The sequence below is a fragment of the Diabrotica virgifera genome, chromosome 3 (assembly GCF_917563875.1).
Source record: "Diabrotica virgifera virgifera chromosome 3, PGI_DIABVI_V3a".
Lineage (NCBI taxonomy): Eukaryota > Metazoa > Arthropoda > Insecta > Coleoptera > Chrysomelidae > Diabrotica > Diabrotica virgifera.
Window position 1 is genome coordinate 175,878,621 of NC_065445.1, and position 576,716 is coordinate 176,455,336.

A 576,716-nucleotide genomic window follows, 5' to 3' on the forward strand; every position below is an offset into this window, starting at 1 on the left:
AAACAGGAATCTTTTGTCACCCCAAGGAGTTTATTAAATTGGCAGGAAACAACGAAAAGAAAAATGGAGTTAATTTAAAATTTGTGGATGGATTTATCAACGAGAAACCAATTAAAATTATGATAGACACTGGATCTGAAATAACATTGGTCAACAGAAAACTAATAGAAGAAGTTAACTTAACAAATTTAATTTATAAAATACCTAGGGTAAATTTAGTGGGCGCAAACAAACGGACATTGGCAACTATAAATGAAGGCATACGAGTAATGGTACGACTGGGCAAGAATATGTATGCACTACAATGTGTAATAATGCCAAACATGTCACATGACATGATAGTAGGAGTGGACGAATTGGCAGAAAAACATGTAGTGATAGATTTTAAAAATAATACGATGAAACTAACAGAAGAAAAAGAAAAAGAACAGGACAAGGAACATGAGAAACAAAATACGGACGAATCAGGTAAAGAACAAACAGTGGAAATGAATTTGGCAGCGAAGCAAGGACAAAGAAAAAAAAGGAGAAAAGGTCAGAAAAAGATAAAAGAAAATGAAACCTGTGGCTCCTCAAAAGAAGAGTTGAGCCCAGAAGAAGAAAATTTGAGAGTATCAGAAACAAAGGAAACCTGGGATTCCTCAAAAGAAGAGACGGGCTCAGGAGAAGAAGAAATAAAGCTAAAAAATGAAAGTGAAAAGAATATGATTGAAACAGTGGTATTTGAAGAGGAGGTATATGCAAACGAGGATGCAGAATGCACGGTAAACATGTGTGAAGAATCTGAGGAAAAAGACAGAAAATTGATATGTGGAGAAGGGAAAGAAAAATAATTGCGGATGATGTTAAGAAACTACGAAAATTTGATCAATGAGGAAAACAGAGTGGCTAAAAAGTACGAACATTCATTTGAGGTGAAAAACTTGGGACATTTTCGATCAAAGACTTACCCGATTCCATACAAGTATCGACAAGAGGTGAAAGAAGAAATAAATAAAATGTTGGAAGATCAAATCATCGAAAGATGTGATTCACCGTATGTTAACCCGATTGTGATAGTAAAGAAAAGCAGTGGAGAATTGAGATTATGTTTAGATGCCAGGAATATCAACCAGCACACTGTATCACAATATGAATCACCTCTAAACATCGAGGCCATTTTTGGAAGAATCACGGGGTCACACATATTTTCGAAAATTGACTTAAAACACAGTTTTTGGTTGATACCGTTAGCTGAAAAGTGTAGAAACTACACCGCTTTTTCTATTGATGGTATTGTCTACCGGTTTAAGGTAGTGCCGTTTGGATTGCAGAGTGCTTGTGCTGCACTCGTCCGAGCTCTACATACCATTTTGAATCGCCACGAAGATTTCATAGTTCATTATATCGATGATTTATTAATTTTTTCACAAGATACTCAGAGTCATCTGAAACACATAGAAATAATTCTGGAAGAATTGGACACAGCGGGATTGAAATTAAACATTGAAAAATGTCAATTTTTTCAAAAAGAAGTCATTTATTTGGGTTTTCAATTGGACACCAAAACAGTAAGATTAGCCGAAGACAGAGTCAAGCTCATAGATGAATACCCAAGACCAACGAATTTGAAAACATTGAGAGGTTTTCTTGGCACGATTAATTATTTTAAAAAACTGATTCCCGATTTGAGCCAAAAGGAAATCCCTCTGATAAAGTTGCTTAAAAAAGGAATAAAATGGAATTGGAAAGAAGAACAGGAGGAAGCTTTCGAAACATTAAAACGAGAATTCGCAAAAGGAACGAAAATATACCACCCCATTTACAATTTACCTTTTATACTCCGAACTGATGCGTCCATACAAAAATTTGCAGGAGTTCTGTCTCAAATACAAAACGACCAAGAAGTGCCGATATGTTTTATATCTCGAGTGACTAAAACACATGAGAGAAAATATAGTGTTACAGAATTGGAGTTTGCCAGTGTACTATATTGCGTAAACAAATTGAGGTTTTACTTATTGGGAGCAAAATTCACAATCGAAACAGACCATGCAGCTTTAGTACATATCATGAAGAATAGATTAGTAAATAATAGAATACATAGAGGCATTCTATTATTACAGGAGTATGATTTTGAGTTCCGATATATAAAAGGAAAAGACAACATAATAGCCGACGCTCTAACACGGGATGAGGACACGGGGAAAAAGGAAACAATTACTCTACAGGTGGGACTAAATAGATTAATACAAGAAGAAGGGATATATTCGTTAAATGAGATAAGGACAAACCAAGAAGACCTAGAGGAAAGAGAGAAAAGAAGAGCGGAAGTAGAAAATGACATATATTTTAAGAGAATAGACGGAAAGAAACTATATTTAGTGACACAGACATTGGCCGAAAAGATAATAAAGAAATTACATGAGGACAATGGGCATATCGGTAGCAGAAAAGTTTGGCTCGTTTTTAGGGAAAATTACATCAGCCGACAGGATTACCGCATTGCAAAGGAAATTACCCAGAAGTGCGATGTATGTCAAAAATATAAGAGTCGGAATTTCAAAAACGAAAATGTTGCCAAAAATATTGAAGCCCGAAACAAACTAGACATTGTAGCAATAGATATGTTAAGCGATCTAATTATGACCACTAAAAGGAACAAACATATTCTGGTAATGGTGGATGTGTTTTCAAAATACGTAAAATTATATCGTTGCCGCACCACAAAGGGGGAGGAAATATTAAGAAAAATCGACAATTTTATAGCCATAGTAGGAACACCAAAAAAGATCCTACTGGACAATGCAACGTATTTCCGAAATGATCGTTTCAAGGGACAACTTCGAGAACGAGGAATAGAGACAAATTTTGTCAGCATCAGGCATCCACAGAGTAATCCTTCGGAACGATTCATACAGGAAGTGACGAAATTTCTTCGCATTGCAACAGATGGTCAACATCGCCACTGGGACAGGAAAATGGCGGAAATAGAAAGGTATCTAAATACAATTCCGAGCACAGTAACAAAAGAGACCCCAGAATACATCATGAAGGGTGTATTGCCGATAAGGCCATGGGAAGACCAAGAGCCAAAAGAATATCAACAGGTGATTGAAACCGTACAGAGAAGATTACGGCGAAGCAACGAAAAATATATCCAAAGACAGGAACAAAATAGAAAAAGAAGACCAGTGACTTTCCAAAAGGGTGAAAAAGTACTCGTGAGGGCATTACGAGTATCAAATCTTCTTGGGGGCATTTGCGCAAAGTTGATGCCTGTTTTCGAAGGCCCGTACATCGTGAATAATGAAAATGGGATAAATAGTTATGAGTTGAGGCACAGGAACTCGGAAAAGATCCGAGGAATTTATAATATTCACGATGTATACAAATATCACGAATAAAAGACAGAATTACATGAAGTAGATAGTAAGTTAGGATATAAGACGTAGATTAAAGTAAGGAAATATACAGGGAGTTGGTTTTGCCTCGAGAAAATTTATTTAAAAATGCAGATAAATTTTATCGAATACAAGGCGGGGATTTGTTATATTTCTATTTGATATGAAAATTAAATTTTGATAATTATAAACAAAATTCAATTTAATATAAAATATTTTCAATTTTCTCAACCACGGGCATATAAATTTAAAACAACCTGTATACAACAAATTGTTATATGTAATTTTAAGAAGTGATTAGAATAAGCGTACGAAACTCGGAACAATGTGCTTAGAATAAACAAAGTGAATGACGCGTACCATTATCGTTTCTTCGCGGAAGGTCGATCATTAGCCTATGCTAAATAAAACTCAGTGAAATAGATGATAGTTCATTATCGTTTTTCGCGGAAGGTTTCGATCATTAGCCTATGCTAAATAAGACTCATTTGAAAGAGAGAATAGGTCATTAAAATTTGTAAATAGTTAGAAAGTATTTTAGAATGGGAATTAAATATTTTCTTTTGAAATCCATTAAGCATATTTAGAAAGATTAAAAATTGGTTTTGAGGAATATTGCGAATGAGAGTTGGTGGTGGAAGATTGATTTGTGAATTTGGAAGGGATATTTAGAAAGTAGGGGAATGAATGACAAAGTGAGAGCAGAATGTTTTGAGCTGTCGAGAAGTGAAGTCGAGTAGTAGACGGTAGTGTACGGAGAGTGAGAAAGCCGGTGTAGTTCCGTGAGTGTGGAGTATCTATCGTGGAACGAGAAGTAGGCCAGGTCGAGAGTAAAAGAACCTCCTTGAGCCAAGAGTGTCCCGGTAGCTGATAGCAGTTTCGAGAAAGGTAGAACACAGCATCACGACAGACGCAGGAACGAGAGCTATTCGAGCTAGTTTTTCAAAGGAGAACATTACTGGAAGCCAGGACGAGGTTTGATCGCAGCCAAGGATAGCAGGAAACGGGTCTTGTGTGAGGACATTTTCAGTTCACCAGGAAAAGGTCAGTCTCATTTGTTTGGACATGAATGTATGGGTTTTTCGTATTAAATTCCACATAAAAAATTGAATAACATAATCAATAATATCAGAAAAGCTTCATCAAACTTAAATATAGTTGTTCCTAATAACTCCTAATAGTTAAATGTTAATAAAAACTTTCAATTGAAAACCAAAAGGAAATAAGATTCCCATTTGTAAATGTTATGTTTAAGAATAATAAGAAATAGCAAATATTAAGCATTGATTGCCTTTTAAATAAAATAAAAAATATTTTGATTATAATTGTAACCCATATGTGTATTTTTTTTACTCTTTTCTTTTCTATCCCGATTAGGAACCATTAAGAAATATTTAGAAGCCACGAAAGTAAGTAATTAATTTATAATTCGCCCTGAGATTGAAAACATATTGATATGTGATCTGGTTAATTAATTAGATTAGTATTAATACATTGATTAAATTAAGTGACATATAAGAATATTATCTCATATCAATAATCAAGATCACATCAATATATATATATATATATATATATATATATATATATATATATATATATATAACAAATTCATTTAATTGTCAACTCTCAGTTGTTAAATATGACAAGAGAATTGACTGACAGCGACATCTCTGGATTGGAATGGTAACTAATTTGCTGTCTTGACCTTGACAATTTACGTGAAACGTCTATGAGTATGTATGGTTTGTGTTTCTACGGTCGGGTGTCATTGTCAAAATATTTGGGTTTTATAACATTTTTTTAAACATGTGGACGACGACCTTGGACATCGTGTCACATTTAATATGCATCTCTATTATGTAATGTGAGATTTTTTGAGACTGATTTTTTGTCACAATTCGTTATTTTAAAAATGTCGTCTTAGACTTTGTGTCACACAACATAAATGGAAATTAGACGTCTATAGACATTCTGTCCGCCAACGTGTTAAACAGATTGGTACAGGTCGTTGTTATATCGGAATACCTGTACAAAATACCTACCTACTCAGAAATACGATTCTCGATATGATTACCGGTACTCAAATACAAAAGTAACAAACGTAATCATAGTAATCAAAATAACGAATACTGTAAATGATTACTTTATAAAAAAATACCTACCTATTGAGAAATACAATTTTCGATATGATTACCTGTACTCAAATACAAAAGTAACAAAAGTAATCATAGTAATCAAAGTAAAGAATACTGTAAATGATTACTTTATACAAAAGTAACGATTTGTAACGAATACTCGAAAGTAACTATAATCAACATCACTTGCACATACCATCAAATTAAACTAAGAATGGGTGATGGATTCGACCGTTACCTGAGGAAAGTTCATTTTATCTAATAATAAAACATTGAAAACGTTTGTTTTCCATACTTCCACAAAATTTATTACACATTAATATCAATACACCTGTTTCGGCAGAGTGCTTTTCTCAAGTGATGTGATTTTACTACGCTTCTACACTTTATAGTCTTAACTGAATAAGTTGAGGAGTGGGGAGCTATTTGTCAAAAATTGGTCATAGAGAATTATGTCTGTAAGTATTTTTTAATTTAATAATTTGCACAAATTCTAATAAGGATAACTTAATGCCTTTATTCTGAATACGGACAACTTGAAATTGGTCATTAACAAAATGATTATGATCTAGCTAGAACATAATATGAACCTTGTCCTGAGAACCTCTAAGAAAACATTTTGGGAATAAAGAGACCTGGTGATGGTCAAAACAAGTTAAAAAAAATATAAAAGAATAGAGAAAACTTTATAGATTGTTGCAAAAGAATAAGTCAGACAGATTTTCAAACCTATGAGGTCACCGAACAGGAAGCAAAAGTAGCAAAGTAGCCAAACAGACCAAAGAAAGCAATATATTTTGATTAGATTATACAGTGATGAGCGCGCTATTAACCGGCAGAATAACGCAAAAGATGGAAAACTCATTAAGTTGTGAGATAAAAAGAAATGAAACTAGAGGAGATGGGAGATTTAGCGATAAAAACCTATATAAATTTACAATCTACTTATTGTTTTCCACCTTTAGAGGTATCGGACGAGTTTGGCAACTGTCATTGTGACAGTGACAGTTTTAGTAGACATACTCCTTTGATACGTCTAAAGGTGGGAAACAATAAATATAATGTAAGTTTAGGTTTTCTATCGCTAAATCTCCGACCTCCACTAGTTTCATTTTTTTTATCTCACAACGTAATATGCTTTCCATCTTTTGCGCTATTGTGCTGGTTATTAGCGCGCTCATCACTGTATATTATATCCAACAACGTAAAATTACCAACGGGGGAATTGTTCAAGGACGTCAAAAAATAAATAAAAGTAAATAACTTAAGTCAGATGATATCTGTGGGGAAGGACAGCTTTACGAGAGATAGGTACAAGGTACAAGTTAATTAAAGACAAATAGTAATATTACGAGTTCCTCAAGAGATTATGTAATGAGCGGTCAGTAAAAAAGGAGTTCCTGATATCTGAAAATTCTGAGATACATGTCCTTATTTATTCTCTCTATTCAAATTCACAGCTTTTCCAACTATGTTCACCCTTGTTCGTTTGATATCAAGAGATCAGTTAGAAAAATATAGCTACCTCTTCATATAAAAATTTGACGCATAAATAAATCAGAATTATGTACCGGGTGTCCCAATAAGAATGGCTCTCGGCCATATCTCAGGAACCGTTTATAGTAGAGCTTTGAAATAAAAAATTTTATAACAAAAGTTGCCTCAGGAAAAGCCTGGAAATTATTTTCATAATTGTGGGTCCACGGCTAGAGGGCGTAATTGAATATCAAAAATTAAAAAATCTAAATTTTACAAAATTTTCCTAATGAAGGGGCACTGGAAATCCAATTATTGTATTCTTCATCAAGTTCTGCGCATATTTGATTTAACAAGTTTAACTCTACCTTTGTAAATAAGAGGTGGGGGTGAGTGGGAACCTTGTTATGAAAAAATGGCTCTAAGTCCGGTTCTGCTAAATCAAATTTTGAAAACTGGCTCTTGTTGAAGGCAGATGTTTTTCTTCAATGTAAGCGTGATAATTTTGAACCATCCTATTAAGTAATAAGCCAGCTGGGAGACGTTATTTAATTTTTTTCAGAAATCTAGTTTTCTTTGGAAAATATTAAATACAAGTATGCATTTTTAATCATACTTTATAAAATTAGATTAAATTAGCAATAGAATAGCGAAAACCGCATGTCGATACCTTTTTTCTATCTCAAGATATCTCGAGAAACGTGTAAATTTTATACATAACTGTTACTATCACCGGTAAACTAAGTTAATGAAAAGTAGTGTGCTGTGGAAAAAAACAAAATAACATTTTCCAGATGTCAACGTATAAAAATATAATTAATTAAAACAACAATAAAAAGAGAAACAATACTATTAAAACTAAATATAACACAGAACAAAAAGAACTACTTAGTGACGACCTAAATATTCAAATTGTTGCCCATCATACACTACTCTAGAATACATTATCCAGAGAATACTAAACGCCATTCAAAACATATCGAGAGCAGAAATTGAGACTGCTGTTCAATCTACTCTTGAAAGAGTAAATGTTTGCAACGAAAATGATGGGCAAAAATTTGAACGTTTATGTCATCACTAAATAGTTGTTTCTATTTCTTTGTAATAGGGCTTTTCAACGCTTCTCATTTGTTTCGAGCCTCTGTCATATGCCGCATAATCCGTGTATAATATTAATATACGAGATATGAACGAGGCTCCAAACAAATGAGAAGCGTTGAAAAGACCTAATATACGTTGACAGCTGGAAAATGTTTCTTTTTTGTTTCCATAGCACACTACTTTTAATGAATTTCGTTTACCGGTGACAGTAACAGTTATGTTTTTAAATTTACACGTTTTGTAAGATATCTCGAGATAGAAAAAAGGTATTAACATGCGGTTTTCTCTATTCTGTTGCTAATTTTGTCTAATTTTGTAATATGGTATTAAAAATGCATGTTTGTATTTAATATTTTCCAAGGAACACTAGATTTCTGAAAAAAATTAAATAACGCCTTCTAGCTGGCACATTACTGAGTAAGTTGGTTCGAAATTATAACTTTTACATTGACGAAAAAGATCTGTGTTCAACAAGACCAAGTTTGCAAAATTTGATTAAGCAGAACCGGACTCACAGCCAGTTTTTCATAGCAAGGTTCCCACTCACCCCCACCTCTTATTTCTAAAGGTAGACCTAAACTTGTTAAATCAAATATGCGTAGAATTTTATGAAGAATACGACGATCGGACTTCTAGTGCCCCTTCATTAGGAAAATTTTGTAAAATTTAGATTTTTTAATTTTTGATATTCAATTACGCCCTCTAGCAGTGGTCCCACAATTATGAAAATAATTTCCAGGCTTTTCCTGAGGCAAGTTTTGTTATAAAATTTTTTATTTCAAAGCTCTACTGTAAACGGTTCCCGAGATATGGCCGAGAGCCATTCTTATTGGGACACCCGGTACATATTCATAAAATGTGAAGAATAGTAATATTTTAAAGTAAACTTGTTATTATAAGTGCTCTGGGTAAGCTAATCTGTATTTTCAACTGTTTTATCTTTTGTGGTAATGAATAATAACAACTAGAGTTCGGATAATTATGAATGCATTTACTTACTTGCGTAATACGCATTTGCATATTTTCACAACTTTTATAGACAAATGCATATTGGACAACAATAATTATTAAAAAAATGAAGCATATTTTTCGTAGATTATTATAGATAATACATATTTCTAAAACAAAGTATATTTGTGTCTTGTGATAGTAAGGCAGTAGTACCCTTACCTGTACATTATACAGTGACGAGTGCACTAATAACCAAGAAAATAACGTAAAAGACGGAAAACCTATTAAGTTGTGAGATAAAAAGGGATGAAACTAATAGAGATGGGAAATTTAGCGATAGTAGCCTATAAATTTAGAGTGTATTGATTGTTTCACACCTTTAGATTGTTTTAGTTAATTGTTAATTTATAAGTTTCTATCGAAAGATTTCCCACCTCTATAAGGTTTCATATCTTTTTATCTCACAACTTAATATGCTTTTTATCTTATGCGTTATTTTGCCGGTTATTAGCGCGCTCATCACTGTATAAATTAATATAAAATATATTATAGTGCTGTCGCCAGCGGGGTACAACGGCCTCCTTTATTTAGATAGACTTACCCAAATTTTTTATGTATTTTGACCCGTAGAACACGAATTATTTCGTAATTCGATGGATGAAAGCAACAGTGGGATATTTTGACAAAATTCTGTTTTCAACATTATTACAGCAAATCAACTTGAAGAGTCTAATTTATCATAACAACACTGAGATAACATGTATTAAAACCCAACTTCACGGCTATAATGAATAAACCAGTGTTACACTGGAAGCAATTAACTCATGTAGTCCAAGCAACACTGAGACAAACTGAATAACCCACTGTCGCTTGTTCATCAGTGAAAGAAATATGGGCAACACTGAGACATTCTGTTTGACTGTCAAGTTTTGTGAGGTTAATTTCATTTATTTTATAATTTGTGTGTAAATGTTTGTGTGCAAAATACTCATATAAATTAACACACCTCTTATTCTTAATCAAAACTTTATTAAAGGACTGAATATAGTGAAAAGTGAAAAATGGTTTCACGTGGTCGATTGATGTGCATGCTTGCAACTAAACAAGTAGACAAAACTAAGACTGCAACAGGTAAGCATTTCCCTTTTTAAGATAAATAAGGTTTATTTTAGTTACTTTATTAAATAAACTAACATAATCAAAGTTACTTTATTAAATAATAAAGTTTTTGTTTTCATTAAAATGTTGACCCTGTAACAAACAATGATTCTTTCTTTTCAGAAAATTCGAACAGTACTACTACAACTGATGACATATAGTTATAACCGAAGGCCTGATTTCTCGCACAAATACTTCATTAAACTTGGAACAATACAGGATTGCTGATGAAGTTGAAGAAATATTGAATTCCAGAATTTTACGTATTAATGAGGTTTTTGTTATTATTTTCATTCTGATAAATTCCAGTCTGTTTTCTTTCTTGCTGCTACGTGTGATATATCGAATTGATAAAACTTTTAAGTTTTTTTAAGTCGAAAAAAGACTTATGTAATTTTTGTACACAGTATGAAAATATGGATGAGTAGCAACGTTCATTGAAAAAACAAGAATATGAACTTCATAAATCAGACAGTCCTTTGGCCAGAGAGGAAAAAAACGGGGACAAAACTTTAGAAGGCAATAAAATTGTAGCTATTTTTGATTTAGAAGGTGTGTTCCAGCTTCTTTGTGGAAATTTATCTTCCTTTTTTTTATAAATCAAAGTTGAATGCATACAACTTTACCATTTTTGATGCTTTGACACGTCAGGGCCACTGCTTCTTTTGGAATGAGGGTGTGGGCAAGAGAGGGGCAATAGAAATTTCTACATGTTTATATAAATATTTAAAGCATCATTGCGTAGGAAAAGATGTCATTTTCTGGAATGATAACTGCACTGCACAGAATAAAAATAAATATCTCTTGTGCATGTATATTTTTGCATTGTGTACATTGCAGGTGAAAAGAATTACACATGAGTACTTAATAATTACAGGTCATACACAAAACGAAGGGGACTCAATGCATGACTGTATTGAAAGAGAGAAGACAAGAATGCTAAAACAAGGTCCCGTTTATGTTCCCACGGAGTTGGTGTCTGTAATAAAGTTAGCCAAGAAGACAGGTCCACCATACAATGTTAGAGAACTAGAAACAAGAGACTTCTTGGCATGGAAACTGTTGTCTGAGAGTATTGGCAAAAACTTTAATGTTTATAACACAGGATCAGAATGTGTGTGGAACAACACTAAAGCTATAAAAATAACTGCTGACAACCCAAACAACATTTTTTACAAAACAAGCTTTTCTGACCAACACTTTGAAAAATACATTGATGTAAAATACAAAATGCGGGGTCGCAGAACTGATTGCCGGAATTTAAATTTACAGCCAGCCTATACTGCCCCTCCTTCAATCCCTGAAAATAAAAAAAATGATTTGTTGGAATTATGCAGATCCAGGGCGATCCCAGAACGACATCATTTTTTTTTTGAGAATTTGAAGTAAATTTTTTCATACTAATTTTAAGTAGCTAGTATTAGAAATTAAGTTTTTTTTTATTTTAAGTTGTAAAAAATAAACATCTCTACTAAATAACATTTTTTTTACTCTATACTAGTCCCTATAGAAATTAGACATTTTGAATAATAGCACAACCCAGACTACCTATGTTAATGTAACACTGGGATATTTTACAAAAACCTGTTTTTCTGGGTTACAGATAAAATTAAAAGAAAATTAACATTACAGGTTACGCTCGAATATTAGGAGACTAATATCCAATAACAATAAGCTTTTGGTCACCTATTTCTGATTTTTAATATGACATGCAAACTTTAATCCTCATTATCTCGTAATTTCAATTTGACATGATATCTCACTGTTACTTTCAGCCATCTGCATAGTTTTCGAAAAAACGCGGTAGAACTTTAAAAAAATCGAAAAATTGCAATTTTTAAACCCGAATAACTTTTGATAGAAAAATAAAATAGCTATTCTGCTTGCAGAATTTGAAAGTCAAATTATACCGGCGTTGATTATTTGCATTGCTGAAAATTAATTGTTTTATTGTTAAACAAATAGTGTTTGAGCGTTTTGACGTGTGCCCGCTAGGCATGCTACGAAGAAATTGCCTGTTTGCAGGCGCTTGCATTTGTATCGCGTCTCTCTCGAAAATTGTACATCTTACGAAAAAACTTGAAGGAACATTTTTTGCTTAGAATGACCCAAAAAATACAAAGAAAAATATTTTTTTTGCAAAAAATCGTTTTATGATAATTTTGCAGGTTTTCTGTTGTGGTGTTATGTGTATATCAATCTTATTGACATCCGAACCAACTCTTATCAAAAAAATTCGTTTTTTACGGGTAAAAATACATAAAAAACTTGGGTAAGTCCATCTAAATAAAGGAGACCATTGTAGCCCCCTAGCGACATCACTAATGTCCAAGTGCATATTTTCAAGATTTTTAATGCATAATAATTATCCGAATTAAAAATACCCTACTAATAACATTCCACATTACATAGATTAGACCACCATATTTACATATACAGTGCTCTGGAATAAGTGTTATCCCCCCTGTGAACTTGTTTATTTTAAAAATATAAGCAAAACGCTCGGACAGGTCGATTTTTAAACTAATCATAGTATATTATAGCATCAATGTTTTGAACTTTACGTTATCCCTCTTCAGGTGACAGGCACAACTTTTATTTTTTTTAAATGGGAAAGTACATCATGTGACACCTCATTTAAAAGCTCTTGACATACCTACTGATTACAAAAATGTATTATACTTTAAACAGTTTTTAAAGTGGTAGGCGCAAAATTTGTTTTGAATTATTTTTAAACGCATTTATTTTTTTCTAAACTATTTTAAAAATAATTCGAACGAAATTTTGCGCCTACACCCTTAAAAAGGATTAAGGTATTATACTTTTTGTAATCAGTATTTCAAAAGATTTTAAAAGAGGTGTCACATGATGTACTTTCCCATTTAAAAAAATCAAAGTTGTGCCTGTCACCTGAAGAGGTATAGCGTAAAGTTCGAAACATTGATGCTCTAATATACTATGATTATTTTAAAAATCGACCTGTCCGAGCGTTTTGCTTATATTCTTAAAAAAAAACAAGTTTACAGGGAGGGGTGATTAACAGGGGGGTAACACTTATTCCACCGCACTGTAAAAAAGTTCAATGTTATGCAATACCTATTCTTTTATTATAGATGGGATTATTTTACACACTCTTTAATAGGTTTTTTTACATAAAATCTAACTGAGACAAATAAAAAATGTGATAACAACATTACGTTATTTCTAAGAAACAGTACGAAAATACTCTTGCTGTAACATGTAAAAATATAATATGTTCTAAAACTAAAAGTTATACATAATTATGACTAGACTTTACAGATCGATGATTTGAGAAAAATGTTTCCTCAATTATTTTTCCTACCAAATTACCTCTTCCGTTTTTTATGGGTCAGTCGCATCTAGTCTCTAAATAAGTCACAGGATCTTTAACTTCCTTTGGTAATAAATAACCTTGTCCATCTAATAAATCAATCTGCGTGAAAGCGGGCAAAGGAGGAGGCCTTGGAAGACTCTTATTGCTACCAATTTTCATTTTTTTCGTTTCGTTTTCGTTAAATAAAGTTGGTTTTCTTTGATTTTCAAAGGCTTCTTCTAACTTCTCGCATATGCTGGGAAATGTTATTCTATGTCTGGGTTCAGTTTTCCAACAGTTCTTCATAAGTTCGCATATGTAGGAAGGGCAATCCTCTGGCGGTATTAACATTATTCCATCTAAAATAAGTTTGACGACTTCTTCGTTGCTGTGGCCATAATATGGCTGTTTTCCGAAACTGAAAATCTCCCACAGAACTACTCCATATGACCATATGTCTGATTCTAAGGTAAACCGACCGTAAACTACACTTTCTGGAGACATCCAACGGACTGGTAAAAGTCTAGATCCACCAATCTAAAAAAAGAAAATAATAAATAAATAAAGGGGTATTGACATAGGCATATTATGACATGTGAAGATGTGAAGAAAAATGTTATGTTTATAAAGATCTGCAGGCTGCAAGCCATCTAGATCAAAGACTTTTATATGATTTAAAACAGAATATTAAGAATCCTATAAAATTAATAACAACTTCTTCTTTAAGGTGCCGTGCATATCTGCGTTGGCATACACCGTACATTGTCCTGTCAGGTAAGATGTTAGATAGTCAGGATTAAATAATTATGTTTTTAGCAGTTTAAAACAAACCGACATATTAATGTTTCGTGGACTTTAAGAAAGCTTTTGACAGCGTAAAATTAAAGGACGTTATCCATTTATTATACTCAAGAGAGTACCTCTAGGAATAATTAAAACGATCGAAACCATCTACCAGAACAACACAATAAAAGTAAAAGTAGAAGATGAACTAACTGACCCAATTGAAGCTGGTAATGGGATAAGACAGGGGAATTCCTTGAGTCCTTTATTCTTTAACCTGATCATGGACATTGGTTTTTAGGTTTTTCGCCAATATTTCTAAAACAATGCAGTTTAGCATGAACAACCTTCTATACAAAAATATTCTACATGAAATTTGAAATAAAAAAGGTCCTATGCATAATCCTTCTAAAATGAACGGCCCCAAAGTTACGGAGATAGTATATTAGAATTGGTCCAAAAAAAGGCCTAACCCAGACATCCAAAGTAAAAGTTTTCCTCCAACACAAAATTGTTCTATATAGTCCACATATTGTTCAGTAAAAAGTTACACCAATTTGAGCGTCCGGTTTGGGGAAGAGATGGGAGAGAAGTCGGTAAATTAGTAGTTGTTTTACGTTTTTCGTCAATATTTCTAAAACTATGCTTTAGCGTAAATTATGTTCTATACTCAAATTTTCTACATAAAATTTAAAACAAAAAAGGTCTAATACATAATTGTTATAAAATCAACGGTTCCAGAGTTATGGAGGGTGAAAAGTGGAAGTTTTCGATACTTTTTATATTTATTGGGCAATTTATAATATTATTATGTACTGATGAAAAAAATTTTTTTTAAAATAAAATTTGCTATTTCAGTGGCCGATGGTATGTTAGTGATAAGCCTTTGAAGAAACGTCAACCTCACCACCCAAAATATTCATCAATTGATTTTTTTATTTCAAATTTTATGTAGAATATTTTTGTATAGAAGGTTGTTCATGCTAAACTGCATAGTTTTAGAAATATTGACGAAAAACGTAAAAAACTACGAATTTACCGATTTCTCTTTGGAGAATAACTTTCACTTTGGATGTCTGGGTTTGGGTCTAGTTATACTATACTAATTCTTCGTTTTTAATTTGTAAATTTTAGCAGTTACCGTTTAAAACATAGTTAAATTAAGATCTAAAATATATATTTTTATCGCCAACTGTCACTAAAGTCATTCATTATTGTACTCATTTGCGGCAGTAAAGTAACACTTTATTGTACTGAAAGAAGAATTTTACTTTACCTGCCACGATTAATCAAATTAACCGAGATTGAATGTAAGTGGTCGATGGCAGTAATCGAATGGCGAGAATTTGAGTGAACTTAAATTTTATTTACTTTAATGATTAAAAATATTGTACACAATTTGCGTTATTATCAATTAAATTTATGTCAAAAAGTGAAATTCTGTAGTATTTTGTAAATATATTCATATAAAATAACAAAACTTTACCGATTTAGTAATTATTCAATATTGATAAATATCGATTAAAAATCGAAAGCAGCCATCTTGCAAAAGTTATCTGTCATCACTGTCATGAAATTATTATGACGTCTAAAATTTAAAAAGTTCTTAAATTGTAAATTGCAAGTAAGTGTTAAAACCAATATCAAATTATTGTAGAAAGTGAAATTGTAGATAAAATATATTTTGACATTATCAAAACTGTTCAGCTTTCAGTACTTCAGTTTCCAGTTTTTCATTTAGGGATTATTAAAGTTAAAGATGATTCATTTTATGAAATAATGAAGATAATCAAATTAAAAAAATTGTTTAGTGTTATAATGAGATTTTAAAGAAGTTAAATAAACGACAGGTTTTATTCAATTCATTTTATAAATTTTGTATTATTTTTAAATAATTACAGAGCCCAAACTCTTACGTAGTCAACTTTAAGATGCGAATCATCGGAATTCAAATTCCAAGTTGATTTTTGATCAAATTATGTTGGCGATTAAATTTTGTATGCACCACGTCAGTAAATATACGGGGAGACAATAGTTATACAATAACTATTGCCTCCCCTGAAAAACGTGGATTTTTAGTTGGGACACTGTTCTTCCGGATGAGCGAATGGGATGAGAGAAAGGAAAGTGAAGTGGGTAAAGAAAATAATACAAGGGCGACCAAGAGCACATAAACGAGACATAGGAAGACCGCAAAAAACGGGTCGACGACATTAAAGAAAAAACAGGAATAAACTGGCACCAGATAGCACACGACAGGCGAATATGGAAAACATAACCTTCCTAGTCTAACTAAAACCTTCCTGACCGATTTCTGAACACAAACTCGTTTTGGAGCCGAAAAACCAGGTTCTACCACTCTTTAGCCTCTTATTTTGGTTCAGGATCATGGTGATAGACAGAGGCGGCTCTAGCCCATGTAGCGCCCTGGTGTAGTCGATGCCCTGGCGCCCTTAAGTAGACGCGCAGTCAAAATGGAATAGTCGAATAGGTACCTACCTAGTACTAGTACATAGGGTATTAGAGGGTATTAGGTACGCTTATAATGTAAACAAAACTCCAGATGCAAATAGTGTAATATTAAATGATGTCGGGAGCCAATAGGTATTCACAGCGTCAGAATAACCTAGCTAAATCTGTTAAAAATATTTAATTAAAAATGAACTTTTTTATCCATGAGGTAGGCAGGTAATGTTGAAAATTGATTGAGGAAATTTGACAGGTTTCGAATAGAGAAAATTTGACAAAAGAGCACGAGGGAGGGCAGGTGTGAAAAATTCACAAAAGCATACTCATTGTGTAATTCAGACAAACTTATTTTTGCATGATCCATCATTTTTACGGCTTCTGACAATTCGACATCTGACTTTTGAAGAGCCTTGCTAACTATATGTATCTTGCTTAAAATTTCAAACCAAATAAGCAACGAGCAGATGAATTTAAATGACTTAATTTTTGCCAATATTGAATTTGCCGTATTTATTGACTCTGCATCTTTGGTGTTATCAGAATATATGATAAACAAGGCATCATACACTTTTCCCAGGTTAAAACGGAGAGCTTTTACTGCTTCACCTGCTCTCCCATCGAGTATTTGAGAGTGGTTTTAGAAGTTGGCACTTCTTTAGCAAGTATTTGCCAGCGTGCTGTTAACGCAGAAAAAAACATAAACTTCTTGTACAATTGAAAAGAAATTGACAATTTCTAATAATTTAGCTGTGCGTTTTAGGCAGGCGGCAATCTATAAATCGCGCTTAAGTGCCAATGTAATTTTTCATTATTCGTTTTAAAGCATATTTTATGTTGAAACCAAGTAAAGGACCCGCTTTTTGGCGCTCGGCGCCCCCATCATCATGGCGCCCGTGTGCACCACACACCCTACACAATAGGTAAAGCCATGATACTACGACAACCAGAGATAAAGCCACTTCGAGAACAACTTTTAACCGGTGCGCGCATGACGTCAGCGCCCGACAAACTTGTACGGAGACTTATGGGAAAGCATAGAGTTTTATACGGTTTTATACATTCTCGTGTTATTAAATAACTGAAACTGCCATTCATCTGTTCTGTTACACTGTTTAATTTATACTTTGATGAATTATTATAATCATACCAGTAAAATAATACAATTTATAATGTAGGTGCTGTACTAAAAAACGTAATAGTTTTTTCACTGCAAAAATTTAAGAGGTTTCTTGACATGCAGAAAACTTTAAATAAACCGCGTCAAATAACAGATTATGGTTTATTAACAAATAATAAAAAAAACTAAAGTTTCAAAAAGGTATTAAAATTACAAAACCAAAATTAAGTAGATAGATTTAGATGGATTTAAAGAGTTGGCCGTTTAGCCTATTCCACTGCTACCTTTTCAGATCTATTGTGGTCTTCTAATTCTAGATTACATTCTTTAGTCCTTTTTAAAAGGTCCAATAAGCCCCAATTCTCACCGCACATTCTTCTACATTTGCCCAAGGACATAGTAACTTTCTGTGTGGTTTTCAGGATGTGAGTATTCCATTTCAGCCTATGATCAGTATAAACCCCAAGGTCTTTTGTTTTTTTGGCAAATGAAATCTCTGTTCCTCCCAGCACCGGTAGTTTTAAGCCTTCTAGTGCTGTCCTTTGGGTGCAGTTGGCGATTTGTTTTCTGATCATTGACTATCAGTCTCTCTTATTTACACCGGTCGTCAACTATATTTGGGGCTGCTTACATTCTCCCAGACACCAGCTGGGCAAACCTGCCCCTGATGACGATTGATATATCGTCAGTGTATCCTAGACAAAAAGTCTTCTGTGGAGAGATTTTTGAGATCATCTACCAAGGTTGTTCAAAGTAGAGGTGACAGAACTCCTCCTTGTAGACAGCCTCCACCTACTCTTGCTTTGATGGTTGCTTTAACTAGAGTTGATATTACTATCCTATTCTCAAGGTATAGCCTTATCTATCTGCATATTACCGCAGGGAATGTTTATCGACTATCTATGTAGTCTAGATTCGCTAAGTTTAGTTTCAACAGGGCCACCACGAGAACGGTGCAATCAAAGATTACACACCCTAATCAATGTTGGGAGTACCCAGCGGTCTTGGCATGGTTTAAGGAGGTGCAAAGTCCTAAGGCTCTCCAAGCAAAACTCATCCCCTAAGATTAGTTCTTTCCCGCTCAGCTTTACGCCGACTAGAAAAAGAGCACATCCCTCGGCACCAAAAAAAAAAAACAAAACTCGCATTTGAAAAAGCCGACATCTAAAAAATAGTTTTTTCACATCACCAGATATTTTAACATGAACTGATCTTTCCAATAAAGATTTTTTATAATTTTTGATGCCAACTTTAATAGTGTCCCCTTTGAATTGGCAAAAAATATTTTCTAGTTCACGACAGTTCGTAAGTAATATTTCTGAAGGCTTCACCAAACCCCCTTCTGAGAGATGATTTACCCACGAGGAAGAACTGTTACTATTTGTAGAACTGCCCAAACTCTTCATATCGTAGCTTGAAAGCTATGAAACCAGCTAAATTTTCTAGGCCATCATTATACAACTCTTCCATTTCAAAATCTGTTTGATGGTTTTCATTTTCTGAAGTTACTGGGAGATTTAATTGACTAAAGAGTGGTTCGGTTATCAAGTTATCATCACTGAATCTACTACGTCATTGTTGTAACAATCAAGATTCAAAGAGCTTCCTGCTTTCATGTTTTGAAGCGACATGTTTGTTCTTTCTGGTAGGTTACTTACATTAGCTGAGAGTTAAATAACTTCATCGTTCCGACCCATAATAAAATTACGAAGACGGTATTTAAATTGCAAAGGAGACGGATGATCATCTAAACCTCCAATCGCACGTACCTATTACTGAGAATAATCCTTCTAAGCAATCTTGATTTAAATTATATGTAGTTATACAGGGTGTCCAGAAACTCTACCGACAAACGAAGACAGAAGATTCCTCAAATAATTTTAGGACAATTTAACCCAATTCACCTGGTCCGAAAATGCTTCCTAAGGGAGCTAGAGCTCTTTGAAAATGGCGTCATGTAATTAGTTTTTCTTAAATACCTCCAGAACGCTTCTATTTATAAAAACGAAAATTGGTATGCGTATTTACTTTCCAGAATTGAATCGATTCCGTCCATTGCGAATTTATAGTACCGGTCATAGGCGTCCGTTTTGGGTAGGGCAACGGTTATTTTATCTCCTAACTTTTTTGTGTTTAATTTTTAAGCATTTTTGACTCTGAATTAGTAAATTGTGAGGTATTCTAGTACTAAAAGGTACTCTTACTTTAAGTCGATAGGATACACCCTTTTCTAGAAAAATCGATTTGAAAATTTTTCGTTCCTTGAATTTCAAAAAAAAAATATTGAAAAAAAAACTATTTAGAAAGATGAAAACTGGTACATTTATTTATATTCCAGAGAATAATCGATTTCATTAATGGCGAATTTCTAGTACCGGTCATAGGCGTCCGTTTTGGGTAGATCAACAGTTATTTTATAGCATAACTTTATTGTCTTTAATTTTTAAGTATTTTTTACACTAGATTATTCAATTATGAGATATTCGAGTACTAAAGGTTACTCTTGCTTTAAGTTGGTAAAATACATCGCTTTTTTTTTAATTTTTTTCAATTTTTTTTCAAATTCTCAAAACGAAAAACTTATCGATTTTTCTAGAAAACGGTGTGTTCTACCGACTTAAAGTAAGAGTACCTTTTAGTACTAGAATACCTTACAATTTAATAATCCAGTATCAAAAATGATTAAAAGTTGAAGACAAAAAAGTTATGCGATAAAATAGCCGTTGCCCCACCCAAAACGGACGCCTATGACCGGTACTAGAAATTCGAAATGGATGGAATCGATTCATTTCTGGAAAGTAAATAAGCATACCAATTTTCGTTTTTCTAAATAGAAGCGTTCTGGAGGTATTTAAGAAAAACTAATTACATGGCGCCATCTTCAAAGAGCTCTAGCTCCCTTAGGAAGCACTTTCGGACTAGGTGAACTGGATTAAATTGTCTTAAAATTAGCTAAGGAATCTTCTGTCTTCGTTTGTCGGTAGAGTTTCTGGACACCCTGTATAATTGATGTTGAAATCTTTTCTTAAGTATAGAAAGAGTAGTCGCTAAGATTTAATACTAACAATAATACCATGCTAAAAGGGCAGTAATGACTATTTCTAATTATATTTAAGAATTTTATCCCAACAATATAGCTTTATGCTTTCCGAAAACTTTTGCAAACTGCATAAAAATAACAAACCAAAGTTAAAAATCGAACATTTGGCCTGGCGTTTGTCGGTCAGTGACGTAGGCGTAGAAGAGAGAGAGACAGGCTTATTCATGCGCGTGGCTTTATCTCTGGTTGTCTTAGTATCATGGGTAAAGCCGCCTCTGGTGATAGACCAAGTCTCACCCATTGTGATGAAGCAACCTACAAAATCTACTTTACTCGACGAGTTTCCAATACAATATCCTGTATTTTTTCTACGATTTCTGGTCTTTATGCTGTTTTTAGACGTCCTTGACGTGCACCGTATTCAAGGCTTGTACAATACGAAAAGCGAGAGCTGGTGGGTGACCTTAATCGCGGGTGACACAAATGCGCGGTTGCCGTATCAAAAATTTAGTTGAGATCTGAAAATTACGTTAGTAGATATTATTCACTACGATGTGAATTCCTAGCCGACAGCCATAGATAAATAATATAGTATTACCGGATAGATAGGCAACTCGCTGTAAAAATTTGGTTCCTTTCGGCACTTGCAACCGTAGTGTTAACTAATCACCATTTGGCGGGAAATTCAAATGGACAAGCATTAATTTCATCCGTTCAGCGCCTCTTGCGGGCCCTTTCGTTACTATATCTTCTTATTTTACAAGAAATAATCTCACCTATATTATTAAAATAAAATACCAGAACTTACTAAGCTTGTTAAAGTATTTTATTTAAATAATATCTAAGTAATACTCATAAATTATTCGGAATTCCCAAGTTACAAAATATGTTATTTTTGCTGTCAAATTTAGTAAGGAAAAGGGATATAAAAAAGTTACGACAATTGTCTTTCTAAATATAGGTACGTGTATTTATTTGTTGTTTCAGATAAAACAGTTATAAACTAATTACTATTTACCTATCTATGCATTTTTCTAACTTGTCTATGATTTGTACACAACGGTACACAACAATAATAAACCATGTTTTTTCCAACTTAAATTGAAATTACTAAGAACAAATCGTTAAAGATAATACAATAAAAAATAAACACTGTAAACTAATGGAAAATTATTTCAACTAACTGTCATTACTTTTGACAGAATTTACATTGCCGAGTTAAGCCTCGTTTGATTATTTTATGTGTGACATTCAGATATGGCGTTAACATAAATGATTGGTTAAAGTCTTCGTGAGCGAGATAGGCTGTCGTTTCTCTTTATTAGCTGACCGTAGTGAAAGTGATGGGGGAAATTACCCAGTTTGTTCATATAAGATTCCGGGGCATGGCCGACAGCAATAGAAATGAGCAATTCCTTCCATTTTTCAATTTCTTCTACGCGCCACCCGCCAGCACTCACTTGTTGGATAGTACTACTACGTTTAAATTCAGTAACTCATCTTTCTACTGTAATAATTGAAGGCGAAAAGTCCTTATATACAGTAAACATTAGAGAGTTATTGCCACCGGCAAATAAAGGATCCTTTATTACAGGATACTTTAATAAAGGACAAATACAGGACGGGTCTAAAAGAGTAGTATTGCAAACGCAGTTAAAGAATCTTTTATTTTGACAAATGACATGAAATATTTTTGTAAATATAAAAATAACCTATAAAATTTCATTTGTCGATATAAATTAAAATAAGATAATTGAAGAGTAAAACGTTAAATTTAATTATTTTGTCATTTAAAGATGTTTAGAGAACAACATAATATATCCCATAATACTCATCATTCAATAATATGGAAGTGCAATAAATTGGAAATACTATTTTAGGAGTTTTTAAATACTTTTGCATTATGGGTATATGTAATGGGGAATTTCTGGAGAATATATTATTAGGGAATAGTGGATATCCATTCCTCAACTACAACTACCGGATGACACCATTCCAGAATTTTCAGACAGAAGTTGTGTTTTTATAATCCATCACAAATCCCTTCAAGAATTGTTATTGAAAGAACATTTGGTATTGTGAAGAGATTTCCCATTTTACCATATGTAATGAGATGCAAGTTACCTTTTATTCAAAGAATAATATCAGCTTGTTCAGTTTTACATATTGCAGTAGTACATAATAGAGAAAACGTTGAAATACTGGCAAATGAGTGTGCTGTTGATATTGATATAGAAGCTGTGGCAGTACATTTTCAACCAGGAGCTAATCTAATGCGACTAAATTGTGTGTGTGTTTGTTTAAAATTATTGTTCGACATTTAAAGCTAGCGCTTAAACTAATTTTATTTTTATTGGACTGCAGTTTGTTAATAAATTTATATAAATATTATATTGGTGACTGATTTTAAGTATTTTATGATCATTAGCAGGTTTTAAATAATAAATTTATAAATATATACACACATGCTATTGGCGTTTGATCTTTTATCCATTATGGCCCTCTCTTTCTTTCTTTTCACCTCTGGATAACTAGTTATCAGGAAGTTTATCTGACAGATTAGATACTAATAGATATCTGACAGAGAAAAACTTCCCGTTAACTAGTTATCCGGAGCTGAAAAGACAGATACTAAGGATACTGTTATATAACCTTCCCAATAATTAGTTATCTGAAAATGAAAAGACCTCTAATCTGTCAGATAAACTTCCTGATATACAAAAAGATAATAGAAGAATTAAGCTTTATGCTGGTTTTTATTAATTTTTTTGGCAATGTTTAAATAAACAAATACTGATGGCATGAAATGGATCACGAACAAGGAGGAATGAAGAAGGAATTGGAGATTGTGTTTACCATTAAACGCATAAAACTGCAGTATCTGGGACACATATGATAAATCAGCACCGTTACTCCCTGCTGCAGTATATATTGCAAGGTACAGTCAAAGGTAAGCGAAGACCTGGTAGAGGGAGAATATCAATGGAACTGTTTCGAATCGCAGCTAGCAAGGTTACGATTGCTATATGATTTCCAACATTCGAAACGGATAAGAACCAAAAGAAGAAGATGGCATGAAAATGAAAGTGTATTAATACTTTTGATTAAAAACTTTATAGATTCTAATCTATAAAAGATTAAATTTTCAAAAATAAATACTTGAACCTTTGTTTTATTTTGTTAACCTGTTGTTATATATCTGTTGAATAGAACTCTATTTTGAATCTAGAATTTTAACAAATCCTAACTTTCATTAAAATTTATTGATCTTATATCTTCAATCTCTTATATCTTTAATAAATATTTATTTCTATAGAAAAATGTATACCTCGACACCGTAAGGTACAAGAGGACGGCTTAAGTAAGTAAGTGAAGAAAAATGTAAAATATATTGAGTTTAATAAATGAGTTACTGATATTTTAAGTCTGATCATTGTAATTAGTAACAATTTAAAATTATTTACGTAATATTCCTTTTTACAACTTCTTGTAATAACTCAAGCTTCAATAAAATGTTCTTTTCTATATTCGTTTGGGTCAAAACATCAATAATCTATATCTCAGAATATTACTTAGAGTTCTTTTTAATAAATAAAACCCAACATACAACTTTAATGATGAAAGTTTAATCAAATATCAATCCCACAATACATAAATTATCAATCCAAAGAAGCGACAAGATAAATTCAAAATACAAGTGAAGTTAGACCTTTCTTCACATTTTTGACACGTTATGTCAAAATAAAGGAACTTTTATTAAAATAAAGGTGTCCTCTAATTTTCCTTAAATACAGGCGGCCTGTATTTTATTAAAAGACAAAAATAAAAGACGCAATACTGCGCATGCTTATATGTCAAAATAAAGGATCTTTTATTAAAGGTCCACTTAAAAGACGTTGGCAATAACTCTCTATTGGTTTATAAATATTTTCTTTGCTTTTAAACCTTCCAAAAATAAAAACTCTATATAGTTTAGCTCTCCAGGCCTAGAAGGCCCATGGCTTGGTTTACTAATCCTTTCCAGTCTCTCCTATTTGCTGCTTTATTTTTCCAATTTGTGATTTTCAGTTCTTCTATGTTTTTTTCAACATCTTTCTTCCATCTGGTTTTCGGTCTACCTTTCTTCTTCTTTCCTCATATTCCTCCCGTTAGGGAGGTCTTTTGGGAAGTCTCGTGTTTGGCATCCTTTGGATATGTCCCAACCATCTCAGTCTTTGTGATTTTATGATACCTACTATGTTTGGTTCACCATACATCCTCTCCAGTTCTACATTTGGTCTTCTTATCCACATTCCATTCCATATCTTTCCGACAAATATCTTTCTTAGGACTTTTCTTTCCCACACTTTAAGCATAACTTGCTCAGATTTGTTCATCGTCCATGTTTAACTGGCATACAATACTATAGGTCTTATCACTGGCTTGTATATTCTTATCTTAGCCCCTCTATATATTTTATTATTTCTTAATAAGTTGGTTAGAGCAAAGATACAACGATTACCAGCCATAATTCTCGCTTGGATTTCTTCTTTTATATGTATTTGGTCTCCTAGTGAATGTCGCTCCTAGATATTGGAATCTCTCAAATTCTTAGAATTTATATATTTTTGCCTCTGTGTTTATTGTCAGATATTGTCCTTGTGTGTATTCTCGTTCTGTCCATTCCAGTCTATCCATTCCATTTAGTCTTTTCTTCGTTCATGTATATCCCTTTCTTTCTTCCTATCGCCTCTAGTCTTTTTAGTATTTCTTTTAATTATTGTTTACTTCTGGCTATCAGTACTATGTCATCAGCGAATGCCAAGCATTGGTGTTTTCGTTGGTATACAAGTCCTGTCCTGTTAATTTCGGCTTCTCTGATGACCATTTCAAGAAGGATACTGTACAACAATGATGACAGTGGGTCTTCTTGTCGTACCCCTTCACCGACCTTAAACTTATCTGTTTCCTTTCCATTTATTTTAACCCTGCTCTCTGTTTCTCTGAGTGTAACTTTTACCATCTTTATATAGGGTCATTGTATATTTTCCGTATTCGTAGCTTTCCGCTTGTATCTCACGCAGCAGGAAAATTTAATCATCTGTACTGCGTCCTCCTCTAAATCCACATTGATATTCTCCTATGTCATTATCTATCTTTTGTGTTATCTTGTCTTTTATATGTACTGCAAGTATTTAATATGCAACGTTTAGTAGGGCTATTCCCCTGTAATTATAGCATAAAATTTTGTCGCCTTTTTTTGTGAATTGGACACAGTGTGGCTTCAGTCCATTCTTTTGGTATGTGTTATTGTTTCCAAATTTCTTTTATCAGCTTTTCCAAATGCTTAATTAGTACTAGTCTTCCACATTTAAACATTTCAGCTGTTACTTCATCCTTACCTGGGCTTTTGTTTTTCTTTAGTTTCTCTATTATTTTAAAACTCAATCACTGGACGATATTTGATTATTTCCATTGTACAAAATACTATGACACATCGATACTAAATGGCTTCTAAACAAAGAATGAATTGAAAGATTGAAATGAAACTTCACATACGTTCATATAAAGAGTATACCAAAAGACCAAAAAAATTAGCCTAGTAGCAACATCCTTTCTTATCAAACCGCAAAACTTATTGAACAACTAGTAAACAGTATTAATGATGAATTCAGAAAATTTACCTTATAATAATCACAAGTGTACACGTCTCTGCTCATTCCGAAATCTGCAATTTTCACCACTGGTCCTTCTGCCACCAAGCAATTCCTGCAAGCCAAATCTCTGTGGACGAAACGCTGTGACGCCAAGTATTTCATTCCAAGTCCTATCTGAAGAGCTACGATAAGAAGATCGGTTTTTGTTAGTTGTGGCAGATCTTTTTCCTGTTCACTACATTGTTGGGATCGGAGAAGTTTGGCTAGGTCACCGTGTGGCATGAACTCGAAGACCATCATCGGATTTATGCTGTCATCTATAACAAAAAATGTTTTAAACAAGCGAGCTTGATATTTTATTTTGCATATATTTCTTGTAACTAAACCAAAATATCGGAGAGGACCACAAAAAATCAACTGGTGGATGTTAAAAAATGAGAAAGAAAAGCTACTCACGACAAGGATAGTAAAAAGAATGTGAGGAAGACGAAAAGCCCTGGATACAAAGTTTGCTACTTTTATACAATAATTAGAATAATTGAAATAAAAATTAAGTATTTTCGATGGGAAATAAGCCACAATTTTACCAAAAATATGAATTTATTAACGTTTCGACGCCCAAGTCGGGTGTCGTTGTCAAAATACAAAATAATACTAAATAAACAAAAATGTTGTTGCTAAGTAAAAAATTCTTCTAATAATTTATTTAATCTGACTCATTTATATCGGCAATTCAGGCATGTATTATACATTTTAAAGTAGAAGACTTTAAAATGATATTGCCAATATTGATGAGTTGCGTTCCTGGGACTACATTACTAAAAGAGAGTTCATTCGATTACATGAAATCAACCCCAACTCAAGAATATCCGCCACAAAAAATCATAGCATGTGATCTGTCTTTAAAAAGATAACCAAATTTATTTTTATTTTATTTAGCGTATGGCAATTTGATACACAACATTATCACACATATGTTATAGTCTAACATCTAATGTATTAATATATTCAATCGACGCTGGTGTTGCAGAGGCGAAGTCCAGAGGATCTCCATCATACTTTCTCCGAGGGCATTCGGCAATCATATGCTGGATGGTCTGTTTCTCGGCGCCGCAGTCGCACTCAGCAGAGTTTTTCATTTTCCATTTACCAAATGCAACGATGGCAGTAAAATTCTCGCGCTAGAGATTCCATAGTAAATCAAGAGGGAAAACCAGGAAAAAACCTAGTGATACTATCCCGACATCGTAGGTATTTGGGCTTACATTTAGTTTACTCTCAAAACTAATACCAAATTCTGACTTTAATGTATATATGCTATTTTAAATTATAAATAATATTAATAATATATAGATATTATATAGATAATACTAAAATATAAAATATGTACTAACTCGATATGTTAATGACTTACTAATCGTGGTATTTTTTTTTCTATTGACTTCCTCTTTTAGTATGGGTAACCACATCCTACTGCATTCTACCGAGGAATTTGCGACACAATTGTTTTCATTTAGCATAATTAGAGCCGCTTCTTTGATTTTTTATTATGTTAAATAAAATTAATTATGAATTAATTATGAAATTATGCTAAATGAAAACAATTGTGTCGCAAATTCCTCGGTAGAATGCAGTAGGATGTGGTTACCCATACTAAAAGAGGAAGTCAATAGAAAGAAAATACACGATTCGTAAGTCATTAACATATCGAGTTTTTATCGAGTACATATTTTATATTTTAGTATTATTTATATAATATCTATGTATTATTAATATTATTTATAATTTAAAAGAGCATATATACATTAAAGTCAGAATTTGGTATTAGTTTTGAGAGTAAACTAAATGTAAGCCCAAATACTTACGATGTCGGGATAGTATCACGAGGTTTTATCCTGGTTTTCCCTCTTGATTTACTATCTCTAGCGGAATCTCTAGCGCGAGAATTTTACTGCCATCGTTGCATTTGGTTGTCTTTTTAAAGACAGATCTTATGCTATGATATTGTGTGGCGGATATTCTTGAGCTGGGGTTGATTTCATGTAACCGAATGAACTATCTTTTTTTAAAGTCGTCCCAGGAACGCAACTTATCAATATTGGCAATATCATTTTAAAGTCTTCTACTTTAAAATGTATAATACATGCCTGAATTTCCGATATAAATGAGTCAGATTAAATAAATTATTAGAAGAATTTTTTACTAAGCAACAACATTTTTGTTTATTTAGTATTATTTTGTATTTTGACAACGACACCCGACTTGGGCGTCAAAACGTTAATAAATTCATTTTTTTTGGTAAAATTGTGGCTTATTTCCCATCGAAAATACTTAATTATAAAAATCCCACTAGTAAATAGCTTCAGAACAACATTATGAAATAAAAATAATAAACAATATTTTAAATCCAAGACTTTTCGTTAAGAAACTGCTTTCTGGCTGCATCCTGTATCTCCGGCTTTTACAGTATATAAGCACAAGAGACGACGAATATAGAAGAAAGCAATTAAAGGACACTTTGGCTACGTATTTACCTTCTCTTCGTCTAGGAAAAGGACCGAAAGACAGTTTCAGGTACTCAAATCTGAGTAAAGATGAAAAAGATAAAGGCAGTTTTTGTTTTTATTTGATTCAGAGTTGGACCACCGCCTCCATATAGCTATTTCAGCATCTATGAATCCTCAGTGAAGCTATGCAGTCACAACTCTGAAACAAATATCAACAATTTAAAATAATCTCGTAACGTATGCCACTACTGATTTCTTTACTGTTAATTTTGTTTTGTACCAGATAGACTGGCAATCTATTTTTCTTAATCACCCAGATCCATCGTCAATGTGGGACTCTTTTCTTCATACTGCTATTAAAACAATTTCTGATAATACAACTGAACGACAAATATACAAAAATCGATTAAAACCTTGGATTAACCTCTCAGCTATCCGCTTAATTCGACATAAACGAAAGCTTTGGCGAACGTATAAACTTACTGGTTCCCTGTATGATTTTCTCGCTCACCGTAATTTTTCTAACAGAGTCAAACAATCGTTGCTAAAACTAAGAACAGAATATGAAGAATCTATCATATCTAGTGGTAACAGTAAAAAAATTTATCGGTACATTCGCACATCTTTATCTTCTAAAGTCTCCATACCATTACTTCAAAAAGATGATGGGTCCATATGTTCTTCTAATAATGAATCTTCGGAATGTTTATCCTTATTTTTTTCTCAGGTTTTTACAGACGAACCAAATGACACCATTCCTCAAATAATGAGTCCACGTCTCCTTACAACTCTTGATAATATCTCTTTCACTCCAGATGTTATTAAACAACATTTGTCGAAACTACGCAATAATTCATCACCTGGATTAGATGGACTAACTTCCTTTTTCCTTAAACAGTGTGCAAAGTCTGTAGCCATACCTATATCCTTTATAATGAATACTTCTTTTAATCAGGGTTCTCTTCCCTTGTCATGGAAATTGGCTTCGGTTACTCCTATATTCAAGAAAGGAAATAAACTTGACTGCAATAATTATCGTCCAATCAGCCTAGTTCCTATTGTCGGCAAGGTCATGGAATCCATTATTTCTGAAGCTATGTCTGAATTCCTCCTTCAAGAAAATGTCATCCCTCACCAGCAGCATGGTTTTATCAAGGGTCGTTCAACGATCACAAACTTACTTCATTGTATAAGTGACTGGTCTTCATCTTTAAACAATCGATATCCTGTTGATGTAGTCTATTTAGATTTCTCCAAAGCTTTCGATCGTGTTCCCAAACGTCGATTACTAGCTAAATTGGATCACTATGGTATCCGCGGAAAGTTAAACTTTTGGATTCAAAATTTTCTATCAGACAGGTACTTCCGAGTTCGTGTTGGGGAAGCTTATTCACTGGACAAACCAGTCAAGAGTGGAGTTCCACAAGGATCAGTACTTGGACCACTACTATTTTGTATATACACTAGTGATCTTCCTCTTGTTGTATCCAGTAAGGTTTCCATTTACGCAGATGATACTAAATTATATGTGAATCCAATTATTGACCAACATGTTCTTCAAACCGACCTTGACGCAATATTCAAATGGTCCTCAGAGTGGTTACTTCCACTGAATATTGAAAAATGCGTCATACTACATATTGGCAAAAATAACCCATTACTACCGTACTTTATTAATGGGCATCCCATAGAGTCAGTAACCTCCCACAAAGATCTTGGAGTGATAGTTAATAGTAACTTAAATTGGTCTGACCATATAGTGTCCGTGTGTAAACGTGCAAATTCTAAACTGTTTCTAATCCGCAAATGTTTCACACGAATATCTCTAACCTCAATGAGTAAACTTTACTCTATATACGTCAGACCTATTCTTGAGTTTGCAGGACCAGTGTGGAGTCCAGATCTTAACCGTGATAAAGTCTTACTTGAAAATGTTCAACGTAAAGCCACAAGACTGGCATTTGGCCGTGTAAGACCTAATTATGAAGACAGACTATCCTTGGCTCATCTAACAACATTTGAACATCGACGTCTTCGAGGTGACCTAATTATATCCTTCCGTATTTTAAAATATAATTTTGGAAACCTTAACACAATATTTACGCTAAATCTAGACGAACGATTAAGAGGTCATCGATATAAATTAAAGAGGGAACAGACGACAACAAGATCCAGAATGAACTTTTTACCAAACAGAATATTTAACATCTGGAATAACTTAGATGAAGACACCATATCGGCAACTAGTGTTAACATTTTTAAAAATAGACTTGATAATTCTTTATTTTCTTTGCAAGACTGAATAATTTTAGGACGGCATTATTTTTGGTTCAAAATTTTGTTTGAAATTGTAATCTTTAAAATTTTTATTAGTTTTATAACGATATTTTTCTTTGTTTTGAACATTATGGGAGCTTTACAGGATTGAATTGTTTTAGGGCGACATTGTTTTATTGTTTCAATATTTTTATTTGATGTTTGTTAATTTTTAACTTTATTCTTAATTTGTATTAGTTGTAAAATGATATTTCTCTTTGTTTTTGGGCATAATAGGAGCTCGCTCCTCTGCCCTTATTTGATTTATAATAATAATAATAATAATAATAATAATAATTCTGCCTATTTAAGGGAAAACATCGCGATGCAATGTTTCCACCTTTTGAGATGCAAAACAGCGACATCTCTCGTAATATGAGGAAGACGAAAAGCCCTAGATACAAAGTTTGCTACTTTTATACAATTAGAATAATTGAAATAAAAATAATAAACAATATTTTAAATTTAGAACTTTTCGTTAAGAAACTGCTTTCTGGCTGCGTCCTGTATCTCCGGCTTTTACAATATATAAGCACAAGAGACAACGAATATAGCAGAAAGCAAATAATTGGCCACGTATTTACCTTCTCTTCGTCTAGGAAAAGGACCGAAAGACAGTTTCAGAAACTCACATCTGAGTAAAGATGAAAAAGATAAAGGCAGTTTTTGTTTTTATTTGATTCAGAGTTGGACCACCATCTCCATATAGCTATTTTAGCATCTATGCATCCTCAGTGAAGCTATGCAGTCACAACTCAAACAAATATCAACAATCCTGCCTATTTAAGGGAAAACAGAAGGATGCATAGATGCTGAAATATCTATATGGAGACGGTGGTCCAACTCTGAATCAAATAAAAACAAAAATTGCCTTTATCTTTAAAAAGAATGTGTTGGAACATGAAAGGAAGCCTTACTACAATTTGAAGGAAGATGGCCAGCATTATTAGAGATAATTGTATTGAAATACTTGGAAAAACGTCAGCGCAGCAGTTTGGGGATAAAGTGAAGGACTTGTGGATTGTGGAGGTCAAAAGAAGTACAAGAAAAAATAAAAAAAAAGAAGAAAAATTTATATAAGAAGTGACAAGAAAATAGGTCGGACACAGATCCTCAAAACTATAGGATCGGCAAAAAGGAGGAGAAAGTAGGGGTGGCAAAAGTTAAAGCATAAGCCTATTCAAATATTTATGATCAACTTGATACCAGGGAAGGCGAAATAATAGACATATAAAATAGCCAAACAGAGAGCAAACAAAACAAAAGATTTTAATCAGATTAGACGTATCCCAGATGAAAATAATAAAACTATATTTCACGAAAAGGATGTAAAAAAGAGATGGAAAAAGTAGTTTGACAGTTTATTAATTGAAGAATTTGACAAAAAACCAGTTGAACTAACGGTGACAGTCATCATCATCATTGGCTCTACAACCTATGGTGAGTCTTGGCCTGTTCCAAAATCAGCTTCCATTCCTTCCTATCTTTCGCCTTGGTTTTCCAGTTTCACCAAATACAAGGAATTTCTGAACTTCGAGTTCCTGGAAGGAGTAGGAGAGGAAGACCAAAAAGACCTGAGGGGAGAAGCTTAGGGAGAAAATGTCGGGGAAGGGGATTGATATAAGTATAACATAAGATAGAAATTTATGGAGAAATGCAATTAGGGAAGCCGACCCCGCATAGGGATAAAGACAAAAAGAATATGATGATATATTTCTTGTATGGATGTTAATGCATATGTATGCTTTAATATTCAAGTGAAAAAATAAACATGTTCGATAAAACAATCTGGACAATTATTTCAATTTCTCTTTATCTTATTGAACTAACGACTAGTTTATATTTATTCATCTACTGGGTCACTTCCTGAATTTTCCATACTATCATCCTTTTCATAGTCCAAGTTCCCATTTTTACTTATTTTTTTTTTGTTTTTTGCTTTTTTACTTTTGATATGCTTTGAATTTCAGTTTTTATAATTTCTTTGTCTCTATTTCTGTTTCCCGAGTTATTTGTATTAATGATATTTTCCTTTGCCTTGTCTCTTCCACGTCCGTCCTTCATATCTATGTATCAGTTTTTATATCCTTCAGTGTTGCGGTTGCGCTGTTCCATTACCAAACTTTTCCTTCTTTTTACTTTCCGCTTTACTCAGGTCATGGTATATCTAGATATGTTCTTATTTTTATTTTACATCATTTTTTATTTAGTTTGCTTATCAATTATTTTAATTAGGCAAGTCTTTTCTCCTAGTTTCTTGCGGTTTTTACTTCTATTTTAATTCTAGATGTTGGTCTATAAAATTGATTATTGTCTTTTTAACCCATTTATGTTGGTAGTGTGAATTTTTAGGCCTCTCATTCTTCTTCTTCTTAACATGCCATACCTGTGGCCATACACCAAAGTGCATAGGCGACTATCTCATTACTAAGGTTCCGTTCTTGGCGGCGTAATACAGCTCGTCCGTGTTGTGTATTCCTTTCCATTCCTTAATATTCCTTAACCAGGATAGTTGTTTGCGGCTGACTCCTCTCCTACCTTCGATCTTCCCTTATAGGATTAACTGTGGTACTGCATATTTTTTGCTCCTCTTAATCGTACACGACAACTAGACCGAAATCATTAGACCGAAAGCAGTAGACCGAACTCACTAGACCGAAAAGCACTTTACCGAAAGCTCACTAGACCGAAGAGCATTAGACCGAAATGGTACATAAATTAAGAAAGACTGCAGTAATTATGCTAAGATCTTGTATGTCTTTTTGTATATTGTACTTTTTTTTGTATTATTTTGTATATAGACTGTGTAAATTGTTACTCTGTATAGTCTGATATGAAATAATTTTTATCCGTTAAACAAATTAGTGAAGGTAAAAATAAATTAAGGGTAGAGTGACGTTAACACCATTTTAACTGTTTCTAATAATAGACCTGGATCCCGCGTACCAAAAAAAGTTGATTAATAGCAAGCTGAACATTTGTTAATAGTTTAACGGTGTCTATAAGCTTATAGTCGGACAAACTCTGATGTATGGGAACACTGGAACAGGTAAAGTTTTAAATGTGGAATAGGTTAAAAATTTGGAACATCAGACTACGAAAACGTTGCATGTATTTTGTCGGGCAGAACTTCCAATTATTGATTTGTTATAATTTCATTAAACTCTCATACAAAAATAAGAATGCGTGTATCATCAATTGGGCATTTTAATAATAGGGGAGGAAAGTATATTATGCTAAGATCTTGAATGTCTTTTTGTATATTGTAGGTACTTTTTTTGTATTATTTTGTATATTATAGAGACTGTGTAAATTGTTACTCTGTACAGTCTGATATGAAATAATTTTTATCCGTTAAACAAATTAGTGAAGGTAAAAATAAATTAAGGGTAGAGTGACGTTAACACCATTTTAACTGTTTCTAATAATAGACCTGGATCTCGCGTACCAAAAAAGTTGATTAATAGCAAGCTGAACATTTGTTAATAGTTTAACGGTGTCTATAAGCTTATATTCGGACAAACTCTGATGTATGGGAACACTGGAACAGGAAAAGTTTTAATTGTGGAATAGGTTAAAAATTTGGAACATCAGACTACGAAAAGGTTGCATGTATTTTGTCGGGCAGAACTTCCAATTATTGATTTGTTATAATTTCATTAAACTCTCATACAAAAATAAGAATGCGTTTATCATCAATTGGGCATTTTAATATATAATTGTTTTAATATATAGGGTGTAACAAAAATACAGGTCATAAATTAAACCACATATTTTGGGACCAAAAATAGTTCGATTGAACCTAACTTACACATAATGTGCACATAGTGTACAAATGTGCACATAAAAAAAGTTATAGCCCTTTGAAGTTACAAAATGAAAATGGATTTTTTCCAATATATCGAAAACTATTAGAGATTTTTTATTGAAAATGGACATGTGGCATTCTTATGGCAGGAGCACCTTAAAAATAAATTATAGTAAAATTTGTGCTCCCCATAAAAAAATTATGGGGGTTCGGTTCCCTTAAACCCCCCTAAACTTTTGTGCACGTCCCAATTAAATTATTATTATGGTACCATTAGTAAAACACAATGTTTTTAAAACTGTTTTGCCTCCTAGTACTTTTTCGAAAAGCCAGTTTTTATCGAGATATTTTCAATATTTGTCAAATCCACCACATATTTTGTATATGGTTAAGTACGATTATCGAGACTGTAATAATACGAAATAGTACATTGTTTACCGGGTAGGAAAAGCTTAACATTCCTGGACGACTGTGAAGATTGCTAAGTCGAGGCGCAAGCCGAGACTTAGCAACACAAAGTCCAGGAATGTGGCTTTTCCTACGAGGTAAACATACTATTTTTCCGCAAATCGTTTAAAATTCGACAGATATTGATTGATTTAAAAAAAACGCGATAATTTTATTCCCAAATAAATGGTGCTTTGAAATTCCTAATAAAATTACTTGGGTTACTATGGAAACGTATTGAGGTTGAATTGTCAAACTTGACGCTTATAAATTTAATTGCTGGTGTTCTCGAAAGTAAAATGATAAGTGATGATGAAATTTCCATTCCTGGGACTCCTCCAGAGCTGGTTGAGGCAGTGAATACTGCTTCATTAGAATTATTGCCAAAGAAATCAAGAGAAAAGTACGAAAATGCATACAGACGTTTTATGGATTATCGCATGAGTAAAAATACGAGTTCTTTCTCAGAAAATGTTGTAATGGCATACTTCCTAGACCTTTGTTTAAAGATGAAATCTTCAACATTATGGGCCAATTATTCAATGCTGAAGTCAACCCTTGCACTTAAACACAATGTAGATATATCTACATACTCAAAACTTCGTTCTTTATTGAAACGGCAAGCTCAAGGTTATAGGGCAAAGAAATCTAAGATTTTAACGAAGGAAGAAATTGAAAAATTTATCCAGGAAGCTCCAGATAAAGAAAATTTAATGATTAAGGTAATTTACAAGGTTTTAATAGCAATGTGTTTTCTATCATTTATGTAGAACACTAACAACTGTACGGAAATATCATTTCCTTACAGTAAGGAAATGACATTTCCTTACAGTAAGGAAGTCCTCACTTTTTCTTCAAGAAATTTTGACAGGAATGTCAAAATTTCCTGGCGATTTGCGGAAAAGTTACATTTTTAGGTATATTTTGAACCATATTAAAAAAGAAGCCACATCTCAATAAAATGTGCCTTATCAAAAACATACTAGGAGACAAAAAAGTTTTAAAAACACTGTTTTTAACTAATGGTACCGCAATAACAGTTTAATTGAAACGCATGCAAACATTTGGGGAGTTTAAAGGAACAAAACCCCCATAAAATTTTTATGTAAACATATTCAAAAGCAAGCCGTATCTCGATAAAAATGGCTTATCGAAAAAATACTAGGAGGCAAAAAAGTTTTAAAAATATTGTGGTTAACCAACGGTACCACAATGATAATTTAATTGGAACGTACACAAAAGTTTGGGGGTGTTTAAGGGAACAAAACCCCCATAAAATTTTTATGGGGTGCACAAATTTCACTTTATTTTTTTTTTAAGAAAATCCTGCCATAAGAATGCCACATGTCTATTTTCAATAAAAAATATCCAATAGTTTTGGATATGTGCACATTTGTACTAAGGTATGTTAGGTTCAATCAAACTATTTTTGGTCCTAAAATATGCGGTTTAATTTATGACCTGTATTTTTGTTACACCCTGTATAATATATAATTATTTTAATATATAATACCAATTGGACATAATGGGTGAACAAAATGAAAATGTACTATGTAAAAGTGTGTAAATAATTATTTGAAATAAATATTATGAAAATATAGTATGTCAAAGTGTGTAAAGAATTATTTATTATATTTTCATTTCCTTCATTCATTCAAGTGTGTACAAACTTATCAGTCTCTTAACTATTTTAATGAGTGAACACGAAGAACATGTCAAATCACAGGAATCATGTTGGTTAGTAATAGCAGTCTGATTTTTACATGAGAGTTTAATGAAAGGGTAACAAATCAATTGGATGTTTTTAAACTGTTCCACAAATAAAACTTCCCCTGTTCCAGTGTTCCCGTACGTCAAAGTTTGTACAAGTAGACTGTTAAGCTATTAACAAATTTTCAGCTTGCCATTAATCATCTTTTTTTTTGATACGCGGGATCCAGGCCTAAAACCATCCAAACAACATTTAGTTGTAATTACATTGGTCTTATCTCTTTTACTGCGACAAGTAAAAAAATATGGGTAAATTTTTGGTCCTAATTCGAATTTAAGGAATATGACAATAGTCATTATGTTATCACAATAAAAACACCATTGCGACAAGTTTTAGGAGAATAATAATTACTAACCGATATGGATTTCTGGGATAACCCAACTAGAGTACATTCAATCAATTTACACCCCTAAACGATTAACGGATTACATTCACAATGAATGTAATCAGTGAATCGTTTAGAGGTGTTAGTTGTCTGAATGTACTGTAATTACCTACCTACCTGTTTTACGGGCAGTATCAAAAATTCCAGTAAAATTTGACGCTTCGATTACCCCAGGTACAAAGCACACCAAAAATTATGTTATCACAATGAATAAACAACAAAAGCTAATGATCTTGACGGTTGTATACAAGAATTTTCTCATCCTTAAGACATTTTAAATCTACATCTTATAGTAGCAGTACGTATATATAAAGTCAACGTTAAAAATGGTTTTGGAGTACATAGAAAGTCTAAAGGGTAATCGTAAGTTGCTGGTAGATGGCCATTTGTACATCAAAGACAAAGAAATTGGCATAAACGTATACTGGAGATGTCAACATTATAAAAAATTTAAGTGCAGTGTTCGTGTTATAACAGTGGACAATGATGTTACACAAGAAAGAGGACAACATTGCCATGTGGATGATGCTGCAGAAATAGAAACCGCTCGAGTAATGGAAAATATCAGAGAAAATGCAAGACGTACCCAGGATGCTCCTCATTTTATAGTATCCCAAGCATCTATAGGATTATCGCAGGCAGTATCAGCAAAACTGCCAAAAGTGAACAACTTGAAAAGGACCGTACGGAACATTCGAACAAAGCATGACGCTGCTCCGGCTATTCCTGGTAATCGGATAGAACTTGCAATCCCAAATAATTCTAAAATTACCAAAAATGGAGCAGATTTTCTATTGTTTGATTCTGGACCAAGTGAAGATCGGATATTAATATTTTCCACTCAAACAAATTTGCGGCTTTTGGCTCAGTCCATGCATTGGTACGTCGATGGCACGTTTAAAACTGTACCACATATATTCTGTCAACTATATACAATTCATGGTTTGCACTATAACAATGCTATACCATTAGTATATGCACTACTACCAAATAAAACCCAAGAAACGTATACTCGATTGCTTACAGCATTGAAAAACATTGCGCCAACAGTTTCACCACTCAGTATACTTATGGACTTTGAATTAGCCATGACGAATGCTGTGACCGAAACATTTCCGCAAACCAGGCAACGAGGATGCTTTTTCCACTTTTCACAGTCTTTTTTCCGCCAAATCCAGTCACAAAGGACTTCAACGTCGATATGAAGCAGAACCTGATTTTGCCTTAACAATGCGACTGTTACCTGCTCTAGCATTCGTACCTGAGGTAAACGTAGTGGATATATTTAGTTGTGCGAAGAACATGTTATTCCAGAAGAAGCTCAAGGTGTGCTAGATTACTTTGAGGATACCTGGATTGGACGCCCTCAACGCCGTCAACGACGCCCGCCTATTTTCCCCCATGGTATGTGGAATTGTTTTGAAGCTGTGAATGACGATTTACCGAAAACAAATAACTCGGTGGAAGGATGGCATAGAGGTTTTCAGAACCAAATTTGTGCAAATCATCCAAGTATTTGGAAATTTTTAGAAGCACTGCAGAGAGAACAAAGTTTAAACGAACTAAGGATAGAGCAATATTTAGCTGGCGAACAACCACCCACAAGGCAGAGAAAATATAGAGATTCAGCTGACAGATTAAAACGCCTTGTCAGTAACTTTGATGTTCATGGTAACATACTTAATTACTTAAGGGGGGATTGCACATAACTTTAATTTTTAGTATTTAATTTTTAGTGTTGTACATAAGAAATAAAAAAAACCAAAAACAAAAAAATAAACAAAAAACAACTATCAAAAAAATCTATAAACTATTTTTAGTATTTAATTTTTAGTATTATACATAATAAATAAAAAAATAAACCAAAAACAAAAAAATAAACAAAAAACAAAGCAAAAAAACTCTTAACTGTTCTTAGTATTTAATTTTTAGTATTGTACATAATAAACAAAAAAATAAACAAAAACAAATAAAAACAAAAAAATAAACAAAAAACAAAGCAAAAAACAACCTCTAAACTATTTTTTATATTCTTTATTTTAAGTATTGTACATAATAAATAAAAAATGAACCAAAAACAAATAAAAACAAAAAAATAAACAAAAAACAAAGCAAAAAAAACAACTTTTAAACTCGCCAGTACTTTGTGCTGCCAGTCCTAAGCCTGGATAAAGAGTGAAGGGAGGTTGATGTTACCCTTGCTCAGATTACAAGCCTGTTTGAGCACACTGTAATATGTAACTAATAGCAATAATAGTAGGGGAAGAAAGTATGCTAAATTTGCAGTCACTATTGGGTTGTGATTAGTGGGTCCTAAAACCAAAAAAAGTTAAGTAAAACTTTCCATTTTAGTGGGGACTTTCCATTTTTTAATTCACTTTTTTTCCAACAATCGTTTTTTATTTAATTATAGCGCCATTTGTCCATAATTCGAAAAAATGTTTCGAATAAAAGTTGCTTACTTTTACGTAAAGAATTCAAATCTGCAATAGAAATTTGGGGCTCCTATTTAAGATTTTAAACTAACCCCCACCCCACTTCTAGCGGGGGTGGTGTTTGGTACAATTCGATAGATTTTTCAAAAATATTAAATAAGTGTATTTTGCAGTTTTCCGATCTGATGCTTATTTTGCGAAATATCGCGGGATTTGTATTTAAAATTTTAAATTTACCCTCCACCCCACTCCGTAGGATATCATGTTTGGTATCTTTCGATAGATTTTTTAAAAATATTAAACACGTAGTTTTTAGTTTTTCGATCTGACGTTCATTTCGCGAAATATTCGCTTCTTTTTTGAAATTTTTTGACTCACCCATTTCCTTACGCCCCGCTCAAATCGTCAGAGTTTTTAAATATACACTCTTTTGCATGTACTTAACTTACCTTATCTTAATCTGATAATTTCGAGTATTTTTAAAGATAGATATTTTTTGGGGCACCCTTAACGAACGCCCCTGTGTTAAGAGCCAATATATGGTAGAGATACATCTGCAGGGTAGCAAATTTCTTCCCATGTGATAATCTGACGCGCTCGAGTAACTACAAAAATCCCCGCTTGGGCTCCCCTACGAATATAATGCTTTTCGGTCTCCTGCTTTTCGGTCTAATGCTGTTTGGTCTAGTGAGCTTTCGGTAAAGTGCTTTTCGGTCTAATGAGTTCGGTCTACTGCTTTCGGTCTAATGATTTCGGTCTTGTTGCTGTAAACCCCTCTTAATATGTGCCCAAGGTGACATCTTGCGTTTCTTAATTAATCCAAAGAGTTCCCTTTCTACGCCGGCTCTCTTTGGGGGTTTCTGCTAATGACCATATATCTCGTTTTCAAAATGTTGATCTTGAGGCCATAGTTTTTACCTATGCTATTCATCCTATCTAATAATAACTGCTGATCTTCCACTTTGTCGGTTATAATCACTGTGTCGTCCGCAAAGCGTAGGCCTTTTTTTGTTTCTACAGCCTTCTATGTTGTGTCGGATATCCTTTATTTATTTTCGAATTTATTGGTCTTCTTTTCGTACTCCTTTAGTTTTTTAGTATTTGAGGTTTTCTTGTTTTAGTGATATATATGTTACCGGTCAAACCCGATTTCAGGACAAACTAGTTTGGCCTAGGCCACACTAGTGTATCCTGATATAAAGACGCACACTTCAGGCCAAACTAGTTTACCCTGAAGTGTATGTTTTTATATCAGGATAAACTAGTTTAGCCTAGTCTAAACCAATTATTTAATCTAGTCGAAAGCAATTGATTACATATTGGTACAACTAAAGTTTAGAAGACAGTATTAAGGGTTGTAAGACTTTTAAGTATTTAGGGTAAATGATAAACCGAGATGGCACTTGTATGAAAGATATAGAAATGAAAATAGTACGGGGAAAACAAGCCACGAAAGCACTCCATGGAGTAATATGGAAGAACACTCTAACTAAAGAAAACAAAATAGGGTTTTGCAGGGCATAGTGCTGAATATTACCCTACAAGAGCGGAAGAATGGCCAGTGAAAAAATAACACGCAATAAAATACGAACAGTTAAATTGGAGTCTACATCACAAGTAAAAATTGGCAACACACTATCTAAAAAGTTCATAGTTAACAAGGGTCTGCCTCAGGGCTGCTGTATTTCACCAACTTTGTTCAAGATATATGTTGCAAAAGCACCAAACAAGTGAAAACGTAAATGCCACGGTATGGGTATAGACCTCGGAGAGGTTTGTTTGTATACCTTACAATTTGCTGATGACCAAGTCATCATAGCTAATGATAAAGACGACCTACAGTATATGGCACGAAAACTGAAGGAGGAATATGAACAGTGGGGCTTGGAAATTAATGTGGAAAAAACTAAATACCTACCCACAGGAGGTTATCCAATATCGAACTAGAGGATAATGAACAAATCACATCCTGTAGTGAATACACGTACCTGGGAGTAATTTTCGATAGAACGGGAAAAGACGATGAGGAAATAAAGAAAAGGGTAACACAAGCTAGAAGAACAATTGGATACCTAAATGGAATACTTTGGAGCTCCGAAATAGGAATACAGCGAAAATCCAACATCTATGAAACACTTATTAAAAGCAGCCTACTTTACGGAGCAGAAATTTAGAGAATAACCGAGAACAACAGGAAAAAATTAGAAGCTGTAGAAATGGATGTGTTTAGAAGATTGTTAGGTATATCCCGTAGGGAAAGAATTCGAAATGAGGAAGTAAGACGACGAATTGGAATAGATGGTTACTTAACAACAGACATTTAGAGGAAACAGTTGATTTGGTATGGTCATGTTCAAAGAATGGAAGACACAAGATTGCCCAAAAAGATCTTGGAGTGGGTACCACCAAACCGCAAAAAACGAGGAAGACCCAAAAAGACATGGAAAGAAGGGGTAACCAAAGCAATGAGTACAAGGGATCTTAGAGATGACCAATGGGATGATAGAAGGACGTGGAAGTTAGGCATCGGACAACGTCGAAAGACGTTCTAAAACCGATACATACATACATAAATTGGAGTTTATAAGAAGGTGTCTACAAATTACAAGGTAGGATAGAATAAGAACAGAGGAAATATGAAACAGAATAGAAGTAGAATGCTCAATTACAAAAAAGGTATGGTAGAAAAAGTAGAGCCCTGAAATGGTACGGGCATGTACAAAGAATGCCGGAGCACAGGTGGCCGAAAAGATTACTGGACTGGGACCCGCAGGGAGGAAGACGAAGAGGAAGACCTGCTGTGAGATGAAAAACTCACATAGGAAATGCTATGATAGATAGAGACCTCAGAGATGGCGACTGGGAGAATAGAGTGCAGTGGAAGACGAAAATGGCAAACTCATAATGGGAAAATGCCAAGAAGAAGAAAGTAATTCAGCGAACTAGTACGGCTTAATATAAATAATAAATTAAATGAAATACTTTGTTCTGGGAAAAATAATCATTTTTATTAAAATTATAATTATTCGTAACAAACAAACAATAATATTGAGTTATATTCGCGGTCGGACCGACAGACAGCCTAAGTCAAATTTCTCAACTTTAATACCATCCTTGGGTTATAAGCTTTCATTTGACACCTCATTTGCCATTCTACCTGGTATAATGACGAAGGAGTTGAGTTCACGTACAGTCAGACAGACGGATGGACGGACGGACAGACGGACAGACGGACGTGGATAATTCAACGTTTTCACATTTTTTTAAACTTGGTGAAAACAATATTAATTCGTAGTCGATTTTATTCGTAAGTGTATCTTTTCTTTTAATTTTTGGAGAAAACCTCATTCTTTTATTTAGTATTTTTTATATTATTTAATTATTCAAGAATGTATTGATATATTATAGTATGTATATATATGATATATATATATATATATATATATATATATATCATATATATATACATATATATATATATATATATATATATATATATATATATATAAATATATATATATATATATATATATATATATACATATATATATATATATATATATATATATATATATATATATATATATATATATATATATATATATATATATATATATATATTGTTATATTTCTATTTGATATAAAAATTAAAATTTGATAATTATAAACAAAATTCAACTTAATATAAAATATTTTCAATTTTCTCAACCACGGGCATATAAATTTAAAACAACCTGTATACAACAAATTGTTATATGTAATTTTAAGAAGTCATTAGAATAAGCGTACGAAACTCGGAACAATGTGCTTAGATAAACAAAGTGAATGACGCGTACCATTATCGTTCTTCTCGGAAGGTCGATCATTAGCCTATGCTAAATAAAACTCAGTGAAATAGATGATAGTTCATTATCGTTTTTCGCGGAAGGTTTCGATCATTAGCCTATGCTAAATAAGACTCATTTGAAAGAGAGAATAGGTCATTAAAATTTGTAAATAGTTAGAAAGTATTTTAGAATGGGAATTAAATATTTTCTTTTGAAATCCATTAAGCATATTTAGAAAGATTAAAAATTGGTTTTGAGGAATATTACGAATGAGAGTTGGTGGTGGAAGATTGATTTGTGAATCTGGAAGGGATATTTAGAAAGTAGGGGAATGGATGAGAAAGTGAGATCAGAATGTTTTGAGCTGTCGAGAAGTGAAGTCGAGTAGTAGACGGTAGTGTACGGAGAGTGAGAAAGCCGGTAGTTCCGTGAGTGTGGAGTATCTATCGTGGAACGAGAAGTAGGCCAGGTCGAGAGTAAAAGAACCTCCTTGAGCCAAGAGTGTCCCGGTAGCTGATAGCAGTTTCGAAAAAGGTAGAACACAGCATCACGACCGAAGCAGGAACGAGAGCTATTCGAGCTAGTTTTTCAAAGGAGTACATTACTGGAAGCCAGGACGAGGTTTGATCGCAGCCAAGGATAGCAGGAACGGGTTTTGTGTGAGGACATTTTCAGTTCACCAGGAAAAGGTCAGTCTCATTTGTTTGGACATGAATGTATGGGTTTTTCGTATTAAATTCCACATAAAAAATTGAATAACATAATCAATTATATCAGAAAAGCTTCATCAAACTTGAATAGAGTTGTTCCTAATAACTCCTAATAGTTAAATGTTAATAAAAACTTTCAATTGAAAACCAAAAGGAAATAAGATTCCCATTTGTAAATGTTATGTTTAAGAATAATAAGAAATAGCAAATATTAAGCATTGATTGCCTTTTAAATAAAATAAAAAATATTTTGATTATAATTGTAACCCATATGTGTATTTTTTTTTACTTTTTTCTTTTCTATCCCGATTAGGAACCATTAAGAAATATTTAGAAGCCACGAAAGTAAGTAATTAATTTATAATTCGCCCTGAGATTGAAAACATATTGATATGTGATCTGGTTAATTAATTAGATTAGTATTAATACATTGATTAAATTAAGTGACATATAAGAATATTATCTCATATCAAAAATCAAGATCACATCAACTGTCGTCCAACGTGGAAAGCATTGTAAAGTATTTCTAGTGGCAAATTTGAAGGATAGAAAGAGTAAAGCCGGTATTTGAAAATTTATATGCCTGTGGTAAAAAGTGAGATACTTACATTTGATAACATAAAATTTTAGATCTCTTTAGGTACAAATTTTACATAACTGATTTAATATTTTATTTTTACGATATTTACATTTGATATATTTATTGACAATTTATAATATTTGGGTAAAAAAAAAGTCGTCTTGGTAACATACTAGTAAAATTTCATATTTGGCGGGGATAATACTTCTTGAAAACAAATGTCTGTGACAAGAAGCCAAAGCAAGGACAACAAAAAACAAAAAGAACATTCAGACCAAGAAGATATTTTAGACACGACAATCATGGCATCAGAACAGCAAGAATTATCAGGAATAGATAAACTATTACAACTGATGCAACTCCAGTCACAAAAACTGGATGACAATCAACGAAAAGTGGATCGAAAAATGGATGAAACACAACAAAAATTGGATCAGAAAATGGATAAAGTGGAGAAAAAAATGGATGACAATCAACAGGAAACAAAACAAGCGATAGAAGAGAACAATAAGAAAATAGAGGAACGCATAGAAAAGTATGAAATGAAAATTAAAGATCACATGCAAAAACAAGAAATGAGAATGAAGGACCACATGAAAGAACAAGAAATGAAAATTCAAAATAAAATGAAGGAGTTAACGAATTGCCAGAAAAAAGAAATGGAAAGTTTGGAAAACAAGTTGGAAAACGCTATTCAAGCAATCAGAGAAGAAATGGAAAGAAAGATTGCGGAAATCAATATTCAACAAAATGTAGGAGAAAGAAGAGAAATGGTTATAAATAGCACAGATGACGTGAAGATAAGGTTTGGCGGGGATGTAAGAAGATTACACCCAGTGCCGTTCATAAATAGCTTGAAAAAGAAAACACAGCACATCGGAAGTTTCGAAACAGCAAAAGAAACTATCAGAAACCATCTCAAAAATGAAGCAAGCCTATGGTTCGATTGCAAAGAAGAAGAATTTGACAGTTGGCAAGAATTTGAACAAAAATTTTTGAATTATTTCTGGGGAAAATTCCAACAATTGGAAATTAACAAGGAATTGCAAAATGGGAAATACAATGATAGGATGGGTATATCAGAAAGGACATATGCATTACAAATTTACTATAACGCAAAACATTTACAATATAATTACTCATCGGAACAATTAGTCGAACTGATTGCAAGACATTTCGAAGAAACGCTGGAAGACCATATCACATTGCAAAACTACAAAGACATAGATAGTTTATGCCAATTCCTACAAATAAGAGAATTGCGTTTAAGAGAAAGAAAATCAAGAAGGTCGCGAGAAGATTACAGGCCCCGAGAAACACAGGAGTACAGAGATAGAAATGAAAATAGGAGGGACTATACAAGACGAGATTTTAATCCCAGAAGGGAAAACGAAAATAGAGACAACGGAAGAGGAAATTATGAACAAAGAAATAGGCAATGGAATGAGGACAGAAATCGAGAATACCAGAATAGAAACACCACACGCTCAAATCAAGAAAACAGAAATAATGGTAGACAAAATGAACAGGGATATCGAGAAAACCGAAACAGATCTGACAGACCAAGAGAAAATAGAAGAGAAGTAAATAATACCCAGACAGATGGATATGACGGAGAGAGACATTATGACGAAAATATAAACAACGATGAGCAACCGGCGTTTTTTCACGACGGCGCTCACTAAAAACCAAAAATCAAACAGGAATCTTTTGTAACCCCAAGGATTTTATTAAATTGGCAAGAAACAACGAAAAGAAAAATCGAGTAAATTTAAAATTTGTGGATGGATTTATCAACGAGAAACCAATTAAAATTATGATAGACACTGGATCTGAAATAACATTGGTCAACAGAAAACTAATAGAAGAAGTTAACTTAACAAATTTAATTTACAAAATACCTAGGGTAAATTTAGTGGGCGCAAACAAACGGACATTGGCAACTATAAATGAAGGCATACGAGTAATGGTACGACTGGGTAAGAAGATGTATGCACTACAATGTGTAATAATGCCAAACATGTCACATGACATGATAGTAGGAGTTGACGAATTGGCAGAAAAACATGTAGTGATAAATTTTAAAAATAATACGATGAATCTAACAGAAGAAAAAGAAGAAGAACAGGACAAGGAACAGGAGAAACAAAATACGGACGAATCAGGTAAAGAACAAACAGTGGAAATGAATTTGGCAACGAAGCAAGGACAAAGAAGAAAAGGGAGAAAAAGTCAGAAAAAGACAAAAGAAAATGAAACCTGTGGCTCCTCAAAAGAAGAGTTGAGCCCAGAAGAAGAAAATTTGAGAGTATCAGAAACAAAGGAAACCTGGGATTCCTCAAAAGAAGAGACGAGCGCAGGAGAAGAAGAAATAAAGCAAAAAAATGAAAGCGAAAAAGATATGATCGAAACAGTGGCATTTGAAGAGGAGGCATATGAAAACGAGGATGCAGAATACACGCTAAAAGTATGTGAAAAATCGGAGGAAAAAGACAGAAGATTAATATGGGAAAAAGGGAAAGACAACATAATAGCCGACACTCTAACACAGGATGAGGACACTGAAAATAAGGAAACAATTACTCTACAGGTGGGACTAATTAGAGTAATACAAGAAGAAGGGGTATAAGACGTAGATTAAAGTAAGGAAATATACAGGGAGTTGGTTTTGCCTCGAGAAAATTTATTTAAAAATGCAGATAAATTTTATCGAATACAAGGCGGGGATTTGTTATATTTCTATTTGATATAAAAATTAAAATTTGATAATTATAAACAAAATTCAATTTAATATAAAATATTTTCAATTTTCTCAACCACGGGCATATAAATTTAAAACAACCTGTATACAACAAATTGTTATATGTAATTTTAAGAAGTGATTAGAATAAGCGTACGAAACTCGGAACAATGTGCTTAGATAAACAAAGTGAATGACGCGTACCATTATCGTTCTTCTCGGAAGGTCGATCATTAGCCTATGCTAAATAAAACTCAGTGAAATAGATGATAGTTCATTATCGTTTTTCGCGGAAGGTTTCGATCATTAGCCTATGCTAAATAAGACTCATTTGAAAGAGAGAATAGGTCATTAAAATTTGTAAATAGTTAGAAAGTATTTTAGAATGGGAATTAAATATTTTCTTTTGAAATCCATTAAGCATATTTAGAAAGATTAAAAATTGGTTTTGAGGAATATTACGAATGAGAGTTGGTGGTGGAAGATTGATTTGTGAATCTGGAAGGGATATTTAGAAAGTAGGGGAATGGATGAGAAAGTGAGATCAGAATGTTTTGAGCTGTCGAGAAGTGAAGTCGAGTAGTAGACGGTAGTGTACGGAGAGTGAGAAAGCCGGTAGTTCCGTGAGTGTGGAGTATCTATCGTGGAACGAGAAGTAGGCCAGGTCGAGAGTAAAAGAACCTCCTTGAGCCAAGAGTGTCCCGGTAGCTGATAGCAGTTTCGAAAAAGGTAGAACACAGCATCACGACCGAAGCAGGAACGAGAGCTATTCGAGCTAGTTTTTCAAAGGAGTACATTACTGGAAGCCAGGACGAGGTTTGATCGCAGCCAAGGATAGCAGGAACGGGTTTTGTGTGAGGACATTTTCAGTTCACCAGGAAAAGGTCAGTCTCATTTGTTTGGACATGAATGTATGGGTTTTTCGTATTAAATTCCACATAAAAAATTGAATAACATAATCAATTATATCAGAAAAGCTTCATCAAACTTGAATAGAGTTGTTCCTAATAACTCCTAATAGTTAAATGTTAATAAAAACTTTCAATTGAAAACCAAAAGGAAATAAGATTCCCATTTGTAAATGTTATGTTTAAGAATAATAAGAAATAGCAAATATTAAGCATTGATTGCCTTTTAAATAAAATAAAAAATATTTTGATTATAATTGTAACCCATATGTGTATTTTTTTTTACTTTTTTCTTTTCTATCCCGATTAGGAACCATTAAGAAATATTTAGAAGCCACGAAAGTAAGTAATTAATTTATAATTCGCCCTGAGATTGAAAACATATTGATATGTGATCTGGTTAATTAATTAGATTAGTATTAATACATTGATTAAATTAAGTGACATATAAGAATATTATCTCATATCAAAAATCAAGATCACATCAATATATATATATATATATATATATATATATATATATATATATATATATATATATATATATATATATATATATATATATATATATATATATATATATATATATATATATATATATATATATATATATATATATATATATATATAAAAACATGAGATGTAGATCCTTGAAACACACTCAGTGATCAAAAGATCCAAGGTTAATGGTTTGACGACCACTCGTACGAAATCGAACAGATGAAATAGAGAATGTGGAAAAATCCCCTTACGAACAATTCACACATCCACCACTTTGGGTTGGGAAAAAATTTTTTGAATAGAATCAAAGATCCAAACACCAGTTCTTAGAAATGTGTTTCGCCCTCTTCAACCTCTCTGGGCTTATCAATAAAGATGAGAGGTTGAATATCTTTAGACACATTCCAATCAAAAAAACAACATTCGAGACCTAGACATAGAAGGTGCGTAAATCTACGGCAAGTCCGACAATGACAGTCTCAAATTTTAATTCCCTAATTACTTAAAGTAAGTAAAATATATGTTTAAAAACATGAGATGTAGATCCTAGAAGAGGGCGAAACACATTTCTAAGAACTGGTGTTTGGATCTTTGATTCTATTCAAAAAAAATTTTTCCCAACCCAAAGTGGTGGATGTGTGAATTGTTCGTAAGGGGATTTTTCCACATTCTATATATATATATATATATATATATATATATATATATATATATATATATATATATATATATATATATATATATATATATATATATAAGCCCAGAGAGGTTGAAGAGGGCGAAACACATTTCTAAGAACTGGTGTTTGGATCTTTGATTCTATTCGAAAAATTTTTCCCAACCCGAAATGGTGGATGTGTGAATTGTTCGTAAGGGGATTTTTCCACATTCTCTATTTCATCTGTTTGATTTATATATATATATATATATATATATATATATATATATATATATATATATGATATATTCATTCCATGTATCATACATAATATGATACAATATATCGATGTATATTTTTTTTTGCCATCCCTGTTGGGACGTGATTTGTGAATTCCCCGCATGCTAAAGTCCTTACATGTTCGCTAAATTACTTTCGACTCGGCTAAATTGGTTTAGACCACAGTATAAAGAGGGACAGTAGAACCACTCTCCGAAAAATTGGAAGTAAAATCTTTAGTCGCGCATGGCGACCGCGCAATGTTCCCAGTCGCTTTTGATCCACTCTCACATTGCTAGTCGCATAAGGGAAAAACCCCATCCACCACTGGTGAATTACCAATTTCGTACTGCCGGTATTACTTCTTGAGATCAAAGTGCCGATATGGAAGAGGTTTTACTGTCTATCTTTATACTGTGGTTTGGACTAATATCAGGATAAATTAGTTTGGCCTGAAGTGTGTATTTATATCAGGATAAACTAGTTTGGCCTAGGACAAACTAGTTTGGCCTACGCGCGATAGGACAAACTAGTTTGGCCTAGGCCATACTAGTTTATCCTAACGCGCTTAGGACAAACTAGTTTGGCATAGGCCAAACTAGTTTATCCTGAAATCGAGTTTGGCCGGTAACATATACACTAATCACAAAAACTATCGCAAAATTTTTGAAACAGAAAAAAGTTAAAAAATAATTTTTAATTTTTAGTAGAATGTTATAATACTTGTCAAATCAATCATCTCCTTTAGGTGCCTACAAATCCATAACATTTCAAGTGGGAGCGTGTTTTGCCGAAAAAAAAAACAGTAAACAAAATGTTGTTAAAGGAGAATATTTGTTTTGGACATTTGTGTTCGACAATTTGATCTGTGCACTATGTCTGCTCGAGTTTTCAATGAGGAGGCGCGTTCTTGCAAAAAAATGAGTAATATGTCAGAACAAGCAGGCCAAATTGTAGGTTCAATTGGAAATTAACGATTGCAGCAATATATTGGTGATGTTATGGAAATCCACCAATCCAGCGTTTTAAGAGCTTTAAGAAGGTATTTTCAGGACGTTCCAGGTACACGAATCCCGCAGACAGGGCGGCCGAGAGGGATGAGAGGGACCCGGTAACAAGTAAAGGGTGGGCCCTCCGTAAAAGTGAAGAGCGAAAAAATTGTTAAATTTTAATAAAAAATAAAATTGTCAATAATAAATAATAAGAATAATTTCAAATACAAATTTTATTATGTTTTGATTACTTATACTTATAATAGCGAAAAATTTTTATAATACAGGTGCTTTTCGAGTTTTCTGATTTGCAAAGACGTCTATAATTTTCGAAAAATCGCATGATTTTACCAAACCATCGATGCACAAAATTGCTATGCCAGTTAACCAATCCTACGTCATTGTAGATCTCATAGCATTTTTAATGAGAGAAAGACAGCTAAAGAATCTTTCCTCTTCAGCGGGTTAAATTGTTTAATTGTTTAATTTCACAACGAAATATTTCGTGGGACTCAAAATTATCAGTTGGGTCACTACTAGGCCTAAGCAGATCATCAAAAAATCTGGCAAGCTTCTTGCGCCGTTTTGAAATAAAACAATAAAATATATTTAAAATAGAGGTAAAGCTCATATAAAATATAGCCGAGTGTTAATTAAACGCATTATGCACATAAAGTGAAGAGCAAAAAAAGGGGAAAATTTACGTCTTTGGTCTGATCGACACCGGGCCCCTTTCATCGCCGGGCCCGGGTAAAATGTACCGGCTGTACCCCACTCTCGGCGGGCATGCCCGCAGATGAACTTTATTTACATCTGAAGACTTTGTGTACACATCGTGTTACAACTAGAGCTAGACAACTGCGAAATGATCTTTCCACAGCCCGTAATATTCGAATCATTAATTCGGATAGAAACAAATTAAGGGAATTTTTAATTAGAGCCAGAATGCTGCTACTGTTCCACTGTTAACGAGGGCACACCGCATGGAACGTTTAAGTTTTGCACCAGAACATGTCGATTGCGATATTAAGGACTGGGCTAATATAATTTTTACTGATGAGTCACGATTTTCACTTTTTGGATCCGACCGTGCAAAGTGTCTGTCGGATCCACAAAGTACAAATTTTGACTCATCAGTAAAAAAAAATATTATTCCAGTCGTTAATATCCCAATCGGCATGTTCTGGTGCAAAACTCAAACGTGCTATATGTGCATACATGCACTTGTTAACAGTGGAGCAGTAGCAGGTATTCTTGCTCTGATTCCAAATTCCCTTAATCTGTTTCTAATCGAATTGTCACTTTGCGAATCGAACATTACGGGCCATGGGCTGTGGAAAGATCATTTCGCAGTTGTCTGGATGTAACATGATGTGTAATCAAAGTCTGCTGATGTAAATAATGTCTTCTTGTTTATCCTCCACTTTTTCTAAGTATACCTTCTTAAAGTACTTGAAACGGATTGGTAGATTTCCATAATATCAACAAGATATTGCTGCGATCGTCCATCTCCAATTAAAGCTACAATTTGAGCTGCTTGTTCTGACGTTATATTACTCATTTTTTGTAAGAACTCACCTCCTCATTGAAAACTGAAGCAGACATAGTAGAGCACAGATCAACTTCTCGAACACAAATGTCCAAAATAAATATTTTTCTTTAAGAGTAAACAGTAAACAAATATAACTTCGGGAGATAGTATCATAAACTTTGGCAACAGTGGTAATCTTTGACATTATCTAAGGTTTTATATTTTGACAATATCATAGTCGCGCTAAATGGAAGTAATAGAAAACGATTTTATTATTAATAAATAGATATTTATAAAAATAAACCAAAATGGGTGAACATTTTATGTTAAGATAGGTATTTAGAAAGGTATTTGCATGAAATATCTAATGATAAAACAATAATAAATTATCATTTTTTGTTGTGAAGCGAAACAAATTTCGATTTTCGCATAATTTTGGCACGGTTTTTAATGGACTTTTTCTTGGAAGGTTTCACTTTATTTTTCGTTTGATTTACTTTTTCCATTTTGTTAAACTATTGATAATATTTTTAGAATAAAAAATCCTCCTAAAACTTTATATACTCGCATTAGGATATATGTTTACGTAAAATATACTTACCTACCTACATATAACTAAAACTCACAATTAACAACAATCTATTCTTTCAAAGAGGCCAACAGCTTATACAACAACAATAAATATATAATAAATTAACTATCAATAAACACTACTTTCCTATGAAACAACAAAAACGAATTCTTAAATTAACACACTACTGCACTCAACAGATATCGATAAAAATAACAGAACATATTAGAGAAAATCTGACGCAGGTTTGTCAAAATGACAGTGATAATTTCTCTATGTTGCCTAATTAGTTATTTAGTTATAATATATTCGATTTCTTGTTAGAAATAAAAAAAATTAGTAGTTCCAAGAATACACAAAATCTAGGCATGGGATAAAAAAGTTTATTTGACGAAAGTTTATTTTTTTTTCTTCTTAATGGCGGTACAGGCTCCTTTTTTCAGTATTGTATTTAGTTATAGAGTAATTTCCACGTACTAGCATATTTATAAAATTGGGCTCTATACCGCCATTCTTTATTATATTACGAATATGTGTGCCAAATATCTCGATAAAATATTCAAAATTAGAGCCGCAATCTTGGAACGCGTTTGTTGCTACCTGTTGATCGCTACTGCAGCCTCTTAACAACGTTTTGTTTACTGTTTTTTTTTGCAGAAACACGTTTCAATTTTTTTGGGTTTGTTAACACATAAAAACGACAATAGACGAGCATTATAACATTCCGTTTAAAAAAATAAAAATTATTTTTAAACTTTCTTCCGGTTTCAAAAATTATGCGATACTTTTTGTGAATAGTACATTTAATATTTATTAAGATAATTGACTAATATTTACTTATAACAATAAAAAATACGTTACCTTTCGGAACCACTCCAAGTAAAGAAAGAATATTGGGATGTCTAAATGCGCTCATTATTTCAACCTCCCTTAAAAAGTCCTCTTCGGCTTCTTTGTTGGCAGTATCTTTGAGAACTTTTATAGCCACAATTTTAATTTGATCATCTTCACAAAGTAGTTCTCCTAAAAAATTACAATACAAAAAATGATTAATGTCAATAACAAAAAAGTATGAAAATATAAGAAAAACGAGAAAAGGACGTGTGTAAAGTAATTTTACTTGAGGGGTGACAGTCACCCCTTGTCGGGGATGAAAAAACGTGCATTTAAAATAAGTCAAGAAATGGATAAATTGACTCATTTTAACCAACCTTCATTGTATAGTTTTTTTTTACTAAGTCAACACTTTGTCGAGTTATTTGCGATAGAAAATGTTTCAACAAAAAAAAAGTTTCAACGTTTTCAGGCAGTTTTTCGCTAATAAGTAAAAAAGTATTTTATCGAAAAAATTATTCTTAGAAAAAAAATGTAAAAAACAAAAAAATTGTGTATTCGTAAAGGCTATATATTCTTCTTATTCGTCAAATTCTAAATGGAATATTTCAACGTGAAATAACCCAAAAATGAAGCACTTTTATGGGAAAGTCCATAAAAACTTTTTTAAGTGTATAAAAAAACTTAATTTTTATTTTTCATAAAAGTTTCTAGCATCAAAACTAAGCGAGTTACGCTCAAAATAAAGTTGGCCCTTTTTTTGGTAAGAAAATTATGAAAATCTCCCCCTATTTAGCACTTCAAAAGTTGTTTTGAAAAAAGGGCATTTTTACAAAATTTTAGAAACATTTTTTTTTATATCAAACCAAATGTTTTCAAACTAAACACTTCGAACCGGTCAAACTTTTAGATCGTGTAAACAATACATATACAGTGAGAACGTTTGAGTTCGAATAAATTCATTTTCTCGAGAATGGACGACTCTGGAGGTAAATCCCGAAACAGGTCGATTTTTATTTTTAAATTGTAATTTTTTGGCATTTATATCATACTAGTGACGTCATCCATCTGGACGTGATGATGTAATCGAATTATTTTTTAAATGAGAATAGGTGTCGTGTGATTACTCATTCGAAAGGTAATTAAATTCTCTATTGACTAATATAAATATTATAATTATTTATACACGGTGTCCAAAAAAAATTTAAATTAAATTAATTAAGACAAAAAGATGAATGTATGTAATTTATTTATTACAAAATACATTTTCCTTCTGTCAGAAAACAGGAAAAAATATTAAATTGAAAAATAAACATTGCCTTTTTCGCTTAAATTAAATGTTCAAATTGCTAAGAGGCATCTGGGTGGCAGCTTTAATATTGAATTTAAGCGAAAAACAATATCTATTTATCAAGTATACATTTTTTCTTGTTTTCGGAAAACAGTAAAATGTATTTTGCATTTAATAAATAACATAAATTCTTTTTTTTTGTCCCAATTAATTTAATTCAAAAACATTTTTTTGGCCACCCTGTATAAATAATTATGTTATTGTTTATATTGCTGAATAGAATTACCTTTCAAAGGAGCTATCACACAACCTCCACTATCATTTAAAAAAATCATCGTTTACGTCATCACGCCCAGATGGATGACGTCACTAGTATGATGCATATGCCAAAGAATCGTAATTTAAAAATAAAAATTGATCTGTTTCGGGATTTCTCTCCAAAATCGCTCACTCTCGAGAAAATGAATTTATTCCAACTAAATCGTCCTCACTGTATAAAGTAAATTAATTGTAAAGCGGTAACTATTAATTTCTCCCTATTTAGCACCTTAAATAGGGGGAGAATGTCATGATTTTTTTTTTACCAAAAAAGGGCTAACTTTATTTGAGCGTATGTCGCTTAGTTTTGATGCTAGAAACTAAAAAAAATAAAGCTTTTTTTAAATACTTTAAAAACGTTTTAATGGGTTTCCCCAAAAATTGTTATTTTTTTGGTTATTTCATGTTGAAATATTTTATTTGGAATTTGACGAATAAGAACGTATTTTTCGTGAGCTAAAACTTAGCTTTTACTGGGTCTATAGACTTCATACACCATTTTTTTAGGTTTTTTATAGGCTATATTTTTGCTAAGAATATTTTTTCGATAAAATACTTGAGTTGTTTGCGAAAAACCGCCTTAAAACGTGTTTTTTTTTGTTGAAAAATAATCATTTTCACTTGCAAAAAACTCGAAAAATATTGATACTGCAGTTACTGAAGGTCTTTACCTCCGATTTCATTGAACCTCCATGGATTTTCATGAAAATTGGTGAGTAGTTAGAGGATACCTCAGGGAACAAAGGTGGCATGGTACTAACTTGCGCTTTTACTCTGGGGGTGGATGCCACCTCTTATGGAGTGGGGGGGGGGAAACTATTTTATTAAAAATAATACCAATAATCGATAGACAAATTCTAAGCAATATTTGGTATACAGGGTGTCCCGAGAAGATTGGTCATAGATTATACCACAGATTTTGGAGTCAAAAATATCGCACACCTAGTTAAATTGTGCCACAACTGCAAAAAATTCGAATTTTGGGTTAAGGCTGTAAAATATTGCCCATATAATGGCCCATCTAATTCAATACAGCCTGAACTAAAATATTGTTTTGGATAAGTATAAAGTAAGTTACTTCGGTATTTCACTGTAGGGTTTTTGGAGGTTTTGAAAATGCAATATGGCCGTAACTGGGAGATGTGGCGATAATATACACTGCCACAATACAACCGATGTAACTCAATATGTTCAATATGGCCACAACTGCAAAAATCAAGAGAGATGTGGCGATAATATACACTGCCACAATATAACCGATGTAATTCAATACAGCCACAACTGCAAAAATCAATTGCTTTTTTCATTATATTGCCGCCGTATCTCCTTTCGGTATCGTTTTATAAATAACTTTCTTCACAATGCAATATCGCCATAACTATCAAAATCATAATAACGTTTTATTTTTAATAAATTGTAATAAGATCCAGCGAATAACTGTATAATATGCTACCTAAATTGTAATTTCGAAGCCAGTCATTCTCAAAATAAATTATTTACAGGGCATAACGCGTTTGCTACAGAACGTTTTGCTCATTTCTCGAGGATATTGTGTTTTGCACTTGTGGCACTATTGAACTAGGTGTGCGATATGTAGATTGAACCTAACTTACCTTAGTACAAATATGCACATAAAAAAGTTAAAGCCCTTTGAAGATACAAAATGAAAATCAATTTTTTTCAATATTTCGAAAACTATTAGAGATTTTTTATTGAAAATAGACGTGTGGCATTCTTATGTCAGGAAAATCTTAACAATAAATTAAAGGGGTTTTTGTTCCCTTAAATAAAAATTTTATGGGGGTTTTGTTCCCTTAAACCCCCTAAACTTTTGTGTGTGTTCGTATTAAATTATTCTTAAAGTACTATTAGTTAAACACAGTGTTTTTAAAACTTATTTGCCTCTTAGTACTTTCTCGAAAAGCCAGTTTTTATCGAGATATTTTGAATATTTGTCAAATCCACCACATATTTGTATATGGTTAAGTACGATTATAGAGACCTGGTAATAATATGAAAAATCTATAATTTACATTTTTATAATATGAAAATATATTAAGAGGCAAAATTTTTAAAAACACTGTATTTAACTAACGGTACTGCAATAAAAGTTTAATTGTAACGTACACAAACATTTGGGGGTTTAAAGGAACGAAACCCCCATACAATTTTTATGTAAACATAATAAAAAAGAAGCCGCATCTTGATAAAAACTGGTTTATCGAAAAAAGACTAAGAGGAAAAAAGTTTGAAAAATATTGTGTCTAACTATTGGTACAACAATAATAATTTAATTGGAACGTACACAAAAGTTTGGGAGGGGTTTAAGGGAACAAAACCCCATAAAATTTTTATGGGGTGCACAAATTTCACTATAATTTTTTGTTAAAATTTTCCTGCTATAAGAATTTTCAAGCCTATTTTCAATAAAAAATCTCTAATAGATTTCGAAATATTAGAAAAAATTGATTTTTATTTTGTAAATTTAAAGGGCTATAACTGTTTTTATGTGCACATTTGTACTAAAGTAAGTTAGGTTCAATCAACATATTTTTGACTTCAGAATCTATGGTATAATTCATGACCAATCTTTTCGGGACACCCTGTATAAAGTTATTAATAAAAATTAATACTTTTTGAGTTATTAAAATCGAAATTTTATTTTTTTGGAAAAAAATGCATGTTTTAAAGCGGTTTTTTTACATCATATAACTCAAAAACTGTAAGCTTTTACAAAAACGTTAATATTACCAAAATTGAAGACAAAAAAAATTGAATACAAAATTTTAATTCAAAGTGAGCTATGGGTAATTGAATGTATCTTTTTTTTGATGGGTACTCAAATCTAAGTATTCAAGCTTAGGTAAATAACGGGAAAACGATACATTGTGTAATATACATCCATAAAATACTTGTCAAAGTACTTCGGAATATCTATCAAATGAGCTCCAGAAGAAGTTAATAGTATCAAAATTAAGCAGTTATGATGAAAATAAAAGAACCCTTTCGAATTTTTTAGGAAAAAGTGAAAAATAAAACATACGCCATTTCCACAAAAATTAAAATTTATAGTAATCCTTACAAAAATTTTTTATATTAGCATAAGTAATGATTTCAACAATTTTAACCGGTTTAGAATGCATATTTTTGAAAAAAAAAGATATGGTTTAAAAAATCAGAATTCTTAAAATTATCGTAATTTTCATTTCCTTTTGATAACTTAAAAAATATTCAATATACGGAAAAAATGATATAGGTATAACTAAATTTTACTTTTTTCTGTATCAAATCTTTTACCTGTTTTACTATTTCTTTAGGGTAAAAAATAACCGAGAAAAAAAGGTTAAGATCTTAAATTTTGCTGCGAGAACCATGTAACCTGGGACATTTAACCTTTTATTTTTTAAAAAAAGTAAGGAGTTTCAAAGATTAAATTTAACGTGGTGTAATAGCCCTTGGAATTAGCTTTCAAATGATTTTTAGGTGAACCTCATGTCATAAAAATTAACGGAGTTATTGAAAACAAAAAAAAAATAACATTTTTTTGAAAATTTTTTAAAAGATAAATTTTTGGAGCATAAGTTTTAATGCGATCAACTTTTTCGGGGGCAATCAACTTATAGTCTTTGAGTTATTTATAAAAAATCGGTTAAAAACATACATTTTTCTTACGAAAAATTAAAATCTTTGATCTTTAATAACTCAAAAAGTTTTGATTTATTTTAATAACTTTATATAGTATTATGTCCCTGTAAGTTGTATCCATTACAACTTTTTTATTATTAATTTTACGAAAAAAAGTTATTCTTTATGAAAAGTTCTGCATGGTCCAAAACCCAAGATTCAACCATCACATATCAAATTTTATGAATGTTATACGAGGTATGTCAAAAACTTTGAATTTCACTCAAGAGTAAAATAGCTTTATTTTTCACAATATTGAAAATTGCTATTATGAAAAGTTGTTTGGAATTAAAAACTATATTCTAATGTGCAATTACATACATCGTTGTAATTAAATTTTTTTTTTTTTTTTTTTAATTATGGATAACATTATTTTCAGTTATTTCAATTCTGATAACTCTTTTGTTATTAATTTTACGAAAAAAGTTATTCTTAATTAGTAAGTTCTCGATGGTCTAAAACAGCAGTTCTCAACCTTTTTTACTCAGCGACGCACTAACGTACTCCTTACAGATTCGCGACACCCTTATATTATGTACAAATTTTTGCTGGTGGTAGGTAAGTACAGATGAATATATTAAGCATATTATTTTTTATTTCGTAAGAACATAACAAGAACAATATGCATGATTGGTATATTATAATAAGTAAAAAAATAAAAATAAAAATATCGTATTCGTAAATCCCGCGACACACCTGATAGGTTCTTCCGGCACACCAGTGTGTCGCGACACGGTGGTTGAGAACCGCTGGTCTAAAACCTAAAATACAACCATGTTATATCAAATTTTATCAATTTTATACGAGGTATGTCAAAAAAGATAAATTTAGATCAAAAGTCAAGTACCTTATAGTTCAGAATATTTCAATTAGAAGGATGTAATTACATACTGAAACATAGTTTTTAATTCTAAATACCGTTTCATAATAACAATTTTCGATATTGTGATAAACGATAAACGTATTTTACTCTTGAGCGAAATTCATATTTTTTGACATACCTTTCAATTTTCAGCCACGAATAAATAAAAAAGTATTGACTTTTCAAAAAATAATTATAGAACAGTTTTTGCTTACAATTAGGTTCTCTAGCCTTTGCCTTGGCTATTTTAACCAAAAAATTTTTTATCCCAGAGAAGGGGTGGGAATCACCCCAAGATAAAATCGCACATCGGCATAGGGTAGACTTTGTTTCTTGAGCTATTCCCTACTTACTGTGAAAATATTAAGTAAATCAATGTAGTAGGATGGAATTCGGAGCCAAATACCCTCATTGACTGCCCTATATCACGATATCACATAATCAAGTAGGTACAAAATCTTTATGTTTTGCAAAAAAACTTTTGTTTTCTTGCTCTGGGGTGAGAAAAAGTGGCACCCATATGAAAAGAGCTTTCTCATACCTAAATATTCGCGTATAATAATGAAAATGCTGTTTTCCGATGTTTTTGTGGTCGCAAAATAAAAAAGCAGTGCCAAGTACAATCGGAAGAATATATTTTGGGAACAGAATGTACCTACCTACCTACCTAGTATTACCTATATTTTACAAATATGATTTTTAAAGTAGATTTGAGTAATAATTACTGTTTGTAACAATTCTTGTTTTTTTAAATACTTACTTAAAGTAAATCTTCTAAATTGTAGCTATTTTAAGAGTTCACTTTTTTCCTTCAAAACTACTTTAACCAAATTACCGAACTTTCTTTAAAACTTCTGTTGTTTTCTAAATTGTAAGCAACTCATTTATTATCTTGAAAGGAGGTTTCGAAACTTTTTTTATGTGGCACTGTCTAAATTAAAGTATTTTGTTACATGGAATTCAAACCACACATTATTGATTGTAATGAGAATTAGATATTACATTTGTTTTGAAGTCTTGATTTCCAATCCGTGGAACATTCTCATTATCTTTTGCAATACAATAAATTTCTTGAAATACAGTGAAACCCCGATAAGTCGGCCCCCGATAACGCGGAAGTCCTGCTAACCCGGACCGATTTTCATCAGACAACCATTTCAACAATAAAAATTTATGTAATATGTATAATATTTGATTGACAATGTGTATTTGTGTAATTTGAACTGTACGATAGTAAAAATAACTCATGGCACACGGCGGCAGAGCGACGTTCATTGTTTCGGATTATCGGAAACAATAGGCACCTGTATTCCTTTATTTATTTCAAACTGCCTTAGCATTGTTTAAAAAAGACCAAGAGACTATTTAAAAACAAATTTTAAGCAATGGTCTAGTCTCCACTGTTTTTAAATAACATAACATCGTTCCGATTGTGACCGTATTGTGTGTAGTACAGTTGTATTGTTCGCTTCCGTTCTGTAATCGTGCTTCAGATGTTTGCGTGATTTTTTGCCTACGTGAAGCCAACAAAACGTAAAAATGTTGTGGTGACAATGGAAAAGAGACTAGAAGCATTAGGTAGGATTGATAAAGGCGAATCTTTAAAAACAATTGCAGCATCATATGGTGTCGGTACATCTACAGTATCGGATTGGAAGAAAAATAAAACTAAAATCGAAGAATTTTGTTTCAAAATGATAACAAAAATCACAGTTTGTACAATCGGTGCAAAGATAAGAAAGCTAAAAATGAGACTCTCGACGACGCTTTGCATGTGTGGTTTTGTGCGGAACGGGAACGTAGTTTACCAGTTTCTGGACCAATTAATTATTCAAGAAACAGCACTCAAGCTTAATAAAATGTTGCCTGATTGTGAACCAAATTTCACTGCGAGTCAAGATTGGCTGAATAGATGGAAAAAACGTCATGGAATACGTCAACTACCTATCGCTGCTAAGTATACCGTATTTTATTAATTTTTACCATATTCTCCGGCTAACCCGGATTTTCGATAACCCGGATCTGCCGCGGTCCCGATTAATCTGACTTATCGAGGTTCCACTGTACTTATTCGGATAGTGATCTGAAGATATAAATTTGGTATTGAATTTAACCTTTTACTGGTTCTGGGAAGCAGGTCAATACAATACAACAAATTTTTAATTAAAGCTTAAGGGGATGGGTACGAACTTTCGGCTTCAATGCTATTTAAATAGGTTTATTTTTTTCGAATCCTGAGAAAACTAATAAGTATTTTTCAACAATTTACACGCAGAATGAAAGATTACATTATTACCGAGGGCCGAAAGTTCCTGAAAACTTCTATAATGTTTATTTTAATAAGTTACAGGGGTGAAAAACTAAGAGAAAATTTAGTGTGATTTTTAATTTCAAATATCTCATTCAAAAGAAACTTTTTATTCATTCTAAGGGACTTTCGGCCCTCGGTACTAAAGTAATCTTTCATTCTGCGTTTACATTTTTCAAAAATACTTATTAGTTTTCTCAGGATTCGAAAAAATGATTACATTTAAAATACATTGAAAATTTTGACAGGCGTCAAAATGTTCCTTTCCTCTTAAAAAGGCATAAAAATAAAAAGCTTTGTTTTAGTTCAGATTTTACAGAATAATATTTGCGTAATATTACAAAATACCTATAAAATTATATCTACTGATAATGTTACATTTATTGGAATGTATTTCATTTCATAAAATGTAAATACTTATAATTGGGGAATTTACAAGGAGTTTAGTTCTGGATGTACGTATATGTACTGCGAGGCATAAGTTAGGTATATAGAAAATTATGCTCATTTTCATAGTTGATTTTTTCGTGAACAGATTAACGGATTCCGCTATTTTTTTATTATTATTTTCAATTTGTCTTCGGTCTCAAACTTCTTTTTTGTACTTATACCAGGGGAAGAAAAGAAATGTTTTTCTTATGTTAAGTTTGAGACATCCTGTAGGGAGGACGAGGTACAAGTGTGAGCATGGGCGGCCAAATATTGGATAACCATATATAGTTTAAAGCACCCGAAAAGCTAGGGGGGGCACGGCCCCCCTGCCCCTGGGTATGGGCGCACATGAGTGTGAGTATACATAGGAATCGTATTGTAGTCTTATGTTTTGTGAACGTTTTGATTTTTGAATGTCCCTTCTTTAGAAACAAAAAAAATACGTGGTTTTACTCTTTAACATGTGTTTTAACTGAAACAAAACTAAAGTAACAATAAAAAATAATAATTAACACTTTAAAGCACATAACATAAACAATTCTTACCGATACCTTATTTTGTCGACCTGGTAAGCGGTATGCACAGCGCAACATAATGGCGCGTCCGATTTTGGTAAATTTTTCGTGCGTATTGAACGTCGCAAATTTTTACCAGTGAGGACGCGGTGCTCTGATCATTTTGATCTTCGCTCGAAAACGATAAACGATAACCGATGGAGCGTGTGCGTTGTGTGCGTCGAAAATTCTTGCGTCCGATTTATGTGACGAAAACGTCCACACTAGCATAACTTACTTCGAGCACACAAATATTTGCGACGAACAGCTGATACGCACAATTTGTCAATGCGGACGCGCCATTAGACAGACGAGATTGTTCAATTTGCTGTTTAGGCTACGGCTCCACGGGTGAGAAATTGACGCTAGCAGTAGCAGTAAAATCAACTTAAGGTTCCGCGGAACGGAATAGGAATAGCCGGACTGTACCGACTACAGGACTTGTGCGTAGTCGGCAGTACCGGCGCTAGGGTATAAGGCGCCCGCCTGTAAAAGAAGCATAGGCGACCTTCGGTGTCTTTTAAATTAGTATTTTGTATAACACCGACAGAAAAAAGGTCATTTTGGCGCCCCCCAAACAGGGGCGCCCGCCTGCAGTGCATCCCTTGCAGGCCCGTTATCGCCGGCCCTGGTAGTCGGTTCAGTTCGGCTATTCCCATTCCGTTCCGCGGAACCTTAAGTTCATTTTACTGCTGCTGCTAGCGTCAATTTCTCGCCCGTGGAGCCGTAGCCTTAGGTAGTTGGCGCTTAGGGTAATAGTCAGAAGCGGCTTTACCTATTGTGCAGGGTGTGCGGTGAACACGGGCGCCAGGATGTTGGGGGCGCCAAGCGCCAAGGCGCGGGTCCTTTACTTTGTTTCAACATAAAATATGATTTTTTTCTTCTTCTTCTTCTTCTTCTTCTTCTTCAGATGCAAATCCACTAATGGATGTTAGCGATCACATTTTCCATTAACTCTCTGTTTCTTGCAATGTGTATCAGAGGTTGTATGTCGTTAATCCCTGTCCATTGCCTTATGTTTCGGAGCCAGGACATTTTATTGCGTCCTATTCCTCTCTTGCCTTCAATTTTACCCTGAATTTATAAGTTGAAGGAAATGGCATTTTTCGTTTCGCATGATGTGACCCAAATACGCCGTTTTTCTTTTCTTGATGTTTTCGAAAAGCTGGCGCTCTTGATCGATTCTTTTAAGGACATCTACATTTGTGACTTTCGCCGTCCATGGTATTTTTAGGATACGACGATAAAGCCACATTTCGAAAGCTTCTAATCTGTTTATATCCATCGTTTTGAATGCCCATCCCTCTATACCATATAGCAGCACCAACCACACGTAGCATTTAGTAAATAGTCTCAGTGTAAGATCGAAAACTTCAAAACCATCAAATTAAAATATTCTTCCTTACCGAGATACAGAGTGTTTTATTACAAAATATTCTAAAATGATTCTAGCTCATGGTTTTAACACATTCCAATATTTTTTGTTCAAACTTGACAAACAGTTTACACATGTTAGGATACTCTAACTGGCGTTAATAGATAGTTTTCCGCTGTTACCAGAGGCGTGCTGTAGGGATATATACTTCATTTTCGCCCCTTTCCCCCTTACAATGTACGCCACTGTCGTAATAATACTTATTTCATCATGTTTTTTTGATTTCCCGTTACTTTTTACATAAACATCATCCTTTTGTCTCAATGCGATAGAGTAAGTAGTTTTCAAGTTATTTCCGTTTTAATGTAATGGATTCATACTCCAAGGAAATAAGGTTTTTGTCGGGACACTTGAGCAGCCAGGTTGCAAATGGGTTTTTTGGGTACTATATACCTAATACATTATACATACAAAAATGCCCGTCACAGTTCGGACGAGAATTTTAGTTATTAACAAATAAGGGTCAAAAATGGCAGTTTTTTCGTTTAAATCGCTACAGGTAAAAATAAGATAATTAAATATCTTATTTATAGTATCTACTCTTTTAGTAGATGAGCCAATGTTTAAAACGGCCGTTTTTAATTTTGGTCCGATCATTTGTTGCTTCGAAAATTGCAAAATAAAACTAAAATTTCGAAAATAAAAAATTTGCTATAACTTTCGCGAAAGTGACCTTACGACTTTTATATTTCACAAAAAGTTGAGTTAAAGAGTCCATATACTGTACAAAAAACTATAAGACGATTCGCCAATTAGTTTAAATTTTATTCAATTTGTTTATCCCAAAGAGCTTTTTTTTGTAATGTTATTGTTCAGAAAATAATAATTATATAGAAATTCTGTGAAAACCACATTAAAGAACAATAGTCTTGTTTTCAAATTATTGAAAAAAATTATTAAAAAAGTAATTTTTGTCACTACGAAAACATTTTACTAAAGTAGAGTCATTTTTGGCTTGAAAACAATTTGAATACCTTTGTTAATATTGACTGTAGAGTAAATTTACCTTGGAATTTCAAAAGCTGGTATTTTTACACAAATTTTCAAAAAAAAACTTTTTGCCTATGTTAATTACGGTCAAAGTTAGCCACTTTTATTATTTAATTCACAGTTACTTCAATATACATAAAATTCTCCTGTAACAGTGTTAGTTACCATACTACTCCGAAACGGCTCGGCCGATTTTTATGAAATTTTACAACTGTATCCTATGGGACTGAGAATAGGTTTTAATCTATTTTTCATACCCATAAGTTATAAGGGGGGTTGCCCCCCTGACATTTATTTTTATTTTTTGAGATAAAATTGTCAATCTTAATTTTATATGATTTAGGATTAAAAAATACATACAACCCTTAATTTACACTTTTCCATCACCAACCCCTATTTGTTAATACCCATCTATATATTTACATCTATAAAATTCTCCTATCACAGTGTTAGTTTTCATACTCCTCCGAGACCGCTTGACCGATTTTTATTAAATTATAAATGTATATTCGGTAGGTCTTAGAATCGGTCGTAATCTATTTTTCATATCCCTGAGTGATAAGGGGAACTCCCACTAACATTTTGAAATGTTAGGTGGGGATTTACGTACAGAACGTACTCTACAAAACTACGAGTACATACAATTTAAAAAAAAAATATGATAAACATCCATCAACAAGCTCTGAAGATATTAATCGCAGCATATTATGTTTGAAGAATCAGTTTCATTTTTTGAGTGCACGGATTTTAATAATTCATTTCCACCGACCACAAATCGATTTCGTTAGAACGTTATTTTTAAAGCTTTATTAACAACTCTGTTGAAGTTTAAAGTTTACTCAAACTTTTACACATAAAATATATAAAAAGACTAAGTTTTCACTCTAATGGCATATAAAACAACATAATGCTATTCTACATCCCACCAGAATGAAAACAATGGGAACCTTCTCTGGTTACACCTCCGAGGCTTCTACAATTTGCAAGCCATACGGATGCTGAGACTAAGGAAGATGAGGGAATTCTACAATTTACAATTCACGTCCCATCTGCTCAGCGCGGTAAAGTTCCAACGAGAATGGTTCCCTTCATACTCCACACAGAGTAAATGTAAATCAAAAATGAATAACCATTTTCAATTTCGTTGCAAAACGAAAACACAGCCGAACCATATTCTAGTCCAATCAGAGAGTGCTGCAAGCACCCCTACCGGTTTCGAAACTTACTAGTCTCTCATCAGGAGGCACATATGCTGCTCTCCCCGATCCAGCCAAAACAAACCCCAGCGTGCAGTCCCGAATTGCAACGAACGAAATGGCATAGATGCCCTAGCGGCAACTGCTAGCAAAAAGACTAAGCTTTCACTCTAATGGCATATAAAACAACATAATGCTATTCTACATCCCACCAGAATGAAAACAATGGGAACCTTCTCTGGTTACACCTCCGAGGCTTCTACAATTTGCAAGCCATACGGATGCTGAGACTAAAGAAGATGAGGGAATTCTACAATTTACAATTCACGTCCCATCTGCTCAGCGCGGTAAAGTTCCAACGAGAATGGTTCCCTTCATACTCCACACAGAGTAAATGTAAATCAAAAATGAATAACCATTTTCAATTTCGTTGCAAAATGAAAACACAGCCGAACCATATTCTAGTCCAATCAGAGAGTGCTGCAAGCACCCCTACCGGTTTCGAAACTTACTAGTCTCTCATCAGGAGGCACATATGCTGCTCTCCCCGATCCAGCCAAAACAAACCCCAGCGTGCAGTCCCGAATTGCAACGAACGAAATGGCATAACTGCTAGCAAAACGTTGGAACTTTACCGCGCTGAGCAGATGGGACGTGAATTGTAAATTGTAGAATTCCCTCATCTTCCTTAGTCTCAGCATCCGTATGGCTTGCAAATTGTAGAAGCCTCGGAGGTGTAACCAGAGAAGGTTCCCATTGTTTTCATTCTGGTGGGATGTAGAATAGCATTATGTTGTTTTATATGCCATTAGAGTGAAAACTTAGTCTTTTTGCTAGCAGTTGCCGCTAGGGCATCTATGCCATTTCGTTCGTTGCAATTCGGGACTGCACGCTGGGGTTTGTTTTGGCTGGATCGGGGAGAGCAGCATATGTGCCTCCTGATGAGAGACTAGTAAGTTTCGAAACCGGTAGGGGTGCTTGCAGCACTCTCTGATTGGACTAGAGTATGGTTCGGCTGTGTTTTCGTTTTGCAACGAAATTGAAAATGGTTATTCATTTTTGATTTACATTTACTCTGTGTGGAGTATGAAGGGAACCATTCTCGTTGGAACTTTACCGCGCTGAGCAGATGGGACGTGAATTGTAAATTGTAGAATTCCCTCATCTTCCTTAGTCTTAGCATCCGTATGGCTTGCAAATTGTAGAAGCCTCAGAGGTGTAACCGGAGAAGGTTCCCATTGTTTTCATTCTGGTGGGATGTAGAATAGCATTATGTTGTTTTATATGCCATTAGAGTGAAAACTTAGTATTTTTGCTAGCAGTTGCCGCTAGGGCATCTATGCCATTTCGTTCGTTGCAATTCGGGACTGCACGCTGGGGTTTGTTTTGGCTGGATCGGGGAGAGCAGCATATGTGCCTCCTGATGAGAGACTAGTAAGTTTCGAAACCGGTAGGGGTGCTTGCAGCACTCTCTGATTGGACTAGAATATGGTTCGGCTGTGTTTTCGTTTTGCAACGAAATTGAAAATGGTTATTCATTTTTGATTTATAAAATATATACCTTTAGCTTCGAAATGGCGCTAGTTGGGTTGCTTAATTGTTATAAAAAAGTAGCTGTCAACTAAATAAAAAAGTGGCTAACTTTGACTGTAATTTACCTAGGCAAAAAGTGTTTTTTTTTAAATTCGTATAAAAATACCAGCTTTTTAAATCCCAAAGTAGTTTCTACAGTCAATATTAACAAAGCTATTTAAATTGTTTATGAACTAAAAATGACCCTACTTTAGTAAAATATTTTCGGAATAATAAAAAGGACTTTTTAATGATTTTCTTAAAACATTTTGAAATCATGACTTTTCTTATTTTATGTGGTTTTCACAGAATTGCTATTACATTACTATTTTCTGAACAATAATATTGCGAAAAAAAGCTCATTGGGAAAAACAAATTGAATAAAATTTAAACTAATTGACGAATCGTCTTAAAAGTTTTTGTGCATTATACATATAGACTGTTTATCTCAACTTTTTGTGCAATAGGAAAGTCTTAAGGTCATTTTCACAAAAGTTATAGCAATTTTTTTATTTTAGAAATTTTAGTTTTATTTTGCAATTTCTGAAGCAACAAATTATCGAACCGAACATCAAAAACTGCAGTTTTAAACGTTGGCTCAACTAATAAAAGAATAACAGTATAAATAAGATATTTAATTACCCTATTTTTACCCGTAGCGATTTAAACGAAAAAACTGCAATTTTTGACACTTATTTGTTAATGACTAAATTTCTCGTCCGAACTGTGACGGGCATTTTTGTATTTATAATGTATTAGGTATATAGTACCCAAAAAACCCATTTGCAACCTGGCTGCTCAAGTGTCCCGAACATGGTATATTTTTGCCTTATTTCCCTGGAGTAGGTATCAATAAGATTATGTATTTTAGACTATAGTTGAAAGAATAGTATAGTTGAAAACTACTAACTTTATCGCAATGAGATAAAAGGATGATATTTATGAAAAAAGTAACAAGGAATCAAAAAATATGCTGAAATGATTATTACGACAGTGGCGTAGATTGTGAGGGGGAAAAAGGATCGAAAATGAAGTATATATTCCTACGGCACGCCTCTGGTAAGAGCTAAAAACTATCTTTTAACGCTAGTTAGAGTATCCTAACATGTGTAAACTGTTTGTCAAGTTTGAACACAAAATATTTGAAGGTTTTAAAACAATGGGCTAAAATCATTTTAGAATATTTGTAATAAAACACTATGTATCTCGCTAAGGAAGAATATTTTATTTGAAGTGTTTTGGGTTTAATCTTCATATTTTGTGCTAAGGTTTCTCCAGTTACGATATGGACAATTGTTAATGAAACACCCTGTATATAGGAAATAATTTTTCTTAGTGATATGATAAGACATGACCTCCTCACGTATCGCAAATCGTTAGTTAAAACACATATTAAAAAGTAAAATCTTCTAGTTTCTTTGTTATTAAAGATATCAGAGGAATTAAAAAATAAAATGTTCACAATGAGATTAGAACATAATATCGATGCATGCATACCCACCTTTGTACTTTTTACTCCCGACATGACAGGGTGTCTTAAACTTTTGATTCCGTTAAAACACATGTTAAATTACAAAAACGTCTATTTTCTTTGTTTTGAAAGATATCATGGCCATTCAAAAAACAAAATGTTCACAAAACATATACAACATAAAGACTATAATAAGATTCCGATGTATAAATACATTTTGCACCTCGTCCTCCCTACAGGTTGTCCCATACTTAACATAAGAAAACATCTCTTTTCTTCCACCCGCTATAAGTACAAAAAAGAAGATCTAAAATCAAAAATGTAAACAACAAAAATCTAGATCAAAAAAATCTAAAATAATAAAAAAAAATAGCGGAATCTGTTAATCTGTTCACGAAAAAATCTAAACGAACTATCCTTAACTTATGACTCACCTCGTCTTATACAGGATGATTGATTAGTGTAATAAAGCTCAGTAGATCCGCTAAACTAAAGTACTCGATAGCAATAAAACTTAATAATAAAAATTGTAGCCTCGTTGAGATTCCCATTACAAAATTAGTTAGAATGTTACAGGGTTTTCGATAACATAGTGGCAGACCAATCTTATGATTTTTTTAAATGGAACACCCTAGAACCCGTAGAATGGAACCCGTAGAATTATTATACAAGGTGTCCCAAAAGTAGTGGAACGGTCGAATATTTCGCGAACTAAACATCGGATCGAAAAACTGAAAAACACGTGTTCAATAATTTTCAAAAATCTATCCAATGACACCAAACACCAACCCCCACTACACCCCCTGGAGGTGGGGTGGAGGGTAACTTTAAAATCTCAAATGGAAACCCCTAGTTTTTCTTGCAGATTTGGATTCGTTACGTAAAAGTAAGCAACTTTTATTCAAGACATTTTTTCGAACTGTGGACAGATGGAGCTATAATTGAGAAAAACGATTTATCCTGATACCATAGGTAAATTATAGAAACGGTCTAATATCTCGAGAAATACACTTCCAAATGAGAAACCAAAAAAAAAGATTTTTAATACTTTTCGAAAACCTATCGAATAACACTAAACATGACCCTCTAACCCACCCCTTGGAGGTGGGGTGAGGGGTAACTTTAAAATCATAAATAGCAACCCCCACTTTTTATTACATATTCGGATTCGTCATGAAAAATTAAGCAACATTTATTCGAAACATTTTTTAGAATTGTTGATAGATGGCGCTTTAATTGGAAAAATACGATTTATTAGCGCCATCTATCAGCAATTTTAAAAAATGTTTCGAATAAATGTTGCTTAATTTTCCATGACGAATTCGAATCTGCAATAAAAAGTGGGGGTTGCTATTTAAGATTTTAAATTAACCCCCCACCCCGTCTCCAGGGGGTGGGTTGGAGGGTTATTTTTGGTGTTTATCGATAGGTTTTCGAAAAATATTAAAAACCTGTTTTTTGTTTTCTCATTTGGAAGTGTATTTCTCGAGATATTAGACCGTTTCTATAATTTACCTATGGTATCAGGATAAATCGTTTTTCCCAATTATAGCGCCATCTATCCACAGTTCGAAAAAATGTCTTGAATAAAAGTTGCTTACTTTTACGTAACGAATCCAAATCTGCAAGAAAAACTAGGGGTTTCCATTTGAGATTTTAAAGTTACCCCCCACCCCACCTCCAGGGGGTGTAGTGGGGATTGGTGTTTGGTGTCATTGGATAGATTTTTGAAAATGATTGAACATGTATTTTTCAGTTTTTCGATCCGATGTTTACTTCGCGAAATATTCTCGACCGTTCCACTACTTTTGGGACACCCTATATATTTATTATTTTATGTCTTTGTAATTTATACTTTAATACTTTTTAAGAGTGATGCGCAAAATTTCGGGCCAATGCTTTTTAAATGGATTCATTTTTTTCGAATCCTAAAAAAAACTAATTAATATTTTTGAAAAATTTATTATTATTATCGAGAGCCTAAATTTCTTTAGAATAAACAAAAAGTTTCCTTTGAATGATATATTTGAAATTAAAAATCTTACAATTATCTCCTCTTTTTCACCCCTGTAACTTATCAAAATAAACATTATAAAAGTATTCGGGGACTTTCGACCCTCGGTAATAATGTACTTAATCTTTCATTCTACGTCTAAAGTTTTCAAATATACTTATTAGTTTTCTCAGGATTGGAAAAAATTAATGAATTTAAAAATATTGGACCGAAATTTTGCTCTAACGCTCTTAAAAAGTATTAAAGTATTATACATTTTTGTAATCAGTATTTCAAAAGATTTTAAATGAGATGACACATGATGTACTTTCCCATTTACAAAAATCAAAAATATGACTGTCACTTGAAGATGGATCGCGTAAAGTTTGAAACATTGATACAATAATAATATACAGTTGAACCTCGATAAGTCGGATTAATCGGGACCGCGGCCGATCCGGGGATTATCCGAAAAATATGGTAAAATTAATACAATACATATTATTAGTCTGGGCAGATTACCGGAGAATATTCCATTTTTGGGAAAAGTTATTTACCAGCAATTTTATTGTTGGAATCGAATCTTATGTTTGTATATATTAATAATATAGGTATGCAAAGTCCGCAGATAGTGTGCTACTTTTTTTATAAACAAAATGGCGCCCAAAAATCGTGTTTTTTAAATTTTTGCTCTATAACTCCAAAGATTTTAACTTTACTCCAAAAACACCCAAATAAAAACTCACCGTAATTAAATTCTGCATAGAGACGTGTTTTTATCGATTTACTTCGGCCAAAGTTTTCCCCGGAAAATGCGGGTTTTCCAACAAAATCTATAATTTTCAATTAAAATTTTAGATAAGTAATTGTTTATCAATAATTAAATACCTTGGTATTATAAAAGCTCTTTTCGTATAGATTATAATTCCAGAAGCCAATGGAAATTGAATAAACACTTTAGCAACAATTGAATTGTTGATTAAAAATTTACCATCGCTATAATAACCATATTACATAAGAAAAGGTATGATTTTTGTATAAAAAAATACTGTACCTATCTAATGTACTTTACAGAATTGAAATCGGACTATTTAAGCGGCCTCAGGAATATTTTAAAGTTATAAACAATTTTTTGGCTTATTAACAAATAGAATATCTCGGGTAATATCAAATTAAATTAAATCGTGATAAAATTACTGGAAAAAAGCGACAGGACGCTTCTTTTAAAAGAAAAAACGTTTAAATGTGATGAGTGGTTCCTGAGATACAACCGGTCAAAGTTGACCGGCATTTACGGCAAAGAGATAAACAATAGGATCATAATTTTGAACCATCGCCTTTTTGTTTCAGTCCTCTTTCTCCACACCAATTTTGATATCTTTAAAGTACTCATAACATATATTATTATAATAAAAACTATCGATATTACGAATGAAAAATGCCAATAATAGAAAAATTTAAATCAAAAATTACGTTGGAGAAAATGTCGTCTCAAAGTTCAAAATCGGTATACTTACGTTAAAAAAATGCATTTTCTCGGCTTCCGATGGAACAATTTTCTTCATTCTTTTTTTTGTTCCCAAGTAACTCGAGTAGAGCCATCTAACTAACGCATTATTAAATGTCAAAGTTGATTTTTTTTGTCATAATAAATTAATTTATTTATTATAACAAAAATTTTTAATTTGTTTAAATAAAGATTGTTTAAATAATTATACAGCTTTCAAATGAGAATATTTGTTTTTCACGTTAAAAGGTACACTTGTAGTAAGTTTTTCTAAAAAAAGTCTACAACTGGAAAAAATATGTAGTTTTCTTTTCTTATAACTAATTTAATCAATTATAAAAAAACAAAAGCATATTTGACATTTAATAATGCGTTACTTAGATGGCTCTACTCGAGTTACTTGGGAACAAAAAAAGAATGAAGAATATTGCTCCATGGAAAGCCGAGAAAATGCATTTTTTTAACGTAGACCGAATTTGAACTTTGAGATTACATCTTCTCCAACCTAATTTTTGATTGGAATTTTGCTATTTTTGTCAATTTTCACTCAATTTTTTATTTGATATTGTAATATCAATAGTTTTTATTATAATAATATATGTTATGAAAATTTTAAAGATATGAAAATTGGTGTGGAGAAAGAGGACAAAAACAAAAAGGTGATGGTTCGAAGATTATGATCCTATTGTTTATATCTTTGCCGTAAGTGCCGTTCAAATTTGACCGGTTGTATCTCAGGAACCACTCATCACAATTAAACGTTTTTTCTTTTAAAGAAGCGCCCTGCCGCTTTTTTCCGATACCGTTTTCATGATTTAATTTAATTTAGTATTTACCGAGATTTTCTATTTGTTTATAAGCCAAAAAATTGTTTATAATTTAAAAATATTCCTGAGGCCGCTTAAATGGTCCAATTTCAATTATGTAAAGTACATTGGATCGATACGGTACCTTTTTACTCAAAAATCATAGTTATTCTTATGTATAGTAATTATTGTGGTTATTACAGCGACCGTAAATTTTTAATTAACAATTCAATTGTTCCTTAACTGTTTATTCAATTTCCATGGGCTTCTGGAATTATAATCTATGCGAAAAGCGCTTTTATATTACCGAGTTATTTAATTATTGATAAACAATTACTTATCTAAAATTTTAATTGAAAATTAAAGATTTTGTTGGAAAAACTCGCATTTCCCGGGAAAACTTTTCGTCGAAGTAAATCGGGCAAATCACGCCTCTATGCAGAATTTAATTACGGTGACTTTTTATTTGAGTGTTTTTGGTGTAAAGTTAAAATCTTTGGAGTTATAGAGCAAAAATTGAAAAAAACACGATTTTCGGGCGCCATTTTGTTTATAAAAAAGTAGCACTCTATCTGCGGACTTTGCATACCTATATTATTAATATATACAATCATAAGATTCGATTCCAGCAATAAAATTACTGGTATAGTCGGTTCGCTAAACTCAGACGCAACTGGCTAGATATTTTAGTCGATATTTTTTTTGTTTTTTGCCAATTTTGCAAAAATTGGCAAAATTACTAAATATTTAGTGATTATTAACTATTTAAAAATTATTTTTTGCCAATTTTGCTAAAATTGGCAAAATTACCGACTAAAATATCTAGAAAGTTGCGTCTGAGTTTAGCGAACAGACTATAAATAACTTTTCCTTGTATTTTGCTAATTAGCCCAGCCCAGAGTATATAAATAATATATACTAATACACATTATAATTGCAAAACATGAAATACACAAGCACATCAGTAAAAGTGAAAAAATGTTTGTTTTGTCTGATGAAAATCGGTCCGGGATAGCCGGACTTCCGGGTTATCGGAGGCCGACTTATCGGGGTTCCACTGTACTATGATTGTTTTAAAAATCGATCTGTCCCAGAGTTTTGCTAAACATAAATAAGTTAATACGTAAATTATCTATAATTTACGTATATAAATCAACGGCTATAATATATTATTTTATAATAATTTTTATATTTAGAATTTAATATATCTAGGAAAATACCGATAATCATCAAAGTTTAACTAAAATATTATTAAGCGTTTAAAAGTAAAAGGTAAAAGTATACAGGTAACTAAAAATAGCTTGTCAATAGATTATTATCATTATTCAGCAGTTTTGCTAGAACTTTTATAATATTCATGTTATATAAAAATTCCGTAGGTACCTACTACATAGGCGTGCGCGTAAAAAACTATAAGGAAATTTATTTGAAATTTAAATATATTATGTGTGTAAGCATACATAAATAGAAGGCCGTAGAAGTGTAGGAAGAAAACAAGTTTCTTGGTTAAAAAAACATTCGGGAATGGACTCAGATATCAAATAAAGAACAGTTATTTCATGTTGCAGAAGAACGAGAAGCCTTCGCCATGGTGATCGCCAACGTCGGATAAATCTGATATGACACTTTTGAAGAAGAAGAAGCATACATAGATATCTAAGAGTGAAAACTGCTAATAGTGACAATATGAATTATCAAATAAGGCTATACACTTTTTTTATTATAATCAGTATCTATCCGTACTTTGCTGTCAGCTATTCGGAGAAATATTCCGGATTCAAATTTCTTGAACCTTTTTCTCAGGTGCTAGAGCCAAGAATATGTTCTTCTCCTGGTTATCCTTTTCTATACACTTTGTTCTGAAGAACGGGTTATAACAAGCCATGTCTCTGTAACACCACATCTCGAAGGTTTCAAGCTTCAAGAATCAGAAACATCTCAGGATGAAAGCTTTGGCTCTGAGTGGTAAACCATAGTATCTGAAAATAGATTCTTTTACAAATACTGATCTTGGCCGGTGTTTTATTTTGATGAAGCGGTAAGTACCATTAACTATCTATATTGTTATTAATGTATGTGTAGTAATTGGCTCAGTTAATTGACTGTTGTTTAACCAAAAGTTGTGTATTTGGTATTTTGCGCTTACTGACACCCCGTATTTTGTTTTCTTTGTATTCAAATTCAATATATTCTCTTGATTTATATCTTATATGCGTGACAACATTCTTTGTAAGCCCTTTAGAGCATTTGCCAAAACACTGCGTCGTCAGGACATTTATTATTATTATTTAAATGCACCCCGTTAACAAATATACCTTTTTCTTCTTCTCCAACACTGGCAACATTTATGTGAAGATATGTACATGATAATAAATGTTCAATAACGATGGTATGCACCATTCTATCTAACTCCTCTATCTATTGAAATATCGATCATCCACTTTAATGTTAATGGATTGGTTATTATATATCTTATAGATGATTCTTAGATCTATATCATCTAAGCCTGCTTCTTTCAGGATTATTATGAACTTATCATATTTTACACTATTCAAGGCCTTGCAGTAATTGGCAAAACAAATATATACATCGCAGTTGACACCTCTGCATCTCTGAATTAGATGCAAAGAGTTGACATCTCTGCATCTCTGATTCCACTTTTTGTTTTTTCTGCTGTGAATCGCTTTTAAAAATCTCTTAACCAAATACATCATCAAGATAATTATTCCGTAGTCCTCGCTTCTTCTTCTTCTTTTTCAAGTGCCATCTTCGTAATGGAGGTCGGCAATCATCATAGCTATTTGGAATTTGGAGAGCGCTGCTTAAAAATTCATTTGATGTACTATCCGTTCCAAGATAATTCGGATGGAATTCCGACAAAATATGTACTTGTTGTACATATATTTTGTCGGAATTCCATCCGAATTATCTTGCAACGGATAGTACATCCGTACCATTCTCTGCCTATGCTTCTTTTTCCTTGAATCTCTCCCTGCATGATCAGTTGGGGAAAGTTGTATCTCTCTCCACGTATAATATGTTCGAGATATTCTAATTTTATGGATGGTATTTAAGCTTTCCATTTCTTTATGCATCTTTTTCAGAACTTCTTTGTTATGAAGTGTTCTGTCCACGATATTTTCAGAATTCTTCCGTACACTCGCAGCTCGAATTATTCCAGTTTCTTCATTTATGTTGCATTCAACGTCCAAGGTTCCATTCTATAAAACATTGTCAAGAAAACGTACCACCAAGCCAACCTAACTCTTAATTACAACTTCAAATCTCTTGTGCAGATAATTATTCTCATTTTGTTAAAATTTGCTCTAGCCGTTTCTATTCTGATTTTGATTTCCTGGAAGTCACCATTTGTGCTCTCATAATCACCTGCAGTCCTAGCATACAGGTCAAATTTAACCAGCAATGTAGAATTTTACCAGTTATATAGATTTTGTACTATTTTATTCCTTATTCATCGAAAAGTTTTAATAATTACTAGTTACACCTCACATCTTTTTCTAATCTACTGTCACCTATTGAGCCGCTGGGATGTCTATTTGAGCCGCTAGGATTATTTTATCTTGTTTTTATCCTCTAGTTCCTGTATTCTGTAAAAATTATTGGCCCAGCACCCATCTGTTAATTCTGGCTTTATTTTAAATTGCGATGTAGCATATCTTAGATTTCTTGTCATGGAAGCCGGTTTATTAAGATCTTCGTCTTATTTTTTTGACATATTTTTATGAAATTTATAGATTACTTGAAAAAAATTATGGAGGTGTCCAGGAAATAGTTTCATTCCAATGTTATCTATTCCTCTCCCTCTAGGCTTTTTTAAAGGTGAATATCGCTATAGTTTATCTTTGACTTTATAAAGTTATAATTTGGTTTATCTTTTTATATGAGTTTATCTTTAAATATGTATATTGCATTTACGTTAGTATTTGATTAAATAGGGAAATAACAAAATATAATATGCAGTTTCGTAAAACGTTTTTCACATATAATTATGTGGATTGTCAGTATGTATGTATATTGTGTGATTAAATAATAATTTTTAGACTTTCTCCTTTACTTCGATTTCTTTTATTCCCTGTTGTGATAGAATTCCATATTCTATTACTTATTACCTTTCTTGTGCGTCATAAATTTTTCTCATTAATATTTTACAAAAAAATATAAAAATTAAATAATAAAAAATACGCGCGCCCCTGGAAACAGAATAAACAATTCAATTACTCATTATCATAAATTATCTGTACAACTGTAGTAGATTAAGCGCGTGTCATTAAACAAGAAGTCGGAATATATTAAGCCATGGTATCCCATGGCGCATGTACAAACAATAAAGCAAAGCCGACTTAGATAGATATGATCTAACGTGACGACCAGGGTATTTGAACTTTTATTATTTTGAATCTTTCAGTAACTAGTTCCGAACGTATCCATAATAGTAGCACAGTTGAATAATATGATCGTTTTAAATTTGTTTAGGCGAAAAAATCGTTGATCGATTGTGTTCATGTTACCGCGTGAACAAAACAATCCCAAAAGTAACAATACTTAGGCCAACTGGTCTCATCTTTATTGTTGCTAAGCAGCAAAGTGCGGTAGTCTGGTTTTAGTCATCTCGGAATAATGTTCGCAAAAAAATTGATAAGGTTTCTGCAGAGAAACCCTCGACAACGTCGATTCTATTCAATAAAGAGTTTTGGGGAGATACCCACGCCTAGAGGACTGCCACTGGTGGGTACTACATTTTCGCTCATAGCTACAGGGGGACCTAAAAAACTTCATAAGTATATGGATAGGAGACATAAGGAATTAGGACCGATCTTCAAAGACAATGTAGGACCGATTACAGCTGTGTTTTTATCAGATCCTGATGCGATGAGAGAAGTCTTCGCAAAAGAAGGTGAGTTTTAAGTCTTAGTATGTTTTAATAAAGACGGTATGCATAATACATGCCTTGCTTTTATTGTTTGAAAATAGTTATTTTTTTATAAATAACTAATTTTTCGCGAATGATAGTCTTGCGCGATATCTCGTACGTAGGTCTTAATTTTATAGCGGATCATTTAAGGCCTCTTTTGTATCCACTCTGATTTGCAATCTGTCTTGCTATATGTATGCCATTCATCATCATAGACGTAACTGTTAAATTTAATTAGTTTAATATCCTTTCTATGATCGTTTTTTATATTAAATCATTCAGACAGCCTGCTACTCTAAGTGTTTTCCTAATTTACAGTCTTAACTATTTTTTATCTTCATTAACATGCACTTTTGGTATTTCTGGTGAGTTATAAAAAATTTAGTAAATATAGGTACAGTGGAACCTCGATAACTCGGAGTAATCGGGACCGCGACCAATCCGGGTTATCGAAAATCCGAGATAGCCGGAGAATATGGTAAAAATTAATAAAATACGGTATACTTACAGCTAAACTCCGTTAGAATTAAAATAACATGAAATATATTTATAAATATGCACAGTACCTACTCATTAAAATTACTAAAAAAAACACCAAACCCAAACGTAAGCAAAAATGGAAGCGAACAATACAAGACACACAATACTAAAGACCATTGTTTATAAAAGAATTTTTTAAATAGTCTTTCCTAAACAATGCTGACAGTTTGAAATAAAAAGGAATAGATACTACAGACAGGTGGCTGTTGTTTCTGCGGCGTGTGCTATGAGTCATTTTTAATATCGTATAGTTCAAATTACACACATACACATTATCTCTCAAATATTATATTACATACATTTTTATTGTTGAAAGGTTTGTCTGATAATTAATAATTTTGATTGGAAATAAGCCACAATTAAATTGAAAAATACAAAATATTGAAAATCAAAATGTTTATCTGATGAAAATCGGTCCAGGTTAGCCGGACTTCCGGGTTATCGGGGCCGACTTATCGGGGTTCCACTGTATTTCTATAACTGACATGAAATGTCATAACTTACCACATCTTGTCAGTTGTTGAAATGTCATATTTAATGCCATGGGATAAAATATATTATTTCTATCATGCTTGTGGACCTCAAAAATGTATACATTATTATAATCACAGTTGATCAGTATTTTTCATTACCTATATCCCTCCGCTATAACTTTCAGGTATCGCCCTGAAGTCTGCTATTTTTGGTCCTTATACAGTGCTCTTCAGATAAAACTATCCACCTTATAAAACTTTTGAACCACTGATTTTTAGAAAAAACGCAAAAACGTGGTAAATAATACTTGAAGGAGGACACATTATGCTATATTTAAGATTGCAGGGAAAGGCACCATCTCACCCCCGTAACATCCCATAATTTTTTTTAAATTACGACCTATCATCTTTTTTTATTTGATATTTGGATTCTCCTCTTTGTACTGATTTCAAAAATGCATAACACTTAAAGGCGGAGACAGATATCCGCGCCGCAAACTCCGCGCCGTGTAAACGCCGCGCGTTCGTGGCGCGGTTATTGTTCGTTAAAATTTTTCATTTTGACGAACCAGAGGAAACTTACGAACGTTTAGTAATTGTAGATAATCATGTCTCTGTCCTGTACTTCTACTACATCTTATTTTGGTATTGTTCTGAAACTATTTTCTTGTGTCATCTTATGCAATTTCCTAATTTATGTGGAATAAGCCACAGTTTGAGTTTGAATCAAGTTTATTTGACGTTCCAAATAAACAGTAAAAATATCTCTAATAAAATATTTCAAACGTTTAGTGTTGATTTTGAGAGTAAACTAAATGTACGAATAAATGTTTACCTTGTCGGGATCAAATCATGAGGTTTTTTTTCCTCGTTATTTACTATGGGATCACCAACAAAAGATTTCACTGTAATCATTTATGATTTTTCTGATATTCTCTGATTTCACAGCCCAACAAAAAAAAATTTTGTCTTGCTGCCGAAAAAAAAAATCAACTGATTTTAGTTAATTCATCTGTACTGATTCCAAAAATACAAACCTTTTCTTTGTATCAGCTCTAGTTTTCGAGATATAACATACTTATCAAATTTAACATTTCTGTATATTCCACCACTATAATTGCAATATGTTTATAAACAAACTTAACAAATTCTAAGACAAATGGGCAAATGAACAAAAGGGCCTATTTTGGTGTTTATTTAGGAGATCAAGATAAATCCTGAGCTCCACATGTAGTGTGCAAAACTTGTATTGAAAACTTGCGACAGTGGACGAAAGGGCAACGAAAATGTTCAAATTTGGTTTTCCAATGGTATGGAGGGAACCAAAAAATCATTTTGACGATTGCTATTTCTGTCTTGTGAATATAGAGGACATTAATTGTAACAATCGACATACGTGAACATATCCTAACCTGGATTCAGGAATAAGACCAATTCCACATCAGCTTGAGCAGATACCCATTCCAATATTTAGCAGTCTACCTATGTTACCAGAGGATAATGCCGAGACGTTATTTGACGAACTGCAGACTAATACATTTGAGGAAGACGACAGTGATTTTGAAGGGGATTCAACACGTCCTGAGCGCTTTACTCAGGAAGAGCTAAGCGATCTTATCAGAAATTTGAACATTCCAAAGGATTCTTCCGAGTTGCTTACCTCCAGACTAAAAGAAAATAATGTTCTTCACCCAGACACCAAAATTACATACTACCGTAATAGAGATAAAAGATCTTTTGCCTTTTTTCTCAGCAAGATGATATGGTTTCTTATAACAATATTAAAGGACTCTTAGAAAAAATGGGTGTATCGGAGTATACACCAGATCACTGGCGTCTCTTTATCGACAGTTCCAAACGAATTTTAAAGTGTGTACTTCTACATAATGGCATGGAAGTATACCAATTGGGCATTACAGTGGAATAAATGCTCAACCATTTTAACAAACACGATTGTCATATGAGTATTAAAATTAATTACCTCCACAGCAACTTAGACCGTTTCCGTTCCCAGAAAATCTTCACCAAGATATCAAAACGATGGAAGAGGGGTATCAGGGAGATGGGGCTATCAGATGATGGCGGATTACTGCTGGAGTCATCAAAAGGGACCGTCATTTTAAAGCCTTTGCAAGAAAATCATATAAAAGGAAGTTTTTAGGTGACGCCGAATAATAACACATTTTTGTTGCGACGCTGCCGGTTAGGTTAGATGAAAAGTTAAGTTTTTTTGGCAGATATGTGTGATGATTTTTGTAAGTACACTTTTGTACAATGAATATCTTACTTTTTATTCGTATTTGGTTTATTTCATGGGTAGCAGCACTGCATATATGTAGGTAGTGCTGCGTTAAATTAAATTAGAAATGTGATCTGTTGTCGTATTTTCTGAAAACGATCTGATGGAACAAATCTGGTGGCATTTTTGGATTCAGCAGACCCAAATTACATAGAAACAGTAAAAAAAATTCCGGCAGCAAACTGTGTGTTTACCAGTGTTTTCTTTCTTCTGATTTTTGGATATTCTTAAGTTAAAGTTGATTTCATGTAATCGAATGAACTTATCATCTTCCAATAAAGTCAACCCTTTCACATTTCTGATCTCCTGATATAAAATCACAAAAATTGTCGAATTTTAAGCGAAAGGCCATACGGGCGATAATGTACGGCGCGGTAAGAGCAGTAAACCTGACATTGGTTGACTAACTACTTCATCTACAATTGGTTAGTCAACCAATGCCTCGTCAGGTTTACTGCCCTTATGGCGCCGTAAATTATCGCCCTTATGGCCTTTCGCTAAGCTATTGTTTCGGTCCTGAACATTTCAGGGACTACCTTTTTCGCTTGCCGGTTACACAATTATAATATATCTGCTTGTTCCTACAACCAGAAAACTACCAGAAACAAAATTAGAGAACTATAGGTTCTTCCAAGTTGTGCGTTACCTTTTTCGCTTTCCGGTGACCCAATTATAATTTATCTGTTTGTTTTAACTCCGTTGCTTCACCAGAAGCGAAGTTAGAAAACTACAGGCTCTTCCAAGTTGTGCGTTTAACTTTTTCGCTTTCCGGTGACACAATTATAATATATCTGCTTGTTCCAACTCCGTTGCTTCACCAGAAGCGAAGTTAGAAAACTATAGGCTCTTCCAAGTTGTGCGTTACCTTTTTCGCTTTCCGGTGACCCAATTATAATATATCTGCTTTTTCCAACTCCGTTGCTTCACCAGAAGCGAAGTTAGAAAACTGTAGGTTCTTCCAAGTTGTGCGTTAACTTTTTCGCTTTCCGGTGACCCAATTATAATATATCTGCTTGTTTCAACTCCGTTGCTTCACCAGAAGCAAAGTTAGAAAACTATAGGCTCTTCCAAGTTGTGCGTTAACTTTTTCGCTTTCCAGTGACACAGTTATAACATATCTGCTTGTTCCAACTCCGTTGCTTCACCAGAAGCGAAGTTAGAAAACTATAGGCTCTTCCAAGTTGTGCGTTACCTTTTTCGCTTTCCGGTGACACAATTATAATAAATATATCTGCTTGTTTCAACTGCGTTGCTTCACCAGACACGCGTTGCTTCACCAGAAACAAAATTAAATTTTTAGTTTATGAATGTTTTCTTGATATTGAAAACTATTTCCGAAGTGAAAGTCGAAACGTCAAGTAAACTTGATTTCAAACTTGAATTGTGGCTTATTCCCAAATAAAATAGTAAATTTTATTTTGTATTTCTCACGCCGGTAAGAAGACAACAATGAAATGACTTTTTTTACATTGGTCTGCATGCATGTTTTTTATTTCAGCTTCTATTTCCCTTCAGATATCGGCTTTAAGTTGTTTCTTTAAATGGTTCTTTGTTGAGGAACCCACAATAATGATTTTCCACGGTAAACATCAATAAGTTTGATATTTCCTTCCGACAGTTCCGACCACTCTATTCATTACTAACAAATATTCAACTCAGGCGCGCAAAAACCAACAAACCATTTGCAAACCCGTCCAAATACGTATTGCGAACCATCAAAGCGTTTGTTGAAAAACCGACAGAAGCTAGATCGTGGTGCGCCGTGTGCGTGCCGTTTGTGCGCCACTTGAAAACAGGTACTAATCTCACGAATATGCTGCGCGCGAGGGGCTCGCACACCGAGCAGAGCGCATATGTATACCCACCTTAATGCTTAAAGTGATTAGTTTATGAGAAAAATAAATACAAATGCAATAAAATTGGATTGAATAAAAATTATTTTTTTAACAATAACATAACATTTAGAATGAACATTTCATTACCAAAAATTTCAACAATAATTAGATAAGTATTCAAAATTTTAACAATAATTATTCAAAATTTCAAAAGTAATTTTGAATAAATATTGTAAAAACTTTTGGTAGTGAAATGTTCATTCTAAATGTTTGTATGTAATAACATTGTTAAAAAAAGAATTGTTTTCAATCCAGTTTTTTTGCTTTTGTATTTATTTTTCTCATAAACCGATCACTTTAAGCATCATGTGCTATACATTTTTTAAATCAGTACAAAGAGGAGAATCCAAATATAAAATAAAAAAGGGTAAGTAATTTAAAAAAATTTAAGGGATGATACGGGGGTGAGAGGGTGCCTTTCCCGGCAAGCTTAAATATGGCATAATGTCTCCCCTTTCAAGTATTATTTGACGTGTTTTTGAGTTTTTTCTAAAACTCAGTGGTTCAAAAGTTATTTAAGGTGGATAGTTTTATCTGAAGAGCACTGTATAATAAATAATATACAGGGTGTTTGGTAAATAATGGGCCATAGCTTAACCTTAGATTCCTGAGGTTAAAATAGGTCGATTTAAGCTAACTTACCTTAGTACAAAAGTTGATAATAATCAAAATAGAGGGCAATAAAGTTAAACTTTTATTTTATATGATAGGCATGGGACCATAACACGAAATTTGGTAAGTGGTGCTGGCACTGTACAACCTACTAAATTCTGTTAAACAAACTTTTCTGGCTACTACCAGAGGCGTACGACGGGGGAACGTGAATGGTTAACCCTTCCCAAATTGTACGCCACTGGCGGAATTATTGCTACTTTAGTGCAATTTTTGGGTTCTCCAATAGTTTCTATGTAAATAACATACTCTTCATTCGTAACGATAAAGCCATTAGTTTTCGAGATATTTGAAGCTAAAAACTAAGGAGCATAATACACTAATCAAAATAAGTGTGCTTTTTCATTTTTAACTTCAAATATCTCGAAAACTAATGACGTTATCGTTACGAATGAAGAATATATCATTTGAATAGAAAGTATTGGAGAATCTAAAAATTATGCTAAAATAGCAGTTTCATCAGTGTCGTAGAATTTGGGAAGGGTCAACCATTCACTTTGCCCTGTCGTACGCCTCTGGTAGTAGCAAGAAACGATTATTTAACATAATTTAGTAGGGTGTACAGTGCCTACACTTTCTGCCAAGTATGGCAAGGATATGGCATATTATTTTAAAGTATTAATTTTTTTTAAATGATTTATTCTTTATTTAAAACTTTAAGAACTATGTGTGCCCGGTACTATAAAACTATTTGACATATCGTTATGATACTTGGCAGCAAGTATAGGTACTGTACACCCTACTAAATTATGTTAAATAGTCGTTTCTGGTTAATACTAAAGGCGTACGACAGGGGAAAGTGAATGGTTGACCCTTCCCAAATTCTACGCCACTGATGAAACTACTATTTTAGCATAATTTTTAGATTCTCCAATACTTTCTATGGAAATAATATACTCTTCATTCGTAACCATAAAGCCATTAGTTTTCGAGATATTTGAAGTTAAAAATGAAAAGGCACACTTATTTTGATTAATGTATTATGCTCCTTCGTTTTTAGCTTCAAATATCTCGAGAACTAATGGCTTTATTGTTACGAATTAAGTGTATGTTATTTACATAGAAAGTATTGGAGAATCAAAAAATTGCATTAAAATATAAATTCGGCCAGTATCGTAGAATTTGGGAAGGGTCAACCATTCACGTTCCCCCGTCGTACGCCTCTGGTAGTAGCCAGAAACGTTTGTTTAACATAATTTAGTAGGGTGTACAGTACCAGCATCACTTACCAAATTTCGTGTTGTTATCCCATGCCTGTCAGGAAATATTCAAAAATAAATGAAATAAAAGTTTAACTTTGACACCCTGTATTTTGGTTATTATCAACTTCTGTACTAAGGTAAGTAAGCTTAAATCGACCTATTTTAACCTCAGGAATTTAAGGATAAGCTATGGCCGATTCTTTACCAAACACCCTGTATACTATAACCCTATATTATAACAATGTTTCTATTAATTGCTTTTGTCTATATAGTGGAGTCACTGAAGGTTTTCACCTCTGATTTCGTTGAACCTCCATCAATTTTCATGAATATTGGTGAGTAGTTAGAGAATACATCAAGCAACAAAGGTGATATGATGCAAACTTGCGCTTTTACCTTGGGGGTGGAAGCCACCCCTTCTCGGGGGTGAATATTATTTTATCAAAAATAATATCGTAGATCGATATAAGGACAAATTCTAAGCAAAATTTGTTATATAAAGTTATTAACATAAATCAATGCTTTTTGAGTTATTGAGAATTAAAGATTTAATTTTTTCTTAAAAAAATGCATGCTTTAAAGATGTTTTTCACGTATAACACAAAAACTATACGCTTTTACAAAAAAGTTATAATTACCAAATTAAAGAACTAAACTAATGTTAAGTCAAAGTGAGTTCGGGTAACTGAATGTAATTTTTTTTTCGACAAGTACCCAGATCTAAGTATTCAAGCTTAAATAACGGGAAAACGATGCATTTTATAAAATATACCTGTTAAACACCTGTCAAAGCCCTTCGGATTACCTATCAATTGAGCTTCAGCAGAAGTCAATAGCGTTAAAATTAAGCAAGTTATGATGAAAATAAGAGAAACATTTCGAATTTTTCAGAAAAAAGGGAAAAATCAAACATACGCCATTTCCACAAAAAATAAGATTCATAGTAATCCTTACAATAATTTCCTTATATTAGCATAAGTAATGATTTCAACAATTTTGACCGGTTTAAAATGACAATTTAAAAAAAGGTATAATTTAAACAAATCAAAATTTTTAAAATGATCGTAATTTTCATTTTCTTTTGATAATAAGTCCAAAAATACTAAATATAGGTAAACAATGACATATAACCAAATTTTAGTTTTTTCGGTGTCAAATATTTTAACTTTTTTATTATTTCTGTAGGGTAAAAAATAACCGAGATAGAAACGTTTAAAGCTTAAATTTTGCTGCGATAACCGTGTAACCGGGGCCATTTAACCTTTTATTATTTTAAAATTAAGGGGTTTAAAAGATTAAATTCTACGTCGTTTAATTGCCATTGGAATTATCTTTCAAATGGTTTTTAGGTGAATCTGATATCCTAAAAATTAAAGGAGTTAGTTAAAAAAGAACAATTACGTTTTTTGGAAAAATTTTAAAAGATAAAATTTTGAAACATTTTTGGAGTATAAATTTTATTGCTATCAACTTGTTCGAGGACTCATTTGATAGATATTTCTAAGTACTTTGCCAAATGTTTAATAAGTTTATGTTATAAAATGCATCATTTTCCCGTTATTTAAGCTTGAATACTTAGCCTTCGGTACTCGCCGAAAAAAATATACATTCAACTACCTATAACTCACTTTCAGTTAACATTAAAAGGTTTTTTTAGTAAGAGGTTTATTTCATTTTTTATTAGCTTCAATTCTGGTAATACATAATAACTTTTTTATAAAAACTTATAGTTTTTGAGTTATTTATGAAAAATCGTTTAAAAACATGCATTTTTCTCACGAAAAATTAAAATTTTAGATACTTAATGACTGAAAAAGTTTTCATTTATTTTAATAATTTTACATAACAAATTTTGCTTAGAATTTGTCCCTCTATCGAATTATGGGATTATTTTTAATAAAATAATTTTCACCCTCGAGAAGGTATGGCACCCACCCCCAGGGAAAAAGCGTAAGTTGGCATTCTGTCACCTTTGTTACTTGACATATCCTCTAACCACTCACCAATTTTCCAGCAAATCGATGGAGGTTCAACGAAATCGGAGGTAGTAGCTCAGATCCACCTTCAGTGACTGCACTAATAAAGTAATAATATTATTATAAGGGGGAGGCGAATATAAGATATCATTGCAGAAACCGGAGTAATAATTTAGGGATTAGAGAAATTCTTGTAAAGAAATTGTAGCCAAAACGGCATAGTGATATTCTAACGTGAGTAGTTAACCAAATATTTACTTGAATCTTATAATTGCACTTAATAACAAATTAACAAAAACATATACTCGGAGGAAATTTTTCGAGAGGCAGTGGATGATGTTGAAGCCGGAATTCGAATTAACGGAGAATGTATCAATAAAATAAGATGCGCAGACGACAGGGTGCTATATTCGTTGACAGTTCTGAAGCTCTCAAGGAGTTAATGAACAGAATCAGAGAATTCAGTCAGATATACGGACTTTCACTAAACAATAAAAAAACAAAATGTGTGACGATCTCTAAGAAGGAACAGCAATTTGGACGAATCAATGTGAACGGTCAACAAATAGAACGAGTAAAAACATACACCTACCTAGATATACGAACATCGATGAAAATTGAGACCATTCCAGAGAAATCAAATGTAGGATAGAGAAAGAAATATCTTCGTTCCCAAAAATGACTATGCAAATGTATAACAATCAGGTTACTACAATGTTATATCTTTCCTATACTGTTGTAGGGAGTTAAGTCGCGGACGCTCACAGACGCCACCTGCAAGAAAATTGAGGCTTTTGAAATGTGGCTTTATAGTCGGATCATGAAGATATCTTATACTGACGACGTTACTAATCAGGGTGTTTTGTTGAGAACACAAAAAGAAAAAGAACTGTTAACCACAATAACAAAAGCCAAAATCGAATACCTCGGTCATATCATGAGGAACAGCGCAAGATATAGACTACTGCAAATGATCTTGCTGGAAGGAAAACGAGGGACTGGAAAGTTAATGATTTACTGGCTGACTTTTTTTTTTATTTGCTGTACGTGGTTCGACAAAACCACCACAAATATTTTTAGAGCAGCAGTGTGCAAAGTACAGATTGCCGTGATGGTCGCCAATATCCAAAACGGATAGTCACTAAAAAAGAAAAAGAAAGAAATTAACCATGAATTTCCACCACATTCAAATGTCATACTAACTTGTTTAATTTATTTTATAAATGAAATTATGCTCGACAAAATACACTCAAACACTCAAACTGTACCTATTAGTAACCTTAATTCGCAGAAAATCGGGCGTTTCTGTTACAAGGCTTATCCAGATTTAGCCATACGGCTCACACTCCCTCTAAGGGGAAAATTGACTCATCCCAGATACATACGGTATCAAAATATTTGAGCTCTGGTGGGACTCTTTCCGTGTTATCGAGCCCTAGGTGACTTGGTATGCTGGAGTTTCTCCCAGAAATTTTCGTACGCATCTGGCCGTCGCGAGTAGTACAGCTTTCTGCATGGTTTTATAAAGGTGTTTATTTGGACCCAGCTTTTTTATGCTTTCGAGGAGGGTCTTCGGAATGACTCCAGTAGTAGACATAATAATCGGTATCGTCTGGGTACTTTGCATTCTCCATTGCCTTCGTATTTGAATTTCCAGATCTCTGTACTTGGCGATCTTTTCAGTAAATTTACTACGTAGATTATTGTTGTTAGGTATCGCCACATCAATTAGTGTTGTTTGTCTTGTTAATTTATTAACTAGTACGAGATCTGGTCTATTATGTGCCACTGTTTGGTCTGTGAGAACAGTGCGGTCCCAGTATAGCTTGTAGTTGCCATCCTCAAGCATACTCTCAGGGACGTATTGATAATACGGGAGATGGTCCGTTTGGAGAAGTCCCAGCTTGAGAGCTATTTCTTGATGAAGGATTTTTCCCACTGCGTCATGCCGTTCCTTGTATTCAGTTGCAACAAATGCCTGGCAGCCCCCTGTAAGATGTTGGATGGTTTCTTGGGCATCCATATCGTCGTTTGACATCCATATCTTGGGCATCTGTCGTTTTGAACCTGAGGGTCTTTGACGATATATTTCAGGTAATTTCTGGTTGGTGTAACCTGATCCTGAATGGCCAGTATTGATCCCTCCGTTTCAGGGAACATCCTTCCTGATGTCAACCAATAGTTAGACGCTGTATTGTCGACATAGTTTTGGCTGACCTCATTGGGATATCGCCCATGCAGAGGTTTACCCATCCAGGTTCGCATTTTTTCGTTTTTAGTGAGGTGGTTTATGCGCATTTCTGGTTGCCTCAGTTTGATCGGTGTTGTGTCATCTACTGCGCAGATAGCGCCATGTAGAGTAGATGTCTCAGCCTGCATCTGAAAATAAGTTCTTAAGTTAGCAATTTGTTTGTCTAATTGCTCACCTATATCCATAAGTCCTCTTCCTCCTAAATTCCGTGATAATGTCGTTCTTTCCACTGCACTTTTGGGATGGTGTTTTTGTGCCTTTGTGAGGTGCGTTCTTACTTTTCGCTGAAGATTTTCTATGTCCATTTTTGTCCACTTAACAATGCCAAATGAGTAGCTAAGCGCGGAACATGCGTAGGTGTTTAGTGCCATAAACAAATTTCTACTGTTAAGGTCTGAGCGAAGCAGCTGTTTTACCCTCCGTATAAACTCTGTAGTTATCTCTGTTTTCATTTGTTTATGGTAAATTTTCCGCGCTTGCTTTACTCCAAGATATTTATACATATCGTTTTCACCCATGGCCTCAATGTTCTGGCAATTTTGCGTATCGAATCTGTACTTTTCCTCTGACTATATTTAAAATACGGCACTTGTCTAATCCGAAGTGCATACTAATATCATTAGAAAAAGTTTCTACAGTTTTTAGCATCTCATCGAGTTGGTTTCATCCATGTACAATAAATGATTAAGCTTCGCCACCACATTGTTGTTATTTTTGATGCTAAAACCTGCGTCTGTGGAGTTCAATAGTTGAGACAGTGGGTTCATAGCTAGACACAACTACAGAGGACTCAACGAATCTCCTTGAAACAGGCCCCGCCTGATTGCGATATTTTCAGTTTCGATGTTAATTTCACCAGTAGGTCTGGATCCCGCGTATGAAAAAAAAGTTGATTAATAGCAAGCTGAAAATTTGTTAATAGCTTAAGAGTGTCTAGTTGAACAAACTTTGATATATGGGAACACTGGAACAGGGGCCGTTTTAACTGTGGAACAGGTTAAAAATTTGGAACGGTCAGAACACGAAAACGGCACATTTATTTTGTCCGACAGAACAGACTTAAACTCTCCGAACAGAGATTAAACTCTCATGCAAAAATCAGACTGCTATTTATCACCTGTCATAATTCCTGTCATTTGACATATTCTACATGTTCCACTCATTAAAACGCCTATTTGGTGATAAATAACAGTCTGATTTTTGCATGAGAGTTTAATCTCTGTTCGGAGAGTTTAAGTCTGTTCTGTCGGACAAAATACATGTGCCGTTTTCGTGGTCTGACCGTTCCAAATATTTAACCTGTTCCACAGTTAAAACGTCCCCTGTTCCAGTGTTCCTATATATCAAAGTTTGTTCAACTAGACACCGTTAAGCTATTAACAAATTTTCAGCTTGCTATTAATCAACTTTTTTTTCATACGCGGGATCCAGACCTACAGGTATTTGAAGGTGAATTCTAGTTTTCCACTCTGTCATTATATGCTCTAAAAAGGTCACTATATTATCATCGACTTTATATATTCTCAATATATCTATAAGCCATTCATGCGGCACTGAATCAAAGGCCTTCTGTAATCAATGAAGGCAGGAAAAAGATTCTTCTTTTTGGAATATGCCTGGTTAGAAATGACTGAGTCGATGATGAGTTGTTCTTTGCAACCCATGGAACCCTTAGCGCATCCTTTCTGTTGAGGCTCTATGATATTGTTCAGAGCATAGTGTTGGTAGATACGCCGGGCTACACAGGATGTGACCAATTTATACAAAGTTGGAAGACAAGTAATTGGGCGGTATTTGGCTGGATCTTGGGTGTTATTTTGATCCTTCGGTATTAAATAAGTGGTATCCTGAGTTAGGAATGCTGGTATATCCTGCGGATTAGAAATAACGTGATTAATTAGTGTTGATAAGCATTCATGAACACTCCAAAACTTCTTGAGCCAAAAGTTTTGAACTCCATCTGGTCCAGGAGATTTCCAGTTATGAAGCTCTTTGATGATATTTGAGACTTCTTCAGTAGTGAAGGGTTAGCAAAGGGTAGTAATGTAGTGTTGGCAGTTCTGTGTCGTATCTTCTATCCATCCAGCATTATTGTTAAGAGCAGCTGGTGTGGAAAGTTGATTTCCCCAAAACTCATGAATTTCTTCTTGGCTTGGGTAAGTCTTATCGACACGTTCTACAGCGGAATTGAGTTTTCGATAGAACGCCTTTTCAGAACTCTCAAAAAGAGCATTGTCGCTTTTGCGGTTGTTACTAACTTTGTACCTCCTTAGTCGCCCTGAATAAACGGAGAGTTTTTGTTTTAATGTATCCAGACACTGATGGGCTGTGTTGTTTTCTTGATCATATCTTGAGTGTCTTGCGGTACTCAGCATTATTTCTTCAGCTCTTCTGATGACTTTTCTACTTGTTACACCTCGTATGTATTCTGTGACTATACCAATATCCTTACGTAGTAATTCAATCTTTCCGAGTAGTCTTTTTTCCCAGGGTGCAATTCTGTTACCAGTTCTTTCGTTATTAGTACCCCGTCGTGTTCTTATCTTAACGCCCATTACATTAGCAATTGCTGTTGCTGCACAGTAGATTAGCATGTGCAAATATTCTAATGTGTGGGCTTCTACGACATAATTGGGTAGGACTTCAGTGTTCACAATTTGTTACAGCGCCCCTAGTTTCTTACAAGAGTTTATTCGTGGTAGCGTTTCTTACAAGGCATATATTATTATTATTATTATTAGTGACTTCCCAGTATTCTTTGTAGATACAGAAATTGCTTTGTTAACAAATATTATCCATTAATAGGCCAAATAACTCATTAGTGTTTCCACTTAAATCTGTTGTTAAAAGAAAGCAACTGTGATACATCTCTAAGACCACCATAAATAGTTCATTAGAATTTAACTTTCACTTATTGTTTCTTTCTTTTTGTGTATAGACATGACTCTGTCTGTTTTTTCAATGTGCTTCTAGTAAGTTGTCGTTCCATCGTTTTAGTGGACTTCACACTGATCGTTTTCCTATTGGCGAACCGTCTCTCGCTGTCCTTACTACTCTATTTTTGTTGTCATTAGGCGTATGTGGTCATTCTATTCTACTGTTCTGTTTCTTACCCAGTTTTTAACGTTCTCCACCTTGCATTTCCGTCGTATATCTGTACTTCTCTCTGTCCGATAGTGTCTTCTTCTTCTAAAGATGCCTATCTTCTAGAGATGTTGGTGACCACACTAACCCATCTTATTCTATTCACAGCAGTTCAAAATAGATCAGTTGACGTTAGACCAGTTTACTTCCTAAGATTGGCCAGCCAGAATATAATACATCTACTTCCAGGGCCTCTCTTGCACTCAATCTTGCATTGCAGAATCAACTTTAGAAGTCGGTATTTACTATTACGCATAATGTGGTCGAAGTGAGCCAATTCTCTATCTTTTACGGCGTTAATAACTTCTATGTCTTTTCTTAGCCTCTGGAGAATAGTTATGTTAGTTGTGTGTATGTATATCTACATTATAGTGTCTTACCATCGATTCTCTAAGGGTTTTCATCTCCGCTGCTTTGAGCAATCTTTTTGTCCTCTCTGTGTCAGGTTGTGTTTTTGCCGCGTATGTCATTATTGGTCTGATGACTGATTTGTAAATTCTGCCTGTAATTTATTTTCCGATATTTTTATTTCTCCGTATTGTGTCATTCAGGCAACCTGCGTATCTGTTTGCTCTATTCACTTGATCTTCCGCTTCAAGAGAGGTACCTCTAATAACTGGACTGTTTCATATCTATATAGATAACAATAACAATATAGATGAGGATCTGTTTAATTTTTATTTTTGATATTTTTGTTAATAATTATTCTAATTTTATTTTTATTCCTGTCGCCAGGGGGGTACAACGGCCTCCTTTATTCAGATGGACTTACCCAAGTTTCTTTTATGTATTTTGAGCCGTAGAATACGAATTTTTTGGGTAACAGTTGATCCGGATGTCGATAAGATTGTTATAGACAAATAACTTGAGGAATTACATAACAGCTATTTCTCGCAAAACAAAACATTTTTTTTTGTATTTTTTGGGCCATTCTAAGCAAAAAATGTTTTTACAAGTTTTTCGTTGGATGCATAGTTTTCAAGATAAACACGGTGGAACTTTCAAAAAATCGAAATATTGCAATTTTTGAACCCGAATAACTTTTGATTAAAAAATAAAATACCAATTCTGCTTAGGGCATTTGAAAGTTCAAGTCAAATTCTATCTGTTTTGATTATTTGCATTGCTAAAAATTTATTTTTTTTATTGTTAATGTTAAACAAAGCTATAAATACCTAGTGAGTGAGTGACGTTTTAAATTATTTCTCATTTAAAATCGAACGAGTAGGTAGAGCAGCTACAAGTGCAAGCGAGGTAATAACTACGTTCGTAGCATGCGATGCATTAAAACGCATGTATTAGGCACGGGAAACACTATGTGTTTATAACTATAGCTTTGTTTAAAAATAAAAAAATAAATTTTTAGCAATGCAAGTGATCGAAACCTATATAATGTGACTTAAACTTTCAAATGCGGAAAGCAGAATTGCTATTTTATTTTTTAATCAAAAGTGATTCGGGTTCCAAAAATTGCAATTTTTCGATTTCTTGAAAGTTCAACCGCGGTTATCTCGAAAACTATGTTAGTCTGGGCTGATTATCGGAGAATAGGCCATTTTTGGGAAAAAACCAGTTATTTACCAGCAATTTTATTGCTGGAATCGAATTATAAGATCCTATATATTAATAATATAGGTATGCAAAGTCCGCAGATAGTGTTCTACTTTTTTTATAAACAAAATGGCTCCCAAAAATCGTGTTTTTTTCAATTATTGCTCTATAACTCCGAAAATTTTAACTTTACAACAAAAACACCCAAATAAAAATTCACCGTGATTAAATTCTCCATAGAGACGATCTGCTCCGACGAAAATTTTCCTCGGAAAATGCTGGTTTTCCCAACAAAATCTTTAATTTTCAAATAAAGGTTTAGATAAGTAATTATCCACCAATAATTAAATAATTTGGTGACTTAAAAGCCTTCCTGGTTTGGATTATAGTTCCATCCATCCATCATTTCGATCATTTCGATTTACCGCTGTTCTTTTCCATCAACGCGTTCCCAGGAAGTTCCTGGCATCCTCATCGACTTCGTCTTCCCATCTCTTTTTAGGTCTTCCAACAGGTCTTCTTCCTTGCATTCTTGCATTCAGCAATTTTCTGGGGATTCTATTCTCATGCATGTGGACCACGTGTCCTGCCCACCGTAATCTCTGCAGTTTAGTGTGTTGTGCTAGAGTTGGTTCGCTATATTGCTCGTATATTTCTCTATTATACCTAATTATAGTTCCAGCTGGTGAAAATTGAACGAATATTTTAGCAACAATTCAATTGTTAATTAATTATTTACGGTCGCAATAATAACCAAAATAATTATGATACACTGATCAAACTTTGAAATATTATAAAGATGAGATGCCTATTTAACATTTTGTCGACAAAATATAAATTTTTTATTTTTTTGCATAATCTTTAAATGTTAAAAAAATAGTTATAAACAAATTAATGTTTCTCAGAAAGTTTTTATATTCTAATTTAAAAAAATGGTTAAAATGCGCATTTCAAATATCTTGAAAATGAATGCTTTAAAACTTTTTTGCAACCATTTGCAACAAAGTTATGAAACAGCAAAGTAAACATACGATACTACGTTGTTTATAATTTTTTAAAATTTTTTCAAAGCGTAAAAGTGAGTTTAAAGTACAAGCTAAATATTTACAAAAAATATCGGTTATTAGTTTAATGGGTATATTTTAATTAAAGATTATAAATATATTTATCGCCAACCGTCACTAAAGTCATTCATTATTGTACTCATTTGCCCTCATTTGCGGCAGTAAAGTAACACTTTATTGTACTGAAAGAAGAATTTTACTTTACCTGCCGTGATTAATCGAGATTGAATGTAAGTGGTCGATGGCAGTAATCGATAATTTATTTGAGTAATTTACAATTTATTTGCTTTAATTATTTAAAAATATTGTACACAATTTGCGATATTATCAATTAAATTTATGTTGAAAAGTGAAATTATGTAGTATTTTGCAATTATATTCATATAAAATAAATTAAAACCATTGTTTAACTAGACCAACCATTGTGTAGATAAACAATGTTAAAACTTTACCGATTTAGTAATTATTCAATATTGATAACTATCGATTAAAAATCGAACGCAACCATCTTGCAAAAGTTATCTGTCACCACTGTCATGAAATTATTATGACGTTTAAAATTTAAAAAGTTCTTAAATTGTAAATTGTAAGTACATAAGTGTTAAAACCAATATAAAATGCGATAAAATTTTGTATGCACCACGTCAGTAAATATTCTTTATCGAACTCGTCTGTTATTCGCCTTGCTCGCTACGCTCGCTCGGCTCATAATATCAGACTCGTTCGATAAAGAGTAACTTTACTGACTTGGTACATATAACTATTTTTTGTAATTTACACGCGCGAAAGTAGCGCGACGTACACTTTTATGTATGCTGCGTGTCAGTCGCTTCGAGTGAACATTTTAGCTCCGGCTCTGTATCAAGCCTACTTTCGCGCTAAAAATTACAAAAAAAATATTTTTAATCTTTGATTAAAATATAACCATTGAACTAATATTTGATATTCTTTGTGAGTAATTAGATTGTACCACAGACTCACTTTTAACCTTTGAAACAATTAAAACAAATTATAAACAACGGAGCAATCGTATATTTACTTTGCTGTTTCATAACTTTTTTGCAAATGGTTGGAAAATTTTTTTAAAGCACCCATTTTCAAGACCTTTGAAATACGCATTTTAAGTATTTTTTAAAATTAGAATATAATAAAAAATTTCTGAGAAATGTTAATTTGTTTATAACTATTTTTTTAACATTTAAAGATTACGCAAAAAGTGAAAAATTTATATTTTGTCGACAAAATATTAAATAGGCATCACACCTTTATAATCTTTCTAAGTTTGATCAATGTCTCGTGAATATTTTGGTTGTTATTGCGACTGTAAATTGTTAATGAACAATTGAATTGTTGCGAAAATATTCGTTTCATTTTCACGGGCTTCTGCATTTATAATCTATACCAAGACAGCTTTTATTTCACCAAGTTATTTTATAATTGATAAATAATTACTGCCCCAAAAAATTTATTTCAAAATTCGAGATTTTGTTGGGAAAACCCACATTTTCCGAGGAAAATTTTCGTCGGAGCAAATCGGGAAAAACATGCCCCTATGAAGAATTAAATTGGGGTGAATTTTTATTTGAATTTTTTTGGCTTAGAGTTAAAATCTTCGGAGTTATAGACCAATAATTGAAAAAAACACGATTTGGGGGCGCCATTTTGTTAATAAAAAAAGTAGCACACTATCTGCGGACTTTGCATACCTATATTATTAATATATAGGATCATAATATTCGATTCCAGCAATAAAATTGCTGGTAAATAACCTTTCTTTGTACTTTACTAATTAGACCAGCGTATTATAACTATTTTTTTCAAAATTTAAAGAATATGCAAAAAAAAAGAAAAATTTATATTTTGTCGATAAAATATTAAATAAGCATCTCACCTTTATAATCTTTATTAGTTTGATCAATGTATCATGAATATTTTGGTTATTATTGCGATCGTAAATTGTTAATTTACAATTGAATTGTTGCTAAAATATTCGTTTAATTTTCACCGGCTTCTGGAATTACAATATATACCAAGAAAGCTTTGATGTCACTAAGTTATTTAATTATTGATTAACAATTACTTACCTAAAACTTGATTTGAAAATTAGAGTTTTTGTTGGGAAAACCCGCATTTTCCGAGGAAAATTTTCGTCGCAGCAAATCGGAAAAAACATATCTCTATGCAGAATTTAATTTCGGTGAATTTTTATTTGGGTGTTTTTGTTGCAAAGTTAAAATTTTCGGAGTTATAGAGCAATAATTGAAAAAAATACGATTTGTCTGCGTCATTTTGTTTATAAAAAATTTAGCACACTATCTGCGAACTTTGCATACCTATATTATTAATATACAGGATCTTATAATTCGATTCCAGCAATAAAATTGCTGGTAAATAACTTTTCCATGAATTTTGCTAAGTAGCCCAGAGTATGTAGGTATCATACGAAAAACTTGTAGGAACATTTTTTGCTTAAAATGACCCAAAAAATACAAAAAAATGTTTTGTTTTGCGAGAAATCGCTGTTATATAATTCCTCAAGTTCTTTGTTTATAACAATCTTATCGACATCCGGATCACCTGTTACTCAAAAAATTCGTGTTCTACGGGTCAAAATACATAAAAAACTTGGGTAAGTCCATCTGAATAAAGGAGACCGTTGTACCCCCCTGGCGACAGGACTATTTGTTTCTAAATAAATAAACAAAAAAGAAATTAACTTATGAAGAACCTCAACACGGCGTCAGGAAAGGATGGAGTAACCAAGAGCTGATTTCTACATTGAGACAAATACGAGAAAAACTATTGATGAAAGGCAAAGAGACCCATATACATTTGAGATATTTGATTTGAAAAAAAGTTTTTACTAAAATAAGAAAGCAAGATATATGGAAAAGTTTCATACATATGTATTGATAACAGGCAAAGATAAGCCAGTGGCGTAGCTGAAGATTGGGAGGCCTCCCCGCAACAATTTTTGGTGGCCCCCTTTATTCTAAACATAACGACAACTAATAACAGTATAATTATTACTCAAATATATGCAAATGACATTATTTGGCCTTTGCATAAGTCTTTATTAGTTAGTGTTAAAAGATTTTTTGGGAATAGACATGAAAACCTATTATATATGTCTCTTAATCCGACAAACCTATTAGTAAGTTGTTGCAATATTATATGTAAATTTACATTGAAAACATTAACTTTTAAAAATTTTTGCTATAAGTTATTCTTTTGTCGTAGCTCATCGTAAATTTTTTTTATACGTTTTATCCGTTTATTTTTAAATTCCGGTATTGGTATAATACTATAATTACCCCACTATTCTGCTATTCCTGCTGCTTCTGCTAAAGTTTCGGAAAACAAATTTTTCATTTCTCGAAAATTATCACAAGTTTTTTCAAAAAGTTGAAGGGCCGTTTCAGATTGCAAAAGTTTTGATGCTAGATTCACAATTATTCATATGCTCTTATAATGCATTAGCTTCTTATTTTTCATCGTTTTTTTAGATAGCAATGAAATTTTTGTTAAAGCTTTCATTACTTGTCGGAAAGCTTGATGCAAAGCCATAACAGCATCATGTCTGTATGACCACCGGGTTTTACATAACCTTTTAAGTGTTGGCAAACGCGATAAGTCATAACAGCACATAGTACATCCCATATTTTAATAATTGCACTAAAAAAAACATATTGTAATCTTTTAATTATATTCTAAAAAAACAACTCCTGTACACCAGTAATAGCATCATTCAACATTAGGTTCAGATTATGGGATGCACGATCAACATAGGAAACTCTTTTTCAATGTCAGTAATGCGCCTTTGTACGCCTGAATATACACCTCTCATAACGCTTGCCCCGTCATACCCCTTTCCTTTGCAGTTGTGTACGGAAAGGTGCTTTGATTGTCATTGTATAAATTTTAAAATTTCCCAATAGGGATGGACTCGATTCTAGTCGAGCCGAGCTTTTGACAAGCTTGAGCTCGGCTTTAACTTTCGAGCAAAGCTCGGCTTGAACTTCGGGCTGCTGGTTGACTCGTATCAGCTCGGCTCAAATATTTCGAGCCGAGTCGAGCTGGGCTCGGCTGGAATTTATTCCATGTTTTACATACACACTGTATATTGAAAATAAATATTTATAGTCTGAATTACTTACTCTCAAACAGAAGTATGAGTCACAGCAGAAATAAATGAATTAGAACATGTATTAAGTATTAGCTAAAATATTGACAAGCTCGTTAAGGAAAGCTCTGCTTGTTTCGAACTCAGCTCGACTCGGCTCGAATAAAATTTGGTTCAGCTCGAAGCTCGGTCCGCAAGAAACAAACCGGCTTAAGCTTGAAGCTCGGCTCCTCAAACGGGCCGAGCCTCGAGCCGAGCCCAGCTAAGCTCGAGCTTGTGACCATGCCTATTTCCTAATAAGCGAATAAATCCCAAGAAACTTTTAACAACTTCTGTTTTAGAAGGTAAATAATTATTTTCATAGCAAGTCATTTTTACATACCAGAAAATAAAACTAAGCTGTTCGTGTTTTGAAATGTGTGGTATCAAGAATTATTGAATAAAACCAATTTTTTTAATTAAATTAATCAATTTGTTTTCAGTTTCTTGAGCCATCAAATGTATAACTTCGTTTTGTATTCGTTTTGTTTTTAAGACATTGTTTTTATCGATTAATTTACTTAAAACAGGATCATTTTAGATAGTAAAAGAACCACAGACAAAAAATTACCTTTTTGGGATTTACTTTCAGCGAAACTACCAACATGTCCACGAAAAGCTACGTCAATTACCCGCTTCAATACTTCCTTCCAAATTCCCCATTTTGATGCTTATTAGGAAAATATGTTTTGGTCCCCAATTTAAAGAAAGTAGAAGTACTAAGCTTGAAGGCATTAAGGGACCCCTTCTAAGGTCGGGGCACCCCCGCCTTGCGGGCCCTGCGGGCCCTGCGGGCCTGTTAGCTACGCCACTGAGATAAGCGTAAAACAAGGCTGCGTACTAAATCCATTACTCTTCTCGATGGTACTTGACGACGCAATAAAGCAATGCAAGGAGAAAATTAAAGACATGATATTAGGAAAATGGAAAATGAATAATTTAGAAATAAAAGAATTACTATTTGCTGATGATATGGTACTGTTATATGATACGGAGGAAAAACTGCAACAGAGAATAAACATTTATATAAAAGAACTAAGAAAAATGAACATGGAAATTAACACAGATAAAAGCAAAACGATAGTAATGACAACTCCAAAAAAAGTAATAAAAATTAAAGTATGAAAAGCACAAGTAATAGAACAAGTAAACAGCTACAACTACCTATAGTAGGGGAGGAAAGTATGCTAAATTTGCAGTTACTCGAGCGTTATGGAGACCTATTGAGTTGTGAAGATTGGTTCCTAAAACCAAAAAAAGTTAAGTAAAGTTTTCCATTTAAGTGGGGACTTTCCATTTTTTAATTTAATTTTCCATTTCCAACAATTGTGTTTTTCGTGTCATTCGATAGATTTTAAAAAAATATTAAATACGTGTATTGTGCAGTTTTTTGATATCATGTTCATTTCGCGAAATTTCGTGGGGTTCCTATTAATATTTTAAATTTACCCCCCATCCCTCTCCGTCGGGGTCGTGTTTAGTATCATTCGATAGATTTTTGAAAAATATTGAACATGTATTTTTTAGTTTTTTGATCTAGCGTTTATTTCTCGAAATATTCGCTTTTTTCTTGTGAAACTTTGTGACTCGCCCATTTCCTTATGTCCCGCTCAAACCGTCAGATTTTTTAAATATACACTGCTCTGCATGTACTTAACTTACCTTATCTTAATCTGATAATTTCGAGTTTTTTTAAGGACAGATTTTTTTGGACCCCCTTAACGAACTCCCTTGTATTAACCCTTAAGTACTAACATCTTAAATCAATGACGTAAACACTAACTAACCGCCTGACAGACGGGTTTAACATTTTACTGGTTATTTTTTTTGTTAAATATTTTAATGCAAAAAAAATATTTCGATGACTTACTGAAAGTATTACTTATCTAAAAAACACAGTAATTGATCTAGTTTTTCTAGATTTATTAAAATAAAAAACATTATAACAAGAATGGAAGGATTGTTTGTGTGACTTTTTATTCCTGAAAGAAAAATGTGATAAAAATGAAACAAATTAAAAAATCTGTCATTCATTTCGCGAAATATGTATTCGCTTTTTTCTTGTGAAACTTTGGGACCCATCCATTTCCTTACGCCCTGCTCAAATCGTCAGATTTTTGAAATATACACTGTTTTGCATGTACTTAACTTACCTTATCTTAATCTGACGATTTCGAGTTTTTCTAAGGATAGATTTTTTTTTCGCCCCCCCCCCCCCTTAACGAACTCCCCTGCATTAGGAGCCAATATTAGGTAGAGGTACATTTTCAGGGGACAAGGTTTCTCCCCATGTAATAATTTGACGCGCTCGAGTAACTGCAAAAATCCCCGCTTGGGCTCCCCTACCATTATAATTATGTATTAAAATTGTATGGAATTATATTGAACTGTATGTAAATAGCCCAACACCGAAAGGTACTAATCGATTTAACTGATTTAAATAAAATAAATATAATTATTCTGCTATTCTAGAGTTATGTAACTAACATGATTTTCTTCTTCGATGGATTGAGTAACAGTATTCTGAAGCTTAATTGCATTTCCGATTTTTTAATTATTGGGTCTTATGCGGTAGAATAACGTAAAACAAACATACTGACGGGTAAGCAACATGTTTGTTCAAACTGTGTCAACTCGAGCTGGTCTCAGATCAAAGGCTATGGCGGGATAAGATGCTCAAAAATGCCCCCGCACCGATCAGCCACGCTACTTATGTTTTTGATAAAGGATATAAAATTAAGCACTCATGCAAATTTTTAGCTTCCCATAGGTCGTACAACCTCTTGAATCGTGAAAAGATAAAATTTTAGGTTTTATTTTTTTGTGAGCGCCATTTTCCTTTAAAAAATCTGAAAAATTCAAGATGTATCTTTTAAATACAAAAGAGCCTGATTTTTTCCATATTTTTATATTGAAAATTGAGCCCAGTAAAATTTTTTGAAAGTTTTCAAAAAACTTTTAGGTTATGATATTATGATTTGGCCAACTTTTAAATAGTATTTTTCTGTGTATTTTTTGTCGTTGTTTTGAATGACAGAGGCAGAATTTTTATTGTCTGAGCGGAAAGAACTGACTACAACAACTGCAGACGAACTAAAAGTGCGAATTTTGTCATACAATTTGGTATGTGGGGTTATAATAATATTTGGAACAATTTTTCCAAATAACTTTTTTCGATATCTCTAACGCCAAGCAAATTAAATCGCATATTGGAAATTCACCCTGTTTGTGCATTCGCAGTAGGGCGCGTTTCAAATTTAAATTTCTACCTTTGGATCGAAAGGTCCGAATGGTCGTGAGTTCGAATCTCACCAGGGTCAGAAATTTTTCATTTATTATAAATTAATAAACGAAAATAGTTTCTGTCCTTGTGGGATCGGTACTCACCGGATGGACCTCAGACGTTCGGATACAATTAGCGTCTCTTTGCAAAGTAACAAGACACTTGCAACGCACGGATATCGAAGAGGCCGAGCGACTGACCGGCGGTTAATTGAAGCCAAAATCACCACATACATGCAGTTTTCGTAAAGGCGTTGGCACGCTCGATCACAAAACTGCATGTGTGTGGCGTCTCAATTGCAGTTCATTAACTTAACTACTCAAATAACGGCCTTCAGTTCTGGCCTGCATGCCATAGCCTCTTCGATATCCGTAAGTGAGTGGCCAGCATTGTGCTGGCCACTCACTTACGGATATCGAAGAGGCTATGGCATGCAGGCCAGAACTGAAGGCCGTTATTTGAGTAGTTAAGTTAATGAACTGCAATTGAGACGCCACACACATGCAGTTTTGTGATCGAGCGTGCCAACGCCTTTACGAAAACTGCATGTATGTGGTGATTTTGGCTTCAATTAACCGCCGGTCAGTCGCTCGGCCTCTTCGATATCCGTAAGTGAGTGGCCAAGCGCGAAACAATTACGTTCGTTATCCGACGGTTTGCTATTCTGTAAGCTCATTCGGGAAGAACCGGAGAAGCAGATCACGAAGCCATTACAAAGCGAAAGCGATAACTTTTGGCTTGCGTTTCGTTTCGCTTTCGATAGTGATTGGTCGATCATTTTCACGTGGTACACAAGCGCAAGCGCTAAGCGGGTTGTTCGTTGTTGTTGATTCCACAAGAATTCTGTGCTTTTTGTTGATAATGAATTCGTGATGCTCTTACACCATATCTTCCGTAAGTTCCTGTAGCTCATCAAAAAGGAATCAAACTAGTTCTTTGCTTAAGCGAAAAATATCAATAAACCTTATATCTGTTAAACCAAATGGGTCACTTCTATCTCGAAGGAACCCGCTTTCCTCTCGCGTTAATCGTAGATGGTTTCTTCGCGAGTTTTCCATAATATAGAACAAATTGCACCGGCAACATTTTTATTAAAATATAATAAAAATATAGTTATTCCAGGAAATAATTCAATCAAACTTGTGATTATAAGGCAATAAGGTTATATAAATACGTCATCATACGTCATGTAACTGCTAGTTACTCTTCTTCTTTCTTTACTTCTTCTTTTTTTACTCCCTGCACGTATATTTGCAATGTTGCCGTAATTATTTATTCATACGTCGTTTAAACTCGTATATTATCGTATGCCGCTATGATAACGAAGCGAAAGCGAAAACTAACCTTATAGAATATGAACATAAATCAACTTCGCTATCGTTTAGCTTAGCTTTCGCGATAATAACGAAAATTATAGAATTCGCCTACTGAACTGACTCTACTAAGACAAAGACTGGTTGGTCAGGGCAAAGAACACATATCTCTCACAAGAACCGACACGGACGGCGATTCTTTTGTTGTTAGCATGTACTTAATTTTAGTATCGAGTTGGCAAGTGTACACGCGAGTACACTGAGAAAAGTCTAGCACATTTATGGCGTGTATCAATAAAATTTTAGTTGCACTGAGAGAAAGGTTGCATGCAGGGCCGGCTTTTGTTGACATTCTTAATATGGTGGAATTATTTTTGATTTACAAAAGGTTGCAAATACAACACAAAGTAATGGTGAGAATTATATTGATTAAAACCATGGATAAAATACCTTTTTATCCTGATTTTAGCATTGAAAGACCAATGATAAAATATATTATAGTTGCGTGACATTCACTAATTATTCTTTTTGGCTTATATTGATACAACGATACAAAATATAATTTGTTGTTTTCACCAATTTTGAAAAAGTGTGAACAAGTTGGTGAGAATTTGAACGACTTGGTGTGACCTAATAGGCTGTCTGTCCGTCCGACCGCGAATATAACTCCTTCAGTCACTATACCAGGTAGAATGACAAATGAGGTGTCAAATGAAAGCTTATAATCCATGGATGGTACTCAAGGTGAGACATTTGACCTAGACTGTCTGTCCGTCCGACCGGAAATGTAACTCCTCCGTCACTATACCAGGTAGAATCACAAATGAGGTGTCGAATGAAAGCTCATAATACATGGATGGTACTAAAGGTGGGAAATTTGACCTAGGACTTCCGGTTTTAGAAATGCGACCGGAAGTACTCTTTTAAAGTCACCGCAATAGCACAAGTGATATATTATTCGACGCGCATTCGCAAGACGAGAACAAATATATACTTCTGGTTTCATGACTGTCTGTCCGTCCGACCGCGAATACAACTCCTCAGTTACTAATACAGATAGAATGACAAATGAGGTGTCGAATGAAAGCTTATAACCCATGGATGGTATTAAAGATGAGAAATTTGACATCGGACTTCGGTTTTAGAGTTACAACCGTAGGTACTGCTTTAAAGTCACTCAAAATATGATATGAATGTAAAACAAGATGACAAAATTAGTAAAATCGTAGATCAATCGACGCAAAGTTACACGAAGAGTTCCAATATCGACTTCCAGTTCTACTTTCGATTACTTTGGATGAAAACCTAGGACCAATTACTTGTTTGTCGAGGTATTTCCTAATTCATTATATTCGTTATTTCGTAAAATAATCGAAAAATAACAGCCGTTGTAACCGTCACGGAATCCAATTCTTTTTGGATGACAAATGTTCGTGATCAACAACAAGAAACTGTATGTTAAGAGGAAACAGTAGCGATCAACAGGTAGCGAAAACGCGTTCCAAGATTGCGGCTGTAATTTTGAATATTTTTTCGAGATATTTGGCACACGTATCCGTAATATAATAAAGAATGGCGGTACAGAGCCCAATTTGAAAAATATATTAATATGTAGAAATTACTCTGTAATTAAATACAATATTAAAAAAACGAGCCTGTACCGCCATTAAGAAGAACAAAAAAATACACTTTCTTCAAATAAACTTTTTTATCCGATGCCTAGATTTTGTGTCATTTTGGAACTACTAATGAAATAAAAAAATTTAGTAGTTCCAAAATGACACAAAATCTAGGCATCGGATAAAAAAGTTTATTTGAAGAAAGTGTATTTTTTTGTTCTTCTTAATGGCGGTACAGGCTCGTTTTTTTAATATTGTATTTAATTACAAAGTAATTTACACATATTAATAAATTTTACAAATTGGACTCTGTACCGCCATTCTTTATTATATTACGAATACGTGTACCAAATATCTCGAAAAAATATTCAAAATTACAGCCGCAATCTTGGAACGCGTTTTTGCTACCTGTCGATCGCTACTGTATCACCTTAAAATCGAATGTCAATATTTTCAATTTTTATTGTCTTGGAAACCAGCCAAAACATTCCGTACATTCCAGCCAAAACCAGCCAGTACATTCTTTAAAGTCGAATATCGGGGTAAATAAATAAAAAACCAATAAGTATTTTACTATTTTATTTCTATAAATATAAAGGTGTAATAACTGAAAAAATATATATAGTATACAATAAAAACTAATAAGCAATCGAGAAAAGAGAAAAAGTAATTTTTTTAATTAATATATTAATTAATATATATGGAAACGTTTTGATCATTATGGTCAGAAGCTTATATTCCATATGAAAGCAGCCTTTAGCTTTTTTTGTTGGAACGCAAGTATAATCAAGAGAATGTAAACCTATTATGAAGAGTGTATTGTCAATTATCAAGCATTAACTTGAATGTTGAAACAATTTCAAGGTATATTGGATCAAACTTTTTGAATTAGCTAAATTATATAATGTTACTCCTGAAAATCCTGAATTTCAAGTAGTCAGTCATAAATTGTTTTATATATTTGACCAAAGTTATTGTTTTATACAAACTACAGAAACAATTTAATGAAACATAATTTATTAAATTTAATTTAGGTTTGCTGATAAAAGTACTTTATGGAAGTTTTTGTGAGTATTGGATTCTCAACTTTTTAAACACAGCACGTGGCTTGTGGAATGAACACATATAAAATATGACTTTGTGCTCTTCCTGCAGATGCATTTGGTACAGTAGAGGTCAAAGAAAAGTTAGAGAATTTGTATGATATTTTAGATTCAAATTCTTTGTGAAATCCCAATAAATACAAAATTAATTTTCTATACGATAGTTTACAGTTCATGAAAAAGCTTAAAATAATTAATTCATATAATCAAGATATCTCAAAAAGAATTACTATTACAACAACAATTAATAGTTGTAGGCTATATAAGAAAATATATATATATATATATATATATATATATATATATATATATATATATATATATATATATATATAGAAAATAAGTCTATACAAAATATTATGAGCTACAAACTGATACAAAAACAAAATACTAACGCCAAGCCAAGCCAAACAAACAACTGTGACAACAAACGCCGATCCTGTACAAGACAAATGTCACCAAAATTATTTGCTATTCATACAAATTGAGAAATGGCCGATCTGGCACATGCGCATAAAAATTTAGTTCATAGATAAACCGTTTGTGTCGGTTCTTGGGAGATATGTATTGTTTGGTCAGGGTCAGAGTCAGAAGATGAAAATGCAGGCAGACGATCGAGAATGTTCAAAATAACTCGAAACTTCCCGCGAAAAGAGACAATCTGTTCCGAATCGGTGTTGAATTTTTTGTCAAAATGCTTAAGGTACATTGTTATTGCATATGATATATTATTGTACAACGGTGGGGGGGGGGGCACGGTGAAAATAATTATTGGAAAATTGGGTCGCAAATGGTAAAGGGATGAGAAACGCTGATATAATGTAATGTCATTGAAATAATTTCCAAGTTTCCAGAGCTTAACGCTAATTGAGCTAATTCGCACTCGGTCACTCTCGGAAGACTCGTTGCCTAACGGTAGGCGGGCGCTCTATCATTAGATTTATTTGTTTGAATTTGTTCGAATTTATTAAAAATACGAACATTTGTTGCAATAAATTATCAAATTGATAATATATAATTGTTTGAAAATAATATTAATGTAAGTTGATCATTATTTAAATTATACAAATAAATGTAGGCGGGCGCTCTATCATTAGATTTATTTGATTGAATTTGTTTGAATCTTTTAAAAATACGACTACATAGTTTGCAATAAATTATCAGTAGTAATTGCACAAGAGCTCTAAAATTATTGAATTTTTCCCGAGTGACACTTTGACAGTTTTAATTTCACGAGCCGAAGGCGAATGAAATTATGTCGTAAAGTGTCACGAGGGCAAAAATTATATATTAATTTCAGAGATCGAGTGCAATTTGTTGCGATTATTTCATGAATAAAACTGTTCAAAACCAAAATTTTATTGTAGTTTATTTATGTAAGTACAAATTAATACAATTAAACAAACAGTTGTTATAAATATTAATTTGACGGTTGAAAGTCATCACTTTTATAATTTTTAAAACATTAATTGTCATTAATGTCACTGAATGTATTTTTTCGTAGCAACGAAGGGCATCTGACGTAATATACTTGACGACGGGAAATTATAAAAAATTATCGATTTAATTTAGAATTCTGTAGCTTTCTATTGGTCAGAATCTCCTATGAACGAAATAATCAAATTGATAATATATAATTGTTGTTAAATAATACTTAAAACATAAATCAATATTTTCTTTTCACAATGTAATCAAGGAATTTCCATGAGTCAAGTAAAAATAATTAAAAAAAAATGATTTTTTCGCATTTTGAGAATTTTTACGGTAAAAATAATTATTTTAAAAATGCAGATTCATAGCCTTTCAGCGAATAGATGAAAAACTATTCATCTAACTATCTAATTTTAAGATGGGGTACAAAAAACTGCAAGAAGTTACAAAAACGTGGAGTTTACAAATTTTATCATTGTAAACGAGTTAAATCGTTACTTTTAAAACAGGATTTGATAATGTGGAAGGAAAAATGTAGAAACGTTTAATTAGCAACTGAGTTTTGAGGTTATGAGCAAAAAATGGTCTTTCCGCTCAGAAATTAAAAATTCTGCCCCTGCCATTCAAAAGAACGAAAAAAAAACTACATAAAAATATTATTTAAAAGTTGGCCAAAACACATTATTATAACCTAAAAAATTATTGAAAATTTCAAAATGTTTCATTATCTGTTCTCTGACAGGCTATGAATCTTCATTTTTAAAATAATTAGTTTCAACCTAAAAATTCTCAAAATGCGAAACAATCGTTTTTTTAATAATTTTTACTTGACGCATTCAAATTCTTTGATTAACATGTAAAAAGAATTTATTGATTATGTTTTAAGTATTATTTACCAACATTTATTTGTATAATTTAAATAATGATCAACTTACATTAATATAATTTTCAAACAATTATATATATATATATATATATATATATATATATATATATATATATATATATATATATATATATATATATATATATATATATATATATATATATATATATATATTATCAATTTGATAATTTATTGCAACAAATATAGACGTATTTTTAATATATTCAAACAAATTCAAAAATAAATCTAATGATAGAGCGCCCGCCTACCGTTAGGCAACGATTTTTCTAAAAGTGACCGAGTGCGAATTATCGTTAATCTCTGGGAACTTGGAAATGATTTCAATGGCATTATAATAATATTATATTATTACACATTAATTGGTTCAATACTTCAATGTAATCAATTTGAACTTTTTATGATACAATTAGTGAATTAGTCAGTATTTTGAATGTATATTTTGAATCTGTTAAAAATACGACATAGTTGCAATAAATTATCACATTGATGATATACAGTGTGCCGCATTTAAGACGAAGACACCCCTATATTTAAATAAATAAAATATATACAGATTTGAATTTTTGCACAGTCATACAAGTTGATGTTTCACATTTTTTAAAATAGTCAACTGAAAATTTAATTTTAAACGCGGCCTACTGCGGATCCACAAACAAGGTAAATTTTCGATATGCGATTCGGTTTGCTTCGCGTTAAGGCGGAGATAGATATCCGCGCCGTGTGAGCGTCGCGCATTCGTGGCGCGGTTAATGTTCGTTAAAATTTTTCATTTTGACGAACCTTCCGCAATCCAGAGGAAACTTACGAACCTTTAGTAATTGTAGATAATCATGTATCTGTCCTGTAATTCTACTACATCTTATTTTGGTATTGTTCTGAAACTATTTTCTTGTGGCATCTAATTCAATTTACTATTTTATGTAGAAGAAGCCACAATTTGAATTTTAATCAAGTTTATTTGACGTTCCAAATAAACAGTAAAAATATCTCTAATAAAATATTTCAAACGTTTCGTGTTGATTTTGACATTAAACTATCGGTTGCAAGATAATTGGGATAGATTTCCCCAGATTATTTTGTGCTTGATATCGACCCAGTCTCTTAATCTGGGGAATTCCATCCGAATTATCTTGCGTCGGATAGTAAGACCAAATGTTTACCTTGTCGGGATAGTATCACATAGTATCATGAAGTTTTTGCCTCCTTATTTACTATGGGATCACTAACACAAGATTTCACTGTAATCAGTTATGATTTTTCTGATATTCTCTCTTTTTCTTTCTTCTGATTTTCGGATATTCTTAAGTTGATTTCATGTAATCGAATGCCCTATCATCTTCCAATAAAGTCAACCCTTTAGCGTTTCTGCTCTCCTGATATAAAATCTTAAAAATTCTCGAATTTTAAGGGATTGTTCAGTCCCGAAAATTGTAGGGACTACCTTTTTCGCTTTCCGGTGACACAATTGTAGTATATCTGCTTGTTTCAACTGCGTTGCTTCACCAGAAACTAAGTTAAAAAACTATAGGTTCTGCCAAGTTGTACGTTACTTTTTCGCTTTCCGGTGACCCAATTATAATATATCTGCTTGTTCCAACTCCGTTGCTTCACCAGAAACGAAGTTAGAAAACTATAGGCTCTTCCAAGTTGTGCGTTACCTTTTTCGCTTTCCGGTGATACAATTATAATATATCTGCTTGTTCCAACACCGTTGCTTCACCAGAAACGAAGTTAGAAAACTATAGGCTCTTCCAAGTTGTGCCTTACCTTTTTCGCTTTCCGGTGATACAATTATAATATATCTGCTAGTTCCAACTTCGTTACTTCACCAGAAACGAAGTTAGAAAACTATAGACTCTTCCAAGTTCTGCGTTACCTTTTTCGCTTTCTGGTGACACAATTATAGTATATCTGCTTGTTCCAACTCCGTTGCTTCACCAGAAACGAAGTTAGAAAACTATAGACTCTTCCAAGTTGTGCGTTACCTTTTTCGCTTTCCGGTGACACAATTATAATATATCTGCTTGTTCCAACACCGTTGCTTCATCAGAAACGAAGTTAGAAAACTATAGGCGCTTCCAAGTTGTGCGTTACCTTTTTCGCTTTCCGGTGACACAATTATAATATATCTGCTTGTTCCAACACCGTTGCTTCATCAGAAACGAAGTTAGAAAACTATAGGCGCTTCCAAGTTGTGCGTTACCTTTTTCCCTTTCCGGTGACACAATTATAATATATCTGCTTGTTCCAACTCCGTTGCTTCACCAGAAACGAAGTTAGAAAACTATAGACTCTTCCAAGTTGTGCGTTACCTTTTTCGCTTTCCGGTGACACAATTATAATATATCTGCTTGTTCCAACACCGTTGCTTCATCAGAAACGAAGTTAGAAAACTATAGGCGCTTCCAAGTTGTGCGTTACCATTTTCGCTTTCCGGTGACACAATTATAATATATCTGCTTGTTCCAACACCGTTGCTTCATCAGAAAGGAAGTTAGAAAACTATAGGCGCTTCCAAGTTGTGCGTTACCTTTTTCGCTTTTCTGTGATACAATTATAATATATCTGCTTGTTCCAACTCCGTTGCTTCACCAGAAACGAAGTTAGAATACTATAGACTCTTCCAAGTTGTGCGTTACCTTTTACGCTTTCCGGTGACACAATTATAATATATCTGCTTGTTCCAACTCCGTTGCTTCACCAGAAACGAAGTCAGAAAACTATAGACTCTTCCAAGTTGTGCGTTACCTTTTTCGCTTTCCGGTGACCCAATTATAATATACCTGCTTGTTCCAACTCCGTTGCTTCACCAGGAACGAAGTTAGAAAACTATAGGCTCTTCCAAGTTGTGCGTTACCTTTTTCGCTTTGCGGTGACACAATTATAATATATCTGCTTGTTCCAACTCCGTTGCTTCACCAGAAACGAAGTTAGAAAACTATAGACTCTTCCAAGTTGTGCGTTACCTTTTTCGCTTTCAGGTGACACAATTATAATATATCTGCTTGTTACAACTCCGTTGCTTCACCAGAAACCAAGTTAGAAAACTATAGGCTCTTCCAAGTTGTGCGCTACCTTTACCTTTTTCGCTTTCCGGTGACACAATTATAATATATCTGCTTGTTCCAACTGCGTTGCTTCACCAGAAACGAAGTAAGAAAACTATATGTAGGCTCTTCCAAGTTGTGCGTTACCTTTTTCGCTTTCCGGTGACAATTATTATAATATTATATCTTCTTGTTCCAACTGCGTTGCTTCACTAGAAGCAAAGTTAAATTTTTAATTTATGAATTTTTTTTATATTGATAACGTTCCAAAGTGAAAGTCGAAACGTCAAGTAAGCTTGGTTTCAACTCGGATTGTGGCTTATGTCCAAATAAAATAGTAAATCTTATTTTGTATTTCTCATTGGTCAGCATGTATATTTTTTATTTCAGCTTCTATTTCCCTTCAGATATCGGCTTTAAGTTGTTTTTTTAAATGGTCCTTTGTTGAGGATCCCACAATAATAATTTTCCACGGTAAACATCAATAAGATTGATATTTCCTTCCGACCACTCCATTACTAACAAATATTCAACACAGGCGCCCCAAAACCAACAAACCACTCGCAAACCCGTCCAAATACGTATTGCGAACCATCAAAGCATTTGTTGAAAAGCCGACAGAAGTTAGATCGTGGTGCGCCGTGTGCGAGCCGTTTGTGCGCCACTTGAAAAAACGTACAATACACAAACATGCTGCGCGCGAGCAGCTCGCACACCGAGCGGAGCGCATATGTATACCCGCCTTTAGAGATACCGAAAAAAAGTTATTTGGAAAATCCATAAGGAAAAATTTCCTGTAGCTGGCTGTATACCATTAATTACAAAATTTGAAGAAAAATATCTTCTGTGTAAAAGGTATATTTATGTATAAATGTCGGTGTAAATATACCTTTACACAGAAGATCTTTTCCTTCAATTTTATTTGGAAAAGTTGTTCCAGATATTATTGTAATCCCACATACCAAATTTTATGACAAAATTCGCACTTTTAGTTTTTTTTTAGTTGTTGTAGTCAGGATCATAAATCCTAAAACGGTTTCTTCGATTTTTTCGTTATTTCCGCTCAGATATTAAAAATTCTGTCTCTGCCATTCAAAAGAACGACAAAAAATACACAAAAAGTACTATTTAAGAGTTGGCCAAATCATATTATATTATAACCTAAAATTTTTTCCTGGGCTCAATTTTCAATATAAAAATCTGACAAAAATCAGGCTATTTTGTATTCAAAAGATACATCTTCTTGAATTTTTTAAGATTTTTTAAAGCAAAATTGCGCTAAAAAAATTTAAACCTGAAAATTCTTGTTTTCTCGATTCAAGAGCTAGGACCTCTGGAAAGCTAAAAAATTACATGAGGGCATAATTTAATATTGTTATATCCTTTATAGTCCAGGGCGCATCTGTTTTGAGATGGACGTTGAGAGGTGACTCAAATGTTTTTGCAGAAATTACTTGAAAATAAATCAAATAATAATATTTGAGTTATCCTCCCTCTCAAAAAGGTCCGGAACATTGTTTAAATAATCAAAATGTCAAAAATTGAAGGAAATATTCGATTTTTTTCTTCGTTTTTTGATTATAACTTTAAAAGTATTCATTTCCGAGAAAAGTTGATATAAAAGTTGCGTAATTAAATTTCCTACAATATAGAATTGGTTAAAAATTTAAAAAATAGTCACCCTAGTTGCAAAATAGCAATAATTGCGAAAAAACCATACAAAAACAAGTATTCGCATTTTACGTTTTTCAACCATTTATGCTACACTTAGGACCTTCATATTTCACCTAGAAAAACTTTATGATACTCTTAAACAAAACTGTAAATTTCATTAAGATCGGTTTAATAGATTTTGCAAAATAAATTTCGCAATCCAGCTTTCGCAAAAAAAAATTTATTTTTTTAAAATTCTACAGGACTAAAAATAAAGCAGATAGCAAGTTGAGATTTTTTTTGATTATATAAGTGTACTGTACCTTTCATTTGCAATTTTCAAAATTAAAATCGATTAATTACCACGGCGTCAGAAATTTTTTTAAATAAACAATAATTTTTTGTGCTACGCGCAGGACAGCGGTGTTCGATTCACACAAGTTGATTTCCACCAAAATTTCTTCCAATCTTTATCTAATATATTATTTTCTTACTCTATATTTTGTTGTATTTTAATATTTTAATTCCACAAAAATCAAACTAATTTTATTATTGTTTGTGAAATATTGTTTAAACAATTGCATATGTTTAAAAATAATAAACTTTTATTATTTAAGTTAAAATATATGAACAAAGAAAGTTTTTGCTAATAAAAGTGTTATTTCAAAGATAGAGTATTTTTTTTTATTTTGCAATAAACAAATTTATTTATATCGAAATATAATAAAAATTAAAATAAATCAATCATTATCAAAGGTCATTGGAATGCCCAATCAGAGCAAACTATCCGCTGTCCTCCGCGTAGGACCAAAAATTATTACTTGCCGTCAAACTTCCAACATGTGAACAAGTCACACCCAAATTTCAGATGTTACCTAGGGCAAATTAAATTATATTTTAAACATCAAGGCTTAAGGAGCTTTTTATACTTATGTTTCCTTAACGGACTACTTGAAATGGGCTTTGACCCACATATTTTTGTAAAATAGCATTTTGGTGGCTAACATGTACATTGCACGTAAGCACTGATGATGACTGGTAAACCAGTCGAAAACTAGTTATGTGAATTGATGTGGCCCTTTTGAGGGTTTTTTTAAATATACCTTTTATACAGCATTTATTGTTTTTTTTTCAAAAATTATTGTTTATTTAAAAAATTTTCTGACGCCGTGGTAATTAATCGATTTTAATTTTGAAAATTGCAAATGAAAGGTACAGTACACTTCTATACGTAAAAAAATTTTCAACTTTCTATCTGCTTTATTTTCAGTCCTGTAACATTTTGAAAAAATGAATTTTATTTACGAAGGCTGGATTACAAAATTTATTTTGCAAAATCTATTGAACTGATCTTAATGAAATTTATAGCATTGTTTAACTGTATCATAAAGTTTTTCGGGGTGAAACATGAAGGTCCTAAATGTAGCATAAATGGTTGAAAAACGTAAAATGCGAATACTTATTTTTGTATGTTTTTTTCACAATTATTGCTATTTTGCAACAAGGGTGACTATTTTTTTAAATTTTTAACCATTTTTATATTGTAGTAAATTTAATTACGCAACTTTTATGTCACAACTTTTCTCGGAACTGAATACTTTTAAAGTTATAATCAAAAAACCAAGAAAAAATCGAATTTTTCCTTAATTTTTTGACATTTTGATTATTTAAACAATGTTCCGGACCTTTTTGAGAGGGAGGATAACTCAAATATTATTATTTGATTTATTTTCAAGCAATTTCTGTAAAAAAATTTGAGTCACCTCTCAAGGTGGTCTATTATCGAAAACACAAGTAGCGAGGTTAATCGGTGCGGGGGCATTTTTGACCATCTTATCCCGCTATAGCTTTTACTCCCTGTTGAATTCTCAATGTCTTATTTTTTTTAATAATGCTAAGAAACTCACTAATGAAATTGGTAAAAACAAAATAAACCCTTTGGTTACTAGATTTGATATACTTGAAATATATCTTCAATATCAAGATTAATAAATTTATCAAATAAGTTTTTTTAATACTTATCCTGACATTTCGGGCGAAGACAAATCCAAAAAATCAACCATCATGAAAATCCGTCCAGTCATGCTTACATCAGTGTTATGGTGTAACTAACATGATTTCTAACTTTGATTTTTTTTTAAACAACAGGTACTTATGTAGATTTCAAAGGGAAACTGGTAGATTTCATTTTAATTTGATTGTTTGTTTAATAATTAATTAATAAGTTTAAAAACAATAAAAGATAAAAAGTCAATAACTTTTTTTTATTTTTCGGAAAAAAAGTTAAGAATTTCTTAAACACCTTTGCTATAATTGTCACTATGGTTATCTTATTATCTATACTCTAACTAAATCATTGTTTCACAACCTTTCTGTGTGCCATTAGCCACCATGTTCTTTTAAAATTTTTATGTCCCCATATAGCATACATAATTTTTAATATTACAAATTGTTTTGTTCACCTAGGCGCTAAATTTCGCGCCAATGCATTCATTTTTTTCGAATCCTGAGAAAACGAAAAGTATTTTTGAAAATCAAAAATTAATAACCATTTTCAATTTCCAAGTTTTCCATTGCTTTCAATCTGGTAGGATGTAGAGTAACATCTTTTGATGTTGTTTTATGTGCTATTAGATTAAAACTTAGTTTTTATTTTTGAAAAATTTAAACGCAGAATGAAAGATTGCATTATTACCGAGGGCCGAAAGTCACTGAAAACTTTTATAATTGTTTATTTTAATAAGTAACAGGGGTCAAAAAAGAGAGAAAATTAAGTGCGATTTTTAATTTGAAATATTTCATTCAAAAGAAATTTTTTGGTTATTCTAAGGGACATTTTAAACATTGGAACACATTGGCGAGAAATTTTGCGCCTACGCACTTAAAAAACTCAAATAATATGTTTTAGGAAGAATTCACTAGGTAATAACGAAACACAATAAGCAAATTTTCAATCCATATGAAAAACTGAAATTCATATTCCAAATAATTTTAGTAAAAATTTTTCTATGTACACAGGTACTACATAAGTTTTTTAATTTTATATAATATAAAATGCGCTGCACATATATAATTTTCTTTGACACAATGATTCAAATTTTTTTATTAAAAATGTACTGTAACAATGATAATTTAGAGGAATCAAATTGCGTAATAGTTTTCTGAATGAAACTACAGTTTTATTTTATGAATGACACTGCACTGAACACAGGTGATCACAGCTTCTTTTACAACAAAAGTGAAAGGATCGTCAAAAATATTTTTACCTAGTGACATAAACTGGCAGATTTTGAAACCCTTGTATCAAGGACAAAACGTGACAAAATTATGTATAAGCCGCTATCTTTTATTAGTTCCGATACCAAAAATTCCAATACCAAGAGATTATAAAACAAAATTAAATATTGAGATTTCCAAGCTACTTGTTACATGAATATAAAAATATACATACAACCAAAATTTCAAATTATATGCACTTTATGCACATTTGTACAAAAATATTCAAAATTGGATATTTTTGCATCTTTTATGCATAATATGCAAAATATGCAATTCGCATATTTGCCTAAGTCTAACGATGAAATACGCTAAATAGAAAAATTCTAGTGCTCATTCTCCACTCGTTTGTATCAACGGTAGACGACCAATAGTTCACCTTTTCGATATGTACTTTTCAATGAATAGACTTATTACGTTTCACGAAATACTGACACAGCATAATTTTAAATGAGCAAATTTTTGATGCTGGAGTTTTAGCATGCTGAAATATTAGTTAGAGCACAATAATGGCAGCTAAACTGATTAACCTCGCAACGTTGAAGTTGAATAATTCTAGTCATTATTGTTTAGCGTGTTAAATACGTATAATTTGATAGTTTTTAACCATAAACCATGATCAGTAATTAACTCGTCGTAACTATGAAAGAAAATTATTAGGATTTTATTTTAATATACAGTGCTAGTCAAAAGTCCGTACCCCCCTCGTATCTTTTGAACGGTTATACCTCTAATAGTGAAATTTAAAGGGAGGAAATAAACGGACGTAAGCTTCTTAACTAGTCATGACAGGTGACGTAATAGTGATAGACGACGTTACAGAGCCACTGTGACCGATTATTTTAAATGGCACCTTATTGCAAGTGATACCTCATTTGAAAGGTATTAAAAATACCTATTCAGTCATACTAATTTTTTTTGGGTTTTAGTTGATTTTGATTTTGGTGAATAAATTAAATAGATATATTATTGTAGTTTCACATTTAATTAATAAAAATCCAAATGTCCGCCTATGTTTTTTTTTGTCAAAAATGTTGACGTTTTTCAATTCTCTAGTAGTTTTTACGTCAATGTCAACCTTTTTGACAAGTAATCCTGTGCGGAATTTTGAATTTTTATTAATTAAATGCGAAACTACAATTTTATATTTATTTCATTTATTCATCAAAATTAGCTTAAACTCAAACAAAATTAGTATGACTGAATAGGTATTTGAAACAAGGTATCACTTGCCATAAGGTCCCATTTAAAATTATCTGTCACAGTGGCGCTGTAAAGTCATCTGTCATAATTACGTCACCTGTCATAACTAGTTACGAAGCTTACGTCCGTTTATTTCCTCCCTCCAAATTTCAGTATTATAGGTATAACTGTTCAAAAGATACGAGGGGGGTACGGACTTTTGACTAGCACTGTATAAAATAAAATCAGAAACGGTGCTTTTTAAGTTTTAATAAAAAACTTCTACATGACAATTAATAAATTAACTACTGTCAGACACATTGTGTACATGAATTTAAAACTAACTTACAGTTTACAATATTAGTAGTATCTACTTTTCCCAACATTCTCCCTTAAACTGTAAAGTGAGAACATTAAGAAATTAAACACATTGGATTGAACATAAACAATTAACTACATACACATTAAATACATAATAATATACAATATATAAAAATATGATTACAAAAATAATGTTGAGTCTCTGATGACCTGCATGCCAATGTTAGAAATGCATTTTTCGTGCTTAACTCTAGGCAAACCCTTGGTTAATAAATCGGCAGCCATCTCATCAGTTGGCTTGTACAATAGATCAACTGTACCAGGTTCCTCATCAGAACTAACTAACTAATAAGTAACATAATCTGTTAACAAATCGGGTGGACGTCTCTCTCTGAATGATAAAACGAGCGGCCCTTTCCTATCATCCGATTCATCAGTACCATCTACATCCGAATCAGAGAAAGGTGTAACATCAATTGACTCTTGATTTTCAGTGTCATTTGAATAATCATGAGTGGTAGTAAATTATGATTCATCAATTACAGACTTATCACCAACATTTTGGTTAAATTCCTCAATAAAAGGTGTCGATTCTATTATAACCTCAGGTTAAGTTGAAACAGAATTCTTTCCATACATTACGTGTTCAAAAAATACAACATCTCTGCATTTTTCTACTTTTCTTCTACAATTGGGGTCAGCTAATCTATAGCCTTTATTATGTTCGCAATACCCTACCATAATCATGGGTTTAAATTTAACATCAAATTTACCTCTAAATTTCTTAGGTATATGAACATAACCTTTACATCCAAATACTCTTAAGTGACTCAAATCAACCTTGGAACCAGTCCACAATTCTTCAGGAAGAGTACCATTAACCGCTGTAGTAGGGCTACGATTTTTTAAATATATTGCAGTACCCACTGCTTCTTCCCAATAAGCTTTAGGTAAACCAGAATCTGTGAGCAAAGAGTCAAAACTTTTTCTACGACCGTGCGATTGGCACGCTCCTGTACACCATTTTGTTCAGACGTGTGTGACACTGTAGTTTTATGTATTATTCCTGAATCCTTAAATAGAGCTCTAAACTGAGCATTACAAAATTCTAAACCGTTGTCGCTCCTGTAGCGTTTTATTTTAAGTCCCGTTTGATTTTCAACGAGTCTTTTAAGTTCTTGAAACTTGGAAAGAGTAAATATTCAAAAGTTTTACGAGTATAATCATCAGTCAACATAAAAACAAATCTTGCTCCTCCCCAGCTTTTTTCTGACATGGGACCTACCAAGTCTCCATGCACTAACTCTAGCTTGGAGGTAGTACGTCTAGCTTGACCTTTTGGAGAACTCTTTCTGTTCTGCTTTGCTTCTATACATGTAGTACAGGGAAGCATTTCAGTATTTTGGTAATCAATACCACTAGCCATACTGGTTACCAAATTCAGACTCATACTCAATGCACAAGTGTCGTAAGCGCTTATGCCACAGAGAAACATTATTACTCTTATTACTTATTAGTAACAGACATTAAAAACATTGTCTTTAACAATATTGTTACAACTATTAATTCTTTCTTTAGATGTACTAGGGAAATTCTCAAGTTCAGAATTTTCTGTATCAGGAATAGTGTCCAACTTATAAATTTCTTCAAATTCAGACCCTCTAAATTTTACATTCCCCTTAATACTAACTTTGTCCTGGTCATATACATCAAATCCTTTTTGATTAAACACAATTATAATATGACCTTTAGATGCTAATTGACTTACTGATAATACATTTGTAGCCGCATTAGGTGCATACATAACATTAGTTATTGTACCAGAACTAACACAATTATTGTATGAATTAACTAAATCAATTGGAATATCTCCAACTCCTGTGGCCAATAACGGGCCCTTATCAGCTGTACAAAATTTAGAATTTTTATTTGGATCAAAATCTACCATCCAATCTCTATTATTAGACACATGTCTACTAGCACAACTATCAACATAAAAATCTTTACAATTTGGAGAACTTATAAACATCTGAGTAGGAGCAAATAAAAGATTATTATTTTCACTATGATCCTCCTTGGAGTGGTCTTTACCAGTTGGTGGTTTGAAATTAGGTTTCCAATTTTTAGAATTCCTCTTGGGACATTTAGGCCGGATATGGCCTTTGACTCCGCAGCCGTAACAAGTGGGGATGAAATCGGTAGTGGATTGAAGAAAAGGCTTCTTCATGATAAAATTATATTTTGCAAACAAAGCTTTATCCTCACCATTTTCTCTCAACTTCTCACGATCAGTAATACCATTCAACAAGGTAATGACTTCTTCACTTTTAATAACTGTATGTGTTGCACAATATCCATTAACAACCTGTTCTTCAGTATCAGGAAGTTCACTTACCATCAATGTCGTAACTTCACTATCAGCAATCACTATACAGGGTGATTGATTAGTAGGGTAAAGCTCAATAGCTCCGCTATAGTAATAGATAGCAATAAAAGTTAATAACAAAAACTTTAGCCACCTTTGAGCTTCACATTACAAAATTAGTTAGAATGTTACAGGGTGTTCGATAACACAGTGGCAGATCAAACTTATGTTTTTTTAAAAGGAACACCCTCCATTTTATTTTAAATTCGAAATTCTGTTAACTTCTCCATCACAAAAATATAAAGGTTTGTTATGTTATACAGGGTATTTGCAAAGTTATAACCAATTTTATATGAAAATCGTAACAAGTTCAACTCCCCGTATAAATAAAAATAAGCAAAGCAACAATGGTTTATTAATGCCATATTTTTTAACGTATTGTTAAAATTTTCAAGAATGGTCGATATTGCTAATTTTCTTTATATCACATACAGGGTGAGTCAAAACACAAGTACATTATTTTCTCAGTAATTTTAAATGGAACACGCTGTATTTTATATCACTATTGAAAAGTACCATTACCGTACTTTAATTTTTAGATAACATTCCCTATGTCTAAGAGCCGGTTGTTCGAACGCTAATTAAAAATGGAATCCACTAATATAGTGTAGGAAACAGAGGTTGAACCTTGCAAAATGGACACAAGTTCGGTTTTATTTTTTTTCTGGCATATCAAGGGGTGCTTATTATAAGACTAACTTTTTCTGAAAAAATTTCGCCCCGGAACCCCCCTTTTCACCCCTTTAAAGGGGGTAATTTATGGTTTTTGCAGAACGTAGCCCTTCCTGTACCTTTTACAAAAAATTTCTTTTATACAAATATGAAGAGGACTATATTTTCTACGATTTATTTCCGACAGCATCTCTCTATCATCCACCGTTTAGCAAGGATGGCGCCCCAAAGTTGACAAGTTTTTAAAAAAGATGTTTTTAAAAAAATATATATTTTTCCCTAACTGTAACGGAAATTAAAAAGAAATGCTGCGGAGATTATTCACAAATAGATGATTGATTTTTTGGTATAGGTTTCACTTAAGAGTAATTGCCCTTTTTTTTAATTACAGGGTGTTACATTTTAAAAAACCCCTTTTTATACCATCTGAACCATTTATGCTAGAGTAAAAAGACTTTCAGCGATTACCCATGTATTGGTGTTATTTACAAATTTGTATAATGCACCCCCATTTTTTCCCCGGAACCACCCAAAAAAAAGAAGAATTAATAAATAAAGTGATTTTCTTGGGATCCTTCACACACAATGCCCTTCATTAATATGCTTCATATATTATTTTGTGCAAGTTATTATTACCCATACATGGACACTAAAAGCGATTTCCTAGTGCAACCCCTGTAGCTAAAAACAATAAATAAAATGGGGGGTTGAAATTTTTTTTTTGTTTTTTGCTTTTTGATCCATATGGGCATATGCTTCATCAATAGTGCTTTTCAAAAATATATATGGTTATTGCAACATCCCTGCGCAAACCACCCCTATCCTTGAAAATATACTGCAGAAACTACCCCTATCCTTTATCCAGCATGTTTTTACGATTTTCTCATTACCTATTCATTTTTTTTAAACAAAACTTATACAAGGCTAAAGACCACTATTTACTCTAAAAATTAGGTCCTATTCATTTTTTTCGTTTAAGCAACCGTTACGGCACAGTGGCGCCGTAAACCTCATATATGCTTTGACGGGCTCCAGTTTTTGTTTAATTTTTCGTCATCTGTTTGTTTTATTGATAAAGTACTCATGTAAAATAAAAGAACACAGTGTAATCTACAAATCACGACCTATGCACATTTTACATTCTTTGCTCCCCGAAGCTACAGTGGTGGCCCAAAATAAATTTTTTCATATTTTCGCCACCTACACGCATTTTATTGCGTTAATGCTACCTTAATAGCACAATATTCACCCCTAAGTGGTCGCTAAGCAGTGGCGGATCCAGGGAGGGGTGATGGGGGCGATCACCCACACCCCTCTCAAACCAAGTGATATTATATTTGAAGATTATAAAAATATTCATTTATTTTTATAGAAATACTTATATTATATTAATATTATTTTTATAAGAATGACTTTTTATGCTTTAGCGACAGTGGCGGATCCAGCATCGTTAAGAGGGGGGTGCCAATTGGTTAAATTTCTATAAAAATAAATGAATATTTTTATAATCTTTGAATATAATATCACTTGGTTTGAGAGGGGGGGAGGTGATCACCCCCATCACCCCTTCCTGGATCCGTCACTGCGTAGCGACCACCTAAGGGTAAATATTGTGCTGTTAAGGTAGCATTAATGCAATAAAATGCATGTAGGTGGCGAAAATATGCAAAAATTTATTTTGGGCCACCACTGTGGCTTTGGGGAGCAAAGAATGTAAAATGTGCATAAGTCATAATTTGTAGGTTACACTGTGTTGTTTTATTTTGCATAAGTACTTTATCAATAAAACGAACAGATGACGAAAAAAAAACAAAACCTGGAGCTCGCCAAAGCATATATGAGGTTTACGGCGCCACTGTGCCGTAACGGTTGCTTATACGAAAAAAAGAATAGGACATAATTTTTAGAAAAACTCTAACAAGAAGTAAAACCACTTCTATGTAAATTGGTATATTTATTAAAACTTAAATAAATATATTTACTTATTTACTTATTTAAATTTACTTATTTAAATTTACTTATTTACTTATTTACTTATTTAAATTTACTTATTTAAATAACAATATTTTCCTTTTACATATACAACCACCAATACAATATAGACTAGATTAAATTGCCTACCAATTTATTCATTTTGTACAATAACTTTCCAACTAATATTGATTTTTCTCTTTTCTCACCTTCATCTATTTTTATCTTTTTATCTTTATTGACAGCAGCTTACTTTCTTTCTATCAATTTGATCAATCTAATGTTATGGTATACAGTCAATATAAATAATCTTATATTCTAAATTAATTTTGTATATCACAATTTCTTTTCAATAACCAATAGATTTAAAATGTTAGACATTTTTCAGATATTAAAATCTTTATCATTTGTTGTGGGTCATGACCTTTTGGTTAATTAACATTGAAAATCGACTACCTTTTTCTCTACTGTCAATGTCACTTCAAACAGTTCCTTAGTCATTAGTGTCACTTTATAGTCAAAGTTGGCCTAAGATGGTTGATTGAGGTTTTGGTAGGGTTTCACCATGTTCCCATAGGCAATATCCTGTAACATCGGCGTTTAGCCTGTTTAATATTATTTTTAAATAATGTAAATTGAATTTTAAATTCAACCATTGTTTGGTTCTGGGGCTATTTAGCAAGTATGCACGTAAGTAATCTAACCACATTTTTAGCTTTTAAAAATTTCAACCATCTTTCAATTCTAATAGTGGGATTACTTATTTTATTGTAGATTCACTGATGATGGACCGATAGGTCTGAAAACGTTCTGAATTGGACATTTTTATTCAATCCATTGGGATTTTTAAGTTTTAATAAATATACCAATTTACATAGAAGTGGTTTTACTTCTTGTTAGAGTTTTTTAACTATATGGTATACAGCCAACCTAGGGAACCTCCCTTTTAGTTTATAATTTTTAGAGTAAATAGTGGTCTTTAACCTTGTATAAGTTTTGTTTAAAAAGAATATATAGGTAATGAGAAAATCGTAAAAACATGCTCGCCAAGGGATAGGGGTGGTTTCTGCAGTATATTTTCAAGGATAGGGGTGGTTTTCGCAGGGATGTTGCAATAACCATATATATTTTTGAAAAGCACTATTGATGAAGCATATGCCCATATGGATCAAAAAGCAAAAAACGAAAAAAAATTTTCAACCCCCCATTTTATTTATTTTTTTTGCTTCAGGGGTTGCACTAGGAAATTGCTTTTGGTGTCCATGCATGGGTAATAATAACGTCCACAAAATGATGTATAAAGCATATTAATAAAGGGCATTGTGTGTGAAGGATTCCAAGAAAATCAATTTATTTTTTAATTCTTCTTTTTTTGGGGTGGTTCCGGGGAAAAAATGGGGGTGCATTATACAAATTTGTAAATAGCACCAGTACATGGGTAATCACTGAAAGTCTTTTTACTCTAGCATAAACGGTTCAGATGGTATAAAAAGAGCTTATTTAAAATGTAACACCCTGTAATTAAAAAAAGGGCAATTACCCTTAAGTAAAACCTATACCAAAAAATCAGTCAATTATTTGTGAATAATTGCCGCAGGATTTATTCTTAATTTCCGTTACAGTTAGGGAAAAATATATATTTTTTTAAAACATCTTTTTTAAAAACTTATTAACTTTAGGGCGCGACCCCCGCTAAACGGTGGATGATAGAGAGATGGTGTTGGAAATAAATCGTAGAAAATATAGTCCTCTTCATATTTCTATAAAATAAATTTTTTGTAAAAGTTACAGGAAGGGCTAGGTTCCGCAAAAACCACAAATTACCCCCTTTAAAGGGGTGAAAAGGGAGGTTCCGGGGCGAAATTTTTTCAGAAAAAGTTAGTCATATAATAAGCACCCCTTGATATACCAGAAAAAAAATAAAACCGGACTTGTGTCTGTTTTGCAAGGTTCAACCTTTGTTTCCTACACTAATAATTATCAAATATTTAATTACAATTATATTTTATTAACCGTACTTCTAACAGATGTCACATTTTGAGGTTATGTTGACTGATTTATTTTATTATTTTGGTTTTAATTTAAAATAAACCATAATAAAACGTTTCCGATGTTAATTTCTTGTTCTGACTTACAAATCAATAATAATAATAAGCAATTTTTAATAATTTAAGAGCTGCGGCTATATTTTAATTACTGCTTTACCTACAATCAATGAATGATTAGGGTTTTACATGTATTTTTGATGTCTCGATGTGATTCCTATTAAGGAAAGTGATTACAATAAACTGATTGATTATAATCAATTTCTTGATTAGCGTTCGAACAACCGGCCCTAAATTTATTAGTTTTCGAGATATTTTCATTTTTCAATGGACCAGTAGCGTGGCCACCCAAATCACCAGAATTTAATAAACTGAACTGATTTTTTTGGGGTTACGTTAATAATGAAGTTTATAAAATACCTCCAACAACAAGTGATGAGATGAAAAATAGAATACAAAGTGTATTTCGATGCATTAATTTACAAATGCTCTGTAGAGTAATATAAGTAGCTCATTCAATGATCGTTTTTAGGCGTACATAAAGGAGATAATTTTAGTTTCTTGAATTAAAAAAAAATTAAAAAAAAACTATTTAGGAAAACGAAAACTTGTACGTTTAATTACATTCCAAATATGAATGGATTTTGTTAATTGCGAATTTTTAGTACCGGTCATATGCATCGATTTTGGGTAAGTCAACGGATATTTTATCGCACATCTTTTTATTTTTAATTCTTAAACATTTTTGGCACTAGATTATTAAATTATGAGGTATTCTAGTACTAAAAGTAACCCTTGCTTTTAAGTTGGTAAGATACACCGTTTTTTTTTAATTTTTTAAATTTTTTTATTTTAAGAGGTGAAAAATTTTCAAATCTATTTTTATAGAAAACGGTGTATCCTACCGACTTAAAGGAAGAGTACCTTTTACTACTAGTATACCTCAGAATTTAATAATCCAGAGTAAAAAATGCTTAAAATTTAAAGACAAAAAGTTATGCGATAAAGTAACCGTTTCCCTACCTAAAAGGGACGCATATGACCGGTACTATAAATTCGCAATAGATGGAATCGGTTTATCTCTTGAAGATAATTATGCTTACCAATTTTCGGTTTCCTAACTAGAAGCGTTCTGGAGATATTTAAGAAAAACTAGTTACAAGACGCCATCTTCAAAGAGCTCTAGCTCCCTTAGGAAGCATTTTCGGACTAGGTGAATTGGGTTAAATTGTCTTAAAATTATCTGAGGAATCTCCTGTCTTCGTTTGTCTCTAGAGTTTCTGGAAACCCTGTAACTTTCTTTTTAGAAACATTTGCCTAGTTAAACCGGCACTTTGATACGCCGTTTTTAAGTTATCCCAACCTTTTTTCGAGGTAGTTGCTTTTCGTAGATGAGCTAAGCAAGTTGGTTTCACCGATAAACTTAGTTTGGCTAACGCTTTTTGGTCTTATATAATTTCCAGTACATACTACAATTCCATAGACCGTAATCTATCAAAAATATTTTCATTTGAAACTGCCAGATTTCAGAGTTTCGTCTTCCATCTAACTTTTCGATATTTGGGGCACCAGGGCTAACAAAAACATTATTAATGTTTCTCGTTTCAACTTTTTCTAGTTCAGACATTTCATAGAGTAAAATAATTCAATAGAACAGCAGCAAACACGTCTAGCTTAGGCACCACAAAATATAAGCACCACGTGAAGAGTTTTCAACAATTTTTGTTTTCTTCACTTTTGTAGTACAGTGGAAATATATGTAGCGTAAACTGGCCACATAACCTATTTGGATTTTATTTTAATATATAAAATAAAATCAGAAACGGTGCTTTTTAAGTTTTAATAAAAAACTACATGACAATTAATAATTTAACTTCTGTAAGACACTTTGTGTACATGAACATACAACTAATAGTCGGAGAGATAGAAGCGGATTTTGTGCGTGATAAGTAATATGGAAAAACTATACGGGGATATGTTGAATTAGTTGTGTACATGACTTTCACCAACGGCCGGAAACCAGAGTGGGGGCCGAAGGTAGTTATAAGGGGTCAAATTCGCAGTTTTTATTATTTTTTTATGACGCTCATGATCGAGATAGTGCACCAAAATTTGGGAATAAGTAGGTAGTGCACGTACCTAAGTAAAATCTTTAGGGGCGGAACGCTGCGTGGCGGACAAAGGGGTGGGGGTAGGGGTAAATATAAAAAATATAAATGGTTTTTTGCGACGTTCCCGATTTAGATAGTGAACCAAAATTTGGGAATAAGTAGAACATGACATTACTAAGTAAAATCCCCAGAGCCGGAAACCAGAGTGGGGGACGAGGGTAGTTATAAGGGTCAAAGTCGCCGTTTATATTATTTTTTTTTGTGACGCTCATGATCGAGATAGTGCACCAAAATTTGGGAATAAGTAGGTCATGATGTAACTAAGTAAAATCTCCAGGGGTGGCACGCTGTTTGGCCGACAAAGGGGTGGAGCAGGGGTGAATACAAAAAATATAAGGGGTTTTTTGCGACGTTCATGATTGAGGGAGTGCACCAAAATTTGGGAATAAGTAGACCATGACATAACTAACTAAAATCCTCAGAGCCGGAAATCCGAGGTGGGGGACGAGGGTAGTTATAAGGGGTCAAAGTTGCAATTTTTATTATTTTTTTTGTGACGCTCATGATCGAGATAGTGCACCAAAATTTGGGAGTAAGTAGGTCATGAGGTAACTAAGTACAATCTCCAAGGGTGGAACGCTGCGTGGCCGATAAAGGGGTGGGGATAGGTGTGAATACAAAAAATATAAGGGGTTTTTGCGACGTGCTAGATTGAGATAGTGCACCAAAATTTGGGAATAAGTAGACCATGACTTAGCTTGGTAAAATCCCCAGAGCCAGAAACCAGAGTTGCGGATGAGGGTAGTTTTAAGGGGTCAAAGTCGCAGTGTGTATTATTTTTTTGTGACCCGGCACAACATTTGTCCCCCACGCAGCGTTCCGCTACTGGAGATTTTACTTAGTAATGTCATGATCTACTTATTCCCAAAATTTGGTGCACTATCTCTATCACGAACGGCAAAAAACCCCCATATATTTTTATACTCACCCCTGCCTACCATCCCTTTGTACCCCAAGCAGCGTTCCGCTCCTGAAGATTTTACTTAGCTACCTCATGACCTACTTACTCCCAAATTTTGGTGCACTATCTCCATCATGAGCGCCACAAAAAAAATAATATAAACCGCGACTTTTACCCCTTATAACTACCCTCGTCCGCCACTGCGGTTTCCGCCTCTGGGGATACTACTTAGTTATGTCATGGTCTACTTATTCCCAAATTTTGGTGCACTATCTTAATCAGGAACGTCGCAAAAAACCCCTTACATTTTTTATATTCACCCCTGCCCCACCCCTTTGTCGGCCACGCAGCGTTCCACTCCTGGAGATTTTACTTAGTTACGTCATGACCTACTTATTCCCAAATTTTGGTGCACTCTCGATCATGAGCGTCACAAAAAAAAAAAATAATAAAAATCGGGGATTTGACCCCTTATAACTACCTTCCTCCCCCACTCTGGTTTCCGGCTCTGGGGATTTTACTTATTTATGTCATGGTCTACTTATACCCAAATTTTGGTGCACTATCTCAATCACGAACGTCGCAAAAAACCCCTTATATTTTTTATATTCACCCCTACCCCCACTCCTTTGTCGGCCACGTAGCGTTGCGCCCCTAGAGATTTTACTTAGGTACGTCATGACCTACTTATTCCCAAATTTTGGTGCACTCGATTATCTCGATCATGAGCGTCATAAAAAAAATAATGAAAACCACGAATTTGACCCCTTATAACTACCCTCGGCCCCCGCTCTGGTTTCTGGCCGTTGGTTAAAGTCATGTACACAACTAATTCAACATATCCCCGTATAGTTTTTCCATATTACTTATCACGCACAAAATCCGCTCCCAGCTCTTAGACTATAACTTACAGTTTACATATTAGTAGTATCTACTTTTTCAAAAAAAAAGTCGTCGCAGCACATGCGATTTTTTTTATTATTAATATTATTCCGGTTATTCATAGCGTTCTTCGCCTTCCGGTTCCCAGTTTCCAGCTTTGTCTGTCGTTCCATTCGCCAGGGTGAAGATTCCTTTCCGAAATTTCCTGGTGAATGCCGCCTACTTTCGGCCTTTCTCTCTTCATTCTTTCACATGGCGTCCATTTTAGAATTTGTTTTGGCAGTCTGTCGTCGTCCATTCTCTCTACATGACCATATCAGATCAGTTGTCTCCTTTGAATTTCGTCTATGATGGTTGAGTTGACTACAATTATATTTGTGATTTGGTCATTTTGTATTTTTTAAGCCTTGATTTTCTAGACGATCTTCTCCGGAAGTCCATTTACAATGCAAGTAGGTGTCGTTACAGGGATTAATAAGTTGCCACGTTTCGCATCCATAGTGTACTATACCTTTAAAGATGGAGTTAAAGGTGAAATATTTTCTTTGATTAGATAGTTCTTTTGACCATAGCATCGGGTTTAGGCATCCAATCACCCTTTTTCCTTTCACGATCCTTTGCTCTATCTCTTTTTCGGTGCACCCACTCTTGTTGATTGTTATTGTTCCCAAATATACATATTCCTCACAGTTCTTGATTGTTTCTTGGTCGTTAACTATTAGATCTTCTACTTCATTTCCGATGCATAGATATTGCGTTTTGTTTCTATTTAAAGAAAGTCCCCACTCTTCATATGTTTGAAATAACCGTCTCGTCATTAATTCTAAATCTTCCTTATCCGCTGCTACTATGACTTGGTTATCCGCGAAATGTAGAGCATATAATATTGTATCATGGTCAAGTTGAATTCCCATCCCTGAACAAGATCTTTCCAGTATTTTAGTGCTTCATTTAAATATATCTTAAATAGTATTGGAGAGAGGCGGCATTCTTGTCGTAATCCTTTTGTTAATGGTAATTCTTCTGATAAGGTGTTGTTTAGTTTGATTTTTAATGTTGTGTTATTGTATAATTAATTGATGGATTCGACCGTTACTTGATGGAAGTTCATTTTATCTAACACTAAAACACTGAAAACGTTTGTTTTCTATACTTCCACAAAATTTATTATAACTATGGGACTACAGCTGTTTCGGCAGAGTGCCTTTCTCAAGTGATTTAGTTTACTATGTATTTGCCTTTTTAAAGTCTTTAACTGAAGAGGTTGAGGAGTGGGGAGCTGTTTGTCTCGAGTTGGTCATTCAGAATTATATCTGTAGTTTTAATTTATTAATTTCCATAGATTTTAATAAAGATAGCTTAAGGCCTTTATTTTGAATATGCAGAATTTGAAACTCTTCATTAAAAGAATGATTTTGATCTAGAAGGTAAAGTGCGTATGTAGAAGTGTCTGTTTTTCTATTGTTGAAAGCCCTTTTGTGTTTTGAGATCCATTTGTCAAAGGTTCTGCCTGTTTGACCGATGTAAGTTTTCGGACAGTCACCACAAGTTAGTTTGTAGACACCACTCTGTAGTTGTTTTCCCTTTCGGCTCTTATTGTTCTTAATATATTTGCTTAAGTTGTTATTAGTTCTGAAAGCTGGTGTTATTCCTTTCTTTTTTATGTATCTGGCTATTTTTGTTGTTATCTTGCGAGTATATGTGATAGAGCAGAAGGTACTGGGTTCTTTCTGTGGTGGTGGATAACTAACTCGAGATGCTGAATGACCAACTCGAGATAAACAGCTCAGCACTCCTCAACCTCTTCAGTTAAAGACTTTAAAAAGGCAAACACATAGTAAACTAAATCACTTGAGAAAGGCACTCTGCCGAGACAGCTGTAGTCCCATAGTTATAATAAATTTTGTGGAAGTATAGAAAACAAACGTTTTCAGTGTTTTATTGTTAGATATTGTGTAATTATTTGACTGCTGCGACGATCGTGCTATTTAATGCTATTTAAGGAAGATCGTTCAAGTGAATGCTTTCTCACAGGAATCGTGTCATATGCTTTTGTAAGATCTACAAAAAAATATGTACTTCCTGGCTTCCTACAACTTTCTGTTCATTAAGTTGTGTTAAGGTAAATATGTGGTCTACACAAGATCTTCCAACTCTAAAACCTGCTTGCTGTTCAATTTCATGAGGTTCGTATTCGTGCTCAATCATTTTTTTTTAATTTTACCAACGAGCCTGCTAAAGGTACTAGTGACCGAGGTACACCTGTAGTTTCCGCAAACATCTTTTGGACCTATTTTGTGAATTGAAGTAATCCATGCTTCTTTCCAACTCCATGCGATTTTTTTCACACAAATTTTTCACATATTTTACTCTCCTTGATTTCGACTTTCAGCACTCTCAAAGGCATAAGGGATAAAATCGTGACTGAACTTCTAATAAATTTATTTATTTAGCGTATGGCTATATCACAGTTTTTGTATACAAATAAAGATAACAATATATTATAAATAATAATAAATTTTTTATAAACGAAAATTTAGTTGGGAAATATATTCAATTGACTCATAGGCCGCCACTAAAAAATCTGACCGATTGCCACTGTACAATCTGATGGGGCATTCCTCCACCAAATGCTTAATCGTTTGTCTCTGAGCACCGCAATCGCAATTTGGAGAAGGTATTTTTCCCCATCTAAAAAGCGAATCAGAGCACCTACCACTGTTGGTACTAATTCTGTTAAGTGTCGCCCAGATCCGTCTTGGTTGATTGAAACCCTCTGGCTTGCTTGTAATACATGGCATATTCCGGATGTCAGGTGGAGCATTCGTCTCCCAATTTTCTAGCCAACGGTCATTTATTTTGAAATTTCTTTCAAGTAGTATCCTTGCAGAATCCAGAGGGTTTTTTCTTGACCGAAGCCTACTTATCTCTCTGTCGTTAATACCAGCGTGAGAGCGGAGCACATGATCGGCATTAATTTTTCTATACTCCCTGACAAGGGCATCTTCTCGACGGATGTGTGAGAGGGCTATTATAATGTGGCTTAGTGCTGGTAGCCAATATGTTGGCGTGGCCTTGATTGTACCTGATATAATACGCAAAGCCTGGTTTAGTTGGGCATCAACACGTTTGGTGTGTGGGCTGTTGAGCCACACCGGTGCACAGTACTCTGCAACGGGATACACGAGTCCCAACGCTGTCGACCTACGTGTAGTCGCTGAGGAACCCCATGTGGTACCGCATAGTTTTTGTAAAATATTGTTGCGTGTTTTAAGTTTTGCAGTCGTCTTTGTAAGATGTTCTTTATAGCTTAGCGTTCTATCGAGTGTCACACCTAGATATTTTGGGTATTTAGTATGATTGAGGAGTGTGTCTTCAAAGTGGATTTTTAATTGATAATTAGCCAATCTGTTGTTTAAATGAAAGCATGATACTTCCGTCTTGGAGGTATTGGGTTGTAATCTCCAGTGACGGAAATATCTCCCGAGGGTAACCAGGTCGTTTGTTAATATTTGCTCAGTAGTTTCCAATTCTTCATGGCTCGTAGCAAGTGCCCAGTGATCTGCATACCCGAACTTCTTTGATGTGGTTTCAAGCATGTTAGGCCAGGTAATAGACAAAAATATACCCCGTTCGTGATACTTCAGCAGCCAGGGTACGGAAACGTTTTTTCGACAAGTAATACCTATAGGAACAAATTGTAACTATTTCCTGCGTAGGATCTGGCGGCCATTTTTATTTATAAACAATTAACTGTCAAAAAATGGCATTTTTCCCTTTTTTTTTTCAAATCAATGGAAAACAGTGAAACTTATGATCTTTTTAGTACAAATATCTTTGAGACTATGGAAAAAGCTTTAAAATGACATATTACAAAGTTTGATATACTCATTTATTGTTAATATAATTGCAAAAAAGGTCCGTATAAATAACTGTTGTAAAAATTAGTGTACAGGTTCGAAATTTTTGTCAAATGAGGGTTATTTGGTGCTTAATATGTGATAAAAATTTCAAAGCGATTCATTCAATTGTTTAAATTTTATTCAAATTGTTTATCCCAGAGAGCATTTTTTTTGCAATAACATAAGTCAGAAAAACATGACGTTAGAACCATTCCACAGGTGTCAAATGAAAGAGCATGAGCTACATTTTCAACTTGATTTAAAAAAGCGAATAAGAAATGCATTTATTAGTAATAAATAATTATGCAAATGTATCGTAAATCTTTCTTTATAAACTTTTTGGATAACTTTTTCCAAAAAAATTAACTTTTTTACCCTGATTTAAGTGCACAACTACCAAGTAATGTTATTTATATCATAATTGATAAAAAATTGTAATAAATATATATAATTTCTTATATAACAAAATAAAAAGTTTATAAGGAAAGATCTACGATACTTTTGCATAATTATTTATTTATTACTAATAAATGCATTTTTTATTCGCTTTTTTTTAAACCAAGTTGAAAATAGAGCTCATGCTCTTTCATTTGACACCTGTGAAATGGTTCTAACGTCATGTTTTTCTGACTTATGTTATTGCAAAAAAAATGCTCCCTGGGATAAACAATTTGAATAAAATTTAAACAATTAAATGAATCGCTTTGAAATTTTTATCACATATTAAGCACCAAAAAACCCTTATATGACAAAAATTTCAAAGCTGTACTCTAGTTTTTACACTAGATATTGCGAAATTAATTTTTTTGCAATTCCGACTTTTTTCGCAATTATATTAACAATAAATGAGTATATCAAACTTTGTCATACGTCATTTTAAAGCTTTTTCCATAATCTCAAAGATATTTGTACTAAAAAAACCATAAGTTTCACTGTTTTCCGTTAATTTGAAAAAAAAAGGGAAAAATGCAATTTTTTGACACTTAATTGTTTATAAATAAAAATGGCCGCCAGATCCTACGCAGGAAATAGTTACAATTTGCTCTTATAGGTATTACCCGTGGAAAAAACGCTTCAGTACCCTGGCTGCTCGAGTGTCATGGGAAAAACCTTATTACCCTGGACTATGTCTGCTATATGAAGGCTAAGAGTAGAGATTCTAATAAAATCTGACGGTCTAAATGTTCAAATATCCTTAAACTTCTTATCTTTTATGTACTGGTTGATTACTTTTATCAGTAATGTTATAAATGTAAGTCAATACTTTTGGCAATGTCAATTAACATTTTAAATTTTTGCAAGCAATTATAATATTGTTGATAAACATTCACAAATTACATCTTAATTAGATATTTCATCAAATATTCATTATTTGTGTATTTACCAAGACATATTTTTATTTGTTCTCGAAACCGATAAGAAATGATAAACAACAGATGCAGTATTAATGTTTGCTGTTTACGGTGTAAAATGTTTTAAAATAAAAATTTAACGCAAAATCTAATACAAAAGTTTTTAGACCATCTACTAAATAAAAAACTTAATTGCTATTATTTTGACGTTTAATTTGGGATATCGCAAACTTTTCAAGAGAGCAAAAACAAGATTTTATGTGAACCCTTCATTTTTTCTCTTTTCAAGTTCCTCATATTACTTACTTAAGCCGTCCTCTTGTACCTTACGGTGTCGAGGTAGTTCCCTATCTAGTTAACCAAATTCTGCACTCATGTTGATTACGTGTGTATCTTAGTATTTATTTTTAATTATTGATATTGCGTTACCCTGGAATTCACTCTTAAATATGATAAGGCCTTATTGCTAATGCACCCATATTGCATATATGCCCCTATTGTATAGGGGCAATATTTAAAAATTAATGGTACTTATCACGGCAACGCAAACTGTCTTGTGGCGCTCTTGCTAATGCTGAGAGAGCCAAAATTGGAAATAGTCCTGTCGCCAGTCGCCAGGGGGGGGGGAGGGGGTAAAACGGCCTCTTTAATTCATCATTTTTTTTATGTATTTTGACCCGTAGAACACGAATTTTTTGGGTAACAGTTGATCCGGATGTCGATAAGATTGTTATAAACAAAGAACTTGAGGAATTACATAACAGCGATTTTTAGCAAAAAAAAACATTTTTTTATATTTGATGGGTGATTCTCAGCAAAAAATGGTCTTACAAGATTTTTCGTAGGATGCATAGTTTTCGAGATAAATGCGGTTGAACTTTCAAAAAATCGAAAAAATGCAATTTTTGAACCCGAATAACTTTTGATTAAAAAATAAAATAGCAGTTCTGCTTGCTGCATTTGAAAGTTCAAGTCAAATTCTATCGGCTTTGATTATTTGCATTGCTAAAAATTAAGTCTTTATTTGTTAAACAAAGCCATAAACACATAGTGTTTCCCGTGCCCAATGCATGCGTTTTAATGTACGTAATCTACGTAGAAATTGTTTGTATGCGCGCCTACTCGTTCGATTTCAAATGAGAAATGCATTGAAAACATCATTCAATCACTATGTGTTTATAGCTTTTTTTAACAATAAAAAAAAATTAATTTTTTCTACGGCCGTGCTAAAAGAGCCACTTTCCCGCAGGCATTTGGTTTCCGAAAGTTGCACTTTCCCGCACAGCGTGCGTGAAAATAAATTATCCCGCACGGCGTGCAGGAAAGTAAAATACGTTGTAATATGGCATTATAATATATTATAATACATGCAATAAACTAATATTTAGATATTATTTACTAATTTATTTCAAATTTATCTTATTGTGTTCATGGTTTAATGAAATAAGCGCGATTATTTCATTTATAGGAGATTCTGACCAATAGAAAGCTACAGAAATCTATATTAGACTGATAATTTTTGATTATTTCATTCATAGGAGAGTCTGACCAATAGAAAGCTACAGAAATCTAAATTAAATCAATAATTTTTGATAATTTCCCGTCGTCAAGTATATTACGTCAGATGCCCTTCGTTGCTACAAAAAAATACATTCAGTGACATTAATGACAATTAATGTTATAAAAATTATAAAAGTGATGACTTTCAACCGTCAAATTAATATTTATAACAACTGTTTGTTTAATTGTACTAATTTGTACTTACATATATAAATTACAATAAAATTTTGGTTTTGAACAATTTTATTCATGACATAATCGCAACAAATTTCACTCGATCTCTAAAATTAATATAGAATTTTAGAGCTCTTGTGCAATTACTACTGATAATTTCCCGTCGTCAAGTATATTACGTCAGATGCCCTTCGTTGCAATGAAAAAATACATGCAGTGACATTAATGACAATTAATGTTTTAAAAATTATAAAAGTGATGACTTTCAACCGTAAAATATTTATAACAACTGTGTGTACTAATTTGTACTTACATAAATAAATTACAATAAAATTTTGGTTTTGAACAGTTTTATTCATGAAATAATCGCAACAAATTGCACTCGATCTCTAAAATTAATATAGAAGTTTAGAGCTCTTGTGCAATTACTACTGATAATTCGATGAAATAATTTTTTTCTACGGCCGTGCTAAAAGATCCACTTTCACGCACGCATTTCGTTTCCATAAGTTGCACTTTCCCGCACGGCGTGCGTGAAAGTAAATTTTCCCGCACGCCGTGCGGGAAAGTAAAATATCTTATAATATGGCATTATAATATATTATAAGACCTGCAATAAACTAATATTTAGATATTATTTACTAATTTATTTCAAATTTATCTTATTGTGTTCATGTTTTAATGAAATTAGCGCGATAATTCGATGAAATAAAATTATTTTGACATAATATTTAAAAGTCAGATCAGTAGACAATAACAATGGTTCTGAATCATCGTCATGGAAACCAATATCGTCGTCGTGGTAACCCATTATATTGAAAGTTTGGTTTTGACAACTTTGTCAAAGAATTAATTTGTGTATTTTCACTCCTAAATAAAAATTGAAATGACTCTATTTTTTGTGGCTTTTTTCCAAACGTACGGCCCTAGAAAAAATATTGTTCATAATTCATGCGGAAAGTGTCTTCCCCGCACTCGACTGCTTGCCCGAACTCCGCTATCGCGTCGTTCGGGTCAACGGCAGTCTCGTGCGTGAAAGTATCACTTTCCGCACTAGTTAGAAAAATAGATATTTTGACATAATATTTAAAAGTCAGATCCGTAGACAATTACAATGGTTTTGAATCGTCGTCATGGAAACCAATATCGTCGTCGTGGTAACCCATTATATTGAAAGTTTGGTTTTGACAACCTTGTCAAATAATTAATTTGTGTATTTTCACTTCTAAATAAAAATTGATATAACTTTATTTTTGTGGCTTTTTCCAAACGTACGGCTCTAGAAAAAATATTGTTCCTAACTCATGCGGAAAGTGTCTTCCCCGCACTCGACTGCTTGCCCGAACTCCGCTATCACGTCATTCGGGTCAACGGCAGTCTCGAGCGTGAAAGTATCACTTTCCGCACTAGTTAGGAAAATAACTATTTAGCAATGAAAGTAATCAAAACCGATAGAATTTGACTTGAACTTTCAAATGCCGTAAGCAGAATTGCTATTTTATTTTTCAATCAAAAGTTATTCGTGTTTAAAAATTGCAATTTTTCGATTTTTTTAAATTTCAACCGCGTTTATGTCGCAAACTATGCATCCTACGAAAAAACTTGTAAAGACATTTTTTGCTTAGAATGACCCAAAAAATACAATAAAATGTTTAGTTTTGCGAAAAATCGTTGTTATGTAATTCCTCAAGTTTTTTGTTTATATCAATCTTATCGACATCCTGATCGACTGTTACCCAAAAATTCGTGTTCTACAGGTCAAAATACATAAAAAACTTGGGTAAGTCCATCTGAATTAAGGAGGCCGTTGTACCCCCACTGGCGACAGGACTAAAATGGTAATAACGACACAGGCACATTATGCAGATTCTAAGATAACTAAATTGTATGACATTATGCCACAATGACGGCAACGCACAAAGGAACGAGTTAGTCGAAAGAGCAGATTTTCATTTTTTTAGGGTTATAGCACTATTAGTTGAAGTCGGGGTGCGAATAGTGCTGTTATTAACGGAAATATATTTTTTCCTGTTTTATAACATTAATGTCACAAAAGAGTGAGAATAAATTGACAATAATGCGACAATTTTTCGAAAGCTTGGTGCCTGGCAATAGACACGAGAGCTCGGAGGGCTCGAGTGACTATTGCCGAGTGGAAACAAGTTTAAGAAAAAAATAAAGCTTTATTTTCGTTACAAACTAAGTTCTCAATCTAGTAGTACATAAATCGATAATAAATATCGTTCTATATAAATATAATAAATAAATATCGTTCTCAACAGATGGAAACCTCTCTGGTTACAACCTCCGAGGCTTTTAAAAATTATAAGCCATGCGGGTGCCAAGACAATCAGGAGATGAGGTAATTTTAAATAATTCACGTTCCATCTGCTCATCGTGGTAAAGCTCCAACGAGAAGGTTCCCTAAGTACTCCAAAAAGGGTAAATAAATTAAACATTAAAAATGTATAAACATTTTCAATTTCGTTGCGACCCGAAACCGCAGCAGCATTATATTCTAGTTCAATCAGAGAGTGCAGGAGGAGTTTATATCAGTTTCGGGACTTTTTTGCCCCATCATCAGTAGACCCATATCCTCTTCTCTCCGATTGAACCAGAATACCTCGACGCGTGTCGTCCCGGATTACAACGAACGAAATGTCTCGAATGTCGTAGCGACATCTGCTAAGAAACAAACTTCGTAGCGACATCTGCTAAGAAACAAACTAAGTTCTCAATCTAGTAGTACATAAACCGACAATAAATATCGTTCTACATACCACCAGATTGTCAACAGATGGAAACCTCTCTGGTTAGTAGCCTAATTCGGCCCTTAGTGTCAGTAATCTGAGGAAACGCTGGCGTTTCGATATAATAAGCTTCTCTTTCTAAAGACAATGAAGTTGTCCTGGTGCCCAGGGTTAAAAAACTAAGACACGCCCTCTGGAGTTTCGAGGGTTTTCGGCACTAAATTGATGCACACAAATTACTGAGAGATTTTTGGGATCACTAAACACGAATACGTCATCAGAACCGACCCCCGGAGCACTTGATGTTCAGGATCACTGCTGAGATACGTCATCGTCTGGAGTTTCGAGGGTTTTCGAAACTAAATTGGTGTACACAAATTACATGGGGATTTTTGGGCTTGCTAAACATGAATATGGTGTCAGAATAGCATGTGGCGACTATGCACGTTATATTCTGAAATGTCTAGGCTTTCCGACACTAAATTGATGCAAACAGATTACTCGAAGGTGTAAGAAAAAATAAAAAAAAACCCTAGTAATCTATGTAGATCAATTTATTGCCGAAATCGCTCGAAACTTCAGAAGATGACGTTCCTTAGCTGTAAGTCTGAACACCAGGTGCTCCGGGGGTAGGTTTTGATGGCGTATCCGTATTCAGCCTTTTCGAAACTCCTGATTAATCTTTTTGCATTAATTTAGTACTAAAAAACCTCGGAACTTCAGAAAATAACGTGCCTTAGCAAGGACCCTAGGCACTAGATGCTCCGGGTGGCGATTTTACAAAATATACCCGCTATCAGCACAAGCTCTGCCTACTACGCATACGTCATTCAGAACTGTAAGTATCCCTAACCGATATCAACACATTTTACTAAATTTACCCAAAGAGGAAATCTCGGAGGGAATATTTTTTTTGGTTTGATAAATGTTTTATTCTTTAACCTACATTAAAACGTGCACTAAAACTTACAGATAAAAAATAATTTTAGTGGGAAGGCCCAAAATTTGCTGCAATGCTCTTTAAATGCATTCATTTTTTTCAAATCCTGAGAAAACTAATTAGTATTTTTGAAAAATTTAAACGCAGAACGAAAGATTACATTATTGCCGAGGGCCGAAAGTCCCTGAAAACTTCTATAATGTTTATTTTAATGCATAAGTTACAGGGGTAAAAAAAAGAGAACATTGAGTGTAATTTTTAATTTCAAATATCTTATTTAAAAGAGCATCTAAATACATTTTTCATACGTATTTAGGTGGAACGATGACCACCAACAAACAGAAGACCACACTCAGGATTACTTCATAATAGTTTATTAAAAGGTTCAAATGGCACCAAATGTGATGGAATCGGGTATATTTAGTAAGATGTGTTGAGATCGGGTAGGATTTTTACAGTTCTGGATGGCGAATGCGTAGGAGGCGGAGCTTGTGCTGAGAGCGGGTATATTTTGTAAAATCGGCTCCGGGTGTCCGTCTGACGGCGTATTCCTGTTCCTTGACGCCAAAACCTCCCGATTAATCCAATCGTATTTAGTACCGAAAACCCTCAGAAACTCCAGTTGACGTGCCTTAACAGTAACCTTGGGCACCAGCTGCTCTGAGGGTCGGTTCTGATAGTGTTTAGCAACCCTCGAGTAACAAAATCTGGCTCTTAATATACTGATTATGACAGGTTGATGTAATTTTGAATGCATTTTATGCACTGTAAATACAATTTTGCACTTCCAGCCATTTTTATTGTAGACTTTTTTCCACACGCCATCCCGAAGACAATGCAAAAGGTCGATAGGTTCTGTATTTAAAAATCGATTTATTCCGGTGTTTTTTGTTCTAAATGCTCTGGTCTACAACACACCCAGGTGATTAAGTCAATTTGTACTCTACGAGCTTCCTAGTGGGAAAGTTTTGGGGTAGTTCTGATTTCTTTCATCATATATGGATTTTGGGCTGCTGAATCCGAATATGAGGTTTGCGGACAAAATTTCTTGCCGGAACATCGAAAAATTCGCGAGAAAATCGAAAAATTTCAGCTTTTTTTCCGCTTTTTTTCTAAAATCTCGAAAACTATTAACTTTTAGTAAATGGTCTGTTAACAGAAATTAAAGTACTTAATAAATGATCTACAAATATCACTATTTACTTTTTTTCAGACGAACCGTTCGGTCTAAAGTGCAAATTGAAAATTGCCAATTTTTAACGGTCTCGGCAAAACCCACTTTTTACATTCCAAAACTTTAGTTTTTATTAGAATGCTGTCGTTTGACAAGTTCATAATATGAATATGGTATATCTCTTCTCACAGCTTCCATGAATCCATTCCATCCTAAAATACCGAGAATGTCTCTGATTTTCCCTTAGAACCACAGAAGATCAGGAACAGATGGAGTCACAGTTTCAGTTGGTGTGAACATTCCCTTCGGAACTTGATTACTGATAAACCTTGAGCTTTTGTCTTTTCGAAATATATTAGTTGAACAGCTCTCTGACTTCCATAAACCTCAGGTGCGGGTTTAGTTTTTAGCCGAGGAGTGGATTGGTTAGGAGCTATTGCATGTTTTGTTGCAATACAAGAAATGCCGCCCATGACGTAAAAAGTGTGGTATCCGTCGATTGTATGTACATTAACCCTTTCTGTCCCAACGCTGCATATATATGTTTTTGAAAAAGTGGGTGTGTATTTCCAGCCGCCGTATATATACGTTCAAACTGTTATGGTTTCAATTTACCAAGGCCGAAAATATGTGTTGCTTATAAAATTTTAGACTCATTGGTGTCCCAATGCCGTAGAAATATGTCCGAAAATGTTAGATTATTGTTCCCAAAGCCTCAAAATGTTGGCACCTAAGACAGGTCATGCGGACCCATTGCCGTATATATTTGTTCACATATTTTAGATATATGCTATATTGTAGCACCGGTGGCAACGCTTATAGGTAGCTGCTAGAAGGTGAAGCGTTTGTAGCCACAGAAAAGAACAGAAAAAAAGAAGCGAATCGAGATACATGTGTGCAAGATGCGGAGTCGGCCTTTTGCGTAGTGTCATGTTTTGAGGAGTACCACATAAAAGAAAACTTTTAATGTAAATTTATATTACATTATTTTTTTAAGTTAGTTACATTTTTGCAAGTTGGTTTTGCTCTCTGATGAGTACTTTTGAAAAGAAAACGTTTAAGTTGGTTAAAAAAACTCATTAAAATATGTTTTGGTCATTTATTTGTTTATTTATATGCGACGTATATATAAGGCAATGGGACTCTAAGCATGAAAAAACCTTTGGGATTGAGGGACCAACATGCAAATTAGGGCCTGGCATAGAAAGAGTTAAAATCAGCGTTTTCGTACACCTGTTCTGTAAAGCACGGCTGGTCAATTTTCTGTGGATCGCCTGCGATTGCTGACACTTCCAGACAAGCAACGCGCTTGCTCAAAGTCTTGTAGCGGCAGTAAGGCCCAGATAGTTGGTCTCACCATTCCTTGCAGGGATGGCCTTTTTCGCTACAAAAAATATGGCTCAAGAAAATAGGTTCATGTAGTTTTCTCTTTGGGATTTTGTTCATCCTATACAGAAGCTGTTCGCCTGGAAGTGTCAGCATTCGCAGACGATCCGCAAAAAAATTGACCTGCCGTGCTTTACACAGCAGGTGTACAATAACGCTGATTTTAACGTACACACAATCGACGAATACCACACTTTTGCACACTTTTGGTATTGCACCAAAATATGCAGTAGCTCCTAAGCAATCCATTCCTCGGATAAAAAAGAAACCCGCGCCTGAGGTTTCTGGAAGTCAGGGAGCTGTTCAACTAATTCATATTAAAAGGACAAAACCTCAAGGTTTATCAGATATCAAGATAACAGATCCGAAGGAAATGTTCACACCAACTAAAACTGTGACTCCATCTGTGCCTGATCTTCTGTGGCTCTAAGGGAAAAGCAGAGACATTCCCGGCCTCTTAGGACGGAATGGACTCATGGAAGCTGTCACAAGAAACATACCATACCTGTGAACTAACATTTATTATTTGTACAGAAAACTAGGAGAAATTTATCAAATGACAGCATTCTAATAAAAAATAAAGTTTTGGAATGTAAAAAGTGGATTTTGCCGAGACCGTCAAAAATTGGCAATTTTCAACTTGTACTTTAGACCGAACGGTTCGTCTGAAAAAAAAAGTAAATAGTGATGTTTGTAGATAATTTTAAATACTTTAATTTCTGTTAACAGGCCATTTACTAAAAGTTAACAGTTTTCGAGATTTGAGCAAAAAAGCGGAAAAAAGCTGAAATTTTTCGCTTTTTTCGCGATTTTTTCAATGTTCCGGCAAAAATTTTGTCCGCAAACCTCATATTCGGATTCAGCAACCCAAAATCCATATATAATGAAAGATATCAGAACTACCCCAAAACTTTCCTAGTCAAAACACAATTTTATTGAATCAACGACACATTACTTCTACATATTACTATTATTGTACTAACGTGGCTAAAGGTCACAAACCAAGGATAGGGAACAAAAAAAATTCAGTTGATATTAAAGGTGTATGCAAAAACTAAATATAAACACGACATGGCTAAATTATTGTAAATACGATTCTAAATTATAAAGCCAACGAATGATGTTGTCGCCAGAAATTGTGTTGATCCAATTCCTTCTTCCAATGTAATGTAATTATTCCCCTATCCAATTGGTTCCTTTCCAATATAATTTAAGTTTTGGAATAATTAAGTGTATAATTATAAAGTTTAATTTGGAAAATGTTAGTTTAGCGTTTGGCGTTGCAACTCGGAACTTTAAAGAGGAGAATACTAAACTAGTTTTCGTACGGAGTTTTGATAGTTATAACATGTAGGATTTAGACAGATAACTTGTGTTTGTAGTTCTCTGACTTAGATAAGAAACGTATTGGATTCTGTATTTGCTATATTATACAGGGTGTTCCGAAAAGATTGGTCATAAATTATACCACACATTCTGGAGTCAAAAATAGTTTGATTGAACATAACTTTCCTTATTACAAATGTGTTCATAAAAAAAGTTACAGCCCTTTGAAGTTACAAAATAAAAATCGACTTTTTTCAATATATCGAAAACTATCAAATATTTTTTATTGAAAATTTATCATCAATGGACAATGGATTATCATTCTTATGGCAGGATTATTTTAAAACAAAATTATAGTGAAATTTGTCCACCCCAATTTATCTTAAACCTCCCCAAAATTTTGTGTACGTTCCAATTAATTCATTATTGTGGTACCATTAGTTAAACATAACGTTTTTAAAACTTTTTTGCCTCTTAGTATTTTTTATCGAGATGCGGCTTCTTTTTTAATATATTTACATAAAAATTTTATGGGAGTTTCTCTAAAAAAGTTCTACTCGCAGATTTGGCCGCTAATTGTTTATTAATTGTTTAAACAATAACAATTGTTTTGTATAAATACATAATTTTAAAAATATCGATAAATTCATTATTTTACTTTGATCAAATATGTTTCTATTTTGTTTTTGATTATGCTGAATCTGAATATGGCATTGTAATTTAAAAATTCTTATACAAAAGCTCTTATACAGTGTGTCTGCGTAGCTAGGAACCACATGGAAAACTTTTTTAATATCAATTTATATAATACGAAAAAAAGTTATTCTTAATAAAATGCTCTGGATAGTCAAAAATCTAAAACTCAACCATCAGATATAAAATTTTTTCAATTTTATACGAGTGATGTCAAAATATGAATTTCGTTAAAGAGTAAAGTACCTTTATATTCCAGAATATCAAAAAATGCTATTATGAAAAGTTGTTTGAAATTAGAAACTGTGTCTAAATATACAATTACATCATTCTAATCGAAACCAAAATTTCAATTTTTTCTCAAATTACGGATACTCATCATCATTTTATTACAATTATGATAACTATTTTATTATCACTTTTACGAAAAAAAGTTATTCTTCATAAAATGATCTCCCTGGTCTAAAATCTTAGATACAGTCATCAGATATCAAACTTTTTAAATTTAATAAGAGGTATGTAAAAAATATTAATTTTTCTTAAGTTAAGTGCCTTTATAATTCACAATATTTTAATGAGAAGGATCTAATTGAACATTAAAACAAATTTTTTAATCCCAAACAACTTTTCTTAATAACAATTTTCGATATTGTGAAATGTAAAGGTACTTTACTCTTGAGTGAAATTCATAGTTTTTGACATACCTTGTATAACATTAATTACATTTGATATTTGATTATTGCATCTTAGATTATATACGATGCAGAGTATTTTATAAAGAATAACTTTTTTTCGTAAATGCAATATCGTATTTGATGATTAAATCTTAGATTATATACGATGCAGAGTATTTTATAAAGAATAACTTTTTTTCGTAAAACTGACAAGAATAAAAAACTAAACGCCTTAAAAATGAGTGGCGCATACAATATTCCAGCTACAAAAGATCTGATATGAATATTACGTGGCGCGAAAATGTATTTTCATTTTGATGTAAAAAAAATTATAGTTTTATTTTAAAAGATTTTTCCATAATATTTGCTAAATTTGAAGTAAACGCGCCACAAAAGAGTAACTTTGATACAGTTTGAATTTTGAAACTCTTTTGTGGCGCGTTTACTTCAAATTTAGCAAATATTATGGAAAAATCTTTTAAAATAAAACTAGAATTTTGTTTTACATCAAAATGAAAATACATTTTCGTGCCACGTAATATTCAAATCAGATTCTTGTAGCTGGAATATTGTATGCTCCACTGATTTTTAAGGCGTTTAGCGGTTTTTTATTCTTGTATCAGGAGTTTTTCAAAGTTATTTATAAATTAAATGTATGAAGTTGAATGCAATGTTCCTCTATTACTCGTTAAGCTTTATAAATGGTCACCTTTGTTGCATTATCTTTCAAATGATCTAGTGTCCATCGAATGTACACTAGATTTTTTTCTATTCGAAATAGATTGAAAAAATATTGAGATGACCAGTAAATGAAGTTGGACTGCCAGTTGCCAGATCAAATTTAGCGTCGTAATCACTACAACTACATAAACCGTTTCGGGAATAATCGTTAATTGGATTATACTTAATAACTTCTAAAAGGCTTAACCGATTTTATTCAGTAAACATGAGTTTGAAACGTATTTACAAGTAGTATCTGATGGATCTAAGGTCAAGTATGATAACTGAAGCTACTACAGGAATTATTGTGATTGAGAAACCGTTTTTGCCGTAGGAAATATATTTGATCATACTTATGAAGCCTATAACTTAAAAATTCGAATTTTCCCGGATATTACGTATACACCGTTAGATTCGTCTAGAGTCCTTCTACAAACTCTCAGTTATTGGCGCAATTCGTAGGTTGAAATTTTGAGTAATTGTCGAAAAACCAAAATTTTCAAAGTATAGTTTTTCAGTTTTTCGGCTGTACTGAGCCGTGTGTATGTCTGATCCTGACGGCTTAGACACCATTTGAAAGCATAACTCAACACTATTGATTTGGTGTATTTGCGGTTCTCCTGTCTCTTCTTGATCCGAAGATATATACCCCAAAAAAATATGCCGTTTGGTACCTACCAAGTCCTCTAGCTGGCTTATGGGTGGTCAAAAGTCACAAACTACACCGGTTCTGAATCGGTCCAGACCCCCTCTTCAAAGACAGAAAAAAAATTCAAATCGGTTTAACTTTCAAACACACATACATACATATCCACAAACGTTTTCCCTTTTTTAAATAAAAATTGAGTCATAATTCTGAGCTCGGTAACTTTTGAATGGTATAACCGATTTTCAAAATTAGACATGTGTTGGAAAGGTAATGATCAGTACTATTAGAAGCCGCAAAGGGCGGACTTAAATCTTTGAAGTTTTTGGGAGTTTTGGGGACGAGAACGAAAAACAGATCCTAAATAAAAAGGGCCGTAAAATCCACACCCTTGGACCAAAATAGATGGTTGACATATGAATGGGTGAGTCTTTTCCTGAACTTTCAGATGTGACTTTCCCATCTTTTAAATCAGTCAGATTTAGAAAATCGAAAATTTCGTGTATATATAGTGTCGCGTGTCGGGGGTGTTGGTGTGCGCCACTGGCGAGAACTGTCGTTCTCTGGTAATAATAGAAAAGTTATCAATAGGTTCCAACTTACGCAGACATACTGTATAAGAGACATTGTTGAAGCTTATTATTAAATGTATTTTAGGTAAGTTTTACAGAAAAAAGTTTTGATCACTTTGTATAAACATTTTTTTAGCTGGTAATTTTCGGTTTTTGTATTACATTTTTGTTATCTTTCTTAATTTTCTTAAAAAGTAATAGTTTATTTAATTTATAACGTAAAATAATTTAGTGCATTATAGATTATATTCTAAGCTTTAAAAAGGTACTTATAAAACTGTAATAGATCTGTTCAAACTTGAGTAATACGGTCTTAAAGTGGTGGTAATTCTATAAAACTATGAAGATTTCAAAAATTACAATTTTTGAGACGTCATATCATTTGAATTAAATTTCTGAGATTTTCTTTTAATGAAACTTCATTTAGACATATAAGATGCTTGAAAGGTAAGTTGTGCAAAATTGAGAGTTTTATAAGAAAAATTGTATTAGTTACAGATTTCTAAATCATTAAATGTAAAATTCATGTAAGGCTCACTTTCCGCCCACACCGTACTTATGTTCATTCATTTTATTTCTTTCTATTATAACCGTAAGATAGCTAAATTATTCTTCTTTCATGTTCAATTTGTAAAATTTTATTTGATCAATCAGTTAAAGAATTACATTTAAAATAACTCAACCGTGCACTTCGATGTACGTTAGTTTACAGTGCACCAATGTTTGTGAGAAGGGTGACTTTAGCGTTAAAAATAAACAATTATAGAAGATACAGATTTAATTTTAGAAAACTCTTTATATAAGGTTTTTTTTTTTGTAAAATTTTCTGAATTTTTCAATGGTCAAGTCAGTTTTTTTTCTAAAATTTATATTTTCGGAGTTATTTAAAAAAACATCTAATTTCGTAGTTCATTTGTTTAATAAAAAATGAAGCACCCACTTCTCGAGTAGGACTTTTTGATATGTTGTTTATTAAACATTTCTTAATTAAATTACAAAAAGTTCTATCTTGTTTGATTTTTTCCGAAGTGAAAATCTATATGCACTCCCCTATATTATACATAGAAAACAATACAAATAATGCTTTATTGTCATTGAAAATTTTACAATTTTCTGGACAAAGCTTACATAGAGTCAAAAAAAAATAACAATAAAATATATAATCTTCTGAAATTAAATAAATCATCAATTAGATAAATCGTTTTTTTTTCAATATTAAAAAAATACACGTTAATAAAAAAAATTAACAACAAACCCAATATATTGCAAAATTAATATAAATTGAACATATAACATAATAAAATACAAACATAGGAACTAATAAGTTTAAGCTGCTGCATGTGACACCCAAATATAGATAAATATACTTTAGTTATTAATTTGTTCATTACTGTAATTGGTTAGTTAGTCATTAAGAAACTCTTCTATTGAATAATAGGTCTTTTATGGTCTTTTAAATAGCTGGGCTTTTGTCATTTTACAGAACTTGGGGAAATATGTTGCAGATTTAAATTGTAAAGGGAGATGGTAGCATAGTTTTTTTTGCAGAATATAATACAGATTTCTGTACTAACTCAGAGGACGGGATCGGTAAATAGACATCAAAAGTTGAATTTCTGGTGGAGTAGTCATGATGAGGCCTTGCTGGAAAGACATGCAGGTGTTTACGAATCAAGCAAACAGTTTCTAAAATATATACAGATGAAAGGGTTAAAATTCCGTTATCTTTGAAGTAACTTCTGCAATATGTTGTTCTTCTGAGGCCAAACAGATATCTTACTGCTTTTTTTTGTAATTTAAAAATAACATCCGATTGGGCAGCTGTACTAGAACCCCAAAAAGGAAGACCATATCGAAGATAAGACTCAAACACAGAAAAATATGTTATTTTAGAATATGCTAAATTGAGTTCCTTCGAAACAGATCTTATATAATAGCAAGCTAAGGCGCAGTGCCGGATTAACCAATAGGCAAAGTAGGCAGTTGGCTAGGGGCCTTGGGCCCAAAGGGGGCCTCGCAGGGGCCAAAACGAAAAAATAATAATTAGAATTAAATACACACCATAAATCATATTATGTTGAAAAATTCAAATATCGCGCAATACCATAAAAGTGATGGTGAACGTATAAAACTACATTATAATGCATATACTTTTGATCACATAGAAAGTCTATGTTGTGAGAATAAATCTCTATATAACGAATGCGCTTTGGTAGAAGGAAGAGTACTAGATGGAAATAAGAAAAAATATTCGAGAGTGGAGCCGAAAAACACAAGAAATATCAGAAGAAAAGATCCTTAAACAAAATCTAAAAGAGAACCAAAACTTATTTAAACTTAGTTTCACACTGAAATCCATAGCTAGTGAAGCTACAACCAATGAAAATCCACGTGATGAAATAGAAATAACTGAGGGAAACATAGCTTCCGTAACTGAAGAAGATGAAAAACATGTAACGGCAGCTCTATTCCAGTTCAAGAAGTTAAGGAACCAAAAACCTAAACTAAGATAGAAATTCAAGTTAAAGATAAATTGAATATATTTTTACGAATTAGATTACGGAATACAATAACTTAAGAAGTACGAAAGTTTTGAATTGGGAAAGGTCTTAAGAATGTAAAAACCTTGATGGAAGTTTTTCAGCATCAAAAGGAAATTTTGTAGGCATTACAAGATTTTTACACAATCTATGGTTTTTCCAAAACATATCAGTGAAACAAAAATTAAACGAGATTGGCTAACGTATTCTCCCTCAAATTTAGTATCGTATTTTGGGTTTATTCCGTCCGTGTACAGTGTACAACTTTTTTTCAGTCCCTACTCACCGTTGGGAAGTTATGATCAAATGCTTAAATGAAACTCCACTAAGCGATCTCATTTACCACTATCTAGACCTTAAAAGAATAAGCAGCACAAAATGGACTGCAAGGACATATGCAACAAGACCTTTGTCTAAAAGTTACAACGCTTTCAAATCTGCTCTTCATACTCTTGCTGAAGACTCTAATCAGAAAGCTGAAACAGTTCATGAAGTGCTTGTTGAGAGAAACGTCAAAAAAAGAAAGAAAATTTCCTAATTAATGAGTTTTGGGCAACAATTTTTGAACGTATCCACGCTGTCTGTAAATCATTACAGAGAGAAGATATTGAACCTAAAACTGCACTTCAGCTTCTAAATTCACTTTTGGAGTTCTTAAAATTCCAAAGAGATCATTTTGCTTACTACAAGCAGAAGGTCTGCGATCTACAATACTCTGCCGACGACAGCAAACAAACGCGAGCAAGAAAACTACCTTTTGGTGATGCTAATTCCAATGAAGTTTTTCTACAGGGTGGAGAAAAGTTAGAGGTTGAAACGAATCTACCAATTTTGGATAAGCTAATTATTGAGCTGAGTCGTCAATTGACAGCGTACGAGTCAGTAACTCCAGTATTTGGTGTTTTGTGTGTTTTTCCAAAACTGAGCGATACTCTAATAAAGGAATGTGCTTCAAAACTACATGAAAATGTATGAACTGAAATTTATGATGAACTATTGCAGTTCAAATATTTTATAGTCCATCTTCAGGACTGGTAGCGAAAACAATTTATTCATGCTTCATATTATTTTTGGGTTCAAATCGAAGTTTCGAAATTTGTCAGTAGCTTGTAACATTTATCTTACGCTAATGATAACAATTGCAACAGGCGAACGATCATTTTAAAAAATGAAAATTATGAAAAACTGTAACCGTTCGACAGTGGCACAAAATACATTAACACAGGAATACCTCTCGGAGATGGAGGGGTTATCCGAGGTTTTGGAGGGAAAAGAAAAATTTTCTTAAGGGCCTCCTAGCTTGGGTTGCCTAGGGGTCTCAAGATTCTTAATCCGGGACTGCTAAGGCGAGTTTCTTATTTACAAATCGATATGAAGGGACGATTTGAGGTTGCTGTCTAAAAAAATACCAACAAATTTTACAGAATCAACGGTAGAGATCTGGCTGTAATTAATAAGCAGGGGTTGAAGAGCACCCTTATAGGATAATGCCTTATCCATATCAAAAGAGAGTAAATTAAAGTCGGACCAGTTTTTTATCGTAAGCAGAGCAGAAGTTTCTGATTTCTGTATTATATATTCTTTAATGTTTTTTGTAAATCCTTCCTTGTGTATTGTAAATTCAACTAATTATAACTAATGGTTTATAAATGCCGGTATAAACCAGTGGAAAACTTGCTTAAATCCTAAAAATCGAATATTTATTAGATTGATATTTCCTTTACCTATACAGAGTGAGTTTTGTGTATGGAACGCCTCAATTATCTCGGAAAAGTCTTGCACGTTTTTTATAGGTTTGGGAATCTAGTATCTTCTGATGCGATCGATGTTATGTTGGCATTTGCATTGTTGTCAGATCTTTCGTTTTTCTAGAAGTCCAATGAACTTTCATATTTCAAATGGGACACTCTGTATATTTTTGAAATACTTAAGAAATACGGATTATTTTTCATATAATAATCTCTATACCCAAATGCCGTTATTGCAAACTTATTATTACATGTATTAAAAAAAAATTAAACACAAATAGTTATTATAAAAATAAATTTCTTCGACCCAGGTAAACATTCTTTTAGGTTCTTTGGATCATTGAGAACACAAAAGATAATTTTTCCCTTGGTTGATCGTTTTCAAGATATAAACAATCTAAAACTAAAACAAAAAACGACAAACAACGATTTTCAAACCTAAAAACCAGAAATAAAAAATATTATTTGTAAAATTACGAAGTGATCAGAATCAACTTCAGATTTCAGACCTTCGTTTGTCAGCTCTCCATAAGAAAATTGCTGGCATGTTTTATTCTAAAACATTGTTTTTTTATGAAGTGCTAATGGAAGGACGGGAGAACGGGCTGCGTTAACAGCTAAAAAACAATGTTTTAAAATGAAATAAGACCAAATTACTAATCGCGAACTGACAAAATAAGGTTTGACTTGAATTTTGGCCATTCGAAATCAAACATAATATTTTTTACTTGTGTTTTTTTGAGCTTTGAAAGTTGTAATTTTTAATTTTTATAAAAGGTACAAGCGACGCTATGGGCCACGAATTATTACATAAATATATTGGGTAGCCGAAAACATATATGTAATGTTACTAATAATAATTAATATCAGGGTTTAGGGTTGTTTACAATGAAAATCACGATAAATGATTGAATGGTGTATTTCGTCTTTACCATACAAAATCGGAACGCTAACTAACTAAAACAGACGCTAAGAATGTTGCCTGTGTGTCCTTCTTGCACCTGCAAAACATTAAAATACAAACAACGCTCAGAAGACCACACACACGATATAGGTCACTTTACAATGTACTGGGCTTTTGCAATTCCATGTGTTGTAACCGTTCCGATATCACTGCAGTTTTTCCCGGATCAACTTCCACGACGTTCACTTGCTGATACTTCGATCGCAAGTTATATAACTGCCACTAGTTACGGTGTTTAAACATTGATAGTCCACGCAAAGTCTTGTACCGCCATCTTTTTTCGGCACTAATACAACCGGCGCAGCCAAAGCACTTCCGTATTCTTCGACGATATCTTCCCCCAAGGGTCCATCAAGATCGGTCCCAAGCACTTCTCTCTTGGCAGGCGACACCCGGTAAAGTCGTAGTGAATTTTGTGAGCTATTTTCCGTATTAGCATAGCCGGCAGGCTCTCCTCCCATTCTGAAGGTATTCTTCCATCTTCTTTCGTTGGGTCGAGCTCGTTCACAGGTTTACTGTAAAAAGGCCGAAATCATTAGACTGAACTCATTAGACCTAAAAGCACTTTACCGAAACCTCACTAGACCGAACAGTAGGAGACTGAAAAGCAGGAGACCGAAAAGCATTAGGTACATAATGCAGTGCAAAATACTGTCACAATGAGAGTTGTGTGTATTTATTGTGACAACATAATGGTGGTGGTCGTAGTCATTAAAGTCAAATTAGAAGCAAATAAAATGGTGCTAATGTCACTCTACCCTTAATTTACTTTTACCTTCACTAATTTGTTTAACGGATGAAAATTATTTCATATCAGACTGTACAGAGTAATAAATTATACAGTCAATATATAAAATAATACAAAAAAATACAATAAACAAAAAGACAGATATACAAAATCTTAGCATAATTTACTGCAATCTTTTTTAATTTATGAACCATTTCGGTCTAATGCTGTTCGTTCTAATGCTATCGGTCTAATGATTTCGGTCTAATTGTCGTGTACCCGTTTATAATCTAGAGCTATATCTACGGAAGAGAAATCTATCGGGGATGCTTCCGTATGACTACACTCTGGGCAGTTGGCCCTAATAAATCCCGGTTTACCACAACTGTAACAAGTTAACGGGGTGTTTCGGCCATTTCGCGGTGAATTCGAAGTAATTGCTCCGACGGTAGCAATAACCGTACGCGAAGAATTCGCAATTTCTTTCGAAGTCGTAAGTCGATCGGGGGATTGTCGATCACGTAATTTTCGACACTTATCCTCAGAATGACCGGGAACACCACAATAGCTACATCGCGGCCGTTTTTCGTACGATTCTCGATTGTGGGTGGCTTTGTTCGCGTTAGAATAAGGTTTCTCAAATATATCTTCAACTTTCCGTGCTTTTGTGAGCAGCTGAGTGAAAGTAGAAACGGAATCTCTGGAAATTTTTTCTCGAATCCCCTTGTTTAACCCGGCATCCGACAGGCCCCAACAGCATTGTTGGGGTGTAGTACACCCCAACAATGCTGAAGCACCTAAAACATAAGGACATTTTGCATAGCTTTTTATTGCATATTCGTCTATGCGATGACATAGTTTTTAGTCGTCTGTTTAGTTTCAGCAGGTACATTTGGATTGAAAATGGTCACACCCCACGAGTCGGATTTTGTACTTTCTGCGGAATTGTTTTTATTTTGTTTTACTTCTATAAATAAGTAAGTGTAGGCAAGGGAATAATACTGATTACAGATTTTAACATATTTTTATTAGTCTGAGCTAAACTGAATTACGAACGAGAATAAGCACGCATTTAGGCCTTATGGGATGAAGCAGACAGTGACGAATGTACTGACAAGAGTGATTCGATAGTAGTGAAGAAACAGACAATGTTAGTGTAAATAGTGACTATCCTGACTAGCTTCAAGATGTTGACGTTCCAGACATCACAGACAACTAAACGTAAAGACAGTTTTTGAGATTCTTTAACTCTTTCAATTGCTGGGGTTTGCCACACCCCACCTGTCTGTTAGTGGCCAAAAAGTTCACCTGTCGGATGCCGTGTTAATAATCCATACACCATATCTAGCTGGATTATTTCTGTAAGGCTGCCTAGTTCTAATTGCGCGAAAACAGCCCTACAGCGGTAAACAAAGACGTCCACTGTCGTTTTCCCGTCTTGCTCCTCGGCAAATAGCTCGCGAAACACACGATATGCCGATTTTTTCGGACCGAACGTAATTCTCAGTAAACTAACAAGTTCCGCCCATGTCGAAATAGTATCTTTAACTCCTTTATTTCATTTCGCCGCGAAACTATCGAAAAGCACTCCGATTCTTCGAAATGTATTTTCTTCAGACACTAATGCACAACCTTTATATAGATTTCTGTGGCGACAATAAAGGCATTTACGTCCTTGTGTCCATCAAAGCGCGAATGGCGTTTTGACAAGTTGCCACTTTGGATTGACGGCGAAAAGGGAGCACTTTGTACCGACAATCTCGACAAAAGCTCCTAAAATTGTTCATTGGTCAACACCACGTTTTGAGTCATGTCTCTAATGTTTATATTCACAGATCTATTTGAAAAAAACAGAGTCCGACTCGGAATGATTTATCACACTTAAATGTTCAAGGTTTTGCGTGGAACGCAAATTGCACAAATGATTTGTCATGGAAAAATTGGAAAGTACTTGCCACTAAATAGCTGTGCCCACGTGTGGATAAAAAAATACTTTCAGCACCTTTCTGCACACCACCCTGTATTCTGTACCATCCTTGGAACCTTGGAACAACTAGCACTAAATCACTTCCGAGTTCAACAAAGCAGAAGGTTTTCACACGTAACCGAAGCAGTCAATTGTCTAATAAATAACAAAAAAATAGAAATAGCAAGAAAGTGTCCGACTACCCGAGGCACTTTGAACAATATGTCGACTAATTATACAAGAATAAAAAACCCCTAAACGCCGTAAAAATGAGTGGCGCATACAATGTTCCAGCTACAAAAGATCTGATATAAATATTACATGACGCGAAAATGTATTTTCATTTTGATGCAAAACAAAATTCTAGTTTTATTTTAAAATATTTTTCATAATGTTTGCTAAATTTGAAGTAAACGCGCCACAAAAGAGTTTCAAAATTCAAACTGTATCAAAGATACTCTTTTGTGGCGCGTTTTACTTGGAAATCTTTTCAAATAAAACTAGAATTTTGTTTTGCATCAAAATAAAAATACATTTTCGCGCCATGTAATATTCATATCAGATCTTTTGTAGCTGGAATATTGTATGCGCCACTCATTTTTACGGCGTTTAGCGGTTTTTTAATTCTTGTATTTTCAAAGCTTTGTAGCTTTTCAAAGTTATTTATAAATTAAATGTATGAAGTTAAATGCAATGTTTCTCGATTACACGTTAAGCTTTATAAATAGTCGCCTTTGTCGCATTATCTCCCAAATGATCTAGTGTCCATCGAATGTACACTAGATTTTTTTCTATTCGAAATAGATTAAAAAAAATATATTGAAATGGCCGGTAAATGAACTCGAATTACCCGTTGCCAGATCAAATTTAGCATCGTTACCACTACAACTACATAAACCATTTAGGGAATAATCGTTAATTGGATTATACTTTTGTAGCTTAATAACTTCTAAACGGCTTAATCGATTTTGATCACTAAACATGAGTTTGAAACGTATTGACAAGTCGTATCTGATGAATCTAAGGTCAAGTATAATAACTGAAGCTATTACAGGAATTATTGAGCTTGAATAACCGTTTTTCCGATAAGAAATAGATTTGATCATACTTATAAAGCCTATAACTTAAAAATTCGAATTTTCCCGGATATGAGGTACACATCGTTAGATTCGCCTAGAGTCCTTCTACAAACGCTGTTATTGCCGCAGTTCGTAGGTTGAAATTTTGAATAATTGTCGAAAAACCAAAATTTTCAAAGTATAGTTTTTCAGTTTTTCGTACGATTCTCGATTGTGGGTGGCGTAGTTCTCGTTAGAATAAGGTTTCTCAAATATATCTTCAACTTTCCGTGCTTCTGTGAGCAGCTGAGTAAAAGTAGAAACGGAATCTCTGGAAATCTTTTCTCGAATCCCCTTGGTTAATAATCCATATGTTATTGTCAAAGCCCGAATTTCAGGCACTCCTAGGTTTGACTAGGCAATCCTCAGGTCTGACTGACGGTCTTAGTCAAAGCCCGAAATAAATTACAGTTTCGGCCTTTGACTAGTCAAACCTAGGAGAGACTACGTTGGTCAGGCAAAGGTCGAAATTTAATTTTATGAAATCGGGGTTTGACTAGTCAAACCCCGATCACCAATTAAAATGTCGTAATTTGTTAGATTAGGTTTAATAGAACGTCATTTTTTAATTGTAATGTTTATTATTTTTATATTGTCGTAATTAAAATAAAAAAATTAGTGCTTATTCTCGCATGTTGAGGCATTATGGAATTCAGAGTTGCACAATATGTTAGACCTTTTACACTTACATGGTTTTGAAGAGCACTTCTTATTGCAGTGGTATTTTATAAATCCTTGTCCTGCAAATTTAGAATCTTTTGTACTAATTTCTCTTAGAGACAGCTTAACGTCTGGAACATCTTCGAAATTAGGAAAATTCTCTTTGCATTCTCTTCTCTTCATTTGATTTCTTGGAAAAAGTGTGTCTATCGTTCCTTATTTCGTACCAACTCTATATAAACCGTCAAATTATTGTTTTGTCTTGTATAATACCCAAAATTTTTCGAGCATCTCCTTTGCACGCGTTCGAGCATGCGTTGTGCACAGGCAGAAAAGATTAAAATAAATAAAGGAAATGCGATTGAAGGTCTTCATGCCCAGGCTAAGGCTATGAAACAATTAAGTGAAAAAAAATTTCCTCCAATTTCGATCAGAAAAACTGTAACAATACCTATCACCAGCTTTGATAGAGCCAAAGAGGATGCTCGAAATATTTTGAGTAGCATACAAGATAAAACAATTGACGATTTATATAGAGTTGGTACGAAATACGCAACAATAAACACACTTTTTTTAAGAAATCAAATAAGAGAATGCAAAGAGAAATGTTCTAATTTCGAAGATGTTCCAGACGTTAAGCTGCCTCTGTCTCCAAGATAAATTATCACAAAAGATTCTAAATTTGAAGGAGAAGGATTTATAAAATGCTATACTGCCATAAGAAATACTCTTTCAAATTACGTGGTCAAATTACTTTCAAGTGTAAAAGGTCTAACCTAACGTATTGTGCAACTCTAAATGCCATAATGCCTCAACATGTGAGAATAAACACTAATTTTTTTATTTTAATTACGACAATATAAAAATAATAAACATTAAAATTAAAAAATGACGTTTTATTAAACCTAATCTAACAAATTACGACATTTTAATAGCTATTCGGGGTTTGACTAGTCAAACCCCGATTTCATAAAATTAAATTTCGACCTTTGCCTGACCAACTTAGTCTCTCCTAGGTTTGACTAGTCAAAGGCCGAAACTGTAATTTATTTCGGGCGTTGACTAAGACCGTAAGTCAGACCTGAGGATTGCCTAGTCAAACCTAGGAGTGCCTGAAATTCGGGCTTTGACTACAACACATACACCATATCTAGCTGGATTGTTTCTGTAAGGCTCTCGTTTTCCCATCTTACTCCTCGGCAAATAGCTCGCGAAACACACGATATGCCCGTTTTTTCGAAATGAACGTAATTCTCAGTAAACTAACAAGTTCCGCCCATGTCGAAATAGTATCTTTAACTCCATTTCATTTCGCCGCGAAATTATCGAAAAGCATCGCGATTCTTCGAAATGTATTTTCTTCAGACACTGATGCACAACCTTTATAGATTTCTACGGCGCTAATAAAGGCATTTACGTCTGTGTCCTTGTGTCCATCAAAGCGCGAATGGCGTTTTGACAAGTTGCCACTTTGGATTGACGGCGAAAAGGGAGCACTTTGTACCGACAATCTCAACAAAAGCTCCTGAAATTATTCATTGGTCAACACCACGTTTTGATTCATGTCTCTAATGTTTATATTCACAGATCTATTTGAAAAAAACAGAGTCCGACTCGGAATGATTTATCACACTCAAATGTTCAAGGTTTTGTGTGAAACGCAAATTGCACAAATAATTTGTCATAGAAAAATTGGAAAGTACTTGCCAATAAATAGCTGTGCCCACGTTTGGATAAAAATACCTCCAGCATTTTTCTGCACACCACCCTGTACTCTGTACGATCCTTGGATCCTTGGAACAACTAGCAGTAAATCACTTCCGAGTTCAACAAAACAGGTTTTCACACGTAACCGAAGCAGTCAATTGTCTAATAAATAACAAAAAATAGAAGTATCCGAATACCCGAGGCACTTTGAACAATATGTCGACTAATTATATACCGAAGCGAATAATATCATAATACAGTGGAACCTCGATAACTCGGATTAATCGGGACCGCGGCCGATCCGGGTTATCGAAAATCCGGGTTAGCCGGAGAATATAGTAAAAATTAATAAATAACCTCCATTACAATTACAAAAACATGAAACACACATGCACAGTACACATCTAAATTACGTATAGTTGTATAGAGTGTAGAGTTTTGTTCATTTCTTGGTAAAAAACTCAGTCATACTGTAGAGATGTACCGACACCATAATATGGTAGGTCTGGATCCTGCGTACAAAAAAAATTGATAAATAGCAAGCTGAAAATTTGTTATTAGCTTAAGGGTGTCTAGTCGGACTAACATTAATATATGGGAACACTGGAACAGGGGAAGTTTTAACTATGGAACAGGTTAAAAATTTGGAACGGTCAGACCACGAAAACGGCACATGTATTTTTTCCAACAGAACAGACTTAAACTCTCCGAACAGAGATTAAACTCTCATGCAAAAATCAGACTGCTATTTATCACCAAATTGGCGTTTTAATGAGTGGAACATGTAGAATATGTCAAATGACAGGAATTATGACAGGTGATAAATAGCAGTCTGATTTTTGCATGAGAGTTTAATCTCTGTTCGGAGAGTTTATGTCTGTTCTGTCGGACAAAACAAATGTGCCATTTTCGTGTTCTGACCGTTCCAAATTTTTGACCTGTTCCACAATTAAAACTGCCCCTGTTCCAGTGTTCTCATATATCAAAGTTTATCCGACTAGACACCCTTAAGCTATTAATAAATTTTTAGCTTGCTATTAATCAACTTTTTTTTCATACGCGGGATCCAGACCTATGGTAGCATAATATCATATTATGATGCTGCAATAAATTTATTTTAAAGATTCGTCTTTATCAATCCTACCTAATGTTTCTAGTTGCTTTTCCATTGTCACTGCAACATTTTTACGTTTTGTTACCATTACGTAGACAAAGCAAACACAATCTGAAGCACGATTACATTACAGAACGGAAGTGATTAATAGGCTGTACTACACACAATACAAGAATTTTTAAATAGTCACGTCTTTTTTAAACAATGCTAAGACAGTTTGACATAAATAAAGAAAAAGGAATACAGACAGGTGTCTGTTCTTTCCGATAAGCTGAGACGGTCGCTCTGGCTGCCGCCGTGTGCATGAATCATTTTTACTATTGTACTTATGTGTTCAAATTACACAAATACACATTATCTCTGAAATATTATTTGGCCTACATACATTTTTATTTGATAAAATTGTTAAATTGTTTATTTGTTAAATTTTTGTCTGATGAAAATCGGTCCGGGTTAGCCGGACTTCCGGGTTATCGGGGGCCGACTTATCGGGGTTCCACTGTACTATAATTACCGACTCACTTTGGTACTTGTTAACAAACAATCATGATCATCATCATAATCCAGCCTTCTGCATCCAAAGTTGATCATATGCCTCCCCTTATTTCTTCCAGTTTTGTCGATCTGTCCATCGTGTAGGTGGTCTACCTCTACTTGTTCTGCCTGCTCTTGGTTACAACAAACAATAGGTCCACTAATTATTTATACCGAAACGAATTATGTCCGAATATGAAAAAATGTAATTAGCGAAGCACTTAATTGTTTTTAACTTTTGAGTTAGCGACCTTCTTTTTAAACACCGTTGCGAAAAGGGTCCACACTGAACAATTTAACAATTAATATTGCTGAAGCACACTTTTCTAAGGCGATTTTTTGTTTAAACTACCGAAACACAGCAAACCTAGGTTTATCCCGTAATTTTTAAGTAAACGCCATGAGTCGGAGCCAGATTATAAAAGATACAAGCGACGCGATGGATCACGAATTATTACATTAATATATATTCGGTAGCGGAACACATATATGTAATGTTACTAATAATAATTAGTCTTAGGGCTTAGGGTTGTTTACAATGAAAATCACGATAAATAATCGAATGGTGTATTTTGGATGGATCTAAGAATAGTGTCTGTGTGTCCTTCTTGCATCTGCAAAACATTAAAATACAAACAACGATTAGAAGACCACCCACTCGATATAGGTCACTTTACAATGTACAGGGCTTTTGCAACCCTAATGTGTTGGGATTTGACGATCATAATATCACAGTCACCCTCCAGGGGCGTAGCGTAAGTAGTTAGTAGTTTGTTACGTTTCTTAATTTTTTCATTGATTATAACTGGAAAATGATCAACTTTAGAGAAAAATTACAAAATACCTTTTTTGTTCCCAATGATTCAAAGAACATGAAATAATGTCTACCGGGGTAGAAAAAAGTGATTTTTATAATTTATGGCTTTTAGGTATAAGGAATATTACACGAAAACTAATCAGTATTTTATAAAGACACAAAAAAAATATAAGGGTGTTCCATTGGAAATATGAAAGTTTATTAGATTTCCAGAAAAACTGAAGATCTGACAACAATGTAAATGCCACTATAATATCGGCCGCATTAGAAGACCCTTACTTACCAAAATATATAAAAATCGTGCAAGCCGTTTCCGAGATAATTGAGGCGTTCCATATATAAAACTCACTCTGTATAATATACATTAAGTATAAACATTTACCATTTTTTTCGTGTTTCAGGTAAATATCCGCTCCATCTTAAACCAGATGCGTGGCTTTTGTACAATGAAAAATACGACTACTCTAGAGGATTATTCTTCATGGACGGGGAAGAATGGCTTCATTTTCGGAGAACAATGAACAAATTGCTCCTTAGAGGCAACCTAACTTGGATAGAAGACTCCTGCAATGTTGCTGCAGATTTGCTGGTCCAGCGAATATCTGAACACCAAAATCAAGAATTCCCAAATTTAGAGCAGCAATTGTATAAATGGTCATTAGATATAATAGTATCAGTCTTGGTTGGTGCAGATAAATACACAGAATGTAACAGAAAAGTAGAGTTCTATGTAAAGCAATTAGCTTCTGTTTTACATAAAATATTTGATGATACCTGTAAATTACAACTCTTGCCAGCACCTTTAGCCATGAAGTATAATTTACGTAGATGGCAAAATTTTGAAAATTCTGTAAGAACATCTTTAAAGTTAGCCAAAGATTTGCTTAATTTAATTTCGGCCGTTACTAATAATGAAGATGGTCTATTAAATAAAATGTTGCAAGAAAAAGTAGAAACTAAGGACATTGATAGAATAATCATAGATTTAATATTAAGTGCTGGTGATACTACTGCATACACGATGTCATGGTTATTGTTTCTTCTCTCAAAACATCAAAATGTTCAAAAAGAATTACGAGATCAAGTTAGATCTGACCCTAAGTCTTCTTATTTGAGGAATGTTATTAGAGAAACTTTAAGGTTATACCCAGTAGCGCCATTTTTAAATAGAATACTTCCTGAGACAACAACCATAAGCGGGTATGAAGTTCCTAAGAATACTCTTATGGTTATGTCGATTCATACAAGTGGGCGGGATTCTAAGTATTTTAAAAACCCAGAGCTCTTCCTTCCTGAACGGTGGAGCAGAGATAAAGGAAGTGATTTATCTCTACAACAAGCTAGTTTACCATTCGGTATTGGATCTAGATCTTGCATAGGCAGGAAAATCGCAGAAACTCAGTTACAAATGACTATTTCTAAAATAGTTCAAGAGTTTGAATTTATAATTATTAACGAATCAGAAATTGAGGACATTTTGAAAATGGTGACAATTCCATCCAAACCGCTAAGACTTATTTTTAATAAAATAGATTAGTTTGAATGATCGTATTTATTTTTAAACATTTGTATAACCTTTTAATAAAACACGTGTTAAATAAACTTGTTGATTTTTAACAGTACACCTATGTAATAAATCTGTCTCTGGTAGCTGCTGGGTAGATTGAGTAGTGGAGTAACCATCAGTGTCGGTCCCAAGCCCGGATAAAGGTGGGCGATTTGAGCCAGGGAAGGAATCCGGTAATGAAAGCCGTGTTTAATGCTTAAACCATAGAAGGGAGAAATATGGAAAAAAGTTTTGGGGCTCGGGCGTTTCCCGTAAGCATATTTACGGATGCTCCTATACTACGGCACCAGAGTGCTGAAATCGGTTAGCCTTCGATATACACTATTATGCTACAAACCCTCATTGATTTCGGCACCTATTAAATTATAAGACATCTATTAAATTTTGGTAAGTTTTTATTGCAATTAATATTATTGTATACTTATATTTCAATTTATTGATTGAAAAACAGGAATAGAAATGTCTTTTCTTTTCTGAAAAATGTTTTTAGCCAGACTTGTTTGTGATTGATTGCAGATTCATAGTCATAAATTTCTTATTTCATAACATAAGTACTCAATATTATTTTTATAGATACATAGGTACACCTGGTTCCATAAAAAACTGATACGACTCTTGAAGCGTATTTTGTAGAAAATTGAGCAGTGTATTTTGAAGGATAAATACTTAATATTTACATACTGTCAATGTCACTGCCAAATCTTAAAATTTGTCAGATAGCTTATTGTGTTCCACGGTTATTAGACTGTATTATTAATCTTTATTATTAATACTTTCTCCGCAACTGAGGGTATCTTATTAACTGTATTGTTACAATAGATGATACAATAAAAATATTGACAGTTCAAAAATGTGAACATTATTGCATTGTGTGTGGCCTAAGTTTGGGCTGAAAACTTAAATGTATTACATTTTTACAAAATTTTGGAATATGTTTAATTACGTAGACCAATTTTAACAGTTGTTTTCAATACAGATTTCAATCCTCTACAAATAGTTTCCAATGTCTTTTGATGTCAAATAATTAGGGAAGCTGGAATTCAACAGTTTAGAATTTTACATTGAGTTAATGCAAAATTGTGACGCATGTCAAAATTCTCAATGTATTTTAATTGTATTCATTTTTTTCGAATTCTGAGAAAACTATTAAATATTTTTGAAAAATTTAAACTCAGAATGAAAGACTACATTATTACCGAGGGTTGAAAGTCCCTGAAAACTTCTATAATATTTATTTTAATAAGTTACAGGGCTGAAAATAAAAGAGAAGTGTGATATTTAATTTCAAATATTTGATTCAATAGAAACTGCTTGTTTATTCTAAGGGGCTTTCCGCCCTCGGTAATAATGTAATATTTCATCCTGCGTTTAAATTTTTCTAAAATACTTATTAGTTTTTTTATGATTCGAAAAAATCATATTACGATTCAAATGACAGTACTCTCGTAACGTTATCGCACCCTTAGTGTTCATTGGTTAGTCGATCTGGGCAACCGTAGTAATGTCTAAGAACCGTGATTCTGTTCGACCCATTCTGGTTCAACCTCAAAAAATATACTCTTTATAAAATAAATTATATACTCTTTATAAAATACAGGAATTCAAAATAATATAAACATTTAGACCTTAATAATTAGTACAATTTATGAATTAACATAATATTTTATGTAATCAGTTGTTTGTTGTTTGTTTATTTTATTATTTGTCTGTCATAATAAATATAATGTCAGATCAATCAAATACACTGCTCAACATGATCAAATCTTACTAAGAGTCGTATCAGTTTTTTTAGGAACCGGCTGTACATTTTGTTGCTTTACTTTTATTTTTTTTTTATTAGAAATGTCTAAACTGCAATAAAGCTAGCATATTAAAGAATGTGTTTTTTGACCCTAACCCGAGAAACAAATAAAACAAAAATTATAAAAAACGCCATTGAATAAAAAAGAAATAAATATTTTTTATTTTTATTTATTTATAGGTAGGTACAGACATAATTACCCGTATACAGTGCGTCCATAAAGTATTGCATAAATTCATTATTAGATAAATAAACAACATTATTAGAAATTACCGAAACATGTCGACTTTTGATTTTAATTTATGATATTTGTTATATTATATCATACTAGTGACGTCATTGTATCATACTAGTGACGTCATCCGTCTGGACGTGATGACGTAATCGATGATTTTTTAAAGAAGAATAGGGGTCGTGTGCTAGCTGATTTGAAAGGAAATTCAATTCTCTATTCAATCATATAAACATCAACATAATTATTTATACAGGGGGTCCAAATCTTTTTTATATTAAATTAATTGACACAAAGACGAATCTGCGTTATTTATTTAATTCAAAATACATTTTACTCCTGTCATAAAACAGAAATAAAATTTTTATTTGGCAAATGAACATTGCTTTTCGCTAAAATTAAATGTTCAACCTGTCAAGAGGCAGGTGGGTAGCAGCTTTAACATTGAATTTAAGCAAAAAGTAATGTTTATCGGAGTAACCTAATTGAGTCCCAGAATTTATAATCCGTCTTTCCAATAGCCGAGTTGAGTCCCGAAGATTGGTAAATTGAGTCTCGTGCCTACCTGGGGCTTAGTCGGTGTACGTAATGTTTTCTAGGAATGAGAAAACAATAATTTATTTTATAACATATAATTTTATTACAAAAATGCAATCCTAAAATATTTACAGTAAACAATATAACCACATTTACATGCTAAATATGTGCTAAGTAAGGTATTTAAATGCCAGTCTATGTATATGTATGTTTTTTTCTATTTGACAATAAGAAGAAAACCAAAGGTATATAATGATCTTCTTTTAGATCATGGATGGAGAACATTTGCATAAAAAACTTTGAGCAATATTCAAAAGTTCAATTGCTGTTGTAATAATACAATTGCTCCTTTCAATTGCTCCTTTTTTAGGTATTCATTGGAAATGTTTTAATGTTTATGAGTTTCTTCCATACTTTTTGGCAATTTAGGCAGAAGAGATCGTCGGGCGTTATACATATTTTTCTGACCAATTCCACATCTTTGGTAGCCAAGGTACTAATATAACAAGGAAATAATATTATTTCGTAATTCCTCATGCAAAATTTTCATATCCCCCATTTTCATAGGTCGTTCACTGATATCTTCTACGGTCTTTCACTTCAAGGAGTTACTAACATTTGACGATTGAGTACATCTTCGTTTAATTAACTATGATTGTGGTCATCCATAATTTCCGTCACTACGTTGTACCCTAGGGTTTTTAAAAATGCTTTTCATTTTTCTTTCGTCTGTGCACAACAAATCCAACGCTTGCCATCATTTTTTAAATAATTTTGAAAACGATGTTTGAAGCCATTCAACACAATCAATTATTGTTTTTCTTTTTCACTAAGAACGATTTTCATTGGCAATCAACTTAACACTGTATCGTATACAGATAGATCGCACTCTATACTAAATATTTTGTGGTATACATATTACTTTTTATTTGATTACCATAAATGCATAACCAATAAAATACTTACAAATTAAAACGCTGTTAAAAGGTATGGTATGTTAAACAGTAAATGGTTAAGTTCAATTAGTTACCACTATAAACAGCCCGGATTAACCGATAATAGTATAAAAGGCCCGGCTTCAGGTAAAATTTATTTTAGGCTTTATTAAGGGAGTACCGTCTAGTCAGTGTTAATTGCAAAATACCAACTCTGTCTACCTCGGTGGCTTATCGCTCCGGGTGGGTCTTAACACTGGGCCAGGTCAGATAAATTTAATAATATTTACGGCCGCACTAATTGAACTCAAACCATTTACTGTTGAACAAACCATAATTAGAAGGATTACGATGCCCGGGACTCAATTCGACCATCTAAATATTTTGACCCTTCTTAATTCAGGTATACGGGACTCAATTTACCTAAGCCCATGTTTATATCTGAAATAAATATTTTATTTGTTTTCTGACAGCAGTAAAATGTATTTTGAATTATAGTCTGGGCTGATTATCGGAGAATATGCCATTTTTGGGAAAAGTTATTTACCAGCAATTTTATTGCTGGAATCGAAGCTTATGATTATATCACCGGCGAAGCGTCCATGTAACCACTGTTACCATTGGTAACAGTTAAGAATCTTGCAAATAAATATTTTATGACGATGTCTATTTACCAATAGTAATATATTATTATTATATTATGTGGTAATAGTACCTAACTCCGTAAATAGCCAACTACTCGTAGACACGAAAATATTGGCGAGTTTATGTGACTCAGTTGCACTTTATTATACTCTGTTACCAGACTCATTTCTGGTTACAATGGTTATATACCCACGCTGGCGCTCGGGACCGGCTAGTGACTGAAAATTTTGAAGAAGCGACGGCATAAGCGCGCTGTGTATCAGTAGCGCTGTTACCAGATTTAAAATTGGTGACAGTACCTAAAAAAAGTGTGCGTGCAGTTAACAATGGATGAGTGTCGCTTCTTAATCGATCAACTACTTGAAAAGTAATTCTCCTTGTATAATTTTGAAGAAAAAAATGAGATTAAAAATGAAAGACCTATTTTAAACAATTTAAAAAGGGAATCAACAAAAGTAGTTCGATATTTTAAATTTACTTGGTACAGTGAAAATCCTTGGTTATATTATGGTTGCAAGAAAAATATACTGTATTGTTGCCCATGTCTTCTGGATTCTACAGATAAATGGGTGGACCATGCTCACGATTTGAATAGTGTTTGATTTTTAAAAAGGAGATATGAAATTTCTCCGTTACCTACATGTAAGATGTATACCCAATTTGATTCAGTTTGGCAAAACAAAAATCAAAAGTTCTCTTAACCAAGCTTTTAAAGCAAATAGAGTAGACTCGCGATTATCCGAGGTAACTGGGACCGTGACTACCTCGGATACGGAAAAACTCGGTTAACACAGATTGGTTATGTTATATTGATAGAAAAACACGTAAATAACCATAACTGTTGATATTTTAATGACAAAACTAATACAGTACTGTCTATAAAAGATAAAAACATTTATCTTATCATTGTTACTGTTTTAAAAAGTGTCTGATTGATTTTTGCGTAAGCTTCATTCCTCTTTTTGAGGAGGCGATGTTGTGCCAAAGTTGAAAGTTGTAACTCACCAGTTATGACCATAGATTAATAATATAGTATTACCGGATAGATAGGCAACTCACTGTAAAAATTTGGTTCCTTTCGCCACTTGCGACCGTAGTGTTAACTAATCACCATTTGGCGGGAAATTTAAATGGACAAGCATTAATTTCATCCGTTCAGCGCCTCTTGCGGGCCCTTTCGTTACTAATTAAAATATCTTCTTATAATCTCACCTATATTATTAAAATAAAATACCAGAACTTACTAAGCTTGTTAAAGTATTTTATTTAAATAATATCTAAGTAATACTCATAAATTATTCGGAATTCCCAAGTTACAAAAATATGTTATTTTTGCTGTCAAATTTAGTAAGGAAAAGGGATATAAAAAAGTTATGACAATGTTTTTCTAAATATAGGTACGTGTATTTATTTATTGTTTCAGATAAAACAGTTATAAACTAATTACTATTTACCTATCTATGCATTTTTCTAACTTTTCTATGATTTGTACACAACGGTACACAACAATAATAAATCATGTTCAGTTTTTTTTATTAACACAACACAAAAGTTCTTTCGTTTCGTAACTAAAACAAAACTACACTTTATCAACGAAGGATAAGGAACCAACTTAAATTGAAATTACTAAGAACAAATCGTTAAAGGTAATACAATAAAAGATAAAAACTGTAAACTAATGGAAAAATTTTTCCACTAACTGTCATTACTTTTGACAGAATTGACATTGCCGAGTTAAGCCTCGTTTGATTATTTTATTTATGACATTCAGATATGGCGTTAACATAAATGATTGGTTAAAGTCTTCGTGAGCGAGATAGGCTGTCATTTCTCTTTATTAGCTGACGGTAGTGAAAGTGATGGGGGAAATTCCCCAGTTTGTTCATATAAGATTCCGGGGCATGAGTTATGACTTTTGCCTCGGTTAACCGAGGGGCTCGGATAATCCAGACTCGGATAATCGCGAGTCTACTGTATTGCTAAACATAATGAGTTTGTTAAAAAAATAGATAGGTATATCCTTAGCACACTTATAATAGATACTGTATGTTTTTGGGCCAAACAAGAACTAGCGTTTCGTGGTCATTTTGAGTGCGACAACTCTGACAATCCAGGCAATTACAGGGAATTGTTAACATTAATTGCCAAAAAAGATCAAAAATTTTGTCAACATCTAGAAACATCTGTTATTTCGAGAGTTTCAAGTGATATACAAAATGATATTATTGAAGCTACACTCACCGGCACAAAATTCCGCCACCCAAAATTTTTGATTAAGTTTGACAATAATTGTATAAATTATTTATAACTTTATTATTTGTGCTTAGATTTTTAAGATTCTTACACCAGTTTGTAGGTACATGTATTCATATTGTTTGGTATTATTCCGGTAACAAAAAATTTTGCTTGCATGTCATGGTACAGGGTTGAAAGAAGCGTTGTATTTTCTTCTAATTTTAAAAAATTCTGTGGAAAAATGGAATAGCTGAATTTGTTTCATAGTCCTGTCATATTTCCCGGAGGCATCACCAACATTTTGTTTTTTGAATTATCCGAATATTTTTTTCTTGTAAGAGCTGTACCATTTTTTGTAAATAAAAACACTGATTGACTCATACAATTGAGGTTGGATTGATAAGATTAGAATGGCCCGCATGCAGCCCAGATCTCAATCATATTGAGCATTTATAGGATGAATAAAAAAAGCTATTTGCCGTCATCCTAGGCCTCCAGAAAATTTGGTACAGTTATGGCCCTGGTAGAGGAATATCGGGCTATTCCCCAGGCAAGGAAAACACATCTTTATTAGATGCTAAACAGATTGCGAGCAGTCGTTGCTGCAAGAGGTGGATATAACCGCTATTGAATTGTTTTGTTTCGTTGTTAAATTTGTTTTGTTTTGTTAATTTTAGTGCGTTTGATATTTTTAATTAAATAAACCTTTAAAGCAGTGTTTTTAATTACAGCTCTTACAAGAAAAGAGATATTCAGATAATTCAAAAAACATGACCTTAGTGATACCTCCAGGATAATGCAAAAGGAGTATGAAACGAAATCAGCACTCCAATTTTTCCACAGAATTTTTTAAAGATAGGAGAAAAAACAACGCTTATATTCACCCCCGTATAATGCCATCTAAGCAAAAAATTTTTGTTACCGGAATAATAGCAATTGACATTAGTATGGTATGTTAAACAGTAAATGGTTAAGTTCAATTAGTTACCACTATAAACAGCCCGGATTAACCGATAATAGTATAAAAGGCCCGGTTTCAGGTAAAATTTATTTTAGGCTTTATTATGGGAGTACCGTCTAGTCAGTGTTAATTGCAAAAGACCAACTCTGTCTACCTCGGTGGCTTATCGCTCCGGGTGGGTCTTAACAATGGGCCAGGTCAGATAAATTTAATAATATTTACGAACGCATTAATTGAACTCAAACCATTTACTGTTGAACAAACTGGTATGTTAAACAGTAAATGGTTAAGTTCAATTAGTTACCACTATAAACAGCCCGGATTAACCGATAATAGTATAAAAGGCCCGGTTTCAGGTAAAATTTATTTTAGGCTTTATTATGGTAGTACCGTCTAGTCAGTGTTAATTGCAAAAGACCAACTCTGTCCACCTCGGTGGCTTATCGCTCCGGGTGGGTCTTAACAATGGGCCAGGTCAGATAAATTTAATAATATTTACGAACGCATTAATTGAACTCAAACCATTTAATGTTGAACAAACTCTACATGTACCTACAAACTCGTGCAAGAATATTTAAAATCGAAGTACAAATAATAAAGTTATAGACTGTCAAACTTAATCAAAAATTTTGGGTGACGGAATTTGGTGCCGGTGAGTGTATATATACATTTAGCCATATCTTAATTTTTTTAAATAAGATTTTTTGCATCTGGTTTTAATAACATTTCAGAAAGTCACGCGTTGCCACTGGATTATATATAATAATAATATAAGTATGCAAAGTCCGCAGATAGTGTGCTACGTTTTTTATTAACAAAATGGCGCCCCCAAATCGTGTTTTTTTCAATTTTTGCTCCATAACTCCGAACATTTTAACTTTACACCAAAAGCACCCTAATAAAAATTCACCGAAATTAAATTCTGCATAAAGACATGTTTTTCCCGATCTGCTCCGACGAAAATTTTCCTCGGAAAATGCGGGTATTCCCAACAAAATCATTAAATTTCAAATAAAGTTTTAGATAAGTAATTATCTACCAATAAATAAATAACTCGGTGACATAAAAGCTTTCTTGGTTTAGATTATAGTTTTAGAAGCCGGTGAAAATTAAACGAATATTTTAGCAAAAATTAAATTCTTAATTAATAATTTACGGCCGCCATAATAACCAAAATAATTATGATACACTGATCAAACTTTGAAATCTTATAAAGATGAGATGCCTATTTAATATTTTGTCGACAAAATATAAATTTTTAATTTTTTTGAATAATCTTTAAATGTTTAAAAAAAATAGTTATAAACAAAATAACGTTTCCCAGAAAGTTTTTATTATATTCTAATTTTAAAAAATAGATAAAATGCGTATTTCAAGGATCTTTAAAATGAATGCTTTAGAACTTTTTTGCAGCCATTTGCAAAAAAGTTATGAAACAGCAAATAAACATACGATTACTACGTTGTTTATAATTTTTTTAAATTCTTTCAAAGCGTAAAAGTGAGTTCAAAGTACAAGCTAATTACTTACAAAAAATATTCATTATTAGTTTAATGGTTATATTTTAATTAAAGATTATAAATATATTTTTTTGTAATTTATACGCGCGAAAGTAGACTAATACAGTACCGTAGCTACCCGTCCACATCACAACTCGCGCGAGTTTAAAGCGTGTCAGTCGCTTCGAGTGAACATTTTATCTCCAGCTCTGTATCAAGCCTACTTTCGCGCTAAAAATTACAAAAAAAAACATTTTTAATCTTTGATTATATTATAACCATTGAACTAATATTTGATATTTTTTGAGAGTAATTAGTTTGTACAACTCACTTTTAAGTTTGAAACAATTAAAACCAATTATAAACAACGGAATAATCGTATGTTTACTTTGCTGTTTCATAACTGTTTTGCAAATGGTTGGAAAAAAAATTTAAAGCATTCATTTTCAAGACCTTCGAAATACGCATTTTAAGTATTTTTTAAAATTATAATATAATAAACAATTTCTGAGGAATGTTAATTTGTTTATAACAATTTTTTTTAAACATTTAAAGATTATGCAAAAAAAATGAAAAATTTATATTTTGTCGACAAAATATTAAATACGCATTACACCTTTATAATCTTTCTAAGTTTGATCAATGTCTCATGATTATTTTGGTTGTTATTGCGACTGTAAATTGTTAATTAACAATTGAATTGTTGCTAAAATATTCGTTTAAATTTCACCGGCTTCTGCAGTTATAATCTATCCCAAGAAAGCTTTTATTTTACCAAGTTATTTAATTATTGATAAATAATTAATTGCCCAAAAAATTTATTTGAAAATTAGAGATTTTGTTGGGAAAACCCGCATTTTCCGAGGAAAATTTTCGTCGGAGCAAATCAGGAAAGACATGCCTCTATGTAGAATTAAATTGGGGCGAATTTTTAGTTAAGTGTTTTTGGTGTAAAGTTAGAATCTTCGGAGTTAGACCAATAATTGAAAAAAACACGATTTGGGGGCGCCATTTTGTTAATAAAAAAAGTAGCACACTATCTGCGGACTTTGCATACCTATGTTATTAATACAGGGTGAGTCATGAGGAACTGTACATACTCCTACCTCGTATAGAGGCTCCTATGGGGAATAACAAATGACCATTAAAAAGTGTCTGCTCCCATTGTTTAATAATATACAGGGTGAGTTTCGCATTTTGACAGAAATTTGTATTCGTCATAATTTTTGAACGGTCAGATCGATGTGTGTCTTATTTTAGCCAATCGTTACACTATTACCACCTAATCAACTAATTTATTCAAACTAGAAAAAAATCAGGTCCGGCTTTAAAAAAATTAGTTCGTTTGGGTCTTAGAAAAAATTTCACCCTGTATACGCTGTTTGAACACTCTAATATAAATTTTACAAATAAGACAAATAGGCAATTAAAATGGCATATTTATTTTTTCCCCACATGATTACTTAATTTTTTATTAAAAAATCAAATTTGTTAAAATCGGAATTTTAACCTAAAAATGAAAAAAAAAAAATGAACTCACAGTTTAACTCGCTACAACTCTGTTCCATTTTAATATTTTTTTTTCTGAAATTTTTACAGCACATACCTCTTACCATTGTGAAGACTATGACAATTGTTGTAGACTTTCAGTCTTCTTCTTGTAAAAGCTGCAAACTTGTAAATCGCAAAAATTAGGTAGAAAAATTTAAAATTTATCAATTTGATCACGTCTGTGTTAAACTATAGTCCAAAAGAAGTGTTCAGTCTTCTTCTTGTAAAAGCTGCAAACTTGTAAATCGCAAAAATTAGGTGGAAAAATTTAAAATTTATCAATTTAATCACGTCTGTGTTAAACTATAGAGTCCAAAAGAAGTGTTATGGGAAGTTTTAGATCTAGACGTGTTATAGAAAAAAAAAAAAAAATGGTAAAACTTTTAATTTTAAGAAAAACGTTGTTTTTGTAAATTAATTTTTGTAAAAAAAGTTAATTTTTTTAAATTTATGCAAAAACTTTGCCAAACTTTTTATGCATAGTCAAATTTGATTTTTTAATAAAAAAATAAGTAATCGTGTGGGGAAAAAATAAATAAGCCATTTTAATTGCCTATTTGTCTTATTTGTAAAATTCATATTAGAGTTTTCAAAAAACGTATACAAGGTGAAATTTTTTCTAAGACCCAAACTAATTTTTTAAATCCGGGCCTGATTTTTTTCTAGTTTGAATAAATCAGTTGATTGGGTGATAAGATAAATTAAATATTTGTTCAAAAAAAATTCATTTTTGTAATAACAGCTATTTTTTTTAAATCTATGGTTCACTTTACCAAACTTTTAATTATTCATAGTCAAATTTGATTTTTTTTATAAAAAATTAAGTAATCGTGTGAGGAAAAAAATAAGTACGCCATTTTAATTGCCTATTTGTCTAATTTGTAAAAATCATATTAGAGTTTTCAAAAAGTTTATACAGGGTGAAATTTTTTCTAAGACCAAAACGAACTTATTTTTTAAATCCGGACCTGATTTTTTTCTCGTTTGAATAAATCAGTTGATTGGTGATAACATAAATTAAATATTTGTTCAAAAAAAATTAATTTTTTTAATAAAAGTTAATTTTGTTAAATCTATGGTTCACTTTACCAAACTTTTAATTCATAATCAAATTTGATTTTTTTATAAAAAATTAAGCAAACGTGTGCGGAAAAAAATATATGTTATTTTAATTCCCTATTTGTCTAATTTATAAAATTCATATTAGAGTTTTCAAAAAGCTTATACAGGGTGAAATTTTTCTTAAGACCCAAACGAACTAATTTTGTTAAAGCTGGACCTGATTTTTTCTAGTTTGAATAAATCAGTTGATTAGGTGGCAATAGTGTAACGATTGACCAAAATAAGAGACACATCGATCTGACCGTTCAAACATTATGACGAATACAATTTTCTGTCAAAATGCGAAACTCGCCATGTATCTTATAATTATTATTTTTTTCAAAATTTAAAGATTATGCAAAAAAAAGAAAAATTTATATTTTGTCGATAAAATATTAAACAAGCATCTCATCTTTAAAATCTTTATAAGTTTGATCAATATATCATGATTATTTTGGTTATTATTGCGATCGTAAATTGTTAATTAACAATTGAATTGCTGCTAAAATATTCGCTTAATTTTCACCGGCTTCTGGAATTACAATCTACACCAAGAAAGCTTTGATGTCACCAAGTTATTTAATTATTGATTAATAATTACTTACCTAAAACTTCATTTGAAAATTAGAGATTTTGTTGGGAAAACCCGCATTTTCCAAGGAAAATTTTCGTCGGAGCAAACCGGGAAAAACATATCTCTATGCAGAATTTAATTGCGGTGAATTTTTATTTGAGTGTTTTTGTTGTAAAGTTAAAATCTTCGGAGTTATAGAGCAATTATTGAAAAAAATACGATTTGTCGGCGCCATTTTGTTTATAAAAAAAGTAGCACACTATCTGCGGACTTTGCATACCTATATTATTAATATATAGGATCTTATAATTCGATTCCAGCAATAAAATTGCTGGTAAATAACTTTTCCATGAATTTTGCTAATAAGCCCAGAGTATTAAATAAACTATGCAATGTATTCTTTTTGTATCAATCAACTTAATTTAAAAATTGTTTTTGGACACCCTGTATAAATAAGTATGTTAATGTTTATATTACTGAATAGAGAATTGAATTGCCTTTCAAATGAGCTATCACACGATCCCTATTCTTATTGAAAAAATCATCGATTCTGTCATCACGTCGAGACGGATGACGTCACTAGTAGGATATATATGCCCAAAAAATCATAAATTAAAATCAAAAATCGACCTGTTTCGGTAATTTCTAATAATGTTGTTTATTTAGTTAATAATGAATTTTTGCGTTACTTTATGGACGCACTGTATATGAGTAATTATATCTGTACTTATAAATAAATCAAAATAAAAAAATATTTATTTGTCTTTTATTCATTGGAGTTTTGTTTTAAATTTTGTTTTATTTGTTTGTCGGGTTAGGATCAAAGACGCATTCTTAAGTATGCTAGGTTTATTGCAGTTTCGACATTTCTATTTGAATACAATAAATTGAAATATACAATACTTACAATAATATTAAGTGCAATAAAAACTGAGGCACCATAATTTTAATAGAAGTCTTATCATTTAATAGCTGCCTAAATCAATGAGGGTTTGTAGTGTAGCGTATCAAGGGCTAACCGATTTCAGCACTCTGGTGCCGTAGTATAGTAGCATTTGTAAATGCTTCCCGTAAACCATGCCCTGTTGCGGCTTCGTCTGACCCGTGCGAAAAGTGAGCTAGAGATATCATCGGAAGAGGTAAAATTTACTATTCTGAAATTCACATTCAGATGGCACCGTTTGTACAGAGATATGCCTATGCTTTCTATATGTCAGAAAAAACTATATAATGTTGTCAAATTTTTAATCGTACGTTTATGGGCCTGCTCCTATAAAAAATTATAATTTGGGAAATATTTATGAAGGGAAACTTACTACACATTTGTAAACATTTTTTTTTAATTATATTGTTTTTCTGTTGGAAAGTTTTATTTCCTAAATCTGGTCTTTTCGGAATTTTACCTTCTCTTCAAAATTGTTTGCAATTCGTAGAAATAAAATAATTATTTTTTGTATAATCCCTTTTTGTTCTAAATATCCTTTTAATGACACCAAATTTTCTCAACCTGAATTTACAGTTACAGATATTAAAAAATACTTAATTTGGAATTAAAGAAAATATTATTATTAATACACAGAATGTAACAGAAAAGTTGAGTTCTATGTAAAACGATAATTAGCTTCTATTGTATATACATAAAATATTTGATGATATCTCTAAATTAAAACTATTGCCAGCACCTTTAGCCATGAAGTATAATTTAGGTGGATCGCAAAATTTTGAAAAATCTTTAAGAACATCTTTAAAGTTAGCCAAAGATTAACTTAAATTAATTTCGGCCGTAACTAATAATGAAGATGGTCTATTAAACAAAATGTTACAAGAAAAAGTAGAAACTAAAGACATTGATAGAATAATCATAATATATTTAATATTAAGTGCTGGTGATACTACTGCATACACGATGTCATGGTTATTGTTTCTGCTGTCAAAACATCAAAATGTTCAAAAATAATTAATTGATCAAGTGAGATCTGGCCCTAAGACTTCTTATTCGAGGAATGTTATTAGAGAAACTTTAGGGTTGTACCTGGTAGCGCCATTTTTAAATAGGATACTTCCTGAGACCACAACAATAAGCGGTTATGAAATTTATAAGAATACTATTAAGCTGGCTACACATTATGCACGATTCGCGATTCGTGATGTGCGATTCGCGATTCGTGGGCAGTGCACGCATAGTGTGTAGCGGCTAGTTCGTTGAGTGATTCGCGATGCGCGATTCGCGGTTAGTGCACGTTAGTTCACGAATAGTGTGTAGGGTCTTGTGCGTTAAAAATCGATTAGTAAACAACATGATTCGTGTGTGCACAGTAATTCGCTCTTGGGAGCTCTAAATTAACGAATATCAAAGGCTGTGCATCAAAACAAATCGCAGATTCACCGAAATTCACCGAAGTGTACATAGTTAAAGGTACCTTAAGCTAGCATGGCCACATGAGCAAAACCCAATTTAACCTGTGCCAAAATTTTTCACCAATTTTTCACTAATTTCTTACCACCCTAATAATTTTTCACCCATTAACCCCACTTCAGGAAAGATGTCACGCTAGCTTAATATTCAAGCCAGCAAAATTCTCGATAAAACGGCATTGCATGAGCGGAATCCAATTTAACCTATGCAATAATTTTTCACCAATGTTAAACTAATTTATTATTACCCTAATAATTTTTCACCCCTTAACCCCGCTTCAGGAAAGATGTCACGCTAGCTTAACGTTCAAGCTAGCAAAATTCTCGATAAAACGGCATTGCATGAGCGGAATGATATTTGACCTATGCAATATTTTTTCACCCATGTCAAACTAATTTAATACCACTCTAATAATTTTTCACCCCTTAACCCCGCTTCAGGAGAGATGTCACGCTAGCTTAATATTGAAGCTAGCAAAATTCTCGAAAAAACGGCATTGCATGGGCGGAATCAAATTTAACCTGTGCAATAATTTTTCACCCATGTTAAACTAATTTATTACCATCCTAATAATTTTTCACCCCTTAACCCCGCTTCAGGAGAGATGTCACGCTAGCTTAATATTCAAGCTAGCAAAATTCTCGATAAAACGGCATTGCATGAGCGGAATCCAATTTAACCTATGCAATGATTTTTCACCCATGTTAAACTAATTTATTACAACCCTAATAATTGTTCATCCCTTAACCCCACTTCAGGAAAGATATCAGACTAGCTTAATATTCAAGCTAGCAAAATTCTCGAAAAAACGGCATTGCATGAGCGGAATCAAATTTAACCCATGCAATAATTTTTCACCCATATTAAACTAATTTATTACCACCCTAATAATTTTTCACCCCTTAACACCGCTTCAGGAGAGATGTCACGCTAGCTTAATATTCAAGCTAGCAATTCTCGATAAAACGGTATTGCATGAGCGGAATCCAATTTAACCTATGCAATAATTTTTTACCCATGTTAAACTAATTTATTACAACCCTAATAATTTTTCACCTCTTAACCCCACTTCAGGAAAGATATCAGACTAGCTTAATATTCAAGCTAGCAAAATTCTCGAAAAAACGGCATTGCATGAGCGGAATCCAATTTAACCTATGCAATAATTTTTCACCCATATTAAATTAATTTATTACCACCCTAATAATTTTTCACCCCTTAACCCCACTTCAGGAGAGATATCAGACTAGCTTAATATTCAAGCTAGCAAAATTCTCGAAAAAACGGCATTGCATGAGCGGAATCAAATTTAACCTATGCAAAATAATTTTAGGCTTTGTCAACATTGTTTAAATAATAATTAAACGCCATGTTTAAAATTTCTGAAAACATTTTACATAATGCCCTAAAAAGGTTTGGTCGGAGGTTCCAAGGAGGTTTTGGACGACCGTCCCAAGGAGGTTTTAGTCGGTACGTCCCGAGGATGTCCCAGGACCTGAAACGTACGTCCTCAGGACGTACGAATGTCCTAGTGGTACATCCCAGGTACGTCCCAGGGATGTACTTGTGCTGTTTGGGAAATTTTATTTTTAACTTGAATTGTGGCTTATTTACAAATAAAATAGTACATTTCTTTATACCTACTATATTTATAAGTAAAATAAGAATCAATAATTACAATAATTTGTAAAATTCATATTATAGTTTTCAAAAAGCGTATACAGGGTGAAATTTTTTCTAAGACCAAAACGAACAAATTTTTTAAATCCGGGCCTGATTTTTTTTTTAGTTTGAATAAATCAGTCGATTGGGTGGTAAAATAAATTAAATATTTGTTTAAAATAAATTAATTTTTGTAATAAAAGTTAATTTTTTTAAATCTATGGTTCACTTTACCAACCTTTTAATTCATAGTCAAATTTGATTTTTTTATAAAAAATTAAGTAATCGTGTGGGGAAAAATAAATATGCCATTTTAATTGCCTATTGGTCTAATTTGTAAAATTCATATTAGAGTTTTCAAAAAGCGTATACAGGGTGAAATTTTTTCTAAGACACAAACGAACTAATTTTTTAAAGCCGGACCTGATTTTTTTCTAGTCTGAATCGATCTGACCGTTCGAAAATTATGACGAATACAAATTTCTGTCAAAATGCGAAACTCGCCCTGTATATTATTAAACAATGGAAGCAGACACTTCTTAATGGTCATTTGGTATTCCCCATAGGCGCCTCTATACGAAGTAGGAGCATGTACAGTTCCTCACGACTCATGACTCACCCTGTATAGGGTGGAAGGCACTTATGGAACAAAATTATTTCTGTCCTTGTTTTAAACAATTTAAAAAAACGCCAAGACCCGTCCATTTTTAAACATAAATATACGCATTTTAAACCTAAATTTGATTGTATAGGGTGATTCACGCAAGTCTAGACTAGCATAGTCCATAAGCTTTATTTTTAATGAAACACCCTATATATTTTTATACTTTTAAAAGTTGCTTAACAACCTGATTTCATCGAACTACATCATGTATGGTATATTATGAATAATACAGGGTGAAATTTTGAAATTATAATGTGTGGAAACCACTTATGGAAAAAAATGTTTGTGTCCTTATTTTAAAAAATTATACCAAATTGTTCTATATGGTCCACATATTGTTCATTTTGAGCGTCCGGTTTGGTGGGCGGGGAAAGATGAGGAAGATGGGGGAGAAGTCGGTAAATTAGTAGTTTTTTACGTTTTTCGTCAATATTTTTAAATCTATGCTTTAGGATAAACAATGTTCTATACAAAAATGTTCTACATAAAATTTAACAAAATTTCATAAAAAAAGGTCCTATACATAATTGTTATAAAATCAACGGTTCTGGAGTTACGGAGGGTGAAAAGTGGAGGTGATGATGATTTTGGGTGGTGAGGTTGACGTTTTTCAAGGGCTTATCACTAACATACCATCGGCCACTAAAATAGCAAATTTTATTTACAAAACACAATGCCGTTAAAGACAAATTCTTTCTTCAGTAATAATACCTATTATAAACAATTCCGCTCACGAGGTGCCATTTTTTGGAATTCTGCTGGCTTGAATATTAATCTAGCGGAAGATCTCCCCTGGAGTGGGGTTAAGAGGTGAAAAATTATTAGGGTGGTAATAAATTAGTTTACCATGGGTGAAAAATTATTGCATAGGTTAAATTGGATTCCGCTCATGCAATGCCGTTTTATCGAGAATATTGCTAGCTTAAATATTAAGCTAGCCTGAAATCTCTCCTGAAGTGGGGTTAAAGGGTGAAAAATTATTAGGGTGGTCATAAATTAGTTTAACATGGGTGAAAAATTATTGCATAGGTTAAATTGGATTCCGCTCATGCAATGCCGTTTTTTCGAGAATTTTGCTAGCTTGAATATTAAGCTAGCGTAACATCTCTCCTGAAGTGGGGTTAGGGGGTGAAAAATTATTAGGGTCGTAATAAATTAGTTTAACATGAGTGAAAAATTATTGCATAGGTTAAATTGTATTCCGTTCATGCAATACCGTTTTATCGAGAATTTTGCTAGCTTGAATATTAAGCTAGCGTGACATCTCTCCTGAAGCGGGGTTAAGGGGTGAACAATTATTGGGGTGGTAATAAATTAGTTTAACATGGGTGAAAAATTATTGCATAGGTTAAATTGGATTCCGCTCATGCAATACCGTTTTATCGAGAATTTTGCTAGCTTGAATATTAAGCTAGCGTGACATCTCTCCTGAAGCGGAGTTAAGGGGTGAACAATTATTGGGAAGGTAATAAATTAGTTTAATATGGGTGAAAAATTATTGCATAGGTTAAATTGGATTCCGCTCATGCAATACCGTTTTATCGAGAATTGCTAGCTTGAATATTAAGCTAGCGTGACATCTCTCCTGAAGCGGTGTTAAGGGGTGAAAAATTATTAGGGTGGTAATAAATTAGTTTAATATGGGTGAAAAATTATTGCATGGGTTAAATTTGATTCCGCTCATGCAATGCCGTTTTTTCGAGAATTTTGCTAGCTTGAATGTTAAGCTAGCGTGACATCTCTCCTGAAGCGGGGTTAAGGGCTGAAAAATTATTAGGGTGGTAATAAATTAGTGAAAAATTGGTGAAAAATTACGGCATAGGTTAAATTGGGTTTTGCTCATGTGGCCATGCTAGCTTAAGGTACCTCATAGTTAATGCGTCCATAACCTACGTTAATAATTTAGAACGACCACACGTCTAGATTTTGGCGGGAGAGTACCGTTTTTTAGTGGAATGTCCCGCGTCCCACCGATTCTTAAAAATGTTCCGCTTTTTAGAAAATATCTGTAGATCTTATTTTAAATGTACTTTAAAAATATATTATTTATTATTTATTAAGTATTATGGTGAATATAAAGAAATAAAAGGTACATAAAAACGCATAAAATTCATGCAGAATAAACTAAATTAGAGAATGTACCGAGATTTACGAAGATTTACTGGATGGTGTTTTATGGTACGGTGTGATAAATGCAATGCTGAATGTTTGGTCTGATATGGTGCAAAAAACCATGTTACTAAACATTTAGCGACAAAGGGGCACAAAAGATTTTTAGTGACGCGCAGCTTCTTCGTTTAAAATGGAACAATTTTTTCGCAATGCTAGCAAACACTGCTAGCATTAGCGAAAGGACTATTTGCTTTCCACGACATAATCAAAGTTTCAGATGAATGGATTATACGTCTTAAATGATCAAAACTTTATACGACAAAAAATTTGGATATACAAGGACAAAAACCGAAGCAGTTATATGTTTTTTCACCATATTCGTTTTCACGATATTATGATGCCATATCTTGCAATTGGCGTTTTCACCATATATATTCTGATGCTTCCAACCACAAAGATTTAAAAAATTTTCCGACAATTGTAGATTTTTTTATCCAGAAACGGGAATTAAAATTAGAATATTAGATTTTGTTTCATTGTCGAATGAAATTTCAAAAATAATTTTTGACTCAATAAGTACTATTTTAAAAAAGAATAATTTGAACAATAAAATTATTGCTTTTTATGCAGGTAAAATTAACGCAAAGTTCGGTGGAAAAGCTACAAAAGGCATCAATAACATTTTTTCGAAACTTTACGAACATTTGAACCAAAACAATGTTGGAGTAGGTTGTGCAGCGCACATTCTGCATAATACAGTACTATTCCAACTACATCGACGTACCTGCTTCCAATTGATGTTTAAAATATTGAACATAATGTACTGTGCGTTTTAAAAGGTTGAAGGATTTTTGTGAAAGCGCAGAAATCGAATATAAAAGAATTCTTGGTGATAGCAAAGCAGGCTCTTTTGCCAGCTGTAGAAAATATTTAAAGAACTGCCCAAGTATATTGCAGCTCTTTTTTGAAAATGGCTTATCACAAAGGCTTCAGTTCATACACAACCAAGCTACATTATTTCACATTGCCGTGAAAAAAAGGGGGAAAATTTCAATTAAGAAAGGGTCATGAAATCAATAATTACGAGAGAGAATAATTGATAACGATTACTTTCCTTTAATTATTCGAAAACACATCAGTGGTTGAAAGGACAAGGTCCCACTAAACTACTTGAAATGTGTTGAAGAATGGGCAGTTCAATTCAAAGATATTAAAAATTTTTCCCATCCCATCTGAGGTCTTCCTCTTGCTCTCTTTCTTGTCCATGGTCTCCATTGTTGTATCGTGGTATTCCACCTTTTGTCCGTTTGTCTGGCGTTATGACCTGCGAAGCTCCATTTTAGCCTGGCAGGCGCGGATTCAAGGGGGATCAATGGAGTCAATTGCCCCTTCCTTGAGACCTCGCCTGGTGTCTACTAACACTGTTTTTAAGAAAGAGATTACGATTGAACATAAATAGTGAATTTTGTGTCCTGTTGATAACTGAATAAATGAAACATAATTATATCAGAATTCCTTGGAATCGAAAATTATTAAAAGTCTTTGGAACATAATAAATGAATAAGTTCCACAATAAATCTATTCAATTGCCATCTATTTAATTCAATGCCAGAGACCAGATAAAAATAGTAATTGCCGGTGCTATGTTATGGTAATTTGATCATTTAATAAAACCCCCCAATTAAGAACCGCTTTTAGAAGGATGTCCAAAGTATTATGTAACAGAGACCTAAAATTTGCATTAAGGATCCGACTACTTCACTGCTACGTGTCTTACTGTATGGTGTCGAGTCTTGGACTGTGAATAAAATCGAACTAAATCGCCTTGAGGCTCTCGAAATGTGGTGCAAGAGAAGAATTTTAAGAGTTTATTGGATGGAGAAGATTCGAAACTACACAATACTAGAATGTCTCAGCAAGGCTACTGCGATTATAAAAAGCATCAAGAAGAGATAGCTGGATTATTTTTGACATTTAATGAGAGGTCCTAAATATAGGTTGCTACAAAATATTATTCAAGTCATGATACTATAAATAACAAGATAGTATCTTCCCGTAGCGCAAATACGTCCGAGTTCGCGCATCGCATGACGTAACTGGAGACCGGAATTTGAATTCTTGTTGTTAGCTTATAGTCCAGGCTGTATCGTCGCCCCCGTTAGGTAACATATTCCGATTCGATTTTGTTGCACAAACTCACTTAAAAAGAGTTCCTTATAACAAATATACAGAGTGCCGGGAGGTGCCGCGGTCGGAAAATTGTTTAAACAATTTTTTTAAACAAATTCAAAAAATCAATTTTTCACTTCAAAAAATCAATTTTTTCACTTTGAAAAATCAATTTTTTTCACTTTAAAAAATCAATTTTTTCACTTCGTATATATTTTTTTTGATTCTTTGGATCATTATGAGCTAAAAAGGTCTCTTGTAATTTTTCTCTAAAATTGACTGTTGTTGAGTTATACTCGATTTAAAATGGCCATTTTCAAGGCTTAATAACTCGATTAAAAATTATTATTATGAAAGTCAAAAAGTGACTGAATCTAAGTTGAAAGCCGCTGCTACAGGATTCTGAAGAAATTTTGTCATTATTTCATTACTGAGCTGTTATTTTTAATTGTTAACCATGAGCGCTAAGTAAGGCAAGTGAGATGCACCATTAGACGGCCGGAATGGTGCATCTCTTTCGCACTCACTATTGACGGCCGCCTATACGTAGTTAGCGCTCTTTGTTAATAATTAAAAATAACAGCTTAGTAATAAAATAATGACAAAAATTTTTTCAGGCTTTTGTAGGGTGGACTTTAAACTTTGATTTGGTCAGTTTCTACCTTTCATAGTATAGTTTTCATAGTTTTTCAAATATTAAATCGCGTATAACTCGACAAAAATAAATTTTAGAGAAAAATCACAAGATACCTTTTTTGCTTACAGACCTGGATCCCGCTTACCAAAAAAAAGTTGATTAATAGCAAGCTGAAAAGTTGTTAATAGCTTAACGATGTCTAGTCGGACAAACTTTGATGTATGGGAACACTGGAACAGGAGAAGTTTTAATTGTGAAACAGTTTAAAAATTTGGAACGTCAGATTACGAAAACGTAGCATGTGTTTTGTCGGACACAACTTACAATTGATTTGTTGCCATTTCATTAAACCCTCATGCAAAAATCAGACTGGTGTTTATCACCAACTGGTCATTATAATGAGTGGAACAAGAAGAATATGTCAAATGACAGAAATAATGTTGGTTAGTAATAGCAGTCTGATCTATGCATGAGAGTTTAATGAAAGGGAACAAATCAATTGTATGTTCTGTCCGACAAAATACATGGGACGTTTTCGTAATCTGACGTTCCAAATTTTTAAACTGTTCCACAATTAAAACTTCCCCTGTTCCAGTGTTCCAGTACATCAAAGTCTGTCCGACTAGACACCGTTAAGCTATTAACAGATTTTCAGCTTGCTGTTAATCAACTTTTTTTTATACGCGGGATCCAGGTCTATTATAATGATCCAAAAAATCTAAGAAAATTGAACGAATCGACAAAAATTAATGTTTTGAATTTGTTTAAAAAAATTGTTTAAACAATTTCCTGACCGCGGCACCTCCTGGCACTCTGCGGATTTGTTATAAGGAACTCATTTTTAGTAAGTTTACCTAATTTTATAATTTACTAGTTTTAATAATTTACCTAACGAGGGCGACCATACAGTCTGGACTATACAACCGCGAGCACTTCAAACTAATCGGAAATCATTCGGTCATTACGAACCATTACGAACTTGGGTCTCCAGTTAGGTCACGACTCCCTTCTTTTCGAGATGCGCAATATATTATCTTGTTATTTATAGTATTATGATTCAAGTGAAAATAGCAGGAAAACGCAGTCCAGGACGAAGAAGAACTTTATGGCTAATTTAAGGCGGCAATAAATAAAATTAAGATACATATATGATGGTAACCAACTTTCTGAAAGGACATGGTACATAAAGAATAAGAAAATAACAGCCCATTCCGAAAAAGAATCCTGCGTACGTCATCATAATATCAATACAAAAATCATAATTTTGTTTAAATAAAAAATGTAATTTGATTAAAAATCATGATGTTTAAATTATTATTTTTATAGTTACCGATTAATAACAAATACATATTTACTAAATTACTATGAACTACAACAAACTGGACGAACAGCGCATAGTGTGTAGCGAGCTGATATCGAATTACGACGAATCACGAATCGCGAATCGTGTATGTGTAGCCAGCTTTATGGTTATGTCGATTCATACAAGTAGGCTGGATAAAAAGTATTTTAAAAACCCAGAGCTCTTCCTTCCTGAACGGTAGAGCAGAGATAAAGGAAGTGATTTATCTCTACAAGCTAGTTTACCATTCGGTATTGGATCTAGATCTTGCATACGCAGGAAAATCGCAGTTAAAAATGACTATTTCTAAGATAGTCCAAAAGTTTGAATTTATTATTATTAACGAATCAGAAATTGTGGACATTTTGAAAATGATTACAATTCCATCCAAACCTCTAAGGCTTATTTTTAATAAAATAAATTAGGTAGTTTGAATGACCCTATTTATCTTTAAACATTTTTATAACCTTTTAAAAAAAGGTTATAAAAATGTCTCTGGCAGCTGCTGGGTCGATTGACAGTGTCGGTCCCAAGCCCGGATAGAGGAGGACGATTTGAGCCAGGAAAGGAATCCGTCAATAAAAACCTTCTGAAATACATTGAGAAGAGTACTTTTGAAGTGTGTAAAACATATAAATCCTAGCTGAGCGCGTTCGGCTTATAAAGCCATCTTTAGAGCGATAGTCAATAATTTCAAAATACCGCTATGAAGAGAGAGGGATCACATGTAAGATTTATAAAACTTCTACTTCTTACGCAGTTTTTTAATGGTAGAAAAACTTTGTCTGACTTTTGGAAAAAAATTGTCTAATGTCGAGTTGCGAAGTTGTAACTTACTTAATACGTTTTCCATCTTTTGTGCTATTTTGCCGGTTGTTAGCACGCTCATCACTGTATAGTTTTTTTCGTTAGATGTCCACAAAAAGTTAAGGTGTTCACAAAAATCCGTCCGAAAATATGTCATTTGTTAATGAAAATTTTGGCAAATTTTCAACAACGAACAATTCAAAAAGTATCGAATTTTCGAAAAAAAAAATATATAACAGGTTTTGCTTAGAATTATTATTCTCTATCCACTCCCGTGGTTATTTTGACCAAAAATTTTTCCATCCCCGAGAAGGGGTGGGAACCACTCCCAAGATAAAACCGCTATAGGATATAAAGTAGACTTTGTTAGGCTGTTATCTACTTACAGTAAAAATATCAAATTGATGAAGTGGGATGGAACTTGGAGCTAAATACCCTTACTGACTGCACTAAGATGGTAACAGTCCTTTGGCCCCCCATTAAAATATTACCTCCCTCAATGAGACTTTTTGAATTCAGTTATTGATGTCGAGTTGGACATCTTTTCCATTTCGAAAAAGTTTCGGGAGGGGGCGTTTCGTAAATATAGAGGATTCCAATCTGTGGTGCGTCCAATAACTGGAGTAGGTACCCTTAAAAACTTGTCGGACAATATTACCAGTTAATTGTTAATATTTTTATTAAACAATTCTGCAAATATCATCTGTGAGGATATAAATTTTATGACTCTTTATGATGCGTGCGCCTTTCTTATGGGGGCGTACTATGGAGTCATAAATGATGATTTTTTTGCAGGATAGTTTGATGAAAATACTTACAATTTACTGGTAATGTCCGAAAATTTTTATGAGTACCCAGTTGTCGGACGCATCAAAATTCAGAAACTTCTATATTTACGAAACGCCTCCTTTCCGAAAATTTATCGAAATAGAAAAGTTGTCCGACTCGACATGAAAACTGAATAAAAAAAGTCCAATGAGGGAGGTAATAATTCTTTAATGATAGACTGAAGGACTATAGTTAGTGCGGGCTGTATCGTTGCCCCCGTTAGGTAAATTATTCTGATCCGGTTTTTTGCACAAATTTTCTCAAAAAGAGGTTCTTATAACAAATCCACAGCGTGCCAGGCGGTACCGTGGTCTAAAAATTGTTTAAACAATTTTTTTAAACAAATTCACAAAAATAATTTTTTCACTTGGAACAAATTTTTTAGATCATCTGGGTTATTCTGAACAAAAACGTCTCGTGCGATTTTTCTCTAAAATTGATTGTTGTCGAGTTATATGCGATTTAAAATTTGAAAAACGCTAATATAGCCATTTTTAAGGCTTAATAACTCGGTTAAAAATTATAATTATGAAAGTCAGGGAATAACCAAATCAATGTTTAAAGCCCCCACCCCCTCAAAAATCCTGAAGTAATTTTTGTCATTATTTTATTACTAACCTGTTATTTTTAATTATTAATAATGAGCGCTAAGCACGTATTAGGTGGCCATCCAGTGGTGAATCGCACTCGCACTCCCATTTACCGCCTGAATACGCTCTTAGCGGACATTGTTATTAATTAAAAATAGCAGGTTAGTAATAAAATATTGACAAAAATTTCTTCAGGATCTTGTAGGAGGCTTTAAACTTTGAATGGGTCACTGTCTGACTTACATAATAATAATTTTTAACCGAGTTATTAAGTATTGAAAATGGTCCTTTCGCATTTTTCAAATTTTACATCGCGTATAACTCGCCAAAAATAAATCTTAGAGAAAAACACAAGAGACCTTTTTTGCTTCGAATGATCGAAAAAAAGTGATCGAAAAAAAATTGTCCGGAGTGAAAAAATAGTTTTTGTGAATTTGTTAAAAAATATATTTAAAGAATTTTTAACAATGGTACCGTCCGGAACCCTGTGGATTTGTTATAAGAACCTCTTTTTGAGTAAGTTTGTGCAAAAAAAATCGAATCGGAATAATTTACCTAACGGGGGCGACGATAAAGCCTGGACTAAATCCGTCTCTGCCAGGAACAACAAATTGATTTTTTCCCTTTCATCTATTTTACGATTTTTTTAGGATACGGTACAATTTTTACCATAACATTTTTTTTCGCAACGCTTACGACAAATGAGTAATTGTGAAATTATTTTAAATTAAGTTTAAAAACTGTTTTATAATCAATACGCCTATCGGCCAATTATTACTCTATTTATTTCGAAAAATACTAAAAAAAATATTTTGTGAAGCTTTTGATTTGTTAATTGTATTTTGCTGAAAACACAAACAGATTTTTTAATTATAGAAAACAAGAATAAATCAGGCGGCATTGAAAATTTGGCCAAAATATATTTTATGGGCAAAAGTTAGTACGTATTAATGTACGTAATGTATATTAAGGGGTTAGGCGCAAAATCTTGGTTCGTTGCTATTTAAATGCATTCATTCTTTTCGAATCCTGAGAAAACTATGAAGTATTTTTGAAAAAGTTAAACGCAGAATGAAAGATGACGTTATGATGCCGAGGGCCGAAAGTCCATGCAAACTTACAGATTTTGTCGCCGCCCGACGGATTATGTACGCCGTCAGAACCGACCACGGGAGGCATCTAAACATTCCGTATATGTATTTGGCACCTATTGTTTTCTATTGGTTCTTTGCAGCACACGGTCATATTTCAACCAATAGGCGGCGAGGTGCCAAACGCATATACGGAATGTTATTCGGTGCGAAATTCATATACGGAATGTTAAATATTCGTAGACGGAAAAAGATAACTTTTTATTAGTCAGTTAAAAGGAGATTGATTTTAAAATACTTGTTAATGTTATATTAAATAAAAATAAAACAATTATAGTATTTGGAATATTATTTGGTGCGAAATTCATATGCGGAATGTTAAATATTCGTTGACTAAAAAAGACGACTTTTTATTAAGTCGGTTAAAGAAGACTGATTTAAAAAATTTTTGGTAATGTACATATATTAAAGAAAATAAAACAATTATTAAATAACATTCCATATGCTATATTTGTTTTATTTTTATTTAATAATACATTAACAAAATATTTTAGAATCAATCTCATTTTAACTGACTAATAAAAAGTTATCTTTTTTAGGTCTACGAATATTTAACATTCCGTATATGAATTTCGCACCAAATAACATTCCGTATATGCGTTTGGCACCTCGCCGCGTATTGGTTGCAATATGACCGCGTGCCGCAAGGAACCAGTATAAAACTCCTAGGTGCCAAATACATATATACGGAATGTTTAGATGCCCACGGGAGCACCTCGTGTCCAGGTTCACTACTAACGCATCTGGAGTTTCGAGGGCTTTCGGCACTAAATTGGTGCAAACAAATTTCTTGGGAATTTTTGGGGTCGCTGCAAAAACCTCCGAGTAATCTGATGATGATGATGAGTCTGATGGCGTATTCGTGTTCAGCGACTCCACAAACCTCCAAGTAAGGGCCCCTGCATACATACAACTTTTTAGTCAAACAACTGAGGCCTATAGAATCAAAACCGGTTAGATCCATGTTTTGAAATTTTGTCAGGAGGCTAAAAAAACATTAAAAATGTAAATTTTCCAAAAGTACCCGGCATTTCCCAATCAAAGAGGCATCAATATATATATCGTAAAATGTCACACTAATTTGTCATTTTTGTGCATGCCCCTTACATCTTCAGAAATTTGTACTTTTAGTTTGGATTTAGCAAAACGAGAAATTTGGATTTAGCAGGTTTTGATTCTGATAGGCTCAAGTATTTAGTCGAATCATGGAGGGTATGGCGATTTGTTCTCGACTAACTTTTTAGTTGTGTTGGGTGCTCATACATTCTATTGGAGATTTCAGTGTGTCAACTTGCCGGAGTTAATTCGTTGATAACTGATGATTGGTTGTGGAATTTTTGTTGATACTTGAGATGGACGCGACACGTAGGATAATTGATTGTGCGAATATTTGGAAGGTTGTGTCTTTAAGTAGTTAGTCAGTAGCTGTAAAATTCTTAACTCTTCTATTTTGTATTGTTGAAATACTTGTAAAATTTAAATTTTTGCATCAAGTTTTTCGTTGTCTGTGAAAACTGTGATGAATGAACTATTGACAAAAATTTTGTCCTCATCTACACCTTCCTTTAAGATATTTAACAATGATTGTTGAAATGTTGCATTTGTATTTGCCATTCTTTTTCAATTAACAGTTTGCTTGGCCAATCGAGGTGTTTCTATTTCATTTAATTCCGTATTATTGTATAACTTTTTATAGTTTGGTTAAGAAATGTATAATAAACAGCTTATCCAAAAGTTCTACTCCAAAAGTAGGTGTTAAATTTTATTAAACAAATGAACCATCTAACTCCATGGGAATTGACCTGCTTATCGATAGTTGTGCGACTTTTCAGTCAAAAGGCGATCGAGCAGGTCTTCTGATTTTTTTGTCGAGCGACTATCGAGTTGACACTATGCGCACTTCAAAAGATATTCCTATAGAGTTATGATACACAACTAAATAGCTGTTCGACTAAAAGTTGTATGTATGCGGTGGGTCTCATCATCAGCCTCTCTCAATTCACTGCTGGATATAGGCCTCCCCTGTTTGTCTCCAAAGTGTTCTATCTTGTGCTTTTTGTATCCAGTTTTTTGTTGTCTTTCGTAAGTCGTCTTGCCATCGTATTGGTGGTCTTCCTCTGCTACGTTTATCGGCTCTTGGTCTCCATTCAACTAGTTTGCGAGTCCATCTTCCGTCCTTCATTCTGGCAACGTGTCCAGCCCATTTCCATTTTAAGTTACAGCTTCTTTCAATGACGTATATGACTTTGGTCTTAGCTCGTAGATCTTCGTTTCTAATCCTGTCTCGCAGAGTGGCCACTATCATTGACCGCTCCATTCTTCTCTGCGCTACTCTTAGTTTTTGTGCGTTTTTCTTTGTGAGCGATAATGTTTCTGCACCATAGGTCATCACCGGTAGCACGCATTGGTCGAAAACTTTTTTCTTCATGTTAGTTGGAATGTCACTCTTAAAAATGTCCCTAAGAGCACCGTATGCTGCCCATCCTTGTATTATTCTTCTGGATACTTCTGTTGTTTGATTGTCCTTACCTATCTTAATTTCGTGACCCAGATATACATATTTGTCTACCAGTTCTATTTGTTCATTTTGTATTTCAAGGTGTTTACTTGGTACTAAGTTCGTCATATATTTTGTTTTTGTTATATTCATTTTTAAGCCTATTTTATGACATGCCGTACCAAGTTCTTCCAACATTTTCTTTATTTGTCCCAAATCGTCTGCGTAGCTTAGGTGGTGTAGCATCTTTCCGTCCACATTTATTCCTTTATCACCCCATTCGAGGGTTTTGATCGCGGTGGGTCTAAACTGCATCAATTGCATCAATTTAGTGCCGATAGCCCTCAAACCTCCAGATGACGTGCCTTAGCTGTGACCCTAGACACCAGCTGCTTCGGGGGTAGGTTCTTATTGCGTAGGCGTTCAACGACCCTAGAAACCCCGAGTAAAAACTGACATGTTTATGCACTTTTGGATGCATTCTATGGACTTTACCCCTTAAGTACTAACACACCGTCTCTCAGACGGCATCGCTTATTGAAAGTGGGATATTTCTCTTCCCAGAAAATTTTGAAGGTCACTCGTTTATGGTTTTTTAGGTTGGGTTGTTATTTAGTAGTATTGAATTCGGCAATTTGCGGCAGGTTGTTATTCGAAAGATATTAAGACTTAAAGTAAAGATATTCTTTAATTTGTTTTATTTTTGTCACACTTTTTTTCAAGAATAAAAAGTCACACAAACAATCCTTCCATTCTTGTTATAATGTTTTTTATTTTATAAATACAGAAAAACTAGATCAAACGCTTTCAGTAAGCCATCGAAATATTTTTTTGCATTAAAATATTTAACAAATAAAAAATAAAAATTAAAGTGTTAAACCCGTCTGTCAGGCGGTTAATTAGTGTTTACTTCACTGATTTAGGATGTTAGTACTTAAGGGTTAAAATGTAAATATTAATAATGATGCATTTCCACCCATTTTTCTATTGTAGTCTTTTTTTCTGACATCATCCTGAACACAATGCAAAAACTTGCAAGTCTCTAGGTGGTGTATTTAAAAATAGATTTATTCCGATGTTTTTAGTGCTAAATGCACTGGTCTAAATGAATGCCAATTATTTTTACACATTTCGATTGAGCGCCTCTGTAAGTATAGACAAGTATGTTTGGGGAGTATATGAATCATCGTGATCCCGTTGACTCGGGGGGTCATCAACCAACGAGTGACAAATAATTGTACGTATGAGTAACCCACTCACACAACATGGCAAGTATACGCAAGTTACTCGGCAAGTGCACAAGTCGTTTGAGTCCGGCTTAATAAAGTTATCTCGTCCGATCACCGAAGTCAAGCAGCGGTTAGTACTTGTATGGGTGAACGCGTGGAAATACCGCATGTTGTTTTCTCTTTTTTTTTGTTTAATTTTTGATATCATTTTAATAAGGTTAATACGGAGTTATCGACAAAAAAGCCAATTAGAGAACTTTGTGGTATTTACATTTCAGTAGAATTGTTGGCAGTTTCGTTTTTTGTTAACGTATTAACATGATCTAAAATTATACTATTAAGGTGATACAGTAGCGATCAACAGGTAGCCAAAACGCGTTCCAAGATTGCGGCTGTAATTTTGAATATTTTTTCGAGATATTTGGCACACGTATTCGTAATATAATAAAGAATGGCGGTACAGAGCCCAATTTGAAAAATATATTAATATGTGGAAATTACTCTGTAATTAAATACAATATTAAAAAAACGAGCCTGTACCGCCATTAAGAAGAACAAAAACATATACTTTCTTCAAATAAACTTTTTTATCCGATGCCTAGATTTTGTGTCATTTTGGAACTACTAATGAAATAAAAAATTTTAGTAGTTCCAAAATGACACAAAATCTAGGCATCGGATAAAAAAGTTTATTTGAAGAAAGTATATTTTTTTGTTCTTCTTAATGGCGGTACAGGCTCGTTTTTTTAATATTGTATTTAATTACAGAGTAATTTCCACATATTAATATATTTTTCAAATTGGGCTCTGTACCGCCATTCTTTATTATATTACGAATACGTGTGCCAAATATCTCGAAATAATATTCAAAATTACAGCCGCAATCTTGGAATGTGTTTTCGTTACCTGTTGATTGCTACTGTTTCCTCTTAAGAGAGCGGAGTTAAGATTAAATAGGCAATTTTGAATACAATACACCGCGCCCGCAGAGAGCAAAGACAGCAACATGGATGCGGTGACCGAGCATGGCTATGGTAACGGTGCTGACGCGGTGCGGTGCTATGTGTCCCCACAGATAAACTACCTTACAGTAAAACCAATTTGTCTGCAACTGTGAGGAGAAGAGATGACAGACGTTCGTTTATGGGGTGAAAGTGACCTTGAGGTTTTTTGTCAACCCTGTTTACCTGTACTTTTTCTTTCTCGTCGTAGCACGGCCACACTCTGCCGTGTGACGGCTCGAGCTCGGTGCGGATATAGACCAGTAAGGATCTGCGAAAAAACGTCTATTTTTGGATGTGAGAGGTGGCATTCGGATTTTTGCAGATAAAGTTAGGTGACACCTTCAGTAATAATAATTGACTTATGCTCCTTCTCAAATATGCCCGGAACATTAATAAAAAAATTAAAATATTTAAAAATTTCGAAAAACATCGATTTTTTCTGCTTTATTTGCTTATAACTTTAAAACGATTCGTTTTGGAACAAAGTCGTATAGAAATAAAATAAAGATAATTGAATTTTGTATGATATACGACTGGTAAAAAATGTCTTAAGGTATTACGTTTTCTGCAATATAGCAGTAAATACAAAATAAGGGGCAAAATAAGTCTGTTGTTATTCAATATGTTTTAACCACTTTGGTGGCACTTAGAACCTTAGTAATCCGCTTATGAAATTATTTGTAACATACTTAAATCGTGTACCAAATTTCATTAAAATCGACCTAATAAATTTTGCATAATAAATTTGCAATCTAAATGTTTTTAAAAAAGTTCAAATTTTTTAAAATCTTTCTGAACAAAAAGTAGACCATTTAGAAGTTGGCTAATTTTTTTACATATAAAGAGGTGCTCTAACTATCTAATACACTTTACAGAATTAAAATCGGATTATTTAAGGGGCCCCAGCAATGTTTTAAATTTATAAACAATTTTTTGGCTTATAAACAAATAGCTTTATTTAATAATAAAAAAATTAATTTTTAGCAATGCAAATAATTAAAACCGGTATAGTTTGACTTAAACTTTCAAATGCTGTCAGCATAATTGCTATTTTATTTTTTAATCAAAAGTTATTCTCGTTCAAAAATTGCAAATTCTCGATTTTTTGAAAGTTCCACCGCGTTTATCTCGAAAACTATGCATCCTACGAAAAAACTTGTAAGGACATTTTTTGCTTAGAATTACCCAGGAAATACAAAAAAATGTTTTATTTTGCGAAAAATCGATATTATGTAATTCCTCAAGTTTTTTGTTTATAACAATCTTATGGACATCCGGATCAACTGTTACCCAAAAAAATTCGTATTCTACGGGTTAAAATACATAAAAAACTTGGGTAAGTCCATCTAAATAAAGGAGCTCGTAGCACCCCCTCCTGGCCACAGCACTAATTTGTTTATAAGCCAAAAAATTGTTTATGATTTGAAAACATTGCTGAGGCTGCTCAAATAATCCGACTTCAATTCTGTAAAGTGCATTAGATAGGTGGAGTACTTCTTTATATGTAAAAAATTGACAAATCTTTGTATGTTCTAGTTTTTGTTGTGCAAGATTTTAAAAAATTTTAATTTTTTTAAAAAAAGTTTAAATTGCAAAATTATTATGCAAAATCTAGTAGGTCAATTTTAATGAAATTTGGTGTACGGTTTTAGCACATTACAAGAATTTTCTAAGCGAATTAGGAAGGTTCCAAGTGTAACCTAAGTGATGGAAAATCATTGAATAAGACAGGCTTGTTTTGCCCCCTTATTTCATATTTATTGCTATTTTGAAGCAACGGTGGTAAATTAAGACATTTTTAACCAATCGCATCTGATAGAAAATTTAATTGTCTTTGTTTTATTTCTATAGGACTTTGTTCGAAACTGAATAGTTTTTAAGTTATAAGCAAAAAAGTAGAAAAAAAAAACGAAATTTTTTGAAATATTTAAATATTTTATTTTTTTATTAATGTTCCGGGCATATTTGAGAAGGAGCATAAATCAATTACTATTAACGAAGTTATCACCTAACTTAATTCGCAAAAATCTGAATGCCACCTCTCACATCCACCTAAAAACAGAACAAGTCTTGTCTAATATGTGTGTCCCGGCCTTCATCCTTTTTGGATAGAATGATGACTTGCCCAGTTTTTAGCTGTATTTTTCGTATAATTTATTTTAAAATAAATATTAGATATTTTATAATTTTGAGTATATCTTTAGAATGTTGTATCATTGATTTTTTTAAATATATTTTACCTTTTATAATTAATTGAAAATAGTCTCAAAAAAGGAGTAAATCTTACCTTTAAACACTTTTCCAAAGCATCCTTCTCCCACTTCTTTAAGAAATGACAGCGTTTCCTTTTTCAGTATTGGCACTCCTGTCGCTGAGCATGCTGAATATTGAGGATTTGGAGCGTATCTCTCTGGTACTAAAAAGCTGTGCTTCAGACTAATGGGAGATGCCTGTAAAATGGTTGATACAACTAAGGATAGTAAAAATAATATATAAAATGGTTAATTTAGCTATTTAATCCGTTCTATTATAACTGTTTTCCCAATTATTTGTTTATGAACAATAAACAAAACGTGAATGAAAATGAAAAAAATGAATCTAAAAATATAATCATATTATTATACATATAAATATAAAATTACAACAAAATTGAATATTCTCTCCTATCCTCTCAGGTATCATATCTAAAACATGAAGTTTCATTAGAAAGCTTGGAGACATGTTATGATCTTATCAAACGTAAAGTGCTTTAGGAATCTTCAGGACCACAGTCCTGTAAATTATTAACTTATACAGTGAGGACGTTTGAGTTGGAATAAGTTAATTTTCTCGAGAATGGGCGGTTATGGAGATAAATTCCGAAACGGGTCGATTTTTATTTTTGAATTATAATATTACCAGAGAACGGCAGTTCTCGTCAGTGGCGCACACACACACACCCCTACAGGCGACACTATTTATATACACGAAATTTTCGATTTTCTAAATCTGACTGAATTGAAAATTGGGCCAACTCCCATCTTAAACTTCAGGAAAAGACTCACCCATTCATATATCAACCATTCATTTTGGTTTAAGGGTGTGAACTTTACGGCCCTTCCTAATTAATCTCTGTTTTTTCGTTCTCGTCCCCAAAACTTCCAAAAACTTCGAAAATTTAAGTCCGACCTTTGCGGCTTCTAATATTACTGATCATTACCTTTCCAACTCATGTCTAATTTTAAAAATCGGTTATACTATTCAAAAGTTACCGAACTCAGAAATATGACTCAATTTCTATTTAAAAAAGGGAAAATGTATGTGGATATGTATATATGTGGAAAAGTTAAACCGATCTGAATTTTTTTTTTCTGTGTTCGAAGGGGGGGTCAGGGCCGGTTCAGAACCGGTGTAGTTTTTAAATTTTGACCAGCCATAAGCCAGTTATAGGACTTGGTAAGTACAAAATGGCATATTTTTGGGGGTATATATCTTCGGTTGAAGAAGAGACAGGAGAACCGTAAATACACCAAATCAATAGTGTTGAGTTATGATTTCAAATTGTGTTTAATCCGTCAGGATCAGACATACACACAGCTCAGTATATCCCAAAAACTGAAAAACAAACTTTGAAAATTTTGGTTTTTCGACAATTACTCAAAATTTCAACCTACGAATTGCGCCAATAACTGAGCGTTTGTAAAAGAACTCTAGACGAATCTAACGGTGTATACCTCATATCCGGGAAAATTCGAATTTTTAAGTTATAGGCTTCATAAATATGATCAAATCTATTTCCTATGGGAAAAACGGTTTTTCAAGCTCAATAATTCCTGTAATAGCTTTAGTTATCATACTTGACCTTAGATGCATCAGATATTACTTGTCAATACGTTTCAAACTCATGTTTAGTGATCAAAATCGGTTAAGCCGTTTATAAGTTATTAAGCTACAAAAGTATAATCCAATTAAATATTATCCCCGAAATGGTTTATGTAGTTGTAGTGGTTACGACGCTAAATTTGATCTGGCAACGGGCAATCCGAGTATATTTTCCGACCATGACAATATTTTTTTCAATATATTTCGAATAGAAAAAAATCTAGTGTACATTCGATGGACACTAAATAATTTGGGAGATAATGCGACAAAGGCGACCATTTATAAAGCTTAACGTGTAATCGAGAAACATTGTATTCAACTTCATACATTTAATTTATAAATAACTTTGAAAAACTCCTAATACAAGAATAAAAAACCGCTAAACGCGGTAAAAATGAGTGGCGCATACAATATTTCAGCTACAAAAGATCTGATATGAATATTACGTGGAGCGAAAATGTATTTTCATTTTGATGCAAAACAAAATTCTAGCGTTATTTTAAAAGATTTTTCCATAATATTTGCTAAATTTGAAGTAAACGCGCCACAAAAGAGTTTCAAAATTCAAACTGTATCAAAGTTACTCTTTTGTGGCGCATTTTACTTCAAATTAAGCAAATATTATGAAAAAATCTTTTAAAATAAAACTTTTTTGTTTTGTATCAAAATGAAAATTCATTTTCGCGCCACGTAATATTCATATCAGATCTTGTGTAGCTGGAATATTGTATACGCCACTCATTTTTACGGCGTTGAGCGGTTTTTTATTCTTGTTTTGGTATATGCCATAAACTCTAACGAGAAACGAAGACCGGAGATTCCTCAGTTAATTTTAAGACAATTTAACCCAATTCACCTAGTCCGAAAATGCTTCCTAAGGGAGCTAGAGCTCTTTAAAAATGGCGCTTTGTAATTAGTTCTTTTAAAATACCTCAGGACCGCTTTTATTTAGAAAAACGAAAACTGGTACACTTATTTATCTTCCAGGTATAAATCGATTTCATCAGTTGCGAATTTATTTCGAGTAACGGTCATAGGCGTCCGTTTTGGGTAGAGTAGGCTTATTTTATCGCATAACTTTTTTGCCTCGGGAGCAGTCGTGCTCAGTTCTGTCACGTAAGTAGTCGCGCGTAGAGAAAAAATATCACAATACGAATTTAAATACGAATTTAAAACACATTTCTATTTACAATATTTTTATTTATTTGCCATGCTAAAAATATCTATTTCTAACAATTTTTAAGCTAATTGCTTCTCTCTAAAGCCATATTTTCTACAAAAAAAAAAAAAAAAATAAATAAAAAAATTCCCACGCATTACTATCATCTTCCTCGAGGCACTTACGAGTGGAAAGTTATGTTGCAAAATGTTTCATCAAGTTATCACGGAAAAGGAGAAAATGCTAGACTTTTTCTAGGCGCGACTGCTCCCGGGTTAAATTTTAAGCATTTCGGATACTGGATTATTAAATTATTGTGAGGTATTCCAATACTAAAAGGTACTCTTGATGTAAGTCGATAAGATGCACCGTTTTCTAGACAAATAGTTTTGAAAATTTTTCGTTTTTTGAATTTGAAAAAATAATTGAAACAAATTTTCAAAATAAAACAGTGTATTTTACCGACTTAAAACAAGAACAACTTTAAGTACTAGAATACCTCATAATTAATTAATCTAGTGTCAAAATGCCTTACAAATTAAAGACAAAAAAAAATTGTGTGATACAATGAACAATGACCGTTGGCGTACCCAAAACGGACGCCTATGATCGGTACTAGAAATTCGCAATTGATGAAATCGATTCATATCTGGAAGATAAATAAACATATCAATTTTCGTTATTCTAGATAGTTTTCTTGTGAGAATTTTTTACAAATTCAAAACACGAAAAATTTTCAAATCGATTTTTCTAGAAAACGGTTTATCCTACCGACATAAATTAAGAGTACTTGTTAGTACTAGAATACCTCATAATTTAATAATCCAGAGTTAAAAATGCTTAAAAGTTAAAGAAAAAAAAGTTATGCGAAAAAATAACCCTTGCACTACCCAAAACGGACGCCTATGACCATTACTACAAAAATTCACAATTGATGGAATCGATTTAAGTCTGGAAGATAAATAAGTATACCAGCTTTAGTTTTTCTAAATAGAAGCGTTCGGGAGGTATTAAAAAAACTAATTATAAGACGCCATCTTTAAAGAGCTCTAGCTCCCTTAGGAAGCATTTTCGGACTAGGTGAATTGGGTTAAATTGTTTTAAAATTATCTGAGGAATCTCCTGTCTTCGTTTGTCGGTAGAGATTCTCGACACCCTGTATATCATACTAGTTACGTCATCCATCTTGGCGTGATGACGGAATCGATGATTATATTAAATGATAATAGGGATCGTGCAATAGCTCATTTGAAAGGTAATTCAGTTCTCTATTCAGTAATATAAACATTAACATAATTATTGATACAGGGTGCCCAAATTTTTTTTTAATTAAATTAATTTAAAGAGAAAGAAGAACGTATGTAATTTATTTAATTCGAAATACATTTTACTGTTGTCAGAAAATAGGAAAAAATATTTATTTGACAAATAAATATGATTTTTCGCTTAAATTCCATATTAAAACTGCCACCCACCTGCCTTTTGTCAGTTTGAACATTTAATTTAAGCGAAAAGCATGTTTATTTTTCAAATCAACATTTTTTTTTGTTTTCTGACAGCAGTAAAATATACTTTTAATTAAATGCACTACACACACGACCCCTGTTCTTGTTTAAAAAAATTATCGATTACGTCATCACGCTCAGATGGATGGCGTCACTAGTACGATGTATAAGTATGCCAAAATATTATAATTTAAAAATAAAAATCGACCTGTTTCGGGATTTATCTCTTGAATCGCCCATTCTCGAGAAATTATTCCACGTCCTCACTGTATATTTGAAACTGCTTTAAAATTATGACATAATGTTAGTTAACCTTTTACCGTTAGGAAAGTTACACAAATAGGTCAGCATTACAGGTCATCTAGGAATCTAGGGCTTGATAACACCATAAGTGTCCGCTTAGAGCTTAATATTTTTAATACCGTGCACCGTAGGTATCTCGGATGAGTCAGTTTTCTGTATAGACAGTGACGCTACGGCTCAAGTCGGGTTATATATTTTCTTTATGCTGTATAGTAGTCTAATATTAGGTTTGTTCTAGCAAACAGTCAAACTAGTCAGAAACCGTCAGCAATTAGTTGCTCAGTGAGAGAACATAAGACAGTCACCAGTGCTATCCTCTATCTACTCGCGCTGGTCGACTATTCGCTGATGGTTTCAAACCGTTTGAAACTGATGCTAGAACAAACCTAACATTTTTATTGTACTTTTCGTTAAATTAATAAAATAAAAACCTAGAGAGTGCATAGATATATTTTTACTGAACTTACCTCTTCGCCCCTCTTTTTAAGTTTCCTCCATATACAAAAAGTTAAAAATACTAAAATCAGACATCCGACTAAAGACGCTGCAACTGGAATAACGTATGTCTGTATGTTATATTCGGAAGGGAAAATTGTTGATTTATTTTCCTGCAACAAAACATATTACTAAAAATTTTGTGAAATAGGTGTTACCACCGGATCCACATCAATAAAAATTTGTGTGTGTGTTGTATTTTAAGATACAAAAAATATTTGCGGCACTTTAAATCGGGTCAACTATTTTTACGACGTAAATATTTATTTTGTGTGTTGTACCCCCGAATCCACTTAGCGACAAGTGGATAATCCACATTAACACTGCTGTGCGGCAAAAATTTCTTTGAAGTCGACTGAAAAACCGACAGCGTGACGGATAACGTGTGTTGTTCGTCACGAAAAAATTTTTGCATAAATCCATGCGGCGCACAGTCCATATCAACAAAAAGTTCAACCCACACGAGCAAATTTGTGTCAAATACAACGTACAACATAATTTTTTATTGATGTGGATCCGTCTTTAGAAGAAAACGGTCATTTCGCAAAAAATGTTTAAATTCAGAAAATAAACAAAGTCAGTGTTTGATCATAGTTTGGTCCTACTGGTCAAAGTTTTTGATAGAATACGACTGAAGTTGTTAGGTATATTAATTTTTTAAGATATATACTAATGGCCAAAAAAATGCTAGGACCAAATATTTTTTTAAACATTTATTTGTGGCAGTATACTATGATATTCTTAATATTTGATAACAGTATAAACAAATTTGCAACGTCATTTTCGTCAAAAAAATAATAATGTGTGGTCCTTCTTGATTTTCTATGCACTTAGTTAATCTAAGGGTAAGAACAGAACAAGTGGGTCGAGGTGGAGGTGTAGGTCGCGGCGGATGCTACTAATTAAGTCGCGGTCGATGTCGACAGCACATAGCAAGGAGGTCACCTGCGCTGTCAGTCGAGCTAGAACCACTATCAAGTGAAGTAGTTTAATGACATTTGAATGACAAAAAGACTATGCTATTGCGATGTTGTGTCAGTCAAGTGATGATAGTGATGAAGGGTCAGCTGTAAATAATCAGTTCCTTCTTCATATTTCAAAAAGTTACTGAATTTAATTACTTTAGAAATTCAAAAATAGAATGAATACAAAAAAGGGGTTATATAAAAAGTATCAAATCAGATAGCGCAGGTAATGACACCTTGGCTTCGAACGGACCAATCACAGGGAAGCATCCTTGTAGGCCGCGCAGTAGAAGTCCATGTAAAACAAACTTATTTTATTTTCAAAAGCATCGATGTAAACCTCCTGGATGGCATCGCGCTAAACCTCCATCGCGACTTACCTGCTTTGTTCTCTCCCACTCACTACAATATGTTTGTTTTACATGGATATTGACATCGACCGCGACCTCCACCTCCACCTCCACCGCGACCCACTTGTTCTGTTCTTACCGTAAGGGGACATTGATCGAATTAAATGGTTTATATTGCGGAATACTCATCCAGATTTTTCTTATGGCATATCACAGGTCTTCTAAGTTTGCTGGAGGACGTGGAAATCGATTTAGGTTTCAACTTACCATATCCCACACATGCTGGATGGGTGACAAATAAGCTGATCTTGATGTTATCTCCAAAGTCTTTATACCAGATGCTTGTACGAGCTCCTTCTTTTGAAAGATCGCATTTGGAATGGTTTGTAGGTAGGGGTGTAAAACCGGTTGAAGTACTTCATCAATAAATCGTCGAGCTGTCAGAGGGCCGTTAGTAAGAACTAAAGGTGATCTGCTTTCTAAACATATAGCACGTCAGACCATAATGCTTGGTTGTCATGCTGTATGACGTTTAACAGCCAAGTACATATATATTTCATCTCTCACCTCGAAAACGTCTTACCCTTATAATGCCCTTATACACCCATCAAATCTACCCAAACAAAACCTAGAATTATTAGCGAAGCGGGCAAAATTCCATTGGCCATTCCAGTTTTGCCGAGCTCTGCACCATTCGAAGCATCGAGGCTTATAAATACTGTGGTGTCAAAGGTAACGGCAAAAGCAGACGGTAAGCTCTCAGTCCAATTCCAAAGTAATCCTTGATTAACTGTTCTTCTTGAGGTTATCCTTCATGTAGCTGCAAGTAAATCATCTCTTACTTGGTGTATACTGCCCATCTATTTCTGAGAGCAAGCAGTCTAAAATGGCACAGATCACGGCAGTGGTGGGGAAAGCGGAGGCACAAACCGGGGCCCTCCGAAGAATAACACCAAATATCGGAGGGCCAGGTAGTGCTAAAAGGAGACTGTACCTCCACACTATACAGTCCACCCTTCTCTACGGAGCTCCAGTCTGGGTCTAGGTTCTACGCTATAAGAAATATAGAGACGTGCTAAACAAGGCGCAGAGGAAACCTCTGTTGAACGTAGTCAGCGCATACAAGACTACGTCCACCACGGCCTTACAGGTGATAGCAGGCGCCCCTCCTATCTACCTGCTAGCCAGGGAAAGAAAAATATTATACGAACAACAAAACGGTCACCTTCCGGAGGTAAGAGCGGCTGCCAGAGAGCAGCTTCTCACGGACTGGCAGGCAGAATGGCAGGCGGAACATAACAAAGCCCAATGGACCAAAAAACTCATCCCGAATGTAGGGACGTGGTACGCTTGCAAGTTTAAGAGGGTTAATTTTTATTTTACTCAATTTTTAACTGGACACGGGTCCTTCCGGACGTTCACTCACAGAATCGGCAAGACTGATAACGACGTGTGCCGGACCTGTCACGTGAGGGAAGACGCAGAACACTGTGTCTTCCGGTGTAACGTCTTCACTCGCAAACAGGCCAAGCTCAGGAACAGATTAGGTGAGGTAGGCCCAGATAATATAATTAACGTCGCGATCGAGAACAAATTAAATTTTGACTTTATAATTGACATCGTTACGGCCATCGTAAAACGTAAAGCTGCTCTAGAATGGGTAGAACAACAAAACGGGTGTAGTGAGCCCTCAAAGTCAGCAGAATAAAAAATAAAAAAAAATAAAAATAACAATAAAAAATAAACAAAAAATAAATAAAAAAGTAAAAGAAATTAAAAAAATACAAAAAGAATAATACTTTTCTCAGTAATATTTACAAACATCGTATACAGAGATATACCCCTATTCCCCTATCTTACGTTAAGAATAAGATTTAGTAACATTGAATACCGATACACATGACCTCAACCCCTACTTTATCTTTATTTTCAATTCAACACGTCACTTAAAGACCTCCCCTATCCTCCTATTCGCTCTTAGGAAGGTGAGGATAGCATAGCAGGGCTTAGCCAAATCTTCTTGGGACCTACTTACAGACCGCGCGGAATATCCCTATGTATCGTTCACTAATGAACACGTCCAGGGATGTTCCTGGTCGGAAGAGGGGGTGGTTTTAGTTGGTAGGCGGCTGGTTAAGGGGGGCACGCGAGACTCATGAACCATACTCTGGTCTGTGGGCCCCAGCGTGTTCTCCTCTCCTGTCCGAGTCCAACAGTACTAGAGACACCTTCCCTAGTCTGCTAAGAGCGTTCCACCTCAATCCAAAAAAAAAAAAAAGATCACGGCAGTGCAATATTCTTGGACGTCCAGACCCTCCACGATACTGATGTCTCGTCATTGGACTACCTCCTTCACACTTTTAACACCGTTGATGGATCTGCATCTATTCTTCGTGAAGTGTTCCGTATACCAAGACCAAGACCCGTCTACAATTGGTCTTTTTTCCAAGTCGCTTAATATAAATAAATGACGAAATTGCTGAGGGCCGCGAACTCTTGTCATTTTAAATTTTTGGGTAAATAAAAAACAATCGAAATAAATGACTAAAAATTACAAATAAACACAGAAAAAACTTTCTCTTCATTTTTATTTTTGCGAAAAATAAGAAAAATACTTCAGTAAAAGAAAAGATAACTAGGTAAAACTTTATATCAAATTATATATTTTAGATAAAACTTTCAAATAAGTTTTTATTTCAAAGTGACATAGAAATCTAAACACCCACTATAAATTATTAGATATGTATACTTGTTGTATATGTATTTTGAAAATACCAACTATCTTTCAATCTGATTGAAACAACTTACTGGGGGAAATGAATAAACAATGACTGAACGAATAACTTCTCTAGAAGTGCTCCCAAAGTTTGAGGAGGATGTTCTAAACTAAGAAGTCTGCAACTTCTCAAACAAACAAACAAAAATAAAATCGAAGGGCCCAAACAATAATTATAAAACAGTTTTACAGTTTCAAAAGATGAGGCGATAGAAGACGTAGGAGTTTATAACATCTTTATAGTCGAAGAAATATAAGATAAAATCAAGTTTAGAAACTTTTTCCGTTGAACAAGGGTACTTTTGGCGTTATTCAGGATAGTGACCAGACATATCGTAACGGGACAGTTCGTAACCACACAAATGGTAGTGGACAATCCGTAACAGCGACAGTTCGTAACGGCGACAATTCGCAACGGCGACAGTTCGTAACCACGACAGTTCGTAACTATATATATATTCGTAATGCTACCATTCGCAACGTCAAATTGAACTATTCTGTTATTTTTGTTAACGTAGAAACTAACTTTAACAGTTACAATGATTGAAATTACGTCTATCAATTTAACGAAAGAGCATCAGGATAAACATTTTCAACACATTTCGTATTTCGTGGAGAAATAAATTGTTAAAATTGTATTGTCGCTATTAGTAATGTAAATTGAAAAAGAATAAAAAACCGCTAAAGGCCGCAAAAATGAGTGGCGCATACAATTAACCAGCTACAAAAGGGCTGATATGAATATAACGTGGCGCGAAAATTGTATTTTCATTTTGATGGAAAATAAAATTCTAGTTTTATTTTAAAAGATGTTTCCATAATATTTGCTAAATGTGAAGTAAAACGCGCCACAAAAGAGCTTCAAAATACAAACTCTATCAAAGTTACTCTTTTGTGGCGCGTTTTACTTCAAATTTAGCAAATATTATGGAAACATCTTTTAAAGTAAAATTGGAATTTTATTTTCCATCAAAATGAAAATACATTTTTGCGCCACGTAATATTCATATCAGTTCTTTTGTAGCTGGAATATTGTATGCCCCACTCATTTTTATGGCGTTTGCCTGTTTTTTATTCTTGTATCAGGAGTTTTTCAAAGTTATTTATAAATTAAATGCATGAAGTTGAATATAAATGTTTCTCGATTCCACGTTAAGCGTTATAAATGGTCGCCTTTCTAGCATTATCTCGCAGACGATCTAGTGTATATCGAATGTACACTAGATTTGTTTTGCTATTCGAAATAGATTGAAAAAATATTGGGATGGCCGGTAAATGAACTCGGACTGCCCTATCAAATTTAGTGTCGTAACCACTACAACTACGTAAACCATTTCGGTGATAATGTCAAATGGAATATACTTTGGAGCTTGATAACTTCGAAACGGCTTAACTGATTTTGATCACTAAACATTAGTTTCAAACGTATTGACAAGTAGTATCTGATGCATCTAAAGTCAAGTATGAGAACTGAAGGTATTACATGAATTATTGAGCTTGAAAAACCGTTTCCCCATAAAAAATAACTTTGATCACATTTATGAAGCCTATAACTTAAAAATTAGAATTTTCCCATATTAGAGGTATACACCGTTAGACGCGTCTAGAGTCCTCTTACAAACGCTCAGCTATTGGCGCAATTCGTAGGTTGAAATTTTGAGTAATTGTCGAAAAACCAAAATGTTCAAAGTTTAGTTTTTCAGTTTTTTGGTATACTGAGCCGTTGGAAAGGTAATGATCAGTACTAGAGAAGCCGCAAAGGTCGGATTTAAATTTTCGAAATTCTTGGGAGTTTTGGGGATGAGTACAAAAAACAGACCCTACATTGAAAGGGCCGTAAAATCCACACCCTTATACCAAAATATATGGTTGATATGTGGATAGGCGAGTATTTTTCTATACTTTAAGATGGGATTTGGTCCAATTTTCCATTCAGTCAGATTTAGAAAATCGAAAATTTCGTGTATATATTATAGTGTCCCATGTACAGGGGTTGTGCGTCACTGACGAGAACTGCCGTTCTCTGGGATTAATATTATAGTAAATACATTATTATTAAACTATTTTTAAAATGATGAAAGGGTTGCCAATGCGAGTCCATTATACAATTGGATATGGTAATTGAGTCAATACTCGCAATCTTTAGTTTGTATTTTTATTAGTTGTTACATAATCGTGGGGCAACCGGTTTCGAGTCTTACAATATATGACTCATCATCAGGCCCAGTGCAAAAAAGTCTTCTCATTACAAACTACAAGCTAAAAAACACAAAACGAGAGACATGTACACATATATATATAAAACATAAAAACAACTTTGTCTTGGTTTTAATCACACACCATGAAGCCAAGCAACTGTGTAGTATTGAACTCAACCTTCCATAGTATGTAAAGATGAGACTTATTGTCATTGGGAGCGACCAATCTGATGAAAATTGCTTGGTATATAATTTTAATATATATATACTACCATCATTCCTCAACTAGTTAAGGGATGATGGAGTTCTGACAAGATAGTATGCGATCAAAAGACATAATATAAAGTTATTAGTAATTGGTATGTACTTACATAACAGCCATTGAAACTGTTCCACAGCTAAAGATGTACATGCAGTCACCAGCTCCCATAAGGATAGTTGATCGATCAAACAACCTTTAGTCTCTTATATTGTAAGTTGTGTTCAATGTGGAACTTGGAAAAGAAAAGTTCTTATGTTCCCAAAGATGTGTGTTTTATATCCTTCACAGTTGTTTGTGAAGGACAACTGTCTCTGTTCCCTTTCAACTGTTTGTGAAACAACTGTGAAGGATATAAAACACACATCTTTGGGAACATAAGAACTTTTCTTTTCCAAGTTCCACATTGAACACAACTTACAATATAAGAGACTAAAGGTTGTTTGATCGATCAACTATCCTTATGGGAGCTGGTGACTGCATGTACATCTTTAGCTGTGGAACAGTTTCAATGGCTGTTATGTAAGTACATACCAATTACTAATAACTTTATATTATGTCTTTTGATCGCATACTATCTTGTCAGAACTCCATCATCCCTTAACTAGTTGAGGAATGATGGTAGTATATATATTAAAATTATATACCAAGCAATTTTCATCAGATTGGTCGCTCCCAATGACAATAAGTCTCATCTTTACATACTATGGAAGGTTGAGTTCAATACTACACAGTTGCTTGGCTTCATGGTGTGTGATTAAAACCAAGACAAAGTTGTTTTTATGTTTTATATATATATGTGTACATGTCTCTCGTTTTGTGTTTTTTAGCTTGTAGTTTGTATTGAGAAGACTTTTTTGTACTGGGCCTGATGATGAGTCATATATTGTAAGACTCGAAACCGGTTGCCCCACGATTATGTAACAACTAATAAAAATACAAACTAAAGATTGCGAGTATTGACTCAATTACCATATCCAATTGTAAACTATTTTTATTTGTTTCATTATATTTTTCACACTTAGTTTTACTACTTAAAACGATAATTGAAAAAAAAACTTTTCTTCACAATTCTTTAGTCATATTACCAAGAATTACAGGTTTACAAGAATATAACATATTATGCAAAAATATGTGTGACCTATCTAAAAAGAAGTAGCCTTAAAAAAAGTACCATTACTTTTAGTATAGAAATCTATGCAAAATGCATTTTTATTAAATTCAGTAATACCGAATGTGCTAAAAAAATTTAATGGGCGTTACGAATTGTACCGTTACCAATATGTATAGTTACGAACTGTCAGGTTACGAGATGTCGTGGAACCTAAGTATTCAGAATACATAAAATTCTATAGTCTGTTCTACTCTTTCGGAGAGCTGAAAATTTTTGAGTATTAAGACTAAATACTGTACAATATTGAGGTTTAATGCAAGAATATAATTTTTTCTTAGTTTCAATATTAATTATTATATCTTAGCAGATTCTATTAACAAAGGAATTTGTGGTCTATACATACCGCTAATGTATAAGGTGCTTTTGATGTTGATGTAAAAGGAATGTGATTTTCGTGTGATGCTATTGGTTGAACTGGAATTCTGTTTGAACTTTCATCAACTGAAACAAAAAACAGTGATTATTAATCTTGGGTTAACCTTAAACTGATCATAAAATTTCTTCTATGATTATTCAATTATTCGTCTTCGAGGTTTGACCCTTGTCTTTTTTTGGCGACTAGTGTGTTGGTGTTTTACTACACTTAAAGTGCAACTTCTAGAGGGGTAAGGTAAGTTGTTATAAATCCAGATGTGGAATGTACAGTGTATGTAATAAATAGGCCTATAATATTTTTCTCTAAAACCAGTAAACTAAATCATTTTATGCCAAATAAAATGTCAAATACACGAAAAATCAAAATTCTGTTATTTTAGTATATTATTATTTCTGCCAACACACGTGACAAACATAAAAGGAAATTAAATTTTCATGTATCCAAAGAGTTGATTTCTCCATTTTATGTGTAGATCTTTTTACTGCGAATAACAACTGTCATCATTTATGGCCGAGTGATGATCATAAACCATCAATTATTATTCACGCAAATATGGGACTAATATTAAAAAAGAAAACAGGAAATGAATAAAAATCTGTTTATTTCAGAATATAGTGTGTATCCTTGGAATACAAGTATAACTGATAGTCAATTTATAAAGTCAATCTATTAGCCGAGCGGGAGATACCCCTAAAATGACCAGGTACTGACCACGCAGAGGTGAATGGCTAATTTTATTCATACTTTACATTTTTGAAGGTGCGGAAAACGAAAATATGGTTTATTTTGAATTTTATGTGGGGGAACATTGTCAAAATCGCAATTTTAACCTAAAAATAAAAAAAAAAAAAGAAATCACGTTTTCTTGCGTTTACCTCGCTACAACTCTGTTCCCTTTCAATATTTTTTTCTGAAATTTTTACAGTATATATTTCTCACTTTTCTTAAGAATATTGTACTTACTTCAAGCTTTCAGTCTTATTCTAATAAAAGTTATGAATTTTTTAAAGTGAAAGGTGCAGATTTCTGAATTGCAAAGTTTAATCTCAAAAGTTGAACGACGAAGTTTGAAATTTAGCTTTTAAATAACGTGTATGTTAAAGTTTAGAGTACAAAGAAGTTTTTTGGAAAGTTTTAGATCAAAATGTTTTATAGAACAAAAAATAGTGAAACTTTTATTATCGGCATTAGAAATCCCCAATATAACGGTTATTTTTCGAGATACTGACCATGGGTGGTGAATGGCTAATTTTGGTCTAAGATTATGTTTCTGACGGCGCTGAAAACGAAAATGAAATTTATTTTAAATTTTAGGTGGGGGAATATTGTAAAAAAGGCAATTTTACCATAAAAATAGAAAATAGTCAAATCACGATTTTTTGCGTTTAACTCGTTACAACTCGGGTCGATTTTAATTTTTTTTTCTAAGATTTGTACACTATATTATGTTGCTCACTTTTTTTAAGACAACGGTATCTGTTTTAAGATTTTTAGTCTTATTCTACTAAAAGTTATGAATTTTTTAAAGTACAAGGTGCAGATTCGTGAATTGCAAAGTTTCATCGCAAAAGTTGAGAGGCAAAATTAAAAATTTATCTTATAAATCACGTTTATGTTAAAACATAGGGTACAAAGAAGTTTTATGGAAAGTTTTAGTTACAAATGTTTATTAGAATGGCGTAACTTTTAATATAGACGTTATACATTCCCAAAATAACCCAATATTTTTAGAGATACTGACCATGGGTGGTTAATGGCTAATTTTGGTCTTATTTTATGTTTTCGATGGTGCTGACAATGGAAAAGTAGTTTATTTTGAATTTTATGTGAGGAAATATTGTCAAAATCGCAATTTTAACCTAAAAATGAAAAAAAGTGAAGTCACGAATTTTTACGTTTAACTCACTACAACTCTGTTCCATTTTAATATTTTTTTCTAAAATTTCTACAGCATATATTTCTCACCTTTGTAAAGACTATAAAAGTAACTGTAGTCTTTCAGTGTATTTTTATAAAAGTTATGAATTTTTAAAAATAAAAGGTACAGATTCGTGAATTGCAGAGTTAAATCGAAAAAAATTAAGTGACAAAATTTAAAATTTATTTAATTGATTTCATTCATGTTAAACCATAGAGTTCAAAGAAGTTTTATGGGGAGTTTTAGGTCTAGATGCATTATAGAAAAAATATGGTGCAACTTTTAATTTTAAGAAAAACGTGGTTTAACTTTTTTTTATTTTTAGAGCAAAATTGTGATTTTGACAATGTTCTCCCACCTAAAATTCAAAATAAACTTGATTTTCGTTTTCAGCACCATCAAAAACATAAAGTACGACCAAAATTAGGCATTCACCACCAATGATCAGTATCTCGAAAAATTTGCGTTATTTTGGGGATTTATAACGTAAATGTTAAACGCTGCACCATTTATTTTTATAAAACATTTTGATCCAAAACTTTCCACAAAACTTCTTTGTACTCATGTTTTATTTTTGAATTTGATTTAAAATCTATATTTAAAATTTTGTCAGTCAAATTTTGCGATTAAACTTTGCAATTCACGAATCTGCACCTTGTACTTTAAAATATTCATAACTTTTACTAGAATAAGACTAAAAGCTTAAAGCAGAAACCATTGTCTTCAGAAGTGTAAGCGATATATAGTGTACACAATTTAGAAAACAATATTAAAACGAACCAGAGTTGTAACGAGTTAAACGCAAAAAAACTTGATTTCATTTTTTTTATTTTTAGGGTACAATTGCAATTTTGACAATATTCCCCCACCTAAAATTTAAAATAAATCTCATTTTCGTTTTTGTCACGGTCAAAACATAATCTAAGACCAAAATTAGCCATTCACCACCCGTGGTCAGTATCTCGAAAAATAAGCGTTATATTGGGGATTTCAAACGTCGACATTAAAAGTTGCACTATTTTTTTTTTCTATAAAACATTTTAATCTAAAACTTACCAGAAAACTTCTTTGTACTCTCTACTTTAACATAAACGTGATAAGGAAGCTAAATTTTAAACTTCGTCACACAACTTTTGCAATGCACAAATCCGTACCTTTTCCTTTGAAAAATTCAGAACCTTTATCAGGATAAGAATAAAATATTGAAACAGGTACCGTTGTCTTCAGAAATATTAGAGCTATATACTATAAAAATTTCAGAAAAAAATATTAAAATAGAACAGAGTTGTAGCGAGGTAAACGCAAAAAAACGTGATTTATTTTTATTTTATTTTTAGGTTAAAATTGCGATTTTGAAAATGTTCCACCACATAAAATTTAAAATAAACTCCATTTTCGTTTTCAGCACCCTCGAAAATATAAAATATGAATAAAATTAGCCATTCACCCCTCCGTGGTCCGTATCTTGAAAACTAAGCGCTTTTTTGAGGGTGTCCCGCTCGTGTATATACCTACACATCGTTAGTAAATAGCCCATTGAAATGTTACATTTTTTAGGCCGTACCTTGCATTTCTTAGAGGAGTCAATTTTATTTTTTTATTGTGTAGAGGAGATCAGTAGGAGCTTAAGTTCAAGTTTTTGGGGTCGTCACCCTTGTCCCCCGGCCGCCATCTTGGAAAAGGGGTGCAAAGGGGTTTCGCGCTATATCTCGTAAACTACCAACTTTACAGAAAATCTAATAAAACATAAAATGTAGCAAATTAAATTTTCTACAATTTTATTTCTATTAGTTTTTATCAAGTGACCAACAAAAAAGATATAAACAAAAATAAGTAAAAAATTTTTAACAAGTTTCCTTTTGGAGGTTATAACTTTTTTTTTCAGTTCATTTTAAAATAAAATAACATTATAGCAATTTTGTAGAGGGTTTTTCAGCGAACAATTTCCACCATAAAGTTGTTTAATTCTATTTATTTATCTAGGTTTTGCAGCGCTCCAAACTTGACCAGATTTTCGAATGCTCATAGGGATACAAAAAGAAAACAAAACGTTAGGCTTACTTTTCTATCTATATATTATTTTATTTATACAATTGATTACGATTTTAACATTCCTATGCTATTATTAGGGGAAGGGGGGTATGATGGGGTAGCTAAGGAAAATAACAAAAATACAACATAATTACTACGTTTATTACTATTACTAATTGATGGCACGTTACGTCATAAATCTAACTATGATTTGGTACAATCTTTGGAAAATCAACCTATCATATTTTTCAAAAATTAGCCATTAATAAGAACATTATGAAAAACCATCTTGCCCCATACTATGGGGTATGATGGGGTAATGGAATCGGGGCATGATGGTGATGCTAATTAATTCTCACAAAACAAACAAAAATCTGTATTTGCTCCAGATCTTCATTGTCCACCCTAGCACAAGCATTGTGAGCTTAACATCCACAGATCTGGCAGCCTAGCCAGGGTTCTGACGATGTCACTTTATCTATGGCTGTTTTCATAGCATCTCTCGACCACTCTCCTCTTTTTGTTTTTTTCTTGTAAGTACGTACCATGGTATTATCTAAAATATCCAATGTTATTTATTAAGCAATTTAAATTAACCTAGACTTACCACCAATGTCCCATCATACCCCGCACCCAATACCCCATCTTGCCTCAAAAGGTAACTTTGAACAAAAAAAAATTCACTAATTAAATGTTTAACGTATTCACACAAACAATATATATGCCATTATCAAAATAAGAATACTAGTAAACAACGATAAAAAAGACATTAATAAGGTGATCATAATTACCTTAAAATAACGATGGTTGTCCTTGCACAAAATTAGATCAACGGATCGCTAAAACAATTTTCCGTTTGTAAACAAAAAACGCGTGCACTCTCATTCACGGTTTCTCTTGCAGGGACCATTAGTCGAATGACTCTTCCTATTGAGTTACTGCATGCTATTCACCAACGTGTAGTTTCTTGTTTGTGTGCGGTACCCCGTCTTACCTCGAGACCTCGTCATGCCCCCCATTCCCCTAATATATTTTTGACCTTTCTCTTCACTATAAAACTTAGAACCCTAAGCATATATTGTAGAAAAGGCACAAGAAGTTGTTTGAGGACAAATTCGCCGGTCCAGAAGATAAATGACGCAACCGCAAAATGCAAAATTAAAAGCAAAAAACGATTTTTGAATATTTAAAATAGGGATTAAATTAAGAGTAATCGTCCAGGAGCATCGGTATGGCGTTTGTTTTTTGACAACGATGGCTTCTATTTTCATCGATATTGGTTCGAATTTCATTATCTTAATTTAATCGCCCTATTTTCAACCCTATCTATAGTTGCATCATTATGCATCTGAAACAAGGTCTAACGCAACGCGTATTTTAGTAACGACGCAACTACCCTATAGTGGCTCATAATATTTTTACAGTTCGGTCGTTTTCGTATCATCTGGACATAATATTTTAGACGTTAATTCGCAATAAACAGGCATTGAGAAAATTTGCTGTTACGTCATTCTTCCTCCATACCGGACTGAATATCTGCCTGCTATAAGTTGTATTATTATAATTTATCCTATGTGGCACAGCAGTCGGTTCCCCTCTACTTAAATGATTTTTACAGTTGTGCTACCTATTTGGCCACGTGCAGTCGTATTAAAAATTGTGAAAAGTATTTTGAGCTTTACAGATAATACTATTGAGAGTCTTGTGGGTAAAATTTATATTTTTGTGGTTAAATAAGCATTTTGTGTTTTTTGTAAGTGCACATCATGAGTGGTGGTTATTTTATTTGTAAGAAACCTCTGGGGAAAATTATTTGTCAGATGGAAAGTCGAGCCATCTTTACTTACTGTTGTGGGCGAACGTTTTTCGTCTCTTTATATGGCGGAAATAAAGACGATTCTCTGGAAACTCTGAGACACAAACGATTCGCTAAAACAGTGACAAAAAATGCATTTAATATCTTCTCACCTCCTCCAACACAAGATACAGCCCGATTCCACCGTTTCCGAGCGTATCAACAGATTCAGTCATGGCTCGGTAAACATTGTGATCTAGATAATCTAGAAGATTGGGGCTGGAAAAAGCATGGACAATTTTGGATACCAATTCAAACTTCCAAGCCTCCAGTACCCCTGAGCTTATTACATTCATCTTTTGCAGATGCAATAGAAATTGGAAGTGCATGTGGTTGCCAAAAAGCAGACCTCAAATGTTCAGCAGTGTGCCTCCATTGTGGTGGTGAAAGATGCAGCAACATCGTGGACATATCAACATTAATTATTGAAAAAAATGAATTGGAAGATGAATTACCGACAATGACGCCAACTCTAACTCTCATTATACCACAAAAATTCACCTCGGATACTGATTCAGATCTTGACTAGCAGCCTGGACCATCGAAAAAAAAAAAGAAAAAATAATAACTATGATAGATCTTTTTCAAGATGTAATAATAATAGTTATTTATGTACTAAGTCAGTAAAGTGACTCTTTATCTTACGAGTCTGATATTATATGCCGAGCGAGCCTAGCGAGCGAGGCGAATAACAGACGAGTTCGATAAAGGGTCTTTACTGACGTGGTGCATGCAAAATTTTATCGCCAATCATAAAAAACATTAAAACTTACTTAATTACATCCTAATGAAAAAAGAGTATGTGTACTTGGTACGCACGTAAGACGTTATACTTCTATTATTATGATTTCAACAAAATAAATATATTTTAAACAGTTAATCGTATTTTTATTTAAATATTAAACCAATTTTAAAAATTAAAAATAACGTTAATAGGTTACGTTAGGTTTATGAAGTGTAGATTCCCGCAGCGCAGTTGCAAGTGTAGATTCCCTTGACGAATAGTAGAAAATCTAAATAAATATATTTGCTAACAAATTATCATTAATATCTGTCACCCTCCTATATACATATAATCGAATTAACATAAAGGGTCTTTACTGACGTGGTGAATGCAAAATTTTATCGCCAATCATAAAAAACATTAAACCTTACTTAATTACATCCTAATGAAAAAAGAGTATGTGTACTTGGTACGCACGTAAGACGTTATACTTCTATTATTATGATTTCAACAAAATAAATATATTTTAAACTCAAAATTGGAAAGAAATCCTTTGTAAAAGGTATAACATTTTTTTATTAAAAATCCCTTAAAAGGGCTACATCACAACAAAACGTTTTCGATTTTTATAAAAAATCATCATCAGTGTTCGATCTAAAAATAGGTATAACCGATTTAATGAATATAAAGTTAGTATTTAAATTTTGACAAAGGTTAGAGCAAGTTGGTTATACTTACAAACTGGATGCTAGCTGAGCCACAAAAGAAAAATATCTGGGTAAAAACCCTTTACATAAAATATAGATGCCTTAAAAGTGCATACTTCAATAAAAAGGCCTGTGATGGTCACATGGCAAACAGGATAATGCCCTAAGGTAAAGTATACAGGTTTCCCAACACGTGGGATCCAAATTGAGTTGATCACATTTCAATGACTTAATGGCAACTGAATGCGAAATGAGTGATGTTTCTGAAAGGTGTCAAAAGACAGATGGACAACGTGACGTGGAATTTACCCTGTATTACGACAGCCAACTAATTGTTAGTAAAATATTTAATGAAAATTTACATAGCAATAACAAACATCAACAAAGTTGTGGCTATAATTACATTTAAGTAAGTACCTTGAATATGTAAGATGAACGTGGAGTACGAAATGATTTTTATAATGAGAATTAGCCAGAATCTATACAGCCACCTATACATAATTCAAAGGTTGATGAATGCGGTTCCTATTCAAATTGAAGTAAGTCCAACTGTGCTGTTGAAAATTTAATTTACTATGAATTAAAAGGAGTGTTTGGTTTAACTGTACTAATGGCAGAGTAAATTAGAGAGTCTGTAGTAAATGGAAGTCTGATATTAAAGTAGGGTTGAAATTAAGATAAGTTGTATGAGTCACAGGAGGAAACTGATATGATATAATGATATGTGAATTAATTGGTTAAGGTACCTGAGTGTTGATATTGGAAGTGAAGAAGAATATCAATTGAACTTAATCCTTTAATTAATTGAACTTTAATCCCTATTTCATAAACATGTTTAGTCCTAGATGCCTATGTTACATAAAAGGAACTCATACTTTTGCCAGGTTATTAGTTCAGAGAACAGGCGAGGAGTAGGCAGACCGCAGAAGAGGTGGGCAGATGATATCAAACAAGTCGCGGGCAAACAGTGGATGAGAATTGCCAAGAGTAGAAATCGATGGAAGCAAATGGAAGAGGCCTATGTCCAGCAGTGGACGAACACAGGCTGAAGAAGAAGAAGAATCGTATTTTTATTTAAATATTAAACCAATTTTAAAAATTAAAAATAACGTTAATAGGTTACGTTATGTTTATGAAGTGTAGATTCCCTCAGCGCAGTTGCAAGTGTAGATTCCCTTGACGAATAATAGAAAATCTAAATAAATATATCTGCTAACAAATTATCAATAATATCTGTCACCGTCCTATATACATATAATCGACTTAACAAAAACACCATTTCATAATATACAATTTGTGTTTGCATTAATACAAAACTTAAAAGATTTAAGAATTTTATTAATTTTAGACGAAATAAAAATTTCGTATGACAGTAATGACGATGACAGAAAGCTTTTGCATGATGGCCGATTTCGATGTTTAATCGATAGTTGTTATCAATATTGAATAAGTACCTAATTACTATATCTGTAAAGTTTTGATTTATGTTTTATGAATATAATTGCAAAATACTACAGAAGTTCACTTTCTGACATAAATTTTATTAATAGTAACGTAAATTTTGTACAATATTTTTAATAATTAAAGTATATAAATTTTAAGTTCACTCAAATAAATAATCGATTACTGCCATCGAGCATTTATATTCAATCTCAGTTTATTTTGATTAATAGCGGCAGGTAAAGTAAAATTCTTCTTTAAATGCAATAAAGTATTACTTTACTGCCGCAAATGGTGTCAAATGAGTACAATAATGAATTACTTTAGTGACGGTTGGCGATAATAGTTATTTATGTACCAAGTCAGTAAAGTTACTCTTTATCGAACGAGTCTGATATTATGAGCCGAGCGAGCGTAGCGAGCAAGGCGAATAACATACAAGTTCGATAAAGAATCTTTACTGACGTGGTGCATACAAAATTTTATCGCATTTTATATTGGTTTTAACACTTAGGTACTTATAATTTACAATTTAAGAACTTTTTAAATTTTAAACATCATAATAATTTCATGACAGTGATGACAGACAACTTTTGCAAGATGGTTGCTTTCGATTTTTAATCGATAGTTATCAATATTGATAATTACTAAATTGGTAAAGTTTCAATTTATTTTATATGAATCTAATTGCAAAATACTACATAATTTCACTTTTTGACATACATTTAATTGATAATATCGCAAATTGTGTACAATATTTTTAAATAACTAAAGTAAATAAATTGTAAGTTACTCAAATAAATAATCGATTACTGCCATCGACCACTTACATTCAATCTCGATTAATCGCGGCAGGTAAAGTAAAATTCTTCTTTCAGTACAATAAAGTGTTACTTTACTGTCGCAAATGAGGGCAAATGAATACAATAATGAATGACTTTAGTGACGGTTGGCGATAAATAATATTATTTTGTCTAGAAATTGTCCGTGGATTAGGTCTCTTATTGGGGATACCACACAAAAAACGCGCCTCCAGACTCTACCTCATAGGTGGCGGGGAAGAGGGTCAAAAATAGCTTAATAATAGCATAGGAATGTTAAAATGATAATAAATACATATATAGATAGAAAAGTATATAAGCCTGTTTTGTTTTTATCGTATTTATATGAGAATTCGAGAACCTGGTCAAGTTTGGAGCACTGTAAAACCTAGATAAATACATTAAATTAAACAACTTTATAGTGAAAATTGTTCGCTAAAAAATGCTCTACAAAATCGCTATAATGTTATTTTATTGTAAAATGAACTAAAAGAAAGGTATAACCTTCAAAAGAAAAGTTCTTGCAAAATTTTCTGTTATTTTTGTTTATTTTTTTTTGTTGGTCATTTGACGATAAAAAGTGATAGATATAAAATTGTAGAAAATTTAATTCGCTACATTTTACATACAATTAAATTTTCTGTAGGGTTGCTAGTTTAGGAGATACAGCGCAAAATCCCTTTGCACCCCCTTTTCCAAGATGGCGACCCCAAAAACTTGAACTTAAGCTTTTTCTGAACTCCCTACACATTAAAAAAAAAATAAAATTGACTCCTCTAAGAAATGCAACCCTAAATGTAACATTTCAATGGACTAAAAAAACTTTACCCCCAAAAATTTCTCAGAGATGAAGTGAAAACACCAGAGATGAAGAAAAAATACAACGAACAAAGAAAACAGGCCAAAAGAATCATCTCACCACCATCTGTGACCACTGACAGCCCATGGACTGCCATGGTCGCCTATTGTGGTTTATAGGCTCTAAAGTTTTACATGGGGTGGAGACCAGCTACAAGCATAACTCCTAAAAAGTTCAAACATTATATATAAGACATTACTTCGTTGTTTGTCTTCTTTAAGGAGATCTTTTTGGCGTTATGTATGCTTTGCTTGCTTGACTATAGTTGACCATGTTTTCCTTTTCTTTGCTTGTTTTCTCGTTCTCGTATTCCTAGGTCTTTCAAATCCTGGTTAATACCATCAATCCCTCTCTTTCTAGGCCTACCTCTCGGTCTCTTACCGTTTAATTCTTCATTTCTAAGTACTTTTTGTATTTCTCTTATCATCCATCCTTTTTACTTACCCCAACCAACCCAGTCGTTTACTTCGTGTTTCTTTTATGATAGTCGGTCTATTAAACTTTAATTTTTTTTTGTCGTAATAATTACTTTATTCCTCTTTTGTATATCTCCTTCACGGGCCACCCACAAAATTTAGGATATTTTTATATATTTTTATATTTCTCCATTTTCTTTTAATTTGTTTTATGTTAATTAAATTAAATGAATTATGACGTACCCTGTAAAGAAAATAACAAATTCAAACCTACTTAACCATAAAATTCTCAGAACTCATTATTTACGATTCAACGAAGCTTCGCGAAAGTGATGGCTTTGAGAAATATGTAAACTATTATATTGTTAAAAAGAGCTTCTGAGATATCTTATTTATTATTTATTTATTAAGCTCAACAGGCCGTGAAGGCCTAGGGCTGAAAGATTTAATTTTTCCTTACAATTACTATTACATATTTATATATAATGCTATATCCTATACTACTATAATATATACAATATTACATTTGTTTGTATAAAACACTTAATACTACACTTAACATTATAGTCTTTCCATACATTTCTTCACCACTTCCTTCCATTGTTTTCTGTCCAAAGCTTTTTCTTTCCAGTTTACAATATTACTTTGTTTTAAGTCTTCATATACGCTGTCCTTCCATCTCCTTCTTGGTCTTCCTATTCTTCTTTTTTGTATTGGCTTACGTAATAGAACCATTTTTGGCATTCTCGCCTTTCCCATTCTTTCTATGTGTCCTAAGTATCGGATTCTCTGTGCTTTGATTGCCGTCGTTATTTTTGGTTCATTATATAGTTCTTCAAGTTCCTTATTATTTCTTCTTCTCCATTGACCGTCTATTTTCACGCCTCCATATATTGCTCGTTGTATTTTCCTCTCCCATCTTTCTAAAAGATCTATTTCTGATTTTTTAAGCACCCATGTTTCACATGCATATGTAGCTGTAGGTCTGATAACTGTTTTGTAGATTCTTATTTTTGTTTTTCTTGACACATCTTTGGATTTCATTAATGGACGCAATGCTCCATACTTTTTGTTTGCTTTTGCTATTCTTGCTTTTATTTCCCCTTCCCCATGTCCCTTTTCATCTACTTTTACACCCAGGTATGTAAATTCTGAAACTCTTTTAAATGCGCATACATTTTCTCCTTCTATCTCCAATGTGAAATTGTCTTCATTTTCTTTATCTGTTTCTCCCATTATCATGTATTTTGTCTTTTCCTTATTTATGAGAAGACCAAAAGGTTTGGCTTGTTTTATTATATTGCTCATTAATTTTGTTAGCTCTTTCTTACTTGTCGATAATAATGTTAGATCATCTGCGAATGCAATACATTGGTGGCCATTTTTAAAAATCGTTTCCTGTGTGCTTATTTTACTTTTCCTGATTATTCCTTCCAGTATTACATTAAAAAGAGTCGTTGATAGTGGGTCTCCTTGTCTTAATCCTTCCTTTGTTTCAAAATTATTTGATTTATGTCCCTTCCATGCTATTTCGTTTGTGGAGTTATCCATAGTCATCTTTACCATCCTGACGATTTTACTTGGTATGCCCATTTCTTTCATTAGTGCGTACATCTGTTGCCGCTTTACCGTATCATAGGCCTGTTTAAAGTCGACGAACAGGACGTATACTGCTATTTTATGTTCGTAGCACGTAGTTTGGATTTCTTTTAACGCAAATATTTGGTCTGTCGTCGACCTATTACTTCTGAATCCTGCCTGATATTCGCCCAATATCTTTTCCGTGTATTGATTCAGCTTTTTTCTTAAGATGTTTGTCAATATTTTGTACACGACTTCTAGCAACGCGATACCTCTATAATTTTCACATCTCATTTTATCACCTTTTTTATGTATGGGGCATATCCTTGCCCTGGTCCATTCTCCTGGCATTCTTTCTGTTTCCCATATACTTTTTATCAGGCTATGTATCTCCTTGTGTAGTCTTTTTCCTCCTGCCTTTATCATTTCCGCCGATATTTCCGTTATTCCTGGGCTTTTATTGTTTTTTAGCCCTCTTATTTCATTTTCTATTTCTTCCCTCGTAGGTGTTTCTATTACTATATGGTCATCTTCAATTTCCTGGATTGTTCCCCTTTCTTCTTCGTTTTTGTTTAAAAGTTGTGTAAAATAAGTTTGCCAATTTCTCATTATTTCCCCGGGTTCATTTATTAATATTCCTTCCTCATTTTTCATATATGGGTTATGTTTCTGATATCCCCTTTCCATTTTTCTTGTTTCCTGGTAAAAGGATCTTATTTCCTTTTTTTGGAATTTTTCCTCTATCACTTTGAGTTTTTCTTCGTTGTATTTTCTTTTTTTATTTCTGCATGTTCTCTTCATAATTCTCTTCAATTCTCTATATTCTTGTGTGCTAATGTCACTATTATTTCTTAAGTTTTTTATTCTTATTTTTCTAATTTCTTCTGCTATTTTTTGACATTCCTCATCATACCATTCTTTTGCTTTTTGTTTTCTATTACCTTTAATTAATATTTCTTTACTGGTGTTTAAAACTGCTTCTTTTATGCTTTCCCACTTTTCTTCCGGGTCTAGTGTTTCTGGTTCTTCGTTTAGTCTGCTGGTTATTTGTTGTTCGTACTTCTTCTGTGTCATATTATCTTTTAGTATTGCTGTGTTGAATTGTTTTTTGATTTCTTTGTCCCTTTGATTGTCTTTCTTTATATTAGCATTTATTCTATAGGCTGCTCTTACCAAAAAGTGATCTGAGTCACATTCCGCTCCTCTCATACTTTTTATATTTATTATATTATGGGCGTGCTTCTTCTCTATTAATATGTGGTCTATTTGATTTATTGTCCTTTTGTCAGGGGAAATCCACGTTCCTTTATGTATATCTTTTCTGCGTTGGTATGTGCTTTTTATTACCATTTGTCTTTCTGTGGCAAAACCTATAATTCGTTGACCATTATCATTTGATACATCGTGTTTACTGTATTTTCCTGTTATATTTTCATATATATCCTCTTTTCCCACTTTAGCATTGCAGTCTCCCATTACTATTTTGATATCAAATGCTGGTAATCTGTCATATTCTCTCTCTAGTTGCTCATAGTATGCATCTTTGTCTTCTTCGGTGGCGTCTTCTATTGGTGCATGTACATTTATTATGCTTATGTTTCGTTGATTCCCTTTTAACCTGATTGTGCACATTCTATCTGATATCGGCTTGAAATTCATCACTATGGTTTTCCATCTTTTCTGTATGATAAAGCCTGTTCCTAGCAATCTGTTATTCCCCCCACTTTTAAAAAATACTATATCATCTATTTCTACTATTTCTGTGTCTAATTGTTTTGTTTCTTGTAAAGCTAATATATCTATTTCATATCTTTTTGTTTCTCTAATTAATTCTTTAAGTTTTCCCGTTTCATAAGTGCCTCTTACGTTCCATGTTCCCAAATTAGTTTTCATTTTCTTGTTTTTAATCCCAATCGTCTCCTTGTCCATTGCCGTTGTTGCTACCGTTTCATTTACGTCGTTTAGTTTTTTTGGTTTCTGTTTTGGTTTTCTATTTTTAAGAGTTGTTGCTGATGTTTATTCCATGTCCATACCTCCTCATTTATTTTTATTTTTTGAAATCCTACCTTGACGTTTTTTCCTTCCAATTTAGCCTCTTTTGCCTTCGTTCTGATTTTACCCTGTATCATCCGTTCATTTTTGTCCATGTCGTCATTAATATATATTTCTTTTCCCTTTATGTCTCTCAAATTGCCTTTATTTTTCATAATTTCTTCTTTGTCCGTTGCATTTTCGAGCTCAATCAAGCAGGATTTACTTCCAATTTTTCTTGCGCTTTTTATTTTTGTCTCAACTTTTAGTGCATTGCATAAAAAATCTTGGACGTTATCTTTTGTTATGTTTTGATCGTAGGTATCCATATCTACTCCCTGCAGTATTATATTATTTCGTCTTTTGTCCTTTTCCATTCTGTCTATTTTATTTTCCAATTCTTCCACTTTTTGTTGGGTTTCTCTGTTTTCCTGTTTCAGCTTTTCATTTTCTTGTCTGAGTTCCTTCATTTCCGCTCTGTACTCTTTTTGTTCTTCTCTTAGTTCCCTTATTTCCATTGTGATAATATTTAGGCTCTCCAATATTTTTTCTAGTTGCCTATCATTCCCAGGCGACCGATGTACTTTTTTACTTCTGCTATCGTCTGCCTCATCTTCCGATTCATCTCCTCTTTTTCTTGTCTTTTCGTCCACACTATACTCGTTCTCAGCCATTTTGTACGTAGCGTTAACTGGGCACACCCGTTTCAACCACGCGGAGGTATGCCCAATTATCCACGCACCAAAATTGCTTTTGTTTTTCGGCAGGTGTTTCTATTTTTTTTAAATCCGGCAACACCGCTTGAAATTTGACCAGCGTTCGCCAGTGTTTATAAGCTTATCTGTTAGCTGTTAACCTCACTTTTATTTGTCCGTTTAGTATTTTATACTATTTTTTACCGTTTTTACTTATATTATTCTTGCATTAGGTAGGGCACAGTTTATACCTTACCTTTTTCACTCACTCAGCATTCAATGTTCGCTGCACCACGCGAAAATCGGGTAAAATGCAGGCGAAAATTAAAACACTTTGTTTTCTATCTAATGCCACGTTGCCATCCCTGAGATATCTTAGCTTGTCGCTAATTTATGCGCTGCGAAGCACGGTGCGGCGAAGTTTTGAAATGCGCGCTAATATGTGCACGGTTTTTCGCTTACATACGGGGAGGTAAATACAGCACAATGTTCGGTTTGGAATCGAAGGCAGTTGCACTTTAACGTTGAAGTAGGTGTTGTACGATAGTTTTTGAATTAATTACTTCGAGTAGCAGTTCAGAAGAAGACTTTGTTATTGCATGTGCAGTAGCTGAAGAACAAGAACATAATATGAATCGTAAAAGAAAACCTTGGATTCATAACATAAATTTAAAAAGGGAAATCTACGGAGAATTTCACCACCTTCATGACGATTTGCTCAAAGATGAAAAAAATTTTTTTTGAGTATTACAGAATGAGCCCAGAAAAATTTACTGAACTCATCTGGTTGTGGTAGTGCTGATCCGAAATATCATACACTTCTTTATAATTTTGGACAATTAAAAAAATTTTTCGTCATCCATACTCTCTTCACTACAGATCGTACCTACAGATCTAAATACAAATACAAAATAGACTGAACATAAACATTAGCGATATTGGTGAAGGTTTTTTCAGTACGAGACACATCTAAAGTAGTCGACAAACGAAATTCAGAAAAAGTTTCCGTATGACTTCCGCAAATATCCGCTCACTAGTGCAACGTGAAGCGCGCCGAAGAGAATTTCTTCGCCTAGGATTCTAAGGCCTTGTTCAGATAGGGCGGTTTGCCAGCGTTTGACGCCGCGGTTTACCTGAAAACCCCAACCGCCGCGGTTCGAGTTGCCAAGAAACAAATGGAATCGTACATATGCAACCGATCCGTCGTCAAACCGTGGCGGTTGTAAGTTTACTAGGGGAGGAATGAGACCGCCAGTCAATCGCTCTCATGTGTACGATGCAAACGTCGGCTAACCGCTGGCAAACCGCCTACATGAAAACAAGCCCTTAGGTTGCGATCCCGGCCGCTTCTCTTCGTTTCGCCGCGTGCTGCTTCGCACAAATAAGCGCGGTTATATTTAACTACATGAAGAAAATTCGTAGCAACCTTTTTCGCCACCCGTGTTGAGCTGGCCCCCCACTTGCAAAAATTAAAAAACAAATAGCCCTGATTTATGAGCTTTCATATTCCGCAAACTAAAAATTTTGAGCTCGTTCCACTGAGCAGGAATTTAATACTTTAGTGGGGGGGGGGGGCTGAGTCAGCCCCCTCCCCACTACTTAAAAATAGGAATATTGAATCGGTTTTTGCGGCAGAATTACGAGCTATTTATGAGCTCTTGAAATTATATAGTTTCGATTTTTGAGCTCATCCCCTTCTCCCCCAAACAACCCTTTAATTGATTTAACTTAAGAGAAAATTGAGTAATTGCCAAAGAACCAATAAGATGCAAATTGGAGTTAGACAATCAAATTATACAACAAGTAATGACTTTCAAATATCTGGGAATTAATCTATCAGCCGACAACAATATCGAAGAAGAGGTAAAAGACCAAATAATTAAAGCCAGTAGAACGGCCGGATGCCTGAACAACACAATTTGGAAAAACAAACACCTATTTGGAAACAAAGGCCCGAATATATCCGAAGTCAGTTATTAGGCCAGTTATGACTTACACGGCCGAAACAAGACCAGATACAAGCAAAACACGAAGACATCTGGAAACCAACGAAATGAAGATCTTAAGAAGGATTGCTGGAAAAGGACTACAGGATAGGGTAAGAAGTGAGGAAATCAGACGCATATGTGGAGTAGACAATATAAATACCTGGGTAAAGAACAGAAAAGAAGAGTGGAATGAGCACATAAGCAGGATGTCTGAATCAAGGATAGTAAGAATAGCCAGGGACAAGTCACCGTTAGGCATCAGGAGAAGTATAGGACGCCCAAGGAAAAGATGGAATGACAACTTAGGGTCAGAATGAAAGGCACCATTGAAGAAACACAGGCAGTACTGCCTATATAAAAGGAGAAGAAGAAGAAGAAGAAGAAGAAGAACTTAAGAGCAAAATGCTGAGAAAACTTAAAATATATCGTATTGCGGATATAATTCCTATAGCTTATATACCCTAAAAATAAACTATTAAATCACGTGCATTTCGATTATTGAGCTACAACCCCTTCGCAAGAAAACCACCCTATCTTCCCGGCTTAAGAGAAAGTTGTACTTAAAATGCATTAAATTAATTATTTGGCGACTACATATCATTTAATAATTTATAAGCTCCCAAATTCCGCCCATTTAGATCAGTAAATTGCAATTTATTTTGTATAGTGCAGTCATTGAAGGTAAAAGTCAACGATTACCTTCAATTTAGGTCAACCTTCATCGATTTTCACGAAAATTGGTCAGTGGTTAGAGGATACCTCAAGAAACAAAGGTGACGTGGTACCACCTTGCGCCTTTACCCTGAGGGTGAATACCGCCCCTTCTGGGGGGTGAAAATTATTTTATAAAAAATAACTGCACAAATCAATAAAAGAACAAATTAAAAGCAAAATTTATTATATAAAGTTATTAAAATAAGTTATTACTTTTTAAGTTATTAAAGATCAAAGATTTTAATTATTCGTGAAAAAAATGCATGTTTCGAAGCGGTTTTTCGTAAATCACTGAAAAACTGTAAGTTTTTACAAAAAAGTTAATAGTTGTTTAATTCGTATAGCTTATATTCTAAGAATAAACTCTTAAATCACGGGCCCTTCGATTATAGAGCTACAACCCCTTCGCAAGAAAACCATCCCATATTCCCGGCTTAAGAGAGAGTTGTACTTAAAATAATTTAAATTAATTATTTGGCGACTACATATCGTTTAATAATTTATGAACTCGGAAAATATACGCATCTCAATTATTGAATTGCCATTTTCTTTCTATAGTGCAGTCACTGAAGGTAAAAAACAACTATAACCTTCGATTTCGGTAAATCTCCATTCATTTTCACGAATTGACAATAACAACTTGCGGTTTTAGCCTGGGGTATATGTCACCCCTTCTCAGGGGTGAAAATTACTTTATTAAAAATAACCCCACAAATCGAGGGAGGGACAAATTTTAAGCAAAATTTGTTATATAATGTTATTAAAATAAATCAATACTTTTTGAGTTATTAAAGATAAAATATTTTAATTTTTGTGGAAGAAAATGCATGCTTTAAAGTGATTTTTCATAAATAACTCAAAAACTGTAAGTTTTTGCAAAAAAGTTTTCATCACTAAAATTGAAGCTAATAAAAAATATAATAAATTGCTTACTTGAAAAACCCTTTAATGTTAATTTAAAGTAAGTTATTGGTAATTAAATATATATTTTTTTCTGCGACTGTTCAAATCTAAGGATTTAAGCTTAAATAACGGGAAAGAGATGCATTTTATAACACTTAGGTACTAAATACTTGTCAAAGTACTTAGAAATACCTATCAAAAATGACCTCCAGAAAAAGTTGATAGCATCAAAATTTATACTTATAAAGTATACAGCTATAAAACTATATTACATTTCATCTTTCAAATACTTTATTTTTTTTAGGTCATATTTAAAATAATAACTCCAACAATACTCGATTGACGTAAAAAATGATAGATAACGAAATTTGAGTTTTTTTATTAGCAAAGATTTTACTTGTCTTTTGATTTATGTATGAATCAAAATAACGAATATAGAAACGTTTATGTAAAAACTTACAGTTTTTAAGTTATTTATGAAAAATAGCTTTAAAGCATGCATTTTCTTTCACAAAAATTAAAATATTTGATCTTTAATAACTCAAAAAGTATTGATTTATTTTAATAACATTATATAACAAATTTTTCTTAGAATTTGTCCCTCTCTTGATTTGTGGAGTTATTTTTAATAAAGTAATTTTCACCCCCGAGAAGGGGTGACATATACCCCCGGCTAAGTTGTTATTTTTAATTTTGTTTCTTAAGGTATCCTCTATTCGCTCACCAATTTTCGTGAAAATGAATGGAGATTTACCGAAATCGAAGGTTATAGTTGTTTTTTACCTTCAGTGACTGCACTATAGAAAGAAAATGGCAATTCAATAATTGAGATGCGTATATTTTCCGAGCTCATAAATTATTAAACGATATGTAGTCGCCACATAATTAATTTAAATTATTTTTTCTACAACCTCGATAAAAATGCAATTTTTAGCACTCCATGAGAGCGTTAAAAATGGTACTTTAAGGCACTAGCGCTTTAAAAAATTTTTAAGGGACTGTGCAGTTCGTATTGACCGTATATGCAATTTTAATGTAATGTCAAAAAAATATAAAATTGGAATGTCAGTCAAGTTCAAGTAAAAGTTTTTGTGGATATGGTCCTGTAATTACGTTTGTAGAAAAAATATTGTATGATATGCCTGTTAAAAAGTACATTTTAAGGCACTCATGTGAATAGCAGAACTCGCTTTCGCTCATTCTGCAAACTTTCACATGCGTGCCTTAAACGTGTACTTTTAAAACTTATATCATAAATAACTATTAAGTACAACTCTCTCTTAAGACGGAAATATGGGATGGTTTTCTTGCGAAGGGGTTGTAGGTCAATAATTGAAAGGCGCGTGATTTAAGAGTTTATTCTTAGAATATAAGCTATACGAATTAAACTACTATTAACTTTTTTGTAAAAACTTACAGTTTTTCAGTGATTTACGAAAAACTGCTTCAAAACATGCATTTTTTTCACGAATAATTAAAATCTTTGATCTTCAATAACTTAAAAAGTATTGACTTATTTTAATAACTTAATATAATAAATTTTGCCTATAATTTGTTATTTTAAAGATTTGTGCAGTTATTTTTTATAAAATAATTTTCACCCCCGAGAAGGGGCGGTAACCACCCTCAGGGTAAAAACGCAAGGTGGTACCATGTCACCTTTGTTTCTTGAGGTATCCTCTAACCACTGACCAATTTTCGTGAAAATCGATGAAGGTTCACCGAAATTGAAGGTAATCGTTGATTTTTACATTCAGTGACTGCACTATACAAAATAAATTGCAATTTACTGATCTAAATGCGCGTAATTTGGGAGCTTATAAATTATTAAATAATATGTAGTCGCCAAATAATTAATTTAATGCATTTTAAGTACAACTTTCTCTTAAGCCGGGAAGATAGGGTGGTTTTCTTGCGAAGGGGTTCTAGCTCAATAATCGAAATGCACGTGATTTATTAGTTTTTTCTTAGAGTGTATAAGCTATAGGAATTATATCCGCAATACGATATATTTTAAGTTTTCTCAGCATTTTTCTCTTAAGTTAAATCAATTAAAGGGTTATTTGGGGGTGAAGGGGATGAGCTCAAAAATCGAAACTATATAATTTCAAGAGCTCATAAATAGCTCGTAATTCTGCCGCAAAAACTGATTCAATATTCCTATTTTTAAAGTATTAAATTCCTGCTCAGTGGAACGAGCTCAAAATTTTTAGTTTGCGGAATATGGAAGCTCATAAATAGCTCATAAATCAGGGCTATTTGTTTTTTAATTTTTGCAAGTGGGGGGGGGGGCAGCTCAACACGGGTTTTTTCGCCGTTTCGCAGCGCATAAATGAGAGACAAGTTTTAGTGTTTCACTGACCTCCCTAGAGGGAAGTGAATTTTTTAGTATCGATGGGAAGCCCTCGGAAGTTTGTTCATATTATAACATTGATGGAAAATGGAGCAAGCCAAAGAGATGTGGCACAACAAATGAATGTCAGTCGTTCAAGTGTACAGAGAACTTACCAATGATTTCTTGAGACAGGATGTCATCAACAGTTATCCAGTACGGATGTTAAAAGAAAGATAGCAGTCAGAGAAATCGCTTTCTCACCAGGCCCATTCACGCTGCATGCCCTGAACTTACCCAGAGGGAGATCGCCTGCGCATTAGGTTTTCAGAGAAAAATATTCGACCTTATTGAACGTCCAATTTTGTAATGCGCAGGCGTTCTCCCTCTGGGTACGTTCGGGGTATACAGCGCGAATAGGCCTATTATTGATGTATTGCGGGGCAAGATTCAAACTCCTAGAATGTTTCAAAGGCATGTTCAACAAGCACAAAGACTCATCAGCGTTTCTACTGTTCCATGAAAGTTAAGAGAACAGGGTTTGACAACTTTCAATTTAGCAACGGTACTATTAGTTGCGTTCGCGGGTACAGTGGACTAATTGTCGCCGACAATTTCTAACCTCACTTAATATAAATAATACCGTTAAAAGATAAATATAAAAGGTATATTTACTTTTAATTAATATTAATATCTAATTTTTAAATTAAATATACCTTGTATATTTATCTATTAACGATATTATTTATATCATTTTAAAGTGCGCATGCGTTTTGCTGCTAATTTGTCGCCGACAGGCACCCGTGAACGCACTTATTGTTTATAGTCCAGGGCGCATCTGTTTTGAGATGGACGTTGAGAGGTGACTCAAATTTTTTTGCAGAAATTGCTTGAAAATAACTCAAATAATAATATTTGAGTTATCCTCCCACTCAAAATGGTCCGGAACATTGTTTAAATAATCAAAATATCAAAATATGAAGGAGAAATTCGATTTTTTTATTGGTTTTTTCATTATAACTTTAAGACTATTCATTTCTAAGAAAAGTTGTACTGACATAAAAGTTGCGTAATTAAATTTCCTACAATACAGAATTGGTTAAAAATTTAAAAAATAGTCACCCTTGTTGCAAAATACCAATAATTGCGAAAAAAGACATACAAAAACAAGTATTCGCATTTTATGTATTTCAGCCATTTACGCTACACTTAGGACCTTCATATGTTACCCAGAAAAACCTTAAGATATAGTAAAACATCACTGTAAATTTCATTAAGATCGCTTTTATAGATTTTGCAAAATAAATTTTGCAATCCAGCTTTCGCAAAAAAATTCATTTTTTTTTAATGTTGCAGGACTGAAAATAAAGAAGATAACAAATTGATTTTTTTTTTCGCTTATAGAAGTGTACTGTACCTTTCATTTACAATTTGCAAAATTAAAATCGATTATTTAAGTGTCAGGAAATTTTTTAAATAAACATTAATTTTTGGTGCTACGCGCAGGACAGCGGTGTTCGATTCACACAAGTTGATTTCCACCAAAATTTTTTCAAATCTTTATCTAATATATTATTTTCTTACTCTATATTTTGTTTTATTTTAATATTTTAATTCCACAAAAATCAAACTAATTTTATTATTGTTTGTGAAATATTGTTTAAACAATTGCATATGTTTAAAAATAATAAACTTTTATTCTCTAAGTTAAAATATATGAACAAAGAAAGTTTTTGCTAAAAAAAGTGGTATTTCAAAAGATAGAGTATGTGTTTTACTTTTGCAATAAACAAATTTATTTATTTATATTGAAATGTAATAAAAATTAAAATGTATCAATCATTATCAAAGGTCATTGAAATGCCCAATCAGGGCAAACTATCCTCTGTCCTGCGCGTAGCACCAATAATTAATTTTTATTTAAAAAGTTCCTGACGCCGTGGTAATTAATCGATTTTAATTTTGTAAATTGCAAATGAAAGTTACCGTACACTTCTATACGCAAAAAAATTTCAACTTGCTATCTGCTTTATTTTAAGTCCTGTAACATTTTGAAAAAATGAATTTTTTTTGCGAAAGCTGGATTGCAAAATTTATTTTGCAAAATCTGTTAAATCGATCTTAATGAAATTGTGTCATTTTACTATATCATATAGTTTTTCTGGATAAAATATGAAGGTCTTAAGTTTAGCGCAAATGGTTGAAAAACGTAAAATGCGAATACTGGTTTTTGTATGTTTTTTCGCAATTATTGCTATTTTGCAACAAGGGTGACTATTTTTTAAATTTTTAACCAAGTCTATATTGTGGGAAATTTTATTTCTCAACTTTTATGTCAGTACAACTTTTCTCGGAAATGAATACTTTTAAAGTTATAATCAAAAAACGAAGACAAAAATCGAATTTTTCCTTCATTTTTTGACATTTTAATTATTTAAACAATGTTTCGGACCTTTTTGAGAGGGAGGATAACTCAAATATTATTATTTGAGTTATTTTCAAGCAATTTCTGCAAAAAAAATTGAGTCACCTCTCAACGTCCAAATGTACTAATATTTTTACAGATGCGCCCTGGTCTATTACTACTGTTCACGAAAGACACAAACTTACATTTACCCGTGAACACGTCCATTGCACGATATATGATTGGAAACAAGTGTTGTTTACGGATAAGTGTACAATATCAATTTATGGTAAAGATGGTTGAAAAAGTTTTACAGAAGGGCTGAAGAACGATATACTGCCTGCATTCGGTCATACCGGGTTGCTTTTGATGATGGCTAAGTAATGTTTTGGATAGGGATTTCTTCTGAGGTACACACGGACCTTTCCTTGTTTGAAAGGGGCGCACTAAAATCATAACAACATCATACAACATCATGTGATCCTACAACATCATGTGATGCTGTATGCAATATTGTACTACGGAGTTGAATTCTGGACACTCACTGAAGTGATGGAGAAAAAAACTTGAAGCCTTCGAGATGTGACTATACAGGCGAATCCTAAGAATATCATGGACGGACAAGATAACCAACGAGACCGTACTACGAAGAACAGGGAAAGAAACAGAAGTGATGTTTACAATTAAAAAGAGAAAGTTAGAATATCTCCGACACATAATGAGAAACGGCACTAAATACAGATTACTGAAAATAATCCTTCAAAGCAAAATATTCGGAAAGCGAGGTATAGGGATAAGAAGAATATCATGGTTAAAGAACCCGAGGAAATGATTCTCCACAACGACAATTAGTATATTTAAAGCTTCAGTTAATAAAATAATTATTGCCAGAACGATCGTTGTTATTCGAAACGAATAGGCACCCAAAGAAGAAGAAGAACTTCTACAAGACTATCTGACTCAATATACAATCGATTTAATTTGATATAAATGAGAACAATAAAAAAGATAAAATTCGTTTAAATTGTATTGGTGGCCCGTTCTCTCTGATGCACAGTTTATAATATATTATGCGCCTTTTTACCATAAGTGCCAAGTGCATTTTATTTAAATTACCATTTTTCTTGATAGCATTGATATTCCCCGGCACTGCTTCGATGCCAGGTGTCCGCTGCCGTATTTTTCTCATAAAGTTCCATTTTTAAAGTGACAGAAGTTAAATTCCAGCCGTTTGTTATGTTAACATACTCGTGTTTAGTGTTTCTGTGTTCATTAGAAAAAAATATTCGTTCCAGAGTGTCGGAAGACGACTTGAAAAAACAAATTATTTTTTAAGCACCACTTACCGATGAAATGTATACTGTCTATACAAAATTATTTAGAGAATGGCAGATTTCTGAATGTATTGTCTTATTAATAGCTATTGGGGCCAACGGATATTTAATATTATTCAATAGATGTTTTGAAATAATAAATAATTGCAACATTAAAGCAAATTGCAAGATATAAACATGACAAAATTGTTCCTCGAAGTATTTATGTAGAATGTATACATACTTACCTAAATAGCGATTTGAACAATACAATTATTAAATTAACAGAAAAGATCTAATTAAAAAGGAATTTTTTTATGAATTTATGACTAAGACAAGTAGTACATTCTTTTACGGTTTTTGCTGTAAATTTTAAAGAATCGCTTGGATTGACATGAAATTTGGCATACGCATAGCTAACATGCCAAAGAAAAAAAGTGATATGGTGCCGATGTGTGTTTTTGCCCTGGGGGTGTTTCACCCCATCTCGGGGGTGAAAAAATATATGTCCAAGATAAGTCCCGAAATGGATAAACTGACTAATTTTAAGCAACTTTTGTTCTATAGAGTTTTTTTACCAAATCAATACTTTTCGAGTTATTTGCAAGTGAATATGTTCATTTTTCAACAAAATAACCACGTTTTTAGACGGTTTTTCCCAAATAACTCAAAACGGCATTTTGTCGAAAAAAATATTCTTAGCAAAACTATAGCCTATAAAAAAGTGAAAAAAACGGTGTATATATTAGGTCTCTATAACTAGCAAAAGCAGAGTTATAGCTAATGAAAAATAGGTTCATATTCGAAAAGTCCCAAATAGAATAAACTCAATGTGAAATATCCAAATAATGAAGCATTCTTGGGGAAAACACATTACAACATTTTTAAAGTGTTAAAAAAAGATTTATTTCTGGTTTTATAAAAAAAATTCTAGCATCAAATGTAAGCAAGTTACGCTCAAAATAAAGTTGATCCTTTTTGTTTTGGCAAAAAGAAATCAGGAAGGTCACCCCCCAATTAGCAACTTAAATGAAATTAATCGTTACCGCTTCACAAGTTACTTTACTTATGGTAGGGGAGCCCAAGCTGGGATTTTTGCAGTTACTCGAGCGCGTCAGATTATCATATGGGGAGAAACCTGGTGCCCTGCAGATGTATCTCTACTATATTGGCTCTTAACGCAGGGATGTTCGTTAAGGGGGGCCCGAAAAATAAAATCTATCTTTAAAAATACTCGAAATTGTCAGATTAAGATAAAGTAAGATAAGTACATGCAAAATAGTGTATATTTAAAAAATCTGACGATTTGAGCGAAGCGTAAGGGAATGGGTGAGTTAAAAAGTTTCAAAAAAAAAAAGCGAATAATTCGCGAAATGAACGTTAGATCGAAAAACTAAAAAATACTTGTTCAATATTTTTCAAAAATCTATCGAATGATACCAAACGTAACCCCCATGGAGAGGGGTGGGGGTAAATTTAAAATTTTAAATACAAATCCCGCTATATCTCAAAAAATAAACATTAGATCGAAAAACTGTAAAATACACTTAATCAGTATTTTTGAAAAATCTATCGAATGGTACCAAACACTACCCCCCACGGAGGAGGGGTGGGGGTTACTTTTAAATCTTAAATAGGAGCCCCAAATTTTTATTCCAGATTTGGAATCTTTACATAAAAATTAGCAAATTTTTTTCGAAACATTTTTTAGAATTATGGATAGATGGCGCTATAATCGGAAAAAGCGATTGTTGGAAATGGAAAACTAAATTAAAAAATGGCAAGCGCCCACTAAAATGAAAAACTTTACTTAACTTTTTTTGGTTTTAGGACCTACCCTTCACAGCCCAATAAGTCCCCAAAGCGCTCGAGTGACTGCACATTTAGCATACTTTGCTCCCCTACTATTATGTTGTGTTTATATAAATTTCATCGATTCAAAGTGATTATTTTTGAAAAAATTTGGTTATAAAGTAAAATTTTTAAAAATTTTAATTTAAAAAAAGTGCTTTTTTTCAAAATATCTTAAAAATTGTTAGAGATACCAAAAACCTTAAACAATAAAAAAGATCGGCTTTACTTTTCTGAATATTTTGTATTTTTTTGTTTTTATGTAAGACAAAAATTGGTTAAGATTCGGTGTTTCTAAATTTGCATACACTCGTGATAAGTGACTCGTTCAAGCCCTTTTAACTACAGCTCTTTCAAAATTAAGGACTTTGAACTGATGAAACTTACAGATCATAAATATGATCAATACATCAATACATACGCGAGTAAAAAACTTGTGAAGTGGTAACAATTAAGTTCACTTCAAATGCTAATTAGGAGATGATTTTCCCGATTTCGTATCAAAAATAAGAAACCAACTTTATTTTGAGCGTAACTTGTTTACTTTTGACGTTAAAATTTTTTTTTAAACAAAAATAAGCATTTTTAAGCACTTTAAAAAAGTTAAATGAGTTTTCCCCAAAAAAGTGCTTCGTTTTTTGGTTATGGCACGTTAAAATATTCGATTATGACGGAACTTGACGAATATGAACCTATTTTTCATTAGCTATAACTCTGCTTCTGCTAAGTATAGTGACCTAATATATACACCATGTTTTTCACTTTTTTACGTGCTATATTTTTGATAAGAATTTTTTTTCGACCAAATACTTACTTTTTGAATTATTTGCGAAAAACCGTCTGAAAACGTGGTTATTTTGAAGAAAAATTAACATAAAAATTAACTCGCAAATAACTCGAAAAGTATTAACTTGGCGAAAAAATTTTATAGAACAAAAGTTCTATAAAATAAGTGTTCTATAGAACACTTCCGGACTTATTTCGAACATATATTTTTTACCCCAAAAAGGGGGTGAAAGTCACCCCTAGGGCAAAAGCACACATCGTCACAATATCACTTTTTTTCTTTAACTTGTTAGCTATGTGTTTGCCAAATTTCATGTCAATCCAAGCGGTTCTTTAAAATTTAGAGGTTTTGCAATATTTTACCTTTAAAGAACGTACTAAGGCATTAGATTTAGTAGGACTTCAATCGAATGCATTTCAGTAAATTGCATACAGTGGGAATAATATGAATAGCAAGAACTAAAAACTATCAGACGGTCATGTACGTTCATAAATTAAATCACATGTTATCCGATTTTTTATTTTAAATGGACATGTGATATTCTTATGGCAGAAACATCTTAAAAAATAATACCTAACAGTGAAATTTGTACACCCCATAATAATTTTATGGGGGTTTTGTTCCCTTAAACCCCCAAACTTTTATCTTCTTCTTCTTTTTCTTTTTATTTTAATAGGATTATGTTCTGTTTCTTCTGTCACAGTATCTGCTGCGATGCGGAGCTTCAGCTCTCGTACCATCGTTTTTTGGCCTTCCCATGGGTCGCTTGGTGTTGGGCAAATGTCTTCGCCCATTTCGCCTTACGTTCAGGGTCCATCAGATCTACGTTGTCTCTCCACATGCGTCGTAGTGCTCTTTTCCATCTCATTACGTCTTGAACACCTAGCTCTCTCAATGTGTCTTCGTTTCGTATTCTGTCTCTGAGTGTGATACCTCTTATGGATCTTAGGGATTTCATTCCTAAGCCCAAGTTAGGGCCAAACTTTTGTGAATGTTCCAATTAAATTATTATTGTGGTACCATTAGTTAAACACAGTGTTTTTAAAACTTTTTTGCATCTTCATGTTTTTTCTATAAGCCAGTTTTTATCGAGATGCGGCTACTTTTTTAATATGTTTACATAAAAATTTTTTGGGGGTTTTGTTCCCTTAAACCCCCAAATGTTTGTGTACGCTCCAATTAAATTATCATTGTTATCATCAGTTAAAGACAATGTTTTTAAAACTTTTTTGTCTCTTGGTATTTTTTCGATAAGCGAGGTTTTATCGAGATGCGGCTTCTTTTTTAATATGTTTCAAAATATATATAAAAAATGTAAATTAAAAATAAATTTTCATATCAATACCAGGTCTCTATAACCTTACTTACCATGTAAAAATTTATCTTTAATTTTACGAATGTTCAAAATATTTCGACAAAAACTGGCTTATCGAAAAATTACAAAGAAACGAACAAGTTTTAGAAACATTTTGCTTAACTAATACTAATGGCACCACAATAATAATTTAATTGAAACAAACACAAATATTTGGGAAGTTTAGGGGAACAAAACCCCCATAAAATTTTTATGGGTGCGCAAATTTCACTTTTATTTTTTTTAAGATGTTCCTACCATAAGAATGCCACATCTCCATTTTTAATAAAAAATCTATAACAGTTTTCGACACACTGGAAAAAATCTCTTTTCGTTTTGTAACTTCAAGGGCTGTAACTTTTTTTATGTGCACATTTGTTACATACATACGTTATAGTCAAACCTCGACGTTCCGGCGCTCCTAGGTTTGACTAGTCAATCCTCAGCTCTGACTTACGGTCTTAGTTAAACCCCTAAATAAATTCCATTTTCGACCTTTGACTGAAGAGATTTTGTAAAACCTAGAAGTTCCTAATTGTCAGTCAAATATCGAATGAAAAATAATCTGCTTCAGGCTTTGAATGGACTGACAGACTCGGCCAAACGTCGATCTGTACTGTTGTACACTGCCAGATTCGATAAAGAAAGTACTTCAGACAGAGGAAGAGTTAGAAAACGCTATCAATTATTCGTCTAGTGAGAGCAAAATCATACTGATGATATTAATAAGTGGCAACTTTTGCATAAGTGCTGGAATTTTAGATTTATTTACCTATTTATTTCAATAATGTCTCTTTTATAATTTTGTGCGGATTAAATCAATTATTTTACTATACATTGCCGCACTCCGTGTACGTGCCTTGCTCTTTCTTTGCCTAGAACCTTAAAAACTACATAAAAACGTTTCAATCTAAATTTAATACTTAAAAAGGGTGACTCATTTATAGGTACTTTTTTTTGGTGGGGATTTGATGGGAGATCGTGCCTGAATCGTATCACTCGACTTTGCGTTTTTATTCATTCAGTATTGTTTGTCATTCATCCTGGAAAGACAACCCAGCAAAGCATCTAGAAATTATTCAGCTGTATTACGAAATTAGGCGTTCTATAAGGCATGTGTTTCCTAGTTTCCTGTGATTAGAGCCACTTATGGTCCACATAATTGGCCTAGGCCTACCGAACGCGCAATTCGCTATAGGTACCATTAGTGCGGCAGATTCGTGAAAATATTATAAGAATTGTGCATTTAATGATAGAAGTATATAATTTGGACCACATATACTACACATATAAAGGTTCAAAATTAGATAGGAGGCCATCTCAGATTTTGCCTTTTACAAAAATGGTGGGGATTCAAAATGGCGACTATACATATGTGACTAATAGCACGATAACTTTTGAACGAGACTTCAGATTTCAACCAAATTTGGTATGTAGGTTCTTTTTTTGATGTATAAGATCAAGGTTTTGAACCAGAAGAATCGGTTTACCAGAAGTTGTGTTTTTCCTGGTTTTTATGTAAAAATATGTTGTTTTTTTTTCAATTAATTCACCCTGTAGGTATTAATTTTTCAAATAGTTAATACGGCCATTAAAAAGAGCGTAAAAATATTCTTTAGGAAATATTTTTAGCTTTTTAGTTATGTTAATTACCATTTATTAAGTGCAAAACGTATCTTCACATGTACCTATATGCGGCAGATTCGTGCAACTATTATAAGAATTACTGTGCATTTACTGGTAGAAGCATATAATTTGCACCACATATACTATACATATAGAGGTTCAAATTTAGATACGAGGCCATCTCAGTTTTTGTTCCTTTTACAAAAATGGCGGGCATTCAAAATGGCGACTATACATATGTGACTAATAGCACGATAACTTTTGAACGAGATGTCAGATATCAACCAAATTTGGTATATAGGTTCTTTTTTTGATGAGTAATATCGAGGTCTAGAACCGGAAGAATTGGTTTACCAGAATTTGTGTTTTTACTGTTTTTTTATGTAAAAATATATTGTTTCTTTTTCAACTCTTTCACCCTGTATATAATAATTTTTCAAAAAGGTGATACCGGCGTTGAAAAGAGCGTAAAAATATTTTTTATAAAATATTTTAAACTCTTTAGTTATATTAATTACCATTTAATACATGCATAACCTATCTTCATATGTAGGTACCTATGTGCGGCAGATTCGTGCATAAAATCATATAAGAAATATCGTGAATTTAACGGTAGAAGCATATTATTTGGACCACATATACTACACATACAAAGAATCAAATTTAGATATGAGGCCATCTCAGATTTAGTCTTTTACAAAAATGGCGGACATTCAAAATGAATCTGCCGCCCATAGGTACATGTGAACATACGTTATGCATTTATTAAATGGTAATTAACACAACTGAAAAGTTCAAAATATTTCCTAAAAAATATATTTACACTCTTTTCAATGGCGTTATTATCTTTTTTAAAAATTTATATATATATATATATATATATATATATATATATATATATATATATATATATATATATATATATATATATATATATATATATATATATATAGGGTAAAGGAATTGAAAAAGAAAGAACATATTATTACATAAAAAACAGCAAAAACACAAATTCTGGTAAACCTATTCTTACGGTTCAAGGCCTCGATATTATTCATCAAAAAAAGAACCTATAAACTCATCTCCTCGTACCTAAGCGACCGGAAGTTCAGGGTTCGGATAGGACCAGTTCTATCAGAACACGGAATGCCGGAAGATGGAGTACCACAGGGGGCAGTTTTATCACCCCTTCTGTATAGCATATATACAGCAGATGTTCCAAAAACACCCAGAACATTGATCAGCCTTTATGCAGACGACACTGCAATTGCTGCAAAACACATGAACCTAGATATAGCTGTAAGAAATCTACATATGGCATTGGATACAATAGAAGAATGGAGTATCCAATGGAAAATAGTAATAAATCCAGATAAGACCCAAGCAGTTATCTTCAAAAAGAGAAGATATAACCCAGAAGAACAGCTAACATTGCAAGACAGACCCATCGAATGGCAAAACGAAGCTAAATATTTAGGAGTCACAATGGACCAAGGTCTAACATTCACATCACATGTCAACGCAACAGTCCAGAAAACAGCAGCGGCCAGAGCGGCAATAAGGGGACTCACAGGAAAAAGAAGCAAATTAGCTACGAAAACAAAATTAAGACTGATAAATAGCATTATACTGCCAATAATTACATACGCATCTCTTGCATGGGGTCACACAAGTCAAATAACAAAAAGAAGATACAAGCGGCACACAACTGCCTCGGAGAAGCTGCAAACGTGCCCAGATACGTCGCCGAACGGTTCTTATTTAGAGACCTAAAACAAATAAGAGTACTTGATATTATGGAGGAAAAAGCCAGAACAAAATTTGCTGAGCTAGAAGACCACCCAAGCCGGATCCTGCAAGAGATATTAAGGTATGATGTGTACCATAGATGGAAACACAGGAGACCTAAAGAGCAAATATTAGTAAATATATAATAAAGGCTAGATAATGGTAGCTCTATCAAAAGAAGACAGCTTGCTCACCTTTGGCATCTCATTATATTTATTAATGTTGATTTTTATACGTTTCAGACATCCCTCAAAAAAAATATACAAAAAACTTAAAAACGGCTTCAGCCACTAAACAAATCAATAAAATATTAACAATAGGCGAAACCCACAACAAAAAATATTAGTAACAAAACCCAAAAAACGGGCATGAGGGGCCCACATCTTCGCGTCACCGAACTGGACATAGCCCAGAGCGGGGACTCGGCGCCCGAGCAAGCAAAACAGATCGAAGATAAGTCACTAGAGATAGCGGGAATAGAGCGCCTCACGCTGGCCTGCATTGATCGGGGTAGGATTTCATATGGGAATCCGTGTACCCAAGACTCCCATATGATAAGCACTTTGCTGATTGTGAGCCCCTATAGCGCATCAGAGTGCTATCGGGGGGTAAGTGGATGGTCTGGAGCATTGAAGCGGAGTGGAGTGATTCCTGTTTACGGGAGTTAATCCTCCTCGCCCCAATGAATTGTATCACCCGAGTGTCATTCTCTAGGGGTGAGCAAGTCTCTCAGGCTGGGTTAAATCACTATGCTTGCTTGCTATTAGTCACATATATAGTCGCCATTTTGAATGCCCGCCATTTTTGTAAAAGGAACAAAAACTGAGATGGCCTAGCATCTAAATTTGAACCTTTATATGTGTAGTATATGTGGTCCAAATTATATGCTTCTACCATTAAATGCACAATAATTCTTATATTTGCACGAATCTGCCGCATATAGGTACAAGTGAAGATACATTTTACATGTATTAAATGGTAATTAACATAACTAAGAAGTTAAAAATATTTCCTAAAAAATATTTTTACGCTCTTTTCAATGGTGGTATTTCTTTCAAACTTTTTGAAAAATTAATACATACAGGGTGAAAGAATTGAAAAAAAAACAGCATATTTTTACATAAAAACCAGGAAAAACACAACTTCTGGTAATCCGATTCTTCCGGTTCAAGACCTTGATCTTATACATAAAAAAAACCTATATACCAAATTTGGTTGAGTTTCGTTCAAAAGTTATCGTGTTATTAGTCACAATGTATAGTCGCCATTTTGAATCCCCGCCATTTTTGTAGAAGGCAAAATCTGAGATGGCCTCATATTTAAGTTTGAACCTTTATATGTGCAGTATATGTGGTCCAAATTATATACTTCTATCATTAAATGCACAATTGTTTCACATATCGGCTACACTACATCAGTAAGTTTGAAACCTAGTTTTCATTATTGGATAAAACGTGATCAAATATACCACATTTAGCGCACGTACAGAAGAAAATATAGCGGCAGTAGCAGATAGTGTACGCGAAAATAATGAAGAATCGATTCGCCGCCATTCCCAGCAACTTGGCTTATCGTATGTAATAACTGGTTTACGGGCGTTTCGCCCCCGCCGTTTCGCCCCCGACCGTTTCGCCCCCGCCGTTTCGTCCCCAGCCGTTTCGCCCCCGAACCGTTTCGCCCCCGAACCGTTTCGCCCCCGGGATTTTACCTAACATTTTTAACTAGTTTGAGTTATAAATACAATGTTAATAATACATTTACCTATTGCTCATTTTTTGTTTGTTTTTCTTAGAAGTGCTTTGTTACACATATTTATAGTAGATAGACAGGATTAATACATAATTGTTCTCAGAAATAATTTTACATATTTTCTTACACAAAGGATTTTGTTCTCAGAAAACTCATTTTGCCTTACTTATAATTTACGGACCTAACCTTACCTAACCTAAACTAAGAACAAAAAATGATCAATAGGTAAATGTATTACTAACATTGTATTTATAACTCAATGCAACTAGTTAAAAATGTTAGGTAAAATCCCGGGGGCGAAACGGTTCGGGGGCGAAACGGGTCGGGGGCGAAACGGCTGGGGACGAAACGGCGGGGGCGAAACGGTCGGGGGCGAAACGGCGGGGGCGAAACGTCCGTATCCCGTAATAACTCGGCATATTTTACGTCAGGATCATGGTTTAAAAGCATACAAAATTCAATTAGTGCAATATCTCAAGCTGATCGACCTTCCGAGTTGTTACCGTTTCAGCCGATGTACTCTTGATAAGCTTGCAGAAGATCCACTATTTTCGAAAAAAAAAAAAAATGTCTTTCGATGAGGCCCTTTTTTAACCTAATGGGGACGCGAATAAACAAAATGTCCATATATGGGGTTATAAGCTTTCATTTGACACCTCATTTGTCATTCTACCCTGATATAATGACGAAGGAGTTGTGTTTACAGACAGACATAGATTTTCACATGGATGTATGGAAACATTTTCACATTTTTCAAAATGGGTGATAACAATAGGTTTGTTCCAACACAACGAAAAACCGTCATATAATGATCACCGTCCTTCAAAGTAAACAAAATAACCAATGGAACGTATTATTTTATAGTAACGTGATCGCTAATGACGGTTTTTCATTGTGTTGGAAAAAATCTAATATAAATAAACTAATTGAAAATAAATATAAATTACAAAAAATAAAAATATTAGTAAAATATGAAATATAAAGAATAGTAGAATATAAAGCAAAGTTGTGAGATGAATTCACACTTACTTGTGTTATGCTTTCATGCTCTTAGTCAAAATGTAGAGCTCGCGTCTTTTTACATCACTCTGAATTTCAATTTCTATCCCGTATTACTAATAAATGATTCATTACGATCTTCCTACAAAATTACAGGTAGACCTGACTATTTGCCCACCTGAAGTAGCCTATCAATTATTGTATTCTACCGCACCTCCCACGTATGTATATTTGCATATCTCCAGCACACCAAGTTCATTTAAAACATAATCTCTTTGTAAATATTCAAATGGCTCTCTTAAGAAAGAAGAATATTAGTATCGACACGGTGTACGTGGATTCCTCTTGAGAGAGGATTGCTTGTGAATGGACAAAAGATCTTCGTAGGATAAACGGGTGCCGCCTCAACATTTTATGACATATAGATGCCGCTAATAATTATGTTTATTATTAATAATAGGAAATATTATTACTCGTAGTTCCTGCTTAATATATCATTAAGGTAGGGAGATTGTATTTCTTGACAATGTTAAATGACTTGGATCTTTTTATAAACATATTTATAAATTTGCATAAACTATGAGACTGCTACAGCTGTTTTATAACATACGAGTATTCATACCTATTTCATTCATAGAGATTCTTACCAATAGAAACCTACAAAAAAATACAAACTTCAGTGATTATTTCATTCATGGAGATTCTGACCAATAGAAAACTACAGAAATAAAAATTACAGCGATTATTTCATTCATAGGAGATTCTGACCAATAGAAAGCTACAGAAATCTGAATTAAATCGATAATTTTTGATAATCTCCCGTCGTTAAGTATATTACGTCAGATGCCTTTCTCTGCTACGAAAAAATACATTCAGTGACTTTAATGACAATTAATGTTTAAAAATTATAAAAGTGATGACTTTCAATCGTCAAATATTTATAAAAACTGTGTGTTTAATGGTACTTACATAAATAAATTAAAATAAAATTTTGGTTTTGAACAGTTTTATTCATGAAATAATCGCAACAAATTGCACTCGACCTCTGAAATTAATATATAATTTTTGCTCTCGTGACACTTTGACATAATTTCACTCGCCTTCGGCTCGTGAAATTAAAACTGTCAAAGTGTCACTCGGGAAAAATTCAATAATTTCAGAGCTCTTGTGCAATTACTACTGATTATTTCATTCATAGGAGATTCTGACAAATAGAAAGCTACAGAAATCTGAATTAAATCGATAATTTTTGATAATCTCCCGTCGTTAAGTATATTACGTCAGATGCCCTTCGTTGCTACGAAAAAATACATTCAGTGACATTAATGACAATTAATGTTTATAAAATTATAAAAGTGATGACTTTCAATCGTCAAATATTTATAAAAACTGTGTGTTTAATGGTACTTACATAAATAAATTACAATAAAATTTTGGTTTTGAACAGTTTTATTCATAAAATAATCGCAACAAATTGCACTCGACCTCTGAAATTAATATATAATTTTTGCTCTCGTGACACTTTGACATAATTTCACTCGCCTTCGGCTCGTGAAATTAAAACTGTCAAAGTGTCACTCGGGAAAAATTCAATAATTTCAGAGTTCTTGTGCAATTACTACTGATTATTTCATTCATAGGAGATTGTGACCAATAGAAAGCTACAGAAATCTGAATTAAATCTATAATTTTTGATTATCTCCCGTCGTTAAGTATATTACGTCAGATGCCCTTCGTTGCTACGAAAAATACATTCAGTGACATTAATGACAAATAATGATTTAAAAATTATAAAAGTGATGACTTTCAATCGTCAAATATTTATATAAGCTGTGTGTTTAATGGTACTTACATAAATAAATTACAATAAAATTTTGGTTTTGAACAGTTTTATTCATGAAATAATCGCAAGAAATTGCACTCGTCCTCTGAAATTAATATAGAATTTTTGCTTTCGTGACACTTTGACATAATTTCACTCGCCTTCGGCTCGTGAAATTAAAACTGTGAAAGTGTCACTCGGGAAAAATTCAATAATTTCAGAGCTGTTGTGCAATTACTACTGATAGTTTTTGATTATTTCATTAATAGAAGATTCTGACCAATAGAAAGCTACAGAAATCTAAATTAAATCGATAATTTTTGATAATTTCCCGTCGTCAAGTATATTACGTCACATGCCCTTCGTTGCTACGAAAAAATACATTCAGTGACATTAATGACAATTAATGTTTTAAAAATTATAAAAGTGATGACTTTCAACCGTGAAATATTTATAACAACTGTGTGTTTAATTGTACTAACTTGTACTTACATAAATAATTTACAATAAAATTTTGGTTTTGAACAGTTTTATTCATGAAATAATCGCAACAAATTGCACTCGATCTCTAAAATTGATATAGAATTTTTGCCCTCGTAACACTTTGAAATAATTTCATTCGTGAAATTAAAACTGTCAAAGTGACACTCGGGAAAAATTCAATAATTTTAGAGCTCTTGTGCAATTACTACTGATAATTTCCCGTCGTCAAGTATTAAGTGAGATGTCTTTCGTTGCTAGGCAAACATACATTCAGTGACATTAATGAGAATTAATGTTTTACAACTTGTCGCAGAAAAGTCACCAAGAAACAAGTTTAGCAAATATTCAGGTAAGGATATCAATAAAATATTAGTTAGAATTATTTAAAAAGACAGTTTTATTCATGAAATAATCTTACCGAATTACTCCCGAGCTCTTAAAAAATATCGATTTTGTTTTGCCCTCGTGACACTTTGACATAATTTCACTCCCCTTCGGGTCGCGAAATTAAAACTGTCAAAGTGTCACTCGGGATACAAATCGATAATTTTAGAGCTCTCTTGTAATTACTGCTGATTATTTTTTAATGATTTTAATTTCTAATCATGAAGTAAGATTTTTCATCACGTGTTTAATTCTGTCCAATCAGATTATTATTACACTCGCAATTAGCTACTTAAATTATTATACTGAAAATAATTTGTAAGTATTTTGTTTCTGTTTAATTATAACGAGTTTTATAGTTTTGACAACTGTCACATTTAAGAAAATTAACCAAAATAAACTTCTAGTTCTGCATCTAATGTCAAATTGTCACGAGGGAATACAAATCGACAATTTAAGGCGCTCGAGTGTAATGCGGTAAGATTACTTCATGAATAAAACTGTATTTATAAATAATTTTGACTAATATTTTATTGATATTTTCGTCTGGATATTTGCTGAAGTAAAATATTAATTGTGATAAATGTCACTGAATGTTTATTTACAAAGAATTGAATTTTGAAGGTGAGTATTAAAAAATAATCATACGAAGATCACACAATAGCAAAAATAAATAAGAAAATATTGCCCATTTTTTTCTCAAACTTGTTGCCTAGTGATACCTTGGACACAATTTCTCTCCTCTTCAGGTCGGGAAATTAAAATTGTCAAAATGTCACTCGGGATACAAATCGGTAATTTTAGATCTCTTGTGTATTTATTATTAATTATATTAATTATTATATTTATAAGTGATAATTTTTCATATTACTTCTATGTTACATGTTCTATGTACATACTACAAAACATTTAAATAAAATGTGTGTTTTGGAAGCACTTTTAAAATTTTTCCCAAGTTTAATAGCCAATTTTCTTAATTATAACGGAAGAACAAGCGAACTAATTCTACTATACAGAAAAGGAAATAAAAACAGCCATAAAACTACAGAGGTATAAACTTGTTAAATACTATCCTAAAACTTACAGCTAAAATTTTACAAGAACTAAAACGAATATGTAAGACAAGTAATTGGACTTCGTAAGTCCTAGGTTTTCACTTAAAGTGGTCGAACGTAGAACCGGAAGTCGTTATTTAAACGCTTCCTGTAACTTTGCGTCGCGTCGACTGATATACGATTTCACTAATTTTGAGTGATATTTACTAAACTTTCGGTCATAATTTTTAAACGGAAATGATTTGAAAACCGAGACTAGAGAGTCAAGCTCGACTTTTCAATACTCTTCGATTGATATGTCACATGTAGTGTTTCTGCGACTATAATATGGTACTTCCGGTTATAAATTTTTAACCGGAAATTATATAAAAACCAAAAGTATACATTTGTTCTTATCTTGCTGAGGCACGTCGAATAATATATCGCTTATACTATCTCGGTGACTTTAAAACAGTACTTCCGGTTGAAACTCTAAAACCGGAAGTCGGCTGTCAAATTTTTTATCTTTAATACCATCCTTGGGATATAAGCTTTCATTCGACACCACATTTATTATTTTATCTGTATTATCAACGGAGTAGTTACATTCGTAGATGGACGGACAGACAGACACGTAGTAATGAAACCGGAAGTAAATATTTGTTAAACCACATTTATTGTTCTATCTGTATTATCAACGGAGTAGTTATATTCGCGGACGGACGGACAGACGGACAAGAAGTACTGAAACCGGAAGTAAATATTTGTTCTCGACTTGCTTAGGCGCGTCGAATAATATATCGCTTGTACTTTTCCGATGACTTTAAAACAGTACTTCCGGTTGCATTTCTAAAACCAGAAGTCCTAGGTCAAATTTCTCACCTTTAGTACACTTCGCGTCAAAAAAAACTGGTACAACTCTTATAACCGAAAATCGTGTTTTTCAAGTTGTGTAAGTTGATCTTGTCACGAGTGTCATTCTAATTTCTAGGGCAACGTTGCCAGTTCAACGAAAATATTATATCAAACTAGGTAAAAACGGGGCTGTACGACAGACCGCATTTTTTAATATACTAAAATCTAAAACAATTGTAATTTTCCGTCATCTCAATTAAGTATCCATACATTGATTAGTGTTTTATTATAATTTATGAAAATATTTCAATTAAAAAATAATGATAGATACATAATGAATCTTGACATGACTTTAAATTATTATGTTTAATGTCAAATCGAGAGTTGTGATTGATTTCTCGTAAATTGTAGGTAGTCCAGAAAGCCACTGCGCATCCGCTAGGAAAAATATTCTAATTCTGATTTTTTGCACAATCTTACTCAAAAAGAACTCCTTTTAACAAATTTGCATGTTGCCAGGACCAAAAGGTGGTCAAAAATTTTTTAAACGTTTTTTTTTGTTTTTTTACTAAAATTATTTTTTTTTGCATGGAACAAAGTTTTTTTAGGTTTTTTGGATCATTACAAACAGAAAAGGTCTTTAGTGACTTTTCTCTAAAAATAATAGTTTTTGACATATAAGCGATTAAAAATTGAAAAATTGCGAAATCGGCCATTTTTAACCCTCAAAAACTATGTAAAAAACTGAAAACTTGAATGTTGCCAAGGTAAGTAGATATTCTTTAAACATCGATTGATGAAATCCCGAAGAGTTGTTTCCAATAAAATATTCAAAACTCCTTTGTTTTTAATTTCTATTCACGCGTGCGCGACACTATTTTCCACCGACAGTATGGTGCAAATGAAAGGAATAAATTCGTTATTTCGTAAACCGGCTACTTTAAGAAAAAAAACCCGAAATAGGTCGATTTTTATTTTTAAGTTATGATATTGTGGCATGTATGGTATACTAGTGACGTCATCCGTCTGGGAATGATGACGTAATAGATTATTTTTTTAAATGAGAATAGGGGTCGTGTGGCAGCTCATTTGAAAGGTTCTTTAATTCTCTATTCAGTAATGTAAACATTTACATAATTATTTATACAGGGTGTCCAAAAAATTTTTATTAAATTTAATTATTTCACAAAAAAAGAAGTAGAAGAACACCCTGTATAAATAAGTATATAAATGTTTATATTACTGAATAGAGAATTGGAGAACCTTTCAAATGAGCTAGCACACGACCACTATTCTCATTTAAAAAAATTATCGATTACGTCATCACCCCCAGATGGATGACGTCACTAGTACACCATATATGCCATAATATCGTAACTTAAAAATACAAATCGACCTGTTTCGGGATTTTTCCTTAAAGTCGCCGGTTTACGAAATAACGAATTTATTCCTTTCAGTTGCACCATACTGTCGGTGGAAAATAGTGTCGCGCACGCTTGATTATCAATTAAAAAACAAAGGAGTTTTGAATATTATATTGCAAAAAACTCTTCGGAATTTCATCAATCGATGTTTAAAGAATATCTACCTACCTTGGCAACATTAAAATGTTCAGTTTTTCACATAGTTTTTGAGGGTTAAAAATGGCCGATTTCGCAATTTTTCAATTTTTAATCGCTTAATATGTCAAAAACTATTATTTTTAGAGAAAAGTTACCAAAGACCTTTTCTGTTTGGAATGATCCAAAAAACCTAAAAAAACTTTGTTCCATGCAAAAAAATAATTTTAGTAAAAAAACAAAAAAAAAACGTTCAAAAAATTTTTGACCACTTTTTGGTCCTGGCAACATGCAAATTTGTTAAAAGGAGTCCTTTTTGAGTAAGATTGTACAAAAAATCCGAATTAGAATATTTTTCCTAGCGGATGCGCAGTAGCTTTCTGGACTAAGGACAAAACTGCATTAAGTTGTGTAGAATAAATAAAACACACTGGAAAAATTAAAAATTTAATTTGAAATTAATACAAAATGAATAACTTTTACAGTGAATAAGTGTGGAATTTAAATATATGTATTACAATTCGAAATATACATTTTAAACGTTTTTTTTTTGTATTTAGATTTAGTGCAATTCCGTTATATGTGATGGCAACAACGAAGTGATTCACGAACAATAATTGTCAGTCTGAACTCAGGTTTACATTGGAAAAAAAAGGTACCAGTTTTATATGACGCGAAGTGTACCATCCTTGGATTATAAGTTTTTTTCTACGACCGTTTAATAACATGCTCATTATTCGCTAATTTTTCATAGATAATAATAGCACCCAATACTGTACCCGTGAGTAATAATTCATTACTCACGGGCTGAAGCTACGCACGGGTCATTACTCAAGGGCTGAAGTTAGATTCAAGTGGCGCATGCCACTTTTAATATTAATCGTATGTAAACTGCAAATAAAATTACTTAAACTTGTTTATTTAATACAATAATTATTGGAATTTATATCAATAATTAACTTAGAAAAATTTTTAAAGGAATTTTTAACTGTAACAATGTCAGTTTACTTGTTTACGTTTATATCTTGTTTACTAAAAATTTTGACGTTTATCGTTTATTTTAGTGACAGTGACATTAGCGCATTTTGTTTATGTTAATTGGAATTAATAACTAATATTGTGTTTATTTTTCAAGTTATATTGTGTTAAATATGTTATAACATATTAGTATAGTTATATGATTATATTTATATATAGTTAAATGTAAATATACATTATAACTATATAGGGTGAGGCAGATAACTGGCCTATTAGAAATATCTCGAGAACTAAAGGCAACAGAATCATGAAAATTGGAATAAAGGGGTTTTGAAGGATGATCTATTAAATGAAAATATTTTCATCTCTTTGCAACTTCCGGTTATACCGGAAGTTGCTTATAACTTCGTTTTTTTAAACGGGACACCCTGTATATTTTTACATTTTTGGATTCTCATCAATATCTTCTTTCTTAGAATATGAGATTTTGTAATATTATACAGCGTATTTTAAGAGATATTTACGTTTTTTTATTAATTTCGTAGCAAAATTCACACCCTGTAGAATTGTAATAGTTTGACAATAAAAACTCTGCTTACTTTCAAGTGATTTTTAATATAGTCTACTATTGTTAGGAATCATTAGTATAGCTAATTTTGAAATTTTAGTATACAGGGTTGGTCGAAACTCGGAATGAATATTTTCTGAGATTTATTAAATGGAAGTATTTTAGTATTGTAATGAAATTATATTTCATGGTACTTTTTTATTTTATAAGTATTCCCTATACCTAACTGCTTTAATTTGTGAGTTATTGGTTATTCAAGCTAAACATTAATTTCAACAAAAAATACGTAAAATTTTATTAGGTTGGCCGTAAAAATATTCAATCACAGATAATTTTTCAGAAATAAATACATATTAATCCAGACTGATCCTTAAAATTACCAATAATGGTTTAGCTATCAAAATACCTACGTAGTTAAGATTATTAGTGCGATTAACAATTAAGCACAAATTAAAGCAGTTAGGTAGAGGGAATGCTTAAGAAATAAAAAAGTACCATAAAATATCATTTCATTACAATACTAAAATAGAGGGTGTTCCATTTAAGAAAACTCAGAAAATACTCATTCCGAGTTTCGACCAACCCTGTATACTAAAATTAAAAATTTGGCTATACTATTGATTCTTAACAATAGTAGACTATATTAAAAATCATTTGAACGTAAGTAGAGTTTTAGATGTCAAACTACTACAATTCTACAGGGTATGAATATTGCTACGAAATTAATAAAAAAACGTAATTATCTTTTAAAATACCCTGTATAACATTACAAAACCTCATATTTTTAGAAAGAAGTCATCGAAGAGAATCCAGAAATGTAAAAATATACATGGTGTCCCATTAAAAAAAACGAAGTTATAAGCAACTTCCGGTATAACCGGAAGTTGAAAAGAGATGAAAATATTTTCATTTAATAGATCATCCTTCAAAACCCCTTTATATCAACTTTCATGATTCTGTTGCCTTTAGTTCTCGAGATATTTCTAATAGGCCAGTTATCTGCCTCACCCTGTATATACAGTATGTCCCTGTAAGTTGTATCCATATTAGTCCTGTCGCCAGGGGGGGTACAACGGCCTCGTTAATTCAGATGGACTTACTCAAGTTTTTTTTATGTATTTTGACCCGTAGAACACGAATTTTTTGGGTAACAGTTGATCCGGATGTCGATAAGATTGTTATAGACCAAGAACTTGAGGAATCAAATAACAGCGATTTTTGGCAAAACAAAACACTATTTTGTATTTTTTGGGCCATTTTAAGTAAAAAATATTTCTACAAGTTTTTTCGTAGGATGCACAGTTTTCGAGATAAACGCGGTTGAACTTTAAAAAAATCGAAAAATTGCAATTTTTGAACCCGAATAACTTTTGATTAAAAAATAAAATAGCAAGTCTGCTTACCGCATTTAAAAGTTTAAGTCAAATTATATCGGTTTTGATTATTTCCATTGGTAAAAATTTATTTTTTTATTGTTTAACAAAGCTATAAACACGTAGGGTTTCCCGTGCTTTTACATGCGTTTTAACGCATGTAACGTAGAAATAGTCTTGATTGCACTAGTACCTATTCTACCTACTCGTTCGATTTTAAATGAGAAATCATAGAAACATCTCTCACGCACTAGTTGTTTGTAGCTTTGTTTAACAATAACACAATAAATTTTTAGCAATGCAAATAATCAAAACCGACATAATTTGACTTGAACTTTCAAAGGCGCTAAGCAGAATTGCTATTTTATTTTTTAATCAAAAGTTATTCGGGTTTAAAAATTGCAGTTTTTCGATTTTTTGAAAGTTCAACCGCGTTTATCTCGAAAACTGTGCATCCTACTAAAAAACTTGTAGAAATATTTTTTGCTTAAAATAACCCAAAAAATACAAAATATTGTTTTGTTTTGCCAAAAATCGCTGTTATTTGATTCCTCAAGTTCTTGGTCTATAACAATCTTATCGACATCCGGATCAACTGTTACCCAAAAAATTCGTGTTCTACGGGTCAAAATACATAAAAAAAACTTGGGTAAGTCCATCTGAATTAACGAGGCCGTTGTACCCCCCCTGGCGACAGGACTATATGGAAAACTTTTTTATTATTAATTTTACGAAAAAAGTCATTCTTCATAAAAAGCTCTGCATGGTCCAAAACCTAAGATTCAACCATCAGATATAAAATTTTATGAATATTATAGTAGGTATGTCAAAAAGTTTGAATTTCACTCAAGAGTAAAGTAGCTTTATTTTTCACAATATTGAAAATTGCTATTATGAAAAGTTGTTTGGAATTAAAAACTATATTCTAGTATGCAATTGCATCCTTCTAATTGGAAAATTTTTTTTTTAAAAATTATGGATAACTAACATTATTTTCAGTTATTTCAATTCTGATAACTCTTTTATTATTAATTTTACGAAAAAAAGTGATTCTTAATTAAAAGTTCTGCATGGTCTGAAACCTAAAATACAACCATCTTATGTCAAATTTTATCAATTTTATACAAGGTATGTCAAAAAATATGAATTTGGCTCAAGAGTAAAATACCTTTATTTTTCACAATATCGAAAATTGTTATTATGAAAAGTTATTAAGAATTAAAAACCATGTTTCAGTATGTAATTACATCCTTCTTATTGAAATATTTTGAACTATAAAGGTACTTTACTTTTGGTCTAAATTTATCTTTTTTGACACACCTCGTATAAAATTGACATAAGATGGTTGTATTTTAGGTTTTAGAGTATTTTAGACCATGCAGAACTTTATATTACGAAACATTTTTTTCGTAAAATTTATAATAAAAGAGTTATTAGAATTAAAATTACTGAAAATAATGTTAGTTATCCATAATTTTTCAAAAAAAAATTTTTCAATTAGAAGGATTTAATTGCATATTAGAATATAGTTTTTAATTCCAAACAACTTTTCATAATAGCAATTTTCAATATTGTGAAAAATAAAGCTTCTTTACTCTTGAGTGAAATTCAAACTTTTTGACATACCTCGTATAATATTCATAAAATTTGCTATCTGATGGTTGAATCTTAGGTTTTGGACCATGCAGAGCTTTTTATGAAGAATAACTTTTTTTCGTGAAATTAATAATAAAAAAGTTTTCCATATGGATACAACTTACAGGGACATACTGTATATGAAATACGTCAACCGACAACAGCCATTTCCTATTTATTAGATTCACTGACGGTAGGTACAAATTTAAACTTATAATTTTTCGGAAACGAATAGAACTTATATTAGTCCAGTCGGGTTAGACGAATAACAGGCCTAACCTTGCATTAGGAGCTGCCCCAAATTTTATTTTTTTAATCTTTAGGTGGGGGGTCAATAGTAGTGAAAATTTAAAATCTCGACTGAATTCCGCCATTGCGTTAGCCGCCATCTTGATTTTAAACGAGAACCGTTTTTGCTCAATATCTCCGCAATTTTCAACTTTTCGACAAAAAGTATAACAACCAAAACTGTTGAAAATGTAATTTTCTATCATTTATTTTTTTACAATTTTTTCGTGCCGTCGATATTTTCCTAGATATAGCGGAAATTCCTGACAGTTATATATAAGTAAAGCATAATTATTGAATTATCTCGTTTATTGTTAGTTTTATGACAAAAATGTTCCTATACAAAAATAAAGAGAATTGAATTCTACACAATTTTAGTTTTTTTTTCATTTTTTTGTTAAAGTTAATATTTAAGGTAGTATGTATGCGATAATGGCGCGAGCGTAAGACCTGATTGATTTTGTAGCAATTGTTTTTGTTCAATATCTACGCCATTTTCAACTTAAATTGTTCCAAATATGATTTCCTGCAATTTCTTTTTAACAATTTTTTTCATGCGGTTGTATTTTCCGAGTTAAGTGGGAAAATAGTAAAAAGTGGTGGGGGGAGCATAATTACTGAATTGAATCTTTTTTCCGAGCTGCCCCAAATTTTATAATTCTATCCTTTAAGGGAGATCAATAGTAGTGTAAATTTAAAATCTCGACTGAATTCCGCGCTTGCATTAGCCGCCATATTGATTTTAAAGGAGAACCGTTGTTGCTTAATATCTCCGCCATTTTCAACTTTTCGACAAAAACGGTAGGAACTAAAATTGTTGGAAACGCAATTTCCTACAATTTCTTTTCCACAATTTTTTTATATGATCAATATTCTCCGAGTTAAGGAGGAAAATAGTGGAAGCGGAGGGGAAGCATAATTATTGAATTGTCTCATTTATTATTAACTTTACGAGATAATTGTACATAAACAAAAATAAAGATAATTATATTTTATACAATTTTTGAAACTTCCAATGGAACACCAACCAAACTAAGTAAGTACATAAGACATAAATAATAACTTATATGCATTAAGTTCACTTAATTTTATTCACAGGCGGGTTTTATTGGTTGAATTTGTTTGTCGATAATTAAGTTTCATGTGAGCTAACATATTTTAATATTTCAACAATGTTTTTTGGACCCCGTTGAGGGGAATTATCCCATTCCCCCCTCCTCTTAGACCCGCCACTGGTTTTCTCGAAAAATTGTAGTAAATCGTAATTGCCACAATTTCAGTCCTTACACTTTTTGTCGAAAACTTGAAAATGGGGAAGATATTGAACAAAATCAATTGCTTTAAAATCAATCAGGTCTTACGCTCGCGCCTTTTAGCCCGATCAATAACAATCTGACCCCCAAAAAAATAAAGGAAGGACGAAAATTTGGGAATAGGTAGTTGAAATTGTTTATTATTATATAAGAAAAAGTTTACAATTCTACATCCCCTCCATTTTACAAAAATTGAGGGGAATTCCCTCCTCTCGAAGGTGAAAAATATACATTCAAAATAAGACCAGAATTGGATAAAATGACTACTTCTAAACAACTTTTGTTCTATAGAATTTTTTCAATAAATCAATACTTTTCAAGTTATTTGCGAGCGAATATGTTCATGTTTAACAAAATAAAACATGTTTTTGGACGGGTTTTCGGAGATAACTCAAAAAGTAAGTATTTTAGCGAAAAAAATAATCATAACAAAAATATAGACAATAAAAAATTGAAAAAAGTGGTGTATACATGAGATCTGTAGACCCAGTAGAAGCAGAGTTGCAGCTAATCAAAAGTAGGTTCTTCTTCGTCAAATTCCAACTCGAATATTTCAATGTGAAATAACCAAAAAACGGAGCACTTTTCGGAGAAAATTCATTTTAACTTTTTTAAAGTGTTTAATAAAAGGTTTATTTTTGTTTTCTAAAAAAACTTGTAACATTAAAAGTAAGTGAGTTACGCTCAAAATATTGTTGGTTCTTTTTATTTTTTGGTAAAAAAAATCGCGAAAATCACCCCCTAATTAGCATCACAAATAAATTTTATCATTACCACTTCACAAGTTACTTTGCCTACGTATTATTTATACGATCTGTAAGTTTCATCGGTTCAAAGTGCTTCTTCTTAAAAAAGCTGTAGTTAAAATGGCTTGAACGAGTAACTAATCACAGGTTTAGGCAAATTTTGAACAGCCATAGCGTAACCAATTTTTGTCTAACAAGAAAACAAAAATTCAAAAATATTCACAAAAGCAAAACGTACATTTTATTACTCTTTTTGAGATTTTTAGTATTACCAATAATTTTTAAGTTAATTCCATAAACAATTCCGATTTTTGTTAATTAAAAAAAATCTTTATTTTAAACCCAATTTTTTTCAAAACTGAGCACTTTGAACCAATAAAACTTATAGATAATATAAACAATACATAGGTAAGTAAAGTTACTTGTGAAGCGGTAACGAATAATTTTATTTGAGAAGCTAATTAGGGGGTGATTTTCGCCATTTTTTACCAAAAAATAAAAGGGACCAAAAATATTTTGAGTATAACTCACTTACTTTTAATATTAGAAGTTTGTTTTTTAAAACAAAAATTAACCTTTTTTAAACACTTTAAAAAAGTTGTAATGAATTTTCCCCGAGAAGTGCTCCGTTTTTGCTTATTTCACATTGAAATATTCGATTTTGAATTTGACGAAGAAGAACCTACTTTTCATTAGCTGCAACTCTACTTATACTGGGTCTGCAGACCTCACGCATACACAATTTTTTTCAATTTTTTATAAGCTATATGTTTACTAAGAATATTTTTTTCGCTAAAATACTTACTTTTGGAGTTATTTCCGAAAAACCGTCCAAAAACATGTTTTTTTTGTTAAAATGAACATATTTACTCGCCAATAACTCGAAAAGTATTGACTTAGTAAGAAAACTCTATAGAACAAAAGTTGCTTAGAATTAGTCATTTTATAAAATTCCGGACTTATTTTGAACGTACCTATATTTTTTCACCCCTGAGAAAATATTTTTGACCCCGTATTTTCCAATTTTTGTAAAATGGAGGGGATGTAGGACTGTAAACTTTTTCTTATATAATAATAGACAATTTCAACTACCTATTCCTAAATTTTTGATCCTTACTTTATTTTTTTGGAGGTTTCCGTAAAATTTTGTGTTCCCTGATCGGGCTATTTATCGGGCTAATTTTATCAAAAAAATGAAAGAGATCAAAATTGTACAAAATTTAATTCTCTTCATTTTTGTATATGTTAAAATTTGTTGTAGAAGTAATAATAAACGAGATAATTCAATAAATCAATAATTATGCTTTAACTGTCACTGTTTTTTCCCCATAACTCGGAAAATATGGACCGCACGAAAAAAATTATAATAAACGAACTATGGAAAATCGCATTTTCAACAATTTCAGTTAATATATTTTTTGCCGAAAAGTTGAAAATGGCGGAGATATTGAGCAAAAACGGTTCTCGTTTAAAATCTAGATGGCGGCTAACGCAACTGTCAAATTCAGTCGAGATTTTAAATTTATACTACTATTGACCCCCCCTAAAGATTAGAAAAATAAAATTTGGGGCAGCTCCTAATGCAAGGTCCAATGATATCCCGACTGGGCCATATTGACTATTTCTAGTTCTATTTTTACAATAAATAAGAATTTGGTAATAGTAGGCAACTAATTATTCAGCCACGTACTAGGGGTAAATATCATTTAGGTATTTTTGTAGATTATTATAATTTAAATCTCGAGTAGTTAATAATTAAATTTTTTACTAATTAAAATAAAAAAAGTCGTAGAAAAAGTATAGTATTCTACTCGCATGTAATGGCTATTACTCACTCTGATGAATTACGACACACGCCTACGGCTCGTGTCGCAAACTTCATCATCGTGAGTAATAGCCATCATTACATGTTCGTTGAATAATATACTATTCCTTCGACAGCTCATTTGTCATTCTAAACTGGTATAGTAACGGAGGAGATATATTCGCGGACGGACGGAAAGACAAACAAACAGTCATGAAACCGGAAGTATATATTTGTTCTCGTCTTGTGAATGCGCGTAGAACAACAGGGTTTCGTACTGGCAGATCGTGTACGGATGCAATATTCGTCATAAAGCAAATTACTAAAAAATCACCAATATTATAACCTTCTTCTTAAGGTGCTTTCTCCATTACTGAAGGTTGGCTATAACTACAGCAAATTGGTCTCTATCTTGAGCTGTTCTTGGTGTTGAATGTGTATCCATGCCTATCCAGTCTTACATTCTTCAGCCTGAAGCATTTTCTTCTTCCTGAGCCTCTTTTCCCTTCCACTTTACGTTCCATTATGAGTCGTAGAAAGTTGTATTTTTCTCCTCTAAATATGTCCTAGATAACTCTGTTTTTTACAATACTTAGGAGTTCTCCCTCAGTCCCTATAATTTTCAGTACCTCGTTTTTGGCGACTTGATCTGTCCAAGAGATCTTTAGTATCCATCGAAAAAACCACATCTCAAAGGCCTACGCCTGAGGCAATACGCCTCATACTTGTAATCCCAGAGTCCATGTTTCCACTCCGTACAGCAATATGAAATAAACGAATGTTTTTACAAATTCGTATCGGATATCCAACCATAAAGTAGCGTTTATTAGGAACTTTTTCATTCTTTAAAAAGCGGACCTAGCATACTCAATACGAGCATGTATTTCGACCTCGTGATCAAGATCGTTTGTTATCCAGCAACCAGGCTACTGAAATCTTTGTATCAGACTGAGTCTGATTGACTTGAAGAAAGTATTTAACAGAGTTAGACTCAAATATGTAGTCCATCTTCTGTATAATAGAGAAAGAAGTTCCCCTTAATATCATAAAATCTGTTGAACACATCAACTAAAATCAACAAAATGGAAACCAGAATAGATGGACAACTTACATAAACTATAGACATAGGCAGCGGAATAAGACAGAGGGAACTTATTAAGCCCTATTTTCTTGAATTTATTCGTAGATGAAATTATCAAAAGTGTTAGGAGGAGGATACAGAACGGGAAACAATGAAGTAAAAATACTCTGTTACTCAAACGGCAAACGGAAGAGTGGGCAAAGAAAGAGAAGTGATGTATACCATTAAAAGGAGAAATTTTGAATATCTCGGACACATAATGAGAAATGGCACCAAATACAGATTACTGAAGGTAATCCTTCAAGGTAAAGTATTCGGAAAGCGAGGAATTGGGAGAAGAAGAATACCATGGTTAAAGAACCTGAGGAAATGGTTCTCCACAACAACAACTAATCATTTAAAGCATCAGTTTAGAAACTGATTTTCATCAGAAACGAATAGGCACTAAATGAAGACTCAAACGGCGTAATATTGATAGCCCAAGCTAAAAATAGTCTGCAAAGACTAGTCCACAGATTTAACATAAGAGCAAAGGGATATGATAATCAGGGCCTCCGAGAGAGATGAGCGGGCCCCGGTAATAAGTAAAGAACGGGGTCCCGACAAAAAGTGAATTGCGAAAAAATTGTTTAATTCTTATAGAAATAAAATTATCAATAATCCACGATAAGAAACATTTCAAATATACATTTTATTAATTTTGATTATATTTATACTGGTGGAAATATTTATAATACAGCTGCTAATTACGGGCGGCGAATCCGTTCAAAGCAAAATTGGTTATGGTTATATGAAAGCTTGGCATTCGCAGACGATTTGGTAATCTTGGCTAGGAGCAAAATAGAACTTATCGAAACAGTCATGAAACTCGAGGAGAGGGCAGCAACCAAAGGATTGTGTATAAATGAAGCAAAAACAAAGTAGTATGTGGAATGGACAAATAAGCAATTCGTTCGGGGGCAATACATAACAATGACAACAGCGAAGGGAAGACAGTATAAATTCGAAGAAGTTGAGAGATTTGAGTCCTTGGGAACTGTCTTCACAAGAGATCCTAACTGTGAAGAAGAAATACAAAAAAGAATTATGTCGGGCAACCGCGCTATATTTGCTCTTAATGGGTTGTTAAGAAGTAAAAATATATCACGAAGAGCAAAATTAAGAACTTACAAGACCGTAATAAGGCCGATAGTAACGTATCCTTCTGAAACATGGGTCACAACAAAAAAACATCAAGAGTTGTTATTAGTTTGGGAGAGGAAAATACTGCGCAAAATCTTCGGTGGGAAAAACTTAAATGGACAATGGGTAAGAAGAACAAATAAGGAACTAACTGAGCTCTATCAAGATCCTAACATACTAGCAGTAATTAAGGCGCCAAGACTTAGATGGTTGGGCCATGTGCAGAGGATGATTCCATCTAGAATTCCCAGAATGGTACTATCTAGTGCATTGGCAGGGAAAAGACGAAGAGGAAGACCGAGGTCACGATGAAGTAATGGAGTTAGAGAAGATATGAGAAGAATTAACGTAAGGAACTGGGAAAGAAAAGCGACTGACAAAAGGGAGTGGAAAAGAATAGTACATCAAGCCATGGGCCTACTAGGCTCGTAGTGCTTACATATTATTATATGAAAGCAGTACGCCGGCACTGTAACCAAAACAATAAAGTACGATGTCGCAACGGCAATAAAACAATAAAATATTACCGTTGATTGATAAATATAGAGAGGTATATTCATCAATCAACGTTATTACTACTATGTACTTGCCGGTTTATAACGTTCTCTGCCATTTTCCGACTTCCAATCGCCACTTCGTCCGATTATTCCATAGGTCCTTTTATATGTTTCTTTCTCTCAGCACTTTGTCTATTTCTTCGCTCCAACTTTTTCTCGGTCTACCTCGTTTTCTCCTTCCTTCTGGTTGCCAGTTTAGTGTTTTCTTTGGTATTCGTTGTTCATCCATTCTTTGTATATGTCCCAACCAGATAAGTTGCTTTATCGATAAGTCATCCGTGGTTGTTCGTTTGATTTCCATTATTTCGATAATGGGTTCGTTGGTAATTATTTTTCTTCTAGATCTTCCTGCTGCTCTTCTCCTAAAAATTCATTTTCGTTGCTTTCAGCGTTGCTAGTATTCATTCTTTCGGTAGCCATAGCTCACAGCTGTGTAGGTTGATACTGTTCACTATAGTCTCATGTCCTCTTTTTGTTTTCTTTGCTGATGGATTGGTTCCATAAAATGCTGTTTAACGTTGTGATGGCTTTTCTATTTGTGAAACGTATTGATGCCTAGATATTTTTTGTAGTCCTAGCAGTGTTTTATCGTGGACATGTATAATATCTTTTTGTTCTCCTCCAATGCACAATTATTTGGTTTTCTTTTCTTTTTATTTACTTCTAGAGCCCATATATCATACATACTCTTCAATTAATTTTCGGGCCATATAGTTTATGGCCACTCACCAACACTATATGGTATATACCAGGGGTGGCCAAACTGCGGCTCGCAAGCCGCATGTGGCTCTTTGAAGGATCATTTGTGTATTTCAAAATGTCTTAAATTACTGACAACACATATAAAAAACTAAGTGTAACATCAGGACTTAGACAAGGAGACCCTTTATCATTGTTGCTATTCAATTGGGCCTTAAAATATGTAAGTAAAAAAATATCATCTGAGCTGACAGGGATATTTGCGAATCTAGGATTCAAAACTAGAGAGAGGTGTTTTCACAACTCGAGGAAGAAACAGGTAGTCTGAGCCTTCGAATAAATGAAGAGATGATGAAATACAAGCTAGAAAAAAGTAGTAACCAAAAATCCAAGACCAAGAGTAAGGCACAACATAGCTATTAATGACCACATCTTCGAAGTAGTAAAAGAGTTTAAATATCTAGGGGCGATAATCACAGATGACAACCACATATAAAAAGAGGTCTCAGCAAGGATAGCTATGTGGAATAGAGCATTATATCCCTGTCATTATTAAGATCTAAGCTTCTAAAAAGACGATCTAAATTACTGTACATGCCAATTATTATTCGCCCAATTGTTACATATGGAAGTTAAACATGGATTATACATCAGCGGGAAATAAATAAGCTGCTCGTATTTGAAACGAAAGTTCTTAGAATGATATTTGGCCGTCAAAGAGATGAATTGACAGGAGAGTGGAGAAGGCGCCGCAAAACAGAATTGGTGACTGTGTATGGTACTGAAAACATCGTCGAACATATAAAAGTTAAGATACGATGGGCAGGTCATTTGGTAAGATAAGACGAAGACAGAGTGTTAGAGGCAGTGTATCTTGAGAAACCGTAGAAGATCAGTAGGTCGTCCTGGAAAAAGATGGAAGGATAATGAAGAATCGATGTATCCTGAATTAGTAAAGGCTGCTTGTAGAATTATTTGCATAATTGAAACCACAATGTGAACCTTTTAATTTTACTTTAAAATTCGTGAAACTCAAACGGTGACAGGAAAAATTAAATACCTTTTTTTACACTTTTTAAACAATTGTTTAATTGCGGCTCGCGAAAAATTTCAAATATTGAAAAATGGCTCGGAATATCAAGGAGCTTGGCCACCCCTGGTATATACCCTCATCTCTTTAAAGTTGAGCGTATATACCATAGTGTTTGTGAGTGGTATCCCCATTTTTGTTTCTATCTTTTTAAAGCACTTTCGAGGTATATTTTAAATAAAGTGAGGGACAGGCAGTATCTTAGCTTTAATCCTTTTAATCTTACACACCGTGTTATTTGTGTCTCTATTTTTATTTTTGTTATGGGTTGATTGTATAGTACTTTGACGGCTTTTATTAATTATATATTAACATTCGTCCTTTCCATTGATTGCCACAGCTTTTTCAGTGGAACGCTATCATAGCCTTTCCGTAGGTCGACGAGCAACATACGAATTTCATGATTCCGTGCCATCTTTTTTCTAGTATCTAGGTTAAGGAGAAAATGTGGTCAATAGTGGATCGAGCCATACGAAATCCTGCTTGTTCGTCTACTTAAGAATCTAAATAATCTTTCTCGATTCGATTCTTCAAAACCTTTCCATATATTCTACTCATAGATCCGATTATAGCTATTCCTTGAAACTTTCACAATTTATTGTATCACCCATTTTATGTATAGTACTGAGATATGATGTTTTCCATTATACAGGGATTTCGTTTGTGTTTATGCATTCTTGAAATAGTTGTCGAAGATGTTCGTACAATTTAAGATATTCAAAATAGAGGTAAAGGTCATATTAAATATAGCCGCATATTAATTAAACGCATTACGCACATAAAGTGACGAGCAAAAAAAAAGGGAAATATTACGTCTTTGGTCTGGTCGACGCCGGGCCCCTTACATCACCGGGCCCCGGTAAAATTTACCGGCTGTGCCGCCCTGTCGGCGGGACTGATGATAATCTCATCTCAGAAAACTAAAACAATAGTAGGTAATCATCAAAGAACCAATCAGATGTAAAATACAAATTGATCAGTATTGAACAAGTAATGGAAAAATACCTTCAAATTACAGTATTAGTACATTATTAGTACAGTTAAAATTATTACACGATAAAATATAAAGCAAGATAAACTAAAATATAAATTTAAAACATATTAAAACATCTCATTTTTGGTGATAAAAAATATCTTAATTTGTCTAGACTAATGGTTAGCCCAGTAAATGAACGGGAAATACGGCGATACTGTGTAATTTTCAGGGGCAACTCCGAATTGCATAAAAATTATTTGGATTTATGTTCTACTTACCCTCCACTTCAAAGTTGAACTTGTGGTGTTGGTTGGGGGGGGGGGTGACAGTCACCCTTTCTCGGGGGTGAAAAAACATACGTTCAAGATAAGTCCGGAAATGGATAAATTGATTAATTATAAGCAACTTTCGTTCTATAGAATTTTTTGCATAAGTCAATACTTTTCGAGTTATTTGCGATTGAAAATGTTTATTTTTCGACACAAAAACTACGTTTTCAAACGGATTTTCGCAAATAACTCGAAAAGTAAACATTTTTTCGAAAAAAATATATTTAGCAAAAATGTAGCATAGAAAATAATAAACCGAGTTGTGTATTAGTTAAGTCAATAGATCCAGCAAAAGCGAATTTGTAGCTCATGAAAAATACGTTTTTATCCGTCCAATTCCAAATGGAATATTTCATTGTGAAATAACCAAAAAAATGAAGCACTTTTCGGGAAAAATCCATTTAAACTTTTTTAAAGGGTTTAAGAAAACTTTATTTTATTTGTTTATAAAAGTTTCTAACATTAAAAATAAGCGAGTTATTTAAAGTAAAGTTGGCCTCCATTCGCTTTACAAATAGTCCATGTGGTGAGACCGCTCCCGTCTGAAAAAAATGCTGATTCGGTTTCTTTGTGGATTCCTATTCAAAAATGTCCCCTTTAAACAAATCTGAAGGGTGCCGGGCGGAATTTTTGGGCAGAAATTGTTTAAACAATTTTTTTAAACAAATACAAAAGATTACGTTTTTTGCCCTGGCACATATATTTTTAGGTTTTTTAGGTCATTGTAAACAAGAAAGGTATCTGCTAATTTTTCTTAAAAATTGATAGTTTTCGAGTTATAGCCGATTTAAAATCTAAAAAGTACGAAAATACGCATTTTCGAGGCTTAAAAACTCATTTAAATTAGTATTTTTGAGGTTGCCAGATAATTAAATTGAAGATTAAACATTCCGCTTCAAGATTCTGAAGAGTGATCGCGCCTAACCTTAATTTATACCGTTGTTTTTTAATTGTTTATCCGCTTTTTTTGCCGGCGCTCTATTTCAAAATCTCCTATTTTCCTTCGAAAAATATTTTTTCTAGATTCTTTGGGATATTCTAAATAAAATCTAAAATATAAATATAAAATAAATTCTAAATAAAATAAAAAAGTTTCTTGACATTTTCCTCAAAAGTTAATAGTTTTATAGCTATAAGAGATTTAAAATCCGAAAAATGCCAAAAAACGCATATTCGGGTTTTAAATCGCTTATAACTTTAAAACTGTTAACTGTTGAGAAAAATGTCAAGAAACTTATTTTATTTAGAATATTTCAAAGAATCTAGAAAAAATATGGCGGATGAAAAAACGCGTGTTTAAAATAAGCCCGGAAATGGATAAATTGACTGATTATATGCAACATTCGTCCTATAAAGTTTTTTATGTAAGTCAATACTTTTCGAGTTATTTGCGATTGAAAATGTTTATTTTCCGGCAAAAAGACGGTTTTCAGTCGGTTTTTCGCAAATAACTCAAAAAGTAGATACTTTATCAAAAAAAAAAAAAAATTTAGCAAAAGTGTAGCCTATAAAAAAGCAAAAAAATGATGTATCAGCATAGTCTATAAATCGAGTAAAAGGAAAGTTGTAACTCATGAAAAATACTTGTTTATTTGTCTAATTCCAAATCGAATATTTCAACGTCAAATCACCGAAAAATTAAGCAATTTTCAGGAAAAACCTATTAACATTTTTAAAGTGTTTAAGAAAATATTTATTTTTATTTTTTACAAAATTTTCTAGCATCAAAAATAAACGAGTTACACTAAAAAAAGTTGGCCCCTTATTTTTTGTAAAAAAAATCGTGAAATCTCCCTCTATTTAGCACCCTAAATAAAATAATCGTTACCGCTTTACCACTTACTTTAAATGTATGTGTATTTTGGATATGATCTGTAAGTTTGGCCGGTTTGAAGTGCTAAGTTTTAAAAAAATTTGGTTTTATAGTAAAAAAAATTTTGGAATTTTTTTTTTAAATAACTTAAAAAGTGATACGAAAAATCTCAAACAGTAAAATGTAGGTTTTGCTATTATAAATATGCTAGTTTCATTTTATTTTTCTGTAAGACAAAAATTGGTTAAGATATGGCTGTTCAAAGTTTGCATACACTCGTAATTAGTGACTCGTTCAAGCCCTTTTAACTATAACCCTTTCGAAAATAAGCTCTTATAATCTTATAATATAAGAAAATAAACTTACAGTTCATATAAAAATAGATAACTAAAATAAATTGTTTTAGTCCATTTGGTAAGACCGCTCATATCTGGAAAAATTTCTGATTCGGTTTCTTTGTGAATTCCTATTAAAAAATGTCCCCTTTAAACAAATCTGAAGGGTGCCGGGCGGAATTTTTGGACAGAAATTGTTTAAAAAAAAATTTTAAACGAATACAAAAGATCACGTTTTTTTGCTCCGGAACATATATTTTGAAGTTTTGTGGGTCATTCTAAACAAGAAAGGTATCTTGTAAATTTTTTCAAAAATTGATAGTTTTCGAGTTATAGGCGATTTAAAATCTGAAAAATCCGAAAATACGCATTTTCGAGGCCTAAAAACTCATATTTAAATTAGTATTTTTGAGGTTGCCAGATACCTTAATTAAATTTTTATACATTCAGATTCAAGATTCTGAACAGTGATCGCGCCAACCTTAATTTATACCGTTGTTTTTTAATTGTAAAATATGCGTGTTTATCCGATTATTTTGCCGGTGCGGCGCGCTCTATTTCAAAAATTTACTATTTTCCTCCGAAAAATACTTTTTCTAGATTCTTTGAAATATTCTAAATAAAATAAGTATCTTGACATTTTTCTCAAAAGTTAACAGTTTTAAAGTTATAAGCGATTTAAAACCCGAATATGCGTTTTTTTGGCATTTTTCGGATTTTAAATCTCTTATAACTATAAAACTATTACCTTTTGAGAAAAATGTCAAGAAACTTTTTTATTTTATTTAGAATTTATTTTATATTTATATTTTAGATTTTATTTAGAATATCCCAAAGAATCTAGAAAAAATATTTTTCGGAGGAAAATAGTAAATTTTTGAAATAGAGCGCGCCGCACCGGCAAAATAATCGGATAAACACGCATATTTTACAATTAAAAAACAACGGTATAAATTAAGGTTAGGCGCGATCACTCTTCAGAATCTTGAATCTGAATGTATAAAAATTTAATTTAAGTATCTGGCAACCTCAAAAATTCTAATTTAAATATGAGTTTTTAGGCCTCGAGAATGCGTATTTTCGCATTTTTCAGATTTTAAATCGCCTATAACTCGAAAACTATCAATTTTTGAGAAAATTTACCAGATACCTTTCTTGTTTAGAATGACCCACAAAACTTCAAAATATATGTTCCGGAGCAAAAAAACGTGATCTTTTGTATTTGTTTAAATTTTTTTTTTAACAATTTCTGTCCAAAAATTCCGCCCGGCACCCTTCAGATTTGTTTAAAAGGGACATTTTTTAATAAGAATTCACAAAGAAACCGAATCAGAAATTTTTCCACATAGGAGCGGTCTCGCCAAATGGACTAAAACAATTTATTTTAGTTATCTATTTTTATATGAACTGTAAGTTTATTTTCTTATATTATAAGATTATAAGGGCTTATTTTCGAAAGGGTTATAGTTAAAAGGGCTTGAACGAGTCACTAATTACGAGTGTATGCAAACTTTGAACAGCCATATCTTAACCAATTTTTGTCTTACAGAAAAATAAAATGAAACTAGCATATTTATAATAGCAAAACCTACATTTTTACTGTTTGAGATTTTTCGTATCACTTTTTAAGTTATTTAAAAAAAAAATTCCAAAATTTTTTTTACTATAAAACCAAATTTTTTTAAAACTTAGCATTTCAAACCGGTCAAACTTATAGATCATATCCAAAATACACATACATTTAAAGTAAGTGGTAAAGCGGTAACGATTATTTTATTTAGGGTGCTAAATAGAGGGAGATTTCACGATTTTTTTTACAAAAAATAAGGGGCCAACTTTTTTTAGTGTAACTCGTTTATTTTTGATGCTAGAAAATTTTGTAAAAAATAAAAATAAATATTTTCTTAAACACTTTAAAAATGTTAATAGGTTTTTCCTGAAAATTGCTTAATTTTTCGGTGATTTGACGTTGAAATATTCGATTTGGAATTAGACAAATAAGCAAGTATTTTTCATGAGTTACAACTTTCCTTTTACTTGATTTATAGACTATGCTGATACATCATTTTTTTATTGCTTTTTTATAAACTACACTTTTGCTAAAAGTATTTTTTTCGATAAAGTATCTACTTTTTGATTTATTTGCGAAAAACCGTCTGAAAACCGTCTTTTTGCCGGAAAATAAACATTTTCAATCGCAAATAACTCGAAAAGTATTGACTTACATAAAAAACTTTATAGGACGAATGTTGCATATAATCAGTCAATTTATCCATTTCCGGGCTTATTTTAAACACGCGTTTTTTCATCCCCGAGAAGGGGTGGCTGTCACCCCCCAAGTAAAAGCAACCAACGGCACAAATTAAACTTTGAAGTGGAGGGTAAGTAGAACCTAAATCCAAATTTCCAAGCAATTCGGAGTTGCCCCTAAAAATTACACTCCAAAACGGTCCTTTATTGGGCTAGGTGGTATTCGTTTAAAATTGCCGACAATAGTATTCAAACTAATAAAATACCTTTTGACATTGTCATGATTGTTTCAAAGAAATCGTCTAGTCAAAAATGACGATATTGGACATAATAATTCTTTATAAACTGTATATCCTATGAGGAATACCAACATTAGTCGAAATGTTACTGTATTGCTCATAATAATTCTATATAAACGCACATATCCTATAAGGAATACTTACCTAAGACGAAATGTAACTCTCTTGCATTAAATATTAAACACGAAATCCCAAAAATTACGTTCATTTTTTAACTTGTAACACTGTTCTCCAAAAAACACGTGGTAACTTCCACAACAAAAACTCTAAAAACTCTAATAGAAAATGAATAATATGCACCTTTAGAGATCGAACAACAAGCAGGATTGCGAGCAGGAATATCCTGTATCGACCACATCTTCACGATCAACCAACTCAACGAAAAAAAAGTAGCCAGAGACAGAGAAATACATCTACTATTCGTCGATCTAACTAAATTATGGCAAGTCCTGGAAAAATCCCCTATTAATATAACTTTAATAAAAGCAGTGCAACAATTCTATAACAATATCCAAGCAAACATAAAAATCAACAGCAGATTATCCAATAGCTTCATGGTGAATAAGGGACTACGACAGGAATGCAGCTTATCGCCAACACTGTTTAAAATCTATATAAATGAGGTCTTGAATAAGTGGCGGAAATCGTGTTCTGGAATGGGGATACAGCTAAACGACGACTTAACACTATACGCACTGCATTTTGCTGACGATCAGGTGATGATTGCCCAGGATAAAGATGATCTAATATTTATGACAAACCGGCTGTTTCGAGAATACAAAAATGGGGCCTATACGTTAATATAAAGAAAACCAAATATATGTGTATAGGAGGACAGAAAAGTGAGTTACAACTAGAGGATGATATGGTTATCGAGCCAAGTTCTGATTATGTATACCTTGGAACGAGAATCCAACAAAGTGGAAGGACAGAATTCGAAATAGAGGAAAGAATTATGAAAGCCAAGAAGGTAATAGGTACTTTGAACTCACTACTTTGGTCAAAAACCATATCAAAAGAAAAGAAAACACAGCTTTATAATAGCATCTTTAAAAGCGTGGTACTGTATGGATGTGAAACCTGGCAACTGAATAAGCGAACAGAACAGAAGTTGCTCGCACTGGAAATGGACTTCTGGCGAAGATCGGCCTGCATCTCCAGACTCTCATATATAACGAATGAACGGGTGCAAGATATTATGAATAGAAAAACAAACATAATTGAAGAAGTCCAACAAAAACAACTTTGTTGGTATGGCCATGTACAAAGAATTGAGGAACATCGACTCCCAAAGCTAACAATGGAATGGCAACCCCCGGAAAGAAGGAAAAGGGGCAGACCGAAAACAACCTGGATAAGTGGAAACCAGAAAGCCATGTCTGAGAGAGATCTCCGACCAGGAGATTGGACAGATCGACGCGGCTGGAGAATAGGAACCGGAAGGCGCAGGACGCTTATAAACCGGTGTTATATATAACTTCCACAACAACTAAAACACAACTATATTACGCCGCTCCTCCATAAAATGTAATGCATGGGTTTGACAAAGTCATGAGTGCAACTTCTGACAATTTTTCCCATAATAAAGTTTAACATTTAGAGTTGGTTAGGGGGTAAACCTCAAAAATGGCAATTTTTGAGTTGCGGCATTCTTCTTTCAAACCAACGATGTAGAGGAAGTGAAAAATACATATGGTTCATATAGTTCTTCTAAGAAATCAAAGAATGCTATGACAGCAGGACAAAACTCAGCTGCAGCTTTTGCAACTATAAATTTAGAGAGTGAGCGGCACACGCAATCTACAACGCCAGGATATTATGTTCTCTAATTTTTGCCTGAACATCATTGTATTTTCCACTCATAAATGACGCGTTGTCGTAGGACTGTCCTCTGCAGTTTTTTTAAATCAATATCATGTTCTTGCAAGAATGACATTAGAGAATTAAATATATCTTCTGCTATATGACCGTGATTTGGCAAAAATATTAAAAACCTTTTAACAGGAGTGAAACCTTTTACAGGATAGTAACGAAATATCACAGTTAATTGGCTGACAAAAATTATTCTATGTGAATAATGTGCTGATTTTTTTTACGTTTGCCGCTTTGTGGGGGCCTGCCCCCCTTAAATCCGGCCCTGGTTATATTTCCGTTCACTACGAGATTTTTCATAAATTTAGTTTTCTCAAAGTTGATTTTTAATCCTGCTGTCTCAGACAGAGTTTTAAGCACATTTAATGTATCATAGGGTATCTCTGTATCTTGTCAGTTGTCTATGATTAACAATCCGATACACGACAGTGGTCTATGAGCAAAAGGATATTTTTCTTACATAAATAACTAATATACCTATCTACATATCTGGTTTTTCAGTACCTTTAAGGCACCGAAAAAAAAAAAAAAAAAAAAAGAAAATACTTATACCCCATTCCACGAATATACGACCCTCTTGGATTATCGCGACAACGAATATTTTAGGGTGAAGTCGAGTTCGCTCCGCTTCGTTCAGGTATATTTTAGAAGGGTAAGAATTGGCTCCCGCATGAATGCGGGTAGGCTCTCATATAATCGCGGAAACATTAGACATTGTTGCGAAATCGTGTAATATTTATACTATTTGGAAATTTACATAGTGATATAGACTTTTTATAGGAAAATTATACTTTTAGACAAATACTTTTAGAGTTTGTTTTAGTTCAACATTGGCATATGTGGCAATTTTAACACAAATTATCGGTGTCGGCCGGTATGTGCTCGACCGTTTTGCGCTCTTACCTGAAATCGGCCGGTTTGCGCTCTACACTCTAATACCCGAAAGTTAAGTTAGGACCGAAGGGTTAGGTCTTCCTCCTTTCCCATAGATATTTCTAGGAAGGTACCTGTTTCTAACAAAAAGAGAAAATTTGAAAGAAGTGACAACGCTGGGTGATATTTTCGACATGTTTAGGTAAAATAAATTTTGTCTATGGGAGCCAATTCGTACTCTACCTTTTTTAGTTCAGGTAAAATTCTTACCATTGGGAGCGAACTCGACCCCGTCCATATTTTACTGTGCAAAATATGAAGAACGAAAGTAAATTGCAAATTATATTGTTGTTTATTGGAGTAATTATTAGAGCAATATACTTTCGTACTTCTTATGTTGCACATTAAAATATTCGTTGTCGCGATAATCCAAAACCGTCGTATATTCGTGGAATACACCATAGCTAAATATTTTACAAAAATAAAAGCTTTCAGGTTTTAAATAGAGAAAATTTTTTTCTCCAATAGACCATCACCGTCGTGTGATCGTGTAGCTTTTAGAAATAGGTACCTATACTTCCATCTATGGGCTGTGGATTAAAATTACGTTGGATGCAGAATACCCATAGCCTAAATTATAGCCAAAATATAGGAATTTTAGATATATGAATCTAAATAGAGCAAAATATAATAAATTTGTTCCTGATAAAAATTGGGATGCTCCAGCTAATTTAAGAAACGCAAATGAGTTAAATAGATTTTTCATTTCACAAAATGAACTTTCACTGTTAAAAATTGTAAAAGGAAAAAATTATAAATAAGTGCATTTAGTCCAAATAATGAAGCTTAAAATAGGACAAAACCTCGCAATTTTTACAGAATGGATATATTTGAGAATAAATAGTGGATAGTCCAGGGATCAAAATCTATATGATGCCGAAAGGCGCTTTTACCATGGGGGTGGTAGCCACCCCATCTCAGAGATAGAAATTTTTTATTATATTTTGACCGCAAAAGTTGGTAAAAACATTCATTCTAAACAAAGAAAGTTCAATACATATTTTTGATAAAATTAATAGTTTTCGATTTATTCGCTATCGAAAATGTTAGTTTTATATCGAAAAAATCGATGTTTTAATCAGTTTTCTGCTAATAACTCAAAAAGTTTTCGTTTTATCAAAACAATTATGTTTAACAAAAATTTACCTATTGAAAAACCATATATTAAGACCAATAGTAATCGAGGTATACTTTATTATATTGTAGCTCTTCTTCCTCAAATGCTAAATATTGTAGTTTCAAACTCAAAAGACGGGAAAACCATGCATTTTTCGAGGATACCTTGTTCAACCTAATTTAAAGTATTTAAAAATATCTATCTCTAGAAATAAAAAAGTATCTAGCTCAAAAATTAAGTGACTTATAATGAAAAGAATGTCAGTCCCTATTTTTTTCAGCGAAAAAGTGATCTGAGACAACCCCTAATCGCCACCCTAATTTAAATTAGACATTGACCTTATTTCGTCTTATTTATGTATTGTTAACAGGTTATAGAAGTTTGACCGGCTTAGAATGATTAGTTTTTAAAAAATGGAGTTAAAAGCGAATAATTAATTTTTGTAGTTTGGTAAAAAATGCCTTTTTCTTCAGAACAAAAAGATTACCATCAGAGACACGAAAAAATGTTTAAATATGAAATTGTAGCTTATTTCATTCTCAGGATGCTAGTTTGCAAAAATTTCTTGTAAGGCAAAAATTGAGTGATCTATTGACAATTAAAACTTGTAATAACATGCAAAACCACCTTTACCAACCCATTCAAAGTCACCTTTTTTTGCGACTGAGGGTTTTAAAAGGATTTAATATTAATAGCCTTAGGCCGATGCCACATTATGCGTTTTGACCGGATGCGTTTCCGCCGCATCCGGTGAAAACGAATAGTGTGACAGATCGGTCCGGTTGCGTTAGAAACGGATGCGTTTTGAGTCATCGGTACGCGCTTACAAACTGCACCAGACTAAACGCATAGTGTGACAGGTCGGTCCGGTTGCGTTGGAAACGGATGCGTTTTCACCGCATCCGGTCAAAACGCATTATGTGGCATCGGCCTTATAGATCTTGTAAAAACCTACAAAATTCTTTTTTGCCAACCTTTATAGGATAAAAAATAAAAAAGTTACGGTTAAAAAATTAATATATTTTTTTGAAAAAAAAAGGAGAAATCCAATTGGAAGCATAATAATGTAAATTAGCGGTGTTTTTAGTCATTAGCCTTATTCATGCTTTTATCTACTCTATGTCATATCATGTATAAGTTTTTAGTTTGTGAAAACTGTCGTTTTAGGTAGCAGTGCGTGAAGGGTTTAAAGTGTGCGTGAAGTAACAATGTATTTTAAATGGGATTTACTTTTTCGCACACTTTCAATCGGTTTTTTGACACACTTTCATATAATCAAATATCTTTAACTTTCGCGTTGTCCTGGTGATGACAATATGAGCAATGACTTACAACAAAATGTTTGACAGTTTTGTGATTTGAAAGTAGTTAGGATTTTTAAATGTCAAAGTTCTAAAAATTGTAGAATAGAAATGAATTCCAGTGACGAAGAGTTAGTTTTTTTATTTGTTTATCGTAGATAAAATATTGTATGAAACTGTGCGTGAAGTACTTTTTGCGAACTTACGCGATGTTGTATAGCACTCGCTCCGTTGTCGCTCGTGCTCTAAAAATCGCGTGCGTTCGCAAAAAGCATACTTCACGAACTGTTTCATAAATAACTATTTTATTTATGTATTATTAATAGATTCTAGTAGTTAGAATGATTAGTTTTTAAAAAACTGGAGTTAAAAGCGAATAACGAATTTTTGTAGTTTGGTATAAAATGCCATTTTCCTCAGAATAGAAAGATTAGCATCAGAGATACGAAAAAATGTTTAAATATGAAATTTTAGGTTATTTCATTGCCAAGAAATTGGTTTGAATGAGTATATTATCGAAAAACATTGATTTTTTCGATATAAAACTAACACTTTCGATGGCGAATAAATCGAAAACTGTTAATTTTATTCAAAAAAAATGTATAGAACATTTTTGCTTAGAATGAATGTTTTTATCCACTTTTGTGGTCAAAATATAATAAACAAATACCACCCCCTTGGTAAAGGCGCCTTACGGCATCATATACAATGAGCACGTAAAGGTTGGAATAAATTCATTTTGTCGAGAATGGACAATTTTGGAAAAAAATCCCGAAAAAGGTCAATTTTTATTTTTAAATTACGACTTTATGGAATATATATCAAACTAGTGACGTCACCCATTTGGGCGTGATGACGTCATCGATGATTTTTTTAAATACGAATAGGGGTCGTGTGATAACTCGTTTGAAAGGTAATTCAATTCTCTATTTATTAATATAACTATTAACATAAGTATGTATACAAGGTGTCGAAAAAAAATTTATTTGGATTAAATTTATTGACATAAAAAGAAGAATATGTGTAATTTATTTAATTCAAAATACATTTTACTGCTCTCCGAAAACAGAAAAAAAAATGTTTATTTGAAAAAAAATCATTGCTTCTCGTTTAAATTAAATGCTCAAATTGTCAAGAGGCAGGTGGGTGGCTGCTTTAATATTGAATTTGCAAAAAACATTATTTATTTGTCAAATAAACATTTTTTCCTGTTCTCTGATAGCAGTAAAATGTATTTTGAATTAAATAAATTACACAGATTCTTCTTTTTATGTCAATAGATTTAATTCACAAACAATTTCTTTGGACACCCTTTATAAATAATTATGTTATTGTTTATATTACTGAATAGAGAATTGAATTACCTTTCAAATGAGCTATGGCACGACCCCTATTCACATTTAAAAAAATCATCGATGACGTCATCACGCCCAAATGGGTGAAGTCACTAGTATGATATATATGCCAAAAAGTCGTAATTTAAAAATAAAAATCGACCTGTTTCGGGATTTTTTTCCAAAATTGTACATTCTCGAGAAAAAATTTATTCCAACCTTTACGTGCTCACTGTATATTTTGATCCTTGGACTATCCACTACTTATCCTCAAATTTTCAAGCAAATCGATCGATTCTGTAAAAATTGCGAGCTGAAAAGTTTCGGTTCCTGTACTAATTTGACACGTTTACAGAAATAAATGACAAGAAATTTTAAAATGCATACATAATTTTTTTTTTCTATTTTTTTTCCGGTGACTGATTTGATCAACCATCACATAACAAATATCGTTGGGAAGTTGTTGGAAAATGCCCTTCCGAACTTAAGTAGATTACAGCGTTAGTTCCATAGAGTGTGGGATTTGAATCCAGGAATTACTAGGAAATAATTACAACATACCCAAATTTAGGAATAAATCTTGCAATTGCACCAACCATTGAATTATTAAATGAAATTCCACTAATACGTATTATAGGTCTGGATCCCGCGTACCAAAAACAAGTTGATTAATAACAAGCTGAAAATTTGAAAATAGCTTAACGGTGTCTAGTCGGACAAACTTTGATGTACAGGAACACTGGAACAGCGGAATGTTTAATTGTGGAACGTGATTTTAATTGTGGATGGAATGTGTCATCCTGACTAGTTTATGATTGTGAAAACTAGCGGGTTGTTTTTAAGTTTATTCAATAGCTTTATAGTTCAATAACTTTATATAATCCATATAGGAAAAAATGTTTATTTATACATATATGAACAAATATATTGGGAATTTCAATAAGTCGGACACGTAGAACATGTCAAATGACAGGAATTATATTAATTATATTGGGGGTAAGTAGCAGTCTGATTTTTGTATGAGAGTTTAATGAAATGGTAGCAAATCAATTAAAAGTTCTGTCCGATAAAATACATGTGATTCAATAAAATTGTGTTTGACTAGGAAAGTTTTGGGGTAGTTCTGATTTCTTTCATTATATATGGATTTTGGGCTGCTGAATCCGAATATGAGGTTTGCGGACAAAACTTCTTGCCAGAACATTAAAAAAATCGCGAAAAAGGCAAACAATTTCAGCTTTTTTTGCTCAAATCTCGTGCAAAAACTTTAAGTAAATGGTCTGTTAACAGAAATTAGAGTACTTAAAATTATCTACAAATATCACTATTTACTTTTTTTTTCAGACGAACCGTTCGGTCTAAATTACAAGTTGAAAATTGCCAATTTTTAACGGTCTCGGCAAAACCCACTTTTTACATTCCAAAACTTTATTTTTTATTAGAATGCTCTCATTTGATAAATTTCTCCTTAGTTTTCTGTACAAGTAATAATTGTTAGTTCATAGGTATGGTATGTCTTTTGTGACAGCTTCCATGTGTCCATTCCGTCCTAAGAGGCCGGGAATGTCTCTGCTTTCCCCTTAGAGCCACAGAAGATCACGCACAGATGGAGTCACAGTTTCAGTTGGTGTGAACATTTCCTTCGGATCTGTTATATTGATTTCTGATAAACCTTGAGGTTTTTTTCTTTTAAAATGAATTAGTTGAACAGCCGACTGACTTCCATAAACCTCAGGCGCAGGTTTCTTTTTTTATCCGAGGAATGGATTGCTTAGGAGCTACTGCATGTTTTGGTACAATACAAGAAATGCCATATATGACGTGAAAAGTGTGGTATTAGTCGATTGTATGTACGTTAAAATCAGCGTTATCGTACACCTGCTGTGTAAAGCACGGCAGGTCAATTTTCTGCGGATCGCCTGCGAATGCTGACACTCCCAGGCGAACAGCTTCTGTATAGGATGAACAAAACCCCAAAGAGGAAACTACATCAACCTATTTTTTTGAGCCGTACTTTTTGTAGAGAAAACGGCCAACCCTGAAAGGAATGGTGAGACCAACTATCTGGGCCTTAATACTGCCGCTACAAGACTTTGAGCAAGCGCGTTGCTTATCTGGAAGTGTCAGCAATCGCAGGCGATCCGCAGAAAATTGACCAGCCGTGCTTTACACAACAGGTGTACGAAAACGCTGATTTGAACTCTTTCTATGCCAGGCCTTAATTTGCATGTTGGTCCCTCAATCCCAAAGGTTTTTTCATGATTATAGTCCCATTGCCTTATATATACGTCGCATATAAATAAACAAATAAATGACCAAAACATGTTTTTTAATGAGTTTTTTAAACAACGTAAACGTTTTCTTTTCAAAAGCACCCATTAGAGAGCAAAACCAACTTGAAAAAATGTAACTATCTTAAAAAAAATAATGTAATGTAAATTAACATTAAAACTTTTCTTTTGTGTGGTACTCCTCAAAACATGACACAACGCAAAGGCCGACTCCGCATCTTGCACACATGTATCTCGATTCGCTTCTTTTTTTTCTGGTCTTTTCTGTGGCTACAAACGTTTCACCTTCTACCATAAGCGTTGCCACCAGTGCTACAATATAGCATATATCTAAAATATGTGAACAAATATATAAGGCAATGGGTCCGCATGACCTATCTTAGGTGCAACCTGTGCCAACATTTTGAGGCTTTGGGAACAATAATCTAACATTTTCGGACATATTTCTACGGCATTGGGACACCAATGAGTCTAAAATTTTATAAGCAACGCATATTTTCGGCTTTGGTAAATTGAGACCATAACATTTTGAACGTATATATACGGCGGCTGGGAATACAGACCCACTTTTTCAAAAACATATATATGCAGCGTTGGGACAGAAAGGGTTAACGTACATACAATCGACGGATACCACACATTTTACGTCATGGGTGGCATTTCTTGTATTGCATCAAAACATTCAATAGCTCCTAACCAATCCATCCCTCGGCTAAAATCTAAACCCGCACCTGAGGTTTATGGAAGTCAGAGAGCTGTTCAACTAATATATTTTGAAATGACAAAACCTCAAGGTTTTTCAGAAATCAAGATCCGAAGGGAATGTTCACACCAACTGAAACTGTGACTCCATCTGTGCCAGATCTTCTGTGGCTCTAAGGGAAAAGCAGAGACATTCTCGGTATTTTAGGATGGAATGGATTCATGGAAGCTGTGAGAAGAGACATACCATATTCATACTATGAACTAACATTTATTATTTGTACAGAAAACTATAGGAGAAATTTATCAAATGACAGCATTCTAATAAAACCAAAATTTTTGGGAATGTAAAAAGTGGGTTAAGCTGAGACCGTTAAAAATTGTCAATTTTCAACATCGAACGGTTCGTCTAAAAAAAAGTAAATAGTGATATTTGTAGATAATTTACTAAAGAGACCATTTACTAAAAATTAATAGTTTTCGAGATTTGAGCAATAAGGCGGAAAAAAGCTGAAATTTTTCGATTCTCTCGCGATTTTTTTAATGTTCCGGTAAGAAATTTTGTCCGCAAACCTCATATTCGGATTAAGCAGCCCAAAATCCATATATAATGAAAGAAATCAGAACTACCCCAAAACTTTCCCACTAGGGAGCTCGTAGAGCACAAATTGACTGAATCAATGGACGTTTTCTTAGTCTGACGTTCGAAACCTGTAACCTGTTCCACAATTAAAACTTCCCTGTTCCAGTGTGCCCGTACATCTAAGTTTGTCCGACTAGACACCGTTAAGCTATTAACACATGCTCAGCTTGCTATTAATCAACTTTTTTTGGTACGCGGGATCCAGGCCTATTAGCATATATGATAGATACTCATATTATAGTATACTGATTCAACTAATATTATATTACTACTATTATACAGGTGAGTATTACCAACAAACATAGATGCTATATTCGTTTGTATTGCTGTATTAGGTGTATAAGCACGCAGATTATTTCAAAATAAAGGATCTAATACGGGTTTCAATAACTTTCTATTGCTATGGCACGTCAGTACTGTTACATTATACAGAAATTAATAACCCAAAAAAATAAAGCAAAAGATGGAAGACGTATTGCATTGTGAAATAAAAATAGATGAAACTAGTAGAGGTTAGTCAATAAACAGTTGATGGTAAAATTATAGATAGGCAGGGCCGGCGATAACGGGCCTGCAAGGGATGCACTGCAGGCGGGCGCCCCTGTTTGGGGGGCGCCAGAATGAGCTTTTTTTTCTGCTGGTGTTATGCAAAATACTAAAATATGAAAAATTCTTAAATTCATCTTATTACCCTAATCTGTGTTTGTTAGTTTTGCATATCACACCTGTAAAATATACAAAAATATGCAATGCCTCATAGAATTCTTACCATGTAGTACTATAACTGAAAAGTATCATATTTCAACCAAACAACTGTGCTCTTAATGAGAATGCTTTGTTTATTTTGTTCAAATTTCTTGAAAGTTGTTAGTTTTGTATCAGCAATTATGAGAGGAAATTAATTATTTCTAGTAAAATAAACAAGATTGTGATACTGTCTTATTGCCACCTGTCTAATTTAAGTATATTATGTACCTATTAATAGGTATTAAATTAAGTAGTAATTCCATAAAAACATAATATTTAAAATAAACATTTTACATTAAGTTCTCTTAGTCAATTTCTTAAAAAAGGTGAAGCGAAGTTGTTTTGTCAGATGATAGGTCCAATAAAACTGTAACCGAACTTTATTTACCGGGGAAATTTGCGTATAGCGGGACACCGACTTAAGTCGGTGCCTCCGCTGCCCGGAACACAAATTTTTATGACACAAGTCCAAAATTAAGTCATTCATAGGAAAAAAAAGCTCTTCTAGCTACCCCTAAACTCAGGTGGTTTAACCACATGAAGTAATACAGAGGATGTCCCATTACCCAGTGCGTCCAAGGCAACGTTCAGTACAAAGCCTCCTCATTTTTGTTATGTAGTGCGATGGGGAGGGTTGGTGGTAGAGCTTGAGGTCAGATAGATACCACTCCAGGTTATGGGCGGTCAGATAGGTACCACTCCAGGTCACGCAGTGCAGTGTGACCGGTTTGATTTTCGGACATGTGGGTCTCACTATTCCATTAAAACACACATAATGTCCCCGAGGCTGGGGTTGTACGAGTATCTGTGTTTATGTGTGAGTGGAGGGGGCGCCTGTGCTAGTTTTGTAGGCGGGCACCTTATACCCTAGCGCCGGCCCTGTAGATAGGAACCCATAAATGAGGCGCTATAAGCAACAGTGGCCTAACAGCAATTTTACCATTTTTAATGTAACAAAAGCGTTTTGGTAAAATTGTGGATTGTGGGTTAGGCCACTGTGGCTCTGAGCGCCTCAAATTTACGTTACATAACATAGTATCCCGTAACAAAACCGTAATAAGGTCAATCGTAACTTATGCATCTGAGACATGGAAAATATAAAAAAAAACAGCAAGAAATGATATTGGTCTGGGAGCGAAAAGTGCTGCGAAAAATCTTTGGTGGGAAGGACGTAAACGGTCAATGGATGCGAAGAACAAACAAGGAGCTATCAGAGCTTTATCAAGAACCTAATATATTAGCAGTAACAAGAGCTCAAATAATTAGAAGGCTGGGACATATCCAGAGAATGAGTTCAGCGAGAGTCCCAAAAATGATATTATCTAGTGCTTTGGCAGGAAGAAGGAGAAGGGGAGGACCGAAGACAAGATGGAGCAATGAGGTCAAAGAAGACATGACAAGACATAACATAACCAACTGGAAAAGGAAAGCTAACAATAAGCGAGAATGGAATAGAAGAGTACACCAAGCCATGGGCCTACTAGGCCTGTAGTGCTCATATAGTATTATTATTAACATAGTTTCCCACCTTTGGACGTATCGGAGGAGTATGACTGTCAATGTGACAGGAGAATTTTATAAAATTTTAATTAATATAAATTTTATAGAATTTTATAAAATTCTCCTGTTACAGACGTTTATGAGGAAGACATGGACTACATGTTTAGAAAACTAAAGAAAGAATATGAAAAATGGGGCCTCAATATGAATATGTCAAAGACAGAGTATCTTAAAATAGGGGATGATGAAGAAGATCCAGAGTTAGAAATTAGAACCACAAAAATATGTAATGAATATAAATATCTCGGATCTATAATATCTAAAGAAGGCACTACCAAAAGAGACATCGAAAAGAGAACGCAGCAGGGCGAAAAAGCGGTAAACATTCTAAGTTCTCTACTGTGGCCTAAAGATATGACAAAAAAGGAAATTGACAATCTATCGTACCTTGGTAGAGCCGATTATGACTTATGGGGCAGAAGTTTGGCAAATGACAAAAAAAGATAGAAAAAGAATAGAAGTAGTAGAAATGGATTATCTAAGAAGAGCGTGTGGTATATCTAAAAAGATCACATCAGGAATGAAGATATTAGAAGGAGGACACATACTGTATATTCCAGTGTAGATAGAATTGAAACTAGACAACTAGTGTGGTATGGTCACGTGAAACGAATAAATGAAGATAGATGGCCAAAGAAAGCTTTGAATTACATACCACACCAAAGAAGAAGAAGGGGAAGACCTTCAGTTGTCTGGGAAGAAAATGTACGGCACATAATGAAAGATAGAGCCATCAAAGAAGACGAATGGATGGACAGAAAACGATGGCGGTCGAAATGCGAGAAGCGGCAGAGGCTGTAGGAACCTCGCTAATAGATAGATAGACAGACGTCTAAAGGTGGAAAACTATGGAATGTAATGTAAATTTTTATAGGTTCCTATCGACAATTTTATCTACACATCTGCTAGTTTCATCTCGTTCTATTTACTACGGATTATGTTTTCCATCTTTTGCCATATTTTGCCGGTTATTAGCACGCCCATCACTGTATAGTATAGCTAAGGAGAGAGTGAAAGAAAATATATCAAACAAAAAAAAAACAAAAAAGACAATTTATACATACTTCGAGATACAACTTAAGAAACTAGACAAAATAAATAAGCTGACAGAAACTACAAAATTCTACCAAAATTTAAATAAAAACAGAAAGACATTTAAACCTAGAACATTTAAAATCTATGACATTCGTCTCTATCATAATTTTTACATTGACTTTGCGAGTGCCTATATTAGCATTACTGAATTCAATATACCAAGGCGACTCATTACGCAACAGCATTAGTAAATAAGTTAAGAGAAGAATACAATTGTAAATATTATATATAGTAATCAGTTAAAACCTAAGATTTGATAATATATCAAGAAAATAATATGTCAAAATGTGTAATAGGCTTATAAGGGCTAGTCTCTTAATATACTCACTACAACTACCTCGGCACCATAATAAATGAAGAATTGACCAACAACCATCGGAAAAGTATATCCAGCTTCAACCGGATAGTAGCCTTCTTCAAGAGTCACAGCCTCTCTCTTAGTATAAAAGTAAGAATGTTGCGATGCTATATCTTATCTGTCCTTTTTTATGGAACATTAACCCTGAATAAAAATATGTGGAGAAAATTGGAAACATTTGAGATGTGGCTATATCGGAGAATACTGAAAATCTCGTGGACTCGCCTAGTTACAAATGAGGAGGTCCTCATAAAAATGAAGAAGAACCGAAATGTACCGACGACCACCCAATCTCGAAATGTACTTACCACCATCGTATCTACAATACTTCGGATATATTATGCAAAAGGAATCCAGATATGCTCTCCTACCCTACAAGCCCCCCTGAAAGGAAAAAAATTGGACTAGCGAGGTCCAGGAAGAAGAACATCCTGGTTAAATAAGCTCAGAACTTGATTCTATACAACATATTATGTGCAGCTATTCCACGTTGCTGCACGTAAGATAAGGTTTACCATGATGATCGCCAACATTCGTAACGGATAGGCACATCAAGAAGGACAATCATTTTTAAATAATTGACATCTAGCCACCTAGCCATCTAGCCATCTAGCCATCTAACCATCTAGCCATCTTTGAAATTTAGCCATACAATATACAGTATGATGACAATGTTTTTTTTTAAATAGAACACCCTATATGTTTGTACTATATTTAGTAGAAAATATTACAACCATTCCTTTGCTAAGTGGTTGTAAATATATGATTCGTTTTTTAGATATTTAGAGAAAGCTATAGATTTTATGTTTTTGCCGAATATTTATTAATTTTTTTTTCAAAAATAAGAATCTGATTTTAGAAACATACATTAAAGCACGAAATATATAAATGAAAACGAATTCTAATAAAAATAAATTGAATTTAATAACTACTATGTTACAAAGTAATATTTGGCGAACTAACAAAAAATGTAATGAAATATCCATAAATTAATTATTAAATTAAATAAACAAAAAAAAAATAGTGTGTGTACTTCGTACGCACGTAAGAAGTTATACTTCTTTGTCACTATTTAAATGGCTTTTCAAAATTAATTCAAAACTACCGATATAATCTTAACTCCGCCCTCTACCTGTATCGATCAACAGGTAGCAAAAACGCGTTCCAAGATTGCGGCTGTAATTTTGAATATTTTTTAGAGATATTTGGCACACATATTCGTAATATAATAAACAATGGCGATACAGAGCCCAATTTTAAAAATATATTAATATGTGGAAATTACTCTGTAATTAAATACAATATTAAAAAAACGAGTCTGTACCGTCATTAAGAAGAACAAAAAAATACACTTTCTTCAAATAAACTTTTTTATCCGATGCCTAGATTTTGTGTCATTTTGGAACTACTACAATCTTTTATTTCATTAGTAGTTCCAAAATGATACAAAATCTAGGCATCGGATAAAAAAGTTTATTTGAAGAAAGTGTATTCTTTTATTCTTCTTAATGGCGGTACAGGCTCGTTTTTTAATATTGTATTAATTTACAGAGTAATTTCCACATATTAATATATTTTTCAAATTGGGCTCTGTACCGCCATTTTTATTATATTACGAATACGTGTGCCAAATATCTCGAAAAAATATTTAAAATTACAGCCGCAATCTTAGAACGCGTTTTCGCTACCTGTTGATCGCTACTGTTTCCTCTTAATATAATTTTAAATCATAGATATATTTTATATTAACAAAAAACTGAACTGCCAACTAGTCTACTAAAATTTAAACAGCACGTGTGTGTGTTTATGTTTTATTGGCACTGGTTTTAGCAACCAACTGGCCAGTCAATGTGTTTTTAATTCTTTCTTTTACAAAATATATGCTTAGTATCTAAATTTAAAACTATTACTACTACTAAGTTTTTTTACTCTGTTTTTTTTTGAAAAAAAATTTTTTAACCATTTTTTATTATATGTTTTATTATATTTTTTATTTTTTTTATTTAGTTTTTTTCTTTTGTTTTTTATGTATTTTTTTGTATATTTCTTTAAGACCTAATCCCGATTCAATCTCTCGGAGGTTTAGATCCTCTTTTATTTTTTAACTCTTTATAATTTTTTATTTTATTTTATTATTATTTTTATTATAATTATTTTTATTACTTTTTTTCAGAGCTTTAATTTTAAACAAATAACATGGTGGTATAAAATTTTATAAACATCTAGATTGTTTGATTGTAAAAGGTATATAAGATTAAAAGGAAGTTGTACATTAACTTGAACTAGATTGGTATAGAAATTTGATATTTCAATAAAATGTAAAGGACATTCTAACAACATATGTTGTAGATCAGTTAGCTCTCCACATAAACATTCATCATTATCTACAAGTCCTATTTCTCTTTTGTAGACTGGAGTCAGACAGTGATTACTTCTTATTCGACAAATAGTTTTGATAAAGCCTCTGTTGGAAACTTGATTAAACCATGTCTTGATGGGAAGTGTGGGCTGGATTTTTTTGTAATAATTTCCTTTGTTTGAATTACTGTATTGTTCCTGCCATTTCGTCCGTTTGATAGATCTGAAAATAGAAATTATGTCTCCCATAGGAAGTTGATAGGTTTGCAGAGCGGATTCCTTCGATGTTGCTTTTTAGACAGATCATTTAATATTTCGTTGTTTTTTATACCAGTGTGTGCTTTTATCCAGCACAATATTATATTTTTACCCGATTTCAAAGCTTCACTGTTCATTGCTATGATGTCACTGATGATATAATTTTCTGCAAAACTATGTACATTATATTTCAATTTCTTTACAATGCTTTGGCAGTCTGTAAATATAACATAATTGAGTTATTTTTGATTAATACATATTTTGTATGCTTCTTTGATTAAACAGCACAAAGTTCTCTAAAATTACGCTTTTTTGTCAATAGCTCAGTATTAAAATTATATCAAAAATTAAACAAAAAAAGAGAGGCAACAACATGCGGTGTTCCCAAGCGGCCAACAATCAAGCAGGTACTAACCGCGCCCGATACTACTTGACTTCGGTGATCGAACGAGAACAATTTTACATTTTACCGCAGTAATTAATTAATTAATTAATATGCATAAATTGATTATTAAATGAAATAAACAAAAAAAAAATATAATCTACCCTAGTAATTTTTAGCCAACTTTCCCGTACTTACCAAATTTATCGTTAGTTAAATTTCATTTACGAATAGGATCAGTTAAATAACTTTTAAATGTAAGTGCCTACGGTTTGAGAATAGATATAAGTATATTATAAAGTATGCGTTGAAACAAAGAAATGTCAAAAATATTTATTAAAATACAAATAGTGTCTATGGTAGGGGAGCCCAAGTGGGAATTTTTGCAGTTACTCGAGCGCGTGAGATTATCACATGGGGAGAAACCTTGTACCCTGTAAATGTACCTCTACCATATATTGGCTCTTAATACACGGGAGTTCGTTAAGAAAGACCCGGAAAAAAAATTTATCCTTACAAAAACTCGAAATCGTCAGATTAAGATAAGGTAAGTTAAGTAAATGCAATTTCAAAAATTTGACGATTTAATCGGGTCGTAAGAAAATGACTGAGTCACAAAGTTTCACAAAAAAAAGCGAATATTTCGCGAAATGAACGTTAGATCGAAAAACTAAAAAAAATGTGTTCAATATTTTTCAAAAATCTATTGAATGATACCAAACACGACCCCCACGGAGAGGGGCGAGGGTAAATTTAAAATTTTAAATACGAACCCCGCGATATTTCACGAAATGAACATCATATCGAAAAACTGAAAAATACACGTAGTCATTATTTTTGGAAAATCTATCGAATGACACCAAACACGACCCCTGACGGAGCTGGGGTGGGGGTTACTTTACAATAATAAATACAAGTCCCCATTTTTTATTGCAGATTTGGATTCTTGCGCAAAAATAAGTAACTTTTATTCGAGACATTTTTTCGAATTATGGATAGGTGGCGCTATAATCGGAAAAAGAAATTGTTGGAAATGGAAAATAAAATTAAAAATGGAAAGTGCCCACTTAAATGGAAAACTAAACTTAACTTTTTTTGGTTTTAGGACCTACTCTTCACAACCTAATAGGTCCCCATAACGCTCGAGTAACTGCAAATTGAGCATACTTTTCTCCCCTACTACTACGTGTACCTGTTAGGGTGGTGCGAAAAAAGTCAAGTTGATAATTCCGCGTAGCTATAGTACGGAAAGTTGCGATTGGTAATTATAAGAAAAACAAAACAAAAATTATTCAAATCAGACTTTATCTTCCGATCCCGCAACGGACCCAAAGATTATGAAAAAAATGAAATTTTACTTTTTTTCAAAAATTGTTATTGACCTTCCGTGTACATTCTATTTATCGCTATAGTAAAATTTATTTACAGTTTGCATGGTTGAATAATAAAAAAAAATAGTTTTGCGCATTTAGCGAATATCTTCCGATCCCGCAAAGTCAATCAAAATCTATAAAAAATTGAAATTTTTGATGATTTTGATAAATATTTAAAAAAATATTTAGTTATCTCATTTTTCTCTTACAATATGAAGTTCTTCGCTTGTTTAGATATTGTATGACAATATTTAAACAACCCAGAACTCAAAACGAGGGGGTGGTTGCACTTCTAGCTCCACACGCACCCCCTTCTCTCCAAGGAACCAATGACGGTGTGTTTTTTACATTATTTGCATATATACATTTCTTTTTCATCTATTTGTGTCCAGCTTTTAAACGCCAACTTTGTATTGTGATTTCTTGGTAAAATCTTGCAGCACGGGCCTTGATTTACATGTTGCCCTGAATGAATCCATCTCTTGAGTGGGGCCCGCATACATTAGCATTAGACAATGCTTCCGTGACCAACTTTAGGCACCGCTCGTCAGCTTGCATGTAGCAGGGATAGTTTTGTACATTCCAGTCTGGCATGTCGCCCGATGTAACGCAAGAAGGTATATCTTCATTTGAAACTCCTCAAGGAAGTGGCGAAAAAGATAGTTTTACAACATTCCAGTCTATTATTTTAGTTTTGCCCTGTGCTTCAAAATTTCAAGTTGTAGGGTAAAAGGAAACACATTAGAGAGCTAGGGCTAAGGAGAGTGCTAAAAGCCGGACAGACTAAAGCTAATGGCGAAAGTATTAGAAATTTCATCCCTTTAAATTTTAATGCACAGGACTACATTGAAATAATAGACTGGAATGTTACAAATCTTTTCCACTAGTTCTTTGAAGAGTTTAAAATGAAGATATAAGTTTCTGCATTACATTAAGCGACATGCCAGACAGGAATGTACAAAACTATCCCTGCCTGCCACACGCAAGCTGTCGAGCGGTGCGTAAAGTTGGTCACGGAAGCATCGTCTAATGTCTAATGTATCTGAGCCCCAATAGAGAGATGGATTCATTCGGGACAATATTTAAATCAAGGCCCATGCTGCCAGATTTTACCAAGAAATCATAATACAAAGTTGGGGTTTAAAAGCTGGACACAATTAGATGAAAAAGAAAATTTACATACGCAAATAATGTAAAAAACACACCTTCATTGGTTACTTTGGAGAGAAGGGTACGTGTGGTAGAAGTGCAACCACCCCCTCGTTTTGAGTTCTCGGTTGTTCAAATATTGTCATACAATATCTAAACAAGCGAAGAACTTCACATTGCAACAGGAAAATGAGATAACTAAATATTTTTTAATTTATCAAAATCATCAAAAATTTCAAATTTTTATAGATTTCGATTGAACTTGCGGGATCGGAAGATATTCGTTAAATGCGCAAAACTATTTTTTTATCACTCAACCATGCAAACTGTAAATAAATTTTACTATAACGATAAATAAAACGTACACGGAGGATCAATAAAAAATTTTGAAAAAAAAGGTAAAATTTCATTTGTTTCATAATCTTTAGGTCCGTTGCGGGATCGGAAGATAAAGTCCGATTTGAATAATTATTTTTTTGTTTTTCTTGTAATTAGAAATTGCAACTTTTCCGAACTATAGCGACGAGGAATTATCAACTTGACTTTTTTCGCACCACCCTAGTACTTGTGTCATAAAAGCTGATAATATTGTTGTACGTGCATTTTTTGTAACCAATTTTGTAACCAGCGAGATATCCTACAAAAAAGGCCTCCGAAAATCTTTTAAACCGCTCCGTACATACGGGCAATGTTCAATGTTTAAAACCATTAACACCAAAGAGGGTTTTAGGGAGTGAAAATGAATTTCGAGTTATGGTATTTCAACCATTAAAAATTTAGCTGCATCAGGATGAGAAATGAATATTATGTTCATGGAAGAGTGAATTTGTGTATGTGAATGTATGTATGTGGAAATTCTTTTTTCCGACGAACCGACATTTTATCGCAATGAGTTCGGTCATCATCCAGCCTTCTGCGTCCAAAGTTCAACATAGACCTCCCTATTTTCTTCCAGTTCTGTCGACCTTGAGCTTCCTGCAGCCAATTACCAGCAACCGTTATGACGTCGTTTGTGCATTGTGTGGTGTTCTACTTCTGCTTCTTTTGTCTCCTCGTGATCTCAAAACTGTAATTTTTTGAGTCCACCGCTCGTCATTCATTCTTGCTACATGGCCCATTCAATTCCATTTCATATGATGTTCAATATCATAGAGCGAATAGCATGGCTGAAGTGGAAGTGGATGGGTTCGTTCACAGACGTAATTAGTCAAAGTTTCATAGTTTAAATCATTATTTTTCCGATAAAACTCTTTACCTATTACACTCAAAACAGGTGAACGTTGAATCATATGTTATTGGAGCTTACTTCTTTAATCGAACGGTTACTGGCAATGATTATCATAGGTTTTTAACAGACCATCTCTCAGTAAACAGCCGTAGCGCAACGGCATGATAACTGGTCTCATAAGCCAGAGCGCCCGGGTCCGAGGCCCGGCACAGACAATCCATTTTCATGTCTAAAAATGGTACGAGCTGTTCATAGCGCCCGGGTTCGATCCCCGGCACAGACAATCCATTTTCGTTTCTAAAAATGACACGAGCTGTTCACCGTGCCTCGGAGAGTACGTTAAGCCGTCGGTCCCCCTGGGCTAGTGTGTACATCGACACTAGTTACTTCAAACAGGGTTAAAGACGTAAATGGCGCCGGAACCTGTCCGAAAGGATTTCCCCGGCAAAAAAGCCATACGATATTTTTATTATTATTATAACAGACCATTTCCCGGGCATGTTAGAGGATGTGGGTCTAGGACGCTTTATCGCCGCCGTTTCGATGCCGCCAGTTCATCGCCGGTCGATTCATCGCCGGCCGGTTCATCGCCAGTCAGTTAATCGCTAACTGATATATTTCCGAATTTTTGACCAATTTTTGACAGTTACATTTATTATTTATTTTTAGTATTAATTAGGAATTCTAGGAAATGCGAGATATTAACATTCCAGCTGCCTTACTTAATCTTTTAATAGTTAAACTTTTATAATATAAAATATATTATAATGATAATATACTACTATCTAGTATAAAATTTAGGGGAATTAGAACAGTAAATGTAATAATAATTTTTATATTTTTAATTATCATACGTTTTGAACTCAATTTAACGTCGGTCGTGTCGTGTCATCTCCCATAATACAAAATCAACTGACTAACTGGCGATGAAACGGCCGGCGATGAAACGGACGGCGATGAAATGGACTGGCGATTAGGGTGGGTCAAAAAAATATTTTTTTTATTTGTCAGTTCTAATAGTGATAAAATGATGTTACCTGTTGTTTCATAATCTTCTATAAAATTTGGAAACAATTGGATATCATTATCTGCCTCCGGAGCGACGTTCAATATTCACAAAATTGGGAAAAACAGTGTACTAATAAAAAAGTGAGAGAAAAAATGTTGTACTATCCGTCAGTTCTAATAGTGATAAAACGATGGTACCTGTTGATTTATAACCCCTATAAAATTTTGTAATAATTGAATACTATCGTCTGCCTCCGGGATAACATTCAGTATTCACAAAATCAAGAAAAACAGTGCTAAAATGAGAGCTTATGAAAATTTGTTTCAAGGTGTTTTATACAGCTTTTAATTTTTCTCCACTACACTTTGTATAGATCTGTGCAAAGTTAAGACCTTGGAGAGCATTCCCAAAACCAAACAAAAGTGATGTTTTGTTCACAACTGTACTGAAATGAATGCATCAGCGCGAGACTCTCCCTCTCTCAACCTCCCTCCATCGTCGTCTTGAAATTTAGACAGCATTTGCTTTGTGTTCGGTCGTCAACGCAGTCAGTGTAGTCAGTGAGTTAGTGTAGCTGCTGCTTATCAGAGGAGTCGTTGTTTTATGTATATCTGTTTTCGTTTTCGCTGTAATGGAACGTACTCGAAAAGCGTTAGAAAGTCCGTTGTTTGGTGCAATCGGTGAGATGAAAGACAATATGCTTCCTACTTATGAAGACGTGATGAAATTTTACTACTGGACAAGACATCAACTGAAATCGAAAAAAGGTACTAAAAAAGAGCCAGTTTTTTGTGAAATAGCAGACATTGTGACAATAAAAATTCGAGAAAGATGGGCAAAAACAAATATTCCAATTGTTTCAAATACAAGAGTAACACAAATGTTAAAAACGTATCACTTAAAGTGCCAGAACATACTTAAATCACATCCTAATGTTCCAACGAACAAGTTAGAAGATTTTCGTCACAACAGCAAAGTTCTATTTGATATTTCGTGCTGTAAATGCAAGGAACTCAATAACTGTACCTGTTCTAGAGACACAAAAGTACCATTAAAAGAGTTGAACTTTTTTAATCGATCAACGTACTACACGAAATATGATAATTAGAAACTTGGATATCGTTGCTACAAAACAAATGCAAAAAACTGTGAAAAGAAAAGCGACAAATGAAAAAGCCTTATCTAAAAAGAAAAAAAGCATATATGAGCCCGGAACTTCCTACCAGTCTACACTCGATGTTTCAACGTCATCTTCAGATGAATCTGTGTGTTCTGATTTTAAACCCACTTCTGTAAATATTGCGACTCCATTACAATTATTTAAGAAAAAAACTGCAAAAACTATTAATTATTCTACATTATCCAAAACTTGTGACCGATATGGGGTGTCTGATAGGGCAGCGGCAGCCATTGCTTCAGCAGTTTTGCATGACACCAAATCTAATGTGCCAGTGATTGATAAGAGCAAGTTACGAAGGGAAAGAAAGAAAACTAGAAAAAATCTTATATCGCAGTAGAAAATTTCACAAGTACATGCGCTATACTTCGATGGACGAAAAGATAAAACGTATGTAATCAGAAAACAAGGAGGCAAAAACTACCGAGACGTTATTCAAGAGGAGCATATTTCGCTTATAAAAGAACCAGATTCCCAGTTCTTGGGTTATATTGTTCCATCTTCTGGTATGTCCAAAGCGATAGAAAATTCGTTAGCTAATTATTTTCGAATGGAGGGAATGTCTCTTGACGATTTAATAGCTGTTGGTTGTAATGGAACAAACGTGAACACTGGAAAAAATGGTGGCATTGTACGTTTACTTGAAACGCGGTTAAATAAACCCCTACAGTGGATAATTTGTTTGTTGCATATGAACGAGTTGCCACTTCGACATTTGTTTCAATTTATTGACGGCACTACAGCGGGACCACAGACTTTTTCAGGTGCAATAGGGAAGGCTTTAGAAACTTGTGCAAAAAATCCTATTGTTGAATTTCAAAAAATTAGTGGTAATTTACCCTCAGTAACAGTGAAAGATTTAAGTACTGATCAATTATATCTACATAGAATTGTGTCTGCGATTATGAATGGAGAATTTCCGGAACACTTGGCCAATAAATCACCAGGAAAAATGTCCCATGCAAGATGGTTGACTCGTGCTAATCGCATTCTTCGTCTATATGCTTCGACAAAGGTTCCTTCAGAAAACCTAGTTATTTTAGCCACTTATATTGTGAAAGTTTATGCTCCAACTTTGTTTCGTATTAAGACTCATCCCACATGTAAAGATGGAGCACGACACTTATGGGCCTTAATTTCAATGTCAAGATACCTCTCACCTGAACTGAAAGCCACAATTGATCCTGTGATACAAAGAAATAGTTATTTCGCGCATCCGGAAAATTTATTATTGGCAATGTTAACTGATCATCAAAAGCACATTAGGGAACTAGCTGCACGTCGTATTTTGAAGGCTTGTAAAGTAAAACACAACATAATCAGGTTATTCGAAGTTCCAACTATAAACTTTGATGCACAATGTTATTATGATCTAATTGACTGGCAACAAGAAATACCTGAACCCCCACTACTAAGAAAAGTATCTGATGAAAGTCTTAATTCCTTCATTGCAAAAGCAGGGGAAAGTGAATTGTCGTTTTTACGTCTACCTTGCCACATTCAAGCAGTAGAGAGAGTTGTGAATACTGTAACAGAAGCATCCACTACGTTGTGTACAAAATCGGAACGAGAAGGCTTAATTAAGGCGAAGTTGGAGTCTCGCAGAGTAATGCCGCAGTTTGATAGCAAAAAGGATTTTGCTACTACTTAGTTATAGTATCTCTTTGAATATCTGTCTTTTTTTGTATTAATACACACATTTTCTTTGAAATTTTGGTTTTAATTGTTTACTCCGTTTTTGTTAATATCATGAAATTTTAATGTCAAACCGGAGGCAGAAGATAACATCGAACAACTAAAAACTTTTAAAGGTGAGTTTTAGGTACAACACCGTGCCATTTTTGCACTATTAGAAGTTGATAACTTTCACATATTTTTTTTACGCGTTTACGATAAAGGAATGATTTTCCACATAATTCTGATATTTCAAGGTCAATCCGGAGGCAGAAGATAATTTTCAATTAAAATAAATTTTTCACTGTCAAATTAGCATTACATTTAGCACTCTTTTATAAGTATTACAAAACAATATTGCACACATTTTTTTCCCATATACAAGTGACCCACCCTACTGGCGATGAACCGGCGGCATCGAAACGGCGACGATGAACCGGCGGCGATGAAACGTTCCATTCCGGAGGAGGGTCCATTCGAAATTACATGAAACATATGGGTTCAAAATGACGGAACAACACCGCATCGTACAATAAAAATGTTAATCGAATGTTAAATCAAAACTACAGTGACAGTTGGATCGGATACAGTAGTACTGTAGGTATACGATCCCCCAATATCTCCAGGACTAACTCCAATGGAGTATTCTTTGTAGTCATATAACAATGAACCTACAACACGGGATAATACGAAAATTCGTATACAAAATGCCTTTGCCAGCGTTGGATCTGAAATGCTGCAAAATGTTCTACGGTCATTTATCAACCATATACAACTACTGTATCTTGAACTGTGTCTATTGGAAATATTTTGAACATTTATTAACATAATTAATAATGTATTTATGAATGTAGGTTATCGGTTAAGTAAATATTATTTTGTAATATGAAGACTAATTAAATTTACTTAATTTTTACTAGCATTTTAATATTTCATATTTTGATTAATGTTTACAAAATTAGATTATAATTTTTATAATTTTTGTTTGTTATACAGGGTGATTCAATAAAAATGTCTAATCTCTAAGTTGTAGATTCTAGACTTCAAAAGTCATTAGTTTTCGATATACTTGAAGTTAAACATGTAACCGCACAATTATTTTGATTAATGTATTGTGCTGCTTAATTTTTAACTTTAAATATCTCGAAAACTAATGACTTTATCGTTACGGATAAAGAGTAAGTTATTTACATAGAAAGTATTAGCGAATCTAAAAATTACACTAAAGTAGCAATTTAGTCAGTGCCGTAGAATTTGGGAAGGATCACCCATTCACTTTCCATGTCGTACACCTCTGTTAGTAGCTAATAGAGACATTTATTTAACATAATTTAGTAGGGTGTACAGTCCTGACACTGTCTGCAAAGTATGACAAGAATACATAAAATATTTTTAAAGTACTGGGTACAAATCATTTTTAATTTCTTTAATTAAACTCCCTGTAATTAAGTATAATGTTTAACCCATATCACTTATAAAATGTGGCTCCATAGTAAGTTACAGGGTGTTTTATTTAAGAATTTGAAAAATATTTGTACCCAGTACTTTAGCACTGCTTGATATATCCTTACCATACTTGGCAGAAAGTGTGAGTACTACTGTACGCCCTACTAAATTATGCCAAATAAATGTTTCTGGCTACTACCTGAGGCGTACGAGAGGGAAAAGTGAATGGATGACCCTTCCCAAATTCTACACCACTGACTGAATTGCTATTTGAGCATCATTTTGAGATTTTTCAATACTGTCTATGTAAATAATATATTCTTCATTCGTAACGATATAAACTCATTAGTTTTCGAGACATTTGAAGTCAAAAATTGAACGGCACAAATACATTAATCAAAATAACTACTGTGGAGTTACATGTTTAACTTGACTTTATCGTTACGAGTGCAGAATATATTGTTTACATAGAGAGTATTGTAGAATCGAAATATTGCGCTAAAATAGCAATTCCGCCAGTGGCGTGTAATTTGGGAGGGATTAACCATTCACTGTCCCCTATCGTACGCCTCTCGTAGTAGCTAGAAACGTTTATTTATTATAATTTAGAAGAATGTACAGTATTTACACTTTCTGTTAAGTATGACAAGGATATATCAAACAGTTTGAAAGTACTGGATACACATATATTTTAAATTTTTAAATAAAACATCCTGTAACTCGGTAAGGAGTCATATTTTATTTAAGTGATTTGGGTCCAATCTTAATATTTTGAGGTCTAGAATCTATAACTCAGGGATTGGACATACTCAATGAATCACCAAAATTTATAAGTAGAAACTCCGCAAAATATTCTTAAATCTATTGTTCTTCTCTAAATATCTACAAAAGGAAACAATGTAGGTTGAATATTTATATACAACCTGATATCCAAAATAAGGTTGTAATATTTTCTACTGTATAACTCAGAGATTGGATATAACCAATGAATCATCCTGTATATCAGAAGGTATATAAAATTTATTAGTAGAAAATCCGCAAAATATTCTTATATCTATTGTTCTTCTCTAAATATCTACAAGAGGAAACAATGTAGGTGGAACATTTATATACAACCTATACAGGGTGAGTGGGGAGGAATTTGCCAAACTTCAGGACTGTATAATATACGTAAAAATAATCAAAAATAACTCATATGTTGTTATTCGATTTTCATTTTAGATATGGGTTGTTAAAATTTTTCTTACAAACTGACAATTTATTTACTGCTCTAAAACCGGTTGAGGTGTACAAATGAAATTTGGTGCTTTTAAAGACATAGTTATTGCGCATGTTTTGACATACAACTAAGAATTTTATATTCACCATTGGCGCGCGTACGGGTAACAGTCTGAAATTTTTTAATGAAAAAAAATAGTACGGCACTGAGATATTTCAAATTAAAAATCTTTCTTGAATTCCTCGTTCAATTTTTGACAAAAAATCTGTTTTCCTTTTTTCATGCAACGCTTCGTTTTCATGCAAAAAATAAAACATCTTAACGCTTACAAAATTTTCGACGAAGTTTCTGTATGCATGTGTAGGAACTTATTCCGAATAGGTTGCAAGCGTTAAGATATTTTATTTTTTGCATGAAAACGAAGAATCGTATGAACAAACATGAAGATAGATTGTTTGTCAGAAATTGAACAGGGAATTCAAAAATAATTTTTAATTTTAAATATCTCAGTGCCGTACTATTTTTTTTTTTCATTAAAACATTTCAGACTATTACCCGTACGCGCGCCAATGGTGAATATAAAATTCTTAGTTATATGTCAAAACATGCGCAGTAACTATGTCTTTAAAACCACCAAATTTCATTTGCACACCTCAACCGGTTTAGAGCAATAAATAAATCGTCAGTTTGCAAGAAAAATTTCAACACCCCATATCTCGGAAACAAATGAAAATGGAATAACAACATATGAGTTATTTTTGATTATTTTTACGTATATTATACAGTCTTGAAGTTTGGCACATTCCTCCCCACTCACTCTGTATAACGATACTAATATACAGGGTGTGGCTTTAAAAAAATATGAGAAAATTTTTTGTTTTGGAAAGTAGTAATCACATTGGTTATTGTATGGCTAGTTGTCAAACTTATTGAATTATTTAAAAATAAGACTACACTAGAAAAACTTTCACATGTCATTTACATTTTTATGGGTTTTACGTAAACCCATAAGAACTTATGTGAAACCTGGGTTATGGCAAAGATAAAAAACTACTCAAAATATTTGAGAAAAAGGCATTGGGATAGGCAAATGATCCATTACAAGCCGATGATAGTACATGAAGAATAAGAAGACACAACGATATTAGTGAATGGAAAGAATAGGACGGGATAGGCAAAGACCCACAGCCAAAATGATAAGAAGGAAACAGTTACTAAAGGCCCAAGATACCACGAAAAAGATTTGTAAATACATGTAAATTTCAAGAATATCGATGCCCTCTACGGACGCTAAAGATACCTTGGAAAGCAAGAAAAACTAATATCGAAGTACTAAGGAGGGTCAACAAAGATAGAGAACTGCTAAAGACTGTTGAACACCGAAAAATGCCTTATCTGGGACATATTATAGTAAGGGGAATCGATATAAAATATTGCAACTAATCCTTAAAGGCAACATAGAGGGCCGTAGAGATGTAGGAAGAAAACAGGTTTCTTGGTTAAAAAACATTCGTGAATGGACCCAGATATCAAATGCAGGACAATTATTCCGATGCCCTTGATAAGAGGCAACCTTTAACAAGATGCAGTAGATAAAAGTCTTTTGAATTAATGGTTGATGGCGATTGTCCAAAAATTAAAAAAACATTTAGTGCAATTAATTAAATTATTGAAATTAATTAAATGATGAAACTGTTGCTGGTATGAGCAGATTATGAAAATGTTAGGGTAAAAAGGGTCTAATGCTCACAATCTTATTGAAGGTGTTTATTTATAGCAGTTTGCGGGCGACCGATTTCGGCATTCACAATATATATGCCATCGTCAGGACCATAAGAAACTGAACAAGCTAAAATTAAATTAAAGAAGTTTCAGTACAGTTGCCCTAGGTTTAATTTTAAGATTGGAGTTTATTAATAATTAATAAGTTACAAAATGTGTTATAAACAAGTGTTCGAATAGACCAGTGCTACTCTGACGTTAACTGCTACTGCTACTGCTACAGTCAGTATATGATATATACGGTGTAAATAATAACATTATTGTTACTTAAATCTCAGTACAACAAAAGTGCAGTATACAATGTGGTGTTAAATTTTAATTTGAAGCCCATGTGTCTTTCTCGATTTCAAATTCTTATAGGTGTTTATGATGTAACTTTGTTGCCTTGGTGTTCTGATGTGTCTCTTTATGATTAAAGCATATATTCTAAAGGTCCTTTAGTTGTATAGTAAAAAAATTAGACAAAAAAGGAAGTTGGTGTAGGACTGCACAGATAAAAAACAAACAACACATGTATCACTAAGTACTAATGTAGTAATTAACTATTCTAATTTGGAAATAAGCCACAATTTACTTGAAAAAATAATTTTATTAACTTTTCGACTTCCACTTCGGACGTCGTTGTCAAAATAACAAATATTAATGATTTTTAATCATTAATATTTTGTATTTTGACAACGACGTCCGAAGTGGAAGTTGGAGCGTTAATAAAATTATTTTTTCAAATTAAATTGTGGCTAGATTCTCAATTAGAATAGTTAATGACAAAAATGCCACAAAGAAATAGCTTCAGAACAATACTGATGTAGTTTTTTGTACTTAGTGATACATGTGTTGTTTGTCTTTTTTGTCTGTGCAGTCCTACAGCAACTTCGTTTTTTTGTCATATCTTTTCACTATAGTACACTATAGAACTAAAGGATCTTTAGCACATATGCTTTAATAATAAAGAGACACGTCAGAACGCTTAGGCAACAAAGTTACATCATAAACACCTATATGAGTTTGAAATCGAGAAAGACACATGGACTTCAAATTAAAATTTAACACCACATGGTATACTGCACATTTCTTGTACTGATATGTAAGTTTGTGAGTCCCAATAATGTTATTATTAATACCTTATATATTATATACTGACTGTAGCAGTTAACATCAGAGTAGCACTGGTCTATTCGAACACTTTTTTATAATACGTTTTTCTATGACACCCTTTGTAACTTATTAACTATTACTAAACACAAAACTAAAATGGAACTGGGTAGGACACATAGGAAGAATGGAAGACAACCGCTGGACAAAGCGAGTTCTCGAGTGGCGACCAAGGGCAAGCAAAAGAAGTAAAGGCAGACCTCAAACAAGATGGACCGATGACATCAAGCGAATGGCTGGCCATTGCCATTTGCAATGGATGCAAAAAACAGCAAACAGATATGAATGGACACAACTAAGTGAGGCTTACGTCCGACGATGGATGGAATAGCTGTTGATGATGAAACTCAAAACTTAAAATTAAATCTAGAGCAACTGTATTGAAACTTTTTTAATTTAATTTTAGCTTGTTTAGTTTCTTATGAGTCTGACGATGGCATATATATTGTGAATGCCGAAACCGTTCGCCCGCAAACTGCTATAAATAAGCACCTTCAGTAAGATTGTGAGCATAAGACTCTTTTTATGCTAAAATTTTCAAGTAAATATTAATCAATGTAGCAAATTTCTACCAGTATTAATCAGTTATGTTATGAGACTAATAATTCTGACTAACATAGCGACAGTTAAACTGCAAAACCTCGTAAATCGATTTTTGGTCCATTATTAATTTTATACTTTTCATAAAAATGCAATTTTTAGCACGCCATACGAGCGTTAAAAATAGTTATTTTCCTAACAAGTGCAGAAAGTCATACTTTTCCACACGCGACTGCAGTTTGCCGAACGACGCGAAGCGGGAGTTCGGCAAGCAGTCGAGTGCGGAAAAGAGACTTTCTGCAAGAGTTAGGAACAATATTTTTTCTACGAGACTTTAAAAATGACCAAATCTTAATCAATTAATTTAATTAATATGATTATTTCATTCATAGGAGATTTTGACCAATAGAAATCTACAGAAATCTGAACTAAATCGATAATTTTTGATAATCTCCCGTCGTTAAGTATATTACGTCAGATGCCCTTCGTTGCTACCAAAAAATACATTCAGTGACATTAATGACAATTAATATTTTAAAAATTATAAAAGTGATGACTTCAATCGTCAAATATTTATAAAAACTGTGTGTTTAATGGTACTTACATAAATAAATTACAATACAATTTTGGTTTTGAACAGCTTTATTCATGAAATAATCGCAACAAATTGCACTCGACCTCTGAAATTAAGAGGAAACAGTAGCGATCAACAGGTAGCAAAAACGCGTTCCAAGATTGCGGCTGTAATTTTGAATATTTTTTCGAGATATTTGGCACACTTATTCGTAATATAATAAAGAATGGCGGTACAGAGCTTAATTTAAAAAATATATTAATATGTGGAAATTACTCTGTAATTAAATACAATATTAAAAAAAACGAGCCTGTACCGCCATTAAAAAGAACAAAAAAAATACAATTTCTTCAAATAAACTTTTTTATCCGATGCCTAGAATTTGTGTCATTTTGGAACTACTAAAATTTTTTATTTCATTAGTAGTTCCACAATGACACAAAATCTAGGCATCGGATAAAAAAGTTTATTTGAAGAAAGTGTATTTTTTTGTTCTTCTTAATGGCGGTACAGGCTCGTTTTTTAATATTGTATTTAATTACAGAGTAATTTCCACATATTAATATATTTTTCAAATTGGGCTCTGTACCGCCATTCTTTATTATATTACGACTAAGTGTGCCAAATATCTCGAAAAAATATTCAAAATTACAGCCGCAATCTTGAAACACGTTTTCGCTACCTGTTGATCGCTACTGTTTCACCTTTGCTCTAGTGACACTTTGACTGTCAAAGTTGTAAAACTGTCAAAGTGTCACTCGGGAAAAATTCAATAATTTCAGAGCTCTTGTGCAATTACTACTGAAAATACATACACAAATTAAGTCTTTGACAAGGTTGTCAAAACCAAACTTTCAATAAAATTAGTTAGCATGACGACGATCTTGGTTTCCATGACGATGATTCAAAACGACTGTTATTGTCTACCGATTTGACTTTCGAATATTATGTCAATAGTATATTACTTTATGAGGCGGAGAAGCATGACTTTTCTTGACGCGCCCGATATTACGCGCCGAACGAAGTAAGGCGCGTAATAGAGGGCAAGTCAAGAAAAGTCGCTTCTTTGCCGATTAAAGTATACTATTTTTTCTTCAAACGTAGCAATTTTCAACCATAAATAGTACAATTCATACGCTATTTTTACTCGAAATTAACTGTGACAACTATCAAAGTCGTCTAGATGTTAGAAATTAAAATAATTAAGTCGTCGTCGGTGGGATTTGCGTCTCCCTGGTTACAGTTGTTTGACAGTTGTTTGCAATTATTAAAGACAGCTTATTGTTGTTGCAACCGCAAGCGCAAATTTAGTGCGAAAATGGAAAACCTCGTTTGGGGCCCTCCAAGTCCGGAATAAAGTATCGATTAGCGTACAAGCACTTCCAAGAGTGGTGCGATACAAGAGGAGTACGGCAAGTTACCGAAGACGTTTTACTGGCATATTTTAATATAATGGAAAATGAAAATAAATGGAAATATTCTACAATGTGGTCACGATACTCTATGATAAAATCCGAGTTAGTTATTAGAAAAAATGTGGATATAAGCAAATTTTTAAAGTTACGTGCCTTTCTGAAAAAGACAAGCGAAGGATATACTGCAAAGAAGTCTAAAGTTTTCACTAAAGACGAGTTTGATAAATTTTTGTTTGAAGCGCCAGATAAGTTGTATTTAGGATTAAAGGTAAAAAAAATTATATTGCACAGCATGTAGTATACTCTACCAAATTATAAAAATATTTCAGATTGTTTTGTTAATTGGGGTTACCGGCGCCTGTCGATGCGACGAAATGGTAAAAATGAAGACTGTGGACATTGAGGATAAAGAAAATGTAATAATTATCAAAATACCAGACAGTAAAACACGACAAATTAGATCTTTTACGATAATTGGTCAAAACTACATTAAACTGTATAAAAAGTATGCATCACTGCGGCCTGAAAATTTCACAGAAAACCGATTTTTTATCAAGTACCAAAATGGAAAGTGTTACCGAAGCGTCATGGGAATACATTCGATCAGTGCAGTAGCCCAAAAAGTAGCTAGTTATTTAAATTTAAACGATGCAAGCGCATACACGGGTCACTCTTTACAACGAACTTCAGCAACACTTTTAATTGATGGAGGCGGAAATCTAGAATGCCTCAAACGACATGGGGGCTGGAAATCAAGCACGGTTGCCAAAGGATATATAGAGCAGCGGTTCTCAATCTTTTTGAGTCAGGTACCACCAAATACTTTTTATTATTTTTGGTACCACCTAACTAAAATACCTATCTAGCTAGGTGATCTAATTAACTACAATTGTGCCAATAGTGGTGCTGATATTTTGGCTCTTTTGAGTTTTGTGTACCACCTCAAATAATGGAATGTACCACCAGCGGTACATGTACCACAGATTGAGAACCGCTGATATAGAGGATTCAATAAGAAATAAGAACGATAATGCTCAAAAAATTTTAAACCCTCATGATTCGCCAACATCGGGAATGATTGCTGAAAGTTGTGCTCGACCATCAGTATCAACAACAATTACCAATGCGTAACAAGAGTCGGGAACATTTTTGCACGGTTTCAATTTTGAAAATGCCTCATTAACTAATTGTACTTTTAATATTACTATAAATAAAAATGATGTTTAATTGTTGTTAATGACATTTGTATTGTTGCTTTGTGACATGTTTCATATTGTTGCCATGACAACATTTTTCCCTCCGCCGTAAAGAAATGGGAAAAAAAACTGCTGCCGGCGGAGACATCAAACTTTGACAGGATCAAGTTAGATAAGTAATGTCATCATTATTTAACGTTTGAAGAAAAAATAATTTTATTTCATCGAATTCTCGTTTAATTTCATTAAAACTGGAACACAATAAGATACATTTGAAATAAAATAGTAAATAATATCTAAATATTAGTTTATTGCATGTATATTGCATACGGGTCATATTACCCGGTCATATTACCCGTATGCAGGCCAATGGTGAATATAAAATTCTTATTTGTATGTCAAAAAATGCGCAATAACTACCTCTTAAAACTTACCAAATTTCATTTGCATATCTCAACCGGTTTCAGAGCAATAAGTAAATCGCCAGTTTGTAAAAAAAATTCAACATCCCGTATCTCTGAAACGAAGCATTTGCGGACATATGTTTATAAAGCAAACGGTCATTATTTTTTTATGCAAAATTACCCCTTAAAGCTTGACGCACTTATTTTGAAACACCCTGTATTGATGAAGAACGTTGCTAGTTGTTAAAGTACCTAACTGTTTTATTATCCAACACTTTTATTTATTTTATTATTAAACACATTTTTTCGTCTTTCCTCTAAAGCTACATAAAACTGATTTACGAAGTTTTGCAGTTTAACTGTCGATAGGTTATTTTCGAATGAAAATAGTTGTTTATGATATAAGTGTTAAAAGTACACGTTTAAGGCACGCATGTGAAAGTTTTGAATGAGCGAAGCGAGTTCTGCAATTCACATGAGTGTCTTAAAAATGTACTTTTTAACACGCATATCATACAATATTTCTTCTACAAATGTAACTACAGGACAATATCTAAAAAAACTTTTACTTGAACTTGACTGACATTCCATTTTTATATTTTTTTGACATTACATCAAAATATCCTATACGGTCAATACGAATTGCAGTGCCACAAATTTTCTAAAGCACTAGTGCCTTAAAGTAGCATTTTTAACGCACGTATGGAGTGCTAAAAATTGCAATTTTAACACGGTTGTAGAAAAAAGTACTTATTGGTTCATAGTCTGTCCATATTGTAGTATTATAAAATTTAAATGGAACGTACCATCCGATGCACTATTGCCACTTGCCACTACCTTTCTAGGGCAACTGCCATCAGCAAATGGTGGCTGCGAATCGTGGGTGCAGATGCAGGTGTGAGTCGAATTCGCCAAGGGTTTGCAGGCTACGGCGTCTCCCTTGCAAGAGTTCAAAGTGCAAGGTCCAGGAGAGGATATGACGTTTCGTCCTAGAATAAAGCCAAAAATTAAAAACGTTATTAATGTAAATAGATCTAAATGTCAAGTTAAAGCCCAGTAAATGAAAGTGAAATACGGCGATACCGTGTAATTTTTAGTGTCACCACCGAATGGCATAAAAATTTGGATTTAGGTTCTACTTACATTCCACTTCAAAGTTGAATTTGTGCTGTTGGTTGCCTTTTTAAAAAAAAAAGCTTTTTAGCAAAAATGTAGTTTATGAAAAAAATGGTGTATTCATCAAGTCTATAGACCCAGTAAAAGCAAAGTTGTATCTCATGAAAAATACGTTTTTTTTCGCCAAATTCCAAATTGTATATTTCAACGTAAAATAACCAAAAAAGAAAGCACTTTTCGTGAAAAACAAATTAAGACTATTTTAGAGCGTTTAAAAAGTTTAATTTTTTAACAGTTTCTAGCATCAAAACTAAGCGAGTTACGCTCAAAATAAAATTGATCACTTTTTTTTGTAAAAAAATCGTGAAAATTGCCTCTTATGTAGCATCCCAAATATGATTATTCGTTAAAACTTTACAATGTACCTTATTTGTGTATTGTTTATAAATGATCTGTAAGTTTCATCGATTCAAAGTGCTTATTTTTGAAAGAGTTGTAGTTGAAAGGCCTTGAACGAGTCACTAATCATGAGTGTATGCAAATTTTTAACAGCCATATCCTAACGAATTTTTGTCTTACAGAAATATAAAATAAAACCAAATACTTATAAAAGCAAAACCTACATGTTTTTGTATCACTAATACTTTTTAAATTAATTCGAAAAATGAGCATTTTTCCAAAATAAAAAAAACTTTTTAATTTAAAACCAATGTTTTTTCAAAAGTAAGTACTTTGAACCGATCACACTTACAAATCAAGTAAACAAAACATATTGGGGAGTCAATGGAGTTTTTACTTACGTAAAAATCAAACAAAATAGAACTTTTTATAATTTCATTAAAAAATGTATAATAAACAATATTTCGATTATTTTTACTCCGACAGTGGGTGCTTAATTTTTTATTAAAAATGAACTGCGAAATACTTACGAAAATATAAAGTTTAGAAAACTAAAAACTGATTTGACCATTGAAAGGAAATTTTACATAATAAACCTTATGCAGAGATTTTCCTAAAATCAAATCTACAGATTCTATAATTTTTTATTTATAACGCTCAAGTCACCCCTCTCACAAATATTGGCGCACTGTATGGTATCGTTCGGCGACGCGCGGTAGCGTTAATTTGACATAATTCTTTAGCTAACTGATCAAATTAAATTTTACAGATTGGAAATTATAGAGGAACATTAAAGCTATCTTATAGTTATAATACAAGGAAACAAAAATATGTGTATAAGTACAGTGTGGGCGGAAAGTGGGACTTACATGAACTTTGTTTAAAAATGATTTAAAAATATGTTATTAATACAATTTTACCTATAAAACTCTTAAATTTGCACAACTTACTTTTAAAACACCGTCACTAAACGATGTTCGTTTCAAAAAAATCTCGAAAATTTAATTGAAATGATACGACGTCTCAAAAAATGTAATTTTTGAAATCTTTGTAGTTTTACAGAATTACTACCAGTTTAAGAGGATATTACTCAAGCTTAAACGGATATATTACAATTTGATAGGTATATTTTAAAGCTTATGACGTAGTCTTTAAAATTCACTAAACTATTTTACTTTAAAATGAAACAAACAACTTCTTTTGGAGAAAATGAAGAAAGATAAAAATTGTCATACATAAATCAAAAATATCAGTTAAAAAAATGTTTATACAAAGTCATCAAAACTTTTTTCTGGACAACTTATAAAATATATTTAATAACAAGCTTAAAAAATTATAAATGTTAAAAAATTTTTTAACTCTTATACAGTATGTCTGAGTAACTTGGAACCTCTTGGCAACTTTTTTATTATTAATTTTGTGAAAAAAGTGATTCTTCATAAAATGCTCTGAATGGTATAGAATATAAGATGCAACCATCAGATATCAAAGTTTATGAATTATGTACGTGGTATGTCAAAAAATATTAATTTCACTCAAAAGTAAAGTACCTTTATATTTCACAATATCGAAAATTATTATTATAAAAAGTTGTTCGAAATTAAAAACTATGTTTGAATTTGCAAATCTTTCTAATTGAAATATTGTGAACTATAAAGGTACTTTGCTCTTGAGCGAAATTCATATCTTTTTACATACATCGTATAAAATGGATAAAATTTGATATATTATGATGGTTCCATCTTAGATTCCGAGCCTTTTATAAAGAATAACTTTTTTTTCGTAAAATTGATAATAAAAAAGTTTCCCATATGGAAACAAGTTACGTAGACATACCTTATAAGAGCTCATTTTTTTTTAATTTTCCAATTGTATCGTCAGATTCGGATTCAGCATAACAAAAAAAAAATGGAAACATTTTTGATCAAGGTAAAATTATGAATTCACCGATATTTTTAAAATGTTTTATACAAGAGAGCTTTTAGTATTTAAACAATTAATAAACAATTAGCGCCCAAATCTGCGAGGAGAATTTTTTACTCTAACATATTTATAAACCAACAAAAAAGGTTTATGAACGATTAGTAAAGCTCATCATGGAAATCTATGGCAGGCAAATCGTGATACCGTGCCTACGGGTCTAGGACGTTTCATCGCCGCCGTTTCGATGCCGCCAGTTCGATGCCGATGCCGGCCGATTCATCGCCAGTCAATTAATCGCTATCTGATATATTTCCGAATTTTCGACAGTTACAATTATTAGTTATTTTTAGTATTAATTAGGAATTCTAGGAAATGCGAGATATGACGGCGATGAAATGGACTGGCGATGAACCGGCGGCATCGAAACGGCCGGTGATGAACCGGCGGCATCGAAACGTCCCATTCCGGTGCCTACGGATAACAGTCTGGTAGCAGAACAGAAGCAGTTCATGGATACCTTACAAGAAGAGATCGGAAAAGTGAGACCATCACAAGAAATATTAATAGCGGGGACCTAAATGGAAGAATAGGGAAACGACAAAATGATAGCACAATAGGCCGTTTTGGAGAAGACGTGAGAAACGATAATGGAGAAAGACTAATTCACCTGTGCGAACTGAACAATCTGAAAATTACTAATAGACAAGGCGGAAACGGCGGGTTCGTTGGGAAAAATATTCCCATGAGATATTTTTACATAATCACATTCGTGAGACATCCCAGAATAAGGTTCAAGAAGTCGCCCACGTGAAAAGTGGGCCAATTTTTTTTAACAATTTTTTTTAATCAATTTGCAAAAAATAAATATTTTTGGCCCGGACTATTTTTTTATATTTTTTGGACCATTCTGGACAAAAAAGCTCTCATAATTTTTCTCTAAAGTTGATATTTTTCGAGTTATAAGCAATTTAAAATTTGAAAAACGCGAAAATGACCATTTTTAAGACTTAATAACTAGGTTAAAAATTATTATTACGAAAGTCAGAAAGTGACTAAATCAAAGTTTAAAGTCGCCGCTACATGATCCTGAAGAAACCTGTGTCATTAATTTACTACTAAGCTGTTATTTTTAATTAATAACAATGAGCGGTTAGATCGTATTGACGCCGCTGTAAATGTGAGTGCGAGTAAGTTGCACAATTGGACTGCTGGAATGGCTTCTCTCTTGCACTCAAAATTTACAGCGGCCGCACACGTGCATGGCGCTTATTATTATTACTTCAAAATAACAGCTTAGTAATAAAATAATGACAAAAATTTCTTCAGGATTTTGTAGGGGGGCTTTAAACTTTGATTTAGTCATATATTGACTTTCATAATAATAACTTTAAACCGAGTTATTAAGCCTTGAAAATCGCCATTTTTCGTTTTTTTCAATTTTAAATTGCTTATAAGTCGAAAACGATCAACTTTAGAGAAAAATTATAAGAGACCTTTTTTGTCCAGAATGGTCCAAAAAATTAAAGAAAAAATTTGTTCGGGCCAAAAATATGGATTCTTGTAATTTGATTAAAAAAAAAGTTAAAAAAAATTGGCCCACTTTTCACGTGGGCGACTTCTTGAACCTTATTGTGGGATATCTCACGATTGTGATTATGCAAAAAAATCTCATGGGAATATTTTTCCCTTCGAACCCGCCGTGGGAATATTTTTCCCTTCGAACCCGCCGTTTTCGCCTTGTCTATAACGGCTTCTTCAGACATAAGGACATACATGAATACACGTATGTACAAACAACGCGAAACATCAAATCCATTATCGATTACATAATTGTCAGTAAATGTAGTAATACCGAAATTAGAGATACGCGAGTAAAGGGAGGAGCCGAATGTGGCACTGACCACCGATTTTAAAAATGGGGTTTCCCTTCGCGTTGAACACCCAAACTAGAAGAAAAGAAGAACACCAAGTAGAAACTGAACAGAAAGAAGAAGAAATGAAGTTCAACATACATTTGCTGCAAGAGGAATCTATAAGGGACCTAGACCAGAGAAGACTGGACCACACTCGATTTCAGAAACATCAAAGAAACGTACGAGCACGTCAAACACAGTATAAAAACGGGGGAATTAGAAGCTTTGGGAGAACTTGAGAAAAGAAATACCCAACACAAAGTAAAAATAAACAACGAAACCAAAAAATGTATCGAAGAAAAGAAAATTCTATATATGAAAAGTATAACCACCCAAGACCTCCGACAAGGATGTTGTCTATCTCCCACCCCCTTTAAAATATACCTTGACCAATCCTTACAGAGGTGGACAAAAGCAGTAAAACCGATGAGACTGAAAGTGGGAGACGACTCCCTATTTACATTATACTTTGCGGACGACCAAGTTGTTATAGCCCAAGATCAAGATGACTTAAGGTGATACAGTAGCGATCAACAGGTGGCAACAAACGCGGTCCAATATTGCGAAAGTTCTGTGAACTTTCAAAAGTGAGGCAACAGTGCGTCGGTAATTCGCCACACTGACAGTGACGTTTATACTATCAAAAACAATAATTTTTATTCACATAGGCGCGAAATGTTGCCAAATCAGTGACGTTCGATTTCTTGTTATAAAAAAAATCGATTTTTAGTAGTTCCAAGATTACACAAAATCTAGGCATGGGATAAACAAGTTTATTTGAAGAAAGTGTATTTTTTTGTCTTTCTTACTGGCGGTACAGGCTCCTTTTTTCAATATTTTATTTAGTTGTAGAGTAATTTCCACATACCAACATATTCCTGAAATTGGGCTCTGTACCGCCATTCTTTATATTATTACGAATATGTGTGCCAAATATCTCGACAAAATATTCAAAATTAGAGCCTCAATCTTGGAACGCGTTTGTTGCTACCTGTTGATCGCTACTGTTTCCTCTTAAGCTAAATGATACGGAAGCTAAAACATTACCAACAGGCAGGATTAGTAATAAATATGGTCAAGTCAGAGTACTTCATAGTGGGAAACGAGAACATCGAAAACTTACCATTGGAACAAGGACATATTGTTGGTGTGAAACAATGCAAATATTTGGGAGCTATATTTAACAAACGAGGAAATAGTGAAGATAAAATACAACATAGGATTAATAAAGGTAGAAGCATCACTAGATCCATCAATTCAATTTTATGGGACAAAGATATCAGGAAGGAAACAAAGAGGAGATGAAAGTATAATGAAGAGCGCTACAATCTACGGTGCAGAAGTTTGCACTTTCTGAGGAGAAGTTGTCAGGTTTCGAGATTAAAACATGTAAGAAATAAAACAATTAGAGAACATAATATGAAGGCGGAAAAAACTATAATAGACGATATTGAAAAGAGACAGAATGAATGAGACTCGCTGGCCGAGAAAAATATTAGAGTGGGTCCACCGGAGAGAAGAAAAAGAGGACGGCCACGGAGAAGCAGGAGGGACAACATTCAGGAGGCAATGGATTCGAGGCAATTAGATGAAACTCTATGTGTTACGATAGAAAAAATTGGAAGCTGGGTATGGAGAGCCGGCGACAGCCGTAGAAATCCATTATATAGATATATAACCACCCAATCTCCAGAAGACATAGAGAAGTACAAAAAGAAAAACAGAGAAGTAAAACGAAGAAGGACAAAAGAAAAGAATGAAGAATGGGAAGGAACATGTGCACAAATTGAACAATACATAGGAGGAACAAGGAAATCGAAATCCTGGAAAATACTAAAGTCTTTAAGGAAAAATAACAACGAAAAGGTCAAAATACAATACGTATCAGAAAAAGAATGGGAAGACTACTATAAGGAACTACTCACAGAAAACCGACCAGATTTCATAGAGACAGACACAGAACGTGAACAACAACGAAATCAGAATAAATAATAGATTGAGATAAAAAAAACTAAGTTTTCAATCTAATAGCACATAACACAACATCCAAAAATGTTACTCTACATCCTACCTGACTGAAAACAATATTGAGATAACATTAATCGACGTAAAGAATGCCATAAGAACTTTAAAGAACAAAAAATTAGGGGGACCAGGAGGAATAATTAATGAACTAATTAAGTACGGAACAGACAAACTACACAGTAATGTTCAGTAACGCTATATAACGCTATAAACCTGAACCAAATACCAGATGAATGGTCCAAAGCACATAATCTCTATACATAAGAAGGGAGATAAAAAGAAATGCGAGAACTATAGAGGCATCAGTGTGATACTGAAAGAAAAACTGGAAAAATCTATCTCAAATAAGATCGGAGAAGATGGGGCGGGGTTCACGGCAGGAAGATCTTGAATAGACCACATATATACACTCCAACAATTAGTTGAGAAAAAATGGCAGAAAAAAGACCAGTATACATGGCATTCATCGATTTAAAAAGGGATATGACACGGTTCCCAGAAAGCAACTATGGAACACGATGAAGGAAATCGGAATAACTCAGAGGTTAATAAAAGCCGTAAAAAACCTATAAAACAACAACATGGTAAGAGTTAAAACCGGCACTAAATACTCCAACGAATTTAAGACCACAAAAGGCTTATTGTAGGGATGCTCTACATCTCCCACACTGTTCAAGATATTCCTAGAAAAAATAATAAAACCATGGAAAAGGAAATGCGAAGGGATGGGAATTCCAATCCGGGACAACTTCTTGTACACATTAAGTTTTGCAGATGACCAAGTGGTAACGGCTGAAGATGAAGAACATCTGTCCTATATTCTCCGAAAATTAGAAGAGTAATACACAAAAAATGGACTAGAAATAAACCTAAAACAGACCGAATACTTAACAAGAGAACAAGAACCAGTGAGAAACTTGGAAATAGATGATGATAGGGAAATTAACGGCATTGAAAAATTCAAATATTAAGGATTCATACTCTCAAAGAATGGAACCACCGACCAAGAGATAACCAGCAGATTAGCACAGACAAGAACATGTATTAAACAAATGAACGAGGTATTGTGGGCTAGACAGATTACCAGAAATATAAAGAAGATAGTATATTATAACACCTTGGTACGTAGTATAATGATCTATGGAGCAGAGAATTGGGTAATAACCAAACGAAACAGGTCCAAAATTACAGCCACTGAAATGGAGTTCATGAGAAGAAGCTGCAGAATAACACGAATATATCGCAGAAGAATGTCACTAGAACAAGACATTCTTAGCTACATCGTTTAATTTGGTATGGACATGTGAGAAGAGCATATCGTACAAGGTGGATATCCAAGATTTCGGATTGGAGCCCAATAGGAAATAGAAGAAGAGGCAGACCCCGAAGATCATGGAGGGATGAAGTGGACGAGGCCATGGAAAGACGAGACCTTAGAGACGGAGAATGGCAGAACAGAAACGACTGGAGCTAAAGACGTTGGTTGAAAGAAGGAAGGCGGTGACAACTGTAAAAATCCTTACATAGATAGAAAAAAGGTTTTAGAAAAATACAAGCTTATTTGACTTTTTCCGAAACAATGCAAATTTTCGATCTACTTTGACTCCCCTAAAATATATGAAGTGAATAGTAAAGCGGGTAAAAATCACTGCTACTAATATTGTAAATGAAAATGTTTTCAAAAATAAGCACTTTCAACCGATTACATATCATATAAACAAGACATAAGTAAAATAATTTTTGAAGTGTTAACGATTTTTTTCATTTGGGGCGCTAAATAGGGGAAGATTTTCACGATTAAAAAAAAGGGGCTACTTTATGTGAGCGTAACTTGTTTAGTTTTGATGGTAGAAAATTTTCTAATTATAAAAAATAAAGATATAGCTTTTTTAACACTTTAAAAAAGTTTTAAGGGCATGGGCGCAAAATGTGGCTTCAATGTGTTTTAAATGCATTTATATTTTTCGAATCCTGAGAAAAGTAATAAGTATTTTTGAAAAATTTAAACGCAGAATGAAAGATTACATTATTACCGAGGGCCGAAAGTCCCTTAAAATAACCAAAAAGTTTCTTTTGAATGAGATATTTGAAATTAAAAATCACACTCAATTTTCTATTTTTTTTTTCAACCCTATAACTTATTGAAATAAACATTATAGAAGTTTTCAGGGACTTTCGGCGCTCGGTAATATCATCATTCTCTTTGCTTTATCCCTATGCGGGGTCGGCTTCTCTAATTGCATTTCTCCATACAATTCTATCTTAAGTCATATTAATATTAATCCCCTTTACCAACATAATATAAAGGATATTATCCTGCCAAATCGTCTCCCCCCACGTCTTTTTTGGTCTTCCTCTCCTTCCAGGAACCTGCACTTCCGCAATTCTTCGTATTGGGTGATTAGCGTCTCGACGTTGAACATGACCAAACCATCTCAACCTATGCTCTCTCATTTTGGCATCAATTGGTGCCACACCTAGACTTCCCCTAATACACTCATTTTTAATTTTATCCTTTTTTGTCACTCCATTCATCCATCTAAGCATTCTCATTTCCGCTACATGCATTCGTTGTTCCTCTATCTTTTTCACTGCCCAACATTCAGTTCCATACATTATAGCCGGTCTTATGGCTGTGTTATAGAACTTTCCCTTCAACTTCATTGGCATTTTCCTGTCACACAGCACACCACTCGCTTCCTTCCACTTCATCCATCCAGCACTAATTCTGATGCATGCATCTCCATCTATTTCTCCATTACTCTGTACTACCGATCCCAGGTACTTAAAACTATTGCTTTTTACAATCAGTTCACCATCCAAAGATACCATGTTATTTGTAGTAACTCTATCTTTAAATGAACATTGCAAATACTCTGTCTTTGTCCTACTAAGTTTTAAACCTTTTTCCTCCAGAGCTTGTCTCCACTGTTCCAGTTTTTGTTCTAAGTCTCTTTCACTATTTCCTACTAACACGACATCATCAGCATACATTAAGCACCATGGAATGTTACCTTGTAGTTTCTCTGTTATCTGGTCCAAAACTAATGAGAATAAATACGGACTAAGCACCGAGCCCTGGTGCAATCCTACTTTCACATGGAATTTATCAGCCTCTCCCACACCTGTCCTAACACTAGTCGTTATTCCCTCATACATATCCCTCACAATCTTTACATATTCACCAGGGAGTCCTTTCTTATTGAGTGCCCACCACAGAATCTCTCGAGGAACTCTATCATATACTTTCTTAAGATCAATGAATACCATATGAGCGTTTGTTTTTTTACTCCTGTATTTTTCCATCAACTGCCTTATAATGAAAATTGCATCTGTTGTTGATCTGCCCTGCATAACGCCAAACTGATTCTCGGATATTTCGGTTTTTTCACGTATCCGTCTATCAATTACTCTTTCCCATATTTTCATGGTGTTGCTAAGCAGTTTTATAGCCCTGTCATTTGTACATTGTTCTATATCTCCCTTGTTTTTGTAGACAGATACTAGTATACTGCTTCTCCATTCTTCTGGCATTTGTCAAACTTCTATAATTCTATTAAATAAACCTGCTAGCCACCTTGTTCCTGTCTCTCCCAATGCTTTCCATACTTCCCCAGGAATATCATCTGGTCCTACCGCTTTTCATTTCTTTACTTTTTGAAGCGTTTGAGCCACTTCCTCGTTTGTTATTTTGGTGAACATTGCTGCTACCGTCTCCGTTGACTCTACACTGTAGAGTCTACAGGCTGTCTGTCAAATTCTTCATTTAATAAGCTGTCAAAGTACTTTCTCCATCTCTTTTTGACATTCTTTTCGTGAATTAGTATTTTATTATTTTCATCTCGGATACATCTAATCTGATTAAAATCTTTTGCTTTCATTGCTCTCTGTTGGGATATTTTATATATCTTCGTTTCACCTTCCCTGGTATCAAGTTGATCGTATAGGCTTGATTACGCTTCTGCTTTGGCTTTTGCTACTGCTACTTTCGCTTCCTTTTTCGCCGTTTTGAAGATCTGTGTCGGATCTGGTTTCTTGCCACTTTTTATATAATGTTCGCTTCTATTTTATTTTTTCTTGTACTTCGTTTGACCACCACCACGTCTCTTTACCCTCAAACTTTTTTCCTAGCGTTTTCCCAGTTTATGGCCCTCGGTAATATGTAATGTAATATTTTATTCTGCGTTTAAATGTTTCAAAAATACTTCAAAGTTTTCCCAGGATTCGAAAAAATTAATGCATTTAAAACACATTGGGGTGAAATTTTGCGCCTATGTCCCTAAATAATAGGTTTTCCCCAAAAGTGCTTTATTTTGTGGTCATTTTATGTTGAAATATTCTATTTTTCACGTATTTTTTCCTGAGCTCCAACTTTGCTTTTACTGGGTCTATAGAATTCATTAATACACCATTCTTTGTCTATTTATCAGCTACATTTTTGCTAAGAATATTTTTTTCGATAAAATACTTTTCGATTTATTTGCGAAAAGTCGCCGGAAGACGTGTTGTTTTTATTGAAAAATAAACATTTTCACTCGCAAATAACTCGAAAAGTATTGACTTAGTTAAAAAACTCTAAAGCACAAAAGTTGCTTAGAATTAGTCAGTTTATCAATTTTGGGACTTATTTTAAACGGATGTTTTTATCCCCTACAGGGGATAACTTTTACCCCCCAAGTAAAAGCAACCAACAGGACAAGTCAAACTTTGAAGTGGAGGGTAACCATAACCTAAATTCAAATTTTTAAGAAAATCCATCATGACGTTGAAAATTTATTACAGTTTTTTATTGGGATATTAATGTAAGTGTCAAAACTTTAAAATGAACAAAATGCAACAAGCAATACAATACATTTTTTACGAAAAAGTGTGCCGGAAAAATATAATTTTTAATTCCACATAGAATATGTATATGCATTGTACATACAGTCGAACCCGCTTATTGGAATAGCCTTTGTGCAAGGCAAAAATATTCTTATAACCGGGATATTCTAATAACGGATCATTGGTGGCTAGTCGAAATAAGTGTTACCGAATATACGTAATAATATTATTTACATACTATGCCAATGTGTAGTTTTACATACTATGCCAATATGTAGTTTTATTACATACTATGCCAATATGTATATCATATATGTACCTACATAATCAGTGTATGTAAATGGTTTTAGGTCTTTTTACGTCAATAATACAGTAGTGTAACTAGTACTTATTTATGTATGTGTTAAATACCAAATTACATTACATATATGTGAATGAGTACATTAGGTAATTAATATGAAATGTATGCAATATGTAGATATGTAAATATTTTCTTATTAAAATGCATATATATCAAAATTACTTTTTTTTTCTTGAGAAATTATTGGTAATTATAGCTTTTTCGTTGTTAATCCGTGTGGTCATCCTTAATCCATTGGTTGAATAGAAGTTTTATTGGCGTCAAGAAATGGATTGTTACATTCTTGTTCTTTTCTCTTCTTTTCGAATTTAACAAAGCCATAATTCCATCTTGCAAACAAGTAGGTACTCTCTGAGTGAATTATAAATAAACTGCTTCTAACAATTTTATAACAGGCAACAGTGCCTTTGTGTAGACAAATAAAAATTATTTTATGACCCATGCATTTGTCGGCCTTGCTAAAGATCGAATTGGTATTAGTAACAAAGTAATAAATATTTATTACCCTAATAATATCTAATCCAGCACTACAAACAAGCCGTTGACGACAAACCATAATACCAAACATACATAATTTAAATTTTTAGTAAATTGTAAAAAAATATTCGTTGACCTGCAAAATATGCTAATAAGCGGTATTATCTAGTTAGATCCTATTCCAATAAACAGATAAATTTATTAAGGATTAAATGGAAATGTTTCGGGAACTTGAATTTATATTCCATAAACCGGGATATTCCTATAACAGGGATTCTAATAAGCGGGTTCGACTGTAATAATAAATGTAATCCCTAATTTAGTACATTCTTTTACGGTTTTTGCTGTAAATTTTAAAGAACCGCTTGGATTGAGATGAAATTTATCATACGCATAACTAACATGTCAAAGAAAAAAAAGTGATATGGTCCCGATGTGTGCTTTTGCCCTGGGGGTAACTTTCACCCCATCTCGGGGGTGAAAAATGTATGTCCAAGATAAGTCCCGAAATGGATAAACTGACTATTTTTAAGCAACTTTTGTTCTATAGAGTTTTTTCACCAAATCAATACTTTTCGAGTTATTTGCAAGCGAATATGTTCATTTTTCAACAAAATAACCACGTTTTTAGACGATTTTTCCCAAATAACTCAAAACGTAAGCATTTTGTCGAAAAAAATATTCTTAGCAAAACTATAGCCCATCAAAAATTGAAAAAAAAACGGTGTATATATTAGGTCTCTATACCTAGCAAAAGCAGAGTTATAGCTAATGAAGAATAGGTTAATAGTCGAAAAATTCCAAATAGTGGAATTCAATGTAAAATATCCAAATAATGAAGCATTCTTGGGGAAAACCCAGTACAACGTACAACTTTTTTAAAGTGTTAAAAAAAGCTTTATTTCTGTTTTTATAAAAAAAAATTCTAGCATCAAATGTAAGCAATTTACGCTCAAACTAAAATTGGTACCTTTTGTTTTGGCAAAAAAAATTCAGGAAGATCACCCCCCAATTAGCAGCTTAAATAAAATTAATCGTTACCGCTTCACAAGTTACTTTACTTACACTCAACGAAAAAGGTACGTAATATCAATAAAAATGTTAATTCAGGCAACAAACGCAATACTTAAAATTTATCCAATTCTTGGTTTTATTGGAACAACAAAGCGATGTTTATATATTCATTATTTTCGTTAGTTGAGCCAATGTATTACGTTTATTGAATGTATGAACTATCATTATTATGTATTCCATAATATCACTTTATTGATATTACGAACTCTGTTCACTGTAGTCCTGTCGCCAGGGGGGGTACAACGGCCTCCTTAATTCAGATGGACTTACCCAAGTTTTTTTATGTATTTTGACCCGTAGAACACGATTTTTTTGGGTAACAGTTGATCCGGATGTCGATAAGTTTGTTATAAACAAAGAACTTGAGGAATTACATAATAGCGATTTTTTGTATTTTTTAGGTGATTCTCAGCAAAAAATAGTCTTACAAGTTTTTTCGTATGATGCATAGTTTTAGAGATACCCGCGGTTGAACTTTCAAAAAATCGAAAAAGTGCAATTTTTGAACCCGTAATTTTGATTAAAAAATAAAATATCAATTCTGCTTACTGCATTTGAAATTCAAGTCAAATTCTATCGGTTTTGATTATTTGCTTTGCTAAAAATTAAGTTTTTATTTTTCAAACGAAGCCATAAACACATAGTGTTTCCCGTGCCCAATACGTGCGTTTTAATGTACGTAATCTACATAGAAATCGCCTACTCGTTCGATTTCAAATTGGAAATGCATTGAAAACATCATTCAATCACTATGTGTTTATAGCTTTGTTTAAAAATAAAAAAAATAATTTTTAGCAATGAAAGTAATCAAAACCGATAAAATTTGACTTGAACTTTCAAATGCAGTAAGCAGAATAGCTATTTTATTTTTTAATCAAAAGTTATTCGGGCTCAAAAATTGCACTTTTTCGATTTTTTGAAAGTTCAACCGCGTTTATGTCGAAAACTATGCATCCTAAAAAAAACTTGTAAAAACATTTTTTGTTTAAAATGGCCCAAAAAATACAAAACATTGTTTTGTTTTGCGAAAAATCGCTGTTATGTGATTCCTCAAGTTCTTTGTTTATAACAATCTTATCGACATCCGGATCGACTGTTACCCAAAAAATTCGTGTTCTACGGGTCAAAATACAAAAACTTGGGTAAGTCCATCTGAATTAAAAAGGCCGTTGTACCCCCACTGGCGACAGGACTACTGAGTCAACGAACACTATTCATTGAAACAACAACGTCGTTAATTGACCGACGAAGACTATTCGTTGTGTCAATAACAGTGTTATTTCTCCTAACGTATTTTTATTTCCGTTTATTCTTACAATTAATTCCGTTCATTTCCACAATAAATACGGTTATTCTTACAAGCAATTCTATTCATTCTTACAATCAGTTTCGTTCATTCCTACTATGAAAGTATTTTATATTAATAATTACTGTATGCATTAGCCCAATGTATGATATTGATTAATAATAATTTTTTTGCACGATTGATCATTTTTGACTGTTTACCGTGACAGATTTTACGTGAGTAGGTGACATTTACTAGCAACTCGACGGTAAGTAATCCAACTCGACGGTAAGTACTCCAACTCGACGGTAAGTAATTAACTTACCGTCGAGTTAAAAAATCTCTTAATTTTAATTTATTTTTTGAAAGAATAAAGAAAACTAAAGAATTATTTATTAATATTGAAACTTATGGTACAATTTGTTAAATTATTTAATGAAATCCCACTTGTTTGGGCTGTGGTTTCACTTCTAACAGAAACTCCTGCAGAATCGCATACATTAGGAGTATCCAACATTTTTTCTCATCAAATACGCGATCAAAGTTGAAAACTTGGAAATATCAATGCCATCATAAAGAAAAACGGTGGATTTAATCATTGAATATTCTGCCCAGAGACTTCCAGGAGCTTTCAACTGCATATGTGTTTGAACGAAATATGCCAATAGAGTCTTTTCTTCGATTCTTAAATTCTTGCCTTCGCACCATTTTTTAAAACTTTGGTAGGTATTTTGATAACGGATTTTGGATTTTTCGGGAATAATTGCGGAACACCCTTCTTCCCAAGTCCGTTCAATTTCTTCAAATTCACTTTCGCTCATATTTTAATTTATAATAATCAAAATTGTACTTAAAATTATTGACAACTAAATAAAAACTCAATTCGCCATTGTTGTTATGCACCCTAGTTACTACCTAACAACCAAAGTGTCTATCTTTATAAAATGAATGAAACTAGTCAATATGACGAAAATGTTTAATTTTATAATTTATAATGGTATCAATCGCGCAAAAAACGTTATAAGCATGTCGAACGTTAAGGGTAACCGATCTCAGACAATAATTGGAGTCGTCGCTCCGTTCCTCCTCAAAACAATTGTCTTCGATCGGTATAAAACCCTTACCGTTCTCCATACTTAATATACTATTTAAATCCCCTTTTTTGTCCTTAACCTAATGGATTTACACTGTGTGATTTCTCATATTATGATTTCACTTATACAGTGCGCTGGAATAAGTGTTGCATTCCCCCTTTATTAACTTATTTATTTTTAGCACATAAGCAAAATGCTCGGACAGGTCGATTTTTAAAATAATCAAACATCCATGTTTCGAACTTTACACGATCCCTCTTCAGGTGAAAGGCATAAATTTGATTTTTTTAAATGGGAAAGTACATCATGTGACAGCTCATTTAAAAGCGTTTGAAATAGTGATTCCAAAAATGTATAACATCTTTCTTGAGAGCGCCGGTGCAAAATTTCGATCGAATTCTTTTTAAACGCATTAAATTTTTTTTGGAATCCTGAGAAAACTAATAAGTATTTTAAAAAAATTTAAACGCAGAATAAAAGATTACATTATTACCGATGGCTGAAAGTCCCTTAGAATAAACAAAAAAATTCTTTTGAATGGTATATTTGGAATTAAAGATCATACTAAATTTTCTCTTTTTCACCCCTGTGACTTATTAAAATTATCATTATAGAAGTTATTCACGGACTTCAGACCCTCGATAATACTGTAATATTTTATTCTGCGTTTAAATTTTCAAAAATGATAATTAGTTTTCTCAGAATTCAAAAAAAAATGAATACATTTAAAAATAATTCGACCGAAATTTCACGATAATAGACACACGAAAATTTCCTTCTACTAAGGACTATACTTGGAAACGAAATGAAATTATTATTCGGCACTTCGGCAGAGGTAACAGCATGGTTCAACAAATAATTCTTTTTTAAACAATGGTAACAGAGAGAAGCTAGGGGTATCACGATAAGGAAAAGCCGTTACATTTTAAATGGTCAAGCAAAGCATTTATTGTCTCAACAACTACGTTTATTGTCACCACGAACGCATTTATTGTGGTTATTAAACGCGGTAGTAGATTGATTATTGCATTCGTTGTCATAACAATCAGTTTACATCTATAAAATAATCATATATTACTTTATATTAACAACATTTGTACATTGTTTTAATGAAATCTTTACGTTGTCACGATAAACCAAGGTAATTGCTTGTCATCTACGAAGTCAAGAAAGTGAGTTGCTGTGACCAACTTTATTTTGAACGTCATTTGTTTACTTTTGATGCTAAAAAATTTTTTTAAAAAACAAAAAAGCATTTTTTCTAAACACTTTAAAAAAGTTAAAATGAGTTTTCCCCAAAAAAGTGCTTCGTTTTTTGGTTATGGCACGTTAAAATATTCGATTTGGAATTTGACGAATATGAACCTATTTTTCGTTAGCTATAACTCTGCTTATACTAGGTGTAGTGACCTAATATATACACCATGTTTTTCACTTTTTTACGTGCTATATTTTTGATACGAATTTTTTTCTCGACCAAATACTTACTTTTTGAGTTATTTGCGAACAACCGTCTGAAAACGTGGTTATTTTGTAGAAAAATTAACATATTCACTCGCAAATAACTCGAAAATTATTATTTTGGTGAAAAAACTTTATAGAACAAAAGTTTCTTAGAATTAGTCATTTTATCCGTTTCCGGACTTATTTTCAAACATATATTTTTCACCCCCAAAAGGGGGTGAAACTCACCTCTAGGACAAAATCACACATCGGCACCACATAACTTTTTTTCTTTGACTTGATAGCTATGTGTATGCCAAATTTCATATCAATCCAAGCGGTTGTTTAAAATTTAGAGGTTTTGCAATATTGTACCTTTAAAGAACGTACTAATTATCCATTACTGGTAAATAGTCCAGGGTAATAAGGTTTTTTCCATGACACTCGAGCAGCCAGGGTACTGAAGCGTTTCTTCGACAGGTAATACCTATATGAGCGAATTGTAACTATTTCCTGCGTATTTATAAACAATTAAGTGTCAAAAAATGGCATTTTTCCCTTTTTTTTTTTCAAATCAATGGAAAACAGTGAAACTTATGGTTTTTTTAGTACAAATATCTTTGAGATTATGGAAAAAGCTTTAAAATGACGTATTATAAAGTTTGATGTACTCATTTATTGTTAATATACTTAATTGCGAATAAAAGGTCGGAATTGCAAAAAAATTAATTTCGCAATATCTATTGTAAAAATGAGTGTACAGCTTTGAAATTTTTGTCATATAAGGGTTCTTTGGTGCTTAATATGTGATAAAAATTTCAAAGTGATTCATTCAATTGTTTAAATTTTATTCAAATTGTTTATCCCAGAGAGCATTTTTTTGCCATAACATAAGTCAGAAAAAAATGACGTTGCAGCCATTCCGCAGGTGTCAAATGAAAGAGCATGAGTTATATTTTCAACTTGGTTTAAAAAAAGTGAATAAAAAATGCATTTATTAGTAATAAATAATTATGCAAAAGTATCGTAAATATTTCCTTATAAACTTTTTATTTTGTTATATAAGAAATTATATATATTTATTACAATTTTTTATCAATTATGATATAAATAACATTATGTAGGGGAACATGGGTAACAATGAGACACTTTTTTTTGGAGCTTAGTATTTTAGAAACTAAGCTAAATAATATTTATTTTTTGAGTTTTACATGATGGTATAAGTATTTACAAATAATTTTGAATAGAATATAATGCAAAAAATGATAAATAATGTAAATACAGAAAATATTCTATCAAAATGTCATTTGTCTCATTGTTACCCATAGCGGAGGTACAATGAGACACTATTTGAAAAGTGCAATTTTTTATGGAAAACATTAGAAAAATAATGAAAAAAATATATCAAATGTTTAATTATTTATTATAAAACACCAGCATGAGCTAAAACTAATAATAATATAAGAAAAACGTAGATAAACATTTATTTTACTGAATATTAGAACTGAGCAAAACGTGATCCAATAATAATAAAATAAAAAAAAACATTAATTTTTCTGCCTTTCGGAAATAAATAAACTAAACCTTATTGTAATATAAGAAAAACATAAACATTAATTTTGCTGAATATTTAAATTGAACTTAATTTCAAATGAATAAAAAGCGTTTTGTTATGCCATAGTTAACAGGACATGGCAAAATCATTTTTATGTCTTTTTGGCAGCGTTGTAAGCCAAACTAAATGGCTTAAAGACTTTTAAAACCAGAGGTTGCAACTTGTTCGTTGAATGTGGAGGAAAAGTTATAATAGTAATTCAATTCTCTTGCCAATGTCTAAAACTTTCAAGTTATTTTCCTTAGCTACTCTTCTGATGCTGAATCCAGCATCTACAGCTGTACGCAATTGTTCCTTTGTCGAATTTCCTAGGAGGATTTCGCGTCATTTTTTTTTCAAAAATTAATTTAAAATTAAGATATAAAATAATTTACATTATGGGATACAATGCGACATGTCTCATTGTTACCCAACAAGCAATGTCTCATTGTTACCCAAACGACCTTTACAACAAAAAAAATTAATTTCAACCTAACCTTTAATCGATTCAATGAAAAAATATCTCCAATTATCAAACAATAAGGCCCTGCATATTATCCATTCGCCAAAAAATGAAAGAAAACAGGTTTTTCGTTTAAAATTCAAAAATACCTACCTTTAACAAAAAAAGAATTGGTCAAATATTAACACTCACTGCCGGTCGGAACGAAACTAAACATGTGGAATGCCTACAAACAGAAACCTTGTGGTCCTTACATAAAAGCTAAAGCGCGCATACCAAAATTTTGACGAAAAAGTCGCATAGGTAGCCAGAAATACAGGTGTCTCATTGTTCCCCGTGTCTCATTGTTACCCATGTTCCCCTACTTGGTAGTTGTGCACTTAAAACAGGGTAAAAAAGTAAATTTTTTTGGAAAAAGTTATTCAAAAAGTTTATAAGGAAAGATTTACGTATCTTTTGCATATTTATTTATTACTAACAAATGCATTTTTTATTCGCTTTTTTAAACCAAGTTAAAAATATAGCTCATGCTCTTCCATTCGACACATGTGGAATGGTTCTAACGTCATTTTTTTCTGACTTATGTTATTGCAAAAAAATGCTCTCTGAGATAAACAATTCGAATAAAATTGAAACAATTGAATGAATCGCTTTGAAATTTTTATCACATATTAAGCACCAAAGAAACCTCATTTGACAAAAATTTCAAACCTTTACACTAATTTTTACAACAGTTATTGGGAAAATATTTTTTTTGCAATTCCGACCTTTTTTTGCAATTATATTAACAATAAGTGAGTATATCAAACTTTGTAGTATGTCATTTTAAAGCTTTTTCCAGAAGCTCAAAGATATTTGTACTAAAAATATCATAAATTTCACTGTTTTCCATTGATTTGAAAAAAAAAGGTAAAATGCCATTTTTTGACAGTTAGTTGTTTATAAATAAAAATGGCCGACAGATCCTACGCAGGAAATAGTTAAAATTTGTTCCTATAGGTATTACTTGTCGAAAAAACGCTTCAGTACCCTGGCTGCTAGAGTGTCACGAACAGGGTATATTTTTGTCTTATTACCCGGCCTTAACGGCAAATAGAAATATAATATTCTTAAGTTGATTACAAAGAAGTTTATATATAACACCGGTTTATAGCGTCTTGCGCCTTCCGGTTCCTATTCTCCAGCCGCGTCGATCTGTCCAATCTCCTGGTCGGAGATCTCTCTCAGACATGGCTTTCTGGAATCCACTTATCCAGGTTGTTTTCGGTCTGCCCCTTTTCCTTCTCTCCGGGGGTTGCCATTCCATTATTAGCTTTGGGAGTCGATGTTCCTCCATTCTTTGTACATGACCATACCAACAAAGTTGTTTTTGTTGGACTTCTTCAATTATGTTTGTTTTTCTATTCATAATATCTAGCACCCGTTCATTCGTTTTATGTGAGAGTGGAGATGCAGGCCGATCTTCGCACAAAGAAGTTAAAAGTAATATTAATATCGGACCAGCACGAGCATTATTATCATCATTATTGCATGGTTCTCGACCCTCTCAAAACATCTGCGCCGTTCTGCTCTGTTCCTTGCTTTTTTGGATTTGCCAATTGGCAACACCGATCTTCTCAGCATCCTGTATTACCCCGTTTATGCACCTCTGCTTTGGTCTACCATGTCTTCTTATTTTCACCGGATGCGCTGTTAGAATATTTATTGTCCTGCCTACTGCAGAACTGCTTGATTGTAATGGTTGTTTTTTAATGATTTTAATTTCTAGTCTTGTAGTAAGATTTTTATCACGTGTTTAATTCTGTCCAATCAGATTATTATTATACCAATACTATTCTACCTAGATTATTATACTGGGAATGTTTTTAGGGTAGACTGTTTCTGTTTAATTACAACAAGTTTCCTAATTTTGACTGTCAGATTTAAGAAAATGAACCATAATTAACTTTTCGTTCTGCATCTAATGTCAAATTTTCACGAGGACAACACGCTTTTAAGCGCTCCTGTGTATTTAGGTAAGATAATAATTATAATTTGTGTGTGCGCGCGCGCGCGCGTGTGTGTGTGTGTGTGTGTGTGTGTGTGTGTGTTTGTGTGTTTGTGTGTGTGTGTGTGTGTGTTTGTGTGTGTGTGTGTGTGTGTGTGTCTGTGTGTGTGTGTGTGTGTGTGTGTGTGTGTGTGTGTGTGTGTGTGTGTGTGTGTGTGTGTGTGTGTGTGTGTGTGTGTGTGTGTGTGTGTGTGTGTGTGTGTGTGTGTGTGTGTGTGTGTGTGTGTGTGTGTGTGTGTGTGTGTGTGTGTGTGTGTGTGTGTGTGTGTGTGTGTGTGTGTGTGTGTGTGTGTGTGTGTGTGTGTGTGTGTGTGTGTGTGTGTGTGTGTGTGTGTGTGTGTGTGTGTGTGTGTGTGTGTGTGTGTGTGTGTGTGTGTGTGTGTGTGTGTGTGTGTGTGTGTGTGTGTGTGTGTGTGTGTGTGTGTGTGTGTGTGTGTGTGTGTGTGTGTGTGTGTGTGTGTGTGTGTGTGTGTGTGTGTGTGTGTGTGTGTGTGTGTGTGTGTGTGTGTGTGTGTGTGTGTGTGTGTGTGTGTGTGTGTGTGTGTGTGTGTGTGTGTGTGTGTGTGTGTGTGTGTGTGTGTGTGTGTGTGTGTGTGTGTGTGTGTGTGTGTGTGTGTGTGTGTGTGTGTGTGTGTGTGTGTGTGTGTGTGTGTGTGTGTGTGTGTGTGTGTGTGTGTGTGTGTGTGTGTGTGTGTGTGTGTGTGTGTGTGTGTGTGTGTGTGTGTGTGTGTGTGTGTGTGTGTGTGTGTGTGTGTGTGTGTGTGTGTGTGTGTGTGTGTGTGTGTGTGTGTGTGTGTGTGTGTGTGTGTGTGTGTGTGTGTGTGTGTGTGTGTGTGTGTGTGTGTGTGTGTGTGTGTGTGTGTGTGTGTGTGTGTGTGTGTGTGTGTGTGTGTGTGTGTGTGTGTGTGTGTGTGTGTGTGTGTGTGTGTGTGTGTGTGTGTGTGTGTGTGTGTGTGTGTGTGTGTGTGTGTGTGTGTGTGTGTGTGTGTGTGTGTGTGTGTGTGTGTGTGTGTGTGTGTGTGTGTGTGTGTGTGTGTGTGTGTGTGTGTGTGTGTGTGTGTGTGTGTGTGTGTGTGTGTGTGTGTGTGTGTGTGTGTGTGTGTGTGTGTGTGTGTGTGTGTGTGTGTGTGTGTGTGTGTGTGTGTGTGTGTGTGTGTGTGTGTGTGTGTGTGTGTGTGTGTGTGTGTGTGTGTGTGTGTGTGTGTGTGTGTGTGTGTGTGTGTGTGTGTGTGTGTGTGTGTGTGTGTGTGTGTGTGTGTGTGTGTGTGTGTGTGTGTGTGTGTGTGTGTGTGTGTGTGTGTGTGTGTGTGTGTGTGTGTGTGTGTGTGTGTGTGTGTGTGTGTGTGTGTGTGTGTGTGTGTGTGTGTGTGTGTGTGTGTGTGTGTGTGTGTGTGTGTGTGTGTGTGTGTGTGTGTGTGTGTGTGTGTGTGTGTGTGTGTGTGTGTGTGTGTGTGTGTGTGTGTGTGTGTGTGTGTGTGTGTGTGTGTGTGTGTGTGTGTGTGTGTGTGTGTGTGTGTGTGTGTGTGTGTGTGTGTGTGTGTGTGTGTGTGTGTGTGTGTGTGTGTGTGTGTGTGTGTGTGTGTGTGTGTGTGTGTGTGTGTGTGTGTGTGTGTGTGTGTGTGTGTGTGTGTGTGTGTGTGTGTGTGTGTGTGTGTGTGTGTGTGTGTGTGTGTGTGTGTGTGTGTGTGTGTGTGTGTGTGTGTGTGTGTGTGTGTGTGTGTGTGTGTGTGTGTGTGTGTGTGTGTGTGTGTGTGTGTGTGTGTGTGTGTGTGTGTGTGTGTGTGTGTGTGTGTGTGTGTGTGTGTGTGTGTGTGTGTGTGTGTGTGTGTGTGTGTGTGTGTGTGTGTGTGTGTGTGTGTGTGTGTGTGTGTGTGTGTGTGTGTGTGTGTGTGTGTGTGTGTGTGTGTGTGTGTGTGTGTGTGTGTGTGTGTGTGTGTGTGTGTGTGTGTGTGTGTGTGTGTGTGTGTGTGTGTGTGTGTGTGTGTGTGTGTGTGTGTGTGTGTGTGTGTGTGTGTGTGTGTGTGTGTGTGTGTGTGTGTGTGTGTGTGTGTGTGTGTGTGTGTGTGTGTGTGTGTGTGTGTGTGTGTGTGTGTGTGTGTGTGTGTGTGTGTGTGTGTGTGTGTGTGTGTGTGTGTGTGTGTGTGTGTGTGTGTGTGTGTGTGTGTGTGTGTGTGTGTGTGTGTGTGTGTGTGTGTGTGTGTGTGTGTGTGTGTGTGTGTGTGTGTGTGTGTGTGTGTGTGTGTGTGTGTGTGTGTGTGTGTGTGTGTGTGTGTGTGTGTGTGTGTGTGTGTGTGTGTGTGTGTGTGTGTGTGTGTGTGTGTGTGTGTGTGTGTGTGTGTGTGTGTGTGTGTGTGTGTGTGTGTGTGTGTGTGTGTGTGTGTGTGTGTGTGTGTGTGTGTGTGTGTGTGTGTGTGTGTGTGTGTGTGTGTGTGTGTGTGTGTGTGTGTGTGTGTGTGTGTGTGTGTGTGTGTGTGTGTGTGTGTGGGTGTGGGTGTGGGTGTGGGTGTGGGTGTGGGTGTGGGTGTGTGTGTGTGTGGGTGTGTGTGTGTGTGTGTGTGTGTGTGTGTGTGTGTGTGTGTGTGTGTGTGTGTGTGTGTGTGTGTGTGTGTGTGTGTGTGTGTGTGTGTGTGTGTGTGTGTGTGTGTGTGTGTGTGTGTGTGTGTGTGTGTGTGTGTGTGTGTGTGTGTGTGTGTGTGTGTGTGTGTGTGTGTGTGTGTGTGTGTGTGTGTGTGTGTGTGTGTGTGTGTGTGTGTGTGTGTGTGTGTGTGTGTGTGTGTGTGTGTGTGTGTGTGTGTGTGTGTGTGTGTGTGTGTGTGTGTGTGTGTGTGTGTGTGTGTGTGTGTGTGTGTGTGTGTGTGTGTGTGTGTGTGTGTGTGTGTGTGTGTGTGTGTGTGTGTGTGTGTGTGTGTGTGTGTGTGTGTGTGTGTGTGTGTGTGTGTGTGTGTGTGTGTGTGTGTGTGTGTGTGTGTGTGTGTGTGTGTGTGTGTGTGTGTGTGTGTGTGTGTGTGTGTGTGTGTGTGTGTGTGTGTGTGTGTGTGTGTGTGTGTGTGTGTGTGTGTGTGTGTGTGTGTGTGTGTGTGTGTGTGTGTGTGTGTGTGTGTGTGTGTGTGTGTGTGTGTGTGTGTGTGTGTGTGTGTGTGTGTGTGTGTGTGTAGAGAGAAAGAGATGGCATTAGACAAAGAGTCTTTTTGTCACAGAATTTTGTAATAAAGATGTTTAAATTTTTATCTTAGTATCATTTATAAACTTGATAAAGATATTATACAGAGAGAGTCTTTAATTTGGAATAAATTCAATATCTTAAATACTAACTGTTTTTTTGAAAAATGCTCAGACCCGTCGATTAGTATATAAGATTTTCCTTTTTGACATACAATAATAATGTATACAGGGTGTCCCAATTTAGAGATATGACGTTATCGTTGATTTTCTTAAATGGCAACACTGTCATTTTGATAGCTATTTTGATAGGGTGTGTAAAGTTTAACACAACTGCAAAATATCAAATTTTTATTCTCTACCATTTACAAGATAATAGAAAATAACAAAGTTATATCTGTAATTTGTAATAATTTCAATAATTAAAATACTAATGGTTTTTTTGAAAAATGCTCAGACCCGTCGATTAGTATTTCAAATTGTTATTTTTGACATACAATTATAATATATACAGGGTGTCCCAATTTAGAGATATGACATCATCGTTGATTTTCTTAAATGACAACACTGTAATTATGATAGCTATTTTGATAGCGTGTGTAAAGTTATACACAACTGCAAAGTTTCAAATTTTTATTCCCTGCCATTTACAAGATAATAAAAAATAACAAAGTTATGAAAAACAAGTAATCAAATAATAATTGAATTTATTTATTTCAATTAAGCAAATGTTCATAACGTTGCCCATTGACAGTTTGACAATAATTGAGGGCAACAACATTATGAGTATTTGCTTAATTGAAATAATTAAATTCAATTGTTATTTAATTACTTGTTTTTCATAACTTTGTTATATTTTATTATCTTGTAAATGACAGGGAATAAAAATTTGAAATTTTGCAGTTGTGTATAACATTACACACGGTATCAAAATAGCTATCAAAATGACAGTGTTGCCATTTAAGAAAATCAACGATGACGTCCTATCTCTAAATTGGGACACCCTGTATACATTATTATTGTGTGTCAAAAATGACAATTTGAAATACTAATCGACGGGTCTGAGCATTTTTCAAAAAAACAATTAGTATTTTAAGTATTGAATTTATTCCAAATTACAGATATAACTTTGATATTTTCTATTATCTTGTAAATGGTAACGAATAAAAATTTCATATTTTGCAGTTGTGTATAACTTTACACACCCTATCAAAATAGCTATCAAAATGACAGTGTTGCCATTTAAGAAAATCAACGATGACGTCATATCTCTAAGTTGGGACACCCTGTATACATTATTATTGTATGTCAAAAAGAACAATTTGAAATACTAATCGACGGGTCTTAGCATTTTTCAAAAAAACAATTAGTATCTGAGATATTGAATTTATTCCAAATTACAGACTCTCTCTGTATATAGATTTGTCAGAATAAGATAAAAGATTGCCGATGTTAACTGGAAGGCTAATGTTAAGGTCAATTATACCCAAATATAAGTTTCTAATCTGATCCCTATGATTAAGACAATCAAAGAATACATGGTTCAGATCCCCGATGGACTGATTGTTACACGAACAGAAGGGAGTTTCATAGATTCCAATCCTATGTAGATGCTCTGGAAAAAGACCATATTTAAGTTTTAGCCGGGTTATTAATGAGGAATGCACTTTGTTATAATTGTAGTTAGAATGAGGTATACTTTTGGTAAAAATGGGTGAATAGAAAAGTAATGATTTCTTGATGTCTGCTGAACATCTTCGTATTTGGACCTCCATCTTTCCCTGCTAATACTTCTGATTATAGAAAATAGATCTTTGAAGTTGAAAATATTTGTGATTTCTGGTATCTCAGATGTATCTGTTGCCATTCCATTCACTATTTCGTTTCCAACTACTCCACTGTGTCCTTTAACCCACTGTAAAGTCACTGTTTTTTTGTGGATTTTAGATTATGTAATATTTTTTTGATATCAAGAATAATGGAGTTTTGGAAATTATCTAATGGATGGCTACAAATAGCTTGTACTACTGCCTGAGAGTCTGAGACTATTACAACGTTCTCGCAATAATTAGAAACACACCAAGTTAGTGCTTTCTGTATGGCAGCAGCCATACATCATCGGCTGTAAAAATAGAACAACAATCAGGAATTCGGTATTTTTCTGCATAATTGTTGTTTGAAACAAAAAATGCGAAACCAGTACTTTCATCTGTTTTTGATCCATCTGTATAAATTATTGTTAAATTTTTCCCTAATTTGCTTAGTATGGATTTAAATGTAAGTTTTGTTAAAGTTGGCACGTCTGAATAAGATGGCATTATAATAGTTGGTTTGTCTATCAGAAATTCAAAGTCATGTTCGAAAAAAGAAATTTTGGTAGCTGTAAAATATAAGGTTGGTAAAGATTCGTATCGATAAAAGCTTCTGTAAGAGAAGCCGAATTTTTTATCCTCCAGTAAGTATTTGTTAAATTTTCTGTCAAAAGTAGACCTATTTTGTGAACCTTAGTTGTATTAAACGTTATGTATTTTATTAGACATTTGTTTGCTAATATTTGCCTACGTATGTATAAAGGTGGTCTTTGAGCCTCTGCTAGAACTGCATGGCTTGGTGAGGACATCATAGCTCCTAGACAGATTTATGGATCGTATGTAAGATCTATAAAATATTAAGGAAATATATTGGTCTGCACCTCAACTTTTTTTTTGGAAACGAAACGCAGAAGGTTAATTTCACGCTTTGACTTTTGTTTCACATATTTTATATGGCTAGACCACAAGAGTTTTTTATGATCTAGGATCATGCTCAGATATTTATACTCTTCTGGGAAGGGAAAAGCATAATCACCTATATGGCATTTGCCTTTGATTTTTTGTCTACGTCTTGTAAAACATACAATCGAAGACTTCTCTTGTGATATGCTAAATCCCATGTTTTTAACTCACCTATCTATATTCCTAAAGTTACGTTTTAGATTAAACATACAATCATCGTAGGATTTATGGCTGGTATATTAACATATACAGTGCGTTAATCGTTCAGCTGGACATAGGGAACATACATTGTATGTATTTAGATACATAAATACATACATTGTATTATATTAAGATAATTGTGGCAACTTCGCTCTCTCAATGACAATATAGTTGTTAGCATTCAGGGGCATTAACCTCAAAATTGACAATTAATTTCGGGTGACACAAATAAACGTCATAACATGGCATTGTAGTAAAACCATTTTTGACCTAATGGGAAAACTCTCTGTTTAATTTGGAAATTAATTTTTAAATAAAAGATATTTTAAAAATTAAAGTAAAATATTCACTAAAGTAAAATCACTCATTCTATTCGTTCTAACAACTCTATTGCACCAGAAACTCGTACTCGAACAGAAGTTTCAACTAACACAGGTTAGCGCAGTTGCCACAATGATCTCAAAATGTATATTCCCTATGTCCAGCAGAACAATTTACGTACTGTATCATCCGCATACTGTAATAATAAGTAAGTGAATAAAACTGTATTTGTAAATATTTTTTTTTTATTTAAAGTCAGCCATATCAACCATATTGGTTATTAGAGGATGGATTTATTGTACACAATAATGATTATAAATAACATAATTATATCTGGTACAATATGTTACAGTCTCTTAAAAATTTCACAATATTATTATTTTCACTGGTACAGTCACTAAAAATCTCCGTTAACTGATGGGATGTTATAAGTTAGTCGTTCAGTACTATATTTGGGACACTCTGTTAATACATGTTTCACTGTTAACGGCACATCACAACTCGTACATTTTGGTTAAGGTCCCTTCTTCATTAGATATTCATGTGTAAGTTTGCTGTGTCCTAATCGAAACCTGGTTAATACTACCTGAAAGAAACGGCTAGGGGGTTGGTACTCCATCGTCCAAAATTTGGTTTTATTCCTTTCAACTTTGAGGATTTTTCTTCCCAACATTTAGTCCAATTACATATAAACTTTTGTTTAAAATACGGTTTGAGATCTTCTGCTAATGGTTTTAATATCGGTCTGATATTTGGAGCATTTTTATTAGCTAGTTCGTTTCCTTTAATGCCTACATGTGACGGTACCCACACGAAGACTAATGTTTTGTTCTTCAGCTGCTGCATCTTGTTTTTAGTTAATTTAGCAATCAGGTTGCAGGTGTACATTTTTGATAGTATATGGAGGGAATTGATTGAGTCAGTAATAATAAGGAATTTATCTGATTCGACTGTTTGTATATGATTTAGAGCTCTGTATATTGCATACATTGCTCTAGTTATCACACTGGATTCTCTGGGCAATTTGAAGCTTTTTATTATGTCTCTTATTACAAATGACGATCCTACACCAGAATTTGTTTTAGATGCATATGTGTAAACTTGGATATATTCAGGGAAAGAAAAACGCATTCTATTTTAATTGCTTATAAATATTTTTTGTGGATTGCTTTCAGATTAATGGTATGATAATAGTTGTAAATTTAAAGTAGGCAAATGTATTAACCAGGGAGGTGGCGTGTTTACGTTTGCTGAATGTGTTGAGGGAAAGTTAAAAATTTCAATACAGTTTAAAATGTTTTTGATCCTTAATTGAAATGGTAAATGTGTCCTTATATTGATATTAGATAACGATGACTGAATAAGAAAAGGGTTGTCAGGTTGTAGTGATGATTGTTTTGAAATGTAAGATAAACTAAGTAATTTTCGTCGTTCATGTAATGATGGCTCTCCAAGTTCCCACTCGAGGCTTGCAACAGGATTGTTCTATAAGCTTCAGATATTATGCGTAATGCATTGTTGTGTATAATTTCTAAGATTTTTAAATTTGACTTTGACGCTGAAGAATATGCAATACATTCGTAGTCCAATTTTGATCAGATTAGGCTTCTATACGAACTACTTCTCTACGAACAGTACTAATGTATCTCCATCAGCACCCGATTATTTGTTGGCTAAACATTTAAGAAAATTTATAGCATTTTGACATGATATCGCCAATTGCTTAATATGTGATTTCCAACTTAAATGAAATTATGGTGGTCGAATGTTAAACCTAAATATTTTATCTCTATACTTCGTTTCAAAAACTTTGTGACAAAATTTTAAGGCAGGTATGTTAGTGTGAATAGGCTTTTTGAAAAAAATAATATACTTATTGTGTCTTGTCAGCTGAAAAATTGAATCCACTCGTATTAGACTGTATTCTCTGTATGTTCGTATTCTTCTTGTAAAAATTTGACCAACGAATTAATATTTTTTCCTTTGATGAACATTATCTTATCATCAGCATACAGTACGTCCATAAAGTAACGCATAAATTCATTATTTCGTAAACCGGCTACTTTAAGGAAAAATCCCGACACAGGTCGATTTTTATTTTTAATTTCCGATTTTTTGGCATATATATCATATTAGTGACGTCATCCATCTAGGCGTGATGACGTATTCGATGATTTTTTAAATAAGAAAGGGGTCATGTGATAGCTCACTTGAAAGGATATTCAATTCTCTATTTCATAATATAAACATTAACATAATTATTTATACAAAGTGTTCAAAAAACATTTTTTTAATTAAAATGATTGAGACAAAAAGAAGAATATATGTAATTTGTCTAATTCAAAATACGTTTTAATGTTGTCAGAAAATAGGAAAAAATGTTTATTTGACAAATAAATATTGCTTTTCGCTTAAATTTAATGTTAAAGCTGCCACCCACCTTCCTCTTGCCAGTTTGAATATTTCGTTTAAGGGAAAATCAATGTTAATTTGTCAAATAATTTTTTTTCTGTTTTGTGACAGTTATAAAACGCATTTTGAATTAAATAAATTACATACATTCTTCTTTTTGTCTCAATTATTTTAATTAAAAAAATGTTTTTTTGAAGACCCTGTATAAATAATTATGTTAATCTTTATATTAGTAAATAGAGAATTGAATACCTTTTCAAATGAGCTATCACATGACCCCTATTCTCATTTAAAAAATCATCGAATACGTCATCACGCCTTAACGGATGACGTCACTGGTATCATATATATACCGAAACATCGTAATTTAAAAATAAAAAACGACCTGCTTCGGGATTTTTCCTTTAAGTCGCTGGTTTACGAAATAACGAATTTATGCTTTACTTTATGGACGCACTGTATAATCTAGCCTGTGCAGATCCCTTGAGATTTTTTATAACATCATTCATTGCTATTAAAAAAAGTGTAGGGCTAATTACAGATCCTTGTGGTGTTCGATTGTCTTGAGACTTAATAGTAGAATGTTCTCCATTACTACGTGCTGAAAATTTGCGTTGATATAGAAAGTTATTAAAAAATGCCAACATATTTCCTTGAATTCCCCAAGTCTGTAGCTTTGTTAATATTCTGTATTGCCATGCCAAATCAAATGCTTTTTGGAGGTCAAAGTAAAGAGCTATGCATTTCTGTTTGTTACAGAAGACTTCATTAATTTGACTTTATAAATGTAAAACATTCTTTCCTTTTGTAAATAAATCCGCGTTTTAAAAACATATTCCGGTGGGCACCACTTTACGATTTGATAGACAAAAATACATTGAAAAGAGAAGTTGTGAAAACTTTAAACGCATTTTCCTCAAAACTTCTTTTTTCAAATTGTAACATTGGTGGACATTGTATGTAACAAAAACTACTTGTCCCATTTACCTGAATTTTTTCACATATTTCCTTTAGACATCTCGTGAGGTAACGCTGTCGAGATATTTTTTGTTTTGTGCTTCCTTTTTGTAGCAATAGTAAATATATTGATTTTCACCCTTTTTTTTTATAAGAAATTTCATTTGACTTCTGAGTGATACCAAAAGCATTAAAATTAAAAATATCGCTACTTATATCGAAACTTATAAGCTAATAAAACCTTTTTGAATATTTTGTTGCACATTTTTGAATGACAACATTCAATCACGAGCTCTGATACATCGCAAAATCCATTTTTTAGGTGTCTGTAAAAATTTACCACCGTTTACTTATTTTTCAATATTTTGCTTCGAAATTGTTTTTGAATATTCCTTAAATTATATTGAATGTGCTTATTTAATTTAAAAATTAAATCATTCTGCCGTAGGTCTTTTCCTTCCTAGTCCTTTTTTCCCTAGATCTTTCCTTTCACCATAAGTTGAGTATATAGTCCGATCAGGGAACACAAAATTTTACGAAAACCTCAAAAAAAATAAAGGAAATAAATAAAAATAAAATTGCCTATTATTATATAAGAAAAAGTTTCCAATTCTTCATCCCCTATATTTTACAAAAATTGAGGGGAATACCCCCTTCTCGGGGGTGAAAAATATACATTCAAAATAAGTTCTGAATTGGATAAAACGACTAATTCTAAGCAACTTTTGTTCTATATAGTTTTTTCGCTAAGTCAATACTTTTCGAGTTATTTGCGAGTAGATATGTTCATGTATAAGAAAAAATATGTCTTTGGACGGTTTTTCGCAAATAACTCAAAAAGTAAGTATTTTATCGAAAACAAAAAGCAAAAATCTAGTTTATAAAAAAGTGAAAAAAAAATGGTGTATGCATGAAGTCTGTTGACCCAGTAGAAGCAAAGTTGTAGGAAGTAAGAAATAAGTTCTTCGTCAAATTTCAAATCGAATATTTCAACGTGAAATAATAAAAAAATCGGAGCACTTTTCGGGGAAAACTTATTACAACTTTTTTAAAGTGTTTAAAAAAACTTAGCAATAAAAGTAAGTGAGTTACGCTCAAAATATTGTTGGTCCCTGTTATTTTTGATAAACATAATTGCGAACATCACCCCCTATTTAGCATCCCAAATAAAATTAATCCTTACCGCTACACAAGTTACTTTGTTTATGTGTTCCTTATATGATCTGTAAGTTTCATCGGTTCAAAGTGTTTACTTTTGAAAAGGCTGTAGTTAGAATGGCTTGAACGAGTCACTAATCACGAGTTTATTTAAATTTTGAACATCCACAGCACAACCAATTTTTGTCTACCAGGAAAACAACAAATCCAAAATATTCAGAAAAGCAAAACGTACATTTTATTACTCTTTGAGATTTTTGGTATTACTAATATTTTTTAAGTTATTTTGAAAGAAAAATGTAATTGTTTTCACAATTAAAAAAAATTATTTTACAACCAAATTTTTTCGAAAAGAAGCACTTTGAAGCAAAAAGAATTCAAAATCAAAGTAATTTGTGAAGCGGTAACGATTAATTTTATTTGGGATGCTAATTAGGGAGTGGTTTTCGCGATTTTTCACCAAAATATAAAAGAGGTCAACAATATTTTGAACGTAACTCACTTTTAATGTTTTATTAAAGTTTAAAGTTTGTTTTTAAACAAAAATAAACCTCTTTTTAAACACTTTAAAAAAATTGAAATGAGTTTTCCCAGAAAAGTGCTCCGTTTTTTGGTTATTTCACGTTGAAATATTCGATTTTTAATTTGACGACTACTTTTCATTAGCTACAAGTCCGCTTCTACTGGGTATGTAGATTTCAAGAATATTTTTTAAGACAAAATAGTTACTTTTTGAGTTATTTTCGAAAAACCGTCAAATTTCTTAACAATGAACATATTCACTCACAAATAACTCAAAAAATATTGACTTGTGAAAAACTCTATAGACCGAAAGTTGCTTAGAATTAGTCATTTTATCCAATTCCGTACTTATTTGGAATGTATATTTTTCATCCCCGAGAAGGGAGAATACATAAAACATCCCCTCCATTTTGCAAAAATGGAGGGGATGTAGAATTGTAAACTTTTTCTTATATAATAATAGACAATTTCAACTAGCTATTCCCAAATTTTCATCCTTCCTCTATTTTTTTGGGGTCAGTTTGTTCTTTGATCGGGCTAATATTGGTACTTATTATTTCTCAGTATGTGGCCTAGGTATGATGTTTTTTTAACTTTCACTGTGTTGAAAATTTCCCTTTCCTGAATATTCTATGCAGTATTCGTTTGAGGTATGTGATGTCTATAAAATTTTGAGGGTTCTCCGGTAGATGCACATTTCAACTGCCTCCAACTTATTTACGGTTGATGTATTAAGGGTCCATGCCTCAACTGCATAGAGAAGAGTCGATGAGACGTAGCATTTTGATAAACGTAGTCAAATTTCGAGTTTTATTCCAGAATTACAAAGCAGTTTTTTGATGTTTTTGAAAGATTTTTTGGCCTGTTCTATTATCGATATTATTTCTAGACAAGGTTTTAGGCTGCTATCGATCCAAAATCCTAGGTGCTATATCCCAGATACTATCATACTGCACACACTTCATACATACTACATAAAGCTTTACTGATTTATTTTTTACCTTGTGTACAAACAAAAAATAACCACAACCTGAAAGCAAATAATAATAACAAAACTTTATACTCCTCCTCTATCTGTTCTCCTTCGTAAAGATGTAGTGGCGTCATGTAAGTCGTTTCACTATTTTTGTCCAATTCTCTCTCTCCTGTGCGTGTTGTTTTGCTTCGGAGAATGAGTAACCGGTCATGTCCTTTATTTGGTCCGACCATCGTAATGGAGATCTTCCTCTGGACCTTCTGCCCTGTACGTTGCCTTCAACTATCATTCGTTCCATGCCTTCTCTTCTTCTAGTTATATGTCTAAAATATCTCAGTATATTTTGGTTGATAGTTGTGCTGAGTCTAGTTTTTATGTTAAGTTCGGCTAATATTGAATTATTTGTGCGATGTGCGGTCCATGGTATGCGCAACATTCTCCGGTACACCCACATTTCAAATGCCATTATACGTTTTGAATCTGCTTTTTTGATGCTCCAAGTCTCTGAAGCGTAGGTGGCGATAGGAAATATTAACGCTCGGACTAGGCGTAATTTTGTGTTTTTTGTAATGTCAGTATTCTTCCATATTTTTGTGAGTTTGGCTGTTGCCGATCTGGTCATTATGATGCGCCTACGAATCTCGTCTTCGCAACCTCCACTGTTAGTAATAACGGAGCCTAAGTAATTAAATTGTCTGACCACTTCGTAACCTGCCAAGTCTCTTACCTCCGGTTGGTTGTTTCTGATTCTATCGATGATCATTACTTTGGATTTCTGTATATTTATTTTCAAACCATATTCCGTACTCACCGTTCCTAGCCTATTCATAATTTCTTCCAGTTCTTCTGGTGAAGATGCCAATATAACAGTGTCATCAGCATAACGTAGGTTTTTTATTTTTCTTCCTCCTATCGTTGCTCCACCTTGCCATTCCTCAAAAACTTGACGCATAATGTGTTCACTATATATATTGAATAGAATGGGGGATATTATACATCCCTGCCGTACTCCAGATTTTAATTTGAAGTTTTTCGAAACCACATTATTAACTCTTACATTAGCGGTGTTATTTACATAAAGTGCTTGTAATAGATAGATTAGATGTTCTGGCGTACCAATTTCTCTAAGCATATGCCACATTTTGTCCCATTTTACGTTATCGAAGGCCTTGGAGTAGTCAACAAAGCACAAATATGTTTCTATGTTAAACTCTCGAGATTTTTCGATAATTTGACCAATATTAAGAATGTGTTTTCTTGTTCCCCTACCTGGGACGAATCCGCATTGTTCTTGGGGAATTTGCGGTAAGAGAATGGACTTTAATCTTTCATTGATTATTGTTAGAAGTACTTTGCTCGCGTGAGATATCAACGCTACGGTACAGTAATTACTGCAATCTGTCGGAGAACCTTTTGTGTATATGGGAATAAACGTGAGTTTACCCCAGTCATTTGGCCACTTTCCGGTATTCCAGATCTCATTGCAAATTTTAAGCATTTCTTCCGTCCCTAATTCTCCCATTTCTTTGAGTATTTCAGCTGTTATTCCATCCTCTCCTTGTGCTTTTCTACATTTTAGCTTTTTTATTGCCGACTCTATTTCTGATTTCAATATTTGAGGTTCTTTTTCATAACTTCTCTTTTCTGTATTATGGTCTGGGTCGTTGTTAGAGAATAGTATTTCACAATATTGTTTCCACACCTCTGCGCTGCCGTCTGGGTTTGTTATGGTATTTCCACTATTATCTTTGATGATCTGTGTCTGTGGTTTGAATTCTCTCGCTAGATATTTGACTTTTGAGAAAAGTTCTCTAGATTCTTGGCGGTCAGCATGTTCCTCTAGTTGTTCACATATGCTTTTTATATAATTATTTTTGTCCCTTCTGCACAAGTGTTTTATAGTTGTATTTATGGTGCTTATCTCTATTTCTTTTTGTATTGAATTTGACGTGCCGTTTCTAAGTTTTCGTCTTTCTTCAACAAGGTTGAGACTTTCTTCAGTCATCCAATATTTTTTCTTATCTATTTTTTCTTTGGGGTTTGTATTGTTGATGGCTTCGGTGATCAAACTTCTTTGTATATTCCCACGTTTTGTCAGGGTCTCCGGTAGTCGCTGGTAGGTCAGCTTTTGCTAGTGCCTCTCTAAACTTTTCGGGCTGTTTTGGAACCAATTCTTGTCTTTTATTTACAATTGTTTTACTTTGCAACTTAATGCGAAATTCTGCTTGTAGCATTTTATGGTCCGAACCACAGTCTGCAGCTGGTTTTGTCTTCACATTGGTTACAGAGCTCCCCCATCGTTTAGTGATAAGAATATAATCTATTTGGTTCTTTTATCGTCCTCCAGGCGAAGACCATGTTGGTAATCTTCGCGGATGATATTTAAACATTGTGTTTACTATACTGAGGTCCATATCGATGGCAAATTGAAGGAGCCGTTCACCTCTGTCATTTCGCTCGCCTAAGCCATGCTCACCTATCGTTCCTTTCAAATGATCGTCTACTTTCGTTCTTCCTATTTTTGCGTTCCAATCTCCTATTATCATCATTGGTTCTTTCTTAGGTATATTAGAGATAGTTTCATGTATCAGATGGTATGTTTCTTCTACTATATCTTCTGTCGCTTCGGATGTTGGCATATATACCTGTATAATGTGCATTTTGACTGGTTTAGCGTTTAGGGTTATTTTTATTATACGATCGTTTATTGGAAGGTATTCATGTACATATTTTGCCCAACGTTTTTGAATTAATATTGCTATGCCTTTTTGCCCTGATTTGTTAGCTCCTTGCATGGAAATTTTATAGTGAGTGGCTTCCCAATGTCCTTGGCCTTCCCAGTGTGTCTCAGATATCCCGCAGATCTCTGAGAACAAAACTTTATAGTACCTACTAAAAATTTATTTTCTAAAGCCTTGTTGCTTCTTTAATTGTACCGTCTATGTACATCTAAATTTAAATCGATCCCTATTAAAAAGAAAGAAAAAAATGAATGGTTTCGAATCTCGTTGTAAAAGGTTTGTTGTTTATAGCGTTATCAAGTCGGCGGCCAGATCTGATACGGGCTACAGCGAATAAACATATTGCCTTATAATTAACAAATATGGCGTAGTCCACTAATGAGAATTACTCGGAAACACTATGGAAGCTTATTTCGAGCCAAACAGACCTATTTTGTGTTTAAACGTCTGGGAGTTTGATAAGAATGAGAGCCCATGTGCTAGAGAAATTAATTCAAAGTAGAGATGTTCGATATCGCAATTTATATTTAACGGGTATTATTAATTAAATAAGTATGGATTTTTAACCCGTTAACAATAAATAATTTCTTCAATTAGAATTTTTACAATGCTTCTTAAAATCTTATACTCATCTGTTTCAGATTTTCAGTAGTAATTCCAGTGCCGGTTTAACCTAACTTCGGGCCCTGGGCACTAGAGATTTAGGGGCCCCCTTCATTGCTATTCGTTGTCAAATTTTTTAACAAAAAAACACATGAATTTACCTGCATTAACTATAAATGTTTATTGTAAAACCCATACATTTTTAAAAATTTTAAAAAACAATTTTTTCCACGACCGTTTAATAACATATTAACATATTCGCTATTTTTTCATAGATAATAGCACCCATTACTGTAGCCGTGAGTAATAATTCATTACTCACGGGCTGAAGTTACTCACGGGTCATTACTCACGGGCTGAAATTAGATTCAAGTGGCGCATGCCACTTTTAATATTAATCGTATATAAACTGAAAATAAAATTACTTAAACTTGTTTATTTAATACAATAATTATTGTAATTTATATCAATAATTATTGTAATTTATATCAATAATTAACTTCGAAAAATTTTTAAAGGAATTTTAACTGTAACAATGGCAGTATATTTTTTACGTTTATATCTTGTTTACTAAAAAATTTGACGTTTATCATTTATTTTAGTGACAGTGACATTAGCGCATTTTGTTTATGTTAATTGGAATTTATAACTAATATTGTGTTTATTTTTCAAGTTATATTGTGTTAAATATGTTATAACATGTATAGTTATATTATTATATTATACAGGGTGTCCCGAAAAGATTGGTCATAAATTATACCACAGCTTCTGGGGTCAAAAATAGGTTGATTGAACCTGACTTACCTATATACAATAGTGCACACAAAAAAAGTTACAACCCTTTGAAGTTACAAAATGAAAATCGTTTTATATTCATATATCGAAAACTCTTAGAGATTTTTTATTGAAAATTGACATGTGGCATTCTTATGGCAGCAACATCTTAAAAAAAAATTAAAGTGAAATTTGTGCACGCCATAAAAATTTTATGGGGGTTTTGTTCCCTTAAATCCCCCCAAACTTTTGTGTACGTTCCAATTAACTTATTATTGTGGCACCATTAGCTAAACACAATGTTTTTAAAACTTTTTTGCCTCTTAGTACTTTTTCGGTAAGCCAGTGTTTATCGAGATATTTTGAATATTTGTCGAATCCACCACATATTTGTATATGGTTAATACGATTATAGAAACCTGTTAATAATCTGAAAATTTATTTATAATTTATATTTTTAGGTATATTTTGAAAAAGAAGCCACATCTCGATAAAACGTGACTTATCAAAAAAAGACTAAGAGGCAAAAAAGTTTTCAAAACACTGTGTTTAACTAATGGTACCACAATAATAGTTTAATTGGAACGTACACAAACATTTGGGGGGTTTAAAGGAACAAAACCCCCATAAAATTTTTATGTAAACATATTAAAAAAGAAGGCGCATCTCGATAAAAACTGGCTTATCGAAAAAATACTAAGAGGCAAAAAAGTTTTAAAAACGCTGTGTTTAACTAATGTTACCACAATAATAAATTAATTGCAACGTACGCAAAAGTTTGGGGGGGGGGGGTTTAAGGAAACAAAACCCCCATAAAAATTTTATAGGGTGGACAAATTTCACTATAATTTTGTTTTAAGATGTTCCTGCCATAAGAATGATACATGTCCATTTTCAATAAAATATCACTCATGGTTTTCGATATATTGAAAAAAATCGATTTTCATTTTGTAACTTCAAAGGGCTATAACTTTTTTCATGAGCACATTTGTGCTGAGGTAAGTTAGGTTCAATCGAACTATTTTTGACCCCAGAATGTGTGGTATAATTTATGACCAATCTTTTCGGGACACCCTGTATATAGTTAAAATGTAAATATACATTATAACTATATACCGGGTGGTGAATTGGAAAGCGGGCCATAGGAAACTCAATGTAAAATTCTAAGCTGTTAAATTCCTGCTTCCCTAATTATTTTACATCAAAAGTCATCAGAAACTATTTGTAGAGAATTGAAATCTCTATTGAAAACAACTGTTAATATTGTTCTATGAACAATAATTATTCAAAATTTTGTAAAAATATAATACAATTTTCAGAGTAATACGCCAAAGCTAGGCCACACACAATACAATAATGTGTATAAGATTGCATTTGTTGACAATGAATTTATTATATTAACAATTAGAACTGTCAATTTTTTAAATTATTTTATCATTTTTTGTTTAAAACACAATAAAGTTGATAAGATACCCTTAGTTAAGGAGAAAGTATTAATAATAAAGATATTTTCTTCAGTCAATAATGTGCTCACTGTCAGTTAAATAGTAACGTGTGGCCTAACATACCCACACATACCTACTGCGGTAAATACATTATATTTTTCAAAATTTTGGAATGTGTTTAAATCGTAGAACAATTGTAACTCCTGTTTTTAATACAGATTTCAATCCTCTACAAATAACTTCTCATGACTTTTGATGTAAAATAGATAGGGAAGCAGGAATTCAACAGTTTAGAATTTTACATTGAGTTTCCTATGGCCCGTTTTCCGATTCACCACCCGGTATATGAACACGTCACGTATACTATATATATGAACACGTATATACGTCAACCGACAACAGCCATTTCCTATTTATTAAATTCACTGACAGTAGGTACAAATTTAAGCTTATAATTTTTCGGAAACGAATAGAACTTATAGAACTTATATTGACTATTTCTAGTTGTATTTTTTACAATAAATAAGAATTTGGTAATAGTAAGCAACCAATTATTCAGCCACGTACTAGGTGTAAATAGCATTTAGATATTTTTGTAAATTATTATAATTTAAATCTCGAGTAGTTGATAGTTCAGTTTTTTAATAATTAAAATAAAGAAAGGTCGTAGAAAAAGTATAGTATTCTACTCGCATGTAATGGTTATTACTCACTCTGATGATCTATTACACAAACTTCATCATCGTGAGTAACAGCCATCATTACATGCTCGTTGAATAATATACCTACTATTAAAACATAAGAGAAAAATAGCAAGCGTAAAAAATATTCCAAAAAATACATTTAAAAATATAAAAAAAACAGAAAGTTATACAGAAGAACACATGACAAACAAAAAACATATTCTAAAAAATATACAACACAAAAATTACGTCACTTTTTTTCTTGACTATACCAAGGTCCAATAGGATTGTCTGGGCAGACATTTTGTATTTCGTAAATACTTGATGGCAAGTGGCATATATTTATTTGATTAGTAGCCCTTATTTTCCCTTATTTTAAAAATGTTCACACCGCCATTAAACTGCACTCGTCTCTCGTCTCAGGCCCCTTCAGAGGCTATCAATTTTGAGCGATACCCTGACAATCCTATTGAATTTCGACTATAGGCATTAGCAAACTGCCTTATTAATACTATCAAAATTCAGTTGCTCCTCTTCTTCATTTTTTTATAATACGATAGTGATAATGCGTCTAGGTTTTCTTGACCCTTTGACCTTCAATATATGTATCTTGATTCTTTTTAAAGCCAAAAAGACCGCTCGCCTGACGCATTAGAAATTGGTATGGTCAAATAAACTTGCAGTAAAGTTACAAATTGGCAAAAGTTGCCTTTACATCCTGGATGACACCAAATTTTCAAATGTTTATTCAAATTTTGGATAACGTTATATAATGAATAATTTCATTATTCAAGTTCTCTTTGGTTTCATCAACATCTTTTTTATATTCCTCTCATAAAATATTAATTCATTTCTTCACTTCTTCTTTATTTAGCGTAAAAAACATCTAACAACTGATGTAACATCTTTGTAGATTCTCTTTAAAAGATCTTGAGGAATATTGTGGAATATAACATTAAATAGGTAGGTATGTTACTTCAATTCTGAATATCTCTTGCCCCTTTAAAATTGTTTCACTTTCGACTGCTTCATCGAAAAATGTTTTTTTTTATTTGTTTTTTGAAGGCCAATTCTATACAATATGTTTGAGATATAAAATTTTTCACAAAATAGTTATTTTCCTAACAAGTGCAGAAAGTCATTCTTTTCCGCACGCGACCGCAGTTTGCCGAACGACGCGAAGCGGGAGTTCGGCAAGCAGTCGAGTGCGGAAAAGAGACTTTCTTCAAGAGTTAGGTTCTTCAAGAGTTAGGAACAATATTTTTTCTAAGAGTTTTTAAAAAATTACCAAATCTTAATCAATTAATTTAATTAATATCAAAATACATACACAAATTAATTCTTTGACTAGGTTGTCAAAATCAAACTTTCCATGACGATGATTCAAAACGACTGTTATTGTCTACCGATTTGACTTTCGAATATTATGTCAAAATAATTTTATTTCATCGAATTCTCGAGTTAATTTCATTAAAACAGTAACACAATAAGATATATTTGATATAAATTATTAAATAATATCTAAATATTAGTTTATTGCATGTATTATAATTACTTTAATGCCATAATAACATATCTAAATTGACACGCGTGCGGAAAAGTAAAAACCGCGTACGGAAATGTATCACGCTTGCAAAAAAGTAACACGCGTGCGGAAAAGTGAAACTTTCTAAACTAAAATGCGTGCGCAAAAGTAGACATTTTTGCACGCTCGTAGAAAAAAATATTTTTGGCTGCTAGTTCAATTTCGCTTAATTTATTTCTTACATCTCCAAAAAAGCTCAAATGTCATTAATTTTACTCCAATTGACACGTTAAAGTCCACAGTTTCTAACGTTTTGCTTGTTACATTCAGTCGTTTTAAAATCCTTGCCCAAATCAGTGCCAATAGAGTATCCAAGTTAACCTGTCTTAAAGGTATCCAGTTTATTATGCAGTCCCTTGGCATCACTTCTAACTGCTGATTTTTTGTCTCTATTATTACTTAACTGGAAAAATATATTTGATGGATCCGTAGTTTTTAAGTAAAGCATTTACATCGTAAAAAGTTTCTACATGTTTTGTTTTCATCGCTTCCAGGAATTCATTGCAAGTTTGGTCAGACAGATAGCTAACTGAACCTTTCTCTTTATTCGAATTCCGCTGTAAATGCTGAGCTAAGAAGTTGTCAAAAACAAAGTATACAAGACAACTTAAGTAATTTCCCTTACGGCGACTCGGTAAATTCTCATGGGATCAACGAAAAGCTAGTCCTTGAGGAGCAATTAATTTAATGGTGACAACAACTCTTCTTAGAACCTTTACTCAATAGTCAGCTTAGCATTCTACTGACTCTTTCAAGCCAGCGTCTATAACTCCAATTTAACTGATGATCCATCTAACTCCAACTGATAATCTTGTTATTAATGGAATCATAGAGTTCAGATGAAATTTACTTTCTTCGTGAGATTTGAGATATATATTAAAACTATTCAAATATTTTCAGGGGGTAAAATATATCCAAAATCAGCTAAACTATTTTTTTCAATTGAAAATAATTTGTACGGGTAACCATCAATAGCTTTAACACTTCTCTTTGCCTCCATTGGGTTTTACTCTATACGAGTTGCTTTCATTTAATCTTCTATAATAAGCTTTGTCTCCAGCTTCATACATGTTTTTACAGTTTTCTAAGGAATCGCTCTTTGGTTTAAAAGTTGTCACAGTTCTTATTTATCAATCTTAAAATCAGACCATATCGAAATCGCACGTATTTCGTAGTACTTTTCTCTATTTAAAAAAATATGGTCCTCGATTATTTAGCGGACTTTAATTTGTTATTAATAAAAGGAAGGGTCCCTACGGGCCCATCCGGGGCCCGAGCCCCTGAGCGCCCGCCCCAAGCGCTCAATGGATAAAACGGCACTGAGTAATTCGGTACCAGAGAGCTCTAAAATTATCAATTTGTATCCCGACTGACAGTTTGACAGTTTTAACTTTATTATGTCAAAGTGTCACGAGGGCAGAACACATCGGTAATTTTTAAGAGTGTAATTCGATAAGATTATTTCATGAATAAAACTGTTTTTTAAATCATTTTAACTAATATTTTATTGATATCTTCGCCTGAATATTTGCTAAACCTGTTCATGGTGTTCTATTTGACAAGTTGTAAAACATTAAATGTCATTAGTCATTAGTGTCACTGCATGTTCATTTTTGCGTAGCAGCCAAGAGTATCTGATGAAATACTTTACGACGGGAAATTATCTAAAAAAAATTCGAACATTAATATCATAAGAAAGTGAGAATAAATTGACAATAACGCGGCAATTTTTCCAAATCCTGTTGCCTGGTAACGAGAGCCCGGAGGGCTCGGTTGACTATTGCCGGATAGAAAGAAGTTTGAGAAAAAAAATGTAGCATTATTTTCTTATTTATTCTCACTACCGTATGATATCCGACAGGTTATTTTTTAAAACTTACATACAAAAATCAAGTCTTTGTATAAAACATGCAGTGACATTTATTCCAATTATTGTGACACATTTTCCAACTTTTCAAAGTGAACAGAACAATTTAAAAAATATTCAGACGAAGATATCAATAAAATATCAGTTATAATTATTTATTGTATAAAAATTTTGCAAACCATAATAAGCAATTTAAATACTCGACTTTTTTGGCAAAGAAAGAAAGGTTCAGGCTTTCAAACGCACTTTGAAAAATTTAATTTTTTAACTAGGAGAGCCTATGTAATTTTTTTAAAATTTTGGTGGTGAGGGTAGCACCTCCGCACCCCGAGCCAAAAGTTAAACAGCTTGGCGCGCAGAGGGGCTACACCAACCACCACACCTTTAAAAATGTCCCTAGTCATACCTAGTTGACCGATTTCAGTTTTCAAAGTGCATTTGAAAGCTGAAGCCTTTCTTTATAAATATTTTAAAAAAATAGACTATTCAATGTGATTATTTTAAGCCCAACATAATTTTGCAAATTTGCAATTTTTTTGCAGACCCTGCATTGCAAAAGTTATTAGGCAAAAAGTATTAAACCAATCCTAACAAAATAACACACGTTTCAGTTGTATAGTCGGTTCGCTAAACTCAGACACAATTTTTGTTGTTTTTTGCCAATTTTGCCAAAATTGGCAAAATTACTAACTATTTAGTAATTATTAACAATTTAGTAATTTTTTTTTTAACAATTTTGCCAGATTGGCAAAATTACTTACTAAAATCACTAGCCAGTTGTGTGTGAGTTTAGCGAACCGACTATATTATAGTTTCTATGAAGACTGTAATTTATTTTTAAGGCGTCGAAAATATCAAAAAGAGAAACTCCATTTTTGCACCTTTTCCGTAATTATTGTTACTTTTAAAACAATAAATTTTGAAATTTTTACCCAGTCAAATATTATTTAAAATTAAAAACGAAACTTTTACCTTATAGATATCTTTTTTTATAGCAATATCTTTGGAGTTATATGCGAAAATATGGGTACAAAAAGCAAGTATTTTCGAATTTTTCTTCAGATTTTGTTAAATAAAAAACTACAGTTAAGTCCAGGGTTCTTTACCCGTGCTTCATTAATTCTTGGCGAGATAAATAACATACTTTTTATCTAGCATCGTTGTCTTCCACGCATGAAACTAAAGATAAACCAGATACCGTCTGTTATCAAGTAAAAACAAATGTTATTTTTATAAACGCTCTAAAGTCAATACATCGAAAAGAGATAGGTACAAAAAAGTCGCTTAGGAACGTTTTCAGGCTTTAAGCACAATTTGTGACGTTTCTGGTTTGTTTATTTGTCACTGTCAGTTTGTTGAATTTTTTGCTGTTGTTTTGTCCTGTTTTTGCATTTAGAAGTTATTTACAATAAACCAACAGCTGTTTTCACAACTAATTTTATACTGGAGTTTAAAATTTTATGGTAAGTGTATTGTATTTTGATATTAATTTACATACAAAGTTAACCTCATTCACAGTTGTCAAGGGATGGTTTTGTGTAAATTTCCGTAACGGTGAAATAAATATTAGAAAGAAAATATTTTACTTTCAAATATTTATATTATAACAAATATTTAATAATACAGTGGAACCCCGATAAGTCGGCCCCCGATAACCCGGAAGTCCGGCTAACCCGGACCGATTTTCATCAGATAATCATTTTGATTTTCAATATTTTGTATTTTTCAATTTAATTGTGGCTTATTTCCAATCAAATTAATTATCAGACAAACGTTTCAACAATAAAAATGTATGTAATATAATATTTGAGAGATAATGTGTATGTGTGTAATTTGAACTGTACGATATTAAAAATGACTCATAGCATACGCCGCAGAAACAACAGCCACCTGTCTGTAGTATCTATTCCTTTTTATTTCAAACTGTCAGCATTGTTTAGGAAAGACTATTTAAAAAATTCTTTTATAAACAATGGTCTTTAGTATTGTGTGTCTTGTATTGTTCGCTTCCATTGCTTACGTTTGGGTTTGGTGTTTTTTTTAGTAATTTTAATGAGCAGGTACTGTGCATATTTATAAATATATTTCATGTTATTTCAATTCTAACGGAGTTTATCTGTAAGTATACCGTATTTTATTAATTTTTACCATATTCTCCGGCTATCTCGGATTTTCGATAACCCGGATCGGTCGCGGTCCCGATTAATCCGAGTTATCGAGGTTCCACTGTACTACTGATATTAAAAGAATTTATTAAGCTACTTAGTCTAGGCGCCAAAGAGGTCACCGTGTCCTTTTCAATTCTGATGGACAAACTCAACGGTTTCTGATGGATTTTTGGCTGCTGATTACGAATTTCGAGGGTGGTTTTCGATTAGAGTGGTCAAAAAATTGTTATAAACAATTTAATTGTTTATAAATTGTTTATAAGTTTCTGTCTCATAAACTAAAAGAGATAAAAAAGAATGTTTCAAATAAAACTTGTTCGATAATAAAAAACAAAGAAAAAAACGTTTACTAAACTTAAATCCAACAGTTATAAGTCAATATATTGTAAAATTAGTGCACAATACAAATTGCAAATTGCAAAATAAGTATTTTTCGAAGCTTTATCGATCGTAACTCAACTTCTACGCATGAAAATGAGCCTTAGAAGGTCTTATTTTAAAGCTTAGTTAATAGGATTCCAAACAAAGTTTGTTAAATAACTTGATCTTTATTTGTTTTAAAGTTATACCCGTTTGAAGTTATAATTTTCTTTAAAAAATTGTACATTAATTTGTTTATAAGGGTTTCAAGTAAATTTAAGCTGTAAATATTGACACTTTAATTAACAATAATAACAGTAAAGCTCAAAAGGAACATTTTGGACTTTTTAAAATGTTCGTAAGTTTCTTTTGGTCAAGATATCGATATTTTAATGGCGCGCTATGAGGCGCAAAATCGGCTCACAATCAAGTATGTAAGTATTTTTCGACGCTTTATCGATCGTAACTCCGTTTCTACGCATGCAAATAAGGCAATATGTGATATCCATATAAAAATGGATCGATTTCTTTTACAGCATCATCATTGCATATAAAACGAGCATTTATGTTGTGGCGGCATACACACAATTGACGTGCCTTGATGATGTTGCAAAAGAACTAGATCCACTTTATATGGATATCATATAGATAATTAGACTCTGAAGCCCCAGAAAGTTTTAGTTTTACTGCCTACAAGAACAGACTTAGTACCACCATGTAACTGTAAAAATTAGTGCTCTAAGAACTTTTGCAAATGTAAAAAGCTGAGATTCTCTGTATATCTCAATGCAGATGCATGAAGGATAATGTTTGTAAAAATAGTATTAATAAATAATAGCAATTTACTTTTTAGTTATATTTCTGAAATATTATTTTTTAATGTTTTTTTTTTCTCATTTAGTACAAAAAATATAAGACAAAGTAAATAGAATGAAAGGTGATACGAGGTACAGTATGATGATTTAATTATAAGTATTATATGATAAAATTTTATTGGGATCTTCAAAAATGAGAAATGAAGATAACGTATATATACATAGAAATTATAATTTGCATCGAGAAGTTAGCGCGTGAACCATTACGCGGTGAGCCAATCTCGCGCCTCAGAGCGCGCTATTAAAATATCGATATCTTGGCCAAAAATAAACATACAAACATTTTCTTATGCTCAAAATGTTCCTTTTGAGTTTTTCTATCATTATTGTTAATTAAAGTATAAATGGTTATAGTTCAAATTTGCTTGAAACCCTTATAGACAAATTAATGTACAATTTTTAAAGAAAATTTTAACTTCAAACGGATGTAACTTAAGAAAAATGAAGACAAAGTAATTTAACAAACTTTTTTTGAAAGCATATTCATTAATCCTTAAAATGAGACCTTCCAAGACTAATTTTCATGCGTAGAAGCCGAGTTACGATCGATAAAGCTTCGAAAAATACTTATTTTGCAATTTGCAATTTGCATTGTGCACTAATTGTACAATATTTTGAGTTCTGATTGTTGGATTTAAGTTTAGTAAACGTTTTTTCCATCTTTTTTTATTAACGAAAAAATTTTATTTGGAACAATATTTTTTATCTCTTTTAGTTTATGAGCCAGAGCCTTATAAACAATTTATAAACAATTAAATTGTTTATAACAATTTTTTGACCACTCGGATCGAATTACATCCTCGAAATTTATAATCATCAGCCAAAAATCCATAAGAAACAGTTGAGTTTGTTCATCAGAATTAAAACGGACACGGTGACCTCTATTTGGCGCCTAGACTAGTAATTCTGTACCAAAATTTTAATTTCTATTTATTTTATAACGTCAATTATTTATATAATACGTGATCGGAAGAATAGCCACTTTCTGTCACTTGCCATTAGTCCTGTCGCCAGGGGGGGTACAACGGAATTCAGATGGATTAAAACCCAAGTTTTTTTTATGTATTTTGACCCGTAGAACACGAATTTTTTGGGTAACAGTTGATCCGGATGTCGATAAGATTGTTATAAACAAAGAAGTTGAGGAATTACATAACAGCGATTTCTCGCAAAACAAAACATTTTTTTGTATTTTTTGGGTCATTCTAACCAAAAAATGTTCCTACAAGTTTTTTCGTACGATGCATAGTTTTCGAGATAAACGCGGTTGAACTTTCAAAAAATGGAAAAATTGCAATTTTTGAACCCGAATAACGTTTGAATAAAAAATAAAATAGCAATCCTGCTTACCGCCTTTAAAAGTTTAAGTCAAATTATATCTGTTTTGAATATTTGCATTGCTAAAAATTTATTTTTTAAATGTTAAAAAAAGCTATAAACACATACTGTTTCCCGTCCTTAATACATGCGTTTTAATGCATGCTACTTACAAATAGCTCCGCTTGCACTTTTACTTCCTCTACGTACTCGTTCGATTTTAAATGAGAAATCATTGAAACATCACTCAAGCACTAGGTGTTTATAGCTTTGTTTTAACAATAAAATAATATATTTTTGGCCATACAAATAATTAAAACCGATATAATTTGACTTGAACTTTCAAATGCGGTAAGCAGAATTGCTATTTTATTTTTTAATCAAAAGTTTTTCGGGTTCAAAAATTCCAATTTTTCGATTTTTTGAAAGTTCAACCGCGTTTATCTCGAAAACTATGCATCCTACGAAAAAATTTGTAGGAACATTTTTTGGTTAAAATGGCCCAAAAAATACAAAAAAATGTTTTGTTTTGCGAGAAATCGCTGTTATGTGATTCCTCAACTTCTTGGTTTATAACAATCTTATCGACATCCGGATCAACTGTTACCCAAAAAGTTCGTGTTCTACAGGTCAAAATACATAAAAAAAAACTTGGGTAAGTCCATCTGAATACAGGAGGCCGTTTTACCCCCCCTGGCGACAGGACTACCATTGCGTGGAATAAATTTCCGGCTTGTTTCCTATGCTTTAAATCAGTGGTCACCAATTATATTTCCTGAGGGTTCGTTTCGAAAACCTATGACACTTCCGGGGTCCGGAGTTAACACTACCTGTCTGGTTGTTCCAATTCGGTAAACAAATCAGAAGGGTGCAGTGCGAAATTTTTAGGCAGAAATTGTTTTTAACAGTTTTTTAATAAATCCAAAAATCACCTTTTTTGCTCCCGAAAATATGTTTTTAGTATTTTGGGTCATCTTAAACCAAAAAGATTTTCTGTCATTTTTCTCAAAACTTGATAGATTTCAAGTTTTAAGCGATTTATAAACTGAAAATGCGAAAATAATGATTTTCGAAGCTTGAAAATTCAAGTGTACATTATTATTTTTGCGGTTGTTAAGTACCTAAATTGAAGTTTAAACATTCAATTTCAAGATTCTGATGAGTTATAGGGGTTTATTCCAATTTCGACCATTTGTTTTTATTGGCGTATTTAATAAGCATATTGGCAATAATTAATTGAATAAATAAATAAATCATTAAGAAAAAAATTAGTTAATAATAAATTATAAAATTTTAATAAATGTGGAGTATTTGTTGGGCATTTTTTGTATAAGTACGTATAATATGTATAATAAGTGCGACAGAGACACACCATAATTAACAATTAAAAAACAACGGTCTATATTGAATTAAGTGCCGATTACTCGTTAGACTCTTAAAATTGAATTTATAAACTTCAATTTAGGCAATGGGCTACATGAAAACTAATAATTTACATATGAGTTTTCAAACCTCGAAAATGCGTAGGTATTTTTACATTTTTCAGATTTTAAATCACTTATTACTCGAAAACCATCAACTTTTGAAAAAAGGGGACATTTTTGAACAGGAATCCACAAAAAAAAACCGAATCAGAAAATTTGTCATTCTTTACAAAATTAAATTATCAGTGAGAAAAATTACATTTTTTATTATGTACAACCTGTCTGAAGTTTGGAGTGAGTTTCGTGCAACTGATTCCCATTGGGGAGTAGAGATATTCATCTGTTAGCTGAGATCTGTACCGAGTTTTAATAAAGTTTATTCTTGATAAAGCGGCTTCGCACACATAAGTTGAGTTAAACATAATATACAATTTCATGGCCAAACATTTTCAAAATTGCCAAACGCTATATTCTGAATTTAATGACGGTCCGCACAAAAATAGCTCACGGTCCGGATGCGGACCGCGGTCCGCTAATTGGTGACCCCTGCTTTAAATGTTGACGCACGGGAAGAGAATCATGGACTTAAGTGTAACCAAGGTTTCCGAGTGGCGCATATCGTGACTATTGTTACAAGGTACATCCTGAAGTGATTACAGCAAAAAATTAACTCATATGGAAATTGTTCAATTCAAATGAGGTCCCACCAGGACTATTAGTTAGACGTATGATTGAAGGATGTCTCTTGCAGAAGTTTGATTTTTTTTACAAATATTCATGTTTACATAGTAATGTTAAAGTTTTTATGACCTCTTTTTTCACCTATGCTGGTGATTTGAGTGACCTCAAATAAAGGTCCGCGTGCATTGGTTTTCGGTGGCTCTGTTTTCAGCGTAGTTGGTTATATTATCGTTCTACCAAAACATTTGTGTTATTTTGTATTACTAAGCACAAAAAACAAAATTTGTTTAATTTGTATTTTGAGAACGATTTCCAAGATGAATATCAAAACGTCAAAGCAAAACACATTTAAACTGAAATTCTGGTTAATTCCCAATAAAAATAGTAAATAACAATAAAATCCCACAACAAAGTAGCTTTTGAACAATATCTAGTTTATAGTATGAACTTTTATATTGGTTCGCTTTCACTACTGCTACAGTATCTTTGGTTTCTTTTTTTGGGATCTTATAATTTTGAAGGCCTCCGTCAGACCTGCTTCTTGCCAATCTTTCTACTGAGATTATCCCTTTTTGTTGGTTTGTCACGACCAGCTCTATTTATTCTAAACTTTACTAATGTTTTTAGATAGCTTACCTCTATTAATACTAGCCATATTTCTACAAGTTCTATTGTTACTTTCTTTGATGTTACATTTTTGATTAAGTATTTTTTTTGCTATGGATGCACCTTTTTTCTCTTTCTTGAACATCCACCATTTAATTTTTTGTGATTGTATCCAACATTTTTTTACTCTTACTAACTTTTACCTTACAGTCTTTATATTTAAGCACGGCATGTTCTTTTGTTGTCTAAGAAGAATGTTTGATGATTATGTCTGAACACACACATAGAAGAACTCGAGTTGTGAGTAAATCCACAATTATCCCAGTTTTTTAATTTTTGTCCGCATTCAAGGTCCAACCTTGCCAACCTGACTCTTACCTCCATCTTAACCCTCCGTTAGTCACGCGGTCTACAATCGTAGACCACTCTCCTTTAAGTGGTCGCTAATTGCAGAAAATTGCACATACGCCTCCATCCCGCTTAGTAGCTGTCACTAATACTTCCAACTTACTTTTTAGTTTGCTAAACGTCGCCGATCTGTTTTCATTATTTATTTACCATTATTCAAAGAGCACTGGTATACAACCGTAGACCGCGCGACTAAGCCCGTTCCAGTTGTCAGTTGTATATTATTATATAAAGCTAATATGTAGCCTGCTGTGTATATAAAGCTAATAATATAAATGAAAAAGTTTCAAGAAGCGACTTCATTAAAAACTTAGCATGGGAACTAATCAAACCGCAAATTGAATATGGGTCAACTATACCTTCCCTGCTAAGCGAACTTAGACGACGAGCTCGCGTACTGCTCGGAGTTCAAGAAGTCGTACACCCTCCCCCTAATATTCCAGCAAATTACGTGGTACGATGTATTTGTGCACAAATTTGCAATATGGCAACAAGAAGGACATGCCAAAGATGTGACAAATTTGCATGCAAGAATCATATCAGGGATATTTGCACTGAATGTTTGACGGACTAAAATTGTGCCACTTTTACCATTTAACAGTTTTGTTCTTTTTTTAATTTCTAGTTCTATTCTTTATTATTCATCCCTATTGGTCATTCTATAAGTTCAAAAGTAAAAAATAATTGTGTTCTTTACTAAATTGAGCTTATTTTTGTGACCATTTTCATTTACTTGCGAATAAAGACCCAAAAATTCATGACCTCGTTTTTAATTTTAGCACTGTCAAAATGAGAAAAGCCAATGATATTATTTAAAGGTAAAATATTTCAAAACCTCTAAATTTTAAACAACCGCTTGGATTGACATGAAATTTGGTATACACATAGCTAACAAGTCAAAGAAAAAAAGTGATATTGTACCGATGTGTGCTTTTGCCACAGGGGTGAGTTTCACCCCCTTTCGGGGGTGAACAATATATGTTCGAAATAAGTCCGGAAATGGTAAAATGACTAATTTTAAGCAACTTTTGTTTTATAAAGTTTTTTCACCAAGTTAATAATTTTCGAGTTGTTTGCGAGTAAATATGTTAATCTTTTTACAAAATTACCACGTTTTCAGACATTTGTCGCAAATAACTCAAAAAGTAAGTATTTGATCGAAAAAAAATTCTTATCAAAACTATAGCACGTAAAAAAGACAAAAACATGGTGTATATATTAGGTCACTATAACTAGTAGAAGCAGAGTTATAGCTAATGAAAAATAGGTTCATATTCGTCAAATACCAAATCGAATATTTTAACGTGCCATAACCAAAAACGATTTGGGGAAAACTCATTTTAACTTTTCTAAAGTGCTTAAAAAAATGCTTATTTTTGTTTTTTTTTTTAATTTTTTGGTATCAAAAGTAAACAAGTTACGCTGAAAATAAATTTGGTCCCTTTTTTTGGTAAGAAATCGGGAAAATCACCCTCTAATTAGCATTTCAAATGAACTTAATTGTTACCACTTCACAAGTTTTTTACTCTCGTATGTATTAATCATATGATCTGTAAGTTTCATCGGTTCAAAGTCCTTATTTTTAAAAGAGCTCTAGTTAAAAGGGCTTGAACGAGTCACTTATCACGAGTGTATGCAAATTTGGAAACATCAAATCTTAACCAATTTTTGTCTTACAAAAAAACAAAAAAATACAAAACATTCAGAAAAGTAAAGCCGACTTTTTTATTTAAGTTTTTTGGTGTTTCTAACAAGTTAAGTTATTTTGAAAAAAAAAAAAATTTTTTTTTCATAACTAAAATTTTTAAAAATTTTACTTTAAAACTAAATTTTTTCAAAAATAAGCACTTTGAATCGATGAAACTAACAGATCATATAAACACAACGTAAGTATAGCTGAGTCGGCGAATCTTTACCCGTGCGTCATCATTTAAAGCATACGAAATAAGTCGATGGTAAGTCGGAAATTGAAATTTACTAAACGCAACAGCAAGTGACAGTAAGTGAGTCAATTTGTTGCTTCGTTAATTGTAAAATAAATGAAAATCTATATTTGTTAATAACTTTTACTAAATTTAACTTAAAACTTTAGAGTTTCACCCAAAGTTGAGTATTGAGGTACTTAACAAACCCTCAAAATTTGGGACCGACCCATTAATCAGGTTAAAAGTTATTCTATTTGTTTTTCCCAGAGTGCTTTGTTTTGCAATAACATAAGACAGAAAATAATGAAGATAGTGCATTCTTCGTATGCCAAATGAAAGTGGAAGAGTGATGCTGTCAAAATTTGTTAAAAAAAGATAAAAAAATTATTTAATATAATCAAAAATCCTAATGCCAAACTTTTGAAATTTTGTAGTTTATAAACATTTAGAATAACTTTAAAAATATTGTATGCAGAAAAAATCTTTTAACTCATTCGAAAAGCTAGTATTTTAACACGAATTTTCGAGTAAAAAAATTTAGCCTAGGTTCATTTGGGCCAAAGTTAACCATGGGGTTTTTTTAATTCACAGCTAATTTGTTTATAATAATTAAGGACTCTCATTGATGTCATTTTAAAGACTGTAATTTGTTTCTTTTGTTAAAAAAATTGCAGAAACATTGTACCTTCACAGGACTCTCTACAAATTTTCAAAAATGTAGTTCGAATGGTTACTAGGGTGAACCTACAAATCCACCGAGTTCAAATACCGAAAAAGCAATTTCTAACAAATACAATATTCTGTATCTCGGGATCTACTCAATGGATTTTGATCTTCCTTTTTTAATTTTTATGTAAATAGGAAATTTGTTTATAAATTTATTAATTAATAAGCAGTGTAATTTGTTTTAACAATTCTTAAAAAAAATATTTTTTTTCCAAAAATGTATTTAGATTTTAATCATAGTATCATAATATCATTGATGATCATAAAAAAAGTTAAAGTACACTTTAATAAATAAATTGTTTTTATTAAATAATTACTTATTGGAGATAATTTATTTATTCAAGTATACCTTAACTTTTTATATGATTAATAAGGCTAGTATGATTAAAAAAATAAATTTTTGGAAAAAATATTATTTTTTAAAAAATTGTTTAAACAAATTAGACCGTTTATTAGTTAATAAATATCTAGACAAATTTCATATTTGTAATGTAGACAAAAAGTACATACAAATTAAAAAAAGAAAGATCCAAATTCATTGAGTATATCCCGAGATATAGGAAAAGATAGTAGTTTTAAATTGTTTTTTTAGTTTTTTAAATCGTGCATTTGTCGGCTCCCAGCTCTCCCTTCACTTACCACGACTAGTCACCATTTGAACTACATTTTTAAAAATTTCATGTAAAGTATCTGCTTTTCGAATATCTAAAAATATTTTTTTCATAGACAATATTTTAAAGTTATTCTATTTAAAAAATTTGGCATTAGGATTTTTGACTATATTAGATAATTTTTTTTATCTTTTTTAATACATTTTGTTAGTATCACTTTTTTACTTTAATTTGGCATACGAAAAATTGCCGTATCTTCATTATTTTCTCTCTTATGTTATTGCAAAACAAATGTTTCTGGGATAAACAAATGGAATAACTTTTAAACTAATTAATGGGTCGATCTCAAATTTTGAGGGTTTGTTAAATACCCCAATACTCAACTTTGAGTGAAACACTAAAGTTCTAAGTTAGTTTTGGTAAAAGTTATTAACAAGTAACGATTTTCATTTATTTTGCAGTTTGCGAAGCAACAAATTAACTTTTTAACTTTCAAAAATCGGCATTGCGAAGCGTTTTTAATGTTGTAAAAAATTTATATTTGTAATTTTATATCAACTATTTAGGTTTTAATTGATTGCAAAAAATCGAAAAAATCGCGTTTTTTGCACTAAATTGTTAATAATTAAAAAACGGACGCGAACTCTAAGCAATGAACAGGTAGGTTTTCATCGTATCACTAAATCACAATAACTAAAAAAGTTGTCAGCTACCTGTCCCGAACATGGTCTATTTCTTGCTTATTTCCCTGGAGTAAAAAGAGGCTGGTTAAAGAAATACTCTTAAATAAACCATAGAATTAAGTGACTATGGATTGAACACAAAAGTATCTACGAGCGTTAAAGTATGTAAAGTATAAAATATATTATGCAATTTTTTAAAATATCACATTCAGGTATATAATAAATCTTGTATGTATATTTTTAACCACAATTATTTAATGATACGCCAGTGCTTGTAATCAATATCTATTAACACGTTATATTTGCGGCTTTCAATGGCACATCATTCTCACAAAAAACATATCAATTACACTCACAGTTATGGGACTCCAACAAAAAGTGCCGCGATTTTAAATGTAGAGATACATCCTTTTTTCTTAGTTTTTTTTAGATATTAAACCAGTTCAAATGCCTAGTATACTTGGGATTGTGAGTGTTATCGAGATGTCATTAACACCAGACGAATTTAAATATAGATTTAATCAGAGAGAAGAAAGTCAAAATATATCAAATAGTCAATTTTGATAATATTTTATTTTAGATATCCTTTCCATATTTTTTTCAATGAAATTGAAAAGAAAATAGAAACAAAGAAGACAACAATACCACCACCGAGCTCGCAAACGGTGGCCGACAAAACACATTAACGCCCAAATTGTTTGTTTTTTTTCAAAATTTTAGTTATACTTCGTTATACTCAGTAATCTTGTTCCTAATCAGGAAATATTCATGAAATTAATTTACAGCTTTGCACTTTTGAATTATGATACGTCCTATCCTAGCGTTGGAAATTGATGATTGTTTGATGATTGACAATGTGTTTTAAATGAATTCATATTTTTTAGAATCCTAAGAAAGGTTATAAGTGTTTTCGAAAAATTTAAACGCAGAATGAAAGATTACATTATTGCAGAGAGCCGAATTCTCCCTTAGTATAACCAAAAAGTTTCTTTTGAATGAGATATTTGAAAATAAAAACTACACTAAATTTTTTTTCTTCCCCCATTTAACTTATTAAAATAAACATTAAAGAAGTTTTCAGGGACTTTCGGCCCTTAGCAATAATGCAATCTTTCATTCTGAGTTTAAATTTTTGAAAAATACATATTAATTTTCTCAGGATTCGAAAAGAATGAATGCATTTAAAACACATTGGTGCCAAATTTGGCGTCTATGCCCTTAAACGTTTCTGTCTCGGTTATTTTGTATCCTACAAAAATAAAAAAAAACAAGTAAAACCTTTGCTAACAAAAAAAAAACGCAAATTTTGTTTTTTTTTTTTCATTTTTACGCGTATTATTATTTTTGGAGTTATTATCAAAATGAAATATCCGAAAATTTTAAAATTCTGATTTTTTTAAATTATGTATATGTATAGTTTTTTCAAAAATATGCATTCTTCAACGGTCAAAAATTTTGATGTTATTACTTATATTATTACTTTTTATATTATTATGTTACTTTTTATTTTATTACTTTTTATTTTTTTAATGTTCGTTGTTTCGCTAACTTCATAACATGAAGCGGCTTCGTAATATGAAAAATAAAAAAGCGGCAATGTTAATTTTTCCACCAATAATTAGCGACAAAAAACGGCAAATTCCTATTGTGCTTGCCATACTATTGGAGAAAAGTGATTCGCTAACTTTATATACATCTTAAGAAGTTATATTTCTAATATTATTATTTCAACGAAATAATTATATTTATAACAGTGTAATTGCACTTTTATTTAAATAAAAACTAATTTTCATACTTAAAATGATACCAAAAATTAAAAATAGCATTAATACTTACGTCATTTTTATCAATTCTTTTTACGTCAAATAACAATTTCGTATGACAGTAATGACATAATGCTTTTGCATGATGGCGGGTTTCCATGTTTAATCGATAGTTGTTATCAATATTGAATACAGTCGGTCCAATATACTTACCGTTGTACGTCATCCGCGTCATAACCCGTGACGTCACATGCTACCAACACGAAATATTTAGGCGCTAGGCCTGTTCCTTAGAATCAATTAGCCGAGTACACGGAAGTTAGAGCCACTAGACATATTTTATTATATACGCGTAGAAATAAAATTGGAAAATTTCTACTAATGTACATTTAAAGAAACATACCCTAAGTTATGTCATTTAATTTGTATATGTAAGTGGAATATAAAGCGTTTTTACAAAGCACATTTGTTCGGATTACACTCTAACTGCGATCGAACAAAGGTGACATTTTGGCATAAATCGGTAACACTTATTTGACAGTTGCGGTGATGACACTTCATATTTGTTTTTATTATTTACTATAGGTATATTTATGTTTTATTATATTTACGGTTTGTATTATTTACTTGAACGTAAGATTATACCTTAATTCTTGTATTCTCTTTTTAAAGTTTTTATTTACACTGTTAATTTGTTTTGTTGTATAATCCACTTCCGTAAAAATTATGTGATATATTTGATTTAAAATGAGTTCAAGAACTTTTTGTAATTGGGCAACAATGTCAACTTAAATCTCTGACGTGGAAAATGACGTGCAACAGTAAGTATATTGGACGGACTGTACCTAATAATTACTAAATCTGTAAAGTTTTGATTTATGTTGTATGAATAGAACTGCAGAATACTAGAGAATTTCACTTTTTCAGATAAATTTAATTAACAATACCGTAAAATAGACATATAGTAGCAAAAGAAAAGATAAATGGCAAAGAATAAAAATGGGTTATGTTTTTATCGTTATTGAAGACACCAAATGGAGATGGAATCATAGTCAGAGATTATGTAGCAGCAGCTGGTTCAAAAAACTACTAGTTAATGCAAATTCGAGGATGGATATGGACACGAACGTGGGAAAGATTATGGACATGAGAGAATATAACAAAATCGATATGAGCCTTGACAAAAATATACAAAAACTAAACCGTAAAGATACAAACAATGAAAGAACTATGAATGCAAAAAATGAAAAACAAAATAAGTATTGAAAAATTGGATTGTGCAATATACAAAGTCTAACTGGTTAAGAAGAGGAACTTATTGATGAGTTTGAAAACACCAAAATGGATTTATAAGCATTCATTGAAACAAAGAGAAAAGGAAGTGGATGTATTAAAATGAGAAATGAGCACTACATGATTTTTGGAGGTGTTAATGAGTTAAAACTTGCGAGGGCAGGAGTTGCCCTAATGGTTCACAGAAATCAGCATAAAAATATCACCAGATGGAAAAATATTTCGGAACGGAATATCTCCTTAGAATAGATATCAGTAAAAACGAGAAGACAACACTTATTGTTGGGTATGGACCATCGGAAAATGAAGCCAAGGAACTCAAAGATAGCTTCTGGGAATTATTGCAGGACGAAATAGACCAAATAAATCATAAGGTCATAATAGTAGGCGATTTTAATGGGCGAGTAGGGTCAAGCAATGACTATGACTACCATATAGGACCATATGGAGAAATACTCACGAATAATAATGGACAAAAAGTCATCGATATGCAAATTAGTAACACATTTTTTCAACACAAGGAGATTCATAAATACACACGAGTGATGGATTCACGGAACGAGAAATCCGTTATTGACCTAGTATTAGTACAGAACAGATATCAAAATGAAATAGCGGACGTTCGTGTTAAAATAGGTTATGAGATCAGTTCAGATCATTTTCGCGTTGAAGCTAAAATAAAGAGAAGGAGAGAACAGACATTTAATATTAAAAATGAAAATCGCTACGAACAACTTAGTATTAAAGTATATGGTAGGGGAGCCCAAGCGGGGATTTTTGCAGTTACTCGAGCGCGTCAGATTAGCATATGGGAGAAACCTGGTACCCTGCAGATGAACCTCTACCATATATTGGCTCTTAACACAGGGGAGTTCGTTAAGGGGGGCCCGAAAAAAAAATCTATCCTTAAAAATACTCGAAATGGTCAGATTAAGATAAAGTAAGTTAAGTACATGCAAAAGAGTGTATATTTCAAAAATCTGACGATTTGAGCAGGGGGTAAGGAAATGGGTGAGTCCCAAAGTTTCACAAGAAATAAGCGAATATGTCGCGAAATAAATGACAGATCGAAAAACTAAAAAATATGTTCTTAATATATTTTAAAAATCTATCGAATGATACCAAACACGACTTCCCACGGAGAGGGGTGGGGGGTAAATTTAATATTTTAAATACGAATCCCGCGATATTTCGCGAAATGAACATCAGATCGAAGAACTGTAAAATACACTTATTCGATACTTTTAAAAAATCTATCGAATGGCACCAAACACGACTCCCCAAGGAGGTGGGGTGGGGGGTTACTTTAAAATCTTAAATAGAAGCCCTCATTTTTTATTGCAGATTTGGATTCCTTACGTAAAAATAAGTAACTTTTATTCGAAACATTTTTTCGAATTATGGATAGATGGCGTTATAATCGGAAAAAACGATTATTAGAAATGGAAAATTAAATTAAAAAATGGCAAGCGCCCACTAAAATGGAAAATTTTACTTAACTTTTTTTGGTTTTAGGACCTACTCTTCACAACCCAATAGGTCCCCATAACGCTCGAGTGACTGCACATTTAGCATACTTTGCTCCCCTACCAATACAAACTTCAGTCTGAAAATATTAGGAAAGAATACTGTCGTAAATTAAATGAAAACATACGAAAAATAAATTAGATTATGGAATATTATGGAATAATTTTAAGGAGCTGGTGTATGCAACTGGGAGTAAAGTATGTGGTGTAACGAAAGGAAGATATGTGAAAGGTACGGCGTGGTAGAATAATGACATAAAATTGGAAGTTTCAAAGAAGAAAAAATTGTGGAAAAAGTATATAAGCAACAAAAGTGAAAGTAATTATCAAGAATATAAGGAACAGAGAATACTGGTTAAAAATAAAATTAAAGAAGCTTAGAATCGTCAATGGGAAGAATTTGGAAATAAAATGGAAAGTGATAGTAAGGGTAATGCGAAGTTGCTCTATAGGACCCTAAAAAATCTAAGACAAAAGAAATAAAACGGAGTAACAGGTTTAGAGGACAAATATGGTAATATATTATTAAAAAATGAAGAGATCACCGAAATATGGCGAGAACATTTTATGGAAATATTAATGGGAGACAACAACGAAATAGAGAATGACAGGGAGGAGTACAATTTAAATGAACAACAAGATGATGATGGCAAAACATACAAAGAACACAGGGAAGCAATTTTAAAATAAAAAATGGCAAGGCTGCAGGACACGATAATATTAAGGCTGATCTAATTAAATATATGGAAGGAGAAGGATTACAATTAATATGGAAGATCATAAGGAGCTGTTGGCATACCGGAAGCATACCTAGAAATTGGACTCTTGCAACTGTTCTACCATTACACAAAAGAGGTGATAAACATAAGTGTTGTAACTACAGGGGTATCTCATTGTTGGTAGTTGCTAGTAAAATCTACGAAATAATACTAGAGAAAAAGTTGCGAGAAAATATCAAGGCACACTGGATGACAGCCAATGCGGCTTTAGGCCAGGGCGAGGTACAACCGATCTCATATTCACGGTGAGACAGTTATCAGAAAAAGCCCTAGCTAGAGCATAGCAGTAAGTTGATTCTCTGTTTTGTGGACTTGGAAAAAGCATTTGATCAGGCGCCACGTAACAAGATCTGGGAAATATTAAACCCTAGAAATGTGAAACCGAAGTTAATCCAAGCAATAAAGAATATATATAAATGTACACGTAATACTGTAAGAACGAACAAACGCTCATCTCGAGAATTCTACACAAGGACAAGTGTAAGACAAGGTGGTGTTCTGAGGCCATTGTTATTCATCACTCTAATGGACGAAATTGCAAAATAATGCAGGGATAAGGTAAACAGAACTAGGGTGAGGTGTATAATCTTCAACAAGTTTACGTGTCAGAGTTGATATTATATGCCGATGACCTGGTAATTGTGGCAAAATCAGAAAAAGACTTGCAAGTGAATGTGAATGTTTGGAATGAAGCTTTTAAGGAATTTGGGATGAAAATAAATATTGAAAAAACAGAAGCTTTAGTAATATCCAAAACTCAAAAAAATATAAATATAAAGCTGAATAATGAGACCATTACCCAAGTAGAGAACTTCAAGTATCTAGGATCGACAGTATGGACAAGGAAATATTGAACCAGAAATAAACAGCGGGGTAATGAGTGTAAGAAAATTATACTATGCACTAAATAAAAGTTTTATTACGAAGAAAGAAGTAAACCTGAAAACAAAAAGAAAGTATTTCAAATTGAATACGAGCCGGTGCTATTCTACGGTAGTGAAACGTGGACAATGAGCGACAACATCCGTAGTAAAATTCAAGCATGCGAATGCGATATTTTCGTGCGGTATCCAGGGTGACCAGACGTGATCGTATAAGAAATGAAGACATACGTGTAAGCTGAGGTATTGGAAGGACCTTAGACATACTTGAAACGAAACAGTTATCGTGGTTCGGACATATGGCGAGAATGAGTGAAGGAAGAACTGTAAAGGGGTACGGAAAGCGGCATCTGACAACAAAAGACGAAGAGGCAGGCCAGCAAGAACGTGGAACGCAAATATTGGAAAGGCTTGCTTAAAAAGAAATATTGGGTGGAGAGAAGCAGAAAGACTAGCTACTGACCGAAAGGCATGGAGACGTCTGATTTCTCCACTTACCTCGACACCGTACAAGAGGACGGCTTAAGTAAGTAAGTAAGTAATAACGTAAATTTTGTACAATATTTTTAATGAATAAAGTAAATCAATTTTAAGTTCACTCAGTAAATAATCGATTACTACCATCGACCACTTACAAATTTAATCTCGGTTAATTTAATTAATAATCGCGGCAGGTAAAGTAAAATTCTTCTTTCAGTACAATAAAGTGTTACTTTGGTGCCGCAAATGGGGACAAATGAGTACAATAATGAATGACTTTAGTGACGGTTGGCGATAAAATGATTTTATTTAGTGCAAATCTCACTTTTTATGTCTTTTTAATGTGTAGAAACACTAAATTTTATTTTTATGAAAAAACATTTAAATATGCTACAATTACTTAAGTTAACATTCTTTCCTTATCACTACGACCTTTATTCACATAACAAGAAGATAGTCAGTTTATAATTAGTTCTTCCTTATAAAACACCATTAAGAAATAAATGGCGACAAAGACAAATAAATAAATATTTTAATTAGGTCTTTCAACTCCTCTCCCGATAGAATTTAAAGTCCAGTAGAAAACAATATTGCGTCGAAACTATGAAACATTCCAAATGAACAAACGAGCACAGCTGCAAGGGATCAGTGCTTTTGGAAAAGATAACACAATCGCTTCTAAATTCCATACAATCTAAACAAACAATGTATTACTGAAATTTAGAAAATTTAGTCTTATTAATCTTAAAGGCAGAAACCTATTATTTGTCCGACACGATGTAACGCGACGCAATGCAGCCCGATGCGACAGATATCTGGCATACAGCTTTATAGGTCTGGATCCTGCGTATGAAAAAAAAAAGTTGATTAATAGCAAGCTGAAAATTTGTTAATAGCTTAAGGGTATCTAGTAGGACAAACTTTGATATATGGGAACCCTGGAACAGGGGAAGTTTTAATTGTGAAACAGGTTAAAAATTTGGAACGGTAAGACCACGAAAACGGCACATGTATTTTGTCCGACAGAACAGACTTAAACTCTCCGAACAGAGATTATAGTACCCGTGTTGAGCTGGCCCCCCCCCCACTTGCAAAAATTAAAAAACGAATAGCCCTGATTTATGAGCTATTTATGAGCTCTCATATTCCGCAAACTAAAAATTTTGAGCTCGTTCCACTGAGCAGGAATTTAATACTTTAGTGGGGGGGGGGGGGGACTGAGTCAGCCCCCCCCACTACTTAAAAATAGGAATATTGAATCGGTTTTTGCGGCAGAATTACGAGCTATTTATGAGCTCTTGAAATTATATAGTTTCGATTTTTGAGCTCATCCCCTTCACCCCCAAACAACCCTTTAATTGATTTAACATAAGAGAAAAATGCTGAGAAAACTTAAAATATATCGTATTGCGGATATAATTCCTATAACTTATATACACTAAGAATAAACTATTAAATCACGTGCATTTCGATTATTGAGCTACAACCCCTTCGCAAGAAAACCACCCTATCTTCCCGGCTTAAGAGAAAGTTGTACTTGAAATGCATTAAATTAATTATTTGGCGACTACATATCATTTGATAATTTATAAGCTTTCAAATTACGCGCATCTAAATCAGTAAATTGCAATTTATTTTATATAGTGCAGTCACTGAAAGTAAAAATCAACGATTACCTTCAATTTCGGTGAACCTTCATCGATTTTCACGAAAATTGGTCAGTGGTTAGAGAATACCTCAAGAAACAAAGGTGACATGATACCACCTTGGGCCTTTACCCTGAGGGTGGATACCGCCCCTTCTCGGGGGTGAAAAATTATTTTATAAAAAATAACTGCACAAATCTATAAAAGAACAAATTATAAGCAAAATGTATTATATAAAGTTATTAAAATAAGTCAATACTTTTTAAGTTATTAAAGATCAAAAATTTTAATTATTAGTGAAAAAAATGCATGTTTTGAATCGGTTTTTCGTAAATCACTGAAAAACTGTAAGTTTTTATGAAAAAGTTAATAGTAGTTTTATTCGTATAGCTTATATTCTAAGAATAAACTCTTAAATCACGCGCCTTTCGATTATTGAGATACAACCCCTTCGCAAGAAAACCATCCCATATTCCCGGCTTAAGAGAGAGAGTTGTACTTAAAATAATTTAAATTAATTATTTGTCGACTAGATATCGTTTAATAATTTATGAGCTTGCAAAATATACGCATCTCAATTATTGAATTGCCATTTTCTTTCTATAGTGCAGTCACTGAAGGTAAAAATCAACTATGACCTTCGATTTCGGTAAATCTGCATTCATTTTCACGAAAATTGGTGAGCGGATTTTGATGCTATCAACTTTTTCTGGAGCTCATTTTGGATAGGTATTTCTAAGTACTTTGATAAGTATTTAGTACCTAAGTGTTATAAAATGCATCTCTTTCCCGTTATTTAAGCTTGTATCCTTAGATCTGAACAGTCGCAGAAAAAAATATACATTTAATTACCAATAACTTACTTTAAATTAACATTAAAGGGTTTTTCAAGTAAGCAATTTATTATATTTTTTATTGGCTTCAATTTTAGTGTTGAACACTTTTTTGTAAAAACTTACAGTTTTTGAGTTATTTATGAAAAATCGCTTTAAAACATGCATTTTCTTTCACAAAAATTAAAATATTTGATCTTTAATAACTCAAAAAGTGTTAATTTATTTTAATCACATTATATAACAAATTTTGCTTACAATTTGTCCCTCTCTCTAATTGTGGGGTTATTTTTAATAAAGTAATTTTCACCCCCGAGAAGGGGTGACATATACCCCAGGTTAAAACCCCAAGTTGTTATTGTTAATTCGTGAAAATGAATGGAGATTTACCGAAATCGAAGGTCATATTTGATTTTTACCTTCAGTGACTGCACTATAGAAAGAAAATGGCAATTCAATAATTGACATGCGTATATTTTGCAAGCTCATAAATTATTAAACGATATGTAGTCTCCAAATAATTAATTTAAATTATTTTAAGTACAACTCTCTCTTAAGCCGGGAATATGGGATGGTTTTCTTGCGAAGGGGTTGTAACTCTATAATCGAAAGGCGCGTGATTTAAGAGTTTATTCTTAGAATATAAGCTTTACGAATTAAACTACTATGAACTTTTTTGTAAAAACTTACAGTTTTTCAGTGATTTACGAAAAACCGCTTCATAACATGCATTTTTTTCACGAATAATTAAAATCTTTGATCTTTAATAGCTTAAAAAGTATTGACTTATTTTATTAACTTTATATAATAAATTTTGCTTTTAATTTGTTCTTTTATTGATTTGTGCAGTTATTTTTAATAAAATAATTTTCACCCCCGAGAAGGGGCAGTATCCACCCTCAGAGTAAAGGCGCAAGGTGGTACCATGTCACCTTTGTTTCTTGACGTATCCTCTAACCACTGACCAATTTTCGTGAAAATCGATGAAGGTTCACCGAAATTGAAGGTAATCGTTGATTTTTACCTTCAGTGACTGCACTATACAAAATAAATTGCAATTTACTGATCTAAATTCGCGTAATTTAGAAGCTTATAAATTATTCAATGATATGTCGTCGCCAAATAATTAGTTTAATGCATTTTAAGTACAACTTTCTCTTAAGTCGGTAAGATAGGGTGGTTTTCTTGCGAAGGGGTTGTAGCTCAATAATCGAAATGCACGTGATTTAATAGTTTATTCTTAGTGTATATAAGTTATAGGAATTATATCCGCAATACGATATATTTTAAGTTTTCTCAGCATTTTTCTCTTATGTTAAATCAATTAAAGGGTTGTTTGGGGGTGAAGGGGATGAGCTCAAAAATCGAAACTATATAATTTCAAGAGCTCATAAATAGCTCGTAATTCTGCCGCAAAAACCGATTCAATATTCCTATTTTTAAGTAGTGGGGGTTAAAGTACACTAAAGTATCAAATTCCTGCTCAGTGGAACGAGCTCAAAATTTTTAGTTTGCGGAATATGAGAGCTCATAAATAGCTCATAAATCAGGGCTATTTGTTTTTTGATTTTTGCAAGTGGGGGGGGCCAGCTCAACACGGGTGATTATAGTCCAGGGCCCAGGGCGCATCTGTTTTGAGATGGACGTTGAGAGGTGACTCAAATTTTTTTGCAAAAGTTGCTTAAAAATAACTCAAATAATAATATTTAAGTTATCTTCCCACTCAAAATGGTCCGGAACATTGTTTAAATAATCAAAATATCAAAATATGAAGGAAAAATTCGATTTTTTTGTTGGTTTTTTGATTATAACTTTAAAACTGTTTATTTTTGAGAAAAGTTGTACTGACATAAAAGTTGCGTAATTAAATTTCCTACAACATAGAATGGGTTAAAAATTTAAATAATAGTCACCCTTGTTGCAAAATAGCAATAGTTGAGAAAAAATCCATGCAAAAGCAAGTATTCGCATTTTACGTTTTTCAACCATTTACGCTACACTTAGGACCTTCATATTTTACCCAGAAAAACTTATGATAAAGTAAAAAAACACTGTTATTTTAATTAAGATCGGTTTAATAAATTTTGCAAAATAAATTTTTCAATCCAGCTTTCGCAAAAAAAATTCGTTTTTTAAAAATGTTGCAGGACTGAAAATAAAGCAGATAGCAAGTTGAATTTTTTTTGCTTGTAGAAGTGTACTGTATATTTTATTTACAATTTGCAAAACTAAAATCTATTAATTACCACGCCGTCAGGAAATTTTTTAAATAAACATTAATTTTTGGTGCTGCGCGCAGGACAGCGGTGTTCGATTCACACAAGGTGATTTCCACCAAAATTTCTTCCAATCTTTATCTAATATATTATATTCTTACTCTATATTTTGTTGTATTTTAATAATTTAATTCCACAAAACCAAACTAATTTTATTATTGTTTGTGAAATATGGTTTAAACAATTTCATATGTTTTTCATCACTTTTATTCTCTAAGTTAAAATATATGAACAAAGAAAGTTTTTGCTAAAAAAAGTGTTATTTCAAAGGATAGAGTATGTGTTTTTATTTTGCAATAAACAAATCAGAGCAAACTATCCCCTGTCCTGCGCGTAGCACCAATAATTAATGTTTATTTAAAAAAAAAAATCCTGACGCCGTGGTAGTTAATCGATTTTAATTTTGCAAATTGCAAATGAAAGGTACAGTACACTTCTATACGCAAAAAAACCATTTAACTTGCTATCTGCTTTATTTTCAGTCCTGTAACATTTTGAAAAAATGAATTTTTTTTGCGAAGGCTGGATTGCAAAATTTATTTTGCAAAATCTATTGAACCGATCTTAATGAAATTTACAGTATTATTTAACTGTATCGTAAAGTTTTTCAGGGTAAAACATTAAGGTCCTAAATGTAGCATAGATGGTTGAAAAACGTAAAATGCGAATACTTGTTTTTGCATGTTTTTTCGCAATTATTGCCATTTTGAAACAAGGGTGACTATTTTTTAAATCTTTAACCAATTTTGTATCGTAGGAAATTTTTATTTACGCAACTTTTATATTAGTACAACTTTTCTCGGAAATGAATACTTTTAAAGTTATAATCAAAAAACGAAGAAAAAAATCGAATTTTTCCTTAATTTTTTAACATTTTGATTATTTAAACAATGTTCCGGACCTTTTTGAGAGGGAGGATAACTCAAATATTATTATTTGAGTTGTTTTCAAGTAATTTCTTCAAAAATATTTGAGTCACCTTTCAACGTCCAAATGTACTAATATGTTTTTCTACGAGCGTGCAAAAATGTCTACTTTCGCGCACGCATTTTAGTTTAGAAAGTTTTACTTTTCCGCACGCGTATCCACCGTCATGGAAACCAAGATCGTCGTCATGCTAACTAATTATATTGAAAGTTTGGTTTTGACAACATTGTCAAAGAATTAAGTCAACTTTTTAGCAATTTTATTATTATCAAATACAAAATATGTAATTTTAATTATATCTATTTATTATTTACAATGTTTATATTGAACGTACAACTGAATCCTACGCTTTTTTCTTCAAATATGCTATTAACTTAAAAAAATCGCCTATATTGACATTTTTTTCAATTTTTAATACTGACTTGAGCATGGAATAGCGGGACCACAAAGTATTTGGTTTGCAGATTTTGGATAGACTAATAAAATAAGCCAAAAAACACTTCTTCTTTTAAGCTATTTACACTTTTTTCTTTACACCAACTCATAAAAATATTGTATTCTTTCTTGTACCTGTTTGCTGATTTTTCGGTAACAAATTAAGATAATTGACAACGTCGAGGATAGATGGAGGTAGTTCTTCGTCACTTGATGCCATCTAAATCACTGAATTATTTTTTAATTCGTAAGTAAAGATAAATTTTAAAGTATGTGACGTGCTTCTTGACAATAATTGCTTTGTTTGACATCGTTGCTATGCCTTTAAGATATTAAAACCTGCATAGGGATTACGAACACTCGATACGAATCGTATCCGCCATGTTTTCCCGTAAGGCGCTATGGGAAAACATGGCGGATACGATGCGTATCGAGTGTACGTAATCCGGGCCCTGTACATAACTGATATTTAGGCACCGCATTGAATTTAATTCGGTGTTATTAGATCGTCGTCATGCTAACCAATTATATAGAAAGTTTGGTTTTGACAACCTTGTCAGAGATTTAATTTGTGTATGTATTTTTATATTAATTCAATTAATTGATTAAGATTTGGTCTTTTTTAAATGCTCGTAGAAAAAATATTGTTCCTAACTCTTGCAGAAAGTCTCTTTTCCGCACTCGACTGCTTGCCGAACTCCGCTTCGCTTCGTTCGGCAAACTGCAATCGCGTGCGGAAAAGTATGACTTTCTGCACTTGTTAGGAAAATAGCTATTACAGATGCGCCCTGAAATTCTCATGCAAAATCAGACTGCTATTTATCAACAAATGGGCGTTTTAATGAGTGGAACATGTAGAATATGCCAGGAATTATGACAGGTCATAAATAGCAGTCTGATTTTTTCATGAGAGTTTAATCTCTGTTCGGAGAGTTTAAGTCTATTCTGTCGGACAAAATAAATGTGCCGTTTTCGTGGTCTGACCGTTCCAAATTTTTAACCTGTTCCCCACAGATTAAAAATATGGACAATTAAAACTGCCCCTGTTTCAGTGTTCCCATATATGAAAGTTTATCCGACTAGACACCCTTAAGCTACTAACAAATTTTCAGCTTGCTATTAATCAACTTTTTTTTCATACGCGGGATCCAGACCTATTACACGTAATTTGATGTATTTACGACGGGCTGCATCGGGGAGGATGGCATAGCATTGCGTGGGATAAATATAACCAATTACAGGTAAAACTGTATGCCAGATATCCGTTGCATCGGATCAGACAAATATTAGGTTTGTTCTAGCATCAGTTTCAAACGGTTTGAAACCATCAGAGAATGGAGATCAGCGAATAGTGGACCAGCGCGAGTAGAGGGGATAGCACTGGTGACTGTATTATGTTTTTTCACTGACCAACTGTTTGCTGACGGTTTTTGACTAGTTTGACTGTTTGCTAGAACAAACCTATTATGTTTCTGCCTTAACTCTTCAACCGCCAAATAGGAGACATAATTCTTACGTTTAGACAAAAATAAAAAAAAAGAAAAATGTTCTTCTTCTTCTTTAAGTTTCATCTTCTATCGAAGGTTGGAAATCATCATAGCCGTGTTGACTACAGCTCTAAAGAGCTCTGCATTCGAATAATTCCCTTAAGTTCTTAAGCCAGGATATTCTTCGTCTACCCACATTTTGCATTCCTCGGATTTTTCCTTGCATAAGTGGTAATAATGAGTATTTCTGCTCTCTCCTCATCACATGTCCTGAGTACTCAAATTTTCGTCTTTTGATAGTTAATATTATTTCTGCTTCATTTCCTATCCTTCCAGTTACTTCTACGTTTGACATTCTTTGAATCCATGATATTCGTAGGAGTCTTCTGTAACACCAAAATTCAAAGACGGCCAACTTATTCAGATGAACTTGTTTTAATGTCCACGCTTCCAATCCATAAAGGAGAGTAAAACCGAAGTATCCTTACTCGTAGTTCTAATCTTATATCCCGACAACAAAGAAACTTGATTCGAAACTGGTTTCTTATCTATTAAACAGTGTTTCCGATTAGCTCTTAGTTTTTTATCAAAATTAAGATGGTTTTACTTGTTAGAAAATTATCAAAGTTGGTATAATAGTGTATTATATAGTGCTTAATCCAATTTTGGGATCAAACTGTAAGTTAGACCAGTTTTTTACTATTATTTAATCAACAAACAGTAAACAACGGTTATAAATACCAAAACCGAGGTAATTAAGTATCTTAATTACTAATGAACCTGTCCAAGTACCAGGGCCGTAATCAGGCAACATAGGCCCAATATGCAGAAAATTTCAGAGGAGAGAACTTCTGAACTTCAAAATTCTCAAGATGTCATTAATCCATCTAATTAATCAAAGTTATATTCAACCGCTCTGAACCAACCTAACAAAAAATTCCCAAGCAAAAACCAAGCCATGTGTTCAATTCACTTCCAAATACTAAAATTGAAGATTATTTAAATGCCATAGCAACTAAGATCGATCCTAATAAAATTCTCGCCATTTCTAGGATTGTAAATGATCGCATTTGCATATATTTTACTACTGAAAGTCATCGAATTTTTAAGAACAGATAATGGAAAAATAGTAATCAATCAGGAACGTATCCAAGCCAGAAAGTTAATCAAACCAAGCGAAAAACTGATAATTTCTAATCTCTGTCTGGGGTGGCGATTGGGCTATGCTGGTCTATTACGCAATCGAATTTAAAGCGGACTGTATGGAAATAATAACAAAAAAATTCTTACCTTATTTTAACTGGTAGGTCGAGAAGTCTTCAGTTATTAGTAAGGTGAAGGAAGGAGGGAGAAAGGGTTAATTTATTTTTTACTATAACTGAAACCGGCGTTTTTTGGCGACACTTGATAACTACAGGAAACGACTTAACAATTCAATTTGTTCTTACTTACTGACGACCACGACTAGTTAGTACTAACGAAAGGTAATTAAAGAGAAAACAAAAAATTTAGTACAATATCTGGGCAAGAAAATAGGCCAGGTACTTCGAATGAAATAAATTTAATGAGGCCAAAACATCCTGCCCCCCCGAGTTTATTTTTAAAATAAACGAAAAATCAACGAAAACTAATTTAATTTTAATATGCTAAGTCTGCACATGAACCCATCACCCTAAACTAAAATTTTAACTATCAAATAAAATAAAAAAATCCTCTCCAGTTTATTGACTGGGTAGAGGACACAGTTTAACGACTGGGCGCATGTAACTACCGTGCTTGGTTCGCACTTTTACGATTCGAACAATCCCATCTTTTCCAGGATACAAAGTCTCTATGACTGCCAGAGGCCACTGTAAAGGTGGGATAGTTTCATTTTTTATTATAACTACCATTCCCTCTTTGGGAGGGTTCGAGTTAGTGTTCCATTTTAAACGAGACTGCATAGAAGACAAATATTCTGAATGCCATCTTTTCCAATAATGTTGAACAATGCAATCTAATAATTTATATCTTTTCAAAGTACTCATATTTTTATCAAGATCAATATCCATCGAGGGTAATGACACTAAAGGTTCTGTGCATAAAAAATGCGATGGAGTCAGCGCGACTGGATTTTCAGGGTCGTTACTTTGAACACAAAGAGGACGCGAATTCAAAAGACACTCGATTTGTGTCAGAACAGTTAAAAATTCTTCGTAAGTAAGGATTTGATTCCCCACAACTCTATTTAAATGAAGTTTTACACTTTTTATATTGCTTTCCCAAATACCACCGAAGTGACTGCCATAAGGTACGTTCATTTTCCAAGAAATTTTGGTATTATTAATTTCCTGTTGGAATGCATCTTTATAAGTTTTTGAAGTAGTTAATTGATATATTTCATCGAGGACTCTCTTGGCACCCACAAAATTTGTGCCATTATCTGAATATAAAACCTTACAATTTCCACGACGAGATAAAAATCTTTTGAAAGTGGCTAAGAAACAATCTGTAGAGAGCGAGGAGGCTAATTCAAGATGTATGGCTTTCGTACTTAGACAAACAAACAAACATACGTAAGCCTTTTGAGTTTTTACGCCACGATATTTTCCTATAATAATGGAAAACGCACCAGTATAATCTACACCAGTGTGTAAAAAGGCTTTTGCCTGATTGACTCTTACGGCGGGTAAGTCAGCCATCATAGGATAGGTAGGTTTAGGATTAAGACGAAAACAACGATTACATCTCCAAATTCTATTTCTGATGGCCTGACGACTAGATAGTATCCAATAATTTGTTCTCAGAAGATTTTGCAACAAATACGCTCCAGCATGTAAATGCAATTTATGGAAATAATCTATTAACAAAATGGTTAAAGGATCGGCTTTGGGCAACAAAATCGGATGTTTTTGTTCAAAACTACATTGGGAGTTGGACAAACGTCCACCTACTCTAATTATTCCATTTTCAATAAATGGATTCAAACGACGTATGGAAGATTTTACAACGAGATTTTGAGAAAGGGCTTTATATTCTTCAGAAAAATGCTTTTGCTGGACAGCTCGAATTAATTCAATTTCTGCAATTTTTAAATCAAATAGAGATATCCGTTTATTTAAAGACAATTTTCTAAGAAATCTCAATACGTATACTGTGGAATTTAAAAGTTTCGACCAACTGGAAAAATATTCAATAAGAGTATACAGCGGAGAAATTACACGAGTGACATTACCAAAGAAGGTTTGTGATCTATATTCAGAATCACAAATCATAATTTCCTGTCCGTTGACTAACGAAGAAGGAAACAAACCTCGAAAGGCGCAATCAACAACATTTTCCTTTCCAGGAACAAAAAACCAATACTCTGACGGAACCATCTTATGAATTGTAACAACTCTATTTTGAACAAATATTTTGAGATTTTTCTCTGAGGACTTTATCCAATTTAATACAATCATGGAATCACTTAAGGCAAAAATTTTATCAATATTATGTCTAGGAGAATAAGTTTCAATAGCATGTGAAAGAAGCTTTGAGAGAAGAAGCGCTCCACAAAGCTCTAATCGAGGAAGAGTTATTTTAGACATTGGAGATACTTTAGATTGAGAGTACAGTAAAGTAACTTTAACTTGACCTGTACAATTAACAACCCTGGAATAAACAATGGCTGCGTATCCAGCAGCACTTGCGTCTGAAAATCCTACAAAAGACAACGACGAATTAGGTGTAACTGCTATATGGCGTGGAATTTGTATTTTGTATAGGACATGAAATTCATTTTGAAACTTTTCCCATGCTATTTCGACTTCTTTTGGTACGGTACTATCCCAATCTACCTTTAGAGTCCAAAGTTTCTTTATCCAAATTTTAAGCAAGAGGGTTATAGGAGATAGGAATCCCAAGGGATCAAACATACGAGCAACAAGTGAGAGCATGTTTCTTTTTGTACAACGGGTCGATGAGGGTATTTCTAACCCAAAACTAAAATTGTCACATTTTTCTTCCCATTGCAATCCTAACACTTTGGAGACTGACTTATCAAATTGTTTGGTTTTGACCAATTGAAGGGGTTCGGGGATTGTCGATAGTAGATCGTTCGAGTTCGACATCCATTTGGTTAATTTAAAACCACCTTTTTGAAACAAATTCACTAACTGAGTGTGTGTAACTATAGCTTCAGAAACATTTGGAAAACTGCTAATAAAATCGTCTACATACATATCTCTTAAAATTGGGATGATAGCATCAGGAAAACTTTTAGATTCGTCATTACATAATTGTTTTATTACCCTGAGACTAAGATATGGTGAGGCTTTTACTCCAAAAGTTAAAGTATTTAATTGGAAAATAGAAATAGGATCATTGGTATCAAATCTCCACAAAACCCTTTGAAACGAACAATGAGATTCAACCACTTTAACCTGCCTATACATTTGTTTCAAATCAGCGACAATTGCGATTGGAAAAAGACGAAAATTCAACAATATTGTGGTAGGATTATTTTGTAATTTTGGACCTTTATAAAGAATTTCATTTAATGACGGTCCTTTACTAGTTTTCATAGAGGCATCAAAGACTATTCTACAAGGAGTGGAAGGGCTATCTGATTTAAAAACACAATGATGGGGAATATAATACGACAACGAATCAATGGTTTGAATGGGAACTAAACTCATGTGCTTTTGGTCTAAATAGTCTTGAAAGATATCACAGTAAAGTTTTCTAAGTTCTGGGTTTGGTGCTAGGCGATTTTCTAAGGACAACAATCTATTTTTAGCAAGAACAAAAGAATCACCCAGTACATTAGGATCATTTTGGAACGGCAATGAAACTGTGTATCTACCATCTGCATCTCTACATACATTTTCTAAAAATAAATTTTCACAAATTTCATCTTCTGATGAACTATTAGTAACAGTGGGCAAATCCTCTAATTCATACATTCTTTCGACCAAGGAATCTAAATTCAACAAAGGGTTACAGACGAAAGACAAATATGTGTGGATTTTTTCAAAATTTGGTGCAGCTGAGCCCATGACTACATAACCTAAACTAGTCTCAATAGCTGATAGAGAATCTTCGCATGACACTCTATTACAACCAATGATATTTGAAAAGACAGATAAGGCTAAAATACCATCTATCTTGCCAGGAAAAAAGAAATTCGGGTCAGCTAATTTCAAGTGTTCTATACTGTTAATACAGTCTTTGTCAACTGGTTGATCTGGCAACTTATTAGAGATTGTGTCTATAAGCAACACTTCTATAGGATATTGTATTTTTTTATCAAAATGGGAAAAGATAACAATGTTGGTTTTACCTACTATCGGGGTGGTTGATCCTCCTATACCAGAAACTGTCAAATTTAATTTCGAATAACTTAGGCCTAATTTTCGGGAACAATCAAAAGTAAGAAAATTAGCAGAAGAACCACTATCTAACAAAAATCTAACCTTGTGAGCACTACCCCATTTATCAACAACTTTAACCATTATTGTCCCAAACAGACTAACAGAACTCGATTCTGATTCATTTGGGATATTTTTAGAATGGCGGACATGTAAACTAGAAGGATTATCAGAAGAACCAGAGGTAGGCTCAGTACTAGTGGAGGGAAATGGAACATTCTCATTAGGCCGAGTAGTATTTGGCTTATGCAACTTGGAATGGTGCCTAGCTTTGCACACAACACAAGAAAATTTTGACGGACAATTGGATACTCGATGCTTTGAAGAAAAACAATTTAAACATAAATTATTTTCCTTCACTAATTTAAATCTGGATTCAAATGGTAGCCCTAAAAAGTGCTTACAGTCTTTAATTAAATGTGGGCCTTTTTTACAAACAACACAATCTATGGAGGAATACGTATTCTGTTCTTGCAAATGAAACGATTTGTTCGGTTTTTGAAACGAAAAATTATTTTTGGAATTCCTTGATCTATCATTTTTAATAAGAGATTTACTACGTTGGCGTAAAAATTTCAATAAATCATCATAAGCGGGTAAATCATTATTATTTCTTATTAAATCAAATGAATCTATGGTATCTTGTGGTAATTTTAACATAGCTAAATAAGTTAAAATATGATCATCTAAATTATCGAGATTTAATCGTTTTAGTGCAGAAACATTAGTATCAAACTTTTCCAAAAATATTTCCAAATATGATGGATTATTAGATTGCAAACCGCGAAAATTAACAATTCGATCCATATAGAGATTAAACAAATATTTTTTATCATTATATCTTTCAACAAGCATATTCCAAATAATGTCATAATTATTAGGAATGGGTTCTATTGAGCTACAGCTTTTCAAGGCTTTCCCGGAAATACAACTCAACAAATACTGTAGCTTATCGGACTTGGGATATTCTATTTTGTTATGAACAAATTGTTTGAAATTTTCATAGAAAACAGGCCACAGAGATATATCTTCACCATCAAACTTAACTAATTCAAATTTGGGCATTTTAATAGTAGAATTATTAGTACTATTGGGATTATTACTCAAAACAGCAGGTTTATTTATTAATAATGAAGCTAAATATTCAATATTGGAGTAGAGATCATAAAATGCATCTAAATGCGTATGGTATGCAACGCCAGCATCTGGCTCCATCTCTTGTTTTAATATAACGATATCTTGAACAATTTCCTCATATTCTGATAGAGTTTTTTCGAAAGTACTATATCTAACTGCAAAGTTACGCATTTTTGAGGCATTTTCTGGATCTTTTTCTAAGGCCGACTCGGCATCGTAACATAATTGAGCCCTACGAAAGATAGTTTCACGTTTAGAGCATAATCGCTCCAATTTTAGTTCGTTTTGACTTTTAGGCATGTTTAATAATAAATATTGAAATTCTTTCAAAAAATTATCAATGATGAAGAAATAAAATGGAACAAAACCCAAAATATGTCAAGAATAGTAGTTAGGTGTATATATTTTTTCAACAATTACTAAAATTTTATTAAACTAAATCCAAACAAATTATTTTTAGGTTTGCAAAATATCCAAATCAAATATATTTACTTAATCAAAATCGATTTCACTAAGCGATGGGTTCAGAAGCAAAAACACGAATTCAATGTTCCAACTATAGTCGACCGAAGAACAAGGTTTTTCGATACACGACAAAAAAAGGGTACACTACGATTTAATTAGATTTTAACACGACAAATATACTATACCGATTACAATTATAATTTTAAATAAATTTATCCAATGCGAAAAATACTAGATCAGATCTTGAACCGGCAAAGCAACAACGAAATTGATTCAAGACGATCCGGCTAGAAGGCCAAACTTATGGGGTGGCGATTGGGCTATGCTGGTCTATTACGCAATCGAATTTAAAGCGGACTGTATGGAAATAATAACAAAAAAATTCTTACCTTATTTTAACTGGTAGGTCGAGAAGTCTTCAGTTATTAGTAAGGTGAAGGAAGGAGGGAGAAAGGGTTAATTTATTTTTTACTATAACTGAAACCGGCGTTTTTTGGCGACACTTGATAACTACAGGAAACGACTTAACAATTCAATTTGTTCTTACTTACTGACGACCACGACTAGTTAGTACTAACGAAAGGTAATTAAAGAGAAAACAAAAAATTTAGTACAATATCTGGGCAAGAAAATAGGCCAGGTACTTCGAATGAAATAAATTTAATGAGGCCAAAACAATGTCCATCAATACCTCATAGTATTATAAAGAGACTAAACTACAAAATATTGGAATTCATCAAATAACTCCATTGGATTTTCTAAGAATAGGAACAACTAACTATTTATTTAAGCAAATCTTGAGTTTCCGACGCTATACTCAGATTTCTCCTAAAAATCTGGAAAATATTCCTGAGTCTATATTAATTAACTATAAACAAATCAATTATGGAATTTATTTTTCACTTGAAAAACAGTCATGCTACATTTGCAAACAACAAGGTCATCTAGCCTCTCAGTGTACAAAGAATACAAACACTCAATCATCTATCGAAAATTCATCAGCTTCTTCTCAACCAAATTATATCCAAAATTGCCACCCCAACATAACAGATGATAAGTCAACTATCCATCCTTCACAATCTTCGCAACAATCTACCAGCTCACAATCAAAAGAAACAACCAATACTTCTCTATTAGATCCAAATCCCATTCAAACACCTATCCAGTCAGATAACGTTGAAATGAAAAATCACAGCCAAAATCAACCTCCTACATTATCTGACACTCAATCTTCTAAACGAACGGTATCAGAAATAGCGTCTCCTCCAACATCAGTAGACCAGAACCCATTTAAAGAACCTCTCCGTAAATCTAAGAAAGCAAAAACTGTTCCTGAAGATAATAAGAATTTAGCAGCAGATCTTATTAAATGCACTAGTTCTTTTTTCCAAGATAATTCTGACAACGAATATTTATCCCAAGAAGAATTAATTGATTTCTTCGAAAACGCACACGACTCTTTTGATCCTCTCAGCATTGCTAAAACGTATACAGAAGATATCGAAGGACTACTCAATTTTTTAACTAAAATCCATCCAGCATTAACTCCCAAGTATCTGAAAAGTCGCTGTACAAGATTAAAAACTAAAATTAATAAACAGTATATATGCTCTTTCTCTACTGATCACAGTGATTACAGCAGCGACGCCTCTGCTTACATTTAATACAACATTCAACTGTATACTGCAATGGAACTTAAATGGGTATTACACCCATTTAGAATTCAGAAATTATTAGAGATATTAAATGGTTTTAATGATCACATCCATATTTTTACCGATGCATCCAGATTTGCAAATGGAGTAGGAGCGGCTTTCACAACAGATAACTATAACAGTTCCTACCAGCTCCCTCCCAAACCTCCATATTCTCAACTGAACCCTTTGCTATCCTCCAGTCATTAACGTTTGTTAACACACATGCCATCAAATCCTCAATAATCATTAGCGATTCCCTAAGTGCATTAACAGCCTTAAAGCAAGTATACCCCAAACATCCTGTCCTGCTTTTAATTAAGGCGGAACTCTTGATATGCCAACAAAATCAAAGATTAGTTCAGTTCCTCTGGGTACCTTCACATTGCGAGATAAGTGGAAATGAGAAAGCTGACACATTAGCAAAAAATGCGAGTGAGAAGCCGTTAACAGACATCATAACTACTTGCGTTCATAATGATCTAAAGCAATATTTTAAGAACAAGATCATGACAAAATGGCAAACAAATTGGAACAAATCAAACTCTACATTAAGAACAATCAAACAAAGTGTATTGCCGTCGAAACATCCTACTAAGCGAAGAGACCAAGTGCTTATGTCCAGATTGCGACTTGGTCATACGAAGATCACCCACGACTTTATATTAAAGTAGGAAGCCCCTCCGATGTGCTATGTGTGTGATAGTGAACTAACAGTGCAACATATAATAATAGACTGTCCCCTCTACGTTATAGAACGACAACATCAACAGTTACCAACTACATTTAAAGATTGTTTAAGTGAAAATAATTCATCTAAGACTCTCAATTTTTTACGTACTATAGGTCTCATTAACCAAATTTAATATAAACTTTGTAATTTGATGTCAATAAAGTTCATTGCTAATAACCCTTTGTGGTTGAAGCAAATTGTAAATAAAAAAAAAACAAAGAAACTTATTAAGTTTAATGAATGGTGCACGTTAAGAAGATCCCACAAGAATAAGTTTTAATAAATATCAATTTCCTACTTAGCTGAGAGTCGAACTCGCAACTCTTGGATCTATAGGCTCTCTTAGAGAGCCATATAGAGGGGTATATTTCACAAGTGAGCTATATAGAGGGGTATATTTCAGCTATTAATTATGAATTGTAGACACTTTTATGCTATTTATTTGCAACAATGACTCTGTCAAAATATGCTCAAGCTGAATCAATCGACTATACCAACATTTTTCTTCAAGTGCCACCTCCGCGACGGAGGTCGGTAATCATATAGCTATTCGAACTTTGGAGACGGTTGCTCTGAAAAGTTCTCATTCTCTCTGCGTTCTCTCAGGTTGCGTAGCCACGATATTCTGCGTCTGCCTATGCTTCTTTTTCCTTGAATCTTTCCCTCTCTCCATGTAGGCTATTGATTATGTTCAAAATAAGAGAGCTAAAAGGAACTACAACGTTAACGGGATTTTATTGTCTCATATGGTCAATAGACCTCTAGATTTAAAAAAACCGCGGAGTGCTACCATTTAAATGGGTGCGTTTTTAAGAAAGGGGTGAATTAGTCCCTAGGCACAGGGTGAATTAGGGTGAATTCTATTCACTTTTGGTACAAACACTTCTACAGGAAAATTGTTCCAGGTTAAATTTACTATAGAAATATCATATTTCACAGTCAAGTATTTTTTTACAAAAATATATTCAAAAGAAAAGCTAGAAAAAAACACGAAGAAAGCAATTTTGTTTTTTACACCATTACTCTTTTCCACATGGATATGTTTATGGACAATGCTTCAGCGAAAAATAACTTCCATCCTTCCTCTTTAAAATGACGTTTGGTATAAGTCTCATGGATTTATAGTTTCCGAAATAGTATTTTTCAAAATTTGACGCTCACAGAATTTTTGAGCCATTTTCCCCATTATTTCGCAAACATTGTTCTGTAACTTTTTTCTACGCATTTCTAGGTATATGCAATGGTACATCTAGTAGAAAGAGAATTCCATTACCTCTAAAATGGTCTATTGCATAAGGTAGTACGACTATTTTTAAACAAGTTATGCTTTTTAAAGGTTTTATACTTTTAATGATTTTTTATATTTTTTATGATTATTTTTTAAATTTCTCATTATGACTTTTTTTCTTGTACATTTAGTATGGAATCTCTAACGCGAGAATTTTTACTGTCATCGTTGCATTTGGTTGTCTTTTTAAAGACAGATGACATGCTATGATTTTTTTGTGACGGATATTCTTGAGTTGGGATTGATTTCATGTAATCGAATGAACTATCATTTGGTAAAGTCGTCCCAGGAACGCAACTCATAAATATTGGTGATATCATTTTAAAGTCTTCTACTTTAAAATGTATAATATCTGTCTGAATGAGCAATATAAATGAGTCAGATTAAATAAATTTTTAGAAGAATTTTTTTTATGTGCCTGATTGGACTAGAGTATGGTTCGGCTGTATTTTCGTTTTGCAACGAAATTGAAAATGGTTATTCATTATTAATTTTTTTTTGCTTAGCAACAACATTTTTATTTATTTTCGTAGTATTTTGTATTTTGTCAATGAAACCCGATTTGGGCTTTAAAACGTTAATAAAATGATTTTTTTGGTAAAATTGTGGCTTATTTCCCATTGAAAATAGTTGATTATCTTCTTTAATTTCTGGATATTCATTAATTGTCCATGTCGTACTTTATCGAGAGCTTTATTATAGTCAAGAAAACAGACATATATATCTTGATTAACGTCTAGACACCTTTGTATTATGTAGGATATTAAGTAAGAAAAGAGTTTCACGCGTTCCTAGGCCTTCGCGAAACCCAAATTATCATTAATATCTATGCCCAGTTTATAATATATTCGGTTATGGATGACTTTCAGTAGCAACTTTAGCACATGGGATATCAAGCTAATGGTGCGGTAATACGCCTGAGCTATAGAGGACACTAAAAATCAATAAAATTTATACGAATAGATTCGTTTTAAATTAACGGTCAATTCTTATCATTGCGCTAACTCTTAATTATGATTAATTACGGCGCAAATTGCAATTAAAATTTATCGAAATCACATTTTTGGAGTCTATAAATGTGTCAGTTATAATCACTATTGCTCTGGGTGCTATTCAAAACAGCTTAGACCCCGCTGGGTCTAAGCGGATTAGTGAAACTATTATAATAAGATGCTTAATAGCCCGAGAAGATTTACGAAGTACCTATAATTTGGGTATTTTAAAATATTTTTTCTCTCTCTAACTTATGTACTTACCCATTTGATTTCAGATTGATTTATATCAATTTTTGCTCTTATTATTGAAAATTAAGAGTTGGCGCAATGATAAAAATTGATCGTTAAATTGAAACGAATATATTCATATAAATTTTATTGAATTTGAGTGACATTATATTTTCCATAAGATGTGTGCGATGTCCTTTGGTTCAAGACTATCACTAGAACATCAATGTACTGCTCATCTCTAATTTGTATTAATTCGATAGAAAGCATATCAGGTCCAGGGCTTTTTCCGTTCTTCATTGTTTTAATGCGTGTGCTATTTGTTCTCTTGTGATATCTTGATCTATTTTCAGGTTTCATCTTTCATCATCGAACAGTTCGTCTATGTATTTTGCCCAGCGTTGTACTTTCTCATCGGTTTGAGTTATAGTAATCCCGTGTCTGTCCAGAAGTGCAACAGTCAGATTTTGTTTTCCTAGTTTTGGCATTTCTTCGACTTTCTTGTGTAGATTTAATAGATCACACCTTTTTTGAAGGTCCTCGATCTCTTTATCAACCTTCCTTATCTCGTGGTTAATCTCCCTGTATTTATTGCTATCTTTGTTCTTGTATTGTCTCCGTTGTTTTACCATTTTGAGTATCTCGTCGTTCATCTATTCCTATTTTCTTTTTGCGGAAGTCTTTAGTATTTAGAAGACTAAGTTTTCACTCTAATGGCATATAACATATCCCACCAGAATGAAAACAATGGGAACCTTCTCTGGTTACACCTCCGAGGCTTCTACAATTTGCAAGCCATACGGAAATTGAAAATGGTTATTCATTCTTTAGTATTTCTTTACACGGTTTTATAGACAATATTTTAGTCGATCCCAGTGCTCGTCAATATCATTGGTGTCTATGTTAAATTTGCTACAGTTCATGTATGCAGTTCGTGTTCGTATTGGAGACATTCTTTTATGTTTTGTTGTTTAAGCTTGATTGTGTCTATTGTAGGAGATCCTATATGATACTAAAAAATCAACAAAATTTCTTCTCGAACATCTTCTAAATTGCAGCAACGCGTTTTAGCCAAGTAAAATGCATCTGATGAACTTGTTGCTGGTATGAGCACATTGTGTAAATGTTAGGATATAAAGAGTCTAATGCTCATAATCTTATTATTCTTCTTCTTTTACTTCTTGGATATCTTTCGATCTGTCTAATTCTGAAGCTGCCTCTGGTTAATTTCCTGGGAGGTAGATTGCCAACTATCCCTCCATCTTTTAGGTGGTCTTCCAGTGGGTCTTGAACGGGGCGGGTTGTTTTCTAGGGCAATTTTTGGGAGTATATTCTCATCCATTCGTCTCACATTGTTGTACCTCATCCTCTTGCGCTGCCTTCCCCATCTTACAATATCTTGAATTTTGCATTGCTCTCTAATGTCTGTATTTCTCACCCTGTCTCTTCTTGTTCTCCCCACTATTGTTTTTAGTGTTTTCATTTCGGCAACTCTTAGCATCTGTTTCGTTTTGTTGGTGTCTTCGCGCACTTCTGTGCCATATGTCATGATCGGTCGTATGTAAGTCTTGTAGATTCTAATTTTACTATCTGTGCGCATATACGGATTTGACCAGACTATCTCCCGCAGACATCCGGAAAATGCAGATGCTTTGTTGATCTGACTCCTCAGGTCCTTTACTGGGTCGTGAGTGCTTGATATATCTATGTCCAGATATCTGTATTGATACTTGACTTTTACTCACCGTATTGGTAAGATATTCTTATTGAAGGTTTTTATTTATAACAGTTTGCGGGCGACCGGTTTCGGCGTTTACAATTTATACGCCATCATCAGGCTCTTCAGAAACTGAACAAATCTTGTTCAGTGTCAATAAGATTATGAGCATTAGACTCTTTATATCCTAACATTTATTTTTTTAAAATACATCTATCTACATATTTGTCTACGCTATTATTTCTTTTGTTTATGTTACACAAAACTTAATAATGATAACGTTATTAACAAAAAATATACATGGCACGTATGTAGATGCGGCACATGTACATAAATCATTAATACATACTGAATGCCCCAGTTTGCTTTTGTAACAATGTTTATATTGGAGATTGGAATCGTATTTTCATGTAACGCAAAATAATAGTTTAATATAGACCAATTATATTGCAGTCTAAAATAAGCACACATGTATTATTTTCCAATGTTTCCAATTATTACCATAATGTATTTTCCAAGATTCCATGAAATGAGAATAATTAAATTACTTATTCATTATTTTGACGGAAATAAAAAATAGTATCATTTAAATGAAACAGTAAGAGATATAACAAAACTAATAGATCACCATAAACAAATAAATATCTGTGGCTAACGGACCTGCTTCCAAGCCATCTTCTCACATACACATTTGCACTCCACGAATTAAAGCATAATAAATTTTATTAACGTTTCGAAGCCCACATCGGGTTTTGTTGTCAAAATACAAAATACTACTAAAATAAACAAAAATGTTGTTGCTAAGTAAGAAAATTCTTCTAATAATTTATTTAATCTGACTCATTTATATTGGCAATTCAGACATATATTATAAATTTTAAAGTAGAAGACTTTAAAATGATATCGCCAATATTTACGAGTTGCGTTCCTGGGACGACTTTACTAAAAATAGTTCATTCGATTACATGAAATCAATCCCAACTCAAAAATATCCATCACAAATAAATCATAGCATATTATCTGTCTTTAAAAAGACAACCAAATGCAACGATGACAGTAAAACCCTCGCGTTAGAGATTCCATAGTAAATCACGAGGGAAAACCAGGAAAAAACCTCGTGATACTATCTCGACATCGTAAGTATTTGGTCTTACAATGGGCTCTTCCTTATCTCCATTATTGCCTAATATATTTATGGATGATTTCGAAACTAATATCATTTCTAAACAAAATTTAAAACCCACAGTATGGTGGAGATATGTAGATGATGTGTTTTCAATATGGCCTCATAGATCACAATTGTTGGATACATTCCGAAATATTATAAACGATCAAAAAGAGACAATAAAATTTACAATGGAAAAAGAATACAATAACAGTCTACTTTTCCTCGACGTTTTAGTATCAAAGAAGGATACTGGATATGAGACTTAAGTGTATAGAAAGCCAACACACACCAACAGATATCTCAATTACAAATCAAATCACAACATCAACGTTAAGAAGGGAATCATTAAATCCTTATATGACAGAGCCAAAATTACTTGTTCTAACGAAAATTCATTGTTAGAAGAAAAACAATTGTTAACATCTGTTTTATTAAAAAATGATTATCCTTTATCGTTTATAAATAAGGAATTGTCAAGGCTGGATCGAAGAGAACAGCACAACGTAGAACGGGATCCTTTAACATCCACAAGAAATAATACGAGAAAAATATCAATACCATATAAAAGACTATCCGAGAAACTTAAAACAATAGGAAATAAATTCAACACTTCAACAACATTCAAAACAACAAACTCATTGAGATCTATTCTATCTAAAACTAAACCTAACAATGAACAAGAAAGAACAAAAAATTGTATTTATAAAATACCTTGTGAATGTGAACAATTTTATTTAGGTGAAACATCAAGACCATTTAACGTTAGAATAAGTGAACATCAGTCTTATGTTAAAAATAGAGAATTTGATAGATCTCAAATATGTCAACATGCATTAGATAATGAACATAGAGTTCAGTGGAAAGATTCAAGTATAGTCCTGAAAGAATCAGATAGTAAAAAGAGAAAAATCAAAGAAGCGGCTCTAATTATGCTAAATGAAACCAATTGTGTCGCAAATTCCTCGGTAGAATGCAGTAAGATGTGGTTACCCATACTGAAAGAGGAAGTCAATAGAAAGAAAATACAGCGATTAGTAAGTCAATAACATATCGAGTTAGTACAAATTTTATATTTAGCATTACTTATTGTATATCTGTGTATTATTCATATTATTTATAATTTAAACATATTAAAGTCAGAATTTGGTATTAGTTTTTTGAAAGTAAATTAAATGTAAGACCAAATACTTACGACGTCGAGATAGTATCACGAGGTTTTTTCCTGGTTTTCTCTCGTGATTTACTATGGAATCTCTAACGCAAGAATTCTACTGTCATCTTTGCATTTGGTTGTCCTTTTAAAGACAGATACCACGCTATGATTTTTTTGTGACGGATATTCTTGAGTTGGGATTGATTTCATGTAATCGAATGAACCTTTCATGTAATAAAATGTATAATATACGTCTGAATTGCCAATATAAATGAGTCAGATTAAATAAATTATTAGAAGAATTTTCTTACTTAGCAACAACATTTTTGTTTATTTTAGTAGTATTTTGTATTTTGACAACGAAACCCGATTTGGGATTCGAAACGTTAATAAAATCATTTTTTTGGTAAAATTGTGGCTTATTTCCCATTAAAAGTAATTGATTATAAAAATGCCACAAGAAAATAGCTTCAGAACAATACATAATAAATTTATATGTTCGCTCAGATATCAAAACCTCATATGTAAACTTAGAAGTTTTTGGGTTTTTGGTTTACGTTTATTAGGAAATCTAAATCAAAATAACACAAGACAAGAAAAACCTAGCCAAGTACTTCTAAAAACTAAACATAGAGTCTCTAGAAGACCAAAACAACAAATGGCTGTATAAAAGACGTTTAGAACAAAGATTTGAGAGAAACCCAGTAACAACAGGTGAAGGAGTAAATGAGACGTGGGAAAAGATAGAAGGCCATTTAAAAAGTGACGAGATAGCTGGCAGTCAACATCACAAATACGAACACGTGCAAGCTTAAATCGGTTAAGAACAGGTCGAGAGGCCTAATACAAGAAGAAGAAGACGAAGAAAAAAATCTAGCCGCATCGATGATAAAACCGTTTACCAGGTGAAATTGCACCTGCGCCAGTCGAATTAAGAAACCTCGTATCCCATATTCTGTAAACAAAACGTCGTAAATCCACAAGTGTTTGTACAATTTATAGATATAGTATGATATAACTAGGCCGAAACCCAGACATCCAAAGTGAAAGTTATCCTTCAACCCTAAATTGTTATAGATGGTCCACATATTGTTCAGTCAAAGGTTGTCATTTTGAGCGTCGGGTTTTGGGGGGAGGTGGGGGAGAAATCGGCAAATTAGTAGTTTTTTAAGTTTTTCGTCAATATTTTTAAAACTATGCGGTTTAGCGTGAACAATGTTGTATACAAAAAAGTTCTACATTAAATTCGAAACGAAAATTTTACTATTAAAAAGATATTCATGCGACATTGTCCATAGAAATTTCGAGAGACCAGAGATAAACCAGAGATTTATATGGCCTAGGAGGCCTGTACCAGCCTCTTGAAGGTGGTGAGGTTGACGTTCCTTCAAGAGCTAATCACTTATATACCACCGGTCATTGAAATAGCAAACTATATTTAGAAAACACAATCCTGTTAAAAGAATTAGTTTCCTCAGTAATAATATAATTGGCCCAAAAAATGTAAAACATATGAAAACCTCCACTTTACACCCTCTGTAACTCCGGAACCGTTGATTTTAGAACAATTATGCACCTTTTTCGTTTCAAATTTAATGTAGAACATTTTTGTAAAGAATGTTGCTTACGTAAGACCGCTTACATTTAAAAATATTGATGAAAAACGTAAAAAAAACTAATAATTTACCGACTTCTCACCCCCCCTCTCCCCAAACCCGACGCTCAAAATGGTGTAACTTTTTACTGACAAATATGTGGATTATATAGAACAATTTGGTGTTGGAAGAAAATTTTATGTTGGATGATGGGGTTAGGCCTTTTTTTGGACCAATTATACTATACTCCTTCGTAACTTTGAAACAGTTAGTTTTAGGAGAATTATGCACTGGTACTTTTTTGTTTAAAATTTAATGTAAAACATTTTTGTATAAAACATTGTTTACGCTAAACCGCATAGTTTTAGAAATATTGTCGAAAACGTAAAAAAACTACTAATTTGCCGATTTCTCCCCCACCTCCCCCCAAACCCCACGCTCAAAATAGTGTAACTTTTTACTGAATATTATGTGGACCATATACATAGAACAATTTGGTGTTGGAGGAATACCTTCACTTTGGATGTCTGGGTTATGCCTTTTTTGGATCAATTGTATCATACTAATAGGTGCTAATAGTATTATACTGAACCTTCTGGTGCATGTTTTGGGTTTGTAAGTGATTAATACAACCTATGGTAGGTAGGTAAAAACGGTACAAAAAAGAACACAAAGAAAATCGTGGCGTAATTTCAGTTTAGTTTATCATTTCAAAATAGATACTACCGTAATTTTGGTACGAATGAAAATATTTCTCTCCACATTGGATAAACAGAGGGTTCAAAACTGGGTGAACAATATTATTTGTGACTCGGGTATCCCAATAGTAACTATTACTACTTTTCCTACTAAGATCAAACCTGTCAAAAATAAAGTTAAAGCCTTCCATAAACTGCTGTCATTCAACGAGTACACTTTATTTAGAAACAATTTTTAATCCTCAATTGTCGTATAAGGAAGTGTATGAAGTATACAAAAAAGATTAACTAAATCTGCTGTCAGATATCTTTTTTGAAGGTAACCAAACATAGAGAAATGAGTTATAGTGCGGCAGATTCGTGCAAATATAAGAATTGTGCATTTAATGATAGAAGCATACAATTTGGACCACATACACTACACATAATATTTTATATAGGTTCAAAATTAGATATCAGGCAATATCAGGTTTTACCTTTTACAAAAATGGCGGGCATTCAAAATGGCGACGATACATATGTGACTAATAGCTCGATAACTTTTAAACGAAAAGTCCGACTTTAACCAAATTTGGTATATGGGTCCTTTTTTTGATGCATAAGATTGAGCTCCTGAACCGGAAGAATCGGTTTACAGAAGTTGTGTTTTTCCTGATTTTTTATGTAAAAATATGTTGTTTTTTTTCGATTCTTTCACCCAGTATGTATTAATTTTTCAAAAAGTAATACCGGCATTAAAAAGAGCGTAAAAATATTTTTTAGGAAATAGTTTGATCTTTTTAGTTATGTTAATTTCCAAGTAATAAATGCATAACTTATCTTCACATGTGCCTATGTGCGGCAGATTCGTGCAAATATTATAAGAATTATTGTGCATATAATGATAGAAGCATATAATTTGGACCACATATAGTACACATACAAAGGTTCAAATTTAGATATGAGGACATCTCAGATTTTGTCTTCTGCAAAAGAGGCGGACATTCAAAATGGCGACTGTACATATGTGACTAACAGCACAATAACTTTTGAACGAAAAGTCCGATTTCAATACAGTTTGGTATATAGGTTCTTTTTTTGATGTATAAGATCGAGCTCTTGAACCAAAAGAATCGGTTTATTTATTCACTTCTTTTACCCTGTGTATATTAATTTTTCAAAAAGGTTATACCGGCGTTAAAAAGAGCATTAAAATATTTTTGAGGAAATATTTTGAACTCTTTTGTTATATTAATTACCATTTAATAAATGCATAACGTATCTTCACATGTAGGTACCTATGTGCGGCAGATTCGTGCAAATAATAATATAAGAATTATTTTGCATTTAACGGTAGAAGCATATAATTTGAAACACACATACTACACATACAAAGGTTCAAATTTAGATATGAGGCCATCTAAGATTTTGTATTCTACAAAAATGGCGGGCATTCAAAATGAATCTGCCGCCCATATGTAATTAACATAACTAAAATGTTCAAAATATTTCCTAAACAATATTTTTACACTCTTTTTAATGGCGGTATTAACTTTTTGAAAAATTTATATAATATACAGGGTGAAAGAATTGAAAAAAACAACATATTTTTACAAAAAAAAGCCAGTAAAAACACAACATCTGGTAAACCGATTCTTCCGATTCAAAACCTCGATCTTGTTTATCAAAAAAAGAACCTATACATATACCAAATTGGGTTAAAATCTGACGTCTCGTTCAAAAGTTATCATGCTATTACTCACATATGTATAGTCGCCATTTTGAATGCCCGCAATTTTTGTAAAAGGAACAAAAACTGAGATGGCGTCATACATCTAAATTTGAACCTTTATATGTGTAGTATATGTGGTTCAAATTATATGCTTCTACCATTAAATGCACAATAATTCCTATAATATTTGCACGAATCTGTCGCACATAGGTACATGTGAAGATAGGTTATTCATTTATTAAATGATAATTAACATCACTAAAAAGTACAAAATATTTCCTAAAAATATTTTTACACTCTTTTTAATGGCGGTATTAACTTTTTGAAAAATTAATACATACAGGGTGAAAGAATTGAAAAAAAACAACATATTTTTACATAAAAAACAGGAAAAACACAACTTCTGGTAAACCGACCCTTCCGGTTCAAGACCTCGATCTTATACATCAAAAAAGAATCTATATACCAAATTTGTTACGTCTCTTTCAAAAGATATCGTGTTATTAGTCAAATATCTATAGTCGCCATTTTGAATGCCCGCCATTTTTGTAAAAGGTAAAATCTGAGATGGCCTCATATCTAAATGTGAACCTTTCTATGTGTAGCATATGTGGTAAAATATTTTATACTTCTATCATTAAATGCATAATTGTTTCACATATCGGATGCACTATTAGATATGAGTCAAAAACGAAACAAATTAAAGATAAAGTAAATGCGTTTGAACGAAAAGAAAATTTAAATGCGGTCCAACTTGTCCCTATCACCTCAGCGTCCTTGGTATACTTTAAACAGAAATTAGCCATAACTTCACCACTTATAACTTAGCAAATGAAAGTAGATTGTTATGCATGGCATGAGGTAGGGGGCAAAATGGATACCAACTCCTTTGCATCTTGCATAATTGATTCTTTATTGGCTGACATTGGCTAATACATTTTTGTAATATTTCTCAAAATTCAAAGATTTATCTTATTTAATTATATTAGGCACATAAGAATATGTACATTATTATTATTGTTCTGAACCTATTTTCTTGTGGCATCTTCATGCAATATACTATTTTAGTTGGGAATAAGTCACCATTTTAGTTTGAAATAAGTTTATAAAATCAAATTTTTTTCGAGCTGAGCCGAACTGAATTCTAAACGAGCCGAGCTTTCCTTAACGAGGTTGTCAATATTTTACTTGGCAAATACTTGGATCTTGCGTAACTGGATACCGCGTACCAAAAAAAAGTTGATTAATAGGAAGCTAAAAATTTGTTAATAGCTTAACGGTGTCTAGTCTAACAAACTTTGATGTACGAGAACACTGGAACAGAAGAAGTTTTAATTGTGTCCCATGTATCTTGTCGGACAGAACTTCCAATTAATTTGTTACCCTTTCCTTATACTCTCATGCAAAAATCAGAATGCTAATTATCACTAACATAATTCCTGTCAATTGACATATTCCACGTGTCGGATTTATTAAAATGCCCAGTTGGTGATAAATAGCAGTCTGATTTTTGCATGAGATTTTAATGAAAGGGTAACAAATCAATTGGAAGTTCTGTCCGACAAAATACATGAGACGTTTTCGTAGTATGACGTTCCAAATTTTGAACCTGTTCCACAATTAAAACTTCCCCTGTTCCAGCGGCGGATAGAAATTTACCTTGGGGGCGGGGGAACTTTCAATGAAATTGGGAAGGGGGGTAAATCATGAAGGTCAAACTGTCTTCTTCTTCTTTTTTTCTCAAAATATCATTTTAAGCGATTTTACAGTGATTTGGTATTTATTTAAAAAAATTGCATTTTTATAAATAACGTTTTAATAGTAGATACTAAAAAAAGTCCATTATAACACATTATAACAAGTTATTTTGATTAGGGGAAAGGAACAAAATGCAAAGTTTTGACGCCTGTCAAATAAATACCAAATCACTGTAAAATCGCTTAAAATGATACTAAAATGAGAAAAAAAAGAAGAAGAATACAGTTCGACCTTCATGATTACCCTTTTCCCAATTTCATTGAAAGTTCCCCCGCCCCCCAAGGCAAATTTCTATCCGCCGCTGGAACTGGGGAAGTTTTAATTGTGGAACAGGTTAAAAATTTGGAACGTCATACTACGAAAACTTCCCATGTATTTTGTCGGACAGAGCTTCCAATTGATTTGTTACCCTTTCATTAAAATCTCATGCAAAAATGAGACTGCTATTTATCACCAACTGGGCATTTTAATAAGTCCGACACGTAGAACATGTCAACTGATAGGAATTATGTTAGTGATAATTAGCAGTCTGATTTTTGCATGAGAGTTTAATGAAAGGGTAACAAATTATTTGGAAGTTCTGTCGGACAAGATACATGGGACACAATTAAAACTTCTTCTGTTCCAGTGTTCTCGTACATCAAAGTTTGTACGACTAAGACACCGTTAAGCTAGTAACAAATTTCCAGCTTCTTATTAATTAACTTTTTTTTGGTACGCGTGATCCAGGTCTATAAGAGAGAAATATCTCACTCGTCTTGTATCCTAACGTTACTATGACATGTAGCTATATGTATACAGAGAGCACGTAAAGGTTGGAATAAATTCATTTTCTCGAGAATGGACAATTTTGGAAAAAAATCCCGAAACAAGTCGATTTCTATTTTTAAATTACGACTTTGTGGCACATATATCATACTAGTGACGTCACCCATTTGAGCGTGATGACGTCATCGATGATTTTTTTAATAAGAATAGGGGTCGTGTTATAGCTCATTTGAAAGGTACTTCAATTATCTATCCAGTAGTACAAACATTAACATAATTATTTATACAGGGTGTCCAAAAAAATTTTTTTAATTGAATTTATTGGCATAAAAAGAAGAATCTGTGTAATTTATTTAATTCGAAATACATTTTACTGCTATCGTAAAACAGGAAAAAATGTTTATTTGACAAATAAATATTGTTTTTCAAAATTCAATATTATAGCAGCCACCCACCTGCCACTTGACAATTTAATCGTTTAATTTAAGCGAAAAGCAATGATTTTTTTAAATATACTTTTTTTTTCTATTTTCTGAGAGCAGTAAAATGTATTTTGAATTAAATAAATTACACATATTCTCCTTTTTATGTCAATAAATGTAATTAAAAAAAATTTAAAATTTTTCGACACCCTGTGTAAATATTTATGTTAATATTTATAGTAGTGAATAGATAATTGAACTACTTTTCAAATGAGCTATCACGCGACACCTATCCTCATTAAAAAAAAATCATCGATGACGTCATCACACCCAAATGGGTGACGTCACTAGTATGATATATATGCCAAAAAGTCGTAATTTAAAGATAAAAATTGACCTGTTTCGGGATTTTTTTCCAAAATCGTCCATTTTCGAGAAAACGAATTTATTCTAACCTTTACGTGTTCACTGTATAAAAAGAATTTAGTGTATTTCTTATTCCACAAGGAAAAAGTTTTCCTGTAGTTGGCTGTATACCATGTAATACAAAAAACAGTAAATCCTTTATAAAAGGTATATTTAAAATCCCTAAAAAAGAGCTACATCACAATCAGAACTAGTTTTCGACTGGTTTACCAGTCATCATCAGTGCTTACCTAAAATGAATATAACCTGATAAAAAAATTGCAAAGATTGAAATTTTGAGTAGGGTTAAAAAGCTGTCGGTTATACTCACGTGAAGTTTATATGCTAACCACCAAGATATAATTTTACAAAAATATGTGGGTCAAAGCCCTATATACGTGGTCCGTTAAGGAAACATCGGTTAAAGATGCCAATTAAAACATGGATGTTAGAAATATTTTACCAATATGCCCTAGGTAACATCTGAGCTGTAGTGTGACTTGATTACATGGTGGAAGTCAGGTAGCAAGTGAAAGGGACAATGAGTTGGATGTAGACCTCCGAACGTTGACAGGACAGAAATGACAGTTCCACAGGAAGTTGAACAATTAGCCTGTCATATTTAAAGACTATGGTGTACAGATTGTTAAAATTAGAAATGATGTAACAACACACTCCATTGTGAGAATTATCATTTAAAATTCGGTAAACTAGATTTTGTAGTTAGAGATTATGTTTACGTATACGGTCAGTGGAGTTAGGCAAACCACATTACACAGATGTATTGACAGCTGTTAGACAGCTGTTAAACAAAACGGATCTTAATAATTCTTTTTGCATTCGATTCGTGAATGCGCCATAAAACTTTGTGACCCCTAGCTATGAGATTATCGGCGGAAATGATTTCAATTTTATTACTCGGGGGGTTTTGAGGTTGCTGAAAACGAATATGACGTTGGAAGTGATCTCCGGAGTACCTGGTGCTCAGGGTACCTACTGTTTACCTCGTATTCTGGAGTTTTCAGCAAATTCATTAAAAATAATAGTCAAATATTATCATTTGGGTGTTTTTGGGGTCGCTGAAAACGAATATGATATCGGAAGTGATCTCTGGAGTACCTGGTGCCCAGCGTACCTATTGTTTACCTCGTCTTCTGAAGTTTCGGCTAATTCATTAAACAATTAGTCAAAAATCATCACTTGGGGGGTTTTTGGGCTCGCTGAAAAAGAAGATGACATTGAAGGTTATCTTCAGAGTATCTGGTGCCTAGGACACCTATACTTATTACGTCACCTTCTGAAATTATCGTTATACAATCAGTCAAACCTCTGAACTTGGAAGTTACTTGATTCACCGAAGGTAAATTTCTGAATATTAATGGTCTTCAAGGTATTTAATATAGATTGCAGTTGGTTTTAATGCGAATCCTTTGATTTTGTATTATAAAAATACCTTTATTAAAAAAATACAATTAAATGGATGGATATATAGATGTTTATATTTTATTATTTCCTTCTTCTTCTTCGCTTTCCAATAGACTTATTAGACTATCTGTATTAGTACAATTTACAACTGCACAATTTTTATATGCAACGGAGCATTTAAGGCCATGTTTCCTGCACCCACATGAAGTTCCGCAGTCTATCTTGAAACTACAGAATATCAAATTCATTATACTGGGTGGACCAGGCATTTGAGTCATTTTTATGGGAATTAACGATTTATCCATTAATTCCCATCCCCACTGTGTTGGATCCAAACTGTTTTCACCTTCTCCATACATCCAACTTTGGAATTGTCGGACAGACAATTCTAAGGCACAGTAGATCGACAAGCTTAGTGGATTTGCGATCGAGGTTCGAGCCCCAGCCCGGTCATTTGAAATTAATAAAAAGGCCAACGTCGTAGTATAAAATTCAATAGAATCTACGACTTGGTCTGGAATAAACTGGTGTCTGATCGGCCTATGGAGGAGCGGTACGGCAAAGGATAAGGACTTGCGGCTTGGTGATACTCCTCCATATTATATCCTCTTTGAATGTTAAAATGCTGCATCTACAGTAGGAATTATACTGCATTAGCCACATACTGTGCCTTGGTGTTAAAATGGCCAAGGTCAATTTTATGCGTTTTGTTTTCTTAATATTAAACATTAAAAAAGCTGTACAAAAAAGTAAAATATTGACATTGGCCCTTTTAGCACTATGCCACGGATACATTTTTTAAGCGGGAGATCGTATTTTTTACTTTATCTATTCTCTCCTTCTTTTCATACGCAGTGGTACCATTGATTTTACAAAGATTTATCAATGCTACCAACAGAATTTAAAGCGCCAAATTAAAAAAAGTGGTTTTTTAATGACGTAGAGGTTACTCATAAGATCGTTTTCGATATTAAATACGTTCTCAGCGAGCACAAAACGCCAAAGTATCAAGTTTTAACTAATTATTTATCAAAATTATAGGACACTCCAGGAGATGAGGTAAACAGTAGATACCCTGGGCACCAGGTACTCCAGAATCACTTTCGATATCATTTTCGTCTTCAGCGACCCCAAAAATTCCCGAGTAATGATTTTTAACTAATTTTTAATGAATTTGCGGAAAACTCCAGAAGGTGAGGTCAACAGTAGGTTCACTGCGCACCAGGTATTCCGAAGATCACTTCCGATGTCATATCCGTTTTCAGCGACCCCAAAAACCCACGAGTAACAAAATTGAACTCATTTTTGCCCATAATTGACGAGTTTTGATTTTTTTTCCAAGGAAAAAGTTTTCCTGTAGTTGGCTGTATACCATGTAATGCAAAAAAAAACAGTAAAATGCTGTATAAAAGGTATATTTAAAAAACCCTCAAAAGGGCCACATCAATCACATAACTAGTTTTCGATTGGTTTACCAGTCATCATCAGTGCTTACCTAAAATGAATATAACCTGATATAAAAAGGCAAAGATGCTGAAATTTTGACTAGGGTTAAAAAATAATCGGTTATACTCACGTGCAATGTACATGCTAACCACCAAGACAGTATTATACAAAAATATGTGATTCAAAGCCCAGTAAAAATAGTCAGTCAAGGAAACATTGATGTAAAATGCTACCTTAAGCCTGGATGTTTAAAATATTTCCTAATTTGCTCTAGGTAACATCTGAGATGTAAATATGACTTGTTCACATGTTGGAAGTGAGACTGCAAGTGACATTGAAATGGTTGGGAACCTCGGAACGATGACAAGACAAACGACAGTTCCACAGGTAGTTAAAAATAACCTGTCATATTTAAAAATAAGGTATGCAGATTGTTGAAATTAGAAATGATGTAACAACACACTCCATTGTGAAAATTATCAATTAAAATTCGTTAAACTGGTTTAATGGAGTGTGTTGTTACATCATTTCTAATTTGAACAATCTGCATACCTTATTTTTAAATATGACAAATTATTTTTAACTACCTGTGGAACCGTCGTTTGTCTTGTCATTGTTCCGAGGTTCCCAACCATTTCATTGTCACTTGCCGTCTCACTTCCAACATGTGAACAAGTCATATTTACATTTCAGATGTTACCTAGGGCAAATTAGGAGATATTTTAAACATCCAGGCTTGAGGTAGCATTTTACACCAATGTTTCCTTGACTGACTATTTTTACTGGGTTTTGACCCACATATTTTTGTACAATACTATCTTGGTGGTTAGCATGTACATTGCACGTGAGTATAACGTACTATTTTTTAACCCTAGTCAACATTTCAACATCTTTGCCTTTTTTTTTATCAGGTTATATTCATTTTAGGTAAGCACTGATGATGACTGGTAAACCAGTCGAAAACTAGTTATGTGATTGATGTGGCCCTTTTGAGGTTTTTTTAAATATACCTTTTATACAGCATTTTACTTTTTTTTTATTTTTTTTTATTGTCTGCTTGAGATGCACTTTAAGAATGCATTTTTTGAATGTAATTTTTTAATGTTATCTCATGGCTAGGGGTCACAAAGTTTCCTTTGCATTCACGAATCGAATGCAAAAAGAATTATTAATATCCGTCTTGTCGTTTTTTTTCGGAGGTTCAGTGCTTTATTGCCTCGCGTAACATATTGGTAATTGAAAACAATTGCGATATACAGGGTCTCCCGAAAAGATTGGTCATAAATTATACCAGACATTCTAGAGTCAAAAATAGTTCGATTGACCCTAACTTACCTTAGTACAAATATTCTCATAAAAAAGTTACAGCCCTTTGAAGTTACAAAATGAAAATCGATTTTTTTCAATATATCGAACACTATATCAGAGATTTTTTATTAAAAATGGACATGTATCATTCTCATGAGAGGAGCTTCTTAAAAAAATATTAAAGAGAAATTTGTGCGCAAATTTTATGGGGGTTTTGTTCCCTTAAACCCCCCCCCCCAAACTTTTGTGTACGTTCCAATTATTTATTCATTATTGTGGTACCATTAGTTAAATACACCGTTTTTTAAAACTTTTTTGCCTCCTAGTATATTTTGTATAAGCGAGTTTTTATCGAGGTGCGGCTTCTTTTCTAATATATTTACATACAAATTTTATGGGGGTTTTGTTCCTTTAAACCCCCCAAATATTTGTGTACGTTCCAATTAAACTATTATTGTGGAACCATTAGTTAAACACAGTGTTTTTAAAACTTTTTTGCCTCTTAATCTTTTTTTAAGTCACCTTTTATCGAGATGTGGCTTCTTTTTAAAAAGATACCTAAAAATATACGTTATAAATAAATTTTCAGATTATAACTGTTACACATACTGTTATATGTTATATATAACTGTTACAACTGTTACAGGTCTCTATAATCTTACTTAACCATATACAAATATGTGGTGGATTCGACAAATATTCAAAATATCTCGATAAACACTGGCTTATCGAAAAAGTAATAAGAGTCAAAAAAGTTTTAAAAACAATGTGTTTAACTAATGGTGCCACAATAATAATTTAATTGGAACGTACACAAAAGTTTAGGAGGGGCTTAAAGGAACAAAACCCCCATAAAATTTTTATGGGGTGCACAAATTTCTCTTTATTTTTTTTTAAGATGTTGCTGCCATAAGAATACCACATGTCCATTTTCAATAAAAAATCTCTAAGAGTTTTCGATATATGAAAAACAAAACCGATTTTAATTTTGTAACTTCAAAGGGCTGTAACCTTTTTTGTGTGCACTATTGTATATAGGTAAGTGAGGTTCAATCAACCTATTTTTGACCCCAGAATCTGTGGTATAATTTATGACCAATCTTTTCGGGACACCCTGTATAGTATGTAAGTAGTACACTCGCTCACTGAGTTCTATAGTGACACAACCGCAAAAATGAAGTTCTGATATAATTGACCATGAAGTTTCATGACATCCTAAAATACCATTCAAAATTACAATTTTTGGATAAGAGGTCGACAGACAAAAACCAAATACTCATCAATGAATGGTTAGATATTACATTTTTTTCCATTATATGAATTTAGAGAACTTTGATATAAATATGCCAGAAACTAATTCAAGGGTGAGAGCACGCCAAATAGAATTCTATTTTGCTGACGTCACAAAATCGAATTTCACAATGGGAGAATCGACGGTTGCTAGGCAACGTGACGTCACTAAAATAGAATTCTATTTGGCGTGCTCCCACACCAAGTTTTATAGTGTTTTGGCAAAGATGGTCGGTTGTAAGTAGTGGCATAAAGAGTTCATAAAATAAACGTTTTTATTTTTTAATTTTTTAATCATGTTTTTATTCGCACTAAAGATAATATCTTTTATACCATATGAACACAACAATATTTTTCTGACTAATAACTAAAAAAGAATTTGTATGATATAGCTTAGGTTGGTTGGCAACACTAGGCGTGAAGGCAGGGATCTCATACAGATCAGCTGTCAACAAGTTGACTAGGTTAGGTTAGAACATAGATAGGTTAGATGATGAACACGTTGTAAAGAGATACTGAATAATACTTAATAAAATATAAAAGCTAATGTGTGTGTCGTTACATGTCAACAATAAACATAATAATACATGGTGTCAGGTTTATAAGAACCCCAAATAAGAATCCAGTTGTAAGAGACCTATAAAATGGAGTCTGCCAAGGCCCCAAAAAGCATTGTGTTTGACCAGCATACCAGTCAAAATTACGAGAAATTTATTAATAGTTTTTCTATTTATTTAACGGCAACTGGCTTGTGCAATAAAGATAATGAAACAAAAATTGCAATTTTCTTGAATTTAGCTGGTGAAGAAGCTCAAGACATTTTCAGGACATTAAAATTTGTTGGTGACGATGGAAAAAATTATAATAAAGTAATACAGGCGTTTGAGGAGTATTGCAAGCCACTTAGGAACGAAACATATGACAGATATAAGTTTTTTAACAGAAGTCAAGGTGAAGACGAAGAATTTGATAGGTTCCTGACAGATATTAAAATGTTAGCAAAGCTGTGTAATTTTGGAACACTAGAAGATTCACTAGTCCGAGATAAAATAGTTAGTGGCATTAGAGACCAGACAATGCAAGAGAGATTATTAAGAGTTCCAAATTTGACGTTGACTCAAGCCGAGACTCACTGTAGAACAGCGGAAGCAAGTAAGTTTCAACTGAAGGACCTTAGAAAAGAAATGGAAGTTAACAGTTTAAGAAGTAGAGGAAATAATAGCTTTAAAGATGGTAATATAAGGAATGCAGGTGCAGATAATGGTAATATATCTAACAATCAAGAGTACAATTGTTTCAAATGTGGGAGACGACATGGTCCAAGAAGCTGCCCAGCTTATGGTAAAACATGCAAAAGATGTAATAGACCAAATCATTTCCAGGTAGGATGCAAGTTTTCTAATTTAACTAATGCAGGAGCAACCTACTCTAGGTCTGCTAGTACTAATCAAAAAGTCTACGATGTTACACATGATAGTTATGACACAACTGTAGGTGATAAACCATATATAGACAGTATTTTACTATTAGATAATATAAATTGTAAAAATAATCAAGTCAACTTGTGGACAACTAGAGTTGTTATCAATGATAAAACTATTAGTTTTAAATTAGACACTGGTGCAAATTGTAACTGCTTGCCTTTAAAAAAATTTGAGGGTTTAAATGTAAATGATATTGCAAAAATAACAAAAAATGAATCTCCCTTAATAACATATGGTAACAACAAATTAAATACCATAGGTCAAGTAATATTAAAATGCTTAATAAAAGGTAAATTCTATGATATCAAGTTTGTTTTGGTCGATGTCGACAGTATGCCAATTTTAGGCCTTAATGCAAGTGTAAAGTTAGGTTTGATAAAAAAGGTAGATGAGATAAATAATGATAATCAAAGTGAATGCAGTAAGTTTATAACTCATAACAAAGATATTTTTGGAGGCACTGGTAAAGTACCCTTCAAATATAAGATTATTTTAAAAAATAACGCTAATCCGGTAGTAAGTCCTTGTAGAAGGGTACCAGAGACAATAAAACCAAAACTAAAATTAGCCCTTGATGACCTTGAAAATAGGGATATAATAGTTAAAATGGATGAACCGACAGAATGGGTTAATAATCTAGTAATTGTAGAAAAAAATGATGGTAAGTTAAGGTTGTGTTTAGATCCTTTACACCTAAATAAATATGTTTGTTCTGATCAATTCCCTATACCTACCGTAGAAGAGTTAGGGTCAAAGTTAAGGGGAAAGAAAGTCTTCACTGTTTTAGATTTAAAGGAAGGATTTTACCATATTCCGTTGGATCGAGAGAGTACAAAATATTGTACATTTATAACACCATTTGGGAAATATGCCTTTAAAAGACTTCCATTTGGGTTAAATGTCAGCCCAGAAGTCTTCCAAAGAGTGAATCAAAAGATATTTGGGGACTTGCCTGTAGGTATCTATTTTGATGATTTTATTATTCCAGGTGAAAATGAAGCAGAACATGATAAGATTCTTGCTGAAGTAATAGAAAGAGCTAGACAGAATGGCATAAAATTTAATGATAAAAAAGTACAATTCAAAGTAAACGAGGTTAGTTATGTAGGCCAAATATTTTCTGAAAGTGGAGTTAAACCAGACCCAGAATATGTTCAGGCCATAGTACAGCTTGAGGAACCTAAAAATAAAAATGAACTCTTAAAAATTTTAGGAATGATAAATTATTTAACTAAGTATCTGCCTAATCTTTCAGATATTCTTACACCGCTAAGAAATCTAATAAAAAATAATGTTCAATGGTTATGGACTGATGATCATACAGAGTGTTTGTCAAAAATAAAAAACTTAATAGCTAAAATACCTACTTTACAGATCTTTGATAAAAATTTACCCATAGAGGTTCAAACCGATGCTAGTCAAAATGGTATTGGTGGATGTTTGTTGCAGAATGGAAAACCAGTAGCATTCTGTTCTCGTAACTTAACAGAAACAGAGATAAAGTGGGCACAGATAGAGAAAGAATATCTTGCAATATACTTTTGTCTAAGCAAGTTTCATCATTTTATATATGGTAATAGAATTTGTGTAAAAAGTGACCATAAGCCACTTGTAAGCATAGACATAAAAGATATTTGTAAACTTACCAATAGATTACAAAGACTAAAATTAAAATTGCTTAAATATAACTACATAATAACCTACTTGCCTGGAAAATATATGTACATAGCAGATTTACTTTCCAGGTTTTTCGTTAAAAATAAAGTAAAAGACGATCCAGACATGTTAGACATTGTTCACTCCGTAGAAATTGAATTACTGATTTCCCAAGCGAGGATGAGTGAACTAAAAGATGCAACAGGTGAAGACGTAAATTTAAAGCAAGTAATAGCTTATTGTGAGAATGGATGGCCAGAAAAGGTGAAAATAAGTCCAGAACTTGGAGTGTATTACAAAATCAGGAATAACTTGCATGTATCTGGTAATCTTCTATATAATAATTTTAAACTGGTTGTACCATTTAAGTTAAGATCTCTAATGTTAACAAAATTACATGTAGGACATTTTGGTATAGACAAGACCAAATCTAGAGCTAGAAAAATATTTTATTGGCCGCAGCTAGCTTCTGATGTAGAACAATTTGTTTCTAAATGCAAAACTTGCCTAAAATATAGTCGCAACATGCAAAAAGAACCATTATTGCAACATGAAAGACCAGACATACCGTTTGCAAAAGTAGCTGCAGATATATTTAACTATGCAGGCCATGATTATTTAACTGTTGTCGACTACTACAGCAATTGGCTTGAATTAATTCCATTGGAATGTAAAACAGCCAAGGAAGTAAGTGATAAACTCAGAAATCTGTTCTCAACTCATGGCATTCCTAGCAGTCTTGTTGCAGATAATATGCCATTTGGCAGCTGTGAGTTTAGAAAATTTTGTGAAAGTTGGAATATAAACCTAATCACCTCTAGTCCGTTATATCCAAGGTCCAATGGACTGGCCGAACGAGCTGTAGGAATCTGTAAGGGCATATTAAAAAAATGTAATGGCTCTGGTAATGATGTGCAGCTGGCACTCTTAGAATATAGGACCTCGCCGTTATCAGGACTAAATATTTCTCCATCAGAATTGTTGAATAATAGACTGTTAAGAACAACATTACCAGTACGCAGTAAAATTTTAGAAGAGAAACCTACAGTGGAAAAAAATGAAATAAGAAAAAAGAGGGCAGAGAGGAAATATTATCATGATAGACAGGCAAAGGAAAGAGATGGGTTTTATAAGAGACAAAGTGTAATGCTTAAGAAAGACAGGGTCTGGGTGCCTGCAGAAATTGTAGACACACATGAGAGTCCCAGGTCCTATATTGTAAAGGATTTTGAAAATAACGTATATAGAAGGAACTCATCATTTATAAAATCTTCTCCACATCCTTTTAATACTCATACTGAATTTCATCCTAGTTTAGAATTACCTGCTAGAGAACCTTCTAATCAATCTTCTAAAAATATATTTAATACATCACCAGACAAACTTGATAACAATTTCCATAATAATATTAACAGTTCAAGTGATAGTAGTGAAAATGATATTCCACTTCAAACTAGATCAGGTAGGAGAATAATCAAGCCTTCTAGATTTAGGGAGTAAAAAGGGAGATGTATGATATAGCTTAGGTTGGTTGGCAACACTAGGCGTGAAGGCAGGGATCTCATACAGATCAGCTGTCAACAAGTTGACTAGGTTAGGTTAGAACATAGATAGGTTAGAAGATGAACACGTTGTAAAGAGATACTGAATAATACTTAATAAAATATAAAAGCTAATGTGTGTGTCGTTACATGTCAACAATAAACATAATAATAATAATACAGAATTTTAAAATGATTATGAGTTATAGGAGAATAAAACCTTTTTATAGAAACAAGAATAAAAACGTGGAATGTAAGTTGATGTAAATTTCACTGTGACTTTTATTAACTGCATTGGATCGAATAGGATACATTAGATCTTAATACTTTTTTCTGGAAATAAGAATTTTATTTTAAAAGACCCTTGTAATTTCAATGTCTTTAAAAGAGAATACTTTGCTAGGATTTATGGTTCGTATTTCTTTGAATAAGTTCACTATTTTAAAATAAAATTCGTTAAAGGAAGTTTTATACAGGAAAATGCTATGATTATTCTTTTCGACTTTCAGTATTGAAACATCACTTAATAAAGACTTCTTCCTAAAGGCCTAAAGTAATACATAAAGTCGAAGTGAAAAAAACTTTGCACACCCTTACTTTTGTACATTGTTTAACAAAATAAAAAGCATTGTTATTGGTTCTTCCACCAATCTTTGCTACATTAACCTGTTCCATCAATGCCATTATAATGTAGTTTAGCTGCTTGGAAATGTCCCTCAAATCCCATTATAACTTAAAAACGCTCGTCTCTCTTCTTCTGTGCATTTCCGGTACATGTTTGCCTGCATTTTGTGATGTCGCACGAATCTTTAACTGATCTGCCTGGAACGTCTATCTTCCTGTTGTACATTTGATAAGATTGTCTAGAGTCTCGGAGGCGTTTAATTCGGTTTTGTATCCACTTCTTACATTCTTCTTCTTCTTACATTCTAAGTGAAATATAAGAAAAAGTAAACCTATACTGGCAAAACTTTGTTCTTTCATGGCATAAAGTGAAGTATTTGAATTAAAGTAAATTCTATACCGACACAACCTTATATTTTGGTGACAAAAATAGCATGTTTTTGCCAAAAAATTCTTTTCATACTGGCACAACTTTTAATGTGCCGGTATGACTAAAAAATAAGATATTTTTATTGAAGGTTATGTGCCGGTGCCGGTATTCCACGTAGAAGCAACACAAGCACACCTAATGTCAACGGCATATTAAATATGTGACGGTATAGTGCTGCCGCTCGAGCTAAATGGAGGGAAATATGCACGTGGTACAACTCTATCTAGGGGATTATATTATGCAAGCTACCGTTTCGTTCAATTATAAAGTGAAATTTCGTGATTTTTAAGTAGTGGTTATTACAAAACATCATTTTCTGAAAATGTGCCACTATAGAACTCAGTGAACGAGGTATCTAAGAGACTCATTAACATTCAGCTCAGCGGACTGCTATTGTTGGAGGTGTGAAGTTACCAAAACAAGGGATTATTTAATAAAAATGGTAAATCCCTTGTTTGTGGAATTATACAGGGTGAGTCACCACTAACGGGACGGAAGATTACAGCGAAATGGTAAAAGATTTCAAAAAAATTTAAATTAAATAGTTTGTAAGTTGATAAAAGCTACATTTTAAAATTATTTTTAAATATACAGGGTGTCCCAATAAATGGCGGCGTATCAAAGTTATATTTTTTCTTATGGAACACCCTGTATTTCATTGCATTTTTAATTGTCCGCAAAAAATAAGGTATAGTTTTATAAGGCTTCCCTATACCTATGTACAGAATGTTCTGAGTTATGTTGACTTTTCTTAAAATGTAAAGTTTTAAAAGAAGGCTTATTCTCAAGTTATTTAAGAAATTATAAAAACATTACTTTTACATCTAAATAGTTGGATATCGGTTGAATGTATTCCATGATTAATTATTACACATTTGTCTACAGGGTGTTCAAAATTTACAATTTCATTATTGGGGTATTCAATGTGTCATATGATGCTTATTTTAAATGGAACACCATGTATATTAATAAATAATTATACTTAACAAATTTACTTCTTTCGAATGGTATATGGATGTCCTATACCTAGGTCTCATAGTTCTTGCGTAATTTATAATTATTTAAATTCTTAATCTGTAAATCGATTTTAAAACAAAAGATGAAGTTAATTAATGTCATTGTGTGACATTGTCATTTCATGACAATACGGTCTGGTAATTATCTTATAATTAATGCATACCATGATTGATTATTACACATTTATTTACAGGGTGTTCAAAATTTACAGTTTCATTATTGGATTATTCAATGTTGGTTATTTTATTAGAACACCATGTATATTAATTAATGATTATACTAAACACAGGTTTCTCTTTCGAATGGTATATAGATTTTCTATAACTAGGAGTCACAGTTTTTGCGTAATTTACAATTTTCTTAAACGGTACATCGATTTTAAAAATATTTATAGTCACTTTCGATTTTTAAACCCATCATCTTGGCATAGTTGTTATAGAGTGTAGTTGTAAATACATATGTAGGTATATTTTTATTTGTTGATTTGTAAAATAAATTTTTTCATTACTGAAAATAACTAAATATATAACGAAACATATAGAATCTTATTAAAACAAATACGTAAATAATACAAAATGAACCACAACTTACTATACGTAAAAAATTATCAGTTATGTAATACTACTCTGGGCTAATTAGCAAAATTCATGGAAAAGTTATTTACCAGCAATTTTATTGCTGGAATCGAATTATAAGATCCTCCATATTAATAATATAGGTATGCAAAGTCAGCAGATAGTGTGCTACTTTTTTTATAAACAAAATGGCGCCGACAAATCGTATTTTTTTCAATTATTGCTCTATAACTCCGAAGATTTTAACTTTACAACAAAAACACCCAAATAAAAATTCACCGAAATTAAATTCTGCATAGAGATATGTTTTTCACGATTTGCTCCGACGAAAATTTTCCTCGGAAAATGCGGGTTTTCCTAACAAAAACTCTAATTTTCAAATAAAGTTTTAGGTAAGTAGTTATTAATGAATAATTAAATAACTTAGTGACATCAAAGCTTTCTTGGTATAGATTGTAATTCCAGAAGCCGGTGAAAATTAAACGAATATTTTAGCAACAATTCAATTGTTAATTAACAATTTATGATCGCAATAAAAACCAAAATAACCATGATACATTGATCAAACTTATAAAGATTATAAAGATGAGATGCTTATTTAATATTTTGTCGACAAAATATAATTTTTTTTATAGAGGTTATTTACCAGCAATTTTATTGCTGGAATCGAATTATAAGATCCTATATATTATTAATATAGGTATGCAAAGTCCGCAGATAGTGTGCTACTTTTTTTATAAACAAAATGGCGCCGACAAATCGTATTTTTTTCAATTATTGCTCTATAACTCCGAAGATTTTAACTTTACACCAAAAACACTCAAATAAAAATTCACCCCAATTTAATTCTACATAGAGGCATGTTTTTCAAAAATCTCGAATTTTCAAATATTTTTTTTGGGCCAGTAGTTATTTATTAATAATTATATAGCTTAGTGAAATAAAAGCTTTCTTGGTATAGATTATAAATTCAGAAGCCGGTGAAAATGAAACAAATATTTTAGCAACAATTCAATTGTTAATTAACAATTTACAGTCGCAATAACAACCAAAATAATCATGAGACATTGATCAAACTTAGAAAGATTATAAAGGTGTGATGTCTATTTAATATTTTGTCGACAAAATATAAATTTTTCATTTTTTTGCATAACCTTTAAATGTTTAAAAAAATTGTTATAAACAAATTAACATTTCTCAGAAATTGTTTATTATATTCTAATTTTAAAAAATATTTAAAATGCGTATTTCATAGATCTTGAAAATGAATGCTTTAAAAAAAATTTTCCAACCATTTGCAAAAAAGTTATGAAACAGCAAAATAAATATACGATATCTCCGTTGTTAATAATTTGTTTTAATTGTTTCAAAGCTTAAAAGTGAGTCTATGGTACAATCTAATTACTCACAAAGAATGTCAAAAATTAGTGCAATGGTTATTTTAATCAAAGATTAAAAATACGTTTTTTTGTAATTTTTAGCGCAAAAGTAGGCCTGATACAGAGTCGGAGCTAAAATGTTCACTCGAAGCGACTGACACGCAGCATACATTATTTATTAAAAGTGTACGTCGCGCGGCCGCCGGTCGTCGCTCCGAGTGAAAATTTTAGCTACAGTACTGTATTATTCTACTTTCGCGCGTGTAAATTACAAAAAAATATATTTATAATCTTTAATTAAAATATAACCATTAAACTTATAATCGATATTTTTTTTGTAAATAATTAGCTTGTACTTTAAACTCACTTCTACGCTTTGAAAGAATTAAAACAAATTATAAACACCGTAGTAATCGTATGTTTACTTTGCTGTTTCATAACTTTTTTGCAAATGGTTGCAAAAAAGTTTTAAAGCATTCATTTTTAAGATATTTGAAATGCGCATTTTAGCTATTTTTTACAATTATAATATAATAAAAACTTTCTGAGAAACGTTAATTTGTTTATAACTATTTTTTTTAAACATTTAAAGATTATGCAAAAAAATTAAAAATTTATATTTTGTCGAGAAAATGTTAAATAGGCATCTCATTTTTATAAGATTTCAAAGTTTGATCAGTGTATCATAATTATTTTGGTTATTATTGCGACCGTAAATTATTAATTAACAATTGAATTGTTGCTAAAATATTCTTTCAATTTTCACCAGCTTCTGGAATTGTAATCTAAACCAAGAAGGCTTTTAAGTCACCAAATTATTTAATTATTGGTGGATAATTACTTATCTAAAACTTTATTTGAAAATTAAAAATTTTGTTGGGAAAACCTGCATTTTCCAAAGAAAATTTTCGTCGGAGCAGATCAGAAAAAACACGTCTCTATGCAGAATTTAATCATGGTGAATTTTTATTTGAGTGTTTTTGTTGTAAAGTTAAAATCTTCAGAGTTATAGAGCAATAATTGAAAAAAACACGATTTTCGTGCGCCATTTTGTTTATAAAAAAAGTAGCACACTATCTGAGGACTTTGCATACCTATATTATTAATATATAGGATCTTATAATTCGATTTCAGCAATGAAATTGCTGGTAATTAACTTTTCCCAAAAATGGCCTATTCTCCGATAATCAGCCCAAACTATTCATGTTCAAAATGTTTATACAACAAGCGATTTTTAATGATTTGTTTACATTATTTAACATAGCTGGTGTTATAGACGCAAAAGCGTTCGAAATTCTTAATTTCATAAAAATGTCATCTGAAGTAGTAGGGTAGGAAGTGTATCATTTACAATATTTTTAATATAACCCCATTTAAAAAAATTCATCTTGGTCAATCCTGGTGACCTAGGTGGCCAAATATAGGTATGGACCGAATCTATCTATCCATTTCTAAATTTTATGTTGAGGTTGTTCTTAACATCACGTCAAAAATAAGCTGGAACTCTGTCGTCCAATTGGAGCCACATGTTTTTTCGCACGCTAAGTGGAAGGCTATAAGATGGATATGGATCCAAAAAACTAGTTTTAAAAAAGTTGCTCCATTCAGATTTTCGTCAAAAAAATATGAGTCGATAACGTATTCGCTCAGAATACTGCCCCAAACATTAACACTTCATCGATGTTGGCGATCAACAGTAAAATGTTTGTTTACTGTATCATAATAAAATGAAAGCTATGTCTATTAAATAGACGATTATTATGAAAAGTAGGCAGATTCGTCTGTACACAATACATTCTTAAAAAAAACCAGGATCTTCTCCAAATTCTAAAGTCTATAAACAAAAAGTTAAACGTTCCTGTTCTGTCTAATGCTGGTGTAGTTGAGTTTTATACGGATGATATTGGTTTTTCTTATGTATTCTACATACACTCGTTTGACTGATTTCCAATTGACTCGAAATTTTTCACGTACTAGTATTTGGGTTTTATGTAACAGAAAGCAGGACATCAAGTTCGTTGACGTCATCAAAAATAAATGGTTTATTTTTATTTAACTTTTCGTACCTTTGCAACATTACCAGTAGCACGGAATCTATCGAGAAATCTCTCAAAAACGTCCTTTCTTGGGTGTCTTCTATCAGGATACTACTTTTAAGCGCAAACATTAGAAGCTAAGAGACAATTTTAAAAATATTCCCCAATGCAAAGTAGCATGTCTACTCTTTCATAGATAGCGTGATTATTCATTTTTAGGAACAATTAAATTTGAATGTATTTGGCTCAGCCGAAGCCATTTTTAAGTAAAAAAAAATTGAATATCATACACGGATGTTTATAGTTTTGATAATTACCAGACCGTACTGTTATAAACTGACAATGTCATACAATGACATTAATTAACTATATCTTTTGTTTTAAAATCGATTTACAGATTAAGAATTTAAATAATTGTAAATTACGCAAAAACTATGACACCTAGGTATAGGACATCCATATACCATTCGAAAGAGGTAAATTTGTTTAGTATAATTATTTATTAATATATATGGTGTTCCATTTAAAATAAGCATCATATGACACATTGAATACCCCAATAATGAAATTGTAAATTTTGAACACCCTGTAGACAAATGTGTAATAATTAATCATGGAATACATTCAACCAATATCCAACTATTTAGATGTAAAAGTAATGTTTTTATAATTTCTTAAATAACTTGAGAATAAGCCTTCTTTTAAAACTTTACATTTTAAGAAAAGTCAACATAACTCAGAACACTCTGTACATAGGTATAGGGAAGCCTTATGAAACTATACCTTATTTTTTGCGGACAATTAAAAAATGTAATAAAATACAGGGTGTTCCATAAGAAAAAATATAACTTTGATACGCCACCATTTATTGGGACACCCCGTATATTTCAAAATAATTTTAAAATGTAGCATTTATCAACTTACAAACTATTTAATTTAAATTTTTTTGAAATCTTTTACCATTTCGCTGTAATCTTCCGTCCCGTTAGTGGTGACTCACCCTGTATATCTAAAAAAAGAGCAATGATTCTCTTAGACACTTGGTAGAAGTATAATAAACTACCCTCTGGTACAAACTAATCGCTAAGGAACATATAGGACAAGTCATAAACTTGTTATATAGAGACCTACAGATAATCGGACTGTAGAATAATTAAAGAAAAAAGCAAATATAATAGATAATATAAATACGATACTTCAGTTCCATAACGAAAAAACTTAAAAATTTCGTATTTGAAGTTAGTTAATAGAAAATCTTTTGTCGGTTTCATATCATAGAGAAAAGCCAAAAATTTTTTATTTTTCATCAAAATAGTTATACTTATACTTCCTTAGGATAATAATATCTTCATTTCATTATCTTACTAGGTGGGTACATACAGAAACACTTCTAATTCTAATAGTTTATTATTTATGAACGCTTCAGAGAGAACGAGTATTGCAGTTGCAGTCTAAAATTCATACAGAAACATTTTGAGTTAGTTTTGTATGATACTACACTATCTACATACATTATACTAAAATAAAAAAAACTATAAGTTTGTTAATTTTATAAGCCAACAACGAAGATATCAATTAAAATAGCTTTTAGTTTTAAACAATTATTTTGTTTTGTTTCATAATGGTAAGGTACAGAAAGAAAGCTTTGATCATTTAAATCTCATTGTGAACACAATTATGGAATCTTTGTTTGAGATTTTCTGAAAACTCTAAATGTTGGCTTATTTCTCTATGGCACTAACGTATAATATGGTCTTAAAGAAAACTATATAAAGAGGGAGAATGAATGAACTTCGAACATCCTGTATGTTTAAGGATAATACTATGCCAAATCTATAACATTTCAAAAAATAACTTATTTATGTTAACGTACTTTATACTATATTTGTATTACAAAATAAATCAAATAAAACTTACTAAGCGTGAAATGAAAAATCATTTTTTAAAAGAACTGTAATTCCCGTTAATTTTATAGTATAGGTATTCATTATTAAAATATATATTGCCGGTCAGATAACTAGATCCAGAGCATTTCCAAGCGTTTTCAAAGCAAATTTATGTTTAATATATTTTGTAATATACTTTTATTCCAACGTAAATAAAGTAAAATAAAAAATTACAAAGCGTGAAATGACACTACGGTTCAGTTTTATATTCAATGTTTAAATATACACTCGACTTGCATTTAGTGAGAGCAAAATGCTCTATTACTCTGGGCTAATTAGCAAAATACAAGAAAAAGTTATTTACCAGCAATTTTACTGCTGGAATCGAATCTTATTATTGTATGTACTAATAATATAGGTATGCAAAGTCCGCAGATAGTGTGCTACTTTTTTTATAAACAAAATGGCGCCCGAAAATCGTGTTTTTTCAATTTTTCTCTATAACTCCAAAGCTTTTAACTTTACACCAAAAACACTCAAATAAAAATTCACCGCAATTAAATTCTGCATAGAGACGTGTTTTTCTCGATTCACTTCGACGAAAACTTTCCCCGGAAAAAGCGGGTTTTTCCAACAAAATCGTTAATTTTCAACTAAAATTTTAGATAACTAATTGTTAATCAATAATTAAATAACCTGGTAATATAAAAGCTCTTTTCGTATAGATTATAATTCCAGACGCAGATTCAAATTGAGTGAACAGTTTAGTAACAATTGAATTGTTAATTAAAAATTTACGGTCGCTATAATAACCACAATAATTATTATACATAAGAATAATTATAATTTTTGAATAAAAAGACACTGTACCTATGTAATTTACTCTACAGAAATGAAATTGGACTTTTTAGGCAGCCTCAGGAATATTTTAAATTTATAAACAATTTTTTTGCTTATAAACAAATAGAATATCTCGGGAAATATTAAGTTAAATTAAATCATGAAAAGGGTCTTATAAAAAAAGCGACAGGATCCTTCTTTAAAAAGAAAAAACTTTTAATTTTGATGAGTGTTTCCTGAGACACAACTGGTCAAAGTTGACCGGCATGGACGGCAAAGATATAAATAATAGGATCATAGTTTTTAAACCATCACATTTTTATTTTTGTCCTCTTTCTCCACACCAATGTTCATATCTTTAAAATAGTCATAACATATATTATTATAATAAAAACTATCGATATTACGAGTGAAAATTGCCAAAAATAGCAAAATTTAAATCAAAAATTAGTTTGGAGAAAATGTAATCTCAAAGTTCAAAATCGGTATACGTTAAAAAAATGCATTTTCTCGGCTTCCCATGGAGCAATTTTCTTCATTCTTTTTTTGTTTCCAAGTAACTCGAGTAGAACCGTCTAACCAACGTATTACTAAATGTCAAATTGGCTTTAGTTTTGTTATAATAAATTAATTTATTTATTATAACAAAAATGTTTAATTTGTTTAAATACAGATTGTTTAAATAATTATACATCTTTTAAATGAGAAAATTTGAGTTTTTAACGTTAAAAGGTACACTTGTAGTAAGTTTATCTAAAAAAAGTCTACAACTGAAAAAAATATGTAGTTTTTATTTCTTATAGATAAATTAATCTATTATAACAAAACAAAAGCAAATTTGAAATTTAATAATACGTTAGTTAGATGGCTCTACTCGAGTTACTTGGGAACAAAAAAATAATGAAGAAAATTGCTCCATGGGAAGCCGAGAAAATGAATTTTTTTAACGTATACCATAACGTATGTTTGGACTTTGAGATTACATTTTCTCCAACCTAATTTTTGATTGGAATTTTGCTATTTTTGTCAATTTTCACTCGTAATATCGATAGTTTTTATTATAATAATATATGTTATGACTATTTTAAAGACACGAAAATTTATGTGAACAAAGAGGATAAAAATAGAAAGGTGATGGTTCAAAAATTATAATCCTATTGTTTATATCCTTGCCGTAAATGCTGGTCAATTTTGACCGGTTGTATCTCAGGAACTGCTCATCACAATTAAAAGTTTTTTCTTTTATAAGAAGCGTCCTGGCCTTTTTTTCCAATACCGTTTTCATGATTTAATTTAATTTAATATTTTCCGAGATATTCTATTTGTTTTTAAGCCAAAAAATTGTTTATAATTTTAAAATATTTCTGAGGCCGCCGAAATGGTACAATTTCAATTCTGTGAAGAAAATTACATAGGTACAGCGTCTTTTTATGCAAAAATCATAATTATTTTTGCTTATCATAATTATTTTGGTTGTTATAGCAACCGTAAATTTTTAATTAACAATTTAATTGTTGCTAAACTGTTCTTTTAATTTACATCGACTTCTGGAATTTTAATCTATCCGAAAATAGCTTTTATACTACCAAGTTATTTAATCATTAATGGACAATTACTTATCTAAAATTTTAGTTGGAAATTAAAGATTTTGTTGGAAAAACCCGCATTTTCACAAAAATTGAAAAAAACATGATTTTCGGGCGCCATTTTTTTATAAAAAAAGTAGCACACTATCTGCGGACTTTGCATACCTATATTATTAATATATACAGTCATAATATTCGATTCCAGCAATAAAATTGCTGGTAAATAACTTTTCCTTGTATTTTGCTAATTAGCCCAGAGTATAATATTTTGAGTTTATTATCAAATTCAAAAAGGTGCGCTTATTTTTTTTAAATATAAACAAACGCCTTTAAAAATATATATTCTACTCTTTATTTCCTTGTGGCCTACCACACATTGTTTTCCATAAGAAGCCACCCCCCATAAACAAAAATAAGCGCCGCTAGCAAATAAACACCCTATATAAATAGGAAGTGTAGCCTATTTGTGTTAACTCTCGATTTGATCGTTAACTATCATTCCAATTTGAAAATTTCTGTTTCGTCTGAGAACAATGGTTATCTCGGTAGCGCTTTGTTTACATCTTGTTGACGAAAATAACTCTTCCAGTTGTATTTAATCTCCTTTAAACTAATTAACAATTCAAAATAATACACTTAAATCAATAAACAGAAGTGATTGTTTACATAAGTTAACAAATTCCTATTTTAATTATTGTACACGCGATATTTTATCTCAGGGGTTTTAACAATTCCAGAATAAACATATAAATACATTCTAGCCTTTTCGGAATCAGGAAATAAAGAATATATTAAAAAATAATAAATACATAAAGACGAGACACATAAAGACATTAGATTACATCACTCTTTGCGCAAAAAGATGCGAATTTATCTATCTATGTAGCCCATGTTATCCAATTTAGGACACAGGTCCACCTTTTTGTGCCTGTCCTGAGCTAAGTTCATCCATCTGGAACCGGCCTGTCTCTCCAAGTCATCAACCCAGTTTATATGTGGTCTTCCTCTTCTTCTTTTAGCCCATTTCTATCCAACTTTGGACATAGGCCTTCCCCAAATCTTTCCATTTCCGTCTGTCCTTGGCTGCGCTTTTCCAGTTAGTTCCTGCATCTTTTACAATATCGTCCTTCCATTGCATCTGAGGTCTTCCTCTTCCTCTTCTTCCTGTCATGATCTCCAGTTTTGTATTTCAGCATTACATCTTTTATCATCCTGTCTCGCATTGTGGCCCGCAAATCTCCATTTTATCCCTGTTACATGTTCAGTTACATTTTTTACTTTTATTTTCTCTCTTATCCATTTGTTTTATTTTCTCTATTATAGTTTTATTCCCAACATGGATCTTTACATTTTTCTCTGAGTTATTTCAATTTTGTTTATGTTGGCATTTGTTAATGTCCATGTTTCTGATCCATGCGTCAGAACAGGAAGGATGCACTGGTCAAATACACGGGTTTTTAGGTACTGTTCACTGTTGTATCTTTGAGCTTTTTAGTATTCATCTTAACTTTCCAAATGCTGCCCAAGAAAATCGGATTCTTCTCTGTACTTCAATTGTTTGGTTCTCTTTATTAGCTTTGATTATTTGACCCAAGTATATATATTCGTCAACAACCTCAATATTGACATTATTTATATTTACATTTATTCTGTCGTTTGTTTTTGTCATGATTTTGGTTTTACTCATGTTCATTTTAAATCCTATCTTCTCCGATGCGTGTGCTAGTTGAGTCAGCATTGTGGCTAGTCCTTCTTGGTTGGTTGTAATAAGGAAAACATCATTGCAATATCTGAGGTGCTTGAGATTCTTCCCGTTTATGTTGATACTCATGTCTTCCCATTCCAGTTCTTTAAAGACATCTTCCAGAGCTAAGGTGAAGAGTTTTGGGGATATTACATCTCCTTGTCTTACGCCTCTACGTATTTCTATGTAATTAGTTTTGTCTGTTTTATTTTCCCATTCGACTGTCATAGTTGCTGTTTTATAGATGTTATGCAAGAGTTGCCTGTACCTGGAGTCTATTCTGCTGTTATTTAGAGCTTTTTCTATCGCCCATATGTCGACACTATCGAACGCTTTTTCATAGTCTACAAAGGCTAAACATAAATCTAGGTTGTGTTCGTTTGCCTTCTCTATCAATATTTTCATAGTGAGGATATGACCTATGGTACTTAACCCTTTTCTGAAACCTGCTTGTTTACTGGCTGATAACTGTCCATTTTATTTGTTAGTCTATTGGTTATAATTCTAATAAAGAGTTTGTACATTTGTGAGAGTAGTGAGATAGGTCTGTAGTTTTTTTTAAGTCTCTTTTGTCTCCTTTTTTGAATAGCAGTATTGTAATACTCTCATTCCAGTCGTGAGGTATTTCTGGCTTGTGTAGACATGGATTAAATAGGAGTTTTAGCTCCTCATAATAGTTTGGCTACCTTCCTTAAGCATTTCAGCAAGGATACCTTCTGGACCGGCAGCTTTGATATTTTTCAGTTGAGATAGGGTTTCGATTTCATGGACGTCTATATCGGGTAGAATTTCAGAGTTGACATTTTTAATTCTTCTTTTTAGATTTCTTTTGAGTTATTATCAGGCTCCTGTTTTATGTCATATAATTGTGCCCTGCAAATTTCCATTTAGATTCAGCTATTTTTTCTTTTATTTCCTTCAACTTTGTAATATTTCGAATCCACTCTTTTCGTTTTTTGTCCTTCAAGCGTATTTGCAACACCTGTCTTTCCATTGCTCTCTCTGTTTTTATAAGTTTATCCATATTATTTTTGGTTAGTGTCCAAGTTTGCGCTCCATACGTGATTACTGTTAATACACACTGGTTGAAGACTTTAGACTGAAGATGTTGCGCAAATTTCTTATTCTTCAGGATGTAGCTCAACTTAACAAATGCCGCCCATGCCCATCTTATCCGTCTTTTAATTTCTTCTGTTTGATTTTCTCTGCTCGCTTTTATTACTGGCTTCAAACTATTATATTCTCGTACTTGTTCTGTTTCACTTCCTCTAATTGTGATCGCGATATATTTTTCTGTATTTGTCATCGTCTTTGTTTTGCCTAGATTCATGCTTAAACCTACTGTTTTGGCTTGGTGTTTTAATTCTTCGAGCTTATCTGTCAGTTCTTCTTTACTATTGGTTCAGGACGATATCATCGGCGTATCTAAGGTGAAAGGTGACTCAAGTATTATGTTTATTTATTTTGATTCCTTTATTTTCCCATTGTAATTTCTTGCATACGTCTTCTAAAAGATGCGAAACCGAAGATTATTTAAAAAAAGTAGCAGATGGAGGCAAAGAATTTTTGTTCTAGACCTCCTTTATACAGCCATTTTGTCTCCTAGTCATCTAGTCTAGGGACTCTATGGTTAGTTTTTCGAAGTACTCACTTGTGTGGTATTTTCTTATTTTGTGGTACTTGTATTTTGTGGTCTGATTCTATATTGGCGATGTTAAAGCTTCTATATCTAGTATTTGTTTTATTATATTAGTGTTATTTCTTGCCGATTGTTGGCCTAGCATGTTTTGCCAAGTGCTCTTGTGTTGGAGTTTCTATCAAAAAAGTGTTGTTTTTTTCAACATATTTGGTTGCAAAATTCAACAAGTTTTCTCCATTTTGGTTTAACGTATCTTCATTGAATCGTTGTTTAATAGTGTGCTTGCTGTCATACACACTGATGACTGATATATTGTGGAGTTTATGGTTTTCCATATTCATCATCATGTAGCCCCAAAGTCCACTGATGGACATATGCCTCTTCTTCCTGTTTCCATCTCCGTCTATCTTGCAGTCTGTCGTTAAATCGCTGGTCTATCATGTAAGTGGTCCACCGACGCTTCTCTTGTCTTCCCTTGGTCTCCATTTCAATAACCCCTTTCTTCTTCTTCTTCAGGTGCTATCTCCGCTACGGAGGTTGGCAATCATCATAGCTATTTTAATTTTTGAGGCAGTAGCTCTAAATAGTTGTTTTGAGCTGCATCCGAACCATTCTCTCAGGTTCTTCAGCCATGAAATTCGTCTTCTTCCGATGCTTCTTCTGCCATCTATTTTTCCTTGAATTATGAGTCGCAGGATCCCATACTTCTCGCCCCGCATCAATGTCCGAGATACTGTAGTTTTTTTTCTTTAATTGTAAGTTCAACTTCCTTCTCTTTACCTATTCTTCTCAGTACTTCGTTGTTCGTAACTCTATCTACCCAGGAAACCCACATAATTCTTCTATAGGTCCACATTTCAAAGGCGTTAAGTCGTCTCATTGTCTCTACATTTAACGTCAAACATTCCACTCCATAGTATAGTACACTGTATACGTAACATTTTGTTAGTCGTACTTTAAGAGCTAATGTTAAATTTTTGCTACATAGGACCTTTTTCGTTTTCATAAAATTAGAACGTGCTTTTTCGATTCTGACTTTGATATCTGCTATATCTGATATCTGATATATTATTTTCTGTTATAAGTGTTCCTAGGTAAGTGTACTTTTTTACTCTTTCGATCTGCTGGCCCTCTACTATCAAGATTTCGTTATTATTATGGTTGTTTTTACTAATTTTCACAAACTTCGTCTTTTTGATATTGAGAGAGAGAGAGAGAGTCTGTACTCCCTACTACACCTTACTATTTTAGTCATGAGTCTTTGCAGGTCTTGTAAACTATCGGCTATTATTACTGTATCATCTGCATATCAGATGTTGTTAACTAAGACTCCATTTACTCTTATGCCGACTGTTTTATCTTCCAGAGTTTCTCGCATTACCTCTTCAGAATAAGCGTTAAATAATAGAGGTGATAGTATGCAGCCTTGCCTGACTCCTGTCTTTCTTTCGATTTCTTCAGATGTTTCTTTTTTAATTCTTACTATTGCTCGCTGATTTTAATAGAGGTGTGTTATTAGTCTTAAATCTCTTTCATCCATGTTTTTAGTGTTCAGAATTTCCATGAGTCGATCATGTTTTACTTTATCAAACGCTTTATTGTAGTCTATAAAACAGACGCAAAGAGGACGGTTAACATCCAAACATCTCTGTGTTAGCACGTTGAAGGAGAATAATATACCTCTCTGGTACCCATACCATTGCGGAACCCATATTGAGTGTCACTAATATCCAGCTCCAGTTTAGAGTATATTCTGGCGTGGATAATTTTCAGCAGAATTTTGTGGTATGAGACCTGAGGTATATGACATTAAGCTTATGGTTCGGTAGTCACTGCATTCTTTGGCATTCACTTTTTTGGCAAACACACAAATGCTTATGTCAACATTTCTCTAGGGATGATTACCGTAGTATAGATAGCGTACGCCCTTTGTCCATCGCCTATCTGTCATTCTGGCTGTGTGTCCTGCCTATCTTCATTTTAGACTGGCTATCCTTTCAATGACGTCAGTCACCTTGGTTCTTATTCTGATTCGATTTTTATTCTGTCTCACAGAGTTACTTCTATCATGGACCGCTTTATTCTTCTCTGTGGGAGTCTTAGTTTGGTATCTGAGGCTTTTGTTAAGGTAAGTGTTTCTGCTCCGTATGTCAAGATTGGGAGGATGCACTGATCAAATACTTTTCTGTTTAGGCATGTGGGCAGCTCACTTTTAAAGTTGTCTCTCAAGACCGATTCTTTTCTTCTCTTCTTCAGTTCATGAGTCTGATTATCCCTGCCAATTCTTGAATAATATTAAGTTTCAGGTATCTATCTACGAGTCCTATTTCTTTGCCACCAATACGAATGTTCTAGTTGGGTAGCAAATTGGTTATTATTTTTGTTTTCGAGATGTTTATATTTAAACCTAGATTTTTAGTCCAGGGCGCATCTGTTGTGAGATGGACGTTGAGAGGTGACTTATATTGTTTTTGAAGAAGTTGCTTGGAATTAACTCATATATTAATAATTGAGTTATCCTTCCACTCAAAAAGGTCCAGAACATTGTTTAAATAATCAAAATTTCAAAAAATGAAAGGAAGTTCGATATTTTTCTTCGTTTTTTGATTATAACTTGTATTCACTTCCGGGAAAAGTTATACTAACATAAAAGTTTAGTAATTACAATTTCTACAATATAGGATTGGTTAAATATTTTAAAAATTGTCACCCTTCATTGCAAAATAGCAATAATTGCGAAAAGACCATAAAAAACAAATATTCGTATTTTCCGTGTTTCAACCATTAATGCTACACTCAGGAACTTCATATTTTACGCAGAAAAACTTTATGATATAATAAAACAACACTGTAAATTTCATTAAGATCGGTTCAACAGAATTTGCAAAATAAATTTTGCAATCCAGCTTTCGCAAAAAAAGTTAATTTTTTCAAAATGTTGCAGGACTGAAAATAAAGCAGATATAAAATCGAATTTTTTTTCCATATAGAAAAATACTGTACCTTTTATTTTCAATTTACAGAATTAAAATCGCTTAACTACCACGGCGTTAGGATTTTCTTTAAATAAACATTAATTTTTGGTGCTACACGCAGCACAGCGGTGTTCGATTCACACAAGTTGATTTCCAACAAAATTTCTTCCAACCTTTATCTAATATATATTTTTTTTGCTCTATATTTTGTTGTATTTTAATATTTTAATTCCACAAAAATCAAACTAATTTTAGTATTGTTTGTGGAATATTGTTTAAACAATTGCGTATGTTTAAAAATAATAAACTTTTATTTTCTACGTTAAAATATATGAACGAAGAAAGATTTTGCTAAAAAAAGTGTAATTTCAAAGGACCGAGTATGTGTTTTTATTTTGCAATCAACAAATTTATTTATTTATATCGAAATGTAATAAAAAATAAATAATTATCACAGGTCATTGGAATGCCCAATCAGAGCAAACGTATCAGCTGTCCTGCGCGTAGCACCAAAAATTAATGTTTAATTAAGAAATTTTCTGACCCCGTGGTAGTTAACCGATTTTAATTTTGCAAATTGCAAATGAAAGGACAAGTATTCTCCTATATCTAAAAAAATCAACTGTAAAATTAAATAATTATCAAAGGTCATTGGAATGCCCAATCAGAGCAAACGTATCAGCTGTCCTGCGCGTAGCACCAAAAATTAATGTTTAATTAAGAAATTTTCTGACCCCGTGGTAGTTAACCGATTTTAATTTTGCAAATTGCAAATGAAAGGACAAGTATTTTCCTATATCTAAAAAAATCAACTTGCTGTTTGCTTTATTTTCAGTCCTGCAACATTTTGAAAAAATGAATTTTTTTTGCGAAAGCTGGATTGCAAAATTTATTTTGCAAAATCTGTTAAAACGATCTTAATAAAATTTACAGCATTATTTTACTATCTCATAAAGTATTTCTGGGTGAAATATGAAGGTCCTAAGTCTAGCATAAATGGTTGAAAAACGTATAATGGAAATAATTCTTTTTTTACAGTTTTTTTCGCACTTTATGCTATTTTGCAACAAGGGTGACTATTTTTAAAATTTTTAACTAATCCCTTATTGTAGAAAATTTAATTGTGCAACTTTTATGTTAGTGCAACTTTTCTCGAAAATAAATACTTTTAAAGTTATAATAAAAAAACCAAGAAGAAAATCGAATTTTTCCTTCATTTTTAACATTTTGATTATTTAAACAATGTTCCGGACCTTTTTGAGTAGGAAAATAACTGAAATATTACTATAAAAGTTACTTTCAAGCAATTTCTGCAAAAAAATATGAGTCACCTCTTAACATCCAAAAGTACTAGTTACTAGTCTTTTTACAGATGCGCCCTGGTCTATTTCTGTAGCCACAACGAGTTCCTGTACCATCTCTCTTCCCATACCTAGATCCTCAGATATAATGACTGAGGAGATCTACTCATAATTTTGCATTAATTGACGGGGATTTTACAAATTTAATTACTTTTTGAAACTTTCTTTTAAGGAAGGATAGATTATGAAAATACTTAAGTACAAAGATTATTATAAATCAATAATTAATAGCAAAATGAAAAATTAAAATCTTTCAAGAAGCTGGAGTGAGCGAATTAAAAAATAAGTAGAGGAAAGAGAAATCTCTCCAAGTATGTGGTTAAACAGAGAAGAATGGTGGATAGGAGTCGGAAGGCGCCGAAGAACGCTATTAACCGATAGTAGTAGCACATAGTAGTGTAAAATTTTACATTTATATAATTTATGTATAATTTTTTATATAAATGATATAATTTACCAAGAGCGAACCACAACTTTGATCCTTATTTTCGTTATCATATTCTATAAAAAAATTACTTTAGCGCTTTTAATCGAGCCCTACTTATTTAATAGGGCTGGATCCCGGGTGCCAAAAAAAGTTGATTAGTAGCAAGCTGAAAATTTGTTAATAGCTTAAGGGTGTCTAGTCGGACAAACTTTGATATATGGGAACACTGGAACAGGGGAAGTTTTAATTGTGGAACAGGTTAAAAACTTGGAACGTCAGACTACGAAAACGTCAGATGTATTTTGTCGGACAGAACTTCCAATTGATTTGTTACCCTTTCATTAAACTCTCATGCAAAAATCAGACTGCTATATTTTCACTTATATTCATTTATATTTTGGCCAACCCCCCAGACGACCAATGGTCATGGGGGAAAATGTTTTATTAGGCGAGCTATTATGTTACTTTAAGCGTTACTGTAGTTAAAAGCAATAAACATTTCTGAATCTGAATCTGAATCAGACTGCTATTACTAACCAACACGATTTCTATCTTTTGACATATTCTTCGTGTTCCACTCATTAAAATGCCCAGTTGGTGATAAACACCAGTCTGATTTTTGCATGAGAGTTCAATGAAAGGGCAACAAATCAATTGGAAGTTGTGTCCGACAAAATACATCTGACGTTTTCGTCGTCTGACGTTCCAAATTTTTAACCTGTTCCACCATTAAAACTTCCCCTGTTCCAGTGTTCCTATATATTAAAGTTTGTCCGACTAGGCACCGTTAATCTATTAACAAATTTTCAGGTTGTTATTAATCAACTTTTTTTTCTTATGCGGGATCCAGACCTATAAATTAATCTCTAAAAAAAATAATCGATATTGTCAATCAAGCATACAAACACATTAGTGAAATAATAGTGTGCGACTAAATTAGCATGCCAGTATCGGATTTGGATTAAATGACAACAGGATCGTATCGTATCTGGATTAAAAATGATAACACGATCGTACCTGATCTAGACTAAATAAAACAGAATCGTGTCGTAAATATGTCAATAATTAAGTGATGAAATACTAGTTAATATAGTTATTATTATTTTGCGGTAATAGTTATATTTTCTTCATCCTCAAGCATTTTTCATCAACTCCTGAATATATGTCTCACCTAATTGCTTCCATCTTTCTATATCTTGCTCCAATATAATCCACTGTATACCTGCTACTGCTCTTATGTCATCTACCCGTATCTCTTGAGGTCTTGCCATAAGTTAGGTCGGCGAAAATTTGAGAAAACTTGCATCGAGTACATTACCATTATTCTTGGGACACCAGTCTTCTACATAAAACAGGTAACTTTTACAGTTCTAGTCGGATTCAATGTATTTCTTGGAGGTATTTTTCCGGCAGTATTGAGACTCTACATTACGAATACTAAGTAGAAAACTTCTAGCGTTTCACTTTCTTGAGATGTTCTTATCTTCTTACCTAGTGGGCCAGACTTGTTTTCAATATTATTTAATTAACTATCGATTTCTTTTGCCTTAGTCTTTCCTGAACTTATCTTCATTCATCCAGTTCAAAGGTATCCACTCGCCAAATGATAAAGTATGTGTAAAATCTTGGTTTTACAAACTTTAAGATTAGATATTGCTTTTACTTTGTGCACTTTATTTCCTGTTTCTATCTCTCTCTGTTGGAATCTTCTTGGTAAGGACCCTTCACAACCGCTGCAGACAGAGTAAAGGACATGGGCTATCATGATAGCCAATGTCCTTAAAGGTTGAGGCACAATATGTTTTTGGCCATAACATACATATTTCCAAAACTTATCAAAATTTACAAATCCACAAGGAAAATGGTTTTCTTGTAGTTCGCTGTATATCATATATCACAAAAAATTTAACTAAAATCCTTTATAAAAGGTATATAATTTATTAAATTTCCCTAAAAAGGGCTACGTCACATATGCAGAACGTTTTCGATCTGATTACAGATCATCATCAATGCTGAATAGGGTGCTCACATGCTAAGCCACCAAAATTGAAAATATTTGGGTAAAAATCATTTAAAAGGCTAAAAACTTCATAGTAATATTTTGAAGGCTAGGGTGAACTCATTAGTCATAATGTGTCTGTTTAAACAAGATGAAACATCCTGAGCGCCCCGACCAGCTTGTCATTCTACCCACTGTGGATTCCGCAATTGTATAACATTAAGATTTAATGTGAATAACAACTTAGTTGTCTTTGGTAGAACATACTTGCAATATTACCTGGCTAGTGCCACATGCTCCTCATGACTACTGAAATTTTTAGTAGTATGTTTCAATAATCTGATAAGGGTAAATAGCAAACTAACCTCAAAAAACGGTACTTTATTCTCGTGTGGTTTGTTGCACATACATCTTCCCAGTGATGTAAAATTTCCGGGAAGATACAAACGCCGGAAAGTTTCCGGAAACTTTCCGGGAATATTGGAAACTTTCGGAAACTTATGGAAATATTGTATTTTTTCTTGTTAGTCTATTGTATGTTAGTGTGTATTGTAGGTATATTGTATGTCTATTTTTTGTTAGTTCTGTAGAAATGTTTTCTTTTTTGTCAATAAACTTGGGATGGTTGGTTAATATCCACAGAGAACGACAGTTCTCACCAGTGGCGCACAACACCCCTACAAGCGACACTATATATACACGAAATTTTCGATTTTCTAAACCTGACTGAATTTAAAATTGGGCCAAATCCCATCTTAAAGTTTAGGAAAAGACTCGTCCATCCATATGTTACCTCTCCATTTTGGTCCAAGGGTGTGGATTTTACGGCCCTTCCCATTTAAAGCCTGTTTTTCGTTCTCGTCCCCAAAACTCCCAAAAATTTCAAAAATTTAAGCCCGACCTTTGCGGCTTCTGATAGCACAGATCATTACCTTTCCAACGCATGTTTAATTTTGAAAATCGGTTATACCATTCAAAAGTTATCGAGCTCAGAAATATGACTCAATTTTTATTTAAAAAATGGAAAATGTTTGTGGATATGTATGTATGTATGTATGTGTGTGGAAAAGTTACACCGATCTGAATTTTTTTTCTGTGTTTCAAGAAGGTGTGAGGGCCGATTCAGAACCGGTCTAATTTTTGACTTCTGACTACCCGTAAGCCAGCTAGAGGACTAGGTAGATACAAAATAGCATATTTTTTGGGCGTATATATCTTAGGTTCAAGGAAAGACAGGAAAACCGCAAATACACCAAATCAATAGAGTTGAGTTAAGCTTTCAAGTGGCGCCTAAGCGATCAAGCTGAGACATACACACTGCTCGCCATAGCCAAAAAACTGAAAAATTAAACTTTGAAAATTTTGGTTTTTCGACAATTACTCAAAATTTCAACCTACGAATTGCACCAATAACTGAGCGTTTGTAGAAGGACTCAGGACGCGTCTAACGGTGTATACCTCATATCTGGGAAAATTCGAATTTTTAAGTTATAGGCTTCATAAGTATAATCAAATCTATTTCTTACGGGAAAAACGGTTTTTCAAGCTCAATAATTCCTGTAATACGTTCAGTTATCATACTCGATCTTGGATGCTGGTCAGATACTACTTGTCAATACGTTTCAAATTCATGTTTAGTGATCAACATCAGGTAAACCGTTCAGAAGTTATAGAGCTCCAAAAGTATAATTAGTCCAGGAACTGAAATTTTTCACTTCGCAATTTTTACGGAATGGATAGATTTGCTTGAAAATTTGACAATAAGTAGTGGATAGTCCAAGGATCAAAATAAATCTATATGATGCCGAAAGACGCTTTTACCATGGGGTTGTTGCCACCTCATCTCGAGGGTGGAAATTTTTTATTATATTTTGACCGCAAATGCTGGTAAAAATATTAATTATAAGCAAAAAATGTTCATTATACATTTTTTTGATAAAATTAATAGTTTTCGATTTATTGGTTATCGAAGCTGTTAGTTTTATATCGAAAAAATTACCAGAGAACGGCAGTTCTCGCCAGTGGCGCAGAAATACGGCCCCCTACACGCGACACTATTATATACACGAAATTTTCAATTTTCTAAATCTGACTGAATTGAAAATTGTGCCAACTCCCATCTTTAAGTTCAGAAAAAGACTCACCCATTCATATATCAACCATCCATTTTAGTCCAAGGGTGTCGATTTTACGGCTCTTCCTATTTAGGTCTGTTTTTCGTTCTGGCCCCCAAAACTCCCAAAAACTTCAAAAATTTAAGTCCGACCTTTGCGGCTTCTAACAGTACTGATCATTACCTTTCCAACGCATGTCTAATTTTGAAAATCGGTTATACCATTCAAAAGTTATAGAGCTTAGAAATGTGACTTAATTTTTATTTAAAAAAGGGAAAATGTTTGTGGATATATATGTATGTGTGTTTGAAAGTTAAACCGATTTGATAGTTTTCCTCTGTGTTTGAAGAGGGGGTCAGGGCCGATTTAGAACCGGTGTAGTTTGTGACTTTTGACCACCCATAAGCCAGCTATAGGACTTGGTAGGTACAAAACGGCATATGTTTTGGGGGTATATATATTCGGATCAAGAAGAGCCAGGAGAACCGCAAATACATCAAATTAATAGTGTTGACTTAAGCTTTCAAATGGTGTCTAAGCCGTCAGAATCAGACATACACACGGCTCAGTATAGCCGAAAAACTGAAAAACTAAACTTTGAAAATTTTGGTTTTTCGACAATTACTCAACATTTTAATCTACAAATTGCGCCAACAACTTAGCGTTTATAGAAGTACACCAGACGAATTTAACGGTGTATACCTCATATCCCGGAAAATTTGAATTTTTTAGGTTATAGGCTTCATAAGTATGATAAAATCTATTTCCTGTGGGAAAAACGGTTTCTCAAGCTCAATAATTCCTGTAGTAGCTTCAATTTTCATACTTGACCTTAGATCCATCAGATACTACTGGTCAATACGTTTCAAACTCATGTTTACTGATCAAAATCGGTTAAGCCGTTTAGAAGTTTTTAAGCTACAAAAGTATAATCCAATTTACGATTATTCCCGAAATGGTTTATGTAGTTGTAGTGGTTACGACGCTAAATTTGATCTGGCAACGGGCAATCCGACTTCATTTACCGGCCATCTCAATTTTTTTTTCAATCTATTTTGAATAGAAAAAAATCTAGTGTACATTCGATGGACACTAGATCATTTGGGAGATAATGCAACAAAGGTGACCATTTATAAAGCTTGACGTGTAATAGAGGAACATTGCATTCAACTTCATACATTTAATTTATAAATAACTTTGAAAAACTCCTGATACAAGAATAAAAAACCGCTAAACGCCGTAAAAATGAGTGGCGCATAAAATATTCCAGCTACAAAAGATCTGATATGAATATTACGTGGCGCGAAAATGGATTTTCATTTGATGCAAAACAAAATTCTAGTTTTATTTTAAAAGATTTTTCCATAATATTTGCTAAATTTGAAGTAAACGCGCCACAAAAGAGTAACTTTGATACAGTTTCAATTTTGAAACTCTTTTGTGGCGCGTTTACTTCAAATTTAGCAAATATTATGGAAAAATCTTTTAAAATAAAACTAGAATTTTGTTTTGCATCAAATGAAAATCCATTTTCGCGCCACGTAATATTCATATCAGATCTTTTGTAGCTGGAATATTTTATGCGCCACTCATTTTTACGGCGTTTAGCGGTTTTTTATTCTTGTATCAGGAGTTTTTCAAAGTTATTTATAAATTAAATGTATGAAGTTGAATGCAATGTTCCTCTATTACACGTCAAGCTTTATAAATGGTCACCTTTGTTGCATTATCTCCCAAATGATCTAGTGTCCATCGAATGTACACTAGATTTTTTTCTATTCAAAATAGATTGAAAAAAAAATTGAGATGGCCGGTAAATGAAGTCGGATTGCCCGTTGCCAGATCAAATTTAGCGTCGTTACCACTACAACTACATAAACCATTTCGGGAATAATCGTAAATTGGATTATACTTTTGTAGCTTAAAAACTTCTAAACGGCTTAACCGATTTTGATCAGTAAACATGAGTTTGAAACGTATTGACCAGTAGTATCTGATGGATCTAAGGTCAAGTATGAAAATTGAAGCTACTACAGGAATTATTGAGCTTGAGAAACCGTTTTTCCCACAGGAAATAGATTTTATCATACTTATGAAGCCTATAACCTAAAAAATTCAAATTTTCCGGGATATGAGGTATACACCGTTAAATTCGTCTGGTGTACTTCTCTAAACGCTAAGTTATTGGCGCAATTTGTAGATTAAAATGTTGAGTAATTGTCGAAAAACCAAAATTTTCAAAGTTTAGTTTTTCAATTTTTCGGCTATACTGAGCCGTGTGTATGTCTGATTCTGACGGCTTAGACACCATTTGAAAGCTTAAGTCAACACTATTAATTTGATGTATTTGCGGTTTTCCTGGCTCTTCTTGATCCGAATATATATATACCCCCAAAACATATGCCGTTTTGTACCTACCAAGTCCTATAGCTAGCTTATGGGTGGTCAAAAGTCACAAACTACACCGGTTCTAAATCGGCCCTGACCCCCTCTTCAAACACAGAGGAAAACTATCAAATCGGTTTAACTTTCAAACACACATACATATATATCCACAAACATTTTCCCTTTTTTAAATAAAAATTAAGTCACATTTCTAAGCTCTATAACTTTTGAATGGTATAACCGATTTTCAAAATTAGACATGCGTTGGAAAGGTAATGATCAGTACTGTTAGAAGCCGATAACCAAAGGGTTCAAAATATTTCCTAAAAAATATTTTTACGCTCTTTTCAACGCCGGTATTACCTTTTTGAAAAAATAATATATAGAGGGTGAAAGAATTGAAAAAGGAACAACATATTTTTACATAAAAAAAAACAGTAATAACACAAATTCTGGCAAACCGATTCTTCCGGTTCAAGGTCTCGATATTATTCATCAAAAAAAGAACCTATATACTAAATTTGGTTGAAATCTGACATCCTGTTCAAAAGTTATCGTGCTATTAGTCACATATGTATAGTCGTCATTTTGAATGCCGGCCATTTTTGTAAAAGGAACAAAAACTGAGATGGCTTCGTATCTTAATTTGAACCACTATAGGTGTAGTATATGTGGTCCAAATTATATGCTTCTACCATTAAATGCACAATAATTCTTATAATATTTGAAGGAATCTGCCGCATATAGGTACATGTGAAGATACGTTTTGCAGTTAACAAATGGTAATTAACATAACTAAATAGTTAAAAATATTTCCTAAAAAATATTTTTACATACAGGGTCAAATCGTTGAAATAAAAACAACATATTTTACATAAAAACCAGGAAAAACAAAACTTCCAGTAAATCGATTCTTCCAGTTCAAGACCTCGATGTTGTACATCAAAAAAAGAACCTATGTGCCAAATTTGGTTGAAATCTGAAGTCTTGTTCAAAAGTTATCGTGCTATTAGTAACATATGTATAGTCGCCATTTTGAATCGCCACCATTTTTGTAAAAGGCAAAATCTGAGATGGCCTCCTATTTAATTTTGAACCTTTATATATGTCGTATATGTGGTCCAAATTATATGCTTCTATCATTAAATGCACAATTCTTATAATATTTGCACAAATCTGCCGCACTATTATACTAAATTTTATTGAAACACTAATAGACCGGGCAGTATCGTCGCCCCCGCTAGCGAAATTATTCCGATTCGATTTTTTTGCACAAACTTACTCAAAAAGAGGTCCTTATAACATATCCACAGGGTGCCGGGAGGTGCCGTGGTCGAAAAATTGTTTAAACAATTTTTTGAATTTATACTTCTTTACCGGAGATATGAGGGTGAATTTTTATATGTTAAAACCTATGATCCCGGCGCATGCGCATTATAACTTTGTTCTGATTGGATGTTCAAATGACATGTCAAAAATTATTCAATATGGCGGCTGTGGCACAGCTGTAGTTAGATTATTTATGGTTGTTGCGTTTTAAAATTTGTGTGAAAAGAAACAACAAACAAAAGTTAGTTAATAGTTATACTGCCTTTTTAAATAGTTTTCATATACCTATATTTTTGGACTTTTGGACTATTCTGGACAAGGAAAATTCATTCTAATTTGGTAAGTAGTTTTTATTATAATCATATTGTAATTATACATTTGGATTAGGTTGAAATACAGTAGAGCGTCGATTATCCGAACTAATTGGGGGACATAGGTGTTCGGAAAACCGATTTGTTCGGATAATCGAACTACAATATTTATATTGATATATATTTATAGTCATACATATTTATCCACAAGTGAATAGAAGCCATATTTATATACCTACATATCTATTTATATCTTGATAATGACAACTAGCAACTAAACAAAAAAGTGCAGTCTTTGCAACAACATAATTATTTTTGGATACAATATTGAAGAAAATTAAAGATATTTTAAGCGTCAATTACTAACGCTTGCTCGGTATTCGAGTGCGGGACGCGGGAGTCGATAGTTCGAATAAGCGGTCGTTCGGTTGATCGACGTTCTGATAATCGACGCTCTACTGTACATTTATTTTCTCAAGAATGGGGATTTTAGAGAGAAATCCCAAATTAGGTCCGATTTTTATTTTTCAATTATGATTTTTTGGCGTAGATTTATTTATCTAGTAGGTATGTAATGCTTTGATTTACATACTTAATTTGATTACCAACAAAAGTTCTATCAATCTTCATCTAATATATTGTTTTCTTAGTGTTTTGTTATATTTTAATATTTTCTTCCACAAAATTTAAACTACATAATTTAATTATATTCAAAACCACTGTCAAACAGTAAAACGTTCAGTCACCCTATTTTTCCACATGACAAATAATGTGGAATTGGACGAGTGAGTCTAGGGTTCGATTACGAATCAAAGCGTCCCGAAATTCACGGGTTCGATTCCCGATGCAAATTTTTATTTTTTTATTTTTTATGCATTTTTATGATTGTAAGTATATTTGTTATATAATTTTTTTTTCAGAACATGCGTATTTAAAATTTTTGCCAACAATTATTATCGTTCAGAAATCATTTTTTTCTTTTTGGCATTTTTCAATGTGTTTGTGTGCGTTTTATTCTTTTTTTTTTTTTTAATTTTTGGTATTGTCTTAAAAATTACATAATATGTAGTAGAAGTATAACTTCTTACGTGCGTACAAAGTACACACACATTCTTTTTTTAAACAAATTCACAAAAATATTTTTTTCATTTCGAGCAATATTTTTTCAGATAATTTGGGTCATTCTGAGCAAAAAAGGTCTCTTGTCATTTTTCTCTAAAATTAATTGTTGTCGAGTTATATTCGATTAAAAATTTGAAAAATGGGAAAATAGCCATTTTCAAGTCTTAATAACTCGATTAAAAATTATTATTATGGAATTCAAAAAGTGACCAACTCAAGTTTTAAACCCCTCTTCAAGGTCCTGAAGAGATTTTTGTCATTATTTTATTAAAAAGCTGCTATTTTTAATTAGTATCAATTAGCGCTATAGTCCAATTGTATCGTCGCCCCTGTTAGCGATTAGATTTTTCTATTATTGATATATTATAGATATATTATAGATATATTATAGATATATTATAGATATATTATAGATATATTATAATATAGATAACTATTTCGATTAGATTTTTTTGCAAAAACTTACTCAAAAAACATCCTTATAACACATCCACAGGGTGCCGGGCGGTGTCGGGGTCTAAAAATTGTTTAAACAATTTTTTTTTAAACAAATTCACAATAATAATGTTTTCATTGCGAACGATTTTTTTAGATAATTTGGATTATTCTGAGCAAAAAATGTCTCTTGTAATTTTTCTCTAAAATTGATTGTTGTCGAGTTATATGGCCATAAATCGCGTATAACTCGACAACAATCAATTTTAGAGAAAAATCACAAGAGACCTTTTTTTCTCGGAATGTACCAAATTATCTTAAAAAAATTGTTCGAAGTGAAAAAATTATTTTTGTGAATTTGTTTAAAAAAATTGTTTAAACAATTTTTCGACCACGGCACCTCCCGGCACCCTGTGGATATTTAAGAACCTCTTTTTGAGCAAGTTTGTGCAAAAAAAAACGAATCGGAATAATTTCACTAACGGGGGCGACGATACATCCTGGACTATAGTGCTAATTGTTAATAATTAAAATTAACAGCTTTGTAATAAAATAATGACAAAAATCTCTTCAGGACCTTAAAGAAGGGGTTTGAACCTTGATTTGGTTACTTTTTGAATTTTAGAGTAATAATTTTTGATCGAGTTATTAAGCCATGAAAATGGCCATTTTCGCATTTTTCAAATTTTTAATCGCATATAACTCGACAACAATCAATTTTAGAGAAAAATGACAAGAGCCATTTTTTGCTCTGAATGACCCAAATTATCTAAAATAAATTGTTCAAAATGAAAAAATTATTTTCGTGAATGTGTTTTAAAAAACATTGTTTAAACAATTTTTCGACCACGGCACCGCCCGGCACCCTGTGGATATGTTACAAGGACCTCTTTTTGAGTAAGTTTGTGCAAAAAAATCGAATCGGAATAATTTCGCTAGCGGGGCCGACGATACTGCCCGGTCTATAACTAAAAACACATATACCGGTACACATAAAACTGTTAAAGCAACAAGTCAACAATACTGCTTATGTATATATGGCTTGTTTGTTTCATTTTAATAAGCAAAGATGGAGTTGAGTTGGTTCCCTCTTGTAAAACACATGACTGACTATACAGTTGGATCCTGAATTCAAATCCCAAAATCGGCCCAGTCGGATAGCATTTGAGCTTGCATTACGAGTTGCCCCAAATTTAATTTTTCTTATCTTTAGGGGAGGTAAATAGTAGTGTAGATTTAAAATCTCGACTGAATTTCGCCGTTGCGTTAGCCGCCATCTTGATTTTAAATGAAAACCGTTTTTGCTCAATATATCCGCCATTTTTAACTTTTCGACAAAAACTATAACAACTAAAATTGTTGAAAATATGATTTTCTATAATTTCTTTTATTACAATATTTTTTGTGCGGTCGATATTTTCCGAGTTATGGTGGAAAATAGTTAAGGCATAATTATTGAATTATCTCATTTAATATCAGTTTTACAACAAATGTTTCATACAAAACTGAAGAGAATTAAATGTTATACAATTTTGATGTTTCATTTTTTTTGTAAAATCAATATTTAAGGTAGTACGTATGCGGTAATAGCGCGAGCGTAAAACCTGATTGATTTTATAGTAATTGTTTTTGTTCAATATCCACGCCATTTTCATTTCCTACAATTTCTATTTAACATTTTTTTTTCGTACGGTTGATATTTTCCGAGTTAAGCGGGATAATAATATTATTGGGAAATATTGGGAAAGCGGGTGGAGGGAAATAATTTTTGAAGTGAATCTTGTTTCTAAGCTGACCCAAATTTTATAATTCTATCCTTTAGTGGAGGTCAATAGTAGTGTAAATTTGAAATTGCAACTAAATTCCGCCGTTACGTTAGCCGCCATATTGATTTTAAAGGAGATCCGTTGTTGCTTTATCTGCGCCATTTTCAACTTTTAGAAAAAATTGGTTGAGACGAAAATTGTTGGAAATGCGATTTGCTACAATTATTTTATGCGATCAATATTTTCCTAGGTAAGGGGGAAAATAGTGGAAGTGGAGGGGAAGCATTATTATTGAATTGTCTTATTTATTATTAACTTTACAAGACAATTGCACGTAAACAAAAATAAAGGGAATTATATTTAATACAATTTTTGAACCTTCCAATGAAACAGCAACCAAACTACATAAAAGACATAAATAATAACTTATATGCATTAAGTTCACCTAATTTTATTAACTAGCGGGTTTATTGGTTAAATTTGTCTGTCAATATTTTAAGTTTAATGTTAGCTAATATATTTTTTTTATTTCAACATTTTTTTTTAATTATGGACCCTGTTGGGGGGAATTACACCATTCCCCCCTCGTAGATCCGCCACTGGCTGTCTCGAAAAATTGTAGAAAATCATAATTGCAACAGTTTCAGTCCTTACACTTTTTGTCAAAAGTTGAAAATGGCGGAGACATTTAACAAAAACCATTGCTGTAAAACCATACAGGTCTTACCCTCGCGCCTTTACCGCATACGTACTACCTTAATTGGTTTTAGCAAAAAAACTAAACAGATCAAAGTTATGTAAAATTTAATCCTCTCTATTTTTGTAAAGGTACATTTTTGTCGTAAAACTAATAATAAACGAGATATAATTCAATAATTATGCTCCAACTCTCACTATTTTCGGGCATAACTCAGAAAATATCGACCGCACGAGAACATTCTAATAAAAGAAATTATACACTGGGGTGCAAAATTAACCGGACACCTTAAAAATGGGTCATTTTTGATGTCTCAAATTTCCTAAACCTGTTGTCCGATTTAAGTGGTTTTTTAATATGTTATAGACTTATTCTTTATCAATATCGCTATAATAATATTGTGGCTAAACAGGTAAATTTTCATTGCATACGGGGTGTACCAATGAAACTATGTCTTTTTCTTAAACTTCGCATCACCCTGTGGAATATTCTAGCATTTATAAAATACTCAAATTAAAACCCAACTATAGCCTTATGTTTTCTCAACATTCTGTTTTTTGATTCATTCGCTTAAGTAGGACCATAAAAAAGTTAGGAAATTTAACAGCTAGGCATGTTCTTTATCAATATAGGATGTTTCTAAATAAGTGCGACCAACTTTAAGGGTAATTCTACATGAAAAAATAATGACAGTTTGCTTTATAAACCTGTCCGCAAATGCTTCATTTCTGAGATAGAGGGTGTTGAAATTTTTCTTAAAAACTGACGATTTATTTATTGCTTAAAAACCAGTTGAGATATGCAAATGAAATTTGCTGGGTGTTAAGACGTAGTTACTGTACATTTTTTGACATACAAGTAAGAATTTAATATTCACCATTGGCGCGCATACGGGTAATAAAAGCCCTCATATTACCCGTATGCGCGCCAATGGTGAATATTAAATTCTTAATTGTATGTCAAAAAATGTGCAATAACTACTTCTTAAAACCCACCAAATTTCATTTACATACCTCAACCGGTTTTAAAGCAATAAATAAATCGTCAATTTGTAAGAAAAATTTCAACACCCCCTATCTCGGAAACGAAGCATTTGCAGACATATCGTTGATAAAGAAAACTGTCATTATTTCTTCATGCAGAATTACCCCTTAAAGTTTGCCAATTATTCTTTAAAAATACGCTGTATTAATGAAAAACATAGCTAGTTGTTCAAGTACCTAACTTTTTTATTATCCAACATATGCGAATAAATCAAAAAACAAAATGTTGAAAAAACATGAGGCTATAGTTGGATTTTAATTTCAGTATTTTATAAATGCTAGAATATTCCACAGGGTGATGCGAACTTTGAGAAAAAAACACAGTTTGATTGATACACCCTATATACAATGAAAATTTAACTGTTTAGCAACAATACTATTACAGCGATATTGCTAAAGAATAATGCTATAATATATTAAAAAATCACTTAAATCGGACAACAGGTTTAGGTAATTCGAGACATGAAAATGACCCATTTTTAAGATGTCCGGTTAATTTTGCACCCCAGTGTAGACAATCATATTTTCAACAACAATTTTAGTTGTTATACTTTTTGTAGAAAAGTTGAAAATGGCGGAGATATTGAGCAAAAACGGTTCTCGTTTAAAATCAAGATGGTGGCTAACGCAACAGCGGAATTCAGTCGAGAGTTTAAATTTACACTTCTATTTACCCCCCCTAAAGATTAGAAAAATAAAATTTGTGGTAGCTCGTACTGCAAGGTTAGGCCTATTTTTCGTCTAACCCGACTGGGCTAAAAGGATAGTTACAATGGTAGTTAATTCAAACTGTATAACACAAAATATTGACGCTGAAGCCATGCATTGTTTCTTTTATGCCAAACAATGTTTGAACGTTCGTTGTTCCGTTCCATAAGCAACACTATCAAATTTTGTATTTTGGTAGTTGGTTCCCTCTTGCATAACTATATTCCATGTTAATAAACTCATTACGCGCTAGAATGACATGCCATTATAGTTTGATATTTACTTAATGTGAAGTTGGTATATGATACAAAACCTCGAGAGCTGCTTTAATTTTAGTCCAGGGTAATAAGGATTTTCTCGGGACACTTAAAGATCCAGGTAGCTGACTACTTTTTTAGTTATTGTAGACATATAGGAAGAAAACCTACCTGTTTCCTGCCTAAAGTTCGCGTCCGTTTTTTAATTATTAACAATTTAGTGCCAAAATCGCGATATTTTCGATTTTTTGCACCCTATTTAAAAGCTAAATAGTTGACATAAAATTACAAAATTAAATTTTTTAGAACATTAAAAAACCTTTAAAATGCCGATTTTTGAAAATTAAAAGTTAATTTCTTGCTACGCAAACCGCAAAATAAGTGAAAATAGTTATTTGTTAATAACCTTTAAAAAAACTATCTTAGAACTTTAGTGTTTCACCCAAAGTTGGGTATTGGGGTACTTAACAAACCTTTAAAAATTTGAGACCGATCCATTAATTAGTTTAAGAGTTATTCTATTTGTTTATCCCAGAGACCTTTATTTTGCAATAACATAAGACAGAAAGTAATTAAAATAGGTCAATTCTGAGTATGCCAAATGAAAGTAGAAGAGTGATAGTATCAAAATGTATTAAAAAAAGTTAAAAAATTAATCAATATAATCAAAAATCCTAAGGCCAAATTTTTGAAATTTTGTAGTTTATAAACATTTAGAATAACTTTAGAAATGTTGTCCGTAGGAACAATCTTTTTAAATATTAGAAAAGCTAGTATTTTAATACGAATTTTCAAATAAAACAATTTAGGCTGGGTTCATTAGGGACAAAGTTAGCCATGTCTTTTTTTTTTAATTCACAGCTAATTTGTTTATAATAATTAAGGAATTTCATTGATGCCATTTTAAATAATGGGATTTGTATTTTTTGTTAAAAAATTTGCATAAACTTTGCATCATCATAGCACCCTCTACGATTTTTCAAAATTGTAGTTCAAACGGTTACTAGGGGGAACCTACGAATCCACCAAGTTAAAATACCGAAAAAGCAATTTCAAACTAATACAATTTTCTGCATCTCCGGATCAAGTCAATGCATTTTCATCTTTCTTTTTTTAATTTGTATGTAATTTCTACGTACATTACAAATATGCAATTTGTTTATAAATTTATTAAATATTAATCAGTCTAATTTGTATAAACAAAAGTTGAAAAAATATTTTTTACAAAAATCTATTTTTTAAATTATAGTATCATTAATGATCATAAAAATAGTTAAAGTTCATTTTAATAAATAAAATATTTTTATTAGATAATTATTTATTGAAGATAATTGATTTATTAAAGTATACCTTAATTTTGTATGATTAATAACGATAGTCTGATTAAAAACATGGATTTTTGGGAAAAAAATATTTTTTCAAAAATTGTTTAAACAAATTAAACTTTTTATTAATTAATAATTGTCAAATTGCAAATAGACGAAATACATATTTGTAATGTACAGAAAAATTACATACAAATTAAAAAAGAAAGATCAAAATATATTCAGCAGATCCCGAGATATAAAAAATGATAGTAGTTTTAAGTTGCCTTTTTTAGTTTTTGAACTCGTGCATTTGTCGGCTCCCAGCTCCCCCTTCACTTACCACGACTAGTCACCAACTGAACAACATTTTTAAAAATTCGTGTAAAATATCAACTTTTCGAATATGTAATAATATATTGAGTATGGAGAACGGTAAGGGTTTTATACCGATCGAAGACAATTGTTTGGAGGAGGAGCGGAGCGACGACTCCAATTATTGTCTGAGATCGGTTACCTTTAACGTTCGACATGCTTATAACGTTTTTTGCACGATTGATACCATGATAAATTATAAAATTAAACATTTTCGTCATATTGACTAGTTTCATTCATTTTATCAAGATAGATATTTTGGTTGTTAGGTAGTAACTAGGGTGCATAACAACAATGGAGAATTGAGTTTTTATGTAGTTGTCAATAATTTTAAGTACAATTTTGATTATTATAAATTAAAATATGAGCGAAAGTGAATTTGAAGAAATTGAACGGGCTTGGGAAGAAGGGTGTTCCGCAATTATTCCCGAAAAATCCAAAATCCGTTATCAAAATACCTACCAAAGTTTTAAAAAATGGTGCGATGGCAAGAATTTAAGAATCGAAGAAAAGACTCTATTGGCATATTTCGTTCAAAGACATATGCAGTTGAAAGCTCCTGGAAGCCTCTGGGCAGAATATTCAATGATTAAATCCACCGTTTTTCTTTATGATGGCATTGATATTTCCAAGTTTTCAACTTTGATCGCGCATTTGAAGAGAAAAAATGTTGGCTATAGGCCTAAGAAAGCGAGCATTTTTACAGGGGAGCAATTTGAAAAATTTCTGATGGAAGCACCGGATGGAGAATTTCTAGTTCACAAGGTAATAAATATAAGCTAGTTTAGGTAAAAGAAATACTCTAATGAATATTTTTTCATAATTTGTAGGTCGCAATGATATTGGGAATATCTGGTGCCTGTAGAAGAGAAGAATTATATAATATTACTATGAATGACATCCAACAAACCGATGGTTTAATGATTGTAAAAGTACAAAAATAAATTAAAATTAAGAGATTTTTTAACTCGACGACGGTAAGTGAATTACTTACCGTCGAGTTGGAGTACTTACGGTCGAGTTGGATTACTTACCGTCGAGTTGCTAGTAAATGTCACCTACTGACGTAAAATCTGTCACGGTAAATAGTCAAAAATGATCAATCGTGCAAAAAATGATTTTTCTACGGACAATATTTTTAAAGTTGTTCTAAATGTTTATAAACTACAAAATTTCAAAAATTTGGCATTAGTATTTTTGACTATATGAGATAATTTTTTATCTTTTTTTAGTACATTTTGATAGTATCACTGTTCTACTTTCATTTAACATACGCAGAATTGCCTTATCTTCAATATTTTCTGTCTTATGTTATTGCAAAATAAAGGTCTCTGGGATAAACAAATAGAATAACTTTTAAACTAATTAATGGATCGGTTTCAAATTTTGAGGGTTTGCTAATAAACAAACTCTCTATAAAATAACGATTTTCACTTATTTTGCAGTTTGCGTAGCAACAAATTAACTTTTTGACTTTCAAAAATCGACATTTTGAAGGTTTTTCTTATAAAAAAATTAAAAAGGTTATAAAAAATTAAATTTTTTAGTTTTATGTCAACTGTTTAGCTTTTGAATGGGGTGCAAAAGATCGAAAAAATCGCGATTTTTGCACTAAATTGTTAATAATTAAAAAACGGACGCGAACTCTAGGCAGGAAACAGGTAGGTTTTCTTCCTATAGGTCTACAATAACTAAAAAAGTAGTCAGCTACCTGGATCTTTGAGTGTCCGAACATGGTCTATTTCTAGCTTATTACCCTGGACTATTTAGTAAATAATTGACAACAATAAAACCGCACAAGCACGTGTTAACATTATAATACAAACTGATCGAACCAGGGTAGCCAGTTCAAATTAATAAATACAAGAGTTAAGAGATTTTCTATAATATTCGTTATAAAGTTAATATAATTGGCTGACACACGCAGAAATTCTAAGATTGAAGGAGAAGAATTTTTGTAAAATTGGATATAAAGTCTTATTTGAAAAAAAATGAGTTACGAATATGTATTGCTAAATACAATTCCTAGATGTATTTTGGTTTTAAGAGTTTTCTTTGTCCCTCGAAAAAAATACAAAGTGGCGTCCTTTTTGGAGAATTGTTTTTAAAAATCCACAAGGAAAAAGTTTTCCTGTAGTTGGCTGTATACCATGTGATACAAAAAACAGTAAAATCCTGTATAAAAGGTATATTTAAAAACCCCTCAAAAGGGCCACATCAAATTCACATAACTAGTTTTCGACTGGTTTACCAGTCATCATCAGTGCTACGAGGACCTAGAAATAATCAAAGAAAAACAAAAAAGTCCGAATTGTGTCAACCGCCATGTTTCGTTCAATCGGGACTTCCAACCACTCCATCGACAACTTTTTTCTTAATACATCTACAATATTTCTTTTCACCTCATTTCAACTACTTCATTCTCATTCACACTTATAATATTTTATCTGTTACTAGTCACAATAATCCTTTTGTCATCTTCAGCCATCTCACCAATTTTATCTGTTCATAATATACATATAAATTACTGATATCATCATCCGCAAACATCCATTTTAAACAAATTCTCATCTGCATACAACCCACCTCTATATTTCTACATATGACTATTATCACCATGCCTACTCCATCTGTCATCACCAACATATAATACTCATCTCTAGCAAAACCAAATCAACAGTTTAATTTTTTCTTTCTGGGTCTCGTCCTTGTTCCTTTCACTAATTTCCTCACAGACATCTCATACACCCCCCCAGCCCCTACTGTCATCATCATATTACGGTTTTGGCTTTTGGACCCTTAGAGATCCGGGCAGCCTGCGATGCCTTTAAGAAATAGTCGCCTCAGTCTAAGTTTGTGCTTTCTTAATGATACATCTCCTAGATTATTTAAGACATTTTTACACCTCAGACACCCCCATTGTGATTTCTTACACACTAACACAAATTCCAACAGCTATTAATAAGTTAAATAAATTCGTTAACTTTAAATCACCACAAAATTGCTTTTTTAAATCTTTGATCTCTTGATAATAAGATTTTATTACGGTATTTAGTTGTCGAACACTAAACTTCTGTGTAATGTGGTTTGCCTAACTAGTTCCACTTACAGTTTACGTGAATCCATTTTACTAGTTTAATGAATTTTAAATGATAATTTTCACATTGGAGGGTGTTGTTACATCATTTCTAATTTTAACAATCTGCATACCTACCTTACTCTTAAATATGACAGGTTATTTTTTACTACCTGTGGAACTGTCGTTTGTCTTGTCATCGTTCCGAGGTTCCCAACCATTTTATTTTCACTTGCCGTCTCACTTCCAACATGTGAACAAGTCATATCTAGATCTCAGATGTTACCTAGGGCAAATTAGATAATATTTTAAACATCCAGGCTTAAGGTAGCATTTTATACCTATGTTTCCTTGACGGACTACTTTTACTGGGCTTTGACCCACATATTTTTGTATAATACTATCTTGGTGGTTAGCATGTACATTGCACGTGAGTATAACCTAATATTTTTTAACCCTAGTCAAAATTTCAACATCTTTGCCTCTTTTATCAGGTTATATTCATTTTAGGTAAGCACTGATGATGACTGGTAAACCAGTCGAAAACTAGTTATGTGAATTTGATGTGGCCCTTTTGAGGGTTTTTTAAATATACCTTTTATAAAGGATTTTACTGTTTTTTAAATCGTTTTTAACTTAAAATGAGTGTCGATAATGATTCGAAATTTCAAAAATAATTTCTTGGAAATGTCACTTATAAGCGCTTAAATTGTGAAAATTATACATGATAAATAGTCCCAAAGGAAATGTTTCGCAATCCTTTCTTGCATTTTATGAGAGATTTTCGTAGGTCCGATAAACAACATTTAACAGTAACTGAATGAGTGAGAAGAGGAGCCGAAATTTGGAGATAGATGAGCGAAAAAGACTATATTTGATTCCTTTTTGTAAATTTTAAAATCAACTAGTGTTGTTTTATAATTAAAATTTAACCCTCACGTAAAAGTTGTTCGTACAACTTCTGGGAGAAACTGAGTTTATTTTATTGTATAATTATTTGCTACACATAAACTCCATTATTATTATTATTATTCAAGTAAATTGTTAACCCAGATATGAAAATACCAAACCAGGGACGCTTAGGAAAATATTCCAACAACGCATCTCAGTTTACCCATCTGAATCGTTATCAGTGTGTACTTTAATACAGAGTAAGTTATAAAACAAAATGAAAATAAACGGTTCGATTCGTTTTGTTTCGATTCAAATCAAGTCTCTTGTCATCTCCTGACACATGTTTCTAGGTTTACCCGTTATCAAAGAGGCTTTGCAAGAAACTGATCTTATCGGTATAAATAATACAATAATTATACCGGAGTATGGTTAGAACGACCTCTAACGAGGAAAGATGAAATGAGTTTCGATAACGACTCAAGCAAACTGTTTACCCAGATATGAAAGTACCAAACGGGTGACGCTTAGGAAAATATTCCAACAACGCATCTTAGTTTACCTGTCTGAACCGTTATCATTGAGTAAGGGAGACCGGGGCTAGTTGTCACAATTTTTGGTTCAGGCTCTGTAACTCAGACACTTTTTATTTTTTTTTTGTAGTCAAACTTTCTCCAAATAATCAGTTGGTATGTAGGCTACCCATTTATATATATTTTTTTAAATTTCAGGTACCAGCAGTTAAAATGGTAAGATAGTTTAACCTTTGGCAGAATTTGTGTGGGGCAAATTGTCACCTTATTGCAATAATAAAATAAATGAGAAATTAAATGTTTTTATTTAAAGAAGAACTTACTAACTTAGAAAGAACTACATAATATCGTCGTCCGAGTCACAATTGTGGCACACATAAAATTTTGGTTTCCATTGGTGCAGTCTGTATGTGCCAATTGTGTACATGCTGTACATTGGATTCAATTACAATAGCAATATAAAGCTCTCCGCAAACAAGGCATATACAGTCTTCTTCGTCCAATGAAATATCTTCTTTTTTTTGGCCTTATCTACATTTTTTTGGGTAGAAGACGGATTCGTTTTAACACTTTTTCACAACACAATTTCATCCTTGACTGGAATATCTGCTAGTATTGCTGATTTTTGTCTTTTTTGTTGAATGCGGTTGGTCCTGTTCGCAGCCTGTGGGAGAGGACGAACCATTTCTTGAGACAACGCTGCTTTGATTCCTCCGGCTGGTGTCGTTTCGGACTCTAGTATAGATTTTTTAGTACCCCCGAGGGACGTAAAAGTTGAAACATGTAAAATTCTTCAACTCTTGATTTGTTCAAGTTCAAAACAGGGAGGATGTACCTACCTATTATATTTTGACTAAAAAGGCTCTTAAAGGATTCTTACCTGCAAGGTTTTCATTCGGATCTTGATTTTTTTTTATGTTGGCAAATTGATAATTTGGTGTCTTTTGAATGTTCCCACTACTTGTCTCTAAGTTTTTTTCATTATCTAACCCACGATCTTCGTTTCCTCTACATTTAGGTCATTCCTCCCTTCTAGTAGTAGAAGAGGCAAGAATGTTAAATTTGAAAAATTCATAAATGATTCACCCTGCATTCTGAAGTAATCTAACCTGATTTTAATACGGTCTAAAATCATTTCAACAGATTTAAATGCTCCGGGACAAATTGTCACAGTGACATCTTGCCCCGTGTAATTTGTGACAACTAGCCCCACATAACCTTCCGTAACTGAATATCAAATCAAAAATATTCAAATGAATAAATATATTAAAATATGCCTACATCTGTAGTCAATACGCTGTGAGCTCGTACGTGGAGGGGATATTTACAAATTCGCGAGCGCCAGTAGTGGCAAGTCTGTAAACGTTTACCGGAAATTTGACATAAATGTCAAAGTGATTAATTTAAAATTAAAATTAAAAACATTAATTATAAAAAATATTAGTTGGTCAAAGCTGTGGTATATATTTTTACCTTAAATATACTTACGTTTTAAATACTGAATTTAAGTTTTTTTAATGTTCCGTAATATGTAATTATAATTTAATCTAAAAATCTTAGCGCCATTTACACGATAATTGTGAAAGTATCCGAAGTAAGAAATTCATATTTTAATCTTAAAATCTTAAAATCTTAAAAAATCGATTACAATTTAATTACTTTTTTGCGTTGTAAATGTTAAGCGATAACAATTAAATAATAAATTTAAAAATTACCGGTGAAAGTTGAATTAGTAACCGCTAGGAGCACCACCAGTGAAGCTCAGAGCGCATAAGATTAAAAGTACCCTTTAAAATATATTTTTTTTACCTTGATGTCACAAATTCACTCATAGCGCGTGATGATTGAAGATTAAAATTTTTACATGAGAAGCGTCAAAACACATCACAAATAAGAGAAATAATTACTGGCCGATCTCTGGAATATTTTGTGTGGAATTGGTGATGAGTAAGACCTTTCGCGTGTAGATAGCGCAGCGAGCAAACTTCACAAATAAGGGAAAAACTGGCATTGTGACAACTTACCCCTGTGACAACTAGCCCCGGTCTCTTCTACTCTAATACAAAGTATGGTGTAAAACAAAATCAAAATAAACTATTTCGTTTTGATTCAAATCGAGTCTCTTGCCATCTCCTGACACGTATTTCTAGGTTTGCCCGTTATCAAAGAGGCTTTGCAAGAAACTGATCTGAGTCAAAACGCACCGACTGCTCGGTATAAATAATAAAATATTCATACTGGAGTATGGCTAGAACGACCTATAAGGAGGAAATATGAAATGAGATTGATTGGATTCATAATGTATAGAATTTCATTGTGATTGTCACCTTTTACACGTATTATAAGATAATATAGTTTATTGGTAATATTGGATCTACTGTGATGCGATGCAGGCTTTGGAAAATGTTTTTCTCATTCGAATTGTTTTATTATACTCTATTTCCTTTCTGATATTTGGTGTAGTTCACATTATCCCTTACATAATTATTTATTATACTTTTGTCCTACAAGTCTTATGTGCAAACTCGTTGTGTCTCACCGCACAGATCTCATGTTTTCGTGAAAATTAATCAATAATCTGCGACCAAGAATAGTTTTTACTGCAATTTTATAGACTTAGGTAATAAAATTTTGTTTATCGTAAAATATAATAATGTTCAAATGATAAATTAATTATATTAACCGTTGCTCAAAATTAGTTAGTTTCGCTTTATCTCACCTCATCTCACCATACTCAACCTTTATTAAAATACGTTATTAACCCTTATCCGGGCAAGGTGGGTCCAACGGGCCCGAGATGCCAATATTTTATCATAAACTGATAAAAAAAAATTATTGAATTTTATGCATCACTGAATTTGTTTAGAAGTATGTTTCCTTCAACATAGTCATAAGCTATTCAAAATATTCATTATGATTTTTGAAATTATTGCATCGAAATAATTTTGTCACGTAAACGGGCAACACAGGCCCGTCGGACCCCATTTGTATTTATACCTAAAGTCTAAATCTTTGTTACATCAGTTAATCTGGTAGTCAAATAATGTTTTTGTGGATTATCTAAACGACTTTTATGATTCCAGAAATCCAATAATAAAGTCTAAACGTGTAACAAATAATGTAAACATCTCTTTGATGTAAACATCACAGATATATATCTATTCTAAATGAATTTTTAAAACTGATAATCCTTATTGGAATGCAATGATATTGTTAGGTACGTACCTATACATATTTTGAAATAAATAATGCATCTGCTATCAGTTGTTTGATATCGATGTTAGTGTCGACAACTAAGCTTCTAAAATTATATTGAATTACAGTGAAAGTAGATAGTGCGAATAAAATGTTCCGAAAACCATTATCAGCTGCAGAACTGCAAGATATTGCTAATACTTTATGGGATTCCGATGATGAAGAATCTCCTGAAGTAGGTAGCATAGAAAGTGACTCTGAAATTGAAGATCACCTTTCGGAAGCAAGTGAAGAGGATGATCAGCAAGTAGTATTGAGTGATAATGAAGAAGCATGTGTAGCTGATAATTTTTGAAACTAAGGATAGAATTAACTGGAAGAGACAACCACAACCGACAGGACGTATGCGATCATGCGACATAATAAAAAGCAAAGTGCATAAAGTAATGTTAACCCCTAGTCAAAGCGGAGATGATCCTGTTGATTCCTTTTGTTTGTTTGTGGACGAAAAAATTGTGAACGAAATAGTGAATAAGCTAATCTTGTGGCTTAGTCCCAACTAAAATGTAAATTGATATGACAAAGTATTAATTTGTAAAAGTAAAATAATAATATTCTTCTGACTTATGCGTTTTATTCATTTTGTAAAGATTGTTTTTGTCTGTATTTTATACATGAGCTGCTAATTACCATAATCTTTTCTCAGAAGGGTTCTCACATAATAATGAAAGGCAACCCTAATCGTTTTCCAGGGTATGCGTAAATATCAACCCCTCTTTTCAAATAAAATGGCCTGGTAGATTTACAAAAGTTTTTATTTATTTATTAATTAAGTCTTTATTTGGCTCCGAATGTGTATTACTTGTAAATAAATATTTTTCCTACAAAAGTTTTCTTGCATTTCATTATTTTATGCAAATTCTTCAGGGAGATCGCACCCTCGAGGTAGACCGCATACTATAGCAGCACCTTTTTTTATCTAGACAATTTAAATTTAACTTTAATAAAGAATCAAAAACGGATATTAGAAATATATGGGTAAATATGAATAGTACATTCAATAACAGTGATGGGCCCAACGGACCCGAGTTGCCCGGTTACGTCAGTAAAATGTGTTGCCCGGATAAGGGTTAAGTAAGAGCAATTCAGCAAATAAGTAGAATCAGAGGAGGAGTAAGTTGAGTGGAAGCTCAAAAAAGGAGAAACGCTACATGAAGAAAATATAGAAATAATAGGAGAGTTGCTAAATACATTGAAACAAGAAGTAGTGGAGAAAAATGAATTTGGTAAAAGGCAGGGAACACAATGTACTTTGACATATTGGTGCAGCCATGAAATAGACACATTAAGAAAAAATGCATAAAAACAAGGAGGAAGACACAAAGATGTCAAAGTCAGGAAACAAAAATAAATACAAAGAGAATAAAAAGACTGCAAAGAAGAAAATAAACAAAATTAAAGAGAATGCTGAAAATTTTATTCGAAGCACTTGCCAAAGACACCTGGTGCGACGCTTACAAAATAATCATAAAAACAATAAAGAGGGAAATGCTTTACAGATTGGAGGAAAATAGAAGATCGGAGGTGTAGCAATAAAGCTGTTCTCTTCTCAGGACAAAGTGGAACACACACCACTTTAGAAAAGATACCAATATATTTCACACTGGAGGAGTTAAGAGAGGCACTCGTCCAGAGCGAGGGTCCAGATAAGATACCACCGGAGTTAATAAAAATATTAAGTGTGTGCTATCTAACCCATCTCTATTAATTTGCTAAGTAAACAAAAATTTCAAGATAAATTAATATTAACCAACCTGGTAGTATTGTTAAAGCCTGGAGGGCCAAAGGAGGAGATAAATTCGTTTAGACCAATTTGTTTGCTGGAGACGCTGGGGAAAACATAGGAAATAGTTATAAACGTTGGATGAAGGTAAACAAAAAACGAAACAACAATTTGGATTTGAAAGCACAAAATCAACAGCAAGCACAATAAAATGGGTAGCAGAAGAACAAGTTAAAAACAGAAAAATAAAATGGGTAGTACATACAGCAAGGCTGGATATTAAAAATACCTTTAACACAGGAAACTGGGCAATAATAGTCGAAAGAATGAAAGACATGAATATCTTACATATCTAACAAACACTAACTACACTCTACAGTTCTATATGCGGTCCCAGTCTATGAGGAGAATTAAAAAAAATATACATGGAGATGGTGATAAGGGCGCATAAGAAACCACTAATAAGGGTGGTAAGTGCATGTAGGCAACCTAAACAATTTATTTATCGCATTGGATATCGCAGGACTATTCATCGCACTTCATTTCTTTTATGCACTAATTATATGTCGTATAATATTATTATATCTACGTCATACGTTATTGGCACACAGTGATAAGCGCGCTAATAACCGGCAAAATAACGCAAAAGATGGTGAACATAATACATGGTGATATAAAAAAAAAATTAAACTAGTAGAGGTGAAAATGATCGATAAAATCGTATAAATTAACGTTACATTCCATATTTTCCACCTTTAGACGTCTGTGACAGGAATATTTCATAAAATTCTCCTGTCACAGTGGCAATTGTCGTACTTCTCCGATGCAGCCAAAGGTGGTAAATTAGGCAATTTAATCTTAACTTACACGATTATATCGATAATTTCCACCTATACTAGTTTCATCTCTTTTTACTTCATAATGTATTATGTTTTCCATCTTTTGCCCTATTTTGCCGGTTATTAGTTCGCTCATTACTGTATACTAATATACATACCAATGAGAAGCGATAAATAGTCCTAAGGCTAATCAAGTGATATTAGGAGTTGTACCTACCAATCCAGTTAATGGCAAAGGAAACAGTGATTAATATAATAAGAGAAAGGGGGATATAAAGAATATCATGGAGGACAATAGAAAAAAATATTGTGAAATAGTTGCAGACTGAGTGATCCGATGAAAGAACCAAAGCAAACAATGGACCCCGCAGAAACCTTATGGGAAAAACTTTCTGTCAAATGCTTTGAAACTTTGGGTTCTGGTAGTCCTTGGTGTGTAGAACAAAAGACTCAATGGGCGCATAGCTCCAAAAAATCATGGTTTTAATATATAAGCTTCTGAAGTTATAGGTACAGTGAGGACGTTTGACTTGGAATAAATTCATTTTCTCGAAAATGGGCGACTCTGAAGATAAATTACAAACGAGGTCGATTTTTATTTTTAAATTACAATTTTTTGGCATATATATCATACTAGTTGCGTCATCCATCTGGGCGTAATGGCGCAATCGATGATTTTTTAAAATAAGAATAGGGGTCGTGTGATAGCACATTTGAAAGGTTATCCAATTCTTTATTCAATAATATAAACATTAACATAAATATTTATACAGAGTGCCCAAAAATTTTTTTTAATTAAATTAATTGAAACAAAAAGATGCAGATATATAATTTATTTAATTCGAAATACATTTTATTGTTGTCCTAAAACAGGAAAAAATGTTTATTTGATAAATTAATATTGTTTTTCGCTTAAATTCAATATTAAAGCTGCCACTCTTAGCAGTTTGAATTTAATTTAAGCGAAAAGCAATGTTTATTTCTCAAATTAACATTTTTTCTGTTTTCTGACAGCAGTAAAATGTATTTCGAATTAAATAAACTATATACATTCTTCTTTTTGCCTCAATTAATTTAACTAAAAAAATTTTTGGGCTCGTTGTATAAATAATTGTGTTAATGTTTATATTATTGAATATAGAATTGAATAACCTTTCAAATAAGCTATCTCACGACCCTTTTCGCTTAACCTAAATGTTCAAACTGCTAAGAGGCAGGTGGGTGGCAGCTTTAATATTGAATTTAAGCGAAAAACAATATTCATTTATCAAATAAACATTTTTTTTCTGGTTTCGGACAACAGTAAAATGTATTTCGAATTAAATAAGTTATATGCATTCTTCTTTTTGTTTCAATTAATTTAAATCAAAATTTTTTTGGGCACCCTGTATAAATATTTATGTTCATTTTTTTTATTATTGAATATCGAATTGAATAACCTTTCAAATGAGCTATCACACGACCCCTATTCTTGTTTAAAAAAATCATCGATTGCGCCATCACGCCCAGATGGATGACGTCACTAGTATGGTAAATATGCAAAGAAACTGTAATTTAAAAATAAAAATCGAAATAATTTGTAATTTACCTCCAGAGTCGCCCATTCTCGAGAAAATTAATTTATTCCAACTCAAACGTCCTCACTGTACCTATAACTTCAGAGGCGTAAGCCATGATTGTTATATCTTAAAACCATGATTTTTTGGAGCTATGCGCCCATTGAGTCTTTTGTTCTACACATCAAGGACTACCAGAACCCAAAGTTTCAGAGCGTTTGACAGAGAGCCATTTCCCATAAGGTTTCTGCGGAGTCCTTTCTATTTAACAGAATTTTTGACTATCCTATAGTTACTGAAACAAAAAAACAAATGAATATCGATACAAACATAATAGGTACGTCGAGTGGAAAATGATGCAGAACCATTGCGTTTTGCATACAGTCAATTCAGTCAGGAAATGGAAGAACTTAAAAAAATAGTAATGGTCACACCAGAAAACATGATACAGAAAGTCATAACTAGCAAAGAATACTTTAACATAACGGTAAATACTATCATGAATATTATAAAAAGGAAATTAGAATATGACAGGATGATACAAAATATCAAAACTAGTAGCAATAGAGGTTAGGTTTTGCGTACCTGACGTCCCACACTAGCCTAGGGAGAAAAAACAGGCGCTAGGGTGAGCATGAGCTCTAAAAAAAGTTTATTGGTAATATTGACACTACTGTAATTTGATGTAGGATTTAGAAAATATTTTTCTCCCTGAAATAGTCTATTACACTATATTTCCTCTCTAATATTCGCTGTCGTTCACCATATCCCTAACCTTATTCACCTTCCGCAACTAACATAGGTTTTATGGACATTTAGGCTAATATCGGTGTAGAAGACCGACATAAAAAAATGTTTCCATTGACACACTTTCAAGCGTAGGGTTGCGTTTACTCCTTGAAGGAGCGAAATTAAACAAGAATGATACATATTTTTAATTTATTAAGCCTCTTAAACATTAGCAAAATGTCAAACAAAAAAAAAACAATTATATCACATCTCATTTGTGAAAAAGAGGATCAATTTTTCCACTGCTGTTTTTTTGTACATAGCTTCACTTTTTTACTTCTGGTAATTGGGTTACTAAATTACCAGCACTTGTACGTACGTCCTTTCGTTATATTTTATATTTTTTTCGTCGAGTATGTCACATCCAACATCGGTCTCTCAGAAAAAATTTGTCGATAATTGTAATCCCTTGACATTGAAGACTCAAACTTCAACACTAAAAGTAGGCACCTGAATGAGGCAGCTACTGATGGCGGCGAAGATATATAACGAACAATTTTGATATAATCGTAAAATCTGTAAGTGGTCCGTCTCACAGACCGAATGTTAGTCACGGAAGGTTTACTATGCTTTGTCCTGCGACAAATGTGAAAAACCGCTGTTTTTCACAGTACAGACTTCCTGTTTTCGTGAAAATTAATAATCCACCGTACAAGAATAGTTTTAACTGTAATTTCATAGACTTTATCCAGATTTAGCCGTACGGCCTTTAAGGGGAAAATTCACTCATCCCAGATACCTAGGGTATCAAAAGTATTGAGCTCTGGTGGGACTCTTTCCGTGTTATCGAGCCCTAGGTGACTTGGTACTAGGAAGTATCTCCCAAAAATTTTCGTACGCATCTGGAAGTCGAAAGTAGTACAGCTTTCTGCATAATCTTGTAAAGGTGTTTATCTAGACCCAGCCTTTTGATGTTTTCTATGAGGTTCTTCGGAATGACACCAGGAGTAGATAGAATAATAGGTATTATCTGGGTTCATTCTATTCTCCATTGTCTCCTTATTTATTTGTATTTCAAGATCTCTATATTTGGCGATCTTTCTATTGTGATTAAGACGCAGATTATTGTTAGGTATCGCCACCTCTATTAATGTAGCGTGCCTGGTAAGTTTATTAACTAGTATGAGATCCGGTCTATTGTGTGCCACTGTTTAGTCTGTGAGCACAGTATAGCTTGTAGTTGTCGTTTTCAAGCATTCAAGCATTCTATCGGGGACGTATTGATAATAAGGGAGATGGTCGGTCTAGAGAAGTCCAAGTTTGGTAGCTAGTCCTTGGTGAAGAATATTTCCTACTGAATCGTGGCGTTCTTTATTTTCAGTTCCGACAAACGTCTGGCAGCCGTCGGTAGGATGGATTCTTGGGCTTGACATCCATATCGGCATTTGTCATTTTGGACCACCTGAGGATCTTTGACTTCAGGTAATTTCTAGTTGGAATAACCTTATCTTGAATCACAAGTAGGAAGCGCGCTGTTTCGGAAAACATGTTTCTTAATACTAACCAATAGTTTGACGCTCTATTGTCGATAGATTCTTGGTTGACCTCATTGAGATGCCGCCCATGCAGAGGTTTGCCCATAGGTCTTGCTTAGATAGGTAGTTTATGCGCATTTCATAGACTTTATTATTATAATTTTGTTTATCGTAAATTATTTAGCAATAAAAATGAATAACCATTTTCGTCTCATTGCAATACAAAGCCAAACCCGTCTTATATTTAGTTCGTTTAGAGAACGCAACAAGCACCCTTACTGAACAGTTTCAAAACTCGTTAGTTTTTCCTCAGAGAATGCATATATTGCTAAATCTCTGTTGCTATCAGAGATAGCAACATACTCATATTCTGAGGAAAAACTAGCTTTTAAACTGTTCGCTAAGGGTGCTTGTTTCGCCCTCTAAACGAACTAAATACAAGACGGCTTTGGTTTCATATTGCAATGAGATGAAAATGGTTGTTCATTTTTATTTCTATTAGTCTTACTCCTATCTGAGTATGTAGAGTTCCACTTTCGTTAGCATTTTTACACGCTGGACAGATGGGACGTGAATTGCAAATTATAGGATTCCCTCGTCTTCCTAGCTACAGCATACGATTGGCTTACATTTTTAGAAGCTACGGAGGTGTATCCAGAAAATGATCCCAATATAGTTTTTAATTCAATATTATTTTATGTTTTATTAAGTTGAAAACTTTGACTCTTATATAGTAATTTCAAATGATAAATTATTAATTAAGCTTTGCACAAAGTTACGGCTCTGCTTTCTCTTATCTCTTTTACTTAATTAATGAACGTATTGTTTATTATCACACAAAATAAAAGACACATTTAATCATAGAGCACTATTTACAAGCATATTGAACCTTTATTAAAATACGCTGTTAAGTTCGATAAATTCAGCAAATTGCCCCATTCCTCTTTATTTGCATAATGATTGCAAATCTAACACGCACAAAGTTTGTGATAATATAGATGGGATATAATCGATTAATTTCACTTTTTCGTTGGTTGAACATGATTGGGTTGAATATTATCTCTGTTTTCGCAATTGATGAGAACGCGTTATAATTAAATATTGAGTTTTTATGGAATTAGCTACAGTTAATTTTAATGGTAATTACATTTTTTACTGGAAAATATTTGACGTTTCGATTTCCAGTTTGGAAATCGTTAAAAAATATTAAGAAAATTGTGTTGAAAAAGTGAAATTATGAATATTATATGGAGCTATTATTATTATATGAATGTGAGCTTTTTAAATATAAATTTATTTTTAATAGAACACCCTGTATATTTTTACGTCTTTAAAGATCTTTAACATCCTAATATTAATAGGATCTTATTTGTAGGATCTTTTATAAACACCTAATACAAGGTGAAATTTGGAAATTACTTACAATTATCGTCAAGGAAATCAATACAAAACCCTTATAGTTCAGAAAATTGATGTGGGTGATGAAGAGTACAGGGGAAAAACAAGGAATGTCACATTTTATACATATTGAGATAAACACCAATAAAGGTTTAATTGTTATGATATCTAAAAACTACTTAGGAGATTCTTAGCAGAATTCTAGCAGTTCTTATTCTATAATCTTAATATAATATGTATCTATTGTAATAGGCTATTGAATATGGACTATAGAAAGGAACTACAACGTTAACGGGGTTTTATTATTTCATATGGTCGATGAATCTCTATACATGAAAAAAGCGCGGAGTGCTACCATTTAAAGGGGTGCGTTTTTGAGAAATGGGTGAATTAGTCCCTGGGCACAGGTTACATTAGGGTGAGTTCTATGCACTTTTGGTACAAACACGTCTACATAAAAATTGTTCCTGGTTAAATTTGCTATCTAAATATAACTTATTAAAGTCAAAGATACTTTTTTTTACAAAAATATATTCAAAAGAAAAAGCACAAAGAAACCCAAAAGAAAGAAATTTTTTTTGTCCCATAACTTTTGTCCACGGGGATATAGGTATAAATATTGCTTCACAGAAAAAAAACTTACATATTTTGTCTTTAAATGATGCTTGATAGAGGTCATTAGGATTTACAGTTTTCGAAATATGATTTTTCAAAGTTCGCCACTCACAGTAATTTTGGGCAATTTTCCTTGTTATTTCGCAAATATTGTTCTGTAACTTTTTTCTACGTAACTTTAGGCATATGCAATGGTACATGTAAGAGGAATAGAAATCAATTACCCTTAAAATGTTCTACTGTATAATGTTGTACGACTACTTTTAAAGAGGTTATCTTTTTCAAGACTTTATAATTTTAACGAGTTTTTATATTTTTCACGATTTTTTAAATTTCTCCTTATAACTTTTTTTTACATTTAGATATATATTATATAATAAAATAGAAAGCTTATTCTGTTTACTTTAAAATGGTGTATTATAAAAAATTCTAGGATTATTTTTTAATAAGATATGCGTTTTCAAAATGTAATAAGTACTTGCAAGGATTTCTGATTTTAGGATTATTTTTTAAATTAATCATTATAACTTTTTTATGTGATTGTGTGTTATGATTGAATCTTTTTTATAGGTAATACTTTGGATCCACCTGACTCGGCCGGGAAAACTTCAAAATATGGATTAATTCCAATATTTACTGTCAAAGCTCCTGCACCACAAGCTTTGCTTGAAAAATTAGCATGTAAATGTACCAAAGGATGTACAAAAAACTGCGGTTGTAGGAAGATAGGAATTAGTTGTTCAATATTCTGCAAAGGGTGCATGTGCATGGGTACTAATTGTGGGAACTCTAAGATAACTGAGGTGTCAGAGGAAGATATTGAAGCTAATGCTAACGAAGAGATGGACTTTGATTTTGAAAAAATTTTAAATGTCAACGTTTAAATAATTTTAATTTAAGTGATGTTTTCTAAGACTAATCTTTATGTAGTTTTTGTAAAAGAAATAATTTTAAATAATACAGGTAAAAAATATCAAAGAATCACTCGGTTTCCATTACATATTTAAATATAGATGATACACCATTTTAAAGAACAGAAAGTAAGCCCTCTTTATAGAGCAATATATAGTATATTCATGTACAAGGAAAAAAAGTTATAATGAGAAATTTCAAAAATAATCGTAAAAAATGTAAAAAACAACATTTTTTATATTAGGTATTATACTATATATATTATATAATATAATATTATATTATATATACTATATATAATATATTATATAATTATATTATTTTATTTTTATATTATATTTAAAAAATTGTTAAAATTATAAAACCTTGAAAACCATAATCTCTTTAAAAAAAAGTCGTACAACGTTATACAGTAGACCATTTTAAAGGTATGTAATTGATTTCTGTTCCTATTACGTGTACTATTAGATATACCTAAAGTTACGTAGAAAAAAGTTACAGAACAATATTTCCGAAATAACAATGAAAATTGCCCAAAATTGCTGTGAGTGGCGAACTTTAAAAAATTATACATATTTCGAAAACTATAAATCCTAATTACCTATACTAAACAACATTTTAAAGAAGAAATATGTAGGTTTTTTTTCTGTAAAGCAATAACTATACCTATATCCTCGTGGACAAAAGTTATGGGACAAAAAACAAAATTTCTTTCTTTTGGGTTTGTTTGTGCTATTCTTTTGAATATATTTTTGTAAAAAAAGTATCATTGACTTTAAAAAGTGATATTTAGGTAGTAAATTTAACCAGGAACAATTTTTATGTAAATATGTTTGTACCAAAAGTGCATAGAACTCACCCTAATGTAACCTGTGCCCAGGGACTAGTTCACCCATTTCTCAAAAACGCACCACTTTAAATGGTAGCACTCCGCGGTTTTTTCATATATAGATGTCCATTGACCATATGAAATAATAAAACCTCGTTAACGTTGTAGTCCCTTTTAGCTATCTTATTTTGAATATAATCAATAGCCTATAACTTACTAATTTATTAATGCACCAAAAAACTGCTAAAATTCCTTATTTTTGTTCAGTGGCGTGCAGACAATACTGGTCTTTCGCCTGGATACAAATTCTTAGAAAATTTGTATAGACTGATATTTCTGGTCATTGTTCTGAATCGACAGTCTAGTGACTAGCCAGTGTTTCCCAACGTGGGGCCCACGCCCCACAGGGGGGCAATTTGATTTTTAAGGGGGGCAATTCGAATATGGACTCGACACGAGTTTAACCCTTTCGCTCCGGGCCATTTAAATGCAATGCTGGATTTCGGTGAAAAACATTAAAGTACTGCTCATACTTCAACTACTGATCGTGTTACTCGGGCTAGTTATCAAATTTCTTTATTCATCTCTAAAACTGAACATACTATAAGAGAGAATTTAATAAAACCGTCAATATCGGCATTTCTCAAAACGGTTCTGGAAAAATATGAGAAAAATGTAAAAGCTATGCCACTCAGTAACAATACTGTTAGTAGAAGAATAGACGAGATTGGTGAAAATATTGAATATCAACTTGTTGAAAAGCGGAGAACAAGAAATTTCTCAGTACAAATGGATGAATCAATTTTGACAGATAGCGAGGCAGAATTGATAACTCACGTAAGATATATTGAGACAGGGCATTTTGTTGAAAATATGTTGCTCTGTTAGAGATTAGAACGCACAACAATGAAAAATATAACATATTGTGCTGCTGATGGTGTTTCTAATACGACGGACAAAAAAATGTGTGCTTAAAATTGATGAAAGATGCGAATCCAGAAATGATTCCTGTGCACTGTGTTATTCATAGGGAAAACTTGATACCCAAGCTAAAACTCATAATAGCTACAACATCTCGTCTCTTCTAAACGAAGTAGTTCTAAACAAAATTATCGGGAGACTCATTAAAACTCGACTTATATCCTTTATCGTTGATAACAACATTTTATCACAAAATCAGTTCGGCTTTTTAACAAATAATTGTACCACTGATGCCATGTTTTCTGTACTACGTGAGGTTTACCAAGCACTAAACAATAATCTTTATACTGCCACTGTTTTCTGCGACTATGCCAAAGCTTTTTATTGTGTAAATCACGACATCTTGATTACAAAACTAAATTTCTATGGAATTCGAGGTATTTCTTTAAATTGGTTCCAATCCTATTTGAATAATAGGAAACAACTAGTTAGAGCAAATGATACTGACTCTAGTCTCAAAATATTGTATGTGGAGTACCACAAGGTTCAGTATTGGGTCCTCTTCTGTTCCTTATCTTTATAAATGACATCACTAATTTAAAAATCGATGGGAAAATTTTTCTTTTTGCTGATGATACCAGTATCACTTGGAGCAACTCAACTATTGCATCTCTTCATGAAACTATAGAGATAGTGCAAACACTCCTGACCATGGAGCTGCGCGAAGGCGGATATTTTCACGTTGAGTACAGTGCGTTTCGCATGAAAGTGCGAAATTTCGCCTACTGTGCCGTGGTCACAGTGTTTGCACTACATCTAACTTTGGATCTACTGACGATAAAGACCTGGTCTGACTCTAATTTACTCTCTTTTAACGTAAATAAAACAGTCGCATTATCCTATAAAGGAGCTCTTCAACCTCTGCCTCTTAATAACAGCCAGATCAGTACCGTTGATTCTGTAAAATTTCTTGGTATTTTTTTAGACAGCAACCTCAAATGGCCCCTTCATATCGATTCGTTAAGTAAGAAACTAGCCTCAGCTTGCTACGCAATAAGATCTGTCTCAAGGGAACTCAATTTAGCATCTTATAAAATAACATATTTTTCGTTGTTCGAGTCTCATCTTCGATATGGTCTTCCTTTTTGGGGTTCTAGTACAGCTGCTTAATTTGATGTTATTTTTAAATTGCAAAAAAGAGCAATAAGATATCTGCTTGGCCTCAGAAGATCTACACATTGCAGAAGTTACTTCAGAGATCACTGAATTTTAACATTTCCATCTTTATATATTCTAGAAACGGTTTGTTTAATTCGTAAACACCTTCATGTCTTTCCAGCAAGGCCCAATCATCTTTACTCCACCAGAAATTCAATCTTTGACATTTATTTACCGATTCCATCCACTGAGTTAGTAAAGAAATCTATATTATATCCCGCAAAGAAACTGTACAACCATCTCCCGTTACAACTTAAATCTGCAACATCTTTCCCAAAGTTCCGTAAAATGACAAAAGCCTATCTATCTAAAAGACCATACTATTCAATAGAAGAATTTCTTAATGAATAACTAAGAAAATTGGGTTTCATACCCAGTAGCATAAACTTGTCAGTTCCTTATGTATTTTTATTTTATTTGTTGTAAGTATGTTCAATTTGCAATTTATATAAATTTTGCAATAAATTGTTTTTGTCTTGGCTTTTATATCTTATATTATACTGTACATATATATTGACGATTTATCTAATTTTAGTAAATTGTAGTTGTTATTTGTTATTGATATTATGTTTTCTTTTGACTGTATGTAAGCTTTGTCAATAAAATTGTAAAAATTTTCAGTGACAATAAAGCATATTTCTCTTCTATTCTAAGTACTAAATTCCGTAAGAAAGTGTGTTAAGTGTTAAGTGTTACAGAACGACCAAATGCATTTTGTATTTGAGATATGAATGCGCACTCTTGTTGACGTTCGGTTTTTCCACATTTTTTGAATTTTATTTTGGTACCGTGCAGTTATTTTATTTGGCGAGACGTTACCAAAATAAAATTTAAAAAATTTGAAAAACCGAACGTCTAGTCGCATCCAAATCTCAAATATAGTGAATTTGATCGCGCTGTAATGCTACTAAATCTGATGCCAAATGTGAGCGTCTCTTCAAGCTGTTAGTCAAAGAGCTAGTGAACCCTCCGACTAACGGTCGTCCTGTAAGGCTAGAAATTTTTCTAGTGATAACTCATAGCACAACAAGGCTAAAAACCATGACCTGGCAGGCAACAGCCCTGCACGTGTATCTACCAGGTGAATCTAAAAGTGCAAATTGAGGGGATAAAATAAACTTTCTCCTGTAAGGTTTAAATTTAAGTATGTGTTTGAGTAAGTCATTTAGAAGAAATGTGTAAAATAACAGGCGGTTCTGAAGAGCATAAGACCTTGCCAGGCGAGGGAGAAAATTAAGGGTTTTCCTAAAATTATTTTTTTTTGCATCGAACCAATTTTTTTAAGTTTTCTGAATCATTCCAAACAGAAAAGGTCTTTAGTGATTTTTCTCTTAAGTTAACAGTTTTTGTTATATAAGCGATTGAAAATTTTGAAAATTGTGAAATCGGCCATTTTTAACATTAAATCGGACATTTATCTAAAAATTTCAAAGTTACCAAGGTAGGTAGATATTCCTTAAACATTGATTGATGAAATCCCAAAGAGTTTTTTGCAATACGATATCGGAAACCCCTTTGTTTTTTAATGGCCAATCAAGCGGGCGCGATATTGTAGCATAAGTGAGAACGTTTGAGTTGGCATAAATTCATTATCTCCAGAATGGGCAAATTTCAAGAGAAATCCTCAGACAGGTCGATGTTTATTTTTAAATTAATCGATGATTTTTTTAAATAAGAGTAGGGGTTGTGTGGTAGCCCATTTGAAAGGTTATTTAATTCTCTATTCAACAATATAAATATTAACATATTTATTTATACAGGGTGTACAAAAAATTTTTTTTTATTAAATTAACTTTGATTAAATTTGACAAATAGAAGAAAATTTTTTTTGTACACCCTGTATAAATAATTATGTTAATGTTTATATTTCTGAATAGAGAATTAAATAATCTTTCAAATGAGCTATCACACAACCCCTACTCTTATTTAAAAAATCATCCATTACGTCATCACGCCCAGATGGATGACGTCACTAGTATTATATATATGCCAAAAAGTCCTAATTTAAAAATAAAAATCGATCTCTCTGAGGATTTTTCTTGAAATTTACCCATTCTCGAGATAATGAATTTATGCAAACTCAAACGTCCTCACTTATACTACAGTGTCGCGCCCGCTTGATTAACATTTAAAAAAACAAAGGGGTTTTCGATATTTCATTGCAAAAAACTCTTCGGGATTTCATAAATCAATGTTTAAAAAATATCTACGTACCTTGGCAACATTGAAATTTTTAGATAAATGTCCGATTTAGGGTTAAAAATGGCCGATTTCGCAATTTTCAACATTTTCAATTGCTTATATAACAAAAACTGTTAACTTAAGAGAAAAATCACTAAAGACTTTTTTTTGTTTGGAATGATTCAAAAAACCTAAAAAAAATAGTTCGATGCAAAAAGAATAATTTTAGAAAAAACCCCTAATCTTTCCCCTCGCCTGGCAAGGTCTTATGCTCTTCAGAATCGCCTGCCATTGCACACATTTCTTCTAAATGACTTACTTAAACACATACTTAAATTTAAACCTTACAGGAGAAAGTTTATTTTACCCCCTAAATTTGCACTTTTCGATTCACCTGGTAGACACACGTGCAGGGCTGACGCCTGCCAGGTCATGGTTTTTAGCCTTGGTGTGCTATGAATTATTACTAGAAAAATTTCTAGCCTTACAGGACGACCGTTAGTCGGAGGGTTCACTAGCTCTTAGACTATATTTTGTGCATAGCGTCTCTTCAAGCATCATACTGAAATAAGATGCCTATCTAAAGGGATCTGCTAGAAAATATTTATGGAACTGTTTTATACTGTTAGTGATTTTTTAAGCGATACACCTGAAGTGAAGTATCTGTCAACAATCGTAGTAAAGTATTTGTGAGTATACAAAAAAAAATAACAGTATTGCAAAAAGTCTAACGATGCAAAAGCGAAGATATTTGTTTTCGTTACCCATATTGAGCTATATAAAAACATATAACAAAAACTTTGGACCGTTTCATTGCCTCCAATAATGTGATGTAACTGATACCGCTTTACTTTTTATTGTCAATCATCTGAATATTACAAGTGCTGATTTAAAAGAAAACTTTTCTGATTGAAAACAAATTGATTGAACAAATGTTAGTGGATTTATTTGATATATCAAATATGCAGTATCAAGAAAAACTCGTAGAATTTTAAAATGATGAATCATTTAAATTAGTTAAAAAAGTAAAAACGAAAAACTAACAAGATCAGAATAGGAACATGGAATATTAGGACTTTGTTAAGAGCAGGGAAAATGGAAGAGCTGGCGAATGAGATGGAAAAGTACAAGATCGAAATCTTAACGCTACAAGAAATTCGATGGAAATATCAAGGAGCAATAGTAAAAAAGAAATATACAATGTTTTATTCCGGAGATAACAAACAAGGACATAATGGTACAACCTTCCTAATTAGCAGCAAATTAAGGAACAAGGTGATAGATTTCAAAGCAATATGTGGAAGATTATCTTATGTCAGAATAAAGAACAAGCAATCTAATTTAGCATTAATTAATGCATATTCTCCCACCGAGAATGCGAATGAGGAAGACAAAAACGATTTTTACGAGAAACTCGAAGAGATATAATGAAAATATTCCCAAGAATGACATATTAATTTTACTAGGTGATTTCAACGCAATGATAAGAAAGGAATATATAAATAAGGGCGTAGCTGGTAAGGAAACTCTCCACACAACTACGAATAATAATGGGAGAATGCTTTGTAACCTAGCAGCAGCAACAGGCACATTTATAATAAGCACACACTTCAAACACAAAATAGTATATTAGGTATGGAGAACGGTAAGGGTTTTATACCGATCGAAGACAATTGTTTGGAGGAGGAACGGAGCGACGACTCCAATTATTGTCTGAGATCGGTTACCCTTAACGTTCGACATGCTTATAACGTTTTTTGCACGATTGATACCATTATATATTATAAAATTAAACATTTTCGTCATATTGACTAGTTTCATTCATTTTATCAAGATAGATACTTTGGTTGTTAGGTAGTAACTAGGGTGCATAACAAAAATGGAGAATTGAGTTTTTATTTAGTTGTCAATAATTTTAAGTACAATTTTGATTATTATAAATTAAAATATGAGCGAAAGTGAATTTGAAGAAATTGAACGGGTTTGGGAAGAAGCTTGCCCAAACAAGTGGGATTTCATTAAATAATTTAACAAATTGTACCATAAGTTTCAATATTAATAAATAATTCGTTAGTTTTCTTTATTCTTTCAAAAAATAAATTAAAATTAAGAGATTTTTTAACTCGACGGTAAGTGAATTACTTACCGTCGAGTTGGAGTACTTACCGTCGAGTTGGATTACTTACCGTCGAGTTGCTAGTAAATGTCACCTACTGACGTAAAATCTGTCACGGTAAACAGTCAAAAATGATCAATCGTGCAAAAAAGAACATAAGGTAACATGGCTAATACCAGGATCAACGGAGGGTAATCAAATCGATCATATTTTAATTTAGAAAAAGTGGAGGAGAACAATTCAAGATGTCAGGTCGTATCGTGGTGCAAATGCAGATGCTGACCACTTCCTAGTAATAGGAAATATGGAAATGAAAATAATTAAAGACACAAAGAAATTCACGAAAAGAAAAAATTGGAAAGTAAGGAAACTAGATTCGGATACTGTTCAGAAAGATTATTCTAAAGAGTTTGAAGCAAATTTAAAAATTTCGAACCCTAATAACATAGAAGAAACGTGGAAAGAAATAAAAGGACACATTTCGATAGCAGCAGAAAAAGTAATAGGATACAAAGAAATAAAAAGGCAAAAAGAATGGTATGACGAAGACTGCGAAACAGCAACCAGGGAAAAAACCTAGCCCGAAAGAAATGGCTGAAGACAGGTAGAGAAGAAGATCTGGAAGAGTATAGGAGAAAAAAGAAAGACTCAGACAAATGCTGTACCGGGTGTCCCAATAAGAATGGCTCTCGGCCATATCTCAGGAACCGTTTATAGTAGAGCTTTGAAATAAAAAATTTTATAACAAAAGTTGCCTCAGGAAAAGCCTGGAAATTATTTTCATAATTGTGGGACCACGGCTAGAGGGCGTAATTGAATATCAAAAATTAAAAAATCTAAATTTTACAAAATTTTCCTAATGAAGGGGCACTGGAAATCCGATCGTCGTATTCTTCATAAAATTCTACGCATATTTGATTTGACAAGTTTAGGTCTACCATTGGAAATAAGAGGTGGGGGTGAGTGGGAACCTTGTTATGAAAAACTGGCTGTGAGTCCGGTTCTGCTTAATCAAATTTTGCAAATTTGGTCTTGTTGAAGACAGATCTTTTTCGTCAATGTAAAAGTTATGATTTCGAACCAACTCACTGAGTAATATGCCAGCTAGAAGGCGTTATTTAATTTTTTTCAGAAATCTAGTGTTCCTTGGAAAATATTAAATACAAACATGCATTTTTAATACCATATTACAAAATTAGACAAAATTAGCAACAGAATAGCGAAAACCGAATGTTAATACCTTTTTTCTATCTCGAGATATCTTACAAAACGTGTAAATTTAAAAACATAACTGTTACTGTCACCGGTAAACGAAATAATTCATTAAAAGTAGTGTGCTATGGAAACAACAAAGAAACATTTTCCAGCTGTCAACGTATATTAGGTCTTTTCAACGCTTCTCATTTGTTTCGAGCCTCGTTCATATCTCGTGTATTAATATTATACACGGATTATACGGCATATGACAGAGGCTCGAAACAAATGGGAAGCGTTGAAAAGCCCTATTACAAAGAAATAAAAACAACTATTTAGTGATGACATAAACGTTCAAATTTTTGCTTATCATTTTCGTTGCAAACATTTACTCTTTCAAGAGTAGACTGAACAGCAGTCTCAATTTCTGCTCTCGATATGCTTTGAATGGCGTTTAGTATTCTCTGGATAATTTATTCTAGAGTAGTGTATGATGGGCAACAATTTGAATATTTAGGTCGTCACTAAGTAGTTCTTTTTGTTCTGTGTTACATTTAATTTTAATAGTATTGTTTCTCTTTATATTGTTGTTTTAATTAATTATATTTTTATACGTTGACATCTGGAAAATGTTATTTTGTTTTTTTTCCACAGCACACTACTTTTCATTAACTTAGTTTACCGGTGACAGTAACAGTTATGTATAAAATTTACACGTTTCTCGAGATATCTTGAGATAGACAAAAGGTATCGACATGCGGTTTTCGCTATTCTATTGCTAATTTAATCTAATTTTATAAAGTATTATTAAAAATGCATACTTGTATTTAATATTTTCCAAAGAAAACTAGATTTCTGAAAAAAATTAAATAACGCCTCCCAGCTGGCTTATTACTTATTAGGATGGTTCAAAATTATCACGCTTACATTGAAGAAAAAGATCTGTCTTCAACAAGACCCAGTTTTCAAAATTTGATTTAGCAGAACCGGACTTACAGCCATTTTTTCATAACAAGGTTCCCACTCACCCCCACCTCTTATTTGCAAAGGTAGAGTTAAACTTGTTAAATCAAATATGCGCAGAATTTGATGAAGAATACAATAATCGGATTTCCAGTGCCCCTTCATTAGGAAAATTTTGTAAAATTTAGATTTTTTTATTTTTGATATTCAATTACGCCCTCTAGCGGTGGACCCACAATTATGAAAATAATTTCCAGGCTTTTCCTGAGGCAACTTTTGTTATAAAATTTTTTATTTCAAAGCTCTACTATAAACCGTTCCTGAGATATGGCCGAGAGCCATTCTTATTGGGACACCCGGTACAAATAAAAAAAAAAAGATATGGATTGACGAAGTTATAGAAGAGTTGGAAGTAAATAGCAAGAATAATGCAAAGCTTTACAAATATACAAAATTACAAAACAAGAAGAAACCCACAGTTAAGATTGATGCCAATATATGGGAGAAATACTACGAAGAGTTATTTAAGGCGAGAGAAAGTTCTCTCGAATATACAGAGGAAACAGACCTTGATGATGAAATCGAAATCGAAAAGCCGTCATATGAGGACTTTTTACATGTGATAAGAAATCTAAAACAAAAGAGAGCAGCAGGCCCAGACGAAATCCCAAATGAGCTAATAAAACGAGGCGGAGAAAAACTACAACGGAAAATATACGACCTAATAATAAGGATTTGGGAAGAAGAAAGAATGTCCGAAGAATGGAAAACTGGATGGATATTTCCGAATCTTAAGAAAGGGGACACCAAAAAATGTAACAACTATAGAGGAGTAACACTATTAAACAGCTGCTACAAAATATTGTTATCATTAAACAGACAAAAACTCTCAAAACACATTGAAACTAAAATAGGAGATTACCAGCACGGATTTAGGGAGGGAAGGTCAACAATAGACGCAGTTCACATAATCACACAGTCAATTGAGAAATGCTACGAACATGATATCGACTTACACATCCTTTTCATAGACTTCAAGCAAGTCTTTGACAGCTTAAGAAGACCCGACCTAATAGAAGACATGAAAAACTATTATATAAAATATATAAAAACTAGTATATAATCATATACCAATGAAACTTATAAAGCTTACGAAAATGACAATGAAAGGATCGACTGCAGCAATAATTACAGATAACGGAATCACCAAAAATATAGAAATAGCAAGTGCAGTACGACAAGGCGACTCTCTATCAACGTCACTATTATTTAATGTCGCTATAGAAGGAACAATAAGAGCTACAGAAATAAAAGGTACAATTATAGCATCGACGTCGCAACTTGTGGCGTATGCTGACGACATAGCATTAATTAGCAGAAACCTAAACACTTTAAAGGAAGGATTTACGAAGTTATGCAAAGAAGCATCCAAAAGGGGTTTAGAAATAAATCAAAACAAAACAAAATACCTAATATGCTCAAGAAAAAACCCAGTTAATATGATAAACTTAAATATCGGTGAATATGAATTTGAAAAGGTAGAACATTTTAAATATCTTGGAGTCTCAGTTAATGGAACTAATGATAGAAGTATCGAAATTAATGAAAGAATCCAGGCAGGAAACAGAACCTACTGGAAATACAATAACTTCCTCAAAGATAAGAAGCTTACTCAGAATACAAAACTGAAAATTTACAAAGCAGCAATTAGACCAGTAATCACATATGGTGCTGAAGTAATGTGTCTGACACAGAAAGAGGAAGAAAGATTGAGGATCCTAGAAAGGAAAATAATTCGAAGGATAGCAGGACCACTAAACTTAGGTAATAATGAATTTAGAATACTCATGAACCACGAAGTAAGAGAACTTCTGAAAGGAGAAGACATTGTCAGATTTACCAAGGCACAGAGACTCAGATGGATGGGACATATACAAAGGAGGAATTCAGAAGCCGTTATCAAGAAAATTGCCAAATGGAGACCTGTATCAGGCAGACCACGAGGAAGACCCAAAACTAGATGGGAGGACCAGATAGTGGAGGACCTTAAGAAGATGGGAGTCAGAGAATGGGTAAACAGAAGCAAAAACAGGAACGAATGAAGGAAAATTGTAGAAAATGCCAAGTCACACAACCAATTGTAAAACGAAAATGTTAATTCGGATTTATTCACCGCGACAAACGAATCGGAAGAGCCCAAAGAGGGCGGCAATCACTTCGCTAGGAGTGTAGATGCCATAATGATGATGAATCAGTTAAAACTTTTTCTAATATAAAAGGAACGACGGCATGGCTTTGTGAAGAAACAGAACTCAAATGCCCAAATTTAACCAAATGTGCAAGAAAACTATTGCTACTGTTTTCCTCTTCATACTTAGCTGAATGTGGATTTAGCGTTGTAAATAATAATACATTAATATAGAAAAATCCTTATTAAAATTATTTAGAATTTGATTTTTCATTATAATATGTATGTTTTGGAAATTTACCGTTTATTTAACAATTTCCTAGTGATTTCTTCCTAAGTTATCATTTAACTTTCCTAAGTTAACGATTAAATTTTTAAATATTCAAAATTATGTATGTTATATAGGAGGGGGGGGCATAAGAATTTTAGAATGGCTAGGGTGGGACATGGCACAAAAAGTTTGGGAATCTAGTCGATAGCACTCAGTTTCTGCTACCACATGGCGAGAAAAGCCAAAATTTCCATTTCATTTTGCAATTTTAAAATTTCACCCTGTAATACTCATAATACCACAGGGTTAGTTCCTTGTGATCAGGTTGTCAAAGAGCATCTAAAAATATAAAAATATACAGGCTGTTTCCTGTTTCATTAAACAAAAAGCTTTGGAATATGCTAGACTTACATATTCACCTTGTACATTTAAATTTATGTTAAAAAAATTTTTATTCCATAATTTATTGAATTCTTAAGTATTCTTAGTATTTAATCAATTACGAAATAAAATACTCAAGAATATAGTCCCTAATATGTTATATAAAAATTTATTTTTTGAGATGATATGTACACTTTAACTACTACCCACCCCGTATAGAACAAGTACGAGGAAAAGAAATTTAAACCCGATATATGATTCAACTCAACATTTTCTACGGCTTCCAGCACGGTTGATTGAGCTAGTTTTGAGTTACGCTTTGTTGAGAATGATCGACCACCCGCTAAAATGTGTAATACTTTCTATTTCTATTTTTATTGATAAAAAACTGCAAGGATATAATTTACAAGATATTTACAAACAATTCGAGAGTATGAAAATATTCTGTTTAATGTCTACATTATTTTAAAGCTTATACGACCTTATAAGTACTTCATTCGTTTATTCGCAAAACCATTTTATTACTACTTTACGCAAAACTATTAATCTAAAAACCACTAGCAAATAACTCAAAAAGGATTGACTTGGTGAAAAAACTCTACAAGATCATAAGTTGCTTAGAATTAATCAGTTTATCCACTTACGGACATATTTAAACACCCCCGAAAAGGGGTGAAACTCATCCTCAGGGTAAAAGCACACATCGGCACAATATCACTTTTTTATTAACATGTTAGCTACGTTTATGCCAAATTTCAGGCCAATTCAAGTGTTTTTTTTTTAATTTAGAGCAAAAACCGTGAGTAAACGTACTATAAACAGTTATTTTGCAATAATTTATTAATAACAAAGTCGGAACGTGGTTTAAGGTATCACGACTAGCGGAAATCAATTTAGCGTATGAAAAACTATTTGACTATAATTTGTTAATATTAATTAAACGGATAACATTTGGGCTTCCAGATCACTTCCATTGATTTCAGCGACCCAAAAAACCTAGAGGTCCCACGGGACCTCTTTTGTTGCGACTAGACTATTAGAATTAGTCAGTTTATCCATTTACGGACTTATTTTAAACGCTCGTTTTGTCACCTCAGAGAAGGGGTGATGGAGAAGTAAAAGCAACCAACGGCACAAGTTCAACTTTGAAGTGGAGGGTAAATAAAACTTAATTTTCATGCAATTCGGAATTGACCCTGAAAATTACACGGTATCGCCATATTTTCCTTCATTTACTGGGCTAAAAGCATTATAACTTAGAACTGAATATAAATACGAAATATCGATGAAATTATAAGCAACATTTAAATATCTAATAAAAATCACGTGGGATATGCACAAAACCGAAGGAAAAAACAAAAGTATTATCGTCTTTTTTTTCCTCTATCATTTTTCAATGTGCCTCCAGTAAGTTGTGGTTCCATCGTTTTCGTGGTCTTTCTATTATGGGACCATCTCTCTTTGTCTTTACTACTCTATTTGTTTTCTTTCAATTTATGTGGTCGTTCCATTTTACTCTTCTGTTTCTTATCCAGTTCGTAGTGTTCTCCGCCTTGTATCCCCATATTATATCTGTGCTTCTAGTACCTTGCCATCGATTTTTCGAAGAATTTTCATAGTGCCTTACCCTCGATTTTTCGAAGGATTTTCTTCTGTTGTTTCTAGTATTGTTTTTGTCCTGTTTGGGCCTCTCTTTTTGCTCTATTCACTTGATCTTTCACTTCTGTTACAAGCTTTCCATAGCTTGATAGTCTTCTAGTTCCATCACTTGTTCTATTATCTGACCCTCCAGCTCTAATTTATATCTTAGTAGATTTGCAGTTAGAACCATTAGACGAGCGGTACACCCAAAAAAAAAACGCTTATTTCTCGAGATACTGACCACGGTGAGGTGAATGGCTAGTTTTAGTCGTACTTCATGTTTCAATGGTGCTTAAACGAAGGTGCGGTTTATTTTGAATTTTATGTGGGGAAACATTGTTAAAATTGTTATATTACCCTAAAAAAAATAAAATCACGTTTTTTGAGCCTACCTCGCTACAACTGTTCCGTTTCCATATTTTTTTTCTGAAATTTTTGGTACACCACCTTCTGAGTGCGTGAAATAGAAGTTGGCTTTTTAGATTTACACTGAATGCGATATGAATTACATAATGCCAATCCAAACACAAAAACGATGCGATAGATATCCAACATTCCGATTTCGGGCAATTACGATTTGACTTAGTCATTTCTATTTGATTTGTTAAAAGTTACAGAATATGGCTGATTTTAGCTAGTCGGTCATAGGAAGAGATAACCTAACATATTTGTTCCGTTCATTTATAGTATTAGTGCGGCAGATTCGTGCAAATATAATAAAAATTGTGCATTTAATGATAGAAGCATATAATTTGGACTACATATTATACTACACATATAAAGTTCAAAATTAGATATGAGGCCATCTCAGATTTTACCTCTTACAAAAATGGCGGGCATTCAAAATGGCGACGATACATATATATGTGACTAATAGCACGATAACTTTTAAACGAAAAGTGAAATTTAATAAAAAAATTTCCTTCTGGTAAAAGGTATATTAGTTTAAAAAGCCCTAAAGGGCTACAAACATATGAACAAAACGTTTTCGCTCTGTAGCAAGAGCATCATCAGTGTTACCTAAAATAAGTATAACCATATTAATTAAAGCAAAATGTTAAAGTTAAAATGATGACCAAGGTAAAAGCAAAGTTTGGTTATACTTAAAATAACATGGTGTGCCAACCAAAAACTACAAGGTCAAAGCCTTTCAAAAAACAGACAAAAGTCTAATATAAATAAATACATCGAAAAATCCAAAGGATGGATAAAATTCCTAAGGATACGGCCCTAGGGCAACATATGACCCCCACATGTGGTAAGTGGGTCAAAAGGTAACTAGGTCATTACGTTATAAGAGGTGGCAGACAACTAAGAGATGAGACTTCAAAAGCGAATCTGTCTGATGTCAGGACGACAATTGTCAATGATTGAAGTTTTATGAAATGTTTGTTACGCAGCTACTAAAATTAAAGTTATTTATGGTACAAGCAATGATAACAGATAACATCAGTGTGTTGGGATTATAAAATTACAAGAACTTAGTGAAAATAAATATGTAACTAGGGATTAATTACGGTAACTGAATTAAGTAATATGATAGCATCTTCTACTTACATTTAAAGACCATTTTTCTAAAAGATTCTGCTTACCTAAAACAAAAAATAAAAAATATATTATATTTTATGTAACGGACAGAAGGAGCATAACAGAATAACATACATATTTAATTAATGTACAGAGGTACCTTGGAAAACAACCACGGTACCTTAAAGCAATGCGCAAATTTTAGTTTTCGACCAGTTTTGTAGAGTGGTTCGCTGATTTTTACCAAATTTTAGGGTATTATTTTACCTTAAAAAAGGAGCCTATAGCTATTTTTTACCTCTCTAGGTGACCCTGGGCCTGAGATATTCCCCTCAAGAGGGTCAAAAATGGACCTTTTTACCTTTAATAGGGGATCATTGAATACTAAATTAGAAGTTATTAAGCGTCTTGGGGACCCCATGGGTTGAGAAGATTAGGTCCTAAAACCAAAAAACGTTAAGTTAAATTTTCCGTTATAGGGGATTTTCCATTTTTTAATTTAATTTTCTATTTCCAAAAAAAGTTTTTTCTGATTAGAGCGTCACCTATCGTAAATTCGAAAAAATGTCTCGAATAAACGTTACTTATTTTTACGTAACGAATCCAAATCTGCAATAAAAATAGGGTTCCTATTTATAATTTTAAAATAACCCCCCACCCAACCTCCGTCAGGGTGTCGTGTTTGGTGTAATGCAATAGATTTTTGAAAAATATTAAACATTTATATTTCAAAAGACTAAGTTTTCAATCTAATAGCAAATAAAATAATAATTGATGGATTCGACCGTTACTTGATGGAAGATCATTTTATCTAACAATAAAACACTGAAAACGTTTGTTTTCTATACTTCCACAAAATTTATTACAACTATGTGACTACAGCTGTTTCGGCAGAGTGCCTTTCTCAAGTGATTTAGTTTACTATGTGTTTGCCTTTTTAACGTCTTTAACTGAAGAGGTTGAGAAGTGGGGAGCTGTTTGTCTCGAGTTGGTCATGCAGAATTATAACTTTATTTTTCAATTTATTAATTTCCATAGATTCTAATAAAGATAGCTTAAGGCCTTTATTTCGAATATGCAGAATTTGAAACTGTTCATTAAAAGAATGATTATGATCTAGAAGGTGAAGTGCGTATGTAGACGTGTCTCTTTTTCTATTGTTAAAAGCCCTGTTGTGTTCTGCTATCCGTTTGTCAAAGGTTCTACCAGTTTGACCGATGTAAGTTTTCGGACAGTCACCACAAGTTAGTTTGTAAACACCACTCTATAGTTGTTTTCTCCCTCGGCTATTGTTATATAAAATAATATTAAAAATATTACTCTACATGTCACCGTATTGAAAACAATGGGAACCTTCTCTGGTTACACCGCCCAGGCTTCTAAAACTTGCAAGCCATAACGGATGCTGAGACTAAAGAAGATGAGGGAATTTTACAATTTATAATTCACGTCCCATCTGCTCAGCGCGGTAAAGTTCCAACGAGAATGGTTCCCTTCGTACTCCAATCAGAGTAAACATGTAAATCAAAAATGAATAACCATTTCCAATTTCGGTGCAACACGAAACTACAGCCGCATCATTATTCCAGTTCAATCAGAGAGTGCAGCAAGCACCTCTACCGGTTTCGAAACTTATTAGTCTCTCATCAGGAGACACATATACTGCTCTCTCTGACCCAACCAGGACAAATCCCGGCGTGTAGTTACGGATTGCAACGACCGAAATGGCAGGGATACCCTAGCGGCAACTGCTAGCAAAAGACTAAGTTTCCAATCTAATAGCACATAAAATATTATTAAAAATATTACTCACATCCCACCATATTGAAAACAATGTAAACCTTCTCTGGTTACACCTCAGATACTTCTAAAATTTGAAAGCCATAACGGATGCTGAGACTAAAGAAGATAAGGGGATTTTACAATTTATAATTCACGTCCCATCTGCTCAGCGCGGTAAAGTTCCAACGAGAATGGTTCCCTTCGTACTCCAATCAGAGTAAACATGTAAATCAAAAATGAATAACAATTTCAATTTCGTTGCAACACGAAACTACAGCCGCATTATATTCTAGTTCAATCAGAGAGTGCAGCAAGCACCTCTACCGGTTTCGAAACTTATCAGTCTCTCATCAGGAGGCACATATGCTGCTCTCTCTGATCCAACCAGGACAAACCCAGGCGTACAGTTCCGGATTGCAACGACTGAAATGGCAGGGATACCCTAGCGGCAACTGCTAGCAAAAGACTAAGTTTTCAATATAATAGTACATAAAATAATATTAAAAATATTACTCTACATTCTACCATTTCAGTTTTTCGATCTGATGTTTGTTTCGCGAAATATGCGCTTTTTTTGTGAAACTTTGTGACTCGCCCATTTTCTTAGGCCCCGTTCAAATCGTTACATTTTTTAAATATACACTGTTCTTCATGTACTTAACTTAACTTGTCTTCATTTGACGTTTTCGAGTTTTTCTAAGTACATATTTTTTACGGACTGCCCCCAACGCACACCCTTGTATTAAGGGTCCATGGGTATATTTACAAGGTATGTACAAGGTTTCTTCCCATGTGATTTTCTGACGCGCTCGAGTAATGTGCAAAATCCCCGCTTGGGCTCCCCTACCAACTACTATATCTTAAGAGCCATGCAGCTGTCCCAAGTAGAAACACTGTATATCTGTCGTAGGCAAGTATGAAATGCAGGCTTTCTTGCAAAAGCCTAGTCATTTTCATAATGACTAGGTAGTTTATATGCTTTCATTTTTACGAAATGACTTCACACACTTTTAGGCATTGGCAAAACTGCCAAAAAGGATAATTTAATTTTGAAACAGTTATTTATGCAATTTAGGCACAGTTATTTATGCAAGTTATGCACGCAGTTATTTATGAAACAGTTATTTATGCAAGTATGCAATTTAGGCACAGATCATATATACGTTCAGGTTATGTTGTTTATTTTTGTTATTGTTTTATAATTTTATTTTTTCTATTCTCATACTATAACTATAACATATCAATTATAGGCTTAGAATCACTGGGTGTAATAATTTCATAGCATTAATTATTTTAATTTAATAAATTTTATAAACATAATCTAAATTGCAACACTGTTTCAAAATAAAATTACCGTAAATAATATTGTAAAATCGTTCACGTTGCCGGTGGTTTTGCAAATGCCTTAAAGTGTGAAGTCATTTTGTAAAAATGAAAACGTTATACAAACTGTCTAGTCATTACGAAAATGACTAGGCTTTTACAAGAATGCCTGCATTTCATACTTGCCTACGACATATCCAATTTTTTCAAAATCATTTTTATTTGCATTTTTGGTTGTAGAGTGTATTTACCAAGGGCCAAAAAAATAAAGTAAAACCGCAAATTAAGGTTGTTTTGAAATACATTATATCATTCCAATATTCACTTTACCATTTTAAAACACATTTAATCCATATCCCCAGGTATATTCTCTGCAAATACATGACAAATTATTTACAGTGATTTACCATGGGAATCACAGGATTTAGGTACATTCACCAAAAACCATTGATATCCTCCAATTATATGAAATTTTCATGAATAAAACTGTCTTTTTAAATCATTTTAACTAATATTTTATTGATATGTTCACCTGAATATTTGCGAAACCTGTTTCTTGATGTTTTCTGTGAATGTTGTAAAACATTAATTGTCACTAATGTAACTGAATGTATTTTTGCGTAGCAACTAACAACATCTGACGTAATACTTGACGACGGGAAATTATCGAAAACAGTTATCAGTAGTAATTACACGAGAGCTCTAAAATTATCGATTTGTATCCCGAGTAACAGTTTTAAGTTCATATCAAAATCGAGGACAAAACAAATCAATATCACGAATTTACAAAAAAAAAATTCGGACTATTTGACGAAACCATATGACTAGGGGGTTTTTGGGGTCGCTGATCACGAATCCGGAGTCCGCAGACCTCTATCACGTCAGGTAAAGGTCATTTTAAGGTCAAATCTAGATAAATCGACAGTCGCTCTGAAAAAGTATATTAGGGGGTTTTTTTGGGGTCGCTGATGACGAATCCAAGGTACGCTGACCTCTCTCACGTCTAACTCAATGTCATTTCGAGGTAAAATCAAGATAAATCGACAGAATCGCTCTGAAAAAGTATATTAGGGTGTTTTTGGGATCGCTGATCACAAAACTGGGGTCCATTGACCTCAATCACGTCAGGTTAAGGTCATTTCAAGGTCAAATCAGTTTTGTGGAGTTGTCCTGATTTGACCTTGAAATAACCTTTACCTAACGTGGTAGAGCTCAACGAAACGAAGTTTTGTGATCAGCGACCCCAAAAACCCCACAGTATATAATTTCAGAGCGATTGTGTCGATTTAGGTTGATTTGACCTTAAAATGACCTTGATCTAGACGTGATAGATATCATCGGACTCCGGCTTCGTCATCGGCGACCCCAAAATCCCTTAATATACTTTTTCAGAGCGACTGTGGATTTATCTTGAATTTACCTTCAAATGACTTTTTCCTGACGTGATAGAGGTCAGCGGACTCCGGCTTCGTGATCAGAGACCCAAAAAACCCCCTTGTCATATGGTTTCGTCAAATAGTCCGAAATTTTTTTTTTGTAAACCTGTGTAATCTGAGCTCGAGAGTAATTCGGTAAGATTATTTCATGAATAAAACTGTCTTTTTAAATCATTTTTACTAATATTTTATTAATATCTTCGCCGGAATATTTGCTAAACCTGTTTCTCATTGTTCTCTATGAAAAGTTGTAAAACATTAATAATCATTAATGCAACTTAATGTATTTTTGCATAGCAACGAAGGGCATCTGACGTAAAATACTTGACGATGGGAAATTATCAAAAATTATCGGGTATAATATCACAAGAGAGTGAGAATAAATTGAAAATAATGCGACAGTTTCTCGAAAATTTGTTGTCTGGCAATAGACACGAGAGCCCGCAGGGCTCGAGTGGCTATTGCCCAATGACAACAAATTTGAGTAAAAATGAAGCATTATTTTCTTCAAAAATGAATAACCATTTTCAATTTCGTTGCAAAACGAAAATACAGCCGAACCATATTCCAGTCCAATCAGAGAGTGCTGCAAGCACCTCTACCGGTTTCGAAACTTATTAGTCTCTCATCAGGAGGCACATATGCTGCTCTCCCTGATCCAACCAAAACAAACCCCAGCGTGCAGTCCCGAATTGCAACGAACGAAATGGCATAGATGCCCTAGCGGCAACTGCTAGCAAAAGACTAAGTTTTCACTCTAATGGCATACAACATATCCCACCAGAATGAAAACAATGGGAACCTTCTCTGGTTACACCTCCGAGGCTTCTACAATTTGCAAGCCATACGGATGCTGAGACTAAGGAAGATGAGGGAATTCTACAATTTACAATTCACGTCACATCTGCTCAGCGCGGTAAAGTTCCAACGAGACTGGTTCCCTTCATACTCCACACAGAGTAAATGTAAATCAAAAATGAATAACCATTTTCAATTTCGTTGCAAAACGAAAATACAGCCGAACCATATTCCAGTCCAATCAGAGAGTGCTGCAAGCACCTCTACCGGTTTCGAAACTTATTAGTCTCTCATCAGGAGGCACATATGCTGCTCTCCCTGATCCAACCAAAACAAACCCCAGCGTGCAGTCCCGAATTGCAACGAACGAAATGGCATAGATGCCCTAGCGGCAACTGCTAGCAAAAGACTAAGTTTTCACTCTAATGGCATACAACATATCCCACCAGAATGAAAACAATGGGAACCTTCTCTGGTTACACCTCCGAGGCTTCTACAATTTGCAAGCCATACGGATGCTGAGACTAAGGAAGATGAGGGAATTCTACAATTTACAATTCACGTCACATCTGCTCAGCGCGGTAAAGTTCCAACGAGACTGGTTCCCTTCATACTCCACACAGAGTAAATGTAAATCAAAAATGAATAACCATTTTCAATTTCGTTGCAAAACGAAAATACAGCCGAACCATATTCCAGTCCAATCAGAGAGTGCTGCAAGCACCTCTACCGGTTTCGAAACTTATTAGTCTCTCATCAGGAGGCACATATGCTGCTCTCCCTGATCCAACCAAAACAAACCCCAGCGTGCAGTCCCGAATTGCAACGAACGAAATGGCATAGATGCCCTAGCGGCAACTGCTAGCAAAAGACTAAGTTTTCACTCTAATGGCATACAACATATCCCACCAGAATGAAAACAATGGGAACCTTCTCTGGTTACACCTCCGAGGCTTCTACAATTTGCAAGCCATACGGATGCTGAGACTAAGGAAGATGAGGGAATTCTACAATTTACAATTCACGTCACATCTGCTCAGCGCGGTAAAGTTCCAACGAGACTGGTTCCCTTCATACTCCACACAGAGTAAATGTAAATCAAAAATGAATAACCATTTTCAATTTCGTTGCAAAACGAAAATACAGCCGAACCATATTCCAGTCCAATCAGAGAGTGCTGCAAGCACCTCTACCGGTTTCGAAACTTATTAGTCTCTCATCAGGAGGCACATATGCTGCTCTCCCTGATCCAACCAAAACAAACCCCAGCGTGCAGTCCCGAATTGCAACGAACGAAATGGCATAGATGCCCTAGCGGCAACTGCTAGCAAAAGACTAAGTTTTCACTCTAATGGCATACAACATATCCCACCAGAATGAAAACAATGGGAACCTTCTCTGGTTACACCTCCGAGGCTTCTACAATTTGCAAGCCATACGGATGCTGAGACTAAGGAAGATGAGGGAATTCTACAATTTACAATTCACGTCACATCTGCTCAGCGCGGTAAAGTTCCAACGAGACTGGTTCCCTTCATACTCCACACAGAGTAAATGTAAATCAAAAATGAATAACCATTTTCAATTTCGTTGCAAAACGAAAATACAGCCGAACCATATTCCAGTCCAATCAGAGAGTGCTGCAAGCACCTCTACCGGTTTCGAAACTTATTAGTCTCTCATCAGGAGGCACATATGCTGCTCTCCCTGATCCAACCAAAACAAACCCCAGCGTGCAGTCCCGAATTGCAACGAACGAAATGGCATAGATGCCCTAGCGGCAACTGCTAGCAAAAGACTAAGTTTTCACTCTAATGGCATACAACATATCCCACCAGAATGAAAACAATGGGAACCTTCTCTGGTTACACCTCCGAGGCTTCTACAATTTGCAAGCCATACGGATGCTGAGACTAAGGAAGATGAGGGAATTCTACAATTTACAATTCACGTCACATCTGCTCAGCGCGGTAAAGTTCCAACGAGACTGGTTCCCTTCATACTCCACACAGAGTAAATGTAAATCAAAAATGAATAACCATTTTCAATTTCGTTGCAAAACGAAAATACAGCCGAACCATATTCCAGTCCAATCAGAGAGTGCTGCAAGCACCTCTACCGGTTTCGAAACTTATTAGTCTCTCATCAGGAGGCACATATGCTGCTCTCCCTGATCCAACCAAAACAAACCCCAGCGTGCAGTCCCGAATTGCAACGAACGAAATGGCATAGATGCCCTAGCGGCAACTGCTAGCAAAAGACTAAGTTTTCACTCTAATGGCATACAACATATCCCACCAGAATGAAAACAATGGGAACCTTCTCTGGTTACACCTCCGAGGCTTCTACAATTTGCAAGCCATACGGATGCTGAGACTAAGGAAGATGAGGGAATTCTACAATTTACAATTCACGTCACATCTGCTCAGCGCGGTAAAGTTCCAACGAGACTGGTTCCCTTCATACTCCACACAGAGTAAATGTAAATCAAAAATGAATAACCATTTTCAATTTCGTTGCAAAACGAAAATACAGCCGAACCATATTCCAGTCCAATCAGAGAGTGCTGCAAGCACCTCTACCGGTTTCGAAACTTATTAGTCTCTCATCAGGAGGCACATATGCTGCTCTCCCTGATCCAACCAAAACAAACCCCAGCGTGCAGTCCCGAATTGCAACGAACGAAATGGCATAGATGCCCTAGCGGCAACTGCTAGCAAAAGACTAAGTTTTCACTCTAATGGCATACAACATATCCCACCAGAATGAAAACAATGGGAACCTTCTCTGGTTACACCTCCGAGGCTTCTACAATTTGCAAGCCATACGGATGCTGAGACTAAGGAAGATGAGGGAATTCTACAATTTACAATTCACGTCACATCTGCTCAGCGCGGTAAAGTTCCAACGAGACTGGTTCCCTTCATACTCCACACAGAGTAAATGTAAATCAAAAATGAATAACCATTTTCAATTTCGTTGCAAAACGAAAATACAGCCGAACCATATTCCAGTCCAATCAGAGAGTGCTGCAAGCACCTCTACCGGTTTCGAAACTTATTAGTCTCTCATCAGGAGGCACATATGCTGCTCTCCCTGATCCAACCAAAACAAACCCCAGCGTGCAGTCCCGAATTGCAACGAACGAAATGGCATAGATGCCCTAGCGGCAACTGCTAGCAAAAGACTAAGTTTTCACTCTAATGGCATACAACATATCCCACCAGAATGAAAACAATGGGAACCTTCTCTGGTTACACCTCCGAGGCTTCTACAATTTGCAAGCCATACGGATGCTGAGACTAAGGAAGATGAGGGAATTCTACAATTTACAATTCACGTCACATCTGCTCAGCGCGGTAAAGTTCCAACGAGACTGGTTCCCTTCATACTCCACACAGAGTAAATGTAAATCAAAAATGAATAACCATTTTCAATTTCGTTGCAAAACGAAAATACAGCCGAACCATATTCCAGTCCAATCAGAGAGTGCTGCAAGCACCTCTACCGGTTTCGAAACTTATTAGTCTCTCATCAGGAGGCACATATGCTGCTCTCCCTGATCCAACCAAAACAAACCCCAGCGTGCAGTCCCGAATTGCAACGAACGAAATGGCATAGATGCCCTAGCGGCAACTGCTAGCAAAAGACTAAGTTTTCACTCTAATGGCATACAACATATCCCACCAGAATGAAAACAATGGGAACCTTCTCTGGTTACACCTCCGAGGCTTCTACAATTTGCAAGCCATACGGATGCTGAGACTAAGGAAGATGAGGGAATTCTACAATTTACAATTCACGTCACATCTGCTCAGCGCGGTAAAGTTCCAACGAGACTGGTTCCCTTCATACTCCACACAGAGTAAATGTAAATCAAAAATGAATAACCATTTTCAATTTCGTTGCAAACGAAAATACAGCCGAACCATATTCCAGTCCAATCAGAGAGTGCTGCAAGCACCTCTACCGGTTTCGAAACTTATTAGTCTCTCATCAGGAGGCACATATGCTGCTCTCCCTGATCCAACCAAAACAAACCCCAGCGTGCAGTCCCGAATTGCAACGAACGAAATGGCATAGATGCCCTAGCGGCAACTGCTAGCAAAAGACTAAGTTTTCACTCTAATGGCATACAACATATCCCACCAGAATGAAAACAATGGGAACCTTCTCTGGTTACACCTCCGAGGCTTCTACAATTTGCAAGCCATACGGATGCTGAGACTAAGGAAGATGAGGGAATTCTACAATTTACAATTCACGTCACATCTGCTCAGCGCGGTAAAGTTCCAACGAGACTGGTTCCCTTCATACTCCACACAGAGTAAATGTAAATCAAAAATGAATAACCATTTTCAATTTCGTTGCAAAACGAAAATACAGCCGAACCATATTCCAGTCCAATCAGAGAGTGCTGCAAGCACCTCTACCGGTTTCGAAACTTATTAGTCTCTCATCAGGAGGCACATATGCTGCTCTCCCTGATCCAACCAAAACAAACCCCAGCGTGCAGTCCCGAATTGCAACGAACGAAATGGCATAGATGCCCTAGCGGCAACTGCTAGCAAAAGACTAAGTTTTCACTCTAATGGCATACAACATATCCCACCAGAATGAAAACAATGGGAACCTTCTCTGGTTACACCTCCGAGGCTTCTACAATTTGCAAGCCATACGGATGCTGAGACTAAGGAAGATGAGGGAATTCTACAATTTACAATTCACGTCACATCTGCTCAGCGCGGTAAAGTTCCAACGAGACTGGTTCCCTTCATACTCCACACAGAGTAAATGTAAATCAAAAATGAATAACCATTTTCAATTTCGTTGCAAAACGAAAATACAGCCGAACCATATTCCAGTCCAATCAGAGAGTGCTGCAAGCACCTCTACCGGTTTCGAAACTTATTAGTCTCTCATCAGGAGGCACATATGCTGCTCTCCCTGATCCAACCAAAACAAACCCCAGCGTGCAGTCCCGAATTGCAACGAACGAAATGGCATAGATGCCCTAGCGGCAACTGCTAGCAAAAGACTAAGTTTTCACTCTAATGGCATACAACATATCCCACCAGAATGAAAACAATGGGAACCTTCTCTGGTTACACCTCCGAGGCTTCTACAATTTGCAAGCCATACGGATGCTGAGACTAAGGAAGATGAGGGAATTCTACAATTTACAATTCACGTCACATCTGCTCAGCGCGGTAAAGTTCCAACGAGACTGGTTCCCTTCATACTCCACACAGAGTAAATGTAAATCAAAAATGAATAACCATTTTCAATTTCGTTGCAAAACGAAAATACAGCCGAACCATATTCCAGTCCAATCAGAGAGTGCTGCAAGCACCTCTACCGGTTTCGAAACTTATTAGTCTCTCATCAGGAGGCACATATGCTGCTCTCCCTGATCCAACCAAAACAAACCCCAGCGTGCAGTCCCGAATTGCAACGAACGAAATGGCATAGATGCCCTAGCGGCAACTGCTAGCAAAAGACTAAGTTTTCACTCTAATGGCATACAACATATCCCACCAGAATGAAAACAATGGGAACCTTCTCTGGTTACACCTCCGAGGCTTCTACAATTTGCAAGCCATACGGATGCTGAGACTAAGGAAGATGAGGGAATTCTACAATTTACAATTCACGTCACATCTGCTCAGCGCGGTAAAGTTCCAACGAGACTGGTTCCCTTCATACTCCACACAGAGTAAATGTAAATCAAAAATGAATAACCATTTTCAATTTCGTTGCAAAACGAAAATACAGCCGAACCATATTCCAGTCCAATCAGAGAGTGCTGCAAGCACCTCTACCGGTTTCGAAACTTATTAGTCTCTCATCAGGAGGCACATATGCTGCTCTCCCTGATCCAACCAAAACAAACCCCAGCGTGCAGTCCCGAATTGCAACGAACGAAATGGCATAGATGCCCTAGCGGCAACTGCTAGCAAAAGACTAAGTTTTCACTCTAATGGCATACAACATATCCCACCAGAATGAAAACAATGGGAACCTTCTCTGGTTACACCTCCGAGGCTTCTACAATTTGCAAGCCATACGGATGCTGAGACTAAGGAAGATGAGGGAATTCTACAATTTACAATTCACGTCACATCTGCTCAGCGCGGTAAAGTTCCAACGAGACTGGTTCCCTTCATACTCCACACAGAGTAAATGTAAATCAAAAATGAATAACCATTTTCAATTTCGTTGCAAAACGAAAATACAGCCGAACCATATTCCAGTCCAATCAGAGAGTGCTGCAAGCACCTCTACCGGTTTCGAAACTTATTAGTCTCTCATCAGGAGGCACATATGCTGCTCTCCCTGATCCAACCAAAACAAACCCCAGCGTGCAGTCCCGAATTGCAACGAACGAAATGGCATAGATGCCCTAGCGGCAACTGCTAGCAAAAGACTAAGTTTTCACTCTAATGGCATACAACATATCCCACCAGAATGAAAACAATGGGAACCTTCTCTGGTTACACCTCCGAGGCTTCTACAATTTGCAAGCCATACGGATGCTGAGACTAAGGAAGATGAGGGAATTCTACAATTTACAATTCACGTCACATCTGCTCAGCGCGGTAAAGTTCCAACGAGACTGGTTCCCTTCATACTCCACACAGAGTAAATGTAAATCAAAAATGAATAACCATTTTCAATTTCGTTGCAAAACGAAAATACAGCCGAACCATATTCCAGTCCAATCAGAGAGTGCTGCAAGCACCTCTACCGGTTTCGAAACTTATTAGTCTCTCATCAGGAGGCACATATGCTGCTCTCCCTGATCCAACCAAAACAAACCCCAGCGTGCAGTCCCGAATTGCAACGAACGAAATGGCATAGATGCCCTAGCGGCAACTGCTAGCAAAAGACTAAGTTTTCACTCTAATGGCATACAACATATCCCACCAGAATGAAAACAATGGGAACCTTCTCTGGTTACACCTCCGAGGCTTCTACAATTTGCAAGCCATACGGATGCTGAGACTAAGGAAGATGAGGGAATTCTACAATTTACAATTCACGTCACATCTGCTCAGCGCGGTAAAGTTCCAACGAGACTGGTTCCCTTCATACTCCACACAGAGTAAATGTAAATCAAAAATGAATAACCATTTTCAATTTCGTTGCAAAACGAAAATACAGCCGAACCATATTCCAGTCCAATCAGAGAGTGCTGCAAGCACCTCTACCGGTTTCGAAACTTATTAGTCTCTCATCAGGATGTATGCCATTAGAGTGAAAACTTAGTCTTTTGCTAGCAGTTGCCGCTAGGGCATCTATGCCATTTCGTTCGTTGCAATTCGGGACTGCACGCTGGGGTTTGTTTTGGTTGGATCAGGGAGAGCAGCATATGTGCCTCCTGATGAGAGACTAATAAGTTTCGAAACCGGTAGAGGTGCTTGCAGCACTCTCTGATTGGACTGGAATATGGTTCGGCTGTATTTTCGTTTTGCAACGAAATTGAAAATGGTTATTCATTTTTGATTTACATTTACTCTGTGTGGAGTATGAAGGGAACCAGTCTCGTTGGAACTTTACCGCGCTGAGCAGATGTGACGTGAATTGTAAATTGTAGAATTCCCTCATCTTCCTTAGTCTCAGCATCCGTATGGCTTGCAAATTGTAGAAGCCTCGGAGGTGTAACCAGAGAAGGTTCCCATTGTTTTCATTCTGGTGGGATATGTTGTATGCCATTAGAGTGAAAACTTAGTCTTTTGCTAGCAGTTGCCGCTAGGGCATCTATGCCATTTCGTTCGTTGCAATTCGGGACTGCACGCTGGGGTTTGTTTTGGTTGGATCAGGGAGAGCAGCATATGTGCCTCCTGATGAGAGACTAATAAGTTTCGAAACCGGTAGAGGTGCTTGCAGCACTCTCTGATTGGACTGGAATATGGTTCGGCTGTATTTTCGTTTTGCAACGAAATTGAAAATGGTTATTCATTTTTGATTTACATTTACTCTGTGTGGAGTATGAAGGGAACCAGTCTCGTTGGAACTTTACCGCGCTGAGCAGATGTGACGTGAATTGTAAATTGTAGAATTCCCTCATCTTCCTTAGTCTCAGCATCCGTATGGCTTGCAAATTGTAGAAGCCTCGGAGGTGTAACCAGAGAAGGTTCCCATTGTTTTCATTCTGGTGGGATATGTTGTATGCCATTAGAGTGAAAACTTAGTCTTTTGCTAGCAGTTGCCGCTAGGGCATCTATGCCATTTCGTTCGTTGCAATTCGGGACTGCACGCTGGGGTTTGTTTTGGTTGGATCAGGGAGAGCAGCATATGTGCCTCCTGATGAGAGACTAATAAGTTTCGAAACCGGTAGAGGTGCTTGCAGCACTCTCTGATTGGACTGGAATATGGTTCGGCTGTATTTTCGTTTTGCAACGAAATTGAAAATGGTTATTCATTTTTGATTTACATTTACTCTGTGTGGAGTATGAAGGGAACCAGTCTCGTTGGAACTTTACCGCGCTGAGCAGATGTGACGTGAATTGTAAATTGTAGAATTCCCTCATCTTCCTTAGTCTCAGCATCCGTATGGCTTGCAAATTGTAGAAGCCTCGGAGGTGTAACCAGAGAAGGTTCCCATTGTTTTCATTCTGGTGGGATATGTTGTATGCCATTAGAGTGAAAACTTAGTCTTTTGCTAGCAGTTGCCGCTAGGGCATCTATGCCATTTCGTTCGTTGCAATTCGGGACTGCACGCTGGGGTTTGTTTTGGTTGGATCAGGGAGAGCAGCATATGTGCCTCCTGATGAGAGACTAATAAGTTTCGAAACCGGTAGAGGTGCTTGCAGCACTCTCTGATTGGACTGGAATATGGTTCGGCTGTATTTTCGTTTTGCAACGAAATTGAAAATGGTTATTCATTTTTGATTTACATTTACTCTGTGTGGAGTATGAAGGGAACCAGTCTCGTTGGAACTTTACCGCGCTGAGCAGATGTGACGTGAATTGTAAATTGTAGAATTCCCTCATCTTCCTTAGTCTCAGCATCCGTATGGCTTGCAAATTGTAGAAGCCTCGGAGGTGTAACCAGAGAAGGTTCCCATTGTTTTCATTCTGGTGGGATATGTTGTATGCCATTAGAGTGAAAACTTAGTCTTTTGCTAGCAGTTGCCGCTAGGGCATCTATGCCATTTCGTTCGTTGCAATTCGGGACTGCACGCTGGGGTTTGTTTTGGTTGGATCAGGGAGAGCAGCATATGTGCCTCCTGATGAGAGACTAATAAGTTTCGAAACCGGTAGAGGTGCTTGCAGCACTCTCTGATTGGACTGGAATATGGTTCGGCTGTATTTTCGTTTTGCAACGAAATTGAAAATGGTTATTCATTTTTGATTTACATTTACTCTGTGTGGAGTATGAAGGGAACCAGTCTCGTTGGAACTTTACCGCGCTGAGCAGATGTGACGTGAATTGTAAATTGTAGAATTCCCTCATCTTCCTTAGTCTCAGCATCCGTATGGCTTGCAAATTGTAGAAGCCTCGGAGGTGTAACCAGAGAAGGTTCCCATTGTTTTCATTCTGGTGGGATATGTTGTATGCCATTAGAGTGAAAACTTAGTCTTTTGCTAGCAGTTGCCGCTAGGGCATCTATGCCATTTCGTTCGTTGCAATTCGGGACTGCACGCTGGGGTTTGTTTTGGTTGGATCAGGGAGAGCAGCATATGTGCCTCCTGATGAGAGACTAATAAGTTTCGAAACCGGTAGAGGTGCTTGCAGCACTCTCTGATTGGACTGGAATATGGTTCGGCTGTATTTTCGTTTTGCAACGAAATTGAAAATGGTTATTCATTTTTGATTTACATTTACTCTGTGTGGAGTATGAAGGGAACCAGTCTCGTTGGAACTTTACCGCGCTGAGCAGATGTGACGTGAATTGTAAATTGTAGAATTCCCTCATCTTCCTTAGTCTCAGCATCCGTATGGCTTGCAAATTGTAGAAGCCTCGGAGGTGTAACCAGAGAAGGTTCCCATTGTTTTCATTCTGGTGGGATATGTTGTATGCCATTAGAGTGAAAACTTAGTCTTTTGCTAGCAGTTGCCGCTAGGGCATCTATGCCATTTCGTTCGTTGCAATTCGGGACTGCACGCTGGGGTTTGTTTTGGTTGGATCAGGGAGAGCAGCATATGTGCCTCCTGATGAGAGACTAATAAGTTTCGAAACCGGTAGAGGTGCTTGCAGCACTCTCTGATTGGACTGGAATATGGTTCGGCTGTATTTTCGTTTTGCAACGAAATTGAAAATGGTTATTCATTTTTGATTTACATTTACTCTGTGTGGAGTATGAAGGGAACCAGTCTCGTTGGAACTTTACCGCGCTGAGCAGATGTGACGTGAATTGTAAATTGTAGAATTCCCTCATCTTCCTTAGTCTCAGCATCCGTATGGCTTGCAAATTGTAGAAGCCTCGGAGGTGTAACCAGAGAAGGTTCCCATTGTTTTCATTCTGGTGGGATATGTTGTATGCCATTAGAGTGAAAACTTAGTCTTTTGCTAGCAGTTGCCGCTAGGGCATCTATGCCATTTCGTTCGTTGCAATTCGGGACTGCACGCTGGGGTTTGTTTTGGTTGGATCAGGGAGAGCAGCATATGTGCCTCCTGATGAGAGACTAATAAGTTTCGAAACCGGTAGAGGTGCTTGCAGCACTCTCTGATTGGACTGGAATATGGTTCGGCTGTATTTTCGTTTTGCAACGAAATTGAAAATGGTTATTCATTTTTGATTTACATTTACTCTGTGTGGAGTATGAAGGGAACCAGTCTCGTTGGAACTTTACCGCGCTGAGCAGATGTGACGTGAATTGTAAATTGTAGAATTCCCTCATCTTCCTTAGTCTCAGCATCCGTATGGCTTGCAAATTGTAGAAGCCTCGGAGGTGTAACCAGAGAAGGTTCCCATTGTTTTCATTCTGGTGGGATATGTTGTATGCCATTAGAGTGAAAACTTAGTCTTTTGCTAGCAGTTGCCGCTAGGGCATCTATGCCATTTCGTTCGTTGCAATTCGGGACTGCACGCTGGGGTTTGTTTTGGTTGGATCAGGGAGAGCAGCATATGTGCCTCCTGATGAGAGACTAATAAGTTTCGAAACCGGTAGAGGTGCTTGCAGCACTCTCTGATTGGACTGGAATATGGTTCGGCTGTATTTTCGTTTTGCAACGAAATTGAAAATGGTTATTCATTTTTGATTTACATTTACTCTGTGTGGAGTATGAAGGGAACCAGTCTCGTTGGAACTTTACCGCGCTGAGCAGATGTGACGTGAATTGTAAATTGTAGAATTCCCTCATCTTCCTTAGTCTCAGCATCCGTATGGCTTGCAAATTGTAGAAGCCTCGGAGGTGTAACCAGAGAAGGTTCCCATTGTTTTCATTCTGGTGGGATATGTTGTATGCCATTAGAGTGAAAACTTAGTCTTTTGCTAGCAGTTGCCGCTAGGGCATCTATGCCATTTCGTTCGTTGCAATTCGGGACTGCACGCTGGGGTTTGTTTTGGTTGGATCAGGGAGAGCAGCATATGTGCCTCCTGATGAGAGACTAATAAGTTTCGAAACCGGTAGAGGTGCTTGCAGCACTCTCTGATTGGACTGGAATATGGTTCGGCTGTATTTTCGTTTTGCAACGAAATTGAAAATGGTTATTCATTTTTGATTTACATTTACTCTGTGTGGAGTATGAAGGGAACCAGTCTCGTTGGAACTTTACCGCGCTGAGCAGATGTGACGTGAATTGTAAATTGTAGAATTCCCTCATCTTCCTTAGTCTCAGCATCCGTATGGCTTGCAAATTGTAGAAGCCTCGGAGGTGTAACCAGAGAAGGTTCCCATTGTTTTCATTCTGGTGGGATATGTTGTATGCCATTAGAGTGAAAACTTAGTCTTTTGCTAGCAGTTGCCGCTAGGGCATCTATGCCATTTCGTTCGTTGCAATTCGGGACTGCACGCTGGGGTTTGTTTTGGTTGGATCAGGGAGAGCAGCATATGTGCCTCCTGATGAGAGACTAATAAGTTTCGAAACCGGTAGAGGTGCTTGCAGCACTCTCTGATTGGACTGGAATATGGTTCGGCTGTATTTTCGTTTTGCAACGAAATTGAAAATGGTTATTCATTTTTGATTTACATTTACTCTGTGTGGAGTATGAAGGGAACCAGTCTCGTTGGAACTTTACCGCGCTGAGCAGATGTGACGTGAATTGTAAATTGTAGAATTCCCTCATCTTCCTTAGTCTCAGCATCCGTATGGCTTGCAAATTGTAGAAGCCTCGGAGGTGTAACCAGAGAAGGTTCCCATTGTTTTCATTCTGGTGGGATATGTTGTATGCCATTAGAGTGAAAACTTAGTCTTTTGCTAGCAGTTGCCGCTAGGGCATCTATGCCATTTCGTTCGTTGCAATTCGGGACTGCACGCTGGGGTTTGTTTTGGTTGGATCAGGGAGAGCAGCATATGTGCCTCCTGATGAGAGACTAATAAGTTTCGAAACCGGTAGAGGTGCTTGCAGCACTCTCTGATTGGACTGGAATATGGTTCGGCTGTATTTTCGTTTTGCAACGAAATTGAAAATGGTTATTCATTTTTGATTTACATTTACTCTGTGTGGAGTATGAAGGGAACCAGTCTCGTTGGAACTTTACCGCGCTGAGCAGATGTGACGTGAATTGTAAATTGTAGAATTCCCTCATCTTCCTTAGTCTCAGCATCCGTATGGCTTGCAAATTGTAGAAGCCTCGGAGGTGTAACCAGAGAAGGTTCCCATTGTTTTCATTCTGGTGGGATATGTTGTATGCCATTAGAGTGAAAACTTAGTCTTTTGCTAGCAGTTGCCGCTAGGGCATCTATGCCATTTCGTTCGTTGCAATTCGGGACTGCACGCTGGGGTTTGTTTTGGTTGGATCAGGGAGAGCAGCATATGTGCCTCCTGATGAGAGACTAATAAGTTTCGAAACCGGTAGAGGTGCTTGCAGCACTCTCTGATTGGACTGGAATATGGTTCGGCTGTATTTTCGTTTTGCAACGAAATTGAAAATGGTTATTCATTTTTGATTTACATTTACTCTGTGTGGAGTATGAAGGGAACCAGTCTCGTTGGAACTTTACCGCGCTGAGCAGATGTGACGTGAATTGTAAATTGTAGAATTCCCTCATCTTCCTTAGTCTCAGCATCCGTATGGCTTGCAAATTGTAGAAGCCTCGGAGGTGTAACCAGAGAAGGTTCCCATTGTTTTCATTCTGGTGGGATATGTTGTATGCCATTAGAGTGAAAACTTAGTCTTTTGCTAGCAGTTGCCGCTAGGGCATCTATGCCATTTCGTTCGTTGCAATTCGGGACTGCACGCTGGGGTTTGTTTTGGTTGGATCAGGGAGAGCAGCATATGTGCCTCCTGATGAGAGACTAATAAGTTTCGAAACCGGTAGAGGTGCTTGCAGCACTCTCTGATTGGACTGGAATATGGTTCAGCTGTATTTTCGTTTTGCAACGAAATTGAAAATGGTTATTCATTTTTGATTTACATTTACTCTGTGTGGAGTATGAAGGGAACCAGTCTCGTTGGAACTTTACCGCGCTGAGCAGATGTGACGTGAATTGTAAATTGTAGAATTCCCTCATCTTCCTTAGTCTCAGCATCCGTATGGCTTGCAAATTGTAGAAGCCTCGGAGGTGTAACCAGAGAAGGTTCCCATTGTTTTCATTCTGGTGGGATATGTTGTATGCCATTAGAGTGAAAACTTAGTCTTTTGCTAGCAGTTGCCGCTAGGGCATCTATGCCATTTCGTTCGTTGCAATTCGGGACTGCACGCTGGGGTTTGTTTTGGTTGGATCAGGGAGAGCAGCATATGTGCCTCCTGATGAGAGACTAATAAGTTTCGAAACCGGTAGAGGTGCTTGCAGCACTCTCTGATTGGACTGGAATATGGTTCGGCTGTATTTTCGTTTTGCAACGAAATTGAAAATGGTTATTCATTTTTGATTTACATTTACTCTGTGTGGAGTATGAAGGGAACCAGTCTCGTTGGAACTTTACCGCGCTGAGCAGATGTGACGTGAATTGTAAATTGTAGAATTCCCTCATCTTCCTTAGTCTCAGCATCCGTATGGCTTGCAAATTGTAGAAGCCTCGGAGGTGTAACCAGAGAAGGTTCCCATTGTTTTCATTCTGGTGGGATATGTTGTATGCCATTAGAGTGAAAACTTAGTCTTTTGCTAGCAGTTGCCGCTAGGGCATCTATGCCATTTCGTTCGTTGCAATTCGGGACTGCACGCTGGGGTTTGTTTTGGTTGGATCAGGGAGAGCAGCATATGTGCCTCCTGATGAGAGACTAATAAGTTTCGAAACCGGTAGAGGTGCTTGCAGCACTCTCTGATTGGACTGGAATATGGTTCGGCTGTATTTTCGTTTTGCAACGAAATTGAAAATGGTTATTCATTTTTGATTTACATTTACTCTGTGTGGAGTATGAAGGGAACCAGTCTCGTTGGAACTTTACCGCGCTGAGCAGATGTGACGTGAATTGTAAATTGTAGAATTCCCTCATCTTCCTTAGTCTCAGCATCCGTATGGCTTGCAAATTGTAGAAGCCTCGGAGGTGTAACCAGAGAAGGTTCCCATTGTTTTCATTCTGGTGGGATATGTTGTATGCCATTAGAGTGAAAACTTAGTCTCTTTTTTCATTATTTTCTTATTTATTCTTACTATCGTGTGATATTCGTAAGATTATTTTTTAATACGTATATTATGGATATTGTCTTAAATGTGACAGTTGTCAAAACTATGAAACTGGTTGCCATTAAACAGAAACAATCTACTTAAAATTCTATCGGTAATTTTCTACAGTAGATAATTCTCAGTATCATTTTAATCTGATTGGACAGAATTAAACACGTGATCAAATATCTTACTATACGATTGGAAGTAAAAATCATTAAAAAATAATCAGTAGTAATTGCACAAGAGCTCTAAAATTGTATATTAATGTTAGAGATAGAGTGCAATTTGTTGCGATTATTTCATGAATAAAACTGTTAAAAACCAAAATTTTATTGTAATTTATTTATGTAAGTACAAATTAGTACAATTAAACACACAGTTGTTATAAATATTTTACGGTTGAAAGTCATCACTTTTATAATTTTTAAATCATTAATTGTCATTCATGTCGCTGAATGTATTTTTTCATAGCAACGAAGGGCATCTGACGTAATATACTTGACGACGGGAAATTATCAAAAATTATCAATTCAATTTAGATTTCTGTAGCTTTATATTGGTCAGAATCTCCTATGAATGAAAGAATCAGTAGTAATTGCACAAGAGCTCTGAAATTATTGAATTTTTCCCGAGTGACACTTTGACAGTTTTAATTTCACGAGCCGAAGGCGAGTGAAATTATGTCGAAGTGTCACGAGAGCAAAAATTCTATATTAATTTCAGAGATCGAGTGCAATTTGATGCGATTATTTCATGAATAAAACTGTTCAAAACCAAAATTTTATTGTAATTTATTTATGTAAGTACAAATTAGTACCATTAAACACACAGTTTTTATAAATATTTGATGATTGAAACTCATCACTTTTATAATTTTTAAAACATTAACTGCCATTAATGTCACTGAATGTATTTTTTCGTAGCAACGAAGGGCATCTGACGTAATATACTTAACGACGGGATATTATAAAAAATTATCACCTTAATTTGCATTTCTGTAGCTTTCTATTGGTCAGAATCTCCTATGAATGAAATAATCGCTGTAATTTTTTATTTCTGTAGCTTTCTATATGTCAGAATATCTATGAATGAAATAATCAACATTACTACCTATCACAAGAGAGTAAAAATTGATTGAAAATGATGCGACAGTTTTTCGAAAAGTTGTTGCCTGGCAATAGACACGAGAGCCCGCAAGGGATCCAGGAGTAATATTTTCTTATATTTGTTCTTACTATCGTGTGATATTTGCAAGATTTTTTTTATTTTTAATACTCACATACAAAATTCAAGTCTTTGCAAAGAAACATTCCGTGACATTTATCACAATTAATGTTTTAAAATTTAAATTTAAAAATTTGTCAAAGTGAATAGTATGAGCTGGCTTAGCAAATAATCAGACGAATATATCAATAAAATATTAGTTAAAGTTACTTATAAATACTGTTTTATTCATGAAATAGATAATTTTACCAATTTACACTCGAGTGCTTAAAATTGCAGATTTGTATTTCCTTCGTGACAATTTGACAATGCACAACTAAAAGTTTATTTTGGTTAATTTTCTTAAATGTGACAGTTGTCAAAACTACGGGGTGATTGATTAGTAGGGTAAAGCTCAATAGCTCCGCTATAATAATAGATAGCAATAAAAGTTAATAACAAAAATTTTAGTCACCTTTGAGCTTCACATTACAAAATTAGTTGGAATGTTACAGGGTGTTCGATAACACAGTGGCAGACCTAACTTATGTTGTTTTAAAAGGAACACCCTATATTTTATTTTTTATTCTAAATCCTGTTAACTTCTTCATCACAAAACTATAAAGGTTTGTAATATTATACAGGGTATTTACAAAGTTATAACCAATTTTGTATGAAAATCGTATCAAGTTCAAATCCCTGTATAAATAAAAATAGGCACAACAGCAATGGTTTATTAATGCTATATTTTTTTATTTATTGTCAAAATCTTTAAGAATTATTGATATTGCTAATTTTCTTTATATCAAATACAGGGTGAGTCAAAACGCAAGTACATTATTTTCTCAGTAATGTTAAATGGAACACCCTATATTTTATATCATTATTGAAAAGTAATATTAACTTACTTTAATTTTTATATACAGTATGTCCCTGTAAGTTGTATCCATATGGAAAACTTTTTTATTATTAGTTTTACGAAAAAAAGTTATTCTTCATAAAAAGCTCTGCATGGTCCAAAACCTAATATTTAACTACCAAATATCAAATTTTTTGAATATTATACGAGGTATGTCAAAAAGTTTGAATTTCACTCAAGAGTAAAGTAGCTTTATTTCTTACAATAGTGAAATTTGCTATTATGAAAAGTTGTTTGGAATTAAAAAATATGTTCTAGTATGCAATTACATCCTTCTAATTAAAAAATTATTTTTTTGAAAAATTATGGATAACTAACATTATTTTCACTTATTTCAATTCAGATAACTCTTTTATTATTAATTTTACGAAAAAAGTTATTCTTAATGAAAAGTTCTGCATGGTCTAAACCCTAAAATACAACCATCATGTGTCAAATTTTATCAATTTTATACGAGGTATGTCAAAAAATATGAATTTCGCTCAAGAGTAAAATACGTTTATTTTTCACAATACCGAAAATTGTTATTATGAAAAGTTATTTAAAAACTATATGTCAGTATGTAATTACATCCTTTTAATTGAAATATTCTGAACTATAAAGGTAGTTGCCTTTGAACTATAAAGGTAGTAGTAAATGCCAGAGAGCATTTTTTTGCAATAACATAAGTCAGAAAAAACTGACCTTAGAATCATTCCACAGGTGTCAAATGAAAGAGCATGAGCTACATTTTCAACATGGTTTAAAAAAGTGAATAAAAAATGCATTTATTAGTAATAAATAATTATGCAAATTATTGTCAATTTTTCTTTATAAACTTTTTAAATAACTTTTTCCAAAAAAATTAAGTTTTTTACCCTGTTTTAAGTGCACAACTACCAAGTAATGTTATCTATATCATAATTGATAAAAAATTGTAATAAATATGTATAATTTCTTATATAACAATATAAAAAGTTTATAAGGAAAGATTTACGATACTTTTGCATAATTATTTATTACTAATAAAAGCATTTTTTATACACTTTTTTTAAACCAAGTTGAAAACATAGCTCATGCTCCTTCATTTGACACCTGTGGAATGGGTCTAACGTCATTTTCTTCTGACTTATGTTATTGCAAAAAAATTCTCTCTGGGATAAACAATTTGAATAAAATTTAAACAATTGAATGAATCGCTTTGAAATTTTTACCACATATTAAGCACCAAATGACAAAAATTTTAAAGCTTTACACTAATTTTTACAACAGTTATTGCGAAAATATTTTTTTTTGCATTTCCGACTTTTTTCGCAATCATAAACCCATTTAGCGCCAAAGGTGCGAAACCGCACCATTTTTTTGTAGAATTTTTTTTTGACAATTCCTTAATTTTTTTTAAATCTTTATATTTTTTAAGCAACCAGAAGATATAAATGTAACTAAATTTAATTTTGTTTAATTTCCAACTCATGTTTTCATCACAAAAATATTTTCTAAATGTCCGACATTTTCAATCCTTCTACACAACTTTATTTTTACTGTAGTAATTTTATTGGCATAACACTTTTGTGGTCAAATAAATTAAAACATTATTTTTTTTAACCTATTTGTACACCAATTGTTATAAAAATACAAAAAAAAATTTCTGAGTCCTCAAATCTCGTGTTTGAAAATAATGGTTCGATAACGAACCATTGGCGGAAGTCGACATATAATCCTGTCTGATCAGGAATAAGTTCAAGATGATGCACAGGCAGTAATTTGTTGGGATATTTCTTTATTATGTGTAAAAACACGTATCCACTATGCTTGCGCTCCGATCTCCTGCAACTGCTCCACATAGTGGACAGGTTTGGCGCTCCCGGACTGTGCAATTGTGCGCACTCTGCCTCGGCGCTCCAATCTGTGGCGGTTTATATGTAAGGGAGCGCATACCGTATCGATTAGAGCAGTTGCAGGGAGCGCGGAGCGCAAGAAGTTCGTGAACATAGTGGATGGTTGGCGCTCTCGGACCATGCAACAGTGTGCGCTCCGCCTCAACGGTCCAATAGGTGGTGGTTTATATGTAGAGGAGCGCATGCATGTAGATGGAAGCAGTTGCAGGGAGCGCGGAGCGCAAGAGGTTTGTGAACATAGTGGATGGTTGGCGCTCCCGGACCGTGCAAAAGTGCGCGCTTCGCCTCGGCGTTCCAATAGGTAGCGGTTTATATGTAGAGAAGCGCATGCCGTATCGATGGGAGCAGTTGGAGGGAGCGCGGAGCGCAAGATGTTTGTAAACATAGTGAATGGTAGGCAGTCCCGGACCGTGCAACAGTGCGCGCTCCGCCTTGGCGTTCCAATTTGTGTCGGTTTATATGTAGAGGAGCGCATACCGTATCGATTGGAGCAGTTGCAGGGAACGCGGAGTGCAAGAGGTTCGTGAACATAGTGGATGGTTGGCGCTCCCGGACCGTGCAACAGTGCGCAAACGACCGTGCGGCAGTGCCTGGGTGTTCCAGTATTACGAACGTAGTGGATATGTACCTTTAGAAAGACGGGTATTCTGGTATTCAGTTTTGTTATAATCTAGGGTGGGGGAGTAGGGGGGAGGGCTACATAAGGTAGGTTGTGTAGTATTGTAGACAATATTTCGATTTGTCGAATTAATGCAATTGGCACAGTGCAAGATACAGGATTGGAAAGTGTAAACTGGAAATATCTAAAATAATTTCTTAAAAAAGATAAAGGGCCGTTCGACTTCGTTTTTGAGAAAGAAGCTGAAAAAGGTGTAGGCAATGTTCTAACCATACTATTTTTGTTTATTAAAACTTCCAGGTCCATTTACACTCTAAATGTTTTGAGACATTTCACAAAAAATAAAATTGTGTGTTTCAATTTTTATACCTCATTTCCGCCAAAGGTTCGAAAACGAACCATTTTGTTGTTGTGACACCTGCCATTATCCAAGTGTAAAACAATTTTTTTACGAATGTTTAAGTTTATTTTACTCTAATTAATCAAATATATTACATATTAATGCAGTTTTTCTTTGCTTGGCGGTTAATAAGTTTTAACAATAAATGAGTATATCAAAATTTCTAATACGTTCTTTTAAAGCATTTGCAATATTCTCGAAGATATTTGTACTAAAAAAACCGTAAGTTTCCCTGTTTTCCATTGATTTGAGAAAATAATGAAAAATGCCATTTTTTGACACCTAATTGTTTATAAATAAAAATGGCCGCCAGATCCTACGCAGGAAATAGTTACAATTTGCTCTTATAGGTATTACCTGTCGAAAAAAGCGCTTCAGTACCCTGGCTGTTCAAGTGTCATGGAAAAAACCTTATTACTCTGGACTAGAAGTACATAACAGACTGCTCATAAATATTCATATTCTCTATAAAATCATTTTTGAGATATCGTTGCTTCTTTAGCTGTACCAGTAGATTCATTTTGAAATCTGGGGCCGCTGTCTTCTTAGTGTAAAGCTCGAAATTAACATTGAAATGAGTTTTCCTTTAATTTCTAAATACTTTCTAAAAACATTTTTTTACAACTTTGAATGAATGACATTCAGTTGGTAATAAAAATTCTATGTTTTTTTACAGTCTGTTAATAAAGTAAAATTATAGCTGTTTTTTTATTACTTTCTGTTGACCAACTAAATTTGAGTAAGACGAAATAAGGTAGGTGTGATTTTGTTCTTCTTCTTCTTCTAATGGCGCTACAACCCTTTGTGAGTCTTAACCTACTTAACAATGTTTTTCCATTCTGCCCTGTCGGATACTTTCCTTCGCCACTGCCTGATGTTCATGGCTTTAAGATTCCCCTCTACGTCGTATATTTATCTTTTACGGGGCCTTCCTCATGTTCTATTTACTTGGGGCTTCCATTTCTGGATTACTTTTACAGCTCGATTATCTGGAATTCTTTCTAGGTGACCAAGCTAGTTTAGTCTTTGTGACTTTACAAATCTAACAATATCTGCGCTCTGCATTAGTTCATCCAGCTCGTGGTTCATTTTAATTCTCCACAAACCATCGCTGCATTGGGTTGGTCCAAATATCCTCCTTAGTATTTTGCACTCAGGTGTGATTTTGATATTTACTTGTATTTGAGTTTTTGTTTTAAGAGTTTTCTTTGTCTCTCTGAGAAAAGACAAAGTGGCACCCTTTTTGGTAAATTGTTTTTATCCTGTTTTCCTAATCCATTATTTTTGGTTTAGCTTTAGTAGCTGGAATCTATCATCTTTATCTATAATCTTTAATTTCTTTTCCCAAATCTCCAAATCAAAATCCTAAATTTCCCAAATAAATTGAGCTAGTAAGAAATATCCAAAGAGCTACCCCCACATATCTTCTGATTCTGAGTATCGAAACTTTTGTTCATTTCTGTGTGTACATTGTTTTTGCTACAATTCACAAAAATATCTTATTTGGCTAAACTGCATCAACTAATTAAAATATACCTAAAATAAACCTTGATTGACAAAAAAAATTAACGTAGGTATCGTATAATATCTTATAGATATATGATAGTAATTTAAAAATTAGAATGTAGACATATTCACAAAAAACAATATATGGAATATTTTATACGGTTACCATAAAAGACTTCTAATGCATAGCTAATTTAATAGTTTTATAAATCAAAGAAGGCCAGACATTGCTTTCCTATCTTAATAATTAAAGGCTGTTCTTGAGACATAATTCTGCAATTGTAGAATTCACCTGAATAGCCCTGGGTTATTTGTCAATAGTATTAATAATTAGTCCAAGACTTGCTTGATCATGAATAATCTTCTTAATGGCTACACTTTTAATATTACTTGGTTGTGGTTATTATCAGAACCGTTCCCAGGAATAAAAATTACTAAAAGAATTATATTTTGTACTAAATTATTTAAAACTTTAAGAACCAGTAATCGTATGAACCGTAAATACATAAATTTCCATTCTCTACTTAAATCCTCAGACAGGTCTTTAACACGTTCGATGCGTATGTTGCTATTCGGTTTTCCTCTCCAGTTCTGATGTCGCCCATGAGCGACATGTGCTCACTTACATTACATTACAAACATTATTTAAGGTTCCGAGGGAAGTACTTAAAAAATATACTCAGCGAACGTGTTAACTGTCTGACTGGAGATCACGAAGTTCAAGCTCACGTTGGAGATAAACCCAGACTCATTTAGTCTGTTTAATGTCTGATGAACCAGGAGTCTACTCGATAGGATGGACGTTAACCCAAAGCTCTTCTAGAGCTAAATTTATATTAATGCTGGGAACATCGAGCATTATCATCCACAAAAACAAAATTTGGGCCAAACTGACTAGCAAATAGGTCAACAATCGGTTAACCAATGAGGCATATTTATATGTGACATAAATAAGTATCTTGGTGCGAGATTCTGCAGTAATTCCAATCAGACGGTAATACATCCTCCAGATATGCAATACGTTGCTAGGTTGCAAAAATTTTAACGACAATATACTTAAAGTTACTATGAATCAAGTAGGTACATAGACTCATAGACCATATTAACTGTACTTTAAAGTAAACCATTAATCACATCGCAGTTTATTCACAAAATAAAACTGGATTCAGTCAATTCAAATAAAGTTTTAAATGTTTATTTTTAAATATTTTATTTATTTATTTATGGATTATTATTTACAAATAGAAAGATTTTAATAATAATTAATGAATATATTATACTTCTATATACTATAATATTATATACTTCTATTAATAATAATTCTTCTTTTATTTTCAATTAAACCAGTCTTCAACAATAAGTTTTTTTAGCCATTAATAACATGCAGTACGAATTTTTGTGTATGTGTAAATGTGTCCGATAATAATATTCTATCAAAATTCCCCAAGCTGAGGCAACAAACTATAGAAATAAATCTGAAATGATGCGTTTTTTAGATAGTCTTGAGCACATTTTTTTTGCTATATATGAATACTAATAAATATATTAAATACTAATTTCAATACTTTCACTTCTCTTAATATCCCTGATTATTTCATTAATAGGAGATTCTGACCAAGATAAAGCTACAGAAATAAAAATTACAACGATACTTTTTGATAATATCCCGTCGTTAAGCTTTACGTCAGATGCCCTTTGTTACTATGCAAAAATTAACATTCAGTGATATTAATTACCATTAATGTCCGACTGGTATTAGGACCGTACAAGTTCGGTAAAGCGACACCTGGTTTCTACGCTCAGCAACTTTATTCGCACTTTTAATTATTGTATTGGCCAATTACGTTAGTCCTGGTTGCTGGATAATTGTCAAGGCCACAGCTCAAAAAACTTATAAGAAGAAAAACTAAGACTGAGGTTATGTTATTAAAAAGTAAACAATTATATGTAGTAAATAAAATTAATTATTAATGCAGCACTGCAAGCAAAGTACAATTAATTACATTTATAGTCCATTCTTTTACGGTTTTTGCTCTAAATTTTAAAGAACCGCTTGGATTGAGATGAAATTTGGCATACGTATAGCTTACATGTCAAAGAAAAAAAGTGATATTGTGCCGATGTGTGCTTTTGCCCTGGGGGTGACTTTCACCCCCTATTGGGGGTGAAAAAATATATGTCCAAAATAAGTCCGTAAATGGGTAAACTGACTAATTTTAAGTAACTTTTATTCTATATAGCTTTTTCGCCAAGTCAACACTTCTCGAGTTATTTGCGAGTGAATATGTTCACTTTTCAACAAAATAACCACATTTTTAGACGCTTTTTCGCAAATAACTCAAAAAGTAAGTATTTTGTCGAAAAAAATGTTCTTAGCAAAAATATAGCTTATAAAAAAGTAAAAAAAAGGTGTACGCGCTATGTCTTTGGATCTCGTAGAACCGGAGTTATAGCCAATGAAAAATAGATTCATATTCACCAAATTTCAAATAGAATATTTCGACGTGAAATATCCAAAAAATTAAGCACTTTTTGGGAAAACCCATTATAACTTTTTTATAGTGTTTAAAAAAAGCTTTATTTTGTTTTTACAAAAAGTTTCTAGCATTAAAGTTATGCAAGTTACGCTCAAAATAAAGTTGGCCCCTTTTGTTTTTCCAAAAAAAAAGTCGGGAAGACCACCCTCTAATTAGCAACTTAAATGAAATTAATCGTTACCGCTTCACAAATTATTTTACTTATGTTGTGTTTATATGATCTGTAAGTTTCATCGATTCAAAGTGCTTATTTTTGAAAAAATTTGGTTTCAAAGTAAAATTTTTAAAAATTTAAATTTTGAAAAATATGCTTTTTTTCAAAATAACTTAAAAGTTGTTAGAGATACCAAAAATCTCGAAAAACAAAAAAAAAAGTCAGATTTGCTATTCTGAATATCATGTATTTTTTTGTTTTTCTGTTAGACAAAAATTGATTACGATTTGGTGTTTCTAAATTTGCATACATTCGTGATCAGTGACTCGTTCAACCCCTTTTAACTACAGCCCTTTCAATAATAAGGACTTTGAACCGATGAAACTTACAGATCATATAAACAATATATACACGAGTCAAGAAACTTGTGAAGTCGTAACGATTAAGTTCATTTAAGATACTAATAGGGGGTGATTTTCTCGATTTTTTTACCAAAAAAAAGGCACTATCTTTATTTTGAGCGTAACTTGTTTAATTTTGATGCTAGAAATTTTTTTTATAAAACAAAAATAAATCTTTTTTTAAACACTTTAAATAAGTTGTAATGAGTTTTCCCTGAAATGTGCTTTATTTTTGGTTATTTCACGTTAAAGTATTCCATTTGGAATTTGACGAATATGAACCTATTTTTTATTAGCTATAGCTAGACTTAGGCAAATATGCAAATTGCATATTTTGCATATAATGCATAAAAAATGCAAAAATGTCAAATTTTGCATATTTTTATAAAAGTGAGCATAAAGTGCCTATAATTTGAAAATTTGTTGTTAACTATATATTTTTATATTCAAACTTACAGATAGCATCAAAATGCCAATATTTAATTTTGTTTTATAATCACTTGGTATTCAAATTCTTGGTGTAGTAACTAATAAAAGACAGCGGCTTATAGTTTTGTCACGTTTTGTCCTGGAATTAAGGGTTTGTGTTTGCCAGTTTATGTCTCTAGGTAAAAAATTTTATTTTGACGGTCAGTTTCACTTGGCTTCACTTTTGTTGTAAAATTGGAGGCGTAAACAACGTGTATTTCTAATTGTGAATAATTATTGTGCTTTGAAAATGCCGAAAATAAGCAATGTTTCAACTTGGATAACACCTTACAAAGACCTATCTATGGATATGGATAAAGTTTATTGCTCATGTTGTGGCAAAACCGTAAGTACATACGTATTATTTTTTATTTTATTTTAAAAATTTACACGGTGGTACAAACAAACATTTTAAAATTGGAGATTATGTTTAAGGAAATATACCGACACAAGGCTAGTTCGCAATAAATCGATGTATTTTTTCTTTTTCAAGCATTTTTTAAACTCCTTGTGATAAAAAATAGGATAACTATTTAAAATTTAAATCATTCAATAGTCTACTGAAAGATCGCTAAAATTTTTTTCTAAAAATAGCATAGTTTGCTTTAATTTTGCTAAAAACAAAAACATACCATATATTGGACTTAATTAATTAAGTGCTTTTAATTTATGCTCACAGTATTTTTTCTTTAAATGTAAACAGAAAAGACCAAGAGCATCTTGTAAATATTTAGGGGTTCTTCATTCTTGCACAGTCATTTTTTGACATTTTCAAGATTACTACACCGGTACGTGTTTAAAACGAAGATTGAAACGGTTCATTTTGAGTTTATTTCTACAATATTAGATTTTAAAAATGGGTACAACTATAGAATATTTATATTCTTTTTTAGATTTCATCTGAAAAAAATTTCAAATAGATCAGCATGTCAGAACCGCGAAACATTTAGCTAAAAAAGTAAAAACCACATCCGGTGAAAAATATCAACCTTCAATGTCGAAGTGCTTTCAGTCAAGTTCCAAAAAACAAACCGAACAAGAAACTTTTAACGAAGACTTGTGTCGTGCATTAGTATCTTCTAACGCTTCTTCTACCGCTTTCAAAATTATCTAATGAAAACTTTAGCTCTTTTTTAAAAAAATATTGCAAACAAAACATTCCCAGTGAACGAACTCTAAAGAGAAATAATGTCAATTTGTTACACTCCTTTGTTATCCACAACATAAAAGCCGAAATAGGTAATAATTACTTTTACATATGTGTGGACGAGACCGCTGACTCGTCAGGAAGATACATTGTGCACTTATTGATTGGTGTACTTAGCGATGAAACCTTTCCAAAATCGTATTTAATTTCCTGTAAGCAAGTGGAAAAAACCAACGCTCTAACAATATCACTGTTTCTACAAGAAGCATTAGCAAACTTTTTTCTTCCTGCTGCTGTGCCTAATGATAAATTATTGCTTATTTTATTTGATGCCGCATGAAAGCAGGACAAAATTTAAAAATATTTTATCCAAACTTAATACATGTCACTTGTTTAGCGCATGGAATAAACAGAGTTGCGGAGGAAGTAAGAAAAATATTTCCACTAGTTAACAGTTTAATAGCGAGCGTCAAAAAGGTATTCCTGAAATCACCTGTAAGTAAGAATACAATGTTACGGAGAAATGCTTCCTGCTGTTCCACTGCCACCGCAATTCATTTTAACACGTTGGGGAACATGGTTGGAAGCAGCTAATTCCTATGCTGATCATTTTGTTGATTTTAAAAAAAATAATTAACCTTTTAACGGATGATAGATGCCAATCTTTATTGGAAGCTAAGCAAGCCTTCAAAATAACATCCTCCAACAGCAACTGTCATTCATAAAATCAAATTATAGTTTTGTCCAGAAAACTATAACTCAATTAGAATCCTCCAAATTATCATTGTTAGAGAGTAGGTACAGTTTTAATAAAAGAATTTGACTCATTGTGCCAAAACGTTAAAGGTACTATTGGAAAGGAAATTTTTCAAAAATTTAAAGTAACCATGGAAAAAAATAGTGGTTAACAGGTTCTTTCTGAAGTGGTTCTTGTACTAGCTGGGACATTTTCCGAACCACTAGAACTTAGAATTAGAACCATCTATTGTAGTAAATTTGAAAAATGCCCCAGTTACATCGGTTGATATCGAAAGAAGTTTTTCTATTTACAAATATATGTATTCAGATAGAACCCATAAGTTTTTATAAGAAAATTTTGAACATCATTTGATAATTTATTCTTATCACAATTCAAAATAATATTTATATGTTAAAATAATTGTACATGTTTGTGTTTATAATATTGTAAGTATTTTTGTAAATAAAAAAATATTGTAATTATTTTTTATTACATGCATATTTTCTAGATAAATATGCATATTTTGCATAAAATACTGCATATTTTTGCATAAAATACTGCATATTTATGCGCATATTTCATACTTTTTTATTTGCATATTTGCCTAAGTCTAGCTATAACTCTGCTTCTACTAGGTATAGAGACGTGATATATACACCATTTTTTTTTTAAATTTTACAGGCTATATTTTTGCGAAGAATGTTTTTCCACAAAATACTTACTATTTGAGTTATTTGCGAAAAACCGTCTAAAAGCGTGGTTATTTTGTTGAAAAAATGAACATATTCATTACCAAATAACTCGAAAAGTATTGACTTTAGAGATTTTGAAATATTTTACCGTTAAAGAACGGACTATTAATTTTATATAATATTTGCATATCATATCAATATTGTGGAGCAACATATATTTTTTCTTCTTCAATGACATTAGGTATGAAATATACGTCAATTTGACAATTCCAATAATTGACAATATGAATTATTTCAGAAAGTTTCAAGATTTCTCCGATATTTACGGACGATCGTTTCTCATATTCCCTCCAAGTACTTGCACACCGCCAATATTATTTGACAAATAATGACATGATTTCGAAGTCAGTTAAATATGATATAATGCCCTAGGGCGTTATTTTTCAAAATGGCGTTAAATTATATTTCTATTCTCATACTATAATATATCAATTATGGCGTCACTACCTGTATCATAATTAACTTCATTATGATAGTGATTTTCATTAAGATACAGATTTTTAACCAATAGAATTGCGAATGCAATATCGCGATATTCGCGATAAAGGGGGTACACGCGCAGTGACCAATGGCGAGTCAAATACATACGCTTTGACAGTTCTTAATATGTAAACCAACCGTCAAACTGACAAACTACTGAATTTATTTGTGTTACAAAATTAATAAATTTAAATATTTTTTTGTTGTGAATGATCATAGAAAAAATAGTGTATACAACTTGAATATAATTATCATTATGAAGCTCGTACTCTATACGAAACTCGCCGCATACGGCTCGTTTCGTAACCCTCATACTCGCTTCATGATGACCATCATTAAATGCTCGTTGCATAATATTCTATTAAATAACTAGTTAAAATTGACAAATAAAAACCTAAGTAACACCATGGTTACCACAATTACGTTACGACTATTGCTGCTAAATGTACTTATTTGAAAACTGATTAATTCAAAATTCATTAAAATTTTTTGCATATACAGAAGAGTTTAGTCGGAAATTAAACGTTGAAGGCACCACGGGTATTATAGATAATAACGCTTTCTGTCAACGTATATACCTCGGGCCATAGGCCCTCGGTATATACACCGTTGACCTCAAACCTTATAATCCTTATAATACCCTTGGTACTTTAATAACTACAATGTTTTACAACTTGTCACATAGAATACCAATAAACAGGTTTAGCAAATATTTAGGTGAAGATATCAATAAAATTGTAGTTAAAATTATTTAAAAATACAGTTTTATTCATGAAATAATCTCAGCGAATTACACTTGATCTCTAAAATATTATCGACTTGTTGCCTGTGACACTTTGACATAATTTCACTCCCCTTCGGGTCGTCAATTAAAACTGTCAAAGTGTCACTCGGGAAACAAATCGATAATTTAGAGCTTTCGTGCAATTACTACTGATAATATAAATACACGTAATTATTATAATTGTGTAAATAATTTTCGTAAGTAATGGATTGATCTGAGATTATTAACTAATGAATAATCTCAGATATGCAGACGATACAATGCTCCTTGTGAACAGCAAAGGGATGCAAAGTTTAGTTGATCGCAATACGCAGTACTGTGAGAGATATTTAATGGCTCTGAACACACAAAAAAAATTATCATTGTCAGTAAGAACGATATTGAAGGTCATGAAGACATGCATAACCTAATATACAGGGTAATTGATTAGTAGGTAAAGCTGAATAGATCCGCTATAGTAATAGATAGCAATAAAAGTTATTAACAAAAATTGTATACAACTTTGAGATTCATATTACAAAATTAGTTAGAATACAGGGTATTCGATAACCTAGTGGCAAACCAAACTTATGTTTTTTTTTTAAATGGAACATGCTGTATTTTATTTTATACCCGAAATCTTCTTAACTTCCTCATCACAAAAATATAAAGGATTGTTATGTTGTACGGAGCATTTAAAAAGTTATAACCAATTTTCTATGAAAATCGTAACAAGTTCAGCTCCGTGTATAAATAAAAATGAGCACAACAGCTATGGTTTATTGGTGCCATATTTTATTGCTGATTGTGAAAATTTGTAGGAATGGTTAATATGGCTAATTTTCTTTATATCGAATACAGGGTGAGTCAAAACGCAAGTACATTATTTTCTCAGTACTTTTAAATAGAACACCCTATATTTTATGTCACTATCGAAAAGTACCGTTACCGTTCTTTATTTTTTGTATAATATTCCCTATGTCTAAACTTATTAGTTTTCGAGATATTTCTATTTTTCAGAGCAAATTATTAATTAGGGGTCTAAATCGTTCCAAATTTTAAGTAAGCCATGAATGAATTTTTTAAAATTGATAACTTAAGATTACTGATTATCAATTTGGTAATCAATGTAACAATGTAGCAAATAAAGAAATGAAAATAATTTATTAGTAATAAATTTTACAAAAAAAAAACACAATCACAACGTACAACGTTTTTGAAACCATTAGAATAGTATATTACATACCTAGCGGGAAAGTACTCTATTTCAGCCGAGCGGCAAAGTAGTTTACCGAGGTGCGAAGCACCGAGGTAAACTACAGACGCGAGGCTAGAATGAGTTCCCGCGAGGTTTGTATACTATTTTACTCACAATCGGTTAGTAGTTTATGGATTTCTAATACTCACAATCTACCAATAATAATTTCGTTTAAAATATCTGTGTCCATTTTCATTATGTGATAAGATGAATTATTTTAAGTAACCTGTGAGATCGTTGCTAGGTAACAAAACAAGTTTGTTGAATCTGACATTTAGGCGATACACGACGCCATTAATTGTACATATAATCAAATTGTGTTTATTTTACAAAAACGTCGGCGTCATCATCTATTTCTGAAACTCATAATTTTGAGCAACACGGTCTTACTTTAACCGTTAATAGTAATCATAATTCCAATGTAACTATTAATATTTATAATTCCAATTAGTTTTCTTTTTGTTATTGTTGTTGTTGTTTCTTAATTAAATAAATGTTGTGTGGATTCTATTCTTTCTAAGCCATCTTTTAATAAAAAATGACATTAACATTTGCAGGTAGAAAAGTGACAGATGCTAGCCGGGAAAGTACTTTCCCGGCTAGCTGGGAAAGTAAAGTAAGTAATAAGTCGCTTCCTGATTACTTCAAAGGTTAGAAATCCATAAATTACTAACCGATTGTGAGTAAACTACTTTTATCTACCCTATCTCATATAAGTTTTTAGTTTGTGAAAACTGTCATTATAGATAGCAGTGCGTGAAGGATTCAAAGTGTGCGTGAAGCAAAAATGTATTTTAAATGGGATCTACTTTTTCGCAGTTTTTTGGCACACTTTCATATAATCAAATATCCTTAACTTTCGCGTTGTCATGGTGATGACATGTGAGAAATAAATTACAACAAAAGTTTTGACAGTTTTGTGGTTTGAAAGAAGTTAAAATTTTTAAATATCAAAGATCTAAAAATTGTAGAATAGAAATGAATTACAGTGACGAAGAGTTACAGTTTTTTTATTTGTTTATCGTAGATAAAATATTGTATGAAACTGTGCGTGAAGTACTTGTTGCGAACTTACGCGATGTATAGCACGCGCTCCGCTATCGCTCGTGCTCTAAACATCTCTGCGTTCGCAAAAAACATACTTCACGAACTGTTTCATAAATGACTGTAGCAAATAAAGAAAAAAAAATATTAGTTATAAATTTTACAAAAAAAAAAACAACAAAATACAACATTTTGTAAAAACAATTAAAAACTACTTTTGTATGTAAATGTAACAATGTAACAAATAAAGAACGAAAATAGTTATTTTCCTAACTAGTGCGGAAAGTGATACTTTCACGCACGAGACTGCCGTTGACCCGAACTACGCGATAGAGAAGTTCGGGCAAGCAGTCGAGTGCGGGGAAGACACTTTCCGCATGAGTTAGGAACAATATTTTTTCTAGGACCGTACGTTTGGAAAAAAGCCACAAAAAATAGAGTTATATTAATTTTTATTTAGAAGTGAACATACACAAATTAATTCTTTGACAAGGTTGTCAAAACCAAACTTTCAATATAATGGGTTACCACGACGACGATATTGGTTTCCATGACGATTCAAAACCATTGTAATTTTCTACTGATCTGACTTTTAAATATTGTGTCAAAATAATTTTATTTCAACGAATTATCAGTAGTAATTGCACAGGAGCTCAGAAATTATTGAATTTTTCCCGAGTGACACTTTGACAGTTTTAATTTCACGAGCCTTCGGCTCGTGAAATTATGTCAAAGTGTCACGAGAGCAAAAATTCTATATTAATTTCAGAGGTCGAGTGCAATTTGTTGCGATTATTTCATGAATAAAACTGTTCAAAACCAAAATTGTATTGTAATTTATTTATGTAAGTACCATTAAACACACAGTTTTTATAAATATTTGACGATTGAAAGTCATCACTTTTATAATTTTTAAAACATTAATTGTCATTAATGTCACTGAATGTATTTTTTCGTAGCAACGAAGGGCATCTGACGTAATATACTTAACGACGGGAGATTATCAAAAATTATCGATTTAAGTCAGATTTCTGTAGCTTTCTATTGGTCAGAATCTCCTATGAATTAAATAATCAGTAGTAATTGCACAAGAGCTGTACAATTATTGAATTTTTCCCAAGTGACACTTTGACAGTTTTAATTTCACGACCCGAGTGGGAGAAAATAATTTATCGTAGAAAAATAATTTATCAGTAAAAACTTAAAAAAAAAACATGAACACAAAATACAACATTTTGAAAAAATTAAAAGCTACTTTTAATAAAATATTTTATATGTTTAATTACATACGGCATTCAAAATGAGTTGAGTGAATGATTTATTTACACTACGAAGCATTTGTAAATTAACACATCGAATACACTTTGTATTCTATTTTTCATCTCATCCCTTTGTTGTTGGAGGTATTTTATAAACTTCATTATTAAAGTAATCCCAAAAAAATCAGTCCAGTTTATTAAATTCAGGTAATCTGGGGGGCCACGCTACTAGTTCATTGAAAAATGAAACTATCTCGAAAACTAATAAATTTAGACATAGGGAATGTTGTACACAAGTTAAAGTACGATAATGTTACTTTCCAATAGTGATATAAAATATAGGGTGTTTCATTTAAAATTACTGAGAAAATAATGTACTTGCTTTTGGACTCACCCTGTATTCGATATAAAGAAAATTCATTTTTAAAAATTTTGACAATAAATAAAAAAATATGGCATCAATAAACCATTGCCATTGTGCTTATTTTTATTTATACAGGGAGCTGAGCCTTTTACGGTTTTCATAGAAAAGTGGTTATAAATTTGTAAACACCCTGTATAACATAACAGACCTTTATATTTTTGTAATGGGGAAGTTAAGAAAATTTCGAATATAAGATAAAATATAGGGTGTTCCATTTAATAAAACAAGTTTGGTTTGCCACGATATTATCGAACAACCTGTAACATTCTAATTAATTTCAAAATGTGAAGCCCAAAGTTGGCTATAATTTTTGTTATTAATTTTATTGCTATCTATTACTATAGCGGATTTATTGAGCTTTACCCCACTAATCAATCGCCCTGTATTATAAACTGAACTTTGACATTAATGATACACAATTTTGGTTTAATAAAGTATGTCATAAACAATTAATAATTATCCTGAAATCAAAGAAGATAGACAACACTGACCTCAAGATCATATCGAATTTATTCTATAAGCACCGAGTAAAAGTACGTGTTAAAGAACAGCTGTCAAAAGAATTTGAAATTATTGTCACCAACTACTTTTAAGGCTTACTCGGAGAGGTCCTGAAAAAAGATACTGTCATCTTAGCTAAAAATATAGACTAGTTACCAGAATATCGGAGTATGGAAGAATACGGTATATCAATGAATAGAAGATAAAAAGTATGAAAATATCGAAAACTAAAATAATAACAAAAATCATTTAAAAACAGAACGAGTAGACAAACATACATATCTTGGAACAATGATTACCTCCACAAATTATTACTTGCAGAAAATCAAAATCCTCAAAAAAAATAGAGCAAATTTCAAAACAATGAGAAAAGAGCTAAGATTTAGATTGGTTAGGTGCTACGTTAACTCGAGTTTGCTTTATGAAATGGAAGCTTGGGCCTTGAATGCGACATTAATTAAAAAACTGATATCATTTGAATTGTCAATGTATAGAAGAATTCTGAAAATATCTTGGACATAACACATCACAAACAAAGAGGTTCTGAGAGGGATCAATACAATCAGAACAAGAAAATTGAAGTATTTCGGAGATACCACACGGTGAGAGAGACACACCTTGCTCCAACTGATTATGCAGGAAAAGATCAAAGAAAAAGAAGCATCGAGAGACATAGAATATTATGACTGTACAACCTGAGCAAATGTTAGGGACGTGCAACAAAAATGAACTTTTCAAAACAACCGCCTCTAAAATCTGAACAGCTATGATGATTACCGACCTTTATCGTGGAGATGGTGTTTAAAGATGAAAAATATACAATTGTACAATTTCTCTTATTTTTTTTTTCAAATACATTCGTTTCGTTCTGTTGTTTTCTTGAAGTAGTCCATGAACCGAAGGTTTCCATTTCGCAAACTTTACAGAATAGATCGATTTGCTTGAAAATTTGAGAATAAGTAGTGGATAGTCCCAGAATCAAAATCTATACGATGCCGAAAGGCGCTTTTACCATGGGGTAGTTGCCACCCCATCTCATGAGTGGAAATTTTTTTTATATCTTTTTTGACCACAAAAATTGGTAAAAATATTAATTCTAAGCAAAAAATATTCTATACATTTTTTTAATAAAACTAATTGTTTTAGATTTATCCACAATGGAAAATGTTATGAAAAATTTATATCGCAAAAATCAATATTTTTTTTAGTTTTCTGCTAACTCAAAAATTATTCAGCTAACTCTGACTAACAAAAATGTACCTTTTAAAAAATTAACAAAACGGTTTTTTAATTTTTTTAGACTAACCTTACCGAGCTATACTTTATTATACGCTTCTTTGTCAGATACTAAATTTTGGAGTTTCAAAGTCCAAGTCGGAAAAACTATCCATTTCTCGAGGATAACTTATCGAAATTAATTTTTTAAAGTTACAAGCTAATTGTATAACTTATCACTAAGTCAGGGGAGTAATGTGTACTGTGTGTGTTGAGTAAGTGTCTTGTTACTTTGCAAAGTCGACGTCATTGTCTTTACAAAGAGACGCTAATTGTTTCCGAACGTCTGCGGTCCCTCCGGTGAGTACCGATCCCACAAGGACAGAAACTATTTTCCATTTATTAATTTATAATAAATGAAAAATTTCTGCCCCTGGTAGGATTCGAACTCCCAACCAATAATTAATTTTATTCTAACTATTTTATATCTGTCATTATAATGCCATAACATTAACTTTTATATCTTTCAGTTTGAATGTTCAATGTATAATTTGTAGTGTGTGGTGTACGGTTGCTACAGACGACAAGCGTAAAATCAAACTTTACGCGCTAGAGCGATAAAGTGACGGTACTCAGTAAACGTCAAATTTTTGTGCCCATTGACAAGCGAAAAAGTCTTCTTTATCAAGTGATTGTAGAAAAAAATATTTTTATTCCGAGGCATAAGTTAGGGATATAGAAAATTATTTTCATATTCACAGTTGATTTTTTCGTGAACATATAAATGGATTTCGCTAATTTTTCGTATTATTTTAAATATTTCTTTAGTATTTACACAGTTATGCAAAGGTTTCCTCAAACTTCATTTTTCTAATTACACCGGGCGAAAGAAAAGAAATGATTTCTTATGTTAAGTTTGAGACGCCCTGTAGGGAGGATGAGGTACAAATCTGTTTATATGTTACCGGCCAAATTCGATTTCAGGATAAACTAGTTTGGTCTTGTCCTAAACGCGTTAGGATAAACTAGTTTGGCATAGGCCTAGCCTTAGTTTGCTCAAAAAGCTACAATTTTAGATACAAATATTTTTTTCGTATCTCTGATGCTAATTTTTCTATTTTGAAGAAAAGCGCATTTTTTACCAAACTACAAATTTCGTGTTTCGCTTTTAACTCCATTTTCTTAACTAATCATTAACTGACAATCACTAACCATTAATAATACAAAAATAAAGAAGAATTAAGAAGTTCAGTGCCTAATTTTAATTAGCGTAGTAATTAGGGGTTGCTTTCGCTCACTTTCTCGCTGAAAAAAATAGGGACTGATTTTCTTTTCAGCATAAGTCACTCAATTTTTGGTCTAGATACTTTTTTCATTTTTGTAGATAGATGTTTTTCAATACTAACTTTAAAAAAATTAATTTCGATAAGTTATCCTCGAAAAATGGATAGTTTTTCCGACTTGGACTTTGAAACTCCAAAATTTAGTATCTGACAAAGAAGCGTATAATAAAGTTGTTAGGTTTTCAGACGTGAGTAGAAGCCATAAGACAGAATATATTTTTGGTGTTTTAATTTAAATGATAGATTAAATTTTTTGATATCAAAAATAAATTGGTAAGGCAAATTTATGACGGGGTTGTCTTGATGTCCAGTGAATTGTATGGTCTCCGGACAAAAGATAAAACAATTGCACCAGGCAAAACTATTATTTACTCACTGTTATTGACCTCTTTGACTATTCAAAATTTAAAAGTTACGCCAAAGAATTTTCAAAATATCTATTAGACAAGTTCATTAAAAATTATCCATCATTTTTTAATCAAATAAAATAAGAAAATTAATTAACAGTTTTATATTCTTATCCAAATATTTTCGGAAGGTGGGGTAAGTTACAGACTATGTATAATTTTATATACTACAATTCATTAGGTACAACAAACTGTTCCCGAAATTAATAAATTATTGTGCTCAAATGTGGGCAAATTCTGTCTCAAATGAACGGGATTTCTCTTGTCTCAAAAGAGTCAAAACGTATTGTCGAAACACCATGAAACAGGAGAGAATGTCAAACTTGTCTCAAATGTCGATAGAAAAAAAAATTTAAAATCACTCCAAAACAATAATAAATTTTACATTTACATACATTATAACCCATTTTGCTACTTCGAAACAACATAGACTAGAGTTAATTTATAAACATGTATAGTTTCTAAATTTATAGGAAAAGAACAAAAAAAAAACAAAAAAAATAAAAAAAAAAACCAAAACCAGAGATCTCCTATGAAATTGAAACCTTTGGAGACAAAACCTTGCCGACCCTGTCCCTAAAGCCAAGAGCCGCCACTGCTCAATTCACGACTTGGTGAGGCATTCCTAACTTGGCTAACAAACTGCTGCACATGTCGTAATAGGTACATTTTAACAGCAAAGCCTCATTATGTATCTCCTCAGCCAGCTCCAGACTTATATTCCTTGAAGCTGCATATAATTTGTCGGTTACTTTTGTGCAGTGTTGTAACGTTGTGTAATTTATAAGTAATTTATAACTTTTTTAAACATACAAAAATGAAGCAGAAAATTGTTGCACGAAACAGAAAAGTGCAGGAATGTATTGGTGAAATTATATTTAACCTAGCATAACTTTAAGGTTAAGTCTCTCAACTATAAAGAACTTATTATTACTCAAAAATAATTTTAAATGCACATTCTAGCCAAGGGGATCTGTCGAAAAGCTGGTATCTGGACATTTTACGTAGGAGTCTATTTCTTGCTGAAAGCACTTCAGGATGTACCTTGTATCTATAATCACAATATTCACCAGTCGCAAACTTATAGTCCAGTATAGTCCAGTATAGTTATACAGTCGACTCTCGTTAATTCGAAACTCTAGGGACTCTTAAAATATTACGAATTATTGAGTGTTTGAAATATCAAATGGTTCGAAATTGGTGAGAGAAAATAAATAAAACTTCGAATTATTAAGTGTTGATTATTTATTAACTGCTACATATTCTATAACGATGACAAAAGTTTAGAGGTACAGTCGTGTACATACATACATGTATGTATTCCTAATGTGAATTAATCAATCTTTCGAAAGAACTGTATTATACTGGTTTGATTCAAAGCACATTGCTGCTGCTCAGACAGCTCAATATTTTTTTTAAGAGAAAAAGTGCCTGAAATGCTTTTTCATCACTTTAGTTTTGTAGACAGAAGGTTTGTAAGGTATCGAATCTTGCTTTCTTAACTGACACCTCTGCCAAAGGTTCTGATGTATCGTACTCATCTTCATCGTTACTTTTTTCATTCGTATCTGTCGCAGATAAAATTTCGCCATCGGTTAGTGAACCTGAGACAGCAACATCTTCATCCACTTGAACACAAAATCAGAAAAACTCACACCGCTGATGTCAACTAATGGTGCTATTGCTGGTTCTTCATCATCCATAAGTATTGGAAGGTCTTCTGTCTTCAACTTTTTTATTGCTAAAACCAGTGCCAATAAAACACACACACACTCTCTGCAACTTTGAATTGTCGAGTGTTGGACGCCGATGAATTCGAATTAACGCGTCGTTTTGTTATATAGCAATGATATTTTTCGTTCGAATTACCAAGTGTATAAAAATGTATTAATTTACTTTGAAATATAAAGAGATTTTGTAGGGAACTCGTGATAACTTTGAATTATAGAGAGATTCGAATTATCGCAGGTTTGAATTAACGCGAGCCGACTGTATAGTATATTGTGCTTATAGTCCAGTAAACTATATACTTTTCGAGTTATTTGCGATTGAAAATGTTTATTTTCGACAAAAAAAAAACAGGTCTTCCATCGATTTTTCGCAAATAATTCAAAACGTAAGTATGTGATCAAAAAAATATTTTTAAGAAAAATGTAGCACATAAAAAAATTGAAAAAAAAATTGTACTCTTAAAGACCAGACCCGGCAAAAGCAAAGTTGTAGGTCATGAAAAATACGTTCTTATTCGTCAAATTCCAGATTGAACATTTTAACGTGAAATAACCAAAAAATAAAGTACTTTTCGGGAAAATCCGTTAAATCTTTTAAAGTGTTTAAAGACAGTTTTATTTTTTTTTTTTATAAAAGTTTCTGGTATTAAAATAAAGCGAGTTACGCTCAAAATTAAGTTGGTCCCTTTTTTGCTAAATAAAATGGTGAGAATCTCCCTCTATCTAGCACCCCAAATAAAATTTTATTACTCGTTACCGCTTTACAAACAATTTACTTAAGTCATGAATTTTCTGTATGATCTGTAAGTTTCACCAGTTTAAGGTGCTTATTTTTGAAAGGGTTATAGTTAAAAAGCTTGAACGAGTAACTAATTCAGAGTGTATGCCAACTTTAAACAGTCATATTTTAATCATTTTTTTGTCTTACAGAAAACAAAATAAAACTAGCATATTATCACACTTACAAATCGTATAAACAATACACATATAGAGTAAATGGTAAAGCGGTAAAAATCATTTTTATTTACCGCTCTAAAATAGAGGGAGGTTTTCACAATTTTTTTTACTAAAAAAAGGCCTACTTTATTTTGACAGCAAGTCGCTTAGTTTTGATGCTAGAAACTTTTATGAAAGCAAAAATTAAGCATTTTGTAAACACTTTATAAAGTTTTATTCTTTTCCCGAAAGCTCCTTTATTTTTTGTATATTTCACGTTGAAATATTAGATTTGGATTTTGACGAATAAAAATGTATTTTTTTATGAGCTACAACTTTGCTTTTATTGTAGTAAGTGAGGAAAGTATGCTAAATTTGCAGTTACTCGAACGTTATGGGGACCTCTTGGATTGGGAAGAGTAGGTCCTAAAACCAAAAAAAGTTAAATCAAGTTTTCCATGAAGTGTTGGACTTTCCATTTTTTAATTTAATTTTCCAATTATAACATATTATGCAATAAACAATACAGGCGCACACTTTATGTACAGATATGTCAGAATCCGATACCTCCAGGGGTAAGAAAATCACCTTCAAACAATGTTTTTCAACCACAGACTGGTTGTGTCGTATAGGATCTAGGTCAAATACATATTATGTCATCTTTTGAAAAGATATATATCAAATCTAGGTAAATAACATAATATTTAGGATTGTAGAATATTCTTTTTTGAGAACGATTTTCTAAAAATCGAAAAGTCAAACATTTGGTTAATTAGAAATGCAATTCTCATTACATTGCATCTCCATCTTTCGCTTGTAAGTATTTATGATTTTTGAAGTTATACTTCTTTAGGCGCGTTTGGCAGTAAATGTATATGTGCGAGAATTCTTCAAAAGTCTTGGTGCTACGCGCATATTAAACGTTATACGTGCTCTGATTGAGTATTACAATGACCTGTTAGTAACTGTTCAATATGGCGGTTATGGGAAAACAAATGTTGTGTATATTAGTTTTTATTGTTGTGAGGACAGAGCCAAAAGCAAGTTTATAATTGTAGTGACTTTTTAAATAGTTTTTAAAAGCAACAGGTACATAATTGTAAATGTTTCAGTATTGTAATAAAAAATAACATACCTAATTGGAAAATGTAAAACATACCTACCTAGTACGTAATGCTTAGTTATATAATTTAATTACCCACAAAATTTCTACCAATCTTCATCTACTATATTGTTTTCTTACTCTATTTGTTGTATTTTAATATTTTAATTACACAAAAATCAAACTAATTTGATTAAATTCAGACAATAAGCAACTGTCAAAAAGTTTAACATGTTCAGTTGGTGTATCTCCCCACATGACTTTTGTGTCTAAGTGGCTAAATTCTAACGTGCCTTGATTTCCAAGGTAACAACACTAATATACGCGGGTTCGATACCCAATGCAAACTTTTATTTTTTTTATTTTTTTTTATACATTTTATGATTAATAACATGCTCATTATTCGCTATTTTTTCATATATAATAGCACCCATTACTGTACCCGTGAGTAATAATTCATTACTCACGGGCTGAAGTTACTCACGGGTCATTACTCACGGGCTGAAGGTAGATTCAAGTGGCGCATGCCACTTTTAATATTAATCGTATATAAACTGCAAATAAAATTACTTAAACTTGTTTATTTAATACAATATTTATTGTAATTTATACCAATAATTAACTTCGAAAAATGTTTAAAGGAATTTTAGTTGTAACAATGTCAGTGTATTTTTTACGTTTATATCTTGTTTACTAAAAATTTTGACGTTTATCATTTAATTTAGTGACAGTGACATTAGCGCATTTTGTTTATATTAGTTGGAATTTATAACTAATATTGTGTTTGTGTTTCAAGTTATATTGTGTTAAATATGTTATAACATATTATGTATAGTTATAAGTTATATTATTATATTATATGTATATAGTTAAATGTAAATATACATTATAACTATATAATATATTAAATACGTCCACCGACAACAGCCATTTCTTAGATTCACTGACAGTATAGGTACAAATTTAAGCTTATAATTTTTCGGAAACGAATAGATCTTATATTGACTATTTCTAGTTGTATTTTTACAATAAATAAGAATTTAGTAATAGTAGACAACCAATTATTCAGCCACGTACTAGGGGTAAATAGCATTTAGGTATTTTTGTAAATTATTATAATTTAAATCTCGAGTAGATAATTAATTTTTTTACTAATTAAAATAAAAAAGGTCGTAGAAAAAGTATAGTATTCTTCTCGCATGTAATGGCTATTACTCACTTTGATGAATTACGACACTCGCCTACGGCTCGTGTCGCAAACTTCATCATCGTGAGTAATAGCCGTCATTACATGCTCGTTGAATAATATACTATTATTACATTTTTTTTATTATTGTTCAGAAATCATTTCTTTGTGGCATTTTTCAATGTGTTTGTGTGTGTTTTATTCTTTTAATTGTTTAATTTTTGGTATCGTTTTAATAAAATTTTTTGGAAAGTAGTAAGTAATAAAATTAGTTTGATATATGATGACTAATATTTAAATAAAATAGAAACAAACTGTTTGAAGTTTGTTGATTTCGTTGAAATCATACAATAGAAGTATAACTCCTTACGTGCATACAAAGTACACACACATTCTTTTTTTTTCGTGTCTTGTTATATTGCACAGCCTTCTACATTAATAGTTCACAATATTAATGAATAATGAAATTATTATTGAAGAATTAGCTAATACTTTGCTATATTAATGACTACAAAAACTTAACAAGGTTACAAGTATGTGCAAATTATATCATTAAAATATTTTTAAAGATCTTAATTGCATTCTTCTGTGTTATTCTACTTTAATGGTTTGTCGCACAATCCCGCTTAACGAATAATTTCTTTGACGTCCTTTGTACAGGTGCTAAAAACAATTTATATTTTTTCTCATTCGAAATAAAAACCTTGATATTCGATAGTGAGTAATAAACAGTAATATGACTGACTTCTGATTTCATTCCAGAGTATTCCCTACGTCCCTACGTCAATATCTGAGATCCTTTTAAATGTATATTTGATTGGGACCATGATTTAAAAAAAATGATAATAAACCCCTTTATCGGCTATAAGTTGCACAAACAAATCGATATAGCGTAAGATCAGCAAGCTATTAAATGAAACTTGTTGTGCAACTATATTTTTATCTTTGCAAACCTAAAGTATCATAAAGATTTCATATAAAGCTTTCATCGATGTCCAAGATGAAGGATAAGTTTAAAAGAAAAGAGAGAAATAGAGAAATTTTTTAAAGCAGTCTAAAATGTGCCATATGTATGTAGATTGTAGGATTTGCATATCTATGTTAGTAATAGCTATTATCACGATGGTGAAAGTTCCCAACCTCCTATGTCAATTTTTGGCTATTTTGTTTTGTTACCCTAAATTAAAGAGATATTATGTATTTTTACTGTTTACAAGCTCCTATGTCGTTATTTCATTAATTGGCTTCTAGATGGTCATATATGAAATAACGACATAAGAGCTTGTAAACAGTAAAAATGAGGCGTTCATAGCAACAGTGCCCTAACCCACAAATTGGGCATTTTTAGATTAATATATCAATAAAATCAGCAACATTAAATCTTCAGATTAACAACGGTCTACACAACCTACCTCTATATTTGGCTAACTATCGCTACATAGTTTGTAGCGCCCATAGCCCAATGTAAATACGAATGCAAATATTGCATTTATCTCAAAACTTCGTTTTTGGTGTTAGGCCACTGTTGCTCTAAGCGCCTCAAATATATAATTTATCTTTAATTTACCATCGACCATCACCATCACCATCGATATTAGTCGAGGATATGAAAAACAAAAACCTCGAGTGCAAATAGTAGGCAACGAGCATATAATGATGCGACTATGACGGATACGAAACAAGCCGTGTAGCGGCGAGTTTTGTATATAATACGAGCTTCATAATGATAATTAAATGCACATTGTATACATTATTTTTTCTATGATCATTCACAACAAAAAATATAATATTCAAATTTACTAATTTTGTAAAGCAAGTAGTTATATGGTTAAATTAATTATTTATGTTTATATTTTCAACATTACAATTATTAAAATGAATTTGAGGATAAATCTTTAATATCCCTATCTTCTTCTGACATTTTCTTAAAAATATTAAATTTTTACACTAGTCAGTTTGTTTACATATTGGGAAATAATGTCAGAGTGTATGTATTTAACTCGACATTGGTCACTGACTGAGCATGTGCCACCTTCATCGAGAATGTCATCTCGCGATTACATTGGTTAAACATCTTAGCCCGATCAAAGAACAATCTGACCCCAAAAAAAAATAGAGGAAGGATGAAAATTTGGGAATAGGTAGTTGAAATTGTCTATTATTATATAAGAAAAAGTTTACAATTCTACATCCTCTCCATTTTACAAAAATGGAGGGGAATACCCCCCTCTCGAAGGTGAAAAATATAGATTCAAAATAAGTCCGGAATTGGATAAAATGACTTATAGTTATACTAAGCAACTTTTGTTCTATAGAGTTTTTTCCGTAAGTCAATACTATTTGAGTTATTTGCAAGTTAATATGTCCATTTTTACCAGAAAAAAACATGTTCTTGGACGTTTTTTCGGAGATAACTCAAAAAGTAGGTATTTGAGCGAAAAAAATATTCTTAGCAAAAATATAGCTTATAAAACTCTGAAAAAAATGGTGTATGCTTGAGGTCTGAAGACCCAGTAGAAGCAGAGTTGTAGCTAATGAAAAGTAGGTTCTTCTTCATAAAATTCCAAATCGAATATTACAATGTGAAATAACCCAAAAACGGAGCAGTTTTCGGGGAAATTCATTTCAACTTTTTTAAAGTTTTTAAAAAAAGGATTATTTTTGTTTTTTAAAAAAACTTATAACATTAAAAAAGTAAGTGAGTTACGCTCAAAATATTGTTGGTCCCTTATATTTTTTGATAAAAAATCGCGAAAATCACCCCCTAATTAGTATCACAAATAAATTTTATCATTACCATTTCACAAGTTACTTTGCTTCTGTATTATTTATAATGATCTGTAAGTTTCATCGGTTCAAAGTGTTTATTTTCGAGAAAGCTGTAGTTAAAATGGCTAATCGAGTAACTAATCACGAGTTTAGGCAAATTTTGAACAGCCATAGCATCATCAATTTTAGTATAACAAGAAAACAAAAAAGGAAAAATATTCAGAAAAGCAAAACGTACATTTTATTACTCTAAAATTTTTGGTATTACTAATAATTTTTAAGTTAATTCCATGAACAATTCCATTTTTTTTTCAAAATTAAAAAAAAAATAAACCCATTATAAAATTATAAATTTTAAACCCAATTTTTTTCAAAACTGATCACTTTGAACCAATGAAACTTATAGATAATATAAACAATACATAAGTAAAGTAACTTGTGAAGCGGTTACGATTAATTTTATTTGGGAAGCTAGTTAGGGGGTGATTTTCGCGATTTTTGTACCAAAAATAAAAGGAACCAACAATATTTTGAGCGTAACTCACTTGTTTTTAATGTTAGAAATATTTTTAAAAACAAAAATAAACTTTTTTTTAAACACTTTAAAAAAGTTTTAATAAATTTTCCCCGAAAAATGCGCTGGTTTTTGGTTATTTCACATTGAATTATTCGATTTGGAATTTGACGAAGAAGAACCTACTTTTCATTAGCTACAACTCTGCTTATACTGGGTCTGCAGACCTCACGCATACACCATTTTTTTAAATTTTTATAAGCTATATTTTTACTAAGAATATTTTTTTCGCTAGAGTACTTACTTCTTGAGTTATCTGCGAAAAACCGTCCTTTTTTTTTGTTAAAAATGAACATATTCACTCGCAAATAACTCGAAAAATATTGACTTACTGAAATAACTCTATAGAACAAAAGTTGCTTAGAATTTGTCATTTTATCCAATTCCGGGCTTATTTTGAACGTATATTTTTTCACTCACGAGAAAATATTTTTCACCCCGTATTTCCCAATTTTTGTAAAATGGAGGGGATGTAGAATTGTAAACTTTTTCTTATATAATAATAGACAATTTCAACTGTCTATTTCCAAATTTTCATCCTTCCTTTATTTTTTTTGGAGGTTTTCGTAAAATTTTGTGTTCCATGATCGGGCTATCTGTATCATAATGAAAATCTGTATCATAATGAAGCTCATTAGCTTATAGTGAAATCATAACTGATATATTAAAGTATGAGAGTAGAAAAAAGTAGATTGTCAACAAATTAATAATATGTATAATAATGATTTTACCCCTTAGCAAATAATCAGTAGTAATTGCACAAGAGCTCTAAAATTATTGAATTTTTCCCGAGTGACACTTTGACAGTTTTAATTTCACGAGCCAACGGCGAGTGAAATTATATCAAAGTGTCACAAGGGCAAAAATTCTATATTAATTTTAGAGTTCGAGTGCAATTTGTTGCGATTATTTCATGAATAAAACTGTTCAAAACCAAAATTTTATTGTAATTTATTTATGTAAGTACAAATTAGTACAATTAAACACAAAGTTTTTATAAATATTTGACGATTGAAAGTCATCACTTTTATAATTTTTAAAACATTAATTGTCATTAATGTCACTGAATGTATTTTTTCGTAGCAACGAAGGGCATCTGACGTAATATACTTAACGACGGGCAATTATCAAAAGCTGTAGACAGCCAATCTACAGGGTAACATTCCCTGGTACTTAATGTATGCTAATGATGTAGTGTTGGTAGAAAATATTGAAAGCAACTTAGAACAAAAACTGAAACACTGTAGATAAGCTATTGAGGAAAGAGCTTTAAAACTAAAAGATGTAATTATTAGATATAAAATGATATCTTTGGATGCTGAAATGATTATGAAAAGTAATACTTTTAATTACCTAGGATCGGCATTGTAAAGTAATGGGGAAATAGATGAAGATGCATGAAGTAGAATTAGCGTTGGATGGATGAACTGGAAGGAAACGAGTGGTGTGTTGTGTGATAGAAAAAATTTAAATGATGCTGAAGAGAAAATTCTATAAAACAGCCATAATACCGGCTATGATGTACGGAACTAAATGTTGGGCAATTAAAAAGAAAAAAGAACAATGAATGCATGTGGCGGAGATGAGAATGCTAAGATGGATGAATGGAGTGACAAGGAAGGAAAATATTAGAAATGAGTATATTAGGGGAAGTCTAAGGATGGCACCAATCAATGCCAAAATGAGAGAACATAGTTTAAGATGGTTTGGTTATAGACGTCAACCTAAAAACTCTTATAACTACTCTTATGTGTTGTAAACATCACATTAAAAAAATTCTTGGATACCAATGGCATGGTATACTGTTACAAAACGGACGAGGAGACGTTTCAACTCGTATATACGTATATACCTACCAATTGATGGCCATTTAAAAATTAAAATTGACTTCTTTTAAATGTCGTCTATTTCTCAAAATATTATTTTTATTCCACACTTTTTCATCATATTTCTCCAAGTAAATAATTTTGGTTAACCCTGTAGAAATAAATATACGAATAATACATCGTTACAACAACGATTAGGAGACCTCAAAAGAAATCCCCAGTGTAGTCGGTGTGTAATCGCCGATTACGCCATTGCGCAAATACTGATGACACTATGTCCAACAGATATATTATAGCAATTCATGGCCATTCAAAATTAAAATTGACATGTTTTTAAGATTTTTTAAAAAGTCGTCTGTCTGAAATAATGAATTTATTCCATACTTTTGCATCATACTGTACAATAGCTGTTAATGTTAAAATCATTAACTAATGTTTTATGAAGCATTATTACTACTCGTATACAAATTGAGATAAGGGTATTTATGAATGTGGTAGGCATAATGGTTTTCGTTTACTACTAAAGCATAATAATTTATTTCTGCTATTTGATGCAATTTTATTGTCATTTACAATAAAATTTAGGGACGACTGTCTTGAGCATTTAAAAAAATCACTATCGTAAAATTATGTGTATGTTTTATTCCATATTATTATTACAATATCTAAAATTTAAAATTGTTGTAGTACATAATAAACGGCAATCATTAAATTGACACAAATATCGAATTTAGTAGATACATTTAGTACAATATAACCTCCTACAAAGACCCTAAAAGTGGGAACCATTATTAATGCATTAGTGATTCTGCCAGTTGTCATGCTCAAGAATATCTTTATTTTTGACAATATGTAAAGTAAAATTAATATGCAGAAAATATACACTCACATTCACAAAATTAGGCCGCCCGAAATTTTTGATTAAGTTTAAAAATTTATAATTTTATTATTTGTGCTCCGATTTTCAAGCTTCTTACGCCAGTTTGTAGGTCCATGTAATGATGTTGTTTGGTAATATTCCAGTAACAAAAAATTTTGCTTGCATGGCTTTATACAGGGGTGAATGGAAGCGTTGTGTTTTCTCCTAAGTTTAAAACATTCTGTGAAAAAATGGAATAGCTGATTTTGTTTCATAGTCCTGTCATATTATCCTTAAGCCCGGCCGCACATCAAAGAAACATGAAACGTAAATTACGTTTCATGGAAATAAACCACTGCTAAACAAATATATATCCGGCCATTTATGAGACTCTCCGAAAATAAAAATGTGTCATGAGCATGAATCACACTCGTTTCATTAGTAGGCGGACTTTGAGATTATTTTAGCAGTGTTTTCTTTTCATGAAACATGTTTTTCGTTTCATGTTCCATGTTTTTCGTTTCATGTTTCTTTGGTGTGCGGCTTGGCTAAGGCCGCACATCAAAGAAACATGAAACGTAAATTACGTTTCATGGAAATAAACCACTGCTAAACAAATATATGTCCGGCCATTTATGAAACTCTCCGAAAATAAAAATGTGTCATGAGCATGAATCACACTCGTTTTATTGGTAGGCGGACTTTGAGATTTGTTAAGCAGTGTTTTCTTTTCATGAAACATGTTTTGCGTTTCATGTTTCATGTTTTTCGTTTCATGTTTCTTTGGTGTGCGGCTTGGCTAAGAGATCACTAAAATTTGGTTTTTGAATTATTCGAATATCTCTTTTCTTGTAACAGCTGTACCATTTTTTGTAAATAAAAACACTGATTGACTCATAAAATAGAGGTTGGATTGATAAGATTAGAATGGCCCGCATACAGCCTAGATCTCAATCCTATTGAGCATTTATGGGAGGAATTAAAAAAGCTATTCGCCGTCATTCTAGGCCTTCAGAAAATTTGGGACAGTTATGGTCCTGGTAGAGGAATATCGGCCCCAGGCATGAATAACACATCTTTATTCGATGCTAAACAGATTGCGAGCAGTCGTTGCTGCAAGAAGTGGACATACCCGCTATTTAATTGTTTTGTTTTGTTGTTAATTTTGTTTTGTTTTGTTAATTTTAGTGTGTTTAATATTTTTAATTAAATAAACCTTCAAAGCAGTGTTTTTATTTACAGCTCTTACAAAAAAAAAAGAGATATTCGGACAATTCAAAAAACAAAACTTTAGTGAGACCTCCAGGATAATACAAAAGGAGTATGCAACGAAATCAGCCGTCAAATGTTTCTACAGAATTTTTTAAAATAAGGAGAAAAAACAACGCTTCCATTCACCCTCGCATAATGCCATCTAAGCAAAAAATTTTACCGAAATAATAACAAAAGACATCAATATATGCACCTACCTCACCTACACACTGATGCAAGAATCTTGGAACTCGGAGTACAAATAATAAAGCTACAGATTGTCAAACTTAATCAAAAATTTTGAGTGGCGGAATTTTGTGCCGGTGAGTGTATATATAATTAAAAATAATTTTAAAACATTGTTAACTTACAATAATAAAAACTATTTTACAATATTTTCCCTGTGATAAAGTTTGAAACTTCAAGCTTGTGCATAATTAAATACGTTTTAATAATTATAAATTTAATGAAACAATTCTAAATCCCATATTTATGTAGATGAAACAAAGTGCCAAAAGCATGGATTTCACGAGAAACGTAGAAAAGTAAATAGATGCGAAGTTAGCCTCAGTTTTAGTAACGTAAATCGAAAGGAGTATAATACAGGGTGAGTCATGAGGAACTGTACATACTCCTACATCGTATGGAGGCCTCTATGGCGAATAACAAATGACCATTGAAAAGTGTCTGCTCCCATTGTTTAATAATATACAGGGCGAGTTGTTAATTTTTACAGAAATTTGTATTCGTCATAATTTTTGAAGGGTAAGATCGATGTGTCTCTTGTTTAGGTCAATTGTTACACTATTACCACCCAATCAACTGATTTATTCAAACTAGAAAAAAATCAGGTCCGGCTTTAAAAAATTAGTTCGTTTTGGTATTAGAAAAAATTTCACCCTGTATACGGTTTTTGAAAGCTCTCATAATAGTTTTTCAAATTAGACAAATAGGCAATTAAAATGGCATATTTTTTTTCCCCACGCGATTACTTAATTTTTTATAAAAAAATGTATTTGGCTATGAATTAAAAGTTTGGTAAAGTGAACCATAGATTTTAAAAAATTAACTTTTATTACAAAGATTTTTTTAACAAATATTTCATTTATAAGTTACCACCCAATCAACTGATTTATTTAAAGCGGAAAAAATCAGGCCCGGATTTAAAAAATTAGTTCGTTTTATTAGAAAAAATTTCACCCTGTATATGGTTTTTGAAAACTCTAATAAGAATTTTACAAATTACACAAATAGGCAATTAAAATTGCATATTTATTTTTTTTCCACGCGATTATTTAATTTTTAATATTTGACTATGAATTAAAACTTTGGTGAAGTGAACCATAGATTTAAAAAAAAATATATTTTTTTGAAAAATCTATTTTTTTGGACAAATATTTAATTTATACATATTATACTTCCACAACTTGTTCTATACGTTGTAAATAATAAAACCCTTTTAGCTAATTTTGAGAATTTCAAAAGTGGTTGTTTTGAATAATACTAAAACATCGCCCTGAATAGTATTTGTTTAGTGATTCATAGGTAGTGTCGTTTTATTGAATTCTTAGTTTTACTTCAAAAGGCAAAATACAGTAAATTTGTTTTTTAAATTAACGAAAAGAAAATACATATTCTGTAGAACATTGAACATAAACGGATTTATTTGCATGTTTAACTAAATTTAACAATATGTATGTGTGAACAACCATTGTATGCATAGATACATAAAAGAACCTAAGAAACAAATGAAACAATAAAACACATTTTTTTTAGATTTCTAGCAGATTTTCGAAATGAAATCCATCTTTGTCCGACCATCAACTCTCTAATAGACCTCCTGAGAGTTAAGGGATCATTTATAATAATGTTACAAGAATCAGTAATTTTATCAATTACTTAGTTCTTGTCGCGTATTGATATTTTAGCGATAAACCATTTTTTTAATCGACCCCATAGGGAATAGTCGACAGGGTTAAAATCAGGTGATCTAGGTGGTCATGCATGAGGCCCTCCGCGTCCTATTCACCTATTTCCGTAAGTTACATGAAGATGTTGACGAACAGCAACTGAGAAATGTGGTGATGCCCCATAGTGCATAAAGTACATAATACATAGTATTAATACATGGTGAGAAGGTAGTAATGCAAAAAACGACGGGAAAAATATTTATTTTTATTTTTGTTTAATTTAGGTTTATTTGTTTATCTCCTTTTTGACAAACAAATATTATACAGGATGATGTTTTAGTATTATTCAAAACAACTTGTTCCTTTCAAAATTCTGGAAATTGGCTAAAAAGGTTGTGTTATTTAAAACGTATAGCACGAGCAGTGGTAGTATTATTACTTATTAATTCAATATTTGTTCAAAAAAATTAATTTTTGTAATAAAAGTTAATTTTTATAAATCTATGGTTCACTTCACCAAACTTTTAATTCATAGTCAAATTTGATTTTTTTATAAAAAATTAAGTAATCATGTGGGGAAAAAATAAATATGCCATTTTATTTACCTATTTGTCTAATTTGTAAAATTCTTACTAGACTTTTAAAAAACCGTATACAGGGTGAAATTTTTTTCTAAGACCAAAACCAACAAATTTTTTAAAGCCGGACCTTTTTTTCTAATTTGAATACATCAGTTGATTGGGTGGTAAAAATGTAACGATTGACCAAAATAAGAGACACATCGATCTTACCGTTAAAAAATTATGACGAATACAAATTTCTGTAAAAATTAACAACTCACCCTGTATATTATTAAACAATGGGAGCAGACACTTTTTAATGGTCATTTGTTATTCCACATAGAGGTCTGCATACGACGTAGACAGTTCTGCGGAGTATGTACAGTTCCTCATGACTCACTCTGTATAACTGTGTGACAATAACATTGTTTTTAGTATTGTTTTTTTTTACAATTTATTGTTTTTTTAGAATTTTTTTTACCATTTCTCCACATTTTCTCATCTTTTAAACCTTTCTTGAACTTCTACAAATGTTTAAAGATCGAAATTAGCTAATCCGATTCAGTCATTCTGGAGCTGTTATAAGAAAGATATAGCTGTCATTCAATGTTTCCATATCGAAACCGGACCGTACCGGACAAACTGCGTGACTGCATCGCATTAGGATTTTATAAGATGACACAGCGATCACGTTGGTTATTCCTAAAAAATTTTATAACATGATTTTCAATTTATCAACACCTCTGTGTAACGACCACTTCTAGACCAGGGCATTTAGCACTAAAAACACCCGAATAAATAAATTTTTAAATAGGACACCTAGAGACTTGCAATTTTTTGCGTTATGTTCAGAATGACGCCAGAAAAAAAGCCTACTATTCAAAAATGGGTGGAAATGCATAATTGCACTGTAAAGTGCATAAAATGCATCCAAAATTGCATAAATATAAAAATAAAGTCAAAATCAGTATACTAAGGACAAAATTTATTATTTGGGGGTTTTTTGGGGTCACTGAATACGATTACGCCATCATAACTGACCTCCGGATCACCTGGTGCCCAAGGTCACGGCAACAGACGTCATCTTCTGGAGTTTCGATGCTTTTCGGCATTAAATCGATGCAAACGAATTACTCACGAGTTTTAGTGGTCACTAAACACGAATATGATATCAGAATTGACCTCCGGAGTACCTGGTGCTCAGGGTCGTTACTAAGACACGTCATCTTCTGGAGTTTAGAGGGATTTTGGTACTAAATTGATGCGACTGGATTATTCGGGGGGTTATTGAGGTGGTTAAACACGAATATGCCATCAGAACAGACCTCTGGATCACCTGGTGCCCAATATCACTACATGGACAGTCATATTTTCGACTTCCGAGGGCTTTCGGTATTAAATTAGTTTAAACGGATTACTCGGGGGTTTTTGAGATCGCTAAACACGAATATGCCATCATAATTGGCCTCCGGGGTACCTGGTGCCCAGGGTCGCTACTAAGGCACGTCATCTTCTGGGATTTCTAGGGTTTTTGGCATTTAATTGATGGACATGGATTACTCACGGGTTTATGGGGTCGCTAAATAAGAATATGCCATCAGAATTGACCTCCGGAGTACCTGATGTCCAGGGTCGCTACAAAGGCGCGTCATCGTCTGGAGTTTGGAGGGATTTCGGCACTAAATTGATGTAACTGGTATACTCGGGGGGTTTTTAAGGTGGTTAAACACGAAGATGCCATCAGGACAGACCTTAGGATCACCTGGTGCCCAAGGCCACTGTAAGGGACGTCATCTTCTGGAGTTTCGAGGGCTTTCGGTATCAAATTAATTCAAATGGATTACTTACGGGTTTTTGAGGTGGCCAAAAACGAATATACCATCAAAACCGATACTCTGTGCACCTGGAGCCCAAGCTCACTGCAAGGGGCGTCCTCTTCTGGAGTTTGAGAGATTTCGGCATTAAATTGATAAAAATGGATTAGTTGGGGGCTTTTGAGACGTTAAACACAAATAAGCCATCAGAACAGACCATCGGACCACCTGGTGCCCAAGGTCACTGTAAGGGACGTCATCTTCTAGAGTTTCGAGGGCTTTCGGTATTAAATTAATGCAAACGGATTACTCATGAGTTTTTGGGGTTGTTGAACACGAATGCACAATCAGAACAGACAGTAGGCCACCTGGCATCTATGGCAGGCCATCTTCTGGAGTTTCGAGAGTTGATTGAAAGATCAACTGGATACACTGTTGACTCATTAAACTGGTTACATTGTTGACTCATTAAACTGGTTACACTGTTGACTCATTCACACATTCTTAACACAATGATATGACTGGTAAAATTTTATTATTATAATAGTAGTCGAAAGCGTTCTCTAAAGCGACTAAAATTTTGGGCAAGTGTTCAAATTGAAAAATTTTTTTGATCGTTTGTAGACTTTTTATATTAAAATAACTATGCTGTGCTATTCAATTTTCTTACTTATGTATATATAAAATTTATATAAACTTTATTTATATCAGACAATGTTTTTCCTTTATTTATTTCCAGATCGATTTACTATATTCTATTATGACAATGTTATTATGCGTTGGCGTTATTATTGATCATCGTAATCACTAGATACTACAGAGTCCTTCAAAGTCATACTCGTGTTCAACAACCCCAAAAAACCAAAAGTAATTTGTTTGCATGAATTTGGTACCGAAAACTCACGCAACTACAGAAGATAACGTGCCTTAAGCACTAGGTGCTCCAGTGTGTGTTCTAACGGCGTATTTGTATTCAGCAAACCCAAAAAGCCATGAGTAATCCCTTTGAATCAATTTAGTACCGAAAACTTTCGAAACTCCAGAAGATGGCGCGACGTAGGCACCAGCTGGTCCGGTGTCTGTTCTGATGGCGTATTCGTGTTCAGCAACCCTAAAAACCTATAAATAATGGATTTGCTTCAATATAGTACCGAAAAACCTCGCCCAGAGGATGACGTCCATTGCAGTGACCGCGGGCACGAGGTGCTACGATGGTGTGTTTTGATTACATGTTCGTGTTCAACGACCTTAAAAACCCCGAGTAATCCATTTTAATCAATTTAATGAAGAAATCCCTCAAAACTTCAGAAGATGACGTCTCTTGCAGTGACCTTGGGCACCAGGTGCACAGGATGTCTGTTCTGATGGCATATTCATGTTTAGCGACCTCAAAAACCCTCCAGTAATCTATTTACATCAATTAAATGTCGAAAACCCTCGAAACCCCAGAATATGACGTACCCTAGTAGCGACCCTAGGCACCAGGTACTTAGGAGTTCAGTTCTGATGGCATATTCGTGTTTAGCGACCCCAAAAACCCGCAAGTAATCCGTTTGCATCAATTTAATACCTAAAGCACTCGAAACTCCAGAAGATGATATCCCTTGTTGTGACCTTGGGCACCAATTAATCCTGTGATCTATTCTGATGACATATTCGTGTTCGGCGACCTCAAAAACCCCCGAGTAATCCGTTTACACCAATTTAATACCGAAAGCCCTCGAAAGTTCAAAAGATGTGGGTCCATATAGTATAGTGACCTTGGGCACCAGGTGATCCAGAGGTCTCTTCTGATGGCATATTCGTGTTTAACCACCTCAAAAACCCCCCGAATAGTCCAGTTGCATCAATTTAGTGCCATAATCCCTCGAAACTCCAGAAGATGACGTGCCTTAGTAGCGACCCTGGGCACCAGGTACTCCGCATGTCAATTTTTATGGAATGTTAGTACTTAGTGACCACAAAAACACGTGAGTAATCTGTTTGCACCGATTTAATGCCGAAAACCATAGAAACTCCAGTAGACGTTTCTTGCCGTGACTTTGGGCACCAGGTGATCCGTGGGTCAGTTCTGATGGCGTAATCGTATTCAGTGACCCTAAAAACCCTCCAAGTAATAAATTTTGTTCCTTAGTATACTGATTTTGACTTTATTTTTATATTTATGCAATTTTGGATGTATTTTATGCACTTTACAGTGCAATTATCCATTTCCACCCATTTTTGAATAGTAGACTTTTTTCCTGACGTCATCCTGAACATAATGCAAAAAACTGCAAGTCTCTAGGTGCTGTATTTAAAAATTTATTTTGTGCTAAATGCCCTCGTCTATTCTTGTAATAAAGCTCGACCAACTGTTTATACTCAAAATAATTCAATAGTGGATCCAAGTTCCAACAAAGACCGTATTTAGTATCCAAGTCCGATAAAGATGTACAGTGGAACCCCGATAAGTCGGCCCCCGATAACCCGGAAGTCCGGATAATCCGGACCGATTTTCATCAGGCAAATATTTCAACAATAAAAATGTATGTAATGTAATATTTGAGAGATCATGGGCATTTGTGTAATTTGAACGATACGATAGTATAAATGACTCATAGCACACGGCGGCAGAACAACGTCCATTGTCTCGGATTTTCGGAAAAAACAGGCACCTGTTATTCCTTTTACTCCTGGCTCCAGGAGCCAGAAATATACACTTGCTAAGTCCTTTTTCTTCGAAACCATTTTTGTCAATGCAATGGTAATATAAAATACAAATGGTCAATAACTTCCATGTAAGAGAAATTTCTGAAATTTTAGTCTGACAAGGAGTCTGCTAACCGAAAAAAAGTCAATGTCTAAAAACAGAGATTACTCATTAATGAGCGAATTAAAAATGGGACGAGAGGAACGAACCGCTTTGATTAAAAACTTGTTAAAAAGTCGGAAACATCATCGAAATTGGCTCAAAAATCAGGTGATCCTTCTATACACATGTTTTTTGAAAGTGTTGCTTCAACATTATCGAAATTTCCTACGATTGACAAGGCAAGAATTAAAGCTGAAGTGATGAATATTGTTTCGCGATATGAAATTGAGCTGGCTGCAAATGAACTAACGTTTACATTTTTATTTCTTTTATTTAAATTTAATATTATCAACTCCTCTTCCTCATCCTCTTTTAGGAGTAATAAAATTATTGCCTAGATTTTGTCAGAATTCATTTTTCTTCGTGCACGTACACCCTCCGTGAGAACAAACGTCAAACTATTTTGAGAGCGACAGAATATGCTAACAAACCGACTCACTCAAATCTGCTGTGCGTCGAGTACAACAGATTCTGCTGTACGCGTATGCCGTGCGTCGCTCACTGTTCTAACAAACCATGGCTTTAGTGAACCTACGATTAGAAGTCTAACAGAAAGAAATTTTAGTGCTGGACGGAAGTCCAGCTCGCACCCCAATGCTGCTCCCACAACCCCGTAGACTGGATTATGACGGAATGGAAAAACAAACTGTTTTGATGGGAGCAGAATATCCCTAAGAGGTCCAGATGCACGCTAGTGTGCCTACAGGCGTCAAAATAAAAGGTTTGCTTCATACACTGTAACAGAAACAGTGGCTTACCGAGGAGGGTCAATATTGTCACAAAGTCCTAAGGGCCAAAGGCCGCAACACCCATTATTAATACACTGATTTTTTTAATTAGACTCTTAACATTTATTTCACAATTTTAAAAATCATGTTTGTTTAGCATAATTTAAACCAACTGCAATACTGTGGCAAAATGTTGTTACTGAAACGACCCTGTCGATTATATTCGTTATCAGCGCGTGAATTGTTTTTGCTGCCTTCGAACCTGCTCATTAGGAGATTGTAATTTACCAGAGGCGATGAGTCGGTGGAAAGAAGGTTCATATTTGCAATTATTTCAAATTATCATTTCGTATACCGAGAAGTCAGAAATAGCGACCGACAGAAAACGAAAACTACACAAATTGCATCCAAAAGAAGATTATAGCGATTAGTTCGTCCAAGACATCAACGGTTGAAAATTAAAAAATAATTATCTTTGCTTAAAGTTTTATTTATATTTAGTTTTAATACCGCTTTTATTTATGAATTATGGTTTTAAATTAAATATCCCAAATAAAAGATTTGTTCAACCTCATCAAACTTACTAAAGCAAATTACTACCAGTGCTTATTTTCCCACTAATTATAAATATAACTAAATAACAGTATAGTCCAAGTAATGAAGCTGAAAATAGGAGAAAACCTCGCAATTTTTACAGAATTGATCGATTTGTATGAAGATTTGAGAATAAGTAGTGGATAGTCCAAGGATCAAAATCTATAACATGTCGACACATCGATATAAAGGGACCATTTAAGGTTGCTATCTAAAAAAAATACCAAGAAACTTTAGAAAATCAACGATACTGATCTGGCTGTTGTGAAGAGGTAAGGGTTGAAGAGCTCCTATGTAGGATAATGCTACTGTTTTATCTACGTTAAAGGAGAGTAAATTAGAATCGGACCAGGATTTTGTTGTGAGTAGATCAGAAGTTATAGTAGCATGAACAGTTGGGATATTTGAGTTGCTTCAAGTAATACTAGTATTATCAGCAAAAAGAAAAAAAAAAGAAAGAAAGAAGGAAATAAAGAAAGAAATTACACTGTTATTGTTACGCCCTGTATACTAGATATGCATTCATTCCATTTTAGATACTCATTTTTTACATCGCTATGTAGTATATAAAATCGAAATACTTATTTAGAAAAAATCTAATGCCGACCTGACTGAAAATTATGGTTCGAAGGTTATTGTATTCTATCATTTTTAACCCTTATGTATAATATACATATAATATACATATTATGTGAAAGTAGTGAAAAGGTTTGTTACTTGGCTAAGTGTCACTTGATGTAGTTGTTACTGTAATATGAATTTCTAATTAATCTGCAGCAGTTGTTTGTAACTATACATATTATAGCCATGTTAAATGTATTTATACTATGTAAATTTAATCCATTCAACTTAGATTTCAATCATTACAGGTATATTACATTTTGTAGGTAGGTTAGTTTCTGAATTTGCGTCTCTGGGGCCGTTAATATTAATTGTTTGTCATTGATCACTTTGACTGGTATTAGCTATCATTATTAAATTAATTTTATAAGTGTTTACCACATAGGCTTTAAGAATGATAGCAGAAAGTTGTGAGTCTTATACATATGAGCCGCTGAGAGCAAAAGTGGCGTAAGTAAAAAAATCGAGTTTTCAGCAAATTTGTGTTTTGGTGGAAACTGTGAACACACGGGGGTTTTTGTGGACTTTGTTTTTTGTTTGGACAAAGGAACACATTATATTCATTTATCCGAACAAAAAACAAATTACATAGAAACCTTCGTGTGTACGGAGTTTCTAGTAAAGCGTTGGTTTGATGAAAACTTGATTTTTTGACTTGGATCGGGTTGACCCGATCCAAGTTGCATCCAGGTGTACTTGGAAAATATAATCAAAAACCGCTTGGAAGCAGAACTAGAGAAGAAGTACGTAATTTAGGCTAGGCAATACGGTTTTAGAAAGGCAAGATCAGCGATTGACGCGGTAAAATACATCACCGACGGTGTAGGGAATACAAGAAGGATGTGGGCCGTGATAACTATGTTCGACGTCAGAAATGCGTTGAACTGTGCAAACTGGGGTTACATTATACAAAAAATGGAAGCCACCAATATTTCAGAATACCTAATAAACATTGTTAAAAGCTACCTCACAGATAGGTATGTAACGGTGAAGAAAAATATAGATATAAAGCTAACGGCCGGGGTACATCAAGGCTCGGTACTCGGCTCAACTTTATGGAATATTCTATATAATGGAGCGCTAGAGATCCCATATGGCAGAGATAGTGTAGCCGTGGCCTACGCCGATGACTTGGCCATTCTCACGACTAGTGACATGTATCGGGTGCTAGTTGAGACCGTAGAGGATTGCTAGAAGAAAGTGAATGATTGGATGGCCGACACTTGCAGATGGCAAGACAGAGGTCGCCATCCTAAATGCCCCGAGAAATGGGCCAGACTTGTTGTTCCGCTTAGGAAATAACAACGCCCAGGCGACGCGCTGCGCTAAATATCTGGGTATAGACCTCGACAAAGGACTGAGATTCACTAAACATCTGGAAAGAGTGGTGAAGAAGGCGGAAGTGCAGACGACGGCGCTCCAAAAAATTACACCTAATATTAGAGGTCCAAGCAGTTCCAGGAGAAGTCTATACCTACATATCATCCAGTCTACCCTTCTTTACGGAATCCCAGTCTGGTTCGGGGTACTAATATACCAAAAGTACAGGAATATGATAACAAGAGCGCAGCGTAAACCTCTGTTGAAAGTCACTAGTCCATATAAAACTATTTCTACCAAGTCAAGGCCCTACAGGTGATAGCGGGCGCGCCCCCCATTCACCTATTAGCCAAGGAACGCCAATTATTATACAAAAACGGCAATGGTCACGTACCGGAAGTAAGGTCGCTCGCACGCGAGCGGATCATAGAAGATTGGCAAAGTGAATGGGAGGCAGAGCACACGAAAGCCCAGTGAACTAAGAGACTGATCCCAGATGTTGGGACGTAGTATGACTGCAAGTTTAAGCGTGTCAATTATTATTTTGTACAATTTCTAACAGGACATGGATCCTTCAGATCATTCACTTTCGCAATCGGGAAATCAAACGATGACACGTGTCAAACCTGCCACGTGAGGGAGGATTCGGAACAATGCATTTTTAGATGCAATGTTTTCGCCCGTGAGCAGGGCAACCTGCGAAATAGGCTAGGCGACATTAGACCTGATAATTTTCTGCGAATAGTGACTAGCAGTAAGAGCAACTTCGAAATCAGTATTGATATTATAACAAAAATAATGAAGCGTAAGTCCCTAATGGAAAGGCTGGAGCAAAATGGCTGAGGTGGGTCACTCCAGGCCATTACAAAAGGTATAAAAATGTAAAAATATATAAAAAAAATATATATGTATGTGTGTGTGTGTGTATGTATGTGTATGTATATGTATATATGTATATATGTGTATATGAAATATATATAAAAAATATTCCAACACCTTAATTCTCTTTTCTAAAGACAATTTATTCTCCCTCTTGAGAGGAAGCCCTGATCCAGAACCATAGATACGATAACACTTCTAGCTACGTTTCTCCGCTGCTCTGGTGAAAATTTTGAGTCAGGACCTATTCCACAAGCGTTTGCCGCTTTTAGGCAGGTGCTTTGGGTTCAGTTATTCAATCTTCAGATACAGACTTCCTGCTATGTGCCTGCCGCTTCTAGGCAAGCATAATAGGATTTTTTAATACCTAAGATATCTTCAGACATCATGATTAGACTGCGCGGAATATCCCCATGTTTCCTTCATCCACTGAACACGTTCAGGGATATTCCGGGTCGGAAAAGGGGGTGGTTTTAGTTGGTAGGCGGCTGGTTATGGGGGGCACGCGGGACGCATGGACCATACTCTGGTCCCTGTGCCCTGGCGTGTTCTCCTCTCCTGTCCGAGTCCAACAGTACTAGGGACATCTTCCCTAGTCAGCTAAGAGCGTTCCACCTCAGTCCAAAAAAGGTGTACTTCGTCCAAGTCAACTTGGACGCTGCGCGCGCTACTTGGAAGCTACTTTGATCGTGTAAATTACTTGGACGTCAAATCAAATAACCACTGCAAAGATGACGAAAGACGAAAGTGATTATGGGGGGTATTCAAGTGGTTGCTGACTGTTGATATGTTAATATATTTATGAGCTTGAAATCCAGATAAAAAAGAAACATTTGGACTCGTAATTGGATACGTAAGGTGCTTGGAGCTTCGTCTAATTTTCTAAGTGAATTAGTAAATGAATATTAACGTACATTTAAAAACCATTTAAGAATAGCTACCGAACAATTTGAACAACTACTTATTGCAAATGGTCAATCCAAAAATTCAACGAGTTTAACAAATATGAGAAAAAAAAATTTTTGTATGAACATGTGCATAAATCATTAAATTATCATGTAGTGTAACTAATGTAATGTAACGTCAAGTAACGGATATTTGTACATACATAACAATACCTCTTCTTCTTCTTCTTCTTATACTTGTTGTAGGTCTGTCGATCTGTTAATTCAAACGTTGAAGTATTTCTTGAGAGGTAGACTGTCAGTTATCTCTCCATTTTTTGGTGGCCCCCCGGTGGACGCTTGCCTGCTGGTTTTCCTTCTAGCGTAATTCTTGGTAGTCTGTGCTCCTCCATTCTTTATACATGACTGAACCATTCTCTTCGTCTTTGCCTGACCCATCTGGCTATATCTGGCACGCCACATTGTTCCCTGATGATGTTTCGTATTCTATCTTTTCTTGTCTTCCCTGCTATTGCTCTTAGTGTCTTCATTTCGGCTGTTCGTAGCATGCTTTTGGTTTTATTTGTGTCTTCTCTTGATTCAATGACATATGTCATAACAAGTCTGATGCAATTTTTTATAAATTCTAACTTTGCTGTTCATTCTCATATATGGGTTATTCTAGACCACATCTCTCAAACATCCGGACAAGACAGGGGCCTTGTTGATTTGTCCTCTTAGGTCTCTGGCTGGGTCATGATAACTTGATAAGTCTACACCTAGATACTTGAACTGGTTTAGCTGTTTATGGGTCATGATTTTAACTGTGTTATGGGTTTCCCCTCTACCACGACATTGCATCTAATTGGATCTTTCGCAATGGTAATGCATTTGGTTTTCTGCGTGAAGATGTTCATGTTGAGTCGTCGACATGCTTGATAGAATCAATAAAGTTGTCTTTGTAGGTCATCCTCGTCCTCTGCAATCAGGGCTGCATCATCCGCATAGTACACTATACTGATTCTATTGTGGCCGAGTCTGTATCCCAGTTGTAGCGATTTCACATCTTCTATTATTTCATCCATTAGCATATTGAATAGAAATGGACTGAGGCTGTCTCCCTGCCTCCTGGTGTTGGTATGTTGGCCGTAGTGGTGTCGTTTGTTTTAATTTTTGTCGTTTTGTTATTGTTAATTTGTTTTATGACTTCAACAATGTTTGCCGGTATCATCTTTTGCTCCATTTTCGTTAGATCTACGAAGCAAATGTATGCAGGTTTGTTATATTCTTTCGACTTTTCTTCCACTTGTTTCACGACAAATATTGCGTCCGTACTTTAACAAAAAGAAAACATTAAACAGATTATCCTCGTGCCAAAAAAATACCAATAAAGGTTGCATTTACGCACCTTTGCCGTAAATGTGTTTTAATAAACTGATATGTAATATGAAAAAATATTATTACACGTAATTACTTGGCAGATTAAAGAATCTTTTCTGATCTTCATTACAGCATATAAAAATCGATCTGCGATATCAAACCACGGTATATTGGGCACATAAATATCTTCAGTTGATGCATCTGTTGTAGTTGATGCTTTTACTTTTTCGGCTTCCTGCTGATACATAGTTCTCATGGCATTAATTTTTTTAATACGTCGTTTTCTGTGAAACCAGGAATATTCATGTAAATTTGTATTGGTTTTAGGGCCGCACTTCTAGCATCCTTATTTTTATATTAATGCTTCCTCAGCTTCTTACAGCTCCATAAATCTAACGCTCTCCCTTCCAGCCCATTTTCTATTTGTACTTATATCCTGTTTTATATTTTCCGACTGCCACGAAATTGTAAAATTACACTTGACGCTACTTGGAAGAAAGTTGGCCACTCTCCTAGTCAACTTGGATAGAACCTGTTGATAGAAATATACTTGGACGAGTGGGTGACATGATAAAATTATCATCCAAGCGTTCCGCACGCAGCGTCCAAACAGACTAGGGTGGACTTGGATGAAGAACACTTGGAACGTGTAAACCCGCTCACACGATCAAAGTAGCTTCCAAGTGTTGCGCGCGCACCATCCAACTGGAACTTGACCAAGTACACTTGGATCGTGTCAACCCGCCTTATACCACTTTTGCTCTCAGCGGCTCATATATAGGTATAATTTCAAAATTTCACAAAGTAATATATCCAAAATATACCCTGCATCAAGAGTTCGTTGAGATTAGTATAAGAGCGGCACACCCCTAATTTGAGGCTTAGAAATCGAAAAAGCGACCATGATAGGTGAATGGGAAATTTGAATTATTGTTTATATTTTAGAGGTCGCTGAACCCGAATATGAAGTTTATTTTTATCTGAAATTGGTAAAGCATGTTCAAAAATCAAATTTTAAGCAAAAAATCAATTTTGATGATTTTTAAATATTAACTCTTTGTATCTATGATCGTTGTAAATATTTTCTTTTGAAAATCTTACTGTATCATCTCCAAAATATTTAGATAATAATAAACTTTGTCTGAAATTTAAAGGGTGATTCATTTAAAGGTATGTACTTTTTTTTGGTGAGGATTTATTGGGAGATCGTGCACGAATCGTATCACTTAAAGTTGCTTCCTCATTCAGTATTATTTGACATTTCATCCTAGAAAGACTTAACTCGGCACAACGTCTAGAAATTATTTAGCTGTATTACGAAAATAGGCGTTCAATAAGGAATGTGTTTAGTGCGCTTAGAGTAAAAAAAATGTTTTCCGATCAGGCCCGTTTTTGGCTTAATGAGGACGTGAATAAACAAAATGCCCTTATTTGGGTTGATTAGCAACCCAAAGAGGTTCAAGAGTTGCCAATACATTCAGAAAAAACTACTGTTTGGTGTGGTTTATGGGCCTGTGTCATCGTCGGTCCATGTCTTGGACCGGCCAGAATGTTACTGTGAATGGAGACCATTATCGCGCCATGATAACGGACTATTTGGTACCAGAAATTAAAGTTCGTAGTTTAAGTGACATTTGGTTCCAAAAATATGGCTCCAGCTGCCATACATCCCGTGAAAGCATGGCTTTACCGAGAAAACGGTTCGGTGAGCAGTTTATTTCACGCTTCAGACCAGTGACTTGGCCGCCTATATCCTGTAACATCACACGTCTAGTCGTTTTCCTCTGGGGCTACCTCAAGTTCAAAGTCTACATGAATAAACTGGCTACGATTGAGGCATTGGAGGCCAGTATTACTCGAGTCACTGGTCAAATACCAATCGAAAAGCTCGAACGCGTCATCGAGAATTAGACCTTCAGAATGGACCGTCTTAACCGCAGTCATGGTCAACATTTGAAAGAAATTATCTTTAAGAAGGAATTGTAAAGAATGGTTCTTTTTCACGACAATAAAGATTTTCAAATAATATTCCGTGTGTCAAATAAACGTCAAACCTACTAGTCAAGTTTTAAGAGTTGCTCCGAAAAATTATTATTTTTTATCGATTTTCGATAGGAAATAAAGTATTTCCATTAACGTTTTGGTATTCACTGAGTGCAGATCGTTAGATAATAGCGGATTAACACGAGTTTTTAACATATTTGAAATGTTATAGTGGAAAGTACCATGATTTGACTGCTGACTGGAAGTTAGGTGAATATTATTTGATTTACCAATTATTTGAGAAATTATTAAGCGTATCACTGAGTTACAGACTGTAATCTGAGCTTAAATTTACCTTTTTTTTTTAAATATAACTAGTTGTTTGTGGTTTTGGTAACCAGGATCACAGCAACATGTCTAACCCAACTTCAAACTCACCTCACACACAAATTTCCGACCCATCAACTTCTATTACACAATCCAATATCGATAATTCAAATAATACTTCTGTTCCCAAATCTTATGCAGCTGCTACCTCTACAAAACCGCTTCCCTTGCCTCCATTGTCTGTGCCTTCTCGAGACCAAGCGATCCTCATGCCTTCTCTGCCCAATACTGTACTATTTGATTATATTAAAGCTGTCGGTAGTATTGTTAAACCCAAAAACGTACACTTCGCATCTAGAATCTCCCATGGTCGTATATGTATTTACCTGTCTTCTTCATTGCATGTTGATAGTCTTCTTAGTACTCATCAAAATATTTCAGTTAATTCAACAGTTATTCCAATACGCAGACTGGTTTCACCTACCAAAAGGTTATTAATTTCTAATGTAAGTCCGTCCATTCCTCACGCCTTAATTGAAAAAGCGCTTCAGGATCTAGGATTAACACTTACCTCTCCTATTTCTTACGTTAAATGTGGATCACCTGACGATGAATACGCCCATGTTTTAAGTTTCCGACGCATAACTTATATCTTACCTAGCAGTGATGACTTTTCTCTGCAAACATCGACTACCGTTATTTTTGATAACTTAATTCACAGAATATTTATATCAACCGATAAACTAGAATGCTTTCTTTGCAAACAAGTTGGATATAATGCAGAGTCATGTCCCAATATTCAAGACAGTTCTGCTTCCCTTGAGCCCCCTCCGATACCAATTAACTCATCAGATATTGAACAACCATCACATGCCATTTTAACTACTTGTAACACCCTTCAGAATGTTTCTAACATATATTCCGAACAAATACCTTCGCCTTCCTCCTATCTTGAGCTAAGTAATCAAAAAATTGGCGAAAAAAGACCACGTTCTACTGACAGTAACTTTGTTTCACTTCAACTCCTATCACCCACTTCTACTTCACCTCCAATTCCTAACTCAATACTTCCACCTACTTTATCATCTTCTATACAAAAACCTGCCAAAAAGATAGCAAAAAAATCTAAATCAACTGATCATGACTGTTACAAAATTAATCAAGAATCTCTATTTATTATTATTAAACTATATAAAGAAAACCCAGAATCCTTTTCACTTAATGTAACCCAACTTAGTGCATTTCTTGAAAACTCCTTTGGCACCAACGACCCTCTATCTGAAGCCATTAAATTTACCACTGATGTACCGTCCTTAATGAAAGACCTCGTCCTAATCCATACCAATGTCAAAGAAAGATCTTTAAAAAATCGTATAACTCGCCTTGTGAAGAAAATAAAGCAACAACTCTATTCCCATGAACTTGATTTCACTGAACTGCTCAATGACGATGGTAACACAACTGACTCCTCCATTCCTTCTCAAAATTAGTTACATTCAGTGTGATACAATGGAATTGCGATGGATATTATCCTCGCCTAGAAAGAATTCAAAAGATTATTTCCTCTCATAACCCCGACATATTTTGTCTCCAGGAAACAAATTTTAAAACCGACCATCAAGGCAAACTTAAAAAATTTGAAGGATATCATCATATTCGCACAAACTGTACAAGAGCTAGCGGTGGTACATCAATATTTGTATCTAGTGATTTAAAGTCCTCCCTCCTGCCTTTAACTACAAATTTAGAAGCAGTGGCGGTTACTGCTTGGTGTCCAAACAAAATTACTATTTGCAGCATTTACATTCCTCCTGACCATCCCCTCAACGAAGAAGAGTTAGTCGACTTAATATTTCAACTTCCCCATCCGTACTTTCTTGTGGGTGACTTTAATGCCCATAACAGAATTTGGGGCTCACCCCATACTTTTGGTAAAGGCAAAGTTATAGAAAACGTTCTAAATTGTTCTGATACCTTTCTGTTAAATACTGGATCCAAAACCCACTTTAATATTTTATCAGGTTCATTCTCAGCCATTGATCTTAGCCTTTGTGATCCCAAAATTGCACTTTCTCTCTCCTGGGAAGTTTTTGATGATTTTCATGATAGCAACCACTTTCCCATCATTATATCTAGCTCCTCCTATAAGGAAACCACTACTAGAAATTTCTGGAACATTAAAAACGCTAATTGGTCAGAATTTACTTCAACAACCGATATATTATTATCTTCCTTAACTATTTCTGAGGATATTAACATAACTCTAAATATTTTTAACGAATGCTTACTCACTGCTGCCGAATCTCATATCGGTAAAAAAACCATCTCGTCTACGCAAAAAATGGTTCCCTGGTGGAACGCAGATTGTAGTAATGCCATTCTTTTATCCAAAAATGCTTTAAATAGATATCGACGAAATAAAACCCCTCAAAATCTTCTTTTACTCAAACAACTTAAAGCCAAAGCCAAATTCATTATCAAACAAAGCAAACGATCTTCATGGCAAAATTACACTTCCTCTCTAAGACACGATACAAACCCCACTCAAATATGGAAGAAAATTTCACAAATCCAAGGCAATAAAACTAACTTTAAGATTCCTTACCTAACTGTCAACAATTCAGTTATCTCTGATAGCCCAAGTAATTTCCGACACACTCGCAAATTATTTCGAAGATAAATTCAATCAAAGTAATACGGTTTCCGCTCCCAGTTATTTGCACTCTAAATTTTTCTCCACATCCTTATCAACCACAAATGATGTTATGTTTATCAACGCCCCCTTTACCCTTCATGAACTAAAATTTGCGTTATCTACATGTAGAAAATCTGCTGCAGGACCTGATGACATCCCTTACATCTTTTTAAAAAATCTCTCCAATACATCTGTCTCCAAACTCCTCGAAATTTATAATCTTATCTGGAACACACATAAATTCCCAGATATTTGGCGCAATTCTATAATTATTCCAATTAAAAAGCCTGATCAATCCTCCGTAACTCCTAAATCATTTCGTCCAATATCTCTCACTTGTACCATTTGCAAACTTCTTGAAAAAATGATAAATAAAAGACTCACTTGGTTCCTTGAAAAACATAATATTCTTCCTGAAGCTCAATCCGGTTTCCGCCGTCACTGATCTACTCTTGATAACCTTGTTCTTCTTCAAACACACATATCTCAAGCAATCAATAATCATCAAGATGTCGTAGCAACTATATTTGACATTGACGGAGCTTTTGATTCAATCTCTAGAAATGCAATAATTGACAAATTATCCTACTATAATTTGGATGGTAACATTCTCTCATTTATAAAAAACTTTCTAACTGGAAGAATCTTTAAAGTCCTTGTCAACGGTAAGCTTTCTCAATCTCTTCCTCAGTATCAAGGTGTCCCTCAAGGATCTGTATTAAGTTCAACTCTATTCATTCTTGCAGTCAACGAGTTATGCAAGTCATTTCCTGCTCCCATAAAATATGTTCAATACGCTGATGACCTAATCATTTACTGTCATGGTAAATCTGTTCCCATCACATGTAAACTTTTACAAGGTGCTGTAAATCTTCTTCAAGATAGATCTAATAAACTAGGATTATCACTCTCTCAAAGTAAATCCAAATTAATAAAATTTTCCAGAAGGACCTCCACTTCCGTGCCCCAAATTTTATTCAACGATTCCCCTCTATCTGTTGTTAATGAGTGTAAAATTCTAGGTATGATATTTGACTCCAGGTTAAATTGGAAAAATCACATCCATGAACTTAAAACTAATTGTTTTAAAAGATTGAACGTTCTAAAAACCCTTAGTCATCTTCATTGGGGTGCCGATGAAACTACTTTATTAAGAGTCTATAAAGTGCTCATCCGATCTAAGCTCGACTACGGAAGCTTTATCTACTGCTCAGCCTCTAAATCTGACATAGATTTATTAAACTCTGTTCATAATAGCGCACTTCGTTTATGCCTTGGTGCCTTTCGCTCCAGTCCTATCGACAGTATATACCGTGAATCTAATGAACCTCCTCTCACCCTAAGACGGCAATCTCTTCTTCTTTCATATACTGCATCAACATCCGCAAATCCCTTTAATCCCATCCATTCTCTAATTACCACATCCAATACCTCTTCTTCTACTAACAATGTTCAACATGTTACCATAAAACCTATACCTCAATTAATTACTCCACTACTTAAAAATATTGACCTCCGGTTGACTAGTTCATTTCCTATTCCTTCTCTTCCCCCCTGAACTAAACATCTTCCTTCAATAGACCTCTCCCTCACCATCTTTAACAAACATGAATCACCCAACAGCCTTGTAAGGAAAGCATTTTTAGAAATCATATTAAAAAAATCATATGATTTAATTCTGTTTACCGATGCTTCTAAAACTACCACTGGTGTTGGCTGTGCTGTCACCACTAAACATGAACTTGTAAGATCTTCTCGGCTACCTTCAACATGTAGCGTTTACACAGGTGAACTATATAGTATTCTGTTGGCATTTCAATGCATCTCCCATCAAAACAGACATGTTGCCATTTGTACTGATTCCCTTTCATCTATCCATTCAATCAATACAATTTTTACTGACCATCCATTAGTTCAAAACATTCATGACATCTTCCAAAATCTCTCTGCTCAAGATGTAACAGTCTCTCTCATATGGCTACCTTCTCATACTGGAATTACTGGTAATGAAACAGCAGATCATTTTGCCAAAGAAGCTACCAACCTCATTACCGGAATAACTACAATTCAACTAGCTAGCGATCTCAAACTCGTTTTCAAAAAGTCAGTAAATGATGCCTGGCAAAACTTATGGCAACAAAGTAAAACAACTCTACACGAACTCCAACCATATATTGGTCATTTCTCCTTGGACTTTCTAACTAGAAGAGAAGCATCGATTATTAGAAGACTCCGAATTAACCACACCAAACTTACCCATGGTTTCTTGATGTCCTCAGAAACTCGTCCAACTTGCCTCCATTGCAATGTTTTCCTGACTGTGAAACACGTCATCACCGAATGTAACTCTTTCACCAACCTGTATACATTACTTGATATGAAACCTACTGTTAAAGAAATGCTCAACAGCCCTACAGAGATCATGAAAACTATATCGTTTTTAAAAACTACTCAGCTATACAAGAAGATTTAATACCATAGTCATTAGTTAAAGGTATATAATTATTATATGTTTTCGTTATTTAATTATGTATTTAATGTTAGTGTTCTTGTACCAATGGCCATAGTTGTCGAGGTACTTTATGTAAATAAAAAAAAAATAATATTCATTTTTTTCATTGTTTTTTTTTAAAGTACCTCTAAATGAATTACCCTTTCAAAAATGCTTATTTCTCGAGATACTGACCACGGTGTGGGGAATGGCTAATTTTTGTCATACTTTATATTTTCGATGATGCTGAAAACCAAAACGAGGATTATTTTTAATTTTAAGTTGGGAAACATTGTCAAAATCGCAATTTTACCCTAAAAATAAGAAAAATTTAATCACATTTTCATGCTTTTAACTTGCTACAACTCTGTTCTATTTTAATTTCTCTTAAATTTTTATAGTGTATATTTCTCACCTTTCTGAAGGCACGGGACCTGTTTAAATCTTTCAGTCTTATTATAATAAAAGTTGTTGATAAATTGTTTAAAGTAAATGGTGCAGATTCCTGAATTGCAAAGTTTAATTGCAAAAGTTGAATGACCAAATTTGAAATTTAGCTTTTTAATCAAGTTTATGTTAAAACATAGAGTAAAAAGAATAAAATGTTTTATAGAAAAAAAAATTGTGCAAATTTTGATTTCATTATTTTCTATTTCTAAGGTAAAATTGCGATTTTGACAGTTATTTCCCACTTAAAATTCAAAATATACCTCAGTTTCGTTTTCATCACCATCGAAAATAGAAAGTATGACCAAAATTATTCATTCACCACACGTAGTGGGTATCTCGAAAAATAAGCGTTTTTGGGGGAGTGTCACTCGTGTATAAAGTCACATTGACTCATTAACTGTGATAAAAAAATGGAGTAAATTCATTTTTTCGGGATTTTCCATCATTTTAAAGGGTCATAACTTTTTATTATTTCACTACATATGCAATCCATAAATTGTATCGTAAAATGTAGATTTTCATATAAGATCTGTTCAATTCTTAGCTTTTATTGTTTATAAACAATAGAAATATGATTTATTAAAAAACAAATGCTAACTTATAAAATATTGATTATATAAAATTCTTTACGGCCGTGCTAAAAGAGCCACTTTCACGAACGCATTTCGTTTCCGAAAGTTGCGCTTTCCCGCACGGCGTGCGTGAACGTAAATTTTCCCGCACGGCGTGCGGGAAAGTGAAATACCTTGTAATATGGCATTGTAATATATTATAATACATGCAATAAATTCATATTTATCATAAATTTACTAATTTATTTCAAATTTATCTTACTGTGTTTATGTTTTAATGAAATTAGCGCGATTATTTCATTCATAGGAGATTCTGACCAATAGAAAGCTACAGAAATCTGAATTAAATCGATAATTTTTGATAATCTCCCGTCGCTAAGTATATTACGTCAGATACCCTTCGTTGCTACGAAAAAATACATTCAGTGACATTAATGACAATTAATGTTTTAAAAATTATAAAAGTGATGACTTTCAATCGTCAAATATTTATAAAAACTGTGTGCTTAATGGTACTTACATAAATAAATTACAATAAAATTTTGGTTTTGAACAGTTTTATTCATGAAATAATCGCAACAAATTGCACTCGACCTCTGAAATTAATATAGAATTTTTGCTCTCGTGGCACTTTGAAATAATTTCACTCGCCTTCGGCTCGTGAAATTAAAACTATCAAAGTGTCACTTTCATAATTTCAGAGCTCTTGTGCAATTACTACTGATAATTCGATGAAATAAAATTATTTTGACATAATATTTAAAAGTCAGATCAGTAGACAATTACAATGGTTTTGAATCGTCGTCATCGAAACCAATATCGTCGTTGTGGTAACCCATTATATTGAAAGTTTGGTTTTGACACCGTTGTCAAAGAATTAATTTGTGTGTTTTCACTTCTAAATAAAAATTGATATAACTCTATTTTTTGTGGCTTTTTTCCAAACGTACAGCCCTAGAAAAAATATTGTTCCTAACTCATGCGGAAATTGTCTTCCCCGCACTCGACTGCTTGCCCGAACTCCGCTATCGCGTCGTTCGGGTCAACGGCAGTCTCGTTAGGAAAATAATTAGTTCTTTCGTGATGTGTATTTTTTCATCGGCTTTTCTGCTTTTCATTGAGCCTACTTTCAAGTGTGTGACATAAAAAATGTCAAAGTTGTTCTAATTGTTTATAAGCTAACAAGTCACGACTTTTTCAAATGGTTTTTTAATAAAAATTTTAATAAAATGTTGAAATTTTTTTAATACCTCTTAAAACTTAAGTCTCAAATAATTGATTGTGTTCTGGTAAATATCTATAAAGGCGCTATTAGGGTAAGAACAGTTGTTTAAACATTTGCTCTCTGGGATAAACAAATTGAACAACTTATAAACTATTTGGTCGATCTGGTTGAAATTTAGCATACATAAATAACTAAGTAACTTGTTAATTGACATAATTTAAAACAGTTAAATTATACGTCATTATGTAAAAGTTATTAATATATTATAAAGTTATTAATATCTATAAATTACTGCAAAAATGATGATTTTTTGCAATTATCTCCGTCAATTGTTTATGTAGTTCAACATGCATACTATCAATAGTGTATATATACTTTTCATTCTTGATAATTTTTAAAAAAATAACAAAGCAAAATTAGCTACACGTCTTCACGGAATTATCATCAGTAATTCCTCATCTACCGTTTAAAACCTTCAAAACCCTCTATCAAATTTTTACGTGAAATCGATGATTTTTTTCCACAGATTGACTGGAGTATTACATTTGCACCATATTATACATATTATGTACATAGATGAGCTTTTAAATTATTATAACTTTTAGCTTTCGTATTTTGTATTGTCAGTTTATCCGTAACACTTTCAGAAATTCAAAGTTATAATTGGATACTGCGAAAATAAGAACTAACTAAAAGATGATTCAATTAATTAAATCATTCGAATAAACTAGATGAAGGAAATGCTGTTTACTATAATAGGGGAGTGCAATTAGAACGAAAACATGCATTGTTTCGGAAAAATTCAAACAAGCTTATATTTTTCTAAAACTTTTTTTGTTAGTTTATATACACGTTAAAGTAAAAAGTTCTACTCGCAGGTTTGGCCGCTAATTGTTTATTAATTGTTTAAACAATAACAATTGTTCTGTATAAATAATTTTAAAAATATAAATTCATCATTTTACTTTGATCAAATATGTTTCTATTTTGTTTTTGATTATGCTGAATGCGAATATGGCATTGCAATTTGAAAATTCTTATACAGAAGCTCTTATAGAGTATGTATGCGTAGCTAGGAACCACATGGAAAACTTTTTATTATCAACTTTACGAAAAAACGTCCTTCATAAAATGCTCTGAATAGTCAAAAATCTAAAACTTTACCTTCAGATATCAAATTTTATCAATTTTATACGAGTTATGTCAAAAATATGAATTACGTTAAAGAGTAAAGTACCTTTATTTTCCAGAATATCAAAAAATGATATTATGAAAAGTTGTTTGAAATTAAAAACTATGTTTAAATATACAATTACATCATTCTAATCAAAAAAAAATTTAATTTTTTCTCAAATTACGGATATTCATCATCATTTTATTACAATTATGATAACTATGGGCCATTCCACAACATCCGCCTGTTTTGGATTACTTCGACAACGAATATTTTACTGTGCAATATAAGAAGTACAAAAGTAAATGACGCTAATAATTATTCCAATAAAGAACAATGTAATTTGCAATTTACTTTCGTTCTTCTTATTTTGCACAGTAAAATATTCGTTGTCGAAGTAATCCAAAACAGGCGTATGTTCGTGGAATAGGGTATATTTTATTATCACTTTTATGAAAAAAAGTTATTCTTCATAAAATGCTCTCCCCGGTCTAAAATCTAAGATACAATCATCAGATATCAAACTTTTTTAATTTTATACGAGGTATGTAAAAAATATGAATTTTTCTTAAGAGTTAAGTGCCTTTATTATTCACAATATTTTAATTAGAAAATGTAATTGAACACTAAAACAAATTTTTTAATTCCAAACAACTTTTTCTAATAACACTTTTCGATATTGGGAAAAGTAAAAGTACTTTACTCTTGAGTGAAATTCATATTTTTTTGACATACCTCGTATAAACTTAATTAAATTTGATAATTGATGATTGCATGTTAGATTATATACGATACGATGCAGAATATTTTATAAAGAATAACTTTTTTCGTAAAACTGATAATAAAAAAGTTATCAATAGGTTCCAACTTACGCAGACATACTGTATAAGAGATAAAAAAATTTTTTACTGAACATTTATTATTGTTAAAACTTATTATTAAATGTATTTTAGGTAAGTTTTACAGAACTTTTAGGTAAGTTTATACACTTTGTATAAACATTATTTCAGCTGCTAATTTTCGGCTTTTGTATTACATTTTTGATATCTTTCTTAATTTTCTCAAAAAGAAATTATTTATTTCATTTCTAAAGTAAAATAATTTAGTGCATTTTAAAGATCACATCCTAAGCTTTAAAAAATTACTTATAAAACTGTAATAGATCTGTTCAATCTTGAGTAATACCGTCTTAAAATGGTGGTAAGTCTATAAACCTACGAAATTTCAAAAATTACATTGTTTAAGACGTCATATCATTTGAATTAAATTTTTGAGATTTTTTTTGAATGAAACATCATTTAGTACGATGCTTGAAAGGTAAGCTGTGCAAAATGAGGGTTTTATAAGAAAAATTGTATTAGTTACACATTTTTAAATAATTTTTAAACAAAATTAATGTACGGCTCATTTTCCGCACACACCGTACTTACCATTCATTTTATTTCTTTCTGTTATAACCATAAGATAGCTTAATTATGTTCAATTTGCAAAATTTCATTTGATCCATTAGTTAAAGAATTACATTAAAATAACTCAACCATGCACTTCGCCGTACGCTAGTTTACAGTGCGCCAATGTTTGTGAGAAGGGTGACTTTAGCGTTATAAATAAAAAATTATAGAAGATACAGATTTAATTTTAGAAAATTCTTTATATAAGGTTTTTTTGGTAGAATTTTCCGAATTTTTCAATGGTCAAGTCAGTTTCTTTCTAAAATTTATATTTGCGGAGTTATTTAAAAAAAACATCTAGTTTCGTATTTCATTTGTTTAATAAAAAATGAAGCACCTACTTTTCGAGTAGAACTTTTTTATATGTTGTTTATTAAACATTTCTTAATGAAATTATAAAAAGTTCTATCTTGTTTGATTTTTTCCGAAGTGAAAATCTATATTCACTCCCCTATAAATTATTTTATACATTTAAGGCTTTCATCGAATCTAAATAAGATTTTGGAAGCAAAAAATTATTTTTGAAGTTTTAGTAAAATATAAGGACGATATTGAAAGAGTTTGTCGACCCTTACTACCAGATTTTTGTAAGGAAGTAAAAACTATGTAGAAAAAAAAACTCGAATGATAACAATGTTCATGTATGTTGTTAATTCGGCTTCTGAAAAAAATCGTAATAAAAGTTGCAGATGATTTATATGATATGGATGATGTAATATAAATTCTTTTAATTAGTCCAGAAAGCCACTGCGCATCCGCTAGGAAAAATATTCTTATTCGGATTTTTTGCACAATCTTACTCAAAAAGAACTCCTTTTAACAAATTTGCATGTTGCCAGGACCAAAAGGTGGTCAAAAATTTTTTAAACGTTTTTTTTGTTGTTTTTTTTTCTAAAATTATTTTTTTTTTGCATGGAAAAAAGTTTTTTTAGGTTTTTTGGATCATTCCAAACAGAAAAGGTCTTTAGTGACTTTTCTCTAAAGATGATAGTTCTTGACATATAAGCGATTAAAAATTGAAAAATTGCGAAATCGGCCATTTTTAACCCTCTTGACATATAAGCGATTAAAAATTGAAAAATTGCGAAATCGGCCATTTTTAACCCTCAAAAACTATGTGAAAAACTGAAATTTTTAATGTTGCCAAGGTAGGTAGATATTCTTTAAACATCGATTGGTGAAATCCTGAAGAGTTTTTTGCAATACAGTATTCAAGACTCCTTTGTTTTTTAATTGCTACTCAAGCGTGCGCGACACTATTTTCCACCGTTGCATGTGTATACAGTATGGTGCAAATGAAAGGAATAGATTCGTTTTTTCGTAAACCGGCGACTTTAAGGAAAAATCCCGAAACAGGTCGATTTTTATTTTTAAGTTATGATATTGTGGCATATATGGTATACTAGTGACGTCATCCATCTGGACGTGATGACGTAATCGAAATTTAAATAAAAATCGACCTGTTTCGGTATTTTTCCTTAAAGTCGCCGGTTTACGAAAAAACGAATTTATTCCTTTCATTTGCACCATACTGTATACGTATACACATGCAACGGTGGAAAATAGTGTCGCGCACGCTTGATTACCAATTAAAAAGCAAAGGAGTTTTGAATATTGTATTGCAAAAACCTCTTCGGGATTTCATCAATCGATGTTTAAAGAATATTTACCTACCTTGGTAACATTCAAATTTTCAGTTTTTCACATAGTTTTTGAGGGTTAAAAATGGCCGATTTCGCAATTTTTCAATTTTTAATCGCTTATATGTCAAAACTGTCATTTTTAGAGAAAAGTCACTAAAGACCTTTTCTGTTTGGAATGATCCAAAAAACCTAAAAAAAAATTTTCCTTGCAAAAAAAATAATTTTAGAAAAAAAAACGTTTAAAAAATTTTTGATCACCTTTTGGTCCTGGCAACATGCAAATTTGTTAAAAGGAGTCCTTTTTGAGTAAGATTGTGCAAAAAATCCGAATCAGAATATTTTTTCTAGCGGATGCGCAGTGGCTTTCTGGACTAAATTACATTGTTTTAATATTAATATATTAATATAACAATAAAGATAAACTATTACATACTATTAAACACGTATCGTATAACCCTATAAACAAGAAAGACAAGGAATTGATAAAATAATTGAAAAATCACAATATAGGTATCTGCGCTATTCACGAAACGAAAAAGAAGGGCCTCAGAACAGCAATGACTAGACGAATACGTCTTTTTATTTAACAGAGTTCATAAGAATACCAGAGCGAAAGAAGGCGTAGCCCTACTAATAAGCTTAAAATTACCAACTAAAAAGAGAGACTACATCTTAGCATCTCAGCGTCTGAGCAAATCTCAGCTGAATCTTAAAACGGAACAATAAAGACAAAAAATGTTCACTATCAAATATACAAAACTTATTTATACTTGAAAGTTTTATGGATTATAAAATTTTTGTACTTATAACTGCTATTTATTTAGTAGTTTTTTAGAAAAAAAATTCCAAAAATTACTAATTAAGGCGTATTTCAATAAAAATTGCAAATGCATCTCTTAAAAAAAAAGCATTTTTCGAAAATTACCACAAGAGAAAACGATATAAAATTTCATTCGAAACGATTCGGGAAATTTTTTTTTTTTTGTTATTACGCCAGTCAATGGGAGCAAGAATAGGATATTACCTCCGAATTCTATCCTACTGCATGGATTTTAATGAAATTTTGAGTCTAGCCTTTGCTTATCTCCTAATTCAAAGTCTACCCTATGCCGATGTGTGCTTTATCTTGGGGGTGGTTCCCACCCCTTCTTAGGGGTGGAGAAATTTTTGGGTAAAATTACCATGGAATTCGATAGAGAACCTTATTCTAAGCAAAAACTGTTATATAATTTATTTTTGAAAACTCAATACTTTTTGAGATATTCGTGGTTGAAAATTGACCATTTTCATTGAAACATAATACCTTTTCGAACGGTTTTTTGCGAATACCTTAAAAACTATGCATCTAAAAAACATGCATCTAATTAAAAAACCTATATTAAACATTTTTGTAGGTTATAAAAAAACAAAGAGACTCTTGCCTTCATAAACCTAGTTATAATACAAAAAGAGATATAGTTGAAAAGGTAAAGGAAAAAGAGATAGGTGAAAATAGTTTGTTTTTTGGTACATTCTCAAATTGGTGTATTCAACTTGAAATAACAGAGAAACGGTCAACTTAAGGTGTATATTGCCTATAATACCATTTGTAATGCTTGAAAAGACCTTTAAAATGAGCTACATAAGAATTCCATTACATTAAAACTAAGCGAGATATGCTGCAAACAAAATTGATAACTAATATGTTTTACGAAAAACTGAGAAGTAATTTTAAACACCCATCCACCAAAGCATCATTTTCCTTCTACAACACCTTTTACTATAGTGTTATTTCTATGTTCAAAATGTTGGACGGGTTAAAAATAAATGTTTAAAAAAAAAAAAAAAGATCAAATTATAAAGCGCATTTTTAAATTTTAAATTTTAAATTGGTTGGATGATGATGATGATTTTTAAATTTTCTTAAAAATCTTCCTTTTTCTCCATGTAACTTGAAAATGATAAGCGATACAATAATGAAAAATAAAAAGAAAATTTATATCTAAAAAGCCCTACATTTTTGTGTGGTATCTTTTTTTCGTATCTCTTATCTTTTTCGAGTTACATGGAGGAAGAGGAAGATTTTTAAGAAAATTTAAAAATGCGCTCTATGTATTCTTATTTTTTTTAAAACCGTTCATTTTAATCCAGTCCAACTTTTTGAACATAGAAATAACACTATAATAAAAAGCATTGTAGAAGGAAAACGACGTATTTAAGTTCTGATGGATGAGGGGTTCGGGGGTGGAAAATTTTTTGTTTAAACAACTACGGAAGTTGCTAGAGAACCTAATTCTAAGCAAAAACTGTTCTATAATTCTTTTTTCAAAACTCAATACTTTTTGAGTTATTCGTGGTTGAAAATTGGCCATTTTCATTGAAATATAACACCTTTTCAAACATTTTTTTGCGAATACCTTAAAAACAATACATCTAACTAAAAAAATTATATAAAACATTTCTGTAGCTCATAACAAAACAAAGAGATTCGTTCCTTCTTCAATCTTCTAGTTATAACACAAAAAGAGATATGGTAGGTAAAAAGATTTTGTTTTTTTGGTGCATGCTTAAATCAGTGTATTCAACTTGAAATAACAGAGAAACGGTCGATTTTAGGTATATAATGCCACCAATACCTTTTATTGTGCTTGAAAGGTCCTTTCAAATAAGCAATATTAGATGTCGATAACATTCAAACTAAGCGAGATATGCTGCAAAACATTGATGACTAACAAATTTTAAGAAAAAAATTGAGAAGTATATTTAACCTCTCATCCACCAGATTTTAAATGCATCGTTTTCCTTCTACCATACATTTTACTACAGTGTTATTTTTATGTTCAAAAAGTTGAGCGGGTTTAAAATCAATGATAAAAAAAATAGGATCAAATTATAGAGTGCATATTTAAATTTTCTTAAAAATCTTCCTTTTTCTCCATGTCACTTGAAAATGAAAAGAAATACTGTTATAAAACTTAAAATCAAAATGTTTACCTGGAAGAAACCTACATTTTTGTGTGGCATCTTTTTTTGGCATCTCTTATCATTTATCATTTTCGAGTTACATGGAGAAATAAGAAGATTTTTAAGAAAATTTAAAAATGCGCTCAATAATTTGATCTTATTTTTTTCAAAAACCATTCACTTTAAACCCGCCCAACTTTTTGAATATAAAAAGAACACGATAGTAAATAGTATGGTATAGTTAGACCCAAACCCAGACATCCAAAGTGAAAGTTATCCTCCAACACCAAATTGTTCTATTTGGTCCACATAATGTTCAGAAAAAAGTCACACCATTTTGAGCGTCGGGTTTGGGGGGGAGAGGGGGGAAAAATCTGCAAATTCGTAGTTTTTTAGGTTTTTCGTCAATATTTCTAAAACTAAGCGGTTTAGCATGAACAACCCTCTACACAAAATTGTTCTACATTAAATTTGAAATAAAAAAGGCCCTATGCATAACACTTCTAAAATGAACGGTTCCAAAGTTACGGAGGTGTTATAGCATAATTGGTCCAAAAAAGGCCTAACCCAGACATCCAAAGTAAAAGTTTTCCTTCAACACCAAATTGTTCTATATGGTCCACATATTGTTCAGTAAAAAGTTACACCATTTTGAGCGTCCGGTTTGGGGGGGAGATGGGGGAAAAGTCGGTAAATTAGTAGTTTTTTAAAGTTTTTCGTCAATATTTCTAAAACTATGCTTTAGCGTAAGGAATGTTCTATAGAAAAATATTCTACATAAAATTTAAAACAAAAAAGGTTCTATACATAATTATTATAAAATCAACGGTTCCAGAGTTAAGGAGGGTGAAAGGTGGAGGTTTTCGATACTTTTTATATTAACCGATTTCTCTCCCCTCTCCCTCTCAAACCCGAAACTCAAAATGGTGTGACTTTTTTCTGAACATTATGTGGACCATATAGAACAATTTGGTGGGGAGGATAACTTTCACTTTAGATGTCTGGTTTTTTGGTATAGTTATATCATAAATATTGCCCAAAAAATATAAAAAGTATCGAAAACTTCGATTTTTCACCCTCTGTAACTCTGGAACCGTTGATTTTATAACAGTTATGTGTAGAAGATATTTTGTTTTAAATTTCATGTAGACCATTTTTGTATATAACATTATTTACGCTAAAGCATAGTTTTAGAAATATTGACGAAAAACTTAAAAAAAACTACTAATTTACCGGCTTCTCTCCCATCTCCCTCCCAAACCGGACGCTCAAAATAGTGTAACTTTTTACTGAACAATACTTGGACCATATAGAACATTTTGGTGTTGGAGGAAAACTTTTACTTTGAATGTTTTGGTTAGGCCTTTTTTTGGACCAGTTATACTATACTACCTCTGTAACTTTGGAGCCATTCATTTTAGAAAGATTATGCATAGGGCCTTTTTTATTTCAAATTTAATGTAGAACAATTTTGTATAGAAGGTTTTTCATGCTAAACCGCATAGTTTTAGAAATATTGGCGAAAAACTTAAAAAAACTACGAATTTACCGATTTCTCTCCCATCTCCCCCCCAAACCCGACGCTCAAAATTGTGTGACTTTTTTCTGGACATTGTGTGGACCAAATAGAACAATTTGGTGTTGAAGGATAACTTTCACTTTGGATGTCTGGGTTATGCCATCTTTTGGATCAACTATACTATACTAAAAATGTACTGTACGAAAACGATGCTTTTAAATTCTTGTGGATGAGGGGTTAAATATACTTCTCATTTTTTTCTTAAAATACGTCATCAAATGTTTTACAGTTTATCTCGCATAATTGGAATGTAATTGACATTTAATATTGCTTATTTTAAAGGTCTTTTCAAGCACAATAAAAGTTATTGGAAGCATTATACACCTAAAATCGACCGTTTCTCTGTTATTTCAAGTTAAATACACTGATTTGAGCATGCACCAAGAAAACAAGTTTTTTCACTTACCATATCTCTTTTTTGTTATAACTAGAAGATTCATAAAGGAAAGAATCTCTTTGTTATTTTATAAGCTACACAAATGTTTCATATAGTTTTTTTAGTTAGATGCTTAGTTTTTAAGGTATTCGCCAAAAACCGTTTGAAAAGGTGTTACGTTTCAATGAAAATGGCCAATTTTCAACCAGGAATAACTCAAAAAGTATCGAGTTTTCGAAAAAAATTATAGAACAGTTTTTTCTTAGTATTATGTTCTTTAGCAACTTCCGCAGTTATTCAAGCAAAAAATTTTCCACCCCCGTGAAGGGGTGGGAACCGCCCCCAAGACAAAATCACACATCAACATAGGGTAGACTTTGTTTCTTGGGCTATTCCCTACTTACTGTGAAAATATCACGTAAATCGATATAGTAGGATGGAATTCGGAGCCATATACCCTTATTGACTGCCCTATAAGGGCCGGTTGTCCGAACGCTACTCAAGAAGTTGATTATAATTAATTAACCTTAACAACCATCAAATAAAAACACCACTCATTCGTACGTCAATCAGTTGATTGTAATCAATTATGTTGATTATCATTACGATAATTAACATAATTGATTGATTAATTAATTACTAATTATTAATTAACATAACAATTAATAACATAATTGATTAATAAATCTCATAATTGTAAACAATTATGTTTTTAGCAACCCAAACAACATTGACAAACAACGTTGACATTGACTGTTGGTGACAGTAATTAAATATTTGACAATGATCAGTTGATTCCATTTTTGATTAGAGCTCGAACAACCGGCCCTTAGTGACATTGATTCCAATTATTGTGATACATAATTTTCAACTTGTCAAAGTGAACAACACAGTTTTGCAAATGCTTAGGGCGGGTTGTTCAATGGCTAAACAAAAATGGAATAAACTGATCATTATCAAATATTTAATTACTTTATTTAATGTCAACTTTGATTGGGTTGCTGAAAACATAATTGAATACAATTATGAGATTAATTGATGAATTAATCAATTATGTTAATAATTGTTATGTTAATAATTGTTATGTTAATAATTGTTATGTTAATTAATAATTAATAATTATTAATTAATAATTAATAATTAATAATTTTTAATTAATAATTAATAATTAATAATTAATAATTAATAATTAATAATTAATAATTAATAATTAATAATTAATAATTAATAATTAATAATTAATAATTAATAATTAATAATTAATAACTAATAATTAATAATTAATAATTAATAATTAATAATTAATAATTAATAATTAATAATTAATAATTAATAATTAATAATTAATAATTAATAATTAATAATTAATAATTAATAATTAATAATTAATAACTAATTTTTATTAATTAATAATTAATTAATCAATCAAGTATCTTAATTATTATTGGTTACAATGAACTCATTGGCGTACGAACAACGGAATTTGTTATTTGATGGTTGTTAAGGGGACTTAATTATAATCAACTTCTTGATTAGCGTTTGAACAACCGTCCCTTAGACGAAGATATCAATAAAATTTTAGTTAAAATTATTTATAAATACAGTTTTATTCATGAAATAATTTTACCGAAGTAAACTCGATCGTTTAAAGGGCCTAGCCGGGTAAGATGGTGAAAAGTGCCCCCAACCTAACTTAAATTCCATATAGGCCACTTTTAAGCACATATAGAGGAACTCACTTTCTGAAATTTTTAGCCCCCTAGGTGGTCACGTGACCCCCCTAGAGCCTAATTAGGCTTTTTATGTTTTTATTTTTCTCTCGGCCGCATCAAGAGCTAGCCAAAAAACTTTATTTAAAAAGATCTAGATGAAAAATTTTTTTTTTATTTTTTTGGCGGGAAATTCGAATTTTTAGAACAATTTTAAACTTTTAAATACCTCTGAAAAAAAAACTAAGACACTCGTTTTTACGAAAATTAATTGTAATGTTTATTTTTGAACAATCTTTCACCCTTAATTTTTTCAGATTTTTAAAATTGGTGAAACGTACCGTTAAAAATAAAAAACCGCATTTTTTCGTTTTTTTTTCGTTTTTTGATACAATTTTATACATATTTTTCAAAAAATTTAACACCGTCACTAGAATAGGTAAAAAACTGAAAAATAATTGGGGTTTGCTTAATAAAAATTTTTTGTAACGATATCCATTTTCAAGATACAGGGCGTTGAAGAAAACAAAATTTTACATATTTTTTACGATTTTGCCGAAACTACTGGCAACATTGTAATAAAACTTGGCGGGTTTTAAGAGGTAGTTATTATGCATGTTTTGACATACAACTAAGGATTTGATATTCATCATTGGCGCGCATAGGGGTAATGGTCTGAAATTTTCAAAGAAAAAAAGATAGTACGCCACTGACATATTTCAAATTAACAATCATTTTTGAATTCTTCGTTCAATTTTCAATAAAAAATCTATCTTCTCATTTTTTTACACGACGCGCCGTTTTGCTGCAAAAAATAAAATATCTTAACGCTTCCAAAGTATTCGAATTAATTTTGATAATAATAGATGTACGAGTTTATTATGTAGATGTAGAAAGTACTAGAAGTTCGAATACTTTGTAAGGGTTAAGATCTTTTATTTTTTGAATAAAAATGGCGCGTCGGATGAAAAAATAAGAAGATACATTTTTTGTCACAAATTGAACGAGAAATTCAAAAACCATTGTTAATTTAAAATTTGTCAGTGGCGTACTATCTTTATTCTTTAAAAAGTTAATTGTATGTCAAAACATGCACAATAACTACCTCTTAAATCCCGCCAAGTTTTATTACAATGTTGCCAGTAGTTTCAGCAAAATCGTAAAAAATGTGTAAAATTTTGTTTTCTTCAACGCCCTTTATCTTGAAAATCGATGGCGTTACAAAAAATTTTTATTAAGCAAACCCCAATTATTTTTCAGTTTTTACCTATTTTAGTGACAGTGTTACCTTTTTTGAAAAATATGTATAAAATTGTATCAAAAAACGAAAAAAAAAACGAAAAAACGCGGTTTTTTATTTTTAAAGGTACGTTTCACCAATTTTAAAAATCTGAAAAAATTCAGCGTGAAAGATTGTGCAAAAATACACATTATAATTGATTTTCGTAAAAACGAATGTCTTAGTTTTTTTTTCAGAGTTATTTAAAAGTTTAAAATTGTTCTAAAAATTCGAATTTCCCGCCAAAAAATAAAAAATTTTTTTTTCAAATAGATCTTTTTGAAGCTTACAACTTTTTTAAATAAAGTTTTTGGCTAGCTCATGCGGCTGAGATAAAAAATAAAAACATAAAATGCCTAATTAGGCTCTAGGGGGTCACGTGACCACCTAGGGGGCTAAAAATTTCAGAAAGTGAGTTTCTCTATATGTGCTAAAAAGTGGCCTATATGGAATTTAAATCGAGCTGGGGGCACCTTTCATCATCTTACCCGGCTAGGCCCTTTGACGATTTGTGTTCTTCTCGTGACAATTTGACATTAGATGCAGAACTAAAAGTTTATTATGGATATTTTCTTGAATGTGACAGTTGTCAAAACTAGGAAACTGATTGCAATTAAACAGAAACAATCTACGTAAAAAAATGCCTAGTGTAATTTTTACAGTAGAAAATTACCGATGTAATAATAATTTGATCGGACAGAACTAAATATGTGATGAAAAATTTTACAACACGATTAAAAATTAATCGCTGTAATTTTTATTCTTGTAGGTTTTTATTGGCCAGAATCTCATGAATGAAATAATCTAAACAATAAACAAATATGTGGCATGCTTAAGCGTATGGGATAATCTAGAGGAAAATCTAGAAGAGAAAATGGGAGAGAAAGACGAAGAAGAATGAGAAAGAGTAAATAAAGTTTCTCTTGGCGTATACAACAAAAATATTGATTACAATAAATCATACTATAAAAAAGGTTAAGGATTTCTCATGTAACAGTATACTGGAGTTATATTTAGGAAAGATTATTTTTATTTTTTAATATTTAATTTCATATTTAGGATAAGCTCCAAAAAATCAGCGTCCGTTGTTCATCTTCTTATAAAATCATTCTCACTCCTGTCTGTTATTCAAAACTTTTTTCGAAGAATAGGTTCTAGCTTCATTAAAATTCTACAAAAAAACTGCTCAATCATGGGATGATTCGATTAGTTGTTAGATTTTAAAGGCGAAAGTAAGATTAATGGATGCTGATACGCAGAATGACAGGGCCTAACCTTAAATGCTCCAAGCATTATTTAAGATTAAAATTCAAGTAGATATGCCTATGTAATAGATACCTAGTGTTCGATGTAGGTAACAAAAATCATTGTAGTAAAAAATATAATTAAATTAGATGCATGAGACGGTACACGTTTCATGTTACCTTATTTTCTTTTTTTACGCGTAAAAAGAATCTCTAGTAATAATTTAATTTTATTAAATTATTGAATAAGATTCTTAAACATTTTTTTTTATTTTTACTTTACACTGGTAGAACCTGTGATTTGTTTTTATAATTAGCAGAACATTTCTTAGATTGTTTTGAGTTTAACACATTGACGGACAGAACGTCTATAGACGTCTAATTTCCATTGATATAATGTGGCACAACGTCTATAGATGTTGCATTTTGCCCCATTCTATGTACTTTGCAAAATACATAATATATTGTCACAACACTTTTTTATACATTTGACGCACTGTCCGTCAACGTGTTAAAAATCCATTTTATTTCCATTTTTTTTTAATTAACACGAAAACTCGCAGTTGTTGCCTGTATATCATAGTTTACAAAAGCTTACAATGAAGCGTGCCACTATAGTATGCGGTCTGCCCCGTGTGCAAAATAAGCCAACTTTGTGGCTTATTCCCAACTATAGTATATTGTACAACAAGAGAGAAATAGACATATTTCTCACGAGCGCAGAAGTTTGTTGGCACGAGCCGAGGTACGAGGCGAGTGCCGCAAATCAAGCGAGATAGAAATATGTCATTCTCTCTCGTGTTGTACACTGTACTTTTTCTATGGATGTGTTTTTGTCAAGAGTTCAAATTTCAAAATTAAATAATTTAGGTGCTTTTAGGTATATTATATGCCTAAATTGAAATAAAATACATATATACACATAGGTACTTAATATTCTTAATATTTATATACTTGATTTATTTAAAATTATAATTCACAGTTGAATGGTCTTAAAAGGTAATTTTTAAGTTTTGACCACATTTTGAAAGTTTGAACACATTTTATTTGACAAAAATAATTGTGTTTGTATTGTGCACGTTACCATGGAAATGGCGATCCTATGTATGTAAACCGGCGGTGAACCCGTGAGAAAAAATATTTCTCACTGCAATGGCCGACTTTTCTCACTGCCTGAGAAATTGTTCGTTTTGAATGTATGTAAGTAGTGAGAGAAGTTGCACATTGTATAGCATCCATAGAAAAAAATAATATCTAAATTCATATCACAAATTATTAATTTGTAAAATTAAAATAATAATCCTTCTGATTTAGGTATGCGTTTTATTCACTTTGTAAAGATTTTTTTGCCGCACTACATATCTGGACAGTACGGAGAGAAGCAATATATTATAATGAGATGGACAGAATACTTCGAGTAAAACCTAAATGCAGACAATGAAAATAATAAAAACAAAACCATATATTATTCGGCAAAGCAAAACATTGAAAATCCAAGTTATGAATAAGTGGATCAAATACTAAAGAAACACGATAAAGCGCCAGCAACGGACTGAATTTCAGCATAATTACTTAAACATGGTAAATTCTTTATTTATATTGTTAAAATATTCCGAAAATGTAATTGGTGATTATAAAAGATTTTCATTCTTATTTACATAGTTACATTAGTAAAACAAAGTTACCATGAAAACAGTGATATTAGCTCTAACATCTTAAGAACATTCTTAGAGAATTGGCCAGACTCTGTAAATATATATACAGATGCATCTAAGACGTTAGTCGGCACTGGCTGTGCCTTTTACATACCTGCTACTAAAACAGAAAAAATGTTTAAGTTATTCCATGATTTTTCTATCTTCAGTGCTGAAGCCATTTATGAGGCCCTGCAATATTTTAAAAAATCAGAAGATATATCTGCAACAATTATTTCCGATTCACTCTCTGTTCTTCTTACTATTCAAACTATAGATTTTCCCCATAAGAATTCAAATATTTATATCCTACTAATTAAGAAAATCCTTTTTGAAATTCATAAAAATAAAAGAAGAATGAACTTTTTATGGGTTAAGGCTCATATTATTATAGGACTAACGCATAATAAATATGTTGATAGTTTGGCTAAAAAAGCTATTGAGTATGGTACTTCAAATATTCGTAAGTTTTGCATATCTGATTTGGTTAACACTATTAAGCATCCAGTTAAAAATCAGTGGAGTCAAACATGGCGAGATCTTTGTAAACAATCCAACTCTCAGTATTCACTGATTTAACCTTCTGTTCCAAATATATATTGGTTTACAAATTATGAAGTACCTCGAAGACGTAATATAACAACATTAATCAGAATGAAGTTTGAGCATGCATGTTTTCCTCTACATTTGGCAATAATTAAAGTTTTTGCTTCAAATCTTTGTACTAAATGTCAGAATGTGGGTGATTTGAATCAGACTTTCTTTGAGTGTACAAAATACATTCCATACACCTCTAATTTATTAGAGGCTTGACGCTTTAATAAAATGTAATGTTTTTCTACCTTATAATATGGTATCCTATCTATTGTCTCAGAACAGCAAAAATATATATGATTGTTAAATGAAATTTAACTGTGAAACTAAAATTAACATCTAAACTTATTAATCCTGACAATTTGATATATATGTACATATGAAAAGAGAAGAAGAAGAAGATGTATGTATAATGGAAAAATGTGGTGAGCAACTTGGATAGTCCACAGCGGCCAGCTGCAGCTTTTGAACTGAGTAGAGAGCTGCGGAAGAGTTTGCTATGGAACTCTAAGGACATCATTGCCTTCTATATGTATGAATAGAAAAAAAAGTTGTGACTGGCTAATTGACACCCAAGATTATGCAATAAAACCAAAAAAAAGACTGCTCTAGTTTCGATTCACAACGAAATGATTATTTATTATTTTTATTAGTTCTACTCATATTCTGAGTTTTGGGAACTAATCTTTGTTGGAATTTTACCGTGCTGGACAGGCTAGTAGTGTGACGCAACTTGATATATCTCCCTCGGCCTTCTTTGGTCCGGCGATTCGTTGGCTTGCAAATTTTTAGAAGCCACGAATGGTGTAATCAGAAGATTAGTTCTGATAAAGTTTTATTTTTAATATTGTTAATATTAAAAATAAAACTTTCGTTAGTCTTTAGCAGATGCCGCCACGGCATCCATGTCACGATAATCTTTCGTTTGTGGATCGAGGCTGACGCATGACGGCCAGAATTTTAGTGGTTCAGAGAGAATCAAATATGTGCTCTCTGAAAAAAACTCTAACAAGAGTTGAAACTAGTTAGGGCACTTGTGGCGCTCTCTGAACTAACTAAGGTAAGACTGCTCTTGTTTTGATTCACAACGAAATGATTATTTATTACCTTCATAATAATATACACTAAGCGTCAAAATTAACGGAACACATTAAAAATGGGACATGTTAGGTGGCTCGAATTTCCTAAACCTGTTGTCCGATTTGTGTGTTTTTTAGTATGTTATAGCCTTATTATTTAAGAAAATCGATGTAATAATATTATTGCTAGACAAGTAAATGTCATTTTATATCGAGTGTAAAAATCATACTGTGTTTTTCCTTAACCCGGGAGCAGTCGCGCCGTTAGAAAAAATCTCACATTTTATCCTCTTCCTGAATAACTTACTGAAAATTTTTGCAACATTGATTTCCACTCGTAAGTGCCTCGAGGAGGATCCTAGTAATGGTTGGACATTTTATTTATTTTTTTTTAATTTTTTTTTGGAATTTATGGCTTTGGTGAGAACCAATTAGCTTTAAAATTGTTAGAAATAAATATTTTTAACATAACAAGTAAATAAAAATATTATAAAATAGAAATTTGTTTTAAATTCGAATTTAAATTTGTATTGTGAGATTTTTCTCTACGGGCGACTACTCACGTGACAGAAGTGAGCGCGACTGCTCCCAAGTTAAAGTTCGGAACACCCTGTGGAGTATTCTAGCATATTTATATATTATAAAATCTTTAATCTTTAAATTAAAACTCAATTTTAGCCTTAAGCTTTATTAACATTTCCGTTTTTGATTAATTTTCTATGTTGGATAATATAAACATTAAGAACGTTAAGAACTAGCCATGTTTTTTATCAATAAAGCCACATTTTCTACTTAGTTTAATAAACAAGCCTAAAGTAGGCTATGAGAAATTAACAATTTAATAGATGTCAAATTTTTAATAGTCAAAAAGTGTCTGGTTTGGTGTGAAAATTAGTAGATTTATTATTTAAAGTTTCAATTAAGTCCGTATTTTTTTGTTGTTTGGTGAAAATGAAACACGCAACAAGGAATTTAACCCGCGATGAGTGTGTTCAAGCAGTAATGTTACGTAGTGATGGCCTTAGCCACCATGCTATTGGCGCCTTATATTGGTAAACATTGTTTGCTAATGCACGGTAATGCAAGACCTCACGTTCACGAACTGTAACCGGATATTTACAATAGGTAAATCTTCGGACTTTGAATTATTGGCCATCCCATACTCCAGATCTTAACCTTTCGATGACCAACCTTTTTTTGTTACACGGATGACCAACGGGGGTCAAAAATAACCCCAAGTCAAAAATGGCAATTGACAAAACAATTAAGTTGTTTTAAGAAATAAAATAGTGTATTCGTAATTTTAATATTAGTATGGTATCAATAAATGATAAATAAACATTGGTAAAACATATTTTCATTACAACTAAACAAAAATAGGATTCATCATTCTGAACATAAAACTAAACAAATTTTAAGATATACACTAATATAATTTACGTCGCCACAAGTTTAACAAACATGTTTTTTCAATATTGGAATCTTTATTACAACCAATTCCACATAATAGACGATATTTACTTAATATAAAATTGGAACATGGATGGCCAAGAAACTTCGTCTTTGACCCCAAATTCTGAAATTACATAGGTATTTCTTTTATTGTCGAACATAAGTGAAGGAATCACAAAACAGAATTTTGATAAAACATGAGGCCATAGTTGGGTTTGAATTTCAGTATTTTATATGCTAGAATATTCCACAGGGTGTTCCGAACTTTAAGGAAAAAACACAGTATAATTGTTACACCAGGTATAAAATGACATTAACCTGTCTAGCAACAATATTATTACTTCTATTTTCTTAAATAATAGGGCTGTAACATACTAAAAAAATCACTAAAATCGAACAACAGGTTTAGGAAATTCGAGGCATCTAACATGTCCCATTTTTAAGGTTTTCCGTTAATTTTGCCGCTTAGTGTGTATTATATCGTGCATATAATAATTGTATCTTTTTTGTGTTCTATATTTTTCTAGAGTCTTATCTAGCCACCTACACAAATATTAGCAACGGGTTTTTAATCTCATTACAAATTCAGAGATGCATGTTGCAACATTCTAAAGGTCCATACGTTGGAACATAAAAAATTTGGTAGGTGCAGTTCCAACAGTCACAAGTCTTGGGTCAAGAAAAGGATTTCATTGTAATTGCCGAATAATATATTACCGAAGTTTTTAATTAACCAACGTTGGTAGATGTATTCGAGGAGCGATAATTTATCATTGGTCCATTAATCACAAGACCGACTTAAAATTAATATTTCATCTTGTATGAGATCAGAGATGGACTCAAGTATAATATTAATCGGAAGCTATTTTCTGATGGTATTTTGAGATTATCTATTATATTAAATGGCAATTAACCACAATTTCAGTTGAAAATACGTTTATTTTGACGTTTTTATTACTACCACAAAAATGCTTACCGATTATTTACCGACATTGAGATAAAATATAATATAATTTATATAATATTATTATATTTTATCTAAAACTAAACCTAACAATGAACAACAAAGAACAAATAATTGTATTTATAAAATACCTTGTGAATGCGAACAATTTTTTTAAGTCAAACATCAAGACCATTAAACGTTAGAAAAAGCGAACATCAGTCTTTAAAAATAGAGAATTTGATAGGTCTCAAATATGTCAACACACATGGGACAATGAACATAGAGTTCAATGGAAAGATTCAAGTTAGTCCTTAAAGAAACAGATAGTAAGAAGAGAAAAATCAAACAAGCGGCTCTAATTATGCTAAATGAAACCAATTGTGTCGCAAATTCCTCGGTAGAATGCTGTAGGATGTGGTTACTCATACTAAAAGAGGAAATCAATAGAACGAAAATACAAGAATTAGTAAGTCAATAACATATCGTAAATAGTAAATAATTTATATTTTAGTATTATGTATTTGTATATCAATGCATTAATAATATTATTTATAATTTAAAATGACATACATATGAAATCAGAGTTTAGTGTTAGTTTCGAGGGTAAACTGAATGTAAGATCAAATACTTCCAATGTCGGGATAGTATCATGAGGATTTTTGTCCTGTTTTTTCTCGTGATTTATTATGGAATCACTTACACGAGAATTTACTGTCACCATTGCATGTTTGTCTTTTTAAAGACAATTCACCTGCTATGATTTTTTGGTGACGAATATTCTTGAAATCCATAAGGAAAAAATTTCCTGTAGCTGGCTGTAGGACAAATAATTCGATTTTAAGAGAGCTAAAAGCTAGCCAACGATTCTTCAGTAAAGTCCATCTCCAACAATTAAAATACTTTGGATATGTTATTAGCGCAAACACAGAAAACATGGAAAGGCACATTATACAAGGAAATGTGGAAGACCGAAGATCAAGAGGAAGCTCTCCAAAAAGATGGATCGATCAAATTACAGGAATATGCAAAATACCTATGCATTAGGGTGCATCGAAAAAGGCGAAAAAAAATTTTTCGTTGCGATGGAAAAGTAATACCTCACAAAAGTTGCCCAACCAACTGTTAAACTGTTAAGTATTCTGGTAAAATTTTTTCGAAATTGGAAAATATCTTCTGCCCCCCCAAGACAATTAAAAATAAAAAAAAAATGTTAACAGATGACAAAATTTTTTATTTCGAAACGAAAATCTAATAGCTCATAAAAGTTGCTTAACACACTATTTAGTATTTTAGTAAAATTGCGTTGAAATAAAAAAATATTTTCTGCCCCCCCCCCCAGGGCAACTAAAAATTAGAAAAAATACATTAGTATGCGAATTTCTTTTGTAAGGGAAATGTAATACCTTATAGAACTTGAATAAATAAATTCGGTTTAAATTGGAAGATATTTTCTGGTTTCACAACGTAATTAAAAATTTTACTTAAGAAAAGTATACTAAAACATTCTTTTTATAACAAAATAGCCTAACTTATCCGTCTCCCTGACGTGACCCAAGTTTTTTAATACTACAATAAATATAAAGCAAAGTACAAAATTAGGTATATCAATGTTACAAAAAAATATGGTAAAAGCATTCTATTCGAAGGTCTTCAGATTTAGCATTAAAGTGGGGCATAGTTTTTCTGGAATTAATTCGAGTTTTTATAAATCCATCCATCGAATACGCTCCACAAACTGCTAGAGAAGCTTGTGTCACAAGTTTAACACATCGTTCTACACATTGTTTTTTGGCAGTGAGTAAAAGGGTCTCAGTTAGGATTCTTAATAAAATCTCGAAGATTGTCACACGAAAATCTAGAGAATATAGATGGTTCTGTAGTAAGGTGATATTCTTGTTAGTTAATTAACTCAAAGTAGTCGTTAAAATCAAAATTTTTAAGGAGAAAGTTTGAAGACCCTACGTTTTTTGATTTGGTCACTGGAAAACTTCTTTTGTTGTCCAAGGGGTAGATCATTTGAATGTCGCAGACATACAAACCACTGAAGCGGTTTTTTAAGATGTTCTTCTAATAGCCGTATTACATCACCCTTAACGCCAGTTTTTACGACTGTTTCGTCACATGCAATAGCTGGATTTGATACTTTCTGATATACCAGACAGCGGATACCCATATCCGAAATATTTGCACCCTGGCTCATGCGCGAGTGTTATGTGTTCTTTCACGATCGATTGACCATAAAACTTGGTACTGCTTTTTACTTGAGCTAAAGTTTTGTCTTTGCGTCGGTAACTTTCTTGTTTTACCGCTGTTCTCTCTGATTATATTTGTTTTTGTTTTCTCTATCAATCGAGCTTATCACCATTTTTCTGGTACCTCTTTGATTTAATAAAAATTCGCGCTCATCCAGAGGCACTTTTTGAGATTTGCTACGAAGAAAATTTACTTTTGTTCATAAAGCATTGAATTTTATTTTTGTAAAATTCACTGTTTTGCCTGTTCTTAAATCGTTTCATAAGTTTCATATATTTGTCATGGCAGGCTTTTAAAAGCTGAATAATTCTTGTATGTTAAATTATTGGAATTAAAGCCTTTTTCCATATTTCCTCCAATTTTATTGCAACCTGTTCGGCAGTACCAGAAAATTCTGGCTCTTTCTTGCTGAGTTTTTTATCCTCTTGCAACCACAAAACTTCATCGCTTGTTTGTATTTCGGTAAAACATTTTCAGGTATATTTGGCGGATGCCCAAAAATGGGGCGGTCCACAGCACATCTTGATTTTATTCCCCATCGTCCTGCTTTATCTATTTTAAAAATCTTTAATTTACAAGCAACCGTAATAACAAAGTAAGGCATCGCACCAAACATAAGTGAAAATTACACGCACGGACTCACGAAGCGGGACATTTCAAAGGGGTTGGGGAGACTGAAAAAATACATAAAACTTTAAATATCGTTTAAATTTGTAATGGACAAAATTTTAAGTTTTCTTTAATTGATCTTAGATCGACTTAGCACATATTTTATTCCAAATAATATAAAATTGAAATTTACATAAAAATCAGATATTTAGTAAGGTCGTTGGGGGGGGGGGGGCAGAAAATTGACTTAGAAAAAAAAATTAAAAATACTAATATGCTAAAAATAACAAAAGCAACTTTTTCACGCTATTAGATATAACATTTCCAACTTTTATTTTTTCGATGCACCCTACTATGCATGACTTAAAAGAAATGGCCAGAGATAGAGATCTTTGGAGACGGGCAATACACGACATCACGTCGATCATTATACTCCCTCCGGGGGGTTAGAATTGAAGCAAGAGATCTGTTGAAATAAGTAGAAGGAGGCGTTTTATTAATGGACGGACGGACGGACAGACGGACATACACGCATGAAACTGGAAGTATATATCTGTTCTCATTTTGATAAGGCGCGTCAAATAATATATTGCTTGTACGATTTGAACGAACCTAAAATACCAATTTCGGTTGCAACTCTGGAACCAGAAGTCTGAGGTCAAATTTCTCAACTTCAATATCATTTTTGGATTTAAAGGCTTCCACAGTTTAATGGTTAAAACAATATCAAGTATTAATAAAATAATGTTTATTATTTATTATAAAATATTATCTATTGTTAACATATGAGAAAAGAAGTACAACTGTGTTGAAGTTCTGCATCAATCTTATTTTTTTCTTGTTGTCTCGTGTCCCAACATTCCAAAATAATCAAATTATGTAAAATAATTTCAACGGAATTTCTTACAAAAATAACGTAAACGCGTTATAAATTTTTCGTCTGATTTTAATTTCTGCAATTTATTATTTTTGATGGTACTAAGCCACAATTATTATACTTTAAAATTAAGTTTATTTGACTGTCGCTCATAGACCTCGGTATACCACCAATTCAAGATTTTTTGGTTTCCCTCTTTTTCGTTTTTCGCTTGGTATCCATCTCATTGTCTTTTTTTTAGTCTTTCTTCGCTCATTCTTTGAACGTGCCCGTAACAGGTTAATTGTTTCTACTCTATGCAGTCAATAATTGTTTTTTTTGCACCCATTCTCTCTCTTATTATTTCATTTTAAATCCTCTCCAACATTGATGTCCTGTTAAACATCAAAGTTAAAAAGATGTTAAATATCTTATCAAAATACAACACA

General features: G+C 33.0%; 3 protein-coding genes across 3 annotated transcripts; 1 reads left to right on the top strand and 2 right to left on the bottom strand.

Annotated features, from left to right (window-relative positions):
• Positions 1-13,292: 13,292 nt before the first annotated feature.
• LOC114339427 (tyrosine-protein kinase transmembrane receptor Ror-like) lies at positions 13,293-307,400 on the bottom strand. Its single transcript, XM_050647610.1, has 8 exons — positions 307,367-307,400; positions 306,535-306,717; positions 211,068-211,165; positions 202,975-203,115; positions 197,967-198,129; positions 54,414-54,575; positions 26,614-26,903; positions 13,293-14,078 (listed from the first exon to the last, which is right to left on the bottom strand). The coding sequence occupies exons 1-8, from the start codon at positions 307,398-307,400 to the stop codon at positions 13,578-13,580; spliced, it is 1,572 nt and encodes a 523-aa protein (XP_050503567.1). The 3' UTR covers positions 13,293-13,577.
• On the top strand, positions 79,106-164,535 carry LOC126881410 (cytochrome P450 315a1, mitochondrial). The gene is made up of 2 exons (XM_050645674.1): positions 79,106-79,720; positions 163,335-164,535. The coding sequence occupies exons 1-2, from the start codon at positions 79,444-79,446 to the stop codon at positions 164,468-164,470; spliced, it is 1,413 nt and encodes a 470-aa protein (XP_050501631.1). The 5' UTR covers positions 79,106-79,443; the 3' UTR covers positions 164,471-164,535.
• A 55,509-nt stretch (positions 307,401-362,909) lies between the features above and the next one.
• Positions 362,910-382,881, bottom strand: LOC126882636 (uncharacterized). The gene is made up of 3 exons (XM_050647611.1): positions 382,479-382,881; positions 379,269-380,168; positions 362,910-362,977 (listed from the first exon to the last, which is right to left on the bottom strand). The coding sequence occupies exons 1-3, from the start codon at positions 382,879-382,881 to the stop codon at positions 362,910-362,912; spliced, it is 1,371 nt and encodes a 456-aa protein (XP_050503568.1).
• Positions 382,882-576,716: the final 193,835 nt, after the last annotated feature.

Coding starts and splice junctions, on each gene's coding strand:
- LOC126881410 (XM_050645674.1), top strand. CDS start 79,444: ATGTTCGCAAAAAAATTGATAAGGTTTCTGCAGAGAAACCCTCGACAA. Junction 79,721..163,334: donor AGAAGTCTTCGCAAAAGAAG/GTGAGTTTTAAG, acceptor TTCGTGTTTCAG/GTAAATATCCGCTCCATCTT.
- LOC114339427 (XM_050647610.1), bottom strand. CDS start 307,400: ATGGCTGTTAAAAATTTGCATACACTCATGATTA. Junction 211,166..306,534: donor TGGCAATAGTGCATCGGATG/GTACGTTCCATT, acceptor TTTTTGTTTCAG/TTGATGAAAGTTCAAACAGA. Junction 54,576..197,966: donor CTTTGGAAAAGTGTTTAAAG/GTAAGATTTACT, acceptor GTAATTTTTTAG/GAGAACTACTTTGTGAAGAT.
- LOC126882636 (XM_050647611.1), bottom strand. CDS start 382,881: ATGCCTAAAAGTCAAAACGAACTAAAATTGGAGCGATTATGCTCTAAA. Junction 380,169..382,478: donor TGAATTAGTTAAGTTTGATG/GTGAAGATATAT, acceptor TGTTTCAAAAAG/GTGGTTTTAAATTAACCAAA. Junction 362,978..379,268: donor TAGATCACAAACCTTCTTTG/GTAATGTCACTC, acceptor TTATTTTTGTAG/GATACAAAATAACCGAGACA.